This window comes from Syngnathoides biaculeatus, chromosome 4 (assembly GCF_019802595.1).
Source record: "Syngnathoides biaculeatus isolate LvHL_M chromosome 4, ASM1980259v1, whole genome shotgun sequence".
Taxonomy (NCBI): domain Eukaryota; kingdom Metazoa; phylum Chordata; class Actinopteri; order Syngnathiformes; family Syngnathidae; genus Syngnathoides; species Syngnathoides biaculeatus.
Window position 1 is genome coordinate 26,704,601 of NC_084643.1, and position 576,716 is coordinate 27,281,316.

The 576,716-nt window shown below is 40.7% G+C and overlaps 5 protein-coding genes, 3 long non-coding RNA genes and 1 other non-coding gene across 23 annotated transcripts; 8 read left to right on the plus strand and 1 right to left on the minus strand.

Annotated features, from left to right (window-relative positions):
- The first annotated feature begins 5,179 nt into the window (after positions 1-5,179).
- On the plus strand, positions 5,180-9,323 carry il1b (interleukin 1, beta). Its single transcript, XM_061815921.1, has 4 exons — positions 5,180-5,261; positions 6,905-7,112; positions 7,659-7,820; positions 8,744-9,323. Exons 2-4 carry the CDS (start codon positions 6,905-6,907, stop codon positions 9,097-9,099), a joined length of 726 nt encoding a protein of 241 aa, XP_061671905.1. The 5' UTR covers positions 5,180-5,261; the 3' UTR covers positions 9,100-9,323.
- Positions 9,324-10,404: 1,081 nt separating this feature from the next.
- On the plus strand, positions 10,405-31,596 carry ckap2l (cytoskeleton associated protein 2-like). Of its 3 annotated transcripts, none has more exons than XM_061815912.1 (10): positions 10,405-10,597; positions 14,142-14,199; positions 15,641-15,698; positions 19,363-20,294; positions 22,397-22,592; positions 23,407-23,565; positions 23,640-23,700; positions 24,678-24,843; positions 26,650-26,962; positions 28,204-31,596. In XM_061815912.1, exons 1-9 carry the CDS (start codon positions 10,558-10,560, stop codon positions 26,933-26,935), a joined length of 1,956 nt encoding a protein of 651 aa, XP_061671896.1. In that variant the 5' UTR covers positions 10,405-10,557; the 3' UTR covers positions 26,936-26,962; positions 28,204-31,596. The 3 variants fall into 3 exon arrangements, 2 of the variants coding, with proteins under 2 accessions (XP_061671896.1, XP_061671897.1); XM_061815913.1 differs by having other exon boundaries at positions 28,432-31,596; XR_009794454.1 differs by lacking the exons at positions 15,641-15,698; positions 19,363-20,294; positions 22,397-22,592; ... (3 more) ...; positions 26,650-26,962; positions 28,204-31,596 and adding an exon at positions 11,650-13,579 and having other exon boundaries at positions 14,142-14,192.
- pdlim5a (PDZ and LIM domain 5a) lies at positions 28,345-97,529 on the plus strand. 6 transcript variants are annotated; one of them, XM_061815918.1, is made up of 16 exons: positions 28,345-28,473; positions 31,613-31,743; positions 33,076-33,179; positions 34,806-36,636; positions 44,584-44,779; positions 55,117-55,268; positions 70,465-70,504; positions 72,375-72,682; positions 75,326-75,498; positions 76,495-76,531; positions 89,509-89,579; positions 91,194-91,392; positions 91,726-91,906; positions 93,018-93,138; positions 94,893-95,008; positions 95,092-97,529. In XM_061815918.1, exons 5-16 carry the CDS (start codon positions 44,681-44,683, stop codon positions 95,179-95,181), a joined length of 1,587 nt encoding a protein of 528 aa, XP_061671902.1. In that variant the 5' UTR covers positions 28,345-28,473; positions 31,613-31,743; positions 33,076-33,179; positions 34,806-36,636; positions 44,584-44,680; the 3' UTR covers positions 95,182-97,529. The 6 variants fall into 6 exon arrangements, with proteins under 6 accessions (XP_061671902.1, XP_061671903.1, XP_061671904.1 ...); XM_061815919.1 differs by having other exon boundaries at positions 91,197-91,392; XM_061815920.1 differs by lacking the exon at positions 44,584-44,779 and having other exon boundaries at positions 94,893-97,529.
- A 322-nt stretch (positions 97,530-97,851) lies between these two features.
- bmpr1ba (bone morphogenetic protein receptor, type IBa) lies at positions 97,852-180,115 on the plus strand. 3 transcript variants are annotated; one of them, XM_061816827.1, is made up of 13 exons: positions 97,852-97,974; positions 121,779-121,876; positions 146,307-146,637; positions 171,560-171,725; positions 171,797-171,896; positions 172,222-172,324; positions 172,673-172,769; positions 172,892-173,030; positions 173,872-174,064; positions 174,291-174,588; positions 174,838-175,013; positions 175,929-176,059; positions 176,129-180,115. In XM_061816827.1, exons 3-13 carry the CDS (start codon positions 146,535-146,537, stop codon positions 176,252-176,254), a joined length of 1,632 nt encoding a protein of 543 aa, XP_061672811.1. In that variant the 5' UTR covers positions 97,852-97,974; positions 121,779-121,876; positions 146,307-146,534; the 3' UTR covers positions 176,255-180,115. The 3 variants fall into 3 exon arrangements, with proteins under 3 accessions (XP_061672811.1, XP_061672812.1, XP_061672810.1); XM_061816828.1 differs by lacking the exon at positions 97,852-97,974 and adding an exon at positions 115,715-115,833; XM_061816826.1 differs by lacking the exon at positions 97,852-97,974 and adding an exon at positions 120,915-121,165.
- Positions 180,116-180,250: 135 nt separating this feature from the next.
- On the minus strand, positions 180,251-440,231 carry LOC133499170 (netrin receptor UNC5C-like). Of its 6 annotated transcripts, none has more exons than XM_061816820.1 (19): positions 440,126-440,231; positions 425,418-425,536; positions 296,153-296,389; positions 269,884-270,027; positions 250,609-250,712; positions 222,887-223,067; positions 219,118-219,285; positions 216,284-216,448; positions 211,180-211,227; positions 203,504-203,695; positions 201,109-201,326; positions 199,307-199,442; positions 198,582-198,669; positions 195,213-195,381; positions 191,678-191,911; positions 186,044-186,193; positions 185,478-185,642; positions 183,066-183,244; positions 180,251-182,458 (listed from the first exon to the last, which is right to left on the minus strand). In XM_061816820.1, exons 2-19 carry the CDS (start codon positions 425,515-425,517, stop codon positions 182,296-182,298), a joined length of 2,841 nt encoding a protein of 946 aa, XP_061672804.1. In that variant the 5' UTR covers positions 425,518-425,536; positions 440,126-440,231; the 3' UTR covers positions 180,251-182,295. The 6 variants fall into 6 exon arrangements, with proteins under 6 accessions (XP_061672804.1, XP_061672805.1, XP_061672807.1 ...); XM_061816821.1 differs by having other exon boundaries at positions 440,079-440,201; XM_061816823.1 differs by lacking the exon at positions 425,418-425,536 and having other exon boundaries at positions 440,126-440,199.
- Positions 308,499-308,571, plus strand: trnat-agu (transfer RNA threonine (anticodon AGU)). Its single transcript has one exon. It is a non-coding gene; the product is annotated as a tRNA-Thr (tRNA).
- Positions 413,025-414,600, plus strand: LOC133499433 (uncharacterized). The gene is made up of 3 exons (XR_009794658.1): positions 413,025-413,099; positions 413,261-413,291; positions 413,372-414,600. It is a non-coding gene; the product is annotated as an uncharacterized LOC133499433 (long non-coding RNA).
- Positions 440,232-455,699: 15,468 nt separating the features above from the next.
- LOC133499547 (uncharacterized) lies at positions 455,700-461,395 on the plus strand. Its single transcript, XR_009794688.1, has 2 exons — positions 455,700-456,125; positions 459,682-461,395. It is a non-coding gene; the product is annotated as an uncharacterized LOC133499547 (long non-coding RNA).
- A 66,679-nt stretch (positions 461,396-528,074) lies between these two features.
- LOC133499285 (uncharacterized) lies at positions 528,075-575,857 on the plus strand. Its single transcript, XR_009794611.1, has 3 exons — positions 528,075-528,319; positions 571,087-571,163; positions 574,985-575,857. It is a non-coding gene; the product is annotated as an uncharacterized LOC133499285 (long non-coding RNA).
- The last annotated feature ends 859 nt before the right edge of the window (positions 575,858-576,716 follow it).

The following is a 576,716-nucleotide window of genomic DNA, read 5'->3' on the forward strand; positions in this document are numbered from 1 at the left end:
ATCCCTCCCAAAAATCTGATTTGTTTCCTCTTGGATGACGTCTTCCTTAGGAAGAATACAATTTAATTCTTGTAAACTCTGGCGTTTTATCCAGAAAATGACTTTTTTGTACATTTTTGAGTGACAAATTATCTTGAAAAAAAAATCTGATTTTAAAATCTCATAATGATGACTTTATCCAGCGCTTTATTCCACTAGATTATGACTTTCTGACTAGAAAAAGAAAAAAAAAAACATTTCCAATGTTTTACAAATTCATATAATGACTCCAAATTAAAACTAGAAAGGAATTTACAAGTTATCAAGGGTGTTTTATTCTTTGTATTTTATTCTTGGTCGAGTATTTGTAAAACTCTGGCTGGATGCCATCATGGTAGCGGATGTTTTTGATCCATTGGTGGACTCACTCCACGTGTGTGTGCGTGCATGCATGCATGCGTGGGTGGGTTTGAATGCATCAAAGTCGTCAGCAGCTTTTTTTTTCTTCTCATATGTACATGAAACTGGTTTGGCCAAGAAAATTCCCACAAATACAATTAACAGCTAAGCATTCCCAGACTGAATTTTACAAAAGGAAAAGAAACCGTCAAATACTTCAACTTTCTCTTCCTCTTCATTGTGGAAGTGATCACTTTTTTATTATTATTATTATTATGTTCATTTTGTTTCAAACGATTTAGAAAATAGAAATGTGGCAACAAATCCTGACAGAAGTGCCACGTGGCAAGCTTGCTGGAACACGTCCGACTCGTGACGTCAAAGTCGACTTTTTGGACTGAACGGTTGTTCGAGGAACTCACATTCCTTCGCTGATTATGTTAGCAAATTTCCACTTTGTTTAAAAAAAATCACTTCCTTATTGGAAACTATGTGAACTTTTTTCTTTCTGGAGAAAGTATTCTCAATTTTAAAAAAAGTCAGCTACATTTTCGGGAGAGAATTTGACTATTAAGAGAGTATTGCATTAATAATATGAAAATAAAATCCAAAGAAAAATGTCCTACTCCATCACGAGATTCATTTCTAAATCCGTTATACATGTTTGCCGATGCAGCAATGAATATAAAAATATGAAAACGTGCAAAGGCCTTGGCCTATCAAATCATGAATTGTGGAAATATAGCGTTCATACTGTTTTTCATCATTTCATGTCCAAACGAAGGTCAGGTATCCACTTGGGCTTTCTCTCATGACCCATCCATTATCTCAGAGCTTTTATCGCTCGTATTGACAATTACCTTACCCATTTTTACCATGATTTTGTGCCGTTAGCAAGCTAGCTACGCCTACACCCTAATTTCATTTCATCCCAATTTCCAAAACAGTTGGCTGTTGATATAAAATATTAGGATATTAGAACTTGATATTAACCCAAGCGTTACATGTTTTATTTTTCATATATTGGGATGTAAACTACTGTGAGTTTACAAGAAACAAGAAGTCATTTGGTGACCGCAAGACGCGTCCAGAGCGGTTTTAAGCCACGCCCCCAAGCTCGTCTCATTGATTGGACTCCAGGTTGGCTCACACCTGACTCTGATTAGCTCTTGGAGAATCTCGTCTTTAGCAAAAATATGAAAGCATTTCACGGTGTACTATTAATTTAAGCAGTTTTACCTGAATATCAGACCAATTTATGCAAATATTTAGGAAACTGTGGAAAGGATTCTCATCCTTTTTCCTCCCCACCGTTGGGATCCGATCTACACATCCACGAGAAACGTTTGAGAGCGGCGCAGTTGATCGTTTGAATTTGAAGCTTCACTTTGCACACTCAGCCACTTTTTGGAGCTTTCCAATTTGGCAGGGTCGGTAACAACACTCTTCTCTGTGATCAATCAAATTTAGAAGACTTTTACTTTATGGGGGACGTCTTAGTTAAATTATCAATTTTTAAAAAAAGATTTGTAATGAATTTAGTGGTTTAACTTGTAATTAGACTTTATTTTTATCCTGAAAAACATTTCATTTATTCATTAATGATTGACTTTTTTTGTTTCTGTAAAATACCGTTGTTTTATTATATGTAATAAAACTTTGTGTAATGCTACAGTTCATGTTTTAAATGAAATTTCAAAATATGATCACTTTTTACCTTAGAAGAAAAAAATGTACACACACAATCTTAAAAGGACAGTATGATTCCTCCCCTAAATGTTTACTCCTCCAGTATTTTGACATTTTATCAACAAAAAATACAACTTTCAGAATATAGCAACTTTTCATAAAAAGTGTATTTGTTCATGAAAAAAGTGATTTTTTTTTTACCCCCAATAGATATGAAAAATAGGATTTCATTCTATTCATGTTTGACTTAAAAAAATGATAATGTTGTTCCTATAGTACTAAAACACCATTCTAAAATAATACATTTCCAATCGTGCAATTCCAATGTTATATCTAAAAAAGACAAGATTGAAAAACGTACTTTGCTGTGAAAATAACAGCTTTTTTTAATTTATTTTTTGTTCATTCTTTAAGTGTAAGATTTTTTTTCAACGTGGCCCTCCTATGTATCCGTGGCCCTGTCGTGGAAGGTCCCATTTCAAATCAACAGAGTACCTGCGTAAACAATCCAGTATTCACACCGGAAGTTGTGAAATTCACTAGCGCTCTCAGGGAAGAATTGGCCCAGTCACAGTTTCCTCCTTCCAAAGTATGTGCGTGCAAGTTGGACCTGAGTGATGAAATCGTCAAGGTGGCCGCGCTTACGCAACACCAAACAACAGAGTACGTGGAATTTTTTACTTACATCAAAAAGGATAGAAGGAAGGAAGTATGAGAAAAACTGAAAAGTCCTGTTTATTTTAGTCAGCGGCAATAGGGGGGAAAAATAAAGGTCAAAAGTCAAAAGGTTCACCCCTCCCCCCCAAAAAAAGAAAAATTGTAATACGGCGGCACAGGGAGAATGTCAAATACAAGACGGCAAAAGGGGGTAAAAAAATTAAATATGAGGAAAAAAGTCAAGAGGTCTGTTATAAGAAATATGTATATATATATATATAATATTTTGAGGAAGTTTCAAGGCACAAAACTCGATATATTGTATTATGCAGAAGACGTATTATTAAAAATCTTTAAAAGATCTTTTGAGAGAAAGTACTACAGTATTTCTAACAGAACATCAAGAATCAATTCCAACCCCCCAAAATAGACCTTTACAAATTTTTGCACAGTTTTTTTAGATATGAAAAACAGCACTTTATTGTTGTGTGCATTATAAAAACTGGAACACAATATTAACCCCGACTGGAAACTGTCGCCTTATCATAGCGGAGGGGTTTGCGTGTCCCAAGGAGCTAATTTGTCTGGGGCTTCACGTCCCCTGGTAGAGTCACCCACGGCAAACAGGTCCTACATGAGGGACCAAACAAAACTTTAAAGACCACTATGACCAATTCAATAATTGGATGTAGGTTTCCCTTGCCCAAACGCGGGTCACTGGGCCCCCCCAGGAGCCAGGCCTGGAGGTGGGACTCGAAGGGAAGCCCCCCGTGACCTGGTCTGCACCCATGGAGTCAGGCCAGGTATAGTCCAAAAGGGGAACATGGGTCAGCCTTCCCCAGAGCTCACACCCCCTCTTTGGGGGTATAGGGGTCAGGTGCAGTATAAGATGGGCCGGAGGCGGGGACCTTCGTAGACTGACCCCCACCTACAGAAGCTGGCTCTAGGGCCGTGAAACGTCACCTTATTTATTTATTGTACTTATTGATTACTTCATGTGTTGCTGCACCATTGGTATGACAATATGTTAAAGAGTAAAAAAACACTGCCGCGTTGATATTAGTTTTGTTAGCCTATCTTTAGCTTGGATGTTTCCATTCTGTTTAAGCATTTAAGGTCGCAGATTTTCGCAAGTCATGTGGATTGTTTTAACGCACGTGCAATTCTCTTTGTTTTATCTTGAAATGACAATAAACAGGTTGGTGTCTGTATTTGAAGAATTGGTTACTTGGATCTGCTACTTGTTGGGAAGTTAGTTCTCAACAAAATCGTGGTTGGAACACAATTTTTTTCAAACAAACTCAAGCCCAAAAAAATGCCAGCGTGACGACAACAGAAACTCATTAGTCTGGTCATTCGTAAGTTGAGGTACCAGTGTATTTTATTCAAACAAATTAATTTTTCATTATTTCTAACTATTGATAGCGAAGTTAAATAATGCTAATACTGTCCAAGCATTCTTGGTCAGGCGTAATGAGCGCACTGACCAAGGAAGGCCATACCATGCTTTGAGTAGTGTAGCTTGACTACATAAAATTACTTTTATTTTGGCAAATCTTTTTCTGACAGAATAAGTGAGGAAATAATCTCTTGTCTTTGTGGGGTTTTATTACCGAAAGAAAAGTCTCTGCTAAGAGAGGTCAAGGTACAGGTCTCACGAGTTGTCACCCCTTAGTGAAGTTCAGACTAATAGTCCCCCATCATTACTGGGAGACCTCAAAGCCACAACAGCACAAATCTTGTGAAAGCTGAAGGTAGAAGTAATATTTCAACACCCCCCCCCCCGTTACATTATATCAATCAATCCATCATTCATCAAATATGCCGCATTGTCAAACACCAATGAACAAAACTCAAAAGAAAAATGAAATAGTAAAAAGTAATCTAACTGAATGCCATTGCATATTGCTAAACACTAAGGATGGAAAGTAATTCAAATGAAATTAATGATTGGAGTAAAAACAACAACAACAATAACAACAAAAGTAAAAACATTAAAACAGTCATCCAAACGAGGTAGACTGAGGAATATGAGGCAGGCAGGAATCGGAAACGGGGCCACCATTGGGGCAGTCAGATCCAGGGAAGATATGTCAGGAAAAAAGTTCTGGTGAAACAGTGCATCGCAAACAAAGAAGATAGGTGGGACAGGTTCCAGCACTCCCGCAACCCTCGTGAGGATAAGCGGCTCAGAAAATGGATGGATGGATGTTTTAATGTATCCCCCTACAAGTATATTTGACTGTAATTTCATTTAATTGACTCCTATTTTTCCCACCCCCGGATTGAGATTAAAAATTGAACATTCCACACATCTACCTGACAGACATTACAGTATTGCTTCACCGTGGCGTGACGCCATCAACGTGCTCCCGCCCACTTCCTGTGTGTGTTGGGGAAAATTCCTCGGGTGGTTCCAAAATTGTATAAATGTACTCAGGTCCCAACACGCAAACACAACCACAACAACAATACAGCTGAGTGCTCCAACCAAAGAACTACGACTAATACTACAACTTCTACTCACCACGAATAAGGTACCTTTATTTCCATTATTTTTGTAGTCAACAGCATTTTCTTGAGCAAATAATATGGATGTATCCATCAATAAGATGTACATTGTAAGCATACTATACCATAATAATTGGATTACTGTATATTCTATATGCAGATATGAATATGAACAGCAGCATTGCAGGCAGCAATAAAGGTTTACATTAATCATATCAATAAATACAGTATTAACACAAGTATACTATGCATGATAGAATATCTAGATGGGAAATGTGAACAAAATAAGCAAGTATAGTCAACAGCATTTTACTGTTTCTACAGGTGAGACCAGATCCAGATATTTCCATATACTATATGAAATTTTAATATATATTTTTTTATTGTCTAACATGAAATCAGATTCAATTTTCTTGTTTTATAGGCAGGATTACTCAATTATTTCTTTTGGCTAAATTCTGGAATATTTCTGTTTTATTTCTGATATTCATTACTTTATTCAAAGTCAGAAGTTTAAATACAGTTAGATTACTATTACTTCAAGCAATTTGTGAAAAACTACAAGACGAGGTCTTTTCTTTGAAAGCTTCTGAGAGGTTTATTGTCAGTATTTGAGTTAATTAGAGACACACCTGTGGATGTATTTGAACTATGCACTCCTGAAATACATTTCTACTTTTTGTTTTTTGTAACATCAAGGGAAAGTCAAACGAAATTAGGCAATATATCAGCAAAAGAACCTGCATCCTTGGGTGCAACTTCCAAATTGCTGAAGGTGCCGCATTCATCTCTTCAAAATTTATATGAAAGTACAAACACCATGCAAATGTACAACCCTCAATTAACTTAATTGAAAGGCAATTGTACCAAAATACTAATAATTGTATGTCAACATCTAACTCAAAGAAAGTCATGAAAAATTATCTAAAAAGAATTCTCTCTTATTATTACGGCATGTGGTAATCCTATATGACCAAAACATGGCAGAACAGGTCATTTAGTCTAATTTCAAAAAAGAAAAAAAAAATCTTTTTATATAGTGCACGTGACTGTACGTAAACAGCGGCTTTTAACTACAGCAACAAAAATAACACAACATGTATCAAAAAATACTCCCTATATTAACAATATACTGCTACTGTATAAGAGATTTACTTTTCTGACAAAGATACATGAACACCAAGAATAGTAGCATTATATGTAGCAAAAAAAAACCAAAAAACATAGCGGATCAATAAATAGTCTAAAAGGCATATGTCAAAGATCCGGCCCGCCACACAAGTTTTTGTGGCCCGCTACAGGAAATCAAGTGAATCTAAAGCAGTACTTGCAAATTCGAACGCTTCTTTTCATGTTGTCAGGAAATCTGGACAAAAAAATCCTTATTTTCTTCACCTTTACAGAAAGAGGAATTTTCCATCTAAAACTCCTTCCGATATAAATTGAGCATACTTAAATATATTGTGGTTTTTGTGACTATTTTCTATCACTCTTGATTTCAAATGAAATTTGGTGTAAAAAGTATTCAGCGTATTATAATATATGCAATGGCAATGCTCTGTACGTTACGGTATAGTGAGGTGAATATACATTTGTAATTTTCACAATCGTGACTACAATGAGTTGAACATATAATATATAACAGTATACATTTGCCATCTCTGAAAAGATGGCCACAGAGACGCGATGCCCCCTGAGCCCCAAGATGCCCGCGGGACTAGACCTGGAGGTCTGCCAGAATCCCCTGACCTTGAAGACAGTGGTCAACCTGGTCGTCGCCATGGAGAGGTTCAAGGGCAGCCGTACCGAAAAGGCCCTGAGTAGAAAATTAAGTGGGGAAAGCTTCCTCAACATCATGATCGATGACATCATTGAAGGTAATTCCTACATGACATCCTATAGCCATTGATTATCTTCATTCCATATGAATAACCTACGAACAGCCGCGGGCTTAATGCTAGCACACAATGCAAAGTGTCAAAGACAGGCTAACAAAACTAGTATTGGTGGCGCACTACATATAAATCTTTAACCAATGGATGTTTGAACACAAACCGTGAGGTTGCATACAGACCATTTGACATTGCTCATATGCACAATATCCATGTGCATATATTATATGATTTATACTGTGTGAAAAACAAACGATTACTGATGCTCATTCTTTGCGTATCATCTGTATGTTGCATACTGACACTTGGTGGCTAAGGCACATCAGAAGGTAAAGCGCAACGTCAGTTGAATTAAAGCATGAAAAATGGGAACTGAAACTGTTTAATTACTTGCATTGTATTTGATTATGTGATGCGTGTATGTTTTTGTATGGGACAAATTCTATTCACAAGTATTTTTATTTTGAAAGGCAAAGGATTTGATGTTTCCCAGTTTTACAGTTTGTTTTGTTTTGTTTTGTTTTTTCTCAGTGATCCACATGCCCGAGAGGCGAGCTCCAGTGAATCAGTTCACCAGGACGGGCGAGTATCAGTGCACCGTCAGCGACAGCCAGAACAAAAGTCTGGTGCTGCTCAGAGACAGCATGGAGCTGCAAGCCGTCACGCTGCAGGGAGGAAGCAGCCACCGCAAAGGTCTGCGCAACGTAAACACACACACACACACACACACACACACACACACACACCACACACACACACACACACACACACACACACACACACAGGCTGTGTTTCTGCATTTTCAGTTTACGCAATAGCTCAATGTCCTCTGTCCTATTACAATGAATACCAACATCCAACATGGCGGCACGGTGGGGCAGCTGGGGACCATTGGCCACACAGTTCTGAGGACCCGGATTCAATCCCGGACCCACCTGTGTGGAGTTTACATGTTCTCCCCCGTCCCTGTGTGGGTTTTCTCCGGGCACTGGAGTGCATTAATTGGACACTGAATTGCCACAAGGTGTGATTGCGAGTGCAACTGTTGTCTGTCTCCCTGTGCCCTGCGATTGGCTGGCAACCAGTCCAGGGTGTACCATGCCTCGTGCCCGTTAACAGCTGGGATAAGCTCCAGCACTCCCTTGACCTTTGTGAGGATAAGCGGCTGTGAAGATGGATGGATGAATGATCGATAGAATTATTTTAAACAGCCAATATTTGAAGATAACCTGTGCAGCAATGCATGCAGATGGACATATTGCAACAATATTCACCAGCATAGATTCTTTATCCTCTGCAAAAACAAAACAAAACAGCAATGTTCCAGCAACTTTGTTACAACGGACTTCTGAAAGTTACACTATTATCCCTTCGTGTAATGTTTGTATAATATTGACTCCACCCCCCCCATGAGGTGAAAACAGCTTAACTCTTTACGTTTTTTTCAATTATATTATTCCTTTATATTTTTATAATGTCCAATACAGTATTTTTTTTAAACAACAATTTTGTTGTCAGATACATTGGAATACGAGTGTTTTGAGCGTGGTCACCGACCGAATGAAACCTGCAAGTCAAGGTACTAACATGCCATTTTGGCCCGTCGTGCTTTGCAGTGCAACTCAACATGTCCACCTACGTGCACCCGTCCCCAAGCATCGAGGCCCGACCGGTGGCCCTGGGCATCAAGGGCAGCAACCTGTACATGTCGTGCCACCAGGAGGGCGACAGGCCCACGCTGCACCTGGAGCCGGTTGAGGACAGGCAGAGTCTGATGGCGGTGGCCTCGGAGAGCGACATGCTGCGCTTCCTCTTCTACAAGCGCGACTCCGGGGTCAGCCTCAGCACCCTGACGTCGGCACGCTTCCCCAACTGGTACATCAGCACAGCGGAGGAGGAAAACATGCCCGTGGAGATGTGCCAGCGCACTGCCAAACGATACCTCACCTTCCATATTCAGAGGCACAGCTAAGAGATTAAGAAGAAGAAAAAAATATGCTCGAGAACAGCAAAAAACGAACAACAGCATCTTTTCACATGTTGTAGAATGACTCAAAGAGATGACATGCTTTCTTTCATACTCATCTATTTATGCAAGTATTTATGCCATTTATTTATTTATTTATTTATGTATTTAATGGGTATTTATGTTTTTGCAGTTGTGTTCATGGTGAAATCAAATGTGTCACGAATAAAACGTCTCAACCTTCCATCCATTCATACATTTCCTTAGCTGCTTATCCTCACAAGGGTCGCATGAGTGCTTGGAGCCTATCCCAGCTATCATCGGGCAGGAGATGGGGTACACCCTGAACTGGTTGCCAGCAGATCCCAGGGCACAAAGAGACAAATAACAGTTGCACTCAGACTCTCACCTAGGGGCAATTTAGAGTGTCCAATCAATGTTGCATGTTTTAGGGTTGTAGGAGGAAACCGCAGTGCCCAGAGAAAACCCATGCAGGGACGGGGAGAACACGCAAACTCCACACAGGGAGGGCCGGGATTGAACCCGGGGCATCAGAACTGTGAGGCCAATGCTTAACAGCTGCGCCACGTGGATTTATTGTTTGATAAATAAGGTTAACAATAGTTTTTCCGGAATAGATCAATTCAAGACCCTAAATATTTGAAGTCGTCCACCCTCGCTATCTCTTCTCCCTGTAGCCTCACTTTTCCCCCTCAGCCCCTCTCATTCACGCACATATATTCTGCTTTACTTCAGCTAATCTTCATTCCTCTCCATTCTAGTGCATGCTTCCAACTTTCTAATTGTTCCTCCGCCTGCTCCCTGCTTTCACTGCATATCACAATATCATCTGCGAACATCATGGTCCAAGGGGATTCTAGTCTAACCTCATCTGTCAGCCATCCATTACCGCAGCAAACATGTAGGGGCTCAGAGCTGATCCCTGACGTAGTCCCACCTCCACCTTAAATTCTTCTGTCACACCTCACCATTGTTCTGCTGCCACTATACATGTCCTGTACTATTCTAACACAATGGACATTAAATATACACACTGTTAAGACACTGTCAAGACATTTTGAAAAAAAAAATGTATGCACACTGCCAAAATATTTATTTGTACAGTTCAAATCAACTTTGAGTTATGTAACTTAGATTTCTTGTTTCACTGTGGATTTAGAGCATTCAGAAGCCAAATTCATATTTTTATTTAAATAACTTCTTTTTGGATTGTGCGGTTCCCCCCAACGCGTTCGAGTTTGGCGCATGCGCAGACGTTGGCAAATTCAAAACCGTCCAATGAGAGAAGAGCTGAGCGGTACTTTCAAAACTCTGTGCCGTTGCGTCGGACGTCTTATCAAGAAGTCAGTAGCTCCCCGTTAGCTTGTATGTATGCTATCTTGAAGCTGGGCGTTTTGGGCTGTGTTATCATCCTACTCCCAAAATAAAATTAATTCAAGAATAATGGACCAAGAACATCCCATCACCGTCAAGAGCAGAAAAGGTCTGAAAGCGTATTTATTTTACTAACGTTTTATTAATCGCTGTTGCTAATGCTAATTATGCTATCCCGGAAAACACGGAATATGTACGATACGTGCTAAAAGAAAGGTATAAATGCCATCGTCATTTTTATTCATTTCCATTATTAAACTGTGTGACTTCCTCGAATATGCAACCATTTTGACACAGCCGTGGCAAAAATATATGCGCAAAACGGAAACACTGATAGATGGGTATTGTATTCATCTAGTTCAGGCAATGACATTATCAACGCAGTAATTTTCATAAATATACACTCTTGTTAATGTAAAGTGAAAAACACTTTGAAGATAAGAGCAGTATTTTGGAGGAATTAAAGGAAATTAACGTCTCATCTCAGCAGGAACAAACATCGGTGTTGCTGTCGTTGTCTGGTAAATAAATATTGTCCAATTTTGCTCCAGCAATATTTGTACGATTAGTGCCAAAAATAAGTACATTGTTGAAAATGATTTAATATGGATCATCAACAGTATATGTTAAAATTAATAATGATTGTTCGGATGTACTATAACATGACCGACAAGCAAAGTAGATGGCACTTGCTACCAAGGACTCCTAAACATAGTAGAAAAAGTAAACGAATAAAATCCACTGGGTTTCATATATGTCACTCAGGAGAAACTACAAAGTTTCATACCACAAATTGGAATACACTGGTACCTCTACTTACGAACCTGCTTGTCACGAAAAATTCAGATGACGAAACGCCTCCTCGGAAAAATATTGTCTCTAGTTAAGAAGAAAATTCCGGATATGAAAGGCAAAAGTAGGTTCTGGATCCCCCCCGCCGCCTCCCCCCCCCCCAAAAAAAAAAAAAAATCCACTGAACGTAAACATACTATATCTTATTTTGAAAGTGACGTGATAGAGCTGCTCTCCCATTGGCTATCGCCAAACCATCCCATTGACTTTACCCATGTTTCTTTTCGTTTCCCTTCATCACCGAATCTATTGTCACACGCTAGCGCTCACCTAAAGTACTAAGTACAACTTCTTTGTGAATTTATTCAGCTTTTTTCACCATGGGGCCCAAGAAACTGATGGCCAGCGCCAGTGAGAAGAAGACGAGAGTTGTTTTGTCCATCAAAACAAAACAAGAGATCATCGAGAAATATGAAAAAGGCATGCGGTTGACTGACCTCGCCAAAGAATATGGTCGAAACCCTTCTACCATCTGCACAATATTGAAGCACAAGGAGGTCCTAAAAGCTGTGACTCCTTCCGAAGGGCTTTCTGTCATTTCGAGGAGGCGGTCATCACTGAATGATGAGATGGAGAGGCTGTTACTCATTTGGATTAAAGAAAAGGAGACAGCTGGAGACACAATGACAGGGGTCATGATTTGCAAAAAAGCAGCCGCCATATTTAATGACCTCCTAAAGAAGGATGAGGGCGAGGGAACTTCAGAACAGGATCCACACCCGGAGTTTAGGGCATCGCGTGGGTGGTTTGAAAAATTCAAGAGGAGGACTCAAATTCACTCTGTTGTTCGGCATGGCGAGGCATTGAGTGCAGAACAGAAGGCAGCAGAAGAATTTGTTCAGAAATTTGAACAAATGGCATTGGGAGAAGGCTATGTTGCACAGCAAGTTTTCAGTTGTGACGAGACTGGCCTATTTTGGAAAAAGATGCCTCGTGGTACATTCATAACAGCAGGGGAGACGAAACTGCCAGGCCAGAAGCCAATGAAGGACCGCCTTACGCTTGCCCTTTGTGCCAATGCCAGTGGGGATTGTAAAATTAAGCCGCTGCTGGTGTACCACTCCGAAAATCCCAAAGCATTCAAAGCTCACAAAATCCTTAAAGAGAAACTTCCGGTGATGTGGAGGGCCAATGCCAAGGCCTGGGTCACCCAACATTTTTTTTTTGAATGGATGAACTTGGTGTTTGGCCCTGCTGTGAAGAAGTTCCTAGAAGAGAACAATCTCCCCCTCAAGTGCCTCCTAATTCTCGACACTGCCCCTGCCCACCCACCCAGCCTCGAAGATGATATCCTGGAGGAGTTCTCCTTCATTAGGGTGCTGTACCTACCACCTATCACTGCACCTCTTCTCCAGCCCATGGACGAACAAGTTATTTCAAACTTTAAAAAACTGTATACGAAATGGCTGTTCAAGAGGTGTTTCGACATCACAGAGAATACACACCTTGCCCTTCGTGAGTTTTGGATGGAGCATTTTGACATTGTTGATTGCCTCAACTTAATTGACATGGCTTGGCGGGAGGTGACCAGGCAAACCCTTAATACGGCTTGGAGAAAGCTGTGGCCTCATGCTGTTGCTTCAAGTGATTTTGAGAGGATGGAAGTGGAGGCTGATCCTGAAGTTGAGGAAATTATTTCACTGGGAAAGGCCATGGGGTTTGAGGTCAATGAGGAGGACATTGAAGAGTTGGTTGAGGAGCACCACGAGGAGCTTTCGATGGAGGATCTGAAGGATTTGAAGGCGACGCAACATACGACAATGCAGGAGCAGTTCAGTGAAGATGACGTAAAGGAGGAGGCAGCTGCTATTCCGTCAGCCCAAATAAATGAAGTGTTGATGAAATTCCATGATATCTCGGAATTTATTGAAAAGAATCATCCGGAACATGCTTTAACTAGTCGGGCTATCGCTCAGTTCGACGACATTTGCCTTGTACATTTTCGTAACATTATTAAAAGCCGTCAAAGGCAAATATCTTTGGATCAATACTTCGCAAAACGTCCAGCTATAACTATTACTGGTAGTGAAACTGAACCCAAGCAGGCGATAAGAAGTGATGAAAGTTAAACGTTAAGTTATAAAAAGTTGTTAATGTTGTTTCTTTTGAATTCATAGCTTTAAGTGGGTTTAATTAATTTTAGTGGAATTAAGTTGTGTGCTTGCCTCCTCCTCCGTCCCCCATGAGGCATTTTGCTTGTCACTCATCCTTCTCTTTGCATCATTGCCCAACGCCAAAGGTAAACAAACATAATTTTTATTATTCTTTACATCATGTACTTTGAATGCTTTTTTTTTGGTGGTGGTGGTGGGGGATCTCGAGGTACTTAGAACGGATTAGGCTACATACTTTAAAAAGTGCTTCTACTTATGAAAAATTCACGTTACGAAATGACTTCCGGAACTGATTAATTTTGTAAGTAGAGGTACCACTGTATCAGTAATTTTGACAATACAAGTTTATTTTTTTTTTCGTCCTGGTGCCAAGTGCACATGGGGACATCCTTATGCCTGAACATGGTGTTCGTTATGGACACCAAAATGACCTCCAAATCTAAACAAATGAGAAAAATATACAGCAACGCCAATGGAAGTTAATTCAGGGCGATTTTTAATGTGCTTGCGATAAAATGAGAAAAAGTTATGAATCAAGATAATGAATATTTACACTGTCTTATTATAATGAACAGAGAACTCATAATATTCTAGTTTATTAGCATTTTTCATCTCACTGTTGAGATATACAGAGGAAAACCGTCTGGTAGTAGATAAGGATGTCAGTGACATTTGTTTATGTTACAGAACTGCGCAAGGAGAAGCTTGCGGTTTACTTGGCAAATAAAGGGAAGCGCAACTCCAAGTAAGATATGTTTTTAAGTTTGTGGTTGGAATATGTTTTTGTTGACAAGGAGCTGTTTTAATTTTGGGGGAATTGCACAATGCTGCCAGCCCTCCCCGTGTGGAGTTTGCATGTTCTCCCCGTGCCTGCGTAGGTTTTCTCCGGGCACTCCGGTTTCCTCCCCCATCCCCAAAACATGCAACATTAATTGGTCACTCTAAATTGCCCCTTGGTGTGATTGTGAGTGTGGCTGTTTGTCTCCATGTGCCCTGCGATTGGCTGGTATCCAGTTCAGGGTGTACCCCGACTCCTGCCCGTTGACAGCTGGGATAGGGTCCAGCACACTCACGACCGTTGTAAGGATAAGCGGCTAAGAAGATGGATGGATGGCATACTGCTGTATGCATAGTTTCAAATCAGTCTTCTTTCAGCGAATTTTGCCATTTTGAACTCAAAATGGACCATTCATGCAATTGGGGTTGATCTGGGGTTTCGCCATCACTCACATGGGCTGTTTCGTACTCCTTGAACCCTGGTAGCTGTTCCATTCCACGCGTTCACCATCAACACACAAATGGAATTGTGAATATTAGTCCATGGCAGCGCTCAAAGTCAGATGATTTGACGAGACCAGAAAAAAAATTCAGCCACTTCTGCTGTTAATAAGTCACAGTACTTTTACTCCTTGACAATGATCTAAACGTGACTTGCTACTATTATTTATCAATTATTGCTAAAGTATTTCATGCACAGATTTCGACTTTATTACAGTCACTCACATTTGATAAATGTACGGGTGTGGTCAGTCATGCTCGCATATAAAGTTGCGGGGGTGTGTGTGTGTGTGTGTGGGGGGGGGGGGTCACGCATCGGGGAACTGCCGTAAATAAGAGGCCAGCTTGCTATAATGTGCCTTTTGCATGCGCTCAACGTATTGGCCACATCTGAGCGATGAGGTGGATGATAGTCTAACGTCTTTTTTTGGGGGGGTGGGCACGCAGTTCTGAACATGCACTTTCGGCCTAACTTCTGTACATGCTCAGTACTGTTAACTTGCATTTCCTGTTTCCGGGTGAATACTGATTGTTTAGGAACAGGCTTGTTTAGTTCACGTTTATGAAAGAAACACGTAAATTAATGTCAAGACTACACAAATTATGCGATGTCTTTCAATATCTATTTTTTTTCTCCTTTCAACAAATTTTACGCGCGTGATTTTTCGTGCTCGAATATGCAGATTTGCGAGCACGAAGGCGCGCGAGCCCGGTCGCGCTCGTCATGTGACTATTATCATTTGAATAATCTTTTAACGTGTAAAAGAATTTACAAATATTTAAAGTATGTATACATTTTTTTGGGACACCCTGTGTATATATAGCCACCTTTTTCATGCCTTTGGTGTTTATTCTGTATAGCCTCTTTGGTCCAGCTTTTGTTGAAACAAATACTTTTTATTCCACAGGCCAAACATTGTTTGTCTGGGGAAACCGCCTGAAAGTACACAACCGTCTGCGTCACAGGTCTGTCTGTCATTAGAAAAATACCTTGTCTGCATAGGGTTGATTAAAATAGCCAAATTTGGAAGCAGTCTGACTCTTAGTTGAGGGTACTTGATACATACATTTTTCCAGCCCTTAAACCATGGAGTGTAAATGAAGCCAAATAGGCATTTAATCGAAAGCCGCAACAAATATATCAATTAATTGATGACTAACTGATCGCGGGCTTGAATACGAGCGGCTGGTGGCCCGGCCTGCACCCATGAAGCCTTGGCTGGGCACACCCCGAAAGGGTAACGTTGGGTCCCCTTTTGCATGGGCTCACCACCTGTGGGAGGGGGCCATAGGGCTTAGGTGCAGTCCGAGCTGGGCAGTGACCGAAGCTGGGACCTTGGTGATCGAATCGGCTAATACAGAAAATGGCTCTAGGGTAATGGAATGTCACCTCTCTGGCAGGGAAGGAACTCGAGTTAGTCAGGGATGAGAATTTTCCGCTGATCGGCGGATTTCCGACTTTTTCAGACCAAATTGACCATTCACGAGATAAGTGCAAATCTGTTGAGAAAATTTCGGGTTGGGAGGTGGGGAGGGTGTAGGTGTAGGGTATTGTGCGCCTGCCTCTCGGTGGTGGGCTCCGAGCTGCAAGTTCAGCTTAGTGCTAGCCCGAGCACGACTATCATATGCCATTCTAACTTGCTCGGTAGTGTAAATATTTGCATTTTGCGACATAAACATTAAAACTTGTTTGCGGCAGATTACTCGATTGGACAACAGAATTATACAGTATAACGATCCAATCGTGTTCGTGGTTAATCCAGTTTCACCATTGCCATGTACATGTGTTCTTGGTTCTCAGAAATCGCAGTGTAACTTGTTAGTTAGCCAAGTAATGGCGTGTGAGACTTAGAGCGAACTGTGTGTTCAAAGTTTTACGATGGCGAAAATGTTAGAAAAAAAGGATTAAGATCGAGCAAGGGCAATTGACAAGGATGCTGGAATCAAAAACTGTTTTATAGGGAAATATGGATAAAGCTGCCTCCAGCACATATGTGGTAAGGTAATTTTTATTCATATTGTTCTAAAAACTTGTGCTTCATCTCTACACTATACTAATTCTATGAATAACTGACTGCATATCAAAAAGAAAATATAATTGTGTATCCATAATAAACAGTGAAAGCGTTTGCCAAATGGTGAAACTCTTATATGTAATGTGCTTCAAATAAGTACAATAATTCAAGCATTGAAGAAATGAAACTATTTCAATTTTTGCTATACTGGTACAGCACCAAACAAGGGACATTTTTTCCACAAATACAAATTCAGTGTTCAAATTAATGGTTTTGGGACTAACAAATTGCGAAAATCACTTCGCTTCCAGGGGCTTCGACCCCTGCACCCCCAACGCTGCGCTGCCCCAGCACCCCGCTGAGGGCCTGCAGCCCCCAGACCCCCGGCTACTTTTCAGACTTTTTTCTCATTTGGGATTCTCATCCCTGGTTGGTGTGTAAGGTAGAGAACTTCCTACTGAATTAATTGGACTCACCTTCACACACTGCTTGGGATCTGGTACCTGTCCTCCTGAGAGGCATTGGACTCTTTTCCTCCCTTGATTTGCCCATGGTGAGAGGCGCAGAGCAGGTGTAGTTATATTTATTCCTGCTCCGCTAGGTGACTATACGTTGGGGTTCAACCCAGTAAACGAGAGCGTAGCCTTTCCCTGCCTTCAAGTGGAGGGATGTGTCCTGACTGTTGTTTGTTCCTATCCACCTAACAACACCCTTTTTGGAGTCCTTAGAGGGGGTGCTGGAGAGGGCTTCCACTGTGGAGTCCATCGGTCTACTGGGAGACTTCCATGCTCTTGTGGGCAATGACTGCGAGACCTGGAAGGGTGTGATTGGGAGGAACCCCCACCCCTGATGAAAACCCAGGCGGTGTCCATAATATTGTCCATAACAAACACCATGTTCAAGCATGAGGGTGTCCACACATGCACCTGGCACCAGAACACCCTACGTTGCAGTTAAATCAGTGTTTTTGTGGTTGTGTCATTGTGGTTGTGTCAGAACCGCATGTCATGGAGACTTAGGGGAAGAGAGGGAGAGAGTTATCAACTGATCAACTGGTGGTGAGCTGGCTCCAAAGGTGGGGGAAGAGGCTGGTTCAACGTGACATGCCCAGACGTATTGTAAGGGTCTTCTGGGAATGGCTGGCAGATTCCCCTGTCAGAAGGAGTTTCAACTACCACCTCCGACAGAACTTTACTCATGTTCTGGGGGAGGCCGGGGACATCGAGTTAGTGCCGATATTCGGTGCCTCCATCGTTGAGGCATCCGAGAGGAGCTGTGGCGTAAGGTGCTTGGTGCCTGTTGGTGGATGTGTCAAGCTGAAGAAAGAGTCCTATCTGGCCTTTTTGGCCTGTGGGAATTCTGAAGCAGCTGATGGGTACCGGCTGTCAAAGCAGAATGTAGTTTTGGTAGTCGCTGAGGCAAAAATTCAGGCTTGGGAGGAGTTTGGTAGTGGCATAGAGAGAGATTTCCGGACGGCTTGAGAAAATTCTTGTCCACCATTCACCATCTCAGGAGGGGGAAGCAGACATTAAGAGCAGCAATGTTCACAGTTGAGTATTTTGGACAATTTCATTAATTATATACATTTCTCATTAGTTTAGCAGACTAATCAGTTGTTTAATGTACACACGATTTTCATCATGGCCTGTGGAACAGTAGACCAGCTCGACACTCCTCGATTGTGCATGAAAATTTGTCCAACCAGTCTATATGTTTTGTTGACTTGGAGAAGGTGTTTGACTGTGTCCCTCAGGGACTCCTGTGGGGGATGGTTCAGGAGTATTGACTACCATATGCCCTTATAAAACCTGTTTGGGCCCTGTACGACCGGTGTCAGTTTGGTCCGCATTCCCAGCAGTAAGTCGAAATCTTTCCTGGTGAGAGTTGGGTTCCGCCAAGGCTGGCTCTTGTCACCTATTCCCGGTCCTCAGACAGAAAAGCGTGGCCTGCCTTCTCCAGGTTGGGGATGAAGTCCTATCCCAAGTACATGAGTTCAATTATCTTTGGGTTTGTTCACGAGTGAGGGAAGAATGAACAAGCAGATCAGTGCAGCGTTTTTGTATCGGTCCGTTGTGGTAAAGAGTGAGCGAAGTTCTCACTTTACCAGTTGATCTAGATTCCTGCCCTCACCTATGGGCACGAGCTGTAGGTTGTGACCAGACGAAAAAGAACCCAGATACAAGCAGGCGAAATGAGTTTCCTCCGCGATGTGTTGGGGCTCTCCCTTAGAGATAGGGTGAGAAGCTCGGTCATCCAGGAGGATCTCAGAGTAAAGTTGCTCCTCCTCCACATTCAGTGGAGCCAGATGAGGTGGTTGGGATACCTGATTCGGATGCCTCTTGGACAGCTCCCTGGAACTGGAAACCAAGCAAAAAAGATCATCTTGAATAGTTTCTAAATGACATTCTGGGCATTTTCAACCCTAATTATTTTGCATAACTGATAAAAGGACATTAAAGATTATTTTTAAAAACCGAGGTAAGGAGAGCTTGATACAAAATAATTTTTTATTCAGTTACCCAACGGCGAAATCGATAGAATAATCAATTCTGTGATCTGTTTGTGTCTGCCCTAATTTAATCAAGTTGCTTTTTTTTTTCTTATTTTTTTTGCAGCTCCGTAGGGGCAAAGAAAATAAAGCTCCAGTCACTACTTTTCGCTATGAACCCAAAAAAGTCCAACATTTGGCCTCTCTCAACAACCAAAAGCCAAGTAGAAAGACGTTTGTTATTGCAAACAATAAGCATGCACAGACTGAACAGCAGCCAGAACAGTCAACACTCTGCAAAAAGTCATTCACAGGAACGTACTCTGTTAACACTTTGAAGGCAACCACTCTTCCCAAAAAGCCTACAAATGTCAAGATACAGCTCACGGCAAAACCATCTTCGACCTTTTCAACGGCAAAGAATTCTCACGGCACTTTTAGGGCACCGTCAAATCCTGCCACTTCTCATCCGGGAAAGACTTATCCAGCCCGACTGAGTCTTGGGCTCATGGTCAAGACTAGGACGGGGCTCATCCCCGCTGTGATCCAACCTAGAGTCCCCAGGCCTCTCCCAGCTGTGGACGCCAGAATGGTTTCATCAAGATTAACCGTCGCGTCTTCCAAGGCTCTTGTGGAGAAAATTCCACTTCACCAGAGGCCCTCTCTCCCACGAGAGCTCAAATCCGTTCCCGGTAAACAGCTGTCTTCCAAAAGCGGACTCAAATCAACTGTGACCACCTCAACTTCTGCGAGGCTATCCAACAATGTAGCCAATCTACAGCCGAAGCCCACCTCTAAACCTAAAGGCCAGCCGATTATACAAAACTCTGCAATAGGTGGACACACGTCTAAAAATGCGGGAATTCTGAGCAGAAAACCCGTAGCGGCCAAACCTAAGATGACCAACGCTACTCAGATGAGAACGAGTGCACCTGTGGCGACGCAGAGGGCACCCCGGACCTGTCCGGTTACTGTCGTCAGCCAACCCAGGTTACTGACCAAAGCGACAAAGCCTCAAACAGGGCAGAAGAGGATGGCTGCTGAACAAGAGGAGAGAATGTAAGCTTTGAACACATTTCAACTTACGGCAACTCAGATTTTAAACAAAAAAATTCCTAGTATAGAATGTAATAGTGTATATGATAGAAGAAATGATAGATAGAAATGTATAGAAGAAACTAATGTGTTCCGTCAATTTATAAATTATGTTGTAAAAAAACCTCTAGATAACCGTAGAGTCTAAGGCAGTATTTTTCAAACTTACGAAATACTTTTCTCCTAGTACCATGACCAAGGTTAAAATGCAATACTATAGTAGGCCAAGTCTTAAAAAATGAGGCAGAGGTTTCATTCCTGAAACAACATTTACAGTATTATTGCATACGAGTATTCCCAGAAATCCCAGATTGCAATTTAACTGTTCTGGATTGTTACGCTTGTCTTGGAAGACATTTTGCCTCTCATCAGAGGAGGCTCCATCTATTCGTTTATCAAGGCTTAGTTATTGTAAGCCACTCTAGTAGCATTATTAAAAGTTTTAACATCAACATTAAATTAATTAAATTATAGGAATGTTTACAAAAAAAACTTAATCATTGCACAAGTGAGAAAAGAACCCAAATGTTTTTAAAGTGAATGTAATACAACAGAACTTTATTTGGCAGTTGTATTTTACTGGATTAAAAAAGATACTGTAAGATTATGCACATTTTAAACAAGTTATTATTGTCATACGATGAGAAGGAGCTATACGCAGGGATGAGAATTTTCCGTGGATTCGTGGAATTCTGAGTTTTTTCATCTGAAAATGTTATTATTGTGAAACGTGTAGATGGAGTGAGAACATTTGGGGTGAGGGGGGTACGGGTTGACGCTGGGCGAGGCTGTGCTCAAGACCGGCTGGTATTTGTATTTTCACTATGATGTCATCATTTCTTAGAGAAGTGTTCTGTTTACTACGGTATAGATATAACTTATAGACATACGTACGCATATGTTATCGAGGGGTCTGACCGTTTTCCAGTACGGCAAAAGTCTTGGAGCGAAAAGATGAAGATCGTGCCAGGGAAATTGATAAAAAACACGGGCTAACAAAGTGTTTCAGATGGGCATGGCTTGTAAAAAGTAACCATGCAGATAGGAACGAAAACAGTATCAACATGTCTAACCGAACACATACAAAAAGTGGACGTTCCCGGCAAAGTGCTGTGCACTCTGTTCCGATAGGAGCAAAAAATATCCAGGATCCATCAATTGTTATGGATGCGGTTCCTTGAAAGAAAATTTTTGGACACTCCATGTCTGAGGTAGGGAGTTCCTTAACCAGTTTTTATGGAGGTTTCTCGACACCGATAGTCTACCTTTCTTAATACGTCGACTGCGCAACGCCGTCCTTTCTGAAGCATATCCAATGTATGAAGTGTTCTATCCGAGAATGTGTGCTGTCTGAGAATCTTACCAGCTGATCAGAGCCCAAGAGAATGAAAATCTCGCCATACTACTAAAGTCTTATCTTAATATATGTTAGATATTATTATTTTACATCCCTTTGCATTTTAATCAGTATTAATGTATGTCTCTGCCTTTCTTTTAATCCCTGTTAAAAAAAAAAAACATCTCTTTTGGGTTCGTTTACTGTACTTCAGATTGCCTGCTCGGTGCACAAAAAAAAACCTACACCAAAGAGCTGGTACTCCCTGCGCACTGCCAATGAGAGCGCCACTGCTAACTACTGTAGTGGATGTGCAGTTACACTTAAGTCTAGCCTGGCAATCCACCCACCTTTGTTTAGGTCCCCCCAGTGGTCAGGGATGATCTGTAACCACGCGCAACTACTGTCAAAATAAATGGAGCCAGTGAGACTTTAATGACTTCCAGGCCTCCATTTTAATGGGTCTCATAATTCAACAGAAGTCATTGGCAGAAAATGAATGAATGAATGAATGAATGAATTAGTTATTCCAGGGAATGTATGAGTTTATCCATGAAGATAAGTGGTACAAAAAGTTACTGGATGGATAATATAGGTGGGATATCCAATTACATACTTACTAATTGATGAACTGAAGGAATTGGCAGTGGTGTTTTCTGCAGAAATCAAGATATTTACGCTTAATGCTTGGAAACAATTTATTGGCAACTTACATGTGATGTGTCTTTAGGAAAAAACTGCAGGAATGGCGGGAAGCCAAGGGGATTTCTTACAAGCGTCCTCCCATGCAGATGAAACCTCTGGTGAGACGCACCGCCAATGCGCCCTTACCCATCTGGACAAACCTGAAGGTGGAGGATGACGCTCGTGCGTTCATTCGTGACACAGAGAGGTCATTGGATGGCTGTATAAAGCTGCTCTCTGAGGTACATGTGGTGATTAGATGTTTTGTCCTTTGTTAGCACCTCTTGTTCGTGTTTCTTCATTGGCCGACTTGATCTGTATCATGAGGAGACACACAAAACAGTGTAAAAAAAAAAAAAAACAATGCCTTAAAAGACACAAAGTTGGCCATTTTGGGTCCTTCATTGTTGTAAACTACTCTTGTGGCAATAGTTTGACAATTCTGCCCTCAAAGACAGTTTCAGTTTACAAGATAAAAATTGGTAGGCATGTCTATCATGTCTAGACCCAGAAAAGGTCTCAAGAAGCTATGTCTGAAAAGATGGGAAGTCAGCCGTTGTCGTTCTAAGTGGAAATTTTAGATGGTTTAAAGATTAAGTATTCCTACCGAAATAGAAAATTCATCCCACAGAGAGTTCCACTTAGCAACATAAAATTTGGTAGGCTTGTCTGTTGCCGTTCTACTCTAGTGATAAAAATACGTTCCTAAATGTTGCTTGTTGCTCAGGCAAGGATTAAGAAGTGCAGGAGTGCGAACTGTTTTTATTTTTTTTTTCTTCTCCTCCAAAACGTCTGTGCAAAATAATGGCACCGCTTGTGTGCTCTGTGACCAGCATGTGAGCCATTTTTATACTAAGACAGATGACATGATCAATAAGCTTTATTGCAATTGGTCGGTTAAGTCCAAATCCGTACCATGGTCCAAATGTATGCCTTTTCACCGATTATACTGCGCACCCATATTTGGTAGGTATACTATCATGAGTAGACCAAGAAATCATGCATGAACACTGACCTTCATGAAATGTCAATGCTATGCGTCTCATGTCTCAACAGGGTTGTCCAGCAGCGCAGGTGAGAGGCGTCCTCTCACGGCTGCCGCCAGTTTCCCAGAAGTTTGCTAAATTCTGGATCTGTAAGGCCCGCCTAATGGAGCAAGCGGGTGACTTAGACATCCTGCCTATGTTTGAGGAGGCTGTGCGTGTTGTGCTGGAGGTGAGAGCTACTCCTCAGCCCCTTAGTGCGTGCATTTGTGTGTGCTGTGCTGAAAGTCTCTTTACTCACTTCAGCCCGTGGAAGAACTGCGCACGGTGGTTTTTGACATCTTAAAGAAGAAAGAGGAGAATGAAGGTAGCTGAAATGTTTAACTGTATGATCATGGGGTCTTTTATTTACTCAACTATGAATATGGTACTGTAAGTATCTACTTATACAAATATGTTTTGGGAATTCAGTTATTGAAAAGCAGTTTTTGAAAATTATTAGTATTTTTTTTTAATCCGGAATGGCTCTTTCTGCTTTTAGTTTTAAGGAAAATGACAAAGTTCTCTCTATCAGAGCAGACCAAAGGCCCAGTACAAAGTTTAGATAGTCATAGCAATATTTTTGGTTATTTTATTTTTTTTTAAAAGAAATGTTAGCTGAAAAAATATACACTTCAACAGGATGAAGTATAAAGAGTCAATCAAAAGTACTGAATGATGGATAGTTAGGACAGAAGGCTAGAGACAGACAGAAGGGTCAGGAGCCTCAACAGTTTTGCATTGCACAACACGTTTAACCTAGCTGATGTCGTTAACTAGAAAAAAATGTTTTACACAAATGAAGTTCAAGCTTTTTTTTCCATGCTTAAAAACCATTATAAAAACACCTGATGTAGCATGTCATTATTCATGTATGAAAGTGATTGATGATGATGGCTCACTGACTGTCAGGTAAAAGTGGCATTTCAACAAACTAAAAGGGACCGTAACGGTAAACTGACTAAATAAACGGGGACACAACATTGTGCAGTGATCACGTCTGCTTATGGTTATCTTTAGTACTGCTCACAGAACTAAATCATAACGTGATAAGATGACCAGAGTTGGTGCTGCTTGGTTTTGGTTTGGTTGGTGACCAAAAACCATAGAGTGCTTCACCGCTGACAAACATTAAAACGCATATGCGACATAAAATGACAATGGCATCGACGTTAGCTTTCCATGTTGTTGTGCCGTAGAGATGTAGTACTGTGCTTGACAGCCTCCACTTGGCGGCATTTTGCCACCATTCTTTTCCACTAAAAGTAAAGGGATGTCTATATTGTTTTTGTTTTTTGTTGGCAGCCCGTGAGGGAGGCGAGACTGAAGCGGACTGCACTCTAAGCAAAGATGAAGAACCAGAGAATTGCAAGGTCAAGGACGCACTAGTGACTCCGCCAGTCCGTGCCATCATCTCTGGGGAGACGGGACCCTCATCCAATGTCAAGTACAAGATCACAGCCACCCCCGGGTGGGTACAGCAACTGTATCTCATTTGTGTAGCCGGATCAATCGATAAAGTATTAATAGACTGATGGATAGGTACATGCATTGATACTTTACATGGCTGGGCGAAGGAAAGACTGGATAGATGGATAAATCCAAGTTTAATGATTTCCGTGACCACGTTCATAACTCAAAGCACTAATTTCTCAAATCATGTTACTCTTTTGAAATGAATAGAAATGCCTTTTATCTATTTCACCTTCTTCCCCCCAAAAATAAAAAAAATTGCAATGTATGTACAGTAAGAAAAATTGTAAAAAAGTAGTGACATAACTAAACATAATTTAAAGAATCAATGTTTTTGTTTTTACCACATTTTTACCTTGAATTTAATGATAACCTAAAATTTCAAATCACAGTATATATAAAATTATAAAATATAAAATTTCATATCACGGTATTGAATACTTTCATGATGACTGTATGGCTTGTAAAGTAACCCTCACCTCCTCAAAAAAGCATTTTTTTCAATGCATTTTAAGAAAAATAGTGCTCCATACAGTGGTGACATAATTAAACGCAATTTAAAGAATTAATGTTTTTGCCACATTTTATGGACATTGTGCTGCAATTTTTGCTGTGTGTGTGCCTTGTCGGGCTGAGCGATATGACCTAAAATTTCATATCACAGTATAAATTGAGCAGTATCTGTACATCTCGCGAAATAAGCCTCACTCCTCACCCAAAGATTCTTTGCAATGCGTTTACAGTAAGAAAACTAGCACTCCTTTGAGTAGTGACATAACCAAAGAGAGAATGTTTGTGCAATATTTTAAGCACCAATTTAATGGACATTGTGTTACCTTGTTGGGCTAAGCGATATTATGTATTATTTCATATCACGATATGAATTGGATTTTCACATGTAAACAGTACATCTCGCAAAATAAAGCTCAGTGTAAAACAAGTAAAAGAAGCATTTATGAACAGATTTTTGTTTTTGTAAAGCTAATCGATTGTAGTGGGTTTTTTTGTGTTATCAGCTGTACAAACATATTTAAGATGGATCCACAGAGCTTATACCGCATACTGAAGAAACCTGAACCTCATCGAAAGCGTTGAATCACAGCAATTAAGCTTGACATTTGAAATCTACTGATGACCATGTATACATTTGACACTTGACATATCGTAAAAGAAATATTTTTTAAATATGTTATGGTAGTAGATATCACTATAGACAGTGTTGACGGTGCACTGCTTCCCCCTCCTAAAACGCTATTTACATGGAAAATGTGCTTCTACTTATGAGAAATTCAGGTTATGAAACGACTTCCAGAACGGATTAATTTCATAAGTAGAGGTACTGCAGTATCAGTAATTTTACCAATACAAGATACTTTTTTTTGCGTCCTGGTGCCAAGTAAACATGGGGGACACCCTTATGCCTGAACATGGTGTTCGTTATAGACAATCCGTGATGAGTAAAGAAATCCAGTAACAGAAATCCAGTTGGGTTTGGTTGGGGTGTGCATTCTTCCCAATCACACCTTTCCAGGTCGCACTGGCATTGCCCATGTGAGCATTTAAGTCCCCCAGCAGAATGATGGAGACTCCAGAGGGAATGCTCTCCAGCACTTACTCTAAGGACTCCAGAAAGTTGTGAATCCCCTGACTATTTACCTCCTAGCATCATTGGGACAAACAAACGCCTCCACCACGATAAGGTGACAGCTCAAGGAGGGGTGCTTTTGATCCCTGAGCTAAAATTAGCACAACAGTCCTTGGAAACTTCCTGTGCCATAATTGGTCCTTGCCTCCCCTCTTGCAGAGCCCCGTCAAGCCGGCAACAGAAGCCGATATGTGTGGATGGACATGAGCTGCGTTTCTTCACGCCCGTGCGACGCTCGGTTCGCATTGAGAGTGCGTCGCGACGCTATCCTTCCTCTTTGCGGGAGCACGACCAATGTGTGGCATCCTTCGCTGAGTTGCTAGACACTGAGGAGGAAGAGGAGGCAAAGGCCAGAGGTGACACCATGTACGTCTACAGAGAGAACGAGGCACTCAAAGACAGAGTGGTTGTCCAGCTGGTGAGAGAGCAGGGCACACAGTCCTGATTGGGTGTAGATGAGCCACTGCATTAGGTACGCTTGCCCCCTGCTTTTAATTGCTATTCTTTTCACAAGGTGCAATTCCTTGCTTTGCATCCGTCTGTCTGTTGTATCTTCAAACTTAAAACTACTCACAGAATTCAAGATTGTGTGGCTAATGGTTTTCACAGTTGAAAAATGCTCAGTTCTCCACACAAGACCCCAATCAAGGAAGGCGTTATAAAAATTAATTTTCACATTCTAACTTTGCACTATTTATGTAAGACCATTCAGTACAATTTCCAACACTATTTTCCACATAATCAAAATTCCTGGGTTTTTCATTGATTACACATTTTCCATGACATTTTGAAATTTCTGCAGAGGTTTGACCTGCTCAGTCTAATTTTCTAACGCAATTCAGACCTTTCAAACCTATAGCATTTCATCAAACTGCTCAGCGCATTCTGGACATCTGGGGAATTATTTGCACCATTTCTTAGATTCTCACAATTTTCATTTTTATAACATAGACCTCCTTCCATGTCTTGGCCCATTCAAACCAATGAAACGTCACACAGTTTGACACATTCAGGACATAAAACTATTGCTCTCATTCCCAAATGTAACATTTTTTGAAGAATCCCCAATCAAGAGATGTTTTATATCCAGTATTTACCTCCTTCCACGTTTCTTGACTCATTCAAATCATTCCAAGTTCATGCTTTCAGCTCATTCAGGACATCCTGTATGCAAAACTATTCATCGCATTGCTCAAGTCACACCCTTTATTTTTTGGTTTTGCTTCAGATACAACGTTTTTTGTCACCCCACCAGTTCGCGATTGGATTAAGGTCCGAGGATTGGGCTGGCCACTCCATGACATTTAACTTTGTTGGTTTGGAATCAAGACTTTTTAACACACCCCTTTGAACAAGTTGACCAATTGCACAGCCTTAAGAGTGTATATTTTTTTAATGCTGGGTCTTGTTGGTTTTCTGAACATCTACTGCACCTACTGGTAACGTTGACATGTAGCGATTTATTTAAAAAAAAAAAAAAAAAAAAAAAAAAAAAAAATATATATATATATATATATATATATATATACTGAGAATATGGATTAATCTGCTTAGTCACATTGGACTGCTATTATTTTGAGCACGTCTGTAATTCCCCAGTATTTCAGTCTACCATCTGTTTATTTCTAAAGAAATTCCACTTTGCAATATTTCTATTCATGCAATTGAGCTGCTGTTTGTAATGTTTTGACTGTCTTCGTGCCACTCATTCAGATCTTGTGATGCCACCATTGGAGGATATCAGCCAAGGGAATGAGGAAACATGATAAACATAGCACAGAAATTGAACTTCCTTTCATGTAGATAAAAGCCCCGACTGCTCTGTATCAATATAAACAGTACGCTGTTAGGTGGGGGGGGAGTAAGCCAGGCGCGTGCTATATAATGAGCAAGACAACAAACGACCCAAGAAGTTTACTGACAAGTGTTACTTCATTTCAGCCATTCTGCGAAACATCTGAGTTCCTTCCTGTTCTTCCTGATGTGAGTAGTTTTACTCCACCCCCCCACCGCCCATTAGTTTTCTGATTTAAATTTTGTTTTCCAGAAATGTGTTTGTTGTATGTTGCATTGTACTGTTTTTAAATTTATTATGGTGACAGAGTCTGCAAGATATTTCTGTTTGTTATTGCAGTTCACACTGTTTTCAGTCATTTTTTTCTCCAAAGTTGAATGTTATGAGACATTGTCTACAGTGTTCCCTTGTTTAACGTAGGGTGTTACGTTCTCAAAAAAATCCGTTTTAAGTGAAATCAGTGTACATTTTTTTTCATTTTGTTTCTTCATTCACTCTATTTTTTCATTCAGTTTTTTTTTTTTCATTTTACAGGATATTTTTTCATTTGTGTTAAGGCTGTCAAACCCCTAACAACACATTTGATAAACTTTTCTCTGACTGGCATAAACATTTTGTCACATCTCATTTATTCCCACTCAGATCTCAAAACTTAGATGTTAAAAAAGTTCACTATTCTAGAATGAAACCAAAGATCAAAACCTGTTTCAGATAAAAACATTTATTTGAAAAATATATAAATATCATCCATTTCATTCTGCCTTATCCAGGGCCGGGTATAAATGTTTTCTGAAAAAATGAAAATTATAATAGCTTGTATAACAATAACAAATTTAAGTTTAATGAGCAGTCTATGAGGTTTGACCTATAAGAAATCATTATTATAATAGCGACTCGCGTATTTTATAGTTTCTCTGGCCGTGCCTCCTTGTCCCAGCATGGCTCTGCTGTAGTTTTTTTTTTTCCCAATGCAGCCCTTGGTGCAGGTGTCTTTTTGCAAATTAAGATGTTGTTGGCGCTCCCCTCCCCTCTCCTGGACGTGAATATTCTTATAAACAGACGTGCCACCTATGATTATATTTGAGCACTATAATGAATGAATCCAATGGTTAACATCTTCCTTTGCCTTTTATTTGCAACTGCAGGCCCCTTTGTCGGTGCAGGGCGTTTCGTTGACATTTATAGATATTCAAGGATTAAACTTGTAAACATACAGCACTGAGGAGCCACACTGTTAGCATTGAACAATTACGTAAATTCTGCATTCTGTACTGTACAGTACAGTCCAGGGCACTTGGCATGGAGGACCTTGATGGACAATAGTCTCCAGTCCCTTAGCTTATCGGGTTGCAGACCAAAATGTGAGTTTTCCCTAAGCGAATCAAGATGCCGGACACAATGCGTGTTCATATGCTGTTTAAAAAAAAAAAAAAGAAAAAAAGTTCACACACAAAAATCTGCTAGCCATGTAAAGTGAACTGCATTGTAAGTAGTGGACATAATTTTTTTTAATATGAAAAACGTATGATATGTTGTGATGATTTTAAAAATAAAAATAAACCATTTAAATACATTTTGAATTATACAATAAAAAGTGTTCAAGCTGTTTAATTCTGCTCTCAGTTGAAGTTTATCTCGAGCCACCCATAAAAGAGAATTACATGATTACTTAAAACAAACAAACCTTAAAGCTCCACTGACATCCCTATATACATTCTAAAATAGATATTGTCATGAAAAATATATATAACATTATTCACTTCAATGTCTATACGAAAAAATAAATACTGTCTGAGTGGAGAGCGTGTCATCCACGCAAGTTGCGGAAGTCTCATTCGACATCCAAGTGGTAGCCATATTGCCTACATCTTCTGTTCATTCCGTCACACCACAACATTCGCCATTGAAAACACGTTGTGGCACCTGCTATTGGACACGGAAGGTCTTTTTGAAGAAGAGAACAGAACAGAAAATGAATCAACTGGGCCCCTTGTAATCTTGCAGGATATCTTTATTAGAATTGCACGTTCCCCAAGCGCATCTGAGGACCATTTTCTTCATAACATTAACTTTTCCAAGCGCATGCTACTGACAACCAGTATTGCTTGTGGGACAACATGGCGGCAGGGGCGTGTCAAGCCAGGGGTTAAGACTATGCGGCTATCTGATTGGCTGTTATTGTACGAGTGATTGACAGGTCGGAAAGGTCCATTGAAGCAAAAAGTGTAATAAACTAATTCTTTGCTTTCTATTTATCTGTTGTTACTGTACATTTGTATAAGATACAATATTATTGACTGCTCTTCCTTTAAAATAAAACATTTGAATGTGAACAGATGATTTGAGGTCAAAGCATTTTGAGGTAGCAATCATGTAATGTAATCCAGCCCTCATAAATGGGAATCAAATGCATGTCAGTAGTAAAATAAATACATAAACAAACAATAGTGGCGCCACCCCCATCTGCAATTGAGTACATAATCGTCCCCAGTAGGGATCGCAACCGGTTACAAATAACCGGTTATAACCGGGTTTCATTTTTTAAAAACCGAAACCGTAATCGGACTTTCAAAATCGGTTAAAGTTTCCAATCATTTCTTGCGGTTCCGGTACTCCACATTGCGCTATTTTTTCAACATCATTTCCACTTTTTTCAAGTTTCGCTGTTAGAGTAAAGTTGGACTCAAAAGAACATTCAGTTAAATCAAAGAAACATCAAACATGGCATCGAGGAAACGCTCGGTATACTTTCATGCCCTTTCTGAAAGTCCGAAAGAAGAATGTTAACATTAAAACATTTTTACCAAAAAAATAACAAAAATTTAACTTACACGAGTGTGTTGTTGAAAGCCACATTAAACAAGCTTGTCTGTCAATATTGTATACAAAACTACCCCATTACCGGGGAGTAAATTAACGATCGATGGTGTAGCGCCGGAGAAAAGGAGTCGGAGGCGGAGTGTCGGACACAGGAACAAAACCTTGTTTTATTGGCAGACATCAAAACACTACTCGCATAATGGGGGGTAGTCTGTGAACTCGTCACTCCGAAAGAGCAACAACAAAAACAGTCCGTGCGGAAGCCCGCACCCCAACTCGAGGTCCCGCTGGTGAATTATGTAAAAGCCACAATGGTACCGGTTTTAAAACCGGTTAATCGTTTTTTTTTGCTGCAGCTGTTCGGTTAAAACCGGTTATGAAAGTAAGCGTTTTTTTGCGATCCCTAGTCCCCAGGCACTGTTTGTGTATACCTGGAAACTGCATAACTATTATTATTATTTTTTTGTTCTACACACTAGTTTTGTTCATTTGGATGTTTTCCCCTAGTCTGTAATTGAGCGCCATGTCTAGACAAAAGCACTTCTTGATGACACCAGATGGAAAATATGTGACCATGCAACAGAATGGCAACATATTCCAGCTGTTCGTCGTTGACCGTCAGGGAGGAGCCCAGAATGGTATGTATTCTTGAAAGAAGTTTCCATTGTCATTGTTATCCACTCTCTGTACTTATGAAATTGATTGCTTGCTCATTAGTAAAAAGCCTTCAATAAAAGTAGTGCTTTGGCGTCATCCTGTGGGATTTTGATGCCAAGGAACTATGTTGAAGTGAGATCAGGAGTTTCTATGAGACAGGGCAAAATTACCTTATAGTATTCCAATGATTTTAAAAAGTTTTACTCGATTACAACTCTTTTGGGTTAATTAATATTTAATTTCTCGTTATGTTCCAACATTATTGTAAAATCTGATTTTTTTGTACTTGTAATATTTTTCCCAATAGTTTTCCTTGTGAATTACTTAATTTTTGCCAAATTAAAATTTTAATGGGAAATCTTTCTATTGCTACTTTGTTTTGTAATTATTCGGACTTTATACGTGTAAAATATATTTCAATGTAATGGTTTTCTTGTAATTCTTTTTGTTCCTTAGTAATGACCTTAGGCAAAAATGTGGAATTTTTTTCTTGTAAATAATTTTTTTAATTTACTTTTATAGTTATTATTGTTGTAAAATGAAGTATGTATTTGCAAGTATTTTGGTGAGAATATTACAACTTCATACCTGTAAAACACTGTAATAATATAATATAATAATATGACTTTATTCTTTTATATTATATTTTTTCTCAACATTATGACTAGTTTCTTGGAATTTTTTTTCCCCCTATTCTTATTTTTTGTAGTAAATAGTTAAAAAAAAAACGTTTTATGTAATACATTACACTATGTATTGTCAGAAAATACCTTTTCTTCAATTATGGCTCCATAGCTGTAAATTACTGGTTATTGTAATATAATTTTATTCTTGTAAAAATACAGTTTTAATGTATATTTTGAATTTATTCTCTTAAAATGAAGGTTTTTCTTGGAATAATCTTAATTTTGTAGAAAAAAATTCAGTTGTAATATGATGATTTTTGAGTAAATAATGTCTCTTGATATTATGGATTAAGCCTTGTAAAATACAGTTTTCTTCTTGTAAAATTCATTCATTTCTGGACAAAAGAAAAATAAAGTATAACTACTTGCACATTGGAGTGCGAACACGAAGGTCACTTAGCACTATAAAAAGCAACCTGACAAACATTTCTTTTGCAATAGAATGACTTTTGTAATTCTATTGATCTTCTTCATTGTTATATTATGACTTTTATTTTTTATGACTATTCTTATGAAATTAAATTGTTTTTCTGCAAATTATTACTCCTTTGAGCACCAAGTTTTTTTTTTTCCTCTTGTAATATTACAAGTTTTCTTGTAAAAATCTCATTTCACTTTCCCTCTGAGATGTGGAGCTGCAGATTCTTCGAGAAATCGCCAGCCAGCACGTGGTTTTGGTTTTCAGGAGCGTTGAGAGCTTCATTCTCACCGTGAAGGACAAGTCGCTCGAAGTAAGTGAGATATAATATCGTATGTATATATATAAATATATATATACACACATATATAGTGAAAATAGTTATTGGAAAAAAAATACTTTTTCTAAAATGCACGCTCAAATTTTTACTTCACTATTGGGGAAATTATTGTAATGTGACTATATATATATATATATATATATATATATATATATATATATATATTTTTTTTTTTTTTTTTTTTTTCTATTGTGACTTTGTTTTGGGGTCTCGGTGTATTTTGATAAATTTCTCCTTACATCTTTATTTTCTCACATTTTTTTACTTACTTTTATTTGTCTTGAGGATGCTTGTGGAAAAGTGGAGAGAAGGTCATTTGCCTTTGTAGACTTAGAGAAAGCCTATGACAGAGTACCAAGAGAGGAACTGTGGTACTCCATGGGCAAGTCTGGTGTGGCGGAGAAATGTTAGAATAGTACAGGACATGTAGGAGAGCAACAGAACAGCGGTGAGATGTGCCGTAGGTGTCAGAAGAAGAATTTAAGGTGGAGGTGGGACTGCATCGGGGATCTGTTCTGAGCCCCTTCCTGTTTGCTGTAGTAATGGGTAGGCTAACAGATGAGGTTAGACTGGAATCCCCTTGGACTATGATGTTTGCAGATGATTTTGTGATCTGCAGTGAAAGCAGGGAAGAGGCGGAGGAACAATTAGAAAGATGGAGGCACGCACTGGAAAGGAGAGGAATGAAGATTAGCCGAAGTAAAACAGGATATATGTGCATGAATGAGAGGGGTGTAAGGGGAAGACTGAAGCTCCAGGGAGAAGAGATAGGGAAGGTGGACGACTTCAAATACTTGGGGTCAACAATACAGAGCAATTGAGTGTGTGGTAAAGAACTGAAGAAATGGGTCCAAGCAGGGTGGAACAGCTGGCAGAAGGTGTCTGGTGTTCTATGTGATAGAAGAGTCTCCACTAGGATGAAGGGCAAAGTCTATAAAACAGTGTTGAGGCCAGCCATGATGTAGGGCTGAGAGATGGTGGCACTGAAGAAAAAACAGGAAGCAGAACTGGAGGTAGCAGAAATGAAGATGCTGAGGTTCTTGCTTGGAGTGAACAGGCTGGGTAGGATTAGAAACGAGCTCATTAGAGGAACAGCCAAAGTTGGATGTTTTGGAGACAAGGTTAGAGAGAGCAGACTTCGATGGTTTGGACATGTTCAGAGGTGAGAGAGTGAGTATATTGGTAGATGGGTGATGAGGATTGAGCTGCCAGGCAAAAGAGCGAGAGGACGACCAAAGAAAAGGTTGATGGATGTTGAGGACAGTGGGTGTTAGAGAGGAGGATGCACGAGATAGGCTTAGATGGAAAAAGATGACACACTGTGGCGACCCCTAACGGGACAAGCCGGAAGGAAAAGAGGAAGAAGATTAAGAAGTACAGTATTCCTGGTCATGTTCCCTTTAATTTCTTTTAATATTAGGATTTTATTGTCATTTCATTTTAATTCTGTTTTCATAAAATTCAGCTCTTTTTAAACTCAATATTTATTTTCCTTACATCCTTTTTTTTCCCCAGTAAACTTTTTTTTTTTCTTTCTCATAAAATCCCAATTTTCTTAGTGGATTTGTCATGTATTTATCTATTTATCTTTAACCCCAGTTAAGTCAGGTCAACTCATGCAACCTCCTGGAAGACAGCGAGAATATCCCGAAGCATCTGCCCGACAGATTTCGCTTCCTTGAGAAAAACGTGAATGGGGGCGAATTGTGCATTCTTAAGTCAGTGGCAGAGCCCGACCTTTGTCTGTCCATCCAGCGGGGCCAGAAGAAGCGGCTAACCCTCGGCAACACCGGGAGTCCCCTGGTCCTCAAATTCCAAATGTGCTCTCTTGACAATGATCTGCAATGTGCTTGATGTGCCTTCAATACTAGCGATAAGCATGTCAAAAACCTAAATTATGAATTCAACAAGTTAAATTAGAGACGACAAATCACGGAGCTTGAAACTTTTTGTGCAGTCATACTTGGACTTAGTCATTTATGAGCAAACTCATAACTCCATCAATCAAAATTGCCCATTGAAACTAACTGCAGTACTGTACTCAGTTTTTTTTTCAATAAAGATCGCACTGTATTATTAAAAGCTAAAAATAAAATTCAAATTTTTTTTTTAGACAGCATAGTTACTGTACTGTGTTGTTGTGCCTTTAAGCGGCGGGGGCCTAGTGAGTGACATCAAGAGCTGAAGTCTGGTTGGTATCGCTAGTCTGCCTGCTTGTGAGCACCAGGTTTAGTTGTGGCTTACAGCAGCTCGCTGATTGCGCCATTTCCACCCCCAAGTGTATTCTGTCCATGTTAAGTGTTTCTACAAAAAATAAAAAAAACAAATAAAATTGAGTGAAACAATATACTGTATTGAGATAATTGTGAAAGCCATGAAAAGAAACCTTCAATTCTCAGATCTCTAGTGTATTTTTGTAATGCAATCATCTGCCATTTTGCCACTAATTTTACATCTCTTCTTAGTGAATGTTTTTTTCTCTGAATTTATAGATATTAATACAAATCTTGTTTACATTAAAAAGAAAATCCTTTTTCTCCCTCCAAGTTTGAGCCATTGCATGTGCTTCTGTATATTATAATATTTTGTGTTTCTAGATGTTTTCCGTGTTAATGTTAGTCAGGAGTAATTTATGCGAAAGGTGGCTGAATTTCTGAGTATTTTTAGAATTAAATCAAGTCATTCCGGGTCATCTCGCTCGGATAAGGTAGGGCAGGAAAGTTCTTGAACAAACCAAGAATCTGAACAGGCCCAGAGAGAAAGAGAGGCATTTTGCATGTTTGGGAGGAATACACAAAACAATCCACCACAATATCATTTGGAGCACTTTGCAATCATCAATCCATTTTCTGAGCTGCTTATCCCCACCAGGATCACGGGAGTGCTTGAACCTATCCCAGCTGTCAATGGCAGGAGGCAGGGTACACCCTGAACTGGTTGCCACACAATCGCAGGGCACATAGAGACAGTCATACTCAGAATCACACCTTGGGGCAATTTAGAGTGTCCAATTATTATTGTATATTTTTGAGATGTGGGAGGAAATCGGAGTGCTCGGAAAAAACCCACGCAAGCATGGGAAGAACATGCACTCCACACAGGTGGGGCCTGGATTTGAATCCCAGTCCTCAGAACCGTGACGCCAATGCTCTACAAATATCCATATATTTAGCAAATACATAGAATTTTCGTTATCCTATGTGACCTAAAACAGGGAATGTCTGATTTTAAAGTCATAGGGCAACAATGAAAGTGTCTAAATGCTGCGTGCTGTTCCTGCTGTGCGCGCCTCGGCCTCTTGGGGGCAGTGTAGTGCAACGAATCCACGGAACTGCATGTTTGCAGTATCAAAAGAATAAAGTACAAAAACATTGCGCTAAAACATAAATATAACCCATTTCTCTTCACTGATTAGGGAGAAAATATACATGTGAGTATTGTTATATTACCCGTTTGTATGTGTTGATACGGAGTTTGTGTGCATGTACATTTGTTATTTGAAAGTAAAATTTGCCTGTGGTCTAATGCTAATTCTAACTAGCCAAGCAATGTTATCATTAAGCCGGCGATTTTCGAAAACGATCACGTGTCTTCTACCTTATCACACACTATTTCTTGCTGTTGCGGTATTTGTATAATTTTCTTCAACTAAATCACAACAAAACTGAGACAATTGTTTTTGGCAATAAAGAAAAGAGAGTTGCTGTTAGTAAACACCTGGACTCTCTTTAAAAACCAAAGACCAATTCTGAAAGATTGGTGTCAAATGTGACCTGAATTTCAACAGTCATATCAAATCAATCACAAAAACTGCCTTCTACCATCTGAAGAACATATCTAGAGTCAAGTCTTGTATGTGTCAAGCAGACCAGGAAAAGCTCATCCATGCTTTTATCTCAAGTAGAATTGACTACTGTAATGGTCTTATGACTGGACTCCCCAAAAAGAGTATTAAACAGCTGCAGCTCATTCAGAATGCTGCAGCTTAAGTTCTGACCAAAACTAAGCGGTCAGAGGATATAACGCCAATCCTAAAGTCCTGGCACTGGCTTCCAGTCAGCTTTAAAATATATTTTAAAGTTCTGCTACTGGTCTATAAATCACTAAATGATTAAGGTCCTGAATGCATGAAAGAAATGCTTACGTAATACAAACCCAGTAGAGCTCTGAGATCGACTGACTCAGGTCAAATAGTGGAGCACAGAGTCGACAGAAAACATGGTGAAGCAGCATTTAGCTATCGTGCTGCGCACAAATAGAATAAGTTGCCAACAGCGGTGAGGTCAGCCCCAAGTGTGAATGTTTTTGAATCCAGGTTGAAAACTATTCTTTTTTTCTCATGCTTTTTAGAGTATATCCACTTTTTGATCATAGTACTTGCACTGTATGCGGTTTTAATTGTCTTTTTTTTCCTAAATATGGTGTTTGCCATTTTTATTGTTTTTATCCTGTTTTAAATATTTTATCTCTTTGTTTTGAAATACCTTTAGTCATGTAAAGCACACTGAGTTGCCTTGTGTATGAAATGATACAAATAAATTTGCTTTGCTTTGCTTATAAGATTAAACCACACTGAGGGAGGGCTTGTGTGTCGATTACAATATACCAGGACTAGAAATACCCCTTAAAGTTAGTTTAATGTGCAAATATGAAGTTACATTGTCTCTTATGAAACGAACTGTTACATTTGGCAAGATCTTGGAACCTATGGAGAATTTTGTCACTTTGTGTCGTGGTTTGTTTTGTTTTTTATTCCATGTTTTTCATGTTATCAGTCCTCGGTGGATTGTATCAACCTGTTGGTGTTTCCCCTCCTCCTTGTGGTGACCAATTAGCTTCCTCCAGCCACTCGGGTCTAACCTCACTCCACCTGCGTGTGTGTGTATATGCATTTTGAGACTCTTGGACTCCTGACTTGCCTCCCTGGTACCATGCACTTGGGTTCTCGACATTTTTTTTGGCTTGCCTTCCTTGCTTTTGTGAATCCCAACCATGATGCTTTGTGACATATAATGTCAGAAAAGGAATACTGTAAAACTGATCTTTTTTTTCTACCCAATCACATGATCATGTGATGGATTGGGACACCCCTAGTGTATGGTATGCACTGTGAATTATATACGAATATTAATTATGTTATGTCCAGTGGCATAAAAAATTTAATAAATGCAATTCATGCTTTTAAAGTGAAAATTAACAATTACAGTTCACTTCAGTTATTTTTTTTACTGAGTACATAGTGGGAACAGCATTTTGCTTTCTCCACATTTATTTGCCCCTGCTTTTTTTTTTTTTGCAAAAATTCTTGTGCTACTTTTTGTGTTGCTGCTTCAAATGCATGATGATGTTGGTTGTATTGTTTTGGACTATAATGAAAAAAACTGGCATACTGCTGACTTCACTCCTGCTCCTTGCTACTTTGCTCACATTTTGGTATAGGCTGTAGTCATTTTGTGGGTTTCGAGTGCAAACAGTTCTTATGGATTAAATGTGCATGATTAGAATTTACAAGTTAAACACACTTAAACTGTACTTAGACCGTCTTTCTTTGGGTCACCGACAGAGGGCGCCCACCACCCAGGCCTAATTTTTGTCATTGCATTGGCATAAAACTCAAATTCTTAGCTCCACATGGTTAGCTCTTGAATTGAATCTTACTCAGCAACATAAAATTTGTCTACTATGACTTGACCCACAAAAAAGTCTCAATCATTTATTCACTTATTTTAGGAACAAGGTTGTTTGAACAAATTAATGAGTAGAAAATTCAGATATCTGCTTTCAAAATGTCAGGATAAAAAAAATGTATAAAAAAATAGAATCTCCAATTAATGAACGTTTTTGGGGTGTGGGAGGAAACTAGAGTGCCTGGAGAAAATCTATGCAAGCACGGGGAGATCATGCTAACCCTACACAGGTGGTCCTCAGAACTGTGAGGCAAATACTTTACAGGTGCTCCACCGTGCCGTCAGAATAATACAATACCTCACCTAGGACCTGTTTGCCATGGGTGACCCTACCACGGGCATGAAGCCCCAGACAATTTACAGTAAAGAAAATGAGTATTTGAACACCCTGCTATAGTGCAAGTTGTCCCACTTAGAAATCATGGAGGGGTCTGAAATTTTTATCGTAGGCGCATTTCCACTGTGAGAGAGATAATCTAAAAAGAAAAATCCAGGAATCACAATGTATGATTTTTTTAACGATTTATTTGTGTGATACAGCTGAAAATAAGTATTTGAACACCTGTCTCTCACCTAGAATTCTGACCCTCAAAGACCTGTTAGTCCGCCTTTAAAAATCCACCCCCACCCACGTTGTACTCAGACATGGAGCAACAGTACAACGTTTCAACTTCGAACCATTTGAGCTTTCCTAACTTTGGGGGTGTGGCTAAAACACACTTGGGCATTTGTCTTGAGTTGCCCCTCAGCTACCTGATAAAGCACTACTTTTCTGGCACAATTTTCAGATGCACCTCTGTGAGGTTGTTAAATGCATAAAGACACCTGTCCACCCCATACAATCAGTAAGACTCAAACTTATAACATGGCCATGACCAAAGAACTGTCCAAAGACACGAGAGACAAAATTGTACAACTCGACACGGCTGGAAAGGGCTACGGAGAAATTATCCAGCAGCTTGGTGAAAAAAGGTCCACTGTTGGAGCAATCATTAGAAAGTGGAAGAAGTTAACCATGACGGTCAATTTTAATCGGAGTGGAGCCCCATGCAAGATACCACCTCGTGGGGTCTCAGTGATCCTTAGAAAGGTGAGGAATCAGCACAGGACTACACGACAGGACTTGGTCAATGACCTGAAAAGAGCTGGGACACCGTTTCCAAGGTGACTGTTGGTAATACACTAAGACATCATGGTTTGAAATCATGCATGGCACGCAAAGCTCCCCTGCTTAAACCAGCACATGTCAAGGCCCATCTTGGGTTTACCAGTGACCATTTGGATGATACAGAGGAGTCATGGGAGAACGTTTGTGGTCAGATGAGACCAAAATGGAACTTTTTGGTCTTAATTTCACTAACTGTGTTTGGAGGAAGAAGACTGATGAGTTCCATCACAAGAACACCATCCCTACTGCGAAGCATAGGGGTGGTCGCATCATGCTTTGGGGGTGTTTTTCTGCACATGGAACAGGACGACTGCACTGTATTAAGGAGAGAGGATGACCATGTTTTTCAGTGACAGCCCACAAACCTGTCTGATCTGGAGAAGATCTGTGTGGGCCAAAATCTCTCCTGCAATGTGTGCAAACCTGGTGAACAACTACAGGAAACGTTTGACCTCTGTAATTGCAAACAAAGGCTACTGTACCAAATATTAACTTTGGTTTTCTCAGGTGTTCAAATACTTATTTACAGCTGTATCACACAAATAAATTGTTAAAAAATCATACATTGTGATTTCTGGATTTTTCTTTTTAGATTACCTCTCTCACAGTGGACATGCACCTACGATGATAATTTCGGACCCCTCTATGATTTCTAAGTTGGAGAACTTGCAATATAGCAGGGTGTTCAAATACTTATTTTCTTCACTGTTGCTCCTAGGATCATCGGGACACACAAACCCCTTCACGATGATAAGGTGACGGCCCAAGGAGGGGAGAATAATAATCAGATAATGAAAAATATGATACCTTGTCTTGACTTTCTTTCCGGAACAGTGACCCGAGTATTTATTCCAAACAGCGGTGGTAGGAAAAATACAAGCAGACACTGACAATTCCTGCTAATGTTGACATGTTGGCACCATTGGCTTGAGAAAACATGACAATTGGTGTTTGAAAACAATTGACCCTGACTATTGGCAAACATTATGCACCTGTGATTTCGTATCTGCGCAACCATATTTCTTCTGGGTTTATCCTCCCTTGCGCAGCCAAACATCGGACCTGAGCCGTTGTGTCTCCATTTGTCTGCTTGGCCGCCGAATAGAGAGGAATACTTTCCACTGTGAACGAGAGCAGAAATAAATGGCACATAGTGAGCTTATGCCGCTCATCTCTGCGAGCCTTATGTGCTTTTGAGTTTGAGTCTTGACCAGAGGTTACTTAAGATCCTTGTAAAGTTGAAATAAACATTTCTAAATTTGACACACCGCAGAGAAGACTGTGTTGTTCACAATCCTGCTTTAAGATTTATTTTTCACCCCTTGTTTGCGCTTCCATCTGTCTCTATGACATGCGCACACTCATAGCCAACAACAAGGCCCTCTAAAGCAACCACGCCGGCGGAATATCCGCAGGAAGCATCCGTTTTCCAGTTGTAGTTTTTCGCTAAATTGCTCGCCACAATTGCATCAGAAAATTCTGCCAGAGAAGTGGTGCTTTATCTGGTAGGTGAGGGGCGACTCAAGACGGATGCCCAAGTGTGTCATTGCGTGGTGTTTTAGCCACGCCCCCTAAGTTAGGAAAGCTCAAATGGTTCGAAAATAGTTGAAATGTTATACTGTTGCTACATGTCTGAGTACAACGTACTTCTCAGTCTTTGTACATATATTCAGAAATGATCTTCAAACGTGTATAAATTCTATGGAAACCCCTCTCCGAGTACACACAAACACAGTACACATTGAATGAACACAGGGTATAATAAGGTTTGTTCTGGTTTAGACTGAATCGTGTTTTCAACCATGGTTTGCAACAGTTCCAAAACAACCTTGATAGAAAGGGATAGAGGGATTAGATTAGATTAGATCCTTTTTGGGGGTGCAGACTGATTAACTGTCTGACAAATACACTGGCCAAACTGTAGACCCCATTTTTGGGGGAGTGGTTATGTTATTGGTTCTGAAATTGTTATTGAGATTGAATTAGTGATAGTCCTCCTTTAATTAGGAAAAAAAAATCAGTCTAAATTTTCCATTTGACTTGATTTTTTTTCCATGATGATCTTGACATTACTTCTATTTTAGTTTATTGAATGATATTCACAACATTTTTCGAGTTTCTAATTGTAGTATGTAACCTACAATCTCTAATCTCTGTGCTTTTGCAATTATTTGTGTGTGTGTGTGTGTTCGCGCAAATGTGGGAGGGAGTTTTCGAGAGACCAGGTGGCTGAATACAGACCGGGTGTCCCCCTTTTTAATTCACACGGGTGATGCATTAAATGTCATTTAGTTGGGCAGATTATCAAACCGCAAAGGGACGGGGCTTGTCTGGTGTGTGTGCATGTCTGTGCGTTTGTGTGTGTCTGGGGTGCTGTTAAGCTGTGGTCATTGAGCGCGTGGATCATCGAGAGGTGAGCATATGGGACCGGAATAGATTGTTGGACACAACAAAGAGGCTGTCAGGGGGGCCGCGGTTTCATGCTGTCGCACACTGTCTATTGTCGGGGTTTGATATCATTTCCCAGTGGCCCCCAAATCCTTTTTGTTCCATCTTTTACATCTATCAGCGTATTGAACACTTTTGACAATGTGGATAATCTGGCAAGTATAGAAGAAAAAAAAATCCCAATAGAATGGGTTCATATTCTCGAAACAGGCCATTTAATGCATCCGTTTTTGTCCTAACTCTCGCTGTAAATAAAATTACGTGGCAGATTTTGAAGGCATTCATTTTTGTGGGTTTTTACAGTACACAGGCAAGACTTTATTTAGAGTTGCGTGCCTAAAGTGTCGTACCATGCTGTGCTGCAACATGGTGGGCCGCAACGAGGTTGACTCAAAGAGAGTGTAATTAACAGCAAGAAGTGTACACAACATGTTTTGCCAGTTTAATATTCATCGTTCCCACGGAACCGAGAGAAGATGTGTGTCTGATTATTCTTGTGCGCTCTTTTTGTATCTGTGCCTTTTCCGTCTATGTAAAATAGCAGTTCAACCGGTAAATTATGGTGAGCCATCTTGAGTCAAATATTCATTTCATTCAATTCAATAAAGTCAAAATAATTAGTGGTCGGGCAGATAAAGAGAGCGATGGGTGTGCACGTACTCTCGCCTCATTCCAATGAGGTAGTGCGAGTCCACGTCAAAAATATCCAGACCCAAGATAAACTTTCCCCCTCCCTGCTCCCCCTCACCGTTTTCCCCGTGTGTGGGGCTCCCGAACACTTTTCTGCCATGTCGTCTAAAGCCCCCAATCGACTCCCTTTTTTCTTTCCCTCCCCTCTCATCACCCCAATTGCCTCTCCACCTCCTCTTTTTTCTCTCCCCTCCTCCACCTTTCCCCTCCCCTGTGTCATATATAAGAGCATTCTCTCCCCCATGCCCCTTTCACACACACACACAGTGTGTTTGCTCAGACGGGGATTGTCCAAGGGACACCAGGGGAGTATTATACTGTACCATCTTTACCTGCCGGCAAAGGAACTATTTTCCCCTCTGGGGATTTTAATAAAGGTAAAGTCGTTTTTAATTATATGGGTAAATGATGCCTATAATGCATTAAAGAGGTTTGATAAAACATTAATTAACTACGTTACAGACACCATTTGTGTCCTCTGTGGTGATAAAAATCCCGTGCATTTCAGGAATTTTACACTGAATATGTTTTTGCAATTACATTACATTTATATGTGGACTTTATCTCTTGTCAATTATTGTGTTCATTGTGTTATAATATTCCATCTATCCATCCATCCATCCATTTAGTTAAACTACATTGAATCTATTATTTGTAAGTTTTTGTTTTTATATGAATTTCACATTTGGCACGGTGGGCAATTGGTTCACAAGAGTGTCAAACTCATTTTTGTCGCGAGCCACATTGTAGTTATGCTTTCCCTCAAAGGGCTGTTATGACTATAAAACCATAAAAATAGTTCATCGCCTCATCATATTTACGGCAAAAAATTATGAACTTGTTTTGGAATCGGAAATCAAGGGTAATGAGTTTTTCAAATAGTTCATGTTTGGTAACACAATAATGGATAATAATGTAATATATCAATGTTATCATTTCGTTTTGTTTTGTGTCATTTTAAAATTTTGGTACACATTTTCACAAGAATCGTGGAAGTTGACAATATTTGCCTTCGTTGGCCAATTAAAACCATGTGGCGAACCGGATCTGGCCCCCGGCCTTGAGTTTGACAATGATGGGTTACAGTGTCTCACAGTTCTGAGCACCGGGGGTTCAAATTCCGGCCCCGCCTGTGTGGGTTTTCTCCGGGCACTCCGGTTTGCTCCCACATCCCAAAAACATGCAATAATTGGAGAGTATAAATTGCCCATAGATACCACTGTAATGAGTGCGAATGATTGTTTTGTTTTGATGTTATTGTGATTTCTCGTTATCGTTTTTTAAATGTTCAGATTTTCATTTAAAAAATAAATTTTATGGGTATTTGTAGTTTAATTTCAACATTTAAAAAAGTAAAGTTCATCTGTGCATTTTTTTGTTCAAGGTTCGCGATACCCGTCCTGTTCCCCTCTTAATAAGGTCAAACTGCTTTTGGTTCTCAGCTTCCTACAACATAGCAACAACGTGCAGCAAATCAAACCATGAGCAGCAACTACAACGTCACTCTCTCTGGCCCCGCCCCTTGGGGCTTTCGCCTCCAAGGCGGAAAAGACTTCAACCTGCCTCTCACCATCTCCAGGGTAAAGCACAAGACATATTTACACGTGTTGATTACAAACAAACATGCTCCTGAGAAAGTTATTTTGCTGTTTTATAACTTCATTTGGACTTGCAAGTCACCAAAGCTCGTATAGCTAGTATATCAGATCACTTTCCCCAATTAAGATAAACTGAAATGCTGTTAATCCATTCCACCGCCACCAAAAACCACCACCATTTTTTGTTACCTGTTTTTGATAAAGAAAAATCATTGGATGGGAATAAAATTACTGATTACTCTACACACTCTAGTATTCATGTGTTGGATGTGTGACAGTAAGGGGTGTTTGATTTATTTAATTAAAAAAAAAATCTCAATTAGGACATTGATGTGCTGAATTTAAATATGGTTTAACGCAATCACGTCAACCTGAATTATGGCCATGTAGAAGTAGTTGTTTTCACTTTACACCTCCAAATAAATAGAGGTTGATGCCCTGAATTTTGAATGATGATGATGTAAGATTAGATTTACAGGTAATTACTCACTTACTTATTAATGTCTATTATTCAATCAATAAGCAAAGTTTGTAACATTTGATTAATAAACACCTTGGCATAAAAACCCAACAAGAACATGAGAACAGAAATTGACAATTTTCGACTCAAAATGGTTTTAAATCTGTGAAAATGCAGCAATGAAATGAATTAATATCAGTTACCTGTTGTGATTCCAAAGAATAAATCTTTTTCTCCCTACCAGCTGTCCTTCAAAACCAAAGACAAATGTAGATTCACATACAAGGAGAATCTGACATGGTACTGAAATGATGACTTTGTTGTTGTCACGCAGAATTCTACTCCAGGTGGCGAAAGACGTGAAATAGTAGTGGTTTAAAGCATGTGGTAGGAGGAAAAATATTGAAAAAAAAAAGTCTTTGGTCTGTGCAATACAGTAGATCACACATATTCACCTATTACGGTGGGTCTAGAAAGCATCTCCCGTGCTAAACAACCCGCGTTGTATTTGAAGGAGGTGTTTATTTTTGCCGTAGTGGATGCTATTCAAAACAGCTCCCAGTGTGATAAAGTATACATGCAGTTCTGATCCAAATATACAGACACTCCAACAAATGACTAAAATTGGCAGCGTGGAGGCTAATGGCAACATGAGCCCAGATGATGAACGACTGGCCCTGCTCTTATTCCAATGCCTCGCGGGGCCCATTTGGGTCACCATCTTGTGTTGTTATTACTTTGGATGTGATACTTTTCCCACTAACTGAAGCCATGTGGGCGGCACAGTGGAGCAACTGGTAGGAGTGTTGGTCTTCAGAGGACCGGGGTTCCAATCCCCGCCCTGCCTCTGTGGAGTTTGCATCTTCTCTCCATGCCAGTGGGGGTTTTCTCTGGGCACTCCCAAAAAACGTATTGATTGGAGACTCTAAATTGCCCCTAAGTATGATTGTATGTGTGACTGTTGTCTGTCTCCACGTGCCCTGCGATTGTCTGGCAAGCACTTCAGGGCGTACACTGACTCCTGCCTGATGACACCCGGGATTGGCTTCAGCATTCCCGTGACCCTCGTGAGGATAAATGGCTCAGTAAATGGATGAATCGATCCATGAAGCCTTGCGATTTATTTTCATCTTTTTAACCAGTTACGTTTTTTTGTTTTGTATTGTTGGGGCTGTGGGTTTCTCATTCCCAGAGAAGTTGGAATGAAGTCAATCAAAACTGTGAGGGTGTGCCTAAAAAAGTACAAGCCATGTACTATAGGACAAGACGTATACGTACAAGGGTATACAGTGAACTTCCATTTATTGTGTGGCTGTATTCCATCCATCCATCCATCCATTCTCTGAGCCACTTATCTTTCCAAGGGTCACGGAAGTCCCGGGGCTTATCCCAGCTACCATCGGGCAGGGGGCGGGGTACACCTTGAACTGGTTGCCAGCCAATCGCAGGGCACAAAGAAACAACAGTCGCACTCAGAATCACACCTAGGAGCAATTTAGAGTGTCCAATTAATGCATGTTTTTGGCATGTGGGAGAAAATCAGAGTGCCCAGAGAAAACCCACGCAGGCAGGGGAGAACCTTCAAACTTCACACACACAGGACTGCGATTTGAACCCCGTACCTCAGAACTGTGAGGTCAACGTTCTACCAATTGCCCCACTGTGCCACAAGGATGTATTCCAGATCAGTTGAAAATTCACAATATGGACACATTGTGTAAAAACATTTTCAAAATAGTTAAACGCCTCATACACCCTTTTAACACTTTTAAAAGAGCAACTTTTTAAGGTACACTTTTTAAACACACTTTACACACATTTTTACCCCCACTCCAAAAAAAAACACAATTGATGGCATAAATTGTATTGAGAATACTGTCTGTATGCACATGTGCCTTAAAGCTTGTGCTGTTGGGAGGTCTGCATGTGAGAGTCTGTGTGTGGCCGTGACTTACAGCAGTTCCTGTGTGAGAGTGCTCATTGTTTTGATATGTTTTATTGTTTTTCCAGTTTAAAAAAAAAAATGATAAAAAGTGCATGACTGTAGTATACTTTAAAGCCCCACTGACACGAAAAGCATGATTTTTAGTATGTTTTTAATAAAAAAAAAAAGGAAGCCGGAATGGACCCATCCGTTCTTTCACCACAAAACATGATTTTGACATATATGGCTTTTTGTAACTCCCACCATGAAAATCCTCTCGAGGGATTTGTTTTGAAGCAGGAAGTGACGTCAGCAGGAGCGCACGTGTGTTTGTACTAGTTTGAACTGCTGGAAGGTAGAGCTTTGTTCCTTCATGTTAGCCAAAATGCTGGCTCATTGTATTGCTGGATATTGTTCGAACACTCGGGAGGATGGATTCACTCTTCATATTTTTCAAAAAGACCCGGTTCGTCGTGAAAAATGGATTGCACAGGTGTAAAGGACGAGAGCTTCGTGGGTTCCAAATGACAGGTAGGTGTGTATAGAGCTACTAAAAAAACAATACTTCAGGGTGGGGATGTAATCCTCTCAAAACATAACAAAAGAGCTGCGTACGTAAGTCAGGAGTGCTAAATGTGTCGATGTGCCCGTGCTTGGCGGACGCGGCGCCGTGTCTGCCGCAGATGGCTTCGGCGGCGCCTCATCCTCTGTGGACGGCTTCGGTGGCGCCGCAGTGAGCCACCCTGGCCGAAGCCGTGCTCACGGGGCCGTCGGGGTGGCTCATACATACTGTCGGGGAGTTTGTTGTTAGTTAGAAGTGAGCCGCATATCATCTAAATATGGCTCAAAACAATATGGTAATATAGCCCCAGTCACTCGATTGTGAATGTTCTCTTCTTTGAAAAGCTTTGCACATGGATGAGACGCTCTCCGTCCATACAGTATTTATTTTTTCGCATAGCCATTGACGTTAATAACATTATATGTAGTTTTCATTACAATATCTATTTTACAACGTATTTATGGGGATGTAAGTGTTGTTTTGAAAATTACAATTAAAATATTTAAAAATGATCACTTAAAGAATGTGGATACTCAGGATGTTTTATTAGTGCGAGAGAAAATACTGAAAGAAAACCTGAGCACACCTGGAGACATGGTAACTTAACACTGGTTTCGAACCCAGAACCTCTCAAGATGCTAACCACTAGGCTTGCTATGCTTTATGGATGGGAATTTGACTGAACATCACTAGTGATTATGGGGGAAAATTAATGATCAATGCGTTAATTATGCGACTTAAAAAATTAAAAAAAGGTTCCGGATTCCTGTTTCTGTGCATTTGTCTGGATAATTCCTCTCTAAATTTTAAATTTTACATTCCGCAGATGTTCAATAGGATTTAGGTCAGGACTCAGAAAGCCATTTCAGAATATATCCAGTGTTTTGCTTCAGTCATTCGTGGCTGTTTTGAACTTCGTTTTGGGTCATTGATCAGCAGCTGAGGCCAAGCTTTTATTGGACCCTGCACACATTTAAAGTAAAGCACTCCGTGCCAGATGCATCCCGTGAGTAGTGCACCCCATTTTACACCCTTAACCAACAATTAGTTGAGCTGAAGTCATAATGCCTTTTAAATAGAAAAATCAAATATTCCATTCTGTTTCAACTTTCAACGCAAAGCTCATATTTTATAGCAGGCCATGAGGCATGGAATGTTTTAGTTAGAGATATATGATTGTGAATAATTGTTAAAGATGTCCTTTGTGATGGCTATTGACTTTTTACATTTTCAAGGACAAGGTCCATTACGTCAAAATCAAAATGGTCTGCCTTCCATCCCACCTAAATTTACACAGCGAATCGATATTCAAACCTTCCTAAGTGTAGCTCATTTAAAGGATTCACATGGAAACACGCATGCACACGTGCACACACACGCAAAGATACAGTAAATGTCTCAGGGGGCTGTGTCCATTTAGTTTCCAAGAATAGTCCCAACGTTTCACATGTCAGTTTCCACAGCCACGCCCACCCATTAGAGTCCAGACATTCTTTTGTTTGTCATGCTTCTGTCAGGATTTTTTCTTTTATTTTTGTGCTACCTTGATTTATGATTTATTCTGTAACCAACTTAACTCAATTTGATCGTATGTCAGATCTATTGTTTCCATTCAAATGAATTGAAGTGCATAAATGACTACTACTCTCGTCATTAAGAAAAGTCATTAAGCAATGGGAGAAAAACATCCTTTATATCCATAAATGTAATTAGTGTCTTCAGAAAACAAGTTACAAGTCATGAAACATCATTTAGGACACATCAGTAAAGACATTTTGGCATTAAAAGTTTAACATATTTACCTTTCAATCCGTTTTTCCCCTAGAAACAATTATTACAGTTTCAAATCATAACAAATGCCAACAATTCAGTCACATATCGAGCAAAATTAATTGATTTTTTAAAATGAAATTCAATCGAGTATGTCGTTACCGTTATTGATCACATTATATAAAAATGACCCATATCCATTTGTGCTCAGTACGATGAGTTTACACTCATTGGATCAACTAAAACTCTTATAAATGAAAAAGTTCAGGTTTCACAAGGAGAATTGTAGACATTCAGATATTCATGCATCTGTGTATGGAAACTGCACATACATTATTCCCCCAAAAAAAATGGATATGCATGTTGAAAGTTATCCGATGAGCTCATGGCAGACACTTCTCTCCTCGGGGTAATGGATGGGCCGATCTGATGGAAAAGCCCTCCCTATCGGTGTCACGCATGCCAAGCCCAAGCCAGAGTGGCTTGAAATACTTGTCACCTGTCAATAGGCTTTTCTGTCCAGAGAGGTTCTCTTCACTTCATGGAGGCCAGATTAGAAGTTTGATTTTGTTGAGAGATCGACAAATGTGTGAGCTGGATGGGCTTAGTAGTCAGTCTGGAGGCAACTTTCAAACCCACCTGCAATAGGTGAAACTGAGCAATCTGGAGAGGGGATTGAGTACACATTTTTTTCAAGTTTTACCCACATATTTAAACTCATTAAAAGACTGCTCTGAAAATTCACGTTTGAATGGAAAACAGTGACGCAACTGAAAGTGGGCATATAAAAGTCCTTCTCCACAGGACTGGCATCAACAAATTGGTATTTCTCAAGTCATAATCGCTAAACGGCGCTTTGGCAAAACTAGGAAAGAACAAGACGGCATTCACAGCGGGACTCAGTTATTTGGTTGTCATAGTAAAACACAGACATTCTTCGCACATATGAACAGCTTGTGCACTTCTGCTGGCTCACCGGTGCCGCGCGCCTCCAAAATAGAGCCTATGACTCGGCCGTGAGAGGCTCTTTCTTTGGATTACAATTTTTTTGTAATGGGCATGTTGGTCCGATATTTGGAAAGAACTGGTCCTTTCAGGTCTTTTGAATAAGCCTTTGTTTGTGTATACAGGTGCTTCACGGTTCCAGGTGGAGCTCCATTGTGTCACTCAAATTTGTATCCATGTGTATAATTTGTATTTGTAAGTCTGAAAGTGTCATAGTCCATCACTAACCTATGCTAATGCAGTAATAATGTCATATATACACTAAATGTGTGAAAGGACGACACAGGCCATAAATTGATTGAAGTGAAATACCAATAATCAATTTCAGCAACCCAAACCCACAATTTTCTATTTTCTAAACATGTAGTATTTAAATTACACATGTGCCTTTAAGAGGCGTGGCCTCATGAGTGATGTCAGGAGCGGGAGTTGGGCTGGCCGGTTATCCATCCATCCATCCATCCATCCATACATTATCTACTGCTTTTCCGGGTCAGGTCGCGGGGGAAGTCGGTTCAGCAGGGATACACAGACTTCCCTTTCCCCAGCCACTTCTTCTTGCTCTTCCGGAGGGTTCCCAAGGCGTTCCCAAGGCGTTCCCAAGCCAGCCGAGAGACATAGTCTATCCAGCGTGTACTGGGTCATCCTCGGGGTCTCTTTCCGGTGGGACATGCCCGTAACACCTCACCAGGGAGGCATCCAGAAGGCATCTGACTCAGATGCCACAGCCACTTCATCTGGCTCCTCTGAATGCAGAGGAGCAACGGCTCGACACTGAGCCCCTCCCTGATGACCGAGCTTCTCACCCTATCTCTAAGGGAGAGCCCGGAGACCCTGCGGAGGAAACTCATTTGGGTCGCTTGTATCCGGGATCTTGTTCTTTCGGTCACGACCCACAGCTCATGCCCACTGATGAGGGTAGGAACGTAGATTGACTTGTAAATTGAGAGCTTCGCCTTTTGACTTAGCTCCCTCTTTACCACAACGGACTGGTACAAAGTCTGCATCACTGCAGACGGTGCACCGATCCATCTGTCTTATCTCCCGCTCCATTCTTCCCTCACTTGTGAACAAAACCCCAAGATACTTCAACTCTTCCACTTGGGGAAGGACGTCATCCCTGACCTTGAGAGGGCACGGCATCCTTTTCCGACTGAGGACCATAGTCATGGATTTGGAGGTGCTGATTCTCATCCCAGCCGCTTCACACTCGGCTGCGAGTCGCTCCAGTGAGAGCTGGAAATCATGGCTTGATGAGGCCAACAGAACCACATCATCTGCAATGAGCAGAGATGCGATACTGAGGCCACCAAACCGGACATCCTCTACGCCTCGGCTGCGCCTAGAAATTATGTCCATAGAAGTTATGAACAAAATCGGTGACAAAGGGCAGCCTTGGCGGAGTCCAACTCTCATCGGAAATGAGTCTGAGTTATTGCCTGCAATGCGGCCCAAACTCTGACAGTGGTCGTACAGGGACTGAGCAGCTCGTTTCAGGGGATCCGATACCCCATACTCTCGAAGAACCCCCTACAGGACTCCTCGAGGGACATGGTCGAATGCCTTCTCCAAGTCCACAAAACACACGTTGACTGGTTGGGCGAACTCCCATGCACCCTCGAGGATCCTGGCGAGGGTGTAGAGCTGGTCCACTGTTCCACGACTGGCTGGTTAGTCTGAGCAATGAAAAATTCAATAATCCATAATGTACCCCCATTTAACCACCAGGACTACTTCTACTTCCTCTTTTGTCTTAACACCCATCAGTCTTGAATAATTAGGTAGTGATTGTTGTTATATTATGGTAGAGACCTGGCTGGAGACAGACTTGAAATATTTTCATGCGCCGCTTCAAAGTCTTTGCATGTCAAGAACCTTTTGCCTGTCATCACCATCGCTCCTTTTGCTGAAAAATGTGTATTATTCAAAAACACTTCAATTATATTGTACAGCTCCCAAAATATTGTCATCCCTACAGGCTGAGACTCAATTATTTACGTCAAAGCATTCAGAATCAAGTGTTGAAAGCCAACATTGGTGAGAGAGTTGCTTTTAAGGTCAAACGTGAACTTTTAACATGCGCAACGTGCTTTTCTTCATCTCTCGGGTTGGACAATGGTGCTGGCTCAGAAAAATACACTGATCTCCGTGGACTGTATTTCTTCAATCCATGAATGTGTTGACATTTTTTTGAAAGAGTTTCAATCCAGCATTGAACTTATTACAGTGAACCCCTATTTGTTCATTTTGGTTCGCTATTCTCTCGACGTGGTTTTCACGATTGCAATGTGGCTTATCCATTAGCTGTTGACTACACATGAACATGTTCGTGGCATCGGTGGTGAAGTGGTAAGTATGGCTGCCTTTGAAGCGGCTGACCCAGGTCGAACTTCTGGCCAATGAAGAGCTTGACTTCAATTTCCCTTTCAGATGTTTTCAGCCACGCAACCCCCTCACCATGCCAACTGACGCTATGACGACAAAAACAAATCAAACTATGTGAATTGATCGCCTCACTTTTTAATCTCGCCTAAGCCCGGTTTGGAAATCCTTTCTCTATGTCTATCTGTATCAAGAGCATCATATTTCCTGCCTGTACATTCTTGATGGGTTAACATTGTTTTTGAGATAAACAATACATGGGAAATAATTCAACCTGATCTTATACATTCCAACTTCCATCTATGGTCAAAGTTTGGGTTGTTTTGAGGTAAATGTCAAATGAGATTCGCTTCCTGCTCTCGGTGTTGGGACGTGTGAGTGAGTTTGTGTATGACTATAAATGGTTGGGGGCCACAGAGCATTAACACTAATCCTGTGCTGTAGAGTCTTTTTTATTAGCCCTGCCCAAGTGTCTTGTCTTTCTTTTTATATACAGTATATGTATTTTCTATACGTGAGTGGGGGATGATATTGCAGAAGAGTGCAGAAAAGCTATAATTTCATCAACTGTACACTTTCTGGTAGAAGACATCGAAGTGGCTACAAGGGGAGACGTTAGTGTCGCAGTGTGTGCGTGTGGTCCTTTTATTCATTGTGTCAAAAGAAACAAATGAACTCACTGTTACTTTGGACACTCACATGCTGAACTTTTGGGTAGCTAAGAAAAGGCCAGGGCCGCCCTTGCAAAGTATACATAAATGCTGATAAACGCCATCAAAGCCCATCTTATAGACTCAACAACTCTTATTTAGGTTTTCTTTGATGTGGTAGACGAGTAAAGCAGGATGTAACATCCTACGCACGTTACTGTCCACCCTCAGTCTGCTGATAAAAAGTGGTCTGGTTTATATCACAAAGTGCTTACATGACTTTTTCAACTTGTGTCTCGGTGCTGGACAGTAGAAGAAATGTTAAAATCGGCTCGTATTGCATGTTAGTGAGTCTCATTTTGTGTGATGTGGGACCCAAGTGGAGTAGTTAGTCCAATGACGCTCGATTTATGAGTCATCTTGTAACCAAGCCTGTAACTTAAATCACGTGTACCAATTGAAAAGATTTAAAATGCAATTAATCCATGTCAGTCTCCCCCCAACCCAACCAAAAAACAAAAACACAACTATTTTGTTAGATATTTTTTCCATTAGGAAAATTCACTACAAAAAGTGATTAAAAATAAATAAATGCTATTTATGAAGTGGAAGTAGTGTAGGAACTGCAGTATTTGTGTGCCTTTATCTCCTTGGCCTTGTGAGTGAGGTCAGGACCTGGAGTCCTGTTGGCCAGTTCGTCTAATTGCGTCCGAGGGTTGGAGGCCAACAGAAGTTACTTGCGAGTCTTCTAATTTTGTATTTGCATGCTCACCTGTTTGTCTCATTCAGTAAATGGCTGAAAATGTATCAGTCACTGTCACTCTCCTTGCCTGCATGCCAGCGCATTACAATACTGTAATTGCACCTTTTTTTTTTTACTCAAATCATTGAACCAAGGATGTATTCAAAGTATGCTCAGAATTTCAATGCCCATGCAAACCACGATTTACATGGTGCTTGTTCAAACGCTATAAACTGGTTTGTTTTTACATACTGGACCATAAATCCAGTATGAATTATTTAACTTTTTTTTAATGGCTTCGATGGCATTTGTGTTTTAACTGGTTCGAAGCTTTGGTTAGATGGTGCTGTAAATTATGTTACCCAACACCCCTGACTGCACTCCTGTCACCTCTCGAGTCTTCGAAAGGCCAAAAGTTTTAACCTTTTATGTGTTATAGGTGGCCTGGGAGTTCTGGTTTGGAAAAACCACTGACGTATCCTACCTCTTATTGTTGTACTTCAGCTGCTTTTGTATTTGAGCTCAGTGTTTAGCTCCTCGGTCACACTTGTGACTGAACAGGTCAGGATTGATACTTAACTATTAGCAAAACAAATGTTTAATCAAGTTGTTCAGCCTTGCCTTATTCGTTCAGTCCCACCTCCAGACTGTGAGGAAAACCCATGTTACTTTGTAACGTAACCTTTCAAATCAAATTCTTAACTCCAAAAAACTCTTCTAACCATAGATCTAATAATTACACTAAGGTGTGTTGGCCTTTTCATGATGTTGATTGTAGTGGTCCTGAATGATTCAAACAACTTGTACTTATTTCATTTGTGCAGCTGAATGATGGAAGTAAAGCGGCCAAAGCTGGCATTGCTATCGGAGACATGGTTCTGTCCATTGACGGCATTCCCACCGAGGGGATGAATCACCTGGAGGCCCAGAACAAAATCAAGAACTGCACAGGCAACCTCAGCCTCACCTTACAGAAGTAAGTCTCCGGAATCAGAGAACTATTTTCACAAACCGCATAATTCTGATGCAGCAGGTAGGACAACTGTGTGCCAGTATTTAAACGTGGTTTGAGAAGGTGGTTGGGTGGAGATGGATTTGGGGGTGTGGGTGGCTACAGTTGAATATTTTCCATCCATGAAAAGGGTATTCTTTACTCAGTACTGTTTGACGTTTACTGGTACATTTTATTGACAGCAGGGATTGTGGAGGACAATTTTTGTGGCAGTCCAAAAATCCCCAAGGGGGCTTCACATTGGGTTTAGTGGAATCACTTTGTCGGCCTTGAAAACATTTTAGGTTTTAGTTGAACATTTTGAAAATTTTAAAACAAACGATATAATTTTCCATCCGTCCATTTTCTGACCCACTTATCCTCACAAGGGTCGTGGGAGTGCTGGAGCCTATCCAAGGCATCATCGGGCTGCAGGCGGGGTACACCTCAAACTGCCACAGGGCACATAGAGACAGAAAACAGTCGCACTCAGAATCACACCTAAGGCCAATGTAGAGTCTCCAATGAATGCACGTTTTTGGGATCTGGGAGGACACAGGAGCACCCCGAGAAAACCCACGCAGTGACGGGGAGAACATGCAAACTCTGCACAGGCGGGGCCAGGATATGAACCCCAGTCTTGAGGAACTGTGAATCCAACACTCCAATCAGTTCCTCCACCGTGCCGCCCCATATAATTTTGTCGAACAAAAATAAAGTTCAACGCTAACATATATGAATGTGAAATGCCATTGATGGGCCAACAGAATTAGCAGCACAATCATGCAGAACAACTATCAACTTTATCGTTTGTGGTATGACAGTTTGAAATTTTAGGACATATTTTGACAAGAATCATGGAAGTTGAAAACAGATTTGCCTTCGTGGGCCACATAAAATCACGTGGCGGGCTGGATCTGGCCCCGGTGCCTTGTGTTATGCTACTGGATCACTCTGCTCTGCGGGAAGTGCTGCCTGGCATGGAGTGGTGTTATACTATAGGGGCACTGCACTAAATTTGGACTTGCATGTATACTGTAATTCTCTTAAAGAAAAACGATCACCTGAAAATCTTGGAAATGTATATAGTGGAGGTTTGCTGTACAGGGTCAGAGTACTATTATTGATCAAAGCTTCTGATAGGTGTTCTCACTGTACTCGGGAGGGCGTTTAAAGGGTTAGCTGTTGTTAATCAAATAGATTCATGTTTTATTAGAACCACCCGGTGGTCCCAGCATTATCTTTATTAACACCGTAAGATCAAGTGCCTGATTAAGGACAGATGGCTTCGGCTTATGAGCCTGCGGGTTTTTTGTCAGTGTTGTTAGACACTCATTGCCACTACTGGACGAGACATTCTGTGTATTCAAACACGGTCATGTGCTGGTCAACATCTGGACTTTAGACTTTATATGCGTCATGAAAAAGCCTCAGTATGATCCCGGACTTTCTGAGATTTATTGTTTTGTCGTGTTTCAGCGTTGCTTGTTCAGTTGATTGGGTTTGTTTTTCACCGGGTTAAGATGTAATATGTGGTCATAACAAGAATGAGAGGACAGACAATGCAATGTTATGCGTGGATATTTTAAAAGGTAGACAGGTTGTTATTGTGTTTCCAAATAAGCAGGATGATTTACTTAGCGGGATATGACGGTCAGGGTGGAGAAGAGCGAGGATCAGAATGAAAAATGTAACTACAGAACCATAAAAGTCAACAACAATCCTTTCACCAGTAAATGCCTGACAGAAACTTAATGCAAATTGAAAAGGAAAGTGTTTTAACAGCGGGTTTTAGAGGTACTGCTGGAATTCATTCATTCATTTAATCTTAGTCTGTCCACAAATCAGTCTCACAAGTTTAACTGAGGTCACGTGTGACTCACGGTGACTTCCATATTTTGATTGACCCTCAGCTATACAAATTAAACCAATAATGTAATGATGTTTGATCACAAGTGACAATACCAATAGCAACTATTCAATCAGTGGATTGCTGGCTAGAGTGAGCAGCTAATGTTAGCTATCAACGATGCTATCCTCGCTCATGGCTGTCGCTATTACAGCTACTGTTCGCATGGCTTTATCTTGACTTCAAGTGAGGCCTCGGTGTGACTTTCAAAATTGTCGATTTACCATTCATACAAACGCTTGGAACATTTGTACCCTTGTACAAATTATTTCTCAATTGACTCGGTTAATCAGCTGAAGAAATGTAAAAAAGTAGAATCAAACGTAGCTCAGATAAAAACACTCGGATTGACAGGAAAGACATTCATTTATTCTGAATGCCGATTGGCAGGTGACATAACATCAGTATGTTAAGATTATTGTCTTAATAAAAAATAAAAGTCTACAACCTAATGATTTTTCCATTCTTACCGCCATGGTCATTCGTAATTCAATTTGACGGGATACTTACAGTGAAAGCAGCTGCCACTTTCTTCTTACCCTCTAACACATGTGGAGCACATATGACTCCAGAGTGAATGGTAGACAATGCTTGTTTTATAAAGACTATTCAGCAACTTCAGCGTCTTATTAGTAACTTCCCAAGTATAGCTGGTTTTAGAAAAATTAAGAAAACGCCTTGTTTTAAAGGCCAACAGTAAGTTTGAATTTATCTTTATCGTAAGGAGTGTCTCTCCCCCCCATGTTCAGCTCAGTTAGATATGTTGTTTACCATGCCACTTTACCCTAGAGTAAAACTAGACCCTAAACCATCAGAGACATTTTTGGGTAACAATAATGATTAATTAATATCCATTATTCACTTCAAGGACTTGTCAACAACTGCTTTGCGAGTCCCATCGGTATTGTGAACTCAAAATATTTCAACAGTTTAATTGGACTGCTTTGCGAGGCAGTTGTTACAGTGGAATAAAGAAACTCCTCAGGAGGACGAATAGAAGTTCAACTCAATGTAAAAAAAAATACCTTAAAAGTCAAACAAAACCCATCTTTAAAGAGGGAGTAATTTTAGGTGAACTTTCATTTAGGTGAATTACACAGCAGCCTCTTCACACTTACCTGTAAGGATTTTATAATGTTATTTACAGAGTCCATATTAATAAAAATTCACTCATCAGTTGCTTGAACACAAATATAACGCTATGTTATCTTACGAGTACCCTAACTTTGTTCTTTTTTAATTATGTGCCATTATTTGGGTGCTTTTTTTTTTTTTTTGCTTTGTGTTGCAAGCGAAAATCCGAGTTATAAAGCGACCTTCAGTAGCGTGAAAAAAATGGTCCAAATTAAAGTGCTGGCATGTGGAAAAGAAAAGCCTTTCAGATGGTAATTGAAAGGATCATGAATGAGAACACTCACAAAGAGCTTCTAAAGTTTGTACCCCTTAAACGTACAACACTATTCTAAAGTTTAAATGTTAAAATAGTCAAACTGCTTGATATTGCTCTAATCCTATCATTATTTTATGTTCTTTGCGCTGTTCTGTTTTTGCGTTGTTTGCCCCCTCTTAAACTTTATTATAGACTGCATTACCAATAAATAGCCATCACAATATAAAAAACTACACACACTATTTAACAAGCAATTTGGCGGATTTGTTGGTGAAGTGTTGATTCTATAAGTGAAATTGTAATAGATGCTGCCTTAATGGGGGCACGTTGCAGTTAACACTTACTTTTCTAGACTCGGGTCTCATGTAATCACCCTGAAAGATCCACTGTCATGAAATGCATGATTTTTAGAATGTTATTAATGAAAAAACGTCAGCAGGTATGGACCAGCTGTTTTTTCACTGCAAAACATGATTTTGACGTATATGGCTTTTTGTAACTCCTGCCATGAAAATCCTCTCGTGTGTTTCTAGTAGTTTTACCTGCTGGAAGGTAGCTCGTTGTAATTCTTTATCGTTATTCCTGGTCTGTATTTTTATGACAGTCAAATGGGAAACATGTTAAATTGTGAACAATTTAACAATTTTATAGATGGGGAAAAAAATGTGTAGAATTAAAAAAATATACATATCATTTTTGGAGCTTGGCTATAAACTAATTAAAAATTTCTCCTCAACAACACTGCAATGAATCACCTTTTATTTTTTAAATAAAATTCTCCATTCGCCGCAGGACATTTTCTTAATGGGCTAACGTTGATCTGCCAATTTATTGTTATTCAGTGCTACAACTGTTAAAATATAATTCACCTGAAACGCCTTTGGGTATAAGGAGGCACGTCACAATATGTCAGGAAAAGAATGGCTGCCTTGCATAAACAAGATACCACACAAAGAAAAAAATGTTTGGAAGTAGCTTTTGTGTTGTTTTTCTTTAGATCTTCATTCCTGAAAGGAGCCCCATCCACATAATTACTGTGGTATTCTGTGTGGCCTGCACATCAGTGGTGGACTTGTCACGAACTGTACATCTCATGAAAGGCGTTGGAACTGGGATTATACTGATGCGGAAAGCTACAATGACAGGGTGTAATAAGTCATGGATAAACACAATCAGATTTTTGAGAGGTGCGGTAACGGCGGACTTCCATGTGGGGACTGACGGCCTCTTTTTATTTGTGCGTGTGGCGACCGCGCTGACATCACTGCGTAGTTTGCCTTTATTCTCCAGCGCAACCCACGGTTGCAATTTTTAAAATGTGCTGCAGTTCTTCTCCAAGCCAGAGGTGTCGTTGCAGCTGGTATTGGTCAGGACGACACAGCGTGCAGTTTCCTCAACACATTTTGGTCATTTCGGGTAGCCGTTTTTACTTTGCTCTCTGTAACAACGAACAAAGCAACAACATTGGCGATTGTGGAAGAGTGTCTGCTTGAACAAATGGACTTAAATGACCAGATGATAAGTTTAATTATGATGGAAAATCGATCAAGAAAGCGGTGGGGTAGGTAGTATGTGGATCTGGGTGGAACGGTGAGTACGTCATCACAGCATGTGACTAAAATGGACCAATTAAAACAGATGATCTCCTTGGCATTGTCTACACAACTTACGCTACGCAAAGGTACTGCGCAGGGCAATGCGGAGGTCACGTGATGCAATGCTGGCGTTGTCGAATGTGCAACCAAGGGAGTAGAAAGTGGCCTTTAGCATCTGCCTTCCTGCAGTGGTGTTGGTTTACAAACCTTGCATATGGGTCATCAGTGATGCTAAGCTCATGTCTCAGTACTCATCTTTAAAATGCCTTTTGCATGTGTACGAGAGATGTTTTTAAGTACCAGTTCTGTGGTAGTAAGGAGTAAGGAAGTAGAAATACTTGAGCCGTAATTAAGTAGCTGTATCAGGTCTCTGTAGTAAACTTGAGTTTTTCTATTTTTGACTTTTTACTTTTACTCCTTACATGTGAAGACTGACGTCTCTACTTTCTACTCCCTATTGGTCAAAACGCGCGCTGTACATTTTTGTAGCTCTGCTGATGACAACATAACGTAAAAATGATGTAAACAGAGAAAGGTGACTGAATTAATGACTGACTGAAATTTGGGGATTTAGAAATGAGAAACCACAGGGACAACAGCAACATGAAGGAATGTGAATCAGGGAGCATCAACAGCAATACGTAACAGAGTCCCAACCAAGGCCTCTTACGTTGGCTACAATAATTATTTGTGGCAGCCTGAAAACCACAATCTTGTGGAAATCAAAAATTTTTTGTCTCATCAAAAAAAACATGCAAGTATGTTTTTACAGCATAGAAGTATGTTTTTTTTTTCAGTTTTTGTTATTAGCTAATTTTAACTGGAAAAAATACACCTTACGCATATATTTATGTTTAAATTATACAAAAAGTTTGTTCTGCTAAAAGCTTGTGTTCTTTAGGCTGGCAAAAAAAAATACATTCGTGACAAATAATTCTCCCGGTCACCATTGGCCCACATTAGGCCTCATTGCCAAAGAGCTCAACAAATCAAGCAACATCTGAATTGCGGTTGACTTGTCCATCTTTACTTCTTGTTTGAGGTTGTAAAACCAAAGACTATTTTAACACAACTAAGGAGAAATATCAAAAGTAAAAAGTTGTCAGAAAAATAGCCTAGCGCAGATACCTGAGAAAGTACAGTAATAAATCCACAAATAATTTGTACTTCACAAACTCCCTCCAGACTTTGTTGTATTGTCAGTAATGTGATGCACTGAGAAAAAATGTGTTGTTACTCCTCATGTAAACAAAGTCTAGGTTTTGTTGCGTAAACACAATGAAACTCATTGGTGCACTAGGACAGTTCAGAGGTATCGTTGAGATAGTGATTGCACGTGAATGCTGCACTGGTAATTAAGTCATGCACGCAACCAGGCCACCCCCCTCTCCTTAGCTCCCACCCACAAATACATGAATGTACTGTATGTGTACAGCTCTCAACCTGACAGCTGTTTGAGTTATTTTGAGGACAGAAAGTTGGCGTGGAGTTGTCCCCAGCGAGGGGTTCTGTTTGGGAAGTTGATGTAGGGTTGGGGTGTATGCTTTCATTTTGTTGACATTGTGTTCTCAGAATAGAGACAGCAAGATCACCGGGTTGTATTTGAAGTCTTTAGTTGAAGCTAATTGCGCTGCGGTCATGCGTGCGCGCACGTGTGCTGGAGATGCCACCTAGCCATTGGCCTCGTGGGTTGGGTTGTATAGTCAAGCCCCTAGCAACTAAAGCAGTTTGGTTGATTGAGATTGGTCATAGACATATCATTTGTCTTTATCTTCATTGGTTGCCAATCTACACATAGAAACAACACAGGGGTCGGAATCTGGACCCCCCACGTACTCATGTATCAGTGCTTTTGATTCTGTTTTCCTGTACCTACCGTACCTGTACCTACCGTGAAACCTGAAGGATCATTGGCTGTGTTCTGGGACTGCTTTGCTGCATCTGGCACAGGGTATCTAAATTATGTGTATGATGAAATCTGAAGACTAGCAAGACATTCTGGAGTGAAAGTTGCTGCTCTATGTCAGAAACCTTGGTGACGCACAAATAGAATGAAAAAACAATCAATCCAACAAACATTGGAGTATACCGAAGAGACCTGGTCCTAAACATATTGAACATTTGTGAAAGCAGCCAAAACATTTTGTTTGGTGAAGGAACCGTCAGACCTAAGACAAGTGCCCCAGCTCAGTGAGTGTTAGAAATGGCCTGATTGCAGTGATTGTCTCAAAGGTAGTTCAACAAAATATTCAATAAAAAGTCATAAAGTAATTTTTCTCTCAGAGGTAACAAATCCCTGTTCGCCAGTGGTTTGCAATACGACTAATCAACCTTCTGTTGAGACTCCTTAACCTATAGAAAGTCTTCCCAGAACTATGGTGGCTATTTGTGTGAGGTGTTATCGACTTCACCAGATGTGACTAACCTATTGCTTCTTTGCCTTGTAGAGAAATTCAATGGCGAATGGGCAGCATGTGTACATGGGAATGAATTGTGTGCAACAAGAATAGGTGGTTGGAAATAGCCAGGCTTTCTAGGAAAGACTGGACTGGTCAAGTCAATATTTAAAGTTCCCTGCCCATCTACAAAATGCAAAACCGCCCATTTGAAAACAACGGAATCATTTTTGATTAAGAATGTGAACACTTCTATTAAAACTACCTTTCATTGTAAACAGTGTAATACCACAAATGCATGAATATTGAAGTAATCACTTAGCCTGTGAGACTTTTTGCTGTAGCCGCAGCAATTCCCATCTCGATGCAATTCACTCCGCAGCTGTTGCCGTCACTTACCCTCTCCACTTGCTTGCCAGTGATATTCCACGGCCAAAGCGCCTCACCTGTCTGTGTCCTTCATAAGGCTGCAGTATTCGCCAAAGATCATCTAAACCCCATCGCCATCACTTCTGGCCAGGCCCGTCGTATTCGCCAGTACTATCCTAATACCAGTAGAATGTTGCTGCATATAGACACACACCTGCTACTGCCTGTCTTCTTCAAATCGCTTGTTTATGCTACATTTATCAAACAGGAAATGTTGCAGACTCACCTGCAATACAGTAGTTGTAATGCCAAGTGTATGTTCTCGAAAGTATCAACACAAATTTAAGGAAATAAAAATATTAGCTCTTGCTACCACAGTTCTCCAAAGTAGAGGCACTACTACAATACTTGCTTTGAGCTGCTTACTTGTCATTCCCTGTTGAAGTTTACGATACGATTGATGCATAAAGAGAATTAAACATCGTACATAAAACTATATAGAATCCAGAGGGTTTAATATGACATTGATCCCAACCTCTGGAATTATGACATTATGATAATATATGTGCTCTGTGATTGGCTAGCAACCGTTTCAGGGTGGACCCTACCTCTTGCCCAGTCAGATGGGACAGGCTTTACCACACTGACAGAAATAGGACAACCTGTCCAGAGAATGGTGCAGCACAGTGTATGATAGGTTAGGAGATCTGCCTCACAGTTCTGAGGACCGGCGTTCAAATCTCAGCCTCTCCTGTCTGGAGTTTGTATGTTCTTCCTGTGTCTGTATGAGTTTTATCCGATGACTCTGGTTTCATTCCATACCCCCAAAAAAATGCACGGTAGGTTGATTGAAGACTTTATATTGTCTGTAGGTGTGAAGGTTGATTGAAGACTTTATATTGCCCGTAGGTGTGAATGTGAGTGCGAATGGCAACCAGTTCAGGGTTGGCTCCAGTATGCCCGAGACCCTAATGAGGATAAGCGGTACTGACAATGATGGATAGGCATTTAAATACTAAAAATGTAAAAAAGAAACCATATATGTAATTATGACAAATGCAAGTCTGCAGTCTTGATGCCAACATGTAATGCAAAACAATACATACGGGCTAACGGAAATTAGCATCTGGTAAAAGTAAACGTTCAAATTTCACACACACAAGCAGCAACGCATACAGGTAGTACTTAGAATACAGGCAACAACAACAACTGTAACTGCAGCTTTATAGGCAACCTTCTCTGTCTTTTTTTACTCATAATTATGTTGCATTTCTTCAACTTCACCTGAGTTCTTCCAGCCATGTTGCAACACAATTACAGTCCTACAGGGAAGGCATGGAACTCTAAATTTGAAATTTGCCTGTACAGTGTCCTACACAGTAAAAACCCATTAAAAAAAACATCCATCCATCCATTTTCTTTGCCGCTTATCCTCACGAGGGTCGCAAGGAATGCTGGAGCCTATCCCAGCTGTGTGGCAGGAGGCAAGGTTTTCCCTGAACTGGTTGCCAGCCAATCGCAGGGCACATCGAGACAAACAGCCACACTCACAATACTCCCTAGGGGCAATTTAGAGTGTCCAATTAATGTTGCATGTTTTTGGGATGTGGGAGGAAACCAGAGTGCCCGGAGAAAACCCACGCAGGCACGGGGAGAACATGCAAGCTCCACACAGCTGGTTCCGGGATTGAACCAGGGACCTCAGAACTGTGAGCCCAACACTTTTACTAACTGATCCACCATGCCGCCCCCATAAAAAAACAATCACCTAAAATCTGAACAATGACATGAACAATGAACCATGATATCGTCCAGGTGTAGGCAAAACATCTCAAGATCATTTGTTGCTATTTTTTCTGTTCCTAATACTGTATATCTTTTTGTTAGACAAAATCAATCTTGTCAGTCAGTCTTGATCAATGATTCTCAAACACACAGCTGAAACATTGTAAGGGATCACATGGGATGTTCTAGAAATAATAATAAAACAGAGACGCCTCGCAACTACTTAGTAATGACCGTAAATGAGTTTTGGTCTGTCAAGAGGAGCTCAAACCTAAATGACACTCTGCGGTTTTGTTCCTAAGCAAATAATCCTCTAATTGTAGCTTGAAAATAGGTTGTAATCAACACACTCTTGAGTTTACACTATTCTAAAGATAGGTATACAAGGTAATTTGCTTTATTTGTTCAGCGTCGATTAAATGGTTATGTATGTTGGATCCATAAAAGGCTTAATAACTAGTACAAGTTGAAAATACTAATAATAATGTAATTAATGTTCGCCAATAGAATCATCCCCAACCCACAAAAGGCGTATTGTCAAACATCTTTATTTGTTGTGTTGCCGTATCGCAGTACTCAGCAAAAAAAAAAAAAAAAGCAGTCACCACAGTTAGCCGCAGGAAAATGGGCTGGAATGAAATAAAAAAGTTTTATAAGAGTCATAAAGTGTGCCAAATCAGACAACATACTCACATGTGCTACCAATCAAATATTTTAGAGGCTTCAGGGCATTTCCTATTCTTAGGTAATATTAAGATTTATGACCCTCAGTACAAGTTATGGATGAAAGCATTGATACAAAACTGTTGTCTTCATGAAACCCTTGTTAACTGTAGTTAAAAAAAAATAAATAAATCAATGGCATTCATTCTCTTGTACTTGGTTGTATAATTTCATACGTAATGGGTGGACAGGCAGTCCAGAGACCCAGCTATTTGTATACAAGATACATACAAGTACATTTTACATAATATCTCCCCTTTAATTAAATTGTCTTTTTGTTTCCTGTCTATTGAGCATATAGTATGCTTGGTTAACATAGTAGAGTATGGAAAGCAAAGATCTTTAAAGAGCTCATCTGGAGCTGATGGTTTAATTGAACCCACTTGGACGCCCTAAAAGCACTTGGATTTTACATGCAGGTTGCCCCACACCCCCACCCCTAACCATTAATACGTCCTCTTACTGGGCATGTAGTGAGTTTCACTTCTAGGCAGGGATTTGTAACTTCTCCTGCATAAAATAGGTCTTAAAAATAGAACCATGTGATAAAAAATTGGGTGTTTGGTGCAACTCCTTCCAGTTGTTATCATTGTATTTTTGCATTTGATTGTTCTAATTAATTATCGATTAAAAGTGTCGATATGTACTGCATTATTGACTCTGGCTGTCCCTGCTCACATCTGAATGCTTTGCAGTACCTGACTTGTGAAAACTTGAGTGAAAGCGTATCTGGGGCTGACTGGTACATCAAATTTTGGAAGCAAAATAAAAAAAAAAAAAATCAACAAACGATAGCTCTGTTTTATAAGTTTCCTCGCTTGAGTGCTTCAAATCAGTCTCACTGTAAACATCTCTTCATGCAATATCACCCAACTTGATTCTCAAACGGATTTGGGTCAAGTCTCTTGCCTGGACATTCCAAAAGGCAATTTTTTAGTCCTTAAAAGATCCACCTTTGAAAATTTGGCACGCTACTGCATCAGCATTTGGACTGTTGCATTATTTTTTAGTAGCGGATTGTCCACCATCCATAATCTGTTAACCTATTTATCTACCTCCTCAGTTCAAAAGGTGCCTTTGTCATCACACAAAAACTAATTTACGCCGGGGCAGCCAAGTGGTGATGCACACCTGGCAATGATTGGTCCTCCTAGCATCCTTCCCTCATTACGTTGGTCTGTCTGCTTCAAATTAAGGTAGAACTAAAAAAAAATCTTCCAGCTTTAGGAAAAAAAAATGTTTCACCTAATAGGACACAAAAGATTTACCTTTAAAAAATAAGTGCATAAATAGAAAGGGCCTATTTTGATTAATTGTAATTATTTTTTATTAATATATATGACACAATCAAACAGATTATGTAAAATGGTATGTAAAATGTTCTACAATAATACTCAGGTTTTTCATAAAACATACATTCTCATTCAAGAAGTGCAAGTAAAGTTTTATAAGCATGAGATTTTTGCCTGTGTCAGAATGAATTTCACTTAATTTCAACGGGGAAAATGGATTCTACATACAATTAATTTCAGTCACAAGCTTGGTCACAGAAATAAATTAAACTCCCGAGTCTAAGTACAACTATGCATCTTCTGACAAACACGCATTACAATGATTGATGTGAGGTTTCATCCAAATGAAATCGAGGTCTTTTACAGAAACGCAAGTGATAGTGAGAGGAGTAATACCACATTTTTAAAAAGCATCAAAACTATTGTGGGTGTAATACCAACACAGTATTAGTAATTGGTTACATTGCTCCCAATACAAGACTCCTCTTCCTGGCCTCTTAGATATCTGTAAGGTAGTTTTATTTTCACAAACAAACATCTGCAAAGGCTCATTAAAGTGTGTACGTAACACGATGAGAACATATGGAGAAGTGCCACTGCCGTCACCGCTGCAGGTTTCAAAGTGAATCTAAAATAGCTGCAAAACACGGACATGCAAACAGACGCATTGCCCTTATATAGATCAGAGGATCAAATTAACACTTACCTGACAGTTAACACGTGACTGTGACGGGGGAAAAGTCTTAACGATTAATTAAAGCCCTCCTTGGTGTGGCGCATACCAGAAGACCTTGGTACATATTTCCATTGGGTGTTCAAGAGGTATGAATACCACGCCTGTCACCGTCGCGTTGTCACCGTCTGTATCGTGTCCACTTGCTCCCTTGGCCCTCACACATTTGAGCTATGGACGAACATTCCAGGGCATAAAGTCTCTGATAGGGCGCGTGTGTGTGTGTGTGTGTGTGAGGTGCCATTGTTTCTCAACAGAGAAGCTCATACCTTGGAATAATGAATAGTGTTTTACTGTATCTCACTTGAAATTACATTTTGACTGCTGTTTTAGTTGAGGCTAGGTTTATGCATAATCTGAACAAGATTTTTATGGAAGCTACTTGCTATGTACCTACAGTATATACAGTGAAGAAAATAAGTATTTGAACACCCTGCTGTATTGCAAATAAGTATTTGAACATCCTGCTAATTGCAAGTTCTCCCACTTGGAAATCATGGAGGGGTCTGAAATTTTAATCATCGGTGCATGTCCACTGTGAGAGAGTTAATCCAAAAAGAAAAATCCAGAAATCACAATCTATAATTTTTTTTTTTAACGATTTATTTGTGATACAGCTGCAAATAAGTATTTGAACACCTGTCTATTAGCTAGAATTCTGACCCTGAAAGACCTGTTCGTCCGCCTTTAAAAGTCCACCTCCACCACCTGTGTGAGGTCATTAACTGCATAAAGACCCCTGTCCACCCCATACAATCGGTAAGACAAACTTGTAACATGGCCAAGACCAAAGAGCTGTCCAAAGACAAAATTGTACACCTCCACACGGCTGGAAAGGGCTATGGAGAAATTGCCAAGCAGCTTGGTGAAAAAAGGTCCACTGTTGGAGCAATCATTAGAAAATGATTTTAGCCATTCATTTACTATGTTGCCCATTTTAAATTTCACGTCTCCTATTGATGGGAAGCCGACAAACCTTCCCCTGTTGTAGAATAATGCCCCAAATCCTCCGGTAAGATAAATGTCGACGTGTGTCCACTCAAAATAGGATTCAAGCAGTTTCCAGGAGGTGTGAAAGCACAGAGGGACTAGTCTGGTTACTTTATGGCATGCCAGGATTTAGCTGCCACGGCTCTTAATGTTACCCAGGGACCACGCTTATCTCATGATGGAATAACTCTCTGGCAAGTAACTTACCAGGACGTTTCTAGAAGGGCTCGCTCTCGGCGGAATGCAGTGAGTGACTCTCTCCTCTTCTATTACCAGACAGTTTTAATCACCTTTACGTCGTGTTCAGTCAGGCTTTAACACACTGATAACAGTTATTATATGCAGTGCTAATTTGACTTGCGAGTGCCATGCGACTTTTCGAGTTATGAGGTGTTCTTAGTTAATTTTTTAAAGTGCGTTCGCTTTAGATATGCTGCCCCATGATTGAAGTGGGATAAAAATGGCTGATTAAGGTAATGTAATGGCTTTGCATGTAGGAGCCACGGTCAACTCACTTCAAAGATACAAATAGAATATGAGTAGACTTGCAAGGAGCTGCCGTAGGCCACAACTCATCCAGAGATGTTCATACCCAGGCTAAAGGCCTCTTTAAAGTTGCGTGTGCGGTGACCCCGCTGACATCACTTTGGCTCCCCCACGGGTAGTTTTCCTTTATACTTGAGCGTAAGTTTTGCAGTTTTGAAAATGTGCTGCTGTTCTTCTCCAACTCAGAGGTGTCGCGATGGATGGTATTGGCTAGGACGACACAGCGTGGAGTTTCCTCAGCACTTTTTGGTCATTTCCGTAGCTGTTTTTACTTTCCTTTTCATAACAAGGAACAAAATTGCAAAAGTGTGTCTGCTTGAACAAATGGACCTAAATGACCAGATGATGCAAAATCAATCGAGAAAGTAGCCACGCAGGTGGTATTTGGAGCTGGGAGGAACGGTCAGTACGTCATCACGGCACGTGACTAAAATGGACCGTGGCTTTCACTGCTTAGCAATGTTTTTTGATGTGTGCCAGGAAAGCAACGCACAAGCTACGCAGAGGTGCTGCGTGGGCCAATGTGTAGGTCACGTGATGCAATACAGGCGTTGTCGCGGGAGTATGAACCCCTGATGTCCCTCATTAGGCCACATCCTATAAAAATATACAGCCAACAAACTAACGCTGTGTGTACAGTAATTACATCTTATAAAAACAATGTATTCATTTGCATTCTCTTTTATGTTTTCATACAGTACGGTGGACCCACATATTTTTGCAATTTGGCATTAGCAGATTCTTGGGGGTAACTTATCCCCCGTTATTTGCATGACACCGTGCTTATTCACATTATTCTTTTCATGATCCCCTGTTTATTCTTTCTCCCACCCCTCACTTATTCATGTTTTTTTTTAGATGAAAACAATAAACATCTTGCTGGAAATTATAATGAGCGTCAACTTGGCTATATTCACATTCATTCATTCTTTTGGGTGTGACTATAAATTGGATGTATATCCGATATGAGCGCAGTCTGGACACTCAGGTTGGGTTCATCTGACCTTTTCGTTATCAAAAAGTGAAGACCATGGTGTTTTTTTTTCTTGATTAAAAATGTAACAAAAATAGAATTTTTTGGGGGGGGTAAAATGGATTAATGGCATTTTCAATTGATTTCAATGGGGAAAACTGATTTGATAAATGAGTTATATAAATGATGAACTTAGTCGTAAGTCAAGGCAGCACTGTCTTTCGAAATGTGAATGTGGCCTGGCTTGTGAGGACATTTAAAGGTGTGCAGAGCGTTCCCTCAGGTGACCTTTGGAGGAGTATGAAGCTGTAAGTGGCGGCAACGACATCAGAGTATAGAATATCACATGAACGGACTAAAAATAGGTGCCTTTAAAAGTGCACATATTGTGTATTGGGAGGACAGTTTGCGCCTCCTCATGTTTTTATGGTCTGCCACTGAGCGAGATCAGCTTGAAATGACGGCCTTCTTTCATTTCAGGGTTGCCAGTGTCTCCAAGCCCCCTCCAGTGGCACCAAAGGTATGAGCACAATATTTATAATATTTTTGAAGGTGAGTCACCAAACAATAGTAAATAAGTAATTCTAAGGCCAAGACACACAAGGTGATATTCAACCCTAACTAATGCTTCTCGATGGATCGTCTGTTTGTGGGGGGCTCTATTTCTTCAAGTAGCAGGGGGTGCAAAGAAGGGTCGGGGGGTGGGCTCATGCATTCACCAAATGGGTTGCATCTAAATGGCTTTTGGTGGGAATTTAAACTGTCCCCCCAACTCCAGTTGACAAATTTTTAATTTGGTAAAAAAGTACGTAGTCGTCATCACCCCCAAAAATACCTCTTTCAAACAAATGCCTCACATTTGCATCCGGAAAATAAAATGATCTTAGTTCAATGACAACATTGTTCCCTCTCGGATGAATTAACTGTGATGACTTCCCTTCCATACAGATAATAAGACAAAATACTGAGACAGCTCATCGTTAGTGGCGTTTCGTGTTCCAATATACTCCCATGTGGTCACCCCACAATATTGTGTGTGGCCATGTTTATGTTGTAGTGAGTTGTGTGACTCGAGTTTGTAGTTTTGTCCCAAGCGTCTCAATCCTGGACAGTGCCTCCTGAAATTGTTGAGTTTCATATGACATAAATTATAATATATTGGTAATGTTCTTGAACAATAAGGCCTCTGCCCCAAAATAGGCACCCCCTCTATTGGCAGCTATTTCCAAATAGACACTATTCTATGTTTTAAAGCAGTTTCAATATCTGACATATTGCAGTATTAATCCAAACTTTGCTTCTAAATGACGAACAGGAGAGCCTGCAGGGAATTTAACTTATTCACCATTTGGTGGCAGCAAGAATGGAAATCATTCACCTGGAGTGCCAGGATATCACAGCATGTGCATTGTGAAACATTGATTTGTTGCATGAATACTACTCCCACAGAATAGTTACTAACACCGATGCCCCCGTGCCCTGTTTATACAGCGCTTTGTTTCAAAGAAACCCGCTGTAAGTGAAAATCGACAATTTAGACCAAATAATCCATCCATCCATCCATCCTTCCATACATCCATACTACTTATCCTTTCCATATGCGTAATGATATAACTTCAGTCAAGTCAGTTGGGTCATTGAAACAGTCAAATATTTCTTTGCCAACATTGAATCATCCAACAAGTTAACCGGTGGGTTGCACTCTTGCACTGATTGTTTTAGCATTTATATATGTAGATATATAATATAATTTAATATTGTTTTGTTTTTTTATGGCATTTTTCTAGTCTTTCAACCAATGTAAAAGATGATGACCGACAAAAAAAAAATATAGATTACTGTACCATACTCGAAACAAAGTAGGAACAGTCGCATTACAAGCGTAACATTGAGCTATGACTTCACCAAAGGTCAACCTAACAACTTTACATCACAATGAATTGGGACAAAATTCACAAAACGTTATGTCGCAGTATCACAAACATACTATAAAACATACAAACAATACAAACATACTATAAAAAGGAAGTCTAGTTGAAACTTGCACATACTGTATCAACCATTTGATGTGATAAAACAGTCGCAAATAACTATGTTGACCATGCTAATGATCATTCAGTCAATTGTGTTAATTTCACACACATTACCTTTTTAGTTTTTGTGTTTGATTTTGCTGGTTCGAAAGAACCCAGAACCAAATGTTCGTTTTAGTTTATGCTTCTGGCTACTAAGAAAATGGGTCTTCATAGTTTGGACATATGAATGCTAACACTTTAAATTAGAAGCTTCCCCCAAAATGTACCTGAAAATATTTCCATTTCACGGAGCCAAAAAGGCTTCAGTGACTGTCATGTGTGTGCTTTGCTGTGCTGTGTGTATTTGCATGCCAGGTGAACAGGTGTGACATCATAAAACCTGTACCCATGGCACATTCCCCTTCCCCACCCAACAAGACTCCCAAACCAAATGGGGGCTGCGGGTCAGAACGTTCCTCGGCCTCCTTCATTCCGTCTCCGTCGTCCGCCTTCACCCCCGCCGTCTCACACCCTCATCCCGCTTCCTCGTTCCCTGTGGGCCCGCCGCAGTCGTCCGTGTACAACACACCCATCCACCTCTACTCTGCTGAGAATGCCTGTGAAGTGGCCGTGGGGCAAAGGCGAGGCCTATTTGAGAGTCAGGGTGGACAAGCATTTAATGGGTGAGTGGTGGCAAAAGTCAGTTCAATCAATGGTGAGACAGGTATTGAGGCACGGGGGCGTGCATGTGGTAAAAGGCCTGCAGTGGTGTCGTTCCTTCAAAGCCGACCCAAGTCCTAAAGACACTAAGCCTCTGTTACGGGCCCTTAAAAGCAATTCAAAGTCAACACAGCCTTCAGTATTAGGGGAAAAGAGAATATCCATTCACCCATTTTCCAAGCCGCTTATCCTCACAAGGGTTGCAGGAGTGCTGGAGCTTATCCCAGCTCACCTCCGGTGTAGGAAAGTTCTGAAAAATGTTTTATTTATTTAGTATTATTTAGTTTTTATTTTTTGCAAAGCTTAAAGACTTAATTTTTCAAGTGCACATTTGTTTTTAAAGATATTTCGTTTGTTGTAAATGCTACTTTTAGTGATGGAAAAAACATGCATGGATTTAAAAAAAAAGTACGATAATTTAAACAACACTCCTAGAGCTGCTGAGTTTACAGTAGCTGTATGAATGATCAATAATTGATATTATAGGCAGAAGTAGAGGACTCCACAATCGTATTTTGCTTAATCCCCCAGGGAAGCCTGGGTCGGCTCAGCATGTTTTTTTTTGCATGCTTCCTTTGGAGAACTGTTTTCATGACTACACTGTCTTACTATTCCCCCTTTAAATATTTTTATCTGCCTTCTTTTCAGACGACAGCAGCTCCTCTGGTCACAAAGTCAGTTTCCAATGCATGTCCTGTACATGATTGTCTTGACAAACATCTATAGCTGTGTTTTAAATAAAAAAAAAAAATACTCTATTTCCGCAACTTGATGGCCATCACATTAATAGTACCGCTCAACAATTAGTCCATTTAAGAAACATGTCAAACTTTTCAATAACATTGTAATTACGGTTGCCCTGTTCTAAAAGAGAAACTGCTTGTTAACTTGGGAGCTATTCCTTAGGTTTTTTCCCCCCCCTTTAGGGTTAGAGGGTTAAAATTTGACATACAAGTGCTTGAATGAAGGTGTCATCTTTTTGGGTTTCAGCCACACAAAAATCCTTCAATGAAATAAAAAATAAATAAAATGATAAGTAAAATCCTCTTGGTCACCATTTGCGGAAATGTGGCAGTGTATATGCCGATATATAATGTAACTGGGTGCATTTGCTGCTTGCTTCACAAAGATCACTTTTCACCAAACACGTTTTGTGGTTAGGGTCAGTACAGTAAGACCCATCATCATAATGAACACGCACGCACATACCTTTCAATGCTCCCTCACTCACATGATGAAATTGTGTTAAGAGGAGCTCCTATATCAATGCAATGAGTGTGAATGAGTGAAGGCTACTGTGCATTGCATGCACTTACTGATGAGTTACTGACCTTGTTGATGCCTTTTATTGATTTTCACTCAACCATGGCAGCGAAGAAAATTGCCCCCCCCAAAAAAAAATATTTAAAGCCAAAGCGTACAGTCACTCTATACTCACTGGTAGAGCCTGCACTCACCGCCTTTACATGCCTTATATGAAATAAAACTACAAAAAAAGTATGGAAATATGTTTTGAAAATATATAGGCGTCACAGTGGCGCAGCTGTAGAGCATTGGCATCACACTTCTAAGGACTGGGATTCAAATCCCGACCCGGCTGTGTGGAGTTTGCATGCTCTCCCTGCGCCTGCGTGGGTTTTCTCCAGGCACTCCAATTTCCTCCCACATCCCAAAAACATGCAACATTAATTGGAGACTAAATTGCCCCGAGGTGTGACTGTTGTCTGTCTCCATGTGCCTTGTGATTGGCTGGCAACCTGTTCATTGTGTACCCCGCCTCCTGTCTGATGACAGGTGGGATAGGCTCCAGCACTCCCCCGACCCTCCTGAGAATAGGCGGCTCAGAAAATGGATGGATTGTTGTTGACAGAATAATGATAGTTACACGTATACCTGGATGTGGTTTTAATTTCATACCACAATAATATAATATTCCTCCATCTATTTTCTGAGCCGCTTTTCCTCATGAGGGTCGCAGGTCCCAGATTTCATCGGGCTGGAGGCACGGTACACCCTGTACTGGTTGCCAGCCAATCACAAGGCACATAGAGATAGAGTGTGTGTGTGTCTCTCTCTCTCTATATATATATATAAAGAGTAACATGGTTTGGGAAAGGTTTTTATAGAGGTTCTTGTGGGTTCTTAAGTGTTTTAAGAATAGAAAGTGTACTTGAGTGACTTTTGATATCTTGGCTCCCTCTACTGGCAATTCCTCTTCTTTTACATTGTCTTTTTTAAAAAAAATTCTCTCTGTGTTTTCTTCTTTCTCCCCCAAAAGTGGACCTCACAGTATTTTAAAGTAAGTCTTTTCACATAACCTCACTATGTATATCTTTAAATGTTCATTTTGTAGTGTTACGCACATGGTAGGAAATTTAGTTTGTCTGCTTTCTCTCCTTTGCGTTTTCCAAGAAAACCCCAGCCACCCAGGTATAACAATGGGCTTTATCACGACGTGTGTATTGTAGCCCATCAACTCCATGCCATTTCTCATCAAGCACGGAAGCATTTCATTTCAATTCTTCCATCCCTAACTCAGTTTGTGGTGAATAATTAAACCCATCGTTGATTGTGTTGATTGACCTTGAGCTGTGCTCGCCTCCCAGGCCTCCTCGAAGACACATCGTGGACACGGACATCCACTTTTACCACGTGCCCACCCACGCTGATGCCAGCCGGAAGCGCATCATGGAGGACACAGAGGACTGGCGCCCACGCACTGGGACCACCCAGTCCAGATCTTTCAGGATTCTGGCTCAGATTACGGGCACCGAGAATGGTATGTCAATGTGAAAGATGCCTCGAAGGTACTTGTGCAATCGCACTTAGATGCACACGCGCACACACACACACACACACACACACACACACACACTGTATTGTAAGGTCTAAATTGCCATTTTCTATTTGCATTGACAGCAACAAATCATGAATGACTATAGAATCTCAATCAAATTGTTAGTCCTTGTACTATTCTCAAACAACGACGTCATTGTCCAACAATTGAAAACTCCAATATAACAATTTAAAAAATGTCTATCGTACCCCCCAGATAAGTCCTGATCACATTCTTTGGAGAGAGGGGATGGGGCATAGAATTTGTCACAATACCAGAAAAGACGTTCAGCAGCATTTTAGCAACTTCATTTCATTCCAGAAAAAGCTGTTGTAATAAACATTCCTTCATTTAAAATACCTTACTTTAACCAGGACCCCTCATACTTGGTCTGTTTTGCAGTGGTCTTGGTGCTGTAAAAAGTGTAAATTCACGCTAGCTGGCAACATCTGCATATACTAGCACAGTGAGTTAGGTTACCTGCTAGGTACCAGTAAATGCTAACTCATCAATCATTTGTCATGATCTATTGAGAGAGATATACCTGTATACATATCTATTCCATTTTCTACATCACTTATCTTTACCGGGGTCACAGGCGTACTAGAGCCCATCCCAGTTATCGTCGGGCGAGAGGCGGTATACCGACTGTATATGCACACCTAAGCAAAAAACATGCCAAATATATATATATATATATATATATATATATGACATGCAATGATAATACATGTATAAAACAAGTAAAACTGAATTTATTTGTCTTAATTCATAAAACACCAAGAACAGTTTTGAAAGAACTAAATGGGTAAATACTTAATCAAACATAAATAAATACTACTACTAGTTATAGTACTACTACTTCTACTACTCCAACTACTGACACTACTATTATGAATAATAATACTAAATGTGTTTTTCTCCCACTTCCATTTGTAGCTCCAGAAGAAGAAGCAGACACAGCCAAGAAGACAAAGTAAGTGCTTGCTATTCAAATTTACTGAAAACTGACTACTAAAACTTTTGCGTGTTGTGGTTGCTCGTAGATGTTATTTAGATATCCAAGTCTTTTGGAGGTTTTAATCGATTTATTTGTTTCTCATAGTAATTAAATGAAGAAAAAAAAAATCCTGAAAGTGTACCTGTAAGCTTGCACAGGTATTACATTTGTGAACATCAGCACTTAAAAGTCATGTCATTTTTTTAAAAAGAGTATTGTAGTGGTCCACGTGCAATAGTGTTGAATTACAGGTGGACGCTTGGAGCCAATCAGATTGTTGCATTTGTTGGCGATGAAAGCTTTGCTGTGAACTGCTTGACATCTTAACCGTGGATTGTGTTGTTGCTGCTGTTGTGCTGCAGTGTTGTGATACGTTTGGTTTGCCATTGGTGTGTTTAACACATTGACACATGGTAAAGATTAAAGGAGACATTGTGCAGTTTTCCCCCACAATTTAAAACAGTTATTAAGGAGTTAAATAATTTTTAGGTGTCGACTGTTTTGAGTCTTTGTATCCTTCAATAAATGATTGAAGGAGCACAGGGGATTGTGAATCTCCTTGCCCACAATCCAGAGTATAACAGTACTTTATTTGCTCATTTGGTTATACCTCATTTAATTGGCAGCATTTCCGAAGCTTGTTCATACTTGAAATTTTGGTCGCAAAAGGAACAAACAACATAATCCATAAATCATGGTAGTGTATTCAATGCGATGTATTAAAAAATAGATTTTCTACGATATGTCCCCTTTACCTTGTGTTGCTTTTTTAACACTCCCCATCTTCACTGCATCTGAGTCCTTCTTGTTCAAGTGCGGCGTTTGCTGTGGTCAGAGCCCCCCCCCGTATGTACCTTGTTATCCTGACCCCTTGTTCTCTTCTGTCCCGGATGGCAGAGTGAACAAGACCACCACGCGGTTGGTGATCGGCCCAAAGTACAACGAGCTGCGAGACTGGCACCACGGCGTGTCCGCTCGCACCCTCAATGTCCAGTAGACCTGTGAATATAAGTATATATATGGATATACTGTATGTGAGAATATGCGTTTGTGAGCGTGATTGACTGCTGTAGTGGCTTGATGGCGCAATACAAAGAAATAGTCCAGACAGGTGGGATGACAGCTACAGTACATACAGTACTAGGGGTTGAACCAATTAGCCGACGAGTCAACATTACTACTCCTAAACGTTTGACGTTGACTAATCACATTTATCACGTTTTTGCCATCTGGTCTTCCAGTCGAGGACTTTCCACTTGCCCATCTGGTGCCGTCACTAGACTATGACGCTTTGTGCAGCAGTGAACTATCTGGCCGACGGACAAGGCGACACAGTCTGCGTCGGTCTGAGAGTACAAGAATAAGCAGGTTGTGGGTGTGAATAGCGGTTAGCTTCGCTAGCCAAGGCTATTGTAATCACTGGTAGTCTTGAAAGACTCATATGAGCAGTATCCTGGGAATGGCGGTGAGGAACTGGGGCCGTTGGATGAAATGAAACTTGTCACCAAAATGTCTAATAATCCTCAGACACCTACAGTGTGCTAACCAGTGGCAGTTGGTCAATCAAGGGCACTAGTGTGCTACTTCTCCACAGTGGTCACCATCATATTTCCCTTTAAAACAAAAACAAAATCATTTCAAATATTAAAAGCATATTGCTGTACTAACACAGGTGCAAGACTCCCACTACTTACAATAGTTACAATTAGTGAAATAGTGAGTTTTATTTGAAATATTTTGTATGTTTGTTTGTTTCTACGCTTGTCTGACAAAGTATGGTTTTGTGGTGTAAATAAAGTTGAGGGCTGCTCTACTATGCTAAAAAAAACATCAGTGACATTGTCAATTCATTGACTTTGACTCGACTTTCAGGACATTATAGTGGGCAAAAAAAATCTTTAGCTGTTCAACCCCTAGTATATATATATACATCTACAGTACACAACGGACATAAAGCCCACACTGCTACATAGGCATGTTTTCCACAATACAGACAGCAAATGTTTTTTGTCAGCTGGTGGGGTTTTAGTTGGCGAAAAAGATGGACAAAAGTATTTGGGTATAGGTGTGTAAGTGTGTGTGTGTGGGTTGGGGGTGGGGGTTGCCTGGCAAAACAGTGGAACCTCCAAAGTGGACCACAAGGACGCTAGTTGACTTTCAAATTGATTTCAAAACCCATTTTCCAAGATTACACTTTGGAGCTTGACACTTCACAAATACTTTTGTCTGCATAGTTGATCATCTCAATGCAGGTTTAACTATTGTTTTAATCAATCTGTTTTTAATTGTAGTCTGTAAGGTCGTATGGATACGTGGACATGGTTGGATGTGGGAGTTCAAAATGGTGCTTTTGGACACTTTGAGAGATCTAAAAAAGAAGAAAAAAAGATGACAATGAAAGTATCAATGTCAGGATTGTTTTAGGCTTGAGGATAAAGCATAGTTACTGTATGAATCTTTTCCTAATGCAAACATTTTTAAAAAGGCCCTCGCTGTGTAAAATATTCCTCCTGTTTATGTTTACTTGATCGCAATGGTGTCGGTCTTCTCGAGTTTGAAGTGGTTTCTAAGAAGGTATTATGATACTTCATGGCTAATAAAGTTGCTGCATATACTCCTTCTTTATCTTCTGTCTTTGATCATTTTTTGTTAATTTGACTTCTCCCCTCCTTTCATCACCTAACCAAAACAATAAAAGTCCTGTTTGTGTGCGTGTGTGTGTGGATAATAGATAAAAATATGTAACCAATCAATAATAACATACTATAAATAAAATGTGGTCTTAATTTTATTAAAACATGAGAAAAACAGAAGAGTACATTTAATAAATATATTCAATACATTTAAAACAATCAAATCAGAAAAAAACAAGTGAAACAAATATCTTACATAAAACAATAAGAAAATAAGATGAGTCAGATAAGAAGGCAATACACTCTTTAGTGACCACCTAATTTTGTAAAAGTTCAAAAAATACTATGCATGTTTTAAAACAAAAATATAATCAAAAATGAATACAAAAAGGATGAATTTTCATTAAATATATGAATTTAATTTGGTCTTAATTTTATTTAAAAATAATGGAGTATTTCAAAGAAGTAATAAAAAAATCCATGTACATTTTAAACATTGAAACATGATTTTAAAATTGAAGGAAATATACCTCATTACCATCTTATGTAGTTGTTTTAGCTGCATGATGGACATTTTAAAAGACTGTCAACACTGTGGTCGTAATTATATGAAAGGTGCATTAATTATAACTGAGATATTTATTAAAACAAATATGAAAAACAAAAATAATATTGTAAATGGATATTTATAATTAAACTTTAAAAAAAAAGCAATGATTGAAAACTAAATATTCGGATTAAATGCATGAGACATGAGAATTAAAAATGACAGAAGCATTTAACCTTTTGATACAGCCAAAATTAAAACGGCGGAAAGAAAATTATTCAAACGCACTTGAGTGTCAAATGTAACGAAAAATAAATATACTATATCAAAGTAAATCATTTATGGTAGCGCGGTGCAAATGATTGTTTTGCTTTATTTTAGCAGTTCCACATTTTGACCACTAGAGAGAAGCACCAACCCAGAGCAAATACTGGCCCGAAGAACCTGTCAAAAGAAGTACAAATGCCTTGTACTACACAACAGGTTTTTTAGTTTATGTATCTGCCAGAGGTGGGAGAAAGTCAAATATGTCCAAGTGACAAGCAAGTCGCAAGCAAGTCCGAAGTCATGGGGTAGGGGGGAGAAAAAACAAGCGAGTCGAGCCATCACTTTATTTCCTGCAAGTCGCGTGTCAAGTCATATCTTAATCCAATTGCAACATATATTGGAGTGCTAATAAAATGTTTGTTTTTTTTTTTTCACAAACTGACAGGTTATCACATCTGCCTCGCAGTTCTGAGGACCCGGGTTGTAATCCAGCTCATAATATATGTACTGTATGTAATATATATGTCCGGGCTTTCCCTTAGAGATTGGGGGAGAAGCTCGGTCATCTGGGTGGGGCTCAGAGTACAGTAGTCGCTGCTCCTCTGCATTGAGAGGGGCCAGATGAGGTGGGTGGGGCGTCCCTAGTGCAGTTTTCTGGGAATGTCCCACTGGGAGGACACTCCGGGGACAACCCAGGACATGCTGGAGAGACAATGTCTCTCGGCTGACCTGGGAACTCCTCGGGGTCCTCCCGGAAGACCTGGAGGAAGTGGCTGGGGACAGGGAAGTCGGGGCTTTCCTGCTAAGGCTACTGCCCCGGCGACCCAAGCTCTGATAAGCGGAAGAAGATGGATATTATTTTTGCAGCTGCCTGACTCACTCAAAAAAGTGCAACTCTTTTCTCATAGCTAGGGATGTGCCTGTGTTCAGAATTCACCTCAGAAGGATTAACTCTGGACAATCGACAATTGTCATTCGATTAAAAGTTATATTTCATATGCTGTGGTTTTGATTTTAAAAACAAAGTGTGGACAGCTTTATCACAGAGCTGACAAAAGATTACACTTCACTACACACGTTCAGTAATACGCAAATGATATTCATATGTACCTAAGCGCTTTTTTTTTTTTTTTTTTTAATTGATGTGATCGTCATCCAAAGTAATTTGTTACAGCAGACCCAAAACACACCTGGCATCTTGTAGACCGACTCTTTCTTTCGTCGTGCCGGCAAACGTTTCCACACTTTTATTTGTTTATTATTTTAATCTCGTATAGCATTATACTGTAGGAGCTACTTTATGCTGTAGGGTGCTCCCTGATTCACCTCATTAGTAAATGAGAGCAAGAGAGGAAAAAAAATAGTTTTGTCTGGCTATGAACTGAAATCAGAAGTTTGGAAAAGTATCATAAACCGTCTCACCTCTAGTTATGTTACCTAACTGCACTAAAGTGATCAATCACAGCGTTTATTTTAGTCTTCAGACCAACGTAAAAGAACATAGACAAAACAAAAAATATAAATTACTCAACCATACTGGAAAGGAAGTAGAAACAGTCATAATTTTAAACTTAAGACTGATCTAAAAGTTCACCCAAGGTCAAACTAAAACACTAACCTTGTGTCTCATCATTTGGAAGGAAAATTTACAGAGCATTCACTGCTATTTTTTGTTGTACTTTAATTTTTTACTGGAGTCTTGTGAAGTTATTTTTCATGTCAGAATGCTGAGTTACCCTTCAAAATAAGAAGTTACTTCCTTAAAATGGCAAATCCAATTAAAACTTGCAGACATAAATCATTCTATGTGATTGAAAAAAGTTGCAAATAACTATTTTCACAATTTTCACTTTTAGATGAACCATAAATAAATGTTAAGTCATTGTCACGAGTGAGGCTCGAGGGCGGACCCAAATGCACGACTCAAGAGGTAAGCAGGCAGTACAGAGGAGGTCTTTATTTGTACTGAGGTTGGTTACCAGCAGGTCAGTCCAAGAGAGCAGAAGTACTAGTAGTGGCAGGTTTACAAGGGTGGTCAGGTGACAGCCGAGGGTCGGTACACAGGAGCTCAATCAAAGAAGGCAGAAGTGTCAAAGGAGTCAGGCTTACGGGGTCGGTCGGAGAACAGGCGGATGTCGATACACACAGGTTCACGATCAGAGATACGGGAGTGCTGGAACGGGGCATGTGATGCGACGATCTAGCAGAGGACCGGTCGTCCCCGGGGTCCTATATATACAGGGGTTCATCAGATCGCATGAGGCGCAGGTTTACACCTCCCAATCAGCTGGCCACGCCCAACCAGGACTGGAAGGCAGGGACATGACAGTCATTTAGGTTAGTTCCACATGAATTACCTTTCATTTCATATGTTTGACATTAATACTGGTTATAAAGAACTCCCAATTCAAACACTGGTTTTAGTTTATGCTGCAGGTTGCTAAGAAAATGGAGGGTCATAATTTGAACACACTTTATTATAACTATGTGAACAGTTTTTACCCAGTCCCCTAAAAGAGTCGGAAGTGAGAATCGATTCTAAATTGAGTCCACCACGCTGGCCCATGACTGCTCTCATCCTATGCGAGTCCGACGATGACGCAGCGTAGGAGCAATGCCCCTCATAAAACGTGTGGCTTTTGTTTGAACAGCCAACAAATGGTCCATCAGCATTACTGCCGCTCACTTGGGCGCACAGCAGATGGTCTATCATTTAACACTCTCGAAGGCTTTGGATCACATTCAAGCTTCACTCCCTCACGTTTAGATAGACAAGGCAGTGATCACATGCACACACGCTTCATTCTTTGGCAGCATACAGTTGTGTCTGGGAGCCGGCAAGTGATCTCTGAGACGCTTCCAAAAGCTCCGTTCACGCCGACCGCGGAGTGTTAAAAGTTCTCTCAGGGGACATATGGACTATCTTCTGGTGCCAAGTCAATGAGAAGACATTTGCTGGTCTGAAACCATGCTAGCACCAAAAGCCTCGAAATGATTGTGTCAGTAACTTCTGTCCCACTGAAGGCACTATTATCATGTTGTCGTCTGTATTTAAATATCATGAATTTACAATACAGTGGCATCTGGACTTACGAGTCTAGTTTGTTCCGTGACCATGCTTATAACTCAATTTCACAGCTATTTTTGGCTGTGGAGTACACCCTGAAATGGTTGCCAACCAATCCAGGGCACGAAGAAACAAACAACCATTTGCACTTACATTCACCCTTTACGGGCAATTTAGAGTCTTAAATCAGCCTATCGTGCATGTTTTTGGGATGTTGGAGGAGAAAACCCACGCAGGCACGGGGAGAACTCCGCACAGGCGTGTCTGGGATTTGAACCCTGTTCCACATTACTGTGAGGCAGATGTGGTAACCAGCCCTCCACCGTGCTGCCCTTCTTTTTTTCATAATACTACATTATTTCTTTACGTTCTCTTTTACGAAGTTTTACAACAGTATGTGCTATGTCTTTTATGTTATCAGAGTGACTATACAGGACAAAAAAATAAATACAATTTTCGAGGTTTTTCGGGGGGGGCGGAACAGATTTGTAGGACTTCAAGTAATTTCAGTGGTGAAAATTAATTTAAGTTAGTAAGTATGTGTATATTGAGTTTTGAGCTTGGTCATGTAACCAATACTTGTAAATCAAGGTACCAAAACGTATTTGCACAAATAAAGCTTCCTCCTAAACAGATGTAGGCCTCATTACAATCCCGTGTATTGGTTTGTTCGGAGGATAAATGCAAAAGAAATAGAATACATTTCTTTTGGAGTAATACAACTCGTTGAATATGGTGGATAATGATGATGGGATTGCACAAAATATACAGAGCTGATACACATCAGCCACTTCCTCCTCCCTCTTGCCTCAGTGAAGCTTCAGTGAAGCTTCAGTGAACAAGCTTCATATGCCGTGTCCAGATGGGCAGGTAATCAATGTAAGCAGTGTGCTTCTCTCTGTTAATCAACCAATCAGTCGAGTGGAATGGGATAAACCTTCCCTTTAATTGGGGCAGTCGGATGAGAATATTAACGACCTGTAGCGTAATTGTCGCTGATGAACGAGGGTCCGGGTGAGTCTCACGTGTTTACGCTCGTATAATCAGCGCGGCGGCTGTATGAACATGGTTAGTCGGACAAATGTTGGCATGACGCCATGATGAGGGATGCTGACTCTCATTTGCCATTACCACAGAAACACGGAATAGTTTAAGGAAAACCAAATCAGACGTTAGTATATTTAGACACTACCATTTAGCAATTTCACAAAACCCAATACAAAGGTCAAGCTACAGTCAACAGTGATATGTCCAAACCCACCCACAATCGGTGAAAATAGATAGAGACCGTATAAAAACATTTTTTAAAAGTAGGGGCTTAGAGTCACATTGATGAGAAGCCAGATGAGCTGGCTCAGGCAACTGATTTGGATGCCTCCGGGACGGCATGCTCCTTGGTGAGGTGTTCCGGTCACGTCCCACCAAGAGGAGAACTTAGGGTCGCCCCAAGACACGCTGGAGAGACTATGTTTCTCGGCTTGCTTGGGGACGCCTTGAGATCCCCCAGGAAGTGTTGGAGGAAGCGGCTGTGGAGAAGGATGTCCGGGCTTCCCTGCTTAACCTGCTGGCCCTGTGACGTGACCCTGGATTAGTGGGAGAAAATGGGGAGACGAAATTCATTGAAATGCTATTTATCTGTTCCAGCCCTGCAAGCCCAAACAACCCCGCGTTATTTGTTACTGTATTGTATAATAGGAAATCACAAAACAAAGTTTTTATATTGTATCGGAGATTATATTTGTGTATTGGATGTTTGGATGTACTATAACGGCTGTACCCTATTGAGTGATGTCAGGTGCCGGAATCACGCTGGCTGATTATTTGTGTGATCGTCTGTGGGCTATCTGTGGCCAACAGCAGCTCCTTACGAGTGTTCTCACTTTGTGTACGTGGATGTGTGATTGTGACTTGCGATGGCAGTACAGTACCCGTTGAGTGGCGGGTAGCTGAAGCTCGGTAGAGACAAAGCTACAGTACATGTATATCAACATTTAAAGTTTTTTTTTCCATGATATGTGTCCTTTAAAACTCTGTCATCACATACAGTGCGACCATGGCAACAGTTGCCATAACATGAGTCTCCTGTTAGGATCCCTAACAGCCAGGCTCCATGGGGGTCGGGGGTGGGGTTGGCCAATAACCCAAGTTGGCAGCGGTGTCAACTCTACCATTTGACTCTGATGCATGTGTTTGCGTGTACAGGTGTGTGTGTGTGTGTGTGTGTGTGTTTCTGTCTGTGTGTGTGTGCCCAGTAAGCGCTGTTGGCCCACCCAAGCTCCTCAGCTGCCCCTTGTAAGTACACCAAAACACACAGTAGATGTTATTCATACGGAGGTTTTATTGAAAAATGTGCCCATACAATGAATCTTTGTATCATTTGTTTTAATCATTTTGCATAGGAAAAAAAACAAAACAAAACAACCAATGACTATTTTAGTTTATTTTTTAATACAACTCGGTGAAAAAATGGACCATAAGACGCTGTTTGATTTTAATATTTAATTGGGTGTATTAGAAGACCCAGAACTTTGGTAACTTTTGGTTACATTTTGATGAAAGTTTTGTGTGACATTATCGTGTCCATATTTTGATCAAATTCCGATTTGAAAAAGTTTTTTTTTTTTTTAAAGCGCTAATACAGCAGGGGTGTCACAAAATGGTGTCTACTTCATCTCATTACATTTTGGCACTTATGAAAGTCACCATTGGAGAAATGTCTATGTTTTCAGTGCCAGGGAGAAGAGGGTAATAGAACCCCCTAAGATTCTTTCCGATTCCGGAAACTGAATGCAAGCCGCCTGGGTGAAAACTAGGAATCCTAACCGCGAGACAATATGAGACAGACAAGCCACTTGGGAGGAAGTGAGTGTTTGTGCCACTTCCTGTCACACGCATTTGGCTAATGACCCTGACCAAACCGTGTACAGTGAACCCTTGTTGATTGAGGGGGATCCATTACAGACTCACCTGCAGCTGGAAAGTGTTAGCCTCACCGTTCTGAGGACCCAAGACTCTCCGTGTGGAGTTTGCATGTTCTCCCTGTGCCTGCGTAGGTTTTCTCCGGGCACTCCGGTTTCCTCCCACATCCCACAAACATGTATTTATTGCTCCTAGGTGTTATTGTGAGTGTGGCTGTTTGTCTCCATGTGCCCTGCGATTAACTGGCAACCAGTTCAGGGTGTGCCCCGCCTCCTTCCCGATGGCAGCTGAGATAGGCTCCAGCACTCCCGCCACCCTTGTGAGGATAAGGAGCTAAGAAAATAGATGGATGGATGGATGGATGGATGGATGGATGGATGGACGGAAACAGAATAGATGGGCTAACTGAATTCAGAATAGCTGTTGTGGTAGTTATGAAACTTCAAACAACTTATACTTTAACACAGATGATGCAGCTCGGCATACAAAAAGACCCGGCATATACTATATATTCTATAATTAGCTGTTCATTTCCCTGCATGTGCTCTTCTATGTTCCTGCTGACTGCAATAAAAAAAAAACCATCAAAAATCATGAAATCATCGTCATGAAATGATATGCTGAGGATGCAAACGATAAACTAATTATTCAGTTATCAAAAGATTTCTAAGTAAGAGGAACTGGTGATGCACTCAAAGAAAATAGCCTAAAAGTGCATTTTCAGCTTATTACTGAAATGAAAAAAAATTTAATTCACCTAAATCAAATGACAGAAACAACATCTCACATATCTTGCAAGTGCGTACACACCAGCGAAAAGAAGCATTTCCCATTAACAAGCAATGTCCTATAAAATAGGCAACTGTGTGGTACAGTACACTTGTCACATTTGCTTGGCTGGATCCACGGTACAGCGTAGATTTGCCAACTTTGAAGAGCGAAATAGCAGGAAAATTAGTATCTTTTTATAGAGGAAAATACTGTAATAAATGGTCATGTTGAAATGCAATATAAACACAGAGACCAGCAACTAGAAACAAATTAGTACGTCATCGCTGCTACGTCACTAGAAAAAAACCAACCTCTAATTTAAATGTACATCAATAACCTCAACGTCTTTATTGTATAACCGTTATTAGTTCCACAACGGGGACATTTGCATTATTTCAGCAGTAATAGTGGAAACAGAAAATACAAAAATAGCATGCAAGAGAAGAAAAATACAGAAATGCAGATAAATTGTTCTTAAAGTGAACTTCTATAGTTTGGCAACTCTGCAGTCATAGCCACAAATGCAATTTTACTAATATTTGGGATACTTTTAGAATGAATGATTGATTGAAATTGTGTAATTTTTACATTTTATTTAATCTTTGTGTTGCATTTTCTTGAATGAAAAGTCCTTACAAATTTCCTTACAAAGTTAGATCGATCATTTCTTTTCAGCCTTTCACTTTTTAGTTTCGGTTTTCGCTTTGGGTCAAAAATTTTCTTTTCGGTAGATTACCAAGAGGAACCATGAACCTCTGCATAATCTTTTAAGACTGTTTTGAATTGCTTAAACACAATAAGCCCTTTTACCTTTCCATATATTTTTTGAACCTTTAAAGTTAATGTAGCATGACATCACACATGGCGTCATTTGAATTAATATTATTGAACTGTGCAGTCATGTTGACTTGATTTCTCGGGGACTTTTTAAATGGAGTGGCAATATGACCGCAGGGATTCGCGGGCCCCAGCGTTTGTTTACCTCTACCATGCGGCACACGTTTTGTACCGAAATGATAATCTCAATGCATTTACATTGAAGCGGATACAAACGGAACGAACGTGAACTCGGTGTCGTTGGCACTGGTAGTCTGGCATCTGTCTGCACTACATCTGGACTAGACGCTTGTCAGCAGCCCATGTGATGACTCTCGCTTGACTGATTCCACTTGATATTCTGGCTCTGGTTCCAAACGCGTATGTTCCGTTATACTATTAGGGGCTTGTATCACGAGAAAAGCGGCAACCATTTCAAATAGGAAGCTGACTGTGCGGAGTGGAGTGCTGTGTTGTTTTGGGCAGGACCGTATATGTCTCCCCTCATGTCAGCGGGTAGGTGGTCTGGACTCTGTCGCTTGTACTTCACCAAGGGCACCCAAGGGGGAGTGTGTGTGCCAAATTCAAAAAGTGACACACCCCCATGCAAAAAAATGCAGAGTGAAAGTGAAAATGTTTGACACAAAACAGCATTGCTGGGTCATGTATTAGGAGAGGAGGAAATTAACTTCTTGGACCCTTCAAAAGAAGAGAGAGTGGACATTCCCTGGAATTTAATTTAATGGGATTTAATTTGATTGAATTTTATACATTTCATAATGTTATTTCATTGTATTTTACAATTTGTCATTGTACATTATATTTTTGGACTGAATTTATATACTTTTTGGTGATTCTAATTTAATTACATTGTCATTAGATTATATTAAATTTCATTTCTTTTTAATCAACTTCATTTTATTGATCACACTAGATTGATTGTGCGGCGGCACAGTGGATACGTTGGTAAAGCATTGGCCTCACAATTCTGAGGTCCCGGATTCAATCCCGTACCCGCTTGTGTGGAGTTAGCATGTTCTCCCCGTGCCTGTGTGGGTTTCCTCCGGGCACTCCGGTTTCCTCCCACATGCAAACATGCAACATTAATTGGACACTCTAAATTGGTCCTTGGTGTGTGATTGTTAGTGCAATTGTTAATTAAAATTTAATTACTTTAAAATATGTTTTATTAATTTGTAATCCAGGTTTATTTGTCTTATTTTGTCTTTATTGAATATTCTAAAATGATTGAATTGAATGTTATTTTCTTGAATTTTATTAACTGTTTTACATGTTGTTAAATTTAATTGATTTATAATAAATTCCTATTTAATGAGTATACATTAAATTATATTATTTTGTAATGATTTTTTTATTTTACAATATTTTATTTTATTTACTAATAAAATAAATATGGAGGAAAATGTAATTTCAGTTCTCTGAATTATTCAATTTAATTTAATTCTATATTTTATCAAATTGTATTGCATTTCCATTGTATTTAGGAAAGTAAATTTAATTCGATTTGTTTTAACTTCATTTGTATTTTATTTTAGTTTTTATTCTTGCCTTCCATAAAAACTTGACTTTGAACCTCTAATTTCATAAAATTTGATTAATTTTTTTGTTTTTGTAATTATAGGTATGTTTACTTTAGCGATGCAATCGCCCCTGATAGGTGACAATCATTTAAATTAAAACTCTTGTTGGTAGGTAGAATATGTAACTCATCATTTGTCTTCGCAGCTCAATATGGGATAAAAATAAATCATACGCCCTTGATACCCACTACTCTGGCTTGGAACAACATTCTCCAATATTGGCACTCAAATTATGATGCTTCAGACATGAGTTTGACAACGGAATGTTTGCTCTTTTTTAAATACAAAACATGATGAAGATGAATTTCAATGGCTTACTTTGCTTAATACAGTCAAGAAGAGCCCAGCAAGCATGAATCCGCTCCTATCAAGACCATGATCAAATCGCCCACAACAACTCAAGGTAGTACACTGTGTGTGTAGTGTGTGACTTTTGATTGACTGATGTGGAAAATCCATAGTTGTGACAACGCAAGTAAACCTCCCTCACCGACACCTGCCGTGTGCAGACAAAGAGGGCAAAAGTCGAACAATTAGACCACTTGGAAGGCAAACAGAGACACGCGCACACACGTTATGTTTATTGAACTACTGTAGTACTTTGACTTTTGAGTAGCCAAACTCGAGAGTTTTTAATGTTATGACCAGTCGCTTGGCCATTTTTTTGCTTTGTGAGACATAATTTTAGGTAAGTATGAACTTCAGATGCATCGATGCCCTCCCTCACTTGTGGGCAAGGAGGCACAGTCGCCGGTGCACTTTCAGGTGTTTATTGAACAGGACAAACAGTCAAACACACAAACACAATCGAAAACAAAAACACTTGCTGCTGTAGGTCATCTCTCACACCGAGGCAGAGGTGGGATGTAACGCTTTACTCTTTTATTGTGGTTACTCACAAGTTATGCTTTACTTATTTTTTCATTGAGTACTTTCTTACTCTTAAGTAAATATTTGGATGAATACATTTTACATGAGCCATACTATTATTATTAAAATAAAAATACTCTTACTTGAGTAAAAATTTTGCCTACTCACTCACACTCACACTGAATGTACTGGGCAACTGAACTCGGGTTCCTGATTCCATTCAGTAAGCTACGCCCCTTAAAGTCACACAAGCAAGACACAAATCTACAGCACTTACAAAAATTACACGACAGAAACCATCTTATTTCTTTACATTTTATTTCATTCTGTTTTTATATGCATTCCTATATTTAAATGTTAAGAAGAGCCCTTCATCCTGCAGTGGATAGAGAATACATTCTGTTGATGATGATGATGATTTCTTAATTAAAAATGTGTGAAGGTATTGTGTTAGTTTTTTGGGCGTAGGAATAGGTGAATAGCATTTCAATTCATTTTATCAGAGAAAACTGATTTGCTGTACAATTAAAAGTCACAAGCTTGGCCATAACACAAATTGCAATATAAAGCCAAGGTATCACTTTTAACCACTCCTGAATGAAACGAATGAAATGAAACATCATAACTTTATTTACTGTACAGGCAATGTTGTAAATTTGTCTAAAATCAACTTAAATTTTATTTAATAACAAAACATAAAAAACAATGTTTAGTAATGAATGATTTAGGCGAGTAGCTTTAATTTAGTATGCATGACATGTTTTTCATTCTTGGTTCAATTTCCAATTTAATGGATGAGTTATGTATGACACCTGAAATTTAATGTTTTGAGCGACTTAAAGTATGTTGGGTCAAATTCTAAATTTTATGCCTATGTCTTCAGTTGTGACTGATAGAATGTTGATTTTTTTTGTGCGACTTAAAATGTTGATTAAATTTCCAGTATGAACCAGGAAGTTTGAGTAATGAAGGACCCTGGTCTGAAACTGGAAGTTTTGTCTAAGTTTTGTCTGACTCATTATGCATTTTTCACAAAATATTGGTAAAATTCTGAATTGCCAGATGCAAGTGGTTGAATTTACAACCTACTATCACTGCTTTAATTTTTTCATGCTCGCTGAGCTGAGGTTTCTCCACCCTCCCCCAGCAGGCATCAGTCTACTGGGTGGTTTAATCACACCTTCCTTTGGTGTGAAGTCCAATGGCGGCGTGCCCAGTTTTCCTGCGCCCGCACGCCTTGTGCCTCGGGCCCACCCGAAAGACGAGGACTCGCTGGTACAAATGGCGGAGCACTACCCCGCGGGGACTCGCACTCCCATGTGCGGCCATTGCAGTAAGGTTATCCGGTAAGGGCATCTTGGCCTGTTGTCTGTCTCCATGTGCCCTGTGATTGGCTGGCAACCAGTTCAGGGTGTACTTTGCCTCCTGTTCGATGATAGCTGGGATAGGCTCCAGCACTCCCGCGACCCTTGTGAGGATAAGCGGCTCATAAAATGGATGGATGGAATAAAGACCAATAAAAATGATTGCTTATAAGTCAGAGTCATGGATGGGGTGTGAAAATGAAGTAAGAAATAGGTTTTGTGTAGAAATCCGGGAGACTGACGTGGTCATGCTTCAGTGTGTTTTGTGCCAAGGCAACTTTATGATTAGTTACATGTTTTTCTTTGTTTTTTCAGAGGACCGTTTTTAGTAGCTATGGGCAAATCGTGGCATAAAGAAGAATTCAATTGCATCCACTGCCGCACATCCCTGGCCAACATCGGCTTTGTGGAAGAACAAGGCTGTGTTTACTGTGAACATTGCTACGAAGACTTTTTTGCACCGACGTGTAGCCGCTGCCAGGCCAAGATACTGGGGGTGAGTGCGTTCTACTTCCCAGGATACTTGGTTTCAATTGGGGGCTCAGTTGGTCCAATTGGTGCCCAGGTCTCAAGACTTTGCTGTGTCGTATTGTGGTATGTATGGCCACCCAATAAATTATCTTTGGAGCCCCTAAATGGAAATACAGTACTATATTTTCACCAGCTTAGTGCTGTGGCTCTTGATATACGATGGTACACCTTCAATTTTGGAGTTCATTTTTATAAATCATGAGCTGCTGCTTAGCGGATTTTTGCTCTGTGCTGCAAGCCAAAATTTGAATTATGAGCTAGCTTCAGGCTTCCACTCAACTAAATGAAAAACAAACTGTAACATAGTGCATCGTAAGTAATTATTGTATCTTGAAGTTTCTTCACAACATACCATACTGCATTGTATCAAATCATTGTATTGTATGACAGCATACCGTCTTGTAACAAATGCTTTTTAATCATTTACAATCACACAAATGTGGTTTTAAAACCAAATGTGTTTACTGACTTCTAGCTATAGTCATGCTTCCATGTATTTCCAAAGATTTAAGCTTTGGATGCAGCAGGTGTAACTTCTAACCCAACGTTTCCGGGAGCTGAGATGTCTGCGCTCTGCTCACAATTCTCTACCATTCATCCGTCACGTGTTTCAAACCTCCTGAGGGCCTCCAATCCGCTTCCAAACCCCGTGCTTCTCACACATCTTCAACCAGCTTAGGGCATCTTATTAACCTGTTTTCTCACCCTCTCGCTCCTAAGCCCCTCCTTCCCCCCTAATTTAGTGTGACCTGTCAGCTTTTCCATTCATTCCCTGTCCCCGTGGTGTTCTCACACTTTTCAGATGAGGATTGTCTATTTTAAGCTGAGTCATGAGCTCCCAGAAGAAAAAAGTCAGCGGGATGGTTGAGTTAATCGTAATAATAGTGTGACGTTATGATTTGTAGGATGCACTGTGCCAAAAATGTCACCCGAGTAGTCTTCCATTGGATTATAAATTCAGTTATTTATACATGGTAAATTTTCCCTTTTTGCTGGTGGGTTTGGCTCAAATCCCCTATGATCAATGTTATCGCTTGAAGATGTTTTTAACTGACCTCTTTTTTTCATCCGTCCAGGAAGTGATCAACGCCCTGAAGCAGACGTGGCACGTCTACTGCTTCCTCTGTGCCTCCTGTCAGCAGCCCATCCGAAATAACACCTTCCACCTGGAGGATGGGGAACCTTACTGCGAGCGAGGTGAGACGAAGAAAGGGTAGTGGTAGCCATCCATGGACTGTACAATTTCAAAAGCATTGTCGCAGGTCATTGTCGCTGTTCCGACATTAATGGCTAATGCGTAACATAATTTTGTTAACTGTCAAACAAATCAATATTGTTGCAAATTGCTTGGCAGGTCCATTCTCATCATCCTTCTACCAATATACTCACTCTATCTCCTCTTGGCGGGTTTAGACGATCAAAGTCTGGTCACTCTAAACATCAGACTTTGGCTGTACCTCTAATGAGCTCCTTTCTAATCCTATCCACCCTGCTCACTCCTAGAGAGAACCTCAACATCTTGATTTTCACCACCTCCACCTCTGCCTCCTATTATCTTTTCAATGCCCCTGAATCATGGCTGGTCGCACCACTGTTTTATAAAGTGTGCCCTTCGTCCTAGTAGAGACTGTTCCATCACGTAACACACCAGGCACCTTCCTCCACCCGTTCCAACATCCTCACCACATTCACCATTGCTCTGGTCTGATTTATAGTCAGTAACCTTGTTCAGATTACATTGTCTGCGCAAGATGTAATCCACCTGCGTATTTCTCCTATATTCTTTCCTTATCCTCACAAGGGTCGCAGGAGTGCTTAAGCCTATTTACTGAGGCAATGGCCCTTTCCGATGGTGATCTTAAGCTCCGCCCCCTTAGCCATGTCCCACAAGCTTCCAAAATGGCGATTGAACAGAACATGTTTGAAGTCGATTCTGTATCGGGTATTCCAGATAATATTGGGGTATGGTTTTTGCCAAATGTGTCAGACTTGTCCAAGAAAGTTCCACACAGAGGTCTCAACTATTTCACTCAAGGACATGTACACAGAATTAAGATTTTGGACGTAGCAGGACGCAATGTTAGAGTTGCAGCAAAATGTTGGCGATCGACGCAAAAAAGTTTGACGCCTTACAAACTTCATAAAATAAAATAGTCGAATCGTACTGCGCATGTCAAGCAAGCGGAGTACTTTTTACTTGGAAAGATCACGAGTAATATCATTGTCGTCTTTTTAAGTGAGTGGGTGTATTCATTTGACTTGGTTCGTAATTGAACCCAGTAGTCTGTCTTAAAAGTCCGATGTGATACAAATAGGCAAATAGACATTCCTCTTGCATGACATCGCGCTTTTACGTATCACTAACCCGACTCTTCAGCATAAAACATTACATACTTCATTCAGCAGGTCAGTGATACACTAACAAAGTGAAAGTTGTTCTCCTGCAATGTATAAAGGAGTAATAATAATGAAATCAAACTCAGAGAAGATACTTCTCCCTCCCTTACCTCTTCAAACATACAGCCTTGTGTTCGGCGATATTGTCCACATTTAGTTGTACGTGTCCTCTTCCGCGAGCTTTAATCCATCGTAGACACTTCGTCAACTGTGTTATAGGCTTTGGAAAATGAATCAACTGGGCCCCTTGTAACCTAGCAGGATATCTTTCATCAAGATTGCACATTCCCCAAGTGCATCTTAGGACCATTATCTTCGTAACATTAACTTTTCCAAGCGCACGCTACTGACAACCAGCGTTGCTTGTGGGACAATATAGCGAGAGGGGCGTGTCAAACCAGGGCTCAGGACAATGTGGCTATCTGATTGGCTATTATTGTACAAGTGATTGACAGGTCGTAAAGGTCCATTATGCTATCAGGCTAACGATATGCTATTGTCACAGTGCATCATTTGACTATTACTTAATGTATTGTATGTCTTTTCTTTTACAGACTTCTACAGTTTGTTTGGCACAGGCTGCCATGGCTGCGAGTTTCCCATTGAGGCGGGGGACAAGTTCCTGGAGGCGCTGGGCTACATGTGGCACGACACCTGCTTTGTGTGCGCCGTAAGTACAAGGGACAGTTCATCATCTTCAGCTCCTACATTTCCCACTTCAGAGTCTTTTATTGTTTTTTTTTTCCACCCCAGGTTTGCTCCACCAGTCTGGAGGGCCAGCCCTTCTTCTCCAAGAAAGACAAACCTCTGTGCAACAAACATGCACAAACACTAAAAATATAACTTTTTTTTTTTTTAGGTAATTTTTTTTTTCAAGATATTTTTTCTTACAATACCAGGAGCACTAATATATCTAATAGTTATAGAGATACAGAATTGTTTTTACAACACAGCAGTAATACAATTTACAATTTGACATGCAATTTATTTTGTATTCTATCATTTTTTTGCTTTTTTTAAAATCATTTTGAGCTAACTTTCAAAAAAATTTATTTTTTAAAAACATAATTGGAAGATGGTCTACTAAATAATGGAAAATAGACTAGTATTTAAGCATTCAACATGTACTGTATGTAAAAAGGTCAACATTACCCGCACACTATATTTATGATACAGTTTAATTGGATCATACAGTTCTGTATTTTTCAGCATATTGTCATGCACAATGTGATAAATTATTGGAGATATTTTCTACTAACTTGGCTACTAATGCATGCAATGAACAAAAATGTAAATGCAACACTTTTTTTGGCTCCCATTTGTCATGAGCTAGACTTCACAATGTAAAACTTTTCTACATGCACGAGATGTCATATCCCTCAAATATTGTTCAAATATTGGCCACAAGGGTGGCACGTTGACTCAGCTGGAAAGCGTCAGTCTCACAGTTCTGAGGTCCTGGGTTCAATCCCATACCCGCCTGTGTGTTCTGCCCGTGCCTGCATCGGTTTTCTCCAGGCACTCTGTTTTTCTCCCATCCCAAAAACATGCAACATTAATTGGACATGCTAAATTGCTCCTAGGTATGACTGTGAGCACGGCTGTTTGTCTCGATGTGCCCTGCGATTGGCTGGCAACCAGTTCAGGGTGTACCCCGCCTCCTGCCCGTTGACAACTGGGATAAGCTCCAGCACTCCCCTAAGGAACTGGATGGATGGATATTGGCCACAATAAAAGCCAACTCTGAGATGTGCAGTTTTGCTTTATTGTGGGGATCTGCGGGAGGGGGTTGGGGATCAGAAAACTAGTCAGTGTCTGATGTGGCCATATTTTGCCTCACGGCGTGCAACACGTCCCCTTCGCCTAGAGTTGGTCAGGTTATTGATCGTGGCCTGTGGAATGGGGGTCCAATCCTCTTCAATGGCTGTGCAAAGAATGCTGGATATTGGAAAGAACCAGAACACCCTGTCATATATGACGATCCAGAGCACCCCAAACATGCTGAATGGGTGCAGCGAGGCCGAGACCCTGATGAGGCTGACCTGCATGCAAATGACCTTCCCTGAGATGATCGTTGACACTTTTACAGAACTTCTTTGGTGATCCAAACCCATTGCCGCAGCAGCTGTCCGGGTGGCTGATCTCAGGTGATCATCAGGTTAACGTGCTGGATGTGGAGGTGCTTGGCTGGTGTGGTTAGACCTGTTCTGCGGTTTTGAGGCTGGTTGGATGTATTCCCAAATTGTCTGAAACCCCTTTGGAGATGGCTTATGAGAGAGGAATGAACATTGGCGCCACAGTCAACGAGTCTGGTAGACCTGCAGTCAGCGTGCCAGTTGCATGTGCCCTCAGAACTTGCGGCATTCTGCTGTGTGACAAAACTGCACATTTCAGACCGGCCTTTTATTGCGCCCAGCCTTTGGCACACCTGTACAATAATCATGCCCTCTAATCGGCATCTTGGTATGCCACACCTGTGAGGAGGGATGAATTATCTTAATGAAAAAAATGCTCATTAACACAGATTTAGTTTGTGAACAATATTTGAGGGAAGTAGCCATTTGCCTGTGGAGAAAATATTTTAGATTTTAGAGTGTAGCTCACAAAAAAGGGGAGCAAAAACAGGTGTTATGTTTATTTTCCTTTTCATTGTATATTTTAAGATGAACTGGCAAAAAAAAAAAGAAATGTTTAATAGTATAGTACTTTACAAAAATGTGTGTATAGTATAGTTGTTGTAGTTGTAGTGGGAATAATAAAGGTCTCATTTGAAAGTGAGTAATAGTTTTAACATAACGAAACCCCATTTGTTTTTTTTGTATTCTATATATTTTTTGCTTTCATCAAAATATTGAAATTTTGTTGCGAAAGTTTTTTTTGTAATTTGAAAATGGTGGATTCAGTAATTGCAGTAATATGCATTGGATATATTAAAAAAAATAAGATACTATATTATCCACACACTGTACTGACAGTATAGTTCAGTCATAAACATTATTACATTACTAATACCCATCCATCCATTTTCTGTGCTGCTTATCCTCACAAAGGGCAGGAGGCAGGGTACACCCGGAACTTGTTGCCAGCCAATCAGAGGGCACACGTAAACCGCACTCACACCTAGGGGCAAATTAGAGTCTCCAATTAATGTTGCATGTTTTTGGGATGTGGGAGGAAACGTAAACTCCACACAGGCGAGGTTGGGATTGAACCCTGCACCTCAGAACTGAGAGGCTGACGCTTTACAGCTGCGCCACCCCATCACTAATACTATTAGTAATAGAAATACTAATCCTAATAATCAATGTGTTTGTAGAAAAATAAAGACTCCATCTGCGGTTGAGACTGTATTTTTTTTTTTGCACCAAGTTATTCATATTCCAAGACCCGTGTGTATCGAATATCATTTGAATCCGATCGTGTGTGCGCATGCTCGCGGAGCACAGGCGCACGCTCTCAGGGGTACGCGCACGTATGACGTGACACGCACGCGCAAGGCGTGGAGAATGGATAGTGGAGATGGTTGGTCCATCCAAAAGTCCTTCATACACGCATCTTTAACGCAGGATTTCGTGACTTTCTTCTTTTCTTTCGCGAACTTCTGGACGCCGTGACAGGCCCCCACGTCAGCACTAGGTGGGTGATCTTAATAGAGTAACGCGAGAGAGTTTTGGGGCGTTTTTGGTGGTTGAATAGGCGCAGGTCTCGTTTCGTCCAGATGTGCTCGTTTCAGGAAGCTTTCGGTCTCCTGACTAGCAAACTCGGTGACGTTTTTATACATCTGTTGCTTTCAGTCTGTTAAATGTATTAAATGTGTTTGTTAATAGGTCCAGACAAATCCCACTTCTGCGTGTATTGTGGCAACTTTATGTGCGTTTGCCGAAAAATTAGTAAAACGTCTCTAATGTACTATCAAGTTGCCGTGTTTTGCAACCTGTTTATTAGAGTTTATTAGACTCCGATCGGCATGTTGAATAAGGTGCATTTCCAATTCAATAAATGTGGTCATTTAAGTGGCGAAACCGTTAAATTAATGAAGATACGTTACTTAAAGGATTATGAGTGTTGTTATTATTATGCAAAACGAATGATAGGAACCTGACCCTTGATGGGCCAAAACAAGACGTCACAATACGTCACAACAATAACCCTACTACGAGGACAATTAGCAAAACAAACAAAAAAAAAAGCTTAATTTCTTTGAGGGAAAAAGATTAAACATTTTTCTACCAAGAAAAAATATACTGTATGTGTTTTAGAAGTTATTCCCAACGCTTACAGTTATTAAAGTAGTCATTAACGAAAGTCAACACCTTTCCGCCTCCATCTATACTGTCAATTAAATCAAGCTTACAAATGAATCAAAAGCACAGAAGTTTTATTCATTCACCTGAATGTTAAATAAAATTATATAGAGTTTATTCACCCTACAATGTATTTCTTAATGGCAAAAGACAAGGTAGATTTCTGATAAAAGGTGTCAGATCAGGGTCCTCACTGTTTAGAAATGATATATGGTAAGAAAGGACAAATTATCGAGCTTTTTGATGAGAATTTTTCATGATTGGAAACAGTGGGAATAGACCCTAGAACTTTTATTTACTGCGCAGGCAAAGTTATATTTATATGTTATGAATACGCCCTTGCTGGGTCTGATCCATAACCAAAAGCCAAAGAAATGGCAAAATACACTCCGATGCGTCCTGACTGTGCACGTCATTTTTGCACACATTTGTTTTTATTCTGTATTGTACTGTCAAAGCACATTACAATTTGACTAGATTCTGTTTTGTGCCAGAAACATATGATGCAAATCTGCCACATTGGCTTAATTGGCTGTGTAATTGAGTTTCACACAGCTGCTGTAAACACAACACTCTCCTCATTTTTAGTTTGTGTTTGTGTGTGTGTGTGTGGTACCAGCCGTCTGCCGGGCCACCGTGTAAGTGCAGAGAAAGGCTGAGAATAAATTACCCACAAGCCCATTAGAACAAGAACAACATTGGTATCTAAATGGGAAGCCACTTTCTTAGGAGAGACCATTATATTGGGGCGGGGGGAATCTCTATTCCGTAACTATGGTCATAACTGAAAACACTTGTACTTAAAAATAATCTTTTTTCATCGAAATGAATTAAAACGACTTAATTGGTTTCAACCTCTCAAAAGTGAGTAAAGCGTAAGTAATTTAAAAGTTCATTACTACTGCCATATCGATGGCAGTTTCTTTTGTCGGTTTGTGATGCTCCGATTGAGGGTTTAATAGCATTAAGCTAATGGTGGGCTTTCATAAGGCAAAGTGTTTTTTTTTTTTTTTTTTTAAATGTAAAACCTCAGAACGCCCGATCTCATCAGATCTCGGAAGCTAAGCGGGTTTGGCCCTGGTTAGTACTTGGATGGGAGACAGCCTGGGAATACCAGGTGCTGTAAGCTTCACTCCCTAGCTAAAATGCAGAGGGGTTGCATCACGAAGGGCATCTGGCTTAAAAAACTGTGCCAAAAGAATATGCGATCATCTGAGATGACAAGCTGTGGAGACCCCTTACGGGACAAGCCAAAAGGAAAAGAAGATATAGCATGGTTAAAAGGTAGATTTTCTTTTTCGAAAACAATATTTTTCAGAGAAACGAATATTCTAAAACAGCAATTTTCAACAATAAGTATTAGGTATTTCAGTGAAGTATTTTTTTCTAGAAACAAAACCATTTTAGACAAAGGTAAATTAAAAAAAATATATATTTTTCAGGACTTTTTATGCTTGTAGGAAAATTTGTATTTTCCAATAAAATAAATCTCATTTTTCAGAGAATTTTCATTTTTTTAAAAAAATTTTGTTGTTGTACTCTTCCCTTTTATTTTTGCGGGGGAAAAATGAGAATTTTTAAAGAAAAGATAACATTCACATGAAATTATCATTTTCTAAAATTACTTTTTTCCTCATAAATGAAAGCAGAAATGCGAGTTTTTTGCTTCTTCAAATAATGACTTCCTAGTTATTTTTTCCCCCTTTTCAACGTGGCTCTAATATTACCCTTGTAATATTTCATTCATGGTTTGACTGTTTGGCGTACCCTTGTGCTGTATTAAATTGTCCTGGTTGTAGCTATTAAAGTGACGTGCGCATTTTAGACAGAGGCCCCCCAATACAGTAACGTTGACCTTTTTTGCCTGCCCAGCTAATGTTTCCACTGTCTCTATACCTTCACCCTCAGGTCCATTACTTTGCTCTCACTCCGGCCCACCAAAGGGTGGACCACTCCTTCTCTCACGATGAGCCATCCTCTATAATTTACACCGAGCACACAGTTCAGCCACTCCCCTCCTGTCCTTTTTGAGTTCTCACCTTCTTTGAAAATAGGTTTCCACCCTCCCTTGAAATGAGATTACAGAGTTGGCTCCTGAAGAGAGATAATAGTAATCAGTGAAGATAATAGTGCAAACAAGCTCAAAACCATCTGAAAGGAACCTAATTGTGACCTTATCATCTTGGAGATCCAACAAAATGCTGAAAGAAAGGCTTTCAAATATACTGTAATTGACCAATTTTTGAAATTACACTCTGAAAGACAATCAGTAGTGATGTTTGGGAGAAAAATAGATTTTTAAAATTATTTCTAAAAGGGAGTGTTTTTAAAGAAAAGGTATAGAAAATACATTTCCGATTTGATTTAAGAAGAAAACCATGGATATTTCTTTGGGTAGCGATCCAGTGGGCCGAGTGCCGGGACTGAGACTGAAACGAGGTTACGTTTGAATATTGCTAGCAATTTGAAACCTGCATATTTTACTTTTCAGTATCGTTGCTGATATTGGCAACCTTCACAAGTACCCCATATAATGAAGTAAGGCTGCCATTGGCCCAATACGGGTAACTATATCGTTCCTAACTGATGCAAGTAGTGTATTTTTTTTAACCTCCATATTAAGCTTTACTGTAGCTTTACCTTTGTCAAGTCCATAAAGTTTATTCCCGTGATATTAAACTTTCTTCGCAAGAAAATGCAATCACCTCCCAAAAAAAAGATACAATACATAAGATTACTTTTCTTTCCTCACCTGAAGATAATAAATAGCCCAAGCAAACTAAATATCACATTGAAGTAGGCAATCTGATTCCTTATCCCCTCTGAACGAAAATGTAATTGATTTATTCTCAATGGGGAATTTAGGTTTGGCAAAAAAGAGACTTAAGGAGTATTTTTATAAAGAAAAAAAAGTGGCACATTTTTTTTCTCCAGAAAACAGTAAAAACCAGTGGGTTTGATTTCTCAAAAAAAGAGTAAAAATAAAAAAAAAAAAAATGGAAAAACGCACAACTGAATTTTTACTAAATATTTGTTTTTATAATGGATTCCCCCCCAACCCCTAAACCAAGGTATCCATGGCCCAAGAGCATATATCCCTTTCCTCTTACAAAAGCCGATTTAACAATTGGAAAGTTTGGCTTTGAACTCTAAAGACTGTTCCTGCTTTCAGACCACAACTCCTGGTGGTGTTTGGGTTGGCTTGGTCAAAACCAAAAGCCCTTGCCAATTGTCACTCCGGGTGACGGGTCATGGGGTGTAGGGGATGGGAGGGTGGGGGACATGATGGAGTGAAGAGTGGTGACCTGAAAGGGGAAGAGAGGAGATTAGAAAAGACTGAGGTCAATGTGAAAAGAAAGATAAGCATCTGGATCCACTTTAGCATAATTTCATACATAAGTCGGGCACCCTGAATTTTCTCTCTGCTTCTTATTTAAAGTGACACTGTTTTGACAGTCATAAATATTTGCCCCAGCAAATGTTTAGGACTTGGGTCTTACGTTGTTGGTGTGTTCTGGCTACTGTAGTTTTTCAAGGACCACACATTTACATCATGAAGGTTTTGTCAATTACGTACCTTTCATATCTTTTTGGACAGTGGTCAGTTTTCTCAGTTAGCAAACTTGTTGCGGATCCCATTGAGAAAATTACTGTACTGTCGAAACAAATGCATTTTTACGACAATATCATACTTTAAATTGTGCGTTCATACTACATTGGTGCCTTGAGATGAGAGTATTTGACTTAAATGCTTTTTGAGATACGATCTGTCACTCGATCAAATTTTTTTGTCTTGAAACAAACAAAAGTTGAGATTTGTGTACGCTTCAGATCCCCACCTCAAGATGGCTGCAGCATATGTCAAAACATGCAGCCATGACTTTACGGTGGTTTCTTTGCATTGGAAGGATAGTATCAGTTGTTAGCAGTAATGGACCATCAAACTGGTTTGCCAACTGCCAATAGACCCCACAGAAGTACACTGAAAAACAATACATTAATTACAGTCATGATTTGTACTTGCATTTACGGTGTTTGCACGTTATGTGTTTTCATACAGTACAATATTGAGTGTAATTTTTCTTCTGAAAAAAAAAAAAAAAGTTTAAAAAAATTGTGGGAGATTTTTTTATGAGTTGCTGGAACCACTCCATTTATTTCAATAGGAAAAAGTGATTTCAGGTGTGTTTTATGCAACAGATTAAACTCATTACTAAAAGTCCAATATAGTAGCAAGTACATGGTATCCACTCACCACTTATTAAAGTAGTGACTCACTGACCTACCTCCATACGTACCTACCTAATATAGTAGCGACTGACCAACCTGCTCACCGATTAATACAGTAGCAACTGACTGATCGACCTGCTTAAGGAAAAACAGTAAGTACTGTACAGCTGTGACTGTGCATGCCTTCTTGTACAGCACCACCATTGTATTCTCATGCTCCTGCACAAATGACTACATTACGTGTTCCTTGTAACATGGAAACATCGTATGTCTGGACTGTGGTACACTGAGGACCCCCTCTAACAAGGAGGAGTTGTACACCTGAGTCTTCTTTACTGCTCCACAATGTCTAGGGCCTGACGTCGACTAGTCATTAATCTTGTGGGTTCGGCTTGAGGTAGACCAGGTTGTTATACTGGTGTGCTTCTGGCCACAGGACATTTACACCAATGATGTTGATGTTGGTGCCTGTGGTTCTGAATAATAGCTTGCATTGTGAAATACTCTTTGCTGTCTGTTTGAACTCCTTGATAAACAAACATGACACACTCTATTAAAGTGCAAGGAAAGTGGGGAATTATTCCATTGCACATGAAGATGTCTGTGATTATTACTTATTTTTTATTGCACATTACCGTATCACAAATTCCAACCATGCATAACCAGCTGATGGGCCCAGAACTAGGACAGGTTTGTCCATTTTCCCAAGTTGTTCAAGTGTTACCTGGGTGACCCAGTGGAAATCAGACAGGGAAAAAAATATAGTACTGTAGTGAAAAATATCAATGATGTCATCAGGTGCTAGATGACCCCACTAAATCTGAAGTTTTGCAACCTCTAGTAACAACTATTTGCCTCATCAGTTTCAAGAGTTAGACAGATGGAGGAAAATGAAGAAGTGAAAAAGTAATGATGAAGAAGAATCATATATCATCACATGCCTACATGCACAGGAAATTTGTTCTCTGCAGAGGTGCTGATTGTCGTGTCTGGTACATAAGAGGAAAATTCGCTCACTGAACTCATCATGATTTCCATTTGGGTACCAACTTCCCTAGAGTCACAAATTCATATTGTGCTCATCTGAGTATTTCATAAAGTAATTCATTCGCTATGAGTAAATCGGATTAATCTAAATTGAATTTCAACCCAATGCTATTGACTTTGAATCATATAAAATCAAATCTTGGCGTGGGGGTCTGCTTCTTCACTTGTGTGTCCACCAGATTTATTCATTTCTATCCCGCACAATTAGTGTCAAATGGGCTTCTGGGAAACTTTGTGTGCTACTGCGTAATGCTTATTGGATCACCTTATTGACGTATGTTATGTAACATCAAGTCTTCTGTGTAGTTTCTTGCTGTCCGTCCACACAGACAGGGGCCCTATCACCAAGAGGATTGTCAATCGCATCGTGCAGGTTGCCTCGGAGATCTAATTAGGCCATATTCTGTTTATAGAAGCAGCTTGGACCAGACGCCCAATGCTGAATTAACTTTGCCAGATCCCAAATGATGATGGATGTGCAGCACACTGCCTGAGAGATTTGTAAAACTCAGAGTTATATATGCGCTATTTACTTTCCAAACCCTCTGTCATTGGCAGATACAGACCACGCCCGTATACTGTGTAACTAAACTACCGGTGCACTAACTTGGCACTAAAGTCGTAATGAAAGTAAATACAGTGGGTGAAGTAAGTATTGAACGTCACCATTTTTCTCACTAAATATAATTCCAAAGGTTCTATTGACCTGAAAATGTCACCAGTTGTTGGGAACAACCCAAGTAATCCTTACAAGTTAAAGAATGTGAAATAACGCAGGGATAAAGTATTGAACACATGATGAAAGGGAGGTCCAAAAAGGTATGGGAAGCCAAGGCAATGCCTAAAATGTATTGATAATCCAATAGCTATTCAGTTCCTTCTCAGTGGAAACGAATATCAGATGGTCCAGTCCTAACTGATAGCCTACAAAAAGGTCCCATTGCTAATGTGTGAGTCATGACACATCTCATTATGGGTAAGAGCAAAGACCTGTCTCAAGACCAAATCAAACTAATTGTTGCAAAACATATAATGATGGGATTGGTTTCACGAGCATGGCTAAGCTTCTGAATGTTCCAGTGAGCACGGTGGAGGCCATGCCGTGTTATGTCAATCAGGTGTTCCTCAGAGGATTTATGACAGAGGAGTGCAAAGAATGATTAGAAGAGCTGTCCAGTTTGCAAGGACCACCTGTGGGGTGCTTGTTAACGTGATGGTGCGGGGCCGCTTTTCAGCAAATGGTACTGGTAAACGTCAAGTTATTGAAGGATGAATGGACAAAATGTACCATGACATTTTTGGCAAAAGTATGCTGCCATTTAGGAGGTGGATGCAAATGAAATGATGGTGAACATTTCAGCAGGATAATGATCCAAAACACACTGTCAAGAAAACGGTCATTTACAGTAGTTTCAAAGACAATTTAAAATAATGCTGCCAGAATGCCCCAGCCAATCACCTGACTTGAATCCAATCGAAAATCTATGGAAAGAACTGAATCTGAAGGTGTACAAAAGAAGCTCATGGAATCTTCAAGATTTCAAGACGACTCGTGTGGAGAAATGAGCCAACAAGAGACGTCTTGTTGTTGCAAAGAAAGGGTATAATAGTATTAAAGTATTAAATAAATGCCAGTTGCCGTGTTCAGTACTTTTTTCCTGTGTACTTTCACATCAATAAATAAATTAATTTTAATCTTTTTTGTTCTACTTTGTATGTATGGATTACTGGGGTTGTTCCCACAGCTGTTAAACTTTTCAGGGCAGAAGCCCCTTTGGAAATATATTTACTGAGAAAAAATGGAGAACTGTTAAATACCTATTTTAGCAGCTATATTTGTATGAAAAATATGGAACAACACAGTCTGTCGCGTGGGAGAAAATGTATGAACAAAAAATTAATCGACAACGTGTATGATAAAATACAAAAGAAATATTGTGAATGTTTTCTTGTCCATAAATGCTTCCATAATTATGTGATAGGGCTATTTTCATCATGTTTTTATGTCACCTTGCATGGGTTTATGCAGGCAGAGGACAGTGAAAGTGCTTCTGGAACCAGGAAGCATCCATCGAAGATGCATGCTTGTGTAACTTGGACGTTGATGTACATAGGAGATTTTATTGATCTTTATCTTCTCTCTAAACTCTTCAAACTAATGTTAACCAAACTCTCGAAACTATCACAATCCATTCCCTCAAATGACTACAACGCTCCACAAAACCCACATTTACTGTATATCGGCACCAAGGGGGTTTATATTGCTGTCAAATATTGCACCAAATTCCGAATCACTTCCCGAATCCGTCACGTAGTACAGCCGGAGAGCGAGGCTTGGAACGTCATCATTTCTTGCTCCTCCTCCAAACAAATCCTGCCTCGATGCACGCTTCACGTGAACGCGCGCTCATTATTCTGCACGTGCTCCAAAGCCTCGGCACGTCTCGTGACGTCACTCATTTTTGGCCTTTTCTTTTGTACAAATATAGACTGTAATTATCACTTTTCTATGATGTTAGTGTAGGTTTGCCATGTATTATAGCACTTTCTGAATTTTTTTGGGCTACGCTGGGATTAAAATGCAAAAACTACTTAATCCCTCAAAAAATTGGGGACTAAGTAATTTTTTTTGCAGGTTCTAATGTTGGAGCAGATCTAGAAATTTTCATTATTTATCATGGTGGAACTCATGTCTTATCCTGTGCTCCACAGGATTGGAGTGCAACAGTAGAAACCATAACTTAGCATTTTTAATATATTCATTATTTATGACTAGACTATCCATCCTATGAAAATAAGCATTCCTTTTAGTCCACATTCACAATTTGGCAAAGCAAAACAGGTGCTGTGTGCTCTGATGTATTATATACAAGTTTATCTACAGTGCTGAGGACTGGAGTTGAAATCTCTGCTGCGCCTGTGTGGAGTTTGCATGTTCTCCCCGTGACTGTGGGTTTTCTCCAGGCAGTCCGGTTTCATTTCAGTAGTGCCCTGATAAGAAGACAAATTACGTTAAACCACAAGTGGTCTTCTGTTTACAATGGAGTTCCCATTCTATGGCATAATTCAAATGTGTGATCGAATGTGGCGTAATTTGTCACTCATGCTAACGGTGTGACAAAGTAATTGGTGTCAAGGAGATATGGTGGTACCTTGCTCTTTGAGTTTAATTAGTTCCATGCTCAAGCTTGTGACTTAATTTACTCACATACAGTGAAGAAAAATAAGTATTTGAACACCCTGCTATATTGCAGGTTCTCCCACTTAGAAATCATGGAGGGGTCTGAAATTTTCATTGTGGGTGCGTGTCCACTGTGAGAGAGATAATTTTAAAAGAAAAATCCAGAAATCACAATGTATGATTTTTTTTCACCATTTATTTATGTGATACAACTGCAAATAAGTATTTGAACACCTGTCTATCGGATAGAATTCTGACCCTCAAAGACCTCTTAGTCCGCCTTTAAAAGTCCACCTCCACTCCATGTATTATCTTGAATCAGATGCACCTGTGTAAGGTCGTTAGCTGCATAAAGACACCTGTCCACTCCATACAATCATTAGGACTCAAACTTGTAACAGGGCCAAGACCAAAGAGCTGTCCAAAGACACCAGAGACAAAATTTTACAACTCCACACGGCTGGAAAGGGCTACGGAGAAATTGCCATGCAGCTTGGTGGAAAAGGTCCACTGTTGGAGCAATCTTTAGAAAATAGAAATAGCTAAACACGATGGTCAATCTCCATCGGAGTGGAGCCCCATGCAAGATATGACCTAGTGGGGTCTCAATGATCCTTAGAAAGGTGAGGAATCAGCCCAGGACTACACGACAGGACTTGGTCAATGACCTGAAAAGAGCTGGGACCACGTTTCCAAGGTGACTAAGACTTCATGGTTTGAAATCATGCATGGCACGGAAGGTTCCCCTGTTTAAACCAGCACACATCAAGGCCCATCTTAGGTTTGCCAATGACCATTTGGATGATACAGAGGAGTCTTGGGAGAATGTTTTGTGGTCAGATGAGACCAAAATGGAACGTTTTGGTCATAATTCCACAAACCATGTTTGGAGGAAGACAAATGATGAGTTCCATCCCAAGAACACCATCCCTTCTGTGAAGCACGGGGATGGTAGCATCATGCTTTGAGGGTGTTTTTCTGCACATGGGACAGGACAACTGCACTGTATTTGGGAGAGGATGACCGCGGCCATGTATTGTGAGATTTTGGGGAACAACCTCTTTCCCTCCGTCAGAGCAGTGAAGATGAGTCGTGGCTGGGTCTTTCAACATGACAATGACCCGAAGCACACAGCCAGGAAAACCAAGGAGTGGCTCCGTAAGAAGCATATCAAGGTTCTGGCATGGCCTAACCAGTCTCCAGAGCTAAACTCAAAAGAAAATATTTGAAGGGAGCTGAAAATCCGTGTTTCTCAGCGACAGCCCAAAAACCTGTCTGATCTAGAGAAGATCTGTGTGGATGAGTAGGGCAAAATCCCTCCTTCCGTGTGTACAAACCTGGTGAACAACAACAGGAAACGTTTGACCTCTGTAATTGCAAACAAAGGCTACTGTACCATATATTAACATTGGTTTTCTCAAGTATTCAAATACTTATTTGTATCACACAAATAAATCATTAAAAAAATCATACATTGTGATTTCTGGATTTTCCTTTTTAGATTATCTCTTTCTTATTGGATATGCAACTACGATGAAAATTTCAGACCCCTCCATGATTTCAAAGTGGTTGAACTTGCAATATAGCAGGGTGTTCAAATACTTATTTTCTTCACTATAGCTCCGTGGATCATCAGGACACACAAACCCCTCCATGATGATAAGGTGACAAGGAGGGGAGAATAATAATCAGATAATGAAAAATGTGATGTCTTGACTTTCTTTCCAGAACAGTGACCCGAGTGTTTATTCCAAACAGCGGTGGAAGGAAAAATACGAGCAGACACTGACAATTCCTGCTAGTATGGACATGTTGGCAGCATTGCCTTGAGAAAACATGACAATTCACGTTTGAAAACGATTGACCCAGACTGTTGGAAAACATTATGCACCTGTGTATATCTAAAATCATTGGTTCCCAATGAAACGACCTGAAATGTTAATCAATTGCAGCCTCCCAAAAATCCCATGTATTTAATGTAAACAAAATGTGCATTTATTTAAAAAAATTAAGTAAACTATGAGATAAGATTCACAAGATTCATTTTTTATGTTGTAAAAGTAGTCTGTAAGAATTTTAACAGTAAAAAGTTCTCTGATTGTAGTTGTGATACATTTAGAGTTTAAACATCTGATGGAGTCACTGATGGTGTAGTGGTACACATGCCTGCCTTTGATGCGCGCAGTGTTGGATCGATTCCCGCTCAGTGATGGTGTCGATATCTGCCCTGTGACTGACTGGCGACCAATTCTGGGTGTAGTCTGTCTTTTACCCAAAGCTATCTCAGATAGATAGGCTCCAGCTTTCCCACAACCCTTGTGAGGACAAGTGTCTTTGATAATGACATGACAGGACTTCTAATAGCCATTAAAGCTGATTCTGATTATGATGAGCAATTTACCCAATTTTTTTGTGGGGCCTCAATTAGCCTCTCTTAGATGAAATGCACGCGTTTACCAGTTATCTTCTTTCTGTTTTTAGTTCATCTGTTGCAGCTTTCAGGCACATCACAAGATTATTTTCCACCGGTACAAAGCACAACCATAACTGGACTTCAGATAGCCCTTGGTACCTGTCCCTCAATTTAGCTCTATTTAAAACAGTAACAGCGCATCTTAGTGACAGCGAGCCTCACCTCTTGTGATACATACGTAAAAGATAAGGTCCTGATGGCATACAGAAAAAAGCCAGGTTGTCAGAACACTGGGCTCTCTAGCATTGCCTCAGGGCTCCAGTTCTAGCTAATCAACGATGCACACAGCTGTGACTGTTCAGTTCCATGGCACTGGAGATGGATCGAAGGGAGGGAGGTGCAGGAGGAAGCTGGGGGACAGGGGTATGTGGGCACGAGGAAGGATGGTGGCGGTGGGAGAATGGGGGGCTCTGCTAGGATGATTGAGGTATGCATGTGCTTCCTTAAAGGGCTCCTGTCTTGAAATGGATGATTTTTAGTATGTTATTAATGAAAAAAAGTCAGCCAATATGGGCCCATGCGTTTTTTTCCACCACAAAACATGATTTTGATGTATACAGCTTTTTGTAACTCCCGCCATGAAAATCGTCTTGAGGGATTTGTTTTCGAGAAGAAGCAGGAAGTGACATAAAGGACAGCGGCGCCCCCAAGTGGACTCATTTGTTTCCATTAGTTTTACCTCCGTGAAGGTAGGTCGTTGTTCCTTCGTGTTAGCCTAAATGCCAGCTCATTGGATTGCTGGACATTGCTTGAACACTCTAGAGAATGGATTTAGCCTTCATAAGTTTGCATGAGACCCGGTTCTTTGTGAATAATGGATTGCACGGCTGCAGAGGACGAGAGGCTCGTGGGTTCTAAATAACAGGTAGGCAGTCATGCTCCCCGGCTCGACGGTGTTCAACAAGTACTGCGGCGGCATTGAACATCTCCCTAAAAGCAGCACGGCTCGGCTTCATTATATGCCACCGTGGCGCCGAAAATCAGCCGCACCGGCTGGGGCGTCGCGTTCGGCGGTCACTGCTTCTGTGAAGGCTGCGCGTTTTGGGGACGGTTGCAGCTCTGAAGAACCCAGCCGGGAATGCCTCACTAAGCTGCGTGCGCGCGTATAGAGCACCCTGGCTCGACTGTGTTGCTCAGTCCTGCGGCATCTGTGATCACCCCCCTAAACCAGGACGACTCGTCACTGTCATAAGCCTCACCGGCCGGCTCATCTGCGATGGCTCATCTCCGCCGCGGAAGTGGATCGGACGGGATGCGGTTTGGCCGTGATCGCATATGATCTGAATATGGCTTGAAACAATAGTGTAATATTGCCCCGGTAACTTCACTCGGTTGTGTGGTGTTCTCCTGTTCGAAAAGAACTTCCGTGTCAGAAGGGCCGCGTTTGTCTCCCATAGTTAGGGTGCAACTCGTGTTTTCATTGGCGAATGTCCGGGTGACGTGACGGACGGAGGATGCAGCCAATATAGCGACCACTTGGATATCATAGAATGACACTTCTGCTACTTTGCGCATGGATGACGCGCTCTCCGCTCACATTTATTTTTTCGTATAGACATTGAAGTGAATTATATATGTATTTTTCATTACAATATCTATTTTAGAATGTTTATAGGGATGACACTTGGGCTTTAATTCTGCATGTTGACAATCAAATTGTATCTGTGTATCTTAATCTTCTTTTTTTCCTTTCGGCTTGTCCCGTTTGGGGTCGCCACAGCGTGTCATCTTTTGCCATCTTAGCCTATCTCCTGCATCTTCCTCTCTAACCCCAATTGCCCTCATGTCTTCCCTCACCACATCCATAAACCTTCTCTTTGGTCTTCCTCTCGCTCTTTTGCCTGGGAGCTCCATCCTCAGCATCCTTCTACCAATATACTCACTCTCTCGCCTCTGAACATGCCCAAACCATCGAAGTCTGCTCTCTGGAATCTTGTCTCCAAAACATCCAACTTTGGCTGTCCCTCTAATGAGCTCATTTCTAATCCTATCCAACCTGGTCACTCCGAGCGAGAACCTCAACATCTTCATTTCTGCTACCTCCAGTTCTGCTTCGTGTTGTTTCTTCAGTGCCACCGTTTCTAATCCGTACATCATGGCCGGCCTCACCACTGTTTTGTAAACTTTGCCCTTCATCCTAGCAGACACTCTTCTGTCACATAACACACCAGACACCTTTCGCCAGCTGTTCCAACCTGCTTGGACCCGTTTCTTCACTTCCTGACCACACTCTCCATTGGTCTGTATTGTTGACCCCAAGTATTTGAAGTCGTCCACCCTCGCTATCTCTTCTCCCTGTATCTCACTCTTCCCCCTCCACTTTTCTCATTCACGCACATATATTCTGTTTTACTTCGGCTAATCTTCATTCCTCTCCTTTCCAGTGCATGTCTCCATCTTTCTAATTGTTCCTCTGCATGCTCCCTGCTTTCACTGCATATGACAATATCATCTGCGAACATCATGGTCCAAGGGGATTCCAGTCTAACCTCATCTGTCAGCCTATCCATTACCACTGCAAACAGGAAGGGGCTCAGAGCTGTTCCTGATGCAGTCCCACCTCCACCTTAAATTCCTCTGTCACACCTAAGGCACACCTCACCATTGTTCTGCTACCATCATACATGTCCTGTACTATTTTAACATACTTCTCTGCCACACCAGACTTACGCATGCAGTACCACAGTTCTTCTCTTGGTACTCTGTCATAGGCCTTCTCTAGATCCACAAAGACACAATGTAGCTGCTTCTGACCTTCTCTGTACTTTTCCACTAGCATCCTCAATGCAAATAATGCATCTGTGGTACTCTTTCTAGGCATGAAACCATACTGTTGCTCGCAGATACTTACTTCTGTCCTGAGTCTAGCCTCCACTAGTCTTTCCCATAACTTCATTGTGTGGCTCATCAACTTTATTCCTCTATAGTTCCCACAGCTCTGAACATCCCCTTTATTCTTAAAAATGGGAACTAGAACACTTTTCCTCCATTCTTCAGGCATCTTTTCGCCTGCTAGTATTCTGTTGAATAAGTTGGTCAAAAACTCCACAGCCATCTCTCCAAATTGCTTCCATACCTCTACCGGTATGTCATCAGCACCAACTGCCTTTCCATTTTTCATCCTTTGTAGTGCCTTTCTGACTTCCCCCTTGGTAATCATTGCCACTTCCTGGTCCTTCACACTTGCCTCTTCAACTCTTCCTTCTCTCTCATTTTTGCATCTCGATGTACTCCTTTCGCCTCTCCTCAGTCCTCTCAGTATCCCACTTCTTCTTCGCTAATCTCTTTCCTTGTATGACTCCTTGTATTTTGGGGTTCCACCACCAAGTCTCCTTCTCCCCTTTCCTACCAAAAGACAAACCAAGTACTCTCCTGCCTGTCTCTCTGATTACCTTGGCTGTCGTTGTCCAGTCTTCCGGGAGCTTCTGCTTTCCATCGAGAGCCTGTCTTACCTCTTTCCAAAAGGCCGCACAACATTCTTCCTTTCTCAGCTTCCACCACCTGGTTCTCTGCTCTACCTTTGTCTTCTTAATCTTCCTACCCACCACCAGAATCATCCTACATACTACCATCCTATGCTGTCGAGCTACACTCTCCCCTACCACTACTTTACAGTCGGTAACCTCCTTCAGATTACATCGTCTGCACAAAATATAATCCACCTGCGTGCTTCTACCTCCGCTCTTGTAGGTCACTATATGTTCCTCCCTCTTCTGGAAATAAGTGTTCACTACAGCCATCTCCATCCTTTTTGCAAAGTCCACCACCATCTGTCCCCCAAAGTTCCTTTCCTGGATGCCGTACTTACCCATCACTTCTTCATCGCCCCTGTTTCCTTTACCAATATGTCCATTACAATCTGCACCAATCACAACTCTCTCGCTGTCTGGGATGCTCAGAACTACTTCATCTAGTTCCTTCCAGAATTTCTCTTTCAACTCTAGATCACATCCTACCTGTGGGGCATAGCCGCTAACCACATTATACATAACACCCTCAATTTCAAATTTTAGTCTCATCACTCGATCTGATACTCTTTTCACCTCCAAGACATTCTTAGCCAGCTCTTCCTTTAAAATAACCCCTACTCCATTTCTCTTCCCATCTACTCCGTGGTAGAATAATTTAAACCCTGCTCCTAAACTTCTAGCCTTACTTCCTTTCCACCTGCTCTCTTGGATGCACAGTACATCAACCTTTCTCCTAATCATCATGTCAACCAACTCCTGAGCTTTTCCTGTCATAGTCCCAACATTCAAAGTCCCTACACTCAGTTGTAGGCTCTGTGCATTCCTCTTTTTCTTCTGACGATGGATCCGGTTTCCTCCTCTTTGTCTTCGACCCACAGTAGCTGAATTTCCACCGACGCCCTGCAGGTTAGCAGTGCCGGGGGCGGGCGTTGTTAACCCGGGCCACGACCGATCCGGTATGGGATTCTTTAGATGAACGCTCATATTTGTTTGGCACAGTTTTTACGCCGGATGCCCTTCCTGACGCAACCCTCTGCATTTATCCGGGCTTGGGACCGGCCTACAGATCGCACTGGTTTGTGCCCCCATAGGGCTGCATTTCTGTGTATCTTAATAAGAGCCAGTTAATCGAGTTGTGTTTGCGTGGCTACGGTTTTAATGACTGTCAGATGTCAGATGTGAAAGGAGAGAAGATCACCTTGAAAGCAATTTGTGGAGGCACACTTGTGAACGTAATGGCTGAGAGACAGAAATATAACAAAGGCTTTTTTCGGGATCATTCTCTAGCCATCATAGTCCACTATATTGTGAGTTTCCTATTTTCTAGCTCTGTTTGAATGTATGATGAGAAGAGGTTAATACCCTACTGTTACCAATGTATTCCACAATGCATCTTAAAAAATAGTAAATGAACAATAGACAATAGAATCTCATCATGCATTGAGCCAAGTGGGTCAAAAATAACATAACATGAAGTGTAGCGGTGCAATGTTTGATAGATTCATCATCTTCCGCTGGAGCCCTCCCAGCTAATTTTGAGTGAGAGGCAGGGTACACCTTGAACTGGTCGCCAGTAAAGCCACATCTAAACAAACAACCGTTCGCACTCACATTCACACTTATGGGAAATTTACAGTTTTTAATGAAGCTACCAGGTATGTTTTTGGCCGTGACCCTTGTGAGGATAAGCAACTTGGAAAATGGATAGATAGATGGCGGGTGCATATGGAACACATCTGTCAGGATAAACGTAGGTTGACTGTAATGGGAATTTAAGAGTTGGCAAAAATGTTGTGAAATGCCCACCAAAAGTTTTGATAATTGTGTAAGAGCCCACAAGAACTTGAGAAAGCACAACATGAAAACTCTTTTTTACATTTCAACATAGTTCCTTGGGACCAAGAACTACTTGAAGTTCCTCAACTATATACGGTTGACGGAAAAAGTCTACTTTCCCTGCTCAAATGTTTTTTTTTTTTGGATATAACAAAAAAGGACTACGAAGAAAAATAGATTTTCTACCATTAATGACCTATTACCTGTTTTGACCCATAATTGGCTTCCAGAACTAAATCTCAAATGAAACGAGGAAATGCATGTAATGCGGATGGAAACAATCATTAATGGCAATATTAGCAATTATTAATTAATTAATTATAACAGAGTTGTTTGTATTATAACAGAATGGGTAAAGCATCGAGAGCTGACTGAAATTGGAAAAATATTTGCATCAAAACATGACCAAGCTGGATGACAGGTGGTTAAATCAATGTTAAGCAAGCAGTGTACACGTACCCATAATAAACAAAACATCCATACGCATGGTTTCATGGTCCGTATTAGGGTCTTGATTAACATTCTACTTTCCATGTTCTCAGACAACAAAGGAACCTCATTGGGTGGATTTTTTTTAAAGCCCCTTTCCCCCCTTCAGGCTGCGACTGACCTCATAAACGACTCCAGACACAAGGGCTCTGTCCGCCATCTGACAATGATTAGGTCGCGGCCTCGGTCAATACATGTCAAGCCCGCATTACTCAATTGCATCGGAGCTCACCTTTATAACGTAGTCAAACGTCCCACCCGTGCATTTTTTTAACATCTTTTTTGTCGGGGGGGGGGGGTACAGGAAATGCCAATCAGTAGTGAACTTCAAGTCTTCAGAGGGGCGGCAGCAACTCAACATTGAAAAGAATAACGACTCAGCTCAAGACTGAAATGCCTTCGTTTTCCCTGGAAATCTGACGTCATCGCTCAGGCAAATCTCGCAACTACAAATTTAAAACAAGAGTAAGTATTAGTCTTAAGATCATCACAATAACACGCTTCACAATCAGGGTGGGTCAAATACTAACCCCTTTGATACTGAGGAAAATACAGCTTGTATTATAGGGTGTGAACATCAGCACTTTGCACTTAGTGTCTGTACTCGCTTATTATCAATGTTACAAACGTCTTTGTTCTTTAACATGCAAATTATGCATGTTGCTGTTCTCTTTTTCACGATTTTATCAAAGCAACACACTCTGTGGGACTCTCATCAAGATTCACTCATTAGGTGGCCATCATAGACATCATAGTCTACTGGTAGTTTGCATTCGATACATACAAATGTATTTCTCGTTGGAGTCTCATGAATACCAAGTCAAAATCAAGTGGAGGTTCAGCAAAGCAAGTCGTAAACTCTGACCCGGATCTCACATCTCTGATCATAAAAATAAACAGGGTCATTGGCTTATGTCTGATTTCCGTCCCCATGGTGCCAACGCAACTCATATTTGTGCACTAATTAGAATGTAACTATTGGAGTAGTTATGGTTCTGTAATAATCATAATTACAGTAAGTAGTTGCATGAAAAAACTTCTAGGCCTTAAATATAAACCAATTAAATAATGAAACTTAAATATGGCAATAATTCTTTGGAGTCTAGTTAATTCCATGCCGTCCTGAAGATCGAAATATCAGGTATCAGAAAAAGGCCGTTGGAAAGCCCCTCAATGGTTAATTCAATTTATGGTTGGAAAACGTTTTGCCTTCTCATCGATTTGAGACACGAGAGCACAATTTGCACAGGAGCATGTGATTTCTGCTGTGACACCATTTCAGTCCCCCTCAAAGGCTGGTTTTGTCAGGGAAGTATGGTGTCTAATTATTTTGGAGAAACATGTCTGACTGCAGCTACTTCAATTGGCGATGCCTTCAAAGGGCTATTACCAGAAAATCAGTTATCTTTTAAAAAGTAGAAAACACAACATACACTCTGGGACCTTTAAAGTCCAACACTCATTAAGGCTTGGGTGTCAAACCTGTCCAAAAATATTCTACAGATATTTATCGTGTACAGTAGTACTGTACCTATCAGTCACCAGCAAAGGCAACCACAATGCCAATAAAGATGTGTAGCAATGCAGTTGCGTTTCAAAGCCGAAAGTTGCCCACGAATGTCACAAAAGTATTCTTTTTCTATGTGTCACTTGATGCGCACATGGCACATCATCTCTCATGATTGGTTTATTTTAGACGTATGCTGTGATGACTTACAGTACTCAGCTTTCCCCTTGGTTCCACATACCAACGATGTGTCAATTTTGCAGCATAATTCAACATTTGTTCTAGCAGACAGTTTTTCTTGGTCCCCATTGCTCTTGCTTTGTTCCTAAATAATAAGGTAAAAATAGCTCCTGGAAATATTGGTGAAAAAAACAGTGATGTATCATCCTATTTATCATTATTCAAACAAAAAAAAAAAAACCCAAGTAATTGGATTTGTTATTGCTTCAGCTAAATCTGAAGACCTCAGGCTTCGCTATCTAAATATGGCTGGAATTTGCATTGATATGAATTTAAAATTAAAACAAAACAAAACAAAAACACAGGGGTAGAATGTGAGCTGCATTGATTTTGTCTACCGTCTATGACTACAGCACAGGTGTCAAGCTGAAGGCCCGCGTGTCCCTTCCTAATAATGCATGTTCCATGTGGGAACCCTCATATTCAAGCTATCATACCAGTTTTACATAGTCACCCTTGCATTTGATTATTATCATTTGTATGCATAGTTTTTTTCAAACTTTCATTGGTTGCATAAAATTATTCCTAAAGAAATCCTGTAGAAGTCTTGACAAGTGGCGTAAAGAGAAACTACTCATGAATGAATTCGATAAAAACACTTGTGTACAGGCTAGCGAGAGGATAAGTAAAGAACTTGCTAAAATTATGTGGGGACAACTCTGGTGACATCGGCGCTATTATTGTAAGCTAAGTTGTTAGTTTACTCTACAAACCACCAGCCTGTGCTGCAATTGATAAACATTTGTTCCCTCAGTAAACAGATTAGCTCTCTGTTTGACGTTATTTACCCAGTAGAAAAGTCTCAAAGTGGAAGTATATCTACGTCGTAGTGAGTCATATTCTTTGGGCTGCTGCTTTCTGTCTCACTCACCTCTTGAAATGAATGCTGTGGTGGCCTGTCACACACACACACACACACACACACACACACACACACACACACACACACACACACACACACACACCACACACACACACACACACTCCCACGTGCACCCCGAAGACACACATACAGAGTGAAGGAAATTGTTTTGTGTAAGTGCATTGTCGCTTTTGTTTTAGTGTGTTATTTATCTTGGATCTTGAGATCATCTCGTGTACTAATGTCAAAGTTAGGCTTTGTTTTGTTTGCCCCCCCCCAAAAAAGAGCAGGCTAAGCTAATTAGTTTGATGGGCTTTTTTTCGGAGCTTACCAACAGTAGCCGTCAGTGGCAGTGGTTATTTTTTCATGGCTCTTCTTTTCATATATATATATATATATATATATATATATAATATATATATATATATATATATATATATATATACACACACAGTGAAGAAAAGGTCTTTGTTCTTGGCCCTTTTCCAAGTTTGAGTCTGACTGATTGTATGAGGTGGACAGGTGTCTTTATCCAGCTAACGACCGTGCATTTGATTCAAGATGATACATGGAGTGGAGGTGGACTTTTAAAGGCTGACTAAGAGGTCTTTGAGGGTCAGAAATCTACTTATTTCCAGCTTTATCACACAGATAAATTGTTAAAAAAATCATACATTGTGATTTCTGGATTTTTCTTTTTAGTTTATCTCTCTCACAGTGGACATGCACCTATGATGAAAATTTCAGACCCCTCCATGATTTCTAAGTGGGACAACTTGCAATATAGCAAGGTGTTCAAATACTTATTTTCTTCAGTCTATTTATCTATCTCCATCCATCTATCCATTTTCTTAGCTGCTTATCATCACAAGGGTTGTGGGACTGATGGAGCCCAATATACACGTAGTACATAAGGAGAACCACAAGTTGCTGATGCACTTTTTAGCTTTATATGAAATCCTGAGGGAAGAGTAAACACAATGAGTGCACGTAGATAGGAGCTGATGTCAGCCACAGCTTTCATACAGACGCTCACGCGCACGCTCCTCAACGTCACATGGCACCCTAGACCCCTTCTCTTAAAGGCCCATATCTGTCCACCAGGGGTGCTCAATGCGTCGATCACGATCGACTGGGGTAGTTTCAGTCGATCAGGACGGTGTGCCGAGAAAAAAAAAAAAAGACATCACCCGTATTTTTTTTTTTATAACTTTAGCTCACCGCGCATGTGCAAACAATGACAGTACAGGAAAACACTCTGTCAGTGAGTCCCCCCCCCCCCCCCATTTTAAGCTCTCGCTTAAGAAATCTTAACAAACATGAGTATGGACACTGCCGTTAAGAAGAAGACAAAAACGTATCACTTTCATACGGAACGTGAGGCGGATTTTTTTTCACGATGTCATTTTAGAAGTGCGTTTGCCTCATCTGCCAGTGTGATGAAATGTGGAACGCCATTTTCGAACTGTTTATGGAAAATACGACACCAACATTCTGCCGAAAAGCAAGCTTAGAGTGAGAAAAGTGAATGAACTAAAATCCCAATTGGCCGCACAGCAGTCACTTTTCACACACTTTTAACAGCGAAAGCCACCGAAGCATCGTTTCCGGGTTTGTCACATCAGACATAAAAGAGGCATAGCTGACTCGTTGTTCCGATCTTTTAAAAATAAGGCGGAAACATTATCTTCAATAAAATCTCTGCAGCTGGAAAGGCGTTGTGAAGCTATGGCTGATGTGTGGAAGGACATCGGAGCGTGTGAGTATTTCTCACTGCAGTTGCACGAATCCACAGACGTGTGTATTTTCATTCCTGTGGTGTTTAGTGATCGTCAACGTGAACTCAGATAGTTACGAAAAAATGTTGAAAATTAATTATGTTGTAATATTGGCTCATGCGGTTATGCACTGCACACAAACATACATTTACACATAGAATCCTCAATATACTTTAAAATGAATATGTTTTGCATTTTTGTAGTGGGTAGATCTTTGTGACTTGGTCATTCTATTTCGTCATTGGTCATTCTAAAAAGCAAAACAAAACAATGTTGTCTCATTTTCGTGAAGAGCTATCAAAGCATGCTTCATTTGGGGGAGGGGCTGGAAATGACGATGTCTGAAGCTTCGCTCCCCAACTGTCCCACGTGACGGATTCGGGAAGTGGTTCAGAAGCATGCATCTTCAGTACCTGGTTCCTAGTTTCACAAAACCTTTCACTGTCCTCTGCCTGCATAAACCCATGCAAAGTGACATAAAAACATGATGAAAGTAGCCATATCACATAATACTGGAAGGATTTATAGATAAGGAAATGTTCACAACATTTTTCATTGATAGTTTGTAATACGCTTTGTAAAATTAATTGTTCATTCATTTTTTATAGTACATAGTCATTCCCAAGAGCCGAAGCATGTCGGTAATCAATGCGCGTACAGATGGGTGTAATTAGACACTTTTCCAGCAGGTGGTGTCGCTTCATTTCGACATCACTAGTAGATGGCTACTTCAGACATCCAACTATTTGCAAACATTTGAAATGTACATTTTTCATATTATACTGTCATTCCTATCAAATCTATTACTGTCCTTCGTAACTGTTGGAAGAGCTACAAAAATATATATTTATCACACGGGCAATCAGTGTGACGATACCTAGGAGGTATTTTGTTCATATTTTTCCAAATAAGTATCCAAAAATCGGGGATGAGCACAGCTTATTTACCATGCTGGGCCTGTACCACTTTTGATTGAAGAAGGTGGTCTTAAAGGCAGGCTTCTTTCAGGTGGGTGGGCACTATGTGTGTGGCTCAGAGGAGTTAGCCACATGACTCAGGGTCCACATGAATCCATTTTCTGTTCAGGTTTGCCTGTTGACAGACTTCATAAAATTGATTCCAAGTGTTTTTTTTTTTTGTTTTTTTTTAAGTACTTACCCAAAGTGTCTATGGAGTGTCTGTCTGACTTTAGGAGTGCAGAGTGTACAGAGTGGGTGGTATTTGGCCTTGTGTGATGGTTTGTGGTGTATGTCGTTGGTGGGCATGTTTGATCAGTAGATTCGGCGTCAAACTGGAAATGAGAATCGAGTTGCAGGGATGCCTTTGGCGACCAGTTCGCCTTCTCAGCTAAGTCAGTTGAGATTGGCTACAGGCTACAGCTGGACCGCGACCCTGATGAGGACAAGCACGGTAGAAAATGTTTGGATTTAAATTCATTACTTTTGCTGTACTACAAGTTATGCGCTTACATAATGTAGCCAGACTGGAACTGACTTTGATACAGTGTTTTTTTTAAAAAAAAAAAAATATGCCCCTATAATGTCACACAATCTCACCCAAAGGATAACTTAGTAAACATACAGTACTAGCTGTTGTTTGTATGATGATTGAAGTCAACTCATTTCACAAAATGCAGCAGTGTGGCAGTTAGTGAACAATTATTCAAAAAAGTGCCTTAAAGCTGTTTATTGCCGCTCCCCAGCTGAAACTATCACTTAATAAATGGCTGAAATGAAACTGTAGCTGTTTTCCTGCAAGCAACGGCATTACAGTAAGTAAATACAATGTTAGAGCCGTAAAAAAAAGATTGCACGGAAAAACCTAATGTACCAGCTGTGAGATATACCAGGAAAACATTATTTGTATCCAAGAAATTAAAAAGCCAGTTTAGTAGATTTGTCATTTGTATAGAATATTAAAATGTGACTTAAAACATTAGCCTGTTTAAAGTTTTAAGATGACATTATTTCCCGACTAGTTACATATCTTTATCAGGCAGTACTTCATTTCCTCTTGTTTGCAGGCTCCAGCTTTCCTGTCACTCTTTGTAGTGACATCAGGGGTGAGGCAAAGAGAGCAATGACACTCTGTACCAGCTGAGTGAAAGGAGGGATTTTGAAGGTAAGCTTCCTCATTGATCGTTTTCGGAAGAAGCAAAGCATTAGGTGCGCTCCCGGGTACTCAGCGTGACAGGTCTGCTTTTGATACCTGACCTATGGACAGGGAAACTGACACCAGCCTTTCTTTTTTTCTTCTTCCAACATGCCTCAGATCAAACATAAACACCACTCAGACTATTTCCTCTCATTATTAATGACTGAACTTTGCCAGGAGTGACTGGATTAGTCCCGTTTTTTTAACCACTGTGCTGTTTGGAAATATTTTACACCTGACCTATGAAAGACTTCGGTCTGAAATGTTTGTCAATGATGCATCAATCATCATGGATGATACTGACAGGTTAATTTGATTTGTTCATCATCATGAAACACTATGATCATGAACAGTAAACATATTGCCAAGAAAACCTGAACTAACTTACTTAAAGTGCCACTGTCATGAAATACATGATTTTTAGTATGTTATTAATGAAAAAAAAAGGCAGCCAGAATAGACCCATCCGTTTTTTCACCACACAACATGATTTTGACGTATATGGCTTTTTGTCACTCCTGCCATGAAAATCCTCTCGAGGGATTTGTTTTGGAGAAGAAGCAGGAGGTGACGTTAGTATCAGACGCCCACTCAAGCGGTCTCTTATGTTTCTACTAGTTTTACCTGTTGGAAGGTAGCTCTTTGTTCCTTCGTGTTAGCCAAAATGCCGGCTCGTTGTATTGCTGGATATTGTTCGAACACTCGGGAGCATGGATTCACTCTTCATATTTTTCAAAAAGACCTGGTTTGTCGTGAAAAATGGATTGCACAGGTGCAAAGGACGAGAGCTTCATGGGTTCCAAGTGACAGGTAGGTGTGTATCCAGCTACTAAAAAAACTAATAGTGTCGGGGGAGGGGGACGTAATCCTCTCAGAATGTAACAAAAGATCCGTGCACGTAAGTCAGGGGTGCTAAATGTTGCGGTGTGACGTAATGAACAGATGATGTAGGCAATATGGCTACCACTTGGATGCCGAATGAGGCTTCCGCAACTTTGTGGATGGATGACCCGCTCTCCGCTCATATTTATTTTTTCGTATGGACATTGAAATGAATAATGTTACGTGTATTTTTCATTACAATATCTATTTTAGAATATTTATAGGCATGACTCTTGACCTTTTAAGATGTGAACATTGTCTAGCTCGAGAGCTAGCTATATCTATGTATTTATCAACTCTTGCTGTAATAATTGCACAAGTTGTGTGATTGCTGATGATTCCGTCCGTCTATGATATATATAGTTTATGTTCGACTATCCAGCCACAAACTGTACACATTTCAAATTGTAATGCAATGGGTGTCTAAATTCTCTTGAGTGCCGGAGCCAACACATCCACTCGTACTTTAGCCCTTGAGGCATGCGGTTATTGGCATCTTGCTCTCGGTATCCTGAGACACTTGATGAAGTTTGGATCATTTCACCTGGAAAATGGTGCAGCTCCTGTTAAAACTAAACAATCTTCAGGCAATGATGGTAAAGACCTCGATGTCTAGGTGTAGGAAAGCAGATCGTAAAGTGGGGAAAAAGATGAAATTCCAAATTGACTGTGACCGCTACATACAATGCCTTTGTAATTTTAACCAGGAGTTAGTCAGAGCACGACAACAACAATTTTCTGAAATCACATGTAAGAACTTCAACAATTCCCGCACTCTGTGGTTGCTGTGCTTGAGAAATTCACAACCCCCTGTTTAGAAGAGTTTTTTTTATGTTTGTTTTTAAATGCTTTTAATCATGTAAACCACATTGAGTTCCTTCTTTATGAAATGCTCTGTATAAATGAATTTGCTATGCTTCAGCTCCAGATGGATAGATAGATAAAGGATTTGAATATATTTTTAATGCATTTCTGTATGACGTGTGAATGGATGTCACATATGTTTATGTGATCTTATTTGAACTGCATATTTGACTTGTTTGCATAAGCTTCTCGCTCTCTTTTTTTTTGTACTACTGTACTACTATTTGAAAAGGAACTGGTTTTTGGTTCTATAAAAAGAAATTATGGCATTGATCAACAGCCATAACGTACAATAGTAAGCCGAACTCAAGCTGCAGCGTTACGGAGCAGTATATTGTATACCCCATGCTTATATATTTGTAAAGTAGATGTACATATTTTATACTTGTTGGTTATTGTGTTGCAATAACGCTTTACCTCATTGATGTAATATGGTTGCTTTTAAATTGTAAGTGCTCTCGAATATGACATGTTGGTCAGCCAATTAGAAGCCGCTTGTATGATGTAGAGCTCGACTGGCTCGGGTACCCAGAGTTCAATTCCATGTAGCCTAATCCGTTCCCGAGGACCGGGTTCAATCCTGCCTGTGTGGACTTTGCGTGTTCACCCCATGTCTATGTGGGTTTTCTATGGGGACCCCATTTTTTTCCCCACATCGCCAACACTTGCATTGGAGGTTATTGACAACTCAAAATTCCCCAAAGGTGCGAATGATTGTCTATTTGTATGTGCCCTGTGATTGACTGGCGACCAGTTCAGGGTGTACACTGCCTCTTGCTTGCTGGGATAAGCACCAGCACGCCCGCAACCATAGTGAGGAGAAGCTGGCGTGGAAAATGAAGGATGGATGAAATACATCGATACCTTGACTTGCGAGTTCAATTGGTTGTGTGGGCAAGCGCGTACCTGAATTTCCAAAACTGCATAGCAAATAGAATTTGACTTTTAATCACTTCAAGCAATACCTATAAAACATCTGTCAGATGTCTTCTGAAAATGAGTAGTTTTACAATATTTTAGTTTTAATTTCATTTTATTTAACAGTGTTTGTTTTATTCTTACACGAGGATGACACGTACATTACCTATATAGTTAGTAAAAGTTAATGTAGGTGATATTTTGCACCTGGAACACATGAATTTACCTTGCATTATTTCCTATGTGACTTTTTTTTTTTTTGTCAATTTTAGTTTAGAACAGAGTCAAGTCAACCTGACCAGATTATGTTGGACTGTGAGGGCCCCTTCCACTACATATTTGTCATTCTTCATTTTCAGACATGAATGTCACCTTTTTTTTGTCAAAATAGAATCATTTCATTTGCCTTTTTTCTGACCCCTACTAGATACTTGATTTACAGACCGCTTGGCATTTTTAGTACCCTAAATATGAAATGACCTCTTTGTCCTACAGTGTGGGTTATAACACAGAAAAATGTCACTCAAAACACACACAAGCACACACACACACGTGCAGGAGGCTGTACGAGTAGTTTATGATGTGGCCATAAAAGCAAATGTTGTGCGAAATTTATCCAGTATGAGTTCATTCTGTTTTTGCAATCGGCCTGCCCACCAGGTTATGTTTGTTAAAAATGCATTCCTGCTGTTTTTAGTCGAGGTGGGAGTCGACCGACTGACTGTCAACTGATGAGGTCCAATAAAGTGTGCAGTTCTTGGGACACTAAACCGTCGCTGCCCAAACGAAACATCACCTATCCTAAGCGTTTTGATGTCAATACTTCATGTACTGAAACACAAATGTGAGTTTGCGGAGAATAGTTGTGTTCCCCACTTTTACAGTGGTTCCTTGAGAGATTTGTTAAAGTACAGTAGTTCTCTGACCAAGTTTGTACCTCAAAACACTTGTATCTCAAATTCTTTTTCCCTTAAATGAATGAAAGTGCCATTAATGTTGGGCCGTTCTACCCCCAAAAAGAAAAAAAAAAATTTTAATGCATGACTATCAAAAACAACAAGTGAATGTTACAAATGGTCTCTAGGGTGACTCAATGAATTAATTTTAATACGGATGTCTGTTGAATCCACTTCTTCAATTTGTCCCCAGGCGTCTGTCCATCAAAGCATCCTCTCACCATCTGTCTTCCACACCAGTACACACATCCACATTTCTATCTGTTGACTTGAGAGCTCCCGGCAGCCGTCAACAGCAGCAGCAGAAAGTACTTAGCACTCTAAAAGCAGGAGCGGCGGGCTTTGTCCTAATCCCCGTTTGGGCTGCGACACAAGCCCAAATAAACCACTGCAATGGGACACTTCTGTTTACCGGCATTGTGTGCGCAGAATACGAAGAAAAAGCCAGGCGGTGACTTGTGGTGACGTTTTTTGACCGGACTTCAGTATGCACTTTTCTTTTTTTTGGACTTCTTTGACTCAGTCCAGTGAGCATCAAAGGATTCACTGGCACACTTATCTTATTCAATGACTTTCTATTACTTTTTTTTTTTTTTTTGCCTCATGAGTCCTCAATTCACTAAGCAAAAAATTTTAACTTGCACGTTTTACTTTTTCTTTGGGCTTTTGGACTCATAAGAGCTCTATTTAGTGGGCCTCAAAAAATGAGTTTGAGTGTTTTTCTTTTTATTTGACTTTTGCCTTTACCTTTTCCCATGCAAGGTATAACTTCAGTGGGCGTCCAAGGGTTAACGCGCTCATTTAACTTTTTCGTTCATTTTCATGCTCAATATTTATCGCGTCTTTTCATCAGCCAACACTCAAAGAATGATACTTTACTCAAATGTAAATTATTCAGTGTGCAGCTCGTGAAATTGTAAAAATTTAGTCTTGCCCCAAAATACCTCAACCCACAAAAACTGATTTCAATTAATATTTATCTTAACAACTGCTATCAAATGTGACTATAACCCTAAGTGAAAATGCCTAAATCAGAACAAAAGTGTCAATATTTTGTGACCACCATTATTATTACTATTATTATTATTATTTAACTCTCTTATGTAACTTTTTTTTCCGCTTCGCTAAAACTGGTGCAAAATCAAACTCCCATATGTAAAACAAAAGAAGTACATCCAAAATCTAAAAAAAAAGGAAAAAGAACATAAAAAAATAGTCAGGGACAATTCATAGACTATATATCTTGAATAGTGTAGATATTTACAACAAACAATCTATTTCATTGGTTAAATATGCTGACCATCTCTGCCACTGTTTTTTTTCCACACAAATCTTTTTGAAGGCGTAAGTAAGTTATATGCTCCAGAACATGTAGCTATTTTGCAATGTAAACAACCCTGAAGATCACTGGCTACTCTCTGCTCTCCCTCGAGGACTTAGCCAGCTCTCGCTACCGTCGCAGAACTACAAACATCACTAAGGACTCTTCGCATCGTCGTCACCACCTGTTTAACCTGCTGCCCTCTGGCAGGCGTTACAGGTCCCACAAAAATGGACAAGCAGACTCTTTTTCCCTGGAGCCATCAACACCTTGAACTCAACAGCGCTGAACATAAACACTACCTCACCGCCGTAATGAAAACTTATACAACTGCACTTTTATTTTGCTTTTCTTACTTCTCTGTGCATTAACAAAGCACAATTGTGGAGTAATCTTACCAATGCCTGGACATGGGAAATAAGACTGTAGACACCTTGTTTTTTTTAATTCTTTTTAGCAACAACTGTGCTTTAATTGTAAATATGTAATCGGACGTACTTTATCTTAGATCTAATACATTTTAGTCTCTTGTATTTATATTGATTCAAGCACCTTAGCGCTCGTTATCTCATTGTATGCAGAACAATATAAAGATAATAGTGTGTAAGGGCTTTTGATTTGATTTGAGAAATGTACCTTCCTTATCATTTATTGGAGATCCATCCATCCCTTTTTTAGCCGCTTATCCTCACAAGGGTCGCAGGGAGTTCTGGAGCCTATCCCAGCTGTCAACAGGCAGGAGGCGGAACTGGTTGCCAGCCAATCGCAGGGCACATAGAGACAAACAGCTGCACTCATAATCACACCTTGGGGCAATTTAGAGTGGCCAATTAATGTTGCATGTTTTTTGGGATGGGAGGTAACCGGAGCGCCCGGAGAAAACCCACGCAGGCACGGGGAGAAGATACAAACTTCACACAGGCAGGTCCGGGATTGAACCCGGGACCTCAGAACTGTGAGGTCAGCGCTTTCCAGCTGATCCACCGTGCCGCCTTTTCTCAAATAATTCATTGTGAATTAGAGGAAATGAACCACTGTGGAGTGAGAGAAGCACTTGGTCCCAGAGAATGGTGGGCTTGTCCTATCCCCAGGCAGCAGCCAGGCTCATCCCCCAACTCTGACCTGGGAACGTTTCCAATAAATGCCACCGCGAATGGGCGCTTGGTGCCCTCTAGTCAATCAAAGCTTCTGATATTCTTGCTCTTTGATGCTCATGTCCCATTTCTCCACACCGGCTTTGGTTTCCTTTCTCTCTCTAACTTGTTTCATTGTGCCTTCTATCTCAAAAGGACACCCGGAAGTCTGGAAGATCTTTTTTCAATTCAGCCTCAAACGATGGCATTCCTGCACTCATAACGTTGCTCATCCCATTGCAGATTGTATCCAGACCTAAGTTTCCTTTCTGGACTCCATCTTGAGTGGTTTGGCTGTCGCTGCCCTCAAATTCTCCCTCAGTTTCTCATTAAGTGTTGTTTCATAGTCCGTATATCGTTTTTTTTAATTGTCGGTCTAACTCATTATGAAAGCAAGAGTGTGTTATTTGAATGAGCAAAACTTTAGAATTACTATCAATATGTGGCTGATACTTGAGCGCAATCACTTCGCTGCCATCTTGTGTCACACGCCACTGGAGGTCCTGTGTGGCCCCTCTTATTTTTTTGGCCGGCACTGGCTTAACCCCTTTGGGTTCATGGGTTCCAACTAGAATAATATATTTGTGGATTAATGTAATGTTTCTGTTTCAACACTTGTGTTCTTTACCATTTTCCTTGTTTGCCACATGCTTCTGAAAGTCAACTATCTCCCACACGCATTCCCCTGCGCCCCCAAACACACACACACACCCACAGACGGGGTGACCTTGAGGGTGTTAGGAGTGTTGACATTTGTTTGGACGTTGCTTCAATTCCTCGGACCGCCGCGGGGCTCACATGGCACTGACATCAAAGGGGGGCATTTCTTCCCCTCATGTTTATTCTGAACGTACCACTGTCTTGCTTACTCTTTTTATCAGCCTCTCTCTCTCTCTCTCCTCTCTCTCTCTCTCAATGTCTTTGTCTTTTTTTTCATTTTCAAAACATTAACAGACCGCATTATATTTAGGTATGGATGAAAAATAAAAAATACATTCACATTGTATTGTTGTATACATGTACAAAGAGTGGTAAAAAAAAGGTATAAATATACATTTCGATATATTTTATGTCTTATGCTACACATTTATATTTGTTACGGTAATATGCCCCCCCTCTATGAACTCTGTGACCTCCTCGGGGAGCTTGCATTTTACGATCGTTAGCGTAGCATGTTTGTTGCTACTGCGCCAAAGATCAGAAATGGCTGCCCGTAAGTTTGTTTTAACGTAAACTAAGACAAAAAATGTCGACAACAACGGCTAGTTGTGCAGCTGCTTTTTAAAGAAATCTGTCATCACTCGTGCCGATGATGCCGCCAACACGGAAGTAGCACCGCAGTCCGAAACAATGACAGCTCGCCTCAATGGTTTCTGGAGGGTATAAAAACAATGTGAGCTCAAACTAAGTAATATGAACGTCTTAGGCACATAAAAAAGAAAAAAAAAAAAAAAAACGGGAGAGTGTACACAATTGAAATAGACACTTTTTTTTTTTTTTTTTAAATGTGCCCATTACCCTCATTTCTACGTAGTTTGAGCTCACTTTGTTTTTATACCCACCTGAGGGGGGCGAGAGGCTGCGCTGCAAAACCAAAACTCTAGGGATGCAAAAATTGTTACCCCACAAACGCCATGGATGGCACAGAGGATAACATGCTGTGGGAGCAAAATAGGATCACTGTTCATGAATTCAGGAGGCAACAGAACTGGACCAAGTCACCAAAGGTAGCTATGATGGCTATTTCTCAAATTGGAGATGAGCCAGATGTTGCTTTTGAAGTCATGGCCAAGAATGTGTAATGTAGAGGATAAACGGCACTATGCACAAACGTTTCATGCAAGAAATGTTTAAGTCAAACAGTGGAAATATGACTTTAAGACTGTAATATGTGTTAGCAGTATTGTCTGTACCTGTATGTATGTATGTTATGCCATCATTGATCATTCATTTTAGTTGGTTGAGGGATTCTGTTTTGACAATTACAGGGACCAGGACAAGCCTGTCCTGTGGCCTGTCCCGAGATTAGATTATGGCTACATCAGCATGTGCACAATGATTATTATAAATGATTGTTGTACAGACAGTTTTTTGAAAAACAATACAAGTACAAACCCAACAAAATATAAATACATAAGTATTTTGAGCATATGGGTAGCAGCAAATTGGTGGTGCGCATTGTACATTGATAGAAGGGTTTTCCTGATTTTTTTTAGGTTCACTTTGGGGGTGCACATTATACTTCAGGAAGCATTATACTCGAGAAATTACGGTATGTGTAGTATAGCAGAGTTCTTTTGATTTCACCCCCCACTGTGTTATTGTTAACCTGAATGTTCAAGTTTTCCATCCATCCATCCATCCATCCATTTTCAAGACCCCCTATCCTGGTAAGGGTTTTGGGGTTAAAGTCTCCTGTTAAAAGGACAACTCCTGAAAAATCCTCCATGAATCAAACGTATCTACAAATGATTAAAACAATAAATTTTGCCTTACCTTTTTCCTAGTATCCTATTCTTTATTATGATGATGATGATGATTATTATTATTATTAATATTATTGCAATTCCCCTTTCTACTTCTGTGGTTGTCATTAGTCATGACACTTTCCCCCTTCGACATTTCTGGTGACCTTTGGTGGTGAAGTCTTTAGGAGCTTTTTTGCTGGACAGGAGGAAAATGCAGCCAAACTTTAAATTTTTATTAAATTTTGCATTTCCTCCTTAGAAATTCACTGGCATACTGAGCTGTGAGCTTTTTGTTATTTTCCACCCACCACCAGCTCCCCTCAGGGGAGGTGTTTTGGTTTGATGTCCTCCACCACCACAGGCAGATGAATGGCTACATAGAGGGCCCCGGGGTTGGGGGGAGTTGGGCACGGTGAGGAGGCGCTTTGGACATGTTAAAGGACAACCTGTGAGGCTTTACGGGGGCCTCTTCGTGATGGACAGGGTTCCACTTCAGGTGGCAGTAATTTCTCTTAAGTCAGAGGGGAGGGACTGCAGGGTCTCATTGTGTGTGTGTGTGAGTGTGTGTGTGTGTGTGTGTGTGTGCATGCGCGCGCACGTGTGTGTACTTGTGTCGGTGCCTCCAACATGTGTGTCACGATTGAAACAATGTGTATGCATTCAATGTGAACATAAACTGTAATACACAGAATTCCCCTTTTTCACAGGGGGAAACCCGCTCATAATTATTTAAAACCTGCAATACAGTATACACTACATAAAAAAAAACATTTAAAGGTTTTACAACCTCCACACCCTTGTAAGATTAATCAAGCATAAAATGCGTAGAAAATACAGTATTTATTGTAGTACCTTTCCCTTTAAGTTGTGGGGGCCGAGTGAGGTGGGGTGTGACTTTTGTTTGTGAGTGTCTGTGTGTGAGCTGTTGCTTCTTCATGACTGACCTCATTGTGCTGTTTTCAATAAGCAGCAAGGTGGACGACCAGTTGTCACATCTGCCTCACAGTTCTGCGGTTCTGGGTTCAAATCTGGCTTCGCCTGTGTGGAGATTGCATGTTGTCCCCGTGCTTGTATGTTTTTTTTTCTGGGTACTCTGGTTTTCTCCCACATCACAATATGATATATATAATAATATATGCATGTTATGCATATAGGTTAATCGAAGACTCTAAATTGCCCCTAGGTATGAATGTCAGTGCGAGTGGTTGTTTGTTCATACTCTATGTGCCCTGCGGTTGCCTGCGACCGTAGGATGTACTCTGCTGAAGATAGCTGGGATAGACTCCAGCACTTCTACGAGCCTGGTAAGGATAAGTGGTAATAAAAATGAATGAATGAATGTTTTCAAGAAATGACTGAGGAATGAATCTGTGACTATGGCTCTCCTTTCCCACATGCGAGGGTATTACAATAAGTGTACAGTATTGTGAAACCCATAGAAAGTGATTGCTTAAAAATAACAAAAAGGTGACCTAGCAGACGTGCTAACAATGACATATGTATGCACACACGCACACGCACGCAAGCAAGCGCACACACAATTTCCCTGGCTCACGTCAATGCTCTTCAGGGAGTAATGACAAGATTGAGTTACTGAGTTATGCTGTGCGCACTGTCGTTGATACCTTAACCAACTTAACCGACGTTACCCTCGCTGCTCTCCTGACCTGAATTACCTCAATTCCGCTGACATAGTGGCAGCACTACACTGAAGCACAGAAAAGAAAATGACTAGCGATCATATAAGTTTACAAGAATAAAAGGGGTAAATGTAGGAAATGATTATTGCACGTGACTAAGAAATTTTAAATGTCAGAAATTGTCAGAATTTTATGACAATCCAGGATAATACACAAACATAATGCTAATGTAAGAAAAAAAGACGATTGTGGTAAATACTATGGTCTGAATTGAACCACATAAAGTGAGCTGTTACTGTTTTCCATTCATCTTCCCAGGTTAATGTTGTTGCATTCTAAGTAGAAAATGCTTATGATATTACAAGATATAATCTCATATTGCGACATTTTCTAGTCCTCAGATTACATTTTCATTTTTCTCAGTGTGGGTTGTTTTGACAAGTCTACTTGTGAGTGTCTGGCTGTTAGCTGTGGCTGACAGCAGCTCCGGCATGAGTCTCGTCATTATGTTTATGTATTTTACTGTCGTCCCATTATTCAATAAATGGCTGAAAAGTGTAGCCTGACTCTGGGACACCCCCACGCGCACACACAGGTTTGTATGTGTCAGACTGTTAGCTGGTCTACACAAGTCATCCTTGGGGAGGGAGGTTGGGGTGAAGGTGTCGTAGTGTTATATTTCAGTTGCAGAAGGCTTCTCTGTTCCCTGCTGAATGGACTATGTCACTAGTGTCTTTTCATTGTTTTATAGGAAAGTAAGGAGAAATAGTAGTAGAGGACTGTGGGGGTAGGTTGAAGAAATAAGATGTCATGCTTACAGATTGCAGGCTGATAAAGATCTCAGTGACATGTTAGGCTAATAACACATGGGTGCATACATTTTCATCATGTACTTAATCATTTACGTGCATGCAGTAGGATGCAGTTTTTGTACGTGTATTCGGCTGTGTGTGTGTTAGTGGATGTGGATGTGTGTGCTTGTGTGACTGTGGTCATCGGAGAAGGTTTTCCCGCATCCTCACAGAGCGGTCGCTCTATATTTGGGGGCTGGAGTGAAGCTAGTGACCTGGAGCCTCACCCCACACCTGCCCCGTGTGTCTGTGCATGACTGTTTGGAGACACGTACGCACACACTGGCTTGTAAGCTTTTGTGTAGTCTGCGTAGCTGCTTTTGACGCAAGCGTGTTCTGTTAGGCGTCTGCACTTGGCAAAATGACAAAATGAAGCACAGTTAAGTAGACTTTTCAAGTGTACTTCCCTAACTTGCTAACGTTTTTTCACAATGTATAAGGAGGGATCTCGTTTGATGGGCGTTCCTCATCTGAGTTCCCAAAAATTAAGCAGGGACTCATAAAGCATGGTGGCTCTGCTTCCACAGACGTACAACATTTGCTATCCACGTACTGTATGTGTCTTGTTGAAGTGCTTCAGCCAGTCATGATCCACTATCAGCATGAGTCCTGTCATGGTGCGAGCCAATCAGAGGTAGATTAGGGCGTTCCATAAGTACGACACATTTTCCGGACACAAAATGTCATTGTTGTGGTAACACCTGATGTGCCACTCATGAAAGCAGCGAGGTGGCAGTGGTAAGTAAGCACACAAAGTGGGACACCTGAGGAAGTACTCTGGCGTAATACCCACAATTGGATTTGTGATTTTTTTTTCTTTTTTTTTTACATTTTTTGCCAAGACTCGCTCTGTGTATGTGTTTATAAACCAATCTTTGAACAAAAATGATAGCATGCTGCTCTTCATCTAATTTCTTGTAATGCTGAAAGCCCGTTCTTAGTAGCGGGCCCTGTGCCATGAAAATATTTTTGGATCAGTGGTGAGTTCGGCTTTTGTTACTCTGAAGATGAGCCTTGTGACAAGAGTGGCGAGAGTATGCTGGAAAAAAAATCAGCGTCCTTAAAGACAAGCTTTTTCACTCGTGGAGGCAGCACTTCATAAAATACACGGACACCATTCGGTCTGGGTAATCTGCACATCCGACAAAACTCAACACAACTCAGCTCTGCTTACCTTTTGGCTTTGACGTGATAGCAAGGGGTAAAAATCTTGGAAGTTGCGGAACTTTTTAGTAACTGTGTCACTATAGATCCCTTTTAAGTAATTGTGGCATTTTAACTACTTGGGCCATGGTTGTCTTTATTTGAGAAAATATGGTATTTTTAAAAACTTCCATACAGCACTGGACATGCTTTCCTCTCTTGTCTCTCTCCTATTATGCACCACTACCCCTACCCCCTCATTCCATCACACCCCCGTATGCCCCCCACCCCTGCGCCTCCCCTTTAATTGCCACTCTTGGGAGCATCCTGGGGGCTCATTAATTGGTGAAGAGGAGACAGGTGGCGCCACAATGTTATGATGCCTGTTGTTAGTCAGTGTGTGTGTTGTGTGTGTGTGTGTGTGTGTGTGTGTGTGTGATGGTCCCTGCTTGTTAGGGGTCCCGAGCCCCCTTCTCACTGTAATCTCTTTGTTTATGCAGTGCGAAAAGGGCCTGGCTGGGCCGTGAACTCCCCACGCTCTTATCCCACTGTGCCACTCACCCCTCATGGACCCTCATGCAAACCCCCCCATCCTCGCCCCTGCCCTTCCAACACTCCGTTTTGCTCCCATCACTTCCACCTGCCCATCCCTATTTCTGCATGCCACGTTGCTTTCCGGATTGAGCCATGTCCCCATACACCAGGGGTAGAACTAAATCAATTTTCGTTATTCATATTGACTGACGCTTTAACTTCAAAATTGGAATAAAATTATTAGTCCTTGTGCTATTCTGAAATAATAGTCCACCAAACAACAAATTCAATTTAAATATTTGAAAACTATCTGTTGCACTGGCAAGAGAGTACCCTGCCATGTCGTGGCCATTGCTTTTCCCCCTGGAAAGGATTTGCTTTTTCTCTAAAATGGCTTACATTACCCAGGATTCCTGTCCGTACCGCCACCATAGGTAGACCTCAAGTTGGTTGTGGGTGTGTTGATTTCACTTCAATTTTTTTACCAGGCCCCCTGAATTCAGAACATTTGTTAATTTTACTTAAAAGCAACAAAAAACAGAGGCTCGTTAAGAAGCCAAATAATCTGCTCAAGTAAAAGTACTGTTAGTTGAACATAATAACGCAAGTAAAAATAAAAAGTAGCCCTCCCAAAAATGATTTCTAATAGTATTCTTACTCTTTCTGAAGAGTAAAATTACTTTAAGTACTCTCATTCTCTTGAAAAACGGATTAAAGTGCTGATTAAAGAAAGAGCTAATTTGTCAGAGCATAATCGTAAAAATAAAATGCAGCTAAAACCAAATCTAACAAAATAAAATGTGAAATGGCAGTGTGTATGTGTAATTGTGCGTGTGTGAGACAGAGAGAGAGAGAGAGAGAGAGAGAGAGAGAGAGAGAGAGAGAGAGAGAGAGAGAGAGAGAGAGGAGAGAGAGAGAGAGAGGAGAGAGGAGAGAGAGAGAGAGGAGAGAGAGAGAGAGAATAGCACATACCCCAAATGCTTTTAAAGGAACTTATGACCATAAAATAGTACTAATGTTAATATGTTAATGTGCACAGCCAAAACAACAACAAAACCATCTGAAACTGCAAGCTGCTTTATCAACTTAGCAATGGGCTGTAATACCCCTGTTTGGCCCGACAGTTCCAGGAAAGCAGTTGTTTTTGTCGTTTGAAATCAGCATTAATTAGACCACGTTCATATGAGGCTCCTCAATTTGATTGGCCAGCATACGGGCCAAAATAATGTGCTCGGACCAACTGGCATAACATCACACATGGGTAAACAAAACACTTTTGACAAACACTCATAAGTCACCTTTAGAGGTGTAATTTTACCCCAATAAAATTGATGCATTTTAAAATAAAAAGTGCTGTGCCATGTGATGCTCGCTCCTAAATCTGTCTAAGAAAAACAGGCAGCAGGCACGCGCTGCTAAGATAAATCAACTGAACGCGCCATTGTGTTTGGCAGGTGTGAGAGAGAGAGAAAGAGACGATGGTGAGAAAAGAGAGACACACATGCACATAGGCAGTTTTTTTTTTTTTTTTTTAATTACTCTGATGCTATTCCTGGCTAAGCCGGCAGTTGTCATTGCTCCATGGAGGCGCACGTGGATCTTTTATTAGCGTCTAACTTCAGGAGGTCCTCCCCTGCTTGTGGTTGATCGGATCACCAAAGTCATCCCAGTCGTTCCCTATCATCATGTGACCACCGCTGTTATTAAACTGTATGAATAGGCGACACATGACTATTGACTGTGGTGGAAGCCCTGCTATATTTTGTCCCACCTAAGCTCGTAACCGAATTTGCCCTCGGATGTCAAAAAAGAGAAGCAGATTCATGAGGGAGTTTTTGGCAGAGGCCCGTCGACAGGATTGCTGCTTCTACTGTGGAGGCAGGGAAAGAAAGGGACAGAAATATCGCCCATCATCGGGAACGTACGTAAACATTGCTGACAAAATTGAGGGAATATCTGCAGGGCTGCGAGTTATACTGACAAAGCTTCATTCAACCACACACACACACAACACACACACACACCACACACACAACACACACACACACACACACACACACACCACACACACACACACACACACAAAACAATGCAATAAAGCAATGATAAAATAAAAGTAAAATAAATATCAATAAAAATACAAGTGGTATCCTGTGTCCTTTGTTTCTTCCTAGTCCCCTAGCACTTTTGTCTCAAAATATATTTCCTCATTAAAATAAATGAGAATGCATTAATCCCTTCCATTCCCCACAAAACAATTAAAAAAAAATTAAATGGCTGTGTACTGTAAAATAGGTTGTAAAATTATTTGGTTTAAAAACGGGTAATCAAGCCCCAAAAATAACATTCATTCAGATGCCGTGCCTAAATAATGTGCGTCCCCCCCCCACCCCCACAAATTTAAACCCTCCCCCAGCCCTGGTGTACTCCTCGCAGCACGCTCTCTGTCTGTCTCTCTCTCTCTCTCTTTCTCTCTCTCTGGTGGTTACGCTCCACCGACTTTTGTTTTACTTTTCTTTAAGCAAGAAAACTCCTTTTCAATTTTCCTGTATTGTGTGCAAACATCTTTGGCATGATACATCTCTTATTCACAGCTTGAAATTAATTAAGACACCCTTGTCTTGTTAATTAGCCATGTGATTGTGGGATTTTTCATTGAATGCGTGATGGAAGCTACAATATATGTTTTTTCAAGTCCACAATATGTCATTCTCTTGGTTTTAGGATTGGTTGGACAGTAAACTCCAACTACATTACCAACAAACACCTTGAAGCCTCTTTTTTTTGTAAAATATTTACTAATTATATCTGGCAAAATGCTGCTTGTTGTGATGGGAATGGAGCCACCCGTTGCCATACGGCACTCGTATCTCAAGTTTAGGCAAAGCATAAACTTGGCAGATCAATGGCTCGTATTTCAAAACACCCATAAGTCAGCTCACGCATATCTCAAAGCATATTTGCGATTGAAACATCTCAATGGACCATTCAAAAGGGCATGAGCAACTTCATAAAAAATGACCAACAAAACATTGAGTACATAAAATAACCCAAAGTTCTGAAAGTTTGTTTGATATAAAGTGAAACTGGAAGTGTGACAAGTTTAATGGTACAATTTGGTTTTAATTAGTGAAATTACCAACTGTGTCACTAAATGTCTCCAAAATAGGCGTACGCATGGCTTAAAGTTTCCATACACATGCACATATTTTAATGTCTTTTATTTTTTGTAGGTCACATACTTTCCAAGAAGTTGCATGCATATCTTTCATGCCCCGTTTTGTGCGTGATTAAGTTCGGCCCCTGGTGCATAGCTACTGTTTATGGGGATCCTGCGGTGCGGTCAGCCCTGCCGAGGTATATATTTTCCAGTAATATACTTAACATAATGAGTCTGATGAATTATTGGTGAAAAAACAATTTATCTGATGTGACAGTTTCTTTGAATGTTCAGAAATTTCCACTAACCAAGCAGTGGGCTGATTTTTGCGTTTTTTTTAACGATCAATTCACGGTCACGACGCTGCTGCTTTTAGTCATGATTTTCAAGGTTTTTATTTGTACAAATTTGTGAGCTGAAATGGACTTTGGGGTGGGTGGGCACAGCTGGTGCTTGCCTCATTCTTTGCCAAGCTGTTAGCAAAGGCATGAATCAGAGCAGGAGGCAGCAATCACGGAACTCCCACTCAGTAAACTTCTTCTGTCCACTGTTGCTGTTTGAAATTGCTAACATTCCAGCCTTTTGGCCCCTAAACCTCTTGCTTCTTCTTGTGAGGGGTCTCCATTCATTTGCCTTCTGCCCTGGGGTCTGGGGGCATGAAATACAATCTTCATGTTTGCCTTTATATGTAGGTTTTGTGGAGAGTTGGAAAAAAAAGACTCAATGAACATTTTATCACATTTGTCACTTTGTGGCCCGTTAGAGGAAGTTCCAAGATAATCGGGCCATTTCAATGCTTTAGAAAATAATGAATTTCCAATGACAAGTCCGGGAAGCGTGCTGTATAGTAATTAAAAAGAACATCAATGTATACTATTTCATGAACACACTGGCGAACTTATGAGACCACCACTTGACTTTTTGGAATTGTTTGTATATAATTATGACAGTATTAAATATTTATTTTGTATTAGTTTTTGAATGTAATATTTGTTGTGTTATTTTTTAGTTGTCTGTTTTAATTATTGCATTTTAAAGTACTTTTTATATTTTTATTTCATTGTGATATATTTTATTGGATTTTGTTATTGTTTTAACTTAAAGTGAATCAAATTTTGCTTATCCTTTTACTTGGAATTTTTCATTTAATTTTAAAATGTTTATATTTTTATTTTTTCAATATCACCCATTTTACATTTAATACTTTTCCTTTTCCTTTCAATGCATTTCTATACATTTTTTAATTTGATATTTGATTAATTCTCTATATTTTTTTAAATATATTTTTGCTTTTTTCACAGATATTTTTATGCCAAGTTAAAAGAAGAAATGTCACATGTAAATCAGCGCGCTAATCTTAGCGTGCCCCAATGGCTAATACTTAATGTGGTTCCTATATAAAATTTGTCTCATTACCGTCGCTAACAGTTAAATTCTGGGGATGCCGGTTGTTGTGTGTTCACAAGTCCATTCACAGAAAATATCTCTGCATAATTTTTACAATATGCTCATTTATCTTCCAAGTTTTGACTCCTTCCTCTCTTCCAACTGTAAACTTTCATCCTGACAAGAAAATCATCCACTGATGCCTCTGAGTGTTTTTCCTCTCTTCCAGAGTTGAAAGGTCACTTGAGAACACATCAGCAATGGGTTCGAAGGTGAACCCGGCTAACTTTATTTTTTTTCCCTCTGTCTTTTCATTCATTCATTATGACAGCTGACATTATGCCTCATTTCCTCACTTCTCTCCCCAATTTCCTGTGTGGAGATTTGGTAGCGGCCAAGTGAAAAAGTTGTGCTAGGCCTCAAAGTTCCAAGGTTGGACTATATTTATATAGTTTAGAAACGGTGACTAAATGACTAAAAATAATCTACCTCCAAAAAATCCATGTCGTTCTCCGTCAAATACATGTATGAATATGAATTATTTTAATTTCGTCATTATTCATAGTCACGGGCACTTTGCGCATGCCCGATTTATGAAGTCCTTGGCATCCTTTCTGTCTGTACTCTTTGCCCTCAACGTGCTTCTTTGATTGTGATAATAAATTTGACCTAAGGTAGCGATTTAGAGTCCACTAACCAATTGCGATACCACTTGTTGACGAGGTCATTGAATCAGCTTCAATTTTAAAAAGGCTTCAAGCATGTCTGAGCATAGAGCTGCCATCATCATTTTTTTCAACCAGTTCCAAACAGTGCATCTGCATCAAATGTTCTTTCTCTTTTCCCTGCTTTTTGGGAACTAGTAGGGGGACGCTAGGTGCTAAGATGACTTTGCTCTGCGTGTGCTAGAAATCGTAGCTAAATACTTTCCTATCATGTCTCCTCTAAGACCCTAATCCCAGCCTCCTTGCTGGAAAATTAGCTACAATTCTCACACTTGCCATTAGAAGCAGCAATAGTTGCGTGTGACACACCAAAAAAGAAAGGTTAACAGGAGAAGAAGGAGAAGCCATGCTAACTGCTGAACTGACATGAAATGTACGGCAACTAAACACCAAAATAAGTGCTTAAGTGATACATTACATTTTTTTAACAGAAGTCTGAAGTGTGCTACAGTGGAAAATAACCAACTTGGGAAAAGCAAATTAAGTTTTGAGATCAGCACATAAATGCTCTCAAAGTTATGTTACAGTTTGTCTGGTTTATTTTAGTTTGCTCAGAGATCTTATAACCCATTATACTTCCAGTATAATTTTTGTGATTAATTTTAGATCGGGGCGGCACGGTGGCTCAGCTGTAAAAGCCTTAGCCTCCTCACCCTTCCCCGGCCCCGCCTGTGTGGAGTTTGCATTTCTCCCCGTGCCTGCTTGGGTTTTCTCCGGGCACTCCGGTTTCCTCCCACATCCCAAAAACATGCAACATTAATTGGACCCTCTAAATTGCCCCTAGGTGTGATTGTGAGTGCGACTGTTGTCTGTCTCCATGTGCCCCGTGTTTGGCTGGCAATCAGTTGAGGGTGTATACCCCCCACGCTGCCTGATGACAGCTGGGATAGGCTACAGCACTCTTGCGAGCCTTGTGAGGATAAGCGGTTAAGAAAATGGATGGTATGAAAGTTTATATCGGGATGTATACCGTTACTGTGAAGACATTCAATTGATACCCTCATATGAATTTTAGGTCACATTGCCCAGCCCAAATTAGAAATAATGCTATTGCTTCTCCTGACAGTTACTGTATTCATGACAACGATCATGTTGCAGAATATATTAATACAATAATATTAAACAAATAAACAAAACCGCTCGAAAAACTAGTCATTAAAAATGATAACACGCTTTCTGCTTATAGACTCCGGTATTCCACGGCAGTGCAAATTTAAAATTTACATACATAATGTATGTACAGTTCATTGGCACAAGAAGCTTTCGTGTTTCCCCAGTGGTTAGGGAGTCTCTCTCTCTCTCTCTCTCTCTCTCTCTCTCTCTCTCTCTCTCTCGCTCCCTCCCTCCATCGAAGCGTAAAGGATTGGCTATGTAAATGCAGCAGTGGCTCGGTGTGAATGGACAGCCTTAAACCAGATTATGTAAAAGTGCTTTTTGGTAGAAAGGGCCGCTGCAGTGAATGGGCGCGGATTAGCAGATGTGCTGCTGTGCCACCGGAGGTGTTCAGCCCCCTGCCCGCAAATCATTTCACACAGCCCATAATGGGAATAAGAAAGAGGTTCCAATCCACTGGTACCAATGAAAATCCTTCCAGAAGAGTAAACCCCACAAGTACAAGTGTAATTTATGTGTGTGAGTGTGACTACGAGGGCTGTATTTTCATAAATTGTTGAGCGAGCACCGGAGCACAAATGGAGAAGATCCTCATGACCATTCTTGCAATACACCAAAGGGATCTCTGAGCTAAAATGACTGGTTGAGGCAACCATTTTGCATTCATCAAATATGAGACTGCGAAATTAATGGTAACACTTCTGAGATATGAATGAATATGCATGAATTTACCAGTGCAGACGTCACATTTTAAATGCATTGGGGTATCTATGAAATTTCCGAAACTGGGACTAGCTCACCTCCTCACGTAGATTTGTGTTAGTCACCAAAAAAGATCCCAAAGTGTGTGTGTCTATTTTGCCACGTTACCAAATGTGAGCATGTTATTAGTTTTAATTCCAAATGATATCCGAATACAATGCATGATATACAATCCTAATCCCTCTGCTTCATCCCCTTGCCTCGTTTGCTTACAGTGAGGTAGAATGCGATTAAGATGCGAGGATGCTATCTTGCTACATGTTAGCATTATACATATCTGTTTCTGTAGGGACCTGCAGTTGTCAGGTGCTTTCTTTTTCTTTTTTTTTGACACAAACTGGAACAAAACCTTTTTACCCACTCTTGAAAAGAATGAGATTTCTTAGATTATTCAATGACTTTGTATTTTGGGTCAGTTTAGGAAAATTCATCAATTTCTAGGGTGAAGGAATGACTATTTTTATTTCGGTCAAATGTCGAAATGGGTCAAATTTGACCCTAACAGGATGTAAGGGTTAAAATGTCTAACTCCCAACAAACTGAGGACACCTGCGGAGTCAGCTGCTAAATCTTCCAGTGTGAAGTTATCATTGGGGGGGAAACAGTCTGTGCTCATTAAAGAGAGGCTCTGAAGCACGTACTAGATGACTTCGTTATCCTGAGGCCATTCCGCCTCGCCGCCCAGAACATGTCTGGACCTGATTCCCTTGACACTGCTCTGAGTTCACCAGAGACCAATTAATTAACACGGCTTGTGATTGGCCAGACACTTTCGGTGTGGCCGGGTCACCGCCATGGCCGACCCAAAACTGTACACAGTGGACGTTGACACCTCCGTCGTAGCTTCAGTCGAGGTCCAATTTTAATGTGGGAAAGGGCGCTTAGATGGGAGAAACTCTTGTTTATTTACACAGTGATTTTTCCTCTCATCCCAGAGAGCGGCTCTTTTGTTCGCGGCTAATGAACATCGCTAACCAGTGTGAGAAAGAAAAGAAGAGTTTGTCAGGGCTGCTACAAACGAGAAAGATTAGCATGGAAACAAAGCTGCTTTGTCACTTGAGTTTAGCGTCAAGGCAACAATCGGCACACCAGCTTGTTTGCTAAAAAAACAAAAACAAAAAAAGCTGTTTGCTTATATGTGTGTTATACACACACACACACACACACACACACAGATATATATATATATATATATATATATATATATATATATATTTTACATAAATTCCTTTTCTGCCACTGTAAACAGGAGAAATAAACACACAAGCTACAAATAATGCACAGTTGAAATTTTCCACAATACATTAGGTAACACTAAATTATTGTTCATATCGCCTGTAGTTTATGATATACTTCACATTGCAGGAAAAAAATAGGGATAGGAGAGAAACAATAATAACAATTGAAAAAAAAACCATAGTCAAAAAATTGTCCAAAATTATGTGTTCAATGTTTTCGTCTTATAATTATGCAATCATTCCTGTCCACTTATTCATCGTAACCACAACCTTCCAAAACAGAAAGAGACATGATAACTAGAAATAAGCATAAAATTTAAAAAATACTGTTGTAGTGTATCGTCTGGTTTAGTGTTGTTACATTTGCAAACTATTTGTTCAGAACGAATCTTTTTAGTGGATGAACTGAGCTGAATAAGTTTATGAAAACATTGGTTGTTTCTGCTTGGCCGTCACCCGCCGGTGTGATGCAGCCGAGTCGCTTGGGACTGTTGTTGCTTTTTTATTCACATATTAAGAATGTAGTTTAACTGATGCATGGATAATTATTCATATCCGTGTGTGAGGTCATTGAGGGGAAGGACTGACTCAGTGAAGGATTTACAATACTTGGCTTAATTCACATTTACAATGTGTTACGTGAGAAGTTTAAACTTTGTCTGGAGCCTGGACTGTGAGCTGGTTTAACATCCTGCATGGTGGATGTCAGGTAGTAAAGGCTCCTGCTGGTTAGTCGCCCACAGCTTTGCTAGTCAAAGAGTTTGTTAAACTTGCCACTGGGAGCGAAAAAGGTTTCTCGCTCTTCACATCAAAATTACTGTGGAGGCAGCAGTGCTGCATGTTTGTGTGTCTATTTCACTGACACATCACACAATCAGCATCCATCCATCCATCCATCCATCCATCATCCATCCATCCATCCATCCATCCATCCATCCATCTATTTTCTTTGCCGCTTATCCTCACGAGGGTCATGGGAGTGCCGGAGCTTATCGCAGCTGTCAACGGGCAGGAGGCGGGGTACACCCTGAACTGGTAGCCAGCCAATCGCAGGGCACATGGAGACAGACAACAGTCGCACTCACAATCACACCTAGGGGTGATTTAGGATGTCCAATTAATGTTGCATGTTTTTGGGATGTGGGAGGAAACCGGAGTGCCCAGGAATGTTCTCCCACGCTGGTACGGGAGAACATGCAAACTCCACACAGGTGGGGCTGGGATTGAACATGGGTCTTTAGAAGGGCGAGGAGGCCAAAGCTTTTACAGCTGAGCCAACGTGCCGCCACGATATAAACTTAATTATAAAAATTATACTTGCCGTACATTTCATGTCAGTTCAGCAATTAGCATGGCTTCTCCTTCTTCTCCTGTTAACCTTTCTTTTTTGGTGTCTCATACACAACTATTCTTCCTTGTCCTTGAGTGCTAACGACAAGTGTGAGAATTGTAGCTAATTTTCCACCAAGGAGGCTGGGATTAGGGTCTTAGATGAGACATGATGGGAAAATATTTAGCTTAGCACCTAGCATCCCCCTACTAGTTCCCAAAAAGTGGGGAAAAGAGAAAGAACATACAAAAACAGATGCACTGTTTTTTTAAACCAACTTGGAACTCGTTAAAAAAATGGTGATGGCGGCTCCTGTCTATCTATCTATCTATCTATCTATCTATCTATCTATCTATCTATCTATCTATCTATCTATCTATCTATCTATCTATCTATCTATCTATCTATCTATCTATCTATCTATCTATCTATCTATCTATCTATCTATCTATCTATCTATCTATCTATCTATCTATCTATCTATCTATCTATCTATCTATCTATCTGTCTGTCTGTCTGTCTGTCTGTCTGTCTGTCTGTCTGTCTGTTAAAAGTCTAGAGAAGCGTATGAGAATTGTGTAGTTATTAACGTTTAATTACTTACTGTAGTATGTTGCCATGCCAAGTCTGCACTAAGTTGCTCATTTCATGTGGCATCAACTACACAAATATTTACGTTATTGGTTCATGTGACATGATTCTGTAACTTGCTTGGCATTTATTACCAAGTTATGGCTAAGGTTAAGATAATGATTTTTTTGTACCGTGGATACGTAATATTCAAGCCACTTGGCAGCTGCTGAATGTAATTTAGAAGTTCAATTTTTTTCTAACTTAGTTCCTTGTGAAATCAAGTTATCGTTAAAGTGACTAAGCAACACTGTTAGGCACACCTGCAGAGTTGAATGTTGACCATTGTGTAAAAAAAAAAAAAAAAAATCCCTAAGTGGAAATACTGTAATCTTGCTTGCCAGCTACTTGTCATTTACTGTAATTACTCCTCCACAACTGCAGAACACAAATAACGGCAACAAATAATCCACCAACAAAATATGGTGAGCGGTAACACGCTGGCACATAGGCAGCATTGATATGACACAATTAATTGCTCTTCTGGACAGTTTTTAATAACTCCAACTGGCTCGCACAATGGAAATAAACGCACAAGTGAGAATTATACAAAATCAAAAGTTGTCCGCAACTTGTACGGGCATGCAGTTCTTGTATGATTATGCAAGTTTTCCTCTTGCTTCCTTGTGTGTTGTTACATATTCGACCATTTAATTTGATTCTGCTTGTTACAAATTGCAGTCCATAACTTGCACAATAGAAATAAACGAAAACAACTGGAAACAATCCACACAGTAAAAAAAAAAACAAAACAAAACCAAAAAACACTCCACAGCATCCAGGTGCACCAACTTGTATTATGTGATTATGTGATTCCTCCTCTGGCCAGTTATTTATGATAATCACCACCTTCCACTATAGACATAATCATGACGATTAAAAATTACCATAACTGTAAAAAAAAAAAAGTCCACAGCACGCTTGTTTACCCACAGGCACACACACAATGTACTATCAATAAGAGAGGACTCCTGTCCCCATTTATTCCTGAAAAACACCACCTTGCACGATAGAAATAAACAAGCCGCGTAAAATAATTCCGAGGAATCCATGCCAAATCCGTCACGGTTGGAATGGACCAGTAGTGTGAGCAGGCTGCTCCTACTGCTTTCTTTTCTATATGCATCTACCCCCACCACCCCTATTTCCCCTTTTGGACGAAACCTGGTCTTTCTCCTGTCTGCTCCCAGCCCCCGTTTCTTTTCCTCCCACGGACCCCCCCACCCCCCTCACCTCCACCCCTGCCACCTCCCTCCATATGTGTCCCAGCCCTCCCTCCTCACTGTGCAAGTAAACTCTCTCTCTCTCTCTCTCTCTCTCTCTCTGCGCTCCTGTCAATTCAGGTTGGAGGACGAGCCACCAGACCTACTGCTGTTACCGCCGGAGGTGGTTGTGGTGCTGCGTTTGGCGTGGACTTTCGCACATCGCGGCAATACGGAAGCACAGCCCGGTCAGCCCTCCCCACGCCCGTCATCCTCCACACTCGACAGTAGAGGAGAGAGGCAGTGCGTAAGGAGTGTCAAGCCAGCGTGGAGGGGGAGTAGAGCGGAGTGGCGGGTTCCACTCTGACCATGCCAGTGTGGGGAGGAAGGCTGCCTCTCTGCCTGTGGAGCCACAGTACTGCGCTGCTACTGCTACTACTCGGACTGTTCTCTCTAAACACGCCAGTGCACGGTAAGAGCCCACGCCGCCTATCCCTTTAAATGCACTCATGTTTGAATGCTTGAGAGTATTAACACGTAGGATTCTGTACCCCAAAATTACGTTTTGAAGTAGTTGTTTCCTTCATTTTTCACTAAACTCCTACTTTACTTTTCCTAAAACCTCAACATTTGCACAGTAAAATTCCTAGATGAAGAAATATTCTCGAGATATTTCACTTTCCTTTCCTTTTTGTATTTCAACAATTTAATTCATTGCACAGCATTTCATTTCATTGTAAGCTCTTGAGCATTTCAACTGTAATTGCATTCCCTCTAGTTTTTGTCCCTTCAAGTGTTTTTGCTCATCATTGATCATTTTGTGCCAACCGATTTAATTACAAGTGTGCGTAAGGGTTGATGGATGCTGTCAAAGCACATCAGCCGCTTTGTCCGTGACCATGTTTGGTATCTGCTGTGGGACTGGCGAAGTGTCACATGCGCAACCGTAGTATCTTTAGCACTACAGTACCGTGTTCTATGGCGTTGTTGTGACTGTTCGTTAAGACCCGTGAGTTTATGCTCCCCAAATATCACAAGGAATAAGCGGAAGGAGGCAGGGTAGTTGAAAGGCTTCTGTGAAATGATGCTCTGTCCATGGTGACATTTCTTTCGTTGCTACATATGCCATTTCTGGAAATTATTTTATGATGCCAAGATGCATTTTGATGATTTTTTTTCTTTTGTCAATGCGTTATAAGCAAGGAAGAAGCTAGTTGATTTTTGATTATATCCTGAAAAAGTAAAAAACAGCATTCGTTCATTTTTAAATTGGTTTTCAATGAACATTATTTATATTTTTTAACATAATCCTTGGGAGATGATTTCTTGGTGCAAAATCTCCAAGAGAAAGGAAAAAAAGAAAACAAACACTTTTGTACATTCAAGAGACGAAATCATTGAAAACATTTCTTTAATGGATGGATGGATATTTGTAATGGGATGCAAGACTTGGAATGTTCTGAACTCCTGTTGCCACAGCAGCACCTAGCAGCAAACATGCAACAAGTTGGGCTTGAGGAGAAGTTGAGCTGACGTCACGCTGGCATCCTTTCGACAGCACACAAGTTGAAACTGCATCAACAGCACCTCAACTTCTACACATTCAGTATCTATAATGCTGCAATGATAGCAAATATCAATATTATACTAAAATGCAATATGACAGCATGCAACTGTTCCATGTACATGATTTGGAGCAGTTCCATCAATATGGATCTAAATAACGTGACGAAAACTCACAATCATACTCACAGGAGATGCGGATTATGAAATGTGTTCAAGTGTGCAAATCCCTGCAATTCTTCCAAGTCAAAGCTTTACAGTGACAACCAGAGGAAGGAATCGAATTGGAAATCCTGATGTCATCGAGGGCCAGCGCTCTGGCCCTGCGAGGATGAATTTGGAATTGTAACCGATTCAAGAAACCGTCCCATTGCTAAGTTACTGTATATTACATCGGCCGTTACTACCAATAGTGAAGGCCCTTGGGCACGGCAACAGGTAATAGCTGAAATTTGATCTGACAAAATGGGAAAAAAATCAATCAACCTCCACATACAATATGTATACTGATGGCACAAATGCAGAAACACCACAAAATGAAGGGAATACTGTAGACTGTTGGAAATGAAGTAATATACTTTCATTGAGCAATGACATGAAGAAAAAATAATTTTCCATAGGTTGTAAATGCAGGTTGACACTTCTAATAATAATAATAATAATAATAATAATAATAATAATAATATAATAATAATATGCTAACAGAAAAGGCAAAGCCGCAGTCGTCAGGCTCTATGCTGGATTCATGTCACACTACAAGTCTTCATGTTAAAAGTTGTTTTGTTGTGTTGATACATACAAATTCAGCTCCTCGGTCCTTGGGGGAGATCCACGCTCTACTGAGAGCCATTCTTTTCAACCCCACACCCCCTTCTATGGTTTACACCTGTTTGCTACATTATCATCCCACCGTCACATTCCAAAAAAGGAGGAATTTGAAGAATAACGTGTGCACTCTTAAACTGTCTGCGGCACTGCTTTGCTTCATGAGTAATCTCGTCTGGCCTTATTTTTCTCTTTTCTTTTTGGTTCGGGTTGGTTCTATTTAAAGTGACAGGGCTTCTTTCAGCCGTTGGGAGCTCTGAAGTCCGTCCAGCTCGGGGGCTCATCATAGCTCACACAGTGCGTGCCCCCCCCCACCCCCAACACCCCCCCACCTCCAACTCCCGAGGTCATCCGGCAACCTTTTGGCCGTGCATCATCCGTCCTCTCGTCCATCTTTTGCTGTCATGGCTCACTTTAGAGGTGGCTTTCCGTTCTGGTCGTCTATCCGAGCGGGTGGCTCTGAAAGCCGTGACCGTCTGAGCATTTGACACACACTCATGCGCACACGCACACACTCATAGAAGGCAAACATACAAAGTGTCTGCATGTTTCTGATTCATGCGAACACTGACTGCTCTGTCCAAGAATCCAAACAACAGCTGCCAGCGACTGAGACGTATGTGAAGTCTGACATCGAGCTGAACCCAGGCCAAGTTTTTCTCCTTGAATCATCTGAGATTTTTCTTTTTTTTTTTTTCATTTTTCAATCAAATCTGGATACAAATCTCTGAGTTCAACAGGCTCGCAAAAAAGCCAAAGCTTTTGTTTTTCCTCACTTTGGTCACTGTTGAAATTGTTTTCCATTGCTAAAATCGTATATTTACACTCGACATGAAATTTTTAACATGGTGAGTCCTTGAAATGATTGTCCAACTTTGACACACACATTAGATAGCATAGGAAAATAAGATGTGTCATCTGCTGTCCCCCATCTGTCTTGGATAATGGTACTTGCTTCTTAGGGTGCATTTGGGCAAAATCTATAGTAAATGTGCCCTGGAATTTGCTCCAAATAGATGTGTCATGAAGGACGACTGGAGCATCAACCCCACGTTTCAGAAGACTGGGGTTCGAATCCCAGTGCCGCCTGTGTGAAGTTTGCATAATCTTTCTGTGCCTGCGTGGGTTTTCTCCAGGCACTCGGGCTTCCTTCCACATCCAAAAAAAACATGCATTCATTGGACACTCTAAATTGGTGTGATTCTGAGTGCGAATGGTTGGTTGTTCATATGTGCACGGCAATTGGTTGACAACCAGTTCAGGGTGTATTCCACCTCTTGCCCGAAGACAGATCCCGTGACCCTTGAGAGGATAAGCTGCTCAGATAATTGATGGATGAATATTGTATATGATCAGCAAATTTGAAAACCATGCTCCACCCGTATAAGATGGCACAGACAAAACGTTTTTGTGTGCTGTCTCGGACCTGCTTCCCTAATAGGAGTTGAACTGGTTGGAATAAATATATGTGGATGTCGGATTTTTGGTTCAATCAAATTTCAGCTTCTCTCTTTTGCCATATCAATTTAATCGGCCCAGGGCCTTCAGAAACACTAGTCCTGGTAGGTATAAATTGAATGATAACAGCAATGGGAAAGCCTTTTTTAACCAATCAGAGCTGCCCCTTGATGATGTCATCACTTGTCCGTCCTCTGGATGGTTGGTCAGAGCAAGACTTTTTGAAACTAACTTTGACTAGAAAAACACGTCTGTCGAAATGTGCACACACAGTAATACATTCAATAATTAGCATCGCTGATTTGTATTGATGAGATGATGTATGGAGCACAGCTGCATGCTGTTATTGTATTTTTGGTTTCTATAATTGCGATGTGACAGTGGTGGTATAAGTGGTTGGTAAAGTCGGGTAAGTCCCCACTGAATGCGTTGTCTGGCTAGCTACCAACATTTGAAATGATGACTTCCCGAGGCGAGTTCCCCAAAAAATTGTTTATCAGTTTACTTGTCAAATTTTCCTGGCGTCTGATGGTAAATGCTGAGTCGTGTGCACGGGAGGCCTTTTCATTTGTTTGAACTTATTCATTGGCTGACGCGTGTGATGGATTAACCCAGCAACATTCTCATTCATTCATTCATTGGCCAGCTTAAGGATGATTGATGTCACTGCTGACAGATTCAGCTCGGCATGGGAGGAAGGAGATGGAACTTGTGGAGTCCTTTAGTCAAACTCTTTGAGACACGTATTGTCTTCTCTATTGTCTTTTTTTCTTTGAACCAGCATGGTGATTCCCCATTGTGCTGCTAGCATTACCTAGTCTTCACCAATTGCTTGAGTTAAGTACAGTTTACAGTGGTACCTAACTTATAGATGCCTCAGTTTTTCTAAATACAAGCTCCAGCTCGGTGGATATATGTATGTATTTATTTTCTTTTGTTGGTGTCGCAAGTCAAATTTTTAGTTACAATTAAGGCTGTAGATACGCTGCCACATGAAAAAAATTACTGCTGCAATTACGGACCTCTCCAAGGATTGAAAAAAACAAAATCTGTTTCAGTGTCAAACTCTCACCGCCACAAAACCTGGAATATTCCGTAAATGTTAAAGTAACATTTTAACATTTGTACAAAATAGATTAACCAGTTATTGACACTGGGGAAAAAAATAAAAAAAAAAAAAAACAGTTGGATTTTTATGATAGTTAAAACAAAAATTTGCATGCTGATTTCAAAATTGCAGTCAGTTAACTTTTCAAGTCTGTCAAGTTTTTTCCCCTCAATTTACCCTCCAGATAAGCAAAATTCCACTCATTAGCTGCAGTAAGACTTGCTAGTTGATTACGATTTGACTCATCTACTGCTTCTTGGCAACTTCTTTGTGCAGTCACAATTGAGAAGTGTCTGCAGCTCCCAATAGGTCAGTACCATCAATATCTGAAAACAGAACGCTAGCATAGTAGGAATTATGAGAATTTGTGCCAGGCTTTTCTCTTAACCTTGTAATATTGGGTATATTGTTTTAAGTTCGATTCTGTTTTAAGATGTTTCTTTCAGTTTTCAAAGCTTGTAATTATCCCATCTCGATGTTTTATGTATATAGGTATGTATTTCCTTCTTCCACTTTGTTCTCACTTTCTTCAAAAACTTAACATAAGATCAGGTTTGCAGTCCGCACCCAAAAATGAGTCAAAAACAGCTGTCAGACCTAACTCAACAAAAATTGTTTCCCAGTGATAATAATTACAACAATCTGTCCTCACCTAAGTTGCAAAAGATAAATGAGAAGGTACTGTAATCCTTGTTATAGAAGTACACGCTACACGTTTCACAAAAAGCCAAAAGAGAAGGACTGCAGCCCATTTTACATGGCAAATTCTCAAAAATGAATGCCCACATTATGTGTAGTGGGCAAAATTTGTGCAATTTCGCCTTGGATTTGGTCTCACATGCGCAAATTCCCTTGAAGGTTTTGCTCAAAATATAAGCCTTGGAATTTGACTGAAATGTCTGCTACAAATCAAAATGTGTGAAATTTAGGCAAATTCAATTTTTTTGGGTGTTGTGCCATGATCGACATCTTGTATTGACTGCTGAAACTGTAGATTGGAGGTTGGGGGGTGTGCTGATTTTGGACCACTATAACATAAAACAGCAGGATACATACTCTTGCAAACATTTTGAGTTCGATCCCCACACAGAAAACAACAACAACAAAAAACTGACTGTAATTCATCAGTTAAATAATAATTAAATTGGGGCCATCCATCTTTTTTCTGGACTGCTTAACCTCAGAAGGGTCGCAGGTGTGCTGGAGCCTTTCCCAGCTATCTTCGGGCGAGAGGCTGGGTACATCCTGAATTGATCGCCAGCCAATCACGGGGCTCTTATAGACAAATAACCCTTCACACTCACATTGACACCTATGGACAATTTAGCTTTCAATTAGCCTACCAAGCATGTTTTGGGGATGTGGGACCAGCGTACCTGGAGAAAACCAACGCAGGCATGGGAAGAACATATAAACCTCACAGATGGAGTTGAACCATCTGCCTCAAAACTGTGAGGCAGATGTGCTGAACGCCCACCAAGTAGCCCCTTGTCATGGCAAAATTGAAATTCCTTGAACCACCATTTCTCCGCCCATATTAGAAGCTTAGGCATTGGTACAAAAGCTTGGCAGCGTCGTGTCGCCCATCTACTCATCTACATTGTCTGGGACACCTTCTTCTGATTGGGGCTTATTTGGTCCCACATCTAGCTTTATAGGGTTTGTACCACTATCCTAAAGTTCAGAAGACAGAAAATCCAAGGGAGGATTTAGCACTCTGATCTGTCCCGTGTGCAACCCAACTAAACTGCTCGATGGAAACCTGCTTTAAGTGTTGTCTGACAAAGTGATTCTCCCTTTGGACAAGCGAGAACAGGACGACATGTTCCCTCGCTTGTCAAGGAGAAATGAGAGCACGCTATGTAACAAATACACACACACACACACACACACACACCACACACACACACACACACACACACACACGCAGATCTGTGACCTTCCACCTACCCCGAGCTGCAGCCATCAGTGTAACTTCTGGGAAGCGAGGAGCGATAGCTTACATTTCATTGTCCTTGGTGGAAAGAAGCAGCACTGTATCAGTTTTCGCCGCCAGTTGCTGTGCTTTTGTCACCTGCTACTAATGAGACGCTGGCACCACCATGTGTGTCGCGTTTGAGGGTCTGTTTGAGCTTCACCAAGCACCTGCTCCTGTCGCCCACCTCCCATATTTCGCCAAAGTATCTGCAATCACCCACGTTGTTTCAACACCGTTCACAGAGATGGGAGCATGTCTTAAGCATGCTCGCATTCTATTTTAATATTCATCGAGGCCCTAACTTGTGAGTTGGGCTGTGGCTTGGTCATTGTTTTGTTTTTGGTTTCAAGCCGAAATGAAGAAGGGCGACCAAGTTTCGGAAACAGCTGCTTGAGTAAAAGCAAATCAAACAATTAAAGGAGTGTAATGTCCTTGCATGTGGGAAAGGAGAACCACTGTTGTAGGCCACAACATATAGTAAGACACTCACACTTAGACGAGAACTCCAGCTCAGTCAATCAAATCAATTTGGGTCTTTTGTGGGCAGATGGCACGGATCATCCCATTTAAATGGGGAAAAATGATTTCATATATAAATAATTGAGTTGCATGCTTGATCACAGAAGGAGTTAAAATTATGTCAATGAGGTACCACTGTATTTCTGCAAAGATGATGCATTTATCTGTCACTTTGTTCCAACAGACTCCATTATTGGTTTTGCGTAAGCGTTAGATTTGTTCAAGAGAGACGACTAATGACTAAGCGGTAATTTTGTTTCGCGAGACGTTGTTGATATCTTTAAGATACCTGTAAATGTAGCTTAGTATGAAGAGACCACTTGACGCTTCTGAGTTAGAGATAGTACAGCCTCAACGGCCTCGATTGTTGTCTTTGAGTAACAGTGGTGTCCAAAGAGACTCAGCTGTTCTTTAGGTAAGATATTGTTTTTTACAAACCGACTCAGTTGATATTTTTGAGTTAGAGATACTTTGACTCAAACAGGCAGGCACACTTACTGTGTTTGAGTAAGAGGTATTTTTGTGGAAATAGACGCAATGTCTTTTATTGACAAGTAGTTCATCACAAAAAGAGAGTTACTGTCTTGAGTAAGTCTATCCAAGAAAACAGTTAACGAGGAAGTGGTAGTTTTGCTCAAAGAGACACTGGAGACTCACTGGATTTGGTTGATGGCCACGCCGTGTCGGCCTCAAGGCTTCCTGTGTGGAGTTCCTGTGGTTGCAAGGTGACACCTCATTAAAAGTGCTGATCAGCCAGCTTCCAATCCCAAAACACAAAGGTGCGGTGTTGCTTCCAAGGGCTGAAAACAAAGCATTTACATCTTATAGGAAACCAGGATGTGCCGCTTCTTAACAATAGAAGACACGTGCGCTGTATGACTGCCTGACGATAACACAAAAATGAACTCTTGAAAGGAAGTGAGACAAGTTTGCATTCTGAAATGAATACAGATCATCTGACGTCTGTTGCGGCCACAGTATCGGTCGGGCTCTGACTGTGTAATACAGAGCTGGTGCACCATGTGTGTGTTTGTGAGAAGAACTACTGGGTTTCTTTGTCGTGAATCACAATCAGGCCTTTACCATATGCACATAAAATACACTGACACTGTGTGTCAGACCATCGGAATATGCAGACCATAAATGTAGTCAGTGCCAATGCAAAATTTGTTCATTTGTATGTATATATATATATATATATATATATATATATAATATATATATATATACAAACACACCCACAAATCAAAACTAGGATGTAAGACTTTGGAGTAGGATGTCATTGTTCAGGATGGCAGTAGGGTTAAGGGTAAAATTAAGCTTAGGTTCACAGTACGTATTGGATATATGTAGATGTAAAAAAAAAAGCATTCCAAAATATCAGATTATAGGCACTACATTGGAATATAAATCATACTGTAGACTCTGGATTGAGGACTGCAAACATGTAGATTTATATTAGTCATAAGATCATTTGTCATTGGTTTGTTCATGATGGTGTTGCCAAGCAGTTTAAGTTATGACATTGGCCAGCAGCCAGACGAATGGTTCCTCTCTTTCTGATTCCCACCGTGACTTGTTTTCATAGGTGTGCCTGTGATAAATGCTCAGAGTTTGCCATCAGGAGGCTGTTTTTGTCATCGACTTATAAGTACTTTTTCTCCTGTGCTTGATGAAATTTACGAGGGCGCGTGAAATGTGATATCACAGATCTTCTGGAACCAGGGATGTCAAATAGCAGTGGTAGAAGGGGAAAGAGTATGAAGATTTGGTATCAGGATTATAGAGCCGAAACAGAGCACGGTTACCAGGACGATCGCGCTATTGCTAAAATAAATTTACCAGGAACTTGTCATGACAAAGGCATAAATTCAGATATTACCATCACCGTGGAAAAGTATATACACACACACACACATATATATATATATATTATATATATATATATATATAATATATATATATATATTTTTTTTTTTAAATAACATAAAATACAAATCATTTTTTGAAATAAACTCTCAAAATATTGGTAAAAAAATACAAAAATATTTTTATGAAAATTGGTGATATGACAAGTATTCTAAAACATTAAAATTACACTCATTGTAGGAAAACTACTCCAAACATATTTAAAAATGACAAACTAGTAAATGAAAAAAAAATGGGAATAATTTGAGATGAAATATACACAAATATTACGAAAAACATACAATTAGAAAAATATGAAATGAATGCAATGGGAAAATATTAGATGATGACAATGGGAAACATTCTGGAAAAAAAACATTGTGATATTGTACTGTAACTTTACTTTAATGTTGAGCTTCTTATGAAGACATCGAAGAGCCTCACCGTAATAGCAAGTCTGTTTTATTTCAACAACCACACTAAAAAAAGTTTTTTAATGTACGTGCGTTCAATCCAAGCTGTAATTCCACATTCGTGGACGTGCCATATGGCTTTGAAACCGATAGTCGTTATACAGTATGTGATATGGAACCTTATGACTACCCAGATGGAACGGAGTGTTTAAATGCATGCGCGCATGTGTACGTGTGTCTGAACAAGCTTGACAGCGTGTTTGTCCACTGAGATAGTGCAGAAGAGGCCTGGAGCCGGCGATGGGCGATATGTGCCTCGCTTAATGGGAAGCTAATCACACACGGGAGACAGCCGGACGCACACCACTGTAAACACGCTGTACATGCTGCCTACATGTTTGTATACTGCTGGCATTTGCTCATTTGCTGTGTGTCACCAAAAGCCAACCGCAGACATGCAGACACATACGCTGCATATACAGTACTGCGTATGTGTTTTAAACCAGAGCAACGTGACTGTTTGAGGCAATGGATGACTGAGACGCCACAGACCAGAACGCAGGGGAAATAAACACATGCCAGCTGCAATGTTAACACCATCAACTTGTGCCTCATACACACACACACACACACACACACGGAAAAAACAAAAATCATAATTTACACTTTGTACAGACTACACCGTTGGTGAAGCAAATTTAAACTCACAATCATATTGAGAATAGACAGGCAACCTAATGACATTTTTAAAAAGGTGACTCAGTAGCATCATAGTGAGTGCTAGTGGTTACCTCATCTGCCTAACAGTTCTCAGGTTCGGGTTTCGAACCCTGGTCCAGCCCTTCCATTGTAGAGTTTACACATCCCACACTTGCGTGGAATTTCTTCAAATACTCTGGTTTCTTCTTCACTTTCCTAAATAAGATAGATCCTATTATCTTAACAGATACAGTAATTACCTTTTCAATGAGACGTATGCACTACGGCTGGGCAATTAACTAATAGCAATATATATTGTAATACTCATGTGATCACTATCAATAGAAAATCGTTCCATAAAATGTTGGAGAGAAAGAATAATCTGGCCGAAAACCAAGATGCAAGGCATTCTGCAAGGCTGCAGAGGTTCGAGGGCTCATCTCATTTCTCTTTTTGACGGTTTGCTGTCGATGTATATGGAGGAGGAAGAAGCTCGGAGGAGAAATGGGATACACTGTCCGCCTCTCGGCCTATCACAGTTCAGCTTAGCAAATTTCGATGTGGTCATCAAACTCACTTGCTCATTTGGAATCAAGAAAAGACATTTTGAGAAACATGCCCAATAACAATTCTAATGTTTTGCAGTCTTGGTCGAAAAAAAAACCCAAAAAAACAAAAAACAACAACAACAAAAAAATGAGACAAATGATGTCTGCAAACTGTGCAGGATTATTATCCCTATGAAATTCAACTTACTTTACCCTCTCAGCCACTGACTGTCAATCTGGCTGTAACAATGACTACAGTACATACTTTCCAGTATGATAACACACCACTAATACTGCCAATGTGCTGCAAAGGGGCCACCTTCAAAATAAAAGCCCATCAAACAATACATGGACATCAATGCCTTGAATTAAAAATAATTACATGTAATAATCACTGTTATCACAACCAGTCCACTTCTGAAAGAAAGTAGACCTTCCCAGAAATACAACCAGGAAAGTTAAATCGGATGTGAAGTTGCATTTAAAATATAAAGTTTATTTGAATACTGCACACCGCATACTGAACTGGAAAGGCACCTATAAAGCTGATGTTCACATCAGGGTTAAATGGTCCCTCTGTGTTTTGGATTTAAAAATTTGAATATTGTTCATATGATGAAAGTGCATTTGTACAGATAAAGGGAGACAGCATAGAGCCATTGTGGTTAATGTGCATGACTTGCAATCCAGAGGTTCTGGCTTTGGATCCAAGTGTTCGACTACATTTTGTTCCCCCTGGTACTCCGACTTCCTCCTCCATTAAAAACAAAACAAAACAAAACGTGTTACATGTTAGGCTCATCGAAGGCTAAATTGTCCAAAGATATGAATTTCAGTGCTAATGATCGACCATAATGAGCACAAGGCTATCGGAAATGGACGGACGGATGAATCAAGAAATGGTTTAACAGTCTTGGAATAAACACCACTCATCACGGGACCTTCTAGATGTCAACAGGCAATTGTAAGCAATGTTTTTTGAAGCTTCAGGGATGTGACATTTTTTTTACTAGAAACTATCTCAGGGCGTGGCACATCTGCCTCACAGTTCTGAGGACCAGGGTTAAATCCTGGCACTGCCTGTGGACTTTGCATGTTCCTCTCGTACCTGCATGGGTTTTCTCCCGGGGCTCCGGTTTCCCCTCACATACCTAAAACATGGATTAATTGAAGAATCTAAATTGCCAATAGGTGTGAAGGTGAGTATGTGTCCTGCGATTGGCTTGCGACCAGTTCAGGGTGTACCTCGCCTCTCACCCGAAGAAAGCTGGGATAGGCTCCAGCTAGGCCACGATCATGAGAATAAGTAGAACGGAAAATGAATGAATGAAAACAACCTCACAAAAGTAAGAGACAGTGTCGAGGTGCTCTGTGACTAATCAATGTCAGACGTAGCAAACCATGAAAGAAACAGTAGCACTGTATTCCACGAAAAGAGCAGAAAAATGATTGCAACCTTGAAGATGTGAGTAAAAATCAAAAGACTTTTTGCCGTTGTGACCTGGAACCTGGTCATACGTCAAGTGTAGGAGGACAGTCGCATACTCTGGGTCTATATTATATATAATATTTGCCATGGATGGCACAACATTAGATCCTGGCTTGTCTGTTGCTATTGTTTGTCTGGGTGATGGTTGCATGCCACTACCAAAGAACAATATGTTACATGATGATATCACGAGAATAAAATGCCCCGTATGGTAAAAATAGCAGGGGAGTGGGTATTTGCCGCACTTTACTCATTTATTGTGTGGGAGAGGTGGTGTCGTATTTCGCCCATCAGAACTGTAGGACTGACTTCTTGGTGCTTGAAAGAATGGTTGCGGATATATTGTCTTCTTGTTATTCCAGCTTTCCCAAAAGCAATATGTCATAAAATAATCCATCTGTCCGACTATCGTAAATCCGCAAGATGAGCAACTTCAGTACAACCCTACTAACTGTCATCTATCCAAGAATCAGCGTATTCATCTTTGGCCGATCTTTGTGATCCTTTCTGTTTCAGTGGCTTTTAACAGGAATGCCATTTGCCAACTAATTCACATCGGAGCAGTGGAAAAAATTGCAGCACATTTTACTTGGTTATGCTTTTCCTTTTTTCGGCATTCCTCTTTGTTGTTTTTGAAATATGGGGCCAATGAAGCTCAAAAGTTGTATTTAGGGTCCAAACCAGTATTTTTCTTTTCCTTTCCGGTTAAAAACCGTAGTGCCAAAGTGAGAAGCCCAGTTATAGAGATGAGCGTTGATGCTTCAATAGTGTAGCTTTTTTCATCTTTGAGGGTGACATACTAATTGATAATCAGGTGTTATTGGCTTGAGGATGAGGTGGAGCCACTTGAGTGAGCTGAATTAAATTAATCAATCACCCATATTGATTTAGATTGTCATGTATTTCTGAATGCACAACGATGGTAACCAGAACCAGAACTAGTTCAAGGGAAAGAAGTCAGTTTAGAGCACAATTTTCAATAATTATCCAGCCAAGAACATGGGCAGGTTTCCTTGGTTACCCAAGTTGTACAAACGTTATTTGTATTTCCCTACAGCAAGCATGCCAACCATGAGGATTTTTTTTGGAAAGACCTTCACGTGACATCAGCCTCCAACCGGGTCATATTCACGTATTTGTGTTCTAACTTGTGTTGTGTGTGCTGGATAAATGTTGTTCATGAGCTGTCCACTCTGAGTAAATATCAGTTATTGCAAAGTATTCCCTCCTCCTGTGATCTAGTACTTTGCTGAAAAAATATAATTAAACAGCTCTGTTTAAATTTAACATCACATATTCGGGATTGGATTGGATCATCGATTTTTTTACAATACGAGACAAAACCTGAACAATCAAGAAGAGTCCAGTTGCCCCGCTTCAACTTCCAGAACGCGCTTTCCATACAAATGTGAAGATCTTTACTCGATCTCATTGGCTGCTAAAGGGTATGACACAAATGACTTTCGGCCAAAGTTTCTGTCAATTTTTTTGTGTGTCTTTGGCTGAACTTTGCTGTCCTTTTCATAGCAAAACTACTGATAAATAGCAATTTCCATTACACATGATAGGAATATAATCTTGAATGTGACTCAAATTCTCTGTCAAAAGCAAGACCTTAATAAAGTAACACATCTATCCATAAATCAGTAACTTGAGTCCAACCCTCCCGACAGTCATCTTTATATGTATTTGTCTCTGGCTGGATTTTGTTATCCTTTGTGTTTCAATGGCACTCAATGGGAATGCTATTTGTCAACTAATTTAAATGAAAAAGTGACAAATAATTGCAACACGTTCAAGAAGCTTTTACATTTCTTAGTCTGAAGTAGGAGTGAGAAGATTAATCATGTATCGATACACAGAAACACACAGGCATGATGCACAGCAGCTGTGATTTGATGCAATTTTTTGGATGAAATCAAGTGATATCGATTTTTACATTTTTGCATGGATAAGGTATGATTCATTGAATTGTTCATTTATTCATTCATTATTTGAGGAGCTTATCCTCACTAGCATCACGGGTGTGCTGGACCCTATCCAAGGTGACTGCGGGCGAGAGGTCGGGTACACCCTGAATTGGTTACCAGTCTGTGCCAGGGCACATATAAACAAACAACCATTCACACCGCCAGGCAATTTAGAGTCTTCAATTAACCTGCCGTGTACATTTTTGGAATGTGGGAGGAAACTATAAGTACCCGGAGAAAACCCATGGAAACTCACACAGGCAGGGCTGCATTTGAACCAAGGTCCTGAGAACTCTGAGACACGTCCTAACCAGTCATTGATCGTTCCACCGCCATTCAACGAGTGTTTGTCATTTTATAAAGGGTTAAATACCAACCAATACCAATTGAACCAATACTCCCCCGATGCAGTAGTATCTTACAACTTTGTCATGAATGACGGCTCCGTTTTGGAAGTAAGGAGGCTGGTCATGTTAGACAAACAGAAAACTGGTTAAGGTGCGCATCACAACAAATTTGCATCCGGTGAGAATGGTGGAAATATATCGGATAAATATAAAGGCTAATTGCAAAAATAAAGGCTTGGCAAGACTTTGCAGGAGACACACACAACGTGCCAAAATAAACACAATTTGCAGATTGTACCACCATGCTGTTAAGTCCACATGTTGCAGAATGAATCTTTTTACACACGTAGTGTGAGTCAGGAGATGTCTGTTCAGATTTGGCCTGAAGAGTTGTGAGCAAAGTGTGAAAATAACCAATTTTATAGACTTTCAAATCCCCCCCCCCCACGTCTTGGAGCCTAGGGACAAAATACTAAATAGAAAGATATTCATTCAGAAAGTAATAACTATCATGACGGTGTTTGTATACGGCAGTCCCAATAAGAGTTTTGATTTATTTTCGTTTTGTAAACAGTTGTGAAAGGTTGATTTATTTTTTTTTGAAGCATATTGGACTATCGTTCATTGTTCTCAATTGGGAGCCAAGTGTTTACAAAAGTACTCATGAATTGAAAACAGAAGTGTTATTTTTGTGGGCAAACTCGTTGAATTGCATAGCATCATTCATTTGAATCGGAGTCTCGAATCAAATTGAAATGATTCTCATTGTGTTGCATCAAATTGTGTTGAATAACTGCCTTGTGATTCGAAAGTCAATTGTATTTATTGCTGCTAAAGTGTCTCACATAACGAATTGACAGTAGTGTATCGAGATCCTATCGACCGCACACCAGCGATGCAGAACCATATCCTGAGGTCATCGTTCATGATCGTTTTATTACAACTAGCTAGTGAGGATTCTGGAGTAATGGATCCATGCTTGTCATCCATATTATTATATGCACTTTCAGCGATCTCATTCTCAGCACACCAGCAGGTTTGGTCCAGCCCGTCCTTGTCCCAAGAGGTTCCGTCTATGCTTTCTCATAAAGAATATGTGGAACAAATTAGTTTGGCATGCACATGTAGATGTCGAGCTGTCCATTTTTATACCTTTTTAGATTTTAATTCATCATCCACTACTACAAGTTCTGGAGAAATCATCCTTCCATTTTATTGCGATCGCGAAATCAAACAATTGGTGAGAGTCCACAATTCAATTATGTGAGTCTCAGCGAGCAGATTAAAATCAAGTTGTAGAAATGTCTTAATAAGCCGACGGGTTATTTGACTCGCCGTGAAAACTTTTTGGCGACCCGCCAAACTATACTGCACGAGCGTATGTGTGTGTGAGAATGACTGCAGGAGACACCTCAGACCAGGGGTTGAGTTTCACATCTGTGGACACAGTTGGCGAATAGCAGCTTTCTTCCTGGCCTTAACGCTGAAGGCTGAGAGATCTCATGTCTGATTTGTGGTTTGGTAAAAACAATTCAGGACCGCTTATCGACCAAATATGCTCAAGCGCACACACGGACGCATGGACACGCACAACACGCACAAAGGAGATACAATAAATAACTGAAATGGACAAATAGATTTTGTCAGGAAGAAGATAGTGTTGAATCAGTAAAAGTAATTCACCCCCGCCAGGGAAATGGCTTCAGTCATGGTTATTGTCTGCTAGACTCCTCAATCTAATCAACCTTGAAAAAGGTTTGCATAAGACAAAACACTGGGATGCATTTGCGCTGTAATTTGTTCTACTTTGAGGGTGCTACAGTATTTAAAGTCAGGTTGTTTGTACGTGCTATATCAAATCGTCACTAAGGGAATTGTCTTCAAGATATGATTTCACTGTCAAGGATACACTTTGTACATTGACGTTGTATTCACTTCTGGTGACAATTTGGAAGATATTATTGAGCTGCATGCCTCTCAATGACATTTTGAGTGAATATCAACACTAACCTCAGCCCTGAACCCTATCCTTGGCCTCTTATCCTAGCCCCCACACCCTAACGCCAAATCTTAAACTCAAAACCAAATCCCTAACTTTGCCTACAATACCTAACACACCCATTACCCTCAAATTGATCCCTATCTTAATCCCCTAACCCTCTAACCCTTGAAAAATGATAGCTTCTCTATCTGACTTTAAACTTAACACCAAACCCCAATCTCAGGGGTGGGAAAAATATGTCCTGTGGGCCACATCCAACCCGTTATTCATTTCAATTGGTACAGAATGACCCTAAACATTTAACCTTGTCCTGTAATGCTCAATGACTGCACCAAGTAGGACAGTCGGTACAGTGTTACACTGACTAGACTTTGGCTGTTCTGGTTTTATTCTGCCACAGCTCGGAACCTTTCTTTAAACATGGGAGCAATTGAGTTAAGATAGGAGTGTCACTAGTATCCAGCACTGATGCGTTTCTTTGGAAGCATAATGTCACTTAGGGATTGGTTGTCGTCATAACTTAACCTGCAGAGGACAATGCAAGACTTGTGCTTTATTTACGAGAGAGGAAAACCATAAAGCCTCTGGTAACTGATACCTAGCCTTCCGACATCCGGTCCGCATCCCTTTTACTGACATATCCTTGGATTATTGGCGGATTTTGTATCTATAACAGAGTCTGCTACCAATACAGTGATATCTCTTACCTTTCCGAACGGATATCGAGTCTCATTGGTTTACCGTTCCAGCAACCCTTGTCATTTAAATTGTATTCTTTGCCTCTGGATAAAAGCAATAACATAAAGGATACTGCTGATGTTTTATTTTTTATTTAAGGGATTAATGACAATTTCAACAAAACTGAGGAGTTTTTGGCCCTAGAATCCCTGAAGGGAAAAACCCGTGGAGAGGATTTGTACGACAGCGTGTCAGTTGTCATCAAGAGGCTCAAGCTACCTCGGCGTACGCTCGCCAACATTACCACAGATGGATCTGCCCTATCGTCTTACCACGATCCTAACACCTAACCCTTAACCCATAACCTTTTAATTATATCCCCAGATCACTAATGCCGCCTCTATCACTAAACCTCATCCTCAGATCCCTGATGGTTTCCCCAACTCCTATCCGCTTACCCATACCTTAACCCCTTCCCTGAACTTTTTAACCTCTAGCACGTCTTCTTGATTACTCCAAGATACCCCTGTACAGTATATTTATGTATGCTCCAATTTGTTATATACTATGGGATATGTTTTTTTTGTGTGTAAATCCTATGAATGTGTTGCTGTGCACTTGACAAACTGTAACAAAAATCCAGATGACATTTCTTAAGCTTTGATTTTTATCTTACGACAAATGCCCAACAGGTGGTAAGGATATTGTTTGGTTTATTTGCGAGAAAGAATTGATGACAAAACCAGCTGCTCTTTATTCATGACCCTCTTGCGCTTTGTTTCTTCTTCATCCTCTTTCTATGCCCCTCTTCTCCAATGGTGCTTTGTGCCTCCAAGGTCTCTTCTGGAATGAGCTGGGAGTTCCGGAATCCAAAGTGTACCTGTCAATCATTCCCACAGGCGACTACAAATACACATGCACACAGTCTCTCAATCATTAGTGAGTCATTTGTTCTAATGTGACATGATGAAAAAGTAGTTTTTTACTCTTGCACTAGATAATTATCTTGAAATTGCCATTTATTCTTCTTCTCACTAATAGAATCATCTTTTGGGGGCCTCGAAGTGCTCAAGAACTCATTAGTTCTGGTTAGGGGGTGTTCCTGTGTGTTTTAAGCCAGCAGTCTGCCATTTGGTGAATACATTTCAATGACAAATGTTTCTGGGTCTCCCCCATTCCACCCACCTAACCCACCCCACCCACACGCGCACAACACCCCCTGCATTGACCAAAGTTTGTGATCCCCAACATCCGTTAACATACCCTACACTCTATTGCCAAAAGTATTCGCTCACCTGACTCATGATTTTAAGGTATATTCCATTCTAAATTCATATGATTTAACATAATGTAGGGCTACCCTTCGCAGCTCTTACAGCTTCAACTCTTGTAGCAAGGTTTAAGAATTTTTGCCTCATCTTCGAGGAGCATATTTGTGAGGTCACAGACTGATGTATAACGAGAAGGCCCAACTCAGTCTCGACTCGAAATCGGCTCTAGTGCATTTTTTCAGGGTGAGGGCAGGACCCTGTGTAGGTCATCCATTTCATCCATACCAAATTCTTTCATCCGCGTCTTTATCGACCTTGCTTTGTGCACTGCAGCACAGACCTGCTGGAACCTGATAGGGTACTCCCCAAACTGTTTATCCATCCAGAAACTTTTGCTATGCTGAAGTAATGAAATGTCCTTTCACTGGACCTCCGAGGTTAATATTATGGATGGTCCATAACCCTATTCTCCTAAACCCAATAGCCCCCACGAAAAACTTTCACCGATCATCGCAAAACTCGTCGGACATGTCTATCATAACAGAACACGTGAAAAGGTCTCAAGACGTCTTGCTTGACCAAGAAGTCATCACTTTTGTTTTAAAACAGACATTTTGTACTTTGAGAAATTCCTACTTGGAAATTATTGTTAATGAGCCTACATAAGAAGCAGGTACCCTAGACTGAATATGGTTTGCCATATTGTTTTTGACTATGCTAACTTATTTGGTTGATGCATATCAAAGTTGGATATTTTTGAGGATTTGCTTTGAAAAATAGTGAATCTTTTTTTTTTCTCTCTAATTCAACCTTTCTAAGCCAGTTTCACTTAAGGTTGCCACACACCAAGTTGCAGGTCAAACCCGTATTGTGTGTCTGGTTTGGCAACTGTTATTATGAGTGGCCGAGTGGCTACTGTTTTTGCCACTATCCAAACTTTTAATCGCTGGCTCACACCATTAGAAGGCCAGAGTAATGCGTTTGTGAATGAAAAAGCAAAGCTTCTGTCGAAAATGCAGGTATCTAACTGGGTATGTTCAAGATTACGTACACAGGATAATCATAAGGATAGGATAGTCATGGCATTTTAGTTTCAAGCAACCCATATGTGCAAATTCTAGGGCTCATACTTTGACTAAATTTTAGTAGGGAATTTGGTGAAATGGGCGCCAATCAGATGCAAGCATCCAAGACAGATGGTTTTTTTTTAAGTGTTAGTTCTGATTGACATTGTTTTCCCCTCAAAACCCTTACAAATTTGCTCATCTGTGACGTTTATTGCGGGTTTGTTTCAAAAGTTCTTAAAGACCATGATGAACAGGTCTGACTCCTCCAATGTCATTAAGACATTCCACTACATGCGTGATGGTTTAGCTCTTCCGGGCGCTGACGTGAGACGCAACGTGAAGATAAAAAAGCGGCGATTGAGTGTACATGCAGGCATTACTCCAACCACGTCCCTCCCCGCACGTAGTGGTGACCCTGTCAAACAAGGGGAAGATGGACAACCACTTAGAGGCAGAGGAAGGGAGTGGAAAGGATAAGGCAGGTAGTGTTTACCCAAGCCCGATGAAAGGCTTTATTTGACACCAGCAAGATGACAAATGAATGCGCTCTCCTTTCCTTGGGCTTTCTTTTTCTATCTGGACCTGCCCAACTCCAACTCAAGCACAACACTGCTTTCCCTCACATCTTTTCTCCACTTGCAACAAAGCACCATGTGTTGAAAAGAGTCCTTTAAGCTTTTTGGGGGCCTTCTGGGGCCAACTCGTTGTTAATTGCGTGTTGACAGTGGCCTCTATATCCTGCCATCACGCCTCAAAGACTCATAGGGGGAGGGACTTGGAGCCTCCTAATGACATTTGAAAGGCTAGTTTAGCCAAAGCGCTTGAAATGATTAAGGCGTTACCCAAGCACCTGGAGGTTCAGACTCAGAAAACTTTGGCACTTTGATATGCTTTCATGTTTGGAGTACTGTTGAGATGAAATCATTCATCACTGGATTTTGCTGGACATACAGTTTGTTTGGATTTCAAATGAATTTTCCTGTATTTTAATTGAAGTGGAGGATCACAGTCAATCAGTCAAACAGAACAGAATGTCTTGAGGAGCAAGAGCGAAAAAGGCAAAACGCTAACTATAAAGAATGGGAAAAGTAAATCATTCCCTATCTCCAACAAAAAAACATTAAATATGGCTGTTGCATGAGACTGTAGCGCTACACCCGGTCGTGGTAGGACAGGACAAGATAGGACAGAAGAAGCATGCAAGACAAGGATCTTGAGCCCGGTTATACAACTGAAATGTGGTGGGACCGACGAACTGAATTATAGAAGTCTATAGAACTAGATAATAGGTGGCGGGATACATGAACACTTTGTGTACACGCATTATTTGTTGCAGTAAGTGAGTAGTCCCACACCCAATGAAACAATCCCAAGGGTGTGCGCCTCCAGAGACATGGAAGTGAATTTACATCATTGTCGACGCAAAAACACTGACAGAAATGTTCTACAATTGCTGTGTCTGCAACGTGGAGGAGAAGGACCTCACCCAATCGATTGAGGATGGAAACGGGGATTAGGGGTCCACCCAAGAGCAACTCTGTGGACAGGACACATCCCACGCCGAGGGTCCCCGGGGTGGTCCGCCAGCCCCTTCTAGCGTCCCGACAACTGGGCATTGGACGGTCGCAGGGACCCGATGTTACGGTGCAACTACTCTTATTTGTTTAACTGCCCACTTGGACCGTTTCTACCATATGCAGATTAGGGGCTGACATTTTTTCGGGATTCCCTCCCTGATCCCGTGGGCCGAGCGGGAATAAAAGTCATCGGTAGTGGGCAGGAGTGGGAACCATTTCAACATAGTCACCAGTTATGGAGAGTTTCCATTTTCAAGCTATTAGTAAAAATGGAGAGGTGTTGAGTGGGAGCAAACAGAATGGGGGGTTTGAGAAGGATTCTGTAAAATGTTGCCTTGAGATTGGGAGGGAATCACATCAATCTCTGTTGGAGTGGGAGGAGTCACAATACAGTCCTGTGCCAGCATCTAACGCAGATACGATAAGATCACACAATAGAACCCTTCTGTGTTGTAGATTGTGACAAAATGATAAAAAGAGAGAGATGGATTGACAGATTACTGACATTTCCGACGTTTCCAGAGAGAAACAGAAGAGAGCCATGACACAGCGCGGTTACAAGATAAATAAATGCCATTCTAGAAAGATATATTGAATTTTCATTTAGCCCTTCATCTCTACTCTGATAAAATGTGGACAACATTTAATAGATGTTTTAAAAACTCATCTTAAAACACATTTTTGTTTTTTGGCTGTCAACTCAGCATAAGCACAGTTGTTTTTTTTTGGTTGTTGTGATTTTTTTTTACATTGCTTTTAATTTATTCCGTTAACTGTTTTTATATATATTTTTTGATATAATTTACATCACCGTCAAGCTGTGGTGGTTTTAAAGTGCTCAATAAATAAAGATGAGTTGAGGGACCCTCATTCTCCTCCAAAGTTTTTTTGGACTGTGCCTTATCTCAGTATGCTGCAGAAGAGACTGTCAGAGTCTTCACGGTGCAGTTTTATATTCCAGTCTCCACTTTTCCGCTGTGCCCCTTTGTCCCCTCTCGAATATTTTCATTACCGAGGCTAGAGTAAGTGTAAATACAAAATACCATCATTCTTATCCATTGTAATATTGTGTATACTGCAGTTAATTTGCTGTGGAAACTATAGTATTATACTTTGCAGTCTCCATTTGGCTGCAGCAACCTTTAATCTAATCTAAAAAATAGTGTCTTCTTTCCATGGCTGACATTCCAAGAAGTAAATACAAAAGACCCTTGTTCACATCCGTCCCTGTTCTTAGTAATGTGCCTTTTCTCCAGACATATTATCCTCCACAGTGTCTACTCTTCTGGAGTGGCCCATAGTCTCCGGCATTTCTGACTATTCCGCCCGGTCGCTCCCGTCCTCCCCAATGTATACAGAGTGAATACACGGCGTGCTAGTGGCAAATGCTGGGTGCAGGCCCTTTTGTGTTTTGTCAACAGCACGCCGGCACCTCGCACGACGACCGGCTGGACCCACGCAGCGAGGCTGCACCGGGAATATGACAAAAAGTAGGAGGTGGATAAAGTGAAAGCTAATGGAAGATGACAAGGCTATCGTAAAGATCCACATACATGAAGAGATAGGGAGTGACCGAGAGAGGGAGAGAGGCGCTAAGTGTTTGCAGGAGGGCTGCAGAGTGAGAGAAAGGGAGGCAAAGGCCAGCGTCTCTTGTGTGCCGCCGCAAAAGTTCCCCGCAGCTCTGTCATGTCTCGTTTTGCTCATCCCGTCTCCCGAACCCCCTCCTCCTCCTCCTCTCTCCGACTGACCCGCTTTTAAAACCTCCGTCCATCTCTTGCAGTTTGCTCAACACCAGAGGGATCTACTCAGTGACAATGGCTCCCCTTGCCCACATAGGTGGGCATTACAATACTCGAATTGTTCTATTATTTTATTTCATTATCATCACATCTGCCCAGGTAACTTGTTTATATCATGCTATGAGAGAGAGAGTGAGAGAGACAGAGCGAGAGAGAGTCAGACGTCCCCCGTGCTCGGTTCTCAGCATCTCTGCTCGCAGCTGTCGGGCATCTGCTCTCAATGAGCGTGCCGGAATGAATGAAAATCCTAAAAGCCTCCAAGGAGAGAGACTTTTCGCACTTTCACACACTCCCCCCACATCCTCCCTCAAGTGACAAACAGGTGCTTCTTTGAAATAGGATAAGACGGAATGCCGAGGCTTTGTTCTGCTTCTTTTGGCAAAGTTTGACTGGTGGGACTAAAAAAACATGTTGTGGGAATGGACTTACGGCTGTATCAGTACAGTATCTTCGTACAAGGTGACAAACTGAAGACATTGGTGAGTGGCGGGTGTGTAGTGGACAATATTTGCCAACTGAAGGAGGATCCCACATACCTCACTACAGAAGTACAAAGAAAGATTTTGAGAATAATAACGTCCAAGGATTGAACATTTACCCTGCAGTAAACTGGAACCTCGTAATGTTGTGTACATGATGTGTAGATGTAAACAGATACAGCGGAGCTGTTTCGCTGGAGTGTTTTGATACCTTGAATAGATAAATGTTTTCAAGATAAGGGATAATGAATGATACACAGATATTTAAACTTAAAACATTTAGAAGATTATTTTTTTAGAAGATCTGATTGGATGGGGTAGGACCCAAAGATGTTTCCAACACCAGCCCACTCGAGAGAAAGCAAAGTTTCTAGGAATATTTGTGGATGATTTGTGTGCCCTCTGTTATTTTCATGGTCAATTCTTTCTCCCAATGTTGCTTCCCATACTGGTCTACTTTATTTGAGTGTTTGGTCCATCAAATCTCTTCCTTTCCTCGCGTTTCTCTTGGCTGCACACCTTCCAGTGAATGTTCATTTTTGTATTTGTTTTTTGTCCAATCAGACCTTAACTTGGGTTGCCAGGTCAAGCTAATCTGCCTCGGGCCTTCAGAGTGAATGTTGGACCTGCCTCATGCATCTGAAAATGATCTTCGCATTTCTTTCATCAATCAGATTTCAAATTAGTCCTCCCAGGGCTCGCATGCTGTCCCTCGATGATGTCATTTTTTTCTTTCCTCTGATTTGTTCTTCAGAGCAAAACCTTTTCGAGTCCAGCTCGACTTGGAAAACAGGTCTGCAGCAGTTTGCACACATTCTTCTTCTTTTTCTTTCAACTAGTCCCATTCGGGGTCGCCACAGCGTGTCATCTTTTTCCATCTAAGCCTATCTCGTGCATCCTCCTCTCAAACACCCACTGTCCTCATGTCCTCCCTCATAACATCCATCAACCTTTTCTTTGGTCTTCCTCTCGTTCTTTTTTCTGGCAACTCCATCCTCAGCACCCTTCTACCAATATACTGACTCTCTCGCCTCTGAACATGTCCAAACCATCGTAGTCTGCTCTCTCTAACCTTGTCTCCAAAACATCCTACTTTGGCTGTCCCTCTAATGAGCTTGTTTCTAATCCTATCCAACCTGCTCACTCCTGGCGAGAACCTCAGCATCTTCATTTCTGCTACCTCCAGTTCTGCTTCCTGTTTTCTCTTCATTGCCACCGTCTCTAATCCATACATCATGGCCGGCCTCACCACTGTTTTATAAACTTTGCCCTTCATCCTAGCGGAGACTCTTCTGTCACATAGAACACCAGACACCTTTTGCCAACTGTTCCACCCCGCTTGGACCCGTTTCTTCACTTCCTTACCACACTCACCATTGCTCTATATTCTTCACCCCAAGTATTTGAAGTCATCCAACCTCGCTATCTCTTCTCCCTGGAGCGTCAGTCCTGCATTTAATTATCAGCATCTCTCATGAGTACGATGTATTTTATCTGTATTTTGATGTTTAATCTAGACATGTTTATAGGTAAATATTGATTTTGAACTCCTCCAGATGATGTGTGTGCTATAGAAGTATGGCTGTTGTATTGATGGTTTCTAATAAATGTGACATCATAGTGCTGCTCTCCACACGTCACAACTTGACCAAACACCTCATGCGTGACCAAATCCTTGTCTCGCTTCTTCTCCCAGGCAACATCTTGGATAGCATGCTGCTGCGAGCGTCCAGTCGAGAGGCGGGGGCGGATGGCGGGAAGGAGAACGGCGGAGGCGCGTCCACAGCGTCCCCGTCGCAGCGACTACTTTGGTGCCACTGCTACCACCATTGTCCTGATGACTCCACGAACAACACATGCAGGTACGCCAACACGATCCTCTCCAGTGAAGGGATGGGTAGGCAGAGGGAATAAATCAAATGGTGTTCTCCAGAACTGATGGCTACTGTTTCACCATGGTGGAGGAAGAAGCGGGTGTTCCAGTCTTGACTGCAGGATGTCTGGGGCTGGTCGGGTCGGAGTTTCAGTGCCGAGTGAGTAGCTCCAATTCACTTGAATTGCTGTTAGTGTTAAATGCATGTTAATATAGACAGCGGTACCTTGACTTATGTGTTTTAGTGATGAACTTGTGTGTGACCAAGCTGGTGAATCAGTTTATATTCCAAAGCGGCTGATTCAATAGGTTCCCATTTAATGCCAGCTAAATTGCGTGGTCACTGGAAGAGATTCCGAGACTCGCAACACAAAGCAAAAATATCGACCGAGAAATGCTTTTCAACTAGAAAAACCTGTGAATTGGAGCACTTGAAAATCAAGGCCGACTATACATAAACAAGTGGCTTGTTGTGCTGCGTTTAGGACACAGGGAACCTGCGTCAGAGGAGGTCAATTGAATGCTGCACAGATCAAGATTACTGCAATCGAAACCTTCATCCTACACTGCCGCCTCTCAAGCCGCCTCGTAAGTTTGTCATGTCATTTAGATTGTAGTGTAGAATGTAACTAAATTGTGATACCGGTTCACAGATTGACACAAAATTGGGTGGATATGTCTAGCGTAACGCTATGCGCGAAAAGATTTAAATGGCTCATGTTTGAAACTTAACAGGTACTCGTCCATCGGGCCAGATGAGCCCCATTGGAAGCGGGGGTGCGAGACATAAGAGCGATACTTAGTTGCCAAGCTGTTTAAATATGTGCTGAAACATGACAGTTGAACTAGAGGGTCCTTAAATTGATTAAAATAGTTATTTGAAAGGTATCAGTATATTGTGTAACACCATTGTTTCTATTTATACTCTTCTTTCAGTATATGTTGACGGGAAGGTCCACCACTTGGCCCTGTTGCTTTCCATCACAGTTTGCAGCATTGTTCTGGTTTTTATCATTGTCTTCTGCTACTTTAGGTAAATATTATCCCAAAACTTCTTTTCACAAAAGTCTGTGCTGACTCTACATGACAAGGTACATGTACAAATGTGTGTGGTCTTTTTTTTTTTTTTCTTTTTTTTTTTTTTTTTCAAAACAGGTATAAGTGTCAGCTGTCCCGTCCCCGCTACACCATCGGCCTTGGGCAGGATGAGACCTACATTCCTCCCGGAGAGTCCCTGAAGGACTTGATAGAGCAGTCGCAGAGCTCTGGTTCAGGCTCAGGGCTCCCTCTGTTGGTAAGATGGGTGTACTCCATTACCAGTCGAAAGTACCTTGGGAAAAATTGACGGATGGATGAAATATACTGTACATTAAAACCCAATTTATCATAGTTTATCTCATTATACACCGATGTGTTTGTCTGGCAACCAGTTGAGGTGGTTGGCCTGCCTCTTGGCCAGTCGGCTGGGATAATCCCCCCCCCCCCAAGGATGAACTTGGATGCCGTTCTATCCCTTTTCTCAGTATTTTACTATCAAGAATTGGGAGATGATTGTAAAACACGTCTTTTATTAAATGAAAAGGAAACTCATTTGCACAGTTCTGCAAATTAGAAGAAAAGTCTGCTTGTTCAAACTGGAAATTTGTCCCCACAAGTTGAAGCTTACTATAAAAGTGATGCATACAACAAATGATAATTATACATTGTAGAGAATATTTAAACACTAAAATGTTCAAGGAAACCAAATATTTTCATCTGATGAAAATTTGGTGGATTTATGCTAAGGTAGATGGGAAATGCCATAGACTGGCTAATTCAAAATGAGCACATACAGTAAATTCGCTGTAGCTGCTACTTAAAGTACAATAAAAAGTCATAAAGTAGTAGTATTACTTTTTTCCTGCGGACCAGCAACAGATACAAACAGGGCATATAACAATACATTTTTTGTTGTGGCACAATGTGGTACTACAGTGAAGCTGTGCAACTCCAAACTTGGACTTGCATGCATTGTGTACTGTAAAAGCCCATCAAAAAAGGTGGCTTGAATTTCTACAATACACCAGGGCCATGAAGGATGGACCGCAATATTGCTGCATGTAGTTTTAGCCTTGGACCCTCCTCTTCCCCCTCAGGTGCAGAGGACGATCGCTAAGCAGATCCAGATGGTGAAGCAGATCGGCAAAGGCCGCTACGGTGAGGTGTGGATGGGCCGCTGGCGAGGAGAGAAAGTGGCAGTAAAAGTCTTCTTCACCACCGAGGAGGCCAGCTGGTTCCGGGAGACCGAGATTTACCAGACGGTCCTCATGAGACACGAAAACATACTGGGTATGACTGGATGTCTCCCATGTAGGTTATGTAAACTATGCACGCTGTTTCTTTGATAAAACGATGGGCCTATAAGATGACTGTCAGAGATGGGTGGGTGAGGTGAGTGTTTGCACTATACTGCCCACGTTGCTCTGAATGTGGAAAAACAAAACAAAACTGCAATATAGCGAGCGGATACTCTATGCTGATTTATAACACCAAGCTAACTCTCTCATTGGTTCAGGATTCATCGCAGCGGACATCAAAGGCACGGGCTCGTGGACGCAGCTGTACCTGATTACCGACTACCACGAGAGCGGCTCGCTGTATGACTATCTCAAGTCCACCACGCTGGACTGCAAAGCCATGCTACGGCTGGCCTACTCGTCCGTGTCGGGCATGTGCCACCTCCACACGGAGATCTTCGGCACGCAGGGCAAGCCTGCCATCGCCCACAGAGACCTGAAGAGCAAGAACATCCTGGTCAAGAGGAACGGGACGTGCTGCATCGCCGACCTGGGTCTCGCCGTCAAGTTCATCAGGTGAGCGGTGTGGCAAAATGGTGCCGGAAGTGGGACAACTTGGCCTTGTGCCACCGAGGCACGTCCAGTTGTTGTAGGTCCAAATTCAACTCTGGTAGGGGGCGGTTTTTGATGTGGGTGATATGGCATTCTGTGTGTGTGTGTGTTTTTGTGTGTGTGGGGGGGGGTGTGGGGGGTTGAAGTGGGATTCGTGTCCTGATCAGTTAATGCACATGCTTTTCTAGCCAACATATCTGTGCTCCCCCGCAGCGACACCAACGAGGTGGACATCCCGCCCAACACCCGAGTGGGCACCAAGCGCTACATGGCGCCTGAAGTTCTGGACGAGACCCTCAACAGGAGCCACTTCCAGTCGTACATCATGGCCGACATGTATAGCTTCGGACTCATCCTGTGGGAAATCGCCCGCCGCTGCCTGTCTGGAGGTATGTCGCCCATTAGGCCACAGTAACAGCAGAGGTTAAAATCCGACTTGATGCTAAAACACAGACCATCAGTGGTGTGCCAATTTCGCTCATTTAGTGTACAGTTTCTTTGATGATAGAAACAGATTCAGGTTGAGGAGAAAAATTGTTTCAGAAGTGGGGTACTAAATCACTGTGCTACACTACATTGACCGTTTTCCTCTCGACTAATGAATGAATGAAAAGGTTCCCAAATGGGTAAAAATGGGATGCTAAGCCCCTGGGTCATCTGCGACATAGTCAATTAGTGCCCCGTTTTTGAACCTACGAAGTACAGAACTCAAGGGAACGTGAGAGTACGACTCTGAGAACTTCCATAAGAGGGATGCTAAATCACAAGGACTTCTGCGGCAAAACCCATTTAGAGAACAGTTTTTTTTATTCCCCAAAAACTCAAGGGTATAGGTGTAATTGAAGGTTAAAAGCACTACTAAGAGATGCCAAATGGTGTCAGAAATGGGAACCCGCTCAGTCATTAGCTCCATTCCTATTTGTTGTCTGTTGTTCAAACCGAGGTTTAGGGGGGGTACTCAGAGGTATAAAATGTTATCAGAAGTGGGATGCAAAACCATGAAGACATCTCAGCGTGCCTGTTTAGTCTGCTGAATTGGAAGAGGTTCAAAATGAGTTGAAAGATTTGGGTCAGAAGTGGGAGCCGCTCTGTACAAAAAGCTGCATACTAAGTGGCCATGCTACAGATGAGCTCATGGCTTAGTATCCTGCTTCAGTGCACTAAATAAATGTGTGCTTAACGTCCAACTTCTGAAGCCTATTTTTGCCTTTGGTGTGAACCTATTCATGTCCGTTTGAAAGCCTGTCCCCACATGCGGCAGAATCGCCGGTTCCCAAACTAACCGTGTTTAGATGTCCCTGCAGGCATCCTGGAGGAGTACCAGCTGCCCTACCATGACTTGGTCCCCACCGACCCCTCATACGAGGACATGCGAGAGGTGGTCTGCGTCAAGAGACAGCGGCCCTCCTTCCCTAATCGTTGGACCAGCGATGAGGTAAAAGTTCACACGACAACACACCCGCGCACATGAAATCACGTGACTCATGTGTGTGTTTTCCCGCAGTGTTTGCGTCAGATGGGGAAGCTGATGACAGAGTGCTGGGCTCACAACCCCGCCTGTCGCCTTACAGCCTTGCGGGTGAAAAAGACGCTGTCCAAGATGTCCGAATCGCAGGATATCAAGTTGTGAGGCTTGCGCTTACTTGTGCGTACGCAGGTATTATTTTGGTGCTTTCTGTGAAAGCTAACTTTGCTGCAGTAGAAGAAGAAGCGTCAATGGTCCCTCGAAAAAGGACCTCACAAGAAGCACGGACTGGCACTATGTGACAAAGTGGACTGTGAGGCTTTCAATACTTCTTTTGGTTTTTTTTGCCCTTCATGCTGGTTACATTTGTGGCGTGTACAAATGTTTGACGTTTTCTCCCCGTCATGGCTTATGTATTTTCCATGTAAAAGCGTTAATTAAAACTATTTGTTAGAATTGATCTGGTTGGAACCTTCATTACTGACTTGACTTGCGAGTTTAATTCACTTGTGGTCGATGCCCTTCACGCAATTTACTAGGGTATCAAATATTGAATCGAAATGCCAAAATCCATCCCAGTCACTGCAAAACCAAAAAGAAATACAGTGTTTTCATCAAATAATGATTGTATGTACTTTAGTATTCATGTGTTAGATGTGTACCTTCTCATTCATGTGGCCTAATGAGTGGCTGGTTAGTTTGTCTGTGAGGGTCTTAACATGTGCTGTGACCCACAGCAGCTCCCTGTCAGTGTTCTCATATTGTGTTTTTAATAGAGAGTCAACTATTAATGATCAAATTCATCAGTAATGATCTTTGATAATCAATTCATGGTTTAGAGGCATTTTTTTTTACCGTTTTCTTCTTCTTTTCCTTTCGGCTTGTCCCGTTAGGGGTCGCCACAGTGTGTCATCTTTTTCCATCTAAGCCTATCTTGTGCATCTTCTTCTCTAACACCCACTGTCCTCATGTCCTCCCTCACAACATCCATCAACCTTTTCTTTGGTCTTCCTCTCGCTCTTTTGCCTGGCAGCTCCATCCTCAGCACCCTTCTACCAATATACTCACCTCTGAACATGTCCAAACCATCGAAGTCTGCTCTCTCTAACCTTCCTTCTACCAATATACTCACCTCTGAACATGTCCAAACCATCGAAGTCTGCTCTCTCTAACCTTGTCTCCAAAACATCCAACTTTGGCTGTTCCTCTAATGAGCTCGTTTCTAATCCTATCCAACCTGTTCACTCCAAGTGAGAACCTCAGCATCTTCATTTCTGCTACCTCCAGTTCTGCTTCCCATTGTTTCTTCAGTGCCACCGTCTCTAATCCGTACATCATGGCCAGGCTCATTACTGTTTTATACACTTTGCCCTTCATCCTAGCATTTTCCAAATACTCAGAATTTCATTTTGTGACATGTTAAAGACCAAACCACTGACCAAGCTCTTAAATCAAGGAAGCACTGTATTTTTAGGGAAGGGTACTACTCAGATGTGTGAAAACCGGAGCAGAAGTGGGACGCTTAGCTATCGAAATGACGTAAAAAGTTGGACAAACTTCGAGCTTGCATCATTGATAACACACCTCAAATCAATGTGAAAGTTAATACAGATGGTGTCAGAAGCGGAATGTTTTGGAGTCAAAATATGGAAAGTAAGAATTGCCTTATGAAATTCGAAGTGGACTACTTAGTCCTGAGGTCATTTGTAATATTTGTGTATTGGTTGTGCAAACTGACACAAAAAAATGTTCAAATTGAGTTTAGAGGCAGTATTCAGAGGTGAAAATATGGTGTCTGAAGTTGGACGCACTGGATTTTCAGCCTACGGTGGTGCCTTGACACAACTTACAAGCATTTCCATTTGGCGTTAAGCTTCATGCTAACAAACAATTCAAAATGTCATAAGCGAGCCAACAAATGGCACCAGTGCCTTCGCGTTTTAATCCTTTTGGAAAGATATGAGAACACAAACGGTGGAGCAACACATTTAGACATTATGTGCGCAAGGTACACAAACCAGAAAGAGCATTAAATTGAAGCAAAAAATGTGGCAAAAGCTGTTATTCTTTACACTGTCGTTACTGTATGTTTTTATAAAGTACAATACTAAAGTGTGTCATTTTCCTTAAATGACAGAAATGTTTGGGGTTTTTTTTGGTTGTAGACAGGAATGGATTAATAACACTTTCATTAATTTCAATAGATTTTGATTTTGGATATGTTTTGAGTTACAAGCATGTTCTTGGAACAAATTACATACGTATCAGAAGGCACCAAATGAAGGTTTCCTGTACTGGAACTTGTCAAATGTGATAAGTAATTTCAGAAGAAAGAAGGAAAACAGTTGCGTAGGGGGGAAAAAAAACTGGCTCACGCAAAGTTGTGTTCAGCATTGCTTATAAATATAATTTATTAATTGTCTTAAAAATTCTTTCTTACACTTTGTACAGAGAACAACAAGAGAGAAAAAGGGAGGAGGGGGAGTGGGATGAAAAAGAGGAGGGACAGGCGAAAAGACCTCTTGAAAAGCGTGCTGGATGCAACCAAAACAGGCACAAGAATTCAACACGTGTCAAGAAGAAAGAACAAAAAAAGAAAAATCACCCCTGATAGTAAAATGTTACAAGCACAGCGAATACATCAATCATGACAACCAATGGTGAATTTGCATAGTCGACAAAGAAATAAAACAAAATGTACTACTTTCTAACAGCTTTTCTTTCTTTTTTTTTTGTAAGTCTTAAAGTGACAGTACACAAGTGTACACACCAATGTCAAATAGAAAACTTGTTTTTTTCTTTTCTTATTATTTCTTATACGATAACAACACTTCATTTGTTTCAACAGAGTCCACGTAAAGAGTTCATCCGGCAGGTAAACTGTCGACTGGCTGATTTCTTTTGTTTTTCTCCCAAAATAATGTCATTAGGTCGTCGTTGTCATCGTCGCCATGGCCTTTGGGTTTGAGTTTGCGTTTGAAACGCACCCTGTCCCCCTTTTGAATGAGCACTTACATCAGGAAACATTCACAACAACAACAAACTTTTGAGCAGCCCCAAAAGAAAAACATGTTAAAAAAAATCATTCAAATTTAAAGATGTTTTGAAAATAATTCACTTTTTAAATTTTTTTAGTGCCGACAAAAAAAGAATCCTAAAGAGCTTAAGAAAGACTCTTTCGAAATTATGGATGGACACCCATTTTAAATTAACAATATTTTTGGAATACTACTTCCTTTTTATCCAATTTGGGGTGCCAAATAATAATAATAATAAAAAAATAAGTTAGCCTTTTTTTAACCAATTGTTAAAATTGGTTGAAAAAAGATCTTGTTTTTTTTGGTAAAAATATATTTATTTAAAAGAAAAAACATTATTCAAATTATGGATGTTTTCACAATTAATATAGTCTGTGGTAAGATTTTTAGCATCAGAAGAATATTTTCATAAATACAAATACAAAGGTTTGCTTGAAATGACTTCAAATATTTTGATTCATTAGGTCATGAAAAAAACATCTAAATGAAAAAAAAACAAGCAGTTTTTACTCATTCAAAAAACAAATAAAAATGGGAAAGTCAAATTAAATAAATAAATAAAATGTTTGATTGGATTAATTATTTCTAATAATACTAAATAAAAAAAATAAATCTAAATTATGGCCAACCATTCAGAAGACAGAATAATTTTAGAATATTACATCTTTCCCACCACCTCAGTTGAAGGGCTAACATAAAAAAAAGCATGCTTTCATTAATTAAATGATACAATTTGCTTTCTTATGCAAAAAATGTTAATATGGGAATTACAAAAGGGTTGATTTGAATCATTTTTTTGAAATATTTCACTTTTTAAAGGTAATAAAAGGTCAAAGAAGAGAACAATGCATCCTTTTGTCCCCCTCAAACATTTTGAGTGCCAACCTAAAACTGAAAATAAATGTTTGCTTTGATGATAGGCCCAATTATCTTGTTTGTTTTTACTAATTTTTTTCCAACTTTATGAACAACTTGGATCAAAATGAAGCATATTTGTGGTGTGGAACAATAAATCCCTTTTTTTCCAGTGACCTAAAAAAATGGTGGGGAAATCTTAACATAATCCCACAAAAACATCTGTTTAATATGATCCAAAACAATTTCAAATCAGATATGTTTTAAATGATGTTTACAAATTCTCTATTTTTATTACCTTAAATAATACATTTCGGGGGAAAAAATAATCCCGATTTTTCAAACATATCTTTTGGGTCAACCAAATAATAATAAAAAAAGCTATGTTTGTGCTTTGAGAATTACATCTCAAAATCTATATTTTTTTTCTGGATAAAACAAAAATCAACATGTTCTGCATATAAAAAAAAAAATAATAGTCCAAATAGGATTAGGGGATCAGAAGTGTTTGTACAAACCTAAAGGATTATGGTAATTCTTATGATACAGCAAACATAACAATGATCATTAACGAGGAGCTCAAATAAAACAGTAATGAATACGTACAATAATCATGTATTTACACAATTCACCGAAATAAAAACACAGTATTAAAAAAGGCCACTTGATGGCGCTACAGATCAACAAAGTCATGGTGGTGACGTCACACTACACCGGAGACGCTCCGACCGCATGAATATGTATATGATGTGTTTGAAAACGAAAAAAAAAAAAAAAGGGGGGGGGAGCGAGTCTTATCAATCGTGGTGCATATGCTGCAGCATTTTATTTTTTTACATTTTTTATTTTTTTTTACCCCTTGCTGGTTGTTAGTCATTATGAAAAATAATACTGCTTACTGCAGTTGTAAATCATGAGTTCTCTTGCCATGGCTTGCATTCATTCATTAAAAATAATTAGTATCATAAATAAAAATTCTACTAATAATTAGGGAGAATCTTCTTTTCGCATGTACACATAAAAATAAATCCTGCTCATCTAAATACATCTGCACTTTTTTCCCGTCTGTCTTGCAAAACAGCTGAATGATGACATCATCCAACTGGGGGTGAGCTGATGGGAGGGGCCTGTTGCTATGCAGGACCATTGATTTACAGTTGCTATTGGACTGTGCCTCTGATTCCTGGGGTCCTTTCATCACTTGCCCTTTTATTTGAATTCAAATTTTTGAGCTATCTTCTGTTTACGTCTGCTATTGGTAAACAAAAGTTTCAAATTCTTTGGCTCAAACTTTAGTTTGTTTTGTTCTTGAAGAGTAAAAAGTCAACTAAATGCTTCCTGGCCATTTTTCAAGTTCTTACATTTAGCAAATTTCGCTAACGCTTTCTCTCAATCTTTGTCCTTAGCTCATTTTGTGAACCCGCAACAGAGGTTGCCACTTTTAAGTAACATCATGAGATGGGAAAAAAGGAATAATAATAATAATAATAAAAAATTTCCAAAACTTTTCAGCTATACGTAGTCTATGTAAGCTGACTATCGGTTTCGCAAGCGTCACAAACACATTTTCTCAATCTACATCCTTGTCTTGTTTTGCTAACCCACGACATCTGAGGCCACCTTTCAGTGACATCACAACTAGAGTTGGATCAGAAAAGGAAACGAGTAATTCAAACACTCCCAAAAGCGGTTTCTTTTTTTGTTATTGTTGTCTTCCACTTACGCTTGCTATCAGTTAACAACTATCACCGATCCTTTCACTCAATCCATCTTTAGCTCATTTTGTTTCAGTCTTTCAGTGACATTGCTAGTTTAGTTTGTTCCCAAGAAGCAAAGAACAGACAAAGACTCCCAAAAGCATTTTTTTAAACTTCTGCTTCTGATCGCTAGCGTTAAGCAACTGTCGCTAATTCGTTCTCGCAGTCTCTGTTGTCAGCTTTTTTTGTTAGCCCATTACATATGATGCCACTCTTCAGAAACTTCACTAGTTTAGTTTGTTCCTGATTGGGAAAAGTCATACAAACACTTCAGAAATGCACTTTTTCAAGCTATCTTTCATTTATGCCCACAAACAGTGAGCAACTGTCGCTAAGGCTTTCCTTTAATCTACTTCCTTAGCTCATTTTGTTAGCCCACTACATCGGACGCCACTTTTAAGTAACACCACTAGTTGAGTTTGTTCTTGACAGTGTAGAAAGTCCCCAAAGCATTTTAGTTTGTTTGTTTGTCCGTGTTGGGGTCACCGCGCTACCTATCCTTCCGTTAGCCTGGCCTGGTCGCCATTTTGTCCATATCGTCGGTCACCTGGCCCGGTCAGTGTTCCACAGTCATTGAGCAGAAGTTGCCATCGTGACGACCCATCTCTTCAAGCACGGCGGCCAGTTCGTTGAGGTCCCCGTCAGGAAAGTGCTGGGCCTCCCACAGGTCCAAGATGACGCCCGTTGGACTGGACTTGGTGGCGAAGTAGTTCAGGTACCTGAGGAGTGCCAAAATCACACATAGATCTCACTTTCACTGCTGTTGTCTCCAAAACTCACTTAACTTCCGAGTTGAATTGGCACTCGTAACACAAGACACTCGTAGCTTACCCATCGTTCTCCATTGAAATCTATTAAATTGAGTGGAAACAATTCTACGTCATAATAATTCAATGGACATTGTGCTGCTCATTCTGGTGTGCATGGCTTGGTCACCTTGGGACACAACAATACTAACAACAATATATATATATATATATATATATATATATTTTTTTTTTTTTGCATAGGAGGAAGAACATATGCGCCGTGAGCTTTGTTATATTGTGTGTGACCACACCATTTATGGACAAATATCCGTTGCCTACCATCATGTCATGTCGGTATGTTCCAGTGTGTTACTTAAACTAGAATGTTGGCTGATACTATTGAGGACCCTCATGTAAAGATAGTTTTTTTATGTTCAATAATTGAACTCCTATTGTTTCTGTAACATGGCTTCATGGTGATCCAAAAGTAGTACTTAACTAATTACTGTGCATGTACTACACTGTGCATGCAGTATTGTATATGATCATGGTCATTTGGAGGAAAAAAAAAAGGGACCTGTCCAGGTTGAGCTTGTGGGCCAGCATTCTCCAGTCGTTGCCTCGCGTCTGCGGCGCGTCCAGACTTCCGCACAGCTTGTGTCTGATGGACAAGGGGATGCGGAAGGCGTTGGGCCCCACTAAGGTGGTGATGTTGCTGGCCGGGTCCATCAGGGACGTGTCTATGCACTGGAGCTCCTACGTGTCAACACACAAAAACGGATTTTACAATACAGCAATACGAGCGGTACATCAATCGAAAGATGAAAAGATTCCCAAGGTGAGGTACAGGTAGCTAAAAATCAAAGGTAAGATTACAATAGTACAATAGAGATGCATGTATACTTCCACATCCAACCCGTCCAAGTACGCCTTGATGGAGTTTATGCATATTGAAAACTATTTCTAATATTTGAATTTTTTAGTGATGTGCATAGCATAGCAAATGATTTTAATGAATAAAAATGTTAACACCAGATGTGATTTTTCTTTTTACAGATTTAAATAAAGCAAACAACTACATCCCTATATTTGGAATTTGATTAAAGTAAAAAATCAAACAAGTATTTTTTTAATGAAACAAGATTAAATGTTTTTGAATAAAAAATATAAAAACTATTAAAATAATTGTATTTCTTTTTTTTAAATTGAACCAAAAACCCTGTTGCCTTTCCCAATAGTTAAAGAATGTAAATGTACATTGCATAAAATGTTTTATCTTAATGGCAAATCCACATAAAATAACTACATTCTATAGTTCGATTTAAAAGGTAAAAAATTGGAGGGATTTCATAAGATTTTTTTTTGCCCTTTTTTGTAACTAAATAAAGTTTAATATATCAAAGACAGTTATCATTTAATATAATTAACCTTCATTCAGTACATTTAAAATTTTGAATTAGCTAATGTGCCATCAATTTAATCAGTAAAATGTATTTATTTTCTCTCTTCAATTGTTTTGTTTCTTTTTGAGCTTTTTGGACTGGACATGGCCAGAAGCGCACTTCCTTCTAACGAGGCCACTTTTTGGGATCCCTGACTAATGTGGCGCAGGATGCCGAAGGATGAAGCGAAGCACACAAAGAAGTTCTCTGCACTGTTAAAGGTGTGCAAGTCAGAAAGTCTCAAAAACTGTTCAATCATTCATCACGAGGCGAGAGGTCACGCCGACATGACTGGAATAGCGAGTCTCTTTGGTTATGGCGCGCTGACAAAAGATGAGCGAGCGTATGTGTTGGGTGGTTTCAAAGGCCAGACCACTTTTCTGGTTGTTGTTTATTATTATTCTTTCCGGAATGCACCCCACTTTCAACTCCCCCAGCCCGCCATGCCCGCTCCACGGCCATGTCAAAGTTTATGTCGATCCTCATGCAAATGAGATGTGGGGGCTTCGTAGAATTATTAATTTACAGAACTTCTTGTGGCATCCAATACATAAACAATCACTGGGGAGCGCGAAAATCTGTGAATAATTGACAGTGATTATAATTGCACTGGGGGAAAAAAAAAATCTAAAAAAATCAATCCCCCCCTCAAAGAAAAATCTTGCAATAAGCAAACATATACAATCGACAACTGCTTCCTTGGTTGGTGCCCGCCCCCCCCAAAAGATTAAATTAAGAAAATATGCAAATTCCTTAATCTCTGGGTGCTGCAGGGCATAATTAAATTACACTCTCTGTTGAGATCGAATATTAAATTCTTCATATTAAATTGTGCAATGATGCCCTCTTTGCCCAAATATAATATTCATATGATGAATTAATTAACATTGTGGTCGTTTATTTACAAGAATCTGTTCACTGTAGTCACTGTAGTTGAAATTGTTATTACTACTGTTGTTGTCGAATACAGACAATCGTAATAATCCAAATACTATTTTGAAACTAACCGCTACGCTGCAGTAATATTAGGTGGTTTTCCACACAGGATAAACAAATATAAACCTACTAATATTTTTATAATGTGGGTCTTCATGTGTTGCTGCACCAAACTAACCTAATCTGTTACTTTAAAGGGTACATTGATGCTTTGTGCTCATTTGCTGTCTATGGCATTTTGCATTGTGTTTTAGCATTAATGAGTTGACTTTGTACGTGATGATTCCGTTGAATACACAAAGTGTAATTAAATTTGTTTAATGTTTGAACTTTAACTGGCAATGGCAATAAGTATCTTAAAAAGAGCATTTCAAATATTTTTGTGAGCATTGCTCATTATTTGCTACTTGTGAAGTTCATTGCCAACATTTAGCAAATTTAACTCAAAGTTTTGCTGGTAACTCAAGGCAAAAAAAAAAATGCATGAGCAACAGCTCATTAATAACTGGAACCACTCAGAAGTCAAGGCGTCACCGTATGGCTATGAGACGAATCCAGGATTATCCTCCAGGACTATAAATGGAAGGCAGAATGTCGTAGTTTGTACGTACTTCCTCCAGGGTGTTGCTGAGCTGGAAGATCTGACCCTCGCCCTCCACCTGCCTGACACACAACCTGCAGCCGACCTCGGTGACGGCCGGGCTCATCCTCTCGAGCGTGAAGGTGCAGTGGAGGCTCCTCTGGTTTCCGTTCCACACCTGGTAGAAGGGGATCTCCTGCGCGGGTACAAATACTTTCTTACTCCAGTATCTCAGAATATGGATATTTTTACTGAAAACAAATATCTTTATTTTTACCCAAAGTTGTTTTTTTTTAATTCCAAGTATCTGTATTCCTACTTAGGCCGCACGGGGAGCAATTGGTTAGAATGTTGGCCTAATAATTCTGAAGACCAGGGTACAAATCCCGGTCCTGCCATATCCCAAAAACATGCATTCATCGGAGATTCTAAATTTCCCTGATTGGCTGGCAACCATTTCAGGGTGTACCCCGCCTCCTGCCCGATGACAGTTGGGATAGGTTCGGCGACCCTCGTGAGGATAAGTGGCTCAGAAAATGGATGGCTGTATTTCTACTTAAAAACAGAGTGTGAGTATTTTCCCCACTACTAGTTCACCTGATATTTGGCGATGAGTTTGCTCTTCCAGTGCGGGTGCGGCACGTCGTGGATGGACAGTCTCAGGTTGTGCGTGCTGTCCTTAAAGTTGAGGGTTTTGGGCTCGTCCAGGAGCTTGCCTCCCATTTGGGTCTCCATCTGAAGAACCTCCTGCAAAGGACGACAGCCGGACATCAACGACGGCAATACTTTTTTACACCAAGTTAGTACTGTACCACCTAAAAAATATAGTTCGCCACCATGATGACTGACATTGAAATTAAGTAGTAAGCACAAGTTGGATTCCTGTAGTATTATGTGCTGTTGAATATTATGCTTAAATAAAGGAAAATCTAAATGTGTACTTAAAATGATTTGATTAAAATACATTACAGACAAAAAAATCCTTAAAAAATTGTACCTTTTGAAACAAAATACTTATGAAAGATTAAATGTAACTATAATGTATTTAAACATTGAATACAACTGAATTCTACTAAACATATGTGCTATGATATTAAAAAAAAAAAACAAAATGATTTGATTAAAATACATTACAGACAAAAAATCCTTAAAGAAATTGTACCTTTTGAAACAAAATACTTATGAAGATTAAATGTAACTGTAATGTATTTAAACATTGAATACAACTGAATTGTACTAAACATATGTGCTATGATATTAAAAAAAAATGATTTGATTAAAATACATTACAGACAAAAAATCCTTAAAGAAATTGTACCTTTTGAAACAAAATACTTATGAAAGATTAAATGTAACTGTAATGTATTTAAACATTGAATACAACTGAATTGTACTAAACATATGTGCTATGATATTAAAAAAAATATTTACAGGCACACTGAACATTTAATTTTGAGATTTTTTCAAATACCATGAGAAGGACCACGTGTACTAGTGGAGGTACACGTACCACACTGAAATACGGTAATTATTTACATGCGTTACGATGAATGACTGCAACTGTCTTCAAATATCCATCCAGCCATCTTCTTTGGCGCTTCTCCTCACGAGGGTCGTGGGAGTGCTAGAGCCTATCCCAGCTGTCAACGGGTAGGAGGCAGGGTACACCCTGAACTGGTTGCCAGCCAATCGCAGGGCACATGGAGACAAACAGCCACACTCACAATCACACTTATGGGCAATTTAGAATGTCCAATTAATGTTGCATGTTTTTGGGATGTGGGAGGAAACCGGGGTGCCCGGAGAAAACCCACGCACGCACGGGGAGAACATGCAAACTCCACACAGGCGGGGCTGGGATTGAACCTGGGACCTCAGAACTGTGAGGCCAACCCTTTACCATCTGATCCACCATGCTGTTGTCTTCAAATAAATGTGACTTTATTTTTAGCTTTATTATTAAGCGGTTCGAGAGTCTAAGTTAACGGCGGATGTTCGTCAGTCTGACCCATCTTGTACTGATATGATCACAAGTCCTGTTAAAATAAAATAAAAAAATCATGTGGCAGGTCGTTTGTATCTCAAAGCACCACTGCACGCCCATAAGAGTTGAGTGTTAAAATGTTATCACTGCACAAAAATACATTTTTGGTTGCCCTATGGTGAAGCAGCATGAGGCTCTACTTTTGAACACACTCAGCAATTGTGTGTTTGTGAGCAACGGGACACGTCAGTGTTTTAGTATGACCAGGACTAGCGGCGGTGGCGCTGGTCGCGATACTTTGTGTATTGCGCTCCGTATGTGGCTGTTTGCTCAGTGCAATTTCTGCTATCTCGCAAGATTCAAACTAAAAAGGCTGCCTATCTTCTGGAGTTGTTTTCAATTGTAGAATTGCTTGTTTGAAATGCAAACCACACTGTGTGTGTGTGTGTGTGTGTGCGTTGCTACTTGACTTGATCGCTTCATGCATAAATTAGCAGCGTTAAGCTCCCACGTATCAGATGCTCCCTCCGGTGCTTTTGAATATGTTTAAACTCTAAAGCGTCAGCTAGTTTGACATTGCTTGACCCGGTTTTGTTTATCGCCGCAAAGAAGAAGACGCCGCACACTCCAAAGCTTTAATATGTCAGACTTGAAATGCAAATGAAAACAATAAAGCATGAGGAACACTTCTGAAGATGACTTAAGGCTTGGAGATTGACGCCGTTTTCGGCAGACCAATGCAACAAGTAGTACGACCAAAGAAATACACATACTGTATATCCTATTCTGTACTGCATATACAGTGGTACTTGGACTTGTGAATTCTTAATCCACAACGTGCAGAACGTCAGATGCAGAGATCGGTGGACTTTTGCATATGCTTGGCTAAGGAGATTGATTACACACTAATGAGATGATGGTTTGAAGCTAGCTTTTCTATTCTTTATGGCTGGTGTTTTCAGAGAAAAGTCAAATACATGTATATCTTTTATCTACACAAATATGATATGCTATACGTAAACAAGAACAAACTTGTCATCTTAGGTGGCTCAGTTATGATGGTCCCGAAGTGCAAAAGAACAACAAACAACGAAAACGCACAATGAAATTAAGCTACTGGAAAAGGTATGCACGGGTGAGCGAGCGAAGACTCATCGCTGATTGGATGAACGGGACCACTTCATTGGACGACACCATCTCTGCAGCCCGACTTCTTTAAAATGTTTTGTCGGTGAGTGCAGACTTTTCTGAATGTTGGGATTTTGTCTTTAGCGTATCTGTCCTGTGGAATGGGAGCAAGATGGCGGTGCAGATGTAGGTTAGGAACGCTGACCCTCCAGTGCTTAAAAGAGGTTGGAGACCACTGAGTTGTTGGCCAGGGCAATCGTCTCCCAATAGATAGGTTTCCGATTACCCATCATGCCTTGCGACGGATGCCATACTGTGTCTCTTAGAGTTCAGAGAACATAGGTGAATGGTGAAGCGTGAAGTTTTTTCTATCGTTAATGTTTCCGTTTGGTGTAAGAGTTATGACGTCGTTTAAAGCAAATGCAAACGTAGTGGACAAAAACACGTTTGATGGTTTAAGCAGAGCCAGATATTTGGAGAAATTGAAGGACATTGGCGGGAAAGATCCATATGAATTTCAAGCAGGCGACTGGAGTGACGATGTGGAAGGCTACCCTGAAGTTACATATCCAATATCATTAATTATCTCATGAATTCTGTGAGCGCATATACCCTTGATGAACTAAAGGCTTACAAGTCTCTACAATCTTACAATGACTTTCTAAGTGGGTGGGTTCAAGATGTAAAGCAACGGGTGATCGATAATCAGTGTGTAATGGCGACTCGAGTAAGACATTCTCAGAGGTCTACCGATCCACTACTACGTCCCTGGATCGTATCCCAAAAAGATGGCTGCATCCTCTCCGGTCATTGTACTTGTATGGCCGGTCTTGGAGAAGTGTGTTCACACGTGGCTGCCCTTCTTTTTGCAGTCGAAGCTTCAGTAAAATTACAGGATAGCAAGACAGTTATAGAAGAAAAGTCTTACTGGTTACCGCCCTCTGCAGTTAAAAATGTGAGGCGATTTTTTTCTCTTAAAGTCTTTAAATCTTGATAATAAATAATTCTCTGTCATACCTTCGTGTAGAACACATAATTTATTCATTCCTTGTTGCCTCAAGTATTTAAATGAAAATGTTACGTGTTACGAAATTATCCGAGCAAACTTTATTGTGTCTCTTTGTTGGATCAGGAAGAAATCCTGCTCGGTTGATCCTCGACAACTGTCTGTCGACAGTTGCTTAGTTTTTACTTCCCTGGTTGACAACGACCTTTGGAATATCAAAACACTACCTCTTTGTTTGTCCAGATTCAGTGTGGTTAGTACAGCCCCAAACTAGGCATGTGTGGCCCCTTTTATCAGATGAAAGGGGCTTGCTTGCTTTGTTGACATAGACGCTAAGTTGGTTCAGACACTCAAAATGGCGGACAAGGGACTTCTGGGACTGTGGTGACGTCATCGCAAACCCATCCATACTTGACACAATGGAAGCGTGGATTTGAATTTCAGTTGGATTTGGTCAACCGCGCAGGAAATTTTGTGGTAGTTTTTGTAACACACAGAGTCCAAGTCCATGTCTAGAGTCCAAATATTATTTGATAGCAACAGTTTGAATCGGCAATAACACTCATTTGAAGATGCACGCCAGACACTGAATAACTTCCAAAGTGTCCGATCAGGTCATCAGCGATCAGCCTTACCCACAACTGCTACCTACTGTACCTATTCCGGTAGTTTAATGTCTTTGTGTGTTTTCATTTCCTGTTGTTTTTAGTTCTTTTTTTGTTGTGATTAGTAATTTGTTGCTGTGTTTTGTTTTGTTTTTTAATTTGCTGATGTTTAATTATTTGGTTGAGTGACTTGCCGTTGTGTTTTGTTACTTGCAGTTGTGTTTCACACTTCAGAGCCACTGTACAGAACTCTGTGGTAACATCATGCTTTCTCCTGGTCGCCTGTAATAAGGTTCTTCCATTTACCCATGCCAGAAAGGAAGTCCTTTCACCTCTTTTGCTCAATGTGAGCGTTTGCAGCGCGTATACCAGATTAGTTCTGTGAGCAACCAAAGAAGAAAACCTCATAAAAGATAACATAAAAATCAATCAATGTCTGAAAATGCAGGCAAGTATTAAAAGTTACCTGGATGACAGATCTCAAATGTTTAATTTCATCATGAATACTTAAATCAATTAAAATCACTTATGGGGTCCCTCAAAAATCTGTGCTGGGCCCAATATTAATGAGATCTGCAATGCTTCCAAAGAATTTAAATGTGTTTCATTTGCTGCTGACACAACTCTTGACAATTTAGGGAAAAACTTATAACAGCTTTTGACTATTGAGGGAAATTCATTCAATACAATGAAAAACTGGTTCAGCATAAAAAAACACAATATCTATAATAAAAACGGGCAAAAATCATGATCCATTACACTAAAACTGAAAGAGGGTTTGAAAAGACATTCCTTGGAGTAACAATTGATGAGACACTACGTTGGAAATCTCATGTCGTCCTGAAATCCATGTCCAAAACCATAGCTATTATTCAGTAATCTAGGAAAGGCTTAAGTAAAATGTCTATATACACACGTCACTGTCCACTCTTACTGCCATATATGACTAATTGAGTGGAAATATGTGGCAATGTAGAACAGAAACAAAAATACTCACCCAATCTTTATGGGACAAAAAAAAGAAAAGAAAAATCCGAATCAGAATTATTACTTGAGCTGGCAACGTATAACCACCCAATCAATTTGGAGATTTACCAACTGTATAAGTTGCATATACAGTACAGAGTAAGGTTTCTTTTTCAACAACGAGACAACTACTGACCTTCTGTGAGTCATTAAGCTTACGAACTTGTATGAATCAGAGATGAGCAGGTGAGTAATAGCACAACACTGACTTTTTAAAAAATTAATATATATATATATATATATATATATATATATATATATATATATATATATATATATAATAAAAAGGGGCACACAACCAGTTCAGGGTGTACCCCCCATCCTGCCCAATGAGTGCTGGGATAGTCTCCAGCACTCCTGCGACCCTCGTGAGGATAAGCAGCTCAGAAAATTGATAGATGAATGGATGGATAGATGTTGTATCATATACTTAAACAAAAAATTATAAACATTGGTTTTTTTGCAGCATGTACGCAACTTACCTTGAGTGCATCCTGCGTGTCGTCCAGACAGTAAACCCTGATGTGGTAGTCCAGCGTGGTGCAGGAAACCGGGCCAAAGACAGCCAGCTTCAGCCTCTTGGCGGCCGCCTTGCCCACCGACTGCCCCACCAGGCAGTATGTGCCCAGAGTCTCGGTGAGGATGTGACAGGCCTCTGAGTCCATCTGCACGTAGCAGGGGGTGGTGAAGTTCTCCTCGCCCACCACCACAACATCCTATTGGACACACATACGCACATTACCTCGAAGCCAGAATATGTTAGATAATGTCATACGCTTTGTCAATTAATTATTTATTCATTCATTTTATGTCGTCCATTCCCAGGAGCCAAAACATGTTGGAATTTGAAAATGCAGCCGGCTGAAATTACACACTTTTCCAGCAGGTGGTGTCGTGTGCACACGAAGCGTCAAGAAATAAATCCTTACTCGAACTTTATGCAACAATACGCAGCAGTACTGTTGCCTGTCTATCTTATCTATCTTTCTATCCATCAATCCTCTATTTTCTTTAACCTGCTCAACTGCGATGTCATGCAGAATGGAGGCTCGGTATCCATTTATTTTTTTTTTATCAAGCCGCCGTGGCTCTGTGTATTATTGAAAATTTCAGTCAGACACAGCAATGCCTTAAGGAGTGACACAAACGAAAAGAGGAGAGGACAGAAAAATAAATAAGAAACTACAGGAAAAGACAGCTGTAAAACAAACAAAATACTATATGAATACTTGCTGCTACAGCAAATGTAAAAACACAGCGGAATTAAGCTACTGGAAAAAATGGGCACAGGTGAGGAGGCTCAGACTCATCGCTGAGGTACAACAATGAAAAACTGCTTTGACATCGGAAAAACAAAAAGCTACCATTTCCAATGTGAGGTGCCACATTGGATTTGAGTTCTGAACAGGACAGCACTGCGCACACACACACACAGTACTCAGCAGAGGTTTTACCAATCCTATCCTGACTATGCTTTGATTAGGCCAAAAATATGACAAAGCAATAATTTGCAGCTGGAAAAAAAAACTCCTGAATTGTGGCTGTTATGATTCAAGCGACTGCTGTGAGTAATGAAACAGTCAAGGCTGCTCTCCTTGAGACGGAGCCCAATCAATATAAGAGGCAGGGGAACCTAACATGCAATGAATGTGTTATTAGCGCTAATCACAACTGTGGCCAGACACCTGCAGAATTGAATTCTTTTACTTCCATGGTTCCTAATGTTCTTTTTTTGGGGGATGGGGAAAGTGAACACTTTCCTGCAAACAAATGGATTTGCTGATGAAATTCCGCTTTTCATTTTCCTTACACCATCCCTGCTGCGGCACATACACACAGATACATACACGCACAGACAGACGTCGTACGCATGGCTAATTGCGCGGAGACATTGTGTGGAGCTGTGATAAGAAACAGAAGACGAGCGCGGGGATGACACACACACACACACACACACACACACACACACACACAACACACACACACACACATGCTGAGGCTTCATGCTAAGAGATGCAAAAAAAAAAAAGAAAGAAAGATGAGGGAGGAGGAGGATGGCAGGAGCATAACAAATCGCAGCTGATAGCAGTCTCATAGCGCCTCCCGCCTGTAAGAAAACTCTCTTTTCTGTTTGGCTCATTCCCTACAGACGAGGTGGATATCATATAGTGTGTAAGTGTTGGCTGGATAAATAGGCTGCCAGTGATGCTGGGAGATGTTCTCTTTTATTACTAAGCTGCGAAAACAGGTGGCTTTGCCATGCTCCTCTGCTTGCTACTATGCAACTAATATAATATAATATAATATAATATAATATAATAATATAATATAATATAATATAATATAATATAATATAATATATATAATATAATATAATATAAGGCACGGTGGATCAGCTGTAAAGTGTTGGCCTCACCATTCTGAAGAGGGGGTTCAAATCGAGTTTGCATGTTCTACTTGTGCCTACGTGGGTTTTCTACGGGTACTGTATTATGGTCTCCTCCCACATCACAAAAGCATGAATGCTAAGTTAATTGAAGACTCGAAATTGCCCAACAGTGTGAATGTTTTTTGTTCATATGTGCCCCGCGATTGGCTGGTGACTTGTTCAGTGTGTGTTTTCTTTTCCCCCAAAAGTAGGTGGTAGCTGGATACGCTGGGGGTCCAGCATGACTGTGACCCTAGTGAGGATTTGGTCTGGTGCTCAGTGGAACACTGACGATATTTGCTTGGCCCCTTTTTTTTTTTTTTTTTTACTCCCTACTGACCGACCTCACTGGCAGTGGTCAATGTCATTCTAGAATTTATTACTATTAATTACACCACTGAATTATTATTGATGTAGCTGTTAGCGATATATTGACAAGTGTTCCTGTTGTACAATTTAAAACAGCACTAATGTAGTTAAATAGATCTAAAACAATAAATATTATATGGAAATGGTTTTACGGTTGGAATGTACTTGCAAAAGATGTAAAGTAGAATAATTGCTACTTTCAAAAGCTTGTCCTGACACTCAAATTGATTCACAATAAAAGATTTATTCGCCACTAATGTTGCCAAGGGCTGACTTCTACAGTATGTACAAATATAGAATACAAGTAATTTCTTTTTTAATTTTATGGTTTCTTTGCAAATAAAAAAAGTCAGCAGGAATGGGTAAAAGTGATACACTTCTGAATATTATTATCATTTTACAATCTGCGTGATTTACAATAGCATGACTCTCCTGTTTCCATGCTTGGTGGCAAATTGTGCGCCAATGTTTTCCTTAAAGGATGAGCTATACAATAATGGTAAAACTCTAACTTCACACATCAGTAACTAAGTAGTGTACAATTTAGTGCACGTTTGAATTTGCCTCCCATTTTCCAAAGCTTCTCAAAGCTCCCTGGCAAACAGCAGCAGCCAATCTCAGAGAAATAATGTCTTGTCATTGGTTAGAAGCTCGGCACGCGAGGTGCTTATTACAAACCGTTTCTACGGGGGTGGGCTGAAGGGGATAGTCTTGTACCCTTTGCAACAGAAGTGGCTGTGTATTTTTCTCTTGTTCATCTCTGGCAGCAGCTCTGCTATATTAAAAAAAAAAAAAAAAGCTAAGATACACTCCAGCACTCCTGCAACCCTTGTGAGGATAAGCGGCGTATGGATTGATGGTCCATATGAGCTAATAAAGACACCTACCATTCCTACCCGAACGACATATCCTACATACCCACCTCCCTAACAACCTTATTAACTAATCAATACCTAATGATATCAATACCTAATTACTCTTATTTACTGTACCTGGCTACTCGTCACCTACTTTGGTTACTTCCCTACCACAACACAAAGAACAATTTGATAGGGTAGGAGTTGCTCTATCTAGTGTTTAAATGTAACCATCCACTAATTATTTGTGTTGGGAGCTCATGCAGTGTTGTAAACACACACTTCACTGCCCGGACAAAAAAAAAAAAAAAAGACTTTTGAATAAAAGTAGCCGCACGGAAGCAGAGACGCACACACACTCACCTCCCATTCGCCCATGGTCAGTTGGTTTTTTAGCTGTATGAGCCAGTCTTCGTGGACGTTGTCAGCACAATGGTGGATGGTGAGGATGACTGGTCTGGTCAGCAGCGCTCCCAGAGGCCCGCAGCTCACCACCGGACTCAGCACAGTCTGCACGTCCTCCAACGGGGGTCTGCGCATGACAGATAAACACATAGCCACAATATGTTTAGTGGAGGAGAGCGACCTGCAAAAACCTCTGTTTGTTTAATCTTGAGCGCTTGGTCAAAAGGAGAAGTTCAACGTCATAAGCGCGCCTCACGCAAACAATTTTACCATTACAGCCTAAAAGAGCATTTGATCTGTTTCCACCTGCTAGCTCGTGAAAAAAAAAAAAAAATCAAACAAACTTCTGCTTAGAGGCACATCTAGCTCTTTTTATGCGGTCCAGCATTTTTCAGCTTCCTCAGCAGCGTTATCGATTCAGCAGCTGGACCTCATCGATGACTCATAAACAGAGGGGGGAAAAAAAATAAGATAAAATGAACATTCCATCAAGAAGGCAAACTGTATCGCAGTCAATAATAAAGCAGACTTGGAGTTGTATCAAAGTAAGGCATTTGCGAACATTTTATTTACTTTTGGGAAGGTTTGCCTGTTTTCTGATATGTTACGGACCAAACCAGGAATTGAATCATAATCAATTCATTTTCGTGCATTTCCTGCACCGTAAATTTCCAATAATGTCCTATCTTTTAAGAACGGGATGGAAATTAAGTTTAAAAAAAATCTGACATGTTGATTACTCAATAAATTATTTGATCAATTAATTGATTATTAAAATAATTGTTACTTGCAGCACTAATATAAAAATAAATTAATAATAATAATGATTGGAAAATATAAAATAATGTAAAACCCATTTATGAAAAAAGATAAAAATGAACAGAAATATAATATAAAAATAATAATGTAACAAAAACTGAATCTTAAAAATAACACTGCCATGGAAAAAAAATCCTTTTACTGGCATTTGCAGACTTTTAAAAAAATGATAAAAAAGACTTTTATAAATATTGATATTGTTGAAGAGTAAGACTGTTTTTTGTAAAGTTTTTGAAAAAAAAAAAAAAAAAACAAACACAAAAAATGATCCAACTATATTCTGTGGTCAGAAAGTGCATCCTTGAGTCCATACATCCAAATTCAGCCAGTCGGCTTCCTCACCGCAACTAAGAGAAAGTTTTGAGAAGGAAGGAGTTTCTCAAGTACAAGTTTACTCAAATGTACAGCAGCTACGCAGCTGGAATATCAATATTACTCTTCGCTATCCCGCAGAGCGTTACTCATGCGCTGGCTTTTGAGGAGAAGATTATAGGACATTTCGCAGTAAAAACAGTAATCCCCAGAATAGCCACTGGCATGGAAATTAATGCAAAAAAAAAAATAATAATAATGTGGTGCAGTGTATCTGCATATTATTTCACAGGGTGCTGGAGTTGTTTTTTTTTTCCTTTTTAACCATTGCATTGCACTGAGTGTGAATTTATAGCAACATGTTAAGACATCTTAAGTGATTGCTTAAATTGGCACACATACGCCTCAAAAACGAGGCAACTGAACTGTGAGATTTTACATAACCAATCAGCAAAGCACAACTAATATAACTGATCTATATGGATAATCTAAATATGATACAACAATCTTTCACAACTTCATTTTCTGTAGAATTTTTTTTTTTCCAAGTATTTCAATGTCTGCCTATTTTAGAGGCTCAGTTAGAATTTCAGTTAGAACACATTTCTCATTTTCGTTTTTTTGGTGTTTCAAAAACTGGATCAGCTCAAGCAAAAAATTCAAATGTGAACACAAAGTATAGTAAAAAAATAGAATAAATCGTGAAAAAATTAAAAAAATATTTTGAAAAGGTAGCATGATTTCTAAATCTTTAATACAATGCAACTGATGCTTGGAATGCAGATAAAAAAAGTATTTAAAATCAGTGATGCAATAATTGTTTGTAATTTGGATAAAATTCAATAAAAAAATAAAATCACAAAAAAATTAATACATTTTTTAATCTAGTAGTCTTTAAAACAAGCAACATAAATAAAGTCTATAATTTGGATGACAAAGTAAAATATTAAAAGCAATAAGAAAAAAATAACATTTGAAAAGCCTCTCAAAAAGAAATTCAATTAACATTTGTAACTTGGTAAATATAGCTAGCTAGCTAGCTAGCTAGATAGATAGATAGATAGATAGATAGATAGATAGATAGATAGATAGATAGATAGATAGATAGATAGATAGATAGATAGATAGATAGATAGATTATATTTTAATACTTAGAATTATAACACTGAAAACAATGACAAAAGTAATATGTCCTCTTGGGTATTGCCATCCATTTTCTTGCCCGCTTATCCTCACAAGGGTCACGAGAGTGCTGGAACCTATCCCAGCTGTCATCGGGTAGGAGGCGGGTTACACCCTGAACTGGTTGCCAGCCAATCTCGCAGGCCCCATGGAGACAAACAGTCACACACACAATCACACATAGGGGCAATTTAGAGTGTCCATTTAATGTTGCATGGTTTTGGGATGTGGGAGGAAACTGCAGTGCCCGGAGAAAACCACATAGGCACATAGGCGGGGATGGGATTTGAAACCCAGTCCACAGAACTGTGGGGCCAATGCTCTTATCAGTTGCACTACCGTGCCGCCCTGCAATTTATATTCAGAGTTAAAACAACAACAAAAAAAATAATAAAATAAATTCAAATAAATATTGATAATATAAATAAAATAGAAAAGGTACCAAAAAGAAAATTTGATGTTTAAATGAAACAAAATAAAATGTAAATGACTTTATTAATTCAACAATAAAATGTCATCAATATTTTGAGTTTGAATAAAAATAAAATAAAAAACATCATCTTTCCCTAAAAAAAAAAAAAAGTCAGTAATTCAGTCCTCCAGGCAATTTAATTGTCATATTTACATGAGATATTGCATGAAATAGGATGGCCCAGATTAGCCCAACAAGTCCAAAGACTAATAATAAAAATAAATTAAAATGTGTGAGTGTTTCCAAATATGCATATAAAGCAAATATGTGGATGCAGCTGAATACAAATGCAATAGGCTTGAAATGCAAATGGTCATTTTGTCCTTGAAAAGAACAATCATTCACCTTTCCTCTATGAATGGACAACAGAACTGCTCAATCGATGTCAATAACAGTGGCGACAAATATGGTGCATACGATCGTCTATCGTCTGTACGTGGAGAGATGTTGAGATGAATCGCAAAAACTCCAAAGCACTTGAAAGAGGTGAGAAAGCGTGTGGAAAAAAAAAAAAAGCAGCTGCGAAAGGAGCTAAGACTTGCCTGGAGCTGTCCTTCCTGTGCACCGTCACATACATCTCGTAGACCCGGCCCTGGGGGACCGCGCCCGCCGGAACCAGCAGACTCACTCCTGCAACACATGCAGGCAAGGAGAGGGAAGCTTGCTGAGTTATTTCAGGTCACTTTGCACACTTTCTTTATATTCTCACGTTCAGCGGTAAAACACAATTCCTAGAAATGGATTGTCATATCCTGGTTTTATTTGTGGACACATGAACACGTTTTAATAATATTCCCCCTAACTCGTAAAGTTTAATCACGCCACAAAATATGAGAGATACACTCTCAGCGGGATGCAGATTACGCAGGTGTGCCTATTAAAGTATCTCATCAAGAAAACGAAATGAAAAACAATAAAATGGTTGAAATGCATTAGTACAGTTTGAATTCAATCTCTACGAGACTTTACAACCGCACCACTAACATTTACAGCATGAAGTAAACATGTTTTTGGCATCTCATTTTTCAATCCGATAATTTAAAAAGGACATTTGACTCAGTTCTCCAATTTGGGCTTCTCCTAATTTCCATGACTACATATCAAGGTGATGGGAATTTATATTTTTCATCATTTGTTTCCATGAAACAAGTTGTTTCCAAAAAAGCTCGAGACCACTGTACTGTCCTGGAAAAAGACCACGGGGTAAAATGCATGATGCTCATTCTAGAAAGCAGGATTTCAATGCAGGAGGTGAGCGAGAGTTTACCAGAGTTTGGCACAATGAGGTGTCCTCCCTGATTGTTGAAGGATCCATGAGCGGTGCATGAAGGGTCTCGAGTACGCGCCAAGCTCTGGTTACGAAGGTTCATCGTGTCGCTGTTTTCCAGCAGGGACTGGGTCAACTGGGAAGCCAAAGTCACAAGTTATCAGCAAGTGGATTGTGGGAATGAAAAGCAAAACAGGGGCAGAGGTGGAGGGTTCAAATCCAGGCTCCAGTCTCGCCTGTGTAGAACTTGCATGTTCTCCCCGTACCTGCCTGGGTTTTCTCCACGTACTCTAATTTCCTCCCATGATTCAAAGTCATCCATAATAGGTAATTGGAAACCTCGAAGTTGCCTGTTGTTGCAAATGCTTGTTTCTCCGGGTGAGAGAAGGGGTACACCCTGAACTGGTCGAGATCCAATCACAGGGCACATAGAAACAAATCACCACAGGCAATTTACAGTATTCAATTTTCCTACCATGCATGTTTTAAGATGTGGGAGAAAACCACAGCACCCGTACAAAACCTACGCAGGCACAGAGAGAACGTGTAAACTCCACAGTGGTGGGGCCGGGATTTGAACTTCGGTCCTCAGAACTGAGACGCTCAAAACGAGTCTCTCACCGTGTAGCCTTATTTTATTTTGCTTTATTTATTGTAATGACTTTAATTACTTTTTGACCCATTTTATGATAAAAAAAACCTCCTCAAAGTATACATGATGACTTTATTTTATTTGATGTATTTATTTTAATCTATTTTCTTTTGCTGCTTATCCTCACGAGGGCTGCAGGGAGTGCTGGAGCCTGTCCCAGCAGGGCAGGAGGCAGGGTACACCCTGAGCTGGTCACCAGCCAATCGCAGGCACACAGACAAACAGTCGCAGTCACAATCAAACCTCGGGGCAATTGAGAGTGTCCAATCAATGTTGCATGTTTTTGGGATGTGGAAGGAAACCGGACTGCCCGGAGAAAACCCAGGCAGGCATGGGGAGAACATGCAAACTCCACACAGGCAGAATTGAACCCGGGTCCTCAGAACTGTGAGGGCAATGCTTTACCAGGTGATCCACCGTGCCGCCATGTATTTTTATATGTTGATTTCATTAAGAATAACATTTTTGGTGCATTGTTTTATTCATTAAAGTGTATTATTATAATATCACATTATAATGGTTTATAAAGCAACAGTAAGTAAAAGTGTTTTTTTCAAAGTATTCTATCCAAAAATATAACTTTGTAGTGTCCCCCCCGCCCCACTTCAATGGACGCGTTTCCTTGAGAACTGCTCCTAGGACACGATGCCTCGTGCCTTGGAGTGCTGCCACGAGGCTCAGCTGGAGGAAAGATCTCGAATCACCACGGGGGTAAAAAGTGGTTAAAAAAAGAAGCTGCTTTGCATTTCGCGGCCCAAACGCAAGCACTGACATGTAAAATAAGCAATTAAGATGCAGATATAGTTTACTCCCAGCTTGGGAACAAAAAGCGTTTGCGTCAAAGCCGGTTACTGTCGTCACATCACAAGAAAGTCATCTACTCTCGTAAGAAGCATAACTTGACAGGGTTTGTTTCATAAAGTTTTTTTGGGTGTAAGTTAAATAAGCAACAGGTCATGGGGGCATTTTCAAGCATCAGAAATGAATTTCTGCTTACTGTAATACATCATCCTAAAGCAGGTAGTGGTAGCGAGACTGTCCTCACATACCTGGAAATCCCTCTTCTAGTGCTTTTCTAATATGAGGAATATCTCCATTGAGTTTGTGTCGAATATGTTTTTGTTTTAGGGGTGAATGTCAGTAACCTTACCTTAGGGGAGAGCTTGGACGTGAAGTCTCCTCCGAGGTCGTCTTGCGGCGTGACGAGACCGGAGGAGTTGTACACCTTGATCTTCAGGTTGGGAAGGGGCTCTAAGAGTGGAGAGTTGGTCATTGGGATTTTATCGGACACGTGGCGGAGGACATATGCGGGACCGCTGTACACGGTGGCGGCATTTGTCAAATCGGGAGGGGCTGAAAATAGATCAGCTAGGCAGGAAGGGAGGTAAAGGGGGGAGAGAACGGAAATTGGGACAATGGATATGATATTAACCAATAAAATAAAATAAAATAATAGAATGATGAACATTTGATATCACAAACACAAACATTTGATGAAAAACAAAAGCATAGGTTTCCTGGTCAGTTAAGGCAACAACATCGTCTGCCAAACAACATACAGTAGCTCCCTAATTCTTTTTATTTTTTACATTTTCAGAAATTAAGAAAAAACAAATTTGTCAAATGAAAGTTCGCAAGGTCATGACTTCACTCGTATGTAAAGGAAGCCAGAAAACCCAATTTCATGTTAGCATTCATGCTATCATTTGCCACAGCGACCTTGGAGCTCGTATCCTTTGTTATTTCAAATACACGAGAAGCCGACTTGACAACTGTCATGTTGTATTTGCTGTGAGCAAGATAGCATTTTTGTTGTAAATCGCCTACTTTACATGGTTCGCAGTATCTTTGGACAAGCCAAGACGCCTTTGACGATGTGCTAGCCTTAGCCGCAAATATTACTGTTTAGAGGACAGTGTCATAGTCATTGTCGTAGCAACCACAGATGCCAACTTTTTATAGTGTTCTTAGACTACCCAGGACAACCCATACCCTACTCGTGATAACGTCACTATTTTAAGGATGAGAGCAGGGTAGTTACCATGGCGATACCAGATTGGAGCAGCCAGGACAAATACAATAAATACAATTGGATGGCAGCTGAAGCATGTTTTTTGCGGCCTTGTTGGACCAGCCACGAGGCTCTTTGTGTTCCGTTAGCATAAGTGCTAACGTCAGAGAACAACTAGACCAAGTTTGGCTGGGAGCGTTTAGCACATTAGTTTGACCTATTTTGCCACTTGACAAAGGCCTCTTTGTTACTGTTTACATTCATCACAGCAGCTATAAAAAGGTCAAACAGTAGCCAGAACATAATATTCTTATCTGCTGTTTTGTGTTTCGAACTCCCCTGTGCACGTGTTTCCACTGCTCTTTCCTGATTGGTCCCACCTGACGTACATAGACATTGTCCGTAGATGGCCAGCTAACTTCCTGACCTCCCAGTAGCAATCATAAGTAAATCCACATCTGCAATCTAAACCACAGATACTATGTGAAATAAAAGCAGGAACAGAAACATGCTCACTCTTCATCAGTGTAACATATTTCTGTGCTAGCATTTGGTTGCAGTTCACTGGTAATGTTTACAGTCACCATAAATCATACAGTGCTTACAGTATGTCTTATTTATGAACTGTTCTCTAGCTTATCTTTTAGCGACACTAAGAATGTGCACTGGATAAAAAGTGTCTTACATAGGACTGAGCATGAAGCAGTTGAGCATTTTATTAGTTACATCAGCTGCAAAATGACCCCCACGGACACATTTATTTGAACCAATCTTGTGGCATCGAAGGAAAAGAGTGCAAAATCCGCAAGTAGGTGGTTTTTCTTTTTTTTTTTTGTCTGCAAAAAGCTATATAGGTAGATATGAGGATAGCAGCGTGCCAACAGGCAGATGTTTTGCAGTGACGGAAGGGATGCAGACAATCTCCCGATCGATCACAAATATCCTGACATTTCTGGTAAGCTATTAATGCGTGCGGCAGTGAGCTTCTATGGGTCGTCTCCATTAGTCGGATGGAAAGAAATGTCAACGCAGGCAAGAATGTACAACTGCAATTTAATGACGGGAAAGATGGAGGCTATGGGCGGGGGTCAAAGTGCTGCCGGCGGAACAAGCGCCGATGCAGTTGGCGGGATGCTGACCAGCAGGCGGATGCGTTGACCTCAGTGTGCAAGAGACACACACACTTTCGTTCTTGGGGGGTGGGGGCTTTAATTCAGCCCATGCGCTATGGGCATTTGAGGAAAGTTATGAAATATATAACTAGGTACAGTATAGATTAATTCATGTGATGAACACAAGTTAAACAAAGTTGCCCCCTGGACCACTTGACACTCGATTGATGTGGAATTTGGTGGAGATGTTTAGCAGGCCACACAAAAAAGTCTTAAGGATGTTTATTCAGAACTAAACGGGAAGTTGGCAATTTCGGTGTGTTTGGGCTATTTTCAAGCAAAAAAAAAAAAAAGACCTTTCAACAGATGCATTCCTGACTGACAGAAATGCGTATGGGTCACATTGTAAAGGCTTTGAGTACCTGATCTGGTCGTCTTGATGTTGACCGGCTGGAAGCCTCCGTTGAGCGCCGACGTGTCGATGATGTCCGAGTCGAAGTCGCGGTGTGTTTTGCGGTACACGAAGAGCGCCACGATGACAGAGATGACCAGGCACATGATGACGGCGATGACCACGCCCACGTAGAGAGCCACGTCGTCGGTGCTTGGAGCCGCTAGAGGGAGCAATCACAATGTGGGTAACTGTTATGTCACGACAACAACTCATTGGACACTTCGTTAGGAACACAAGCACTCAAGAGGTGATTATCTTATGAACTGCCTTCATGAAAGTCACAATATTAGGAACGTTCCAAACTTCATCCGCAATAACAAACATGCTGTTCCCAAAACAAGCTCTCTGTGTTGCTTTTGCACTAAAATCAAAGGATTTTCCAGTTTTGTATTTAGCATGATGTTTTACTATGGGGATTGATAGTTTTATTTATTGTGATTTAAAAATAATTCAATCAATAGTTTGATATAATTTCATTTTAAAAATGTATAGAACAGGTCTTTTGAAGGATATTTTACAAATTTTTAATGATAGATTTGAATCATTTTAAGTCCCACATCAGTCATTTTGTTATAATTGCTTCAGTTTTAATTACAGGTATTTTTATTTCATTAAATAATTGGTAACTTTAACATTTTTTTATATCATGAAATGAATTATTGCTCCTAATATTTTTTTTCCAGTTTGATAGTTATTATACAAAATTATGCATTTCTTAATTTAAATGATCAAGTCAGTTATTGATTGTAATTGCTTCTTTTTAATTACAGATATTTTTAAATCAAATTGGTAATTAATATTTTAAAAAACATTATTAAATAAATATTTTTCCTGATATGATTTTTACGATATAAAAAAATTATTTATTTTGCTCTAATTGCATTTGCAACATTTTCTTATTAGGTATTGATCATCTTTTATGTGCATTTTTTTCCAAATCTTTCCATTCTTAATTTTTTTTTTTTTTTTTTTTACTTAAAATACCATTTCTTTCCCTTAGTCCACTGTAATTTTTATTAACATTGAAAAAAAAGGATAATTTTTTTGGAAGGAGGGACAGTATTTCCATGCCAAAAAAACCCCTCTGTGAACAAAAGACATCATCTTGTTGGCCACCTTTTCCATTGAATGTGTGATCCGGGAAACTTTTAAACAGGCCTCGGGCGGGCGTAGTAAGAGACGCCATGTCTAGACGCAGGCGGCGAGAGACACCTTGCATAAAAGTGTTCATTCTTAATGGGCCCATTAATTATTTCACAAGGGTCCTCCTTCAATATTACACAAGGCTTTTTAAAAACGCTCATTTACGCGGCCTTCCACACAAAAACGTTTTGAAGTGCCACACGTACGAGAGCAAGCAAAGTGGAAAGGAGACAAAATCAACAATTCCATTGGATGAAGAACATTTAAAAGCGGGGAATACATTTTTTATTCAATTAGCAGTCGAACTTAATAGTTGGCAGAAGGTTGCGCTTGTTATATTTGCCTTGTCCATTTATTTGGCACAACTTGACAATCTAATTGGCTCTCAAACCTTTCACGTTATAAAGATGCTTGATTTTGCTTTGACTCGACTAATTTAAGCTTACTATTGCACTTGTCATGTGCAGTTTATATTGTTTATATTTTTATCAAGGGATTTTATGAACTATTTAGGTATAAATTGAATTAGTTCTCTTTGCACAAGTTTTCAACACAAATGTATATGTGTTAAGAAACAAACCACATAAGTGACTTTAGAGTTACTTTGAATTGCACTTGATTTAATCAGTTTATAACTTTTTATTTAATTAATCACACCTCTGTGGCACGGTGGATCAGCTATAAAGCACTCGCCTCACCGTTCTGAGGATCGGGGTTCAGATTTCAGCTCCACCTGTGTGGGGTTTGCATGCTCTCCCTCTGCCCTCCGTTTTCCTCCCACATCCGAAAAACATACAAAATGAATTCGACACTCGAAATCGCCCCTAGTTGTGATTGTGAGTGTGACTGTTTGTCTCGATGTGCCCTGCACAAGTTCAAGTTCAGGGTGTACCCCGCCTCCTGCCCGTTGACAGCTATGATAGGCTCCAGCACTCCCGTGACCCTCGTGAGGATAAGCGGCTAAGAAAATGGATGGATCACACCTCTTAAAAAATATGTCCAAGGATGACTCTTAGGTTGTTCTCAGGTCTGAATGTGAATGTTTTTTGTCAATTTGTGGCCTGCTGCTCATTGGCTGGTTACCAGTCCAGGGTGTAGCCCAGACTCAGTCGGGCTAGGCTTCAGCACACCCACAAGGATAATGACCTCAAACGCTCTAGAAAATGCATAGATGGTCTTCTGTTCTTAAAAAAAAAAAATAAAATAATAATCAAGCATCTTTTTTAACGTGCACCTTACAGACAGAGATGTCACCAGTGACCACTCGAGGTCGCTGTGAACCACGTCAAGCCTCTCAGGGGAGGCTGAAGGAGGAGGCAGTGAGGAAGGACCACATGCTTGCTGCGCACACTCGAGTCTGAAAGCGTGAGGGACCATTAACAAATACTTCCTCAATTCATTCAAACAGTGTTGTAATATTTCATTCATGTTGCAGTGGAGCTTTGCTGTCAGTAAAGTCCTTGAAGAACAAAGTACAGTTAACCCTTGCTAGACTGCAGTTCATAGTTCATGGCACAGCACTGTGGAATCTTCAGCAATTTCTATTTACCTTTTTTTATTTTATTTTTTTTAACACAGATTTTTGCAGTATACAGGCAGGTCCAAAAGAACCCATTTAATTGTAATTTTGATGCATCTTTTTGGCGATTTTGTCTTGATCTGTGATCCACTTTCCAGTTGAACATCTGCAACATCAGAACTGTCTCTTAAAAATATATATTTCTTAAGGTGGCATAATACACAGGAGAGTGTAAAAAAAAAAAAGCAACGGGATGTGGGTGAATGCTGTCGACCTGCACGGCTCGGACGTGACGTGCGTGTGCATGTGCGATTTAGGCTTGTTCCGTCAAGGCCGCGGGATAGAATGGGCTGGGTAGAAGGAGGAAAAACTGAAGGCTGACCAAGGATACAAAGCTAATGTATAACGTACGTAACGTATTTACTGAGGTGTAAAATAGCCACGCCGAAAGTGCAAAAAAAAAAAAGTTCCATCACGAAAAGAAGATCAGAATATTTGGAGGTTATCATCAAATCATGTTTCAATATTGATGTAATATTATAGGAAAATGCTACGTTCTGAGAATACTATTAAAGGGAAAATGTTGTCAGGTTGCCAGGGAAAAAGTCAGAGGGGTATGACCATGAGAATGAAGTAAAAAAAAAAAAAAAGGCACTATTAAAGGAAAAAAGTTAGTTAGTTAGCGAATATAGTCAAATAATAATAGAACAAGATGTTAGAAATGTGAGCAACAGTACATTCATCTTATCCATACATCCATCCATTTTCTTAGCCGCTTATTGTCACGAGGGTCGCGGGGAGTGCTGGAGACTATCCTCGCTATCAACGGGCAGGAGGCGGGGTATAAATGAATAGAAATTCAAAATATTCTGAAAATAAGTTCTTGTTTTGGGAATACATTTGGAGTATCATGAGAATAAAATTGAACAATATTAATTGAATGAAAATTTTAGATTTAAAAGAGTAATGATACTGGAAGAAAACTCTTGGTGTTTCATCAGAGTAACTTTGAATAATAATATCAGAAAAAAAGTCATAATATGAACAGGAAATGTTTACAATGGGAAGTTTACATTTTATGAGGAAAAAGTTATAAAAGTCATGGGAGAAAAAAAAATGTGGAACCTAAAGGGAAAAAGTTGCAACATAAAAAATCAGGAGTAGCTTTAGAATAAAGTTGGACAATATAAGAGATTTTATTTTTAACATTAAGGGGAAAATTGGTACGAAGTGATACAAAACAAGTTGGAATTTTAAGTAAAAAAAGTACAATAATAATGTTGAAATATCATTAAGCTTAAGTTAGAAAAGTATAGATGAACAATAGTCACAATGTTAAAATGTTGTCAGGTTGCCAGGGAAAAAGTCAGAGGGGTATGACCATGAGAATGAAGTAAAAAAAAAAAAAAGGCACTATTAAAGGAAAAAAGTTAGTTAGTTAGCGAATATAGTCAATAATAATAGAACAAGATGTTAGAAATGTGAGCAACAGTACATTCATCTTATCCATACATCCATCCATTTTCTTAGCCGCTTATTGTCACGAGGGTCGCGGGGAGTGCTGGAGACTATCCTCGCTATCAACGGGCAGGAGGCGGGGTATAAATGAATAGAAATTCAAAATATTCTGAAAATAAGTTCTTGTTTTGGGAATACATTTGGAGTATCATGAGAATAAAATTGAACAATATTAATTGAATGAAAATTTTAGATTTAAAAGAGTAATGATACTGGAAGAAAACTCTTGGTGTTTCATCAGAGTAACTTTGAATAATAATATCAGAAAAAAAGTCATAATATGAACAGGAATGTTTACAATGGGAAGTTTAAATTTTATGAGGAAAAAGTTATAAAAGTCATGGGAGAAAAAAAAATGTGGAACCTAAAGGGAAAAAGTTGCAACATAAAAAATCAGGAGTAGCTTTAGAATAAAGTTGGACAATATAAGAGATTTTATTTTTAACATTAAGGGGAAAATTGGTACGAAGTGATACAAAACAAGTTGGAATTTTAAGTAAAAAAAGTACAATAATAATGTTGAAATATCATTAAGCTTAAGTTAGAAAAGTATAGATGAACAATAGTCACAATGTTATTACTGGATTAATATCTTTTTTATTGTTTCCTCATACATTTTATATTTGATTCAGAACATCAAAGTAGTTTCAGCAATTAAAAACTAATACAAATTTTATATTCCATACGTCTACAAATTGAGTTTTCTTGACCACTGTGGACACAAACACCAATCAACATCTCGCAAGTTATACGGAGCCCACCTCGGGTGTGTTTTTGTCACACTATACAATGTGGAAAAAGCTGCCCCCACATTTCTATATGTGAGTGGACGCAGTATAAAAGGAGCCAAAGAAACATCTGAAGTATTCCTCCATCTTTGATGCTCTGCTCAGTCTAATCTGACAGCGCTGGATGCGCAAGGGCTGGATGTTTTCCTCTCAAATGCCAGGTCGCGCATACACGCGCACACATACAGTACACACACACGAAAGTGAGGAAGTAAGACGGGTGGTTGGTTGGGTCAGTTGATATGTCATGTCTTATTATCATCATCAGAGGGTACGGTGGGTGGTTGGTTAGCTTGGTAGCGGGGTTGGTAGGTAGAGTGTAGGTGCCGGACAGACAACAGCGACGGCAGTTGGGAACTCGCTAGGCAGGTCAGTCGGTGGAAAGGTAAAAGATTAGTGAAGCACAAGTAATTACAGGCAAAAGAGGGACATGGTCGCAATGGTGGCTTCTGATGTGGGCGATACGGGTGGCATTCTGTGGGGGCTTTCTCTCACTCGCGCCTTCAGTCCTCCCTTCAACCCGATAGACGACGTTGGGGTTGGTTTTTAGGGGACACTGAGCAAGGCCATCTAATCCAACGTCAGCGTGTGACCTCACAAATACGCACCTGGAAGAACGAGGCAAAAATTTCCCATAAACTCACTCTTAAATCTTGTTGAAAGTCTTCCCACAAAAGATGAAGCTGTTACAGCTGCAAAGGGGAGCTTAGGATCATATAAAATCATGTGGATCTAGAACGGGATATCCCTTAAAATCATAGCTGAATCAAGGAAAGCGAGCGAATACTTTTGGCAATACGTACAGTGGATGTAGGCAGGCAGGCAGGAAGGAAGTTAGGTAGGTCAGTTGGCCGGTAGCAAGGGAGGTAAGAAGGTTGGTAGGGAAGAAGGCTTGTAGGTTAAAAAACAAAGGGAATTTTGTACTGTAGGGAGTAAAGCTGCTCACAAATCGGTGGTGACTCGAATTGCCATTAGTCCTCAGAAATACGCCCAATGAGTATTTTCTGATAGGAATCAAGCTAAATCAAGGAATCATCCTTACTTTATTCTGGCAAAAGCTGCATTACTTCCACGGTGTATTTACTTGTAAAAATGCTAAATATGATATGGCGGTTGGAGCGCTGGCCTCACAGTTCTGAGGATCGGAGTTCAAATCCCAGCCTCGCCTGTGTGGAGTTAGCATGTTTTCCCTGTGCCTACAGAGGTTTTCTCCAGGCACTCCTGTTTCCTCCCACATCCCCCTTCCCCCTAAAAAAAAGCCTTAGGTGTGATTGTGAGTGCAACTGTTGTCTGTCTACATGTCCCTTTCAAAATTGGCTCGCAACCAGTTCAGGGTGTACCCCGCCTTCTCCCTGATGATAGCTGGGATAGGCTCCGGCACTCCCGCAACCCTTGTGAGGATAAGCGGCTTGGAAAATGAATGAATGAATTTCATTATATTTCACCTTTATTTATGTCCGACGCCATTTGAACTTAGTCAGCATAGTTTCTGAGCATGAGTGCACTTGTAGCTAGAGCCCTCCAATGACATCTTCACGGATGGAGGGGTTCCATTGCTTGGCTCAAAAACCCGCACGGATATTCTTGGCAGCGCCGCAACTGGAGCGGAAAAGGAGCCAACGTCGAGGTGGAAGGCGACCGCGACAGAATGAATGGGAGAAAGTTAATCCAACGACACCGTGAAAGATGACGAGAACTGGTGAGGTAGCAAGCTGGCTAGCTAGGAAGGAGACAGCTGGTCAGGCAGACAAGAATTGATGCCACTGGCACCCATAAAGCTAACCTACTTTCGGCCCACATACGGTCAGGGATCCTTGTTAAAGTAAGACATTTTAAACTAAAGACGAATACTTTTTGATTCTGATGGGCAAAGGAGATTTAGAGGGCACTAGTAGGTGGGGAGGGAGAAAGGAACGAAAGCGGGTGGGTAGGTCGGTAGATACTTCAGTTATGTAGATACGAATGAAAGTAAGTAGGTAGGAATATAGTAAAGAAGCCAATCGGGTAAATAGAAATTAAGTCGTTAGTAGGAGACAGAAGAAGAAGTTAGGTAACTAGCTAGGTCGGTTGGTAAGTAGCAAGTGGACGGTGATTCACTGGAAGTAGTTAGAGAGAGTAGGGAGGAACAAGGGTGGAAAATCCTGAATAATAGATGGGTAGGATGATAGCTAGGAAGGGAACGTGTGATTAATATGTACGTCCAGTCCAGATACGGTGGCCATGCCGGCAACTCTGAGCGGTCGCTCTCTTGGCCACAATGCCCCCCGCTGCAACTTACCAATTTCAACCAGCGTATATATGCAAAGGCAATGTAAGTGTTCTGTCATTTTATTTATCTTTTGTGTATATTGATGAATGTTATCTAGGGACCGGTTCGAAAGGTGAAAAAAAAATTCACGTTGCCTTTCACATTTGTTTCGCCGTCTTTGAACGATATATTTACGGATACATCACTTCTTGTTTAAATTGAATCAACTACAAGCCTTTGATTCACATTTCCCTCCCTTGCAACAGTAAAAAATAATTGATGTGCTTTTGATGGCTGCATGAGAGCACATTTGACATTCTGAAACAAACAAATACACTGATCTGGTGATAAAAGAACCCATACAGGCATGGACACGCGCACACACACACAAAGAAAGAAAAAGGCAAGGAAAAAAGGGTAAAACTTACATGTGAATCCCACATCACTCTTTTCTTTGGACGTCTCAAACAATGAACCTTTGGGACAGGGAAAGGAAAGGATGAAGGATGGATGGATGATGGATGGATTAACTAAATGACAAAAAACAGACTAAAACACAACACAATGAATCAGCACGATCAGCATTGTTGATTTCCGACGAATGTGTTACTCTGTTTGCACACCGTTTGTTCTTAATCATCAGCGCATCAACCAAATGCCAAAACGATTAGAGGTCGGGACCACGCTAAGACGCTAACGTAGCGTGACAGGAACGGGCGGCTCGTCCCATTACAAGACAAGATGGTGTGAAATAGAAAGTGTTTAATTAAGTGAGGAAGCCAAATGAGAGGATAAGAGAAGAATGGCAGATTGGTTGAATGCTGAACGGCATAAAAGATGATCATTTTTAAACACTTGACATTCACAGGTATCTTCATGTTTATGTGGCAGGTGTTTTTGTATAAAATAATACACCAACCGAAACCAGGTGTGAATAGTGTAAAGTCATTACTACCTGACGGCCACATAATATGTTTGAAGTGAACACAAGCAGGAGGCAGCAGACCAATGTACTCATCCAGTAAATTTGGTTTGCTGCCCTCTTATTCAAACTGGCTTGTAATGATCACAAGAGAGGGAAGAATGAACCAGGAGGGTGTTTGTAAACTTTATTCATTTCATATCCATCCCAGCTTTCGTTCAAAGATAGCTGGAATAGGCTTATTTATATATACTGTATATATAATATTGAATTCAGTGTAAAACAAAACAAAACATGATTTTTTTAAAACATGACCCTTTCAGATCTTTTTCTTTAGTGATGTGATAACAACAAAAAAGAGGAATGTTTGGTGTTCTACCTTCTGTCTTGTGTCATGCAAATGCAAACACGGTGTAAAACGTTACAGGGCTGCTCTACTATTGCCGAAAATTACTGCAGCTTTAAAAGATTACATTAGAATTTATTTGCTGGAGACATACTACGTGCTGCAGCGTGACAAACACACGCACGAGCACACACACACATTTTATGTCTACCTGTTAGTGCTACAGGAAGTAGTTGAAATATAAGGCCAGTGTGTCGAGTTGTGACAAAGACAAAGTCAATCGGGGGATGTGAGCCTGAATGTACAGCCAAGCACGTTTCATCCAAGAAAACCTTGCGTTCGTATAACATTAAAGCAGCAATATGGATTCATTGTATCTAATGTAACAGCACCACAATCCTTTTGATGGTGCACTGGGGTGTAATGATCCAAACAGCATCTTCTGTGTTGCCATGGTGACCTCTGATGGACCAACTAGTATTTATTTCTTCTAAGAGGAAAAAGGTTGGCATCAATTTGCGGTACGGTCTTTATTTGTTCAAGTACAGGACCCATACAATGTTTAGATGGGTTGACAAAAATGAAAGGAAAATGTGCATTAAGTTATGTCTGCGTGTGACTTGGCCAAAAGTAAAGGGAATAATGCATTTCATAGCACAGGGCCGCCTCATCCATTGGCGTGAAACAGACTGTCAAATAGGTAAACATGTGCAGGGAGACTTGGACGAAAAGCAAAATATGCCCGTTTTGCACTCCACTGCAGCTGTACAGTCCACGGAAATACAGCCCATGGTGTTTATTACACGCAGGCCACTGTAATGGGTATGTAATGTTTTGAAGCCCATTAATGATTCACTACTTGTCTTTTTTTTAACCAATCCATCCATGAATTATTTGAGCCGCCGATCCTCACAAGGGTTGTGGGAGTACTGGAGCCTATCTGAGCTATCTTTGCGCAGAAGTAGAAGAATAATCCATTGAAAAACTTCCCAAAGCCCTGGCTAATATAAAGGGAGTGCTTTGCTGTTATCTTGTGGCATCAATAGGCAATTCAAAACCTTTTTACTTCTGTGACTAGCACCCTTTTTTCAGCAGCAAATCCGGGCAATTACTTAAGGAGCCGCATGTATTTTTGCAAGTGGAGGGATCCCTTGACATTTAATTGAGGCAGCAAAGTAACTATTGGTTGAAATATGGTAAAGTACCCCACATAAGTGAGAAAAAAGTAAAACATGAAACGTGGTATTTCTTTTCCTCTAAGAGGGCAAAGATGCATCGATTTGAGGTATGTTAAAGGAGTGATGTTTTAGCTATACACATGAATTCAACCCTTTTAATGATAGTAATGACAACATTAAAGGTCAAGTGTTATGAAATGGATGATTTTTAGTATTGTGTGTTTGTATTAGTATGTTATTAATGAAAAACGGCACCCGGTATGGACACAAAACATGATTTTGATGTATATGGCTTTTTGTAACTCCCGGCATGAAAATCCTCTCGAGGGATTTGTTTTTGAGAAGAAGCAGGAAGTGACGTAAAGGACAGAAGCTCCCCCAAGTGGACTCGTTTGTTTCCATTAGTTTTACCTCCGGGAAGGTAGTTCGTTGTTCCTCCGTGTTCGCCAAAATGCCGGCTCGTTGCATTGCTGGATATTGCTCGAACACTCGGGAGGATGGATTTACCCTTCGTAGGTTTCCAAGGGACCCAGTTTGTTGTGAAAAATGGATTGCACAGGTGTAAAGGACCAGAGCTTCGTGGGTTCCAAATGACAGGTAGGTGTGTATACAGCTACTAAAAAAAATGATAATTTGGGGTGGACCACGTAATTCGTCTCTCATAACGTAACAAAAGATCCCCATACCATGTAAATATGGCTCAAAACAATGGGATATTATTGCCCCGGACGCTTCACTCGATTGTGAGATGTTCTCCTCTTCGAAAAAACCTTCCGTGTCTGAAGGCGTGTGTCCCACAGCAGGGGCCACAGCGTGTTTCCAATAGTGAATGTCTGGGGTGATGTCACGGGCAGGAGATGCAGCCAATATGGTGACCACTTGGATGTCGAATGAACACTTCCACAACTTTATGCATAGATGACGCCCTCGCTGCTCCTATTTATTTTTTCGTACGGGCATTGAAGTGAATAATGTTATATGTATTTTTCATTTCAATATCTATTTTAGAAGGTTTATAGGATGACACTTGACCATTAGGTAATAATTATGATAGCTTTGTATACCTTTACATGGTTTCCTATTCCAAATAATTTCTACGCATAGCATGACATAAATACTGTAGCACATTGTGAGTCTTTAAGGTGCTTAACGACACTTCTTTTTTCCCCTTTTTTTCTTCCATTCCTAATGTGCTGCACTACGGATGCCGTGCAATCACGATGTGTAGTTTTAGTTGTTTCCCAAGATTGTGTGGCAACCACAGAAGCCAATCCGACTTTGAAAAATGTGAAAAACACTGATTACGACGAGGGGATGGCTAATCATTCCTTGCTAATGAAGGGATGTTGTCGCTCATCACCCCGAGAACCTGTGGTGTCGTCGCAAGCACGCACATGTGAGAATACGTGCGTGTGCGTGCTCTAAAAATACGTTCCGCTATATTCTCTCCTCTGCTCTCGTCAAATGTCTGCCAATTACTCTTGCTGCAGTGAGTAAGCAAGGTACTCCTCCTCATAGTGCAAGTCAACAAATATAATTGCCTGTACCTTCGAGAAGCGCTGTTACATTCGCTTCACCTTTCATGCTTTTTTGAAATTCACCACAGAAGATGGTGGGATTGAGCCAAATGGCAGTTGAATTGGTGGATGATGCACTGTGTTATTATTTATGTGACGTTATGCTTTGGTAAAAAAAAAAGGAGACACTGACTTGACCGAGCGAGGCGACCGGTGGGTGATGTTCGGAAAGTAAATGCGAATGAATCAACGCCATGAAAGCAAGAAGCCTCCCGAGAGACGAGCGACACGAGGCAGGCGAAGTGAGAGATGATAGTGATGCCTGAGGAAGGGAAAAAAGAGGAGGAGGAGGAGGACAGGAGGGAAGGAGGAGGCGTCAAACAAAAAAAGCAACAGCGCCTAAATGTGAATGCTTTGTACTGTATGGCAACATGAATACTTGCATTCACACAAATGCGATTATATAGTAGGGGGTGACACTAAAACATACAGTATATATTTGCTGGAAATATGACAACATTAAAACTTACTGCGGAAACAATAGAGTGCACGTTGGGTTTTGTTCTTATTCCAGGTTATACTTTGCAGTTCACTGCTGTATCATAGGATTTTAGAAGGAAATCTCACAAGAGAGAAAAAAAAAAGTCTGAAATGGTACACATCATATGATAGTTTAAAAACAACAATGTAGGTGGAATGAGTAAAACTCGGGCACCACCGTGGCACGAATGGTTTGAGTGTTACCCTCATAGTTCTGAGGACTGGGGTTCAAATTCCAGCCCCGCCTGTGTGGAGTTTGCATGTTCTCACCCGTGCCTGTGTGGGTTTTCTCTGGGCACTCTGATTTCCTCCCACGTCCCAAAAATATGCATTCATTGCAGACTTGTGAGAGTGAATGGTTGTTTGTCTCCCTGCGATTGGTTGGCAACCAGTTCAGGGTGTACCCCGCTTCCTGCCTGAAGATAGTTGGGGTGGGCTCCAGTACACCCTTGACCCTTGTGAGGGTAAGCAGCTTAGATAATGGATGGAAGGATGGTAAAACTGGTTACTGAGCAGTCACCTTATCATGTTGGAGGGGTTTGTGTGTCCTAATGGGCTAAGTTGTCTGGCGCTTTATGTCCTGGTAGGGTAGTCCTGAAGACTCCCTTGTTCTGCTGGGGGACTTCAACACGCTCGTGGGCAATGACCGTGAGACCTGGACAGGTGTGATTGGGAGGAATGGCCCCCCTCCTTGTTCAGACATAAGGGTTAGAACCCCATTTTGAAGGCCCAGTTTCCAAAATGTGGAAGGAGAAGACACAACACAACACAAACTCGCCTGCAGGCCGAAGAAAGATGCTAGATAACATAACATAAATGATAATCCCGATCTTACATCACGTTTAAAGATTCTGTTTCTCAGCTAAAAATAATTACTTTTGGATTTTTCACCTTGGACACCAATTCCTCCACATCCCTGTGGCTGTAAAATGGCCAGACCAGTGGTGGAACTAACAGCCACCGCGAGGCATATCTTGAAAACATCACTGTGCTGCATGTCGATGAGAGGGAGGCGAAGGATCAACTCACTTTGCATACAGAGCCCGTCGGTGCAGTTCTGGGAGTGAAGTACCAGACCCTCGCAGTCCTTCCCCCCGTTTTTGGGTGCCGGGTTGTTGCACTCACGCCTCCTCCATTGGGTGCACTCCGTCCCGCAGGCCGACCATTTACTCCATTCGGTCCACTCACCATCCACTAGAGGAACGCAATAATTGCTGAGTGGGAAATTCAACAGACACTCGAGAATTTTGAAGGAAGTTATATTTTAGCTGGAAATTTCACAAAACATAAAATTTAGGGATGCAAGAAAACAGAGTTGATCTGAATAGGAAATGGTACAAACTCTTAAAATATGTCAGGAAATAATATAGAGAAAAGAAATAAGCAAGAAAGTCTCGAGCAACAGAAATTTAGTAGGAAATGATGAAAAAAAAAAAGAGTAAAGTTCCTTATGGTACAAATACACAAAATATGGTAGGAATTTAGCAGGAAAGGGTTCAAAAAGATACAGGAGAGCAATTAAAACCCCCACAAAATGTTTAGAATTGTTGATGGAGGCTACAATTGGCCTCCGAAACGCAATCTCTCTCCTTTGGCCTGTTGAAGAAAACACACTCTACTTTCTTGAACATAGAGCCTTGGCAACAAGATGCCACAAGGTGGCACCATCTGGAAGAGACTCTTCAGTGAACAGTGGCACTTATTTCACAGTACTGGGCATACAAACGATGGCTGCTGGCAAAAAAAAAAAAAAAAAAAAAAAAAAATCCCCAAAATACACTCAGTAATAATTTTGAGCATGTTTTGTGAATAAATATTTGATTTTCAGCCAGATTTTCATCACGTCACTTTGTCATAGACTGACAACAGGTGCAGGAGCTGATGATATTTCCTCATTGAATTACTTCATATTCTGTCGTGTAGGTTTTGCCTAGATTAAAACTCTGGATGTTTTTAAGGCAATAATGAGTGAAAGTCGTGATCGTGAAACATTGTAGTGGGCTTGTTTATGGGGAAAAAAAAAGATTGATGAAATAGCGCTGAAAAAACCCCACATCATCCCAAAAGAGTAACTGTTTGATGATTCATTTCTGCCTGTATAAATTGTATTCATCAACTTATTATTAAATTGATTGCATTTCTAATGCCTCCAAGACGTCTGAAAAGAGTTCAGATGGATGATGTGACAGAGCATTTGCTTTTATAGGCTTTTTGTACGGTGGTGGCATTGTATGATGGATGGATAAACATAATCGTGGGGTGCTGCAGCTGTTGTGTTCATGTGAGATTGCAAGTGCAACAGCGTATGATTGCTCCGGTTGAAGAGGCTACGATGATGAGGTCTGTCTGCTGATTCTGTGTTTTTGCCACTTCAATTGATGACACCCTTATAAATTAACAATTTTTAAATCAGTATATTAAATTTGCAATTCAACATAAATTTTGGGGGGCAGCAGCGCTTGTGTATTATGAAAACTGCATTATGAAATTTAGAAGGAAGTTACAGTACACTGCCCCAATGTGCCGCCACTGCATAACATACTTTACATAAACTGAGGATATGAACCATCACGATCTTTCTTTTGAATAACAAGGCAAACAAGAATGCTCAAGCACTGTATGTATGAACATATTTATTGGAAATGTGCTTATATTCAGAAGATGATATAATTGTTTTTCCACCCAAAATAAAAACGAGTTATAAAACAGCGCATACAGTAGAACCTGAACTTTTGTCCAAATGAAAAATTGGGGATGTAGTCGTAAAAAATGTTAATGTTATGTGAGTTTAAAGAGTGTTTTATTGTTTTTTGTTTGTTTGTTTTTTTACATGATCATGTTGACTTTGGAGGGTCCCAATGTATACAGTATATATACTGATACGCCCAAAACTAACTAGATTAGTCTGGAAGATGGCGATCAGGGTCGGTTCGTCCTGGACTTTTCTGTTGTCCGCTGCAACTTCACTGCCCAGACATGGCATGACGCCAGCCTCTTTTAAGAGACACAGGTCACACTTACCTCAGTTCAGGTTTATCACTCCATAAACATAAAGAGGAAATATACTTATTGCTCCTGCCATGACGCTATCTGGTTAGCATATCTTGCCATTACGCAAACCACAGAAAAAAAAAAAAAAAAAAACTACATACCATAAAACTGCTCTGTCAGTAATTGTAGTGGTTGAATCGCAGACCTTCAGTTCTTCTTCTTATAAGTCTCTACTTTGGAGCAGAGGAATACAAAAATATCCCACAGGAGCTACCGACAAAAATATCCCTGCTTGCAGAAGTATTCGCAGACTACTGAAGATGTATTACATTTCTAGAGAGGTCCCCCATTTTGTTGAAAAAAGGAATTCTCAGGTGTATGAATACAGGGGAACCTCGATTCACGGCGGTCCTGACATTTGGCATTTCAAGGATATGAACGGTGCAGAATAAACTAGTTTTCCCTTCACCTAAGAACACAAATGCTCAGTTACTCTATCTACTCTCTTTTGTTTGTTTGTTTTTTTTTAAGCAACCACTCATGGATCTTTACAGTAGTGTTTCCCTGCTATTGATGTGGGATAAGGACAGAAAACCCAGCTGGTAATAGTGAAAATCTCTGAGCCACAGACATCCCCCGAAAAAGTTTTCTTCTGATGCCAGAACATAGCAGCAAAGCTCAGGTATTATCTAACTGAAGCTCCCAAACTTAAATCAACATAGTTCCTTGACACCAAAATGCCACAAAATGGGGGAAAAACACTACTTTCTTTAAATGAAGCTCCTCAAATTACTTTGACAAAGTTCTTTGACACCAACATGCTAAAAGATGCTTGCAAAACAATAGAAAAAAAAAAAACATCTTAAACTCACCGGTGCACAAGGAGGTACAAGGCAGTTTCTGGATGGCCTGTCCATCACAAGGCAGTCCGCCATTTAGAGGGGCGGGGTTTGTACAGCTGCGTGTTCGTTTCTGGAAGCCTCGCCCGCAGCGGCTGTTGCACACCGACCATTCTGTCCACGTCGACCAGCCGCCATTGACTGCGAAGATAAAGAGATCATGTTCTTAGTCAAGACATGCATGACATGGCGCTTGTTGCGCTGCCTTGCAGTCAGATGCATTTAAATGAGACGTTAGTGACATTTCAAATATTATCCACGCAATCTGCTTTGAGATTTATAAAAATTGTAAATGATATGTCACCTGGTGCTATCCTTTGCTGAAAACAGTGGAGGATGGAATTTTATGTGAAATATTGAATCATTAAAGGAAAAGATGGAAGCTTTGCTGGCTGGCTCTATGTCACATTGAATAATTCTTTGGATACTTGTACCTGAAATAAGCTTATTCATTCAAGATAGTATATTATAAGATGCTTGGTCGAATCTCACAGAATGAGTGCATAGAAGTTGACAGGAATTTTGCTGACTGGCTTAACATCATATTGCATTATGAAATTGGTGTAATTTTTTCTACTGTCAAGGAAATACGCATCTGTAGCCACGATATGATAGTGTGTGATATGCTTCTTCCTCAAATCACAGCCGGAGTAGATAGATGCTGTTGCGCCTTTAAGTCGCATAACAACCTGACGTGAGGCTAGTTTGATGTTGCTGGCACAGATATACTCGAAGCACTTTTACATAAGGTGATCGAATTTTGATACTTTGCTGTCACGGAAATAAGCTTCTTCGGGCAAGACAGTGCATGATTTGCTGCATCATTATGGCTCCCTATACCTCAGCTCTGCCTTTTTTGTTGATATTGATATTTGTTGGTATCCAACAAAATATCCAATTTTCTGATTTCTCTCAAAGAGCAGTGTATGATGCACTGTCAGCATTAAAGCAAACATTTAGTGACACAAAGGAGGTTAGCAGGACGTGTCGGTCAATGTTTCGAAGCAGGATCTTCCCGTCGAGTAATAAAAATTGGTCAATTCAAGCTTCTTCCCTGAGTTTCCTACGCACCATTCTTTTCCGAGGAAATTGAACTGCAGACTGAACAATCTATTTCTGTAATGATACATCAGTGTCAAACCACTCCATCTCGGGCAGTCTGTCTGTAACCCGGTGCACACAAACACACAAATACAGTTATTTCTGATTGAAGCACTCAGTGGATAGATGCAGCGACACTGGAGGGAAACATCAGGGTGTGTTTTGGTGTGCGTGTCGTATGTTGTTTCCGCTCCTTGAAGACTGGCAGAAAGCAGAGGCGAGGGCTCAACAGGTGGCTCGGAGAGTGCGCTTACTATAAAATAATCATTATTCTGACTTGTTTTGTTCTTGTCGCCAGTCTCAGCTGCTATGCTGCGTATGAAAAACACACAGTGTTGTGATTTTAAACAGCGGGAGCAATTGTTGGATCTCAATTGAGGTAAAGTTAAAGCGGGCGTTTCCCAACGACTGTGCAGAGGTCATCACGTGTGTCGCGGGAAATTATACAATTTTACTTCATTGGTTCTAAAATGTATTTACCACAAATGTCTAGATTGTTATTTATCTATGCAACAGATTGCTTATATAGTGAATCAAATGTAACACAGTAGTAGTCAAACTTTTAACAAATACCACCTCAAAAAATACTTAGCACTCCACTACCATCATATGATGGTCACTCTTAAAATACAATAACGGGCCAAAGGTTCCAATGATGATGTTTTCAATGTCATAAATTTTATAAGCATTTAATTCAGTGATTTTTTTTCGTGGCTAACCCTAACCACAGGTACTCTTACAGTGCTTGAGAATCACTCCTCTAATTTTTTTTTTTAAGCTACTTCACTTGGTCACATGTTTGTTGTGTCTCGATCCCAAATTTTAGGTTCGAATGAGCTCTCCAGTGAAGTACAAAATAAATGAGGAATTAAGTAAGGTATTATGCCAGCAGTCAAGGCGAACCAGTCACACTTGTCGCCATCTTTTGAAGACAACAAACAGTCCTACACACAAATATTAAAGGAGAGCAGAAGGACATTTGGCTGACTCAAGTCCAGTTACAGGTTTGTATACGTTCTAAGACATTTTTCAAGACATATGAGGACGGCCACAATAAGAGATTGTTGGCACCAGTCCGGAGCTAATTGCAAGTGGACTTGGCTAAATGAGGGAGCAATGGTGTTCTCAATGCTCCACACAAAAAAAGACCCTAATCTTTCCATGCTTACTCTTTTGCATTTGTCCTCGTTAGGCTCGCGGGCCAGCTCGAACCAATTCCAACAGGACGAGAGAATGGGAATAACCTGGAGTGGTTGCCAGCAAATCACAGAGAACACCAACAGTCATTCACTCTCAAATCTGCACTTATGGAGTTTAGTTTGATTTGATTTTAGCTGCTAGCGGAAAACATTTGAGTTTCGGATCAAAAGAGGAATGTCATTAAATATTGAATGTGCACCTTTTGACCACTTTTAGGTTTTGACGCTGGTTTCACATCTAATCCAGAAACAGTGTAGTACCAATCGGATGCAAATACACCGGAATAAAAGAGAACTATTGGGCTGAACTCTTTTCTTCTCTTTTGGCATCATAAAAAAATGTTTCTATTTAGACTTATGTTGTTTAAGTACAGTATGTATCTTCAGTAAAATGTCTTGTAAAATCAAATAGGGATCTTGCTAGAATATGCATCAATACATTTCAATATGCACCAATATTTTAAGTTTGTAATTTATAAGTTGAATATCAGACATCTGACCAGCGATGCCTAAAAGATATTTGGTGAAATATGAATGAAAACAATTTGGGTTCTTGCTTTGATATGAAGTCATATTCACTAAAAGTTTAAGGAGGATTGATTGAAACCTATAAAAGCTGTTGTACCTCAAAATCTGACTGACTGTTGTCAGATTCTTCAAATACCTTTGATAAAACATCTCATAAATGATTTGAAAAGGATGCCTGGAAGAGATGTAACTTTACGAAAACATCTGACTTTTGACTTCTGCTACCTCAAACTTTAAAAAAAAAAGTGTAAAATCAATAGGTTTGATGCTTTGATTAAAACTAAAATTTCCCAAAGTTCTTTGAAGAACATTGATTTAAAACTGCCTGGAAAATTTTGAACTTGGACCACCTTTGATATTAGCTAACTCCTTTACCATTGTTGGCAATAAAAAAAAAGAAAAGAAAAGAAAAAATCAATAGGGTTTCTTGGAAAAACAGAAAAACGTGCTTATATGCTTTCATCAACACATATTCAAAATGTGCCTGGCTCTCAACCCCATCCACACAAATCTGACTTTTTAAATGGGCTAAGAAACTAAAAAATGACTTCAAATATTTGGTTCTTTGACCTCAACTGTCTCAAAAGATCTTTTCATGTGCATGCTCTTTTATATTCTACCTCCAACCTCTCGGGGTATCCCTTGGAAAAAAAAATGGATCGGGCACTTGCTCTATTACAGGTCAATGGTTCCAAAAAGTTGGAAGAAGATCAGTTTGCTTTTGACAGAGAGACAGGAAAGACAAAATAAAATTTACTAACTTATCTGACGTTTGACCTTAAGCATTCAAACATCTTTGCTTGGACAAGGTTTATAAAGAATAGGGTGACTGGATGGAATGGTGATTGAATGACTAATAGTAAGAATTGAAAGGACACAGAAGGTCAAGTCTTTGAAATGATGAAGACGCCTACCGTAAACAATGACGGTGGCGGTCGTGCTGCGCCGCTTGGCCACGATGTTTTTGGCCACGCACGTGTAGTTGGCCGTGTCCGACAGCCGTGCTTGCTTGATGATCAGGTTGTGGTCGATGGTGATGTAGAAGTTTCTGTCCTCCGCCGGGTCGATGATCTCTTCATTTTTCAGCCACTCCACCTGCCGGGAAGAAGATCGGTGGGCTGTGGGTCATTTTTCAATCTAATTTTGCAGTTGTGACCAAGTGCAATGACGAAAAGTCAACATTTTGATTACAACGTAGAGTGTCCCATTGATTACAAAAGCTTCAGATTTGGAAGCAATCAGGCAAAATGTCTAAGAAATGTAGCTATTTGCTCAGAAGCCGAATTTTGTGTTTTATGGTGAGTCATCAAATTATGCCCACACACAATGGCAAAAACTCCAAAGTTTCTCATTGTGCATCTGTCTAGTATAAATACTTCATATTTGGTAGTAATTTGGCAAAAGTTCTTGGAAAGGTTTACTTTTGAAGGACCCCATGGAAATCCAAAAGGCCATCCTAACATCTAAAATCATTTTAATGTTGGGAATGATTTATTGAGATTTTTTTTGCAGGTCTACTTTTGATAGATATAGTGAAATTGGCTTTCGGTTACATTTTGCTCTGGCTCAGACTTAGTTGAGCTGGAATTTTATGTTTTATGGTGAGTCATCAAACTTTGCCCACACACAGTGGCAAAAACTCAATTTCGCTTACATTTTATCATCGTCCCTTTTTCTAGTCCAAGTTCACATTGTGCAGCAATCACATAAAAAACTATTGGACAAAGGATTTGAAAGATCCCTGGAAAAGCCCACTTCAAAGAAACACAAGGAATGACAAAAACTCAAAACACTCGCAATTATTCCATGAAACTGTATTGTTCATTGACAACATTATATTCTCTTCATGTCATTACTTTTTTTCCCCCCTGGCTGCTTCCAGTACATGCATTGTTGTTTACCTTGTCAATCTAATATATTTTTTCGAACCAATCTTCAGTATGTACTCTCTGATGTTACTTCAAATCCATACTCGAACCAAGATTGCCCATCGATGATGTCATCATATTTCACAGCCAACTTAAACTAGCGATCTGTGCACATTAACACTGTACACGCGTTAATCAGCATCTCTGGTGAGTATGATCCATTTTATGAATATTTTTAAAGGCTTTGTTTTATTATTCAATAAGTATTGATTCTTAACTTTTCTGGAAAAAAGACATTTGGCACGGTTGTAAATGTCTTAAATCTTAAATATCCCACATGGACGGCTGACAACAGAAAAAAAAAAAAAATCAGGCGAGTGTCCCGAGCATATGCTTTTACAAGGCTCCTCGGGTGAAGGATAGGACAGCAGGGAATATGCTATTTATGAGCCTAATCACATTTTCCGAGCGCAGTATTTACAGTGGCGAAGACTCGTAAATTCAGCCTGTCCGAGCTCTATGGCGGAGGCATAAATGTTCACGGCAACGTTGTCCCATTCGCATTGTTTAATTTCCTTCTCGCTTCGCATTAGGAAATGGGAATCTCATATGGAGGGAAGGGAGAAAACAGGCCTGCTGTTATTTGCGCTGGTAGTTATTCTCTAGCAACCTGCTCCTGCTCTTCACAGACTTGACTCTCTGGATGACTGCAAGCTGCTTGTTTGACCTTTCCCTTTCTAATAAAAAAAAAACCTAAAGGTTATTCTCAACAACAAGAAAATGGAACATGCGGGTTGTGTGCAGCACAAATGGAAGGGAAAAGTGGTGCTTTGGACTGTCCACATATATCGAGACCAGTTCAAGGAGAAATACATGGAACATCAGCCTACCTAAATGGCCGATCAAATGACATTAGTTGAAATCAGTGAACCATGAAAAGAAAGCGAAGGATCCATCATTCGTCCATCCATCATCCATCCGTCCCACCTCCACTTTCTCTATTCTTTTGTAGAGTAGCTTTACACACGTGTCAGGGTATTCTAATCCATTACCTCAGTCCCCCCTCATCCCCCCTTTCAAACACTGTTTATAAATGACTCCCAGTCAGCAAAATCAATGAGGACAAACATGCCTCCTGCACTTAAAAAGTAATTTGAACTTCAATGCCAATTAACCCTGGAAACCTTCCGCTCTCCCACTTGCTTACTATAGCACTTCCCGAGTCTGCGGCGTAAATGAAACAAGACACACGAAGAGGCAAACCGACGCTAAAGCGGGTCTCTGCCGCCTTATCACAGCTGTAGTGCGGTCTTTTCATTTTAGCATGCAAGAGCCATCTGTGTATGCTCGGCTCGGCTCAGACAAGGAGACCCCATGTGGTGGCAGCGCACCGCAGCCATCGCATCATTAGCCCCAGCTGGTGTCAACCACTGTGCGTGTATATGTGTTTGTTTGTGTTTGTGTGTGTGTTTGATGGCGGACAGTGTCTGATTGGATCAAGCTGGTCTTTAGGGTGGGGGAGACATCGTATTTGTTATTTTAACTCCCACCCCCGCATCACCTGTCTCCTCACTTCAGACACACAACATTGGACATGAAGACACACAAACACAACCCACAATCTTTGATTATATCCGTCACACATGTGCAGATATTGAAATGTACATGGGCTGAAACACACACAAGATGCAGCCTTGGCCTTGGTTTTGCGGTTTTGGCCAATCAGTAACAAACTGTACTCATGGATATGCACACGCGTTACCCTGCTTTGTCACTTTGTGTTGTTCATGCCCACATTAAATTGTAGATTTTGACAGTAAACACGAACGTAAATCAGGTCTATATATTAGCATAATTAAAGTCAAGAATAAGACGCAGAGAAGGTCCCCAATCAAGATAGAATAATAGTCGTTCCCACATATCAAAGAAAACATGCGTCTGTGCGTACCACTTACACTACATTAATTTCCATTGGCCCGTCTATGACGTTTTGCATTATATGTAAGCACTAATCTGGTGGACTTTGGTGAGATGAAATTATGTGATTTGATTGAAAATTTTGTTATTTAAATATACAACTTCTAAATGTTTTCAGTTTTTTTTGTGTCAGTTTAGGAGTAAAATTCCACTGGAAGTGACAAACAGCTTGAAGCAAGCTTTTTTTTTAGAGGGCTGTGTGACAATGAGAATAGTTCTGTCCAGCAGCAGCTTTAGAAAATACTGACTCACCAAACAAAGCAAAGAAAAAAATAGACCATCAGATTGATGGTAACTCAAAATAAAATGCTAAATCGGTCCACTCGTAAGTCGAGGCATCACACGACTGTATTTGCGAAACTACATAGTCTTTTCGTAACCGTATTGCAATTTGCACAAAAACTGGTACAATTCATTCAAACGCTTGCGTATGTTTTGGAACTTTAAGGACAAGCGTCCCACCTCCAGCTCCGCGAGATCAAGGGAAAGGCAAAAGGGAAAGTGTTAACGCGCAGCTATCCGCCTGCATTTTTAGCGGCGGTGTTGGAACAAAGGCTTGGCTTGGATAAAAGTAGGCCACGATATAGACATATTTTGTTGCACTGGGGAGCTCTGCAATAAAAAAAAAATCAGAAAAAAAATCCAAGAGGCGAAAAGCTTTGCGAGCAGGAACATCACAGCCTGTTGCAAAAGAGGAACATCATGTGAATCTTTCAAAGGCAAAACAAATGGCAGAGTTAAAAAAAAAAGTCAGATTAGAACAAAAGCTAAAATCTGGCATTGTGAAGATAAAATGACAAAGCACACGGAGCGCTTATGCAAGAGACCCGACTACCTGCGAATCACACTGTACTGAAAATGGAGTGTTGATACTGAGGATCATCCCCCTTGATTAGCTGTATTATTTCCATCCCCGCAAGACCACAGCCAAGTGGCTTAAGAGCTCTTTCTGCCAGTGATTAGCTTTGCCCCTGTGTGAGTGTTTGCGTCTATGTGGGTTCGCGTGTGTGGGGTTGGGTGCTGAGCGGGTGTGGTGCGCTCTAATAATCCCAACAAGCCACCCGGGAAGATTTGTCACTTCATTTCATGCAGGAATGACACTCAAGTGGCATGATGCGGAGGTGAGAGCAGGAGGAGACGTACGCACTTTTATACGTGCAAACTTTTCCAAATTAGCCCACAGTGGCATTATTATTTTTTTTCTTTTAAGTTGAAGAAACATTGTTTGAGTTTTTCCATGGCTGAAGGTGGATATGTGGATTCACGGCAGCGGGTAGCGTGGTGTTATTGGCCAATGAAAAGCATTTACAGTTTTTCCCAAATGGTTGTCTTTTATCCTTAAAACAACTAAATGATAGAAAGTTGAGATGTGCAGGATCCCAGGGAAAAGAATATATTTTCTTTCATTTTCAACATCAAAATGGCTTCTTCTTTAGAAGAACAAGAAAAGTCACAGTTGAAAAATAAGTGATTTGAAAAAGCCCAAAAAATGTGGGGATTGCAGTCCAATTAAAAATACGTATCTTCAAATCTTAAACAGTAAAAAAAAAAAAAAATAAAAAAAAAAAAAATATATATATATATATATATTTATATATCTAAAAAGTGCATTTTTTTTTTTAGGACCCAGTCCAAAAATGAATTTCCCAAAGTGCTCATGTATTATCCAATGAAAAGCACGTACTGTATCACCATATAAAGACTTTTATTTGGTTGACAGTTTAACTAACTTATTTGGTTGAGTGACAAACTAACCGACTTAGCACATCTGCCTCACAGTTCTGGGTTCAATTCCAGCCTTTGCATGTTCTTCAAGTGCCTGGAAGAACTGCTGCGTTTTGCACAAAGAGAGCTGGGATAGGCTCTAGCATTCCCCAGAGGGGATACGCGGCTCAGAAAATGGATGGTTGGTGGTCACTACCCAATAACAAGTTCAAATGTTTCAAACATTTCTAATACGAGCAGTTGCTTTGCTTTGACTTGTGAGCAAAAATTTGACATACGAGTGCACAAAGTTGGCAGCAAACTTAACTCACTTCACAACAAGCATTTAGAATTTCAGAAAGTCGGTTCACTCATTGCTAAATGCAAAACTTCTTAAAGTGCAGTTTGCAAGGAATCCATACCAAATTAAAAGGCTTCACGTAATCACCTCAATCAGAATAAATGGGCCGAATTCTGAAGGAATTCCATTTCAATTTCACAAGTTGTTTTAATAAAAGTGTCTAAACAATTACAAATAGTGTACTCAAAAGACATGTGACCTCCATCTAGATAAATGATGTGATGTTGATATCAATGTCACACAGCCGTAATGCACATGTATACAGCCAATCACAATAGATCATGTGACATGTTAACAGTTGAGCGGAGATGCATTAAATTGGAGTGACAAAAAGGATGCACGTAAACATGGCTACACAGGAGATGGGCCAGTGAATCGCATCAATTGTGCTGTCTCATAAACCTTTAAGCCAGTGGTTCCTGAACAATTCTTGCAGCGCCCTCTTTTTGGAGATGAAATTTTTACCGACCGCCCTGCTTGCAAATTTTCAGCCACCAGCCTCACCCCATCCCAAATATTATTCTGTAGGAATCAACAAAAACATGAACAGCAGCGGGTGTAACTTAATTATGAAAAGTGTTCATTGTAGTTCATAGTAGCCCCACTGCCCCCTTCATAACACCCCCGCCCCAGTTTAAAAACCAATACTTTCAGAAAGGATATTTGAACACAATCGCTGGAGCATCACATTTAGACAGACAATATAACATTATTGACATATTCTGTATTCTCAGGATAAATTACCCAATATTATATTATCTCATGTTTGTATTACGCTGCACATTGATGGCCACGGGATAATTCTTATGCACAGTACTTTTCCTTAAAAATAAATAAATAAATAAATAATTCGATAAATTATGGTATTGGTATAATGTTTTTTTTTCAATAAAATTTGAGTGGTACTTTTCTTATTAAACACACACATACACAGACATACACACACAGAGATGAATGTGCGCTTAATAAAGGACTCACACTATCACACCAAAGTCCAGTCAGCAGGAAAAGCGGCAAGCGAGAGATAAATGAGAGAGGAGAGAATGCAAGGGGCCAGAAATAGTCACGGAAGGTGATGGAGGTGTCAAGAAAATACAACAGACAGAGTGGAGTCGTTTGAGAGGACGCGCCGAGCGAAAAAGACGGAACCCGGGAGGGCAGTGAGAGATGAGGGCTAGCGAGCCAACACCATCAGTCTTCCTCCTCCAATCACATCACCTCTGTTCAGCAGATAAAAAGACAATTGCGTGTGTGCGTGTTATCGCCAACAGATGCTACGCAAACACATCAGCCGCATCCCGATGTGTGCCACTAAGTAGAATGGTAATCAAGCCCTTCATTAGCGTGCTAACAAAAGCCATTACTGCTTAATCAACACTCTTCAAACTCAATCGAGGAAAGCTAATATAAATTTAATCCAATGGCGCACATGAAATCAGCCAATGTGTATATGTTTGCGTAAAATTGCAATAATACGGGCTTCCCCTACTATATCATAGTTCATTGTCCGTGGCCCTGAATCCCCCGCTTTTTTAAGTGATTTTAAAAAAAAAACAAAAACATTTTTTTATAGTAAAATTATTGTAAAATAATGCAGTGGTGTCTTGAGATGAGTTTCTTTTGATTTTTGGCAAACCCCATAACGCAAAACACTTGTTTTCATTCAACCATCCATTTTTTGAGATGCTTATCCTCATGAGGGGTCATGGGAGTGGTGGGGCCAATCCAAGCTGCCATCAGGCAGGAGGCGGGTTACACCCTGAACTGGAACTGAAAAAAAATTGTACATTTTTGTTGACTTTTCATTTCACTGCAACATCTTCAAATTGCACATTTTTTAATTTAAAAAAATAAACAAGGAGTAATGTATTACTGTTTTATCGATACAAATGTTATTACAATAAAATATTCTCTCAACATATCTTTTGCACTTATCTGCCATTTATTGAACAATGTGAGTATAAAACACAATGAGAACACTAAGGCAACTGTGGCCCACTGCTGACACCGTGACACTCACACGGCGACTCGCTGACATCAATCACGATACCACCAGGCCCGCCTCTTAAAAGCACAGACACTACCACATATACAGCATTGTCTTTATATTTTATTCTTGCAATTATATTTTTCTGTTCAAATATGTTTACAAGAGCCACAGCGCAAAAGTCAAAACTGTGTTAATGAATCAATTGCTGTGTGTTGAAAGTCATATTTTGAGTTGATGATTGATTATAAAGATATATTTTCAGTGAACAAAGTGTGGTTTAACATGAGCGGGTCAGAGCCAGATGGCTAAATTAGCCGACTTAACTATTGTGACATATGATACCACAGGCAGAATTTAAAGAAACATTAAAGTGGGCCTGTCTTGAAATTGATGATTTTTGATATATTATTAATGAAAAAAACCATAGCCAATATGGTCTCATGTGTTTTTTCACCACAAAACATGATTTTGACGTATACAGCTTTTTGTAACTCCCGCCATGAAAATCCTCTCAGGGATTTGTTTTCAAGAAGAAGCAGTAAGTGACATAAAGGACAGCGGCGCACCCTCGTGGACTCGTTTGTTTCCATTAGTTTTACCTCTGGGAAGGTAGCATGTTGTTCCTTCGCGTTAGCCAAAACACCGGCTCATTGCATTGCTGGACATTGCTTTAACACTCGGGAGAATGGAATTACCCTTCATAACTTTGCAAGAGACCCTGTTCATTGTGAAAAATGGATTGCACGGGTGCAGAGGACGAGAGCTTCGTGGGTTCCGAATAACAGGTAGGTGAGTATACAGCAGCTAAAAAAAAATAATAGTTTGGGGCGGACCACGTAATCCGTCTCTCTCATAAAGTAGCTAAAGATACGCGTATGAAATGTGTTGATGTGCGCATACAGCTACGAAAAAAAAATAATAGTTTGGGACGGACCACTTAATCGGTCTCTCTCATAACGTAACGAAAGATCCGCGTATGAAATGTCTTGATGTGCGCGTTGCCCAGCCAACAATGTCTCACTTAGCCTCGTCTCGATAGTGTTCATCGCGTACTGCGGCGGCTTTGAACATACACCTAAAAGCAGCATAGCCTCAGCTCCACCTCCTCCTTATATGCCACCAGAGACGCCGAAAATTAGCCACACCCTGAGGCGCCGCGTCACAGTTTCTGCGAAGGCTGCGCGTCAGGCTTTGCGACAGGGGCGGCTCTGAAGAACCCAGCCGAGAATGCGTTACGCATAAAGCGCCCCGACTCGACTGTGTTGTTCAGTACTGCGCCGTCTGTGAGCACCCCCCTAAAGCAGCACCGCTCTTTTATAAGCCACACCGGCCGTCTGCGATGAGCCGCGATGACTCATCTCCGACGCGGAAGTGTATCGGACGGGGATGCGGTTTGGCCGTGATCGCATATCATCTGAATATGGCTCGAAACAATAGTGTAATATTGCCCCGGTAACTTCACTCGGTTGTGTGGTGTTGTTCTTTTCGAAAAGAGCTTCGGTGTCCGAAGGGGCGTCGAAAAATCCGAATATCTCTGTTGTTCGCAGGCACTGGGCGTTTTCAACGGCGGAAGTGATGATGACGTCAAGAACAGCGGACGCGAATGATATGGTGACTACTTGGAGGTCGAGGGAAACTCAATTGCGCAACTTTGTGCATGGATGACGCGCTCTATCACTTTTTTTTTCGTATAGACATTGAAGTGAATACTGTTATATGTATTTTTCATTACAATATCTATTTTAGAATGTTTATAGGGATGACAGTCCCACACAAATGACAACAGAGCCCCAGGTGTCTCTTATGAAGTGAGGATGTACCATTTGAGGTCCATTTTAATTGGCCATATGTGCCGTTGGTGTCTCGGTGGGAATTTTGGACCTTCCCGCTGCCCCGGCGACACGCTCAGAATGGACCGCGGTTGCAAACACGCAATGCAGGTGAACTCTGTGCTGTGGTGGGAATTCAGGGGAATGCTGACAGCTTAATTAATGAGGTCCACGCGGGTGACATCAAGATGCAATTAAAGTACGCTGACATAAATGGGTTGCCATTGAGACTGCCGCTAATGTCCATTGCACACAGGGACATGTAGTAGGCCACACTAAAAGGGACAAAAAAAAAAGGGTGATAAATCCACCAAGCCTAAAGACATTATAATAGTAAAAGACCCTGTTAAAGAGGTTATTATAGAATGAAAGTCCAATTGTTTTAGTAAAAAATATGGGAATATTGCATGAAAAAAAAAGTTCAATAAACTGGAGAGAGGATGAAGATAATACTGTAAGGGGAAAAAAATATCCGATAAGAGAATAAAGTCATAATATTATGAAAATATGTGAATAAAGCGATATGACAAAAATTCTAATTCTTATGAAGAATTGTTACACCAAAAGTTCATATTCTTGGGAAAAATCCCAACAATACTGTCTTAGACAAAAAATACAAGTAATTCTAAATAAATTATGATAAGTATATATTACATTATATTATATTATATATATTTAATATAGGAAAATATAAAATATTATAATCATAATTTGACATAAATTAATAATATTAAATAATAAGAATTCTGAGAAATTCACCCTCATATGAGACTCAAGCCACACAATTACCAAGAGGCAGGGACATGATTTTCGAGGGTAGTTTAATTCTGTCAGAGGTCATACACAGATAAGGAGCCCAAAAAGGCAGAAGCACAAAAAAAAAAAACACGTGTCAAAAAGGTCCAAAAATCCTGAAACGAGGTCCAATAACTACGAGGCAAAACTTGGAACATGAGAACAGGTTAGAGAGAACAAGACTTGTCTAAAGTAGCACAGAAACACTAACGACGGAACTACACTAATAAAACATCCCTGACAGAGAGTGAAAAGTTCAATTTGAAAATGACATTTTCTTTTAGAAGAATAATGTCAGAAACGTATTTCATTTTTTTCAGTGGAGCACCAAAAGGGGGGCCCGGACGAATGCCATTTGTCCACTGGTCACCAGCAAACTGTCACAATGGAGCTCTTAAATCGGATCCTCATATTGCAGAAGCAAACATACATTTTGTATAGCCAATCGATTAAAATAAAGTATAGAAAAGCATCATGTGGTGTTATTGAAAGAACCTCACAAATGAGAGTGTAAAACAGGGAGAAGAAAATACAGTGGATGTAGAAGCAAAAACCACTCCCAAAGTGTACGCAATAGTGCCAGCGATCTCCGAGGTGTCCCTCCGCCGACAGAACTGGGACACACGAGGACACTCGCTCGGACTGGGACGTGCCTTTGGAGGCCTATTTATAACCCAGCCGGTGTACCGCACATGAATGATGTATGGCGTGGACACACTCACACGAAACATGAGTGTTATTTCACACCAGCAACACCCGCCCTCGCTACTGCAAACGACCGTCTTTGCAATACGTCAAAACAGCGCGTTTTGTTTTAAGCGAGCCACAAAACGGGGCACCTTCCTCGCTGAATGCTAAACGTGAACAGGAAGGTGGCAGGGAGGAGAGGTAAGAAAAGACAGAACACGGAGAGGAGAGGAGAGCGCTGATGAAAGGAAAGAAGAGGTAAGGAGAGGAGTCAATAAAAGAGGAGCTGGATATATCGATGGGAGAGGTGAAGAAAGGTATCGAGATGAGAAATGAGAAATGGAAAGAAAGTGGAGGCCAGGAAAGACATGGTAAGGAGAGGAAATAGCAGAGAGAATGGGAGATAAACTAACGGGAGGAACAGATGTAAGAAAGAGGAGAGGAGACCAAAACAAAGGGAAGGAGGAGTGGGAAATAGAGAAAAGAAGAGAGGAGGAAAAATTAGGAATGAGACAAATGGAGAGGAAAGGGGAAGAGAGAGGAGGTAAGGAGAGGAAATACAGAAAAGAGGAGTGGAAATAGTGAAAGGAGAAAGTAAAGAGACAACTGAAGGAAAAATATGAGATGAGGGGAGAAAGACAAAAAATAGAGGAGTAATATAAGGAAAGAAGAAAGAAGCACGATGAGGAAATAACATCAGGAAGATAAGTTCTAACCCTCCCTCTTCTTTTATAATGGATGATTCCGATATTGCTTGACATAAAAACACACACATTCAGGTGCAATCACACACCATCGCACAACTTACCCAGTCAGCAACCTCAATCCTTCTTTTCCTAATTGTGCACAATGTATGGAAATAGTGCTTGCTCTCAACCAGCCATTTATCTTTTCATTCACTGCTCCTATCTCTCTCTCTTTCCTCCCTCCCTCCCTCCCTTCCTTCCGCCCCCCCATACATGTTGACATTGTCTGCAGTGCCCTAATGGATCATCCACACATATCTACTCCTCGCCTCACCTCACTAATGCTCTGTCGCTCATCCCCGGTTGCCGTGGAAATAACTTTTTTCTCTCTCCTGTTTCCCACCCACCGACCTTCTCTTAAGATTGGTCGCCATCCATCTCTGCCTCCCCTACTCACACTCGCTTTCTTTACTCTTAAATGTTGGCATGAGAGGATGAGTTCCGATGGATCACCGGGAAACATCTGCACTTGTGTTAAATCTACCAGGTGTGCGTGCAAGTGTGTGACCTGGTTTTGAGGTGAAAAACTTCTTGGAGTCTGCACTCAGCTCTCCTCTCCTCTCCTCTCCGACTTGTATGTGCACTTGCTAAATTGTCAGCAAAACCATTAACAAATATGAAATAAACTAGTTTTACAGTAGGTGGCATGGTGGCGCAGCTGGTAAAGCGTTGGCCTCAGAGTTCTAAGGACCAGGTTCAATTCCGGAGCCACTTGTGCAGAGTTTGCATGTTCTGCCCGTGCCTGCGTGGGTTTTCTCCGGGCACTCCGCTTTCCTCCGACATCCCAAAAAACATGCAACATTAATTGGACACTCTAAATTGCCCATAGGTGTGATTGTGAGTGTGGTTGTTTGTCTCGATGTGCCCTGCAATTGGCTGGCAACCAGTTCAGAGTGTACCCTACCTCCTGCCCATTGACAGCTGGGATAGGCTCTAGCACTCCCCGTGACCCTTGTGAGTATAAGCGGCAATGAAAAAGGATGGATGGATAGTTTAACAGTGGGTAGGTCAGCGGTTGACTGGTTAGTACGTCTGACAGTTGTGAGGACTCCCTTTCCTGGAGTTTGTGTGTTCTCTCCGGGTTTCCCCCTAAATCTGCAAAACATGCAGGGTGCCTTCCCTGAAGTCTGTAAATTGCCCGTAGGTGTAAAAAGTGAGCACAAATGGTTGTTTCTTTGTAGGAGCCCCGCGATTGGCTGGCAACCACTCCAGGGTGTACCCCGCCTCTCGTCCAGAGTCGGTTAGGATAGGCGCCAGCATTCCGCAACAAATGAGCCAAAAGCGAGCAATCAAAGTTGCAGTTTATACATGCCAAATAGTTGGCCAATATCTAACACACTAATATTTTTTAGTGCTCCAGTAATTTCAACTTTTTAAGTAGTGAAACAAATGCTTAAAAGTAAAACATTGACTAGTATTACAGTGGTTTTTAAATAGAAAATAGTGTGAGCCAATAGGATACACTGACTACTAGAGGCTTGAATTTGCCAAATAAAGAGCCATGGGCCAACTGACTCATCTGACTTGTGCCACAGTGACTTGAACTCACCAAATAGTGATTCAACACTTTACAGATTATACTTGCTAGTGTTGCATTGTCTTAACTTTGCCAAGTAGTGGGCCAAAATCTTACGAAGTTGGATTGAAATATTTAACAGCTTGAACTAACAGAACGCTAAGCCAGTACTTAAGAATATATTTACTCACGTGCCTTGAACATGCCAAATAGTGATCAACACTTTCCATGAAACACCATCATTTCCACAAGCGTTACTGTTTTGGTTGGCAACAGGGTTCCAACAGCCTCGGCATTTGACCCTTTAACGAAGCAATGTGTGTGTTTGTGTGTGATATTCAAATGTGTAGCAGCGTAGGAGTGCTGATGACACTCCATAATCATTAAGCGTGAGGAGGCTCAGTCAGTTGGGGGCATATTATAATCCTTTTTAATTGACTTCAGGTCTAAATATGTGTTATTACCCCCACCACCACCAAGTAATAATCATATCATTATTATAAGTAATTTAAATAACTAGGTCAGCCAGTTTGTTTCTCGTGTATACTCATTGCAGTCCTAGTTTCATTGAATGGAAATGATCACAAACAATTGTTTAAAGGTACTTGGAGCAGAATGTTCAAGAACAACCTTGAAGAGTGAGCCACACGCCGTTTGACAAGCGAAGAGACAAACACATCTATTATCTCATCACATGCAACAAACTGCATGTTGTGGGTGAATTTAAGGGCCTTACTTTAGCGCGGTGGTTCTTAACAATGTTGACAATACTGATGCATTGACAATTCATATGTCACAAAACCCTTGATTATCGCAAATAATAAAATGTGATTTATTTCAAATTCTAAACAGTGACTTGATATTTCATCTGTGCACAGAATTAACCATGTATCTGTTGCACACAAAATCAATGTTAAAAGAACAAATCCAACAAAACAGCCATCCATCCATTTTCTTTGGCACTTATCCTCATGAGGGTGGCAGGACTGCTGGAGCCTATCCCAGCTGTCAACGGGCAGGAGGCCTGAACTGTTTGCCAGCCAATCGCAGGGCACATCGAGACTTACTGCCGCACTCACAATCACACCTAGGGGCAACTTAGATCATCTAATGTTGCATGTTTTGGAGATGTGGGAGGAAACCGGAGTGCCCAGAGAAAACCCACGCAGGCACGGGGAGAACATGCAGACTCCATACAGGGTGGATTGAACCCGGGTCCTCAGAACTGTGAGGTCAGCGCTTCCCGGCTGCTCCATCGTGGTGCCCTCAACAAAACATTTCCTAGAAAAAAATCATTCAATTCACTGAAAAGTGTTTTCCTTTTATAATAGCGTGTATGGTTGTTTGTTCCATTCACTAAAATGCCAAAAGTAACAGTGGCTTTCTTTGCCCACACGCCAGGGCAAAAGAGCACCCTCATTGCTCCATTTCTCTTCACTTCCCACCAGCGATGGTGTTTATGCAAACTTCTTATTTTGGCTTGCAACACAAAGTAAAAAAATAAATAAAAATCCATCAATTCCATTGTCTTGTAACTCAAAAAACTCCCAAGTTGGGGCACAGCGCTGACGAGTGCATTAGAACCAATGCTAACATGACTGTAAGGCACCGGGTGAAGAGATCGTATACACTTTGTAAAGATCACCACAATGGGGGAAACCTAAACAGAATCAATATTCTTTAGTGCTGCTTTAAATTGCAGGTTTTTAATGCTAAATGTGGTACCCCGAGGCGAATATTTCTTTTTCTTCACATTTTCTTTTTAGTATAAAGGGAGAATTTATCACAAAACGCTGTACATCAGTCTCTGCGAGGTCACACAGGCTTGGCCTGCAGCCTTGTTTCTACCTTTAAAAGAAGAAGTAGCGTTTTGAAAGCATCAACACATCTAGAGCGCCGGGAGCGTCTTTGCGGCAGTGTTTGATGAGCTAATATTTCACCACAATCAGAGGCTGTAAGCAGTGTTATTGTCGTTAACATATTTCAGCAAAAATAAGCAATCATATTGGATTTTTCACGGTGCCAAACAAGTAGTCTTGAAGGGATTTGGACTGCATCACAACAGTGGTTGCTCATATCACTGGGAAAGCATATCAGGACAAGCATCATTTAATCATTTGCAGTTCATCTCCACATATAATAAATACATGAATGGCAGTGATACTACAGTGTGCTTATCATTTCATAACTCCTAAGTCCATTTCCAGCTGTTTAATTGCTTTGTCACTGATGGCGCATGGGTTCAATTCCCAGTCTGCAAGATGCTGACTGCTCCACAAGGCGACGTTCGGTTTAGGCCATCCAAAGCATGCAGCAGCGTTTCACAGACGTGCCTTTTTCTACTAGGGTGGCTCGCTACTCAAATGATAAGCGTGTGTCCCAAACTAAACCGGTTACTTTGAGAGTTGCACATGCGAGATAGTAACTCACTACTTAATAGTATAAACTGAGTGTAGCTCTGCCATGAACTTGCCAAATAATAAGCCCAATGCTTAAAAGAATAGATTGACTAGTTCAGCAGTAGCCGGAAAATACTTCATAGTGAGCCAAATGTTTCGTGGGAAATATTGATTGGTGTTGCAGTGGCTTTTACATTCCAAATAGTGAGTCAACGACTCATTGAATGCATCGACTAGTAGAGTAGCATCTTGAACTTCACAAATAGTGTCGCAGAAAAATTAACAGAATAGCTTTACAAGTGTAGCAGTGGCTTGAAATGACCAAACACAGAGCAAGCAAGCAAGAAAAAGTGAGTTGTAATATAGTGGCTCGTACTCAGTCACACACATTTGAAAAATGTACGAATGTGAATCTCAGGACCTTAAAATTACTTACTGGATTAAAATATCTGTAAATTAAAAATAAAATAAACAAGTACATAACTAAAATAGAACACTAAAATCTCAAACTCAGAAATGATCATTTCCTATTTGAACTGATATTGGTAGAACATGCTATAAAACGGTATTTAAAATTTTTAATCAATAAAAATTCTTGATCTGACAAACTTTGTCTGAAGAAAAGTTAAATGCACTGGCCTGTCAAGAAATAAACACGAACGGTCTATACTCGCAATGTTTTGAAAATGCTGAAAGTTTAGTTAGACATAATCAGCGTTCGTGGCAACAAGCTAGCAATACATTATAAACAAACATTCCTGTCAGCAATCATGAAGTATTGTTGTGGGGCGGGGGTTGCGAGAGCATGCATTGCGGGACTGCCATAAATAGGAGGCCGGGTTGCCAAAACGTGCCTTTATGTGCATGCGCTTGACGCATTGGCCACACCTGAATCATGCGATGAGGTGGATGATAGTCTAACGTCTTTTTTTTGGGGGGGGGGGGGTGCACGCCGTCACTGCCTCACGATCGACGCAATGAGCACACCTGGTGTAACTGAATTTCCTTTGACATGGCTAATGATGTTGATGACTTTCGACGTAAATGCGTGTACGTGAAGTAGCTATGAACATGCGCTTTCAGCCTAACTTCCATACATGCTCAGTACGGTTAACTTGCATTTCCTGTTTCCGGGTGAATACTGGTTGTTTTGGAGCAGGCTTGTTTAGTTAACAACGTTTATCAAATAAACACGTAAATTAATGTCAAGACTACACAGAATAAGTGGCGTCTTTCAATATCTATTTTTTCTACTCATAACAAATTTTACGCGTGTGATTTTTTGTGCTCAACTGTGCAGATCTGCGAGCACGGAGGTGCGCGAACGCAATCGCGCTCGTCAAATGTGCTTGTACTTACCAAATCGTGACTCAACAATTAATACAGTACATCGAGTAGAGTTGTGGCTTGAACTTGCATAATAGTGAGCCATTTCTTAACAGAATATAAATGCAAAACAGTGACGAAGAGACTACACTGACAAGTATAATAGTTGCTTGAACTTGCTAAATAGTGAGCAAACACTCAACAGCATGCATAGACTGGCGACACAGTGTTTGCTTGAACTTCCAAACCCAAAACTACCTCACGAATATTTCAGAAGTCTGAACCCTGCCAAATGGTCAGCCACCCTTTTACACATTTATACTTATAACTTATAACAGTGGATGTCCTTGTTGGAAAGACCCACTGATATACTGTAATAGATCATGCGGATTAAGTTGTCTTACTTCATCGACACACCCAAGTTCTTCAACATAAATGCGGCAACAACTATAAAACTGGACGAGAAGTGCTGTGTGTGACAGTGTCGCGGCATGTGTCACAACACGGTGTTCATTCATCCGTGACAACGCTGTCAGGAACACCGAGGGCAGCGTGGGTACAGCCGCCTTGACAAGGCCGCGTTGCCGACACTGTCATGTCGCTCGTCAATCCGCACATTTGTCTCGGAAAGAAAAATGTCAAATAGGCGGCGAGGAGGCCGCAGGAAGACAGAGACAGAGAGTGACAAAGACAAAATAAAAGCGCAGAGCGGCGAGCGACACCAGGGGGGGCTGAGAATGTGTGTATGTGTGTGGTGGTGGTGGTAGTGGTGGTAGCGGGCGGTGCAGACACGGAGGTGGACATCACAATAACTCTTTCTATTGTCCTTTGTATGACTTTGTGATGGTTTTTAACCGTTAGGCATTGCATGTAACTTGCCAAATACTGAGTCGAGATATAATAGATTAAACTGATTGGCAAAATACTGAGAAAACACTTCCATCTATCTATCCATTTTCTTAGCTGATTATCCTCACAAGGGTCGTGGGGAGTGCTGGAGCCTATCCTCGCTGTCAAAGGGCAGGAGGCGGGGTACACCCTGAACTGGTCGCCAACCAATTGCAGGGCACATGGAGACAAACAGCGGCATTCACAATCACATCTCGGGGCAATTTAGAGTGTCCAATTAATGTCGCATGTTTTTGGTATGTGGGAGGAAACCGGAGTGCCCGGAGAAAACCCACGCAAGCACGGGGAGAATATGTTAACTCCACACAGGCGGGTCTGGAATTGAACCCAGGTTCCTCAGAACTGTGAGGCTAATGCTTTACCAGCTGAGTCACTGTGCCTGAGGAAACACGTATTATATGTTATTATTTTCTCTGACAATCCCAAGAAACTATGTAGATGTGAGGGGAAGACATTCTACAAGTAGAAATAGAAAAGTCTTGCTTTAGTGCCATCTTGTGGGAACTACAGGCAATTCTAAACCTTTTTCGGGAAGTCAATTCCTCACAGATTTCACAATGTGATAGAATTGCTTGAAAGAAATAGTGAGGCAGTGATTGACAACAAGCATTGCAGTGGTAACTTGCTAAATAAGGAGCTATATGCTTAACTAAATGAGATTTAGTAGTAGTTGCTTGAATTTGCCAAATAATGACCACAACTAAGTAAAAGTGTTACAGTAGGGTGAACTTGCCAAATAGTGAGGCATCAATAAACAGCATACATTGAAGACTTGTGAAGCCAAATATATGGGCAACATTTATGTAATAGACTAGTCAACAGTAACAATGATATAATATATACATACAAATACAACAATATTAGCAGGATGCATTCCATTGATAAGTGTTGCATGGTTGTCTTGGATTTGCCAAATTATGAGACGAACAGCAGAGATTGGCCGATGTCAGTGGTGGCTTGGACTTGCAAAAATGCGTGCAGCACGTCTTTAGCCAAAGTCGAAGCTTACAATACAGTATAGAGAAGTAGAATTAAGGGATCAGTGGCTTGGCATTTCGCTTTATTCCCAGCAGAGAAAATAATAGGTTACCTCTGGCAAAACAAAAACAATGCGTCATGAGACGCTTTTTGTCTCTTGACATCTTAATTGTTAGTTCAAGTCTAGTGGCAAATGGAAACATCCAAATGCTCTTTGGTCAAAGAAGGCCAAAATAAACATATAACTTCTGTGTGTGTGTGTGTGTGTGTGGGGGGGTGTTGGGGGGTTAGAAACAGGCAGAACTATTGATAGTGTTAGCACTGGATATTAAAGTGAGACATTGATGGATGGTGAGAATAATGAAGTGTTAATGTGGAACGAACTTGCCAAATAGTGAGGCATCTATGAACAGAAAATCATGATGAAGTCGTGTTGCAGCAGTTCCTTGAATTTGCCAAACAGAAAACAGTTAAACAAAACTCATCAGTACTACAGTGAGGAGCAACGATATCTTAAACGTACCAATTAGCAGGTCAACCACGCCATACTAAAAAAAAAAAAAAAAGACGAAATGCATTGGTTCACATGGTGGGAAAATCCTCCCAAATAATGTGCCAAAAGATTAAAACAAGAGAATTGATGCTGATTTAATGTGTTGAATGTGCCAGGTCTTAAGGCGACATTTAACAGAAAAGATTTACTAGATTTTATTGCGTTTGTGGCAGCGACTTTTACTTGCCAAATAGTGAGGCACTGATAGACAACTACTGTTGCAGCAGGAGATTCAACCTGCCAAATAAGGTGCTGAACACTTCACAAAATGGATTTTGACTTTAGGTCATGTTATCATTTGTTGTGTTTTTTGAGAATATACTTTACTGTAATGCCCTCACACATGGGAAAGAAGACCCACAGTCGCTGATGGACTTTTAGCTGTTTATTGAACTGCGACAAAATCATAAACACACACCTGCTGTCATCCACAGCTCATCCACACATACTCACTGACGTCACACACAACCCGACTAGGCCCCACCTCTTAAAGGCAGTAATGTGTACGGCATTTTCTACACATATACAAATATGTTTACTGTGTTGAAAAAAAGTGTGTTTAAATGTGTTTTAATGAGATGAAAGGCATGCCTGAGTAGTAAAATGCTAAAACATGTTTCTACTTTTGTGGCTTTCCGCCTAATGCTGGTGGCTCTGGAATGTATCCCCCTGTGATAAGCGTAGGTCCACTGTATTACTGTTGTAGTGGGTTGAATTGGCCTTGTATGATGTACAGATAGTGAGCCAACACGAATCAGAATACATTTACTAGTGCTGCCAGAGGTTTAGACTTGCCAAATAGTGAGATGGCTAGTGAGGGAAAACGTGTGTGTTCTTCTGCTTGTCCACTTATGCACGCACACACCATTAGATAATGATCCTAATCTGTCTCCAACGTGGCCAGACTCCAGATGACAGTACATTCCCTCGCAAACAATAACCTCCAAAAAGCTGCACTTCCTCCCATTTGTAAATTGCGCCATCGTATCGATGTACTGTTTTTTTCCCCCCTCCTTTTTTTTTAATAATCCTAACGCCATGTCTATAAATCCAGCAGGCAGCGTGGGGAATAAATAAGAGATTGGCGACTAATCTGCGGATTACGGTGATGATTTCTGACAGAGGTTGTTGGGGGGATGGAGGTAGAATACGAGTGCGGGGGGCTTACTATGCTCACTCAAAGAGGATTAAGGTAAGGATCTATTTGGGGGATGGGGGCATCACATAAATTGTTTCATTTCCTGGAAATCCTTCACAAACACTCATCTGCACGAGCCACTTCATATACTGTCGCGATGGTGGGTCGAACTTGCCAAATAGTGAGCGATCATGTAACAGAATAGACTGGCTCATGTTACAGTGATGTTAACCTTCAAAATAGTGAGGCAGCACTTGATAACTTGCTCAATAGTGAGCCAGTGCTTAATGAAACAATGTGACTTGTATGTCTGTTGCTTTCTAGATAGAGAGGCAACGTTTAACAGAATGGATTGATTACTTTTCCGGTGGCTTGAACTGGGAAAAACTCATCCAACACAATATATTTTCTTGTTTCCAGTTCTAGTTTCCAAGTAATGGCCGAATAATGATCTGAAGGCTGAATAGAATAGATTTGCTCGGGTAGTTGTGGCATGAATTTAACAAATAATAAGCCAGGTGCTTAGGAAAACAGATGTATTTGTTAGCATAAATTTGTCAAATAGAGAACAAACACGTCACAGAATAAAATTAGTAGTTTAGCAGAGACTTGAACGAGTTTAGCGGTGGCTTGAGCTGTCCAAATAGTGAGCGGAATGCTTAACAGAATAGCTTGACGGGTGGTACAGTGGCTTCAATTTGCCAAATATTGAGCGCTTAGCCTGTTAACAACAGCACCTCAGAAATTCGATGACATTATTGTATGTCTGTGCTTTTTACTGATGGGGTAAAAGGAAAGAGTCTACAGTATTTGAGGCAAGTGGAACTGGTTGATTTCTAATAGTTATTTTCTGCAAGTGTACCTAATGTTGTGGTTGTCTTATATAATATTTCTATATATATATATATATAATATTGCAGGTTCTTCCATCGCGAAAGACTTTGTGTTGCCACCAGTGACGGACGTCTCAATCCGCCTCATCCTGCTCAGTGTTGTACGTTCAGCTGATGAGGAGTCCATAATATTCAAGTGAAGGATTAGAGGGCAACACATAAGGTCGAATAGAGGTTGATCAAAGGTCATTCTTGAAGGGAGCTAATTTAGGGTGAGGATAGAGTGGGTAAGAATGTGACAGCAACTTGAGCCGGGTCCAGACATTTATGGAGTTACAGTATCAGTGGGTGTGTGCATGCATGTGTTAGAGTTAGACACGTGGAAGGGCCTGTCACCACGCACACTGATGGGTAAATTAGCCTGCGGCTGGGCCAGTCACTCACACATTGACACACACAGCTGCTATGTACTGTTTACAATTTACTGGGCCCCGAGGAAGACCTCTGGGGTGACTGTTGCTGTTTGGGTTTTGCCTTAGAATTTATCACACTGTCAGATCGAGATGCCCCTCTGCTGCTCCCTAATGACTATCGCTGGGAGATGAGGCAGACAAAAGTATTTGGGCACCCTTGCATATTGCAACAAATAAACTTACCTGAAAAAAAATGAAATGAGTTGTTTCCAAAAGAAGGTACCACTTTATACGTCGGAGACAGGCATGGTGACAAACAACAACAATAGAGGAGAACAACTGTCTGACGTATTGACTGCTGTTGGCCAGGGTAACGTTTTATCCAAGAGGAGACTAAGGGCCACTGCATCAAAGCACAGACACAAGTACTGGGACACATGTCCATCAAACACACTACTAAAAACACCAACAATGGAGGAGAAGAGGAAGGAAGTGGAGGTGCAGCAAAGCGGAGACTGTGGAAATTGATACAGTGTGAAACAGTAAGCTAATGCAAAGTATTTGCAGACAAACTAGATGAAACGAGGAGGAAAACAATGGTATCCTAAATTTTTCATTTTGTTTTTTTTCCTTTGTTTTTCTGAACCTATAATACTGCATTACAACAGGGTAAGCAAATGTTGGAACGTATGTGTGAAATCCTGGAGTTGTTTGCAGCTCATTTGATTCTCGAGGAGATGAAGTGTGTATGCATGTGTGCGCATGTGTGTCTGTGTGAAAATATAGAGTTATTCCTGGCTCATTTTATCCAATAAGAGCTGCAGCAGCAAAGCGAAAACTGTAATATCATACTGAGCCTTTCATAGCTCTGGTGACAAGTTAAGATAACATTAGGATATGTGTGAAAATCCAGTATTTAGTTCTTCCTTACTCATTTTATGAGAGGAGACTAAGGGTGGTAGTAGGTGGGTTCGTATCCCACTGGGGCCTCCACTCCATGAGAAGGGTTGCTTCAGGAAGGGCATCCGGCGTATAAAAAAAAAAAAAAAAAAATTGTGGCAAACATATATATGCATTCATCTGAAATAACACGCTGTGGCGACCCCGAAAGGGACAAGCCGAAAGAAACACACACCAAGGGTGGTAGTAGCAAAGCGGAGACAGTCAACTCTAACAGGGTCCAGAGCTAAGGCACACCATTTAGTACACAGTATTTTTCCTTTTTACTTTTGTACTGAAGTACATTTCAGGGTATGTACTCTTTTACCTGAAGTAATAAAGTTAAAACAGTACTCTTTCAACCACTATTTTTTGTTTTACTAAAGTATTTGTACTTCTAATTGATGTTCTCCTGCCACCTCTGGTTAAATGTGAGTTTCAAGAATCTTCTCCCTGATATGTCCGTTGTCTCAAAGCACCATCTTGGTTTCTAGCATCCATATCGTGGAAAAAAAGTGCCTCATAAATACATAAAAAGTGAAATCAAACAAAAACAACAGAAGGAGAGAGAACACTTGGCACTTGTTGCCAATCCGTCGTAAATTTGGTCCCTTTGAACTACTGAACTCTCCCCGGCTGATTCTGGGAGCTTTTCAACCGTTAGCTTTAAAAAGTCTTTCTACGGGGGGCCTAAAGAGATTTACTTTTGTTTCTAAAGTATCTCATCCCCCGCGCTTGCACGTGCGTCGTCTCCCGGGGATCCTCGGCTGAAGAGAGATGAAGTTGTCAAAGCATCCATCAGCATGTTGTGATGCAATTAATGAAGAAAAAAATACATTTCACTTTGCTACATGAAATTTGCCTGGCATGCATGAGTAGACTGACAAAAATGTCTTAAGGACCAACTGTGAAAAATACACAAGAAGTCTTCCATTTTGGTCATTTTTGAAAACTAATTTTGTCCAATTCCTACCAATTTTGAACCACACATATTAAAAAGATGACTGACACTAAGTATTGAGATACGTTTCTTTTCATAATTGCATAAGGGCGGAGAATGGCGGGCAAGTACAGTATTGTGACATGCCACAAGCTGAAAAACTCCAGCTCCTCATTTATGAATCCAATTTGCAATTGAAGAAGTCAGCCCCCCAAAGCCAGTTTCACTTAGCCCCTTGAAATTTGGTAAGCATGACTATTGTAAGTAGACCTGCAAACCATTTTCAAGAAGCAGTGCCAAAAAAAGAACTCAGGAAGTTTGAGGCACACATTTTTTGGTTATTTTTTACCTTTTTTAAACATCCTTCAGCAGGAAGTTATCTTAAGAGATTTTTTCTCATTGTAACCAAATTTAATATTAAACATGCGCGCAGCGCTAGATTTTAAGAGATTTGTTTCATCACTGCATGAGTTTGGCAAACAGTTGGCAAAATTACATGGCCATCTCTATTATGAGTGGACCCATAAAAAAGTCTGAAGAACCATTGTCCAAAAAAGACAAAGGAAGTTTGCCATTTCCTCCAGGGCCCTTCCAAACCAACTTCACCTGCAGCTTTTGTTCAAATGCTATACACATTTGAACCACAGAGAACCAACATCGTGAGACATTTCTGTTTTTGTGAAAGTGTGTAGGCCCTGCATGGTGGTAAACTTGGATGACTCCCTATAAAATAAAGAAACTAATAACTCATCTCCACAGGTTTAAAGCTTGACCAATCACTAATACAAATAAATGTTGTGTGATAAAGTAGTATCGTAAAATAACTAATTACAGTGCTGCACTGAAAAAATAGTGGCGTTTTCATGGGAGGGTCTGGACCGGATTAATGAGATTTTAATTCATTTTAATGAGGGCAATTTATTTGATATATCAATAAATTTGGTTACGTGCTTGGTCACAATTAATTGAACTTGTAAGCCATGCTAACACTGTACTGTCAAATGGCAATAACTAATAATATTTAATGCGCTACATTTTGATCTACTTGTCCAAAATGTGGTGAGGGACGTCTACACATGTAAAATCGAAGGTAAACATTATGTGTGTTTGGAAGAAGTGGAGTCTTTGATGATGATGCCAGCTGGTCACATTACAATGCAGGTATCGCGTGTCAATGCACCGACCTCATCGCATTTGAGCTATTATTAGAATTTTATTTTTCTAAGAGGGGTCGCACGAGAGCTGTCAGTTACAAATAAAGATCTACAGGAACATGAAATATTTTACTTCTTCATGGGGAATCCACGTTATTAACCAGTTTTGACGACAAACTTAGCCAACATTCGGTGTCCAAAAAAAAAACCAAAAAACAACTTGGCGACATATTATTGGCAATCTGTGTAGGATACCTACCCAGTACCCAAATGGGGCTCATTTTGGTATATTAGTAGGAGTTTGTCAAAAATACACACCCTGGAATTTCCCCGAAACGGCTGGTTTAAAACAGAATGGTCAACGTCCTTTTCTACTCCAGGCATGGTCCTTGAGACTTTTTGATGCATCTTGTTATGATAGACATGCCCAACTAATTTCATGGTGATCAGTGAAACTGGTGTTGGGGGCACATTTTCTCTATATCCCCATGTGCTTTTTTATGGAAAATCTTCTAAATGACAATCAAACATTGATGACATGCTTTGCCTATATTAGATGGCATAAGCAAAACGTTTGACCACTGAGCATTGCCCGTTTGTCTAGATAGGAGTTTCCTCACAATTTCTTTTTGTTTTTTGTTTTGTTTTGTTTTCATTTTCCAAGGGGCGCCACTGAGTGAGTTTAGTAAGCTGTTGTTCAGGACCACCAAAGTGCACACATTTTCACACAGGCTTGCCAAAATTTGTGACTTTTCAGGCACGTTGAGGCCCCCATCTTTGCCCCAAAAATAAAAAAGTGAGGAGAGAGAGTGGGTGGATGGAAGCAGATGTCATCAGTGGGTTTGAAACTTGTATTCCTCTTATGAGCTTCAGCGGATGCCAGACACAAGTAATCCATTTGCACCAAGATCCCATTATGACAGTAGTAACGGAACAAACTGAACACAATCACAAACTAGCTTTGGGTTTTTATATATCTTGGTGTGTGTCTGGTAAATACAATAGCACAGCACAGGAGGAGATACACAATCTAATGAGAGCCAATGCGACTGTTCTGTTAAACGTGATACCAAAGCTCATTCGAGCGCAGACCTACATCATAATTACACCATCACTCCTACTATTACTCCATACCTTCTTCTTCTTTTCCTTTCAGCTTGTCCCATTAGGGGTCACCACAGCATGTCATCTTTTTCCATCTAAAGCTATCTCCTACATCTTCCTCTCCAACACCCACAGTCCTCAGGTCTTCCCTCACAATATCCATCAACCTTTTCTTTGGTCTTCTTCTTGCTCTTTTGACTGGCAGCTCCATCCTCAACACCCTTCTCACTCTCTCCCTCTGGAGATTTCCAAATCGTCGAAGTCTGCTCTCTTCAACCTTGTCTCCAAAACATCCAACTTTGGCTGTCCCTCTAATGAGCTCATTTCTCATCCTATCCAAACTGCTCACTCCTAGCGAGAACCTCAACATCTTCATTTCTGCCACCTCCAGTTCTGCTTCCTGTTGTTTCTTCAGTGCCACCGTCTCTAATCCATACGTCATGGCCAGCCTCACCACAATTTTAATGAACTTTGCCCTTCATCCTAAAGAATACGCTTCTGTCACATAGAAGACCATACACCTGCCGCCAGCTGTTCCAACCCGCTTGAACCCATTTCTTCACTTCTTTACCATACTCACCATTGCTCTGGATTGTTGACCCCAAGTATTTGAAGTCATCCACCCTCACTATCTCTTCGCCCTGGAGCCTCAGTCGTCCCCCTCTACCCCTCTCATTCACGCATATACATACTGTTTTACTTTGGCTAATCTTCATTCCTCTCCTTACCAGTGCATGTCTCCATCTTTCTAATTGTTCCTCCGCCGGCTCCCTGCATCCACTGCATTTTACAATGTCATCTGCGAACATCATGGTCCAAGGGGATTCCAGTCTAACCTCGTCTGTCAGCCTATCCATTACCACAGCAAACAGGAAGGGGGTTAAAGTTGACCCTGATGCAGTCCCTCCTCCACCTTAAATTCCTCTGTCACACCTACAGAACACCTCACCACTGTTCTGCTGCCCTCATACATGTCCTGTACTATTCTGAAATATTTCTCCAACACAGCAGACTTACGCATGCAGTATCACAGTTCTTCTCTTGGTTAGGTTAGGGTTTCCACTCGCATCCTCAAGGCAATTAATGCATCTGTGGTACTCTTTCTTGGCATGAAACCATACTGTTGCTTGCAGATACTTACTTACTTGTGTGCTGAGTCTAGCCTCCACTACTCTTTCCCATAACTTCATTGTGTGGCTCATCAACTTTATTCCGCTATAATTCCCACAGCTCTGAACATCTTCTTTGTTCTTAAAAATGGGAACTAGTTAACTTTTCCTCTGTTCTTCAGGCATCTTTTCGCCCGCTACTATTCTGTTGAATAAGTTGGTCAAAAACTCCATAGCCATCTCTCCAAATTGCTTCCATACCTCCACAGGTATGTCATCAGGACCAATTGCCTTTCCATGTTTCATCCTCTGTCGTGCCTTTCTAACTTCCCCCTTACTAATCATTGTCCTTCACAATTGCCTCTTCTACTCTTCCTTCTCTCTCATTTTCTTCATTTATCAACTTCTCAAAGTATTCTTTCCATCTATTTAGCACACTACCTGCACCAGTCAACACATTTCCATCTCTATCCTTAATCACCCTTGCATGCTAAACAACCTTCCCATCTCTATCCCTCTGTCTGGCCAACCTGTAGAGATCCTTTTCTCCTTCTTTCGTGTATAACCTGGTGTACATGTCATCATATTCCTCTTGTTGAGGTTACTGGCACTGTTTTTGGTCTGGCTTAAACAAACAATTGTTAGGTGACGTCTAGCTACTACAGCTTGACACTAGTTAAAGCTATGAATTGTTTTCAAGCTGTTCTTAGAGAAGTCAAGATTTCTTAAAACAAAAAAAAAAAACTTGGTTGAATTTAGTTTGATTAGGTACTGAGTTTGTCTCTACAAATTACAAGCAAAATGCCACTATTTTTCTTTTGAACAGTTTTTCACCGATGTAAAAAGTTAAATAACACAGACTCCAACTCTGCAGTAACTTTTTCCATCGACGCAAATTGGCTCTCAAGGGACATTTCAATCTAACTTTAGTCCTCTCATCTTGGCATCGCTGATGCACTCACTCCGAGAATAAATTGTGACTTTTCCGGTAATTCTTGTCGCTGTGACAATTTGGGTTGAAGGCAAAAGACTCTACTTATTTCTTACAGTTAGTTGACAATACTGTATGTATCCCTCCAACTCTGGAGACGAATTAGAAAAAAATTCCAGTTAATGGCTAATTCATCATGTTTGATGATGACAATATTCAATGTTCAGCTCTGTTCATGTTCACATACATACTGTACATTGTACAATATTTGTATAAGTAAATGACAAAGCTGTATCTAACTTTTGTCTGAGGATAAAATTTTCAATTATGTCATGAAACCATTGTCATGATTGCGAACATAATCACAAAAAGTCAACTATCCTGTTTGCTCAAGTGACGTTCTGCATATAGCGGATTAGCATTAAAAATACACGCACCTCTGCCGCTGGTATGCCCTCAGGTGGGCGACACTGCAAAAGCACCTCCTGCTCAAGGGACACCTCCTTGCCGAGTGGCTCCTGTTCGAAGGACTTTTTCAGATCTGTAGAGACAAGACAATAAAATCATGAATACATGGGAAGATCATCAATGACTTCCATGGCAATAAAAAAAGCAATGAATAGAAATATAACATGGCCTCGAATCCCATTTCTGGTCATGAGGGTGCAGTTAGGTGAGGACTATTTGGGGGGACTTAATTGCAAACAGGCCCCATAGTCTTGTTTTCACGGCGGTAGCATCACAGTCGTTAAGGGACCAAGTTCTCTTAACAGTCATTTATGTATACTTTAAATTGACCATTACGTATTTAGAAATGTAAATGAGTCGTAAAAGATTTGCAACTTAATATACAGTGCCAGGATAACGCTGTATTTCAAATGATTAAAAACATGGTGTTTCTGTTCATTTTCTGATTTCATCCATGCAATTAACAGGGAATGGAATTTTCAAAACCAATCATTAGTTTTCACACACAAGCACACAAACACACACACATATATATACATTTCTTAACCACTTATGCTCACAGGGGTCACGGGAGTGCTGGAGCCTATTCCAGCTGTCATTGGGCAGGAGGCGGGGTACACCCTGAACTGGTTGCCTGTCAATCACAGGGCGCACAAAGACAGACAACAGTCGCACTCACAATCACACCTAGGAGCAATTTAGAGTCTCCAATTAACGTATGTTTTTGGGATGTGGGAGGAAACTGGAGTGCCTGGAGAAAACGCACGCAGGAACAGGCAGAACATGCAAACATCACACAGACGGGTCCGTGATTTGAACCCCGGTCTTGAGAGCTGTGAGACCAATGCTCCAGAGCAGCTCCACCGGGCCACTTCAGAATATGATGTTAAAACAATTAAGTGGCACAGTACGAGGTAACTGCAGGCAGTGTGGTAGAACTTGTTATTTATAACACTGATCAAACGCTCTGATGGAGTTACTCAAAAGGAAACATATGGGAGTGATCAGGTTCAACTAATGAATACAAGCCAAATCTCCTGAGGAACAGGCAGTAATTGGTCAGGTTTCTCCTGACAGTTCAACTTGGGCGAATGCCAGACAACATTATGGAACATTTTCTTAAACAGTCAACAGAAAATAATTGTTTGATCATCACCATTCCACAATCATTCTAAGATAAAGGGGATTTTATTGAGTAGGACTACCATAATGAAATTTAAATAATTACAAACACTGCCCACCACAAGTGCTTTAGTTAGCAACACAGTCTGGGCAACTTAGAGCAAAGAGAGTTAGGCATGCTACTTATGTTTACTCTCGATAATAATGGTAAAAGAAAAAAAAAATAAAAGTAGTGCTGTTTAATGAATGTCAGGGTATGTGAATAATAGATGAAAAAGTGGTGAAACTGGATGAGATTTTCTCTTTTTTTGAGTAAAAATGGTCTGGTCTGAAGCCAAAGTAGAAAGTACAAGATGAGATGGTGTATAATGTTAAAATTCCACCGTGGCACAGCCTGATCGAGGATGAAAGCACAGACAAAATAGTGCACAAAAAGCTAATTCTGTATTTTAAAAATAGGAGGCAACATAACATTAACCTAAAACTGTTTGGGACCAGTTTTCAACAGGCATTGCTAAAGATATTCTGCAAGCAATAATTCAGTTTTAATCCAAGAAAAACAGATGGGCATATCATTGTGTGCTAAAAAAAATAAATGAAACAAAGTTGGAAGCAACCTTTCAAATTTATAGTTCATAGTTGGCTTGGTTAAGTTAGCAATGTATTTTTTTGTTTGTTGAATTTTTCATTGTAAGTTTGCAAAAACACAAAATTGTTCTTAAAAATGTTCTGATGGGAATATAAATGCTGTAATCTGAAACGTTGAATGAGCCATGTAACTTCAATGGATGACACTGATCTGACCACAGTGTATACGTCTAATGCTGCTCACGGTGGTCAAAGGTGATGCTCACGGGCTTAGTGTCTTTGCCCAGACATGTAAATAATTAGAGGGATCGTTGGTCTTGACATTAATTTACAGGTTTATTTCATAAACGTTGGTAACATAAGAAGCCTGATCCTAAACAATCAGTATTCACCCGGAAACGGGAAATCCAAGTTAATCGTACTTAGCATATTTGGAAGTTATGCCAAAAGCACATGTTCCAAGCTTTTTCATGTACTTTCATGCCAGCGGATTTACGTCGAAAGTCATCAACATCATGAGCCATGTCAAAGGAAATTCAATTACGATGAAAACATTTCTGGGAAATAACACAGGTAATGTTTCAGTATCTAACTATAGTAATACGTATGAGATTGAGATTTACTTTGACCTGATCAAAATTCTAACGGACTAGTCTGTCCATAGATCTAAATGCCAACGGTCATTTTCCCCCACAGTAACGCGTTATCTTGAAGTTGAAAACTTTTCCCCTCTCCATGCTTTGGGAAGATATAGATAATCTACAGCTGGCTTTCATCAATGGATTGATCATAGATACTGCTGAAAATTACACTAGATTATAACAATACATCATAATGAAATAAAATGATTTTATTATATGAATATTGTGTTTTGAAATTGAATGGCTATTGACCTCTTTAAAAATGTCTGTCTCAGTCTGTGCAGTGTCAATAAATTATGGTTATGGTATTAGGTAACAACCATATACTCGGGTATAATAACTCAGTGAGTTATTTTAAGGTCTTGCGATTCGATCCCTAATCACACCCGCAACTTTATATCTGCGGGCATGACTGGTGGACCACACCCATAACTTTATATCTGCGGGCATGACTAACCAAGAAACAAACACAATCACACCTAGGGGCCATTTAGAGTGTCCAAATAATGCATGCTTTTGGGATGTGCAGAGAAAACTCACACAGAGACTGGGAGAACCCTAATTTAACACAGGCGGGGCTGGGATTTGAACCCCAGTCCTCAGAACTGTGAGGCAGATGGTCTCATCAGTTGCTCCACTGTTCACCTGGCATGTTTGGGAGTCCCCCATCCCAACACAATTTGGGCCAAAGATGTTTGAATACAAAAGTTTGTTATGCGACGAGGTCATTGAAGGTCCACACGTGTGTGTGTGTGTGTGTGTGTGCGGGTGTGCGTGTGTATGTGTGTGTGTGTGTGTGTGTGTGTGTGCGTATGTATGTTGTCCTTGTGTCCTTTTGCTCTTCTTGGTTGCCAGGCACACTCTCACCTTGTCTGTCTGTTGTGATAGGTGCACACACACATGCAGGAAAACACACACACGCCCACGTAGTTGCAGAAGGTTGCGGCTGTGAGGACGAGGAAGAAAAAGTGTTGAATTTGCAGAGGGAGGTTGGCTAAAGTCAAGAGAGCAGGTGCACGGCGGGATTGAATGATGAGCATGGAGCGCTTGGTGAGAAGAACTACAACACCTGCGCACTCCTCACCTACCAAATAATGTATAGAAGAGTGTATAGGTCTCTGCATTGACAGACAGAGAATGTTGAATTAGGTGGACTGTTGTGAGCATTATCTGTCACTCACATTTGAAAAATGTACAGGTGTGGTCGGTCATGCTCGCAGATATAAAGTTACAGGCGGGGTCCACCAGTCATGCCTGCAGATATAAAGTTGCAGATGTGTGTTCTGTTTGTAATTATGAATGTACCCCGTTAAGAGCGGACGGGGGTGGTGTCAGGTAATCTAGAAAGTAGAAGTAGGCTGAGCAGCAGGTCGTTGTTTGTGCTTCCGTGTTTAAAAAAAAAGACGGCAGGCTGCGGTTCACTGCACTGGATCGGGTTTCATGTGCGCTGAGAGTGTGTGACAAGTGTGCAATTGGCTCCAGTACTCCTGCGACTCTCGTGAGGATAAGCGGCTCAGAAAATGGGTGGATGGATTATTTGATCATTAAGCATAGAATTAGAATTACAAACTGTATTGGCAGCAGGCGTGTTTTTCTTTATTGAGAAACTTTGTGCTTGGAGCCTCGTGGGGACACAGCAGCCTCATGCAAATAGAAACAATTAAAATTTCTTGGCTGGGTTACTTAACTCGGGTTGGGAACAAAAATTAAAAAGAACAAATTGGACAGCTCTTCGTCAAGACTAATCATGTGGGCCATCAGAATATATACCACCAGAAATGACGTATGACCCTGCGGTGATGACACCATTCTCACCAGGTTGTCAGGTAAGTTTATCGCCTCTCTAATATTTGCATCCATCCATCCACCATACTGCTTATCTTCACTAAGATTATGGGCATGCTGAAGCCTATCTGAGCTGAATCTGGGTGACGGTAGGGGTACACCCTGAACTGGTGGCCAGCCAATTGCAGGGCACATATAAGCAAACAATCATTCACATTCACAGTCACACCGACGGGCAATTTAGAGTCTTCAATAAACCTACCACACATGTAGGGATGTGGAAGGAAACCGGAGTACATAGAGAATACCGACACAGGCACGGGATGAACATGCTAACTCCACACAGGCGAGGCTGAGATTTGAACTCGGGTCCGCAGCTCTTTGAGGCAGATGTGCTAACCAATCGTGCCACGATTGTATTGACCAAAAAATAAAATATCAAAAGGTAACATTTCCTGTTAGGCACACACATAGAGAGCTCGAGGTGTTTGTATGAGCAGAAACGTTGGTGCGTGGGGACTAAGTGAGGATGCATCCAAAACTTGCTGGCAGTTTGAACACTTGCATACTGTTCATTTAATTTATTTTCAAATCAAAATCCATAAAATAATGAGTGAGACCCCAAAAACTAAGAGAATATTGAGGTGTTCCCTGTCGTTAAAATGACAGATCCTAGTTTGTCCAGCAAAAAATGTTAATTACCCCAATGTAACATCACAATAGAGCAACATTCAGAATATGGAATAATACTGCCGCATTTTAGAAAATAAGCAACTAACAAACGATTTACTTAGATGTGTAAGTTCACACTTGATGGTCCAGCAGGGAATCCATAGATCTTTACATTGGTGTAAAACTCGATAAAAAGTCCCATTTCCTCTTTAGATCAGGATATTTCATACATATCCACAATCATTTACTAATTACAAGACATTATTGTTTTCCCGTTTTTCCTAGTGGAATGGCGTTGTGTTAAAAAGGAGTCACGCAGGGGCAACAAGCATTGCTGCCTTTATAATACGATCAATCCCTGTGGGGGTGACGGCCCAAACAGAGCATGATGATAAAGGGGTAATCACCCGGAGTGTTATCCCCCTTCTCCAATTCCAGCACATGTGGCTCCCCACGCAACCCAAGTAGGACACAAACAGGGGAAGATTGCGGCAATCCAGACAAACGGAGACGATAGTCACAGTGGGTCACTTCACGGGAACCACAAAAAAACAATAAAACCATAGAAATAATAAAGAGGGGGGATTGCCAGGCAAAAATTTGCGACCATTTTCCTGGTCTTAATTAGTCAGAATCGATTTCCTTGAAGATGAAATTAAAGGGGATTAGCCCCAACGAGCTCTGGGGAGAATGAACGCACACCAACACGTTAGCACTAAGCTCGCCAAAGCTAAGCTGCAGGATACAATGTGAGTTCACGTCAGCAGAAAGAATACTTTAAAGGAGAGACATTATGGAAAAGGGACTTTGAAGTGCTTGTACACAAGTAGTCGGCTCTCCTGGGTGCCTGCCCCACTGTCAAGTGTAAAATCAAACAACCAAGCGGTTCCCCACCAGCTGCAGTGTTATTGGATGCTCAGATGAACCGAAATCATTATCATCATTAGCGTTTGATAAGCGACATATAGTGCACCGTTTGATAAAGTTTGAGATAGTTATCAAACAATGTGATGGAGGGTATGTCTGGTGATGCTGCATACACCACATTATGGATCAGCGACACTGATTGACTTTCTAAATCTTCTTCGTTGTAAACGTGGGTAGGACTAAATGGAACGGTCATTAAATGGTTTAGGTCCTACATGGAGGAGAGGAGCTACTTTGTGACCATTGGTGGTGCTCGGTCTCAGCAAATGGGGTCCCTCAAGGGTCAGTTCTCGGACCTCTCCTGTTCAGCGTGTATATGCTACCCTTGGGTCAAATTCTTCAAAACTTTAATTTTGACTACCATAGCTATGCAGATGACACAGTTATATTTAGCAGTGTCTCCAGATGACTACAGTTCAATTGAGGTATTGTGCCACTGTCTAAATCAGATAAATAACTTGATCAGCCAAAATTTTCTTCAACTAAATCAAAACAAAACTGAGACAATTGTTTTTGGCAATAAAGAAAAGAGAATTGGTGTTAGTCTCTCTATCTTTAAAAACCAAAGACCAAGTCCGAAACCTCGGTGTTCTGATTGATTCCGACCTGACTGTCAACATTCATATCTAATCAATCACAAAAACTGCCTTCTCCCATCTGAAAAACATATCTAGAGTCAAGTCTTGTATGTGTCAAGCAGACCAGGAAAAGCTCATCCATGCTTTTATCTCAAGTAGAATTGACTACTGTAATGGTCTTCTGACTGGACTCCCCAAAAAGAGTATTAAACAGCTGCAGCTCATTCAGAATGCTGCAGCTTAAGTTCTGACCAAAACTAAGCGGTCAGAGCATATAATCCTAAAGTCCTTGCTCTGGCTTCCAGTCACCTTTAGAATAGATTTTAAAGTTCTGCTACTGGTCTATAAATCACTAAATGAATACATGAAAGAAATCCTTACGTTATACAAACCCAGTAGAGCTCTGAGATCGACTGACTCAGGTCAAATAGTGGAGTACAGAGTCCAAAGCAAACATAGTCAAGCAGCATTTAGCTATTACGCTACACACAAATGGAATAAGTTGCCAACAAAGGTGAGGTCAGCCCCAAGTGTGAATGTTGAAAAGTCTTCTTTTTTACCATGCTTTTAAGAATTTGTCCACTTTTTGATCATATTACTTGCACTGTATGCGGTTTTGTCTTTTTTTAATATTTTGTTTGTCATTTTTATTGTTTTTATCCTGTTTTACATGTTTTATGTCTTTGTTTTCAAATGCCTTTAATCATGTAAAGCACATTGAGTTACGTGTATGCAATGTGCTATGCAAATAAATTTGGTTTGCTTTGCTTTGCTTTCGTCTTCATTCGATGGTGAAGTGCTGTCCGCATAAGTGACATTCCATTCCATGCGTTTAACATCTACATGTTTTTCTGTGTTCAAGTCGCACTTGACTCAACATCATTGCTCCGTCCGCCCTGATCTGTCATGTTTACAAAAGTCATTGTTGGCATTGGCCCACAGTTGAGGGTACCGGGATGAGCAGTGGCCCCCTCGAATGACAAAAACCAAAACTGTCTGCAGAGGATGACAAGTGTGCAGTAATCTTTGATCCTAGGGGTATTAAAACCGAAGCCTGACGCTTCATTAAAACACCTGGGGACTGTTTAAAATTGTCTAAAAAGGGTATAATGTGTTTCCTTCAAGCAAATACTTCACCCAAGGGGAATGCACATGGTGATGGGGGACAGCTGTGTCACATCAATCTACTGACCCCACTTCGCTCCCACACACAGATAAACATCATCCAGTGCCGTAAATTCACATTAAAAAAAATCCTCCAAAACAACTTTTAGAAGCGAAAAATGCTTGAGAAGCACAGAGGGCAGAGTCGTATAAACATCAAATGACCCCACCCCAGAAATACCTCCCGCTGTCCTGAACATCTTGCACTCCTTCTCCTTTTTCTTCATCTCCCGCAGGCTTCAACGGAGACTGTTATTATGCGTTGCGGTGGGCTGGTGGCCTGCAGGCATCTTCCGCATAAGCACATTTCAGAGCAATTATGCAAAAAGGAGCCGGGATGCATGTTCCTGTTGCCAAATGACAAGCAGTTTTCCTCGATGTCTCTCAGGGAATCAAGTGCAAAGCGAGAGTTTGTCAGGAAAGAAAATCTCAAATGCATTACGGAAGTAGGGTTAAGCGACGCTCTCGAACACAAAAATCAAAGTCATGGACCGGGGTGCATACGTGGACCATCACATCATTTATGTAAGCGAATCACATGCTTGTACTTTGCGTTCTCCAGCCTTTGTTGAGCCAAGGTACATATTTAACATTAGAACAATATCATGGAACATCACCAACAAAAACATAAAAAAATAATGAAATGTTGAGCTCTTCTCAGTTTACTGCCAAATTGACTTACAAAGCAGAACATTTGGTCCCGTTTAGTAGAGCACAAAGGCATAATTTTGTTGTATGACTATACCAGTGGTTTTGAAATTGGTGTGGGGCTACCGTGAACACTTTCATGAAGTTACACACCGCAGATAGAGCTAATTTTACCACCGAGCAGACGAGCCCACACCAGCCACTGAAATGACAAATGAAATGACGAAAGACGTTACATTTTTAGCAGAAAAAAAAAACATTTTTTGATTTTTTTTCTTACGGGCCTGAAAACAATGTAATCTCCAAAAAAAAAAAAAAAAAAAAAGATTCCAACATTCTGCCATCTAGTTTACCGGAATAACATTCCATTGTTCTACCCGCCAGTATTTGCTGCCGGCATATAATAGTAGAACCACGATACATTAGAGCCCTGAGGTCTACAGGAAGAGAAGTAGCACAAACACACTAAAACAAGTATAGTACCACATTTTGCAGTTTTAATTGTTGATGTTCCCACAGAGCTGATATCAGCCTGTGTGTATTGTAGTGTACTCTGTATATGTTAATGCTGCATGTGTGCCAAAGAAGCAGTTGTTTAAAGCTCTAGAATTACCGTGACATTTATGTTAATTTGTCTTAGCCTCTTGATGGCATTTCTCATTATATGTTGCCGTTAAACTGGCAGATTTTCATTTGAGACCATTATATGGTTTTGTTGAACCTTTTAATGTTTAAATATGCATTGTTTGGTTCTCTTTTGTTTTATGTGTCAGTTTTACAAGGAACTTAAATAGGGAGTGACAGAGTGAGCCAACCCAAGCATACTTTGCTTTTAATTTAGATATGTTTTTTTTTTCTCCTTGGCTTGATTTTATACTATCGTCTCCAATTTCTTGAGAGCGAGATTTAGAACCAGCGCTAAGGAATTCTTAAAAATGTGCTTAAAAAAGTTTTGTGTTGAAAGCATGTAGGAAGAGTAAAACCATATTTACAAACTAAATCCTTTCTCCATGATTGATTTTCACCATTGTCAGGTGGGTCTGGCAGATATTCTCCATGATAAACGAGCGTTCAGTGTCGACAGGTATGCGGGGTGCTTGTTAATAATCATAATTCATTCATCCATTTTCCATAATGCATGTCCTCATTATCCTAGCGGATTTCATCCTAAACCTGATTGCCAGTCAATCAGTAGACAAACAACCATTCACACTCACATTCACAACCATGGACCATTTAGTGCCTTCAATTAACTTAAAGTGGGACTGTCATCCCTATAAACATTCTAAAATAGATATTTTAATAAATAATACATATAACAGTATTCACTTCAATGTCTATACGAAAAAAAATAATGTGAGCGGATCGTGCGTCATCCATGCGCAAAGTTGCGCAATTGAGTGTCCCTCGACATCCAAGGCGTCGCCATATTAGTCGCGTCCACTGTTCTTGACGTCATCGTCACTTCCGCCGTTGAAAACGCGCAGTGCCTACTACTACGGAAGCCGAACAACAGAGATATTCTGATTTTTCCAACGCCCCTTTTCACACGGAAGCTCTTTTTGAAAAGGACAACACCACACAACCGAGTGAAGTTATTGGGGCAATATTACACTATTGTTTCGAGCCATATTCAGATGATATGCGATCATGGCCAAACCGCATCCCCATCCGATCCACTTCCGCGGCAGAGATGAGCCATCGCGGCTCATCGCAGCCGGCCGGTGTGGGTTATGACAGAGCCAAGCGGTGCTGCTTTAGGGGGGTTCTCACAGACGCCTCAGTACTGAGCAACACAGTCGAGCCGGGGCGCTTTATGCGCGTACGCGACTGAGAAACGCAGTCTCGGCTGGGTTCTTCAGAGCCGCCACCTTCGCAAAGCCCGACGCGCAGCCTTCGCAGAAGCTGTGACCACCGAAAGGGGCCTCAGCCGGTGTGGCAGATTTTCAGCGCCGCGGTGGGATATAATGGAGCTGAGGCGTGATGCTTTTAGAGGGTTGTTCATAGCCAACGCAGTACGCGATGAACACTATCGAGACGAGGCTGAGTGAGACATTGTTGGCTGGGGGACGCGCACATCGACACATTTCAAACGCGGATCTTTTGTTACATTATGAGAGACCGATTACGTGGACCGCCCCAAAGTATTATTTTTTTTAGAAGCTATTTACACACCTACCTGTTGTTTGGAACCCTCAAAGCTCTCGTCCTCTGCACCCGTGCAATCCGTTTTTCACAACGAACAGGGTCTCTTTCAAATTTATGAAGGGTAATTCCATTCTCCCGAGTGTTCAAGCAATCTCCAGAAATGCGATGAGCCGGCATTTTGGCTAACACGAAGGAACAACGCGCTACCTTCCCAGAGGTAAAACTAATGGAAACAAAGGAGTTCACTAGGCGGCGCGGCTGTCCTTTATGTCACTTCCTGCTTCTTCTCGAAAAAAAATCCCTCGAGAGGATTTTCATGGCAGGAGTTACAAAAAGCTGTATACGTCAAAATCATGTTTTGTGGTGAAAAAACACATGGGATCATATTGGCTGTGGGTTTTTCATTAATAATACACCAAAAATCATCCATTTCATGACAGTCCCACTTTAACATTGATGTTTTTGGAATGTAGGAGGAAGCCGAACTATGTGGATAAAACTCACTCAAGGTCTGTGACAAGCTGCAAGCTCCACACTGACCTGGAGATGGGATTTTCATCCCAGATCTCTTGATATAAGTCAGGTGTGCTAACCACTTGATCCCCTTGCTGCATCTGTATTGAAATGTTTTGGTGATGGCATCCCTAAAGTATTACTGGCGTTTTTGTTTCCACGGTACACGGCAAGCAATGCTCATTTTGACTGTGATATTCCAAGTATAACAGTATATATTACAAAAGGAGTGCTGAGGCAGCGGAATAAGGGGTGCCGAGCACTTGCACAGAAGAAACGACTTCCACAAGTCATTAAAGTCATTCTCATTTTCACAAAGCGACATCAGAGGTTTTTCTCCAACAGCGACTGGCTCATTTTGCCGTGTTCTTGGCGGGCTTTGGGATCCCGTCCCTGAAGCCAACCAGGCCTTTCCAACCGCAGTCAAGACGGCAGCGAATAAACAAACAAGCCTGTCTTGCTGACAGACTGCAGCCTGCTGTCATATATGACTAATTGGGATGAGACGTGACTCAAGGGATGGGAAAAATGCTAATTTGACTGATTTAGGCATAAAAAATCCTAACTTTAACCATGGTAACTGCCCTGCATGTCTGCGTCTCCGCTATATTGCGCTTTCAAAAGAGTTTTTTTTTTCTCATAGGTGTTTTCAAGGTGAGCACATCTGCCTCACAGTTCTTCAGTCCTGGGTTAAAATCTCAGCTCTGCGTGCTTGGAGTTTGTATGTTTGAACCATCTGTGCGTGGGTTTTTCTCTGAGAATTGTCAATTGAAATGTGTCTCCCACACAAATACACAAACCAAAAAAATAAAAAAAACGTGCATGTTAGTTTGATTGAAGATTTTAAATTGCTCATATGTTTGAATGTTAGTGTGAATGGTCGTGTGGCCCCTCCAAATGGCTTGCAACCAGTTCAGGGATGACCCTGCCTGTCACCAGAAAACAGCTGGGATAAGCTCCAGCACGTCCGTGATCCTAGTGAGGATAGGTAGCTTATAAAGTGGAGGGATGGATAGACGGATGTACTACACTCACCTATTGTAAAGGGGAGCCACAGTTGCCGATGCGGTTTTCAACTGGGACAACATTACAACGAACGGAATGAACACACTCACGGAAGAATTGCTTTTCGCAAAATCTCACACACAGACTCGCCAACATCCCACGCTACTCCACCAGGCCCAACCTCCTAAAGGCGGCTACATGTACACGGACACTACAATACAGACTGTATTTTCAATACCTTTTCTGTGCTTGCAATACATTTGCAATGTGTTTAAAAGTGTTTTAATACGGGGAGTTCTCGGGTTAAGATGGTCTTGACCTAAAAGGTTTTGACTTTACAACGCCCATCCCCCTTCCGCCATTTTATCTGGCTAATGCTTGTCTGTGTTTGTGCGCTGGGAGTATCTTCACATTTTTTGCCCTCCTTTTTAGACATTATCGCGCCAAAAAAGGAAATAGTACCCTTTACCAATGCTTCTGCTGCCATAAGAAAATCCATTACGATGGAAACGAAGCTCACGATCATAAAAAGATTGGAGAAAGGAGAGACACCAACACCACCAAGGCTTCAGTCGGTCGATCGTGGTGACAATTACTAAAGACAAAGCCCGTATTTTAGCGCATGTGAAGGGCTCCGTTCTTATGTCGGACACAATGATCACAAAATGAGGTTGTTTGATACTTGTCGAGATGGAGAGGATTGAGACCAGGTTTCTTCGCAATACCTAAGCACAGTCTCCCCTTCTTTGTCTCCATCCACCTCTCAGTACATCATCTTGTTTATTTCAATCTATTTGTTGTTTATACAAAGTATTTTGATGTAAATTCAGACTTTAATTGTGGAATCTGACTTAAGTCGAAAGTCGAGTTACGTCGGTACTGTAGAAACGGATCTCAGTCGTCGAACGAGGACTCCCTGTAGTTTAAAGTGTGTGGGCTGAGCATGACGCATCCTGGAATCTTTGGAATATTCAGCCCCTCTGAAGGCATTTTGCCTTCGCCACATGAAATTTGGTTGCCGTGGGTAGAAAAGTCTTAAGGACTTAAACCTGAAAACGCACAGGAAGTCTGACAATTGGCTTTCGAGTGGACATTTTGGGGTCAATGTTTAGGAGTCACACAAAGGGTGACATTTAGCCCAATTGCTGCAAAGTTTGAACTAAGTACATTCTTTCAGACAAGCAAGTAATTCTACCTTCCAAAATTAGTCATTTTGGTGCCCCAGTGAATTAAAACAACAACAACAAAATCAGCCCCCTAAACCAGTTTCAGATAGCAATATGGAATTTGGTATGCATAACCACCATGAGTAGACCCACAAAAAAAGTGCCAAGAAAGACAGGAATTCTGACAACTGGCTTTCAATCGGCTATTTTCGGTTCATATGGTCTACTTGTAAAGGTCCTTCAAAAAGGCGCATCAAGATTTTGTCTGATTTCTACAAAATTTGAACAATCGTAAAGATTTAGTTAAATGGGTGATGGGGAATTGTGCAAATTCAGAGTCCCCGTCCATGCATATGGGCAGAGTATGGCACCGAGAGGATCTCCCAAAATGATTTCAGTTGCCCCCAATTGAATTACCGGTATTTTTAAAATTCACCCCCAAAGACAACTTCCCCCCAAAAAAAAAACATAAAAAAAGTTGATAGGTATTTCCATCAGATGAATCCTCAGAAAGCTCTCGAAATTCCATGTTAGAAAAGATGCAAGAAGTCTGTCATTTTGGTTTTGAAGCAGCCAATTTACAGCAATAACTCAACTCCAATTTCCTTCAAATGAGTCCTTTGTCTGGCATGCTTGTAAAAATCACAAGCACAAAAGCGCATCTTTTCATTTTGAAAAGTGAGAAGCGGATGAGTTTCTTTCAACAAAAACTTACTTTCCATCTAGCGTTCGCACACACGGACTGTTTTATCAGTGCTGTAAGATTTAGCGAGCGCACCGAAGCAGCTCGGCACATCTGGGAAAACGCTCAGCAGCTTGATGGAAGAGCAGAGCATCGCCCCCGCAACCACATATCAACTCGGGCTGTCACTCTATAAAAATAATGTATATATTCGCAGTGTTAGGAAGCGTCTCTCTGCTTTCGTAGGCATAAGCCTGTCTGGATGAAGTCATCCAGGAAACGACGGACGTGCACTTTGAGAGGCATCAAAGTGTGTTAGTTGCAGTTTGCGTTTGGATTCATAAAAGCCAAAATAACTTTGAGGCCAGACAACAACAGGATTTTTGTGTTCCTCTTTGATTTCCGAGCTGCTGAGTAAGTGTCTCTACTAATATGGAGGTGGTTGGGGATGGGGGGGGCTTTTAAAAATGGTAAACGCAATGCAATTTAGTAGGAAATCTTACAATGAAGTACTATGTAACAGTCATTAAAAAAAGAAGTCTGATTCTGATCATTTTGCCTGTGAGTTCTGAATCTATTCAGAGACCCCTGCTACACCCCCCCCCAAAAAAAAAGAAATCTACATACAAATATAAATTAGGCGGCATGGTGAGGCAACTGGTTAGAGCATTGGCCTCAGAGTTCTGAGGAAAGGGGGTCAAATCTCGGCTGCGCCTGTGTGGAGCTTGCATGTTCTCCCCGTGCCTGCGTGGGTTTGCTCCGGGCACTCCGGTTTCCTCCCACATGCCAAAAACATGCAACATTAATTGGACGCTCTAAATTGCCCTTGGGCGTGATTCTGAGTGCGACTATTGTTTGTCTCTATGTGCCCTGTGATTGGCTGGCAACCAGTTCAGGCTGTACCCTGTCTCCTGCCCAGTGACAGCTGGGATGTGGTCCAGCACTCCCCGCGACCCTTGTTAGGATAAGCGGTTCAGAAAATGGTCGGATTAATAATTGTAACATTAAATAATGCACAAAGAGTAAATAATTCATTTAAATAAATCAAAAATGTAAAATAAGTTAAAACATATCAAATATATATATATATATTTAATTAAATGGGAAAAAATTATGAATGAAAAAAATCAATAACTTTTAAAAATAAATTAAAAAAAAATATAAACAGAAATGGCAAAAAATAAATACATTAAAATAATGAGTGGTGCGTCCTTTTTGGACAACATGGTCGATCTGCTATGCTGCAAGTATAATGTTAATATTAGCTCTATTTTGGAAAAAGGTTTGTGTTTCTGTGGTGTGAGAGGATGTGATTTTCCTTTTCTCTTCAATGCTGTGGAAAAGGACATTGAGTCAACAGCCTTTGGATTTATGCACAATACAGAATGTGACACATATTGCTGTTATGAACACGACAAGACATTTGTCTGGTCCACTGATTACTATCCACACGCACGTCTCGGAGGAAAGTGGCAGAACAAATTGGCGTCATCTGGACTGTGCGTCTGTGTGCGTGCGACCTTGACATGGCGCTAATCCATCGAAGGAGAAACTCTTGACCTGCTGGCTGTGGGGCCAAAGAGCACGGCTGACGCAGCACATGCACATTTCTCTGCACAGACAAGAATGCACTTCACATACTCCACTCTTTAAGTAAGTAAATATAAATGTCTCCTGCATCACTACAATTTAATATCCAACCCCAGATTGATCGGACTTGTCCATTTAATTAGCAGGTTAATCCCAATTTGAATAAGAAACGGAAACACAAGAATGACAGCTGGATAGTCAAAGCAAGACGCAGCAGTGGAAAAAGCACAAAATGCAGGCAGAAATGCTGACAGAAGGATCTGGAGAGAAAAAGCAAGCTTGAGCTGCCACTGAGCATTTTAATCACACGCCAGTGGATCCAAATTGGAGTTGAAAGCCCAGGTCAAGATGCTGGGCTGATTTGCAAAAAGAAAAGGAGATCACACCAGGAAGTATACAAACAGCCATGTCGTGATGCCAAAGACGATAAGACAATCAAGATCAGATCTTGTGGAGCTTTGATAGCAATCAGGTTAAAATGTAGTGGGACAAATTTGTTTGAAAAAAAAAACCTGGAAGTTGTCCATTTGATTTAAAGCAAAATGGATGACTACAGAACAAAACTGGGGCGTATTGGACGGAGGCAACAACAGCAAGAATTGAGTTCTCCGCCAGGGTTCCATGAGCCCACTAGTGGCTAAAGACACAGCTCTCTCGCCTCACTGTGTGATCCTAACAATGACAATTCATCACTTATTTTATTTTTTTAATCCTTATTTTTCTCGACAGGAAACTACCGGAAGGTGACTCTGCCAACTCGTTTTTACCCCCATTGCTTTAAGACATGATTTATATCCAACAAATTCCAAATTCATACTGATCAATCCACCGATTTATTCAATTGCTATGCCTCATGGATTAATCTTCACAAATATGTGTTAAGTACATTTTGTAGTTAATGACAATGAATGAGCAAAGAAAACACAAAGCCTTTGCCTGGAAGTAATAAAAGCATGAAAGCAAGTGGATAAATAAAGCCTTTAAAAGAGCAGCTTCTTGGTTAATATTTAAAAAGAAGGGCCGAGCGTGATGGATTTCCTCTCGTCGAGCTCGCCGGGGAATTCCGTCTGCTCCCGCGATCGCATCTACGACGGAGGATGCTGGACTCCGTCCGTGAAGCGCAACCAATAAAATAAAAACGGAGGAGGCGGCACAAAGGTTATTGGTTATTTCTTCCCGGATTCACTTCTCCCTGACCGCCTGACAAGTCCCTGCTGGTCTTACACGGCTGACTGGAGCCGAGGCAACGACGCCCGCAAGATGACCGCAGTGGATCCAGCTTGCCGAGAAGCGATGGGTCAGGTGATACGAGGCCGGCGTAAAGCGTTTCAGTGTCCTCCAGTGGGAATGTTAAAAATGATTTCCTCGCGTTGTCGTGTATTTAGTATTACATTCAATCCCCGTTCATTATGCGGGATTACTCCAGACCCAGCCAAAATCAGTGAAAATCGTTGATAAGAGTTTTACACCTCTTATACACTTTCAAGAGATTTAAATTGAAGAAAATACACAAATATATTCCTCAGGGTTGTTCTCACCCTTTAACTGTCAGAAAATGGGAGAGTGCCATAAAACATCACTTGAAGAAAACAAAAGATGCTCTGGAAACATTTCTCCAAATCAAAGCGGCTGCAAGCTGTTTGTTTTTCAAAAATAAATGACACATAAAACAAAAAAAAAAAAACACTAAACATGGTATATTTAAACACCAAAATGTTTACCGAAACCATACCATTTTGTCCATTGTCTAATAACGTTACAGTCATTGTAAATCTTTAAACAACTGAACACATGAAGCAGAAAACATATGCAAACAGAACATTCAAGCATAGCAAGCATATGTTTTTTCTGCTTTCTTGGAATAGTTACTACTGCAGTTTAGTAGGGGGACCTTCTCAGCCTCTTCTTCTTACTGTTAATTACCTGCATCATTATGTTGCATCTAAACTCAGTGGAGCTCAACTCGAAAGTCAGACTAGACTGGTTAGTGTAAAAACCTTTCCAAATCTGCGATGTAGCGGGGGCGCGAGCGATGAACCACGCTGTTCGCCAAAATCTCTTATTTGAGTTGGCACTCCTTTTGTGTATTTTGTGACCCGCTCCCAGTGGTCCTATTAACTTCGTCAGTGGACCACGACGACACACTGTCGGCGACGGGGTTGTGTTGGTGTGTCTCCAGTTTCAAGTGCAAAATATAGTTTTAAGTTTACAAAAATATAGTTTCAGTTAAACAGTATCAGTGAAGTAAAGCACAAATTATTCAGTTTTTATTCATAAAATAAGTCACATTAAGTGACACTTAAACAAGAGTTACATGAAAAACAAGATATCGTCGATTTTTTTAACAACTTCACTGAGGATAAGACATTTCAAAAAAAATTCTTATCCTCACAAGGGTCGCAGGAGTGTCAGAGCCTATCCAAGCTAACTTCAGGCGAAAGGCAGACTATGCCCTGAAATGGTCGCCAGTCATTGAAAGGGAATTGATCCCGCGCTCCTCACACCGAAGTCATGGGTGTGTATCACCACATCATCTGTGACTGATCATGATAATGATGATCATAAAAAAAGGAAATATATAATAGAAAAGAACCAGAAACAAATGTAAATGAATAGAGACAATAAAAATAAATTAACTACATGTGAAAATAAATGTGTAGTTATTAAAGGGCGGCATGGTGGATCAGCTGGTAAAGCGTTGGGCTCACAGTTCTGAGGACCCGGGTTCAATCCCAGCCCTCCCTGTGTGGAGTTTCCATGTTCTCCTGTGCCTGCGTAGGTTTTCTCCAGGCACTCAGGTTTCCTCCCACATCCCAAAAACATGCAACAGTAATTGGACACCCTAAAGTGCCCCTAGGTGTGATTGTGAGTGTGGCTGCTTGTCTCCATGTGCCCTGCGATTGGCTGGCAGGTAGTTCAAGGTGTACACTGCCTCCTACCCTTTGACAGCTGGGATAGGCTCCAGTACTCCCCGCAACCTTTGTGAGGATAAGCGGCAAAGAAAATGGATGGATGGGATAGTTATTAACAATGAGTGAGGTGTTGACGTTTAATCTTCAAGGCAATGCTTTTTAACAACACAATGTTTATACTCAAATATTGTAATTGTATTAGCAGACTTAAAAATATCCAATGGAGTGGCACTTTCTGGCATGTGCAATATGTGCAGTGACACAGGGCGACACATCTGCTACATCAAATCTATTAGTAAAATAGTCTACGTATGTATTTGAAACCACAAATAATGAGAACTGAAGCCCAGGAGCCCTAAGTCCAGGTCAAGTAAATACAGTATTTCACCAATCCCATCATAAATCAACTACCTCTTTACTATTTAAACAAATATTATCAATACCAGCTGCTGAAGAACATGTCGCCGGGAATACAAACATTTTTCATATCATCATCATTGTTTCAAAATTACAAGAATGTGCTCGTTTCCATTTCGCCCACTAAAACAAACACCAAGTCATGTGGAAATGTGTTGAGAACTTTATGAAGCTAACATATCAATCTATCTATCCATCCATCCATCCCTCCCGCCATTCTTCTCTCTCTGCAGTACGGTGAGCAAGTGGTTAAGCAGATTTGCCTCAAAGTACAGAGATTTTTAATTTGAATTCCAGGCACACTGGAATCCTCCCGTATTCCAAAAGTATGCCTATTTAACCGAAATGGGACAAAAAAGATAAAAAAGATAAATACGTATAAATTACTACTGTATTGATATTGAATTTATTAGGTCTCTTTAAACCCATCTAAAATTTTAGTAATCCAAAAGTAAAAAGTAATCAAGATTACTTACTTTAATATTTTGGTGCTTGCGTTGCGTTAGTAACTGCACGTCAATTTACTGTCCACTTTTTTTTTCTCAACATGTAACAAGTAACCATATTGGAACACATTTTTAAAGTAACCCTCCCTAACCTGATGGTTGATTACTCAATAACTATTGGAAAGTTTTCACTTCACCTTCTAGGCAGGCCTGGTGAAATTGATTCTGCACGGTACTCACATGCGATGCGTACGTAGGCTTTGCGACTTTTGGTGGTTCCGGCAGAGCTCCACGCGACGCACTGACACCAGTAATCTTCCGGGCCGAACAGCTCTTCGACCTGCTGCCGGGTAATTTCTATGCTGGTTTCCCGTACCACCAGACCTGCCACGACACAAAAAACAGCACCGTTACAGTTCAAACCCCGTCAAAATAAGGGACCTCTAAAATATACCAAAAAAGTTTGTGCTAATATGTGGATACAGTATTGTTAGTATAAAGGTAAATATTTGTTTCATGAAAATACAAATACTGTATTTGAATTATAAATACAAAATTAACTGACATTTACATTGACAAAGTAGTTTTTTTTTACTTTTTTCAATTCACCCAATTTTTTTTAAAATAACTATGTAATGTTTCTTTGGGCTTGTCCCTTTCGGGGTCGCCCCAACGTGTCATAAATAGTAAAATAGAAAATCAAAACATTTAAAGATTATAAAAAACACATAAATGAAGCTATCACTCAATCAATAAATACAATAAAAAATAATTGCACAATAAATGAAAAATGAATGAAAGATGCTTTTAAAATATTGTTACTTCAACATTAGACATAAGTTTAAAAATAAACAAAAGAAATCTGAATTAGAAACCAGAAGAATATATTTAAAATCCTATTTAAATTGAAAAAAAAAGAATTAAAGTTTTTTTTTAAAAATATATATAATTTCACAAGCATTGCTCCAGTCAAGGGGAAGACAAAAGGGATCAAGACGGAATGGAGCTATACTGTACATCCTTCATATCCTCCAAGTAAGTAACGGGATCAAATGGGACCGTTGAGCCCCTCAGCAAATGTTTTAAGAATAAAAGAATTATGAGGAGGCAGAAGAGGAAGTGAATAGTTAAGCACACCGACTACAGGGAAAGATTAAGAGGTGCGCGAGGCCAAATGAAATGTTAAACCCACAGGATAGAAAATTGGCTTTTAAGGCAAAAGTACACAGGGACTCGGATGCGTGGGCGGACAAAAATTTTCCGAGCGAGAGATCTTGTCGGTTTATTTCGGGTTCAGTGATGTTACAAAGACCAACGCCAGCCATCTCTGAGGGGACGTCTCAACGAAGACTCTCAAGAAGTTTTGGGCAAAATAAATTTAAAAATAAATAAAGTTCAGTGATAGCAGTGAAGCAAATGCGACTGAGAGTGAAGATTGTGATCGGCTAATGCCTGCCAGTGGAAGTAAAGGCAAGGCCAGCGGGTTAGATGGAAAACATTTTTTTTTTTTTATACTAAAAAGTTAACTGGAAGTCACTGATGGTGTCGGGTACACTCGCCTGACATAACTGTGGCTAGCGTGGGTTCAGGTCCCGCTCAGTGGTGGTTTCGATATATGTGCCCTAGGACTGACAGGCGAGCAGTTCACGGTGTAGTCCGCCTTTTGCCCAAAGTTAGTTTGAATAGGCTCCAGCACCCCTCAACCTTAACCACGATTAAAGGTGTTGAAAATGCATGGATGCAAAAAGTTAACTTTAAAAAAACAAAAAAGGATGTGTCACCCACTAGGGTGGTAGTTTGTGTGTGTGTGTGTATATATAAAAGAACTTTGAACTTAACATAGAGCTAATAAACATTTTAAAATGAGTATATAATTGAAATAATGTACATTAAAAATAAATATATTTAGGAAAACATGTTTAGCTATTATATATATATTATAAAACTAAGATAAAATTAAATTAAGAGTTTCATGTTAATATGATACCATTTGTTGAAATAAAGAAGGTCAATGTTTGAGGATATAACAATCGAATAAAAAGTGATGCTATTGAATGAGTTGTTTTTTTAAATTAAAATGAGAAAAAAATAAGCCTGGCCAACTAGAAATTAAAGTTATGAAACATGCTATCTTTTTTTTTTAAAAAAAGGAGTGTTCCAGGATATAAGACTGATTGTTTTTATTGATTAAAAAAACAGTTTCAAAGTGTTTTTTTATATTTTTCATGTTACAGGATAACACAAATACAACAAAACCTTCTTGTAGCTTTTGTAATTATAAACAAAAAAATATGTCGAACAAAGGTTTCAGTTTGCAAGATGTTTAAATAGATAAGTTTTTTTTCTTTGCTTTCATGGGCACACCAGCTTTAGCAGGGAAGCTCAGACTTCCCATCTCTGCTGGCACTTTGTCGAGCTCTTTCAGAAAGATCCTACTGCATTCCCAGCCCAGCTGGGAGATTTTTTGATGAAAAAAATAAAAACACATTTGACGTGTAAGTGCCAGCAACCCCAGCGAGCATTTTGGTGACATTTCGATCCATCGAGGACATGTAATAAGTTCTGCCCACCCCCCAAAATAAAGTTATGACTGTAGTGGGCAACTGAGTGTGAGGATTATACTGGTTTAAGGGTTGTCAGTAGAGTATTGGGGAAAGTGATGGAAAGGTACACAACAAGAGATAAAGAGCACAGAGGGCCAAAGAGTAGCGACACTGAAAACTGACAATGCCAGAACTCCGGCAAGCAGGCTAACAAGGGAGATTACTCGGGCTAAAACTGCAGACAGGGGACACAGAAAGGGAGCAAAGGTGGCGACGAAAATGCCAGTGAAAGAAGCAATTAGAAGCAGCGAGAGGTTTGGGAGTACTGTGGTGGAAACGAGGAAAGAAGCTCCACTCAGCCAGAAAACGCAGCACGAGTGCACAAGAGGGTAAAGTGACAGGTAGGAAACCAACCACTACCCAAGCATGGGGCTTACAATATTCGTTCATTATGCAGTGCAAAAAAACTACGTTTTATTCAGCTTTTCAAATCCTGGAAATAGAAATATGTTCAATGAACCCTTAAAAGCTGCTGAAGCACCAACAAGGTTGTATTTTCAGTCAAATGACACTAGGGAAAAAAAGGGAATTGCACTAAAATGAATTCATCCATCCATTTTCTTAGCCGCTTATTCTTACAGGGGTCACGGGAGTGCTGGAGACTATCCCAGCTTTCAACGGGCAGGGGGCAGGGTACACCCTGAACTGATTGCAAGTCAATCGCATGGCACATGGAAAAAGACAACAATTCCACTCGCAATCAATTTAGAGTCTCCAATTAATGTTGCCTGTTTTAAGATCCGGGAGGAAACCCGAGTGCCCGGAGGAAACCCACCGAGGCACGGCCAGAACATGCCAACTCCACACAGGCGGGTCCAGGATTAAACCCGGGTCCTCAGAACTGTGAGGCCGACACTCTGCAGTTGTGCCACCATGCCGCCACTAAAATAAAATTCAAACAAAAATTCCAACATTTTTTTAAATCATAGAAATTATATCCTTGTTACAAATGCTATTTATTCTGTAGGTTCCACTAATATTCTTGGTGGCATTCAATACTCCTTAATTCCGGTACAGTTGAACCTTGATAATCTGGACCAATGATAAAACAAATATCCAATGAAACACACTGTTGGGACTCAACAATGTGTCCAAAAATAGTATCAAATTTTTACTTAAACTATCGTTGACAAAGTCTGTCAGCTCCAAAATTGGCCGCTGTTGTTTGTTTCCTGACGTTGTGGGGAAATGCGAGCAGAGAATGGGAATGACGTATTTTCAAGTCAGATATACTGTACATACAATATGAATTGATCAAACCCCAAAAGATGTGACTCTCATGCTTATGTGGAGACCAGTGTTAACGCAGTTATCTTGAAAAGGTAACTTAGTTACTTTAATGATTATTTGAATTTAAAAGTCACAAAGTTATTAAGAACTAACGTTTTAGTTAATTTCGGGATATATATATATATATATATATATATATATATATATATATATATATATATATATATATATATATATAATAGCACTTATCCACAGTACAAAAAAAACAGCTTAACCGAAGATATAAAAGCCACACTGTCATGATCCTGGATTCCAGCCAGGGCTGGGCGTGGCCGTCTAATCGGAAGGGTCACACCTGCGCCTCATGACCTCCGATTAGACCCAGTACATATAGTACCCGGGGGACGACAGAGACTCTGCTAGATCGTTGCCTCTCATGCCTTGTTCCCGCACTACCGTACTCCTGACGTCTACCTCCCGTGTACCGACCAACGCCTGTCTCCCGACCTACCCCGTAAGCCTGCCGTTACTGATCTTGCTGCTTGTTTGGACTGACTCCCTGGTAACCGACATTGGAACGAATAAAGGCTTATTCCGCACTGCTTACCTCTCACCTGAGTCGTGCATTTGGGTCCACCCCCGAGTCTCGTCCGTGACAGAACGATCTAGTCAAGAACATGGACCCAGCCGACTCTGAAGCCATTCGCCGTGCGCTGCAAGTGCAGGGCAAACGCCTGGGTGAGCAAGAGGCTGCTCTCCAGGGTATGACTCACCAGATCCAGGAGCTCTGCACCCAGCTGCAACCGTGGCTAGCCTCCCAAGCTAGCGCGGCCGCTCCTGTGCCTCCCCGTGCCACCATCACTCCGCTCTCTCGACCAGAGCGGTTCTCAGGCGACTCCGGTAACGTCAAGCCCTTCCTGGCGCAGTGCGATCTCCACTTTGAGCTGCAAGCTTCCGCTTTTCCCACGGACCGCTCCCGGATCGCCTTCGTCATTTCCCACATGACAGGGAGGGCGGAGGCATGGGCCACCGCCGAGTGGAGCCGTAACTCGGAGACCTGCCGCTCATGGGCGAGCTTCGTCTGGGGGCTCACCCAGGTGTTCCAGTATGCGGCTCCAGAACGCCAGGCGGCGTCGTCACTCATGACAATTCGCCAGGGGCGTCGCCGCGTGTCCGACTACGCCATTGAGTTCCGGATTCGGGCTGCCGAGAGCCGCTGGAATGAGGAAGCCCTCCATGACGCGTTTTACAAGGGACTGTCCCCACAGATCCGTGGTCACCTCGTGGCCATGGATCTTCCGCCTTCGCTTAACTCCCTCATCGCATTGGCCCTCAAGGTGGACCAGCGCCTCACCGTGCAGAGACAGATGGAGGGCCTGAGGGAGGAGGAGAGGGAGAGTCGCAGTCTGGTTGTTTCCGCTTCCCGGCCACCCGTGTTGTCAGCTTCACCGGAAGCCATGCAAGTGGAGGGGCTTGGCAGCTCAGCGGAGGAGCGCTTACGTCGACGATGAGAGGGACGCTGTTTTTACTGCGGGCGTTTGGGACACTTGATCGCCCGTTGCCCGACTTGACCAGGGCATTCTGACATCAGGATCGCTACTCCGGTGAGGGTGCGGTACACCGCGACGGGGTCAGGGAGGTCCCTTCTTCACCTCACCTTGGGAACGGACTCCCGTTCATGCTCTGTGACGGCTTTCATAGATTCTGGGTCGGAAGCAAACCTGATAAATCCCCGCGTGGTCGAGGAGCTGGGGGCGGCAACCTTCCCCACGCAACGGTTTCGTCACGCCTATGCCGCCAACGGCAAGTTCCTTTGTCGGGTTACACATCGTACTCAGACGCTACGTATGAGCTTTCCGGACGCTCACTCGGAGCGAATTAGCTTTCATGTCTTCGACGCACGTAGTAGCGACATCATCTTGGGCAGTCCGTGGCTCAAAGAACATAATCCGCACATAGATTGGACCACGGGTCAGATCAAGACTTGGGGTGAGGACTGTCTCAGTCGTTGTTTCACTGTCCGGAGAGACAGGGGTATTCAAGTCGCGCCGGTTCGGCTAACAGAACCTGGTACCGCCCTGGACCTGACCGCAGTGCCATCCTGCTATCATGACCTACGGGAGGTCTTCTCTGAATCTAAGGCAAAGTCTCTACCGCCACATCGGTCATACGACTGCGCGATTGAACTCCTGCCAGGCACCTTTCCTACCAGAGGGAAACTGTTCTCTTTAACAGGACCAGAGCATCAAGCAATGAGGGACTACATCGAGGACTCGCTGGCAGCCGGACTCATTCGCCCCTCATCTTCACCAGCCGGTGCGGGGGTTTTTTTTGTCAAGAAGAAGGACTCCACGCTGCGACCCTGCATCGACTACCGAGGACTGAACGACATCACAGTCAAGAACAGATACCCTTTGCCGCTTATCTCTACAGCATTCGAACTCCTCTAGGGAGCCCGGATCTTCACCAAGCTTGACTTGCGCAGCACTTACCATCTGGTGCGGATTCGGGAAGGGGATGAGTGGAAGACGGCGTTCAACACCCCCACAGGGCACTATGAGTATCTTGTAATGCCCTTTGGACTGACAAACGCTCCGGCCGTCTTTCAGAACTTCATTAACGACGTGCTCCGGGAGTTCCTGAACAGATCTGTCTTTGTTTACCTGGATGACATTCTCATCTTTTCAGCAGACCTAGCCTCCCACATTCAACAAGTCCGAGAGGTGCTCCGGCGTCTGCAGCAGCACCAATTATACGTGAATATGGATAAGTGTGAGTTCCATCAGGCATCCGTGTCCTTCCTGGGCTTCGTCCTGGCTGAGGGAGAGATACGGATGGATCCCGGGAAGGTCAACGCGGTGCTGCGGTGGCCTACCCCCACCAACAGGAGGGACATGCAGAGGTTCTTGGGATTTGCCAATTTCTATAGGAAATTCATAAGGAACTTCAGTTCCATGGCCGCTCCTCTGCATTCGCTCACTTCGCCAAATACCACCTTCGACTGGTCCGGGACCTGCCAGGAGGCCTTCGGCAGGCTCAAGGCAAGTTTCACTACTGCGCCCGTTCTCATTATTCCGTTTGTGGTGGAGGTGGATGCATCGAATTCAGGAATCGGAGCAGTCTTGTCGCAGAGGAGTCCCAGGGATGGAAGGATTCACCCGTGCGCGTTCCTGTCTAGAAAGTTGACCCCGGCAGAGAGGAACTACGACGTGGGAGATAAGGAACTGCTGGCGGTCAAGAGCGCGTTGGAGGAGTGGCGGCACTGGCTAGAGGGCTCGCAAGTACCGTTCGTTGTCTTCACGGACCATAAGAACCTTGAATACCTGAAGTCCGCGAAGAGGTTGAACGCCCGTCAGGCCAGGTGGGCTCTATTTTTCACCCGCTTCCACTTTAAGGTGTTTTACCGCCCAGGCTCCAAAAACGGCAAGCCGGATGCACTCTCGCGGATCCACGAGGGAGGCCGCACTGATTCAGACGCCGCTACTATCTGCCAGCGGGGTGCTTCGTGTCCGGGTTCACCTGGTCGATCGAGTCGCGGGTGAAGGAGGCCCTGGAAGAGACACCATCACCCGCGGATTGTCCGTCGGGCCGTCTTTTCGTCATTCCATCTCTGCGGGGAGACGTCATCAACTGGGCCCATACCAACAAGACGGTCTGCCACCCGGGTATGGCGAAGACACGGTCAGTGGTCGAACAAAGGTTCTGGTGGCCTAGCCTCAGCAAGGATGTAAGGGAGTTCATCAACGCCTGCCCGGTGTGTGCTGCCAATAAAACTTCCCGCCTACGGCCCGTTGGTGAGTTGCAACCCCTGTCCATCCCCTTTCGTCCGTGGTCACACATCGCGATGGACTTCGTTACCGGCCTGCCGCCTTCACAAGGGAACACAGTGGTGCTGTCCATAGTGGATCGTTTCTCCAAGATGGTCCACTTCGTGCCGCTCCCGAAGATCCCGTCGGCCAAGCAGACAGCCCAGTTGGTATTAGACGAGGTCGTCCATTACCATGGTCTACCCCAGGACATCGTTTCGGACAGGGGTCCGCAATTCAGCGCCCGTTTTTGGAAGGAGTTCTGCAACCTCATCGGCGCTTCAGCAAGTCGGACATCGGGTCATCACCCAGAGTCTAATGGCCAGACTGAGAGGATTAACCAGGAATTAGAGACCGGTCTTCGATGTCTGGTATCCAGGGACCAGAGCACGTGGAGCCAGCACATCAAGTGGGTGGAGTATGCCCACAATTCCCTACCCTCCGCTTCAACAGGTATGGCTCCACTCCATGTCGTGCATGGGTATCCTCCGTCCCTGTTTCCTCCACTGGTCACAGAATCCACAGTTCCGTCGGCCCTGGCCGTGGTGCGACGCTGCAAACGGACCTGGGAAGCAGCTCGGAGGACACTGCTGCGCATGAGCAGCGCCTACAAGGCCGCAGCAGACCGCAAGAGGAGGGCCGCACCAGAGCTCAGAGTGGGACAGCGAGTGTGGCTCTCCACCAAAGATCTCCCGCTGCGGACGGAATCCCGCAAACTTGCTCCCAGGTTCGTTGGCCCGTTCCCTGTTTCCAAGGTTATTAACCCGGTCGCCGTCTCGTTGAAACTGCCCAGGTCGATGAGGGTGCACCCTACGTTCCACGTCAGCAGACTTCGCCCGAATCGCACGTCGTCGCTGGCTCCTCCGCTCAAGTACCCCCCGCCCCTCCGCATGGTCGACGGTGGGTTGGTGTACACCGTGCGCCGGTTGCTTCTTCCCGCCGCAGAGGGAGGGGGGGTCCAGTACCTGGTGGACTGGGAGGGATATGGCCCGGAGGAGCGCTCTTGGATCCCCTCCCGCTTCGTCGTGGACCGCTCCCTCATCAGGGACTTTCACGCGGCTCACCCTGATGCGCCTGGGCCGTCCAGAGCCGGCCGTTGAGGGGGGGGTACTGTCATGATCCTGGATTCCAGCCAGGGCTGGGCGTGGCCGTCTAATCGGAAGGGTCACACCTGCGCCTCATGACCTCCGATTAGACCCGGTACATATAGGACCCGGGGGACGACAGAGACTCTGCTAGATCGTTGCCTCTCATGCCTCGTTCCCACACTACCGTACTCCTGACGTCTACCTCCCGTGTACCGACCAACGCCTGTCTCCCGACCTACCCCGTAAGCCTGCCGTTACTGATCTTGCTGCTTGTTTGGACTGACTCCCTGGTAACCGACATTGGAACGAATAAAGGCTCATTCCGCACTGCTTACCTCTCACCTGAGTCGTGCATTTGGGTCCACCCCCGAGTCTCGTCCGTGACACACACAACAATCACATAAATTTTGTATTTGAAGCTACATTAAATTAGCAACTTAGTGCAAACTTGACATGACAAATACAGGAAGCAAATAACATGCATACAAGCACACCATTCTGAGTACACTTCTCTAAAAACTCTTAACTGATAGATAGATGTTCGAGTTGTGTATGTACATTGGGTGTATACACACACACGCACACGCATGCACACACACACACACACACACACACACACCACACACACACACAATATAATTGCTCCCACCATTGTAATTTTGATGAAAAAAGTGAGAAAAGATGACAACATTACAAAACTGTTCAAATAGTGAAGCTGTGGCTTATTGACTGCACTGCACTTAATTATGTCACATTTTGGTATGAATTATTAACTCACAATATATTGTACGCTTACCACAACAGTAAAACTGTTTTTTTTTATGTATGAATAAAAAAGTAACAACAAGCAAAGACATTTTTCCATAAGGAAAATAAAAAGAGAAATTGTGTATTCCTTTGCCCATTTATGGTATTGGACTGTCAGTGTTTATTGTATAATAAACAATCACCTCCCAATTGCTTCATTGTGTTTATTGAAGAACTAGCAGTCTACCCGATTGGTATAGTATTTTTGAGCAGCTGGACTAAACTTAGTATGAATCCCCATCCATTTTTTAATATTTGCTGAGAATTATTGGTGACTCAAAAGTAAGTATTGTTGTTTTGAAGTAGTCTGATTACTTATGTGGGAAGAGTAATGCGTTACTTTGCTTTTTTATTGAAAATGGCAGCATTGTGTTACCAGCATCACAGTAATATGGGTGCATATGGCCTCAAATATAAAAAATGCTTCAATGTAACAGACAGTCGGCTATGTTAGATGATCCCCACCACCCCTATTAATCTGTTATATTGAAGTTCCACTGTATTAAAAAAAAAATGAAAAGCTTTTTTCACACATAGATTGACAAGGGACAAAAAAAGAGTATTTACAGTATGTGTTAAGAAGCTCTGCTGAAATGAATGAAGCCCCAACAAACCCCCATTGTTTGTTGACAAATTTCCCAAAGTCAGGGTCCCTATGCTAAATTATAAGAACCATAAACAAAGCCAAACAAAGTCCCAGTTTGAGTGTTATTTTGTTTGGATATTGGATTTGGAGCATTGTAGCTATGAGGAGAGAGAATTTGGATGGGTCTCTAATGCGTGACAGAACATCCTGTCAAGAGAATTCTTCTTGTCAACTCGGGAGGTTAAAAAAAAAAACAACAACAACAACAACAAAACATCAAGATAAGTGGAGACTGTCATCGATGTTCCTGTCAATCGGACAAGACCTTGGCATTTCCTTTCGATATTAGCATATTGTTTATTTTTAAAGTTCAGTCAAACAAAACAACTTTGGCACACGGGACCCAAACATGCACAAAATGCGTGTATGGAAGATTTTAGTAACGGCTACCAAGAATGCTTAAAAAGTTCTCAAGTAGAGTAAATTTCCAAAGTTGTCATTCATCCATCCATCTCTCTATCCACCTCTCTGTTTATCAATCCATCCATCCATCACAATTCACGATTCATGATTCGATTCAAAGACAATATTGGTTCATTTAGAAAGAGACCATCAGAAATGATTCAGTGACCGGAAATTGATTCATTAACGTTTTACCCAAAAATGAAATTTGAATACTTTATAGAGCAGGTGAATTTTGTTCTTTCATGTAAAGCAATTTGATCAAATTAATTATGGTCATTAAATTTATATTTAAATTAATTAACAGATTTTTTTAAATGACTGAGTCTGCTAAATAAAAGTTGATTAATTGTATTGCTTTGTGATCAAATTAAGAAAAACAGCAACTTATTGTTACATTTTTAGTTATGATTTTATTGTTGGGGCAGGTTTTTTCTAGAAAATTTTATTGTGTTAGAATTATGGAGGGGCGCTTGGAAAATAATATTCCACTGTAAGGTGTCCTTAGCTGGACTCAGTGCTTGAGCATCCCGATTCTAACCAGTTTAACAGTAATAGTTAACAAAGCACTGTGAGGTTTTCATGAAGGAAATATTTGAGGACGAGTGTTACTAATACATAGATAGTTAAATGAATGAGCAAACCTTCTCTGTGGAACACAAACGAGACCCTGAAACAGTGTCCAGTAGTTGACACGTAACTGGTTTTCCTCGCGTTCGCCTGAGTTGATCTTGAAGGTACTCCACTATCGTTATTAGCGACTAGCAAGCTAAGCTAAACAGCTTGAAAGCCTTCAAAGTGCACTATGGAAAGGAGCGGCTAAATGCAGGGTGTAGAAAAGGAAACCAAGAAGAGAAGAGACAAAATAGAAAGTATCCCTGGCAGTGCCAACTGTCGAGTGCCAACTGAAAAAAATCAAGCAAAATAAAAGTAAGTGTAAGCTTTTTTCTTGGAAATGCAACACATACGTCTGCATCTAAAGCCTGGCATCCATCCATCCATTCATCCATCCATCGCAGTTTTCAAATGAGTCCACAAGCCAGAGCCGCTAAAGTGGAAGGCTACATTCCTAATTCGTATTTCCTAAAAATGGGAAAGGTGGTACTTTTAGGGCTGTATTAGTACACTTTGAATCATTAGGTGCAATTAAAATGATTCAATACATATTGTGATTAAGGTTAATTCTCTACATTTTTAAAAATGCAGCCGTTTTCCACAACTCAAACCACAAGCTGACCCTAAATTCCCATATAGTTTCTATATCTTAGCCCTAAATGCTAAAGTAATGTCACTTGTGATCTACTTAAATGAGGCAACTATTGATTGTTTATTAGTTTTTAATTTTATGCACATAGCTGGGTCTCTGGTTTTGCACAAGCTGCATTCATTTGCAGTGTGGCTGTGGAGAGATGGACATCTTCTGTATATTTCTTTTTTTTTTTTTTGCCAACTCTTCCATTATCACATGCTGTAGCTCTGTCATCATGCTAACAAAAGCCACGGTCTGCATTTGCATGAGACAGACCCAGTACACGGTATATGACAAGTAATGTTAAGTGCACTATAGTTCTTTATCCATTCTGTATTTTGACAGAAGAATGTCAGAGAGCTTTTAGTAAGTCACCTGGGAACTGTTTTAAAATGTAGAATGGCATAATATGTATCCTTTAAGATAGGACTACAACAGATGCTGATGCTGACATGCATTCAAATAAGGCCAAGTCAAGAGAATGGTCCTCCGAAACTTAAAAGAAGACATCATTCAAGACCAATAAACGGGGGGAGTCAGTGCCGACTGCACCTTCGCCTCCATTTCTGACAGAGTGCATAAATGCAGTAAAGCTATCAAACACCTGCGGCAAAGAAATAGAAAGATGTTACACTGAGTCGAGTAGAATGAAAGTCGTTATTTTAAGGACAGACGTGATAAGAGAGCGGTTTAGAAGCTCAAAGCTCCAGAAAAGGAGATAAGGAAAGCTGAGGAAATAGAGCACTTAATAGCTATGTTGTGTTCAAAATGTGACAGGTCGAACAGATGTCTCTTTGGGGGTCAAAGCAAACAAAAGAGGATAAGGTGGAAAAACATATCCACGTTTGTTTACGTACGACGTTGTTGTCATGGAGGGCGATAAATAAAACAACACACCACTTTCTTTTGTAAGAGCCCTGTTTTGGATCCACTGATCCCTCTTCTATATTCTGTTTTCTTTTAAGCAAATATTTTTATTTGGGGGAGGCCTTGAATAGGTTTACAATGTTTTTTAAACGTGTGTTTGAAGACATTTAAATGTATTATTATGATCATGATGATGGGTATAATTTTAATAAAACAATTTAAAATGTTGAGGCCAAATCCTCTCCATGAAAACACAAGTTCCTTGGCGGAGGTATACGCATGACTGTAAGTGGAGCTCTGAAATAAAAATGAAATGAAAGATCCGTGCATCCATCTGTCCATGTTCTTAGCCGCTTATCCTCTCAAGCGTTGTAGGACTGCTGTGCCCTATTCCAACTGTCATCAGGCAAGAGGCGGGGTACAGCCTGAACTGGTTGTCAGCCAATCACAGCCCACATGGAGAAATGGAGAAATTTTGATTGTCCAATTAATGTTGCATGTTTTTGGGATGTGGGACGAAACTGGAGTGCCCGGAGAAAACCCATGTAGGCACGGGGAGAACATGGAAACTACACACAGGTGGGGCTGGGATTGAACCTGGGTCCTCGGAACTGCAAAGCTAACGCTTTACAGCTGCTCCACCGTGCCGCCTGAACGATCTGTAAAAAATTATTTAAAATACAATACGTCCCTATAAAGTAAAAAATGTTCAGGATTTCCAACACAGCTAGCTTGCTCACTGCACTTTGCAGTTGTGTTGTGTAACCGCTCTTGTGAACGATGGCATTCGAGTTGTTATACGGTGAGTGAAGGGCCCAAATATTTCAAATGGTCCACATTTTAGCCACGGCCAAAAAATGGTTTAACACTATCGGCTCTATTTTCATTCTCTATTTTCCTAATGTGTGGGTGTGGGGCAGAGCGCAAAAACTACCAAATCTTTATTTTTCCCCACGCGTGAGACTCTCAACACGTTTGCCAATTTGGCTGGCCAGTCGGGGCCAAACTGGGCGTACTGACACAACAAGGGCATGTCCATTTCAAGTATTGTCGAAGTCATGTGTACAGTACTGTGTCTAGAAACAAATCTCGAAATTTACTTTACACGATCTTTGAAAAGATGAAAAAAAATACTGTGCATGGATAAAATAAATACAAATACATACTGAAATGTATTTCACATATTTCATATTTCCTCCACAAGAAAACATATTGAAGAAGCAAGAAGGAGAGACACAATGACGATGACAACACAGAGAGAGACATCATGAGATTTGTGCTTGTGGAAGGAACTCAAGTGGGACACAGACAGAAGCAAGTCAACAGACCATGTCCAGTGAATAATCCCACTGCGTCCATTTGTATGTGTGTGTGTGTGTGTGTGTGTGCGTGAGTGTGAATGTGTGTGTGCATGTCTCACATGATTTACTGATCAATACCGTTCCAGCTAGGACAGCGGTAGGCAAACTACAGCCCGCGGGCCACATCCAGGTCAGGGTGTACCCCACCTCCTGCCAGATGATAGCTGGAATAGGCTCCAGCACTCGAGTGAACCTTGTGAGGACAAGCGGCTCAGAAAATGGATGGATGGAGACCACAACAATCACTACATTTATTGGACCTTGTCTGAAATGCCAAATGATTCCACCAAGTTGTGCTGCAATGCCTACTTGTTCCACCTGGTGGTAGGTCCAATGATACATCGAGTTGTTATGTTTTGATTCTGCTTCAGTTCTGAACCCTTCAACCTCTAGAGTGGACCAAAGACAAGACACGCTCAGAGTGAATTGTGTTGAACATGCAGTGCATTTTGGGTTATTCTGTGCGCCGTCATAAATTGGTCATGGAAGTTAAGGACTGTTTCGCTCAAGGATTTTCAACACTTATCTTAAATAGTACGTATCTATAATGAAAAGTGAAAACTATCAAACTTATTTGTAGTCCAGCCTGGTTTACCGCACTGCACGGCTGACGTCACCTAAATCAGTACTTCTCCCCGCCTTCAATCCCCCAGAGCTTTGCTAGTTAAACAGGTGCATAATCTTGTCAATTTTTCTTGGTCTTCACATCAAAATTACAGTGGTGGGAGCAATGGTGTGTGTGTGCGTGTGTCTGTCGTGTGTGTCCACGTACCCATTTTCGTTAACACAGGCACAAATGCACACACACACACACACACACATAGTTGCCTTCATGGAGCACAATCGCCATCCATTCATCTATCTGTCAGTTAAGAGTCTTTAGAGAATTGTACTGGGAATCTGAGAATAGTATGCTTTTTTATGTTTAGGTACTTACTGTACTGCATTGTCATGTCAATTCTGCACTACGTAGCTGATTTAATGGGAATATTTTAGTTATTAGTTCATGTTGATGTTAACTCTTACTTGTGTGATGTACATTACCAAGTAATGGGTACAGCTAAGACTGCTTTTTTTCCCTTTTTTTGTGGATAAGTGATAATCCTGCCATTTGGAAGCTGCTGTGCTGAGAATTGCCACAACAAAACCAACACCAGACTTGGATGCACTGGCAAAAAAAAAAAAAAAAAAAAAGTTAGCAAAACAACGCAGTTCCCATTATGAATAAATCTATATCCCGGGACCCTTGTGAGAATAAGCAGCTCAGAAAAGGGATGGATGGATTAACACTACAATGCCCTTTTTGTTTATTTTTCATATGTAAAAATTTGCTTGTGACTTGGCCTTCCTGTCAAATTTTAAACATCAATGTTTAGCCAAAAAGTTTGCCCACCAATGATCTAGAATATGTTTGTATTCCCATTATTTATAAGTGTGTGTCTGTGTAGCAATGAAGCAGGACATTCCAAAACACACACGTCTAGACAGTAACGAACACACTCTAAATGAAACACAGTAATGGAGTCGCCTATAAATCGCAATGGTTGTTAAACGTAAATTGGAGTGATGGTAAAAGACAAGGGGGGGGTGAGATGGGGCTAAAAGATGCAAAAAGGTAGGCGAGTGGGAGTGTTGGAAGGAAGAGGGAGCACAGAGAAGATGAGTAACATTGACAGGAAGAGAGCGAGAGAGAAGGTAAAGATGAGAAGAAATCGATAAGTGCGATGGCAGCAAAAGAGGTCACAAATCATCCCAGCCAATACTTTGTGTATGTGTGTATTGTGTATGCGCCAATGAGAAGATGCAGGTCAAAACTAATAATTCACACAGTGACTAATGGAGACAAAGTAAGCATGAGAGTGCACCATATGTCATTAGTCCACTCCAGGCTAATGGAGATATACCGAGATTGTGGACATGGCACTTAAAAAAAAAAAAAAACTCTTAAAAAAAAAAAAAAAAAACATGTCCACACGAACTAGGGCCGATTTTGTTTGTAAATACAAAGGAAATTACAAGTCAAACCAATAAATAATATATACAGTACTCCCTAACCCAAATCAGGAATTCACAAACAACAATCACAAGTGGAGTAAAATCAATTATATTCTGATACAATGATTTGCAATTCATGTTCAACCCATATGTAATTGAATACACTACACGGACATGATATTTAATGTTCATATTGATAAACTTTACTGTTTTTAGCAAATAATCATTAACTTGGAATTTTATGGCTGGAACACATTCCAAAAATATGGAACAGTGTTATGTTTGCCAGTGTGTTACATCACTTTTTGTTTTAACAACATTCAAGAAACGTTTAGGAACTGAAGACACTAATTGTTGAAGCTTTGTAGGTGGAATTATTTCCCATTCTTGCTTGATGTACAGGTTCAGCTATGCAACACTCCAGGGTCTCCGTTGTCATATTTTATGCTTCAAAATGTGCCAAACATTTTCAAAGGTAGACACCTCTGGACTGCAGGCAGGCCAATCTAGGACTGACACTCTTTTACTACGAAGCCATACAGTTGTAACACGTGCAGAATGTGGTTTGGCATTGTCTCGCTGAAACAAAAAGGGGCGTCCATGAAAAAGATATTGCTTGGATGGCAGCATATGTATCGACCTGTATGTACCTTTCATCATTCACATGTGTGTAAGTTATACATGCCAATGGCACTAAGACAGCCCTATATCATCACAGATGCTGGCTTTTGACCTTTGCATACAAAAAAGTTCGCACTGTCCTTTTCCTCTTCGGCGCGGAGGACATGATGTCCACAATTCCAAAAACAATTTGAAATGTGGACTCGGCGGACCGCAGAACACTTTTCCACTTTGCATCAGCCCAAGTTAGATGAGCTTGGCAGTGTTTCTGGGTGTTGTTGATAAATGCCTTTTGCTTTGCAAAGTAGAGTTTTAAGTTGGACTCACAGATGTAGCGCTGAAGTGTATTGACTGACATTGGTTTTCTGAAGTGTTCCTGACCCCACGTGATGATATTCTTCACACATTGATGGCAGTTTTTTATGCGGTGCCACCTGAGGGTTTAAAGGTCACGGGCATTCAATGTCGTTTTTTTGGTCTTGCCTTACTTGCAGTAACCTCCAGATTCTTTGAACCTTTAATGGAATTATAGATCGTAGATGATGAAATCCCCAAATTATTTGCAAATGTACACTGAGGAACTTTGTCCTTAAATTGTTGGACTATTTTCTCACGCATGCACTTTTTCACAAAGAGGTGAACATCACCCCATCTTTGCTTGTGAATAAATTCAGGAAATCTGGGATCCCATTCTTTTTAAAAAAGTACTTTAAAAAACAATTTTTTAGAAACAAAATCGGGAGTTTTCTAGAAAAAAATGCCCATATTAGTATGCTATATATATATATATATATATATGTATATATTTATGAGAAGATAAGAAATGAAATACTTTTCAGTGTCAGAGCTTGAAATGAATTCAAGACTTTTTAAAGGCAAATAAATGAAACACTCTTCCATGGCCAGGTTATAAACAAAGTCAGGTCTTTTAGAAGACAAAAAAAATCCTTTGCCAAGTTACTCAGAATTTCAATTCTTTTTGAAGGTTAGGCAATTAAATAATTTCTTAACAGAACAATTGGTAAACTATTTAAGATGAAGCCAAAAGAATAGAAAAGCTTTCCTCATCGAAAGCATTTTTTTTCCATAAAATGGTAAACTAATTAGCAGCTCAGAGATTTTAGAAGGTAAAAAAGTGGATATTGTGGAAAGACAAAAAAAAGAACATGAGAATTTGTAAAGGCAAAGCAATGTCATGTTCTCCAGTGACCAGTGACCTGATCTCAACCTAATATAGCATGCTTTTAATACAAAATGAAAGCCGGTGAGAACCACATATATATGTGAAATGTGCGTATTTAGGCATGGCCATATGCTCGTTTTTGTTTACTTCTTTTTTAAATCCAATATTGTGGCTGATAATTGTGTTGTATTACAAACCCATCTGGAGGAAGGCGGGTTGCATCTCTGGTTTGAGGTTTTGTGCCTGCTGTTGCTGGGAAACAGGAAGTGGCCAGCTGGCACGCCTTACGCAGCAGTGGACATGGTTAGCCGAAATTGTCTGGTAACATGACGGCATGAAGGCAGCTCACCTCTGTCTGTCTCCTTAACTCATCACGTTGCGTGAACACGCTTGGTTTGAACACGCTGAATGAAAAGGATGTTAACTTGTTGTTCTTATTGATGTTGCAAAGGTTTATGCTAGAAGATTTCCGGCCTCTCGTGGCATTACCACACTTGCTTTTTTTGGCAGCGAGGAGGCAGCAGATGCACAGATCCTATGTGGAACGCTGTCAAAATAAAAGGGAGGACTTCCTTTGCGGCCAAAATGAAGAAAAAACAGGCATGTGGGAAGAGGAGAAAACACGATAAGGAGATGAGTGGGAAGAATAGAAGCTCGGTGAGAAAGAAAATGAGCAGAGCATTTAGGCCTTCAGTGGTCACAGGGAAATGCAGTAACTGTGTGGCTTTGAATGCAACGTTCAGAGAGACACAAACAATGAAGGAGTGTGAGTTTTTCCCAGAATTACGGCGGAGACATATTTTTTTTGCCCGAGGAGACCAAAGGCCACAGCGACAAATCAGAGACTGTGAAGTCGAAAACCTACTGACTTGAGAACTTTACCTACTTTACATTACCAACCTGTCTACTTACAAAGCCGATCCTTCTACCTGCCCACCTAACCTATCATTCTAACTACCCACTTAATCTACCAACTTTCCTTCCATTCAATTACCTTCTCCCCTACTTACCAAGATACCTGCCTGTCTGCCTGTCTGCCTGTCTGCCTGTCTGCCTGCTTGCCTACCTACCTACAGTACCGACCGCTCTACCTAAAATCAAAACTAACTGACTTTTCACTTTAGGCTCATAAACACTCAGTAGACACTTTGTTGAATGCACTTGCTGAATCTAACAAAATCCAATACAAGAATTTAATTAAGAACGGAAATCTTAATATTTTAATTATATTGAGCTACAATAGAGGGGTTCTACCATTTCAAACTACAACAAAGATAAGAAATAAATTAACCTTGACAATCACAATCTTTTTTTAGCTTTGTAAAAAGGCTCCATCTTTATATTGGATTTATTTTTATAGAGTACCTAACGAAGCGCCAAGTGACATACAAAGCTCATAATTAAATAAAATCCAAAGAAAGGGTAAAGAAAAAAAATAGAATTGAGTTGTTAGATGATCAGGATGTGCTGGAGAGCTTAAGGATCCCCCCAGCGAGTGAGTGGTGCCCAGCCAAGCGTACGACTAATCCACTTTTTATTAACAAAACATCAACCGTCGCTCAGTGCTTATTTCATCCAAATTTTTACTGAATTAGATCGAGATTTATCATCCATACATCACAGCCTGATCTGTTAAAGTGTATCCACAGGTTAGCCAACGAGCGCATGACGGGGAGAATAATAAATGGTGAGCGGGTGCGTGACGATGCCTGTAATGAATGCTGAAAGATGAAGAGGAAGAGGAAGGAGGATGTGGAGAAGGTGGGAAAAAATACAAAAGACAGCAGCGATTATTATACAGCATGCTGGCTGTCACCCAGCTGTTATTATTTTTCCTTTCTGACACACCCACACATCTCAATTAGGTGTACATAATAAGATGGGCAATTAAGATTGCGAGAATGAAGATAAGCAGACACCTAATGAGATCAAATCGGAGAAAGTATGCCTTTACAAAGATAATATTCTGATTTAATTGACAGAAAGGTGTTCATTTACCAGTCTGTGCATTACAGAGAACTGCCATTATATTGAGGTTCATCAGCATGATTTTGACTAGGTCATGCCAAAACGTTCTTTTAGATTTTCATTTTTTAAGCCATCCAGAAGTTGACTTGCTGGTGTGTTTTGGATTATTTTCCTGTTACAAAACCCAAGTGCGCTTCAACTTAAAGTTACGAACTGATGGCCAAGCGTTCTCGTTCAGGATTTGGGGGAATTGAAAAGAAATCACAATTCAAATAAATCACAGCCATCCAGGTCTTCCAAGCCTTTACGTACTTTTTGGTCAGCAGTAGTTTTGGCCTTGGAACTCGATCCTGCCATGGATAATATTTTTGCATTGTCTCTTCAATTTTGTTGAGTGATAAACATTGCCTTTAACTGCAAAAAGGGAAGTCTTCAGTTAGATCTTGTCCTGTTTTTTTTTTTTTTTGTGACCTGGATGAATCGCTGCACCACTCCTGGGAATGTTCACCACAGTTCTATGTTTTCTTCAGTTGTGGACAATGGCTTTCACCGTGGTTCACTGGACTCCCAAAGTTTTAGAAATGGTTTTGTAACCCTTTCCATATTCCACACTGACAGACGCCAATTATTTTATTTCTCAACAGTTCTTTTTTTTTTTAATCTTAAATTACATTTTTATTAAATCTTTTGGCCAATCAAATTTTGTCACACAGGTTTTGTTAAGTGATTTTTTTGTATTGAGCAGGCTCGGAGGTAATCAGGCTTGGGTGTGCTAAGCAAAAATTAGCCACAGTTAATTCAGATTTCAACATAGAGGGTAATTACCATTCAAAGAGGTCGAGGTAGCTTTAAATATTTTTCCCCCCTTAAAAGTCCCATATTTTGCCCATTCAGACATCCAAAGAGTGACTCACTAACATTGACTTATAAAAGTGTCAATTTCATTTTAAGAAAACAGCTTGGTATTATTGTACTAGTCCCCATAAAAGGCCCCTTTGACAGTTCAACCCATTTTTGTATTTGTCCATATTTACCTTAAACAAGCGCCTTTCATCTGATTGTTTGCTTCTGTGTAGAAGACTCACCCCTCACTATTTCCAAGCGCACACGTTTGTTAGTTGCCGGCCCTGACTTGAGGGTGGGGAGGGAGGTGGAGATATTTGCTAGTGACATAGATAGGCTGGAGAAATGCTAATGACCTGCTCTCAGTCCTCCAAGCAGAAAAATGTGTGGAACTCAGGAATGCGTAGATGATTTTAATTCATATTTCACATTTACTGCATTACCATAAAGCCAATATAACATCACAGATATGAGAAATAGTTGGTTTGGTAGATTATGGGCCATTTAATAAATAAAATCCATCCATCCAATCTCTTCCGCTTACCCGAGGTCAGATTGCAGGGGCAGGAGCTTTAGCAGGCAAGCCCAGACTCGCCCACCACTTTACCCAGCTCCTCCGGGAGGAGCCTGAGGCATTAAGAGGCCAGCCGGGAGACACAGTCTCTCCAGTGTGTCCTGGATCGTACCAGAGTCTCCTCCCGGTGGGAAGTGTCTGGCATACCTCAGCAGGAAAACATCCAGGAGGCATCCTAAACAGATGCCCGAGCCTCCTCATCTGGCTCCTTTCAATTCGGATAACTAGCGGATATATTCTGAGCTTCATCCAGATGACCAAGGTTCTCACCTCATCTCTAAGGGAGAGCCTGGACAGCCTATGGAGGAAACTAATTTCGGCCGCTTGCATCCGGGATCTTGTTTTTTCGGTCACGAGTATGAACGTAGATTGACTGGCAAATTGAGAAGTTCGGCTTTCGGCTTAGCGCCTTCTTCAGGACAGCGAACCGATAAAAAGTCCGCATCACTGCAGATGCTGCATTGAGCCGCCTGTCGATCTCTTGTTCCATTGTTCCCGCACTGGTGAACAAGACACTGAGGTACTTGAACTCCTTCATTGGAAGCAGCCTCTCATCCTGAAAGAGGACCATGGTCTGAGATTTGGAAATGATGATTTTCATCCCAAATACTTCACACTCACCTGTGAGCCACTCCCATGAGAGTTGAGGGATCAAGCCCTGATGAAGCCAACATACACACATCAATTCCAAAAAGCAGAGATACAACACTAAAGTCACCAAACCTGACCCCCTCTACACCTTGGCTGCATCTAGAAATTCTGCCCGTAAAAAGTTATGAAGAGAATCAATGAAAAAGGGCAGCCTTTGTCACAAGTATACTGTATATTTGTGAAAACTCTGAGCTATGAATGATGAAAGAAAAAAAACTGGAGAATGAAGGGAGGGAAAGGGAGGCATGAATTCTGTTTGACACAGACTTGAGCAATGATGATATAAATTTGAGCTATGTCTATGAAAGCACAGAGTTTCGTCTGCTTTTAAATCATGATGTGACACAACAATTATCAAAATACCAAGTCGAACATTCTTTCTGCTGTATTTAAGTGTGTGTGTGCGTGCGCATACATGTATGCGTGTGTGTTTGTGCTTGCGTCTTTTCCCAGTGAGTGCAACTGACAGCTGAATCAGTGGAAACATCAAGCTGGGCTAGCTTCCTGTCTTGGCTTGGTTACCCGCAATCACAACCGGGACGCTAAATGATGCACAAAGCACCAGCAGCTTCCACGATGAACCACACAGTAGCAGTTGCGGCGCTTTGTCCAGTGCGGAAGATGATGTAAGATGACAGGACTGCACTGTGTTTGATGACGATATGGGATGGTAACAAAGCCCAAATGTGGTTTATCCATCCATTTCCCAAACCGCTTATCCTCACAAAATAACAAAAAAAAAAGGGAAAATGAACCCTTTGTGAAAAAGTCAGAGAATTCCACAGGTTAGCTAGCAGGATACTAATTTTTCATGGAGCCTCATACAAGTTAAGATCATACCATTTAAATTCTAGGGAGGGGGAAACAATTATACTTTCAAAAGAGTAAAAATCCAAACCTAAAAGTCCTTTCTTTTGTTACCTTTTTCCTGATATTTGGGATGTAATATTGTGTTTATGGTGGATCAGTAAACATGTAATACAAATTAAAGTTGTCCAAGCATGCCTGAACACCGGCCGTTTTTTTGCCGAGAGGCTTGAAATCAGGTCATTCGAGTTTCTCAAGCCCGTCTACGTCAGTAACCAAAATCTCCGCTAACGTCTCTGGTTCTGAGCCAGAGCTCTCAACATTACTAGCACGTGTGGTTTCACATGTGTGTTTTCTACACACAGGCGACCAATCAGAGGGAGGGCTGGGGGTCTTATAAGGACAGAACTGGAACAGAAATACCTGTCAGAGAGGCTTTTCTGGATACTCGTTCGATAAAACCAAGTTGTTTTTGATAACGATAATTGACCCCTTCACCCTCAAGACTATGTTAGAGAGTCTCTCATTCAGGGTTCATACTCAGTCTGGCCAAAAAAATTTAAGGGCTTTTTAGGGGCATTCTCAGGCGCTGACACGAAAAATTTAGGGGTGACACGGAAAAAATTTAGGGCCGACATGAAAAATTTAGGGCCATCGTGGGTAAGGAGTAAGGAAAAAAGACTCACCCAATGGTGCCATCAACCATTCTTGGTTCATCAAATGTTCCAGTATCTCAGTACCTGTGACAGTGATCACCTGTCGCCCCTTGTGGTAGTTCTCATTGATATGACCATTCTCAACGTCTTCACAAAACAGTCTACAGAAAAACAGATTCTAACTACAATTGCAACTATATACACAAATGTCTTCTACTGATGTCTGTCTCAGCACCCCTACTCTAGCTCCTTGAGCCTACCCAGTGCCTCCTCTATTTGTTGCTGCAGAGGCGCCAAAGTGGCTCTCTTGTCCTTTGCTCTGCCTCTGAGTGCATTGGCCTCCGTGATAAACCTCAGATTACTCTTTTCTTCTGCCTCCTCACACAGCCTATCAGCCTTCTCAATAAGCGTAGATATGTCAGTCTCTATTCTGGCTTTTTTGGCTTTGAGGCAGTAGAGATGAAAAGTGGGGAGCGATGCCAAATGTAGCCAGGTACGAAGTCTTCCTTTCCCCACAGTGGTAGTTTTTAGCAATGTCACTGTCTGGGAACATGACTGCAAACAGTTTCGAATTATTTTCACAAGATTTGTAACTGTAATGGCTGCAGATCACTTTTAAAGTCCACACGATCTCTGCCTTTAACAAGTCCGTCTTCGTGTATTGAACTACGTTCATAAAGCCTGACTTCTGGCTGGTTGAAGTCGATGTCTGGACAACTGTAGGTGCGCATTAGGGATCGCAACCGGTTACAAATAACCGGTTATAACCGCTTTTCGGTTTTTTAAAACCGAAACCATAATCGGACTTTCAAAATCGGTTAAAATTTCCAATCATTTCTTCACGTTCCACATTGCGCTATTTTTTCAACATCATTTCCACTTTTTTCAAGTTTCGCTGTTTGAGTAAAGTTGGACTCAAAAGAACATTCAGTTAAATCAAAGAAACATCAAACATGACATCGAGGAAACGCTCGGTATACTTTCATGCCCTTTCTGAAAGTCCGAAAGAAGAATGTCAACATTAAAACATTTTTACAAAAAAAAATAACAAAAATTTTACTTACACGAGTGTGTTGTTGAAAGCCACATTCAACAAGCTTGTTTGTCAATATTGTATGCAAACTACCCCATTACCGCGGAGTAAATTAACGGTCGATGGTGTAGCGCCGGAGAAAAGGAGTTGGAGGCGGAGTGTCGGACACAGGAACAAAACTTGTTTTATTGGCAGACATCAAAACACTACTCGCATAACGGGGGGTAGTCTGTGAACTCGTCACTCCGAAAGAGCAACAACAAAAACAGTCCGTGCGGAAGCCCGCACCCCAACTCGAGGTCCAGCGGGTGAATTATGTAAACACCACTATGGTACCGGTTTTAAACCGGTTAATGGTTTTTTTGGTACAGCTGTTCGGTTAAAACTGGTAATGAAAGTAAACATTTTTTTCCGATCCCTAGTGCGCATGCACTGCTATTACCACTGCCTGAAGTTGATGCTTCACTATCTTGATATTTTAGAAACAGATTCATACCAACGGAAGATAAGTCTTCGCCTGTCTCCTGTTTTTCCGCTGCGACACCAGCGCTTTGACGCCCATCTTTTCAAGCTGGTAACTCTGCTTGCACAGATGGCAGTAAAACATGTGCCCATCTTTTGGATCTCGACGAACCCAGCTCCCAAACTCCTTACTTTCAACCCAAGCTTCTTGAAAAATGCACTTCCCCGTGATACAAGTTGGATCGATGAAAGAACTACGCTACGTCGTAACGAAGACGAAGTGAAATGCCTACTCACGGAAACAAACAATGGAATATCGACAAGATGGCGACTAGTTGTCAACACGGTGACTTCCGTTGACAATTTCCGGCTCATTTGGACGGCAGACGGATCGCTATTTTTTTTAAAATAAAAGAGTAATTTGTTTTTTAGGGAGAATTTTGGCGGTAGATGTCCTCCCTTTCATTTTTTTTTTTATGTAAGGCCTTTTTAGGGGCTTGACCGTTTTTCACAGATTTTAAGGACTTTTAGGAGCCCCTAAATGCACTTTTGAAAATTTAGGGGTTTTTAGGGACTGTTAGGGCCGCGTGCGAACCCTGTCATTGGAGGTGCAAATGATCTAAACATGGAACCTTTTAACAAGTTAAGTCATGCAACGGTGTATATTACTTTGCCAAATAAATGTTAGTAAGCAGGTTACTTTGTGGTCAAAGGAGGATGACAAAGAGGACAAGAATGTACCATTGTTGATTCCCAGGTAGTACCGAGGTTTCCATTACAACTTAAATGGTGAACAGAGAAACCAGAATCTTCTTCAAAAGTGGAACAAAAAAAAAAAGTGCCAAATTTACATTTGTTTGTCCATTCACATGTTAGAAAGGTTATTTCTTGGTCAAGGAAAAAATTGTTAGAAGACAGGAGTGTATCATGTCTGATTTTAGGGCACGCTAACGTTTTCAGTGTGACCTAAATGGTAAAAGATAAAGTATATTTTCCTACAGAACTGGAAAAAAAACCCCACAGAATGCCAAACTCATGTCTTTTGGTTCATCCATATTTTAGCAAGCTACCACTTAGTTCAAGAAGCCACAGGACTACACAATTTTTGACTCTGGGGTAGAGTACAACAGTCCTGTCATGAGTAGAATCAAAGAAAATAAATTAATCTAAAACAATACTACAATACTATTTTTTGGTTGTTTGTTTGTTGTTTTACAAGTAATTAATTCAAAGTGAAGAAAATAGCTGGACGATAAATTTATAAACTCTACTGAACACTGAACTGTTTGATAATTGTTGAAAAATCTGCCTCTTCCCTAATGCTGCAGCAGCTGTCAAGCATTATTTCACCTCAGTATTGAAAGTGTGGATGTCTTTTTCAGAAAAAAAGAGTGAAAATAGGTAATGATAGATTTGACTAAGCCTGAATTGTTCAAATGGCTCGCCGTAACGCTTTGGTGCAAAAAGAACAGGCCAACCAGAAACGTATCATTGATTTCTGACTATTAGACTGCTTCATTTACTCGTCATTTTATTCATTGCATCACATACGGCTCGAAGAGGAAGAAAGTAATGAACTTGAATATTCTGCCCATCAGGAACGATATGTAGGTCAGCACATCTGCTCGTTTATGCAACGCTATGGTGGATACCTCACCTGAGTTCTCGTCCACACGTTCCTCCACGGTGTGGTCCTTCTGGTGGACCCACTCGCTGTTGCATTTGAAGTAGATTTGCGTGGCGGGGGTTGCCTTGCAGTAGAGGTTGACCGGCTTGTTCTTGACAATGTAACCCTCGTCAGGTTCGAACAAGAAGTGCGGCAACGGCTCCGGAGGGTCGGACGGGAACGTCTCTGGCAGTTCGCTCAAGCTCAGGAAGTCGTCGTCGTCTCGAACTGTGAGGGATGGAACAAATGATTAGAATGATAAGTCACAATAAATGTTTTCTCTTTTTGTGGATGCTTAACAAAGGGTGACAGCATGAAACTGGTTTTATCCATTTTGTCACTTCTCCCTCTAATCCATCCTTCTCCATCTTTCTTTTCCCATCTTGCTTCTTCTCTCCATTCTATCTTGGTCAACACTCCTTATTCTCCCACTAAAACAAAAGACGCCAACAAAACCTTGATCCCAGTCCTCTCACATCTTAATTCTCCAACTCCATTCTAGTTCTTCCATTCATCCACTTGACTTCTTCCCTTTCATTTCTCTCCATTCTTTGACTTTCCGCTGTCTCACTCTTCTGGTGTACTTACGCCTTCTTTTCCATTTCGCACCATTTACTCCATCCAACCTCTTCACCACTTCCAACTTACTCTCCTCCATCTTTTTTCTATTTCACCCTGCTTTTACTCCTGTTGCAGCTCTCTCGTCTCCATTCTTACTCTTCTCCTCAAGCGTGATCCTTCTCAAGCTCAAGCTACCAGCTGTTTCTCTCCTTCTCTTCCCTACCACTTCTATTATTTCTACATCTTTTCCACTTCTTGACTTTCTACTTCCTCTCCTCCATTCTGCAGCTTTTCCTTCATCCTGCTTCACCTCAACTTCCCGAATCATCTTGTCTCGTCAAACTTGAGCCATCGCCTTCATCTTGTTTCTTCTTTATTGCTGTTCTCCTTTTCCAACATTTTCCTTAATCAAGTCATGCTGTTTCAACCTCTCATTCTGTTCCCTTCCTCTTATTCTCTTCCACTCCACCTCCTGATTTGTCTCTACCAATCTTCTCACTACCGTTATGCAATTTTATTTTCACTCGCTGTTTTTTTCTCCACGTCCTACCCCTTTTCTTTACCTTTTATGTGTTCTAACCTTACGATACTTTCTAAAAAACAATAAAGTTCTTGATAAGGTCAAAGATCTCCTCAAAGATTTCGCTGTCAGTTCTGTGTCCTTTTCCTTCACCCGCTTTCTCGATCAATAGCTTGTCAAGGTCACCCACGCGGAGAGGATTACAAGTGTAGGTGGACCCATTCACAACAACAATACACAATTCTGTGCCATATCCTCCCCTCCCTGAGTCATCAGTTCAGTTACCTGAGCTTGTTTGGACTTATAAAACAAGACCGTTTCAGTTAGTATTTCATAAAACACACACACACACACAGTGATGATCTTTAATTCGGTGTGTGTTCGTATCTTGGGCAACGGTGGCAGTAGCTGTGGGCTTAGAGATATAAAAGCAGCTTAGGTAAAACAACACGACCAAAAATAACGAGGAGTGAGTAGGCTGGCTCCACTTTGATGTCACCGTGTTGACAGTCTCTCTGCCCGCTGTCCTTCTAATTAGTTCTCTGAGAGGAGGGAAAATTGTGAGACATTTCCGCCGCATAATTTCATTATCTGCCGGAAAAAAAAAAAGTTTCTCCCACTCATGGGTCTATTTTGGTGCTGTGTCGTGTTCGAGCATTTCATTGCTCTGTTGGAAACGGCGACTGAAATGAATTTTCATGAAAGACGGTCATGATATTTTCATAAAATGACTAAAACGATCTGCCTCACAGTTATGAGTTTTTTTTTTTTTTTCAAATATGAACTTTCCTTTGTGGAGTTTGTATTTTGTACCAATGCTTGCAAGGCTTTTAAGTGTGAATGGTTGGCTGGCATTGAATGAAGACCAATCCAGAGTGTAAGTATGTCTTTTGCGATATTGACTCCACCTCAACTCTAATGTCTTAGTGCAAGGGAACTATGCTTAAGTAAGAAGCTTCATTATTATAAAAGTAGCTTTTTGCTAATACCCTGTGGCATTTATAGGAAATTGTAAACCTTGCCCTTTGAAACCCCAGGAACAATGTTTACACTACCCCCCCTCCCCCCAGTTAAAAAAAATATCAGTATAGCTTTTGACTTCAACGTGTAGTCTGGACAAGAAAATAAAATGACCACATTGTTGAAGAGTCATGGTTGGAAGAACACAGTGTGGGGAAACTTTTATTTAAATTAATCCACCCAAATCAAAACGGTTTGCTTCCAGGCACACTTTCAGCCACAGGCGGCTTGCAAAGAATGCATTTGGTTGTGTAATTTCACACTTGATGGGTGGGCAGGCACACAATAGAGCCAAGCAAGCAATTCAAAAGTAACTCTTCCATAATATGTTCCATTTACTGTCAGTTACACATGAAAGAAAATCATAAACTTGTGACAATGTGGATAGTTCCAACTTCCCACTCCTTCCGTCACTCCCACTTTTTACTCCGCTAGCCCCCACCAACACTCACTGTCATCCTCATCTGTCATTGGGCACTAGGAGGCTCGTTGCTCCATTGTGGCAGCCATAAATTATTGATCGGTAAAAGAAACATGATAGCCCAAGAATGGGCTGGGTGGAATAGGGAATAGGGAGAGGAATTGATGCAGAATTCCCTTTGTCTTTGAGCTCATTTCATCCCATTTCCCCCAACCCCCTTCAACCTGCCCATTTCCTTTTTACACCTTCCCTCCCAAGCCGTCAATCCTCCACTTGTTTATCCGGCGGCTCCTCTCACCTGATGACACCAACAGCATGAATTACGAACCCTCGCAGCCCAGCTCATAAACGTCTGGCCTGAACGCTGTCATCAATAATGAATGGCTGCAGCTGAACAATATCCCGGGTTCAATTTATTGTACCTTGTAAATATTGCACCGAGGGCCCCAAATCCTCCATTTATCCCTTTGCTCATGGCTGCGCTTCAAAAACACCTTGCGGAACACAACCAGTAAATATCGGGAACATCTATAGACGATGAAGTCATCAGCCATTGACAATCATATTGTAATGAGTCTGACACCTGACAGTGGGTGTAATAACGGAGATACTGCTGACAGATGTACTGCGCAGTGCAGTTACACACTACTGACTCCACAATCTGCAGACAAACCACCATCTGCCTACTTGTGTACTATCAATGAATGTACTGACAAGCAAAAGATATACTCCTGATGAAAAGCACATTGACATACTTTCTATAGATGCATTGTTGACTTACTTTGCATGTGCCTTGGCGACTGATTCACTGATGCTGCACACTGACGGAACACCTCTGGACGGTAGTTCCCTCTAGACCTCTTACTGAGATGGCATTTACCTACTGACCTACTAGCAACAGATATTTGAATTTATTTGTCTATTCTCACATAATGACATACTACTGACTCACATATTGTGCACTGAAGTGCTATCTACCTATTTCCAAACAGGTGCTCTGCAGAATCCCTACAAATATCGCACTGACTGACAACCAGGTGTTACCAACTACCAACAGAAAGGGTGTCTACTGAGTCCATTCCCTACAGAGTAAATAGCAATTACCATGACACAAGGCACCTCCTGACATATTGTGGTAATGTGGTGCTCTGTTGAATGGCACTGTCCACTGCCTGGAGCTACAATGCTCAGTAATATATAGCCAACTAAGTTATAAACAAGACCCTAATGATTAATATCATATATGTCCAATGGACATTTCATCCACTCACTAATGGAATACTGACTTGCTGCCAATAGTAGTAGTCGTAGTAGTAGTATAGTACTAAGATGTTCCTACTGACAACATTTCTCCCGAGATAATATCAATGAACACACAACCTATTGATCTATGTGCAACCGAGGTGGATGGTAGCAGACCAACATATAACACGGTACATACTGTCATACTACCATCCTCTTGTCAATGTCCCTGCAGAAGTAAAACCCTTGACAATTCTTCTACCATCTTAGTACAGCCTACCCTTAAACTACATATCTAATATCAACAGAGACAGCTAGTCGTCAGGAGTTCTGCTGACATACAGTATAACCAATGAACAAGCTACCCAGTGACAGGTGCCTGCTCTTGTAAAGCCCATTGACTTATCTACTGCTGTACGCTGTCTATCAAATAGATTTATGACGTGCCCAATGTGAGACATAAATCCTACTGAATGACATCTTTTTGATGCAAAGTTATTGACATAATGTGTAGCGAATTAGAATTACCTACTGACAAATTAGGCTAAAGCATCAACTGCACTGTCAAGTGACAAGCTCCTTAGCATTTAAAACTGTAACATACTAAATGCCATACAGAAAAGAAAATAACAAACTGAAAACAACCCTACTGACATACTACCTGTTAGCACATTATATATGCCCTGCGACTGACTGGTGACCAGTTCAGGCTGTAGTCCGCTTTTCGCCCAAAGACAGCTGGGATAGGCTCCAGTGCATAATGACTCTAACTAGGATACAGTGAAGAAAATAAGCATTTGAACACCCTGCTATATTGCAAGTTCTCCCACTTAGAAATCATGCTGGGGTCTGACATTTTCATTGTATGTGCATCTCCACTGTGAGAGAGATAATCTAAAAAGAAAAATCCAAAAACCGCAATGTATGATTTTCTTAACAATTTATTTGTGTGATACAGCTACAAATAAGTATTTGAACACCTGAGAAAACCAATGTTAATATTTGGTACAGTAGCCTTTGTTTCCAATTACAGAGGTCAAACCTTTCCTGTAGTTGTTCACTAGGCTTGCACACACTGGGATTTTGGCTCACTTCTTCACACAGATCTTCTCTAGATCAGAGAGGTTTCTGGGCTGTGGCTGAGAAACACAGAGTTTCAGCTCCCTCTAAAGATTTTCTATTTGGTTTGGGTCTGGAGACTGGCTACGCCATGCCAGAACCTTGATATGCTTCTCACGGAGCCACTCCTTGGTTTTCCTGTCTGTGTGCTTCGGGCCATTGTCATGTTGAAAGACCCAGCCACGACCCAGCCACGACCCATCTTCAATGCGCTGACTTAGGGAATGAGGTTGTTCCCCAAAATCTCACAATACATGGCCGCGGTCATCCTTTCCCTAATTTAGTGCAGTCGTTCTGTCCCATGTGCAGAAAAACACCCCCAAAGCATGATGCTAGCACCCCCATGCTTCACAGTAGGGATGGTGTTCTTTGGATGGAACTCATCATTTGTCTTTCTCCAAACACGGTTAGTGGAATTATAAACAACAAGTTCCATTTTGGTCTCATCTGACCACAAAACTTTCTCCCCATGACTCCTCTGTACCATCCAAATGGTCATTGGCAAACTTAAGACGGTGACATGTGCTGGTTTCAGCAGGGGAAACTTCGGTGCCATGCATGATTTCAAACCATGACGTCTTAGTGTATTGCCAACAGTCACCTTGGAGACGGTAGTCCCAGATCTTTTCAGGTCATTCACCAAGTTCTGTCATTCTCAGGATCATTGAAACCCCATGAGGTAATATCTTACATGGGACTCCGAGATTGACCGTCATGTTTAGCTTCTTCCATTTTCTAATGATTGCTCCATCAGTAGACATTTTTTCACAAAACTGCTTGGCAATTTCTCTGTAGCCCTTTCCAGCCGTGTGGAGTTGTACAATTTTGTCTCTGGTGTCTTTGGACAGCTCTTTGTTTTCGGTCATGTTACAAGTCTGAGTTTTACTGATTCTATCGGTGGACAGGTATCTTTATGCAGCTAACGACCTCACACAGGTGCGTCTGATTCAGGATAATACATGGAGTGGAGGTGGACTTTTAAGGGCAGACTAACAGGTCTTTGAGGGTCAGAATTCTAGCTGATAGACAGGTGTTCAAATACTTATTTGCAGCTGTATCACACAAATAAATCATTAAACAATTATAATTTGGGATTTCTGGATTTTTCTTTTTAGATTATATGTCTCATGGTGGACATGCAAATGCGATGAAATTTCAGACCCCTCGATGATTTCTAAGTGGAAGAACTTGATAGATGACATTTGACGAACTCACTTTTTTCAAACTAAATGTGGCACCCCAAAATTATCACAGGTTTTACCCCGACCACACCACACCACTTAATTATTCTTTTGGCTCTGCACCTGAGTTGAAGCCAGTCCAAAGTTAAAGCCAAGTGGCATAAAATACACTACTTGTGTAATTATTACTTAACGGTGTAATAACATTGAAACAAAAAAAAAGTAGTTTTTGTATCATTTCGAAGCCATGGAACTACAGTACATTAAACCCCCATTTCGCATGAGGGGGATCGTTCCAGACCCCCTACGATGAGTCAAAGTATGGAATATTGAGAAACCGTGTTGAAAAAGGGAGTCAGTGAAACTGTGTGCGAGTGGTCAGGCTAACAGCAGCTTCTACGTTTTGTGTTTTACTGAACATTCAATAAATGGCTTAAAGGTTCACAGGGGACTGTGGTTTTCCTTTCCCATATGGTAGTACATTACATTAAAAATCCATAAAAAAGATATCTTAAATAAACAATAGCTTTAATAATGCAAAGGTGCGAAGATGAACCGCAATCTACAGCAGTGGGAAGAACACATTTTCATATGGGATATTTGGGGGGATTTATACTCTTGGGATACTTCCGGTGGATTGATGCCGAGGAATTCTGGGCATCCATACAGCGTGATGGCAAAGGAAGTTCAACACAACCAAATAAGGTCAAAATGCCACATGCCAGGGAGTCTGCATATGTCTTTCTGTCAAGCGTTTTCATACAAGGGTGAGGACCTTCTATCCTGCTAAGTGACAGCACAAGATGTGTATCGGTGTGCACGAGCTGTGCAAGTCGTGAGATCATAGCTTTTAGCGCCTTATCAGCAGCAGCTGCAAAAACACATAGTGTAGACACAAAGGCACATTTGCCATACATAGGCATGCTTAAATAACACAGCCCTGTAGCCGTTCCCCAGTATCGAAAACACGCTTACACATTTAGCTACCGTGACCTCTTTTTAAGAATATATTTGTAACATTCCCACAACAGTGAACCGCCTGCTATATTACAATTCGTCATTTGCACCACTGTGTATAATGCAGATCATTTTTTTAGGGAAGTTTACACTAAACACAAGTTTGTCTGAATTTGGAGTCGTGTGCTTTCATTGGAATGCCATCTTGAGCCACATCATTCCAAGCAGCACAGATGTTTTCTGGTAATTTTAGTGTAATTGTGAAGCAAGAAGACCAGACAGAGAAGGTCAATAATAGTCTTTGTTAACTCAGAGCAAAAAGAATACAGAGTATGTCTGTAAAGATGCTTGGTTTGTATGTATTACTATATGTGTCAATGACCCAATTGTTCAAAGCTCTACTACTATTACTGTGACACTAATTTCTGTTAACAGCTCTATGGCGTTTTGTTTTTGTTAGCATTAAGTAAGCAGACTTTCATTTGATTCATATACAGATTCAGAATACTCTATTAGTCCCAAAGGCGCAATCGAGTTTTACAATCAACCCATCCACAGTACAACAGTAACCATTTTTTTAAGACCTTGGTGAAACTCTCAAGACCTCAGATCAGCTAGCCCAGCAGGCTTTCAAGTATCATAACATCCTATTTCCAGTTTGAACCTTGACTGAGCAGATGTACTCTTTTCACTAGACACAACCTCTTTTTGTACCTGATAAAAAAATGACCAATGTCACATTTCCGAGTGACAGAATGACCACCACTCGTCTGCGGTGATGTTGCACAATCCATTTTTAATTAAAAGGTTTTAACATTTGCAGAAACAGGAGAATATCATTGATTCCCTTCATGAGTGGTGATGTAATACATTCCACTTCTACATCGCCCTTCATTACGATCTGACATCGGCCCTTTATATTTATACATGTATCATGTATTATCTCCTTGAAACTGTAGGTCATAATCCTAATCCATTGTGGATTTAATTTTGTTGCTCATCTGATATTCAAATATTCATGCATATGAAGGGTGAGTAGGTTTTGTTTACCACCTTTTGCCGGAAGAGCTACCATTTAAAATCAGATTCTCACAATGTATGCAAAATATGATCAAATATGACCATTAACAGCATTTTATGATGCTAAAGCAACTTTAATGGTGTTCTTATCATCATTGGCACCTATTTAAGATGGTTATTGAACGTTTGCTTGGGGCTTTAAAGCCTCTCTTATCCAAGGATTTTTCGTTGTGTTGTTTTTCCAGACGCGTTTCAAGCACAAGAACAAATCACATTCACAGCATGTAATCAGTCTCGTGTGTCAAAGGCATTCACAAGCACTAATGAAATCAATAGAAGGAAAACTATTGCTTCCAGGACCCTTTCACCTTTTTTTCGTGTTCTTTTGTCTTTTTTTCCCAAATGTGTTCAGTTAAATTTGAAAACAAACTACTGCTTTACAAAAGGAAGTATGAGGGGGGGGGGAGTCATAGGCCAATGATGGTGCAGTTTAGCTAACCCTTGGTCATGTAGTATTTATTTATTAAATCCCCCAAAACAGGTTTGGTCCAGAAAAAAGGGACATTTCTTCACCCTGGACTGAAAGTGAGAAAATTCACATAATTCTATGATAACATGGAAAATGTTAATAGCAGTTCCAAAAGTAGACCGGTCTCAATCAAAATGTATTGCAATTTTTTCAGATCAGGTTGTGTTTTTGGTGTGCTAAGGAGAAGGTGGTCACTAGTAAGCTAACCTTCATGTAGAAAGTCCATAAGAAAAGCCAAAGGAAAAGTCAAAGTTGTAGGTCACTACTTTTGATCAATGAACTGAGGTCTCAGGAGGTTCATTGAGGTCTCGAATAATATCATACAGGACGGCTGGCAAAAGGTGATTTCTGCTCACCCGACTCCCAATTCTATTTTCACAGTTTTCTGACAACAGGTTGTAGTTGTGCTGTGCTCATTTCATATTGTAACTGATCACAAAAATGTCATGGTCCTGCCGGTCCAGCCCTGGCTGTGCGGGTTCCTGCGCGACCGCGCTGATTGGGAGGCGCACACCTGCACCTCATGCTGGCTGATTCGCCCCGGGGTATATAGGACCTTGGGGACGACTGGTCCTTCGCCAGATCGTTGCAACTCATGCCCCGTTCCTGCACTCCCGTATCTCTGATTGTGAACCCGTGTGAACCTCCGCCTGCTCTCCGACCAACCCCGTAAGCCTGACTCCTTTGACACTCCTGCCTTCTCTGATCGATCTCGCGTGTACCGACTCCTGCCTGCCCGTGGACCTGCTCTCTACGCCCGATGTCCTGACTGCACCTGACTGCCTACCTAATCCCTGACCTTGGAACAATAAACGTTTTTCCCGAATTACTGCTGCGTCTCCCAAGTCCGGCATTTGGGTCCTCCCTCCGTCTTGATGGGCGACAAAAAAGTCAAAGTAAAAGTGAAAACAACGGGAGAGGACATTTTGTGATGCTCGTTGAGCTCTCGAAACATACGTGGAATCGTCCAGGAAAAAGATCACATATAACTCAAAAAACTTATCCTAAAGGGTCACGGGAGTGCTGGAGCCTATCCCAGCTGTCAACAGGCAGGAGGCGAGGTACACCCTGAACTGGTTGCCAGATAATCGCAGGGCACATGGAGACAGACAACATTCGCACTCACAATCTCACCTAGGGGCAACAAAGAGTCTCCAATTAATGCATGGAAATCCAATCTATTTAGAATGTACAGTCTTAACAGATGAGCTTGTGTTTGTTTTGCGCTTACATTAAGACGCTCAATTGTAAGCATTCACATGCAGGAGACGACAGCGTGAGCCAGAGCTGGCCAGCCATGACGGTCAGATGCCAGAAGACAGAACCTGCTATGAGCTGGGTCCTTTACTCGTCATAGTCAATTACACACTCGCCAAGCTTTGAGGCCTCCTTCTAAAGCAATTAATTGTAGCAGGATGTAAAAGCAAGCACCTTTATGGGAATAGACAGTGACGGCTGACTTTTGTCTGCGGCTCTCATTGACCGCGACATGATGGGGCCAGATGTGTGGAGCCTAGACCTAGATTTATAAGAGCTGCACAATCCCTGATCCCAGGTTAACGAAGACGTAAGGAGACGAGTATTGAGACGCTTTGTTTGTCATGAAGTCCGCCATTGACTTGATTTGTATGCTGGCTCTTCCGGTTCATAAATCACTTCCTGACTCTTCTTCACCACTTTGTATGATCACGAGTTACATCAAAGCTGGAAGGCAATGGATCCACTGAGGTTGAACAAAATCCAATCAAAGTTTGTGCGGCGGTTCGGATAATGCAACATATGGTCCCATGTGAAAGAAATGATATATAAATATTTTAAAATTAAACCATCTTTTTTTGTGGAATAAATTGCATTTACATTTTTTTCTCCTTTATAGGCTCTAAGTTTTATAAGTTTTAGACCCTACTTCTAAATTATCAGATATTACAAGATAAATTAAAACACTAATACATATTAAGACACACTTTTTAAATCCAGAACACTATGCAATAATATGTATTATCCATCCATTTTTCACACCAATTCTCCTCAATAGGATTTGGAAACTATCCCAGCTTACTCTATGGGAAAAACTGTGAACTTGTCGCCAGCTAATCAATTATATAGTACTGTATATAGTTAATTGTCCAATTTAACAATAATCGTAATATAGATTATGATAATGATTGGGCGATGTGCTTTGTATGTTCAAGAAGAGCTAATTTAGCCTGGGTTGCTAGAAGACATTTTTCTAGGTGGGTTTTTCCAGATGTGCATATAAATGCGCACTTTCAAGTCATGTTGGAAGATGACTATAAAATGACAAAATGTTTTGGGCTAGTATATTACCAGTTTAAACTGCATAGGCAATTCTATTTTTTGGCAGGGGCACATTCATATTGTTTGTGACAGAAGAAAGACATTTGGTGCAACTTCAGAGACCCCCCACCAAAAGAAAACTGTTTGATTTCAGAATGGTACAACCCAAATTTGTTCAACTTCAAAGCTTATGCTGTTTATGCAATCAAGGCAACTGAGCTATTTCAATATACCCCCCCACCCCCACCCCCACAAACATACATGCATTGTTCCCATTATTACCTCATTATCATTCCAAAGGCTGCTTTGCCTCGAGTTATCAGGTCGGCGCGGCATTAAAGTGCATATTAGTTTTTAAAGGAGAGTTTATCTGTGCGTGTGTGTATACATGCATGTGTATGTGTGTCTGTGCGTGTGTGCGTGGGGCGGGAAATACATGCATTTTTAAACAGGCATAGTGTAAGTCGATCAAATCGCACATGTTTACAAAAAAGGTACACGTTCCTCCATTTATGCAGATGCTTCCTTGTGACCACTTGAGGTGTAGGTACTGGGTCGCCATGTTCCCTTACTTGCCTCGCGAATCCATACAAAGCATATGTGGCAGTTTTTTTTTTTAATATTCCAGACAGGAGTTTCATCCCAGTGTGCAGCGTTTCCATGTTTCAGACCAGCTGTCAGTTTGACAAAATAATTGGAGTCATCCGAGTAGTGGCTTTAAATGTGATTGGAGTGATCAAATGGGAACGAGTTCTGCCTGAAGAATACCAGATTGAAATTTGGAAGAGAAAAGAGTGTTAGTCTGTATTGGGAGAGACACGTCTACAAATTTGGTGTTAACTGACCACATTTATAACATTGGAATACTGTAATGACAATTCATTCGTGGTGTTTTAAACCTCTTGCGATGCAAAAACCAAGTTGATTAATACTTAAGCCTCATGATCTCCTCACTTCCTTTTTTAATTTTTTTTTTAGCTGTCGATTTTACCACATTTCCAATAAGCAAAGGTACACGTCTCCAAGCTGTGCATTCAGTTTTTAAAATTACTATGTTTACAAACGGTACCTCCAACTTCTAAATTATATGTTGGTTTTCTACCAGGATTAATCATTTATATATTTTTTTGAAAATGGTGACATTTCAGGTAATATCTTTGGTTTCTAAAAAAAGATATTTAATAGTGTATCACAGTCCAATGTGGCAAAATGATCACTTAATTTTGATTTTAAGAAGTGAAGGAATTTTGTCCTGACCACGGAGTAGAATTACATTTTAACTTAAGAAGTGGAAGTTCTCTCTGGTGGCTGGAGGAAGACTACTATTTACCATATGGGGAAAATACTGAATGGTACTGTACTAAGAATCGATTTCAAATGTAATTTTTTGTAGGTTTGTAATTTCAGAGATTAAACAGAATTACAAAAAGTGAAAATCTTATAGTAATGCCACCAACTAATGTATAAGAGGCCCCGTAGCTCAGTGGTTAGAGCACTGGTTTAGTAAACCAGGGGTTGTGGCTTCGTATCCCACTGGGGCCTCCACTCCCTGAGAAGGGTTGCGTCAGGAAGGGCATCCGGCGTAAAAATTGTGCCAAACATGTATATGCGTTCATCTGAGATGATACGCTGTGGCGACCCCGAAAGGGACAAGCCGAAAGAAACACACACACTAACTGATGTAATACACTTGTAACAAGAAGGGAATCACAGTTCACGTTAAAAGTCAAAATACTCAGTCTTAAAATTAAAATGATTGCTGGAACAGATGTAGTTAAAAGAACATGTTTAAAAGTCTGTACTAGGGTTAAAAGAAATCAAATGCTAAAAATAGAGCAAAGCATTTAAGTCAGTTGGCAGTTTGAATGATAAAGTTTTGTGGTATGCTCGACATTTGAAGTTGAACTGGAGAAGATAATAAAAAAAATATGCTGAAGGTGTAATGTTGCCAATTAACATTTTACATCTTTTTAAAAGAAGTTTACTACTGTACAATTTTAATACAGGTAGGAATTCAGTTGCAATTGTACTGTATTCCCCCCTCCCCCAAAAAATGGGCCAAACTGCTAATTCTACCACTTTAGGAAAATACAAAAATTGAAGTTCCACTGTTTAAAATGCAGAAATGTTAATTTTAATGACAAAGTTGAAATTTTAGTTTAAGTTTTTATAGTGTCATACAAGTGTAAAAACTGGTGAACCGCTGTTAAAATTAACATGTAAAATCAATGCAATACCCGGTCTTAACTTTAAAGACGAATGTGTATGAGGCGAAGAGGATAGTCAGGGTGGAGAAGTTCAAATACTTGGGGTCAGCAATTCAGAGCAATGGTGAGTGTGGTAAGGAAGTGAAAAAACTGATCCAAGCGGGTTGGAACAGCTGGGGGAAGGTGTCTGGTGTGTTATGTGACAGAAGAGTCTCTGCTAGGAGGAAGGGCAAAGTTCATAAAACAATGGTGAGGACGGCCATGATTTAGGGATTAGAGATGGTGGTGCTGAATAAACAACAGGAAGCAGAACGGGAGGTGGCAGAAATGAAGATGTTGAGGTTCTCGCTCGGAGTGAGAAGGTTGGATAGGATTAGAAATGAGCTGAGTAGAGGGACAGCCAAAGTTGGATGTTTTGGAGACAAGGTTGGAGAGAGCAGACTTCGATGGATTGGAAATGTCCAGAGGCGAGAGAGTGAGTATATTGAAAGAAGCAATGTTCCCTCTAATTTTGTACGTGTCTGAGCAAACACGCTAAGGCCGTGAGCGCTCCTTTTGACCACTGTGACTAACATCAGACATATGCACTGTGGTCAATCACTGTCATCCATTGAAGTTACATGGCTCATTAAAAGGTTCCGATTACATTCCCCTCAGAACATTTTTAAGAACAATTTTGTGTTTTTGCAAACATACACTGAAAATGTCAACAAACAAAAACAAAAAATGCATTACAATACAAATACATCCCAAGCTATTAAGCTAACTATTAACTCTAAATGTGAAATGTCGCTTCCAACTTTGTTTCATTTTTCTTAACCCACAATGATATCCCCGTCTGTTTTCTTTGGTGTCAAATTTAATTATTGCTTGCAGAATATCTTTAGTAATGCATGTTGAAATCTGAATGATGCTCCCAAACAGTGTTAGGGTTAATGTTATGTTGCCTCCTATATTTAAAATAGAGGATTAGCTTTTTGTGAAATGTATCGTCTGTGCTTTCATCCTCAATCAGGCTGTGCCAAGGTGGAATTTTAACATTATACACCATCTCATCCTGTACTTTCTATTTTGGCTTCAGACCAGACCTTTTATACTCAAAAAAGAGAAAATCTCGTCCAGTTTCAGCACATTTTCTTCTATTATTCACATACCCTGGTGTTTGTAATTATGAGTGTACCCCTTTAAAATGGAGGGGGGGAAGGGGTGGTGTCAGGTAAACTAGGAAGTAGGGTGTGTAGGCCGGTCTGGCCGAGCACCACCTCTTTGTGAGAGGCAGTGTGCTGCGGTGTTTAAAAAAAAAAAAATAAAAACAAATATCAGGCTGTAGTTCACTGCGCTGGATCTGTTGTCTTCTGCGCTGAGTGTGCGACAATTGCGCATATGCATTGCGCAGCTTAGAGGGAACATTGGGTAGAAGGGTTCTGAGGATGGAGCTGCAAGGCAAAAGAGTGAGAGGAAGACCAAAGTAAAGGTTGATGGATGTATTGAGGGAAGACATGAGCGCAGATGGGGTTAGAGAGGAACATATAGGAGAAAGGCTTAGATGGAAAAATATGGAAACCCCTAACGGGACAAGCCGAAAGGAAAAGAAGAGTGTATGAGGAGAAGATATCCCTAAAAAAATTGGATGGATTTATAGCCAACCATCTTGAGTTTTACTGCTTATCGTCACTAGGGTTGCACTTGCAGATGTGCTCTCTTTGGAAAGGGGGGGGGTGTGGGGGGTGTAAACTCTGCACCTATTGCCAGCCCCTCATTGGTCACATACAGACAAACAACCTTTTACATCTAAATACAATTTGGTCTTCAATGAACCTGACATGCATGTTTTTGCAACTCTGGGATGAAGTCAGAGTACCTGAAGGACACCCACACAAACAGATGCAAAAACATGCAAACTCCCCACAGGAAGGCCTGAGCCCGGATTTGAACCCCAAACCAAAGAAACTATAAGGCAGATGTGCAATTCATAAGGCCACCATGCTGGCGACATGACATCAACTCAAGGTTAATTCTGTGTTACGCTAATCTAGTAATGCTCCGCAGACTACATCCACTAAGCAGCAGAAGGTGATGTGAGACGACAATACGGTTTTAATATGCAGCCGAGCCGTCACACTGACTCAATTAGCCAAGTGGGCGCGTGCGTCTCGCCGGCCGATCGCCTTAAATGATTCGAATGAATATTTAACGTCATGTTACGAGATCCATTTGAGAGCTGAAAAGGTGCCGTTGAATCAGCTGAAGCGGCCGCCGACTTTAACGCAGTTATCTCGACAAGATGGAATATGGGATTATTTTATCAATTTGGCACATTTAAAAGGAGGATGCATACTTCTGTTGAGGAGCAGATGATGCGTGGGCACTTCCAGGTAGGCAGTGTGACCAGATTTCTCCTTTTCATGGCTCTCTCAAGTGTTACATGAAGACGTAGACATCTTAGTGCTTACGTGTCCTGGTATGTCCCAAAAAGAAAACTACTTTGGATAAAAATGAAAGAACGCACTGGTCTGTCCATGAAAATGTCTCTGTGGAAACTCATAGAACATTTCATATTCACAATTCACTACTCGTAGATTGGAAAATTCTCAGATTATTTTTGTAATCCTTTATTTGCTGGAAAAAAAGTGTAATTTACTGTTTTGTGTTCAGGCCAAACCCCTTCCTAATAGTAGAAAAAGTATTGGTTTGGTGCATTCTCTGTCAAGACTGTCGGTCTCGTCACATTTAGAGGGTATGACATAGTTAGGACATTAATTTGTGGCAAATGAAGTGGTCTGTTTACACACCCGCATGGCGCAACCTCCCCACTTTCAGATCTGCCGGGTTGTGCTGGTCTACGAAATTACCATCCGCAGTCTAACCTATGATTAATGCACAGTTGTTGCGACCATGCTGGATTTATACTGTATACAAAAACGGCGCGCCATGTGTTTGCACAAGTGCACACAACTGCTTGAAACTGGGAATTTAGTCATTTTTAGAATTACTCAATCACATTCAAACTTGTGGTAAGTGGCAGTTAGTACACACTGACCACACTTAAAAAGGCCTTTGATTAACCCAGAATAAATTTCAGATGTTCTAGTAGGCTCTATCAACCTACTGTATATCACTTTATGGTTCTAAATATTGAGTCAAAGCAGTCGCTGATGTGAGTGTAGTACCTGGTTTCAAGGATTTAGTGTCTCAATTATGCAACATTAACCCACCTTTTGATCACAAAAACAATTGTTGACTGTGGAATAAGTAAAAAAAAAAAAAAAAAAGAATAGTGGTCAGTAACAAAGCAACATGTTGCTTCAGTGTGTCTGAAAATAAGTACCAACTGCAGAACATATGGAACCCCTCCAAAGAGACAGTTAAAGCAAGGACTGTATTTTCATTTGTGGAGGCAGCACTGAAGGCAGCCGAATTACACTTGTGATTAATGTAGGAAATTTGTGAATCTGTCACCGAACACAAATGATTTGCTGTGAAGAACAAACAAGAAAACATCTCCAATCATGCTAAATAAAAACTCCATTAACTTGCCACTTAGCCTTCAACTAATTCAGAACGCAAAAAAAAAAAAAAAAAATTATGATAATAATGTTCTACTCTTGTATTTCACAACATTGTTTAATCAAGTCTTTCTCGATGTGAATAATGGCATAATAACACGACGAGAACGCCACAAAACAGAAACCCATTTACTGTGGAGAAATGCAGATAACCAAACAAATGTGAGAAGAAAATAATTATAGTCGTTTCAAAGGGTTACCTGCTGTTGCTCTGAGACACGCTCATACGCACTCACTCACTCACTCACTCACACATCCACATGCAGATGGAATATCTCATTGAAATGCATAGTCCTGTGTAAGCTTGTGGGGGTACAAACTTGTGTGAGTTGCTGTGTAATGTTATCTTCCAGATGGATTCTGTCTCCCTTATCCTGGGGCCTGCAGAAAAGGCAAGGCTTCGCTTTCATTCATGTTCTACTATCACAGCTCGCCATCCATATTAATGTGGGCAGTCGGCACAGGGCAGCACATTGGCAAATCAAAACACTGGCCTAATTGAAGAGCTATAGCATAACGTTGTCTATTGTCCTGGAGGCCGCTCGGCCGTTCTGATGAGAAAGCACTCACCTGCTCTCTTTCCCCCTTATCTCTTGACAACCAGATTATTCTCTTTCTTCTTCTCTGTATAGCTCGTCATGTAAATTCTTGGAGTGCAAACAGTATGATGAAAATCACGGTCCTCTGCATACGCTACCTTAGTAGACAGTTCAGAATCGCTGTAGAAAGTTAACAAAATGCAAAGCATTACTTATCTTTTGTGAAGACTGCAAACCACTAGCAGTCCATGCTCCAATACATGAAATATTCTCAAAGAAAACCTATAGGATACAAAAAAAAAGAAGACAAATACTGTATGCATTTTAGGTAACCCCCATTTACCGTTGGGGATATGTACAAGATCCATAATGGGTAGGATTATGCCAAATAGATACCATATAAAAAACTCTTTTGAATAGTAATAGTAATAGTTGAATAGTAACTTCTTCTACATGCTTTAGAACATACTTTAACCCATGAACACCCACAATTTAAACATATTGTAACATTATTTGAACACGAAAAAAATCTGAAAGCATAACAAACGTTTTCAAGTAAATAATATGGTAAACAGTAAAAATTGTGGTATCTTCCTCATGGTCTGTGCCCTGCAAATCCTTATTTGGAACGTGTGGGGTGCCTCGCCACCCCCCAAACCCCCCGCCGCCCCAGCAATCACCACCTCCTCATTCACGTACCAGTTATAAATCAACACTCATGACTTCCTGCATGTAAGCCTTTCAGATGCAGTAATACAGTGCCAGAGCATTTATGCCCGTTTGTGGCACACGAACCTTCTCTCAGGATACCTTTTTGTGCGTTCAAATTGATTATTTGGCTCTCTGCTACTGTACTAATCCTCTTGTGTCATCCTCCATACCCATTGCTGCTTCTATGTGTTTCCCGGTTCGCTGCTCTCTCCAGCCATGCTGTCAAACGTGTGCATGCGGCCACTTCCTACACCTTCTCTGTTCCAACAGACCACCATCACTCCTCGGATATTGTACCTCCCGAACCGCTACTTAATAAACCACTCATCTACTTCTTCCACCTCCACCTGCTTTTGGGTCCAGTCGTTTTTCTTACAGTTACCAATCGTGACAGTCTTTGAACATACATGTTCCTTTAAGGAGCAAGCCTGTGTGAGTGTCTGGGTGTGAGTTGTGTCTTGCAGCAGCATGTCTATCATGTTTGTGTTTCACTGTTCTCTCACCGTTCAATATAACTGTTGAACAATTTATTGAGGACCGTGGCTGTCCTTTCCCTCATGTAGTACACTGTAAAAACCTTCCTGCTCATAGTCACAAGTGGATATATTTTTGTTATACGTTGTGACAGTCCTCAGTTACTTTCATTTGTATTTCATGTCGTGTAGTGGTTCACAGTGCTGTATTAAGGGACCGATTGAAGGATGGATGGATGATACTTCAGCTTTGTAAAAGTGTCTAAGCATTCACAATCAGTTCCTGAAGGGAATGTCTTGTTGCTAAACTGCACATTCGCCGCAATCTATAGCATATTTCAAATTGACATCAATTTTCAAAATTACTTTCACAAAATCTTTTCCCTCTTCTAGGTTCAGAGTGTTCCCATTTTGGTAACACAGAAGGAGAAGAAATTTTCCAGCCTCCACTCCGCTGCAAAAAAACGTGGAGGATTGACAAAGCTGTGCAACGAACCAGCAAGACCTGCGTTTCACTACGATCCCTTTGTGGGAAGTTAAGATACTCCACTCTGACCCCACTCAAGACGCAACAAGGAATATTCAGAGGATCGCTCCAATGACGGCGTGCCAAAGGCCTGGGAGGACTGTCCACAGAGCTGAGGGTCAAGTAGCAACCTGCCCCAAGAGAAGAAGCCGTGACTCAGTATCCCTCCTCTAAATTTGACAGTTTTGCTGATTTTTATTACCAGAAAGTGGTGACCTTGACAACTTTAGGTGAAGTGAGTTACCATACTGTATTCCTCTTCACTGTCAGGAGGACGTACAGTATTGAGGATACCACACCACCTTTACACTTTTACATCTACCCAAGTGTACGGTCTGTCCTCCACAATCAGAGACCAAAAGGGAAGTGGAAACATTTGATTGTGGTATCAAATCTAATGGCTACACTTAAATTAATGGTTGTCAGAATGTTTATGTCTGGCTTCAAATGCATTGGTCATCAATTGAGGAGAAATGTGACAAATCAGAAGGACCTGTTCTGGCCTCATATCCAGTCGTAGCTCTTAGTTGGAGAATCATGGTGGACAAGTGATTAGCATGTCTGCCTCACATTTATGAGGCTGGATCCTCGTAGAGTGAGTGAAGATGCTCAATTGTCTGTCTGTGTGTGAACGTTTGTCCATATGTGCCCATGATAGGCTGGCAACCAGTCCAGGATATACCCCCCCCCCCCCCTCGGCCAAAGTCAACAGGAACCGACAGCAACTATCAGAAATCCTAATCGAGAAAAGTGGAATGAAATGGATTGATAGAATCTGAAGTTCAGGTTGACAGAAGTAGGTTGAAGGTAGGCATGCAGGTTCCCCATCTCTACCATGTTGACAAAAATTGCCTCTGAACCTCTGATATGGATACCGATTTGACAACTCATCGCTCTGAAAGTGTGAGCCAAAACAAAAAAAAAAAAAAAAAAAAAAAAACCTGCCAAAGGACGTCCTCTTTGAAAAACCATAGTGGATGTGTGACAGTTGGCAGGAGCTCAGTCAAAAAAGAGTTTGCCAACTCAGGTCCTTTCAAATGTAGTCCTGACTGGCACCCATCCAGAATTGACAATCTCATTTATTGTGGTATTCACCAGGCTTGTATATGATCTGCTGGTATCCTGTGCATCCTTCTTAATCGACTTATTACAGTTGTATGCCAAATTGTAGACCTATGGTACTAGCTACCCTGTAACCTGTCTTGACAATTTGCCAATTTTAGTAGGGTCTCACTTTGTTTGAATGCAAAAAAAGTCTTGCAAAAGTTTAAATAAAAACTTTTTTACTACCCACTGTATCTAAGGATGACCAGTTCATTGGTCTGTTTCAAATACAAAAACAAAATCTGGCACTAATATAGTGATAAATACCAGTCACACATCATTTGGAAATACGGAAGGAAGTCAGAGAAAAGCCACACGAGTACAAAAAGAACAACTCCAAATTCCAACCAGAAAAGCCTGATCCAAGATACGAACCCAGAACCCAGATACTCTGGACATGTTCCACAGTTACGCTTTTGTGCAGTGACCTCATGTAAGCAGGTCCTGTTATCCCCACTAATACCTGCTACTGTATGCGTCGACCCGTCTCGGGTGCACATTGCTCCAGAGAGGATCAGACATGTTTGGATTGTATTTGTCCAGGAAGAATTGCTTTAGTATGAAGACATGCACAATGAGACCAATGAGAAAAGCTTTCGGGCTTATTTCATTCGCAGATTTCTTCCTTCGTGGCTGAAGATAAAAAATGGATGCCACGTGTCTCTACCTGCAGGCTCTTTATCCTTCCCCCGTCTCTCCACGGTGTCCAAAGTTGATTTGTGGTGCACTGCATGCTTTTTTACATTCTAATAATACAATTTCAACTCAGCCTACATCAAAAGGTTACAAGAAAAACTTACAATGGTGAAAGATGGTGCACTATTTTGTTTCATTAAAAATGAAAGTTCAATTTTGAAAGATTTACACTTTGAATACTATACTCAAAAGTTGGAAGAAAGTGTGTTACCGTTTAGAATGGAAAGAAATAATTGAATTATTTTATTTCAACATAAGTTGAAAATCACAAAATGAAACAATGTTTGAACAAAAAATATAGAGTTATCATGTGTCACATGCACTAAACAGCTAGTTTTCCTTCACTTTTGCTGTCGGCCCAATACCGGACTCCCTGACCAGTTTTCTAGTTGTCATTTCATCAACTTTGGAGAGGCGTCCAGTTCTTGCTCATGTCACTGTTGTGCTACATTTTTTCCTCCTGATGTTGACTGTGTTGACTTTGTTCCGTGGTATATTTCATACTTTGAAAAAAAAACGTTTTTGCTGTCTGATACCTTTGAACAATGATATCCCTCTGATGTTGTCAATGGTCTGACGACAATGGCTTGTTTTGTACGATGTAACTGTAGAATTGTCAAGAAATGCCAACAACAACATCTGAAATTAAATTGGGGTTAATTAAAGCTGCTTAAAATGTGCGTAGGTGTGTGGTGACTCCAAAGGTGAGACCCACAACCCTTGTGGGGACAAGCAGCTTTGAAAATGGATGGATGGTTATTTCTGAACACAACCAACCGCATACTTGCGCAACCACATTATTTTTACAGCCGCTCGTTAAAATGTTTATTTTTCAATTGAGTTGGATAGATTGTACAATACACAATACATTAATGGTCGAAAAAGTTTTGAAATGATTTATTTTTAAGTCTTTTTTTTTTTAAACACCAAAACAAGGCATTAGAATCCGAACACCCCAGCTATGGGGCCTCCTCTTTGGAATGCTTCCTTGAGTGCGACCACATGCATTTTTTTTTTTTTTTTTAAAGAAAATCTCCCAGCCATCTTCCTCGCAGTTTTCCTTCACTTTCCGAACACCTTCAGCCACCGCCCTCATCCTCTTCAGCGGTCTCGCCTCGTCATTTTTTTTCCTTCCTACTTCCTCTCTAGCCCCTCGCCTCGCGGTCTTAGATCACTATAAATAGAGCCTCAGGGGTTTTGTTTTATAATGGACTTCTCCCTCTGACCTTATTACAAACACATTACTGACCATGCTTCTCTCCCCTGCCGACTCCTCTGCATGCACACGCACACACAGACAGTAAACAACTGTTCATCTTGTATCTCATTAATAGAAGCACCCGCTCTACAAAGAAAAGTAAAAAATACAGACTGCAGACAGAGCCTTTTACATATTTTTGTCTTTATCATCACAGACACCATGTTTTGCACTTTTCAGGGTTTATTTCCAGCTCATATTACAAAGAAGCAGTACTTAAGACAAGAGGACCAGGCGAACCAATGAATAAGTTAACTTTTGAGGAGTCTTAAACATTTCCAGAAAACTTGCAATGTCTGAAACGTCTTTGGAGAGTTTGGAAAAAAGGAAGCATGAAAAAGTCTTGTGGTGACATGCTCAAGATGCAACAGAAATTTGCACATTTTGATTTGCAGCTGCCATTTTGTGTGAAACGGAGCTCTCATACTTTGACAAACTCTGACTATGGAATTCGCCCAAAGTGTAAGTAGGTTAAAAGGTTGGCGACACCAATGGGGAAACTTTTTTTGCCGATGCCATTTAACTTGGATCTGGAAAATTTGAAAATAATAACCCCTGTCACGGAGGCTCAGCTAGTAAAGCGTTGGCCTCACAGTTCTGTGGACCAGGGTTCGATCCCGGCCCTCCCTGTGTGGAGTTTGCATGTTCTCCCCGTGCCTGCGTGGGTTTTCTCCGGGCACTCTGGTTTCCTCCCACAGCCCAAAAACATGCAACATCAATTGGACACTCTAAATTGCCCCTTGGTGTGATTGTGACAGTGGCTGTCTCTATGTGCCCTGCGTTTGGCTGTGAGGATAAAAAAAAAATGGATGGTTGGATGGATGGAACCCCTGCCACCAATTTCATCAATCAACACAAAATTGGATGGAGTGCCTCTGTCGCTATAAGTCCTAATTACATTTTCATCTTGCTGGTGTGATCACGACAAGTTTTGGAAAATTCACTTTTTTCGGTTGGGAAATAGAGTGGCTTTTACTGGGCAGAAGCGCCAAAAAGTCTTGGGAATTTGAGTCAGTCAGTCATTTGATTTTCAGCCTTATTTTTGGTCAAATCCGAAGCCTTTCAACAAGACACAAAACAGGCTTGAATCAGTTTAATTATCCTCCAGGGCAAACACACACATGGCGGCGAATGAACAAATTGCTGATAAATTCAAGTGGAACAGAATCAAAGTGCAGTCTTTCACGCCATCTCCAGACCTTGAGGCTGTCGACTTCTTCACGACAGGTGCGGGGTCCAAATATCACGCCGCGGGACGCATGAAAAATGAATGCTCCCTCACTCCATCCGCTCTGCAAGCCCAGCCCAGATTGTAGCAGATTGTGATGATTTTCTATGTCATATTTACATGTGACCCAAAGTGCCTCAGCGTGGCCGAAACACGCACACACATGTCGACTATGAATGATGAGGAGCTGCTGGCCTTGGCTCCCCATGTGGGCTGCACGGTGATTCACGAGGCATACAAAGCAGGAGAATCCGACATTGGCGGACTTGGGGCACTTCATTTCGACGGGGGACTATTTGTGAATGACAAACGCTATTGATGTTGTTCAGCGAAAATGGAATAAACAACTCTGTAATTCCATCAACCTCCCGTCCGGATAAACTGTGGTTCAATACATTTGCATGTACTGCTGCACGTCTTATTCACAGCAAATGGAAACCATTCCAAAGGAGCCAAAAGGCAAAAATATATCATCACTTGATTCCACTTTACTAGCCTTCTTCCATTATCCTGAAACATTGCAAAGTAATTGCTATTAGCTGTGAGGCAACACCATATTTTGTGAATGTATACTTGCTATCTGTGCCTCCCTACAATATAAAGTATCATGAACTAAACACCTACCAATATGATAGTACCACTTCTTAAAATTATTCACATTTTCCATAAATTAAGACAATTACCAAGTGTCTCAATGAAATGTCTACGACAAGTTTTTGTAAAAATACCCCAAGGATCAAGAATTAGAGCACACTTTTCAAGCTATTTTTTTATAGGCCTGTTGAAATCGTCCGAATAAGTGGCGGTGGCTGTCTTGTCTTCTTCAAATGAGCCACTGCTCACCCGCTTCCTCTCTATTGCAGCCTGCAATGAATCAAATTGAAAATTTTGCAACATTGGAAAGTTTTCTCGTCCCTAGTTTCAGAAAAGGGTGTCTGACAAATTCCCCTGTTGAAATCTGATGATCTCGGGCCCTGTACACTCATCTTTTTCAAGCCCTCTGGCAACTAGGACATGTTTCCCCTTCTTTATCAGCCACATTACAATCAGAGGTTCTTGATGGACTGGACTGTCTCATTGAAAATGAACCACCAAACGTCCTCTTTTTTAACGGCCCGTGTATTTTTGTGGGTGGGCTGTCTGAAGCTAATGAGGCACTTATCATCCTGCCCCCGTCAACTGCAGGAAAGTGGAATTGGCGAGTTTTGAACATCTGAGCCCCCTTGAAAACTGTCAAACCATTGACCGCATTTTCACTCATGGAAGGAGCACTTCATCAACAAGCCACCAAATGACACTCATCCAATACTGTGCAGATCTGTTTATTTTATGAATTTTCATGTCAAACCCAAAGGTTTTTTTTATCCATCCATCCATTTTTTCATAGACATCCTGCTCAGATTGCCAGACAATCACTGCCCTTTTTTTTTTTTTTTTTAGTATAGAACAAAGAAATGTTCCTTCTGTTCTTGGGTAAACAGACGCTGAATCCTAAATAGTTGCTGGTTTACTCCGAAATACTGGGAGTCAGCAGTAGGGAGTGAAGAATCCCAAACCACATTGCATGTACAGTATTTGCTTTATGGCTGAAATGCAATGTATTTCATACTGTTCTGTCATTGCACCTTTCTCCAGTAAAATTTTGGACCTATAAGAGTAATACGTGATAAAAGAACTCTCAGCTTTATACTGCAGACAAAATATGTCCGTGCAATAAAAAGTGAGGCCCGACCTGAGCCTTACATTTCTTTTAAAGTAGTTTTAAGCTGTAACAGACCGAGTTTCCCATCGTCTCCAAAAGTAAAACCCACAAACCAAACCACTTGTTACCGTCAATGAGACTACACTCACATTTTAAATCACGGCTCAGGAGATAAACAACGGCAGCGCTGTCGACTCTGGGGTTGGGGTTGTGAGTTCAATCTCAGGTGATTCATTTGTTCAGACTGTTCTAGGCTGCGATGTAATTCCCTCTAAAGACACACAGTCACTGGGGGTAATCATGTTTTTTTTTTTTTTTTTTTGATAGGATAATGCAGCAATGAACAAAGTTCAGATTTAGTACACATGGAAGGGTCTTCCTGTGATTTCAGGAACCTCAAATCGTAACACTATGAGGGACGTGTTGAATTAGGACCACATAGGCAGATATAAACAAGAAGGGTGAAGGGTTCATTTGTGGAAATAGTGACAAGGATCATTTTCTTTACGAGGCTCTCTTATAAAGCTAATGACGTTGGCATCAGCTTTTATAGTCAATTGAAAGACCAAACAATATGTTCGTTTAAAGGTCTACCAATACGTATGGCATGGTTTTTAGTATGCTTTTAATAAAAAAAAAAAAAAAAAAAAAAAGGCAGCCGGAACGGACCCATCCGTTTTTTCACCACACGTCATGATGTTTTCGTATATGGATTTTTGTATCTCTCGCAATGAAAATCCTCTCAAGGCATTTGTTTTGGAGAAGAAGCAGGAAGTGACGTTTTTTCCAGATGCCCACACTGGCGGGTTCATGTGTTTATATAGCTGTTTTTTCCTGCGTGTTAGCCAAAATACCATCTCATTGTATTGCTGGATATTGCTCAAACACTCGGGAGGATGGATTTGCTCTTTACACATTTCCAAAACACCCGGACTTGCAAAGGACAAGAGCTTCATGGTTTCTAAATGACAGGTAGGTGTGTATAAAGCTATTAAAAAAATAAAATTTCTCAATGGCAACTGTCCCAGTATGACATCTGCAAATGATGTTGCAGGCAATATGGCTGTCATTGGCAGGTCGAGTGAGACTTCCAGAACTTTGCTCAAGAATGACACGCCCTCTGCTCTTTTTTTTCGTATAGACATTGAAGTGAATAGTAATATGTTATTTTCATAACAATATCAATTTTATAATGTACATCGGGATGTCGGTAGACATTTAAGGGCTCTATGGTGCTACCTACTGCCCCAAAAAGTTGTACAACTTGGGAGTTCAAGGCATTGCTAAATATGACATTAGTGTATCGCACCGACAGCCAGCATGTGAGGATTAACTCTGCAAGTGTGGTTTGACTTGTCATTTGACTTTTTGTCACTTATTCCCTGAAAGGATGAATGAGGAAAAAGAAGACGATTGTGTGAAAAGAAGAATATCCTCCAGAAGTTAATGAAAACTAATCAAATTAGTTTAGCCAAAAAATATGCTCTGGAGGGTAGAGACAGTTTTGATGTGGTAATGGATTATGGTGGTACCTCGATGTAAGTGTTTAATTTGTTGTTCGCCGTCTAAGCCCGAAACTCAATTTACTCCTATATCTAATTAATTTTTCCCATCAAATTGCATATGGATTACCATTCATTTACCAGAACCTGTAAAATACATTTTAACACATACTTTTACAAAAGGAACAATAGCATAGTATTGTATACATGAATGAGTAAAATAGAATATTAAGAAATAAACTATCTAGAAAGTGAAATATCTGAAGGTACTGTAGGTGCTGGAGCCAAGTTGGCTGCTGGTTAGGGTTGCTGTGAGCATCTGAGCATGAGATGTGGCCTACAGCAAGTCCTTGAAAGTGCTGTCAATTATTATTTTTTTTTCATCTGTGTCATTGACTGTCATCCTTCAATAAACAGCATATTTGGAACTGTGTCAATGTCGGTTAAAAGAAGGTTCCACTGTATATGCAATTTGCAACATTACAAATCGACAATCAATCGATGACATGTAGCAGCATGTTATTGGAAACTTGCAATCATTCATATCGTCTTTCTTGATGAGACTGACCATTTGCAGTGACTTTTTCAGCTACAAGTCCCACATTGAATAGCCTTGGAATTCTCTTGATTAAACCTTTCCGGTTGACAGGTTTGAAACTCTCGACTTTCTGGAATGCGTCTTTACCGTAGCCTTTCAATTAGGTTGCAAAAACTAACATATAGAGACATGTTGGAGGCGAGGACTCTTGGTTTGGCTGCTGAAACAGATGTTGGCTCTCATAAGGATAGGAATACCTGCACAAACGCACATTTAAAAGCTTCTTCACCTTTGCCCCCCTGACCCCAGTTAACAAACCAACCGCTTGTTATTTCCCATTCCTGAGTGGTGTCTCTTTGTGTGGGGCCTGGCTCAAAGGCGCAGTCATGCAGCACCGGCAGCCCGAGGGCTCGAGTCCGCCAGCCTCCACAACCTCTCAACATCTCTCTAGATCTAGTTGGTCCTCTCTTTTTTTCCTTTTGACTGACTCACATGCAAACAAAGTGACTCTGTCACTTGTTCACTTGGGATGTGAACTGCTCACCTTTTCAGGTGGCGTGGTTGCGGTCAATTCCCGGCCTTCTTTGTGTACGCGTTTTGGCATAGAGGCAGAGATCAAGAAGTTGTGACCTTTTCAACTTGATCTCCTGGTTTCACTACAGCCAGGCTAACTTTTGTTTTGCCTACGCGTACACATCTAATGGACTCAATGCTCATCTTGTCGAAGAGCTCGAGCAAGACGGAACTTGAAAGCACCACACCATTCAGAGAAGATTTGTTCATAAAAAAGTTGTCAAAGTTAATTCCTCTAAAATTCCAGGGGAAAAAAGATTTGGGAAAACTGTGAGTGAAAAGTCAAATAGAATTGACTTTTTAGCTTCAGATTCTTATTAGGCTTTTTCAATGTAAAAAAAAAAAAAAATACACAAAGACCTTTTGTTGGCAAAAATTAGGAACGAGAAACGCATCTCACTAGTCATCCAAAATCTTGTAAAAGTGCTTTTGTTTTAAATATATAATATGATATCCTATTGAGGTGGTCTGCCACGTTGATTTCTTTTCGATCACAGTGGGAAAACTTCGGATGACACCAAGTTTTCCAAGTGGGACTTTTACCAGCTTTTGGGAAGGCACCACAAGATTTGGCTTAAACGGCTGTTTCCACGATATGTAAGTAATGGCCCTGTGTGTGCATGTGTGCATGTATATACATGTATATGTGCATGAGTGAGCCATAAAGAAGATATGCTATGTGATGAAAAGGCCACAGTGGAGGTAGGTGGAGAGGTCAGGAGTTCAAGTGGTTCTGGTGGGGCCCACTGGCAGGGTGAAGGTGGAAGGGGTGGGGATATATATTCCCTGCATGAGTGGATGTGTTTGGGGCAAGCTTCTCCTGTTGAATAGCTGATGAATGGCCCCTCAGTGTTTGAGTCATGTAAGCGCTAAACTAATGGACTACAGCTGAGCGCTCAGACCGCTTTAATGTTGATTTCATGTGGAAATTAGAAACATGTAACCGCACCGCTAATAATCAATTCAACATGCCGTCTTTAAATGTTATGAGCTTATGTTACTAATGGAGGTTGAATGGTTGATTTACCCTTTTTAGATTGGAAAAAAAAAGCACGTGTAAGTGTCATTAAAGCTTGTTGAATAGATTTGAAAATGTTGAACACAAAACTTTTAATTCTCCACTTTCCTGAAGAGAATAGATTTACATATCATTACATTAGTGATGCTTCATTTTAAACGTCATTAAATCACTTCCCCTCAACACAAAAGAAGAAAAGCAGTTCAATGTTTTACATTTTGTTCCCTGAACACAGGTATACCGACTATGAACTGAGCTTTTATCTTAAAATCAAGGAGAGTGACTTTTGGTATGTTTTTGCATCCCACATTCCTTCCGAGCCATGACGTTAAAAATTGTCCCCACAGTAAAGCCGGACAATGTGGGCAGTGGTTCAATTGTAAGACAGAGTGAGCATGCTGCTGTCAGCCACACCATACAACTACACACTCACATGAAAACTTGCCAGACGCACACACCACAGTACTAAAGCCTGACTGCAGGATGTTTTGGTTGAAATAAAAATGTAATTAATTTGGGAAAAAAATATGAAGGGAGGTAGAAACGCCAGAGTTCACTTCCGGGTCAGTCTGAATTACATGTCATAAACAACAGGTTGATACTTTTTATGAAGTTTTGAGTCTTAGATAACTGAGGTTCATTGCTAAACACAAACCACATAAAAACACCACAAAGTAGTGGGATTTTACTGAATATTTAAGGACATCTATAAGGGATCTAGAGGGAAACACACAAGGGGGTCTAACCAAAGAAAGAAAGTGACGATGGTAAAAATAAGAAAATTAATCAGATGAAAAGGGAAATACAACATCGTGTGTTGCATTAACGATAAAAATGCAATCATTTGATGTGTCCAATCTAGACGAGAGAGAGATGAAAATTGGGATTTGTGACAAGCCTTTTCTCAAAGTCTTCCTGCTGCAGCCGTACAGTTGACACATTGACACATATATCAAGGCATACATTTGGAATATTTCTGCAGCATCCATGAAATATCAAAACAGACATTTAGCTTTGGGTACCAAACATCTGAATGGGAGTTCGTGAATTGCAGTACCCTCCAATCCCAATGGGTGGTGTCTTGCATGCATATTTGTCAATGTGTCCCTTTTAGCTGCTGCCAGTTCAAACAAAGAAAAAGCCTCTTTGAAGACTGTAAACCATGATTTCAAGGGGACATGGTCACTACTTTAGGGTCCAGTAGACATCTTTTTGTGGGTGTTTCGAACAGCAGACCAGCAAGCAAGAATGCAGTTTATCAAGTTGTGGTGAAGTCACTGTAATATTTCAGTTTTTGGGGACCATGTCTGCTACAAATGTGTTAAAGGCACAGGCATGTATATAATGTGGAGACCACAATAAGCATACTATTTTCAATATACAGTGGTACCTCTACTTATGAATGTCTCTAATAACAAAAAAATCAGGTTACAAAACGCTTCCTCAGAAAAATACCGTCTCTAGTTATGAAGGAAATTTAGCATATGAAAGGAAAAAATAGGCGGCAGATTCCCCGAATTCCACCAAATGTCAACATCCTCTATTTTGGTTTGTGTGGCGCAATAGAGCTCATCTCCCATTGGCTATTGCCGGTGCATTTTCCTGGCAGATTCGTGGGACATTTTGCTGTTTACATGTAAAATTCACTTCTACTTATAAAAAAATTCAGGTTACGTAACGGCTTCCAGAATGGATTAATTTCATAAGTAGAGGTACCACTATATTACATGCCTTTGGTGTTCAAATACATTTCCAAAGTTTTTACAAAAAGTGATTTCATAACTTTAGGTATGTTTTAATAATTTTAAGTATGGGAGATTTTATTTGGTCTCTTTAGATCACAGATTTTCATCCATTCTATGGGTCTGGAATATTTCCCCCATGATAAACGGGCCTTTACTGCAGTGACTTAATGGTAAAAGTGAATTAAACATGATCTGCTGCGTGGCGACAGGGCAAAGTAAGAAATATGCAAGTGAGCCGATGGATTATGCAAAAAAGTCGGTGTTTGATTACTTTTTCTGTCTACAGAGGACAAAGGCTCTTTATTTTTGGTCTGAGTCTTGCAAGGGCACTGCGTTGACATATTTCATTACGGTGGTCGGTCTACCGCAGTCATTTGAAAGGGATGATATTTTAAATCCCCCCCTTGGTTCCCACCCTCACTCTGGCAGTGCACCAACATTAACATGACACCAGTTCAACAAATTCATCAATTTCTACACAAACACACCACAAAAGGGATGTGTAATATAGCACAGATAGATAGATAACAACAATAGAACTAAGCAGTCAGCTAAAAAGCTACTTCCCAGTTTATAGAGAATGAAAGAAGGACATTATGATTTTGGGGAGTGGACTGTTCAGTATTACATCATTAGCTAACATTACAGCAAGTTCATATCTGATAGCTTCTTCGGTAGCTTTAAAAAATAATTTCCAAGAAAAGAAGCACACATGAAACACGAGGTTTTACAACTTCTGAGCTATCCATCCGTTTTCTGAGCTGCTTATCCTCAGCTGTAATTGGGCAGGAGACAGGGCAGGGTACACCCTGACCTGGTTGCCAGCCAATCGCAGGAACAACTTATCCAAAGCAGGCTCCGAGCACAAAGGCAGAACGTCAGGTCAATGCGCTCGCATATTAGTCTACCGTGAAGTAATATTCACAATTACACCTGTGTGTGGATGGTAGCTGTGTAGAATGGATAGACCTGCCAGCATTCAAGCAAAAAGCCTCTGACGTCAGCGACGGCGAACCCCCCCCTCCCCCAGGAAAACCTCATTGGACCTTTACGATTCGCGTAAATTTTGAGGCAGAACCTCATATATATGTGTGTATATATATATATATATATATTTATATACCCCCCCTCCCCCATTCCCATCATGAGAGGCTGGATGCTTGAAAAGTAGATCTTGGGGTAAAAAAGCCTTGGCACCCCTGTTGCAGGCAATATGGCTACCACTTGGATGTCGAGTGAGACTTCCGCAACTTTGCGAATGGATGACACGCTCTCCGCTCATATTTATTTTTTCATATAGACATTGAAGTGAATAATGTTATATGTATTTTTCATTACAATACCTATTTTAGAATGTTTATAGGCACGTCACTTGGGCTTTAACAATGTAAAAACATCTCCATGAATAAGCTCATATGGCTGAAATTCCAAGGGATTCTCCAAGACGACATCAAAAAAATTACCATGACATTTCAAATGGTGACCTAAAAACTCACATAGCGCAAATGGAATATCATTCGTTGGAAAATCAGTGTGGGCAGAAGAATAGTTCATATATTGTAGGTGTTCCCTGAATTTATTTCTGACAGAACAAACAACTCCACTCATTTTCATTTTAAACGAGACCAAAGTGACACATGTTGTTATCAAACAGCTATAATAAAACCACAACCAAAGCATTTCTTTTTGTCTGTAATTATCTACAAAGTGTCTGTCACGGCGGGGTTAGCTTCAGAGGGGGATGATGGACGAGCATCCTGTGTGAGAAATGATATTGGACAGGCGCGCAAAAGCGAATTAATGTGAGCGCATGAATGTGACATTCCATGATAAATTTAGATTGGTGGTGCTTTGGAAAGAAAAAAAAAGCCCGATAATTTGAGCATAATGAGAACAGCTAAGATGAGTGGAGCAGCTGCTACAAGGGTACACTCTAAACCCAGATAGGTAGAGTTTACTTGGAAAAACTCAGGTTAACGCATCAGTCCATTTTCAACACCGCTTATCCTGTTCAGGGTTGCATGGCGCTGAAGCCTGTAACAGCTGACCACATGCTAAACTGGTCGGTAGTCATTCACAGGGCACAAATAAACAACCATACACACTCACAACAATGGGAAATTTAGTGTTCATTTAACCAAGCCTGTATGTTTTGGGGATGTGAGAGGAAACTGGAGCACTGGGAGAAAACCAACCTGGAAAAGTCAGGCAAGGCTGAATTTCAAACCGGTTCCTTAGAACTGTTGGGCAGATGTCCTACTCAGTCGCCCACCATCCATCCATCCATTTACAACACCACTTATCCTGTCAAAGGTTGCAGGGGGCTGGAGCCTATCCCAGGTGACTTCAGGCCAAAAGAGGACAACACCCTGAACTGATCACAAGACAGACAACCACTCGGGGTCACATTCATATGGTCACAAACAGAACTGAACCCTGACTACACACACCAAAGTCAGGCCAGTATACCATGACACCATCAGTGACCTCAGTTAACGCGTTGCATTCTTATTTTATCTCAGTTATCACCATTACCGCTCCGCTACCAATTTAACTAATGTTTTCAAGCGCACTGTAAATCTTTATAATCTTATTCCATTACACATTTAATTTAATGCCAATAGCAAAGAACATGAAAAAGTTCAGTTTAAATATAAGTAACAAGTAATGTCTACAAACTGCCTATATTTACATTAAAATGTATATACTCTTCTGTTTGAGTTCATGACAATATCTTCCTCTTTCGAGCCAACGTGGCATCCGCATGATTCAGAAAGCTATTTACAAGGTCAGAATTACACCCTGTTGTTGCTTTAAAAGAAAACCCCTTGTGTTTAAAATGATTTGGTTTACCCTCTCTGTCTCCCTTTCTATCTACTTGTCTGCCAAAACACGCAATCCAATCAAAGCTCACGACACAAAGAAATGGTCGAGGTGGAATCCGAGTACGATGAAGAGAGGCAGTGATTAATGGTGCTGCATGCTCCGCTGAGGACAGATTAAAAAAAAAAAAACTAAACTATACAAGCATTTTCATAACCCAGCAAGACCAAATTACAACAGTGCATGTCTGACGAGTGAGAATACATGTGAGTGGGGGGCATGATACATGACCTCGAGAGATAGTTACCCCCGTCAATTTTATCCCCTAAAGCAGTGGTCTCAGCCTTTTTTGTACCATGGCATTATTTTTTACGGACCGGCTGTCAAGATGTGGCACATATAGTGAGCAAAAATAAATTCACATCATCATCTTAAAAATGTTAAATGCATGAAAAATTCAACTCAGCATAATCCATAACGGTTATGCGCTATGGTGAGTTGAATTTTTCAGTTTTGAGGGTTTCTTGGGTTCATTAGCAAGTCTGTCACCGCATATTACAGAGTGGGTGTGGCGCTTGAAAATCACCTGTTGTGATGCACCTGTAACACAGGTGGGAATCTTGGTATTTTCTTTTGAATGCAGCTTTCCTTTTGCAACCAGTCTGTGACCCCTCTCTTGTCTCATCATTGTCTTGTTTACCCTTTCCAAAAAAAATCTAGAGTGAACTGTTTCTGGTTCATTTTACGAGGGCGAGCTTGGATTACTGATGCAAGAAAAAGACGAGACAAAGAGTGAAGAGTGAAGCATGGAAATGAGGCGAGGGCGGAAGTGGTTGCCTTTCAAAGTAAGACACCCAGATGAAAAAACATTGACATATGTATTTTTAATCACTTATTATTCATTCCTTGTGGCCCAGTGTAAAATGATCTACGGAGTGGTACTGGTCCGTGGCCCAGTGTTTGGTGATCCCTGCCCTATACCACTCAAGTGCAAATTCGGAATTATGACTACAGACTGAATGCCTTTTGTAATGTGGTGTGTTTTGCCCAAAGCAGGTTTTACTTTGTGAGTAACCAATAAAAAAAGCATCAATCCATCCATCCATCCATCCATTCATCCATCTATCCATCCATTTTCTCAGCTGCTTATCCTCACAAGGGTCGTGGGGAGTGCTGTATCCCAGCTCTCAAAGGCCAGGAGGCGGGTATAGCCTTAATTGTTTACCAGCCAATTGCAGGCCACATCGAGACAAACAGGCGAACTCACAATCACACCTAGGGGCAATTTAGAGTGTCCAATTAATGTTGCATGTTTTTGGGATGTGGGAGGAAACCGGAGTGCCCGGAGAAAACCCACGCAGGCACGAGGAGAACATGCAAACTCCACACAAGGGGTCCGGGATTGAACCCGGGACCTTAGAACTATGAGGCCAACGCTTTACCAGCTGCTCCACCGTGCCGCTTCAATAAAAAACATAAAAGTAAAAAATTAAAAACAGACCTGGGGAAGAACATTAAATAAAAATATAATAAAACTACAAAGGAATAAATAAAAGTGTATGTAGTGTTAACTAAAAACAACAATAAAAGAAAACATGACAAAGAATAGATGAAAAATCTCAAATCGTGAAAAATGTGTGCAATGAAATAAATGAATGGATACTGTATATAAACAGTTAACTATAAAAACGCTAACGTTTTCATGGGAAAATCTACAGAAAAAAATACAGTAGTCAAATAATTTTAAATTAAGTGAATAGTTGTTATTAAATGTTTAATTTTAAAATTCATTGAACTAAAATAACAAATAAGATAAACAAAGGGGCGGCACGGTGGATCAGCTGTAAAGTGTTGGCCTCACGGTTCTGAGGTGGAATTTGCATGTTCTCCCTGTGTCTGCGTGGGTTTTCTCCGCCTGAGATCTGAGTCTGTGCAGAGACCCCTGCTACACCCCCCCAAAAAAATATATGTATACAAATAAAAATTAGGCGGCATGGTGAGGCAACTGGTTAGAGCATTGGCCTCACAGTTCTGAGGACCGGGGGTCAAATCCCGGCCCCGCCTGTGTGGAGGTTGCATGTTCTCCCCATGCTTGCGTGGGTTTTCTCCGGGCACTCCGGTTTCCTTCCACATCTTACTATCGACCAGGAGAAATAGATGCTTTGAAAATCAAATACTTTTCTTGAACCGGCGATGTACATGATCAAAAGTGAAGTGGTGCTTGTTGTAACATTTTCAAGTCGAAAGCAAACCAGAAACTACCATTCTCTGATTGCAATACTACTTCGATGCAGTCAGCCCATTCAACGCTTCTACGAATATAACATAAAGCCAATCTAGCTATACAATTGCCTGGCTGGTAAGATTATTTCATACTAGTGTAGCTGAAAAAAAAAACAATAGAAAACCAGAATGATGATCAGAAATAGAGAAATGTGACACACAAAATTCATTTTAGGTGGAACATGACTTTTTTGCAACATAAATTGATTTTAAGAGGAGCATTGACTCTCACGAAAAATGAAACTTGATGTCAGGGTGCATTAGGGATGGAGTACGCCGACTCAGTGGGGATGTTGAATATGAAATGAAACAAATGGGTTGCCAAATGAACAGGTTTTTCTCTGCCCATACACACACACACACAGACACACGCACACACGCACACACACACACCTCCCTCGTGTGTGTGTGCGTGTACTGCTAGTTCTTAATAATTTTGCTTGACAGATGGCCACTCAGAAATTTCTGCCAGGCAAAGGCAAAAAATACCACCCCTTTTGCTTTTTGAATGATTTCAAGTAACATGTAATAGGTTGGCAACAGCTTTGGAGTCCAATAATCTAAGGACTCCGACTAAACTCTCGGCATTCGTTGAATGTTCCCATCATCTTATTGGTTGACACACAAAGATATTTGGACACTATCCTTGGATCTTCCCTGAGTTCCTGACTTGACATTTTACTTATTGTTTTCCTGTTCCTAAACTGACTCACTCTGACTGTCTTTCACTTTATATGTTCCTGACTTGATGTTCCCGTTTATGACTTGTTATTCCATGTTCTGAATTGTCCATGAATTACATTTCATGTTACCAGTTTGAAAGTCCTGACTTGCCATTGCAGTTCCTGACGTGATCCTTTTTCTGAGTTTCTATTCTAGTTCCTGACAGAGTTTCTGCTCTTGAGTTGCAGTTTACCACTACGTGTTTCTGTCTCTGCCTTGCTATTCCTGTTCTTGACCTACTGTCCTAGACTCACTTTTCATTTTGATGTATGTGACTTGTACCTCTCTTTCTGACTGATCCATGGATGATTTTTCATGTTGCTGCCTTCAAATTCCTAGTTTGCCATTCCAGTTCATGAAGTGTTCTTGGTTCTGATTCTCTATTTTAGTTTTTGACTTGCTTTTCCTGCATTGGCTTGCCATTTCTGCCTTGCAGTTCCTGTCTTGCCTTTTTGTTCCTCTTGTTGACCTGCTCTCCCTGACTCAATATTCATATTACCGGGTTGATGTTCCTAACTTAATATTCTCGACAATCTGTTTCTGTTTGTGCTATGCTTTTCCAGTCCCGGTGTTTCTGTTCCTGCCAAAGATTTCTTGTTCCTGCACTTCACTTGGTGTTACTGATTTGCTATTCTAGTTACTGACACAACAGTCCTTGACTTACTTTTCATGTTCCAGGGTAAGTGCACCTAACTTGTTGCCCCAGTTCCTGATTTGCTGTTCCTCTTACTGGATCACTTAACCCGTCTTGCAGTTCCTTCCACTAACTTGCTTCTGCCGTTGCTGACTGTTTGTCTCTGTATTGCTCGACCCATTTACGAACTAGGACTCCTCCTTAGCTAATCCCTGACTCTTCCAACTGTTTTGAGTAAATGGGATTAGATTTACATAAATTGGGCATGTTTTTCTGAGACTTTTAAATTAAATTCCAATTCAATCAAGTCCCAAATCTATAAATATCAAAAACGCATTTTAGTATGAAGGAACCAATCTATGACTGTTATTCAAAAATGTCACTGTGCCCCTGCTGTCAGGTTGCATTGGACACTGCTCTTTATCATAAAATGAGTGAATCTCTGAGGTTGAAAAAAGGTAGGCAGCACTTTCAGATCGGCTGTCACCAATTTGTAAAACCTTAAATAACCAAGCCACGTGTGTCCTCTGGGGAAAGAAGAGGACAATTGTAGATTTGGGACTGATTTCTGGGGACTTTCTTTTTATTAAGGAGGACGGATGACACTGGTTTCTGGTAGTGTGCTAGAGCAGCATCACAAAGTTCTGTTCCTGCCATTTCCCTTCACTTATTTCGCCCCAAGGACCTTAGACGCCAGAGCAGTGGGATGAGGCACAAATCAGAACAATGGATGACCAGAAGCAAAGAAACAAAAAGGTAATGTATGAACATGTAGGGAAGTTTCCGTGGTAATTATTGAAGTCACAGGAAAATACTCTCAAGAAACCATGTGTCATAGATAATGGAAAAAGAATACAAATTGATTCTTCTGTTCATCCATTTTCTTAGCTGCTTATCCCCACAGTGGGGGCCATGCTGGAGCTGAGCTAACTTCGGTGAAGGAGGTGGGGTACACCCTGAACTGGTTGGCAACCAATCGCACGACAGATATAAACTAACAACCATTCACACGGACATTCACACCTACGGGAAATTTGGTATTCAATGAACCTACCATGCATGTTTTTGGGATGTGGGAGGAAACCGGAGTGCCAGGAGAATACCCACACAGTGATGGGGAGAACGTGCAAACCCCACACAAATCATGATTTGAATCCTGCTCGTCAGAACAGTGAGGCCAATGCTCGAACCAGTTTTCTCACTGTGACGATCAAATTTATTCTTGTTGTCAGTACATGTAATTTATTGTTACAGCCCCCAGCTTGTGATCCTGTTTTTTTTTTCCATGTTCCTGACTTGCTGCCTCAGATCATGAAGTTTCTGTTTTTGTGTTCATATCCCTGACTTCATTTTCATTTTACTGAAATGATGTTCCTTATTTTTAGTTTCTGAGTTGCTATTCCAGTTCCTGACTAGTGCTCCTGTTGTGTTAAAGGTTTCTGACTCATTGTTCCTGTCCCTGACTTACTTTTATCTTTCTGACTTAAAGTTCATTCTTCACTTGATATTCCAAGTCTTGTGTTCCTGTTCCTGACTTATTTTTTGTTCCCCTGACTTGCTGATGTTTTTCCTGACTAGCTGTTCTTGAATTGTTTTCCATGTTCCTGACTTGCTATGTCAAATTTAATTTTGGTCGTTTCATAACAAGGAAGACAACTAATATAATTAAAAAAGAACTAACTACATACTGTATATAACATAAAATATATTGGTGCAACATTGACACCATGAGTTAAGCACCTAAAACTGTTCTTGACACGATAATGACAAGGAACAACACAAAGCTACCATTTGTTGTATCATTGAGTCAAGAACAAAATGAATGTCCTGCTGTGAGATTCATTAACATCTAAATTTTAAGGAGCAGTGTATTGAAAGCGGTAAGAGTGCAACAAAAGCAAAGTGAACCCAAATGTATTTAGGGCATTATTACAGAGAACTAAAACTTGACAGTGGTGGAAAATCAATTGCAGTCTAATTATATAGCTATAATGTGCACACATAAAGCTCATTTGTGGGCATTGGAAACTAATTGTTGGCACAGAATATTAACTCGTGGCCACAAAATAGCTGTGGCGACTTACTAGACAGATTAGTAAAGAAATTGAGCACATCTTTCGAAACACGAAAGTTGAGTTAGAGGCCGCGGCAAAGGACAGGTATACAGTAGTGTGGTCGCATTTTATTTAAGGTTGGGGATGAGATGAGATACAAGTGAAAATTTGTATTAAAATAATGTACTTAATGGCTTTCCATGTTGTAAGTTTTATGTTCTATAATCACATTGCTTTTGAGCCTGCTCTACAGTGTATCAAAGAGAAAACATGTCTTCCAGTGTGAAGTGAAGACACTCAAGTTAGCACAGCAAAGCGTGCTGTGTCAAGAGCCGGAATGTACACATGCGTACTTTCCTTTAATTGTGATCTGTAATTATTTAAACATCAAATTATTACGTCTCAAACACATCTCAGAGGAAGGTGTTTATGGAGACCCTTCTCATTGCATGCACACCTTGTTAGGCTTTTGAGTCTGCTGGGAAGCTGCGGGGGGTTTCCACCAATGTTTGATGTGTAAGATGAGATGCAGCTAAGCAAACAGTTTAAATGAGAAAGTGTTTACCCAACAAAAAGGGGGATGGCACCGGAAAAGATGAAGAACAGGAAGAGGAAGCACACTGAGATATATTATTATGACTGATTGATTTTGTCAAATCTGGAGATTGTTTTTTCATTTTATGAAATAGTCCTTACATTTCTAAACTGTGGTCCTGTTCCTTATTTGCTGTTCTGGCCCCTCATTTGCTGTCCCTGACTTCCCTTGGATGAACTTAACATAATGTTGCTTTTTCTAATTAGCCATTCCAGTTCAAGGCTTATGTTCCTGTTCCCGGTTTCAGTTCTTGTTTTTCAATTGGCATCCCAGTTCCTGACTTGCATTCATTCCTGTTCCTGCTATTGGCGTCATATCCTTGAACTATCATGACTGGATTTTAACTTTGTGACAGAATATTCCAGTTCCTGACTAATATTTGCTTGCTATTCCAGTTCCTGGTTTGTGTTCTTGTTCCCGACTTGTTTCTCGTGACTTGGTCTAATTGTTCTTGACTTGTTGGTCCTTTTATGACTTGCAAATCCAGTTCCTGACTTTTGTTCCTGCCAGTGACTTGCTGTTCATGCTCCAGATGTCCTTTTCCTGACTTGTGGTTCAGGTTCCTGACAGTGTGTATGTTCATATTCTTGACCTGTGTTCCTGCCCAACTTGTCCTTCCTGCTATTGATCTACCGTCCCTGATCTACTTTTCATGTTCCTGACTATCTGTCCCTCACATGTCTTCCTGTCTTGCTTTCCACGTTTTTTAGTTGTTGTTTTTATCTTCATATTCCAGATCGATGCCTTCTATTCCATTTTCTGATTTGTGTTCCTATTCCCGTCTTGCTATCCCTGTTCTTTTCTTGATGGGGAAATGCAAGGCATTTATCTGTGCTGACACATTTTTGGGGAATAACATAATTCCCATTTCCATCAAATGATCTGTCTATCGAAATGAGGTTCAAATGTACCTTAAAAACTCATTACTCTGTAGGGTACCACGTCTTTGCAGTTCATTCTCTGGCTGAGGAGAATAAAAACCCTTCTGAGTTCCCCTTGGGACATTTAAAAGAAATTTACAGCATTACTTGACCTGTAGTTGAAAGTATGAAGAGATAAAATGCATGCGAAATTCAGTAAAGAAACGTATGCACGTAGTGTACCTAAGAATTACTACAGATTACCTTCCACTTTATAGAGAGGAGTTTGTTAATACCTCATATAAATTGAAATGAAGAATGTGAGAGACATTCAAACATAATGCTCTGTGATTAACAAAACTAATTAAGCACGATAATGCATGCATGTATGCCATCATCAGTCAATTAGAAAGAACGCTTTGTCAGTTTATGGCTATTAAGAATGTAAAATGTTTACATTCAAATGAGAAACTGCATTCAAGGAAAAGAGCTCGCTCAGTCGTTTGTGTTTGGGTATGTTAAGCAAATTATGTTTATTTATCCACTGCTGGATATTGAAGCTTAAATTTGTCCTCATAAAAAATAAGCTTAATAGCGAGAAAGATCAGACTTGTCCTCAGTTTATGTTGGTAAAAAACAGGTTGCATTGAACATATTATTAATCAACAATGGGGATCTCTTGTAAAACCTCAGTTGGCCATGATCATTTTAATAGAGAGAGGAGAGACTGAGGGGAGCAAGATAACAAATGGCTGGATCAAAGTGGAGACTGCGGAGTATAATACAACAGCATCAAGAGCTAAGGTACACCAGCAAAGTAAGCTATGGCTCATGTTCCTGAAAAGTTGTCCATGACTTACTTTCCATACTCCTGACTTCGCCCCGTTTCTGACTCACTATTTCTTACTTAGTTTTTCAGGTCCTGATTTGCTCTTACTGACTTGATGTTTGTGATTTTGCTGTCTTTGCCCCTGACTTACTGTTTCTTCTTCTCAACTGTCTGCCTGTGACTTACAATTCATGTTCCTGGCTTGCTGTTTTCTCTTTCTCACCTTCTAGTCCATTTCACATTTTTTTCACTCCATACTAAAAATGGTATCTGATTTTGGAAATGCATCACTAACAAGAATAGACGTAGTGTCAGTAGGTAACATGCTGTGGAAAACGGGTCCAAAGTTTTCACTAATAAGACATTACACATGGCAGGCTTTTCAAAACTTTTGTTTGGCTGGCAAGTTCACAGATTTGGCTTCTTTTTTTTCAATCGCTTCCCTGAATAAATATCCAAATAGTGGAGTGTGCCATTATGCCATCAACAACCTCTTAGTGGAGAGCCAAGCGGCTGGAACGGAGTGGAGGAGCGAATGGAGTGCGGGGGAGGGAGAAAAAGGCGAAAGATGAAAGAAGAGCATGAAGAGGCGAGAAGATTTGGAGGACCAGAGCAAATGGTAAGAACCAGGGAAAAAAAGGTGAATAAAAAGAGATGGATATATATTGCAAATACAGAGTGGGGAAAACAGGGAGAACAGGGGAGAAAGAAGGTGAGGGAGGAAAGGGAAGAAGAGTTAAGAGAGCTGGTGGAAAGAGAATGAATGGCTGATGGATTAGATCAATGCAATAGAATGGTGAAAGAAGGAAGGGGGTCATTTACATATGCTAATTAAATGTCTGTTTGTCTGGCTGGATCTGTATGTTGGGGCTTCTTGCACATGTTATGACTTCTGACCGCCATCTTTTGTGCATGTCTGAATTCTTGTCCCTGACTTGTCCTTAATGTTGACTTTCTGACCCTGACTTGATATTCCTGTTCACAACATGTTTTTCCTTGATACTGGTTCACTTTTTGCTTATTCCCGACTAATGTCTTTAACACAGTCTTATTCCTTCTGTTCCTGTCTTGTTTTCCTTGACTTGATGTCCCCGATTTGCTTCCATTCCTGATTGACCACTCCTGACTTGCTGGCTCTGAGTCATGGTTTCTAACTTGGCCTTGAATTGGTTTTCCTGTGCTTAGCTTGTTTATGCCTTTCCGGACTTGTTGTTCACATCACTAATGTGTTGTTTCTGTCATTGCTTCGTATTTCTGTTCCAGCATAGGGGTTTCCATCCTGGGCGTAACATTTTTATTCTTTAATTTGGTGTTCCTCTCCCAACCTGTGTTTCCATTACTTGGCTTAGTTTTACTGAGTGACTCTTCCTGTGTCTAACTTGTTTGGCCTGTTCCTGACTTAGTGATCTTAACTTCTTGGTTCTGTATTGCTGTCCGTGTCCCTGGATTTGTGTCCTTGCTCTTGACTTGCTGTTCCTGTCTGTCACTTGGGGTTCCTATTCTTCAAGATCCTGACTTACTGTCCCTTTGTTCTGCTCCTGTGACTGACTTATCCTTCACTTGGATTCCCTAACTTGATGTTCCTGTCATTGCCTTTCTGTTCCTGTTACAGACTTGCGGTTGCCATCCCTGACTAGCTATTTCTACTCCAGACTCGCTGTTTCTGATCCTGACTTGCTGTTACTGGCTTTCTCTTCCTTTTTCAGATGTATTTTACTCGACCTGCTGTTCCTGTTCCTGAATTATTGTCTGTGGCTCGCTGTCCCTATGGCTAACATTTTGGTTCATGCTTTTGAATTGCTGTTTTTCATCCCCACTCAAACTTAAGATTCCTGGTTTTCTGTTCCAGTTGCTGACTCTCCTTTTGTCTTACCTGCTGCTTGGGCCACATTGTCCGTTTTTGTGTTGTCTGTGTTTCTGCTGACTTTTGACATTTCCATTGATTTGCCATTCAAACAAGCCAGTGAATGCAGCTGGTAAACAATATGTCTATTTCTTTTTGGCCTCTGTGGCAGTTATACCACAGCCTGTGAAGTTTGCCAAGCGACAAGTGGCAGCAAAGGTAAATTGCGGAAAAGCTCCAGAACTCCCGGCACCCTTCTAAGGCTAAGCGGCTTAGATAATAGATGGATGTTTTTTGGGCTATTCTAGTCCTGTTCTCTTTTTTGTGTCTATGTAACAATGTGACGTTTGCTAACCATTCCAACATTAGCCTCCCATACAGTGTTCATCATGAGCAGCTCATCTCTGAGATGTCCACATCCACTCACCCCTCTTGTTTTGTTCTGAACAATTATAAACAATTTCTTCTCTCAACCTTACACGTAACATACAAGGAAACCATTCTTTTCTGAATCCTGAAGCATTTTTTTTCCTTTCAATTATTCCCTGATATGACCACTTTTTCAAGTGTTTGCACAGTTGGACACTTGAATTAATTTCATCCTCATTATCTTTTGCTCTTTTGTTGCCTCTCGGACCACACAGTCCCAATCTCAAGGCTAAGGCTCCTCTCATGGCTAAGAACACTAACACAAACACTATTCCTGTTATCATTATTATGGATAGCACTGGTTTAAAGATACTTGATACTTACTAAAAAATACACAAAAATAAATTGATGGAAAAAATGTTGGTAATTTTCTTTTCCCACAAAAGGTACTGTATGTTAAATGCAATAGAGAAAAGTGAGAGATTCAATAGTGTACGAATGAAATTCTCGTAATCCCAACAAGTGTTGTTTTTGGAGTTGTATCTATGAGTTTTTGTGTTGGCTTCCAGTTCCTGCTCCTGACTTGTCCCTGTTTCTGACTATGATAGACTGGCTGTTGCTATTTCTGACTTTTGAATGTTCCTGTATGACTTACTGTCCCTGTCTGTGATTTAATGTCCTTGTACCTGGGTGACTCTTTTTCCTTACTTGGTGGTGCTTTTTTTTCCGTAACTTGTTTCTATCAGTAACTTTCTGTTCCTAACTCATTCATTTTTCTGACTTGTTGGTCCTTTGCCTGACCAGCTGCTGACTTCTTGTCCTTGACTAGCTTTTCCATCCCCTCATATGCTGCCTTAGTTCCTCACTTGCTGTCTCGGCTTTTGACCAGCTCTTGCTTTTTACTTCCTGACTTGCTGATGGGCGGCACGGTGGTGCTGCTCTAGAGCGTTGGCCTCACACTTTTGAGGGCCGGGGTTTGATCCCGGCCCATCCTGTGTGGAGTCTGCATGTTCTCCCCCTGCCTGCGTGGGTTTTCTCCGGGCACTCCGGTTTCCACCCACATCCCAAACAACTTGCATTAATTTGGCACTCTGAATTGCCCCAAGGTGTGATTGTGAGTATGAGTGTTGTTTGTCTACATGTGCCCTGCAATTGGCTGTCAACCAGTTCAGGATGTACCATACCTCTTTCCCGATGACAGCTGAAATTGGCTCCAGCACTTCCGTGACCCTTGTGAGGATAAGCAGCTCAGAAAATGGATGGATGGACTTGCTGTTGGTGTTCCTAACTCTGTGATGGTGCTGTTATTTTTTATTCCTGTTGCTGACTTGCAGTTTGGGTATCCATTTTCTGGGCAGTTAGAATTTCTGACTGACCCGGTCCATGATTCTGTTGTTCTAAAGTGGCTGTTCCTTTCCTGAATTGTTTCTCTCTCACACTTAATAGTCCTTGTCCCTGATTTTTTTGTCCCCATTTCTGACTACTTGTTTCGTTGCTTCCTGATTTATTGTTTATGCGCCTAAATTGCTTGCCTTGCCTTTGAATTGCTTCTGCTACACCTGTTACTGACTGTTGAAGCCTTGCTGAGTTTTGCATCACAGCAGGAGTTGCTTTCCAAGTAAGGTGTGTCAATTTGCATACCACATTGACCTGATTTTTGTTAAGTAATGTATCCAAGTGGGACAACATAATTCATACTTCTCAAGAGGGACACCCAAAACTATTCAAGAATACACCATGGCCCCTTGCAGCTTTCTTGGTAAACTGTGAATACACTCCCACTCACAAACAACCACATGCACATATCGCCTACACGACCCATGCTGGTTGGGTGAGCCATCTGTTCATTTATTTCAGACAACAAACACACCTGACAGTACTGAGGAGCCGCTAAGTCCATTTCACTGTTCACTGAACAGCACAATTGAGTCGACTAGATGGAAGGATAAGCTGGAACAAAAACATAACGCACCCTAGGGAGGACGGTGGGGGTGTGTGTGTACATAGAATTGCCGTTCCCGTCCAAAGCAATTTCTGCAAGAATCACAAAACTGTATCCCTCCGTCACCGTTGGATGTCACTGAACAAGATTCAATAATGCCACAATGGTGCACACCAATTTAGCTTTTGTGAGGCTGTAGACGTGAGACTATCGAGTGATGTGCTTGCACACCGCGATACGCTGTGATGTCATGAAAGCACATTTAAAAAACAGCCAGAAAGATCATCCAGCCATTGATTCTAATGATATGAACTAATGTGCTTTCATTACAGCTTTAACCGACACATAGAGACAAAAGTATAGGGACACACATTGAGTGCTAGAGTGTCAAAGATAATGCTAATAATGCGCAGACTTAAACTTTTACATCAACCATCAGCAAATTCACCAAACATCCTTGCGTAATAATAAAAAGACAGAGTATACTGTAGCATCTGTTCACATTTTGAAACAGAGACAAACCTTGTTGATCAATAATCCCCTTTATTGTAAAAATGGAAGGTCAGTTTTGTACTTTTCTCTACCATCCAATTTGTGTTCTGGCCCTTCGGTGTTTCCAATACACTCGGACATTATAAAATTCTTGCAACACATCACATTACACAACTGAAGGCTCCTGGAGAAAACCCACTCAGGTAAGGGGAGAACATGCAAACTCCACACAGAATGGGCCAAGTTTAACTTCAATCCCCTGAACTGTGAGGCAGACATGCTAACCAGTTGCTCCACTCTGCCAACCCAGAAAACCATTCCATGCTCTTTTTTTTTTTTTTTTTTTTTATTTTATATACTATTCTTATATACTGTGGCAAATAGCAACCCTCAACTTGAGTTACACGAATCGGGGTTAGAGAAGAGTTTTACAAATTACGACTGTACCTGAGGCGGGAAGGTGGCTAAACTGTAAAGTGTTGGCTTCACAGTTCTGAGGTCCTGGATTCAATCCCAGATTCGCCTGTGTGGCGTTTGCATGTTCTCCCAGTGCCTGCGTGGGTTTTCACTGGGCACTCCGGTTTACTCCCATATCCCAAACACATGCAACATTAATTGGAGACTGTAAATTGCCCCTAGGTCTGATTTTCAGCGGGGCTGTTTGTATCGATGTGCCCTGAGATTGGCTGGCAACCAGTTCAAGGTGTACCCCGCCTCCTGCCCATTGACAGCTGGGATAGGCTACAGCACTCCCGTGACCCTCGTGAGGATAAGTGGCAAAGAAAATGGATGGACTATAACTGAAAAGGTACTGGATGTGAATGGATGAGCATGTATATTAATTTGACTGGATGAATGAGTCTGGGGGTGAGCCCTGTGCAGTTAATAAAGATATGAACACTAGAAATGCCAGCACTCTGCATCCTGGCTAACCGACATGCCTATGTGACGACCACGTTATAGATGTCAACGTTCCTATCAAAGGCAATGGATGAACACCCGATTTTCCCAAGGTTTACTATTGTCAACATTAAAGTGTCTGCTATCAGTACAGAATATAAAAAAACCCTCAAAATATTTTCACGGGAAAAAGTACTCCCATTTCCAAATATGCCATTGCTCAAATAAAGTGAAAAAAGAGGCATTGTAATATCATTTGAAGTAATTCACATCATAAAATTAAATGTGATATATACAAGAAAGTTGCAAACTTGGTCACAGTACGAAATAAACTCGGAAATCAAAGTACAGTACCACTATCATGAATTGAGAGGTGCAACCAAATATTTTGCCCAGAAGGTGTATCTTTATAGTTATTTGCCAAGAGAGCTGACACACGCACAAGCAAAATGTTTTTTTTTTTTTACCTGAGGATTATGAAGAAGTTGGCGCAGGAAGGACAGGAACCGTCGTCAGGCGATGATCAAAGGAGAAAACAGAAAAAGACAAGACAGCACTTTGTTAGATTATTAAACATGCTCACAGCTCTCAGAAACAATTCCAATTGCTTGGACATTTTTTTTCCCCATCTGCACGTGAAGTGAATTATTAACATTTGGTTTCCACATCGGCACGGTTGTTTAATCTGTTGTCTCTCTGAAGCGTTATCATGACAAAAAATATTCTAGATTAATACATTTACAATTCACATTTACTCAACCACGTACCTCACTTTAATTTGTATGAGAAACTGTTTACAGAGTTCAAGTGGATTGTAGAAGTTAAATGTTTAATTGCATTCAAATTTACAGTTTTTGCATCGTGGAGCAGCACACCGATGCATCTTAGTGAAATGAACAAGTACACCGAGATACATGAATAACAGTAAGCATGAACACAGTGGAGTTTATGAATACAATGTAAGAATCATTAAAACTTGTTCCTGTTCCTGATTTGCTGGTCGGTTCTGCCCTAGACTTTTAATTTAGGACTGAGATGTTCCTGATTTGTGGCCTGTAATCCTGACTCACAGTTCCTTTCCCATAATTGTGGTTCCTTTTTCTTATTTTCTGTAAGGATGATCTGTTCTTGACTTTCTCTCCTCGTGCCTGATTTGTCATCCCTATTCCTGACTGTTTGACCAGTTATTCCTTTCCCTGAGTTGCACAGGGTTTTTGGCGGGCATTCTTGACTTGCTTTTCATATTCCTTACTGGCTGTTCCTGTTCCTAACCTCTTGTTCATCCCATATTTAATCTACCTGATTTGATCCATTCCCAGATTTGCTATTTCTATTTCTGACTGTTTCTTTCCATGACTTGCAGTTCCACTTCCTGACTTGGGCTTCAGGACTACCTGTTTTTATTTTCCTTTTTGTCCTTAACTATTATCCCTGTCCCTGACCTATTGTACCTTTTCCAGATTTTCTGTCCTACACCCAATGTCTTTGATGATGGATCAACCATTGTCCCTGAATTTGTGTTTTTTTTTTTTTGCCACTTTTGCGTTCCTTCCGCTGAGTTACTGTTCCAGTTTCTGACTAGCTGGTCCTGACCCCGAATTGCAGGACTAGCTGCTTCTGTTTGACTGTTAATTTTCTCGACTTGTTGTTACCGTTCCTAATTTAACGTCCTCCACTTTATCACATTTAAATTGTGTTTTATTGTACGTGGTTTTCTTCCAATCTTTGGATTATGGCCGTGTCATTATACTATCACTGTTGCACGATGTTAATACGGGAGAGTTCGATTTCAAGTCCTTTGTTTAATACAAAGCACCAGGCAAAGTCTCATTTGGACCAATCAGAATTGATGAGTCACAGGACCTCGGCAATAGAGCATAATTGCTGCATCTGGCTTGTGTCAAATCTGTGTGTTTTGTTTCTGCTCGACTGGTTGCGAGACGCGAAGGATGATTTCCAGTTACAAATGGAGAGAGCTGGTGGGGGACAGGTCGCTGTTTATGTTTTCATTTTACATCAGTGTGGAAAGTCTCATAAGGGATGCCTTGTTATTAGTCTACTGTGCGTGCGATGTGTGTGTGTGCATGTTTGTGTACGTGCATGGGTGTCTGTGTGTGTGAGTGTGTATCTTATCACAACTGTGGGTGTAGCCTCAGTGTGTATGCTTGACTGATGCCTTACCATAATCATCTTTCACAGGCCTGTGCTGTCCAGACATTTTAGCAACGATGTGTGTTGTTAGTCTTGTTTAAGGTGCCGAGAAAAAGTTGAGCGATGCAGATAACTCACCCACAAGGGGGTGTCCAAAGTCCAGCCAGAGGCCATAGGTGGGGCCCTAAGATTTATTTATTTTTTTGCAGCCACCACTACAAACTCTAATTCCAGCCACCGTTTGACAAAACACATTGTTAAATCAATGTCATGATGCAGCCCAATCAAAACTGAGCATTATCTTTGTGGATTAAAGGCATTTTAATAACACAAGGAATTTTGTTTCCATAATTTCTCGAAAATAATGCGGACATTTTTCCCAAAATATTTTCTAAGAGTTAATAGAGCGCATTATATTCTTCTCAGGGAGTGGAGCCCCCAGTGGGATACAAACCCACAACCCCTGGTTTACCAAACCCGTGCTCTAACCAATGAGCTATGGGGCCTCATATTTAGGTATGGATGAAAAATAAAAAATACAATCTCATTGTATAGTTGTATACAGGTACATAGAGTGGTGAAAAAAATGCATACATGTAAAATTTTGATATGATATTCAATGTCTTATGTTACACATTTATATATATTACGGTAATGTCCGCCCACAACCTGAGCTCTCTGAGCACCTCGGGAGGTTGCATTTTACGATTGTTAGCATGTTTGTTGCTACTGCATCAAAGATCAGAAATAACTGCCCATGGGTTTGTTTTAACTCAAACTAAGACAAAAAATGTCGAATACAACGATGAGTTGTTCAACCGCTTTTAAAAGAAATGTCATCACTCGTGCCGATGACGCTGCCAACCCAGAAGCAGTGTGGCTGTCCGAAACTATGATAGTTCAATGACTTCAGCTGGGTATCAAAAGAACGCGAGCTCAAACTACATAGTACGAACAACATGAACACAAAAAATGGGATAGGGTACACAATTGAAATGCTCACTTTTTTTTTTTTTTTAATGTGCCAATTACGCTCGTTTCTACATAGTTTGAGCTCACGTTGTTTTGATAGCCACCTGGCACGATGGTGAAAGCTGCTACAGAATGGAGGGGGAGAAGCTCCGCTGCGCAACCCAAACCATTGGGATTAAAAAAAAAATGTCCTCACAAACACCATGGTTGGCACAGAGGATGACATCCGTTGGGAGCAAGATGGAATGTTCATTATGCCATGCAAAAGACACCGGAACTGTACCAAGTCATCAATGATGAGTTCCACAGCGATGCACCAAAGGTAGTTACTATGGATCTTTTTCGGATTGGAGATGAGTCAGATGCTTCTTTTGAAAGCTTGGCCTAGGATGTGTAATACTGTAAATAGAGGATAAACGGCACTATGCACAAACGTTTTATACACAAATATTTAATGCAAAAAAATCTTTAAGTTAAACATTGTTAAAAAGTTTTTGATAAATAGTTATTAATAAAATGTTGTGCCATCCTTGAGCATTTATTTTAGTTGGTTGAGGGATTGTGTTCTGACAATTACAGGGACCAGAACAAGTGTGTCCTGTGGCCTGTCCTGAGATTATATTACCGCAACATCAGCACATGCACAATGATTATTATTAATGATTGTTGCACAGACAGTTTTTTTGAAAGACAATACAAGTACAAACCTAACAAAATATAAATTCGGATCATTTCTAATATTCTGAGTATATGAGTAGCAGCAAATTGGCAGTGCGCATTGTACATTGGTACAAGGGTTTTCCTGATTTTTTTGAGGGTGCACATTATACTTCAGGATGCATTATACTTGAAATTAGGGTAACTTAATTTGCCACATAATCAGACAATGTGGAACAATGATCATGTAAATGTTTAATTTTCGATCCATCCATCCATCCATTTTCTACACCACTTCTAATCACTAGCGTCACGGGCGTGCTGGAGCTCATGCCAGGTATCTTCGAGTGAGAGGCGGACTACACCCTGAACAGCCAATCACAGGGCACATATAAACAAACCACCATTAACGCTCACATTCACACCTATGGGAAATTTAGAGTCTTCAGTGGGAATGGTTGGCTATGTCCATATGTGCCCTCTGACCAACTGGCAACCTGCCACGGTGTAGTCCGCCCTTCGCTGGATGTCAGAGGGAATAGGCTCCAGTGCCCAGCGACCCTAATCCGAATAAGCGGTATTGAGAATGGATGTATGGGAGGAAACCAGAGTACTCACAAAAGACCCACACAAGCATGAGGCGAACATCCAAACTCCACACTCCACACAGACGAGGATGGATTTGAACTCTAAAATCATGTGCTAACTCGTTTCAGTCTTCACGATTCCGCCCTTAGTTTTCTAAATTACACTAAATTTGATATACATATAATAAACATAAATATATACATAAAATAATAGATACAATTTTCAAGTATTTTAACACATTATAATAGTTTACATTTCAAATTATTATGCTGGCAAACAACAACTTTATTGCCTTTGATTTTTTTAGCTGGTTTAGAATGACTTCAATGTGTTGGAGGCTGGCGAGATTGGATTTGAAACTTGGTCTGCAGAATTGTGAGGCAGATGTGTTAACTGGGCTCCAACGTTTTGTCATTCGTTTTCTAAATTACAATAAATTCGATAAAATGAAAATAATTTTAATCCTACATTTTTATTTGCAATATAATAATAATAATAATAGGTAGGTAGTAAGTAATAATAATTTTATTACACTGCAATAGTTTACATTTTGAATTATTACCCTGGTCAACAACTTCATTGCCTTGGATTTTTTAAGTGATTTAGGTCTATTTTGATGTGTTGGATCCATATATCACATTGGCATAGCTCAGTAAACTCAGCCTTTTGAAGTATGTTTTCATGTACAAGTATTTTCACTTTAGAGGATAAATGGGGGATAAATTCACTTGTATAGAAAGCACATTTCTAAAGAAGGTACTTTAAAAGCTTTAACAGTGTCTCCTCATTCACCTCCTGATGACGCCACATCCAGAGCAACTACTGGTATCACGCTCAAGTATACAAGGTCACAGAGGCTAAGGATCGAACCCACAACCTTTGGTTTGAAAGATGACCACTTCAAAATCTGAGCCACGCCACCCTAAATGAATAGAGGTTCATGCCCTCAATATTGAAAATGGGTGACGTAACAATCTGCAGCGAGTCATTTTATTCGTTGCTTCTTTTCATTCATCCATTTATTTTTTGAGCCGCTTATCCTCACAAGGATTGCAGCAGTGCTGGAACCTATGCCAGCTATAATCAGACAGCAGACGGGATATACCCTGAATTGTTTACCAGCCGATCGCATTTTACTATTTTCTATAACATATTAAATGAATCCAACTTTAATAATTGCAATTTTACTTTTATATATATTTTTTAATTGCAGTGACATTTTTATTTTTAATTCATATTAATAACTTGTGTAACCAGCTGACATAATATACAAATTGTTTACAATTATTGTGTCAAAAGTAATATAGTAAGAACTGTGTATATATAGCCATCCATCCATTTTCTTTGCCGCTTATCCTCACAAGGGTCGCTGGGAGTGCTGGAGCCTATCCCAGCTGTCAACGGGCAGGAGGTGGGGTCCACCCTGAACTGGTTGCCAGCCAATTGCAGGGCACATTGAGACAAACAGCCGCACTTGCAATCACACCTCGGGTCAAGAAAACCCACACAGACACAGGGAGAACATCAAACTCCACACAGGGAGGGCTGGGATTGAACCCGGGTCCTCAAAACTGTGAGGCCAATGCTTTCCAGCTGCTCCACCGTGCCGCGTGAGTTCACTATAAAAGGTTAAAATTAAACCTTACTTCATTCAATATATTCTAATGACGGTATCGGTAGTAAATCATTGCATTCATTTTATTTTGCATATATTTTTTAAACATTTCTTTTCTTCAACCCCACCCCAAACTGAACTGACATAAATATAAAATGTGCAAAATCAATGTTGCCTTTTCGGACTACTAAGCTTATGTGAGGATGTAAAAAAATGGTTTTCTCTGGTGAAGATGATTTTTTCTTTTTAAATACCATTGCGTAGATGTGACCTCATCAGATATCTGATTCCCACTTTTTGTCCCTCGTTGTGCTGCTATGGAACAGTTGATGTGAAAACATGTGTAAACACGACAAATTCCAGCTACGTCTTCTGATCTTTTTAATTACTAATAGCTTTTAACTGCATGGGCAATGAGAAAAACAGCCCCCACAGATACACGCACACGCACACACACACACATATGGCAACCAAGCTTGATTCCACCTGGCATTATGATGATAATAAGCCCATGATTACTTCCTGATTTTGGAAACCTTTTCAGCTGCTGTTGACCTAGCCTGGGTGGATTTGTGCTCTTAACCACTTCCTGTGGCAGTTAATGAGCGCTGTCCAAAAAAAGGGGGGAACGATGTTGGGAGGGGGTTGATCTAAACAAGTGAACTGAAAGGCCTTTTTGTTGCCGAGGTCATTACAAGCAATCAAGTTAGCTCCCATGTGTTCCATCACAGCCACATACATACACACTCACATTCCGTTCTGGAAAAAGATGCAAATGTATACACGCTTGTACACACATATATATGAGGAATCTTGCATGTTGGTGCCAATGTGTGAAACCGTGTGTTTGCAAGTGAGTGAGTGTGTATACTGTACCGGGTCAAGTGCCAGAGTCAATATCTGCTGCTCCTGCCAACACTTAGCTAATGTAAACTTACACGTATGGAATAGTTTTCATTAGTTGGAAGGGCTACGTTTGGAAATTCAATCTGACGCTCTGACTTTGCTCTGAGAGTTAGGGTTCAGATGGGCAGAGCGCGCTCCATTTTCTATGATTTTACAAAGGGGCGTGTTGGCCATTGGCAGGGATACATCAGTCTGTCCCCCGTTTTGAATATTGTCAGTACTGCCTGCAAACATCTCATCTAGCCTGCCGCTTCGTCCCCTCATTTAGAGCAGAGGGAGTGCAAGCCGGGATTCCCAGAGTGTGGTGCTTTGAAAACCCAACGGCACACTCCAACAACGCTCAGTGGCTCCGAACATTCCGTTTGTGCAGAGCGCGCGCTAGGAGTGTATTTACCAATGTACCCCAAATCACACAAATGTTTAATAGATGGCTATTTGCTAACTAAACAATAGCTTAGTAGTGTTATTGAATTAGGAAGGGTATACTACAACAGGGGCAAAATCCACAATAAGGTGGAATCACACATGGCGACTGAGGTAATGAAGTCCCAGACTTTTCATAGGATCAGTGACTGACATCTTGACCGATTGAAAAGTGACTGAAAAGCTGTTTAAAAATGCATGAGGGGATGCACAATTTAAACAGAAGTACAGGTCGCAACAAAGAGGAAGACAACATGACTGAGGTCATGCGATCCAAGTATTTTTAGGTGCAAAAAAAAAAAAAAAGAGGACATCTGGTGAATGATTTTAAATGCATTTTAACACAGTTTTATGATTGTTCCATTCTGTTTTTAAGTGTTGCTGCTCCGTGTGTTCAAGTAGTAGATGCTGGAAGGATTATAATTACCGTAATATCTGCTAATTTCCATTAGTCCGTCAATGGTGTTTCACATCATATGTTAGCATTGAGTGAGTGGCAATAGTGCCTGGCAGCCCTGCTTTCCCCTCCTCTCGGCTCATTGGACCTCCAGATTTTAAATGCATTACACCACTTGGGGAGGGGCACTGATTCGCGGGGTAGGGCCAATGTGTGGCGCATTGGTGGAGGTTGGGTGGGTGACTAGGGGGATGGCATTGGGTTTCTGTTGCCACCCCCATCTGGCCATTTGTCGGGGTGGCTCGGAGGGAGCCAGCGGACGTCCCTGAGTCCATTGGTGAGGGACGAGTCCTGTTCACAGGGTTGTTCTCGGGTGGATTCCTGGTCCCGGTTTCCATCCTCAATTGATTGTTTAAGGTTTTTCACCTCCATGTAGCGGACACAGCAATTAGCTGCCTGTCAGTCTTTTTGCATCCACAATGGCGTGAATTCGCTTGCATGTGTCCGTAGGCACACACGCCTGGGATTCTTTCAGTGGGTCTGAGACTAGTCACTTATTGCAACAAATAACTCATGTATACACAAAGAGCTTATGTATCACCACACTCATACTCTAGTTCTATAGATTTATAATTCACTTAGTCAGTCCCACCGTATTCCAGGTTTATAGCCAGATTGATGATCCTTGTCTTGCATATTTCTTCTCCTGCCTTGTCCTGTCCTATCCTGTCCTGTTGTTCCTTCACAAGGTGTAGCACTACAGTCTCACGCAACAATCATATTTAATGTTTCTTTGTTGTACAGTAGATATGGAATGATTTACTTTTTTCTTTCTTTGTCTTTGTTTTTTTTCTTTTCCTCAGCCCACTGGAAATTCTGTTCTATTTGACTGATCCACTCTGATCCTTACTAAAACTTCAATCAAAATGCGAAGAAACCACAAAGGAAGCTCAAATACTCTACTGTGACACAGTAAAATTGTTCCGGCATAATGGAGATGCAGATTCACTCTTCTGCTTGATCTAAGAGTCGATCAGGAAGCAACAAAAGAAAACAAAATAGCATTGAGCCAGTGCATGTTCATTGAACCAACTTATATAAGTTGGTTGAACAGTCTGGTGTTTAAATATACACTACAGGTGGCAAGGTGGACAACTCGTTAGCACATCTACCTCACAAGATCATCAATTCAGGAAAATGAAAATGAAGTCAGGGGATATGAAGATAACAACAGAAAGTCATGACCTGGGCCAGCAAGTCAGCAGCATGGAAAAAAAATAGGATCACAAGATGGAGGCAGTAACAAAAAATGACTGACAATATAAATCAATTTGAGCAGCACAGTGAGACATCTGGTTAGAGCGTTAGCCTCATAGTTCTGAGGACCAGGGTTCAAATACTGTGTGGAGTTCCCATGTTCTCCCTGTGCCTGCATGGGTTTTCTCCGGGCACTCCAATTTATCACCTTCTGAAAACATGATGATAGATGCCCATAGGTATGAATGTGAGTGTGAATGGTTGTTTGAATGCTCCCTGAGATTGGCTGGTGACCAGTTCAGAGTGTACCCAGCCTCTTCCTTTATAGCTTGGATAGCTACCAGGACGCCAATGACCCATTTAGGATAAGCGGTACAGAAATTGGATGGATGAATCTACACTAAAATGTTTAATTTTTTATATGTTCTATAGTAAATATCAACTGAGCATGGCAAATGTACATCTTAAATCAAGAACATACAACATCAAGCTAATGTTACTGTCCAGAGGTTAAAAAATCAATTAGACTTTGTATCTGCAGTGGGAGCTTTTTTTTTTTTTTTTTTTTTTTCAAAATGAGGGGAAAAAAAACATGTTTTTCTTTTCTTAAAGACGTTTCAAGAAAAATCATTTTTTGTTGTGACGTTGATGTCTGGGGATTGAGTTCAGGGCAGCCCTCGCTGTGTGTGTGTTTCTTATAGAAAAGCAAATTGCCCTCTGTCACTCAATAAAAGGTTAAAGTGGTCTGTAATTTTGGAAAGGGATGGACTGGAAAAAGCAGTGTTGTTTTTGTGTTTCCATTGTTTATGTGTTGGGGTGTGTGCATGTGTGAGTGTATGTGTAAGTGGGCAACAATGCTTTAAAACTGGAGGGAGAGTGCTTCCATTAAGGCAGCTGATGACTCTGACGGAGACGGACAGACAGGCCAGCTAGTCTGTTATCGTGTGCAAACGAGTGTGTGATGAAACCGTGTGTGTAAGTGTGGAAAGGAAGACCCCCTCTGCTGGGACTCTCTTTTGTCTCGACACAGGTCAAGAAAAACACACCTTCTTTACTTCAGCCAACATTATGGGAGTCATAGTTTATAGAAACACATGCGCACACACACAGGCGTAGCAATACAAACACACACCTACACTCACAAAGCACACTGAAAAACACACACACTTGTCAATGACTGGAATTATTTTCTAAATTGATACATTATCGATAGATACATTAATTTTGATAGGACGTTTGTCCAATGTCCAAATCACAAACTTGGGATGTGATTTTCATCATATATATATAGAGGTCTACAATATGTACAATTTATAGAGGATTTTCACGTCATTATACTATTAGCAAAATGGATTATATACGAATATGTACAGTATATGTAACCATAAATGTTACCCTTTTGTAACCCTTTCCAGACTGATAGATGTCAATTACTTTATTTCTTGACTGTTCTGGAATCAGTTTGGAACATTTCACTTTCTGGTAGCTTTTTTTTTCTTTCTTAAAGATCTTTTGTCTGACTGAATTTTGTCGGGATTTCTTGATTGAGCAGGTCTGGAGTTAATCAGGTTTACGTGTGATCAGTGAAAATGAATCAAAAATTGATTTAAATCATGATTTAACATGGGTGTAATTACTTTTTCATACAGCGTCACCATTTGAAAACAACATTTTAAGTTAACTTGTTATATTTGTCTATTTACGTTAGTTTGATGATCTTAACCATTAAAGTGGGGAAACTATCCAAAAATATGTGATTTTGAGAAGGGGGCTAGTACTTTTAAATGGCACTAGAATTTCCAAAATCAACTTTTTCTCATGTTTGAAAGGTAATGTTGACGCTATGGTGACTCAGTAAATGTGAAATTTAAATTAAAATTCTCCATGCATTGCTGAGATCCATACATATTCCTCTAAGCAAGCTGAGACTTGAAATCAGGTCATTCAAATTTCTTGACCTTTTACAGTATACGTCATTAGTGAAAATCTGCACCTATCTCTCTGCTATTTGAACCAGTGCTGTCAACATAACAAACAATTGCTCTCATAAGTGGGTCTTCTCCACAGAGGCAACCAATCAGAGGAGGGGGGGGGTCTTCACAAAATATGAACAAAGCAGACAGACGCACAACAGAACTACTACGATGCTCGACCAAACTCAAGTTCACATTGATTGATATCTTACAGCTCCACCAACCGTTACTCATTGAAACAAGCTGGACACGAACCAGCAATCTGTCGTGTTCCCACACATGTATAGATGTAATTTCTGGTGTTGACCAAACCGGTGTGAGCGGGGGGGTGTTGTCGGGGGCTGTGGGGGGTAATTTTACCCAGAAGCGGAGTTTAGGAAAAGAAAAGATAGCTGTCATTATGCGTAGAGGGAGACGACTCATCAATCATCATCCATTATTGTACATGTCACATCTGCACGCTGCTCTTTTTTAATCATCAGGAACATTGCATTGATAACACATTCACAGTGCCCCCTGCCAGGCTCACACACATATTCTCTTCTTTAGGGGACATTTTTAATGCTCCTTCTTGCACTTTGTGTTGTATCAGACATCCATTCAGTCATTCAGTGCTGGGACAAAAGAGTCTGAAAGTCAAGCGTCCAAGGTTTCCAAAAATGACACAATCCTTTCAGAGGCCTGTGCAGAACTCATTCCACATTCATGTGAAAAACATAGTTTATCTTTTCTATCAATGGACAAATCTGCCGTTGACCTAAAAACATACTGTACATATATCCAGTACATACAATACCTACCTACCGATTAACAAAAGATAATGGTCAGTCTTTGTCTTTTTACAGCATGGGGTTTCAGTTTTCACACAAGAAACAACAAAAATGTCGCCAGGATTGTATTGACGGGTAGGCAGGTGTGAAGGTTGTAAAAACAGACAGAGTCTTGAGACAGAACCTTAGTAGGTAGGTATTTCGGTAGGTATTTCGGTAGGTAAGGTAGGTAGGTAGGTAGGTAGGTAGGTAGGTAGGTAGGTAGGTAGGTAGGTAGGTAGGTAGGTAGGTAGGTAGGTTGGTAGGTTGGTAGGTAGGTAGGTAGGTAGGTAGGTCGGTAGGTAAGTACCTAGACTGTTATCCTTGTAGCGAAAAAGCTTACTGTAAGTAGCTACCTGTGCATCTATCTCCCTGTAGATCGAGTTCCATACTTACCTACCGATCTTCTAACCTACTTCCAGGTAGGTAACATAGCTGATCTACCCACTGACTTATTGAATTTATTCCCTATTGACTTTCATATCTCCCTACATTCCATCGACGTGAGCTAACCTCTGCCATTGCAACCTTACAACCAACCTATCAAAGCCTTTCCTACCAATTGATTGATTGACTATCTACCAGGTTTCCTACAATTTTACTGACCTACTTTTTTACATACCTTAACTTACTTGTCTATTTATGTGTTTATCCATCAAGATACCCCTCGACCTACCTAGCTATCATTCTCCCAATGTACCAACCTACCATTCATAGGTCAACACTGAAAGAAAGCTACCTTCCTCCATACCAATCCAGCTATACTGACTTCACGTGTGTGTGTTTTTTTAGGATAACATAAGTGAGACATTTTTAAAAACAAAATGTAAGACTTTCCTAAAAAAGTCAATGTCGAGGTCATCTCTGTGCCTCAGTAGCTTAAAAAAAACAGAAAAAAAAATCAGACGAGGTCTGCTGCTTCCTCGCGGGCCTCGCCGCTTGCCGTCTTAGTGAATCTTATTAGCCATTAAAGAGCCGAGAAGTTGTCTGAGAGGGACCGCTAACCGAGATGATTAACAGTTTAAACTCTCATTTAACACGCGCAGATAGCCGCGGTCATGGCACTCTCCTCCATCAGCGGCCCTGGGCTCCCTCACCGCACCGTTGCCGCCATATGAACTTCACTTTAATAGACGTATTAATATAACCAATGGGCTTTAGTGAGCATGAAATTATCTTTGAAGGATAAATTAAAGCCTTATTGATTGTCTGGGAGATGTCAGCCAACTGCACCACGATGGGACGAGGGCCAATAAATGACCTGCATCCTTAAATCTGAAAAACAACCAATAACTCGCATGTATGAGTAAGCCTGACCAGTCATTCATAGCATAAATACATTTACATTGAGTTGAAAAGCAGCCAAAGCACAAAACTCATATGTTTCTAATTTATGTGTTTATTACTATGAGAAAACACAGTACAGTGGTATTTTTGAAATACGAGTGCCTCAACTTTTTAATTTGGGGAGTAACGGGAGGTAGCTTGGTTCATTTTTTTGCTTTGTGCGATGCAAAATTTGAGTTACATGGAAGCTTCAGGCCTCCACTTGAATGAATTGAAATAAAATGGAAACATTAAGCTACTCTAATGCCCTCCACTTTGGGCAAGGAGAGTCAGATTCGCCGATGAAGTATTAGTCGTTCATTCAACAGGGCAGACTGTAAAACACAGAAATTTAAAAAAAATCAACAGACTACATAAATGTTTCAGATATCTTGCATTATGTTTAATCACTTTATCTAGTATTAGATCACTTTACACTATGTTACGTTACTATGTTACATCATATTGAACATTTTAAAATAAATATTTAAGTACTTTACACACCGACATCAGTGGGTCAAAATATGAAAAACAACTCAGCACGATACAGTTCTGCGATTTTTTAAAAATAAAATACTTTGTGCCTTAAATCTAAATCTGATTAGGTGTATTGATACATATTTATACGTATATGTATACATGTATACATTTATTAATACATTTGAAAAAAGAAAACAACTACAATAGTATGCATATACGCTAGTCGATACCGCTATGACTACGTCAATCAAAAGCAGATTTTCTGACATATTGGACGTCATTAGATTTCGACACTGAGGAACAATGGAACAAAAGGCAAATGAAAACAAAATGCAGTCACGGCTCAGATGAAACTCCGACAAAACCACCGCTGGTATACCTGTTGAATCACGACATTCTGCCTTACCTGAGAAGTAAGGGCAACCAAGGAGCCTTTATGTGCAACACGCCAGCATATTAAGGCTAAAAATAGAAATCCTTTTATCTTCCAGATACAGAATACGAGTGTGTCTTTCCCCCCTTATCAAATTGACTTTTGTCATTACATTCACTGGATTAAACAGCGAACTGTGCTAGAAGTAGGGACATTTCATAGTCTTTTACACGCTGCCACTACCTTTGGTGGATGCAAAACTGGGTGGGATTGTCATAACATAACACCCAAAAAAGTTGTGGCACCTATTTCTTACAATTTTCAGGTTTGCCACTTTTTTTTCAAAGGGACTGATGTTGGCCAACTATATGAACGCATATCAGAATAAGGGATCCCAGACACACAAGCCATGGTATGTTGCCAAGGATTTTAGCGCACATCAAATAATTCAGACAAAGTTTGATGGTTCCTCACGCAACAGTTGAATTAAAGGTGTAGAATTTTGACCAAGTCCAAGGACCATTTTATACCCAACTTCTCCGAGATAATCCAGCCAAACGAGCCCTAATGGGAATCAGTGAAATTTGACACATGGGACACAGAGACAATGGGTGGGCGGATGGAATCCTGGCTCCGACTGTCCGCTGTCGAAGTAGCCTTGTGGCATGACAATAAACCCTAAATTGTCTAGTTGGCTTGGCAGCCTCTTGCATGGCAGGAGCCGTACATTCATGCATGAATGTGTGTGTGTGAATAGGTGAACCTGAACCTCTTTAAACCACTTTGGGCACCATGATGGTGTAGAAAATGCACTGGTTAAAAGAACATACTGTATTTTTGCATAATCAATGGTTTAGTGTCGACATGACAAATGACCCCAAATCAGTAGCAAGGATGGAGGGATAGTTGACACACGGGTCATTATACAGTAAATCGTGAGGAATTTTAGCTTATGTGCAAGCATGCGAGAAATGATTTGTAATTCTCCATGCAACAATTTGGTTGAAAATGTAGATTTAGCTCATTAACCCTAGTGTCCCAAGGTAATTTCACCGAATGAACACAAATTGGCATCAGTGACGCTTGGCATGTGGGCCACAGTTTATGAAAAATGATTTTAGCATAAATACCAGTTTTCATGCTACAGCATGTTACTTTTTGGTCAAGAATATTTTTCATTTTTGGACAAATTTTTGCCTTGTGATCAATCAGATTAATCAAATCAGCCAAAATTGGAATATGGCATATTTGACACATTTGTCACGATATATTGCAGGGAATTTTTCTCACATCGTAGCATGTGGGCCACGTGACCGATGACTCACCTTGAGATTTCTTTAAAAAAAATTTGGGGAAACCCAAGAGATGTAATTTATTTCACCAACTTTCCCAAGGGAACTAAAACAAATAAACCCCAAGTGTCTGGGATACTTGCCACATGGTCCAACATAAATTCTGAAACATTTTAACTCCTGTGGTAGATTTAAGGTAGAGAATTTTATAGTTCCCATGAAACATTTTGGTTCAAAGTATAGCATTTTGAATGAATTCCAAGGGCTATATTTTACTCAATACCACCAGAATTCAAACATACAAGATCAAATCGTGATATGGTATACGTAACACGTGGGTTTTATGTAAAAAAAGACCATTGTTTGTATGTTTACTCATCTACTTTCCTGACTCTCAGCATGTTTACCCGTCTGTCCTGCCTCAGACCGCCACACCGCCAACAGCTTAAGTCTTTGTTTAACATGAGCACAGCGAGACCGTCTAAACCCATTTTGTCTTTGTGTGGGAGTAGGGGAAAACTACATTAACAGGCAGAAAAGTCAAACAAAAGCCAGAGTAACGTGCACACACAGTGCAGGCTTGATAAACAAGCTGCTTGTTTGGCCCAGCAGAAACCATGGAGATCTCCATAGGAGGTAAGGTCTGAGGTCAAGTGTTAGAGTGCACCACGTAACCTTCCAACAGACAAATACATGACCCACGACTGATAGTGCTGTGAAAAAGTATTTCCTTCTCTTTTATTTATTTATTTATTGGCATCTCTTCCCCACTTTAATGTTTAAGATCCTTACGCAAATATAAACATCAGAAAGAAATAACCCAAGGAAATATAGTATTCTCTTTTAAGCAGTGATTTTATTCATCAAGGCAAAAAAATGATTCAAAGCTACCTGGTCTTGTGTGAAAAAACTAAACGCCTCCCTTGTTAAATCAGGAATTAACAGTGGCTAATCACATTAGTTGGAAAGCTGAGTTCATTTTCAATGACCACATCCAAGCCTGATTATCTCCGGACCTTCCCAATCAAGAAATCACTTAAATTTATGACAGAATGAATTGGCCTGCAGATCTAAAAAAAAAAAAAAAAAAACTGCAACAGAATTCCAAAATCCAAAGAAATTCAAGAACGGATGAGGAATAAGGTAACTGACATATTTTTGTCTGCAAAGAAATACAAAGCGAGTTCAAAAGATTTAGGCCAACTGAGCAAACATGGCATCTATGGCAGCAATTTATGGTGAAAACCACGACTGACCACCAGGAACATAAATGCTGGTTTTCCTTTCGCAAAAACAACATCTGATTAATTCCCAAAACTTTTAGGATAATATTCTATTGAATGACGAGACAAAAGTTGAACTTTTGGACGGTATCTGTCTTGTTACATCTGCTGAAAATGTAACACAAAATTTAAAACAACAAAACAATAAACCTCATGTCAACAGTAAAATACGGTGGTTGTAGTGTGATGGTCTGGGGCTGCTTCACCTCTTCAGGACCTGGACAACTGGCTGTGATTGATGGAACCGAATGGGAAATTCCGCTGTCGGGTGACGCTCCGCATGCAAACCTTAGGGATGGCATTTCCTGACACCCACACGGAACGAATTAGCTTCCACGTCTTCAACTCGCGGAGCAGTGATATAATCCTGGGTAGTCCGTCGCTCAAGGAGCACAACCCGCATATCGACTGGACCACGGGCCAAATCAGGGCGTGGGGCGAAGATTGTTGCAAGGGGTGTTGTGTTGCTTGCAAGGAGGGGAGGATTCAAGTCGTGCCTGTAGGAATTGAAGAGCCGGGTACCGGACCGGAGCTAACTGCGGTGTCCCCCTGTTATCTCGACCTCAAGGAGGTGTTTTCGGAAAGAAAAGCTAGATCCCTGCTGCCACACCGCCCATATGATTGCACCATTGAGCTACTGCCCGGCACCTGACCCCCACGGGGAAGGTTATTTTCTTTGACAGGACCGGAGCACCAGGCCATGAAGAAATACGTCGAGGAGTCGGTGGCGGCAGGGCTCATTCGCCCGTCTTCCTCACCAGCCGGTGCAGGGTTCTTCTTCGTGAAAAAGGACACTTTGCTACAGCCTTGCATCGACTACAGAGAACTCAACAACATCACCGTAAAAAACAGGTACCCTCTTCCCGTGATAGCGATGGCGTTCAAACTCCTTCAAGGGGACCGGATCTTCACCAAGCCGGACCTACGGAGTGCATACCATCTGGTATGGATCCGGGAGCGGGATGAATGGAAGATGGCATTCAATACCCCCACGGGTCATTATGAATACTTGGTGATGCCGTTTGAGTTGACGAACGCACCTGCTGTTTCCCAGAGTTTTATTAATGATGTGCTCCAGAAAAAACTGAATAGAAACGTTTTTGTATACCTCGAAGACATCCTGATTTTCTCCTCAGACTTGACCTCCCACATCAAACACGTCAGAGAGGTGCTTCAGCAGCTGCTGGAGCATCAGCTGTACGTGAAGATGGAGAAGTGAGCGTTCCACCGAGCCTCCGTGTCTTTCCTGGGGTTCATGCTGGCATCAGGAGAGATTCGAATTGATCCAGGGAAGATCGATGCGGTCTTTCAATGGCCCACTCCCGCTTGTCCGAAGGACGTGCAGAGGTTCATCGGGTTCGCTAACTTCTATCATAAGTTCATCCGGAACTTCAGTTCCATTTCCGCCCCTCTGCACGCTCTCACATCTCCCCGGAACACCTTTGAGTGGACCAGGACCTGTCAGGAGGCCTTCGACAGGCTCAAGGCAAGCTTCACCACTGCGCCAATCCTCATAATGCCGGATCGTCTGTTTGTGGTCGAGGTGGACGCATCGGACTCTGGGATAGGAGCGGTTCTATCCCAGAGGTGCGCGGAGGACGGAAGGATTCACCCGTGCATCTTCCTTTCAAAAAGACTGACCCCGGCTGAGCGTAACTACGACGTGGCTGACCGCGTACTGCTGGCGGTTAAGACAGCGATGGAAGAGCAGCGGCATTGGCTGGAAGGGTCGCAAGTGCCGTTCGTGGTTCTCACTGACCAAAACTTGGAGTACCTGAGGACCACAAAGCGTCTGAATGCCCGCCAGGCCAGGTGGGCATTGTTTTTCACACGGTTCCACTTCACTTTGTCCTTCTGTCCAGGTTCGAAGAACGGCAAGCCGGATGCACTCTCGCGGTTCCACGAGGGGGATCGCATGGAGCACACGAGCGTCCCGAGCCTTCTGCAGGCCTGATTCGTGTCCGGGTTCACCTGGGCAATCGAGACACGGGTGAAGGAGGCCTTGAGGGACACTCCGGGTCCTGCCGGTTGTCCTCCCAGCTGCTTGTTTGTTGTACCATCGCTGCGGGGGGACGTCATTGACTGGGCTCACACCAGTAAGACTGTCTGCCACCCAGGCATGGCTAAGACACGCTCAGTCGTCGAACAGTGGTTCTGGTGGCCTAACCTGGGTAAGGACATGAGGGAGTACGATAACGCCTGCCCGGTATGCATGGCCAACAAGAATTCCCGCCTGCAACCTATGGAGTTGTCACGAACGAAGCTCGAGGGCGGACCCAAATGCATGACTCCAGAGGCAAGCAGGTAGTGTAGAGAAAGCCTCTATTCAGTCCGTGGTCAATAATCAGTGAGTCAGTCAGGAAAAGCAGCAGTATCAGAAGAGGCAGGCTTACTAGGATCGTCAAGGAACAGGCGAGGGTCGTTACACGGTAGGTCAGGTACATGGGAGTGGGGGAACGAGGCATGGGAATCAACGATCTGGCGGAGGACTAGTTGTCCCCCGTGTCCTATAAGTACCGGGTGTAATCAGCCGAAACAGGGTGCAGGTGTGTGCCGACTTATTGGCTGGCCACGCCCAGCCTGAGCAGGATGCCAGGAGCATGACACCAATTCCCTCTTGCTGCTGGTCGCATATCGCTGTGCATTTCGTCACTGGGCTACCTCCTTCCCAGGGGAACACGGTGGTGCTTTCCATCGTCGAGCGGTTCTCCGAGATGGTCCATTTCGTGCCGGCCCAAAGATCCCATCCGCCAAGCAGACGGCTCAGCTCCTCCTGGACGAGGTCGTTCGCTACCACGGGCTGCCGGTGGACATCGTCTCGGACAGGGGACGAAAGTTCGTTTCCCGGTTTTGGAAGGAGTTTTGCACCCTCATCGGGGCTTTGGCGAGCCTGACGTCAGCCCATCACCCGGAGTCCAACGGCCAGACTGAGAGGATTAACCAGGACTTGGAGACCAGTCTGTGCTGCTTGGCGTCTCGGGACCACAGCCCAGGGAACCAGAACCTCAGATCGGTGGGGTATGCTCACAACTCCCTGCCCTCCACCTCCGCAGGTATGGCTCCTTTCCACGTAGTGCACGGTTATCCTCCCTCTCTGTTTCCATCGGTGCCGTCTGCTCTGGCGGTGGTGAGACGCTCCAAACAGACCTGGGAGGAAGCTCGCAAGACACTTGTGCGCATGGGCAGCTCCTACAAATCCACAGCGAATCTCAAGAGGAGAGGGGCACCGGCGTTCAAGGTGGGACAACGAGTGTGGCTGTCCACGAAGGATCTTCCGCTGCATACAGAGTCGCACAAGCTTGATCTCAGGTTCGTTGGCCATTTTCCCCGTGAGGAAGGTCATCAACCCTGTCTCCGTTTCATTGAATCTCCCCAGGTCGATGAGGGTCCACCCCAACTTTCATGTGAGCAGACTCCGTCCAACCCGTCCGTCGCCACTGGTTCCTCCGGTCAAGCCTCTCCCGCTACCCCGCATGGTAGACGGTCGTCCAGTGTACTCTGTGGGCCGTCTGCTGTCTTCTCGTAGCAGGGGCAGGGAGATCCAGTACCTAGTGGACTGGGAGGGGTATGGCCCGGAGAAGCGTTCCTGGATCCCCTCCCGCTTCATTGTGGATCCCACCCTCATCAGTGACTTCCACGCGGCCCATCCTGAAGCTCCTGGGCCATCTGGTCCTGCCATTCCTGGTAGCCCTGGTACTTATAGGACCCAGGGGACAACTGGTCTTTGCCAGATCGTCGCCTCGCATGCCTCGTTCACACACTTCTGAATTCCTGACTCTAACCTCCGGTGTACCAACCAATGCCTGTCTCCCGACCTACCCTGTAAGCCTATCTTACCTGATCCTGCTGCTTGTGTGGACTGACTCCCCGGTTACCAACTCTGGAACAAATAAAGACTTTCTCCTTACTGCTTGCCTGTCACCTGAGTCGTGCATTTGGGTCCGGCCTCGAGTCTCGTTTGTGACACACAGAGCAGAACTCCACTGAGGACATGAGGAAGTTATGCAGTCATGACTAAATATGGGCATAAGACACACTTCAGTGTGAAAAGAAAAAGGTTTAGGAGTGGCTTAGTCAAAGTAAGACCTTGGATCCAATGGAAATGCTGTGGCATGACCTTTAAAAAAAAAAACAATGCTTAACAACTCTGAATTGTTGTAGAATTAAAAGAATTCTGGAAGGAAGAGTGGGCCAAAACATCTTCACAGACATGTGACTCATTCCCAGCTATAGAAAATGCTGGATTTCAGTTGGTACTGCTGAGGATGTTAAAAACACTTTTTTAGGTTTTTAGGAGCAATTATTTTTTTCAAAGGTAGGTTTTCGAGGTAGGTTTGAATATTTTTTCCTTTAATAAAGAAAATAATCTAAAAACTACATTTCATGTTTACTTAGGTTATCTTTGTCTGATATTTACACTTGGATTGATGATCTTATAAACTTCAAGTCAGAAGGAAGCAAAAACTAACCAAACCAGACCAAAACTACCACAAGGGTATTTCAGCCACTTTATGGCTTTCATGTACCACAAATGTTAGCTCTGAAATCTTCGAAGTTGGTCTACTCATAAGTAGGAATGGGAATCGAAAATATGTATTTGAGAACCAGTTCCCAGTAATTCGATTCCTAGGAATTGTTTGCTTGCTTGCCTGATGAGTCTGGTTATGACATCACACATGAGCGATGTTGTCACACGTAATAAACACTTTTTCCCACATGGAACCGATGTGTAATGCAATATAAAAACATCTACCATATGATATGACCCTCTCTCTTTGGTACTATCATTTTATGTGTGGGGTATTGAGTTAGCTGTTGTTAAACTTAACATAAGTGATGGTAACACAACAACTGTTGCTTTTTGATTACGAACGTATGTCATTCTTTTGCATCATTGTTCAAGCATGACCTAGCAATCCATACTTAGTCCAATTGATTGTTTGATAAATGAACCAGAATCACTAAATTATTTTCTATTCCCATTCCTACTCTGCCCTGCGATTGGCATTCAACCAGTTCAAGGTGTACCCCGCCTACTACCTGTTGACAGCTGGTATAGGCTCCGACCCTCGTGTGGATAAGTGGCAAAGAAAATGGATGGATGTATACTCAATCCTACTAGTGGAGTCAAGGCACCACTGTACTCATGCCCTGTACAGTCAGTTTCAATGAGAAACTTTTGGAATTCCACACAAATCGGCAGTCACCATCTTTCCATCATGGAGGTTGCGCAGTTTGAAAATGTCTCAGTGACAAGTTGAGGCAGAAGAAATGTGATAAGGGGTTGAAGGGGATCAGACATCACAGTACTGTGGGGGTAGGGATCGGTGGGTTGGTGTCTCTCTTTTCACCTTATTCCCAAAAGAATCAGAACAAATCTAAATTTGCTGCAGGGCGTGGGCAGGAGGGGGAGGTGGAGGGCTGAGTTCAGTTGAAAAGCAGATAAAACAGAAGGGGGTAACAAACAAGGTTCAGGATGCACGTGATAAGGGAGTCGTAGGACTTGAGGGGAGCATGGAAGGCCGAGCGAGTGAGGGGGAGTCAAGATGAGCAGTGTCCCTTGGTGATGATGCTGCCACATCACGTGAAGGTGGAAGGAGAAAGGGGAAGAAGGGACGGCAAGAGGAACCGGGATCGGATGGGTAGGGTGGAAGTAGGCCTCGGCACCCTGCTGCGACCACATCAGTCGTCATTTGCGTTCACGTGCGTGCACACACACACACACACACATACTTGCACACACACACCCACACACCCATGAACACACACACACACACACATAGTCGGGATGTGCCCCTCCCTTTGCGCTAATGAGCTATTTACACACAGAGTTGACAGGGTGGGGTGCACCGGGGAGAACACTCGGCAACAAACACAGAAAACAACTCCCCCCCAAAAAAAAAAATTCAAAATAAAAACCTATATCTGGACTTCCAAATGGCATGTGAAATCTGTTGGTGGGCTTGAAATGTAATCAAATGATATGTATCTAGGCTGCCAGTGTCGTTTCAAAGCAAACACATATCCGTGTACCATAGAAACAAGCAGCACTTCCATTTATTTGATCAACTGGAATGATGAATATTTGTTACACACACAAATAGTAGAACTGCATATTTACGTTGGTAGTCTACATCCATGCAGTTAATACTAATAGAGTACTGTTGAAACTGATACATCTAGTTTTAGAATTGAACCACTGAGTGCTACAATGAGCAATCTTTTTTAATTTATTTTTTAACTTAGAGGCAGAAATGAATAGAGGAAAAGCATATCTTTCAGACGAATGCTGGGCTAGAAGGGAGTCCTTAATTTTAGTGAGCACTATTGCCGTTTCATCAGTACAGCACTCGGCCAACTCCCATATCAGACAGAGCCGCAACCATGAAACCAGACTTAGCTCTAGCAAAAACATTCCAGAAAGCGATGTTCACAGATTGACAGGAGACTGAGAAAGTAAGTAGTGCTTAATCTTTGCTGCCGGTTAGGATTCGTTGTCATGATTAATTTCAGGTCGATCATGGTGATCAGTTCTGAGTATGTTCAGTCCATCAAATGTTGCCGAAATGTATGACAAGTGACAATCAGAGTCAACCTTTTTCTGCTCGACTTTCATCTGCAAGTCAAAGAAATAACAAACAAGTAACAATAACAACAATAAAGTAAGAGAAAAAGAAAGTAATCATAAGACCTAAAAAATAACTGAACGTAGAGCTCAATAGATAACTGAGGGCAGTGAATTGGATGTCAGCCATAAGTTGGAGTCAGCCTCCAAAGATGAGGCAATGGGCAAGGCACGTCAACAAATGGTGACCTCATAGATGAGCAACACCAAAAAAAAAAAATGGTTTAATCTTTTGAAGAAGTACCCAGAAGAAACTTGGTGGGACGTATGAAAAAACAGACAAAGTCGGCACAGCCTGGTATCAAAGCCAGTGAGGTGCTTGTCCGACGACACTGGGTTGTGTTCTGGTGTATAGAAACAGGGGACACGGAAGTGGCTCAAGTAAGCGCTAGTTTGAGAACCACTGGCCTTGAAGATATTCTCCAGGATCCAACTTATGAAACTGAATTTGATGAAGGTACCTCAAGAAGTGCAGATATTATAATCCAATATGAATATCCAATATGATCCAAGTTCAAAATCCTAGTTGTCCAAAATCTTAAAATCTGAGGAAAAACAAGCATCCAGAAATTGTAATTATTGTCATGTAAATTAACAGGATATTAATCATTTAGATTTTATTGCAGGAACTTTCAATCACTCTCCGATAAAATAACAAAAAAATCAATTAGCCCACTGTAGTTCTCAGAAGCTACATTTTGAAATTAGACATAATAACATCAGATTGAGATTATGTGGCCAAATGAGTCACCTTTTACGTATTTACACATAAATAAAGCCCATGCATGTGTATAAAATGTGTTGTGTGGAATCAAACATTAAAGGGACGTTCATAATTCTTGTGAGCGCGATGCGAGATACACAAAGGTGAAAAGGTGAGAGAGGGACGTCTCGCTTGGCTGTCGTTGAGATGCTGTTCACTACGAGGGAGGGTGCCCAGCTACAGGGAATGTTTATTGAGGTATTGTGTGTTATGAAGGACTGCAACGCGATATAGAGGCAGATCACACACAATCATTTACAACTTAATAGACGTGTATTTATTAACATATGGTAATATAGGCGAGGCTGGCATTTGAACCCAGTTCCTCAGTACTGTGAGGTGGATGTGATTACGTCGTCCACTGTGCTCCCATTATTGTATGCAGTTTCCTAATTTTATTTCTTATTATAATTATTTTGGTCCATAACTATATATTATTTTATAGAGTGCATTTATTACTTTATTAATAATGAACATATATTCACACTGTAATAATAATGTAATTCCCTTCCATTTTCCAAGCCGCTTATCTTCACAAGGGTTGTGGGAGTGCTGGAGTATTTCAACCAATAATTGTTAAAGCTTCTGTAATGATTATCATACATTATACACACATTATACATTATATTGTGGAGGAAGTTTCCAGATGAAGTCTGGCTGGGTGGAGGTCTGCGGATGCACAAAGCTACAAAGACCAGGCACAAGGCCTCTAATTATGTATGTATTTGCCTAAAAGTTGTACTTGCTTTCAGCTCAACTTGAAGAAAGGCAGCAATACGGTGAAAGAGAAACCCTGTGTGGCTATCTTCCGACATAAAGAATGACTGACTTTGACAAATGACTGCTCTGAAACACTTTTACAGCACTCTCGCTGGCTGCAAGGACAGTCACACCTACTGCCTCTGCGTGTTTGTGTGTTCGTGTGAGTGTGCATTTGTCTGAACGTGTGTGCGTACGTGCATATGCATGTGTTGTGTTTGTGTGTGTGTGTGTGTGTGTGCGTGCATATGCGTCCCGGATACAAGGTAAAGCAGGCAGTCAGCAAAATGACAAACCAATGTACTGGTGGGACTGTCAGAGGCTGATGGGACCACACACACACTTTTGCATGCAAACACATGCACACACAGGGGGCCTTAAACTATACGGACAAAGGATAAATATTCTTCATGTGTCCCTGCTATTTTTCGTCCAACTGAGACGTGGGTTGCATATCGAACGGGATCCCTGATGTTGATGATGTTGTTTCTAATTTTGAAAATCAATTAGAAAAATATAATAATAAAAATAAAGTAGACTTGTCAAAATAACATTATTATCATTATATTTTTGTTAACATTAATTCTTATTCTTATTATTATTATTATCCATCCATCTATTTTCTTAGCCACTTACCCTCACGAGGGTTGTGGGAGTGCTGGAGCCTATCCCAGCTGTCAGTGGCAGGGTACATCCTGAACTGGTTGCCAGCCAATCGCAAGGCACATAGAGACAAACAGCCGTACTCATAATCACACCTAGGGGCAATTTAGAGTGTCCAATTAAAATTGCATGTTTTGGGGATGTGGCAGGAAATCGGAGTGCCCGGAGGAAACCTACGCAGGGACTGGGAGAACATGAAAACTCCACACAGGCGGGGCCGGGATTTGAACCGCGGTCTGTAGAACTCTGAGGCAGACACTCTCACCAGTTGTTCCACCGTTCCACCACAACAACTTCAAATTAACCAAGTGTATGGTGGAAGAAACAGATTTAAAAAGAAAAAACAAAGTTCCAGTATGAGGTCTGAGCCCAGAAGTAGACGACCTTCATGAAAGGGCCTGTTGTCTCCTCCTCTGACACACACACACACACACACACACACACACACACACACATTGCACACTGTACGATTACTTGAACTTTCAGGCTCCTGGCCCTTGAGACTATTCAATTCTCTCTAACGTTTAGAAGAGTGTGTGTGTGTGTGTGTGTGTGTGTGTGTGTGCATGTGTGTTCATGCATGCTTGCGTGTGTGTGTATAATATGCCAACTGTTTCCACTTACACTTCAACACGAGCAGTGAGCCATTACTTTGCAGTAATGAAATACAATCTTGGACATTAACACAAGATGTTTGTGACATGGTAAAGTCAAAATGGCCCTTAAGGATCAAGAATGTTTTAAATTTGGCAGTTTTGAGGGGACAGCCCGATCTCATCCAAATTAGCCACTTCTCACCTCTCCCCTCAGATGCGTGGCTACTAGCAGCTACCTCTAAGTCCACCACGTGAAGAAAAACAGTGAGCCACCAATAAGACTGTAAAATCATGGCTTGTATTTTCACTGGTCGATACAGCACTTCATTTTTACCAAGCATTTCAGCAGATTAACTTTAGCACATTTGTCCATGTGGCACATGCAGCAGACACGTCGCCAAACACAAGTCGCAGCCCACATATTTAGATCTTTGCCCAACATTTGAGTATGTGCCGATCATCAGTAGGAAAAAACACAAATCTGCTAACACAAGAACTCATGCTTGAATATGGTGACACAGGATCAACAATTACAATAAATACATAAACAATAATCAAAATGAATTCCTGTACAATGTTCCAATTCACTTGAGTCTTGTATGGCAATTGAGAATTTTGAAATATTACTCAATGTATCCGTACACAGGAGGTGAGACTGGATAGATACAGTGACGATCGCGACAAGCTGAGCTAAATCTTCATCGTACCGTATTGCCGTAGCCTGCTCTCAAAACAACAAGGAAATCTGTTGTTCCAGGTGGAATGTCACTTCTTGGCTTGTTTGCAGCTAAGCAGGCTACCAGGGGAGCCGCCGAGTGTTTGACTGCTATTTCCGAGAGGTCTAAAAGCGAGCCGGGGGTGACATCAGTGTCCTAAGTGTAGGTCTAAATATTACATTAGACCTGGTCCCTCGTGGGGAGATCTCGCTGCTTCTTCCCTTCACGGGACTATTTGTGTCTCTCTTTTTCTTCTTCATCCTTTTTTGAGCCTCACCGCGTCTGGCATGTCGCTGTGTTACCGCTCAGAACAAATCACTCTTCTCGTCTTCTGATTCAGCCCTCGCAAAAATCTCGGCCTTCGTTGCTTTCAAACCTCCGAGGAGTCAGCCGTGGCTTTTACATTTTCAAATCACCATTTGCCTACTGCCACATTTTTCTGTGGAACATTATAGCAACTATCTGCATGAAAAACTCACCAGTTCATGCCTATCTGCATATTTTGGTGTGCTTTCTACAACACCTAATGATGACACTCAAATGCCTTCCTCCTCTAGAGATACTGTGTTAGCAAAAGTGTAACTAACAACGCTACGAGTTGATGGCCGACCAGCTTGACAGCAAACAACAGTATGATGGATGATAACAGTTGAGGTCCTTACAAAAGCAGGGTGGTAAATGACTCAAGATGATGCAGAGAAAGGTCGAGATTGCTGGGAGTTGTGGACACGAACTGCTAGTAATGATAGCTGTTCAACGTCAGTTGAGTAAGTGCCTTATTAAGTCCTTAGAAATACAGTACTAACTTGATTTATAAGTGGCCCATTCTATGAGTTTAAACGCTGTCACATAGTCCACTTTTTGATGTGTGAGCAAAAATTAAAATCCAGTACAGGTTTCAGATACACCACAGCTCAAGTGAAGTAAAAACAAACAACTAATAAAAAACTAGAACTAATAAAGTACTGCAATTCCCCTCGCACGTGCACAAGGACAGCCACAGTTGCAGAAGCACTTTCAGCCATTTAATGTATGGTCCAAACAGCCAAACACACACATTCAAAATAAGAACACTCGCAAAGAGCTGCTGTATCCCACCACTCATGCACATATGCTCACATTGATTTCTGACCGGCAAATCCAAGTCCAGCCTCTGATGTCACTCACCAAGCCACTCCACTTTAAGGCAAATCCAACACATGCGTACTACATTCTATACGACATTCAATTCTTTTCTTGTACAGCGTTTTTGTACAATACAGTCCCATATTTTTTTTATGGGAAACATTGCAAAAATATACTTGTACAATGTAGTTTGGGGGCTGGAAAAAAAATAATGGCAGTTCAACTAATTTCCATCTATCCAACCATATTCTGAGCTGCTTAGCCTCATGAGGGTCACACAGTGTTGCATACATCCACTGACCAAACATGATCAAGCACTACAGCGACCCTGAAGAATATACCAAACATCAAAGTTTATACTGAATGTATTGCTTTTGATACATTTTCCAGCTTTAATCTTTGCTGCAAACAAAAATAATGCCCCTCAGATAGTCTGGTGGATAAACCACAGTCGACTGTGACTGTCGTGGGACCAGTGAAGATAACCATACCTGCCAGAAGACCCCACCCTCCACTCCAGATGACTACTCGCAATTATTACATGCTCTGTATGACCACGTGTAATTACACTCAGGCCACGCTGCTCATTACCAGGCTAGTTGAAGATGCTATTCTGAGTTCAGGAGGTGATAAAAATGCGGGTGTTCCTCACGTCTGGGAAGCAGAGAGCGTAAAAGCATTGTTGTGACTTTGTGCTAGTTAGTAACACGTACAGCAGAACATTTTTAAAAACTAGAACGGTCTTGTTCTCGTGTAGTGTTAGCGCGGGGATTAATGCTAACATTACTGTCTTCAATTTTATAAACTTTTTTAGCTTTTCACATTATGATGTATAAATAATCATAATAAATACCATCTATTATCCATATCCATAGGAGGCCCTATGGCTCAGTGGTTCAAGCATTGTTTTGGTAAACCAGGGGTTGTGAGTTCGTATCTCGCTGGGGCCTCTACTCCCCAAGAGGAGTTGCGTCAGGAAGGGCATCCGGCGTAAAAACTGTGCCAAACAAATATGACCGTTCGTCTGAGATGTAACGCTGTGGCGACCCCTAAAGGGACAAGCCGAAAGAAACTTACTATTTATAATTTTATTGATCTATCCTGTCTGTGCACATGACAATAACTGTTAACGTGATCATTGACGCTAATGTCACCATTGAGAGAGATCCATTTCTACATGGCAAAGTGTGCCAAATACTTGGGCATGGGAGGAGTTCGATAAGGCCATGGATAATGACTTCCTGATGGCTTCAAGGAAATTTTGGTTCACCATTTGGTGTCTCAGAAGGGGGAACCAGTGCACCATCAACACTGTGTATAGCAGAGATGGGGTTCAGCTCACCTCAACAATGGACGTTGTGAACCGGTGGGGAGAATACTTCGAAGACCTCCTCAATTCCACTGACATGCCTTCCTACAAGGAAGCGGAGTCTGAGGTCTCTGAGGCAGGCTCTCCGAAATCTGGGGTTGAGGTTACTGAAGCGGTTAAAAAGCTCCTCAGTAGCAAGGCCCCATGGGTGGATGAGATTTGCCCAGAGTTCCTAAAGGCTCTGGTGTTGTGGGGTTTTCCTGGTTACACTAGTGACGACTCAGGACACGCTGGAGAGACTCTGTCTCTCGGCTTGGTATCACGTCAGACGGGGTGTAGGAAATGGCCTTGGAGAGGGAAGTCTGGGCATCCCTGCTAAAGTTACTGCCCCTGCGACCCGACCTCAGATAAGCGAATGAAAAGGGATGTATGGATAGCACTTACTTCTTCTTTAGCCGCCAGGTCGCATCCGCTCTGTCGAATGTGAACAGAACCTCAGTGTTTTCCCAGCTCAGTTAACTGTATGCTGAATAATGAGCACATTCAGGGTGCTAACTGACACCCCACGACTCTAATTGGACCTCAGTACTCTCACAGTTATGACTACTTGGGAAAGAAAAGAGATAGGGGGGGTCTGAATAGATGTTAACATTTAAGAACACGTTTTCTATTTTTGGGGATTGCAGAATGGCGCTGCCGCACACAGACGCACAATAATAATAAAAGGCAGCGGGTGTGCAAATGGATATAATTGGCCTCCCAGCAATCAACTCCAATTACATGGCGCTGTAATTGGCTTCGGGATCGTCAACAAGGCAGCTGTCATTAAGTTGAAGCATGCCCCAAAATGTCGGCCAAAGTGCTTATCGCTTCACTTTATCTTCCTGCTTTGGAATGCTGATAAATGGTCCACATGTAGCAATATGGTAAAACCTGGTAAAAGCAGTATGGATTGTTATAGTGCTAATATAATAACATTTTTAACGGGTTTTAAGATGGGTGCAAACTGGACTGGATGCTAACTACTGGCCAAATGGTTTCGAGCCAATTTTTGATTTGGTTGTTAGGTGGTTGCTACGACCTTTGGGGGTGTAACAATGAGTTTATATGTGGACGAACAGCCAAAATGTTGAGAAGGTTTCAAATTAGCGTCTTTTTCATCACATCGTTGTTATGAATGTAAACGTGGTAAACAGAAACATCCTTTATTTGTTCTATTCCTGTCAGTGTTTGGGCAGCTCAGAGCCACTTTGCATTGGTCCCTGTAGATCGTGCACTCACTCGGAGTCCCGTCGGTCCATCTTTTGTTTAGAATCTCGCCGGCCTGACGCTTTCATGTCGATCGTACACAACTTGTTTTCTGCATAAAATAATCTCTCATTGTCAGCGGGACACCGGCATTACAAATGTTGAATGTTGTTTGGGAAAGATAAATAATGATATTTATCTTTAACTGAACATTGAGTGATTGTTGCTACTCTGTTGCTAGTCGCTTGCTAATTAACTGCTTTCTAGCTAGGTTAGAAAGTGGTTGCTAGCTGGTTATGAACGAGATGTTGAATGAATGAGACATGAAAAGAGAGTTTCAATTAGGCATGAAAAAAACAAGAAGCTGGAGATTTTCTTTAGTTCAGCAGTAAACTTTTTATTTGCACACTAGCAATACTAAAGGGATTAGAAACATGATTCAATTATTTTTATATCATTTGTAATTAAACAGTTGATTTAATGGGTTTATGTAAAGGAATTGTAGCATGTTGACTTTCAGCGTTACCTGAATAAATTTCATGAAGAAAAGTTCATGAATCAGTTAATATTTTGTGGGATCATGAACAGAATCTAGTTCATTTTGTTCTGAATGAAAGTTATTGAGAATTCACTTGTTCTGGTGTGAGCAGTTTTCCAGCAAAAGTTAATTTTCATTCAAGAAACCCAGGTTTTGCCAGGGACCTAGAGACAAAACACATTTTGACACACAATATAAGATCTTATGTTATGTCATATGTTGAAGATTCATGCTGTTTTTGGTAACCGCCATTTATGTATACATTTGTCAGGCAAATCACAGCAGCACGTATGACTGAGGTACGTTCAGGGACACTGCAAGGACGCTGCAGCTGGCTACTATTGTGGATTGAATGGGTTGCAACAACGAGGAAATTAAATGCCAGTATTTGGAGGACAATAGCTCGTCAGAAATGTATTGAAAATAAAATAGAACGATGAACTACTTACTTTTTGGAATGGAGAACTTGGTTCAGAATTTTGTATTATGAACTAAGAACTGAACTAGTTCATTTTTGGAATCTTGAACTCGAGCAGCTCATGTAGAAAATGAACTTTCAAAACACCGTTGGTGTCATTTTTCTCCTTATTTTGTGGAAAAGATTGTTTTAGCTGGTTGTTTGCTACCTGCTAATTGCTATTTAAAGCAAAGCATTCTAAAATAGATATTGTAATGAAAAATACATGTAACATTATTCACTTCAATGTCTATACGAAAAAATAAATGTGAGCAGAGAACGCGTCTTGCAGAAGTGTCATTCTATGATATCCAAGTGGTCGCCATATTGGCTGCGTCCTCCATCCGTGACGTCACCCGGAAATTCGCAAATGAAAACACGTGGTGCACCCTAACTATGGGAGACACATGCGCCCCGTCTGACATGAAAGGTCTTTTCGAAAAGGAGAACACCACACAACCGAGTGAAGTTACCGGGGCAATATTACAGTATTGTTTCGAGCCCTCGGGGCAATATTACACTATTGTTTCGAGCCATATTCAGATGATGTGCGATCACGGTCAAACCTCATCCCCGTCCGATCCACTTCCACGGCAGAGATGAGCCATCGCGGCGACGCACAGCCTTCGCAGAAGCAGTGACCACCGAACCCAGCGCCTCAGCCGGTGTGGCTGATTTTCTGCATATGGTAATAGGGTGGCATATTAGGAGGAGGTGGAGCTGAGCCATGCTACTTTTAAGGGTATGTTCAAAGCTGCCGCAATACTTGTTGAACACTGTCGAGCCGAGGCGCATTACTGCCTACCTGTCATTTGGAACCCACGAAGCTCTCGTCCTCCGCACCCGTGCAATCCATTTGTCACAACAAACCGGGTCTCTTGCAAACTTATGAAGGCTAAATCCATTTTCCCGAGTGTTCAACCAATGTCCAGAAATGCAATGAGCCGGCATTTTGGCTAACACGAAGGAACAACGACCTACCTTCCCGGAGGTAAAACTAATGAAAACAAAGAGGCCACTAGGGGGCGCCTCTGTCCTGTACGTCACTTCCTGCTTCTTCTCAAAAACAAATCCCTCGAGAGGATTTTCATGGCGGGAGTTACAAAAAGCTGTATACGTCAAAATCATGTTTTGTGCTGAAAAAACACATGGGACCATATTGGCTGTGGGTTTTTCATTAATAATATACCAAAAATCATCCATTTCATGACACTTGACCTTTAACTGTTAACTAACTAGCTATTGAAATCTTACTCAGTAGTTGTTACCAGGTCATTACCAATTTGCTACTTGGTTACTATATAATGAGCCGTAACTAAGCAGCCGCTAACAGGACACAGGACTTGGGACACAGGAACACTATCTGGTTAAGCAAAGTATTTATTTTCTCTCTTCCATTTTGGTTAATTCAGAAGCGAGGTGTCCAGAGCGCCACCGTTACATGTTGCTCTCCGCATTGACCAATTAGCACACTGCAAAGATTAGGCTCTATCAAACGTCTTATCAACCATTCAAGAGAGATAGATATTTTCAGGATCAGTACACTGAGCTCTTGAGCTCTTCTGAGGCCTCCTAAAAAAGGTAAAAAAAAAAAAAGAAAAAATCGAAGAGGGCACCTTAATTGGGGTCAAAATCCTCATTAAAGTACCATCGGATTTTACGATTACATCACAGCCTTGCTGAGAAGGACGAGGCTTCAAGCATTTTAAATGTCTTGTCTTGAAATATACACTGAAGGAAGCTTGAGCTCACATTAGTGACAAAACACCAGCGGTGTCCTGGCTAGTCCAGTAATATTACAAACCACGAGAGGAAGTAAAAAAGACATAGACAGAGCTAAATAAGAGCAGACATCCTACCACTAACCCAAGACTTGTTCTGGCTGGTCCACTTTTACGAAAGATTCCTTGAGAAGGTAAAAAAGAGAAGAAGCACTCACAAAACATGTGTCTTAGTTGGTTCACCAATATTGCAGACCACTGCACATCATACAAGTGTCATAATCATAAGCTAAAGAGGTCATACTGTATCTTTAACAAATAGTTAGCACACATGATAAAGCTAATGCAGCATGGATCCGAGCTGGTTGAATAACATTTCAGAGCAGTATTGAGGGGAAAAATATGTAGTGAAAAGCTAAATAAGCGACATTAGCAGAAATGCTACTGCTTTCAAAACGTGTGTCGACCAACACTAGACAAGGTCACAAAGACATGATCAGTAGTTACATATAGATCACATTTTGTCAGATATTAATTGTTGTTCTTCAAGTTTTTTCAGTGAAAAAGATGGGAGAAGCTTGTAGTATTCATCATACGTCTAACTCAACTATGATAGACAGAATTAGAAGAAAAATCCAGAAAAAATACATTGTGTGATTTTTAAAGATTAAAGATAAAGATTAAAGTCCATCTCAATACTTTGCTATACAGTATACAATTTGTTGGCAACGTCAGAGCTCAAGCATTTTCTTAAAGTCTTCACAAAGTGCTCACACAGTTAATGTTATTTTGGCCCGTTCCACCATGCAGATCTCCTTTAGAACTGTATGATGTTTAGGGGCTGTTGCTGGGCAACATAGACTTTCAACTCCTTCAAAAGATTTTCAATAGGGTTGAGGTCTGGAGACTGGCTAGGGCACTCCAAGACCTTGGAATGTTCCCTTAGAAGCAACTCCTTTGTTGCCCGGGTGGCGTGTTTGGGATCACTGCCATGCTGAAAGACCCAGCCATGTTTCATCTTCAATGCCGTTGTTAGTGGAAAGAGGTTTTCACTCAAAATCTCATGATACATAGCCCCGTTCATTATTTAATTTACACAGATCAGTTGTCCTGGATCCTTTCCACAAAAACAGTCCCAAAGCATGATGTTTCAACCCCCATGCTTCACTGTAAGTATGGTGTTATTTTGATGCAACACCACCTTCTTTCTTTTTGAAACACAACAAGTTGAGATTGTTTTCCCTCAACGTTCTATTTTAGTTACATCCGGCCAAATGACATTCTCACAATCCTCTTCTGGATCAGCTAAAAGCACACTCAGAAACTTTAGACAGGCCTGGACATGTACTGCCTTCAGCAGGTGGACACGTTTGGCACTGCAGGATTTAAGTCGCTGGTGGCATAGTGTGTTACTGATAGTAGCCTTTGTTACTTTGGTCCCAGCTCTGATAATCCTCGCTATGATGAAAATTTCTGGCTTCTCTTGTCCTTTCAAGAGGGAGAACTTGCATAATTGGTGGCTGATTAAATACTTTTTTTGCTCCACTTGTAAGTAATTCTTATCTGGTGGGTCGGAACCCAAAAATGGGTCACGGAGTCACTTTGGGTGGGTGATGGACAATCGTAAGAAAATCACATGGGTGTCCTCATTTAACGATGGTACCTACACATAATATTTCTAGGTTAAAGATGATGTAGGAATGTTTGCATGTAGAACAAGAAGGAGTGTTTTATATACATGACCTAAAAATATTTTTCATACAAATATTAGTTGTATTTATGAATTTACTATTGCCGGTTAGTGATAGACTCCGGCAATATAGCAACATTTAAAGGGCCACTGTCATGAAATGCATGATATTTAGTATGTTATTAATGAAAAGAACAGCAGCCGGTATGGACCCATGCCTTTTTTCACCAAAAAACATGATTTTGACGTATATGGCTTTTTGTAACTCCCACCATGAAAATGTTCTCGAGGGATTTGTTTTCAAGAAGAAGCAGGAAGTGACGTACGGGGCAGAAGCACACTCAATCGGTTTCGTCTGTTTATACTAGTTTTACCTGCTGGATGGTGGCTCGTTGTTCCTATGTGTTAGCGAAAAAAACGGCGTGTTGCATTGCTGGATATTGCTCGAACACTTGGGAGGATTGATTTACCCTCCATAAGTTTCCAAGAGATGCGGTTCGTCGTGAAAAATGGATTGCACAGCTCCAAAGGACAAGAACTTCGTGGGTTCCAAATGACAGGTAGGTGTGTATACAGCTACTAAAAAAAAAAACAATAGTTTGGGCGGGGGCATAATCCGTAAGTCAGGGGTGCTAAATGTGTTCATGTGTGCATCAGAAGGGTTCCGTGCAGCAGCCGCTGAAGGACGGCCTCCGCAGGCCTTATGGATCGCCACCGGCCTTGTTGACAAGGCTGAGCCGGCGACCCTTGTGGCTCGTTGTGGTGCCGGGCCGCGGTGGAGATGAGCCTTTGGATCGGACAGGAAGGCAGTTTGGCCGTGGTGTCGTAGTCGCTCGAGGGCGGCGTTTATCACCGACGCTTGGGGGTGGATCAGGTGGGCAGGTGGCTTGGCCGTGATCCGCATATGATCTAAATATGGCTTGAAACAATAGTTTAATATGAGATGTTCTCTTCTTCGAAAAGAGCTTCCGTGCCAGAAGGGGAGTGTTGGTCTCCCACAGTAGAGGCCATGGCATGTCTGCAATGGTGAAAGTCCAGAGTGACGTCATGGGCAGGAGATGCAACCAATATGGCGACCACTTGGATGTAAAATGACACTTCCGCAACTTTGCGCATGGATGACATGCTCTCCGCTAATATTTATATTTTCATATAGACATTGAAGTGAATAATGGTATATGTATTTTTCATTACAATATATATTTTAGAATGTTTATAGGGATGACACTAGACCTTTAAACAGCAGCTTACATTAGCCATTGATATTTTGAATAGGTCATTCAGAGTATAGTTGAAACTATAATGTTTGTTTTTGGTCAGGATTCTTCATTTCTGAAAAAAGAAGAGAAACTTGATGTTGCAATTTCCTAAAATGAAATGAAGATCATTTTTGTAAAGCCGCGTCATAACATTGCAGGTTGCCAACAGCTGGGAAACAACGATGAAGAGTATCTGACCAGTAAGCATAGCAGAGATGGCAGAGCTAACAGCATGCGTCCTGGCTGGTCCGGCAAAAATATACAACGAAAAAAGCTAGAAGATAAAAAAGGGCACATCTTTCGACAGTGAGATTAGCTCAAATGATAGGGCTAACGTGTCCTAGCTGGTTCAACAATATCGTAGATCATTAAAGAGCCCCCACCAATAGACACCGCTATCTATTTTCACTTGAGTACGTTAATACCCTGGGCTACTATATGAGGTAATTTACATTTTCAAGTAGGATAAGGGGGGAAAATTGCCATATTACACATTTCTAACTCAGAGGAATTGTCTTTGTCCCCCCCCCCCCCACACACACACACACACACACGCACACTCACTTGGAAATAATCTCCCCCAAACAGCATGGCCAAATTATATTACCTCCAAGGCTTCACGTTGGCGAAAAGCAAAATAAGAAGTAAATAAATATTCCTCCTGCCAACAGTGTGCTTTCTATTAGATAGGAGACACATTCACTGGGAAACAGTAGAAAATCATTATGAGCAATTAAAAAGCAGAGGGAGCTTCATGTGCGTAGTCCACCGCCAGACTGGATCCTGAATGCATCATTGCACCCAAAAGTCGTGAACATTCAATAGAAAAGATAACAAATGTATGGGATGAGGGGAGCTATCTATTGGATTGTCACTGGATATGATGTCCTTGATTACTATGGGGACAATTAATGAGAACCTTTCTCCATCTGAAAGTTCGGAACCCCCTTTTCAGGGGCAGAAACTATTTTGTGGGTATCATCATGATAAACAATTTCATGTATTAACTTTTTCAAGCAACTTTTTTCAAATTTCAAGTCAAACTGGCTCGAACAACCCTTTTCAAAACCTGTCATGGTGGATGGAGATCCTCACGTCAAAGTTTGCCGCCGTGCTCCAACCTCACACAGTGACAAAGCTTCATTTTATTTTATGTTTTATGTTATGGGCATGACTATGACTTTTCAGGTCACACCTGCGATGCTACTAAATGTATTTTTTCACCAGTTTGAACAGGCGCACCATATTTGGACAGTTTTTATGTAAGTGTATGTGGAATCCCTCAAAAATTGAGATTTATTTTTGCCTCAGAATAACAAGGTCATCAATCACTTTCTGGTCAAATAAGATTAGTTCTTTGATGTCAAAAGATCAAAAAGTAAACTTACTAATGAATGGTGTTTGCTTATGTGAACTTCATATCTGCATGCAGACAGCACATTAACAGCGTGGCTCAAAACGCACAATGAACTCATTCTGCTCTCTCACTAAAACGACGCAATCACTTCTATTTTTTTTCTAATTTCACCGAGTATGAAACCACAAATTGCCTCGCTCGTAAAGAACTGTGTACACACTTTTCATTCTCGTGTGAAAAACAACAAACTGTCAAGCAGCTCTCAGTTCCATGCCGCTGGAAAGAAGAACAAAAATAAACCTATTCAATTTTGGGAAATTCGCTTACTTTAGTCACTTTAGGGCGCAGGACAAGCGCGAGAGATGACTGAATGACCCCTGCGTACAGGTTTTATAAAAGTAGGACGAGTTGCGCTTGTATAGATTGTGTTACAGTACATCAGAGCATCGATCAGCAGAAAAGCGACAAGGGTCATGGAGGTTATCACGCCTTCTTTGGTCACTGGATGTAAAAAAAACATTTCCACATCTGTCCGGATATGTGAATCTTAGTGTGTGCCTGTGTGTTATATTAGCTACTATATTTAGTGAGTGTCTACTGAGAAGAGTGTGTGTGAAATAAAGAGTGTGACAAAGAGGTTCCTTTGCTTGTCAACAAATAAATGCCTGCCTGAAATAAATGCTGATTATTTCCTATCACCCCCCCCAAAAAAGAAGAAACTACAATTTTCTTCTAAGTATTTCGAGATTATTGTTCACAAACAGATATTGAATAGACTGCTGGGCCCAATGTAGACACTTGCTAATCAAAACAAGAGCACTTACTGAAACACATAAGCAATCCCTCAATTGATGAATTTATGTGTGCAGACATCACAAAAGACAACGAGTGAGTGTAATTTCCATTAGTTCCAAGACACTATTTTTTAAAGATGTAAAATTAACTACTGAGCCTATTTGGACTCTGTTTCTAACAAAAACAGTAGTGCTGACTACAACACGTACATTTTTATTTTAAAATCTTAATGTAAGTAGACCTAGCACAAATAAGTCCATCCATCCATTGTCTTTTGCCGCTTATCCTCACTAGGGTCGCGGGGAGTGCTGGAGCCCATCACAGCTGTCAACGGGCAGGAGGCAGGGTACACCCTGTACTGGTTGCCAGCCAATCACAGGACACATAGAGACAAACAGCCAATCTCACAATCACACCTAGGGGCAATTTAGAGTGTCCAATTATCGTTGCATGTTCTTGGGATGTGGGAGGAAACTGGAGTGCTCGGAGAAAACCGACGCAGGCACGGGTAGAACACGCAAACTCCACACAGGTGTGGCCGGGATAGAACCCGGGTCCTCAGAACTGTGAGGCCAACGCCTTACGAGCTGAGTCGCCATGCAACCACCACAAATAAGTATTAAATGTAATTATCAGAAATATACAGACACTGTCAATCACTTACGGACATTAAACAGTTGACTACCAATCAGACCTTTTTGCAAACTCCAAAAAACACAAAGAGGTGAATTAAATTGTGGATAATTACCATAAAAAACAACTGCGACTGTAACTGCAATTATCTGAGTTTATAGATGCTATCAATCACTCCTGGAATTTAAATAGTTTTCTGTTGAGCCCATTTCAACTGTGTTGTTCACCAAAACAGCACCACTGACCACAGCGAAAACAGTACTTTGAGTGGAATAAAGTAGGAATATTTACTGGAAAGCACAGGTAGTAACTGTCCACAGATGCTATCGATCACACCCGTATATTAAATACTTAAATGCTCAGCTTACTTGGACTGTTGCTAACTGAAACACCAGGAACTACTGAAACACAGTTTCACAGATCAAAAACAGGTAGTAACTGTACTACTGTATTTGAATTCACAGATGGAGCCGATGACATGTAAACCAAATAGCAAACGGACCATCTGACTTGGAATCTGTTGCTAATCAAAACAGCAGCACACCAAAGCAAACCCAGGCTTTTAAATGAATATATGCAGTGACTTACAACAATTAACAACAAGTAAGTGTCATTATCAAGATGCTATTCTTCAGAGAAAGGAAATACCTAACTACTGGGCCCATTTGGACTCTGTTGCTGACCAAAACAGCAGCACCAACCAAAGCACATAAATCAGTTTGAAATGTGAAGTCTCGCTCAATGGTGAAAATCAGTACCCTGAGCAGTGTTAAAAAGTCTTGAGTTATGTTCCAGCACATGATCAACAGGTTTCTGGTCCATAATGTTATGCTGCTAACCAAAAACAGCAGCACCTATCGGAACCTGGACACTGCTCGGAGTTAAAGATGAGCTTGTATTATCTGGCAATGTTGTCCAGTAGAGTCTGGATCAAAGAAAATAACACTGAATGAAAAATATGGTACTGTAAAAACTGCTAGTGGACTGAATATCGTTCACTAGCCAGCAGATGAAACATTAGCCCAACATAGCCGACCCATCCCAACAGGCAGAAAAATAATTGATTCTGATGGAGGCTCTTCTGGTACTTAGGGAACTCTTAATTACCGATCTGTCAATGAAGGGAAATAAAAAAATAAATAAAAAAAAATGAAAACACAATATTTGGATAAAAAGATTATGGCATATTCTCCTTGGATCAAAAATGTAACGCCCGAATGCCTAACAAATTTCAATGGTTAACATAAGTGCTTACACAAAAATTTATTCAACCACAACCCCAATATAAAATGGTTTCTTCCCACTATTGGAAATTCCACATACCTGCTAAATGGTTAAAATTTTGTGAAATCTGCATTTAAGTATTGTACTTTTTCATGTTGAATGTTGTTTTTAAAACAAAAACTGCTTGCTTTGACCCGACACCAGTTCAATAATTAAGGGGCACAAAATGCTGCTAATTGCCGATTAGATGCAACAATTAGGAGACAGAGTCCAAAACATGTCTTTGCTTCTTTTCACCAGACTGTGGCTTTATTTCTGATTGTGCTGCCATTGAGTCTAGGACAAAATCAGGAATATATTCTGGTTAAAAAAAAAAAAAAGTATTTTAGGTGTCACAACACCACACCAGTACCCTTAAAATGTTATTAAAAAATAAATGAATAAAATAAAAATAAATCAACTCCCGACTCGAAGTTCGGTGACAACCATGAAATTGGTTTAATGTGTCTTTCAAAACAGACATGAAAAAGTCTTGAGGATACATGAATGAAATTGAAAAACAGGTTGGCTATTTTAGCTTAAACAGCCAATTTGGGCAAATTCCTGAATGTAAGAAAACTTTTCTCAAAAGAGCCTCCATCAGAATCAATTATTTGAGTCAAATGGACAATGATAAAGAATGACATTTTTTTTTCCACGAAAAATGGAGTGCAATAACCTTTCTTTGAAATTTTGGGTGTTAAAGAGTACGTGTACACGAAAATAGCTGTAATCCATGCAGAACCCAGAGCACATCATGAAATTCAGGGAAAAAAAATTGCTCCTCTGATATTTTGCAACCCTATTTCAATATACGATTGTTATCGTAACCACAAAAAATAATTGAAATAAACAAAAAGTAAAGCAATGTGCTTCATCAAGCAAATGTGCAAAGTGAAATATGCTGTTGTTGTTCAATTTATTCATCTAACCTTTACTTATTCCGGTAAGGCAACTGAGAATAGATTTGTAATGCAGACCTAACAGCAGACAGAAGTGAAAGACAAAGCAAAATAAAAGCAATTACAACTACAGCACATGGACAAGGAACTGGGATATGTAATGTAGCTACATAGTAAATTCTATGATATTATAGCACATCGTGAGGGTTCCAAACCAGCTGAAAACACATGCAGCAAATATAATGTCCACAACTTTATAAATGATGACATTATTTGTTGCAAAGTGTTACATTTGGTTGGTTGACACACAATCACACTTGGGGGGGAAAAAAAAAACACCAACACAAATGACTCGTTATTGGACCAGACCGACATTATACTTTTAATCTTGAAGACTAATGTCTGAAACCTCCCCATTGGATTACAATGTATTCACTGCACCACCAATACTCTCTAATGTTCCCAATGATTGAGTTTATACAGGCGGCAAGCAGAATTTAGGTAGATCCGTTCTTGTGAAGACATTTTTTTTTTAAATCAAAGGGAGTACATTATGTTTCCATCTCTGATGAGTTATTCAGAAGACTGCAACATGCTTCGATGTTCCCCAGCCTTGAAAAGAGCAACTTCTTCGTATTTAACACGACACACACTTGCACACGTGCACACATTCATCTGACACGTGCGCTCTAATGGTCTTAGTGACTTCTTTTTTTTTTTTTTTTTTTGAGTGGAGGGCACTGATAGTGGAGAGGAAACCAAGAGGAAAATAGCCTTAAGTCCACCTCATTTGCTGGAGGTTGCCTCCGCAATCATTCACTGGAGCTTGTGACAGCCAACATGGAACCCTCTACCCTTTTGATTGATAAGAAAAATTAAAAGTAAAACTTTAATAAATGATATAGTTAAGGTTCCACTGTCATGAAATGCATTCTTTTTGGTATGTTTTTAGTAAAAAAAAAAAAGGCAGTCAAAATGGACCAATCCATTTTTTCAGCACACAACATGATTTTGACGTATATATGGCTTTTTGTAACTCCTGAGCCACTTTGCGGCATTATCATCGCTCGCGGCTGAGTATGCTTCATACTGTCGTACCACTGTCGGGGAGTCTGTTGTTAGTTAGAAGTGATCCGCATATCATCTAATTATGGCTCAAAACGATAGGGTAATATTGCCCCAGTCATGTCACTCGATAGTAAGATGCTCTCTTATTCGAAAAGAGCTTCCGTGTCTGAAGGGGCGTCGGAATCTGAAAATCTCTGTTGTTTCCTCTGCCATAGCAGGTGCCATTACATGTTTTCAATGGCGACTGTCCCAGTGTGAAATCTGCAAATGACATTGCAGGGAATATGGCAGCCACTGGGATGTCAAGTGAGACTTCCGCAACTTTGCGCATGGATGACACGCTTTCCGCTCACATTTCTTTTTTCATTAGACATCATAATAGAATAGACATTGAAGTGAATAATGTATTTTTCATTACAATATCTATTTTAGAATGTTTATAGCCACGTCACTTGGGCTTCCAGAATCAAGGACATGGCAGTGATCTGTTACCTTCACTAATCTACTAAGAATGAAATATTAAAAATAGGAAGTAACAACAGGCTGTGACGATTGCACGTTTGTTTTGTTTTAAGACACTTCCCTTCTTTCTTTCCCCTATCCTTCCTTCTCCTGCACACCCAGATCTCTTTAAGTGCTTGGAACGGGAGAGTGAAAGCATCCAAAGCCACTTTCCAAATCCCCATGTGTGCAGTTGTCCCTATTTCTAACTCTGTGTGTGTGTTTGAGGCAGAGTGCAGAGGAATCGATACAAAAGTGAAGGTGTCAAGCGTAAATGAGTCCCCGGTACTGATTGGACAACAGATTATCCCTCCCCGGAGTGTCATGACGCATCTGTGTGAGTGAGACGTCAAGACTGTAATGCAATGCATGACATGTCATCATGTCAAAAATGCCACCGCTCCTCTCGGCAGGGTTACTCCTGACAACTGTACATCTTGCAGGAATGGACATAAATCAAAAGACTTGTACAAATAGTCCAAAATGAAAAAAGTGGGTCACGCAAGGGGCACATGCATGCGTCACGTCATTAATTATTAATGATAATAATTCCGCACCTGGCACAACAGAAATAAACTGAACAACCAGAAATAATACAGAAAAAAAACAATGCATGGCCCGCATTCTAAAATCCACAAAATGTACATGTCATGTGATTTTAAGATCATTCCTGTCATTAATTATTAATCTTAACAGCTATTTGCCACAGCAGCAATAAACAGACACACATAGATCAAAAACTCAAACTACCCACTGTAGTATAATGAATATGATAATCACTTCCACAGTAGAAATACACGAAGATGACAAATAATCCACACATTAAGAGAAAAATTCAGGGTATGCTTGTCGCAAGATGTATGTGACTGAATAGTTATTCGACACCTTGCACAGTGGAAATAAATGCAATGATAAGCCAGAGGGTAAAAAAAAAAAATGACATGCCTGCCTGTGCGCTACATATTGTCCATGTAGTAATTAAAACGAGTTAGTTAAATGAATGCCATGACTCCTCTCACTAGTTAGTAATGAATGTGCAATGGAAATTAAAAAAAAAAAACAGTAGAGCTGAAGTAAAGTTTTCCTCACTCACTCTCCTTTGTGTAAAGTGATGATGCAGGACGGCACCTTGAACTCAATTTGTGAATTTGCTAGCTTCCAACTTTGTATTAGAGGTGGACGTACAGTTGGTGTTTAAGATTCCCTATCCGCGCATCACGTTATCTTCAATGTGTGAAGCTGCAACAGTTACCGGAACTGAAAGTGTCATTTGGACAGGGCAATGCCCTGCTTTGTTTTCTGAAAGCGACCATGCTCTAACTATTGCACTTTTCGTGTCGGGGAGGCAATGAGAAAGTCTCTGTTCTTCACACTTCTTTCCAGAAATTGCAGAATACAGGACTTTGTGCCCCCCTCCCATGAGTTTTACAGGCAGTGTAACATGGAAATAATGTCTGAAGGTTGTGCAAAATGGCTAATATACAATACAGTTATCACAAAAAGTCCCCTGTTGCATTTGTTAAAGAATCATTGATCAAAGCATCAAATGGGGCTTCTTCCCCCATCATTGGCGATATGAATAAAAAATAATCCTCAGTAGCCTCAAGGCTTCCACTGGCCTAAATGAGGTAGCCTTCAACTCGAGTAGCGCGTGGGTGGGCCCGTTGTTCACAGCCCACTTTGTCCCCTGTGAAGCTTGACTAGGCAGTATGTGGCCCTCAGACAGCCGTTTTGTTTTTTTTTTTTTCCTTTCCTTATCTCCTAAAAGCACCCTAGGGGCAGAAACTTTTCATAAAACGGTCTCTTGTCTGCTCTACTCTTGGGTTTTAGGCCAGGAGGTGACGTTCCGTTTCAAGTAGGCGACTATTACAACTAAGTGCTGCCATCTGAGTGCCGGTGTCTGTCCTGGGTCCCATCTTTTACGAGGCTGGCAGGCCTAGACCATGGCGCGGGAGGGTTGCCGTCCCATTGGCCAGCCTGTGGTTTGCGGCTCGGCGCACTCGGCTGGCCCACATTCCCACCCCGACGCATTTTTTCCCCTTGCTTTAACTCCAAGGGAGCACATATCAGGGTTAGACTTCCTCCTCATGCGACTGCGTTGCAAGTCAAAGTTGAAGAACGCTGTCAAAAATGTTGTTTACGTGTCGAAATGAACTAAAACGTCCCCGCAAGGGTGTTCCGCCTCAGTCCCATCTGACTGTGATTATGTTAGACACTTAAAACAATCGCCACAGGAAGTTTGAGTATTTTATTATTTTCTAAAAAATTGCATTTTCCATTCTCATTACATGACAAAACATGTGAACCACGTAAGAACACAGAATCCAATCCAAAGCAGGAAAACAACACACCCATATTTTTAAATTCATGAATCAAACATTACATGTTTACTTGTCTGCGGTGTCTAATTGGCTTGCCATCAATTGATGACAGACAGGTGAGAAACATCTGAACGTTTGATTTTCATTCTTTTCTGTGAATAAACATCCCTCTAAAAACAACTCAGTCCACACTGAAGAGACATTTCCACTAGGTTCTACTTGGTTTGTCACAGTCTGGAGCTGGTCAGAGTGGGGACTGCTCAGACACTACCTTTGAACCCTGAAAAATGCCAGGTCAACCTACCCCACACTTCTGTCTTTGCGTAAGGCGGTGCCACAGCAAAAAGCCTTCAACAAAAATTCCAACTTAGCCGCATTTGGACAAAGTTTGGTTCAGTTCAAATCAGTAAATTATGGACCAGGAAAAGAATCTGTGGCCATTGCATTCAACACAACACAACACAACACAACACAACACAATGCACCACAATACAACTGAGACTATTTCCAAAACCATAAAAATGCATAGTCGACCTTTTCCCCACTGATAAAAGACAGACCATTGCTTCCAACAAAACAAAGTGGCAAATTGCACATCCCAGTTTTATTTTTATGATAAATAATAAAATAGAAACATATTGTGAAAATAAATTGGATTTTTTTCATTATTATTTTATTGAATAATACTGGAGCACGGTGGAGCAAGTGGTTGGAGTGTTGGCCTCATAGTTCTGAGGAACGGGGTTCAAATCCCGGCCCTGCCTTTATAGAGTTTGCATGTTCTCCCCGTGCCTGCATTGATTTTCTCCGGGCACTCCGGTTTCCTCCCACATCCCCTAAACATGCAACATTAATTGGAGACTATAAATTGACCCTAGGTGTGATTGTTAGTGTGACTGTTATCTGTCTCCATGTGCCCTGTGATTGGCTGGCAACCAGTTCAGGGTGTACCCTTCTGGGACACAGCTGGGATGGGCTCCAGCACTGCAGTGACCCTCGTGAGGATAAGCAGCTAAGAATATGGATGGATGGATGGATGGATGGATGGATGGATGGATGGATGGATGGATAATAGTTTGTCCACTTAGAGTACATTTAGTGTGCAAGTCAATGCAATTCATCACAAAGTGCTAGTTGTTGTAATTGACAACACTGAAGTCAGAACTTTCTGTCCACCAATCGCTGGATAGCTATGAGAAGATTTGACGGAGATGTTCATCTATTCCATGATGGCGTCCAATCTAAAGTACAGACAAAAGTGACCGAGGGACCCGCAGAAGTAGAAGAGCAAACCAGGAAACAAAGCGCCGAACTTTTTTGGTTCGTCTCTCGTTCACTCATTTTAATGCTGAGTAGTGTGGACTCTGACTGACAGCGAGACGGTCATCAGCATATGGAGGAAGGCACGAAGGGGTTACGGAGATCATCAGGACGGGGATAATGTGATGCTAATACGGTGGAAGAATGCACCCAAGAGCAAGGCAGGTTCCTCGTTATCAAGTCTACAGTATAGAAATGAAAGTCAACATGTTTTCCCTGGTGAAAAGAGGCCCGATGTGGAGTTACGAGCTGTAAATTGTGAGTCGCGGATGCGCTTTTCCCCATTAAATGAACGGGATGTTTAATGAACAGTCAAAGACAAAATACAAAAGAAAAACAGCAAGGAGGAGGGACGAAACACCAACACAAAACTAAATGCTTTTTGTGCATATCTAATCAAATCTCATTAAAGTATCATTTATGAATTTCTGAAACTATCATAAAAAAACATTGCAGCATCAGGGGAGGGGGAACCAGAGTGGAAAGGTTAGCTCTAACGCTTGCAATATGGTTTTAATTAGTGTTGCCTTAGTGGCTGGTTGCCACCCTGTATCAGCATTTGTGTGTGTGCGTGTGGTTTGTGTATGTCTGTGTTCAACAGTAGCCAGCAGAGAAATAAAGACATGTGTTTCAAATAGTTCACCGACTGCAAATATACATGTAATAACTACCGCATGTCAACGGCTTTGCATATGGAGAGTGTCGAGCCTTTGAATGTACACCTCCACATACAGACATGCATTCATTTGGCAAGCATGGAACACAAACACGCAACTCATTAAGTTGTAGACATTTGTAAGCAACAGTATGTGTTGCTTTAAAGAGGCGTTGCGTGTTTTGTGTGTGTTCCATTTGCTGTTCGTGCCTGATTTTCACCACAGAAATAGAAGTCATCCATTCTTGTGGCATCATTTTAACTATTCAATGGTGTGCCGATACAAGTGTAAGAATAAGACATTTAAATAATAAAACGCTCGGTTGTGGCATTAATGATGTAGGAGCAATACCGAGTAAAAAAAAAAAGTTAACCATTGCTCATAGTAAGGAAATTTCACATTTTCTTGAGTAACGTATTTTATCAGTTGACTTTATTTATCAATCCCTTTAAAAATTGGTAAATCTTTCTTAGATTGTTCCGAGGGACCATTTTAATGCTAAGCAGCATCGTTTTGGACAGGAAACAAATGTACATGTTTGGGAAAAAAATACTCAATACATTTACATAAAATATTTGAACACATTTACACCAATGTTTTGAATAATGTTTTACAAGACAAGTAGACAAAATACAAACAAATCTGTCTTGCACATGATTATTTCTTGATTAAAATGTAAAATTACATTTAGTTAGTTGAATTTATGAGGAAAAAAAGGGCAAGTCGAAAGAGTCCACAGTAACGGGCTCGACGCTCGTTTCACTTGGCAACATACAATTTGCTCGGCTTGTCTATCACAAGGGAGACAGGCTAAAAAAATCTCAAGAACATGCAGTATGTCGTAAAACACACGGGACATTTGTAAAACAAGTAAAACACACACACACCGCTCCGCACATTGTCGAGCCGTTTAAATTTTAAATAAACCACTCTATGTCGTCACGTTGGAATTTTTCCCATCTTCTGATTGGTTCCGCTGAATATACACGCATGAGATTAATATCCCGAAGACGACGCTGTACATGACTAGACATTCCTTTTCAAGGAAGAACCTGACTTTGGGAGGATTGTTCAACCAAAATAGTTACTGTCCTACCGGTTTCAACCCAGAAATAGATTTTTGGGTCGCTTCAGATGACTACGTAGCAGCACAGATCTGCTGTGCCTGTCAGCATCTCCAACGAGCATTATGTCCATCCATCTATCTATTTTCCTTGCCGCTTATCCTCAAGAAGGTTGTGGGGAGTGCTGGAGCCTATCCCAGCTGCAAATGGGCGGTTGCCATCCAATCGTAGGGCACATAGAGACAAACAGGCGCACTCACAATCACACTTAATGTTGCATGTTTTTGGGATGTGGGAGGAAACCGGAGTGCCCAGAGAAAACCCACACAGGCACGGGAATAACATGCAAACACCACACAGGCAGATCCGGGATTGAACGCGGGACACCTCAGAACTGTGAGGCCAACGCGTTACACCGTGAGCATGATGTATTTCATTGAAAGCTTTGATGTTGTTGCCATGTTATGAGATAAATATTGATTGTGAATTGCCATATTGTAGTGTATCGAGGCCCAGCTCCAAAATCTCCGCCTGCCACTATATATAATTATGGAAAAATGTCATTGATCGAGTTCATTTTCAAATGCCCTCGAGCAAATTTGCTCAGTAGAGGTCTTCTGAGTATTTTGAACCCCTCTGAAGCTAGTTTCACTTAGCAAAGTTAGATTGGGTTAAATTTGGCTAGCAAATATATCAAGAGTTGATTTACAAAAAAGTCTCAAGAATATATGCTGTGACGCTGACAGGCATGCCATTTTGCAATTTTAAAGTTATATTCCCATTTTCCGGCATGCTACAAGTACAGGTTTTTGTCAGAATGCTACATGATTTGAAGCATATAGACAGGATAGTACTGTCATGATCCTGCCGCTTCAGCACGAGCTGTGCGGCTGTGGTGATTGGGAGGCACACACCTGTGCCTCATGCGGCCTGATCATCCCCCGTATATATAGGACCCGGTGACGACTGGTCCTCCGCCAGTTCGTTGAGCTTTGTGTCCCGTTCCAGCACCCTCGTATTCCTGACTGAACCTGTGTGTACCGACCTTCGTCCGTTCTCCGACCAACCCTGTAAGCCTGACTCCTTGACACTCCTGCCTGCGTTGATTGGTTCCCCGTGTACCGACTCCTGCCTGTCCGCTCATCTGTTGTCTTCGCCCGACGTCACAACTACCGCTGCTGCACCGGACTACCTACTCGATCCCCGACCTCTGCGTACAATAAACGTGTCTCTTCTTGAACTACCTTGCGTCTTCCGAGTTCCTGCATTTGGGTCCTACCTCTCGTTCCGATGGGACGTGACAGAACGAACTGGGCATCACAGGACCCAGCAGGAAAGACCCGGCGTCGCCGGGACCGACGCAAGGTAGACCGTCTGCCGGAGGACCAAGCCTGCCCAATCCGGGTAGGCTCCCTGATGTCCTCCACTTCCGTGTCTTACGCTCCGCCAGCGAGGTATGAATACGTCCCGAACACGACCCGTCCGGCTCCTCATATTCTTCTGGACTCTGACTTTTCGGAATATGAGGAGGACCGTGATTTGTATGACCGGCTGCCTGAGTACGACTCCGATGATTTTGATTTCGAATCTCTTTGCCCGGCTTTGCATCCCAGTCAGTTTGTTTCACCTCCCCGCGTTTCCAGCACCCGAACGTCTTCACCCGGTAGATCAAAGTACACCAATCGGTACGAGGGAACCCGATTGGCCATCTACCCGGGACCTCCGCGGGGCGGCCAGAGGAGACGCCCCGGCCGGGCGCTTCCTGGTGTCTCTCGCTGCGCAGCCACGAAGACACAGTCCTCCCACTCCTCGCCGGTAACGGTGAGACCGGCAGACCCGCAGCTGCATAAAACTACATTTGAAAGCGTGCACATGAACATGTTCCATGATGCTCAATTAATTCTTGTTCTTTTTTTTGTTTTTTTTTCTTAGAACAGATGGTTGAATAAATTATAATTTATTGAGTACTGCTTAATCACTGTATCATATTTTTGGCAAAATATTGGGAGTTAGTCTGGAGGAATTGTCTAAACCCCGCAATAGAGCACACGCATGAGATGAGCACCTTAAGAACCTTTGTTGTAGCATCTACTTTGGGGACATCGGTGTCAACAGGGGGGAGTACACAAAATATCAGCAATTCCAGTGCAAGAGCATAAGAACAACAGCTGCACTAAAAAAAAAAAAATATATATTAAAATTGAAAAAAAAAACAGACGTGACCTCCTTCTGGCTTCCCAAGTCGGACATTAGGGCCGAGCAGAACCTCCCTTTTCCCAATTCCCATTAAAACAGTGTAAACGTCACCTGTGATTTTCGCTTTAATTCAGTTGAATTACTGTATTCTGCAATAAAAGTGTCTTCTAAATGGACGTACAAGTCACAAGCTCACATGAGACCAGGTCTCTTATTGTGTCCATACATCCTGGCGCCAGAGCAGTCTAACCTTTTAGACGAGGGGATGCCAAATCACGGCCATTATTCTCGCTCCCTGGGCGCTCTCCTTTCGTAGACCAACTGTTCCCCAAACTCTGCGATGGAATGGGGGGCGGCGAAAAGTCAGCACATCCAAACTACTGCATTTGATTGAGAGGAAGGTCCAAGAGCCCGTAAAAAGCAAACAAGAGCGGGAAACATGTCACAGTGATTCATATCGCTAAATTCATACGAGACTCTCTCGTACAGTGTCTTTTTCTTAAAGAATCCATGTAGGGCCCACAGATGAATGGAGCATTTGTTCCACACTATATACTGCAGTAAAAGTTATTGGTATGCTGTATCAAGAGAAGGGAAATTCCATCCCGCCGTATGTCTTAATGTGCTGGAACTGCTTTCAGACTTATGAACAGAATAGGAAGAGTTAGATAAGGGTCCATAGACTTACAATGTTGTCATAGAGTGAGGAGCAGGAGGACTATTAGCAATAGGGGTCATAATATTGTTATTAGTAGTATTAGTAATAGTAGTTGTTGTTTTAGTAGTAGTAGTAGTTGCGTCAGGAAGGGCATCCGGCGTAAAAATTGTGCCAAACATATATATGCGTTCATCTGAGATGACACGCTGTGGCGACCCCGAAAGGGACAAGCCGAAAGAAACTTGCTAGTAATAGTAACATTAGTAGCAGGAGTAGTAATGACAGGATGATAAAGCGTAGCAGTAGAGTAGAAGTAGTAGTTGTAATTGTGGAATTAGTTGTAGTAGTATCAAAAATAGTAATAGTAGCAGCACAAGTAGAAGTGGTTTTACTCACAGTAGTAGTACGAGCATGCATTTTAGTAGGACTGTGTATTAGGAGTTGTCGTAGGAGTCTTAGTCCTACTATTGTAGTAAAAGTAGCAGTAGTAGTGGTTGCGGTTTTGTTAGATGTAGTAATAGAAGTACTTATAGTTGTAATAACACGAGAGGTTATTGCAAAACTAGTAGTAATAGGATTAGGACTAGTCGCATTCCTTACACATTAGTGTTATATTAACACATTTGAAGCTGTTTCTGAATGTCACAGTTGGACCATAAATGTGACTTTCCGCCTCTTAGCCTACTAAATGACAACTTCTTGTGTGCTTATGCGTGTGTGTTTGTGTGCACATGCGTGTGCATGTGTTGCATGTGTTGACTGACACCAGTTTAACAGTCGCTAATGGCTACTCGCGGCAAGATGCCACCACTCTGACTGGAGAAGTACAACGTTGACAACAGTTGGCTCTTTTTGTTTTTTTCTGAGCTGTGACTGTGATCCAACACATTCATTCGCACTCTATCACATTTACTAGTTAGTATCATTGAAGTGGAATGGTTACTTTTGAGTTGGGTTGGATGAACAACCATTAAATTCAATACATTGCCAAAACCAAAATTTCCCTCAAATGGCCTTTACTTTGCTTTACTTTACATACTTACTTTAAAAGGGAGAAGAAATAAAATAGTACAGGAATAACAACAACAATAACAAGATCAACAGTATGAATGAAGATGGACATGTTTCAAAATTTATGTGGGTTGGTGAAAGTGCTGCCGGAGGCTGTCTGTCCACCTCCATGTCCGACTATTGAGAGGTCCATGTTCGAGACCTCTAAATAAAAATGTGTTTTTGCCAATGCTGAGTACTGCTAAATCCTGCAATAATGAGCTATGTGTCTTTGAACAGATGGCCAATGATGGCACAGGACTTTAGAGGCTCGAGTCACAGTGAGAGGAGTAAAACATGCCAATAAGTATACAATTCTGGAGAATGTATGGTATAATATGCCCACAATTTTACTGGTAATGCTTTACATTGTTTCAATACCGTTACTGCTATTTAGTGGTCAGCATAAAAGAGCACTTGGCAGTCCTCAAATATTTGCAGCTACTGGAAACCCACCAATCCAAGAAAGTGACCCGAGTGTTGACTCCCAGGATGAAGTCGTCAGGTTAAAGATGGAAACGGCGGTGTTGAGGTCCAGGGATCCCGTGTCTGATTTATGGGCCAGCCCTCCCGCCGCAGTGATCCGCGACTGTGTTTTTTTTGTCATCGATATTTGTGACAATATGAGGATCTTTTCGAAAACACAGAAGTCAATAATTGGGAACAAACCCTTCCATAAATAGTGGGGAAAAAAAAGCTTAATAACCCCCGAAAGTGTATATAATAATTAATAGTTTGACCCGTAGACACAAACTACGATCCCAAAAGAGTTTAAGCCTTCGGCCATGTGTGACTTTACTGCCATTTCAGCTCCTTTGTGGCCATTTATGTCTTTCTGTCATTATTATAAAATCTCTTTTCATTTTTTTAACAATTCTAATTTGTTTTTTTTTTTTTTTTTTTTTTTTTCAGAAAAAACAAATACAAATATATGGGCAATAGCAAGGAAGGAATAAAAAAAAATCATTCTCATAAATTTCATTGGACAAAAGTGGTTCACAAAAGGAAGTAAGGTGGACTCCAATGGGTACAAAAGATACCAAACAATTAATAATATTTAAATAACTGGCAACATTCGAAACAAATGGCTTACAGATGATATGATTTTGGAAAAACATACCAGAGGTGGGCCATTATATGCACATTTTGTGCAAACAGTCCATATCTTCCAATAACAGCACAGACTCAATTTTGCTCCTCTCTCAGATATAAAGATTTTAGTGCCTCAGTCGAGATTCTTTACCATACTTCCTGAATAGTAGTCACTGCACTACTTTCCGATTTTGACAGGGCTTTGGCAGCATGTTGTGGTTTCAAAAAGCACAAAACCTAGCAATGGGTGAGTTTTCCAGAGAATAGCTGGGGTAGAGTCCATTGAACAAAATGGGAAGAATGAAACGTGAATATCTGGGGATTATTTTCAAGCAATAAATAATCTAAAAATATTCTCGTGACTACAGTGAGACATGAATGAGTTATTCTTCTGGAAGCGAACACTAGGTTAAGGAAATAAATTAGGCAAATGTATGGATGATATTTAGGGCAGTAGACAGTCGTAACCCTGCCCTTGCCTTCACCCTCCTTTGTCACCTAGCGCAAGCCCTTCCCTGTACACTTTTTCACACAAAATATGCGCCACAACATCGTAGTTTTGTACCTCTGTTAGACTTCACTTTTTTATGCTCACGTAAAAACTTTTATAATTTCTTTTCACGTCAGAATTATTTAGTGAAGCCACCGGGCAAAATGGAAAACTGACTACTACTCGCAGGGCTCGTGTTTGGATCCTTGTCACCCGCGGTAAGGCAATGAATGCATAAATGTCTCTGACAGTCTAGACATGGAAGTGTGACACATCCTGGGGACATGTGGCACATATGGGCAAGCAAGGGAAGGGAAGGAGGATTTGGGGAGTTGAGACGGAGACAGAAAGTGACAGGAGGGCGCATGTTGCTAGGGCAGATAAGAGCCCGAGTACCAGCCAGCTAATGGGTCAGAAGTAATGTGACCTACTGACTGTCACAAGGTCGGAAGAAGCTCAGTTAGTCATCCTCGTCTCCTCAAATCCGTCAGCTCTCTTCGGTCATACTGAAAAGTTCTCTAATTGGCACTATAACCCCAATTTCATAGTTAGACTGAAGGTTTTCCTATTGTTAATATCCCAAATAGCAGTGTTTTCATATCGTCCAAATAGAATACTAATTTTCTGTCCCATTTGCACTGCACTGCATTTTGCTTCTTCTTTTGAACTACTAGTTGGCGATTCACACTCCCGCCTTGGATCATTTATTCTTCAATAGTCTGTAGTATTTGTAGACTAGTCAGGACACTTATTTTGATATAACTGTCAGCGATCGGCCTTTTCTAGTCAGAAGAAAATAGCCCCAGACAATACCTATCAACAAAATTGAGCAAAGGTACTGCATATGATAACAGGATCCATGAAGTCTCAAGAACCCATGCATGAACTTGAACAGGAAGTCAGCCAATTTGGATTGAAGGAGCCATTTGGGGTGGATTGCTTGGGATTCACCCAAATGAGCCCCAATCAGAAGCAGATATCCTTGAAAGATGGGCAACACTAGATTGACAATCTTTTTTGCAATCGTCGTCTAATGTGGGTAGGTATGGTACATTAGGCTGAGTTTGGTGCAGACAGTCTGGGTTCAGTTCCCACTCACTGATGGTGTGAATGTGAGTGGACGAATGTGCTTCTCTGTATGCACCCTATGACTGACTGGAGACAAGTCCTGGGTGTATTTTGCCTTTCACCTGATATCAGATGCAATAGGCTCAAGCACTCTGTGACCCTGAACAGGATAAGGAGCATGAAAAATGGATGGATAGCTATCATAATAAGACCAACGAAATTGTCTCAAGAATCCATGTCTGAACTTCAAAAGGAAATGAGGCACTTTCGTTGCAATTCGGAGTTGGTATCCGAGACCAGTGATTCCCAACCAAGGTGACATGGCACATTCGTGTGCTGTGAGAACCCTTCAGGTTGTGCCACGGGAAATTATCAAAATTCACTTCAGTGGTCAGAAAATTCCCATTTATGAAAAATAGTGGATGTTTGTTCATTTATCCTTGCCAGCAATGTAGATTGACAAACAGAAGAAATACTGGTAAATGCTCTTCTATTAGATGGGGAAAATTACATAATTGGCAAGTGTATCCATTTTTTGCAGCATTTTAGTACCTAAGTGTTTTGAAATATAAAATATGTGCCTTAGCCTAATAAAAATTGAAAAATCACGGTCCTAGACGGATGGGCAAAGCTAAATGTCAAGTTTAGTTGCCCATGCCTACAAATGTGGGTTTGTCACAACATTTAGATTTGATCATCGTTTTGAGGATTTGCCATAAAAAAGGCAGTGTGGGTGCTGGCTGTGCTTGCAATTTTATTGTTGTCATATTCACTTTAAGACTGGCGAAATGACCTTATTCCAAGTTTCCTTCATTTGTTGTACCAATCAATTTGTTCTTCTTCCAAAGACTGAGGAAATGATCGGCCGACATGAACGCAGTTTGCCTGAATGTTGATGAGATTAAAGTCTTACGTCGGCATTGGGCTTGTACAAACATACACTGCATGGTACGTTTCAAAATGTCTTAAACAGGCAAGTGCTGCAACAGCTAATGGGAGTAATTGGGGGCTCACAGACTTGCTGATAGGGTCCTACCGAAAGGGAATATATTCGTGTGCGTTCTGGGAAAGGAGTGAGGCAGCTGCAGCCTTCGGTGTTCGGCTTCTATTCAAGTTTTCATCTGAGAGAGCAGAAAGAAAAAATCATGAGGATGATGTGGAGAGGGGAGCTGGTGAAAAGTGAGAAGAAGAAGAAACGGCAAGAACTGAGTAGAAAGAGCATTCGGGGCTCGTTTGGCACAAAATGCTGCTGTCAACACTCAGTTGGCGTGACTCTAAGTAGAAGTAAACAAAGTCTCAAGAAGCCATGTGAGAAAAAGCACAGGAAATCAGCCAGTTTGGGATTTTTTTCCAAGGAAATTTGTCCTTGAGATTTTTTCCCATTACTACCAGATTCTAAAAATTTTAAATCGTGTTAATTTAAGTTAGCGTATTTCTGCTATTTAGGTTTGAAGCAGCCATTTTAGGGGTATTACGGCCTTTTACAGTCATCATTTAAAAACAGACAGACGAGTAATAGTAGATTGTGAATCATTTCTGCTTTTTTCATCATGTGTGGACAGGGCATGTCAGCAAAGTGATCTAAAAATTTACTACAATTGAAAACTTGTCGGAAAATACAAAACTCCAGGTCAACAAGGTCTGACCTGGATGAAAAACCAAACCAGTTTCACTTTGGAACACAATTTTCGGTGGACATGACTCTCATAAATACACCCACAAAAAAGTCTGATGAACCCGTGCCCAAATATGCACCATAAATCTGAAATGTTGTCATTCATTCCAGCCATTTCCAGGACCCTCCAAAGAAAGCTATGTTGGGATTATACATATTATTTCCTGTGGTTACATATTGTGTGTCCATGTTTTAATTCCACACAAACAGTCTCAGTAGTGAAATAAATATTTTAATCACTGTATTATTGAATGAGAAAATGGTTGGCATCAGAGATTTGCCTCGTCATCATTAAATTCACACAAGTACCGATACCCTGAGAGTTCACGTTTGTTAGTGCGATACAAGAGGTCAGGGGGGAGATTTAATCTGGATGACACCAGCAGGGTAATCTCATAATGGCAACAGAAGTTTAATGATTTTCTCCCTTTGGCTTTTTACATTATTTGCTGTCCTGTGGCCTTCACGCCATCCTTTTATTTTGAAAGACAAATATTAGACTAAATTGCAAAGTTACCACGCTTGGTTTCGCAACTTCAGGTCAAGACCGATCGATTTTGCGTTTCCTTAAATCTACCAGCTAGATGCAAGATCTTTATTAGTTGTCTCCAATTTGAGATCAAATAAATTGCGCTGTAATGGCTCCCCCTATGGGTATGGAGCATAGGGTTACCCTTACTTTGACGCCTCTGGTAAAGACAATACAGCTGGAAACAAGCATTTCTGCTGACTGGATTTACACTCCATGTTCCAAGTGACACACTTGGGAGAGTGTAATATTGAAAAAATACATGCAACCAGATATGTTATGATCAGAATCTGAATGGAGATGAAACCATTCAAACCAACAAGGCGAGCTGTCAATTTCTGAGCAAGATTTGCTGTGGCACATTGATGACCTGATTGAAAAAAATAGCTAATGTGCAAAACTTAACTGAAATGTCTTCGCATATCATGCCAAACAAAAAAACACAAGTGGTTTCATGATGAACTTTGCTTTTTCTTTGGATTGTGTGTGAGTTGGAGAATGGTGGTTGGCAACACTTATTCTAGGAAATCCCACATGACGTTAGCATATTGTGCCACGTGGCGTACGCCGCAAAGCAAACATGAAGTATCAAAGCATTCATATTGAGTTCTTTTTCTTTGGGTTTTTGTGGTTTTGGTTAAATTAATTTCAAGAGATGGAGTGCCGTCATTCCTGATGTCACACAGGAATGTTAGCATATCATGCTAGACCAGGAATAGCAAACATCAAAGGTTTGATTTTGGATGTTAGATTTTCACCACACTCATTTCAAGAGATGGACCGCCGGCCTACATGAAGTCAATCTAGAATATTATCTTATCATAGCAGACAGCAGCTTGGCAAACAAATGATTCATTCGGGTTTGTGATTTTTCATTGGATTACTCTGCTCTGTTCTTCATGTAGTCCAAAAGATGGATCGCTGTCATGCATCACGGAATGTTAGCATATTGTGCTGGACCGTGCTGAATTGGACTGGTTTCTTGTTTTGATGTAACTTTCAACACTTGACGCAGTTAGACATGCATGACAGCACACAAAATGTTAGCATGTCGCAGAAAACCGTAGCACATCAAACATGAAAACAAATAAAACTGTATAAAAAATCATTCCCTGATATGAAATGCCATCATGCATAACTTCACACATGAATGTCACCATATCGTGTCAGACGTCAGCCCAGCAAAGAAAATAATCAATCTGGGTTTAGCTTTATCTTATTTTTTTTTCCACACAAAATCCAAACGATGGACCATCATCATGAACTGTCATCACGCAAGAATGTGAACATATTGTGTCAGTGATTGGTTGGTGGTTTTAATGTTTTACTGTTGTTGGATTATTTTACATTTACATAACAATATAGAACACTAAAAGTGGTACTCCCAATATTTCTAGGGGAAAAAATACTTTAAATCAAATGGAAGCCGGTATGACTAACTTTGTTATACTTTGCTCCTCCTCACACTCTAAGACCTCTTGCGTGTCAGCAAGAGTGCTGATATTTCATTTCTGGCCGATTGGTTTTGAACCCAAGTGCGGGACACTGCATCTACATGCAATATTCATTTCCAAATGTATTCATAGAAGCCCAGTAAAGATGTGCTAAGTGCCACAGAGGTACGTCTACTCCGCGATAATAGGCAGTTAGAACCCCAATATATGAGCGCGAGTGGACTTTATGAATGCATGTGTGTGTGCAGTGTATATGGGACAAAGTCGAAAACTGGCTTGATACGCTTAATGCTGTTATCAAGATTTACAGTGATGCTCATGTGGGATGCATGGCCCAAAAAAATGGTGCGATCCGTGTCCCAATTAGAGAGCCTAAGGATCATGGTTGCACACACAGACACACACAGACACACACAGACACACACAGACAAACATGCATTTTCTCATACAACCTCAGGTCTTGCTCTGTCTCAGACATTTGTGCATATTCAGTCTTCACAACTTTGACACACTCACATATACATACGTGCATGGACACAAGCACACACACACACACGCACTTTTATGTAGGTGCACAGAAGCACAGTGTTGCAGGAAGAAAGAAAGTGCTCAAATGGTGAAAATGAAAGAGAAGAAAGATTCAAAAGATTTAGGAGATGAAGCAGCTCGACACCATTTTTGCATCATAGCTGACCTTTTTCGAGCCTTTAAATATGTGTATGTATATGCACTAATCACACACATACACATACACCTCGGACGCATATGTGTCTCCAGTAAAGCAGAATATGGGGTTTTAATGATGTAGCCGAGCAAACGTCTCCCAGTGCGAGTCTCAGAGAGACCAATTGGTGCGCGCCATTCGCCAATGCGCATGCTTACTAGCGCACATTAGCATAACACTCATACTTTAAAAAAAAAAAAAAGGATGTTGAAATGTGACATCTGGTGCGGAATTAATGGTTCAGTAAGGGCGTCTAAGAAAAAAATGGAGTGCATTGCTCGGGTGTAACCAGCAGAGGCACTCTTGATTGGCCATTGACTATCTTACTGAAGAAGAAAATCAGGTCAGCTATGGAAAAGTGTTCTATATGTTCATTTCACGGAAGTTAACGGATGAATCAATGACAATTAAAAAACATGCATCCACTTTAATATGTAATATAACCTGCTATATTTTACATAGTATGGATTAAATGTATGTATTAAAAATAAAAATAAATGGTAACAATTTTTTTTAAAAACATGAAAACTGCAAATTACAATATTGGAAAATAAAACCAGTAATAAGTTGATTTAATTAATGAGTGTAATTATTGCTCTTTTATTAATTTTAATGAAACTGGAAAAATTAGCAATTTGCTACTAGACCAAACTACAAACCAGTTTTTAGTACATTACAAGCAAAGATACATATGATATACTGTGATGTATCACATCTAGATAGAGTATTATGGTATGTTCAATTTAAGTATATGACGATAAAGGTATATTATATTACAATGTTCCTTCATTATTCTGCATATTTTTAGTATGTGAGAGGAAACTGAAGTACCCAGAGAAAACCCAGGCAGGTAGGCTGGCTTTGAACTGTGAAGCCCGCGTGTGACGGAGATGTGGGACCCAGTCACCCACCACCCATCCGTTCTCAACACTGCTTATTCTGTCCAGGATTGTGGGCCGCTGGAGCCTATCCCAGCTGACTTGGCGCGAAAGGAGGACTAAACCCTGACCTGGTCGGCAGTCAGTCGCAGGGTGTATATAGACAGTGACAACCATTTGAACACACATTCACACCATCATTGAGTGGGAACTGAACCCACCCTGCCCACACCAAATTCAGGTAAGTGGACCACTACCATCAGTGAATTGTATTGTATTGTATTATATTATTCATATATACTCTCTAGGGTCACGTGCGCGAGCCTATCCGAGCTATCTTCGGGCACGAGAGGGGATACACACTGGAGTGCTCGCCAGCCAATCTATATGATATACTATATTAAATTCATTTCATATATTTTTTCCAACATAACTATATAAGACTGATATATTTTCACAAATACTATTTTTTTTAAATTTTATCAGAGTCTTTTATGCTTGAAAATAATCAGAATATTTTCTCATAAGTTACGATTTGTTTATCATCCTTCCAACTAATAATGTAAGGAATTAAGTCAAAACACAAAGGAACACAAACACCACACATACCGCAGGGACCCACAAGTACGGGCATGTCATGACACATACACACAGAGACACACACACACATGCACACACACGCACACACGCACAATATAATGTATTCCCTAAGCTGGAGACAACAATCAATGTCAGACAGTCACAGTTCAATGAGCAGACTAAACAATGTTGTTCCATTATTACTGTCTTGTTTAAGCAACAATGCCCGTACGACACGGAAAATCAATACATTGCCACACAACTCTGTGCTTGTGTGTGTCTGTTAGTCAAACTCAATGGAGCAGCCAACAAAAAGGTCCATGATGATTAAATGTCCACTTAAGCAAACCTTTCAGGCATTTATGTATAAGTGTGTGTGTTTCTTTTCCAATATGTCACTCTCTCCAGATGTTTTATTTTCTACTCTTACACACGTTACTCATTTTTTTAATTTCATTAAAAAAAAAGCAGACAACAGAAATTTGTAACATTACGTTTATCATCTTACAACTGCCTTTTTCTACAGATTCTAATTAGATCAAAAGACAAAATATGTGTCTTATTTGAGGGAGTTGGGAAATTATTTTGACATATTGTTAAAAAAAGTCAACTTAATCAAAAACTAATTGACATGTAAACAAATCCACATTGATAGAGGTGCACATTGTAATTTTTCTACCAATTCTACCTCAAAAGACAACAGTTTCTATATCACGGTTTTTTTTAACTGTTATTTGATCAGCTGTAACACTGTACTTTAAAAAGTGATGTGTACCTTAATTACTAAACGTCAGAACTTTATCATGTCGTCACACAGTTTTGCACCCAAAATCATTGTCGTTTTTCTATTGATTCTAACTAAATAAAGGCCAAGTAAGACGTAAAATGGGGGATGTGCCTTCACTCACCTGGAGATCTAAGACTCACATGTCAGAATGCTGTTCATCGACTTCAGCTCAACATTCAACACCATCCTTCCCCAGCAACTCATCCTCAAACTCGACCGGCTGGGACTCAACTCCTCCCTGTCCAACTGGCTGTTGAACATCCTGATGGGGAGACTCGAGGCAGTTTGTGCCAGCAGCAACACTTCCAACACCTTCATGGTGAATACAGCTCCCCACCCTCTCCTCAAGGATGTGTGCTGAACCCCCTCTTCTTCACTCTGCTAGCCCACGACTGTGTACCCACATCCCGTTCCAACCTCATCAAGTTTGCAGATGATGTGACTGTGGTAAGCCTCATCAACAACATGGATGAGACAAGCTACAGAAGTGAGGTGAGCTGCCTGGATATGTGGTGCAAGGACAACAATGTCCCCCTGAGCGTGGCAAAGATCAGAGGGTACTTCAGGAGAGGGCACACCCAGCATCCCCCACAAAGCATCAACGGTGATGCTGTAGAGCGGGTGTGCCCCACCAAATTTCTGGGTGTACACATCTCCAAAGACCTGTCCTGGACTACTAACACCACACAGCACTTGCTAAAAAGGCCAAACAGCGACTCTACTTCCTGCAGAAACTGAAAAGAGACAGAGTCCCACGCCTCATCATGATGCCCTTCTACAGAGCGATGATTGAGCGCATCCTGTTAAGCAGCATCACCGTGTGGTACAGCGCCTGCACCACTTCCTGCCCCAAGACACTGCAGCACACAGTGAAGGCAGCTGAAAAGATGATGAGTCTCTCTCTCCGCTTGCTTGTGGACATTTATTAAACCCGCTTCATCCTCAAGGGGACCAGGATCGCAGGTGACCCACTTACCCATCCCACTGCCGCTTCAGACAACTGCCATCAGGGAGGAGACTGCAGAGTCTTCGGGCAAAAACTGACAGGCTCAAAGCAAGTTTTTTTTCCCCACCAGGTGATCAGGATACTCACTGACCTCTGTGTTTTGCCCCATTACACCTCCAACCCCACCTACCACTACTCATCACCACTGACTCCAGAGTCTAGAACATAAATTCAGCTCATGTAAAAACCGCACTTTCAGCACACTATTTGCTTTACTCTTGCAGCACTGTGTACATAAGCCAAATGATTATTCTGCTTCACTGTTTAAAAATGTCTATAATTTATTGTACTCTCAATAATACTCACCCGTGTAAATTGTGTACATTGTCGTTCATGTCAATAGCAGACATGTATGTATATATGGGAATTGCAGTTTCTCTTGTTAACTTAGCCATATTGACCATATTGTTTATAGTATAATGTACAACAACAACTTTCTTTCGGCTTGTTCCGTTTCAATGTACATATTTTAGACATAGCAGTTCATCCATCCATTTTCTGAACCGCTTAGCCTCACAGGTTTGTGGGCCAGTCGGAGCCTATCCCGCCTATCATCGAGCAGGAGACGGGGTATACCCTGAACTAGGTGCCAGCCAATCACAGGGGTCATGGAGACAGACAACTGTCCCGCTCACAATCACAGCTACAGGCAGTTTAAAGTATCCAATTAATGTTGTATGTTTTTGGGTTGTGGGAAAAAAAATCCGGGTGGCTGGACAAAACCCAAGAATGCACAGGGAGAACATGCAAACTCCACACAGGCAGGGCTGGGATTCGAACCTCTGTCCTTAGAACTGTGAGGTCAATAGTCTAATCGCTTGTGCCACACTGCTGCCAGAGCAGTTTATTTTGTGTTTAATTTTTTTAACCATTTAGTTATTTTATTACAGCACTGCAGGTCTGAGTGGAATGCTAGTCCAGGTATGTTTTTTGTCATCTATGTATAACACATCTGATACTAAAGTGACTTAAACTAAAAAACATGTTTGTGTTCTTGGGGACATTTGGTCTATTGTTTTTCCTCAACCAAAACATACTCTATATACTGGCATATTTATTGACCTATAAATATCATAAATTTAGCAGATGACAAAAAAAAACTTTGTATCATTGTATCTAAAAGCATTGTCCTTTTTCTATGAATCCTAAGCTCATCGAAGAACAGAATCAGCCTCCCTTAGGACGTTCAAGCTATTATTTATACAACCCAAAAACTAAAAAACTCAAATGATCAGATGCTGATCCAAAAGATTTTCAGATGCGTGAAAGTTTGGCGAGTTGCACTACAGACAAAAAGGCAGCATGGGGGCAAGAGGAGGAAGCGGCGCAAACAACAGTAGGAGGATTTGGACGGGCTGCGAGGCGACATGGGCATAGCCTTGGCTTGACTCAGCTGCTTTCTCCTTCTTTTTGGAGGGATGACATTTGTGAAGAAGGGTGGAAGGAAGGAGGAGGGAAAACAACTTTGTGTCTTCTTTTTCATCCTTTTTTTGTTTTGACTTTCTCGCATTTCTCCCTCAGGAAGTTCAGAGGAAGCGGGGGAACAAAAAGTGGGGAAAAGATGAGAGGGAGTCCAGAGGCGTACACAACACAAATGGAGATGGACGGCGCTTGGAAAGAGGAACAGAGGACTTATTTTGTGTGCCTTTGATGTGGTGAAATAACCCCACAGTGACGGTGACACAAGGCTGTGCAGCTCACAGACAGAAAAAGAAGAAAAAAAATCATGCAATATGCATGAAGTCATAGATCAAATTTCATTTAAGGATGGTCACATGCCAACCAAGAACGCTCTTGAACATAATGCGGCAATGATGAACGGCACAGGACAACAACATGTTGTGCGGTCCAAAACGACGACATAATGTGGAAACGTTTTGTGTGTTCAGGTCCGCAAATGTCTTCCAAACAAAGAGATTTCATCATTGAGCCGTTTGTATGATTGTATTTGTGATAGCAATAGAATATTTGAGAATTCTAACATTTTCATTGCCTTGGATTTACATATTTATAAGAAATAATATATTGAAATTTTCCATATTTTCAAGGTTTTCTTTTTAGAAAATAGTTATTGGAAATAGTGTATTAGAAAAAAACATGTTTGATTTAAAAATGTTTTGAGAATGTATTTAATTTGGGAGAATTTACATTTTTGCAAACAAAATTGTATATTATGAGTAAAAAGTATATTACAGAGGAAAACAACTCAAATATTTGGGGAAAACTGATATTTTTAAAAATGGGATAATTTCATGAAAGAAATATCTGAAAAAATGGTGTACAGCCTAATCTAGAGATAACAAGTGAAAATATATTCATGATTATGATTAATGAAAGACTACTATTTTCCAATTAAAATTATACATTTTTTAGAAGAAAATATATATTGTGCAGTAAAATAAGTATTATATTTTTGAGAAAAATAGTAAATATAAAATAGTATTTTAAGTGTTGGATATTTTGGGGTAGAAAGTTGTAGATTTGTATGTATTTATATCTTTGTATTATGTATATTGAGGTCTATTTTTAAAAAGCACTGTGAAAATGTATTGTCCCCCTTCTCAAATTCTTAGATTTTTGTTGGAGAATTTCCTACTTTGTTTAAGATCATTGAAAAAAATCAATTTCACACTAATATTACCGAAGTGAACTTAAAGTGAATGGCATTCATTCCATATATTTAAAAAAAAAAAAGTATTCAATTACCTGGCCCTGTGTGAAAATGTAATGCCCCTCTGGTTGGCTGATTCTCAAGAGCAACACCAGAAATCAAGCGGTTTTTTTTTTTGTTAGTTTTTTTTTCCTTGAAGTGGGGGAGGGTTAACCGGCAGTGAGTCTTTCACATCACTGTGGAGATATTTTAGACCACTCTTTCTTGCAGAAATGCTTGAACTTTGCAAAAATGTTGGGTTTTCAAACATGAATAGTCCTTAACAGCCAGCGTGGTGAGATGCGAGTCCGACCTTGAGCGTGACGAAGCGTTGAAGAAGATTGCTGCCGTTGTTTTGAACAAACAAGCAAGCAAGGAGAGGGAACATTGTTTGGATGCCATCAGGATGGCAGGGAAGTCAATTTGACATGCTAAGGAGGGGAACATTAGCAAACAAAATTAATAAAAAGTGACACACCAGCTTCACTTAATGCGTTGTTGATGGGATCATGTGTGTGCATGTGTGTGTGTGTTTGTGATTGGCAAGCCCGTTGAGCCACATTTCATTGGACAAGCAAAGCGTTATTGTACCGCGCAGTACACCAGCTGTGCCTTAACGAGATGATGATGATGATGATGATTATGATGATTATCGTGATGATGACGGCCAAATGGTTGATTCAAAAAGGGGAACACAGATAGTAATATCCGATTGTGTGTCGAAAGCCTTCTGGAATTGTTTTGGTAAATCAAGTTTTATTGTCCTTGAATGTATTTAAACTGTGGCCTGTAGTGTTGCTGTGTCTCCAGATTCCATAAAAATAAAACACATAGAACCATTGAATTTGCCAAAAAGGGTTGATTCAGTCAGTTAAGTTGATTGGCGAAATTGGTAAAAAGGGAATCCCTTTTTTGTTTTGTTTAACTTCTCAAGCCTCCCTTTTCATGATTTCCCCCAAAATGGCTGCTTCAAAACAATTACGAGTCAATTCCAGGCACGTTTTTGAGACTTATCTGTTCATCCATTATTATAGATATGTCTATCCAATTTCTGCTGATCGATGAAATTGGTGTCAGGGACTTATTTTTTCTAACTATGCAGGGGGGCATTCGTGAGTGAGGTGATTCATAAAAATGTAATAATAAATGAATAATACAGAAGCTTTGGTGGACCGGTCTTGATCTTAAAGCAATCTACTGGAGAACAAAGACATCAAAACACCACAAAGTGTAGTGAAAAAAGTTTTTTCCCCTGACCCAATAGATGTCAATAGGTGTTGTAAACTGGGAGGGTGAGGAAGGTTCTGAAACATGCAACACAAAGTCTGCGTAGGTGGATGATCAATGAAAACAAAGCAAAGGTGGATAAATGGTGCGAAACAAGCGCAGAAAAGGAATTCAGCAGGTTTACTTTTAGGGACAAACTACTGAGTCGCCATGTAAAATACACCTCTGACTTTTTGAGGCTGTGTTCTTGTGGGTTGTAATAAGGAGAATAGTGTTGTCAGTGTTACCATGGTAACCCCAGTTACTTTAGTTGAGCTATAATGCTGTGTAGCTGGGAGAATTTTTGGCGGACTTGTTTAGGCGCATTTGTTTCAGTTATTTACCTTTTCGGTCCTGTCTCATCTGCCAAAAAGCAGGAAGTAGCATGAAAATTAACATACAACACGCCACTGTTTTTTTTTCACTTTTGATCAAGGAATCTCTTTTTTCCATTAATCACAAAAGTCACCCCTTCCTTGTCATTCCAAAATTGTATTTTGGGTGTTTTTGTGTTCTCAGCTAAGTAGGAAATATTTATTGCATAGCACTTGATAATAGTAAAATTGGTGTTAAATTTGTGTTCACCACTTCATTTGTTAATAAAATACTTGGATCAGCCACGACACAGAGGATACAAACTTAAAGATGTTATAAGAAACGAGGTTCATCAGCAGTTAGAACTTAGATTTATTCTCTCGACTTCTTGAAACTCCATATCTGTGTCACTTAAAATTAGGTTTGACACTAACAGGATTTTTGGGTCTGAGCACCGATCCCACCACAAGATGGAGAAATGACTCTATTTAAATGACCTGTTAATTTACTGTATATACTTGTGTAAGTAATTGTTCAAAAAGATATTTATTTACAATGAATTATGTATCTTTGCCATCTATTTATTCCAGTGAGGCATTTTGACAGAACGAAATACAGTGGTACCTCTACTTAAGAAATTAATCTGCTCTGGAAGTTGGTCAAAATGTGATTTTTTTGTAAGTAGAAGCACATTTTACATGTAGCCCAATCTTTTCCAATGACCAATTTTTTTCTTGTAGTCAGATCCACCCATTACGAGTCATCTCTCTCAGCCGTCTTTTCACTCCCTTGACGCTGACATTGTTTTTTTTAAGTAATTTTATTGGCTGCCAGATATTTACAGTACAACATTAAAAAAAAGACAAAACATAAATACTACTATATAAAAATAAACTAGCTTTTAGATTCAGATATACTGTGCATGCCACTGATGGGAGTAAATTTCTTTTGTTGACATCATTGATCGGATCGTTGAATTATGACATCAAAACGGACCGTCCGATCAGTAAAAAAGCCAGTTATTTGCCAATCCGATCAGGTCGATAAAATCGGTGTAAAATCTACTTAAAATGTAATGTATTGTTTAGCATTGTATATGTATTTGTCAAGGTAACATCAAAGACACTTGGACAAAAAAAATAAATAAAGAAGGGGGAGCCATAGCCAATTATTCCTGACTGGAACTTTATTCAACTTTCCAAAATGAAATCTCCCTGTTCTTTAATAACAGAGCAACTCCATATGAAATCAATGAATCTGCAATAACAAAATATAAATAAGCCCATAATAATCATGTGGAAAAATAATATTCTGATGTTTTCCATAGTTTCAGCGTCAGTCATCCCTTGTGTCTTTGTTTATTAAAATTGCAATAACCGAGTTGAGGGAGACAAACTTTTAGATTTGGCCAGCACAGACACGGCAGTGTGTCATAATGTTATTCACGCGACTTCTTTTTTCATTCGGCTTCATATTAAAGCGACCTCCCAGTAGGGAGCCGGCATTGACAAAGTTCACATTGCACATTTTTAATCCATCACCCGGACGGAGAACATCATTAGGCCGAGACACGCGGCGAGTGAAAGCATCTACATTTTGTGACGTGGACTAATTTTTGTCTACCATCACTTTCAGGACTTAATACGGTTTATTTTGATTGTGTGCTGTGGTGATTATCACAAATACCTCTTAATCATCACACGTAGTTGCACATCTGCATATCACAAAAAGATTATCTTACTGGGTTATTTCAGGTCCTACTGTTAATTTCTATTGGGCAGTGATGGTTCTAATGAAGACTATATGTGATATAGAGAGTCGATACGATAAACCGGTCAAACAATGGCCTGTGGGCCGTGTACAGCTCGCCATCCTTTCGTATGTGACCCAAGGCATGCACTAATAATGAACGCGACCATAATTTTCCCTGCCTCAGTATATCGTGAATTTCCTAATCTCTCAGATCCAAAGACATTGGAGGGCATGAGAATTTCCTCTCCCATTTCCGTCTCTCATTTGTTTAAAGCGGAATGAAATATGATTTCTCTTGTCAGGTATTGACTCTTTGTCTCTGTGCGGGTGGGAAGCCAGCCAAAGCAGTGACAATTCACTAATGCCTTAATACAAATTCAATATGGGCTGAGATTTTAAGTGACCTTTTTTGTTGAATCTGAGTTGTAAACATTCATAACTATTCTTTTTCTACTTCTATTTTCAAAAGAGTACTTTTATTGGAAAGCTTGACAAACAACGAAATCGACTCAATATAAAAACAATGAAGTGATTAACTTATAGAAAGCCAAGGGCCATAGTTCACTAAATAACGGTCAAGAGCCAGAATTTGCAGATGGCGGTCAGGTGATATGAGGCACTCAAAGATGAATAAAAAATAAAATTAAAAGTCAAGAATAAAGAAACACTCCATAGGTTTTTAAAATTCACAAGAAGGAATAAATATAGCACAATAAAAAGGCAATTATAACTCACTTAACTTTCTTAACTCAATTCATGAAATTCGGTTTGGAAGCAGTGAAAAATATGAACTATCATAGTGGGTTGGAGTAACATCAGTGACTCGACCGGCAGCCGGTCTAAAAAATGTCTGCAGATCGACAAATTTACATCACATAGAGCAGAAGCTTAGAAAAATATAAATCTAAAAAAAAAAGTATCTTATTAAGAGGGCTGGTTATGGTATATCATCTTCAATATAATAGTGAATGTTGCTTTAAAGGGGAAATCCAGTGCTTTGCATGAACAATGTATCCAATAGGTCATGTAATATGTAATCTATTTTGACAATGTGATGTTAAATCCTCTCGCATTTGATAGTGTTTTTATCGACAATTACGAATTTTCAGGGGCACTGCCATTTTCGCGATTGACATGACTTATGACCTCAGTGGATTTCATCTAGCTGAGAGTTTGTTGTTAGCCAACTGGAGAAGGGACACAGACCACTGATGTACGTGCCGGCTTCTCAAATGAGGCCAGTTTAAAAGCAATACAATGAGAAATGACCGTTCTGTTTCCATCGTTCATATATACACTGGGTGATTTATTAATTTTGGATAACATTTACAAAGAAAACTGTGTGCTGTCTGCTGGTGAGGCTAATGAAGCAGCTAGCTAGCATAGCTATATATGTGTAGCATATTTCACTACTACATCCATATATACAATCATCCACCGCTTTACTTATTGCTATGCGACTGTATTACCAGTGTCAGCTGCTAAACTTGTCATGAATTTAAAAAAAAGTCATTTCAAAATTATGAGCATGTGTGCGTGTGCCCGTGACTTTAAAGCTTGATCTTTTTTCCGCTTGACACTTCATAAAAAACACCTAGTCATGTGGAAAGGTTTTAAAACTTTGATGAGAAAATCTGCAAAACACACTCAGAAAATCCTCGCTGAGTCATTTAGCAAAGAATTTGACAAAAACGAGTAAATGTTGGCAAGATTTAAGGGACGCCATCAAGTACTGTGCATTTCTTTCTGCAGTGTTCTAGTCAAAACGTAGTAGGGAGGTTAATGGATTTTAGCATAGATGTTTCTGTAAATTTACCCTTCAGAAAATTGCTACTTTAACAGACAGTGTCACAAATATATACAAACGTACAAACATCCAATACTCACAGTCAGATAGTCTCCCAACTCTCTGGGAACGACAACTATCGAAACTACAAAACCTACTTCTGTGTTACATCTCTTCCAGTAGACCTTAATATTGCCCAACATGTTACAGCACAACGTGGTACTACAGAGAAGGCTATATCTGGAGTAGGTTGTATACTGCACTAAAAACCCATAAAGAAAACTTAGACATGACAAGGGTGCACTGCACACTTCAGAGTACACACACTATCAAAATCCACTCGACAATGTGTCCAAAAAAAGAAAAGAAAAGAAAAAAACTGTTTGAACTTATCTAGCTTGGTACAAAGACACACTTTGTCGCATGTGCACACCAGCACACACACACAAGCACACAAAATATTAGCTCCCACTGGTGTGGGCAGCCACTCAGGGAGCAGTATATTTTCCTCAGCGGGTGACAAGACCACATGTAAGCACTTTGCTTTGATTCATTTCAACAGCATTCTAAAGTCGCTAATGAATATGGGCAGCGCGTTGCTGAGAAGGCACATTTTGTGCGTGTTTGGCATTGTTATTTCCCCGGAATTATCCATGCACACATTTTTTTTTTTCTTTTACTGCTCCCCACAGAGGAGCACCGTGGAGGCGTGGAGGCCAAGAGGTGAGGATCACTTCTTGCTTTTAAAACAAAACACACTGAAAAAAATCCTCTTTAAGGAAATCTTTTGTTCTGTGGAGAAGAAGGTGATCTGTAAAAGCGAAGCTTAGGAGGACGGGAAGTGCGGGAGCCAGCTCGGAGGCGGCTGCAGGCCTCCTAATTAATCACGACGCCTCACACGCAGACAGGAAATAGATTTGAAGAACCCAAATGGCGAGGAAGAAGAATGGTGGGCAATGGCGTTTGAATTCATCACAGTGTGTTTATGCGTCGCTCACTTTGAAAATTGTAACCTGAAGCTACGCTGATAACGCAACGGAATTTGGAGTATTTTTGAGGTCATGGGTTTTCATTTAATTTGTTTCATTATCGCGGGTTTAACACTTGCTACATTTGGTCCTTGAGGGACTTGGTTGAAATGAGCTGTTTACTAATGAAACAAGCATTACCATTCCTAAGTGTATTGGCTTTTCATATAATTAACCGCTAAAGTTGAAGAAACTCCGATTTGGAGCCATTTGTCTCATAGGAAATGGAATTCATCCGTAACAGGGTCAGGGTACACCCACCAGAAAGCCTTTCCCAACCAGGGAGGAAACGGGGACGTAATGTTGTTCCATGACCAAGATTGAAGCTCCATTTACTCGTACATCAAATCAAATTTCCCCCTTGAAAGCAATTAAAATTAGAGGTGCAGCAATGAATCGGTAACGAATTGATTATCAAGTAACATTTTGTGATAATCATTTAGTGATCTTGTTTAACTTAAAATTGTCTAATTGTATTGATTCTAGAATCAAAAGCAGACAGATTTGTGGTTCTTCAAAATGAGACACAATAATTAACATTTTTGCCTAGTTTGGGACGTTATTATAAATGTGCAATTCCATGATTTTCAAAATTTTTGGACTGCGCCAGCCTTTTTGGAGCTTAACTTTTTCTGAACAGTGAAAATCGGAAACCAGGGGGGGGATAACCCAGGACCCTGAGTTTGAAAACCACCGGTATAATTGAATTATCACTTTGAGCATTTCTGTACTTTAATTTTTAAAAAACCTGATTCATTAACTAATCGACAAAAAAAATGGATTGATTAATTGATTACATTGGGGAACACATTTTGTTGAGTTAAGTCTGACAGCTGTTTTTAACTCATTTTTGGCTGCGAATCCACAACTGACTTCAGTATTTCTCTATCATGTCACATGTTTGAACTAAAGAGCCTTGTTTTTCTTAAAAAAAAACTGTATTTAAAAGATATGCTTGGTTTTTTTTTTTTTAACTTTTCAAATAAATGACAGGTGGCACAGTGGATCAGCTGGTAAAGCATTGGCCTCACAGTTCTATGGTCCCGGGTTCAATCCCGGCCCCACCTGTGTGGAGTTTGCATGTTCTCCCCGTGCATGCGTGGGTTTCCTCCGGGCACTCCGGTTTCCTCCCACATCCCAAAAACATGCAACATAAATTGGAATGTCTAAATTGACACGAAGTGTGATTGTGAGTCTGGCTGTTAGTCTCAATGTGCCCTGCGATTGGCTGGTGACCAGTTCAGGGTGTACCCCGCCTCCTGCCCGTTGACAGCTGGGATAGGCTCCAGCACTCCCCGCGACCCTCGTGAGGATAAGCAACAAAGAAAATGAATGGATAGAAATAAATGAAATACTTTGAAACAGGAATGAGTGCATTGTTTATTTAACTGTTGTTTTACAAAGGTTATATGGCACAAAATCCCTTAATTCCCACTAGCTTTTTGTTTGTGTTTGTTCTCTATTGTGACTGCACAAACAAGTTGCCATGTAGCTGAAGATGAGTCCAATCAGAATCACTTGGCAAGTCTTACTGGAGCTAATCAGTGGAATTTTGCTTATCTGGAGGGTAAACTTAATGTGGAGAAAAATCTTGACGTGCTAGGAAAAAAAGTCTGAATACAATTTTGAAACCAGCATGCCAATTTTAGTGTTTGATCAGTACAAAAATGTAATAGAATTGTTTTTTTTCACATTGATCCCCAGTGTAAAATAATCATTAGTTGCAGCCCTAATTCAAGTCCCATTAATCTGTTCCAGCCGCAAAAAAAAATACCACTGTATTGTTTGTTCTTAACCGGAAATCGATAATCAGCGATCGCTTCAGCAAAACTTCTGCAAGCCAAAGAAAACACGACAGCACGAGGCTGTAAATGTGCACCCAGGAGTTCATGAGAAATGACTGACACCTCATTTTAAGGATTGCGAGTTAATATACATACACAGTTCCATTTTCCAAGCCGCTTATCCTCACAATCAAAAAATGGATGGATGGATGGATGGATGCGTGATACTAAACAACCAAGTCAGGGATGGGATTATATAAATTTGCACTTTCATGACGTCACAATAGTCCAAAATCGGAACGGAACAGTTCATTTTCTCAAAAGGGCAGTTCACAAAAGATAGAAATAGATATCAACATTAAAATGTTACTTTTACATAGGCTGTTCCTTTTAATTACATGAATATCCCCCCAAAGATGACATCATGTCAAAGCGGCATCCACCAAAAAGTAGATCCATCTTTTTTTTTCTTTGACATCCTATATGACTACAATTTCTTTTTAAGACACAGTCAGACATGTACACACACACACTTCTTTGTGTTTGTGCAGACGTAAGCGCCTCTGAGGTAAAAGTGGTGATTATCGTAATTATGGTTTCAGGTTTTTTTTTTTGCATACTCCTTCAGATGGACCAATGGAGTGCCAGTTTTTGCTATGTGAAAAAAGTTCCCAATCCTCTTCTCCAGAGTCACAACCAGAACAAATGTGTACAACGCATCCCATCGGCCTTCTTCAAGTGAGAAATCTCATAATTTTCTCTGGGAAGCGGGGTCCCAGCCGCTCGGAGACCCCCGTTTCAATCCCCTCACGTCACGCCTTCATTTGTCAATGGGCAGGCTTGATTGCATATTCATGATGAAACAAATAAAGACCCTCGTGCTGTGACACACAAACATCACCTCTGCCAAAAAAAAAAAAAAAAAAAAAAAACATCCAGTAGCCATCTGCCAAATCGTACGTGTCAGTGGGAAGTGCTCCGACCCAAAGCCAAACAGACTGGATTTCCAGCCTGGTATATCTAATTCCATTGCCTGAAGTAACTCTCTATTTCCAAGTACTGCATATTGTGTGTCAATGTCTGTACATTGGAAATGACCACAAGTGTGTCGTCAACGGTCAATGTTTGTATACGCCATTTCTAGAAATGTGTTAATTTTGAGCCGTGCATTTGATAGCTCGATCTTCAGTGAGGACTTAAAACTAACACGTGGCAGTCATAGAAACCATTGTGACACAAATATACAATATGATAGCAAACAACAGTGACACAAACATCATCTGGAGCAGTTTGCAAACAATATCCATCGAGTAATACAAAGAATAAATAAAAACATCATGCTCACCAGATACTAATTATTAATTATATTAACATGTGAAGATTGCTACAGATATCCACAGAGGGGAAAATGGTGACATTTTTGTGTGCTAGCTGGTAAATTTGATACCTGACAAAGAGTCCATTGCTAATATACTGTACTTTCTGGCCTATAAGCCACGACTTTTTTCACACGCTTTCAACCCTGCGGCTTATGCGATGATGCGGCTAATTTGTGCATTTTTTCTAACGGCCGCAAGGGGGCACTTGAGCGGAAAAGGTAAGAGTGAGACCAGTGGAATATATGTGCCAAGGAAATTACTTTTACCGGTATGTTTTTTTTTTTTTTTTAACCGGTCATGTTAGCGCTGTGCTAGCATGTTCCTGGTTTGTTATTGCCGCATCTCAGTGATTTAGTTATGTTTTTTTTTTTTTTAACTGGCTCTGTTTAGTGCTTTGCTACTGTGTAGCTGCTGCGGCTGTTTTTGTTTTTGTTTTTTTTACTGGTAGGTTTTTTTGTTCTTTTTTTTTAACCAGAACTGTTCGTGCTACCATGTTGTTGTTATGTTGAGCTAAGCTAAGGTATTAAAACTTTGAAAACGCTTTCTGTGTACCACCTTTCTTTGCAAATATCTCGTGTTTCAATGTTGGTTTCAATGTGGGCACTTCCAGCTTTTACAAAGTTGCGGCTTATGTTTGTACCAAATGGTATTTCCTTTACAAATGTATTGGGTGAGTTTAATAATCGAATGCGCTCTGTAGGCCGGAAATTACGGTAATTTAAATGACATCGGCTATCACTAGTGATTTTGTTTTGTTCATGTGCCACATAAACATAGTGCAAAAACAAATACAGAGTTGAGAAATACAGACAATACACACCCCGTAGCTCATTGGTTAGAGCACTGGTTTGGTAAGCCAGGGGTTGTGGGTTCGTATCCCCCTGGGGGCCTCCACTCCCTGAGAAGGGTTGTCTCAGGGAGGGCATCTGGTGTAAAAAATTGTGCCAAACAAATATATGTAAGAGATGACACGCTGTGGTGACCCTGAAAGGGACAAGCTGAAAGAAACAGACACACACGTTTGTGTTCTTACCACATGTGTAAAACAAGTACAACAACAAAAACCAAACATAAAATAAAAATATATAGCTACTTTAGCCTGATTCAAGGCCTGGTGTCTAAGGATGAGCTGGGGAAAGGACAGGACAGGTTTGGATTTAGCACTAGTTTGTTGTTTGTTTTTTCCCCCACCCATTGGGAAAAGTGTCACCTCTAGTAAAACGAGAATACACCGCTCATTTTGGAGGCAAATAAAAACGCCCGGCCTATTTGTTAGTGGTTTTACGGTATCGAGTAAAAGAAGATATAGACCGTGAAGGGGAGAGATGAAACAAAGAAATATATACAAGGTGAAATTTCAATGCAGAGCAGCTGGCAGACTGAGAGTGTGTGTGTGGGTGTGTGTGTGTGTGCACATATTTTGACACTCCATTTCTTTACCTGTCTATTGCTTCCACTTCCCCTATCCCCATTTGACTCATCAGTGTGTGTTCGCATGTGCAAAACACACACACCCCTGCATCCCTACTATTGAGTGATTAGTTTTCATGCAATACACACGCAAGTCCTTCTGCTCGTGGGACTCCTGTCAGGAGCACAATATGTCCACTGTTTTGTCTCCATGCTAATTAAACAGAGTAAATCCAATGGCAGAGAGATGCAAGAGTAGGAGGGAGACAGTTGCTGAAGATAGGGATTAGCAAAAGGAGACAAACTTTAACAAATGGCACGATCTGCCGACAGGCAATAATGAAAAACTCAAATATCTCATAATTAATGATTCTCCATTTAGTATGGAGTTCTAATTTGGGAGCAATCATTAAAATCTCAAGGAGGAATCTATCCTTAAGGACCCCCAAGAAATGTTGAAAATCAATTGAAACCAAAACAAAATGGCTGTGCTTATGTATTGTTGGCCAGTGGTCATTGAGACTTTATTATTCTCATAATAGATATACCGAAAAAAAACTTTTGGGTGCTAAGTCAAAGAGGCGTCAGTTGCTTAACATCTAAATCATTTCCAGAAATTGGGTTATGACATCTGCCTCACAGTTCTGAGGACCAGGGTTCAAATCCCAACCTCCCTGTGTGGATTTTGCATGTTGTCCCAATACCTGTGTGGATTTCTTCGGATACTTGGGTTTGCTCCCACAACCCAAGAACATGCATGGAACGTGTGTAGTTGATTGAAGACTCTAAATTGCCCATAGGTGTGAATGTGAGTGGAAATAGATGTTTATTTGTATACCCTGCGATCGGCTGGTGACCAGTTCAAGGTGTACCCTGCCTCCTGCCCAAAGTTAGCTGGGATAGGCTTTAGTATGCCCAAATTGAGGTTGCAGACTTTCTTTGTCTCATTAGGCACAGGTTCTTGAGAATTTTTGGTGGTTTTACTCATGATGAGAGAGGCTTACCAGATTGCATGTTGCTGAGTGAAATTCTGTAGTTTGTGGCCTTATTGGCATCCATTTTAGGTCTCCATTGACGAGAAGACCAGATCCTTATTATCGCAGCGTATTTATGACATTAACTCAAAACAGTTGTGAATAGACTCCAAAAGACAACTTCCTGTCACCTAGCTCGAAAAATGCATGCAACTAATTGTATATTAAGCTTGTCCTTACAGCGACTGAGCTTACTTTGTTACATTTTTACAGCTGTCACTTCAAAAAAACATACAATCGGACCCCTGTTTAGTTCTCAGGTTCTCAGGCTCCAACAGACCAGAAAAAAAAATACAAAAAAAAAAAACAAACAAAACGAAAACACTGAAAGTAAGTTTTTAAAATGTTTTCTTTTTAACCAATAAAAATCTGAATATTGAGTGGGAGGTGGCTTTCTCAAAAACTGCTCTTACCACACACGCACACATCCAGGGTAAAAGACAAAAAGGCTGGAAACAAGAGCCCCAAATGAGGCCTCGGGTTTCACGGGCCATGAAAAATTCATAATTCCAGAGCCATACATGAAACTCTAGAAGGAATTAGTACTGATAGCGGGAGATGGCAGGAAGGAGTCCACACTGAGCAGCTCTACTTTTTTTTTTTTACATAAGCTTGTTGCTCCATCAGTAGTAAACATCACTGCAAACATAAACAAAATACGTAGCATGTATTGCGGGAATGTGTGTGCGCCTGGTGCAGTTATCGAGGCTTCTTATAAAGTCGTGCTTAATCGATCGTAATTGGATTCATGCTGTGCTTTCTGAAGAAATTCAAAAGAAATTAGGGGAAAGAAATGAAGCACTGATTTGATTTGAACCTACAAACCTAATTAATGATTTGTAACAGCAACCACATAAAAGGCTAAGCCACAGTTTGTGATAGTTTTAAGTCCACATGTAATTCTTTTCGTTTTATGTTTAGTTTGGCAGTTAACTTCCACTGGGAGTAACAACAAATACCTTAAAAATATAGAAATACACAAAACCTTTTTTGAAAGATTCCTCACTATTTCAATTTGCCATAATGCCACTTGATGTGGAGGTAGTGGTTTTTACAAATGACAGGTAAAAAAAAAACACGCTCCATTGGTTTATGCTTTGAGGCTTCCAAAAAATGTCACGATACTCTTCCGCCCGTGAGCAGAATCTCAACATCCTGACAAAAACCCTGAGAGAAAAAGAACCACCACTTGAACTTAGCAGAACTGTACTTGATATATAAGTTAAAATGAATTTTTAAAAAAAGACTGAAAAAAATGTACTGATGTGCAGGAGACCATTTTTCACAGTCCATCATAAAATGTAATGAGTGAATGGGAGAGAGCACAAGGCCGCAGGCAAAGAGGAGGAGAGGGAGGCTAAGAAAGGTCAGTAAAGAATGCTTTTCTGCAAGCGAAAAGAAGAGACAGTGGGTGGGAAGGAAAAAAAACATGTCTGATCACGGCCGAGACCTTAAAGGTTCTCAGTTTGGATGAGTAAGCATGGGCATGGAAGAAAATGACGATGAAGAAGAAGATGAAGAAGAGGTGAGGCAAATGTGCCATCGCAAGCGGCGGGAGGCTCGGTCTTTACAAAACAAGGCCAGACGCAGTCAAAGACTTCCTTTCACTCACTAAGTATGGACGGCCACGTGTATAGAATGGGGCATTGTGTCAGATTCTCTTGCTGTGTGTGTGTGTGTGTTGTGTGTGTGTGTGTGTGTGTGTGTGTGTGTGTGTGTGTGTGTGTGTGTGTGTGATTGTCGAGTCCAAGTGTAGTGATCAAAGCCGCTACAAACCACCCAGAGAGATCCTCCCCTTCCTCTCGGAGCCCACCATCCCACCTGGCCTCCCCCTCCTCCTTCCATCTGGCTCTTGTACAAAAAGTTGGAAATTAAAATTCCCTCAGAAAATGTGTAATTCCCAGGCAATAAATAAATGGAGGACGGGAAGGCTGGTTAATTCATCAAAACCATTTACAAACACTGAATATGTGCTTTATGTAACACAGTCACTGTGTTTAGAGTCAGAAAATAAAGTGAACTGAACTAGAAGCGTCAACATTTTTGGGGCTGAAATTGAAGAATTGTTGTAACTTTGGAAAACATTGGTCAATTTTTGCTCATTTTGAATAAATAGGGGACGGGGTGGCTAAAAATGGTCAATTTTTGAAAATGTTGAAATGACTTGATCAGATGTATTGTGTGTTTTCGCTGTTAAAATTGTGCTTAATTTGAGTAGAATTTTGTAAATTTAGGAATTGTCAATTTCAAATTCAAAATGACAGTTCAGAAAAGTTTATAACATTTTATAAAAGTTAGCATATGTTTTACTCAAATTAGAAAAAAATTTATTCCTGATGACCTAAATGTGATTTCTTTTTCATAAATCTAGTAAACATTCAGCAATTTAGAAAATGTCCAGAAAATGTGTAAATGTTTGTACATTTTTGTAATTCTTTACAAAAGGTTATGAAAAAATTCCATCATTTGTATATTTTCATTAAAGTTTAAAAATGTAAAAAAATGTAAAAAAGAATAGCTTAAGGAGTTATGGTTCAGGTTAGAAAAATAGCCTTAATAATCTCTTTAAAATAACCACCATGTTTCAATTTCACGATCATGGTATTCCATCACACACACACACACACACACACAATGATACATGACCAAATGCGTGACTATGATTGCTTATCATTCAGCATTCAGACACACATCACGACAGCCAATGAGCTCTGTGGGCTCTTTAGAGCAATCAATCCGATTGGGCCTGTTCGGGTTTTCGCGATACCCACCAGCTGTGACCCTGAATGGCTGCGGTAGTGCACCGTGGGACAGGATCACAGCATAATGGGCGACAGCAGGAGACGGCAGCTTTGGCAATTTCGTCATGCCAAGCGCGGGCATGAGCGCGCACACGCACATAAAGAAAGAAACGCCATGTGATCTCTGCCACAAAGCCAAGTTGACGCACATTTCTAAAAATTGCACAAACTCCTACGTACAGAACATGTCGTGTCTCACATATGTACAAAATGCACACACACATGAAGGCCACATAGGAGCAAAGTGCAGCATCCTTAAACATCAACTTCACACATATAGCCAGCTACCCACATGCACGAACAACTTCAACAACCAACACCAACAGTCCACGCCATTTTGAACTAACGCTAATCTCAAAGAGTGTGTGTGTCTATGGAAATATGAATGTCATGTAACCAGAAGCCAAGGAATGGCCAGGGAAGCAACAGAACCTCCAATGTTCCACCCGCTGAAGAACCACCCCCCACCCCCCCCCCCCCCAAACACTACCCCTCCTTCGCCTTCCCTCCTCTCCAGCAGCTGAATCACGGGACGTGTCTTCGACCATTCAACTAGCAAGGAAATCAAGGATACTTTTCACACTCATCCCGACGCTCCATTCATCTGGTTTCGCTAAAATCTCATCTTAAAAAATAATTTAAATGAGTGCCCAAAATGTTTCCAAGCTGAGAGCATGGTCAAAAAAAACCTGAGGGTGGAACGGAGCTAGTGGAAATTGAACATACTATGCAAGCGTGATTTAATAAAATACATTCATTCATTTTGTAGACCACTTATCCTGTTTTGGGTGAGGGGTCTGCTGGAGCCTGTCCTAAGTGACTTTTGGGCAAGAGGTGGGGTACACCGTAGACCGGTCGCTAGCCACTCACAAGGTAAACATAATGGAGACATACAAGCATTCACTTCAATGGACAATTCAGAGTCCTCAATGAACCAACATGCATGTTTTCAGAAAGTCGGAGGAAGCCGCAGTATCCAGAATCGAACTCCCAACCTTGGAACTGTGAGGCCAAGGGGCTAACCACTTAACGTTCCAATGTTGGCCTTTAAAATGTTAATTTAGCAAGGCTTGCATTAACATATGTTTTCAGAACAAGGACAGTTTTCTAAGAGGAAGCACTGATTTCCATATTACCTGTAAAGAGTCATAAAAACGTCTGATTCAAGGCGCATTTGGTATCGGGTGAAATAAAGCAAATCCCAAAAGAAAAAACAAAAACAAAACTTGTTTTCTGTAAAGTCATTTTGTCATTTGCTTTTTTCAATGAGCAAAGGAGCAGGAAAATTTATTAAAATCAAATTGGATTTTGGTGGGGGGAAAAGTGAGAGACTTGATTTTTCCATATTCACGCTGTACATGTTGCTGCCTTTCTCACAGATGACGCGGATTCGATTCCAGGCCAGTTCCCCAACAGTCAACCACTGCTGGTTCACCCCCCATAAAAAAAACAAAAAAAAAAGTTGGGTTGTGTCAGAATGGGAACACGGCATAAAAACTGTGCCTAACAAATCGTGAGAGTGACTTGATGGGACAAGCCAAAAGTCACAACATCAACAACAACATTGTTCAACTCACCTTGCGTCGTAAAAAAAAGAAGTTAAACACTGGAAGACAATTTGCATGGCAGCACATGCACACAATGAATGTTTGTGGGCGTGTCACACACGGAATGATACAACAACACACTCACCCCTCTTTCTCCACCGTTTGTGTGATTGTTTGTGCCTGTTTGCTTAGCCAGTACACTACAACTAATGGACTGAGTGGACACATAAAAGTTGTTTACAAGAGAAACAAAAACAAAGATGGCTCACTGCTTCCTTGTCCCACATCAAACTCAATGGTGACCATTATAAAGTCTCAGCTGGCGACATGACATTTAGTAGCCACGTCCAACATGAGTAGACCCACAAAAGTCTTTACTTAACTGTAGATGGGGGTGGCATCTATTGGGATCTAGTGGGATTACAGACGGTTTTTTTGGGGGGGAACACTAATAAACAATGTTTCTGGTATATGGCAATTGATGTTGGGTGAAAGCGGAATACATGAGAAGGACTTTTACAAAGTGCGTCAGTTTTGGTTAGCAGTGGATTTGAAATGGGCTCTGCAATTAACTCTTTAATGGCCTGGTGTAAACAGCAGTGTATATGAACTGAAATTCCACACTTACAGTGCCGCATTATTTGAGGGATGCATTTTGAATCAGTTGAGCTAAGAAACAGTTTCAGCTCCTGTTTTGGTCAGCAATAGAATTTAAATAGCTTTGGCGTTTAACTCGTGAACCACAGTCTATGAACTGACGTAATGACAATTACACCAGTGTGTTTTTTTTCCCCTGATGAGGCGAGAGCCCCTTTTTTTGACAGAGAAAAATACGCCCGACTAATAGTGTTTAATGGCCATGCATATGAATGATGGCTTCTATAAAATGAGATAATTATAATTGAAAAAATTACATTTTTTGAGGGAGGTGTTTGTGTGTCGAAATTAAAATGGTCTTTTTGACCATCCCTGAGTATTGCTAATGCTGTTTTGTTCAGCAAATGAGTTCAAATGGCATCAGTCGTTAACTCTCTAATGTCTGCATGTCTAACCTTCTGACCCCAAAAAAGGATGCTTGTATATTAGGGAGGTAATTATTAGGTGGCTGACGCACCCCGGCTAATATTCATTAATGTCCGTGTGTGAACGACAGCGTCTATATGATATGATTCTAACAGCAATAGAGGCGTCAAGGGGGGCATTTATGACAGATAGATGCTAGATAGATAGATAGATAGATAGATAGATAGATAGAAGATAGATAGATAGATAGATAGATAGATAGATAGATAGATAGATAGATAGATAGATAGATAGATAGATAGATAGATAGATAGATAGATAGATAGATAGATAGATAGATAGATAGATAGATAGATCGATAGATAGATAGATAGATAGATAGATAGATAGATAGATAGATAGATAGATGATAGATAGATAGATAGATAGATAGATAGATAGATAGAAGATAGATAGATAGATAGATAGATAGATAGATAGATAGATAGATAGATAGATAGATAGATAGATAGATAGATAGATAGATAGATAGATAGATAGATAGATAGATAGATAGATAGATAGATGGGCTATGATGATATTACTTATCAAAAGTTGACACCTTGTAGTGTCAGTGATGTGGGATCAGTATAATTCTTGGTAAATGTCTGATCAAGTCACATACATACTACTGTTAACAGTGCAAGTTTCGTGGTTTCAGCAGGTTTTACATTGTGATAAAAATAACAAAACTTTTTTAAAAAAAACGTGAAAGTTGTACCATTTTTGTGCATCTCAACACGCCCTCCGCAGAAAACCACTCCAAATAAAGCGCCAAGGTACGTTTGCGACCACCGATCTTACCTTGGCCGAATCCTGCGTGGACGAACCCCAGGAGGAAGAGGAAGGCGCCCGGCGTGGCGCACATCCACCGCCCGCGTCCTACTAGTCCACTTCTCCCCATGTCCACGAGAAGAACTCCTCTGTCAGTCCACGGGAAAGAAGAAGGAAAAAAAACCACGCACAAACGGAATAAAATTAAAATGAAGGTATGGGGGAATTAAAGAAAAAAAAAAGAAAACAGCTCCCTCCGCGCAAAACACACAAACTCAATAGACGTGGCGCTTCTAATCCTGGAGTCCCGAAATTGTTTTTCAAGTGGAGGGTGTCCCTTCCCTTCACGCGTGTCTGCGCGCGGCTGCCGCCTGACTTGCTGCTCCAGCATCCACGCACCCTCACCGAAAGTGAGCGAGACAGAGAGAGAGAGAGAGAGAGAGAGAGAGAGAGAGAGAAGAGAGAGAGAGAGAGAGAGTGAGGGAGGAAGGGAGAGGAAGGAGGAAGGAAGGAAGAGAGACGTGCCGCCGCCCTCTGCGCGGAATTATCGCCATTTAACACTTGCACCTAACCTTTTTTCTAAATCTCATTTCAATTCAATTCGACTACCAAGGAACACGTCTGATTAACAATTAAAAAAGACGCACCATTCCCTATCATATTGAACCCTTTAAAACACCACATACACATTACATAGTGTACCTCAACGTAATAATGCAAACTTACATGGTGTTTTTGTTATCATTATCATTATTATGATTGTTATTCTCATCATTGGTGATCCATGTTTGAGGTGCGTATAGCAAGCACGTGTAGCATGCGTGCGTGTAGCCTGACTGACTGATGACCGCCCCCCAACGGCCACTTCCGGGACCCAAATTATATATTGCACACATGCACTACTGAAAACACGGAATGTGTACTCTAATCATCTACTGCAGTGATTCCAAACATTTATTGAGCCAAGGCGCATCTTACATTTGAAAAAAAAAAAAAAAGAAATTGCGCACCAACAAACAAAAACAAAAAATTGGATTCGCAAGTCAATTAAACACTTCCTGCCATCTAATATTATAGTAGTTATTTGTTCTGCCTGTCTTTATATGCCACTCCCATAGATAGATGAACAAAGATACAATATTTGTTGGAAAATAAACAACCTCTCTCTAACCTCTTGAACAATTAAGTGAAATTTGATAAATTACCACAGTCCACCAGAAGAGTTCCCCCAGCACACCGACGTGACACGACACATTGGCCTCGGAATCACTTATCCAGTGTGATTCAATTCACTAGTTCAGAATTTGTGGTAATAATGGTCTTTTTTTTTATTGTGGCTGCCAGAGAGGTGCTAAGTGGTGTAGAAATGTCAAATTTATTTGTATAGTCCTAAAGTACAAATGAGTCTCAAAAAGGTCTTTACAGGCGTAGTTCACAAGAATCAACAACGTCCCGTGTCGAGACCTTCATTCTAGCCATGAAAACAGGATCATATGAGTAGAGATCCCCCTTCCAGAGAAAAACGGAAGTTGAGTGGGCAACATTTTATCACATGATTTGATGTGATGCAATGTTAGTTTAAAGAGCGTGAGAGTCCATTAAATGGAATAGGGTAGAGAGCTGTAGCGAAGAGGTTCTCCTGAGGACCTGGTCAGTCAGTATAATCCTTACAGTAAAAAACTCACATCATTCATCGCCACCAAGTCCCCATCTGACCAGAGGAGGAAAGTGAAGAAGTGGCACTAAAACAGGCCAAAATCCAGCTGTCAGGGATTGAGGCAGGGCAAGAGACGAGTTGTGCACCTGCCATGAACGGAGCTCTTTGTAATTATTTAATCAATAAAGTAAACACAATATTAAAGGAGGACTTTGTCCAAAACTCATATGTACAATAAACCCTCCAATCTGAAGTAATATTATTATTACATATATTTTGGAGATTAATTTAAAAAAAAATTGAAAATAAAGAACATTTTTTAAATCCACGCATTACATGGATATGTGTCAACTTTCACAGCCAACACAGAAGAAACGTCCTTGACACCTGCCCTGTGCTTAGCATTACAGTCCATTTGTTCTAGCTAGGCCAAGATGCTGACATGTTGTGCACCAAATTGCAACAAAACTGAGAAAACGCACCCAAATGTGTCATTCTTTAACCTCCCGTAGTCTCAACCTGACAGGATAAACCAGTGGCTGTCACAGTTGAGGCTCGTTCATGAGCTGGGGAAATTTGCACGCATCCAACCATTACTGGTTATTAGCCGCTTAGCTATAGCCTCTCGGGCCGGTACCGACTGAACAACAACATACTTTATGAGGTGGAATGGTGGAACAGCTGTAAGGCATTGGCCTCACAGTTATGAGGACCCGGGTTCAATCCCGGATCTCCCTGTGTGGAGTGCTAACAGTTGGTATGCTAGACTGTATTCAGACTGTAATTTGAGTAAGGAAAGACAGACCAATAAGGATTACACATTATTTATCCCATGTAATCAAGTACTCTTTCTTTTTTGTGCGTGAATGAGAGGTGTGGAGAAGGAAGAGTGAAGCTCCAGGGAGAAGAGATGGGGAGGGTGGACAACTTCAACTACTTGGGGTCAACAATACAGAGCAATGGTGAATGTGGTAAGGAAGTGAAGAAACGAGTCCAAGCGGGATGGAACAGTTGGCGGAAAGTGTCTGGTTTTCTATGCGACAGAAGAGTCTCCACTCGGATGAAGGGCAAAGTTTATAAAACAGTGGTGAGGCCGGCCTTGATGTACGGATTTGAGACGGTGGTACTGAAGAAACAACAGGAAGCAGAACTGGAGGTAGTAGAAATAAAGATGTTGAGGTTTTCGCTTGGTGTGAACAGGTTAGACAGAGCAGTCTTCGATGGTTTGGACATGTTCAGAGGCGAGTGAGTGAGTATATTGGTAGACGGGTGCTGAGGATGGAGCTGCCAGGCAAAAGAGCGAGAGGACGACCAAAGAAAAGGTTGATGGATGTTGTGAGGGACCACATGAGGACAGTGGGTGTTAGAGAGGAGGATGCACGAGATAGCCTTAGATGGAAAAAGATGACACGTTGTAGTGACCCCTAACAGGACAAGGCAAAAGGAAAAGAAGAAAGAATCAAGTACTCTTTCAAAAGCATAATGTGAATGGCTAAAATTTGGAAATTCTAAGCTGTTTGCAATGACAATAAATATTTCAATTCTAAACATGAAGCAAGATGGAAAAATCCAAAAACCCAACAAAATCCTTCAATACCTCTAAATTTACATAAAACTTCAGGGTTCAAACTGTGACAGACTTCACAACATGAGAGTTTTTTTTTATTTTTTGCTTCATGATTTTGAGTGAAAAAAAAAATCTTCCCAAAAAAATAAGAAACCTGCCAAAGCGAATCAGTGTATATTTTGCTTGAGCTCCCTTCTCAATGATGTTGCTGCACAGTCATTTTTGTTGCAGCCTGGCCCCGGCATCATGCATTGTAAATGGCCGTAGTAAAATATGCACTGGCTGCCATTTGTCATCACGGCAGCCCCCGCGAGCTCTGCACTCTGCCGCCGCAAGTCGCGGCGACCCGGCGGGACCCGTAAAAGCCTTTTTATGCTGCCACTTTATTGGGAATGGGGAAAGCAATAAGTTACACGGAAACATATGGAACGCTCAGATATGGATCAGCACTCAACCCTCACGAGCGTTCAGTGCCAACGGGGGAGTCTGCAGCTTGCTTGCTATACTTGTAATTCGCTTAGTTCGCATTGGTGCAAAAATATTGGTTTCATTACACGGGCGGGAATATAAAACCCTCAGTCAAATTCCCCAAGAAATATTCTATCACTCAAATTCTTACAAATGCTAACAATCAATGCTGGAATTTAGCATATTACAGGAAAGCGCTGTTTATAGTGGGGGATAAGTTTTAGATGAATTCATCCATCAATTCATTCATTCATTTTCCAAGCCACTTATCCTCACAAGGGTTGCGGGAGTGCTGGAGACTATCCCAGCTGACTTCAGGTGAAAGGGGGACAATACCCTGAAATGGTCACCAGTCAGTAACGACGGGAAATATAAAAAAAAAACATATATATTACAAGATGAAAACTTGGTGAAAAAAGGCAGACATAAAAATTGTACATTATGCTGTCAGGAATTGGTTCAACCAATTATTATACCAATACTGTATCATCAGATGTACTTGAGTACTGAAAGGCAGACCCATGTGAATTGTACATTGATCTCTGTAGTCAGGTACTTTTTATTTCAAAAGGCTCGTGCCACTGAATAATATGCCAATATCCTCACATTTGGTTAGATAACATATAGCAAGATAGGAGCAACCTGTTCTCCGTGGCCGTACGGGCCGAGCTTAAATCTCTGAGTTACATAATGACCCTCAGGTACGCGCTTTAATCAGCGAATAGACAGTGCAACAAATAATCACATCTATAACTTTTCGTCCTCGCATCTAGCTCTCTGACACGCAAGTGGATTAGCGGCCCAGGTGGTCCATGTAGACGTAGACGTGTTGAAAAATGAGACGGAAAAGCCACTCGTTTAGCGCCTCCCCTCTAGCAAACAAATGAGGGAAAATCATGCAGCATCAATCATTTGATGGATTTGAGTGCTTTGGCAGCTGTTTGACGGACAGACAGACAGACAGACAAGGGACAAGTAGAAAAGTCATCTAATTGAATTGTTTCCTGAGGGACACGACAACTTAAAACGCACACACACGCACACACAGGAGGATTTACCAGTGAGAACAAAACAACACGGTGGCGATAAATTGGATTGAAAAATCCCCTGCAGCATGCGACCCCAAAAAGAAGGATTGCACGTTTCACATCAAAATAATGTGCCGCTAATTGCATTTGTTTACATAAGGGACTATCTGTAAAATGGCTGGGATGCATTCAAGACTGATTCAGCTCAGCTGCAATGGGTAGTTAATAAAGGGGAGGGTTTTCTTTTTTTGTAAATGAATATCTGCTGGGATACAAGTCAAAAGTTAAGTCATAAGTCATGACGACAAACTATTCAAAACACTAGTAGGCATACAACCATGAGTTGCTCGTGAGACTAAACTGCACTAGTTGACATTTGTAATCTACTAGTACGACTTGTGAAACACGAGATGTTAACTAGGAAAATGCCACTGGTGGTACCTTTGAGTAGCACACAGTTGTCAATTATAGAGAAATTTTGCCTCCTACTGGTAAGACAGTCACTCTACTAACTGAATTGTCTTACTAATAAGGACACAGAGACAACTTGAACATGGAACTTATAATGGTTTTTCAAAAAAAATATTTAAATTCTTTAAAAAGTTACTATCCTTGATATCCATCTTAAGGTCCAAGTGGTCAAACTGCTTTCCATACTTATCCACTACTGTCCTTGGGTCTAGTAGTGTTACTCGTGCGGCACAGAAACGGTTAATTGTAAACTAGTAGGCCATAAGTGCCATGAGGTGCCACGAGTGGTAGAAAAAGAAAAGTAAGACAGTCATTTTACTTGTGCTTTGAATTATTCTACTAGACACGACAAAGGGTATAATAGTACATGGACCTTAAGATGGATATCAAAAATATCAATGGGTCACATGACTTCAAAATAATAGCAGACCAATGTGACTAACCAGATGATTCCACGTTTTCAGTATATTTTTTATTGCTACATGGCAAACAAGTTACCAGTAGAAGCAGTCCATTCTCAGAAAACCAATAAGACCCAGCATTCATAGTATACAGTGCTTTGTGAACGTATTTGGCCCCCTTGAACTTTTCAACCTTTCGCCCCATTTCAGACTTCAAACATAAAGATATAACATTTTTATTTTTTGTCAAGAATCAACAACAAGTGGGAGACAATCGTGAAGTGGAAAAAAATTTATTGGATATTTTGTACTTTTTTAAGAAATAAAAAACTGAAAAGTGGGGTGTGTAATATTATTCGGCTCCTTTACTTTCAGTACAGCAAAATCACAACAGAAGTTCAGTGAGGATCTCTGAATGATCCAATGTTGACTGTTGATGATAAATAGAATCCACCTGTGTGGAATCAAGTCTCCGTATAAATTCACCTGCTCTGTGATAGTCTCACGGTTGTGTTTGAAGTGCAGAGAGCATCATGAAGACCAAGGGACACACCAGGCAGGTCCGAGATACTGTTGTGGAGAAGTTCAAGGCCGGATTTGGATACTAAGAGATTTTCCAAGCTTTAAACATCTCAAGGAGCATTGTGCAAGCAATCATATTGAAATGGAAGGAGTATCAGATCACTGCAAATCTACCACGACCCGGCTGTCCCTCTAAACTTTCACGTCGAACAAGGAGAAGACTGATCAGAGATGCAGCCAAGAGACCCATGATCACTCTGGATGAACTGCAGAGCTCTACAGCTGAGGTGGGAGAGTCTGTCCATAGGACAACAATCAGTTGTACACGACAAATCTGGCCTTTGTGGAAGAGTGGCAAGAAGAAAGCCATTTCTCAAAGATATCCATAAAAAGTCTCATTTAAAGTTTGCCACAAGCCACCTGGAAGACACACCAAGAAGAAGGTGCTCTAGTCAACTGAAACCAAAATCAAACTTTTTGGCCACAATGCAAAACGATATGTTTGGTGTAAAAGCAACATAGCTCATCACCCTGAACACACCATCCCCAGTGTCAAACATGGTGGTGGCAGCCTCATGGTTTGGCCCTATTTTTGGTCAGCTGGGGCAGCGAAGATGGTTAAAATTGATGGGAAGATCAATGGAGCCAAATACAGGACCATTCTGGAAGAAAACCTGTTGGAGTCTGGGGCGGAGGTTTATCTGCTAACAGGACAAAGATCAAAAACATAAAGCCAAATCTACAATGGAATGGTTCACAAATAAACGTATCCAGGTGTTAGAATGGCCAAGTCAAAGTCCAGACCTGAATCCAATCGAGAATCTGTGGGCAGAGCTTAAGACTTCTGTTCACGAATGCTCTCCATCCAACTTCACTGAACTTGAGCTGTTTTCCAAGGAAGAATGGGCAAGAATTTCAGTCACTCGATATGCAAAACTGAGAGAGACATACCCCAAGTGACTTGCAGCTGTAATTGCAGCAAAAGTTGCCGCTACAAAGTATTAATGCAAGGGGGGTGAATAATATTGCACACCCCAATTTTCAGGTTTTTATTTGTTAAAAAAGTATAAAATATCTAAGAAATTTCGTGCCACTTCATGATTGTGTCCCACTTGTTATTGATTCTTGACAAAAAAAAAAAAAAAATATATATAATATATATATATATATATATATATATATATATATATATATATATATTTATGTTTGAAGCCTGAAATTTCTCACCAGTGAGGAGAAAGAACATATCGTTACTTGAACATTAAATTGGATGTTGGATAATGAATCAGTGCTCACAAGGCTTTCCATATATGGCTGCTAGTTAGGCTTACTAGTGTTAATATCACATCACAGTATTTTACTAGTCAGAAATAATTATGTATAATAATGGGCGAAAGAAATCTCCACAAATCCAGGAAAGGAACTTTGAAGGGCAGATGGTGGTGGACTTAGCAAAAAGGATGGAGATGGCTGTAGTGAACACTTATTTCCAGAAGAGGGAGGAACATATAGTGACCTACAAGAGCGGAGGTAGAACCATGCAGGTAGATTATATTTTGTGCAGACGATGTAATCTGAAGGAGGTTACTGACTGTAAAGTAGTGGTAGGGGAGAGTGTAACTCGACAGCATAGGATGGTAGTATGTAGGATGATTCTGGTGGTGGGTAGGAAGATTAAGAAGACAAAGGTAGAGCAGAGAACCATGTGGTGGAAGCTGAGAAAGGAAGAATGTTGTGCGGCCTTCCGGAAAGAGGTGAGACAGGCTCTCGATGGACAACCGAAGCTCCCGGAAGACTGGACGACGACAGCCAAGGTGATCAGAGAGACAGGCAGGAGAGTACTTGGTGTGTCATCTGGTAGGAAAGGGGAGAAGGAGACTTGGTGGTGGAACCCCAAAATACAGGGAGTCATACAAGGAAAGAGATTAGCGAAGAAGAAGTGGGATACTGAGAGGACTGAGGAGAGGCGAAAGGAGTACATCGAGATGCGACGTAGGGCAAAGGTAGAGGTGGCAAAGGCTAAACAAGAGGCATATGAAGACATGTACACCAGGTTGGACACGAAAGAAGGAGAAAAGGATCTCTACAGGTTGGCCAGACAGAGGGATAGAGATGGGAAGGATGTGCAGAAGGTTAGGGTGATTAAGGATAGAGATGGAAATGTGTTGACTGGTGCCGGTAGTGTGCTAAATAGACGGAAAGAATACTTTGAGAAGTTGATGAATGAAGAAAATGAGAGAGAAGGAAGAGTTGAAGAGGCAAGAGTGAAGGACCAGGAAGTGGAAATGATTACTAAGGGGGAAGTCAGAAAGGCACTACAAAGGATGAAAAATGGAAAGTCCTGATGACATACTGGTAGAGGTATGGAAGCAATTTGGAGAGATGGCTGTGGAGTTTTTGACCAACTTATTCAACAGAATACTAGCGGGCGAAAAGATGCCTGAAGAATGGAGGAAAAGTGTTCTAGTTCCCATTTTTAAGAACAAAGGGGATGTTCAGAGCTGTGGGAACTATAGAGGAATAAAGTTGATGAGCCACACAATGAAGTTATGGGAAAGAGTAGTGGAGGCTAGACTCAGGACAGAAGTAAGTATCTGCGAGCAACAGTATGGTTTCATGCCTAGAAAGAGTACCACAGATGCATTATTTGCCTTGAGGATGCTCGTGGAAAAGTACAGAGAAGGTCAGAAGGAGCTACATTGTGTCTTTGTGGATCTAGAGAAAGCCTATGACAGAGTACCAATAGAGGAACTGTGGTACTGCATGCGTAAGTCTGGTGTGGCAGAGAAGTATGTTAAAATAGTACAGGACATGTATGATGGCAGCAGAACAATGGTGAGGTGTGCCTTAGGTGTGACAGACAAATTTAAGGTGCAGGTGGGACTGCATCAGGGATCAGCTCTGAGCCCCTTCCTGTTTGCAGTGGTAATGGATAGGCTGACAGATGAGGTTAGACTGGAATCCCCTTGGACCATGATGTTCGCAGATGGTATTGTGATATGCAGTGAAAGCAGGGAGCATGCAGAGGAACAATTAGAAAGATGGAGACATGCACTGGAAAGGAGAGGAATGAAGATTAGCCGAAGTAAAACAGAATATATGTGCGTGAATGAGAAAAGTGGAGGGGGAAGAGTGAGGCTACAGGGAGAAGAGATAGCGAGGGTGGACGACTTCAAATACTTGGGGTCAACAACACAGAGCAATGGAGAGTGTGGTCAGGAAGCGAAGAAACGGGTCCAAGCAGGTTGGAACAGCTGGCGAAAGGTGTCTGGTGTGTTATGTGACAGAAGAGTCTCTGCTAGGATGAAGGGCAAAGTTTACAAAACAGTGGTGAGGGCGGCCATGATGTACGGATTAGAGACGGTGGCACTGAAGAAACAACAGGAAGCTGAACTGGAGGTGGCAGAAATGAAGATGTTGAGGTTCTCGTTCGGAGTGACCAGGTTGGATAGGATTAGAAATGAGCTCATTAGAGGGGCAGCCAAAGCTGGATGTTTTGGAGACAAGATTCGAGAGAGCAGACTTCGATGGTTTGGACATGTACAGAGGCGAGAGAGTGAGTATATTGGAAGAAGGGTGCTGAGGATGGAGCTCCCAGGCAAAAGAGCGAGAGGAAGACCAAAGAGAAGGTTTATGGATGTGGTGAGGGAAGACCTGAGGGCAGTTGGGGTTAGAGAGGAAGATGCAGGAGATAGGCTAAGATGGCAAAAGATGACACGCTGTGACGACCCCTAACGGGACAAGCCGAAAGGAAAAGAAGAAGAAGAAGAATGGGAGAAAAGTGGGACTGGTGGACAAAAGTTACCAGTAAGACCCAATGGTTCTACAAGTGGGCTGAATTGTTTTCCTCAAAAGGACAAAGGGTGCCACATGGGCTTTCAGGACACAATATCAAAAACATTGAGTAAAGACTTCAACAGCTTTTAGTAGTGAACCTTGTGTAAGACCTCAAAATGTCACATGAATGGAAGCAGATAGCGCCACATGGACCTGTTAGGCCAACCCATGAAGTGTCATCTGACATGTAGCCACAGCGCATTGCCTTCAATATGCATTTATCACCCTAACGGAATACAACGTAACATGTTAGCATTATAATTGGAGTTTAACCAAATTGTTTGCCATCCGCACGGGGAGGCACACATCGCCGCTGCCGCCGTGATCCACTGTTTTTGTTCTATTAGAGACTGATTCAATTCTAGATATCCACTAGCAGCGTCAGGACAAGAGGCAATTTCCAAGCCTTTGTTGCGCTACAAATCAAATCAAGTATCCCGTTGAATGTAATTCCCCAAACATTCTCCGGAGGATTGAGCCGGAAGGCTTTTCCTTTCTTAATGTTAGCCCAGTAATAGTGTGCAGCGATGTAGATAAATCGCAGCGTTAATGTAGCATAGCATTATGGCTTTAATAAACCTCCCATGTACAAGAAGATATGATAAGTAACATGCAAAGTCAGACACCGAGGTGGTCCATTTGACGTTTTGCCATACATCCTCGGCAGAAAGTCAACAATAGTATACAGCGGTGAAGTAGAAGTTGGGAAAGGGGGGATAAAAAAGTCAGGGGGGAACTCAGTTTTTGAACATTGAAAAAAAAATGGGACTATTTCAAATGATAGCATTATATTTGAAGACATTAGGCACATACATGCATATTCATTCTTTTTTTTTTTTTTTTTTCCATAAATGCAACCTGGCAGAAATGTATTTCAATAAAATGTCAAAAACCATTTTGGACAATGGTTGTTGATGCTAACAGTTTGTAGATTTGAAAACGCAAACATTTGAACATGGTAAATGACAGGGTGAGACAGTATTTAAGATGCACCGTCACAGTGCTAAAAGCGCTTTATAAACCCTCACATTCACCCATTCATTCATACACAAATGGGTGACTGCTGCCATGAAAGATACTGCCCGGTACACTGGGAGCAAATTAGAGTTCAGTGTCTTGCTCAAGGACAGTGGTAGCCAGGATTTGAATCAATGATCCTTTAGTCACTGGACGAACCTGCTCGACCAACTGATCCACAGCCGCCCTTCCTATGTTCTACATCAAGGACAAATCAAGAATGTTTGACCTCAAGAAGTTCAAACCAGATTAAAAAAAAAAAAATTAGAGCAAGATTTACAGACCCAAATGAACATTTGGATGTTTTAACATAATTCTGTTGAGGGAAAAAACATGTTAAAATATATCTCAATCAGAACAATCATCAAAGTGGGCCTCAAAAAGTCAGGGCCAAAAAAGTCAATTCAGACTACCATGGTTTAGGCTCAAAAAATGATGTGGGTGTTTGTAGTGATAGCATAACTGTCTCAACCCTTCAAAAAAAACAGTTAACAAACAAGGCCAAAGGCTTCCATGATGAAATAGTCTTGTTCAAAACAAGTCGGTCAAAGAAAGTAAAAACTTTAAGATTGGACCAAAAGAAGCACAAAACAGATTAAAAACATTTTGTTGGTCGACCATGTTTTTGAATTTTAAAAAAATCATATATTTGGATGATTTGAAAAGCTAGTATTAACATTTAAATCCATGAAAATGCTAGCCTATGAAAACACGGGATCTTCACATCCATTCATCCATTTTCTTAGCTGCTTATCCTCACAAGGGTCGCGGGTTGTGCTGGAGCCTATCCCAGCTGTCAACGGGCAGGAGGCGGGGTACACCCTTAACTGGTTGCCAGCCAATCGCAGGGCACATGGAGACAAACAGCCGCACTCAGAATAGGGGCAATTCAGAGTGTCCAATTATTGTTGCACGTTTTTGGCATGTGGGAGGAAACCGAAGTGCCTGGAAAAAACCCACGCAGGCACAGTGATAACATACAAACTCCACACAGGCGGGGCCAGGATTGAACCTGGGTCCTCAGAACTGTGAGGCCAACACTTTCCAGCTGATCCACCATGCCATGGATCCTCACATGCATGTAGAAATACCACGCAATTAAAACAATAATGGTTGACCACGTGAAGTGGAACAATAACTGAGCTTTTGAAAATGATAGCTTCTAAATTAGGATATGCTCTTCAAAAGTGTAGCTGGTGAAACCAGTGTAGAATCTGGCAGCTGCACTCCATGTCAGCTACAAAGCAAATACTGGTCACTAGCAGACAAGGCGTTGCCACGTTACCTGCCGTGCAATCGGGTGGCATCTCTGCAAATTTCCCTGGAGAAATCCTCTTGTGCCCTTACAAATGGCACTTCAATCCAAAGCGGGGTGCCGGCGAATCCCTCAAACAGACTCCCATCACCCCCACGGGGAGAGTTTAAACTTTAAGAATACCACGCTAGGGCTGTGAGGCGGAATTATGAGAAAAAGCAACAATAATGCGACGGGATAATGCAACGCCAACACCGGTGGCCCCTGACAGACGCAGCAGATGTGTTCAGTGAGCCGCAAGCAGATAAGCAATTAATCCCAGTCTCTCTTCGTAGGTGTTAATTCTGCGGCAATCAGCCCGAGTGCTTTTTGATTAGCTCATTATTACCTCGCGCACACTCCTGGAAGCTCAAGTCACATTTAATTAGCAGTGCCAACCCAGTGGTGACCAATATTGCGGCAATTAAATCATTAGGAAACGGCTGCGGCCACAGCATCCTCATTGGAATGCGAATGCGTTATTACAGAGAAAATTATACCCAAAAAATCTGCACATGCTGTTTTTCTAACAAGAAAACCATAATAGAATATCACATCGTTACTAGCTAAATAATGATCCATCTATCTCAGCTGGCACGTACAATATTCTTCTTCTCTGCTGGGACTACAGTTTCTGAGCTCTATTTTCTCCTTGTACTTGTTACAGTGTACATTGCTAGTCGATGTGCTTTGATTGCTTATTTTTGGCGGGGGCTGTCGAGGGGCTTGGAACCGATTAGGCTATTTACATGTAAAAATTGCTTCTACTTAAGAATTAATTTCCTAAGTAGAGGTATCACTGTACTTATGTGAATATATTTTTTTATAATAGTAATTAGTAAAAGAAATGATATATACAGATCATACTATATACATTAAGATTTAGAAATATACATATAATCAAGAATATCCATTCATTAAATTACATATGGTATTGTGTATATATTATTTGTAGTACCACACTAATTAATTAATATCTTATAAAAATCTATTACTTTTGGTGTTGTTAAAAGCCATTGATGTAAGCCAATCAATCAAGATTATAGGTGAACAGATTTCCGCGATTCATTTGGAGAGGAAACACGGGTAGGGAGTTTTACCAATGTTCTCTTTTCAAAGAAAAGATGAGGAAACCTGTGCACTGATGTTTTCCATCCGCGTGCCTCCATCACCTCATCAATTTTCCTGCGCATGAAAGAAACCCTTTGCGGCTACTTAGTATGACCCCACTGCACGTTAGAGGCTGCTGTCAAGCCCGTTCTGCCCAGTGTGGGAGACATGCACAGCTGTTGGACAATGGGTAAACAATTTATGCCACCCACATGTTTTGCACAGCCAATAGCCGGAGACCACTGTACAGTACAGTAAAAAGGCATAAAATATGAACTGTTATATATTCTCGTATAAATGGCGGCACCGTGGTGCAGCTGTAGACCGTTAGTCTCACAGTTCTAAGGTCCAGGGTTTAATCCCAGCCCCGCCTGTGTGGAGTTTGCATGTTCTCCACGTACATGCGTGGTTTTTCTCCGGGTACTCCTGTTTCCGACTACCACCCCAAAAACAGTTTCACACTCTAAATTGCTGTTAGGTGTGATTGTGAGTGTGACTGTTGTCTGTCTCCATGTGCCCTGTGATTGGCTGGCATCCAGTTCAGGGTGTAACCCGGCTCCTGCCCTTTGACAGCTGGGATAGGCTCCAGCAAACCGGTGATTATTGTGAGGATAAGCGGTTCAAAAAAATGGATGGATAGACGGATATTTATAGCAGAGATGCAAACATTGAAGTGCTTTATATATGCAATATGCAATATATTAAAGTAGTAGTCAAGTATTCACTCTGTACATTCTACAGTGAGTTGTTGGTAATATTGAAAAGTATACACTAAAAAAACACATTGTTGTACTTAAGTAAAACATACTGATACTTGTGTAAAGAAAGAAACTAATCCCGTAAATTCATAGACTTGTTTGTAAATAGATTATGCATGTTTGCAGATAATTGCTGGAAACAAGCCAAGACTGAGAACTGTGTCGTGCTCAGTTATGGAGAAATAGCGTAAAACTCTTTTCCACCATATTTTGTTTTCCAGATTTTTTGGGGTATGGCTAAAACTGTGCCCGGTAACACACTAGAATGAGTTGTCCCTCTCACACTGTGTAAAAATTGAGTGCCTTCATTCTATCATTACCTATCCAGCACTTTTGTGAGTTATTTGCAAATACTTGTCCTCGTGATTCCCAGCAAGGCATACACAATGTCCATGATTATGAATCCTCTTTTTTTTGTACTTCCCATATTTGGATTGTTAACAACACTCATCTTTGTGGTCTGTCAAATTAGTAAAACATTTTTATGACGTTATAGATAGTTCAAGTCTAAGTAAAAAATGACCAATATATGAACAGTAATGCAGTGTCAAGAACAGATACCTGAAATAGGGTTACTACTTTATGACGGTAACAAAGTATTTAGTTACCTCCCACCATCGATGTTTACAGTCAGTGTAAGTCCCACTGAGTGGCAGAGACATTGAAGGGCAACACACCCACCGCTTGTGTGTTTGCCTTTAAAAGCTTGCGGGGGTTTTGCAAGGATGTGTGTATGTGTGTTGACATTCTAAAAGAGGTGTAAGATCAAGGGTCATTTCAACTGTCGCTTCCCCCGTGCTCTTGCTCCAATCCCTTGCAGCTCTTTCAGCTGCTGTTTGAAAATCATCAATGTGGCACAGCCTCAAAACGCTGTAGTGTGGAATTGTTCTGGTCTATTCACAGTCTTAAACCATAGTACACAGAAATGCTACATATACTGTCAATGTCAACAGGATTCTTGGCTTCGGTATGGGGAAAACATGTCAAGGGCACAGCCAAAACGTCTGTGTAGTGTAAGTCCAAGAAGCTGTTAATAGAAAGATTTCACAGCGTCGTGAGAAGTCTGACATGGACTTATTACTTCTTCACAAACGTGAGGAGACGAAACACCGAATACTAACGTCCACTCACCAGTAAAAGTTCGGACATGTCACAAGAAATTACAATTCAGTGTGGTCACAATTGTTTGTTAGTGATCAAACAGGCGCCTTGGTGGTTAGCAAAATGTGGGATACTCGACCTTATTCTTGGAAGGAATAAATAGTGTCCCAAGTTAATGTTATCACGTGTAAATTCTGTTCCTTGTAACAAAATGTTCACAATTGTATGGTCGTGGTCAGATGGATCCATGTTTTGGGATAACCAGGGCTTCTGCTACCATGTTGGAAGACATCTAGGGATTTAGCCTGTGCATTTCTTCTTTCTTGAAAAAATATAATTTGAAAGAATCAAAATGATTCATTTCGTTTCACTTTTTTTTTTTTTTGCTTCGAAGAAACTGTTCACAGTTGTGTGTTCGTGATCAGGTGGCGCCATGTTTGGGATAACCAGGGCAGCCGCTTTCGCGTGAGAAGACGTTGCATCCTGGTCTCTAGGGATTAAGCCTGTACATTTCCTTTGACTTACTTTATTTTCCTTCAAAGAAAATGTCCACAATTTTCTGTTTGTTATCATGTGGCAACTCTTATGAGTGTACATGGACACACATGTACATGTGTATTTTTTCAAGGAAATAACATCCAACCTACCAAAACAGCACTCTTTCATCAGATTAAAAAAAAAAAAGTTTGTCTAGGTTTTCCATTCTTTAGTAATCAAAAAGAAGAACATCAGTTGGTTTTACTAAAAACATTTTTTGGAGGGAAAAGATATTGATATTTATCAAATTGAACAGTGACAATGTTAATATTTTACTTTTGTGTCACCTCAACCTATAAAATAATGGGAATTCATGTACAGATATAAAATTAAGCGGCACGGTGGAGCAACTGGAAAGCGTTGGCCCGCAGTTCTGAGGTCCTGGGTTCAATCCTGGACCCACCTGTGTGGAGTTTGCATGTTCTCCCCGTGCCTGCGTGGGTTTTCTCCTACTACTGAGAAGAATAGCCACAATGAAAATGACAACCTTATCAAATACAGTGTCGTGAAAAGGTATCTCACAAAAAGATCATCAAACCAGTTTTAATATCACTCAGACGACCCAAAGAAATACAAAAGGCAGTTTTCAAATGACAATTGAATTTATTAAGGCAAAAAAAAAAAAAGAAAATACAAACCTTTCTGATCCTCTGTGAAGAAGTAATTGCCCCTGGAACCTAATGACGGGTTGTCCCATCCTTGGCAGCAGTAATGGAAATCAAATGTTTCTGAAAATTGGTGATGAATCTTTGAAGTTGCTCTGGAGGAATTTTGTCAGACCCTTTTTTGCAGAATTGTTTCAACTCGGCCACATTGGAGAGTTTTCTAGCGTGAACCGCCCATTCAAGGTCACATCACAGCATCTCAGTTGGACTTTAATCCAGACTTTGCCTTGGTCACTCTATAACCTTATTTTTTAATTTGGAGGTGGACTTGGTAATGTGTTTTAGATCGTTGTCCTATTGCATGATCCAAGAGCACTTGATTTTGAGGGGATGAACTGATGAAGGCTTTTCTTCAGGATTTTTGTTACACAGCAGAATTCACTGATCCACTTATCACAGAAAGTTGTCCTGGTCCTGAGGTAGAAAAGCAGCCCCGGACCATAAGACTACCACCACCATGCTTCACTGTTGGCATAATGTTCTTTCTATCAAATGCTGTGCCATTTTTACGCCTGATGTAACGGGCCACATACATTCCAAAAAGTTAAAATTTTGACTTTTCAGTCCACAGAATGTTTTTTCCAAAGTCTTAAAAATCATCATCATTTCTAGACTGATGGATTTCAATCACTTTTTTGGATTCTCGCATGATGCATTGGTTCTTGAGATCTTGTACGCTCCTACACGTTCTCTGCCAGATTCTATTTAAGTGATTTATTGATTCAACAAGTACCTTTTGACTCCATTTTTTTATTATCAATGGTTTTCTGTAAACTTATAAGAATATCATATGCATAAAAACGGATTTTGTGTTCCATCATTGGCAAGTAGATACCTATAATATTTGTGTATAGCAATAGCAAAACATTGGATGAATATTGCAAAATAGCATTGATGAAAGCGGTCACCTTTCTCTGGTTCTTCTTTGAAGAGTAAAACTTTGTGATGTGATTCTGTTTGTGGTGACTAATTTTCCTTTGCAATGCGTAAAAGAGTCTCCAAAGCCAAATTTGTGAAATGCTGCCAATCGGAAAGACCAGTTAACTTTATCAGGCGCTTTCTCTGCATAAAGTGACATGATTGTGTTTAGATTTTTACACTGTGACATGCTGATAAAATTGAATAGACATCAGACATTATTTGTGGAACTTCTACCTTTAATGAAACCTGTCTGGTCATGCTGGATTATCAACAGAAGTATCTTTTCAGGTCTCACTCCAAGGACCTTCGAGATAATGTTGATATCTAAATTAATCAGTGATAAGGGCCGATAATTAACAGGGAGAGTGGGGTCTTTGCCTGATTTTAGGAGTAATTTGATTGCAGCTGTGTTCATAGAGCCACTAATTTGACCTTTACCTTTTATCTTCTTGACTATTCTGAAAAATAGAGGCAGTTGTAATGGCCAGAAGTGTTAAATGAATTGGACCAAAATTTTGTCCACAGCAGGCGGTCTTCCTGATTGGATATTTTTTGATGCAATATGCATATCTGCGATGGCTAAAGGAGCATCAAGACTGTCTTTAGTTTCTTTTTAACTGGAGTGTTTCTTTTTGGTCTGGCTTGAAGAGAGATGTATAAAAGCTGCTATTCATGCATTGTCTTCCACTTCCGCCACTATATTGCAGATCAATGTTTGGATCTCTGCTTAATACACATCCATCCATTTTTTGAACCGCTTATCCTCACAAGGGTCACCGGAGTTCTGGAAGGCTATCCCAGCTGTCATCTGGCAGGACACAGAGTACACCCTGAACTGGTTTTCATGCTCTCCCCATGCCTGTGTGGGTTTTCTCCGGGCACTCCGGTCTCCTCCCACATCCCCAAAACATGCATTCATTGGACACTCTAAATTGCCCCTAGGTATCATTGTGAGTGTGAATGTTGTCTGTTTCCATGTGCCCTGCGATTGGCTGGCAACCAGTTCAGGGTGTACCCCTGCCTCCTGCCCGTTCACAGCTGGGATAGGCTCCAGCACTCCAGCGGCCCTTGTGAGGATAAGCGGCAAAGAAAATGGATCGATGGATGTTTTTTTCAAAACAAAAGACTGAAATATATTCATACATTTAAAAAAATATGCTGCACTGAAATTCAAATATGCATATGGAACTGTAATAAATTCTTGAGTACAAACCTTAACTGTGAACTTATGCTACCATATTTTCCACACTATAAACTGCACCTAAAAACCTTTAATTTTCTCAAAAACCGATGGTGCCCCTTATAATCTGGTGCGCCCTATATATGGATATATACTGAGTCTTTGGTGCAGCTCCATGTAATGGATGCATAACATAACGCCAGCCTCAACTGTTCCATCTATTCTTTGCGCGCTATAATCCGGTGCAGCTTATATATGGAAAATGTTTTAAAATAGGCCATTCATTGAAGGTGCAGTGCCCCTCATAGTGCAGGAAATAGTGTTCTTCAATGCCGTTTTCCTTTTCGGCGTTCAGGGTCTCCATCAGTTATTGTCTCACTCGGGAAGTGCTTAGGTCTGTCCCAGCTGGCGGCAGCCCACCTCAGAATAAGAACAAGCGACCTTTTACATCAGTGTTGAAAGAAAAATGCTGCTGGCTATGGGAGCTCTGAACAATCACAGTAATACTCAATTTGATGATATTACCTGGCTAAATATGTACATTTCCATTCAGTAGTGTCTCCGGGATATGCTACTTCTAATTAGACTTTATTGCCTAGTAGAAGCACGAGCTGGAGCATATAACAACCTCTTTGACGGGGGGTAAGAACTTCTTAATTGTCCCCTTCGTTTTTCCAATGAGACACTGCAGAGCGGATGCCTGATCAGCGACAGGTTGGCAAAAAGGACGAACATCTGTCGCAAGTTAGATATGGCGCACACACTCACACTAACACACATGCGCACGCACACACTCAGCTAAATGGCCCGCCGGATCATTATTGATGCAGTCAAAAGAAAGGAAAATCCTGTTATCTCCCACTCAGACAGCACTTTGTCTCTTTTGCTCTGAGCAGCAAGCAAGCGGAGGAGTAATAGTGGATGTATCACAGAAACGAGTGGAGATGTACACACATCTGGGCGGGCGATGTATTGTGCAGTATGTAAACAGTAGGGGCAGAACGGCACTCCAGGAATCACAGTTCATATCTTGGTTTTAAGACCACGGTTCGGTTCACATTAGATATGGTAAGTGAACACAATATAAAACATCCACCCATTCATTTTCTGGACTGCTTATCCTCACTGTCACGGACGTGCTGGAGTGTAAAAAAAACACCTCAGAAGAAACAGAAACATTCTCCAATTAACACAATAATGTATGCCAGGGGAAAAATACACAAGAATATAGAAGCTAAACTATTGTCCTTTTAAGATTGTTTAATATCAGTTTTGTCTTCTTTTTTGTAAATGAACTTTGCAGACAAGTGCAAAAGCAGAAGATGAATAAAAAATGAGACAATTATGCATTGTAAAATAAAACTAAAAACTTAGCAAATACAATATAAAAAATGCTAAACTAAAACTACTGTATTTAACATACAGCACAATATATGAGTTTATTTTTAAAAAAAGGATTTAGAAATGAATACTTTAATATTGAACTAAACAAAACTCAAATTAGGAGAAAAATTGTGTATTTAGACTACATGTACAGAGATATTTTCCAAAGAAACTGTTGAGAAGCTACAACGGTTGACTAGATCCACACCCATAAGCTAACCTTAACTATTTTCCATAATAATTAAATGTAAGAGTTGACGTTACATTGGTTACGGTGCTTCTCAGTGTAATAACCACAAAACATGGCTCATATTAAGGACATGACTGTCATTAGTATGAATATCAGCAATTTCGCTCACTTAAACTTATTTACTTCCCTGTCCATTCTGGGGTCTTGTAAGCAAATTCTTTGTCTGTCAGTGGGGGCGGAGACCCATATCTCTCGCATTGAAGTGAGCTCCCCGACCACACTTAGTTTTAAGGCCGATAGACATGTTCACCTTAACGCTTCCCAAGGAAATGGGATACCCCCTTCATTTTTATGCAAAAACAAGGGCTGAGGCAAAGTGGAAGGGGAAAGGCGTAGAATTGAGATTGGTTCTTAAAAGGCGGCCAATGACAACTGGTGGTGGAGACTAAGCATTGCTACTATTGTAACATCTTTTTGTGGGAACCGAACCGTGTGTTAGTAAGAGGAAAAAAAGCAAGCACCACAAAAGAGAACTTCTGGCGAGAGCACTTCATAAGATACGCTGTGTGTATGTGGCGCATGGTCACACCACAAAACACACCTCTCCCGACCCACCGACACTGCGTTGAAAACTTCACAGAGCAATCAAGTATGCAGTCACTCGAAATCCCAGATGTAACTGATCCAGTCATGGGTGGAGAAACTCAGAGTGGAGTGGTTATTATGTAGATTATACACACTGTCAGGATAGAATACACACTCTGGCCAAAAGGGATCACAAAAAATATACTTGGTTGTGTATTTTTTTTACTTGATGGATGGATACATGCTCCACAGACCCAACTGTTTGTATACAAGCACTTGAACAGTTCATTTTCCATTTCACCAACGTTATACATGAAATAACCCATAGATGGATTCCGCCATGTCCTCCATTCTGCTATTTCTACTATTGTACTAAAACTGCAGCGTGCTAATTTACTCGGCGACTCTGCCATGAAGTTTATTTTCTGCAAATCTCTGGAGGACAGCCATAAACAGTATGAGATCATTTGTGCTTTGCAATAACCGCTTTCCTTTTGCCGTTTTAAGTCTTATTGAAGTGCAAGCCCCCGATTGTGACTCACAGCTTGGCGGCATCTGCAGGATGGGCTTTAAGCGTCCTGTTAAATTACGTCGCCCCCGCCGCGAGAACAGCGGAACGACCGTGCCTCTATAAATACAGGAAAATGTTTCCGATGTAACGTCCACAGTAAAAAGCAGTGAAGCATTAAATGCGCTGGTTCTTATCTGCAATTTTTTTTTAATAGGTTCATCCTAAAGACGATTTGGAGTGGGCTTTCCACACATGACAGTGCATCACAAATGGTTGCCGGAGGGGTTATGAATGCTTCATCAGCTGAAAGGGAGAACACTGGGTTTGCATTGATTGGTGCGGGTGGTCCTTTACATGTGGGAGGCAGTGTACCCTGGTAAAGTCTCATCCACAATGGCTCCCTTACATAAGCGGAATCAAAATGACGGAAAACACCGTCAAATTGACCACCCTGATGTGTGTCACGGTAGGCTAAAAATCACAGCTTGGTATGGATCTTTGTTTGAAGATGGCTGTTGAGTTAACATTGGATACAGATGGCGAACAAAGTGCAAAACCTTTACGAAGGAATGCAATTTTAAGACCATGTGAAATTAATTCAGAGATTCCTTTAATAAATTATATGGGTTTGAACATACAACATGGAAAAACTGGGAACCTGTAGGAGTGAATTATGAACATATAATGTGACATTTTTAAGACTGGCATAGAGCCAGCGCTGTGGCTGGTGTAACTCTGAGAAGAAATGGGATTACCCGGTGTTGGTAATTTTGTTGACTAACTTCCATCAGGGCACTTTAAAGTGGGCACGTTCACAGCCAACTTCAATCCTGTCCAGTCAAAGTGGCGCCTCTCATTTCCTTTACATGGAGCGCCAGCAGTCTCGCATGAAGACGTTTCTGTATACGGAATGGGACACAGAAATCCATGGATGACTGGAGTATTGAACATTGGCAGGTACCCTAAATAAATATAGAAAGAGCTGGTGAAAAATATTGTTGACATGACTACAGCCACAGACCTCACATGTCTGTCTGTAAGAATGTGCTCCGATCTAATTAAACAAAATTGCGTTAGGTCACCAGTGCTAAAAGCTAGCTAGCCAGTTGGCATTTGAGCTAGCTGGTGGCTTGCACCACTTGTCGCTTTGTAGAAAGCCCTACAATGACCCATTGGGGTATATTCCATGGCGACTGGAAGCAGATATATCTGGAGTAGATATATTTTTAACGGCTGAAAGATGCTAGAGTAGATGAAGTAGCATCCACTTTTCAGGTCATAGTAGTATTTGAATGACACTTGACAGTTGCGTATCAGCATGGCATCAGTGCATATTAGTGGAGATGCCACAACATTTGACAGCAGAGACAAGGGCTTGATACTTTTTTATTTGTTTTGAAGCCTTATTTTGACAATTCCCCCCCCCCCCCATTTCACTTAGCGGGGTTGTTTACAACATTCTTCTCTGTGGTGTGTCAAATTCCGAAGACAATTTTCACATTAAAGGGACTTTAATGACATGATCACATATAATAAAATTAAACAAAATGTGACAGCTGAACTCTTTAAGGAAAAGTGAAAAGTTATTTTACTTTTTCATTGAAACGAATTCCATTTAAATTAATGGTTTTACGTTATATATTTTATTCTTTTTAATGTGCTGCCTGCCTGTATAATAAAGCATTATTAAGCAGTACAAGTGCAATATAAATAAAGAAACATTATTATTATTATTACTAAGTTGTTGTGATTATGAGAAAAATTGTCAAATAAATGTTACTATACATAACAGTTTAAACCTTTTATTTTAAGAGAAGCAATATCAATACAATACTGCAGTTGGTCTTTATTTTGGGAAGAACCTTATTGAATGTTCTGCATTGACAAAAACTAAATGATAAACACATGCACCCTGAGATCTTTACTGAACACAATAATTAAATCAGGAGTTCTGAACAAATGCGGATAGGTTGTAGTGTGAAAGCAATCCAACTGCCAATTTAACTAACTTGGTTTGACCCTGAATGGCTTACTGGCGATGGAATTACAGGATGTAAACAAATGTTGTGAATCTGATCCATACACATCTGATTCCATGTTCATTTTGGGGATGCTGCTTTGATACAAATCCAAACAATCATTCCTGCTGCTCCACCAATCTCAAGCCTTTCTAGATAAGCATGTAATGTATTCAGATTCTGATTATTTGGCAGAATTAAGAAATAGAGAGTGTAAATGTCTTGTGCTTTAGCCACAGGTCTACTCTGTAAACAATAAGACTTTGCTTCAGCCATTGGCTAACCGAAGTTGTGGCTAAGCCATAGGTTTTTCCAGTAGAGAATTTTTTTGAAACAATTGTCAATTTTTATTCATTCTCAAAGAAGAAAAAAGTCATTTATATATTAGTATTACATATTTATTTTGATTTCATCTATACATTATTGTTTTGAAAAGCTTTCAGTGATTGAATAATTTAATGCTACCACACAGTGAACCAAACTGTAACCAAAACACTGTGATTTTACCAATCACAAAAAAATTAAATGTAATTTTCCACAAACTGGCTTGGCTCTGTATATTGTCATTACAAAACAACTATGAAACATTGTGAGGGTTTTTTCCCCACACATATGCAACAACCTCACCATGTGCCTGAGTGGTTGTTTACTTAAACCTGCCCCTCTCCCTTCTTTTTGAAAGAAATAAACAAATTATAACCACCCACACGTGCGTAATGAGACAGAGCTACTGAGACAAAGTCAATGGGAAATGTGTTCTAAACACACCAATGTGAAGAGACATATGACATGAGGGAAATCGTGGGCGGGAATTAGTAAAGGAAGGATGGAAAACTAAATGAAACGAGTGGAATTCACAAGGAAATGGCAATGCAAAGGAGCGGAAAGTAACATTGGGATGGGCTGGCAAAGATGATACTCAACCTCTGATGGGGCAAGCGTCTTATAACGGAGTCCCAATAGGGGTCTTGACAGCGTGTCATCCTTTTCCATGTCAGCCCATCTTCTGCATCCCCCTCTCAAACACCAACTACCCCCATTGTCTCCCCTCACTAGATCCATCAGACTTCTCTTTGGTCTTTCTCTAGCTCTCTTGCCTGGGATCTCCATCCTCAGCACGCTTCTACCAACATACTCCCTCTCTCTCCTTTGGAGATCTCTCCTAGCATTACCTTACAGTGTATAACATTCAGATTACATCACCTGCACAAGATGCAATCATATGCATGTTTCTACCTCCACTCTTATTGGTCACTTTTACCTTCCTGATTCTTGTGAGAAAAAGTATTAACTTCAGCCATTTCCATGTTTTTTTTGCAAAATCAATCATCTGTCCCTCAAAGTTCTTTTCCTGGATACTGTACGTACCCATCACTTCTTCATCGGCCCTGTTTCTTTCGCCAAAATCTCCATTACAATCTGCACCAATCACAACTCTCTCTCTGTCTGGGATGCTCAGAACTACTTCATCTAGTTCCTTCCAGAATTTCTCTTTCAACATTATACATAACACCCTCAATTTCAAGTTTCAGCCTCAACACTCGATCTGATACACTTTTCACCTCCAAGACATTCTTAGCTAACTCTTCTTTTAAAATAACCCCTACTCCATTTCTCTTCCCATCTATACCATGGTAAAAGAATTCAAATCCTGCCCCTAAACTTCTAGCTTGACTGACTTTCCACCTGCTCTCCTGGACACACAGTATTAATCTTTCTGCTAATCACCATGTCAACCAACCGCTGAAAATTTCCTCTCATGGTTCCAACATTCAAAAGCCCCACATTTAATTCTAGGTTGTGTCCTTTCCTCTTCTCTGTCCGCTTTCCACCTGTCTTTCGTCTTCAACCTACAGTCGCTCAATTTCCTCCGCCGCCCTGCAGATTAATGGTGCTAGGGGCAGACATTTTTAACCCGGGCCATGACCAATCCAGTATGGAATTCTTTAGATGAACGCTCATATTTGTTTGTGAAAGTTTTAACCCTTTGTGACGGACCACTCTGCATTTATTAGGGCTTGACCTAGTGACTGCCCTACAGTTTGCACTGGGTTGTGCCCCCCATAGGCAAGACAGCTTTGGTATGTGCTCTAATGTATTTGAGGGAGTTGTTTGATTTCTCAAGTGAACAACTCCCCTGGCCACTAATTGGGCCTTGGCATCTATTAGCATAGGGGCCACTACATTCGAAAAAAACAAAACAAACAATGGAAGAGTCAGAGCCAACCTCCACTGCTGAGAGGGGAAGGTATTCATTAGAATGTAGCCTTTATTTTTTTAGGATAATGTTAAACAATATGTGTCCAATGTCAGAGATACTACCGCTAAACCACCCAGTTTATTCCTACTGTGGGAAAAGTAGACCTGTATTTAAGAGAGGGGTTTATTTTTCTTTAGTGGAAGACTCACCCGGTCAGTAAATGTGGCAGTTCATCTATGAGATGGACAGCTGCAATGTCAGTACTTAGACAAAAAGGAAATCCTGATGGCCAAGAGCCATGTTCCATTAAAAACAAACCTCTCGACATTCTGTGGCCTCCATCTTAGCCCCTTTTTGAATGCATCCTAAAAGTAATTTACTGTGACATACATGAAGAGGCATGAAAAGTGCATTTGGCAGCTAAAGATGCTATCACTGTCAGAAACAGAAATCCTGCCCAAACTTTTTTACTTTTTTATCTACTTTTCAAGCAGCCAGTCTCTTGCGATCGACTGTGGGTGGAGTTAACGGGTGGGGGGGGGCTGACATCCTTTTTTCTTTTTTTGAACGACCAATGATGAAATAGAATGACCAAGCCACAAAGTTCTCCCCACTAGAAAAATCCAAAGAATATTTATTTTAAAGTATATTGAGGATTCATGTATAAATGTGTTTGTGTGCCTTGCATAACCACATGAGCCAATATTGCACACCACAACTAATTAACTACAAACATGTTTTGTAACTATCTGAGTTCACGTTGATGATCATTTAACAGCATACGAATGAAAATGCACACCTGGGTTGTGTCACTCACATCAGTGGATTTGTCCAAATGCAGTGAGAAACACTCAGAATCTCCGATGTCCTTCCACACATCGGCCATGGGTTCACAGCCCCTTTACAGCTGCAGAGATTTTATTGAAGATATTATTTCCGCCTTATTTTTAAAAGATTGGAACACACTGTTGCTCAGTGGTTAGAGCACTGGTTTGGTAAACCAGGAGTTGCAGGTTCAGATCCCACTGGGGCCTCCACTCCCTGAGAAGGGTTGTGTCAGGAAGGGTATCCGGTGTAAAAATTGTGCCAAACATATGTGCGTTCATCTGACATGACACACTGTGGCGATGCCGAAAGACACTTACTTTACTTTTTAAAAGATTGGAACGAGTCAGCAATCCCTCTTTTACTATCTCTCCATCTTGTAAGGATTTCTTGTTATTAACGATGATGTGACGAACCCGGAAACAATGCTTCAGTGGCGGCTTTCGCTGTTGAACTCTGATGTCTGAAAAGTGCCCGCTGTGCGGCCAATTGGGATTTTAGTTCGTTCACTTTTCTCCCTCTCAGCTTGCTTTTCGTCGGAATGTCGATGTCGTATTTACTCATATCATACTCATGTTTGATAAGATTTCTTAACCGAGGACTTAAAATAAGGGGCAACTCACCAACTAACGTGTTTTCCTGTACTGTCGTTGTTTGGACACCCGCGATGAGCTTAAGGTCAGAAAAAACATCTGATGTCTTGTTTTGTTTTCTCGCAGCATGTGGTCGCGATCGACTCATTGAGCACCCCTGTCCTAGAATCCCTTTAAAAACAACCACTGACATTAAATAGCAGATATCCAGCAGTTAAACTCATAAATATGATGCAGAATGTGATTTCTGGTCTTTCTCTCTTTCCGGCGCTGTGATGTCACATGAGCCAAACATCCTGTTCATTCGGCATTGTGTTCTAATGTTCCATCCTGTTGTCCTTGTATATTTGTTGTCATGTAGTTTAGTGATGTCACAATGTTTTATTGTGTAGAAATGGTTTATGCAGTGGCAAGAGGATTTTTTTTGGCTTTCCAAGCGAAAAAGTGACGAGCGGATAAGAAAAGTTAATCGACAGGAAGTAACAATAGTTGCTTAGCAAGCATTAAGTACGCTGATAACTTTGAACCAGGATGTTTTAAGAAAAACCTATCAGAAAGCATTGGATACAGAGAAAGAAGCTTAAACCAGCTGTGGTGCCAAGTATTTTTCCTACAACCATCACGACCCCAACCACCAGCAACAGAACTAAATCTCGCAGCCACCACAGTGCACCAGAAAAGGGATGGAGACCAGAGGCGAGCATATCCTTATATATACCCATGACTATTATGGTTAATATGCATTGGAGAATAGGGGAAAAAAGACCCACGCAGCAGTTTTCAGTATTGCGCTTTTGCCTACATGACGAGCCACGAGACACTGAGCAAAGACTTTTTATGCAGAATGTTACAACACAACTCGAGTGAAGGGCACAGAATATATAGGAATACTACATCCATTGTAAAAGATTGTGCAGTGTCACTGAAAGATAGAAATACGGCTATCTTATACACACAGTCATATTAAAAAAACATTGGCACCTCACATGTACGGTTAGACGAGTTCAGTACGGTACTCCCGTACATTTTAATCCTCATAACATCTTTGTCATCTGACCTTTAAGATTGGGATTTCAAGATGGGGTTAGTTCCAAAGATAGGGTTGGAGTTTTAAACAAGGGTTAAGGTATTAAATTAGTCTGATAATTCAGGTTTAGGGTTTCAATACGAGAGTTCATAAAACTGTTCAAGGTCAAGGGTTATGCATTCACATTGGGGTTTAACTTTGTTTAAGTACCCCCATATTAGAGTTAGGATTTTAAATATTGGTTTAGAGCCCGAGTTAAGACTTTAAAACCAGTGTTGGATTTCAATTGAGGACTTCAAACCATGAGTAGTGTGTTTCAAAGTAGGGTTTCAACCTAGGATTAGTGTTTGAAGGAAAAAACAATATTATGGTTTTTAACTGGACTTTGGGTTGCAAATTAGGGTTTTAAGCCAGGGTTAGGGTTTCAAAGCAGGGTTTCAAGACATGATCAAGGTTTCAAGATGAAGTTTCAAAAACAGGTTAGCATTTTTAAAATGAGGGTTTCAAGACTAGGTTAAGGTTTCAAAGTAACAGTGAGTGAGAGATTTGAGAAAATACAGCTAGGAAAAATCAACAAAGACGCTAACATTACCATATTGTCCCTATGCCTCAGCTCTTTGCTCCAGACACAGTGTCCTTGAGAATTAAATGCGTCTGAAAAGCAAATCCAGTACAGAAGACCCTCGTTCTGCTAAATTGCTGTTTGTTAGCTCATCTCATTCCTACCGATATGTTTAATGTGGCGTGTTTTTCACAGATCTATTCTGTTCTATTTTGAAATGCAAAACAAACTGAGGTTACTAGATCCTGGTCAGTACCCCAAAGTGGAGAATAAACGCAAACCACAGGTATTCATTCGCAATGGCAATCAATGGTCTTTGTTTATTTCCAATGTTCCCTTTTTCAATTCTGACAAGCGAGTACTCCCTTTAAGTGAGGCAGTCCATACCCAAAACACAGCTGTGTGCTGGGGAGGCCCCCCACTGCTGGAAAAGGACTCTGCAACATTAAAGAAATAAAAGATTTGGATGTCAGAAGAATAGCGGGAGCTGCAGCGCATCTCTGAAGCTCGTTCGAGAACAACATCAAGGATGATGAAACAAAGTAAAAAGGCAGTTCGATATGAAAACAATCACCTTTAGTGTTGCACACTATTACACTAGGATTGAAAGAATGATGAAGTGGTCACATGCTCAGGATAAGGTTTCAAGACAGGGTTTTAAGACTCGGTTAAGGTTTAAAACAAGAATTAGGGTGTCAAAGAAGCTTTCTCAAGCCAAGATTAAGGTTTTTTAAAGTTTTGGTTTCAAGCCTGAGTTTGGAAAAAAATCTAAAAGAATATTTCTATTTATAGGTAAAAGTCTGAGATTACATTCAAAATAAGACTAAGAAATCAATAGTTTTTTGTTTTGTTTTTTTTTTTACAATTTTGGACATTTCAAGTGTTACGAATTATTGGAATAATAAAAAAATAAAATGAGAAAAAAATGGTAATTTCTTTCTACAAATTTTAAGTATAATTTTTAAAACAGGTGCAACTTATCTAAAACAAGTTACTTCAGACTTATCCTAATTCATTTTGACGCAAAATCTAATACATTTTAGTCACGATCTTGAGTTTTTGCATTGTGTGTGAAGGTTAAGGTTTGAAGTAGGGTTTCAAGTCATGGTTTAGGTTTCAAAGCTGAGTGTGTGTTTCAAAAAGAGGTTCAGGTTTCAAATTAACATTTCCAACCAAGATTAGGATTTCAAACCTGAGTTTGGGTTTAAAGTTAGTTTATAAAGGTTATTTGAGGGGTGTTAAAGTTTTGAGTTTAAATTTAGGGTTTAAAAACTGGCTGGGGGTTTAAATTTGTGGCTTCAATCCAGAGTTTTGAGTTTCAACGCTAGACTTCAGTTACCAAGTCGTGTTTCCAACAGAGGTTAGGATTCTCAAAGTAGGGTTAGGATTTGAATGTAGCATTTCAAGACATGGTTAATGTTCCAAAGTCGGGTTTTAAACCTGGATTATGGTTTAAAAGGCTTCCAAAACAGGTTACATTTTCAAAGTAGGCTTTCAAAACAAGGGTCTTAAACAAGGGTTAGGGTTTTAAATTACAGTTTCAAAGCACATAAATGTTCTTTTTTTTCCAGTTCAATATGGTTGTGCCTCATAAAGAGCCCAACTGGTATTTGTTTTTGCATGTTGGGATCTGCATCAATTTAGACTCGTCATCTTCTTATCAGTACTTGGGGAGCTGCTGCTGCTGACAGCATTCGGCCTGGCCGGCTGCAGTGTGTAATGACATGCAGGATTTATTTACATGTGCATGCCCATGACATCCCCTGCAGAAGACACTCATGTGCGCGCACGCGTGTGTGTGTGTGTGTGTGTGTGTGTGTGTGGTGTGTGTGTGTGTGTGTCCGCAGACAGATAAAGCTTTGAGCTGCTGAAATGTGTCAGAAATCTAACTGCGGCTTGAAGCCCTCGCTGAGCCATCAAAGAAGACGAGGCTGCTTTCATTACCTTTGACAGAGGAACATGTTTGGATGTTTGCTGACTTGCGCTGCCTGACCAGTTGGAGGGAAAGGAGCAGAAAGGCTCACTTAACACAGAAACGTTTTAACAAGGTGCAAGAAGAAAAGTAGAAGTCAGGAATCGGGAAGACTGGATGGACGCTATTTCACAAGATTGGTCCTCAAAAGTGGGTACAATAGGTGGAAACTGTACTCAAGTGATACTGTTATTTTAGAATGATAAAAATGAAGTAAAGGTAAAAAGTAGTCCTCCAAATAATTACTTAAGTATTCAGTGGAAAGAAGAATTTAGTGGGATGGAATGGAATAAAGAAAAGGTGGCATTTCTTCTCACCGAAAATGAAAAGTAAAACAGGTGCGTTGCAATTTAGATTACTCCAGTCAAATGTAAGTACATGTAGTTACATTACATCAACATCCAGTCCTTTAGTTATATTTTGGATGTCAAACAAAGTATATGCTTAAAATGTTTCAATGCTATGATTGAATACATATGAGTGAAATTCAAGCAAGAATAATGGGAGTTGAAGTACAGCGGTACCTCTACTTACAAACGTCTCTTGTCTCTTGTAATTCAGGTTACGAAAAACCTCTTTGGCAAAATATTGCCTCGAGTTACGTAGTGAATTCAGGATACAGGAAAAAAAAAATGGGCGCTGCTACTTGCAGCCCTCAAATTCTATCCAACGTAAACATCCTGTATCTTGGTTTGCGCTTCCATTGGCTATCGCCATAGCATCTTCTTGGCATCCCATTGGCTAGGAGGGACCTCAATCTTTACCCATGATCGTCTTCATTTTCCTTCGACACTCGAGCGTCACTGAATCACACGCTAGCATTTTCACACACTTTGTCACATACTGCTGCACATTGGTAAAGTACAACTTGAGTTTTTCGTTTGGGTTTGCTGCAAGTTTATTCATCTTTCGTCATCATGGGCCCCAAGAAACTTCAGTGAAATTTAGTGGTGTGGGTGCGTACATTCGTATGAGTTTTCTCACAGCTGTCAAACGTTTGCCTTCTCCTCCATCCCCCATGATGCCTTTTGCTTGTCACTAACCCTTTTCTTTGCAGTCACCCAACGCCAAAGGAAAATGAACATAATTTTTATTATTTTTCTACATTCTGTACTTTGAATGCTTTTTTGGGGTGGAGGGCTTGAAATGGATTAAGATCTTTACATGTAAAAAGCACTTCTACTTACGAAAAAAATCCCATTTTGAAAAGACCTCCGGGATGAATGAATTTCGTAAGTAGAGGTACGACTGTAATTTGCTTTTGCAGTCTATAATGTGGCGGGTGGGATCTGGGCCAAATGTCTTGAGATTCCCAACTGTGCTTTCAAACATGATGTTCAGTTAAGGGCGGGCTTTCAGGTTAGAGGTCATAAGGGTAAGGCATGAGGCTGAGGGTTTCAAATAAAGGTTATGTTTAGGTCAGCGTTAGCATATCAAGTCAGGGTCAGTGTTTCAAATGAGGGTATTAAGACATGATCCGTTTTCAAGTTCAGGTGAGAGCATAAAAGTTTTTGTTTTTTCCCCACAAATTTCAAGCTTGGGTTACAGTTTCAAATCAGGGTCAGGGTTTTTAGTCAGGGTTAGGTTTTCAAGTGAGCAATCTCTAATCAGAACTACTTCAAAGTAAAGGGTTAAGGGCTTCGAGCAGGATTTCAAAACAAGATTGTGGTCCCAAGATTGGACTTTTGTTTCACATTAAGGGTTTCAAATAGTTCCGATTAGTGGGAAGACCATGTCTTTGTTGTTTGGCATATGTTTTATTTATTAAGTGATTGGTCTATCATGTTTGAAGATGTTCAGCACATCCCCCAGCTCCTCACTCATAGAAATGAGGAGCGTTTGCATTTGAATGGCCAGCAAAGAAAAATGCTGGTATCCAAATGAAAGTAAGGCTGCTTTGGTGCCAGCGCTTCAGGCTACAACACTGCGCTGCCTTTCAGCCATATGAAAGGTTGTGATGCAACTGACACACTTTTGGGGGCAATGTCGTATGTCGATTTGGAAAAGAAATTAAAAAAAAAACAAGATTGGGAAGTGGTTGCCAGAGCTTGTTTTTTTGTTTCCATTTACATACTTAGGCACAGTAGGTGCAGCTCTTTTAGTTAACATGAGATTTACAATTACCACAGGTAGCTCTAGAGAGTGGGAAAGTTAATTTGGAGAGAGGCGCCTACTAATATAAAGTGCATGACACTCAGTGATTGTACCTGTTTCAGGCTACTACATATTTGAGGAACTACAGCATTAAGTTATTCTCTATTTAGAATTAAACACAAAATGTGGTTGCCCTGGTAGCCAGGGAAGTTCTACTAGGGTTAAGGAGTTCATTAAGGTATTAATTAATGTATTTAATGTATGTTTATATTAAATGGGCGTTACGGTGCATGTTTTTTTTAGCACATCTACCTCGGAGTTCTGAGGACCGGGGTTCTCCCCATGCCTGCGTGGATTCTCTCCCAGTAAAAGATGCAGATGAAGGTGCTGAAGTCGTTATATATGTACTGGGGGAGCAACAATTCATGATCAATTCCGGTTAAATCTTGCGAAAAATTGAAAAGAATTGAAAACTGAAAAGGTGTAAGAGTTTATCACCGTAGCCCCACAATTACGAACTTCATACAGTAGTTGTCAGACTTTGTACACAAGTCTCTGAATTCACTTGACAGGGTTTTTCCAGCAACACAAAATTCTATCCATCAGTCTTCTTTTAAGTGAACATGCTGTGCATATTTCTTCAACTTGTGGCTTGCACTCAAATATAACCCATGACTGGATTAATCACCGTGTACTTTATCCATCAGCAAAAATTTGAATACTGATGCAAACCAAAACAGTAGCACTAATTGAAGCCTGTAAAGAGTATCACAAATTAAAGTAGTGCCTCCAAAAGGACGAGCAAATACTATATGTGTGGGAACACTGTCCAGAATTTTGATATTACAAAAAGAAGTCATGACTTCAACTATGTCGTGTATTCGCAAACAATTGCAATCCTTGGTAAAGTCAACTTGAGTTCATGTCATTAGAAACAAGCCGTGAGTCACACAGAAAAACAATTGTGTGTGCGGTCTGAGCAGAGAGACAACAGTGTAGGGATAAGAAAGAAAAATCAATAAAAACCATTATGACCGCCTGCAGACATGCTTTAGATGACCATGTGGCAATCTGCCCGAAACATTTTTGTTTCATATTTGTGATTTTTTTTTTCACCCTTCCCTGAAACAAGGCAAGCCACGTTTGTATTTTTGATAGTGTAAAATTTCATTGATCCCTCACTGTGGAAATTTCGGCTACAATGACAACAGGACACCATCAATAAAAACAAAACAAAAAAAAATACTGCTGTTTTTCAATTAAATATCAAAATTATAAACGTGGGGAAAAAAATGCCACTGTATTGGAAATCGGAAGATCAGCAGCTGAGTTGAACACAACAACCAATACATCTGCTAAGGGTTTGGCTTTCATCTCACACACACACACAAGAGCGAGCTCCGATCTTGTGCTACGTTATTATGATTTGTTTTAGAGCTAATCATCAAATTTGGAACATAATGACTAAAATTCAAACATTTAATTTAGTCAATCTCTCTAGTATATATTGTTCAGAATTTGATAGCATTCAGACCAAACCTGTAGAACAAATTCCACCATGAATGAACCCTTGAAATTGCTGAAATTACAAAAATTGTCACTTCAGATCAATGATGTAATGATGAATAACATTACAATTCCTCGCAATTTATTGTTGCCCATGTCTGTTATAGTGGTTAACATTGGTACCAAATAAAATCTCTAGGATACATTTGTCTGTAAAGGACCTCCTACAAAATACCAAATTGACTCTAAAATGGTAATTTCAGATTACAATAGCTGACTTTCTGTGTCTTTTAGGGGATGAAGACTTGAGACTTGCAGGCCCACTCATGGTAAACATGTCTACCAAAATTCATGTTGTGAAGTGAAACTGGCTCCTGGGGCTGAGGTTTCAACAGAGGTCTTTGAAGTCACTCCTCAGGAACACTCCTACGGGTCAAAGGGGGGAAAGGCCAAGCAGATAACGTGTACACAGAAGATAACACACAATGGAGGCTCTGTGAATTCCGACCAGAGGAGAAATTTCCACACTCACATTCCACGTCCCTGACAATGCACACAGACGCTCTCTCTCACCCACAAGCACGCTCTCATGCATTCATGTCATCAATGTGTTCATGATTACGGTTGTGTTTGGGGTCATTCATTTAAACATTGACCCTGGTCATGGCTTATAGTCATCTTATTTTGTTTAAGTTTGTGGTCATGTTTTTAATCATGTTTTGTTCATGATTTTTATATTTTTGGGGAGCATGATTTGTGTTCATATATTTCAGTTGTGCCTTTTGGTTCTAGCTTTGACCTATTTCTTGCCATCGGATTTTAATTTAATTTGAGTCCAGACTTGAGTAGGCCACTCTAAAACTTTGATTTAACTTTTTGATTTTTTGTTTTTTATCCATTCAAAGTTGACTTGCTCTTGTGTTTTTGATTGCCGTCACTCTGCGGAACCCGAGTTCGCTTCAGCTTGAGGTCATGTGTCAGGACTTGTAGTGAGTTGGACCCAGAAGCAGAGACAAGAGAATAGGGAGTTGGGAAATGAATGTTTTTGTGCAAGCCCTTGTTTTGGGTTTGAAATCACTGAAATCCCTGCGGCTATCCTGCAAGGAGATTGGCTTTACACTTGAGTCCATCCCAAAATGTGCAGCTTTGAAAATGTGCTGCATTTCCCCTCCAAGACAGGGGGTGTCGCTACGGCTGCTATTGGCACAGACAGCACAGTTTGGAGTTTCCTCAGCATGTTTCAGCCATTTCCGCTAGCCGCTTTAATTTCCTTTCCGTAACAAATAGGAAAGAAAGAACAATGGTGACCGTGAAATAGTGTCTGCTACAACAAATGAACTTAGATGATAAGATGATATGTTAAACATGCTGCAAAGGATGTACCACCTTCCAAAAGTCTCCCAAAAGTCCCGCAATCATCCAAATGTTTTCTTCTGTTTATTTGATTTTTTTGCAAAGGAAGACCTTTATGTACTGTTTGGTCAGCAGTATTTTCTCCTTTGGAATGATCTTAACTGAGAAAAAGGAGGCCTGCAGTTCTTTGGATATTCCCCCTAGCATCCTTTGTGAGCTCCTGTATGAGCAGTCTCGAAACATGGAATAGTGGCCTACAGTGCATCTGTTCACGGGATAATTTTTGTAGGCCTCTTTTCCATATTTCCTTCATTTGAGGATACTGTCTCTCACTGTGGTTCGCTTAAGTCCTACAGCTTAAGAAATTTTATGTGTAACCCTTCGCACACTGATATGTGTCAACTTCATTTCTCATCTGTTCTTCAATTTCTTTTGATTGCTGCATTTTGTTGCAGCTTTTTCAGCTTTTTAAGTTGAATTCATTTTGTCAAACAGGTTCAATTTAAGTAATTTCTTGATTGAACAGGCCTGGAGGTAATCAGGCTTGGATGTAGTAAGTGATTTGTTTTCTAACAAGGGGGGCAAATACGTCTTCACACAGGGCCAGATAGCTTTGAATTTTATTTTTCCCTTGAATAAAATCTTTTAAACACTGGATTTTACATTTATTTTGGTTACTTTGGGCTGATATTTTGGGGATTATTTCAAGCAAAGTGGGGAAATTATGGAAAAAATAACATTAGAAAGAGCATATTTTTGCAGATTTATAAGATGGGGAGCATCTACCTGTCCATGAACTAAAACAACAATATGCTGCAGGCGTATGTAGGAGAAACAATATCATCAGAATAGTTCAGTGCAGCCCCTGTGGTCCAAACATTTAATCATAGCTTAAAGTGAGTAGCAGAGAGTAGTAGTGTTGAACAGCCTCTGCCAGTGTGTACCTCATATAACAAGCCATTAGTTTTTATTGCTCTGTGTTGTCCAAATGCTCATTTGATTTGGAGGCCAAAGAAGGGGGCCGGGGGCTGGGGGGAGATTGAGCCCGTGGAGCGAATAGATGAGTGACTGGATGCTAGTCGTGAGAAAGTGACAAACCAAAAAAAGACACAAAAGGTTGAAATGTCACGTTGACGCAAAACAGAACCTCAGCTCCAGACAGGAAGTGGACCACCATTCCTGACAGGAAGTAGACTAATAAGCACGGGATTTATGGGAGTATCTTTGTCCAAATGACAATGTCAGGATTTATAGGAGGCTCCTGCTCTTTTCAGAGACAGGGAGCGAAAAGGCCGCAGGACATCGTTGACATTTTAGCTGGTGTGCTCTCACTGAAGGACCGAGTCGCAGTTATGAATGTTATTTGTTGCTGTAGTGGAATACAAATGTCAATTAGGATACATCACTTTGGTAGGGGTAGGGTCGTGTCGTCTTTTTATCAAGTTTGTGGTTACGATGTTGAGCGTGGTTTTGGTCATAATTGGTGTTCATTATTTGTACATAATTCATTCATGTTTTTCACACACTTTTTTTTAATAATTATGTTTGGCAATGGCTTTGGTCATGTTTTCGGTCGAGATTGGTCAAGCTATGTTTGAGGGGTCATAATTTTGGGTCATATTTTTATTTTTATTTTATTTTTTTAAACATTGTTTGATCATTTCTAAGTCATGCTTTTAATTAAGATTTTGGGTTGCGCCTTTTATAAAACATTTTGGGAGGGAAAATCTTGGTCATGTTTTTGTCTATTTTTTATTTAGTTTTCAGACTTATGGTTTGAGCCATTTTTTGACATGTTTTTGGTCTATATTTTTGGTCATGGATTTGGTTAGGTTTGTTGGTTTGAGTTGTGTTCTTTTGTGTTTTAGTGTTTTTTGGTTGGTGAGAGGGTGATGGTTTTTTTTTAGCCACTGTATTTGTCTGTTGGTCTGGGTTTTGATCCTTTTTTGGTCATTTTTTTGGGATTTCTCGACATGTTTTTGGGTTGCATTATCTTGGCATAATTTTGGTTAGTATTTTCCTCATGTTTTTAGTCATTTGGATCATAGTTTTTGATGCCGGTCTTGATCATGGTTTTGGTCATGTTGCATGGTAATGTTTTTGGTTGCGAGTTTGGTCATCGATTTGTTTTTGGGTCATCTTTCTGGTCATCGTTTTGGCTGTGTTTTTGGTCGAGTTTTGTCAACTTACACAAAAAGCCCTAAACTTTTCCAGCCAGTCTTTTGTTGTAGTTTCCCAAATGTTGCGACAGGCTTTTCTTGTACGAGATTAAAGTGGTGCGTGTGTGTGTGTGTGTGTGTGTATGTGCGCGTGTCTGAGTGAAGGAAAAAAGGAGGTTTTGACAGCATTTTACTGGGGACTTTGTTGTTTTACAAAGGAAGCTGTCTGGCAACAGGGAGAGATGAAGTCTCACAACAACGGACGTGAGGCAAAGCCAACAATGACACATGGACGCAGCGGGCAGCGCTGCAATAAGTAGCAAACAAGGACCACCTCACGGGGGAAAGAAAAAGAATGTATGGTGGACAATTACAGTGCAGTAGAAGCAATGCAGAGGACAAGGACTCATGCTGATTGCAATCAGAAAGTGACATTGGAAAGCTACAACAACACCAAAGGATAAGCACCGTCCTTACTTTCCTCTAATTGTTATCATAATAACTACTCTGAAATAGAAAAACGAGCACATTCGAGGCATATGAATGCATTCACAGCGTGCCATGTGCGAGCCAAAGCGATGGGGAGCGCTATGAATTTGAACCACGACAGTTTTCTTTAAAAGATAAACTCAATGTTGGCAATTAGACAAGAGAATATTGATTTTTTTATCCCTAAAGAAAATAAAACAAGGTCTTAACTGATTAACAATCACACAAAATACTACACACATTATATATATATTCAACTAAAAAAAATTTTTGAACTTTCTTTGTAAAAATATTCCTTGCTAGATGAGTCATGAGCCATGCATCTGCAATTTTTCTTCCAGTATTAACCATGTCTGTTGTCATGGAGACTATCCAAAGCTAGACCCACAATAATGGCAGATATAAAGTAAGACAGAGTCAAGGTCTGCCTTCAATGCTGATGATGGTCTTCTTTTGAACAAGGTAGTCTTATTGGACATTGATTTTTCATTTCAATACTTGGACAACAAACTGTGCGGGGATCTTCTCCATCATGATCTTGATCCATAAACATTAATGTGTGATTAATGTTAAAAGTTAAGCAACAGGTGGGCGTCACTCACTTTTTAAATCTAACTGGCACTCTGGCGGTGTAAACAGTAGATCCATGGTGTAGGTGTGTGTGTGTGTGTGGTGGGACGGGCGGCGGGGGGTTAGAGTGCTAACCTTGACAAATTCATTCCTCGTGTCCACAATCAAGCGGCCTTCAGAGGGCAGAGGAGATGTTTGGACAGATAATAAGCGCCTCTACCCCGGAACTCTTTTTATTTTTTCTTTAACGACCCGACTGTCAGCTCAGCAGGTGAAGTTATGATTGAAGGTGCAGATTGCGACATTGTAACATTTGTCATGCTTGATTGTAAAGCTGTTAATTTATTCATTAATGCTCTGCTCCGCTTATCCTCACGAGGGCCGTGGGAGTGCTGGTGCCTACCCCATTTATCTTTGAACAGGAGGGAGGGAAGACCCTCAATTGGTTGCCAGACAATCATGATTTTAAAGCTTTAAAGCCAGAAAATGTTGCAGCCTGGGCATCAATTAGGGGAACTGAGGACAATTATTTGTACATATTTGAGGAATTTAACCAGTAGTCCAATGGATGTTGAATGAAAATGGAATTGAAACCTAAATAATTCCTATTATGGAAAAGGGCAGCAAATAAAGATGGGTTCACAGCATCATGCAGCAACAACAAAACATAAAATAGCAAAGGACAACATGGGTAGTGGCTATGTACTAAGAGATTCATAGTTACATTACTTTTTTATAGGAAAAGGGAGGCATCAATTTGAAATTAAGTTGTGTATTTGAGGTAACATACTTTACATAACGTACTTTTACAAAACAAGTACTATATTTTACGTACTATAAGGCGCACCTAAAAGCCTTTAATTTTCTCAAAAGCCGACAGTGAGCCTTATAATCACCTTATATATGGATCAATATTGAGCCTTTAATGTAGCTCCATCTAATGGATGCATAACATAAGCCCAGCCTCTATTGTAGCATCTATTCTATGCACCTTGTAATGCGATGCGCCCTATATACAAAAATGTTTTAAAATAGGCCATTCATTGAAGGTGCGCCTTATAGTGCGGAAAATACGGTAAACTGGTTTGATCTAAAGAAGATGACCAATGTGTCAGCTACAGGAACATTTGCTACATTCACGCTCTTCCATTTGCTCACATTGAATTACAGTCATTTGCTTTGTAAAGAAACCAACATGATGTCAGCTACTAAAAGTTGCACTACTACAACAACGAAAATTCAAGGCTTTGAGCGAGAAAGACTCCTGCCATGCTGTTATTGTATTGTTATTGTCACATACAGTTGGATCTGCTATAGGTTGATTGTAAACCACAGCAACAACAACATGGTACAAGTAACGGGACTCTTTTTCGCTTCTTGGTACTATATAAGTTGAAATGTGATAATCAAAATGTACAAAACTGTTAGCCGGCTATTTGGAAGGCTACAAAATTTTGCAGCATGTTCTGCTTTAATCCAATGGACATTGTGTTGCTCCACAACTCCTCAGTATGATGAAGTAAATTGTTTTTTTGTGAAGAAAAATGAAAATACGCCTGTTGTTGTATTATCTAATTCCATCTGGTGGTCCACAATTTTGTGTTCAAATATCCAGAACAGTGATGCTATTTGTTAGCCTGTCAAAGTGCTTTGCATTGTGTGTGCGTGTTAGGCAATCAATAGTAAGGCCAAGTTATGCCGGTGGGTTAAATACACTTTTTTTTTCATGATTAGTTTAACAGTGAACATCATTTGAGTGATTCAAACCCCGGTCCTCAGAACTGTGAAGCTAACACTCTAAACAGTCTCGCTGCAGTGCCATTGCAAGTCAAAACAAAATACTGTATATAAATACAATTGTTGGACAGCAGCTCGCATCTTCAAAAACTCTTAACTTGGCTGTCATTTGTGTCTCCAGAGACCACTGTACAAGAGTTGTTTCCTATAATATTGATTTGGGGGGGGGGGGAAATGAAACCACTCAAAGGTCAGGAAAAGCCATTTGATGATGGAGCCAGATTAAATATTAAAAAGTATGGGTTATCTGTATTGAGAACACTGGACCTGTATTTGCTTAGTAATAGATCGACATCAAATGTTCTCAGTGTCACACACTACTGATATCAAAACCAATGACAGTAATCAATATGATTGCTATTTTGGTCAACGTAACCACGACTATTGTGCACACGTGCCTGTCCAGTTGATATTCTTAGTTTTAATCAAACAGAGATCAGATTTATTAGGGAGTCACTTCAGTTTGACTGTGCGCATTCCAATACACACACATGGGGGCTGATAGTGGCAGTGCAGCCTGGAAAGTTATCGGCCTTGGCGGGTGATAGTGCTTTCAGAGGAAGTGGGGGGGCGATAAAGCAAGAAATAGCGACTATGACAGATGCGAACATTCACCTCTAAACTAATATTAGGCCATCCCGCTAGAGTTTATATGCTATAAACTGCCTTTTATTTAAAAATTTCCCCCCCTTTCCCTTGTACCTCTGGTATGTGTGCATGCGTGTGTGTGTGTGTGAGTGTGCGTGCGCGTGTGTGTGTGTGTGTGTGTGTGTGTGTGTGTGTGTGTCTGTGTAAAAGGAGAAGAAAGGTCTGGTTCCTCCGATAGGGAGGAAGAAAAACAGCCTGCTTGTCAGACAAGATGCTCGGCTCGCTCCTTCAAGAGCAGCACAAAGAGTAAGAAATATGAAAGCCTCACCTATCATGTTCCTTTTTGTTCGTCTCGGTAAAAGTGGCATCGCTCTTGTAAGCTAATTACCCTGAATATCTTTTGCTTTTGTTGTTTCAAGAGGAAAAAGATTGCATTTTCATCCTGTTCATGTTTTTTATCTCATGCTGGCTGCTATAGCTTCAGCGTCCAACCAATTTCAGGTAATTGGGTGAGCAGGTAAATTACCTCCAAAACTTTCGCATCAGTCGAACAATGCACACATACCAACATTTAAAATTTATTTATTAGTTTTTTTGGTTACGCATTTTGGCCTTTAAAGTACATTCATTTTCGATTTTTCAGATGCAGTCCTTAGGTCAGCCCACCAGATTGATTATTTTGTGCACATGCAGTCGTCATATCTAAAACTAAAGGCAAGGTACGGGGGCTCTGACTCACCCTCTTAATTCAGATTTGCAATTCAGATCGAAGATCATGAATGACTTCCAAGTCAAAAGCAAATCTTTATTCCTTGTACAACCCTATTTCCGGTGAAATTGGGCATTGTGTAAAATGTAAATGAAAACAATTGCAACAATTTGCAAACACTTTCCACTACAAATGTGCAAAATCAGAATTTTATAAATATTCACCCGAATTGAATTTGGATCTGGAAGTCGAAGTCGTCTTGCACACGAAAGTGTCAGGGACGGCAATGCCGTAAGAGCAGACCCCAGAAAGAAAACAAAGGTCCAAAAAAAATGTTTAATTCAACGGAAGGAGTATGAGGCCATTAAAAAAATGATAACTTAGGGCGACGCGACAAAAAGCCCATGTGGTAAACTACTGTATCTCTTTAGAGATCCTAAATTCAGACCGAAGTCAATCAATTTAGCAATAATTGATAAATAAATGTCGCGAGCAACATTTAGATCATTGTAAAAGTGTATAAGTGTTATTGCTTCTTAACTGCTAAAGCAGTGGAAGTGTTTTTTTTTTTTTTCTTGGTATTCAAGGAGTACGAAACCGCCCATGATGACAGCAACACTAACGCCCCAGGAAAAACTCATCGGATCTATACGATTTATGTAAATGACTTATTTAGAGTTCAAAACAGCAAATTTCGCCAAATGGCAACTGAGTTGCATACATGGCATCCACTTTTCATTGGAATGGGTGCATGAAGAGGATGACAAAGAAAGAGAAAAATGGAGTCGTCAAAACAATCCAGGACATGAGTATTGTGCTGATTGGAACAGTCACAGCCCTCCCCCACCACCACACACACTTTCCCTAACTCTTGTTAGAATAAAGTAGGAAGTATTTTATTCTTCGATTCATTAAATTCTGATTCAGCCTTTGTATTTTTAGGCCAACTTGACTGCCAGTTCAAGTCACCACTGATTTGTGGTTAATTCTGTTGTGTACATGCAGGATCTATTTTTTTCCTCATTCATGCAGATGCAAGATCAGTAATTTCTATTCTGCACTTGCAGTACTCAAGTGCATGTTGTTCCCTTTCTGTAGGAAACCCGAACCAAAGATGCCTTAGAACAGATAGATGTAACCACATCAATCAATCAATCAACCAATCAATCAATCAATCAATCAATCAATCAATCAATCAATCAATCAATCAATCAATCAATCAAAAGCCTTTCGTGTCATTTTATACTGTGCATACAATGAAAATGATGAGTGCTTCTGCAAAAGGTGCATGCGTGAATAAAATAGAATAAAAACAGTGGAACCTCTTAGGTAAAAACAACAGATAAAATACATCAAGGCACACGTTGAAATGATTGCAATTTCTTTGGCTTTAATAAATTCAATATACTCTACATCCACATAGTAAACTCCTTTCGGCGTGTCCCATTCGGGGTCGCCACAGCGTGTCATCTCAGATGAACGCTCATATGTTTGGCACAATTTTTAACGCCGGATGCCCTTCCTGACGCAACCCTTCTTAGGTAGTGGAGCCCCCAGTGGGATACGAACCCACAACCACTGGTTTACCAAATCAGTGCTCTAACCACTGAGCTACAGGGCCTATTCGTACTCTACATCCACATAACGTATTAAAAATATATCAATATTGGTAATGGCGGCTGTACTGACTTGGCGTCAGCTCAATACTAAATCTCATGAAATCACACATGCCCTCATGGGCAACCACAAAGCAACAGATTACTCAAGTGAGACTTGTTTGCACTCGGTACAGAAAAAAAAAAGTATTACACTGTGAACAAACTGTTTGTTGCACAGAAACAAAAGCCTCCATGATTGGTTTCATATTCTCAGACGAAATGTCACACAGTAATCAAACAAATAGACTTGCTTCTGACAGCAAACAACAAGGTGTGATAAAAGCAAAGCTGCGCTAACTTGATGTAGTGTGGAGTTGAAGATAAAGTTGTTCCATCACATGGCAAATGTATTTTCAGCGTTACTTGGAAACATAGACGTGTGACTTCAAATGTTATCACAATGTTCATTATTGTAAAATAGAGTTCCAGATGGAAAAATCTATACAGTGGTACTTCCACTTAGAAAAATTATCCCTTCCGGAAGTCATTTCGTTACGTGAATTTTTCACTAGTAGAAGTGTTTTTTACATGTAAGTAGTCTAATACGTTCAAAGATCCATGCCCTGCCCCCATCCCCACAAAAATAGCAATTCAAAGTACATAATATTAAGAATAATAAAAATTAGGTTCATTTACCTTTTGCATTAGGCGACTATACGAACGGTAAGTGGGGAACCGTAAAAGGCATCATGGGGGACAGAGGAGGAGGCAAACGCTTGAAAGTTGAGAGAAAACATACATATAAATAGACCCATGCACACAACTTAATTCCACGGAGGTTTCTTGGAGCCCATGGTGAAGAAAGATGAGTAAACTTGCAACAACACTGACAAAAAACTCACGAAATAGTTGTACTTTTCCAATGAAATTATCACTGGGCGTGACCGTGCTAGCGTGATTGGGTGAGAGTCGAGTGTCCAAAAAAATAATGCCAACACTCATGCAAAAGATTGATTATGAAAGAACTGCCAGGAGTTGCATTTTTGGGCTTGGGTTCTTGAGACTTTTTGTTCTTCTACTCATGAGTGACAGTTTTTTTAAAATACCATGACTCTCAGGGAAACTGACTTTTGTTTTTTTTTTTTAAAGACATCTCTGTCCCACTCAGACCTTAAGATGGAGGTTAGCAGTTTGTGGCTAGTCATTGAAATATACACATACATTACCATAAACAATGACAAAAGGGATAAACTCTCAATTTAGTGCCATCTATCTCTCGTATATAGGTGCTTTGAAATTTGGTGGGAAACGGAGAAAATCTCAGCCATGATAGCGTTTGAACCGAAAATTCCAAAATGACCCTAAAAAGGCTGCTTGGAACTAAATGGCAGACTTCCTCTGGCTTTTTTGCCCTGGGTTCTTGATAAAAGTTTTTGTTGATGAACTGAATTCCATTTTGCTAAGTTAAACAGACTTCATGGGCTGGAATGATAAAAAAATTGATTAAAAAAAAGATAAATATCTAAATAAATACATAAATGCGGGACACTACAGAGACAGTTCTTGTGAGCCATGACTCCTTAATATGGGAAAGCCCCAAATTCCGATTTATTTGGCCTAAACTTGGCCCTAAAACTTGACTCACGAACCCGACCAACACGACTCAATTGGTTATTGATGTAATTTTCCATTTATTTTCTCTTCTGAAATGAGGATCTTTGAACTTGTTTTGATAATATTTGGGTATTCATTGATACCTACTTTATAACCTCAAAGATAAGATTGCAATGTGTGCTTGGCGTTGTCAAAGTGATGTGAAAACTAATTTGGATGACATTGTTGCATTCATCCCATGTTCTCTTGCACAGCATGAAAATCGATGGACAGAAAAAAATACCTTTAAAAGTCTACAAATACTATTCCAAAATGGAACTCTAAGCACATCCAACTTGGAGGAAACGCAAAATAGTAGAGTGACAAAAGAGCTTTAAAAATAAAAAACGAGGCACAGAATTTTAATGTGCTGCACTGGGGACAGTAAGGAGCTTCTAAGCACACTCAACATTTATTATTGACGGAATCTATTTAGTGCTTTGAAGATCAGGAAAATAACCCAGGAGGCAATTCTAGTGTAAACCGATGGAGTGATTCAAGGTTTAGCAGGAAGGTTTCAATACTAATTGAGATTTCCCTCGCATCCATCTGCATCTGTGGATTCAACAAAGCTATTGTGTTGGTCTACCAATTCCAAAAGACCAAACCAACTGAACTTTAAAAAAGTAAATAAAATAAGGCTTCAAAACTATGACAAAGTTTTTCTCTCTGGTCTTAAATCCCTGTTCATTTCTACAGAATGCAAAGAAATCAAAACCTGCTCAGCTGTCAACTTTAAATCAAATATAATTTGTCAAGCATCTTTCCAAAACCTAAAAATCCCAACATGTCTGACCTGCAATAATATCTCTCTCTAAAGCCTCTGATGAGTGGAACCGGGGCATCGATCTTGGCCAATGGACGGACATCAGACTAATCCGTGGAGGCAACACCTTTTTTGATGTTTTTTTCACTGTGGTTCCTCATAAGAGAGAAACTTCAGGGGAACGCCATTAAACACTGCACCAGATCTCATTCAGACAGACACGTCAGCATTTACTTCTTGCCGGTTTTATACCTGCAATGTTTTACGTTCCAATGTATCACGGTTGCCCAAATAACAGAAAAACACTTGGAATTTAAGACTGACATCAAGCAGTTCTGGAAATTGTGGCAAGCAGAGATGTGTGTTAGGGGTGTAGGCATAGCTAGTTAGCTAATTGCATGGTGTTATGATAGAAATGGATGAAATAGATGTAACCAAGTTGTTACCTAGCAGGGTAAGGGGACATCATGCTTGAACCAAAGTTGCATCATTATGTACTGTTTTACCTTGACCCAAAAATCTGTAAAATTTAAATAGTGAAAAATTGGTACACCAGGGGTCGTGAGTTCGTATCCCACTGGGGCCCCCACTCCCGAGAGGGGTTGCATCAGGAACGACTTCCGGCGTAAAAATGGTGCCAAACAAATATGTGCGTTCATCTGAGATGTCACGCTTTGGTGGCCCCTAACGGGACAAACTGAAAGGAACTGACTTATTCACAGCACAAGAAGGTTTGTAGTTGTTTTGAACACTTGTCTTCATACAAGACCAGTATAATGTACTTAGAAACTTCCATCCATCCATTTTCCAAGCCACTTATCATCACAAGGGTCGGGGGAGTGCTGGACCCTATCCCACCGAACTGGTACATATCGACACCATCACTGAGCGGGAATCTATCCCACGCTGCCTGCATCAAAGTCAGGCGTGTGTATCACTACACCATCAGTGATTATTTTAATTATCATAATCCATCAAAGGCAAATTCACTTAACCGTTTTATTTATTTGAATTTCTTGAATGGTGGGCAAAATATTTACCAAGTGAGTGCCAAAACCTGTACGAGTCGCTGCCACAAAATCCCTGTTTAAATGTAAAAGGCTTTACAAAGTGGGCTTGCTGTTAACCCTAAACCTAAATCCTGAACCTAACCCCAACCCTCCCCTAACGTCCACTAATGATACCCATGTTCCAATCTACTAATCCTAATTCTACCTAAATCTCCAAGCCCACTAACATAAAGCATAACTCCAAACCTATAACACGATAATCTTGACCAACATACCTTAGCCAGTAACTCATGTCCAACCCCTTAACCCAAACTTACGAAACCCAACAATGTTTTTCATCAAGCACCAATATACAGTACTAAATTTCTTAGTCAAGTAATAATCAGAAATGGGATCAAACGGAATAATCCTAACTGCTGACGTAAAGATTGTCTTTGCATGTTTGGGAGCAAGTGTACTCTTTGATGAGTGCATCCGTGACTTGTTTTGGAGGCCAACTTGTACTTTATAATGTGTCATTAAGTCCAAACCAGGGGAGAGTCAGGGGCATAGTCTGATCTAAGGGATGGTCAGGCCAGCCTTGGGGATATGACACAGCTTGAGCCAGACTGGTCTCAACTGTACTCTAACTGTTGTCTGTGATATTTAGGAAAAGGGGATTTTTAAAACTAGGACGTGGACTGAGAAGATGGAGAAAGCAAGGTAAAAAGGGAACATCTACACATCCTGACACAGACTCACTAGTGGATATTGACTCACAACCTCAGGGGCCCACGCCATGTCATCAATATTAAATGCTTCGGCTGACAATAGCCTGCATTTTTGCAAATCAAACCTGGCATCTAATGACTGCGAGGCGTGAGAAGGTGTCATGATACGACCCCCTCAGATTCTGTGATTTGAACACGGCCGCGTAGCTAAGGCATACATCAACTTTCAATTTCCAGTTTATACGCTTTACAAATTGCACCACCGCCCCCGCCAGTCGCCACTCAACAATAAGCACATGGGGAATACTAATGCCGGCGCATCAAAGCCAAGCAAATGAGACGAGCAAGGGGAAAGAGAGGTAAGAGGCCACTGACAGAAACAAGTGAAACTGGAAGGAGTTCCAAAGAGAAAAGGATACAACAAGACATCATTCACTTTGCATTTCAATCATCCATAGCCCCTGACAAAAAATAATGAAAATGCCATACTTCCTCAAAGAGAAAACCTGCCCATCCATCCACCATCAATACCTATTGTCCGTTTTATGGTCATGGGTGAGCTGGAGCCTGTCTCGGATGACTTTGATGGAGGAGTGGTGTAGACCCTGGACTGGTCAAAAGTCAATCGCGAGGTACACACTGGACAGACAAATGGCCATTCACACTTACATTCTTACATATAAACAAAGTAGTCTTCAATGAACGTAACCTGTATGCTATTGGAAATTAGGAATAGGAAGTCAGAGTGATGGAGGCAGTTGTTTCGTGACAAAAATGAGGACTCCCCCCCCCCCCCATTAAAAAGAAACAGCTCCCAAACATGTCATTTATATGTTTTTGTCAAAACTACCGAAACAAAATGGAATAGGTTGCCAACAGAGGTGACCTCAGCCACAAGTGTGACCATTTTCAAATCCAGATGAAAAACTTTTATAGTACTTTCACTTTTCAGTGATATTTCTTGTACTATACGATGTTTTAATTGTACTTTTTCAAATGTTTAAATGTATTTCAATGATTTTAATCATGTAAAGCACATTGACTAACTATGTGTATACAAATAAATTTGCTTTGCTAATATACTTTAAATAAAGTACCATATAGGCGGCACGGTGGCTCAACTGGTAAAGCGTTGGCCTCACATTTCTGAGGTCCCGAATTCCATCCCGGACCCGCCTGTGTGGAGTTTGCATGTTCTCCCTGTGCCTGCGTGGGTTCCCTCCGGGCACTCCGGTTTCCTTCCACATCCCAAAACATGTGACATTAATTGGACACTCTAAGTTGCCCCTCGATGTGATTGTGAGTGCGGCTGTTTGTCTCCGATTGACTGGCGACCTGTTCAGGGTGTACCCCGCCTCCTGCCCGTTGACAGCTGTAATGGAATCCAGCACTCCCTGAAACCCTCGTCAGGATGAGCGGCAAAAGAAAATGGATGGATGGATGAATGGATAAAGTAGCATATATTCAGTATATGGTCCTGTCTCATACAAAGACGCATGATCTACTGCTGTGTCAATGCTATATTTTTTGTTACCATGACAACTCAAGGTACAGCTACTTGTTCCGGGAAAAAAAAAGTGCGAACAGCAAAGCGGACCCAATTAGGACAGTGAACTCACAGGTGGCATTTTAACTCACGGAGGCAGCTTTCCTCCCCTAAATTACATTTGTCAGATAGTGTGGCAGATCAATAGACCCAATAATTGTCTAGTAGCCATTGCATATGTCATCTTGAACAAAATGATGAGAACCAAACAAACTACTACTTTCTGCCTATGAATGTATTTCCATGTGATTTAAATTGTGAGACCATTTTGAGTGGGTTGGCATGAAACAGAACATTGTCTTGCCTGGTTCAACAATACCATTGATACTATAAATACATTAAAAAAAAAAAAACACCTACGCCAGTAAGTCCATTCTCCCTTGCTTCATCCTGTCCTGTTTTCATTCACACAGATGATAAGGTTATGGATTTTCTAATGAATTTCCGGGCCTCTGTTTTTTTTTTTTTTTTTCCCTGAGAATTGCAACAAGTTGTTCAATAAGAAAATATTCAGGGTCTACTGCTAGACAAAAAAAGTTGTTTCTGTGCATCACATATCACATATGAATAGTGACAAGCTGCCCCTCCCCCCTGCACCACCACATCAATGAATCTGGCAGGGTGGGCTGATGCGTCCTAGCCCCTGCCAACCGTTCTCCTGATGCGAACGTCTTGCATATGAGAAACCCGTTGATGCATATCAGTCGAGGGCTGCTTTTTCCTTGAGAGCATTCAAAGAAGAATAAATAAAGCTGTCAAAACCTCTCTCCAGATCACCTTTTTTGCTTTATTCTTGGAAATGTAAATGCTCAGTAATTTCTGGGTGAGTCATCAGTCAAACACAGGGGAAACTGATTGAAATGCCTCAATTTTGGTATTCTGAAAATGTCTTTATTGATGCCTTTTGTGAATGTTATTTGTTTAGTATTTAAGGCAAATGAATGAAAACCCTGAAATATTTTGCAAATACTTTTTAGTTTAAATAAATGAGCTGAGGAAAGAACTGACTGGATCTCAGGGCCACCCTGCTCCACATCACACAGGCATGTTAGCAGAGATACAGAAATGCCTTTAGATACAAATTTAGGTTGTTCCATGACTATACTTGTCTAAAAACATTCATATCTCAAACCATCTTTTCCCATTAAAATGAAATGTAATGCAATTAATCTGTTCCACCACACCCCAAAGAAGATTCATTCAGAATCATTTTTTAAAAGTTTTCCTATAAATATTGCACTCAGTTATTGCACTGTGTAAAAGCACACAATAATGGACCTTTCCGACTGGCAATTTTCAGTTCCGCCTCCCCTTAGCTAAATTTGGCATGCCCCACAAGCTTCCAAAATGCCGACTGAACATAGGTTTGAACTGGATTCTCTATCACATATTCCAGATAATATTTATTGGGGTATGGTTTTTGTCAAATGCGTCAGACTTGTCCAAGAGAGTTCTACAGAGAGGTCTCAACTATTTCATGCAAGGATATGTACACAGAATTAAGATTTTGGATGGAGCAGGATGCAATGTCAGAGTTACATCGAAATGTTAGCAATTGATGCAAAAAAAGTTTGACGCCTCATGAACTTCATACTGAAATCCAACAGGATAAAATAGTGGAATCGTACTGCGCATGCAAAGCAGGGTGAGTACTTTTTACTTGGAAAGATCACGAGTAATATCATTGTCGTCTTTATAAATGAGTGGGAGTATTCATTTGACTTGGTTCGTAATGGAACCCAGTGCTCTGTCTCAAAAGTCTGATGTGATACAAATAGGCAAATAGACATTTCTCTTGCATGACATTGTGCATTTACATATCACTAACCCGACCCTTCGGCATAAAACATTACACACTTTATTCAGCAGGTCAGTGATACGCTAACAAAGTGAAAGTTGTTCTCCTGCAATGTATATAGCACTGATAATTAAATCAAACTCAGAGAAGCTACTTCTCCCTTACTTTCGAACATACAGCCTTGTGTTCGGCGATATTGTCCACATTTAGTTGTACGTGTCCTCTTCCGCGAGCCTTAATCCATCGTAGACTCTCCGTAAACTGTATTTTAGGCTCTGGAAAATGGATCAACCGGGCCCCTTGTATCCTAGCCGGATATCTTTCATCAGAATTGGACATTCCGCAAGCGCATCTGAGGACCATTTTGTTTGTAACATTAACTTTTCAAAGCACACGCGACTGATAACCAGCATTGCTTGTGGGACAATATGGCGAGAGGGGCGTGTCAAACCAGGGCTTAAGACAATGCGGCTATCTGATTGGCTATTATTGTACGAGCGATTGACAGGTCAGAAAGGTCCATTACATCTCCTCAACGCATAACCTGCATACATACAAAACAGGACCATGCCTAATGTATTGTCCTAATGTATTGTGTGTGCGCGTGTGCGCGCGTGAATGAAAGAGCAGATTGTAGAGGCTGCAGGGAGAGTGGGTGTGGGTGCACGCTCACAGATGGCAGCACAGTAGAGGAAGGAGTTTTAACTTTTCTTTTGAGCAATTCAGGAGATTGCAAGATTTGGTCGAATTATTTCATCAGAAAAGCAGCAAACATATTTCAAATCTAAAAATCCGTAAGATATTTTCTTTAACTTTGTTACAGGGCCATAAGGCAACACTCAATTTAATTTGAAAACCAGACCCCTCGTAAATAACAAAATCTGGTTTTAATGCTAGTTTTAACAGCAGGGCCTGGACGACTGGTTAGTGGAATTCAATATGAAATTAAATCAAATGGAAATAAAACTGCCAGTAGTGATCAACAGGCTCTTGCATGCCCTTTCTCATGGATCATACGGGAAATCTTTCAAATTTGACACAATTATGGGCTCAAAAGCAAGGCAAGTGAACATCACCCATTTTTCTTGGATACTTTTTTGTATATGTAAATTGTCAAAAATCCTCAAAACGATCATCAATCTTAGTTAGATGCGTAGGCAAAACAGACTGCCATTTTAGCATCGCACATCTCTACAGGACACCTGCTTCTGTTTAGGGCTCATTTGGTTGATTTACTTGAGAAGAGTTTGACAAAGTAGAAATTTGCCCAAAATGGCTGCTTAAACCAAAATGAATGACTTCAACATTAGTGATGGGTCTTTGAAAGTTTGTTTTGTAAGTCCCATTACTGGTTTGAGAGGCACATATTTTCTCACTTTTTTCCTAAAATCCAAAAATCTGATGCATTTTTAGGCATGTTGAGGCTCCACAAAGGTAATTATTTATCAAAATAATAATGTACAATTCTAAGAGGTTCTAATAATAAATAAATACAGAGTTGGACAGTAATTCTATATTACAATCTGATGTAATTTAACTACAATATTTACTGAACTGTAATCCTTGACAGTATAATTACTAGGAGAAGATGTGTAACTAACTACAGTTGCTTTTAGAAATTACTGTGATTCCAATTTTAGTCATTACAATTGAAAAATCACCCGCCAAAACGCTGATAATATCAATTAGATTTGTTTTTCCACCTTCTAAAGCTGACACTTGTGATTTTCTTTAATAATGTGCAAATCTGCCAGTGGACTCAATCAACTTGTCAGTGGTTTGGCAGTCAGTCACTGTCTGTGTCACACAAGATGTTCCGGGGCTGGAAATACAAAAGAACTATGCACAGACAAAGGATTCGGGCCTGCCCTCAATATTTTAGCACAATGCAAAGCGAGAGAGCAAGAGAGGGGGAGAGATAGAAGCTCGCTTGCAGATGACGTTGAAAACAGACAACGTAAAGTTATGTTGCCTACTAGCTTCTATCCACAAGCAGTTATATAGCCTACAATAAAATTGGGGGGGGAGGAGTATATATTTATACCTAGCAGGTGAAACAATGACGAGAACAAAGCCAACTTCAATTTCATATAATTTCTGATGCAAAATTACATAAATTGTAGCCAAACAATTAGTCAGAGATGGCTTATGAATTCCAAATATGAACTCATAGTGCGATCTTGTGGTTTGCAATCTTTATTAGTTTATCTAATATTTTGAAAACGGGGTACCACTCATAATGTATAGTTATACTTTGAACACGAAAAAAATTACATTTGAGCAGTTTAATCTCTACAATTTTTGATTTTTTTGCAGAACATTATTATGAAGCGCTCTCATTTCAGTTGTGCACATTTGTCATTCGGTCAACATTCTATCCTGTTTGCCACATACTATCCACATATAATGCAACATTTTTTTCATTACCATTTCATGATGTTTTCTTTTGCTATCAGTTTATTATTTGTCTAAAGCACATATGTGTTCAATTCCAAAATAGTGTTCTATAGATTGTTTTTAATACACTTTGAGGTATTATCTGATGGTTCTATCTATGTATCAATTCAAAACGCAATCAAAAGTAATGAGTTGCATTACTTTGAGAAAGAAATATTACTTTACTATTACATTTTCGACCAGGTAACTTGTAATTGCATCCAAGTGCATCACCAAAGCAATCTTCCCAACACTGATTTTACTATACATATGAATAAATGAAGTTAAAAAAAGGGCAATAGACAAGTGCGTGGTAAGAGGTTTGTCGCTGTCCGTGTAGTGTGTGTGTCCTCAGGGAGAGTTCACAGCTGTCAGTGCACGGCCAGTCGCACATTTTGACTGTCATTGCTGTGAGACATCCGCGCAGATGCACAAACATGTTGAGAATTACAGACATAGTAGCGTGAAGCATAAATGGAGGGCCATGAAGAGTGTGGTGGTCACTGATTGGTGACAGCCAGTGTCCTTGTGTCCCTCTGGGGGAATGATGCAGTGACGCTCTTGACACCCAGCTTGACATTACACAGTGACAGAGGGGATAAAAACAAACTTTCTCCCTAAAAGCCCCCTTTTGCTGACACCTTTCACCTCTGAGTTGGCATTGGCCTCTTCTGACGGTTTCACAATGTGAATGAATAACTTAAATGGAAATAGCTTCAGCCTGAACACTAAAATTGACATGGATGAATGAATCATTAAAATACTAAATGAACGCATGTTGTGCGAATCTATGAAAAGGAATGAATGAATGATGCAAAAACAGATGAATGAAGAATGAATAAACGCAAGCAATGGGTCAATGAATGATGCAGAAACATGATTACATGCACAAAAAAGAATGATAAATGAGGGTGAAACTTGAACGGACAAAAGATCATATGCACAGAGTGAATGAATGAATGTACAAAACTCCTAGATGTTGAATGAAGGAATGGTCAAGCAGTGGATCACATGAAGGAGTGAATTATTGGGTAATATTGAATGAATAAATTATTACTTGGAAAAGCAAGATTATGAATGAATCAAATATTGAACATGTACATGACAGACGAATAAATACATCAATGATTCCACAGGTGGCTGGATGAATGGAAATACATGGGTGAACGAATGAATAAATTGAACTTACAGTATTCACAGTGAAGAATGTACGAATGAATGGCAACTCACATGTGAGATTGCTGGACACATTCTCGAAATCTACAAAAAATATGGTGAGCGGTTGGATGATCTCCCATGCAACTTCAAGGAATCCGCCTACACCGTAGAGCTCATCCACTGTTCCACAGCTTAAATGAAAACCACACTGCGCCGCCTGAATCTGACATTTGACTTCCCAACGGACCCTTCTCTTTAGCACCCCTGAATTGACATCATCAGGTAAGCTGTAGTTGGAACAGACTCTCTGGTCCCCCTATTTGAAAAGGGGACAACCACCAAAGTCTTCCCACCCAGAGACACTGTCACCAATGTCCATGCGATGTTCTAGAGGTGTGTTAACAACAACACCCCCAAAACATTCAGAGCCTTGAGGAACACCGGGTGAATCTCATCTACCCTTGGGGCCTTTGCACCAAGCTTTTTAACCACCTCGGTGACTTCTTTCCAAAGGATAGGAGAGCCTTCCTCAGACTCAGACTCTGTCTCTTCATGGGAGGGTGTGTTGTTGGAATTAAGGATGTTGTCGAAATATTCCCCCCACTGACTTTCAAGGAAGTCAGCAGCGACCTGTCCCTAATCAACACTGTATTGATGGTGCACTGCTTCCACCTCCTGAGACGCTGGAGGGTGGACTAAAATTTCCTCGAAGGTATCTAGAGGTCATTCTCCATGACCTAACAGAACCCAAGCCATGTCCGGGTTTTGAGCAACCGGTACCCACCAGCTTCCAGAAGAGTCCCATGGACCAAAAAGGCCTAACAGGACTCCATCAACTTCGTGGCATCCCTCAAAGCTGGTGTCCACCAACGGGTTTGGGGATTGCCGCCACAACAGGCACCAACTACCTTACGGCCACCTTGGCATTGGAAGCGGAGGACATGGTCCACTCGGACTCAATGTACCCAGCCACCTTTGAGACGTGGGAGTCCAACCTCCTTCAAACGGTATTTTACCAAACATTCCCAGCAGACCCTCGTTTGGGCCCAGCATATCCTCCGCCACCATCGGAACCGACTCACCACCAGGTGGTGGATTAGTTGAGAGCTCCACCCCTCTCTTTATCAGAGCGTCCAAGGCATGCAGCAGGAAGGCCAATGACTCGACCACACAGTCGATCGTCGTCCTGCGACCTAGGGTGTCCTGGTACCAAATGCACATGTGGACGTTTGTTAAGAACAATCTGTGGTGAGCACAGAAGTCCAATAACAGAACACCACTCGGGTTCTGTTCGGGGATGGGCGGTTGTGTTCCGCCCAATCACCCTCTTCACCCTCACACACCAGATCGGGATTCTTTCCTGGTGGGGAGGTGACATTCCATGTGCTTATAGCCAGTTTCAGTTACCTGGGATCGAATTGCCATGGTTCTCTCCTTCAGCCACCACTCAGCTCACACTGCACCTGACCTCTCCTCCTACAGATGGTGAGCCTATGGGAAGGGGGACCCACGTTACCTTTTCAGGCTATGCCATGTCAGGCCCCATAGGTGCACGCCCAGACACCAGATGCTTCCCCGGTGACCTGCGTCCATGCAAGGTAAACCTAAATTCATTAATTTTGTTTGTCATGGGAGTTTTGGGAGGCATGATTTGTCAAGTCCCTCACCTAGGACCTGTTTGCCATGGAGGACCCAACCAGGGTCGTGAAGCCAGAGATAATATTGTTCCGAGGATCATCTTTGACACATAAACCACGATAAGGAGACGGTTCAGGGAGGGGGGAATGTTCATGTCCAGAAATAAATGAATCAATCAGAACCAAGATGGGTGCACAGATGGATAGATCCTAAAAGAGTAACCTGAATGACACTTAATATGTTTTGTTTTTGCTTGTGTATGATAGAGAAAATCAGCTCCATATTAACTTATAAAACAAAGAAATTAAACAGTAAATTAGTGTGGAATTAATAAACCTGGTTTTATAATGTCCAACAACTCTATGTACAATGGAGAGATGTCAAGAGTTGAATTCAGTTTGCTCGATTTGTCTGCGTGACCATCTGGCCATGAGTTCTGCCCTGAAAAATCTTTTTTCCCCCATTCAATAAACAGCTGAAAGTGCATGACCGAGTGTGCCGCTCCTTGTCCACACGCAAGGACAATAAAATATCTCAATTGCTTGGTTTTTTTTTGTTTTTGTTTTTGTCCTTTTTACTCAAGCGGTAGATTGATAAATGGCTGGGTGGATGATGACTGGATAAGTATCGCACAAAGTCTGAATGAATGCATTGAAGACTTACAATCATGTTGTCATCTCTCTGCATTAACAACAACAATTTGGGTGAAGAAGAGCCCTGACATGACCTTCAAGACGCTGAATAAATAAATAGTTGATGAAGACCTTGTGTTTTTGCATTTCCACTGAGGTGCGTTTAAGATCATTAACAGGCCTGGCTGGCTGGTGGAAAGAATGCTTGTTACGTGAGCACACTTTCTCCCCTCCTCTGACATACGCCCACAGTGAGCCACCCTTCAAAACATTTATCAAAGGTAATTATTATTTCATATGGAGTGATACGAAAAGTAGCAATGGGAAAGGGTATCGGTGCAGGTTTAGGGTTTCAAATATTAAGTTTTTCAGACAGGGTTAGTGTTTCAAATTTGGGTTTCAATCATGGTTGAGGGTTTTAAGCAAATGTTACAGTTTCAAATTAACATTTTCTCAACATTTTCAAAACAGGGTTAGGATTTAGGGCTGGGAAACAAAAGCAGGTTCCCAAACGTCTTATAGTAAAAACTATGATGCTGACCAAAACAAAAGCACTAATGTAGAATATTTGGGATGTCAAGATTTCTGAGAAAAAATAATATCGTTTCAAGTGAATGTTAGAGTATTAATTATCAATTAAGGGTTTCAAGACAGTGTTCAGCTTTCAGGCAAAGGTTAGGGGTAGAAACTAAGATGAGCATTTTCATTGTGGGTTTCAAGACAGGGTTACGGTTTCAAGCAAATATTCAGGTCTCAATTTCAGTTTTCAAGACAACCAGATTGTCAAAATGGGATTTTATTTTAGGCGTTTAAACCAGGGTGAGGGTTTAAAGCAGAAGTCAGAGTTTCAAAATTGGGCTTCAACGCAGACTTCGGGTCGAAAATTGGGATTTCAAACCAGCATAATATTTTCAAGCAAACAAACTGGGGTTTTAATTACCATTTTATGTTAGGGTTAAAATTTTTAGAATGTTAGGGTTTCAAATCAAGGTGAGGGCAAAATTATTATCCCTCAGTTTGGCTTTAAAGGCTGATGTCTTTTCCATTTACCACTGGTGATTCCTGCTTGCTTTGATTTGACTTACGTGTTATTACCGCTCATTTACATAGACACGCAAGACACTATGTTTAGCATGACATTGAACATTCGCTTTGATCCCTCTATGAGTGGGAATGGGAGGGGGGTGTTTCCATCTCACCAATGTGATTATGTAAAAGGGAAGCTACAAGGAAATTTTAGTGGGTCATTCTAACATATGCTGAAACTTGGTAACCTGCAGGTGATGATGTTGGTCGATTCCGACCGTCGCCACAAACACCTCATCAGGATGCTTATTCATTGTCAGACACCGAATATCTGAGGGAGAGATTAGGTAGAACCAAGAGGACGACAATGACCACTCTTCAATACCTGCGATTTACTGGCAACTTTGTCCCCCAAACAGACTTCCTGTGTTACCTCTGGGGCCATTTATCACAATGAAAAACACTGCCTTACACTCCAGTTATTGCTCTGCTGTTTTTAAATAAAATGTATACAGTGACAAAGAAGAGGTACATAATGAGTTATGTTTCCAAATGATTTTTTTGTTTTGTTTGTTTCTTTGTATCTGGGCTTCCGTAAACATATGACAAATGTAAAATTGTGATGTGAGAAAGAGCTAAATGACAATCATGTCAGGAAATTTAGAATAACTTCAGCTCATTAATATTTCTGTGTGCGGTAATGTGGGGAAAAAGAAGCAGGTTCCCAAACTAAAAACTATGATGTTAACCAAAACAACAGAACCAATGTACAGGATTTGATAACCAGTTGCTGAGTGAAAAGTGTGTAAATGTCAACAGCTCTAATCTATGGGGGGGATTACTTGCTGGGCCTCCGGGCATCCATTGGTGGTGGAGTCACCCATGTTCTGCAGGTGCTGGGAAGGTGCCAAATGGCTTCTGCCTTTGTCCCCCATTCCAGCCAGTAGGGGGCACTTGGGCCCCCCTGCCACTCATCCTGCTTCCCCTTCCTCTTGGTCCTCCAGTCGCCTCCTCCTCTTCTTGCAGGCTACCAGAGGGTCCCCTGAAGACCTTGGGGGCTGCTGAGGGGTTTTGTCTGCCTGGTCTGGGGGAGGATCCTTAGGGGTGAATAGTGGGTGCTGGCTGGAATAGGGGGATTCTTGAGGTCGGTAGGGTTGTGGGAGGTGTGTCAATCCTCTCTCCTGGTGGTCTCCTGTCCCTGGCTTGTCCATTGATGTCCTATTTTGTCGTCTCCTTCCCTCACAAAGTGTAGCACAATTGCCCCATACAACACTCGACTGTCATTGTACTTGGTATGTAATGCTTTACTTTCTTAAACTTGTTTACAGGAAGTGTCTTGTCTTTTGTTTTCTTCTTCTTCTATAGTTTTGTTACCTTTTTACTCTCTCTTCTTGTTGTTTCTGTCACCCCCCAAACCGTAGTGCCATCTTAAAAAGTCCAGTGTGATAGAGTAAAACTGTTTCGGCATATAATCAATCCAGATCCTCTTTCCTTTGTGACAAAACAGCCAAAGAGAATAAAAAATAATACCTGGAAAAAAATGATGAGATTATTAATCCAGCCACCCATTTTCTGCACCGCTTATTCTCAGTACGTGTGCTGCAGCTGCCTTCAGCCAAGAGGCACAGTACACCCTAAATTGGTTGCCAGCCAACCACAGGACAAATGCAAAGAAAAACAGCCGCACTAACATTCAAACCGATGGGAAATTTTGTGTACCCAATTAATGCATATTTTTGTGATGTGGGAAGAAAACACAGTGCCCGAAGAAAAGCCACACAGGCATGGAGAGTACATGTAAACGCCAGTCCTCAGAACTGTGAGGCAGAAACTGTACCAGTTGCGCCACCGTTAACATAACAAATCAGGTAAAATTTATATGCACAGTTTAAAACATCTGACCACTATATTATAAACTATGCTTTATTACTCACAACCTGTCATGAAATCAGACTAAATATTTCCTCTTTTAGGTCAAAACGATTTTATAACATTCAGCATTAATTTTTTTACATCAACCATGTTTCAATTTACAGTACGTGACAAGTTTTAAATCAAGATAACAGGATTATATCAATGAATGTACCGGTCCATGTTTACACCTATTGCAGGGATGGTCCAGAAGCTAAAACACAGGAGAAAGGAGAGATTACTGGATGCATTTTTTTCCCTAAAATATACTTTTTTCTTGAAAATGGGCTGCAATCAGAACCACTTAACTGACACAAATGGGCAATTTAGCATCAAAGTTGGATGATCATTGGAGGACATTTCAGAGCCTGTTCATCACTACGTGCAAATGTTTTAAATGTTTGCAATAGAAATAAATGTATACATATAGATATTTATCTGCATCAACCGTATTGTTCTTGGCGGCACAGTCAAGCATCTGGAAAGCATTGGCTTCCCAGTTCTGAGAACCCGGGTTCAATCCCAGTCGTCCGTGTGTGGAGTTTGTATGTTCTCCCCGTGCCTGCGTGGGTTTCCTCCGGGCTCTCCGGTTTCCTCCTGGATCCCAAAAACATGCAACATTAATTGGACACTCTAAATTGCCCCTAGGTGTGATTATGAGTGCAGCTGTTGTCTGTTTCCATCTGCCCTGCCATTGGCTGGCAACCAGTTCAGGGTGTACCCCGCCTCCTGCCCGTTGACAGCTGGGATAGGCTGTAGTACTACCGTGACCCTTGTGAGGATAAGCAGTTAAGAAAATGGATGGATGGGTGTATTGTTCTGATTCTGAGATGTGATGATCGTGTCATTTGTTTTGTATCACACTAAAGAAGGAGCGCGCTATGGCGGATTATGAGTCACTTTGGGAGCTTGTCGTTCAAAAAGATGTGAGTGACAAGCAGGCTGTGATCACGCAAAGTGAGAGAGAAAAAAGAAACAGATGGATGCTTCCTATGGAGTTGAACAAGTGATTGTCTCCTTGTACGCCTCACTCGCGCTGGCCCCAGCAGATGCTTTGAATGTCGCGACTCCTTTGTGATCATTATTAACAACACCTCAGCACTGATGATGGGATTTGTCAGTCATCAACTCACATCAATTACTAGAACACCACTCAGTGGGGACATGGATTTTTGATTTATAGTTTTATGTATGCAGATACAGTGATTGACAAATGTCTTAGCGCAGAACCCATTGTAGGGTATAGTGCAGTAAATGAAAAATTAAATTAAATTCACCTGAAAATATTTCTAAAATAGTTAATGCACAAGTATGTCAAAGCTCTTGAACCCATCCTTCCATTTTCTGAGCCGCTTATCCTCACAAGGGTCGCGGGAATGCTGGAGCCTATCCCATCTGTCATTGGGGAGGAGGCAGGGTAAACAGTGAAGTGGTCGAAAAAAAACAAAAAAACTTTGAGAGCAAATTGCACGAATATGCGGGACCGCAAAATATGAACCGCGAATGGGCAAGGGGACACTGCATTTGAAAAGGTTCATGTTAATACAAATATTTTCTTTTTTTTTTCTTCAAGAAAAGTAATGTTAATACGGTCTCTATTGAGACCACTGCTTCTACCCAAAAAAAAAAATAAACAAGGTGATGAAAGCTGGGGCATACATCAGTTGCGATACCACTGAATTAGGATATTAAAGTCAAATATATACATTACAATAAACCAAGCGGTTTTATGGCTGTCACTTAAAATATCAACTGTGAGGCCCCGTAGCTCAGTGGTTAGAGCACTGGTTTGGTAAATCAGGGGTTGTGGGTTCGTATCCCACTGGGGCCTCCACTCCCTGAGAAGGGTTGCGTCAGGAAGGGCATCCGGTGTAAAAAAAAAAAAAAAAAAAAAATTGTGCCAAACATATATATGCGTTCATCTGAGATGACACCCTGTGGCGACCCAGAAAGGCACAAGCCAAAAGAAACACACACTTAAAATATCAACTTGAAAATTGCATTGGAACAAAGGGTGTGACACTTAAGTTACAGCTAAAAAATTAAAATGTCAACAAGTGCTGAAGACAGGAAAGGGGCCAGATTTAAAATACAGCCAATACATTCTGAGTGTGATACAATTGCTGCAAATATCCGTAGTGGTTTGCAAAGGTCCAAGAGGTGTCTATATGTTATTTGAATCTTTCCAAAAGACAAGTTTATTCTTGTAATTTTACAAGAACCCCCCTCTCCGATGTAATGACATTTCGTGCACACACTCTCTGCTGCCCGTCCTGGTCTTCCCCTTTCCACCCCAACTTATCAGCGAGGGTGCAGGCGAGGCGGCTGCCTGCCAAGCGGCGCCCACGGGCCCCTGACCATGGCCTGCCTGCTTCCTCTCTCTTCACACCTTCAGGTCCAACGCCATTGGGGGTGGGATTTTAGCAAACATGATTTGCTGTGTCATCCTGAAAAGACACACGGACACACACAAAGATGCTTGATCCATGGTAAAAGTGCTAGTGTTGACTTTAGTGCGTGTACACTAATGTAAAGTAATTGCACAGGAAATTCACCTGACACTACTTACTCCTGTCTGTCTAACTCACACATTCACTGTCACTCTGTCTCTCACGCACACCATAACTCACTCACTGTCCGTTGTATTCACTCCCTCATTCACTTATTGTCAATCTCTGTGTCCGTCTCACTAACCCATTTGATTGCTCACTCACTCTCGTGGTGAACTGACATCCCACGTGACAATTTTTGTCACATTTTGTGAAACTTTGGCTGTTTATGTCGCTTACAATTTTCCAATTGTACGACTTATGGGTAATTCAGCATTAAAGGTTCCACTCCACCCTAACTGGCTAAATCATTAAGTACACCTGCAGAATTGGGTTTACCAAAAACAAGAGGGAACAAACATTAGAAAAACCTCGAACTGTGAAGCGGTGAACTTCTGTTTTTGATTTAAAAAATGAAGCAATCACTTGGATTTTAATTAATTGCGCCTGCAACAATCCCTAATGGTTATTACCTTTTGTGTGTGTGTGTGTGTGTTTTTAGGTGTGTGACTATACTGTCTGCTTCAGCGCACTCACGTCAACAAGAAGACGTTGCTGCATATTCACTGGATTACCAAATTAGGAAAATAGAACATGAGTCAGCCACGGGAGAGCTGCTGACCTCACTGGTTTTAGAGCTGTTGTGTGTGTACAGCATGTGTGCGTCTGTCTTTGTCTGTGAGTGAGTATGGAAAACATATAAAGCTGACCTTTAGTGAATCACACGCCTCTCCATGGGCAGACTTGTAGAGAAGCATCGTGTTTGGCAAGTGTTCTAACAAGTACAAAGAAATTATAGTATGGCCAGTTGGTATAAAAGTGGAGGTGGAAAAGGGGGGCCAGCTTTCTGGCAAGAAAAAGTCTACCTCATTAACAAGTTGTCTTTGAATATGGACACCCTACGTGGAGTCTGCAACTTCATTTGGAGTACAAATGTTCTAAACAAAAACCCAATGGAAGACAAAAAGTAAATATAAGTCTCAAGATACATCCTAAATTAAAGTTGTTTGATCTAACCCTAAAATGTAGCCCACATGTGAAAGATGTTGAAACCTTAACCCTTACTTTAATCAATCCTCTAACCTTAAAGCAAACACCCAACATTAACCGTAGCCTTAATTGTTGACCTAGACTCATAAATGGGGAAAACACCCACAGCTCAAATTTGCTCTCGGTAAACCTGCTAACCATAACCCCAAATATACAACAACTAGACCCCTAACCCCAAATGTTAATCCATACCCTGTCCCTTAATCCTCTCACCTAAAGATCACCAAAAAACCCAAATCCCCATTTCACAATCCTAAACTGGACATTTAGCCGTAATCCTAAACCAAACACCTAATTTTGACTTTAATTGTAAGCATTCAATCCTAATCACCAATTTAATCCTTTTTGCAAAAATGAATACAAAACTCATTACCAGGGAGTGCCATTAGGGAATGTGTTGGTAGGGTGAGAAGGGTTCGGTTTCACGGTAAGGTTAGGAGTTAGAGGTGGTATTTAAATTCAGGGTTTGGGAAAGGGTTGGCATTGGTAGGTTTAGATTGACAGTTAAGAGACTTGGCTAGTGTTAGTGTTAAATTTAGGATTCAGAAGGTTAGTGTTGGCAAATCTCTAAGTGTGTACATTTTGTTCTGCTTTTCTTTGGCTTTTGTGTCTAATTCAAATGAAAATGAAGCGCTCTAAAGCACATATCCAACTTAATATATAATTGATAGATAGTAACTTGAACAACTCAAACTTTGGGGCACATGGAAGTTGACAGTCATGCAGCGTTTCATATTTGTACACCACCGATGGCTGATGGCTGCACTTCAAATAATGCATGATGCCCTCAGCACTGCACGTGATGTACAGGGTGATTATACAAATCAATCAACACTACAGTGGGTTGATATCTTCGTTCTGCTGCCCACAGAATGCATGAAATGACAAATTCCATGGCGCAGCAATAATAAAAATGATAATTTTCAAAATGGCCACAAAACCAAGAAGTAAATTTAGCACATTAAACAACTTGCAGTATTGCATAAAACGCTGTGGAAAATAGCAAAGATTGACCAGATGTAGTTGCTGTTTCTATGGCGACACAGAACACCATGCGAGAAGAGGACCTCTGACATTTGCATAAAAATATGATAACGAGCGACGCATCATTCTCCGTGTTTATTGTTGAAAAATTGAGTGTTTTACATAGCACATCGTCAGCACGGCCAAAACAAAGCATAAAAAGTGATAAGACCATCTACACTAAAAAGTGATTTACAATAAGAATATTATGGCAAATGCAAACAAATTAAAATAAAGTCATTGCCTAAAAAGCTAGCAAAGTAAGTTATTTTCTTTTTTATGTGGGGTCGGAGCCCCCATTGTCCACTGTTTGGAAGATCTTTGTCCAGTTCTGAAGGAAGAACTTCTTTGGTGACCCAACATGGCTTAGGAGTTACTGTTAAGTTTAGCATTCAGGTTAAGGGTTAGAGGTAGAGTTTAGGTTAGAATTAGAGTTAAGAGGTTAAGGGCTGGAGATGAGGGACTGGGGTTAGTAGGGCTTGGAAAATAGTTAAAGATTTGGTTTAAGGTCAGAACTGAGTCAACAGAGGTTTGAGACCTGAAGTTTAACAAGTGCACAAGTAGCTTTGTGGACTGGTGCGGGGCATAAGGCGAGAGGCAAGCAACAGACTGGGATTCAGCATGTTTGTTTCTCCTACAGCTTGTGTCGTGGCTTGTCCTTCTCTCTCTTCTCTCTGTTTCAATGTCAAACCATTTTCTGCCCGATGACAATTTTTCAATAAATAAATAAATATCTATTGTAACACAAAAGCAACACAGAGGCAGTGTACAAAAGTCCTCTGTTGCACAGAATACTTGCTTTGGCATAAAAAGGTTTAGAGATACTCTAATCCATATAACCAAGTTGCCGAGAAAGACAACTTGAAAAGAAAATAAATGGACAAGTACACAATTTTTTTTAATGCAGTGGTTAACTTAATACAACTGTATTTCAGTTCAGAATGTTAAAAATACAACACTAATGTTCTGAACTATTGTTGCCTAATCTAGTCAAATCAATTTATTATTCATTGGTACGGCACAATATGATTTAAGCATGTCATTAATAAGTAATCGGGTCAGTTAAATTTCAAGTCAAATGCGTAAAAAGAGGATGAAGATCAAAGTACTTCGACAGTTGGGAAGCGACCACCTTGGGAGGATTCCCATTCCCAAAAAGGTCATGCCTTCTAACAGCATGCATTACTGAAGTGGCACGTCACTGTTTGTGTGAAAATAAAATAAAACGAGATTAAGAATATGCCTGCTTTTTTTTTCCAGATCAGCACAACTGAATCTAATTTTAACATTCAAAGTCACATGCAATGAAATGTTAAACAAACGCTCAACCTTTTGATCACAAGTGGCACAATGAGCGGGTAGCGCATGAAGTTAAAGGAGTGGATTTCTGATTTTACAGAACTGCATAATGAATTTGCGTTACAAAGTTACATTATTGGTGACACAAACCGACCAACCCGACTGAACTATGACATGGTGAGCGGCATTTGGAAAATGTTTTTATGAGTGGCTGAGTCAAAATTTGAATCAGCCCCCATGCTCTCCAGGGATGCTCGGTGCAGTGGTGGAAATCGCTGTGTGTTTGTGTGTGGAAGGGGTGGGTGGTTGCGCCGTGTTATAAAGTCATGATAAGTCCTGTTATTAAGTCACATCATGAAGTTGTGTTACGAAGTCGCGTTACGATGTGATCAATACCGTGCAAATCCGGAACAACGCTTGGTCCGTATTTTATCACCGGCCACACTGTGGTTACAGTATAGTTTCCCATCAAGGGCGGTTATGACTGTTAAACCATTGAAAGGTATAAATGCCTGAAACATTTATTTAATACAGTCTACGCAAAAAAAAAAAAAAGTGACAACTGATTTTGAAATACAAAGTCAAGAAAACAATTCAAATTGTTTAATTTACTTTAAAAAGTGGTTTTGGGGGCAAAAACACAGAATCTCAAAGTTGTTAAAAGTGAAGACAATTTGCAATTTTGGAATAGATTTTAGCAAGAAAGGAAATATACGTATGATTTAAATTTGCTACATAAAATGACGTGCCGCAGCCTTGAGTTTGATAACTGTCTTCAAAGAAGCAACACTTCTATTTCCATTTTATTAACAACATCAAAGAGCTCAGACAACATAAAAGTGTATTATGATAAAAAAAACAGCCTCTATTTATAATTTTGCAACATGAAATGGTTTTTGTGCATTTGTACCTAGAAATGTCTGAACAATTCTATTGTATTTAATTTTTTATATTTAATGTCTCAACAAAAACACCTGTTGGGTTTGCCGAGGGATCTAAAAATTTCCGACTTCTCTGATGTTTTATTGACTGAATTAAGTCAAAGCATTGTTCTGTGTATTTGTTTAAAAAAAAAAAAGGGAAATAAAGTAACATAGCTTGATGGGACTTTGACATGGGTTTTTAGTTGTGATGTGAAACCACACAAATACCCTATCAAAATATATGACAACTCCAAGTTCTCACGTCACCCTATTGTGTTTATGCACAATGCAGATTTCCAAGCCATTTCCATCACACAAAATCTTTTACATCGTATGAAGTAGGCATGGCCATACATTTTTGCCCCAATTGGCAACACAATCCATGAAAAATATGTGAGAATTAAGCAAAGCAAAGCACTTTTATTCATACAGCGCATTCACACACGGTAACTCAATATACATTACATGATTAAAAGCATTTAAAAACAAAGAAATAAAGCATTTTAAAAAGTGTGTACAATGAAAGAAATACTGTAATTAGAGATGGAAATGAATATCTCAGTGAGACTGACCTTGATTGAGGAACTTATTAGAGAAGAGGAAATTTAATTTATTTAACTTTGGGTGACAAAAACTAAACAGAAAATATTTTCATATAGCCACAATACAATAGAAAGCTGAGCAAATGTATTGATATAGTGGATTTCATACACGAGGTGACTCATTGTGCTTCACATGATTAAAAGCATTTGAAAACAAAGAAATAAAACATTTAAAACAGGGAAAAATAAAAAAATAACAACAACAAAATAGATAAACAAAAACAAAAAATAAAAGTACAATTAAAAATATCATACAGTGCAAGAAATATTAAAAAGTGTAATTATTCTAAAAAGCATGGGAAAATTAACTAAAAACATTTTAAAATAAAAAGTACAATTAAAAGCTTTTAGTGCAAGAAATATCACTAAGAAGTGGAAGTACTCTAACATGCATGAGAAAAAAGAAAAAAAGACGTGGGGCTGACATCACTTCTGTTGGCAACTTACTCCATTTGTGTGCAGCTAAATAGCTAAATGTTGCTTCACCATGTTTGCTTTGGACTCAGTACTCCACTATTTTACTTGAGACAGTCATTCTCTTCGCCCTACTGGGTTTGTATTTCGTAAGCATTTCTTTCATGTCATGTTCAGGACCTAAACCATTTAGTAATTTATACACCAGTAGCAGAACTTTAAAATCTATTCTAAAGATGACTGGAAGCTCGTGTAAGGACTTTAGAATTAAGAGTAATATGTCCTGACGTCTTTGTTCTGGTCAGAACAGGAGCCGCAACATTCGGAAAGACCTGCAGCTGTTTAATGGTCTTTTTGGGGGGATTGCAGTCAGAAGACCATTACAATAATACATATATATATATATATTATTATATAACTGTGTCATCTGCATAGCTACGACAGTCAAAATTAAAGTTATGAAGAATTTGACCCAAGGCTAGAAGATACACGCTGAACAGGATGGGTCCAAGAACTGACTCTTGAGGATCCCATAGGTCATTGCCATTTGTTGAGATTGAGCACTTCCAGTGGTTCAAAATAACTCCCATTCCTCTAGATAGGACTGGAACCAATTAAGGACCATTTCATTTCATTCTGTTTCCAACCTGTTCACCAGTATAATCTACTTTATCAAACGCCGCACTGAGATCCATTAAGAGCAACGTATATCTTGAGTTACTTTGTGTCTGAAATTTGCTATACAAATAAATATGCTTTGCTATTATTAGTGACATATGCATTAATTATTCCACCCAATATTTTTTCGTTTTGTTTCTGTAACCTATAAAGTTAAATAATTAAATTAAATGTCATTTCTACGTCTCTAATAAGTTCCTTAATCAATGTTAGTCTTGCTGAGATGTTCAGTTCCTTCGCCCCCCCCCCCTTTTTTTTGGAGAGGAATGCAAGCATTGTTCCTACCATATCTTGTCAATTGGAAGTGTTTCTCATTGCAAATCTAGACGTGCACAGGTTTGGCAGTAGTACAGGTGGGATTTCTGCATGTGACAGGTGCCCACACATTTGAATGATACAGATTGTTTTATACTTACACATTCTAAATTTCCGTTGGACAGACAAATTTAGAACCCGTTGCATGCACAGTTTCATAAATGAGGGCCCAAGAGTTTACATTGTTTCATAAAATTACACAGGATGCCTTTATTGGCTCTAAACAAATTTCTTTTTTCAGTGTGTTCACAAGGAAGAGGGAGTTTGCATTGCTTAAAACGTTGGGGAAAGACTGATCTAGTATCTTTAATGTACATTTCTATTTATCGCAGGTATTTATATATATATATATATATATATATATATATATATATATATATATATATATATATATACCGGGGGTGCATTGATGAGTAGGTACATGTCAAGAGAAGACTTTTTTTTCCCCCTTCACTTGATCATCTTTGCTATTATTAGCATGGTGCTATTATTGGCTGTAAACAGAGTGGGGAGAAGAGAACAGGGCGGAAGGGGTGGTTTGACTTTACACTGTCATGACACAGTCAATCGTCAGCAGAGTTTCATTGCAGTCTGTGAACATTATCGCTTTTCTGGAGCATCCTAAAAATGTCTAGAGGAAAACATTGACTCTAAGATCTTCTCCTTCCTGTGAGCTCTTCAAGGCCTCACCTTGAGAGCCACGTGGGAGCTTGCTGACCCATAAGTCCTAAAAGGAGTCAATGTGCGAATGGCTCAGGGATCTTTGGGGCATCTTGAGTGCCATGGACGTGTTCCTTCACGCCTATTTTACGACCAATCGATCACATAGTGTGAAAGAATCTCTCGAGCCAAGTGGTGCAATGCTGTGTGCATAATTTGATGCAGCAAGGGGGTACACGCAGATGTACTTTGGAGGTGCGAGATTTCCCTAAGCCATAGAAATAAGCGTAAAGAAGACACTCTGAAGGACAATGTATTGTTTGGGGAGAGGCCAGAGGGCAGCAATGATTTAGAAGAAGGGAAGAGAAGAATGACAAGTAAGGCTATAAGTTTGCATTCCAAATTTACTTTAAGTGACATTGTGGCATTATGATGTGCTTTATGATGTGACAAATTTTGCGTTATAATATTGAATTGCGATTTTACATTACAAAGCTTCAAAGTTGAAATACAAAAAGGTGCAAAGTTGGGTGACAAAGCTGAACTGGGAAAAAACATTACAATGTTGTAATAAGATGTGGTGATGTTGATTCATAATGTCTTAATATATTGCATTATGATAAAGTTGTATGTTGTTAGTATTGTTTTGTTTGGAAGGCTCAAAGTTCCTACACGAAACTATAAAATTGTGAAATGAAGATAAACCAATGACATACAGAGCAACAACATAAAGTTGTATGACAAAGCTATGTTAGGAACTGACTGAACTCAATGACCGAAATGTTGTTACAATGCTGCGTTGCTATGTTAGTACGTTAAACTACAAAGTTACAATTGTTACAATGTATGTAAGTGTCGTGTTACACCGCTGTGATACAAAGATGTGCTGCAAAGCTGTGTTATGAAGCTGCCCAACGTTAACAGTTACGAGATGTGACGTACCATTCAGTTAATTCTGTTATAACCTTAGCTCATATAGAATTATGTCCATCCATCCATTTTCTTAGCTACTTATCCTCACAAGGGTCATGTGAGAGCTGGAGCTTATCCCAGCTGTATTTTATTTTAAATAACTTCTATCTAACAATGTTCAATAACTATTCATGATTGACCTCACATATCCTAAATAAGACCTTTGCCAGAATACACTTGCTCCCTCAGGCAGAATATATAAGCATTCTTTCCCATCCACTGACACAATATGATTATTGGTTGGAAGTTTAATCAACTGGTTGGTCATCACTTCGATGACATCGACCACCTACAATCTACATCTTACATCAGAAATCATATTGAAAGTACCAAGCTGAAAAGAAATCCTTTGATGCCAGAGCTGCTCAAAATGCAAGAGGGCAAACTCCACAGATTTTTTTTATTTTATGGCTATAAATTAAGTTTGCCTCACCGGAGCCAAACATCAGATGTACAAAAAAGACAGAAAATCGACATACACAAATAAAGCCACCCATTTAAAATCAAATTAAAGCAAAATGTCGATTTTTCGCATGGCAGTCCAAGAGCTTTGCTGTGCATTCCACCAATGAGCTGCGAAATTTTCATGATAACCCTCGCCAAATGGATAATGAAGAGCAAAAACATCAAAGCCCTTTACTCCCATCTTTTTTAATGAGTTTGTTTGTCAATACAAAATGAGAAAAACATGTCCCACCCAGAGTTTGGTCTTCTGGTGGTGTTTAACATGTATAACAGCCTTTCTCATGCAGTATGTAATTTGATAATGTACAAAATTTATCACACAGCTAAGAGCCTTTATTCCTTCTACTTAGACAGACTCATCCATTATGCAGAGCTCCATAATTTTCGAGAGAGAGAGAGAGAGAGAGAGAACATAACCCAATGAGGTAGATCAGATAGTTCATGAAATCGGCGGTAATTACATGGATTAATGAAATGGGGAGCCGGTCCCAAAATTGAAGATTAATTCATGTGACGTGGTCATCATGTTGTGTATTTATCAATGTCAAGACAGTTTTTTATGGACATTTCGTGGGTCCCTGTGGCTAATAAAGGGATAATGTGTGTCATTTACAAAGCAACAGATCATCGGGAGTAAGAAATGGCAAAGTTACAAAGTAATCCTCTGGTTGTAGACAGGATTTAATAAGAATCAGTCTTCGGCAAAGCTGCAATCTACGAGACCCATATGCTAATGCATGACTTCGTTAGCATGTGTAGCAGCTTGATATGCAAAGTCACACAGCACAATAGCACTTCCCTGCTTCAAGTACAAACCCAATTCCAATGAAGTTGGGACATTGTGTTCAATCTATATTTAATTGAATACACTGCAAAGACAAGATTTAAATGTTCAAACTGATGAATTTGTTTTTAGCAAATAATCAATTTTAGGGCTCTAACACGTTCCAAAAAAGCCGCGACAGGGTTACACATTTCCTCTGTTATTCCCCAAAGGCCTTGTATTTCCTCAAATAGAAATCAAAATTAGAGAGAAATACTGTTCCATCACCTTTTCTTTGAACAACATTCAATAAACGTTTGGGAACTGAGGAAACTTATTGTGTATTAGTGCTTGATGTACAGGTTCAGCTGTTCAACTGTCTGGGATCTCTGTTGCTGTATTTTACACTTCATAATGCACTACACGTTTACAATGGGAGACGGGTGTCAGATTTGCGGAGCGTTTTGCTTAATCAGGGACAGCTTCTTCATATGGTCAGTGACGTGATAGCCAGCCTCACGCAACCCAGAATGTTTGAAGTACAATTTCTCAAGGAAGGAAGACAAGAGGAAAATTTGCTCGTGAGGAGAATATGGGATGTGTCTCTTTCACAATCTCCAACACATTCTAATCACATCTCCACGTCGCCGCTTTTTTATTTGCTTGGCAATTCAGAACCAACACTGCAAATGGGATAGACAACATAACCCTAAGCAGGTGTGTGACAAGCAATGCAAACGTGAGTCAATAAACAATGTAACTGAGGCAAATAAAGAGAAACGAGTCGGGGCGCGTCCTTCATTGATGCTCCAAGCCCGTGCGTCGTATCTCGGTGAGTCAGGCCACGGTCTTCGTTGATATGGCAAGCGCTTGTGTTGCATCTTGGTGACGTCCTCTCTCTGTCTCGGTTTTGTGATGTCATCTTCTTCATCCTGTTCATGACGCCTCAGTTTCTGTAGTCGAGCGCTTTCCCGGACGTGACGTTAGTGTGTATTTGTCCGTCACATCATATTATTCAAGCATTCGAGCAAAAACCATTAAAAGAAAACCTGAGAGCTACCTATGTACTATTAAGAAAAAGAGCATTTAAAAGCAAATGAGAGTAAATATGAGATAACTATGTACAATTAATCCAACAACAGGGAGGCCAATCTAGGACTCACACTTTTACTATGAAGCCACGCTATTGTAGCACATGTACAATGTGGTTTGGCATTGTCTTCCTGAAAGAAGCAGGGGCATTCATAAAAAAGACATTGGTTGGATGGCAGCATAGGTTTCTTCAAAACCTGGATGTACTTTTTTGCATTAATGATGCCTTCACATGTGTGCAAGTTACCCATACCGTTGGCACTAAGAGTTGCTGGCTTTTGAACATTTCGTCCATAACAGTCCGGATCGTTCTTTCCCTCTTCTGATCAGAGGACACAACATCCACAATTTCCGAAAACAGTTTGAAATGTGGACTCGTTGGACCACAGAACACGTCACCACTTTTCATCAGTGCTTGAGCCCAGAGAAGCCGGGAGCGTTTCGGGTGTTGTTGATGAATGGCTTTTCCTTTGCATAGTCGAGTTTCAAGTTCCACTTACAGATGTAGAGGTGAACTGTATTTATGCTCATTGGTTTTCTGAACCCATGTGGTGATATCCTTTACAAATTGATGTAGTGCCGTCTGAGGGATTAAAGGTCACGGGCATTCAATGTTGGTTTTCAGTCTGGCCTTATAAGCAGACCTTTGATAATATTATGGACCGTAGATGATGAAATCCCCAAATTACTTGCAATTTTACGTTGTGCACCATTGCCCTTAAACTTTTGGACCATTTTGTCCCGCACTTGTTCACAAAAAGATTGAACATCACCCCATCTTTGCTTGTGAATGACTTCAGAGATGCTATTTTCATGACAACCTCTTGTTCCCAATTTGCCCGTTCACCTGTGAGATGTTCCAAACAAGTGTTTGATGAGCATTCCTTCCTTGTCACAGCTTTTTTGAAAGATGTTGCAGCTGTAAACTTCTAACTTTATAATAATTTGCTGAAACAAAGTTTATTAGTTTGAACAAACTTCTTATCTTTGAAGAGTATTGAATTACCAGGTCAATATAAATTGAACGTGCGTTGCAAATCATTGTATACTTTTTTTTAATTTATGTTCAACACAATGTCCTAACTTCATTAAAATTGGGTTTGTACTAATCAGAAAACAGTGGTACCTCAACTTTTATACAAAATTATGTTAATTTATCTTAAAAATAACCATTCAAAGTGTACATGATGTAAAGAATAATAAAAAATGATGTTCATTTGCGTTTGGTGTTGAGTGCGTGGCGAGCAAAAAGGCATCGTGGCGTCTTCAGAGGCACACACAACTTAATCCCAGTAAAATTAATAAATTCCATAAATTATGCATTCAAAACAAACATTAACATTAACTTTCAATGTTTCCTGAAATACCAATCCAACGATGTTTGCCTTTGACGGCTTGTGAAAATGTGCAAGGCAGATGTCGTCGAAGTGAGCGATCGCCCGACTAGGTAACATGTTTTCTGGATGACTCTTTTGAACAAATTCTGAAAAGTCATGGAATTTTGTCAACATGTCTTTATTTCTGGGTGACAGAATGGTGGCTGCCTCTTCCTCTAAGCCGCAAACTGTTCCTGCATTGTCATATGTGAACCAACTCGTCGATGTCCTCGCTTCTCCGTCGAAAGATCTTCGTGGTGAACTAACTCGTCGATATGCTCCTCAGCCTTTCCAAGTGGAACAATTTCCTCAACTTCAGATTCAACTTCCAGTTCAAACCTCTCAAATTGAGCACGTTTTTTTCATATTTCTCTACGATTTGTTGTTTTGTTTTGATGAACAAAACAATTCTCCTCTTCCTCTCAATGGCCATCAATTTCTTGGGGCCCATGGTGAAAAAATATGACTAAATTTGCGAAGAAGTTGAACAGAGCGAGTGTGTGCGAGCGTATGACAATAGATTCAGTGAGAACATACAGGAAGTTCCTCCCCCCTAAGAAAAACAGATTGAAATAGCCCCAAGCCAATGGAGGAATGTGATGCCAGAAAGATGCTAGCTCTAATACGTGGAGCTGCTCTATTGTGCCACATATACTAAGAGACAAAAAAATGTTTGTATTTCAAGATATTTTATAGTAATATATATGTTTGAATATAAATTTAAAATACATTGATACATTTAAAACCAAACACTTCAGCTGGGTGAGGCAACTCATTTTGATTTGCATTCCAAAAGTGGCTGCAGACAGTTTTCACTGTAGGGAATATTATTTACAAGTATGTTTCAGTAAATTAAAATATATTTATTATTACTTATTTATTAAGTTTTACAATTATAATGCATTTGAATGTGTATGTTATTTTTTTAGATGACATACCTAATTAGATTGTGCTACAGAAGCTTACAGCCCATCCCTGAAAGTGTACCTGGTAGCTCTAGGACGACGCTAGCGGAATGAAATAACCCAGGGTGAAACGTCCGTACCCTGAGTTGTTTGATTGTTTGACTTGTTTGATTGGGGGGGTCCCCTTCAGGGGACACGGCGGGAACTTAAGCTACCAGGGTACTTGGAAAGTTCCTGCAGTGTGAATGTCTCTGAGCATGTTTTTGGAACGTGAGGGGGGAAGTCGTGCAACTGTCAATCCACGTGACTGCCTCCTACCTAGGACTCGAGTGTTAGGGTATCATCAATCCATTTTCTTCACCGCTTATCCTTACGAGATTTGCGGGAGCGCTGGAGCCTATCTCAGCTGTCAACGTGCAGGAGGCAAGGTACACCCTGAACTGATTAACAGCCAATCGCAGGGCATGTCAGGGTATCATCATTTGTTAATTCAATTGACCATGGTGGAGGCTGCGTATGACCAAAAACCAGTCCAAAATGTACCTTGTCTCTCACCCGAATTGAACTAAGATAAGCTACAGCTGATCCACCGTCCAAATGACGACAATTGATGGATCAATGACAACGGTTCAGTCATTTTTCCAGTTTGTGATCACATACTGGAAGAATTGAATGGAGAACATTTTTGATTTGCACTCCATGGCTTTGAAACCACTCAATATTTCTGTCGTCGCCTGCCTCACCCTCAGTGCTAATTACAGCAAATGGCTTTCTAGTGGGGTGTGCTGAAGACCGCCTGATGTAGGCGACGTGACATCACCTTGCATGTTAGCGGCATTCCCCCTCTGTCCTTCATTAATCATTGTAATGTACAACTGGCACAGGGCGGTGGATCACGGGAACACGTGTCAGTTATGATCAAATAGGCGATCGAGTGTTAATGAACTGGGGACAACAACATTAGCATTTGGAAACTAAGAAGAATGCTAACCAACGTGTGAATATAATGTTGATGCTTTTATGGCCACACCGCTTGTTTCCGGCTGCACGTAAAGTTTTAGGAGTTGTGCCCCACGATGACTGATGGTGTAAAAAAATGTTTTAGAAGCTGCCTTAGCAATTTTATTTGGACTTGTCTCGCTTTAATGAAAATGTAATTGCATGATTTCTCTCAAATCATAAATGCTTTTATGGTTGCTCACTTTGACTGAGGAAGATGTGAAAATATGATGGGAGATGGGATGTATACTACAATAGTGGTTAACGGCCTCTGCCTCTCAGTTTTGAGGCTGAGGTTTTGAATCTTGAGTTTGGCCTTCCTGCCTGTAATTTGCATGTTTTCCAATGAATGCTTGGGTTTTCTCCTCACATGAAGGTTAATTAGAGCAGTGATTTCCAACCTTTATGGAGCCAAGGCACCATATTTTAGAATTGAAAAATCTTACGGCACCCAACAACCAAAAATGTCACAAAAAGTGGATACAATAATTACTGCATGGACTTCCTGCCATCTAATAAAATACCATTTATTTGTTCAGTATGTCTCACTGACACAAATAGAGGAACAAAGATACATTATTAGTTTTACATAAATTATTTTTTTGAGCAAATAACCTCTGACGATTTCCCATGGAACACCTGAATAGCACTCACAGCACACGCTTGTTTATATATGTGAATGCGAATTGTTGTCTAATTGACTGGTGACTAGTCCAGGCTATACAAGAACTCAGCCCTGCTGTCAATAGCCCTAGCTAGCATTTCAAACATTTTCACATGATTTCAAATTAATCATCAAACATTAACTTTAAAACTAAATGGATGATGTGGTTTTCTTCTTAATAGTCAAGCTGTCACAAGCATGCGGCAGGCCGATTTTCCAAGGGTAGTTTAATTCAGGCAGAGTTCATACAAAGGTAGCAGTCCAACAAGGCCGAAGAACAAAAACAACGTGGCGAAAAGGCAGAGTCCAAAAATCAGGAAACAAGTTCGTGTAACTGCAAGGCAAACACTTGGAACATGAACAAAACAGGACGTGACTATGGTGGCAAAGGAATGCTGGGATGTGGTAATGGGACGTACACACGAATAAAAAACTTCCATACTCACACACACACACACATATGCACACACACTAGTGCAGTTTCAAACAATGAACTGGCCACTAGTGAAACACAACACAAGGGGTTAAATACATGAATTAATTAGACCAAAAGAGGTGCAGTTGAGAAGGTGCTGCCGGACAGGCCAGTGGCTTGGCCACACCCCACTGATACAACTACAAAGTATAAATACGCAGCAAATATGTCCATAAACTCGACTGAGAACTCAGAATAAACTTAGCTCCTCCATGACATACAAACGCATTTTTTGCTCAGTTAAGATAAATAACTTCAAGATAGAATTATCAATTTAATCAGCCAGAGCACTGCCATCCATCTTAGGGCAACATAGGGTGTTACAAAAAGGGCAGGCTCCTGCTCAGCATTTTTTAATTGAATTGTTAGTGATCCATATTAGGGGGGGACCAAATCTAGAGCTGTAACAGTAGATGAATTCCTATTTGTTTTTCTCACTACACTACAGAGTTGTGTGGAAACAATAGTGGAGTTCAATTTGTGGCTGGTGAACATAGCGAACATAACTGTCACGAAACGGGGCTCGAGGGTGGACCCAAATGCACGACTCCAGAGACAGCAGACAGTACAGAGGAAACCTTTATTCGGTCCAAGGTCTGAGATCAGGGAGACAGTCCCAACAATCAGAAGTAATAGTACGACAGGCTGACGAGGGTGGTCACTGGACAGGCGTGGGTCGGTGCACGGAGAGAGAAGTCAGGCAAACAGGAGTGCGGGAACGAGGCATCAAGGACGACGATCTAGCGAAGGACAAGTCGTCCCCCACGTCCTATCTATACTGGGCGTCATCAACTGTAACACGGTGCAGGTGTGGTCTGTCTGATTGGCTGGCCATACCAGCCTGGGCAGGAAACCAGGACCATGACAGTACCCCCTCCTCAACGGCCGGCTCTGGACGGCCCAGGAGCCTCAGGATGCGCCGCGTGAAAGTCCTTGATGAGGGAGCGGTCCACGACGAAGCGGGAGGGGATCCAGGCGCGCTCCTCTGGACCATATCCCTCCCAGTCCACCAGGTACTGGACCCCCCTTCCTCTGGGGCGGGAAGACAGCAGCCGGCGGACAGTATACACCAGCCCACCGTTGACCATGCGGGGGGGCGGGGGGGGACTTGAGCGGAGGAGCCAGCGACGAAGTGCGATTCGGGCGAAGTCTGCTGACGTGGAACGTAGGGTGCACCCTCATCGACCTGGGCAGTTTCAGCGAGACGGCGACCGGGTTAATGATCTTGGAAATCGGAAACGGGCCAACGAACCTGGGAGCCAGTTTGCGGGATTCCGTCCGCAGCGGGAGATCTTTGGTGGAGAGCCACATTCGCTGTCCCACTCTGAGCTCTGGCGCGGCCATCCTCTTGCGGTCCACTGCGGCCTTGTAGGCGCTGCTCATGCACAGCATTGTCCTCCGCACTGCTTCCCAGGTCCGTTTGCAGCGTCGCACCACAGCCAGGGCCGACGGGACCACGGAGTCTGTGGCCAGTGGAGGAAACAGGGACGGAGGATAACCATGCACAACAAGGAGTGGAGCCATACCTGTTGAGGCGGAGGGTAGAGAATTGTGGGCATCCTCCCACCCACTTGATGTGCTGGCTCCACGTGCTCTGGTCCCTGGAGGCCAGGCATCGAAGACCGGTCTCCAGCTTCTGATTTATCCTCTCAGTCTGGCCATTGGACTACGGGTGATGACCCGATGTCAGACTAGCTGACGCACCGATGAGGTTGCAGAACTCTTTCCAGAAGCGAGCGCTGAATTGCGGACCCCTGTCCGAAACAATGTCCCGGGGTAGTCCGTGGTAACGGACGACCTCGTCTAACACCAGCTGGGCTGTCTGCTTGGCCGACGGGATCTTCGGAAGCGGCACGAAATGGACCATCTTGGAGAAACGGTCCACTACAGACAGCACCACTGTGTTTCCTTGGGAGGGCGGCAGGCCGGTGACGAAGTCCACCGCGATGTGTGACCACGGACGAAAGGGGGTGGACAGGGGCCGCAACTCACCAACGGGCCGTTGGCGGGAAGTCTTATTGTCCGCACACACCGATGAACTCCCTTACGTCCTTGCTGAGGTTGGGCCACCAGAACCTTTGTTCCACCACTGAACGTGTCTTTGCCATACCCGGGTGACAGACCATCTTGTTGGTATGGGCCCAGGCGACGACGTCTCCCCGCAGAGATGGGATGACGAAAAGCCGGCCCGACGGACAATCCGCGGGCGGCGGTGTCTCTCCTAGGGCCTCCTTCACCCGTGACTCGACCGCCCAGGTGAAGCCGGACACGAAACACGCCTCTGGCAGAATAAGAGCGGCCTCTGATTCCGTGCGCTCCCCCTCGTGGATCCGCGAGAGTGCATCCGGCTTGCCGTTCTTGGAGCCTGGGCGGAAGGACAGAGCAAAGTGGAAGCGAGTGAAGAATAGGGCCCACCTGGCCTGTCGGGCGTTCAGCCGCTTCACAGTCTTCAGGTACTCTAAGTTCTTGTGGTCCGTGAAGACAACGAACGGTACCTGCAAGCCCTCCAGCCAGTGCCGCCACTCCTCCAACACGCTCTTGACCGCCAGCAGTTCCTGATCTCCCACGTCGTAGTTGCTCTCTGCCGGGGTCAGCTTCCGAGACAGGAATGCGCACGGGTGAATCCGACCGTCTCTGGGACTCCTCTGAGACAAGACTGCGCCGATTCCTGAATTAGATGCATCCACCTCCACCAAAAACTGGTTATCAGGGTCCGGAACAATTAGAACGGGCGCAGCATTGAAACTTGCCTTTAGTCTGCTGAAGGCCTCCTGGCAGGTCCCGGACCACGAGAAGGTGGTGTGTGGAGAGGTGAGCGCATGCAGAGGAGCGGCCACAGAACTGAAGTTCCTTATGAACTTCCTATAAAAATTAGCAAATCCCAAAAACCTCTGTACGTCCTTCCTGGTGGCGGGGGCAGGTCAACGCCGCACCGCGTCCACCTTCCCGGGATCCATATGTATCTCTCCCTCGGCCAGGACGAAGCCCAGGAAGGACACGGATGCCCGATGGAACTCACACTTGTCCACATTAACGTACAATTGGTGCTGCAGCAGACGCTGGAGCACTTCTCTGACCTGTCGAATGTGAGAGGTTAGATCTGCCGAAAAGATGAGACTGTCATCCAGATGTACAAAGACGGATTTATTCAAAAACTCCCGAAGCACGTCGTTAATGAAGTTTAGAAAGACAGCCGGGGCGTTGGTCAGTCCGAAGTGTTGGAGTGTTGAAAGCCGTCTTCCATTCGTCACCCTCCCGGATCCGCACCAGATGATACGCGCTGCGCAAGTCCAACTTGGTGAAGATCCGGGCTCCTTGGAGGAGTTCAAAGGCTGTAGCTATCAGGGGCAAGGGATACCTGTTCTTGACCGTGATGTCATTCAATCCTCTGTAGTCGATGCAGGGTCGCAAGGTGTAATCCTTCTTCTGAATGAAAAAAAAACCCGCGCCGGCTGGTGAGGATGACGGTCGAATAAGTCCGGTTGCCAGGGACTTCTCAATGTACTCCCTCATTGCCTGGTGCTCCGGTCCTGTCAAAGAAAACAGTTTCCCTCTGGGGGTGAGGTACTGTGACTAATTCGGCGGCGGTGCTAAGCTCGGCAACTTGGATCCCCCGTCCTCCCCGGCGACGCCACACTGCTTACGACAGTCCTCACTCCATGCCCTAATCTGACCCGTGACCCAATCAATGTGTGGGTTGTGTCTCTTGAGTCACGGGCTCCCCAGGATTATGTCACTGTTACTAGAATTGAAAACGTGGAAACTTAATACGCTCTGTGTGCTCCTCCAGAAAGTCCATACGTATAGTTTGTGTGCGGTGAGTTACGCGGTAGAGGAACTTGCCGTTGGCGGCGTAAGCAACACAAGGACGCTGTGTGGGAAAGGTTGCCGCCCTCAACGCTTCAACTATCCGCGGATGTATGAGGTTCGCATCCGAACCAGAGTCATTGAACACGGTCGCTACGCATGAATGAGCGTCTGTCCCGACTGTGAGGTGCAACAGCGACCACTCCGACTTAGTGCCAGTTATACCGCACACTCACCGGCGTCGAGATCCCACGGTCGGGGCGCTTCGGCAGAGTCGGACAGCAGGCGATTACGCGTCCCAAACGACCACAGTAGAAACAGCGCCCCTCTCGTCGCCGACGTAAGCGCTCCTCCGCTGGGCTGCCAAGCCCCTCCACTTGCATGGGTTCCGATGTAGCAGACAACGCGGATGGCCGAGAAGCGACCGAGCTGAGCCTCTCCGTCTCCTCCTCCCTCAGGCCTTCCATCTGCCTCTGCACAGTCAGGCGCTGGTCCACCTTGAGGGCCAATGCGATGAGGGAGTTTAGCGAAGGCGGAAGATCCATGGCAACGAGGTGGCCACGGATTTGTGGGGACAGTCCCTGGTAAAACGCGTCATGGTGGGCCTCCTCATTCCAACGGCTCTCGGCAGCCCGGATCCGGAACTCAATGGCGTAGTCGGACACGCGGCGACATCCCTGGCGAATTGTCATGAGCGAGGACGCCGCCTGGCATTCCGGAGCCGCGTACTGGAAAATCTGGGTGAGCGCGCAGACGAAGCTCGCCCATGAGGGGCAGATCTCCGAGTTATGACTCCACTCGGTAGTGGCCCACGCCTCCGCCTTCCCCGTCATGTGGGAAATGACGAAGGCGATCCGGGAGCGGTCCGTGGGAAAAGCGGATGCTTGCAGCTCAAAGTGGAGATCGCACTGCGCCAGGAAGGGCTTGACGTTGCCGGAGTCGCCTGAGAACCGCTCTGGTCGTGAGAGCGGAGTTATGCCGGCACGGGGAGGCTCAGTAGCAGCCGCGCTAGCTTGAGAAGCTAGCCACGGTTCCAGCTGGGCGCAGAGCTCATGGATCCGTTGATTAGTACCCTGGAGAGCAGCCTCTTGCTCGCCCAGGCGTTTGCCCTGCACTTGCAGCGCACGGCGGATAGCTTCGGAGTCGGCTGGGTCCATGTTATGGCTAGATCGTTCTGTCACGAAACGGGGCTCGAGGGTGGACCCAAATGCACGACTCCAGAGACAGCAGACAGTACAGAGGAAACCTTTATTCGGTCCAAGGTCTGAGATCAGGCAGACAGTCCCAACAATCAGAAGTAATAGTACAGCAGGCTTACTAGGGTGGTCAGTGGACAGGCGTGGGTCGGTGCACGGAGAGCAGAAGTCAGGCAAACAGGAGTGCGGGAACGAGGCATCAAGGACGACGATCTAGCGAAGGACAAGTCGTCCCCCACGTCCTATCTATACTGGGCGTCATCAACTGTAACACGGTGCAGGTGTGCTCTGACTGATTGGCTGGCCACGCCAGCCTGGGCAGGAAACCAGGAGCATGACAATAACCAACTCTACAGTTGTCACCAGTGGCAAAACTCATAAGGACCAGTACTAAAAACCTACAACTAACATGGCTCATAAGTAATTTAGTTGTCGTTCGCCCACGCTCATAAAGCCGAGGCATCTGCTTTCCAAATACTGTCTTAAAACTCGGATGCTTGTAATTAACTGGCATCATTATAATTTCTTAATAAAATGTTATTTATTGTACACAAGTACATAGGGAAAGATAATGACACAGATGCTGCATTCAAAGCTGTGACACAAGACCTTCTCTAGTGACGTAATTTTAAACCTTTTTAATACACACCTAATTTGCATTGTCTATTCCAAATTACTAACGACTTTGACCTTCTACTGTCTTAGAAAGTATGTGCGGTTTGAAAATGAACGGATAACTCGGAAGGGGTAGAAAAAAGTGAATGCAAAAGAGGGACAAGAAAAAGTAGTTTTAGTGCGCTGGCATTCAGTGGGGATCGTAAATTTAGGTTTTATGGCGAAATGATGGCGGATAACGTACGTTAAGGTCAGACAATGATAGATCAAGAGGACTGATGGGGATGCTGATGAGCTGTATACGTTCTTTTAGAGATCCTCTCACATTTGCATTTCCTGGCATTCAATTTCCTATGTTTATCAAAATCTGTGCGTCAATACGCAGCATGATGAGAGCTCACATATTAAAATTAAAGAAATATGCTGTTCAAAGGGGGAGCTTGTGAAGAAAGACACGATACGCTAAGACATTAAGTTGACTTGCTAACTTGTGATTCGTCATGACAATCATTTCATGGGCTATTCAATATTTTGAAAGCAACATTGTGATAAACCCTGGAAACTGAACATTTTTCAAGCAGTCTCTTTACTTCATGTCTTCCAAAAAAAGCAGGACAAATTCAAGGAGCTTACGTTAAATGCTATATAGAAAAGTCTTCTAATAGGAGACATGGAAGAACAGAATTACGGTGGTGCCTTGACATGTAGGTTTCATATGAGACCACAGGCGAAACTCTAAACACGGATTTCCCAAATGATGTTTTCCCATTGTAATGAATGGAAATGCCATTAAGTTGTTCCAGCCTAGCCACTCTGCACTACCTCCCCTCCCAAAAAAGAAATAAGAGTGAGAACAAAATGAGAAACTAGCACTCCATAATATTCTGCTTGATAAAGACTTACTGCACAGAAATGACATGATTGGAATTAATAATAAACTATGACACGTTCTCATTCAAGTTAATCCAATTGAGCTGCTCATTCTGGTGTGTGCCCACTATCCGCCGATTCTATTTATGAATTGATTACGTCTGACATCCACCCTATGCCCCAGAGCTCAAAATTGGTCTACTTGTGCTCTGATAGAATTCACAAAAATCACATTACATCATCGATATTGCCCTGGATTTAGACATGGTCCCAGCTGTTTTAAGTTTAGACCCATTTAATCTCACCAAATAGTCATTGCCCCAGACGGATTTGAAAGAACACACCCTCATTGCGCCAGTATGGCCAGCTTGCCGCAGACCGATCTGCCAAACACATCCAAAATCAAGATGTGCCTTTTTTTTTTGTTCCATTTTGTTTCATCACGTCAGCACAGATGCACTGTTTATGAAAACAGAGCCCAATATGTTTTATACAATAACTTTATAGAATAAGTTTGCGTGGTGGAGTTGGTGAACCCAAATGCAAAAGAAACCCAAAGGATGGCATAATCAATAAATATATAAATAAATGAGAAAGTAGTATTTTCAAAAACAAAAAGGCAAACAAGGATCATCGGGAAAAACAAAATGAAGTTAACAAAGAAAAATTGATAAACAGTGAAGAGTCTAGTGACACCAATGTGTCATCTCATACTGAGCACATATATGGGACTGAACCCCGTGTTGGTGCATGTACCATATTGAGAAAGTCATGTGACCCATGCAGCCAGGGTATCGCTCATATTTGTCACTACTTGTCACCTCAAACTGTGTTGGAAAGGAAGCACATCTGTCTTATATGACAAAATAATCACAGAACTTTTTGAGACAGAGAAACAAAACGGGGAAAAAATGAACATTTTTAAAAATCGCGCGAATACTAAAACACTGCAAAAAGGTTTTAATAAACATCCATGAAAAAATATTTTAAGTGTTTCTGTCTCAAACACAACTACATTACCAACAACACAAAATCACTCACTTTCATTCTTATTTTCATTATGACAGATGTTCTAGCAAAACAGTTACAATACAAGACATGACAAAGGAGCCATGACTGACAATGATCAAACATAGACTGCCGGAATTAATTACACTAGTACCTATTACATCTGATCGGCATCGGCCGATAATTAGCATTTTAGGCTCATTCGGTGATCCACTTTAATGACATAATTCGCAGAGCCAATCAGTGATGCCATTTGATCGGCTCCACAAAAAGACATTTACTCTGCGTTGCCATCGTGTATAGCAGGGGTGCTCAATGCGTCGATGAAAGGAGAGGAGAAGCTGGACCAAGTAAAAGGACTAAAATGTACCACTTTCATGCCAAATGGGAGGAGGACTTTTTTTTCACCATGTCATTTTCAAAGTATGTCTGCCTCATCTGCCATTCTGCAATTGGTATACCAGAAAAGGGCAATGTAGAGCGGCATTTTTGGACTCTTCATAAAAACTAGCACACTTACTTCCTTTTGAAAAGTGAGCTGAGAAAAAGAAAGGTGAAGGAACTCAAACCACACTTGTCAGGACATCAGTCATTTTTCTTCACAGCTAAATTCAAAAGAAAATGCAGCCACCAAAGCTTTGTTCCAGGTGATCATTAGGAACCAAAACTTCTTCCATGACGGAGAGATGGTAAAAGAGGAATTCATTGAAGGAGCTGACTTGTTGTTCCAAGACAAAAACAAAGCAGAAATATTATCTTTGATCAGAGCTCTCCAGTTATCAAGAACTACCATTACACAGCACGCTGAAGCCATGACCACGGATTTGACCAAGTAACTTTGGAAGGACATGTCAGATCGCCAGTGCTTCTCAGTGCAGCTGAATGTACAGACGTGAGTGACACAGCCCAGTTGTATATTTTTATTTGGATGGTGCTTTCTGATATGGTCACAAAAGAGGAACCGATAACAGTCCTGCCCATGATGGGTGGAGAGGACATATTTCAGTCTTTTAAAAACTTTTTTGAAAAAAAACGCAGCCCCCTTTATACAAACTGATGTCAATCACCATGGATGGAGCACCTGAAATGGTTGGCCACTCGAATGGGTTTATTATTAAGTACAGGGAAGATGATCCTTTCCCGGACCACTGCATAGTAAATCGACGAGTGTTATGCGCAAAAATGCTGAATATGAAAGCAATAATAGATGTGGCAACAAAGACCGCTTGTTCTATTTGTGCTATTGGTGCACATTGATGTCAGGTGGCTTAGTCGAGGCAAATCCCAGCAAAGATTTTGAAACCTCTGTCCAAAGTTGTTTTTTTCCATGAAGCTAAACATATAACCGACTAAATAAAAACCAGCAGCTACTAGATTTGGCAGTTTTAACTAATCTGACCAACATGTTGAATGAGCTTAATCTAGAGCTGCAAGGAAAAGACAAAACTGTGATCAATATATTAGGCTCAGTTAATGCATTCAAATGAATAATGCAACATCTCCTTTCATAGCTACTTCCGTAACCTCACATCAGAGCTGGAGAAGTAAGGAAGGTGTGCAGCTTGACAGTGGACACTGAACAAAACAGTGACAATTCTCTCTCAGAATTTGACAAAGGATTTCAATAGCTTTCTTTACTCGAGCAAATTGCGACATTCATACGCTACATTTTTCGTGAAGACGCCAAGGTTGATTAACTCGCATCAAAAATTGGACCAATGTTTCACTTGAATTCTTTGGGAAGAGAGGATCAACCTTTTCCCACATGAAAATATTCAAGACCGGAAGTTCTAGTACAAGGCTATTTACATGTAAAATCCGTTTCTACTTATGAAATTTTCACATTACGAAACGACTTCTGGAACGGATTAATTTCGTTGTACCATTGTAAATGCAAATTTAAAAAATGAAATAATTCAATTTACTGCACAAAAGGTTAAATAACATGCAACACAAATTGATCAAACAATTCTAAAAGACTAAATGCAAATACATTGTAGCGTGGAACTTACCCATCCCAGCTGTCAACGGGCAGGAGGCAGGGTACACCCTGAACTGGTTGCCAGCAAATCACAGGACACATGGAGACAAACAGCAACACTCACAATTACACCTAGAGGCAATTTAGAGTCTCCAATTCATGTTGCAGGTATGTTGGAGGAAACCGGAGTGCCCGGAGAAAACCCACACAGACCCAGGGAGAACAAACCCCACACAGGCGGGTCCGGGATTGAACCCGGGACCTCAGAACTGTGAGACCAATGCTTTCCAGCTGAATCACCGTGCCACCTCATATATTACTCTGCGGTACACAATTGTTTTCTACTTTTTCCAAGGCCATAACCACCTAGGACACTACAAAACAATCATAAATAACTTTTTTTTTATTGAAAAAAAAAAAATCTTAAATTTGATGCAAACTTACCCGACTGTTGTATTTGTTGTCGCAACGACTAGAGGCCAGTTGAGGCAGGTGGCTTTATTTTGACACTAAGAATTGTGCGTTTCCTTTCTCCAAATCCAATTGGACATCATAGACAGAGAATTTGACAAAAACTCTGTTGCTGCATGTTTCAGAATCCAGACTTGTGGTGAACGTCGAAACTCAAGAACCCATTGGAACTAGTAATTTCGAGCTTCTTCTTCCAGAACAGTTCAGATTTTTAAAATTGGGTTCCCCAATGGTTTCCCAGTTTAGGTGCCTACAGTCAACTGAGTACGAAGAAGAAACTGTGCTTGTGGCTAACAGCAGCAGCGGGTGTTCACCTCAGTGGAACATTTGGATTAAGATTATACTATGCAAAGGGGCCTTTTCACGTGATGTCTGACATTCTCCCATCCTTTCCAAGCCTCAATTTACACCGAGGATCAGTTAAGTCAATTGGGTGAGTGAAACAATAAAACACGTCGATCCAGCTAACAATTTAAATGCTGGTTTGCACTTTTACACTGATAGTTTTTATGTTTATTTTAGTCTTCGGACCAATCTAAGAGTTGATCATAGAATAAAATTAATCACTTTACAATGCTTGAAACAAAGTAGATACAGTACTCATCTTCCCACTGAGCTAATAAAAACTCAAAAGTTTAAGATCGAAACTTTACATTGTGCTGGTCTATATAATTCACCCACGAGTTCAGTTACGAGGTTCCGCATGGACTGTTTTTGTTGTTACACTTCCGGTGTTAGTGTGTTAGAGAGTTCCTGCCGTAATGGGTTTACTCTGTTGATGTCTGATTAGAAACGAGGTTTGCTCCTCTGTTCAACACTCTGCCTCCGACTCCTTTTCTTCGGCACTACAACATCACAATTAATCGGGACATAGTTCACAAAAACGTTGTCTCACATTATCACAAACTCTAACCTTGTGTCTCATCGATGGGTAGGTGAAGAAATTAACATTTTGTAGCGTTTGTTCCATTACTTTGACTGTCAATATTCATTGTTGTTGTGTGAGGTTACTTTTTGTACCACAACGCTGAGTTCCCATGGGTACTCTTCAAAATAAAGGCATTGATGTTTAACACAGGAAGTCAAGTTATAATTTGCACATATAAACCATTTAATGTCATAAAACATCCATCCATCCTTTTTCTGAGCCGCTTATCCTCATGTAAATGTTTAAATCATTGATTCACATTCATTCACATTACACTGGTTCTATGTTTGCCCCATTTTCAGATCTCTGATCTCGTGGAGAGTTATTTAACTGGTCTGGATGTCACTAACCATTGTAGACAAATAGATGAACTAAGATTCATTATTTGTCGTAGATAACTGTGAAATTGGACAATTTACCATTGCACATCTCACGATCTCACAGTTTTGGGGCACAATGTTTGGGAATCATGCCTTAGCATGTTTTAAACCCTCCTAAACACACATCAACCCTACCCATTCGCCATTCAGGGACACGACTTTATCACGTAGACGCAGACAAGCCGCTTGTTGACGAGACTTCTTCATGGGTTGAAGGGAGGAAAAATTATCATTTTGATGGGAAAGTACGCTGTTGTCTTTGTCTCCGGCTGATAAAGACTTAAAACCATCAGATGTCGTCTCGCTCCTGAGATCCAATTGGAACGATAAAAATCGCCAGAAAAATTGATTTTTATTTCTGTATCCCATACAGTAGTGGGGAGAAAATGATTGAGATTATGGATTTAAACCTGAGAGTCATAGAGGTCAGTTACGGAACACACTCATGACTAACTTCGATTGGCAAGACGCGTCTCTTGCGATCTGCACACATTCGTTTATTAAACAGCATCTTTGCGGAGTATTATGAATGTTAAGGTTTTAGTCACGTTATATGATTAATATTCGTTCAGTTTGCCCCCACACAATTTATACATGCCTAAACATTTTAAAGACACATTATACACATATGTGAACTTGAGAAAATTAGAATCCTAAAGTATGTAGAAGCTTAAATGCAGTATGTATTGTAAGGGCTAGACCTTTAAAAGGCAGGGCTTGGTTGGTCAGCGTTGGATGTCAGAGAAAGAGTGTGGGGGGGGTGGGGTGGCAGGGGCGGTATTAACTGCAACCAAAAGTAGCACCGACATTTGTTGTTCAGCATCCATGACTGGATGGGTGATAATGTCTTTCCTTTCACACATTAAAGGTCCACTGTTATGAGATACATGATATTTAATGTATTACTTATCATTAATGAAATAACAGAAGCCGGTATGGACACATCCATTTTTTTCACCACCAATTGTGATTTTGATGTATATGGCTTTTCCAAGTCCCGCCATGAAAATCCTATCGAGGGATTTGTTTTCAAGAAGAAGCAGGAAGTGACATACAGGGCAGTAGCACATTCAAGCAGTCTCATCTGTTTATACTAGTTTTATCTGTTGGAAGGTAGGTCATTGTTCCTTCGTGTTGGCCAAAATCCCGGCTCATTGTAATGCTGGATATTGCTTGAACACTCGGGAGAACGGATTCATTCTTCATACTTTTCAAAAAGACTTCGTTCACCGTGAAAAATCGATTGCACGGGTACAAAGGACGAGGGCTTCAGGGGTTCCAAATGACAGGTAGGTGTGTATACAGCTACTAAAAAAATAATAATAGTTGTGGGGGGGGCGCCATCCATAAGTCAGGGGTGCTAAATGTGTCGATGTGCCACCCCGGCCGAAGTGTGATCGGCGGATGTAACGCCACCTGGGTGGCTTGTCGCGGCGCCGGGCCGCAGTGGCTCATCTCCACCGCGGAGGTTCATCGGACGGGGAGGCGGCTTTGGCCACGGCATCATCGTCGCTCGACAGCGGCATTGTCTTAATCTACACCGCGGAAGTGGATCAGACGGGGAGGCAGTTTGGCCGTGCCGTCGTCGGGTGGCGTTATCACCGCCACGGAGTTGGATCGGGCGGGGAGGTGGTTTGGCCGCACGCGGTTTGGCGGTTTCACATATCATCAAAATATGTCTCGAAACGATAGGGTAATATTGCCCTGGTCACTTCACCCGGTTGTGAGATTTGCTCTTCTTCGAAAAAGCTTCCGTGTCAGAAGGGGCGTGTTCGTCTCCCATAGTAGGTGGCACAGCGTGTTTTCAATGCCGAATGTCCCAGTGTGATGCCACAGACAGAAGATGCAGCAAATATGGCTACCACTTGAATGTCGAATGAGACTTCTGCAACTTTGCACATGGATGACGCGCTCTCCGCTCTCCATATTTATTTGTATATGTATTTTTCATGACAATATCTACTTTAGCATGTTTATAGGCATGACAATTGGGCTTTAACAATGGCCATAGGTCATTATGTCCTTATTTTTAACCTGTGTGTTCGTCTGTGTGTGTTTGTAACTCTGCAGACAAGTGGTGGATAAATTGAATCCATTTAAAGCACTTCGAGCTGGATTTTTAGTATAAAAAGTGCTATACTCTATATACACGTTTTAATTGACTGTGAAAGTATAATATGGCGGGTGTGTAAATAACCTATAAGATATCGCAGGGAAGCACAGTAATACCTTTTTCTTCATTTCCCATGATGTGGGGGGGGAGACATTTTGAACTCTGAGCCAATAGTGTTGTATTTAAGTGGTTTCCTTGATTTTAATCCACTCTTTGTCATTTACTTTTCTCTTAAAACCTGTTGGGTAATCAAAAGTTTAAGATGGTAGCAATAGCAAATATAATTATTGGCTCCAATTTCTCCCGTGAAGTTCTATGAGCACGTTTTGACATTTGTAATATCCTGGAAAAACTAATCGCACATCATTTCCTCTAATAACACAGGAAACAGAGCATCATTGATCGGGATTCAAAACAGAGACAGCCTATTGATTCTGCTCCTATGCTGATGGGAAATACCGACAGTATTGTAACTTTTTTTTTTTTTTTTTGCGTGGCTCCACATACTGGATCCAATAATTGCTCGACTTATGACTTCGGGCTACACCCTCTTGTTTTTCATCTTGTTTTCAAGTTATTATATTATTGTCATATTTCTTGAGGTCACGTACAAGTTCATATTTCACATTGTGTCTTAAGTAAACTTTACGCTGATTTGATAGGTGAGATCAGTATCAGCCAATCATGAGCATTTTATGCTGATCGGTTGATCATAATGGTCATAATTCGAGAATCCGATCAATGACATCATTGATCAGGTCCACAAAAGACATTTAATCCGTGTTACCATTGTTCCTGGTATATTTGAATATATTGTGAGTTTATTTTTAGCCTTCTCATGTGTCGTTTGTCATGTCGTCATGGTAGAACAGCTGTAAAGCGTTGGCCACACAGTTCTGAGGACCTGGGTTCAAATCTATGTGCCGTCCGCATGTTTTCCTTGTACCTGCCTGGGTTTTCTCCGGGCACTCCGGTTTCCTCCCAAATCCCAAAAGCATGCGTTGATTGGAGACTCTAAATTGCCCCTCGGTGTTACTGTGAGTGTACCTGTTTTCTGTTTCTATGTGCCCTGCGATTGTCTGGCAACCAGTTCAGAGTGTACGCCGCCTCCTGCCCGTTAACTGGGACTGGCTCCAGCACTCTTGTGACCCTTGTGAGGATAAGTGCCTCAAAAAATGGATGGACGTGTCTTTTGAGGTAGAATCAAGTGATTTAAAAAAAAAAGTCGGCCACGTGGGGCAGACAACACCTCAACCCTAACATCCTCTGGACCCACGGCAAAACACTGACACCCGAAAATGCGTCCCAGGTGCTTAAGTAGCCTTCTGCTTAAGTGTGTGGCACTATAGTGTGCCCAAAACCTTATGTGCATGTGTTCACGGTATTAAAAGATTCTTCTTCGCATACGGCAACACTTGCTTGAAGTTGAAAAAAAACCCAAGCAATTATTGTACTGTAATGCCCTCCCTCGTGGGCTAGGAGAGTCACAGTCAGTGATGCAATTTTTGCTCTTATATTGAATGGGACAAACAGTCAAACATATAAATGCTTACATTCACCCAAACCAACCAACCCCACTCCAGGTCCTGACTCACTCAATTGGCCACACTCTTTAAATCAGGGGTGCCCACTATGTCGATCACGATCAACTGATCAATCGCAAAGGTAGTGCGGGGATATCACATTGCATTAAAACGTAAACATCAGTCATTCATCCTCATCAGTCGGTTTGACCAATCTGGCCTTTTTTTTACACGTCACTATACATGTGCACGCAACGGCATGTTCTGGCTAGCTCGTGAGTAGGAGGCCAAACTTAAAGTTTAGGGTATAAAATAGTGTGGTGGAGCTGGATAAACTAAGAAGAATTCACATGAAATGGAAGGAGTACCGTAATTTGTCAAAAATAATGCACAATTTTTTCCAAAGATATTTTCAAAAAGTTAATAGAGTGCATTATATTTAGGTATGGATGAAAAATAAAAATACAATTACATTGCATAGTCATATACAGGTACATAAAGTGGTAAAAAAGGTATACATATACATTTTGATATGATATTCGATGTCTTATGTTACAGATTTATATATATTATGATAATGTGCACCACCAACCTGAGTTCTATGACCTCGGGGAGGTTCGCATTTTACGATCGTTGGCGTCGCATTATTTGTTGCTCCTGCACTAAAGGTCAGAGCGGCTGCCCGCGAGTTGGTTTTAACTTAAACTAACACAAAGAATTTCGACTACAACGACTAGTTGTCCAGCCGCTTTTAAAAGAAATGTGTCATCACTGACGTGAGCAACCTGGAAGCAACGCGGCAGCCAAAACAATAAGGGCTCAGTGGCTTCAGGTCATTATCAAAACAATGTGAGCTCAAACTACGTAGTAAGGGCGTAATGAGTACACACAACAACAACAAAAAACAATTGAAATGCTCGCTTTTTTTAAATGTGTTACGCTTGTTTCTACGTAGTTTGAGCTCATGTTGTTTTGATAGCCACCCGAGGCCACGGTGAAAGATGCTACAGATTGGAGCCGAATGGAGGGGGAGAGGCTGCGCTGCGCAGCCCAAACTCTTGGGATTAAAAAAATGTTTCCTAACAAACACTATGGATGGCATAGAGGATGACATGCGGTGGGAACAAAATGGGATGTTCATGATCAAATGCAAGAGGCACCGGAACTGTACCAAGTCATCAATGACGAGTTTGACAGTGATGCACCAATGGTAGCTACGATGGATATTTTTCAGATTGGAGATGAATCGGATGCTTCTTTTGAAGTCTTGGCCAAGGATGTGTCATGTAGAGGCTAAACTGCACTATGCACAAAGTTTTCTGCAGAAATATTTAATGCAAAAAATGTTTGTTCAACTTGGTGGTGTGGATTGTACATTGGTAGAGGGGTTTTCCTTATTTTTATTTTTTTAGGTCAACTTTGGGGGGGGGCATTATACTCGAGAAATTACGGTATTTTTTTGACATTGTTGAAATGTGTATGCCTCAGATTTTTCTAATCTCTCTTCTGAGACTGAAGCTCATTTTGAAGAAGAGAACGTCTCACAATCGAGTGAAGTGACTGGGGCCATAATACCCTTTCGTTTCAAGCCATATTTAGATGATATACGGATCACTTCTAACTAACAAAAGACTAGTATACTAGTATGTGCGACAGTATGTAGCGTACTAAGTAGGGATCGCAAAAAAATGCTTACTTTCATAACCGGTTTTAACCGAACATCTGTAGCAAAAAACGATTAACCGGTTTTAAAACCGGTACCATTGTGATGTTTACAAAATTCACCTGCGGGACCTCGAGTTGGGGTGCGTGGTTCCGCACAGACTGTTTTTGTTGTTGCTCTTCCGGAGTGACGAGTTCACAGAGTTATGTGAGTAGTGTTTTGATGTCTGCCAATAAAACAAGTTTTGTTCCTGTGTCCGACACTACGCCTCCGAGTCCTTTTTTCTCCAGCGCTACAACTTCTTGTAAAGTACTCCCATACTTTGGAGTGTTTCCTCGATGCCATGTTTGATGTTTCTTTGATTTAACTGAATGTTCTTTTGAGTCCAACTTTACTCTAACAGCGAAACTTGAAAAAAGTGGAAATGATATTGATAAAATAGCGCAATGTGGAGTACCGGAACCGGAAGAAATGATTGGAAATTTTAACCGATTTCGAAAGTCCAATTATGGTTTCGGTTTTAAAAAAACGAAAACCGGTTATACCCGGTTATTTGTAACCAATTGCGATCCCTAGTACTAAGCCACGTGTGACGACAATGCCATAAAGTGGCCTGGCCCATTCCTGCGACGAGCCACTGCGGCCCGGTGCTGCGATGAGCAACTTCAGGGGTGCCCAGACACCAGTGGCCAGTGTGGGGTAGAGCTCCTTTCTCCTCCCCGCCAGCGGTGTGACAGCACGGGCAGGCAAGCAAGCCTCCCGGCCCAACCCACGTGTCGGGGCTGATGGGAGCTAACGGCGATATGACGCGGATCTTTTGTCATCTTCTGAGAGTAGGATTATGTCGTTGGACGCGGACGGAACTTTTTATTCATCCTGCCACTTTCGGACAAATACACGGACACCACCGATATGACGCAGTTCTTTTGTTACGTTCTGAGAGAAGGATTATGTCGACGGACGCTGATGGATCTTTTTATTATTGGTCCTTTCAAACAAGTTGTTCGAGTTTAAGTGGTGACTTTTCATCATTTGCCTAGTTAACTCGTGTTAAATGCTACTAAACTGTCTCTGTACTTCTATTATATTATTGTTTTGTGTTGTGCTGTATTGTGTGTGATTAAAGGGCCTTAAACGCGATACAAGCGCTTTGTTATAATTTGCTGGTTTGAACAAGACGATTTATTCTAAATTTTCATGTAACATATGCTATAAATTGTGAGACAAATAAGTCCCCCCCGACTATTGTTTTTTAATAGCTCGATACACACCTACCTGTGATTTAGAACCCACAATGATCTCGTCCTCTGCACCTGTGCAATCCATTTTTCACGACGAACCGGGACTTTTGGAAATGAGTGAATCCATCCTCCCGAGTGTTCAAGCAAAATCCAGGAACACAACAAGCTGGCATTTTGGGTAACTCAATGAAAAAAAAACAGTTAATTTCTCGCCGGAACAATAGGTATAAATCAATACAAACACTCGAGCCTGCTACTGTAAAAAATGTTACGTCCTGGTTTTTCCTCAACACAAAATCCTAGAGAGACTTTCCATGGCGGGAGAGGAAAAAAACAATATATGGCAACATTCTAACTTGCTGTGAAAGAAACAGATTGGGTCCATTACGGATTATTATTTTTGGTGGAAAAACATACAAAATTTTATGTTTTAGGTGTCAGTGGCACTTTGCGCCTGGCAATCGAAACAACTGTATTTCTCATTAATACTCTATGTAAATAATCTTTGCTCTGAAAAAATGGCTTGGCAGTGGTTGAGACTCACTCGCTTAAAACACAGAAATGCTGTGTTGCCAATCAGCTGAGTTGAGTCGATGGGTATAAAGCACGAAATTGGCAGATACTTGAATAATTAGTAACTGTCTACAAAAATAAACACAGTGAAATATGTTTTACTTATTTTGCAAGTCATATGGCTCTTTATTTACATTCAACCAACAAGTCCCATTTGACATCAAACCTAAACCTTGTCACAGACTCATTTTGATTTATGTTATGCATAAAACTGTATTTTGATGGCCTTGGACGTTTGAGAAGCGTTCACTGTCTGACAAACTGCTGCCTTTTGTGGAGCAAGTTGATTTGAATTCACTTCCACCATACCACGTTCGTATCTCAAAAAACTCGGAAGAACAAATGCATCTCTTGCGAAACCTCTAATTTACGTCTGTCTGTATTTGTGTAGGCAGCACGGTGAATGACTGGGTTGCACATCTACCTCACTGTTCTGAGGACCAGTGTTCGAATCCCGGCTCTGGCTGTGTGGAGTTTGGATGTTCTTTCCGTGCCTGCGTGGGTTGTGAGTGCTCCGGTTTCCTCACACAATGAAAAAACATGCAGGGTAGATTAACTGAAGACTCTAAATTGCCCGTAGGTATGAGTATGCATGTGAATGGTTGTTTGTTTATATGTGCCCCGCAACTGGCTGGCGACCTGTTCAGGGCATCACCTGCCTCTCACCCGAAGATAGCTGGGAATGGTTCCAGGACGCTCACAACTGTAATGAGAAGAAGGGGAACGGAAGGTGAAGGAATGAATATATTTGTCGAGAGATCAGTGAAGATGCAGGACTCGCAATAAGCCAATCCCTTTTCATTGGTTCACATTTTAATATATGTCATTATTTCGTATCCATTCCACTGATAGTGTCGGTCCCTCTTCAGTCGCCAAATAGTTTTGCATCTTGGGCGCAACTATTTACGTCATTGTCAAATACTGACTAAATGTAGGCAAAAATCAGTTATTTTCATTACAAATTTACATCTTCAGCATTATGATCAATACCGCAAGCAGTCAGTGACAATTTCTTTCCACTCGTGCAATCGATAGAAAGTATCTGTTCATCTATAATTGCCAGAGTGAGCACAATAACATTCCTCCCATCCATTACATTGAACATGGTGATTAATCTGGATCAAATCCACTTTAAAAAAAAAAAAAAAAACAGCCCTGTCAATACAAAAAAGGATGATGGAAAAAGCTAAGAATATTGCGAAACAACTTATGAGATGACCTACAGTAGTTAGTTGAGTTGCATTCACTGTCTGCATTTCACTTTCATTCCATAATCTTCAAATTGACTCCTGATGACATGTGATTGCACTATCCTAATGCTAACTTCAGTAATCCATTAAGTGAGGTGTCTTCCACAGGTAGCTTATTTTACAAAATTTATTTTGCTCCGTAACCAAGCTCGTAACTCAATGTATTCGTATATCAAATCCATTTTCCCTATTGAAATGATGTGAAATGTAATTAATCCCTTCCAACCCCTTAAGAAAAGAAAAATGGCACTCTTGTTGTATAAAAACAGCTAAATATAGTAACATGGTGCTTTTATGAAGTGTAATTCTTTGTACTGTTGTATTTGTCTTTAAAGGACATTGTTTAGTTCTGCTCCAAAAAACTACAAACTATGACTACAAGAGACAATCAAAAATGCTGAAAAGATTGTTGGTATGCCCCCTACTCACCCTTGAAAACTGCCAGAACAAATATGAGCATGTAAAATCCATATCCTGGTCCCCACTTCTTCCAGCTCCTTCTACATAGGGGCAATTTAGATTCATCAATTAATGGATGTGGGAGGAAACCAGAGTGCCGGGAGAAAACCCACGCAATGTACAGGGAGAACATGCAAACTCTCTACAGGCAGGACTCGGATTTAAACCCCGGTCCTCCGAACTGTGGGGCCAACACCCTACAACTGTGTCACCATGACGCCTGGAATAAAGCCATCCTTGAAAATTATGTATCTGCCTCACAGGCCTGCATTTGGGTCTTACCCCTTATCCCATGTTTGTGACATCATACTTCACACCAGCTAGCCCTACTTCACCTGTACTGGAACAGGAACCTCCCTATCTGCTATCAGCTCAGAAGTTACTCTATTTATAAAATACAAAAAGCACACAACATGTAAAATATTTCGTCTTCCTTGTCTTCTTCTCTAGGCTTTAAGCATGCAAGTACTCCCTCTGTAGTTAATTGCACTTCTAAGCTGATGCGATGGCCTCCCCCGGTCTATTACGTTGCGCCTGGCTATGTCGGAATTGTCTGCGCTGATGCGAGTCACTCCGGGAGAGAAATTCAATTACCTCCCGTCTCTCTGAAAAGTCACTGACCGAGGCTCGGGCGAGGTATGACTGATGTCTGAAACACACAGAGTCTCCGAGGCAAAAAAAAAAAAAAAAAAAGACACAATGTTGAATCTATTTGAATGAAAAGCTGATTTTCATCATCAAAAGTGGTTCATTCTCTATGATCTATGTTTCTCAACCTAGAAGCAGGAGTTTTACTGTGAGACGTTGTTATTGGGCATCCAATAAGACTAAATACATGGCTCTTGCCGTCATCTATTTCTTGCATGGCCTCCTGAAACAATCTCATCTCTAAGCTGTAAACCTTTCTCGATATTGAGCTTCCATTTTTTGAAGTTGTCTTCCATAAATGTCGAATAAATGTTGTATCGCAGGTTGTGTTTTTTGCAATCTAGGAGAAGAAGCAAGTTAATAGTACAGAATCAGCGCAATGAACCTATTTATTTGTTAATCAGCTATTCAAAATCCATCCATCCATTTTCTGAGCCGCTTATCCACACAAGGGTGACAAAGTGCTGGAGTTTATCCCAACTATCACACTCACAATTACACCTAGGTGCAATTTAGAGCCTCCAAATAATGCCAGTTTTTTTAGATGTGGGAGTAAACCGGAGTGCCCAGAGAAAACCCATGTATCCACAGGGAAGACATGCAAACTCCACACAGGCGGGACTGGGGTTTGAACCCCTGTCTTCAGAACTTTGAGGCCAACTATCGAACCACATGCATCACCATGCCGCCACTAACATATTCAATGGGAAAAAAATGTTCATGATTTTTGACCAACACGTATCAGTTGGACTGATTTAGACCTACAACTTTCCTTACTCAAATGCTAAGGTTTAGGTGATGCCATATTGGCAATAGGGGGATGTCGAGTAAGGGGAGTCGTTAGCAGTAAATAGCATGCCAGTTAACAACAGGTGTGGGGGCCAAGGGGATGTTTCCTAAGACTTTTCCTCTGATTTCATAGCTCTTTAGAAGTGAATTAAATCATGAAAATAACAGACATCCAATTTCTCAAATGCTCACCTTGGCCAGGTCTGCTATTTTTTTTTTCATTTTATTTTTGGCCTTGACATTTTTATTTAAGAGCATTCTCGCTAAGTGCTTTTTTTGTTGTATGAAAAGCCTTCTGCGGTACCCATTTTCATCCCGCTGAGCAAACAGTTACCGGAATCAAAGAGTGATCATACTTGTCTCAATACCATTTGCCTGTTTACTTTTACTTCATAGGAAGGGTCACAAACAAACACAATGCCATTGTCCATATCTGAAAAAGAAAAAAGATGAGGCCTTTTCCAGTTTGGAGGAATAGTTCACAAAACAATAAATAGCCATTCGTATACAAAAGCGTTGGGAGATTATTTTCAGGGCCAAGTTCTTGTTAAAAACATGAGAACTGCCTTTCATCTAGTCAGAGGCATTTTGTAGTTGAATAGCCCGGAATGTTTTGTCAATTCTGTCACATTCAAACTTGAATGTTACATAAATGCCATTTGGCACTTGGCTTTCATGTATTTATTTCAAAGGTATGTGAATAATTTTGTGGAAATGTGTGAGACAAACAAAATTCCACTGTTGATTCAGTCTCATTGAGTATGATGCCTTCTTAAACAGTAGGATTGGGTATAAAATGTGGTCCAGACAGGTGGGGCCGGGATTTGAATCGTGGTCTCAGAGCTGTGAGGCCAGCACTCTACCTCACCGTGCTGGCCCATTTGAAGTCTCTCATGCCTAAAAAATGTACAGTATCTTTGATCCCTTGCATCATCCCAGGAAACCCCCACAGGATGTGACTGATTTTAATGCAGGCAAGTGAGTATCTTACTTCTTCCACACTTCGAGGAATCATATTTTGAATTCATGTACTATTGCTTGGATTGCCATCAGTCAACCTTCAATTTGCCTCAGCGATTCCACCGTGTCAATGCGGCCATGCCCCACCTTAGTGAGCCAACAATGTGTCAGGCTACATTATTAAAGTTCGGTTGGGTGTCTATTGATTGGCGCTGATGCCCTTGAAGGAACCATCGTGTTTTGGACGGCGTGTCGGACACACTGCGTCATAAATGCTCAGACAGGACGTCAATGAGCAGTAAACACTAAGGTATAAAAATTATCTCTCCCCACTGGTGCGATGGCTGCTGTAATTGGATTCATGTCGCATAAATACACAAAGGTCAGTGGGCAATGTCACAGTGGTAAAATGATTGAACTCAATATGGAAGGCTTTTTTGGAAACCAATGACTGATTGGAATCATCAGTGGGTTAGTAATCAAGTACAAATACTTATTTAGTGTACTTTTGAACTAATATTATCTATAACAGATTATGTTATACTGTATACGAGCATCCATCATGTCTGACAGGAGGGTAAAACGTTTCAAATGTGGATATATTGGACATTGCTGAACCTTGGTTATCGTCTTGAATTTCATAATGACTGCATAATTACAGTTTTAATGAGCACACATTTGATATCATTAATAGTTCTCCACTGGGATACACAATTTAAAAAATACTCAACCAAATGAAAGCATATGGAGTCTTTGTTCTGGGTAATTATTTAATCAGGCATCCTTGTTGAAACATATGAAAACATATGTTAATCAGAGACTCCAAATTGTCCTTAGGTGTGGTTGTGAGTGTGAATGGTTGTGAGTGCGAATGACTGTTAGTCTCTATGTGTCCTGGGATTGGCTAGCAAACAATTTAGGGTGTACCCCGGCTCCTGCTCAAAGATAGCTAAGATAGGCTCCAGTACTCCAACAACCCTTGTGAGGATAAGGGGCTCGGAAAATGGATGGATGGATGTTTCATGCGTGTACAAAGCTTTACCGTTAACTTGCAATTTTTCACACACTGAGCTGCTAATTATGGGGGTAAACAATATGGATAAAATTCTAAGAAAGTCCCACACCCGCTTATACATCCCCACAGAATTGGTGGACCCATCCTCCACTGCACACCCTCAGAAAAGTCAAAACAAAGCCTGTTTATAGCCAGTGAAGGCATAAGCTTTAAACATAACCCTATTGTACTTTTTGTGTACCACCACTGAGTAATGCATGTTAGTCTTAGGATTCCTCCATTTTCATCAAATATTGCCAGACTTCTTTTCTTGTGAACTTGTTAAACATCACACTGTGTAGTTAAACCTCAAAATCTTAACAAATGTTGTCCAACCTATACAAGATAATTTTGTCTAATGAAAATTAATAAATTATGAATCAAAATTGAATTGAGGATAGCTGTTACAGTATGGATCATATTTTTCTACTGGTGATGTTACTAGTGTGTTTGCATTATGTGCCCTCGTAGACATGGCAATCACATGTCAGGCTTCAGTGGACAACGCAGGATGTATGTGACACAATTAACCAAGAGAGACGGGACTGCCAAACGTGACAGTCTGTCATTGCCATGGAAACCTGGTTCAGATTTTTAAGATGTCAAAAGATTTGCCACAGTGGTCACGTGTAGATTGGAAACCTAGTTTAGTAAAACGAGGTGAATGCAATGCAACCCACACACCCCTGCTTGTGTGGAGTTTGCACTTTCTCCCCATGGCTGCATGGGTTTTCTTCGGGCACTGCGGTTTCCTCCCTCATCCCAAAAACATGCATTAATTGGAGACTCTAAATTGCCCTCATGTGTGATATGAGTGTGACTGGTTGTTTGTCTCCATGTGCCCTGTGATTGGCTGGCATACCGTGTTCCCTCGTTTAACGTGGAGGTTACATTCCATGAAATACACGTGCTACTTGAAATCCGTAGACTAGAAGTAGATATCTCTTAAATGTTTCATGTTTTTTCATTATTTTTTTTTTTTTTTACATTTGCAGGTGATTTATTTTTTCCATTTACAGTGGAGGGTTTTTTTTTGTTTACAGGTTGGTTTTTGTCCATCCATCCATTATCATCCACTTTATCCATGACCATGTATAAGTGTTTTCCTATAAAAAGAAAAATATTAGTTTTTAGAAATAAATTTAATTTTAATAATCAGCCAATGGTGTTGGACATGAGAAATTATTAATAGCAACTCAGGTGTATTTTAGAGTTCCTCTGGCCGGGGCTGTTCCTCCTGGAGCGGCTCTGCTGTAGCGTTTATTTCCACTGAAGCACCTTGGTGCAGGTGTCTGTTTGTGAGTGAAAAACATAGCTATGGGTCATTGTTGCCACTCTGTTTTTCGTCTGGGCAAGAATATTCTTATAAACAGACATACCACCTTCGATTATGTTTGAGAACTGAAGCCGCAACGCTGCAGAGCTTGCTGCCCACCCCCGCTGCTTAGGAGATCAAAGTAACGTGTTTAGATTCAAAATTTGTACTACAAAAGTCTGCAGACTTTGTCGTGATGTTAAATGGATACATCTACTACAATAGTAAGTAGCGCTATACTTTATGTAATGTGAGCACATCAGTGTTCAAAATAATAGCAGTCCAATGTGACTAACCATATGAATTCACATTTTCAATATATTTTGCTCTATTTGTTTGGGGGGGGGGGTTCTATATTGCTACATGTCAAACAAGTTACCAATAAATGCAATAGATTTTCTGAAAATCAAAAACTCCCAATATACACACACTTAAATTTGCATATGTCAAAATACTTGAAGGTCATGTTGGCTTATGCTGAAGTGGACATGCCATTAAAATGGTTGTTTCAGACAGGGTTAGGGTCAAGACAATGACCCCAAACACAGTAGTAAACATGTAAAGTTTTGGTTCCAAACCAACAAAGTTAATGTCAGGCAGTGGTCAGCCCAATCCCGGACCTTACTTCAATTGAGAACTTGTGTGGTGACATCAAAAATTATATTTCTGAAGCAAAACCAACAAATGAATTGTGGAATGTCGTCAATGACTCTTGGAGTGGAATAACAGCTTAAAGATGCCACAAGTTTCAATCCAAAATGTTCCTACATCATTGTGATGGCATTAGGGTTTGGAACTAATCCAACTGATGCCACGAAATGGTCTGTAACTGTGCAGTTACTGGCTCACAAATAGAAAACTTAGCTTCATGCACATTTCAAGCAAGCAACAGGAGTTTCGATGTGGAAGACTACCCTGACATTACATATCCGACATCATTAATCATTTTCTGAATTCTGTGAGTGCATATACCCTTGATGAACTAAAGGCTTACAAGTCTCTACAATCTTACAATGACTTTGTAAGTGGGTGGGTTCAAGATGTAAGGCAACGGGTGATCGATAATCAGTGTGTAATGGCGGCTCGAGTAAGACATTCTCAGAGGTCTACCGATCCACTACTACGTCCCTGGATCGTATTACAAAAAAAGATGGCTGCGTTCTCTCCGGTCATTGTACTTGTATGGCCGGTCTTGGAGAAGAGTGTTCACATGTTGCTGCCCTTCTTTTTGCAGTCGAGGCTGCAGTAAAATTACAAGTTAGCAAGACAGTTATAGAAGAAAAGTCTTACTGGTTACCGCCCTCTGCAGTTAAAAATGTAAGTCGATTTTTTTTTCTCTTAAAGAATTCTCTGTCACACCTTTGAGTAGAATAAATAATTTATTCATTCCTTGTTGTCTCAAGTATTTAATTGAAAACATTACCTGTTAAAAAAATGATCCGAGCAAACTTTATAGTGTCTCTTTGTTGAATGAGGAAGAAATCCAACTCGGTTGATCCTCAACAACCATAGGTTCCATCTTTCTGTCGACAGTCACTTAGTTTTACTTCCCTGGTTGACAACGACCTTTGGAATATCAAAACACTACCTCTTTGATTGCCCAGATTCAGGGAAGTTAATACAGCCCCAAACTACACATGTGTGGCCCATATTATCAGACGAAAGGGGCTTGCTTGCTTTGTTGACATAGACGCTTCCCTTCCTTCAGACACACAAAATGGCAGACAAGGGACTCCTGGGACTGTGGTGACGTCATCAGAAACCTATCCATTCAGACTTGCCTCTGCATTGTAAAAACTCCAAAAACAATCCTGTAAGAATTGGTGAAATAACGGAAGCACAACAGATAAACTAGCATACAGTGAATTCTCTGTACAGTGTTCCATTGTTCGAACAGTACTGGTAATATTGCATCTACAGTCATTAGGTACTGTGAAAAGGACTCCATTTAGAATGAAGATGGGCAATTAAAGGAACAGTTTGCTTTGTTGCACAGGAGGCTGCCTTGAATGGCGAATACCATTAGACTGAGACCACCCGCAATGATTAGAAACGACTGTTTGTATTGGCTTATTGTTTAATTACACTGAATGATTTCAATGCTCTCTTTTTGTGTTTCCAGTTCAGCTAATTTTTCTGCAACTGCCTTGACATTTCCAGCCGTTATTTCGATTTATTTATTTATTTATTTTTTAAACTGTCATCAATTTAATTATTCAGTGTTCTCTTCTCACTATTATTTCCAAACAATACCCCTCTATTGCATCGGTGGCATTTTAAATTCCATCAGCATCTAGTTGCTAGATGAATGCTATCTTATTGTCAATGGAGTACGGGGGTGTCGCGTCACTGCATCACTTGACAACTGTGAGAGAGGTTCAACAAGTTGATAAGGAACAAATCATTTGAGTCCCAGAGAAGAGGAGCTGCCAGGGAAGCTACCTTATCATGCCCACGTGTTATTATACTCTTGTTTTTTTTATACCTTACCCGTTTCGCTTACTCCATAGTTTGATGCAGAAGGATATGATAGTTGTCTAGATAATGTTTTTCTGCTACATTACGGTAAGGGTCACCAACGTGGTGCCCTCAGAACCCATGTAGATGCATCTAATTTTGTTTGTGTTGGTATTATTGTTTAAAGCACACTTGTATTGGTTTAAATTTGTTAAAACATCCTAGTACAGTTCAAAGTGAATAATTATAATATTCATGTTGATCAGATATCAATCTTTTATCTACCCCCAAAGAATTTAAGCACATTAATTTCAGATATGTGTATGAAACTGGTAACCCGACGCATTATTCAGTACCCGAATTGTAGATCTTAATTTCCAAAAGGTAGGTGACACCTGTGTTATAGATAAGGTCTTCGTTTATTTTGGATCTAGAAATTTAGGTTTGTGTGATGATTCAGTTATTCAGTAATAAACTAGCTGTTGTGCACCATACTTTGGTACGTTTTGTGACCCAGGCTCCCTTTAATACTCACAACTGCCAGGTTTATTCCCTGGTCAACTGGCCATCACTCCTCTCTTGCAGACAAACTCAATGGTTTCCGTTCCTTTGCAAAACTCTAATTGGCAAAACCCATTCTTATTTGCAGCCATTGTTGAATATCAGTCATAGTACTCGAGTTCTACGCTCTAGGAGTTTCATTGGGCTCATAATCCCAAAAGTCCGAACTTCCTTTGGCCACTCTTCTTTGCAGTTTTTCATTGCAAATAACAAGATTCATCTGCAGCAGAACTTAAATCTCCATTTGTCCAGCCTCTTTCTTCTTTGATTAACTCTTTACAAACAGTTGCTCACAGAACCACTTACAATATATTAATGTACAGTATTGTGTACTGCTGTAATTATTCTGTATTGTGTCATATGATCAGTTGCATAGCATTTTCATGTAACCACCTCTTTTGGTACCTCTTGGCTAGGTTGTCATTATAAAAGAGAATGTGTTATCGTTTTTAAATCAATGTTAGATGAAAAACAAGTTACAGACTAAATTGCATTACATCCGGTCTTGAGCTCACAGTCCCAATCACGGGCCTCTCAGCCTAGAGGCCTTTTATGGAATAATGTTAAACAACATCAGAATCAGATTTAATGGCCAAGTATGTAACAACACACAAGGAATTTGTGTCCAGCAGTCGGTGCCGCTCTGTTACGGCATTTATGTTGAGTACTGAGAAGGAGAAACAAGCTATTGTGGTATATTACAATCAAGTGAAAAAGGTAGATAGCTTTACATATTATAACAGATAGCAGTGAAATTAAAAGGACTTTTAGGGACAGGTCATAAAATTAGGGCACATTTGCTTATCAGAGAAATGGCCCCTATCTGTGGGAACAGGGGATGCATAAACCACATGTTTGGATAGAATTTGCTACATATTGTATACATGTACCCTATTAAACAGTCCTACCTAACAAAGAGTAAATAGTAGAGAACGTGTATGGGGAGAGAGCTGTTTACCGCCAACTGTGTTCTCCACAAGCCTGTCACTGCAAGTCGTCCTTACCTGAACGCCGCCGCCGTGACTCCATCTGTCACCAGTCAATGAAAAATGAATGTTGAGATAGATGGAACAGGAAAGAAAAAGAAGAAAAGAGCTCTGAAGATGAAGGAAATGTTGAGCAGGAAACGAAAAACATCTGTTTTCAAGAACAGATTAAATGGCCTGCATTTATCGCAGGCAATGCATTGCAGACTCACCCGGGAAAGGTGAAAATCTGAATATGGATACCATATAAAAATATTTTTATATGGTTTTACCCCCCCCCCCATATGCTCAAAACAGATTTTAACTTTTTTAAGTATTCCTTGGTGCCTGGGCTCACTCTTTTGCTGTCAAAAAATGGTAGACTATTATATAAGATTGATTAATTGTCGCCGACAGTTGAAGTTTATTGTAAGACGAACCCAGAAAATAAAAAGTGAATTGACCATTGTACATTTAAGCACCAAAAAAAAAAATTGTCAAAAATCTTAATCCTGATGTGAACGTATGAAATGACACAATGAGGCTAAAGCAACCGAGAGCAACAGTCAGACAAGCAACAGCCGTACAGTAGATACTGGAAAACATAATTTTGACACTTGTAAGTTAATATGTGTTTCAAAATATCATCACAATCATAAAGAACAAAAATTAGGCGGGACACCTACAAGTTGTATCGCCATCCCAGTTATCCAACGAGGTATTAAAACCATCCAGTGAGAAACTGTCGTGAAGTTTCAATTATTTTTTTCCCCTCAGAAAAAGGGAGCACCAACAAAAACTTTGGTCCAAGTTCAGTTCTGACCCTCAGGACAGACAGTATAATGGAAACCTGAGAAAATGGATAATAGATTCCAGAGTTCATTTTGCTAGTGAACGTCAAAACGTAGAAACAGAGAAGACTAAGAATATCTTTATAAGCAAGACTGCACCTGTGTTTTGGTTGGAGGGTAACCACTTCACCCGCTCATAAACCTTTGAGCAATTGCTACTGCAACACACACAGAGCAACAGATTCAAAGAGAAATAGAACAATTTAGGATCAGATGCCGCCCTGGTGAGGTATTCTGGGCACATCCCACCGTAAAGCGAGGCCAGGGATGATCCAGTACACACTGAGGAGACTACATCTCTCGGCTGGCCTGGGCACACCTCGGGATCCCCCCCCCCACAAGAAGAGCTGGATGAAGTGGCTGGCGAAAGGGAAGTCTAGGTGTTCCTGCTAAAGGTACTTTCCCTGCGACCTCACCTCAAATAAGCGATAGAATATGGATGAATGGAGGCAGGTTTATATTCTCTCCCCTCTGTAAGAAAAACAACAAAGCGACAAAATGTGGTACCGTGATACTGTACATTTAAGGGCCATTGTATTCTAATCAAAATATTTTTCATATTAACAGTTTCTTAGTGATAGCCTATATCTATGGGTATGTCGCCAGCGTAGCAATGGAACTCTTAAAATGTATGGGCAAAAATTTGGAAAATGAAACATAACATTTTTGAGGCAAGTACTGTTAGAAAATTATTACGAGACAAATAAGAGAGCACTGTCAATCACAGACCTACCACAATGTGAAGAACAATTAGTAACAAAAAAAATTGGCGGACCCTTTTGAGTTTTTTATTTAATCTTCAAGCAGTAAAATTGAGCTGTTTTCTTGATAACGCCACTTAAAAAGACATTAAAAGGTCAAAATCATTTGGATTGCTCTTTTATCAGCACTTTTTTTTGGTTCTTGTTCTCAACAATTTGCAAAGAGTCAAAGGCAAGTTCAAGATTAAAGAAAGACGAGTCCAATCAAAAAGTCTCTTAATCCTCTGAAGTACTCTGCCTGACGTCCTCAACGGAGCCACTTGTATTCATTCATGATTCTCTGTGAAGATTAGACTCAGCGGTCATAAAACAAAACAACTTGTAACTAACTGACAATAAAAAAGAGGCATGCATTGAATACATGAACAAAACTCAATGAAGTGTCTGTCGAAGAAGAACAAAGAGTAGGAATAAAAATGAAATTGAAGATGCTAGGCTAACTAACTTGTCTGGATCCTACATTGCTACAAGCTTATTGTTTTTATGGTGGTTGATGAGTTGTGAGATGTGTTCAATACAACGAGTTGCTCCTGTGTTTGTGTCTATTAACAGCGTTAGCTTCAGCGGGTTTCCTAATCTGTGATTGTTAATATTGAAAAGGCAGTGATTTTAAAACTGGGGAGTGGGTGCGGCGTTTATGACAGGGTAGGAGTGGGGTTATTATGAACACTTTTTAGTATTAAATTACACACAGCTAGTTTTATTACCTCGCGCACAAGCCCATACCAGCCACTGAAATGGGAAAAATCTGAACAAGTTTAGATTTTTGTTTGTTCTTGGTGGCAGTGTAAATTTTCAACTGTATAAGTGACCGCTGGAGTGATTATTGGAAGCTAAGCCTATACGTATTAATAGAAAAAACTGTGTGGGGGAGGCGGGTGGGGTTGTCAACCCTGATATGATTGGGCAGGATAGACTGTCTTAACACAACACATAGCACAGCATTTGCGCCAGTTATTGACCCACTATATAGCAAGACAGTAGAATAAATCCACATTTATTGTGGGGAATACTGAATGTTCCGGACCCACCCACGACAGATGAAAATCAGCAATATAGGCGGGACCATATAAAAACAGTTTTTAAAAAAGTTTTTACACTCCCACACACTTTGAACACTTTTGAGCTTATTAAAGCACACTTTTAAAAGTACTCCCTAGTGGCTGTTCTCACTCTCGCGCGTTCAAGAAATTGAAGACTATTATATAAGATGACTTTGAGTAAATAAAAAGACTTTCTTGCTCTCTGATTTGTAGTTGGAGCTGCTCTGGTACGAAAACAGACAGTTGTCAATTGAAAGAGATAAAAATGGTCACTGAGCAATAAAAGTTTACCACTAATGTGGTAATGTCACTGTTTTTTTCCCACAAATTTTCAAATTTTTTTTGACAGGTTCCGATAATTTATGGCCCATCTTGTCTATTCATGAGAGCATTTGTGTCCACACACCGTCGAAAAGTTCCTCCCAAATTGGAATTTCATGGAGTCAGCGAGCATCTCCTGTTTCATATCCACGAGCCTTAGAGCTTTGTTCTGTCATCAGCCCCCAACCCTTGCACCCACCCTCACCGCTACCACTGTATACATCACAATAATGTTAGCGCTGACACTCCCTTCCGCCGGCATTCATCTGGAACTGAATTACATAAGCCATTTACCAGCGGGTCCGGGTGATGGATGGCAGGGCCCCCGGCCCAAAAAGAAACCAGGGGATTTCATGACATACGACACCATCCATTTTCCCTGCTGTTTTAACTAAAAACGTGTTTGTGATATGATCCAAAATGCATACAACTTTGTCATATACAGAGGAAAAATTCCACAGACAGATTCTGCAATATGGCAACGTGTGACAGTAACTGAGGAAAAAAAGGCAGATGGACGACTTTTTGTTTATTAGAGACAATTTGTCAGTGGTCCCATATTACAGCTGAATCCAGCAATATGAATGCCTCAGTGTGCATGTGTGTGTGTATGGTTATGTGCACATAGAGTATTTGACTGCAGATAGAATTTAGATGGGGCTGACAAATGATTTATAGCTGCAATCTTTCCAGGCTGTCATTGCACTTTATTCGGCTTGACGTGGTGCTGGGGATGTGTTTTGTCTACACCACCTCAGCTAGCGGGGAGGAGTCTACCATACTGATCACTACATTACCCATAAGGACACAGAGCCATAGCTGGGTTACGCTCCAGCACTCCCATAACCCTTGTGAGGATAAGTGGCTCAAAAATGGGTTGAATGATTAATTCAAGAGTAACCATTTATTTATTTGTTTATTTATTTATTTATTTATTTATTTATTTATTTGCTTGTTTGTTTGTTTATTGTGCCAGAACTACAGCAAATGGCCAAACCATTAAGTGAAAGAAATACTAATAATAAATGAGAAAACCACAGAGTTGGAATTGAAATGTACAGTACTTTTACTGACTGACATACAGTATGCTACAGTGACTTCTTGTTTGCATGTAAGTGTGCCTGGGGTGTCTGCCCACCCATTAAGTGTGAGATTAAACAACCAAAGCTATTTTTTGTTATCTGCACATTTCTGAAAATGTGCCTGTGAGTGAGGCATTCTTAATTTTGCCCACATGCAATGTCACAATGCAGCTCAATTCACTCGCAGTTTCCAAGTTACAAGAATACAGAAGCCAGTGGTGGCTTCACATAAGGTAAGCAGAGCTGGAGTAGATTTTGTTGGATGCGCAGAGGAATGTTAGCTAACAGGGATAACTTCTGACAATCAACACTTACTGTATGGAGTCGCTCACACCATAGTTGTTGAGAGTGTACAAGGAACTGAAAATCATGTGAAGTACTGATAAAAAAAAATGGCAATAGATTAAGAGAATGTCATGGGACTAAACCATGAAAAGTCACTTGAAAATGAAAAACTAAAGGTCAAAAAAGACAGTGACAGAAAAGTGGTTGGTAAAGAGCTGAGCGCATGTTGAAACATTTGCCTCTTGCCCAGTCGCTAAAGTTGAGCATCAGATTATGAGCCTGTTCCATTCTGACTGCCGTCTCCTCTTTAAACCGCTGGTTTTCGTCTTAAGATCTAATCTTTAAATGTGATATTGCCGGATGTTTGCGTGGTGATTTTTACCTTTTCTTTGTGATAACAGCAGCTTCGGTGTGGATTTTGTCGCCTCATGCATTTCTCGGGAGCAGGCTGTTTTTAACGGTCTTGTAGATATTGATGTCGGATCTCCCATTCACTGCCTCCTGAGGGTGTTTAATAACGCGGGCAAGCTTGCTTACTGCTGGATGAACATGCTGTTCCTTTTAATATTTGTTGGATTGTAAAAAAATAGATTTGCAATATCACCTATTAAGATGGATTTGTCAAGTTCTGTTTACATACAGCATACCTACACAGTAGATAAGCAGGAATATATGTAGTAATGCATACTTCTATGCAGAAGTGAATGTAAAAAGCAGCAAAATTAGTTAGTATAAATGTTCAGTATGTGGCATCTGTACATGAATATGTGTACACTGATGTGAATGGCAAATTGCATATGAATAGGGTGTCCCCTATAGGGCTACATTACTGCCAGCCTTGTTTGGACACATGAATAATAATACATTAAGATAACATTACACTGTACTACACTAACCATACTGTACACAGATGTAAACACCAATGAAAATAGTCAGCAGCGTTATATCCAACAATTATACATTGATGGAGAGTATTGTGGATACATTCTAAGAAATTATTCATTACATTCCGTTCCAGAATATCTGAGATTTTGGACGGAAAACCAATAACGTCATGCTCACCAAGCTGTCTGGGGATTGCTATGATATCCTGTGAGGTTTCAACCAGCATTATACCTTCATTTTCAGGAGTTCATCTCAGCAAAGCATCTTTTGCATTCATATTTCGAAAGAAATTGCAGCACAAGACTCCCATAGAGTTGTGCTACTGACAGGAGCTGTTGATGCTTGAAGCGGTTGCTGTATACACAAAGACGTATGATGGACAGGCGATGTTTTTGTGCTACCTCAGTACTGTGGGGTCAGTGTGAATTTATGGGGAGTGTTGACGCTTTTCTCACAGATTCAGAACACGCCTTACCAGGGATTTATCAGTATTGAACATGTCTGTATTTACTTGTCTAGCACTCTAGAAACTCATCAACACAAGTGCATACTTTTTTTGTGGTTGAAGGTTATCATTTCAGAAAATACATACTAATACTTTTCTTGATGTTTTGAAAACTTTTACTGCCGTTTTCCTTCCAATTACTCCAGTTCAGTTAAGAATGGGGAATGGAACCTTGAATGTACAGAATAAGGCACGCAAAACTGCTGGATCCTTTTGTACGCTATGCTACACTTGCAAAGTTTAAAAAAAAAAAAAAGACTTCAGACATTTAGAATGTCTGAATGTCTTCAGAATATTCTATCTTTTGCACCCTTTGCTACTGTTCACTCCATTTCACACCTTAAATGGAAATAACCCAACAATTTTGTTATTTTTGTTTTGCTGTCTTGAAATTGCCTGTAGCTGTGAATTTGAGCGTAAATGGTTCTTTGTTTATATGTGAGATTGGCTGCCAACCAGTTCAGGATGTACCCTACCTGCTGCCCGATAACAGCTGGGACAGGCCCCAGCAATCCCGTGACGCTTGTGAGGATAAGTGGCTAAGAAAATGGATGGATGGTTCTTTGTTTATATGCGAGATTGGCTGGACGACTACTTCAGGGTGAACCCCTCCTCCTGCCCACACTTAGCTGAGAAGCATACTTCAGCATACCCATAGCCCTAGTGAGGATAAGCAGTGTGGAAAATCAATGGACGAATAAATATATACTGCTTATTGATAATACAATTCACTCTTGAGAGTTAAGGTAAAAAAAAAAACATGTTAAGATTTTGCATAATGATGTGTTATTGTGGGATCTTTCACACCATTTATCTATCCTCTAGCTAGACTATGAGGTGGGGTATAGTAGGCTTTACATGATCAGGAGTTTTAGGGCGATTACAAAGTTAAAAAAAAAAAAAACGATCATTGATCCGATCACAAGATGGATCAATGTCTCTTTACGTGACTTGTTCATTTGCTGTTTATACCTGTGTAGTGTATACTGAAGATGTTCAAAAAAATCTATATTTTCTATTCAGATGATGCATTCTAATCAATCAGGTCAAACCAACACTACAATATGATTCAAATAATGGCTGCTAACTTACTGTAATCAAATTATTGTAATTAAATTACTTCACACACGCCAAAACCTTAGTGCATGATTTGACAGATTGCTGGCATGTATACATACAACTTCATGGCAAGCACTAGCTTGGTGGGCTACATAATGTTTTGTTGCCTGCCTCCAAACTGTATTGGAGTAAAAGTAAGTGAACATACCTCAAGGAATCCTTGAGTTAAAGTCCCCTCCCGGCTACACGTTTTCCCCCATTTTTTTTTTTTTTCTGATAATAAACACGGCACGATGCATTGTTGTTGTTGCTTTACACTGCATAAATATGCTGGTGTTCTGTTGAATCATGCTCTGAAGTTTCGGTGTGTGAAGTAATTTGATTACAATTACATATTACAAGTTACAAATAAAAGCAATTCCACTGCAGTCCCGTTATTTCTGTCATGTTATCATGTTGGTTTGACCTAGCTGACTAGAATTCATGACCTGATTAGCGCAGTGATTTCCAACCTCAATGGAGCGAAGATATATTTTATAACTGAAAAATCTCACAGCAAGCCAACAAATAAAAATGTCAGAGAAAGTAGATACACGGTAATTAATGTATATAGTTGCTGCCGCCTAACAGAAGAGCATTTATTTGTTCTGTCTGTCACTATGCTGAACTGGCATAAATAGATGAACAAAAACATTTCTTGTAAAAGAACAATTTTATGGGCATCCAACTAGCCATTTTTTTGAGCCGCTTATCCTCACAAGGATTGCGGAAGTGCTGGAGCCTATCCCACCTATATTGGGTAGACTCTGACACAAGTATATACAGTAAATGAAAAACATTGCTAAAAAGTAAATTTCTTTCGGCGTCGCCACAGCGCGTCATCTCAAATGAACGCACATATATGTTTGGCACGATTTTTACACCGGATGCCCTTCCTGACGCAACCCTTCTCAGGGAGTGGAGGCCCCAGTGGTCAGTCCAGTCCATCCATTCATTTATTTTTTTCTTTGCCGGTTATCCTCACGAGGGTCACGGGGAATGCTGGAGCCTATCCCAGCTGTCAACGGGCAGGAGGCAGGGTACACCCTGAACTGGTTGCCAGCCAATCGCAGGCCACATCGAGACAGACAACAGTCACACTGACAACCACATGTAGGAGCAATTTAGAGTCTCCAATTAATGCAAGTTTTTGGGATGTGGGAGGAAACTGGAGTGCCCGGAGGAGAGAACACACAAACTCAGGTGGGGCCGGTATCGAACTCAGTTCCTCAGACTTGTGAGGCCAACACTTTACCAGCTTCTCAACCATCCCACCTGCCCAAAATCCTGATCATGCAAAGTGTATTAATTATCAACTGGTACAGATTTAAGACGACTAGATGGGTGTAAAGTCTACTGTGTAGACCAAAATAATGTTCACCTGTCTCACACAAAAGTACTTACACTCACCCCAAAAAAGAAAACAATTTTCTTGCTCACACACAGACGCACCAAAAACTCTCACACCGTTCAAAAAGTTTTTCCTCTTCACCAGAAACCGTCTTACTAAAATGAAAACCTACGCAGAGATGGAAATAAATGAGAGGATTAAAAAAAAAATTGTCGGAGGCAAAAATTCTATTTGTAAAACCAAAAAATTTAAATGGAAGCTGTCCGACATTACTGTAGCAATCCATACTGTTAGCGTTAAAACTTTTGCAGTTGTTTCTAACTGTTGTGGGAGAATACTGTGTACGTGAGGATAATTTCATGTTGTGTGTGTGTGTGCTTGTGACAATGCCGTTGACCTCTGGCCTTAACCCGTGCCAGTTGAGTGCCCGGTGTCCAAAATGATGAATTGAAAGTTGCCAAAACTATCTTACTGAGTTCAGAATCCACAGAAGGAGAAAATTGGCAAAGATGTCCAAGGCCACATATGTCAAGCTTGGCATTAATCATGAGGCGTGTAAGTCTTTGTTTGTGTGCGAGTCCCAGTGGGGCGAGAAGCTTCATTTGTGCTTTTTAATTATTAATCATGTCAGTTTATTTGGGGGTAATTTGGTCAATAGTGGAGTTCGGCATTAATACATATTTTTCATGTGCAGCAGGATGAAACCACAGACAAAAAGAAGATGAAAATAACAGTGTAGCTTATCATAATTGGAGTGATTTATAATTTTTTTTTTCATTTTAGCATCTGAATACTGTTGGATTCTATTTGGACTGAACCATTTCATAATTGTAGTGAATTGTATCATATAATAATGTGTTTGAATCTTATCATCATTGGAGTGAATCAAATAGTTAGGGTTATCGTAATTGGATAAATCATACTGTAATTTGTCATAACATCATAGAATCGTAATTGGAATGAACTGTATCACAGTTGCAGTAGAGCCAATGATATTTTAATTTCATCCGATCACAATTGGAGCAAATCCTACTGGATCGTAGTTGTAAAGACTTGTAGTTTATCACATAATTAGAGTAAATTGCATCATAATCATAGTGAATCGTAATTAAAGTGTGTTGCGTATCATTGCAATTGGAGCGAATTATATTGTAAGCTGAGTAAATTGTATCCTATTCTATTTAGAGTGAATAAAATGAACACATTATTTCATAATATAACTGGTTTTAATGATATCGCGAATGCCATAAACTAATTGTATTGCACCGCAATTGGACCGAAGGGTACATTGTAATTGTTGTAAACTGTATCAAAAGATAAAGGGAATCATATTGTTTAGTAATTGGATTGATAAGCATCAAACTGCATCATTTTGCAAGTGGAGAATATCTTACTATATTGTACAGTACAACCTTGACTAACAAGTCCTACGACTTACAATTTTTTCCAACTAGTAGTTGTGTCATGGTTAATATTTTTCTTTGTATTTTGAACCAGAATTTTAATGAAGCGAGCTTTAGTGTGTAAAAAATGAATTTAGGTACTGTAATACCATTGAATGTGGGCAAGGAGAGCACTGTCACCTTTGCCCTTTCATCCATTTATTGGCTAGGGCAAACTGTTAAACGCACAAACACAAAATGAGAGCACTCACAAGGAACTGCTGTAGGCCACAACTTAAACACACATCCAACAAATCAATACCACATTACGCACAGTAAATACACTTCTTTAAACCAGTTTAATTCCTGACAGTCCCTATTATTCTTTTTAGTTGTTGTTTTTAATAGTGCTACAGTCACTGTGATTTGACGGGCGTGTACGCGGCCACACGCCATCGCACTCCCAAATCTGCACAGTCGAGCACGAAAAATCACTCTTGTAAATTTTGTTATGAGTAGAAATGCATAGATATTGATTGAAAAACATCGCTTATTTTGTGTAGTCCCGACCAATGTTCCCTCTAAGCTGCGCCACTGCGCAATTGCGCGCTTGTCGCACACTCTCACCACACATGAAAACCGATCCAGCACAGTGAACCACCGCCTGACGTCTTTTGTTTTGTTTTTTGTTTTTGTCTTTAACACGGGAGCTACTACTCAGCCTACTTCTACTTCCTAGTTTACCTGACACACCCGTAACTTTATATCTGCGGGCATTACTAACCACACCCGTACATTTTTCAAATGTGAGTGACTGGTGCTATATTTGTTGATTTAAAACAAAAATGAAAACATTTGTGTTTTGGCGGACTACAACAGTTTAATGGCATTTAGGTTCGTTTCAATGGCAAAAATGTTCAAATATGCTAGCTACGTTATACTAATATGCTGGTTATCTTTACGGTTATTGAGTTTCAACCTTGGACACGAAGAGAACCACTCCACTTGGAGTGAATCATATATCAAGATTGGAGTGGAATTGAATTTGGAGCGAATTGAATTGATCGTTGGCAGTGTACAGATTCCAGATTCCGCTGTGGCTTGTGTGCCAGTAAGAAAATGCTGAAAATGATGCATTTCCTTGGAGAACATACAAGTGTAATGTGTGTGGAGGAAGTTGCAGGAATGTTCCTTGGTGTGGGTGTGTAGGTACAACGTGAACTCAGCATCGTAAATTCTCATGTGTGTCCTAACAAATGTCTTTTACGCAGTTAGTCATTAGGTCGACTCCTTATTTCTCCGCGACTGATATACACATCAGATTCCAATTTGGGAGAGGGGGGGGGGGGTAACCAAGCGTGGATTATTTTTAACCCCCACGGGCAACGTTTGTCAAGCAGCGTAATCTTGGAACCTTGGGCGCAGTTCATCACAGCGAGCATCTGAAAATCCACACCCCAAAGCCGAGCACCTGCGGCAACAGTGAGTGCTCGGGATAAAGACCGCAAACAACCATGCAGGAAGAACAAAATAAACAGCATCCACCCTAAGCTGACTCTTTCGTCCGCATGCCCTGCACCACAAATCTTAGACTTGAGAAGCTTAGCTGCCCCTTAACGATAGATGTACTTACAGCGTACTTCTCAACAACTTTCACACAAACTTTGGCAGTCTTGTAAGTGGATTTTTATAAAAGAGACGCTTCAGACAGACAAACAAAGTGGTATGAGTTGTGTTCAATTTATTTCTTCTTCCACTGTAATTTTTATATTTAGATTATCTTTTTTTCGGTGGGGGTTTTTACGATCAGTTATTGTCATGAATATATAATTCATTAATTTTTTGAACAAATTTCATTTTGTTAACAGGGTCAGTTTGGAAAATGTCCAAAATAAAAAAAGCTTCTCAACCCCAACGGGACAAGCCGAAAGGAAAAGAAGATTATCTTTTTTTCGGTGGGGGTTTTTACCATCAGTTATTGTCATGAATATATAATTCATTAATTTTTTGAACAAATTTCATTTTGTTAACAGGGTCAGTTTGGAAAATGTCCAAAATAAAAAAAATTGAAGTTTCAATGAAAATCAGAGTAACGCCTTTTTTTTAATTATTTGCCAGAAGCATATATATTCTGCAGCCATCACAGGGAGTTTCTACTTCTAATCTAAATTCATCTATACCACAATGTTCACTTGTTAAAGTAATTTCATATCGCAACATTTACCATTCCATTAGATTCCAACATGGTCACTCTACAATGTCATGCATCCATCTGAGATCTTCTCAATGAATCATTTGAATTTTATTGTGAACTCAAAATGCTGCCGTGCTCTATTTGTATTTAGTTTTTTCTCACCATATTCTGTTCCTCGCTCGTGACATTTAACTGATCAGGCATAAAAAAAAAAAAAAAGCTTGTTTCTAATTATTGGCTTGCTGCACTAAGCGCAAAGAGGCCTTAAATGATTTTTTTTTTCCGGGGGGGGGGGGCCTAAGGGGAAATGGTGACTTGCCATGATTTTGTAGACAGGCAGCCAGGCGAAGTCAAGAAGCCGTGGAAAAAAAAGTTGGAAGGTAGAGAAAAGAAACGAAGGACAGAGTGAGCCAGAAAAGTTGAGTTGAGTGAATTTAATGACTGCATAAAATATATGAGGTGAGATGAGATATTCAGGGAACAGGAGATATATCCGTTTCAAAAGCGCACGAGTAGAGGCAGCTTAATTTAGTCCAAAAAAAAAAAAAACTTCATAGACTCGTCAGACACATTTTTTTTTCTTTGCCTTAACACCTGTAACGTGTGCAGTTATCAGCAGCATATTTCGTGTTCTATTTTGTGGAGCTTTCTATAACTGTTTCTCACAGTGAAAGACATACCCTGTAAATACAACAGTGTACTACGCTCAGAACTGATACTGCACTCCTTAAAATTGGGACATTTCTATCCTACAAATAGTTTTCCATCGTATCGTAATTGGACTGAATCCTATGCTTTGTATGAATTGTATTGTATGCTGATTGAAGAGGACTACATATTGTAACTGGAGTGGATCATATTCAATTTTAATTGAAGTGAATTATATCATACCTGAAGTGAATTATATCATAACTGAAGTGAATCATATTGTACAGTATCATTTCGTACTTTAGTTGGATTGAATGGTACTACGTATAGTATTGGAGTGATCCTGTCATAATTGGAGTGAATCGTTCTGGAGAGCATAGTATTGTTTATCATATTTTATTTACTGTCTTGGATTGGATTGTATCATAGTGGATTTAATGATAAGTACCTCAGTTAGAGCAAATCATATTTTGCAAATGTGAATTGAATTGTACAGTAACTGGACCAAATTGTGTCATGTGAAAATTGGAGTTAATCTTGTTTTATCGTAATTCTGAATAGAATTGGATAGTATTGTAATTGAAGTGAATTGTATCACAATTGAAGCAAATCATTTCATGTCATGATGAGATTGAATCTAATTTTCTTGTACTTAGAGTGAATTTCATTGTTTTGTATTGTCACTAAATTGAATGATACCTACAGTAATCGAAGTTAATCGTAATATATTTTAACTCGGGTGTTATAATTGGGGTGAATTGTGTCACCATTGTATCAAATCGTAACATATCTTCATTGGAATGAAGGAAATTTTATCACGCTTGGAGTAAATGACATTGTATTGTAATTGGATTGAGTCAATCCAACCGGGCTTGGAGTGAAACATAACATATTTTCAGTGGAGAGAATCACTTTGGATCGTAACTGAAGTAAATCATATCACAATTGCAACAAGTGGTACCAAATATTAATTTCAGTAAATGTCATTGTATTATAACTCGTTTTACAACTTTCACAATTGGAGCAAATCACAAGGTATCCTCACTGAAGTGAATAATTTTGTATTGCATCATAACTGTAGTTAATTACAACTTTTCATAGATGGAATTGAATCTTAACATCGTAACTGGATTGAATCATATCTTAATGTAATGGGAGTGAATTGTATGATAACTGGAATGAAGCATATTATATCCGAGTTGGGCTGATGCTTTTATTGAATTGTATGGTAATTGGAGTGAGTCTTATTTTATTGTAACATAATTGCATTGAATTGTTAGTGTAATTGTTAATAGTTGAACTGATTTGTATCCTATTTTTTGTTAATCGTATTTTAATTGCAGACTGTAATCGAGTGAATTGTATTGTATTGTAATTACAGTCAATTTTGTGCTATCTTGGATTAACATTCACTGATTTCTCTTTCGAACCCCAAACCTTATTCCAACCTAACTTGTTGCATACTGCCATTTTTATTTCATCTAACGTAATTCATTTAGCCATCACGGGTTTTGCCGAGGACCTAATCACGAGAACGCCTCATCCGCAATCAAATCCCTTGATGCAGTGCCCTTGACACGACACTGCACCTGCTTCCTTCCCGGTTATTCATTAGACTCTCACACCTAATTACACCACGCTAACGCTAACGGGCTTTTCATGTGCAAACAGGCTGTGCTCCAGAGGATTTTCACCTGTTTACAAGCACTGCTAATGATAATTAGCGCCACTGAAAGGGTCAAGCATTCAGGGATTGCAAGAGCATCCTACAGTTGACATTGAACTAATAGCATGAGGTAAAGACTCCACAGTGTTAATGTGCTTCGGTGCTGCTGTTTTGGTTAGCAAATGGTCTTGCGGTAATGGAAAAAATGAAGTGTCAATTCGAGAGAGGCATTTAACCATCTCCACAATTGAACTAATCTGAAAGTGTTTACTTACGTCGGTGCTGCTGTATTGGTTAGCAAATGGATTTGTATCCATTTGTGGAATGACTTATCAGTTGCTATGTGTTTTTCTCAAGAAGAGAAAAGCGACGTATCTAGTTGAGGGAGGCATTAACTCTCTCAACACTTGAATTTGTCTTAGAGAATGATTATGTGCTTTGGTGTTGCTGTAATGGTTAACAAATTAGCATTGTGAACAACTTTAAACTGAGATTACATCCACAACCTTTTTTTTTATCTGGATGGAAAAAGAGAGCCATCAATTTGAGAGAGGTGTTTATTTGTCTTGCGGAACAGTGGAGAAGCTGGTAAAGCGTCGGCCTCACAGTTCTGAGGACTCGGGTTCGATCCCGGCCCCGCCTGTGTTGGAGTTTGCATGTTCTCCCAGTGCCTGCGTGGGTTTTCTCCAGGCACTCCGGTTTCCTCCCACATCCCAAAAATATGCAACATTGATTGCAACACTCTAAATTGCCCCTAGGTGTGATTGTGAATGTGGCTGTTTGTCTCGATGTGCCTTGCGATTGACTGGCAACCAGTTCAGGGTGTACCCCGCCTCCTGCCAGTTGACAGCTGGGTTAGGCTCCAGCACTCCCCGTGACCCGCATGAGGATAAGTGACAAAGAAAATGGATGGATGGATGTTTATTTATCTCCACGCTTATATTCACCTGAGAGACTTAAGATGCTTATGTGCTGCTGTCTCGGCTTAGCAATATATATATTATATTGTATATATACTCATATATTTGTGAACAATAGTGAACCAAGATTATAGTCAAAAGTTGTGCTTTTCCTAATATGAAAAGTGGTGTCTTAATGGGAAGTCTGCACAATTTCTTTTTCATCTCAGCGGCTGATAACTTGCTTCTGTGGTGCTGTGTTAGTTAGCAAGTAGCCTTAGTGTCAATGTCTGTGTGTGATTAATAAGTGTCAATGTCTGTGTGTGATCAATAGCGTTTATGCACTAAGACTATTACGGTGGCAGCATGGTGCTGTTTATACAGAACGATGACCCAGAAAAAAGGAAGAAAAGTGCCTTGGTCAAGCTTGGTTGATTACCGTCTCTCCCTTCACGGATGGCGTACCTACTGTATTTTTCTATGGTTGAAACCAATCCATGAGGTTTGACTAGTTTATACCATCGACACGTTTATGACCTCCACGGGTTTATGACCTCTCTTTGGATTTATGTCGCATCTATGACGGCTTAACGGCCGACGGTGATATATACAGACTTGGTATTGCGCTACAAGTCTTGATAACTCCACTGACATTCACAGACTCACCGAGACGCGGCTCCATTTTGTTCAGTGCTATTTAATGCCAAAGGGCACTTTTATAGCCCTTTCTTTAGCTCAGTGTAGGTGAATGAATCTCTGTGTGTTTTTTGTATAGTTCTGATGCTTCCTATAATTGTCATATGATAGTGTTAGGATTAAGAGATGGATTATGTTGGTAAATTCATACTGAATGACCAGGAACTAAGTGCACAACCCACTACTGAATGTTCGCGATATCGACGGACTATCAGTATCCAGATTCTTGTTTGAAGCAATACTGTATAACACAATTTGATTTGATGTCGATCCGACACTAAATAAAATCATGCAGTATTGCACAACATTATCTGTTGTGCTTCCACTCCTTTGAGTCTCCTTAAATTTAGGCGTTCAATTTGCATGTTCTCACCTTCAGAGAGAAGGTTGCGTACATCCTGAAGGGTTTCCGTTTTTAAGTGTCTCACTCAGCATGCAGAGAACAATGCATATAAAAGAATAGAGGACAGCATGTTCATTTATTAGCCTTTGCATTACAAACCATGCTACATATCACAAGAAATGTCATTTTGGTTTTGGATTTAATTGAGAATGGTTAGGTTTATAAATGTACTTTGTTCTTTGTGTGATTGTTTTATAGATAAGTCCATTTCAAACCAAGCAAGGACACTGTGAAAAAGTTGTGTGTGTGTGTGGGGGGGGGGGGGGGGGGGATAAAAAAGAAGTAAAAATCAAATTAAAAATATAAAATTAACAAATTAGATGCCTAGGTGCCACTCAAAACTTCCTGGGACAGTTTATATATTTACAAAAAATGGTAAATATATAAAACGTCAGCTATCACATGGAGGATAGAGCTGCTACATATGATAAAATATAGAATAACTTTTTGTTTTGTAATTTTTGTATAAAAGAAAAATTGCAAAAACATAATTAAAAACTAGTCAAAATATAAAAGAATATGACAATAAAGAAAGCAAACTAGTAACAGTTGAACTGAATAACAGTCAAAATTATATTTAAATTTATTGTAAAAAATGTACAAATACTACTACAAACATCCATCCATTTTCTGAGCTGCTTATCCTCACAAGGGTCACAGGAGTGCGGGAGCCTATCCCAGCTATCAACGGGCAGGAGGCGGGGGACACCCTGAACTGGTTGGCAGCCAATTGCAGGGCACATAGAGACAGACAACAGTCGCACTCTCAATCAGACCTAGGAGCAATTTTGAGTCTCCAGTTAATGCATTTTTTTTGGGATGTGGGCGGAAACCAGAGAGCCTGAAGAAAACCCACACAGGCACCGTGAGAACATGCAAATTCCACACAGGCGGGGCCAGGATTTGAACCCAGGTCCTCAGAACTGTGAGGCCAATGCTCTCTCGCTGCGCCGCCTACTACGAACAATAATAATAATTTGTGTAGCTTTATAAGTACCTTTCAAAAGTGATTAAAATCTAAAACGTCAGCTTCCATGGGAGGAAACATTTTAATGAAGATTTTTGTAAACTACAGAGTAAAAAAAAAACACAAATATAGATGGAAATTGGGTAAAATACAATCACAAGGACATTGAAATAAAATCCCAATTGATTAAGACACGAAAGAAAAAAATCCATTAAACTCTTGTAAACACTTGTATGATTGTTAATAATGTGAGACAATAACATCAAAATTGCCCTTGCAGTTAAAAAATGACTACAGTACAAGCAGTGCTGACACTTGGTAACTCACAATGCCCAAACAGAAACATGTCTATTGCTCGGTTCCCCTTTAAATGTTTCACTGATTGGCCTATTCACTTGGATTCTTACTTTTTTTTAAGTTCATTTTTTCCCCTCCAATGTGGTGGCTAAATTAAAAAGACGGATTGCCCCTGCTGTTAAGAGAAATGAAAGGTCAGCGCTGGTAGTGAGGGGATGTTGAACACAAGCACTTTTATCATTGGATGACCTCCTTTTCGCTTGCTTCTTGCCTTCAGCGCTTCTTCTTTTTGTACTATCTTCCCCTCCTTGCTTCTTACTTTGTTGTATCGTGTTTTGGTATTGCCTTTGAAAATGTGCAGCGTGATAATAGGCCGGCTGTCTAGGCATGCATGAGGTGCCGAGTGACTGTCTGTCTGTGAAAGAGAGAGAGAGAGAGAGGAGAGAGAGAGAGAGAGAGAGAGAGAGAGAGACAGACAGACGTTCACACAGATGTACAGACAGTGCAAGGTCTTTCCTTCAATCTGACTGTGAAGGCGACCCACAGAGCAGGAAGCGAGGATAAGGCGCCACACCCCCCACTGGTCAAAGGGAGAGTGAGCAGGACAGATAATGCCTTCTTATCCACCTCCCTTCAAAAGACCCCCTTTTGGCCTTCCTTACCCCACCTTCCTCCCATTAATTTTTCTTTCTTTCTTTCTGTAAGGGGTGGCTCTTTGCTCTCACATGTCAGGACTGTAAACAAGCACATAGACGTCATTTCAATGACTGACTGCAAACAAAAGTGGCAAAATGCGCATTCAGTTAGTTCATGCATTTATGTAGCGTGGTGTAAAAGTATTGGCTACCTTCTCAAATTCTTATATTTCCCCACTTTAAGATCATCAAAGAAATGTAAATATTGGGCTTTACAAATGCATGATTTTTGGGGCAGATCACTCATCATCAGCGAGATTAAAAAAATAGGTTTAAAAAGGCCATTTATGTTTGAAAAAAATGGCATTTTTGACTGCTCAAACAATTCTGCAGGAAAGAATCCAACCAAATCAAACAATCAAACCAAAATCTCTTCACCGAAATGTGAAAGCCAGTTTTAGAAAACTCTTCACTTTAGTTGTTGCTGCTGTGGGTGGCCCAACCAGTTATTAGGTCTTGAGCAGCATTTTAAGTTCACCGGGGTTATATTTATATGTGTTTGATCTTAAAAAAAATGGAAAAATGTAAGAATATGAGACAGGGACCAATGCTTTTTCACGACACTATAAAATTCAATCTGTGGAGACTCCCCGTTTGTCGCGGGGGGAATACATTCTGGGCCCACCCCTTATAAGTGAAAATCGATATATAATCCTTATATATGACAATCCTAGTTCTCCAAATGCAACGTGTGCTTCCTTGAAGTTATTTATTAGTTATTCATGGTTTCACAGTTGTGGTTTCATGCGCTGCAAATACATGACGGGCTCCCTACGTCACACTTTGGATGCATCCTTTCTTGTTCCCTCTAAACGAGCAAACAGTATGGGTCCATAGAAAGTGAAAAGTGCTTGCGATAGTGTCGTTAGGAGACTGCATTGTGTTAATTATAAAAAGGTTTTATTTCTTCCCACTCCTTTTGGGATATGTAAAAAAAATATATACTGCATTCAGGTTTTCATTTTGTTTTTTTAGGTTTTTGTTCGTATTGTAATTAATTTATTTATCGCTAAACATTACAATGGCCTTTGTGTTTCTGATCTTGCTATGCAGTAGTTTGGTGAAATCTACTCTGTGTTCCATTTTAATAATATTTTAATAATAATAGAAATCAAGTTTACATGGGCTGTGTGACTGGTTGGTCCCTACTTCAGCGTGTACCTCACCTCTCCCCCGAAGATAGCTGCACGCGACCCTTGTGAAGGTAAGTGATACGGAGAAGTGTTGGATGGATAATAGAAATGAAGAAATTATATTTGTATTGCGATATTACCAGAGCCAAAGATGCTCAACATACAGTACATGCACACGAAAAATAAAATTGGATAATACAATATCATAATGACTCAGTTGGCTACATTGAGTAGTTGTTCACTACGTCCCGTGCAGCGGTCTACCCTTGGTTGTCATGGTAACAACTGCCACTTGGGTTATGTTCAGTGTGCCTTAAATTTTTTTATTTGTGTATTTCAACTGAAGGACAACAGAGAGCTTTTAATAGGAAACATGAGCGCTAATTTGTAAAGTCGTGTCCTGTAAAATGACAAGCCGTACTCCTTACAGTACAATCCAATGAGAAGCCCAAAGCTCAGTGGCTATCAAACACCACCATCTTGACAAGACTAATCACCCCAAATCTTGTGCGACGCTAATAATCTGCTCGAGTTATCTCGATGAGCCCCCGGTGGGAATCTGTCTGTTCACATCATAACAATCGTTATTAGTAGTAGAATTATTATTAGCAATATTTGTGGCTGCGAGATAGCTGGCTTTTGAAAGTGTGTGTGCGTGTGTGCGTGCATGTGTGTGCATGTGCAGACTTTGGTCTGGATCCCATTATCTTTGTCATTAAAGAAAAATAATGGCACTCATCGTCCAAACCTCAGGCTATGCGGTAGAGAGTATCTCTTTACATACACACACACACAAATACTCCCTCCCCTGGCCTTCCTAATTGAGGAGGGAGTAATTGTGGTGTGTGCGATGGCACAAATGCCCCTAGCGATTGACACAAGGTTAAAGGCCCATTAACTCCACCAGGAGAAATTAGAGAGAGAGAGTGCCACACAAAGAGACAGACACCCTTTGCAAAAAGATATACATACATACTGATCTTTAAAGGACTCGTATCATGTAAAGTGGACTTTATAATATTTGTGTACAGATACAGTGAAGAAAATAAATGTTTGAACACCTTGCTATATTGCAAGTTCTCCTACTTGGAAATCATAGAGGGGTCTGAAATTTTCATCGTAGGTACATGTCATCTCAAACGAAAAATCCAGAAATCACAATGATGATTTTTTTAACGATTTATTTGTGTGATACAGCTGCAAATAAGTATTTAAGCTAGAATTCTGACCCTCAAAGACCTGTTAGTCCGCCTTCAAAAGTCCATCTCCAGTTCATGTATATTGTTATACTGTGTGAGGTCGTTAGCTGCATAAAGACACCTGTCCACCCCATACAATCAGTAAGACTCAAACCTGTAACATGGCCAAGACCAAATAGCTGTCCAAAGACACCAGAGACAAAATTGTACAACTCCACACGGCTGGAAAGGGCTACGGAGAAATTGCCAAGCAGCTTGGTGGAAAAAAGGTCCAGTGTTGGATCAATCATTAGAAAATGGAAGAAGCTAAGCATGATGGTCAATCTCAATTGGAGTGGAGCCCCATACAAGATATCACCTTTCAATGATCCTTAGAAAGGTGAGGAATCGGTCCAGGACGACATGACAGGACTTGGTCAATGACCTGAGAAGACCTGAGACCACCGTTTCCAAGGTGGCTGTTGGTAATACACGAATGTCAAGGCCTGTCTTAAGTTTGCCAATGACCATTTGGATGGTACAGAGGAGTCATGGGAGAGGGTTTTGTAGTCAGACGAGAACAAAATGAAACTTTTTGGTCATAATTTCACGAACCGTGTTTGGAGGAAGACGAATGATGAGTTCCATCCAAAGAACACCATCCCTACTGTAAAGCATGGGGGTGGTAGCATCATGCTTTGGGGGTGTTTTTCTGCACATGGGACAGGACAACTGCACTGTATTAAGGAGAGGATGACTGCGGCCATGTATTGTGAAATTTTGGGGAACAAGAGTATTGAAGATGGGTTGTGGCTGGGTCTTTCAACATCACATGACCTGTCTGATCTAGGGAAGATCTGCATGGAGGAGTGAACCAAAATCCCTCCTGCAGTGTGTGCAAACCTGGTGAACAACTACAGGAAACGTTTGACCTCAGTAATTGCAAACAAAGGCTAGGCCAAATATTAACATTGGTTTTCTCTGGTGTTCAAATATTTATTTGCAGCTGCATCACACAAATAAATCGTTAAAAAAATCATACATTGTGATTTCTGGATTTTTTTTTTTTAGATAATCTCTCTCACAGTAGACAAGCACCTACGGTGAAAATTTCAGACCCCTCCGTGATTTCTAAGTGGGAGAACTTGCAATATAGCAGGGTGTTCAAATATTTATTTTCTTCACTGTAGTTGAGTCTCTTTGACACGCCCACCCCTCAAGTGTGAAATTAAAATCTTTTCTCATTCGTGCACTTCAATCCAACTGTCACGAAAAAATTTAATGTACATAGTAAACACCCCACACCCAGTTTCTGCTTCCATGACTTGAGCAGCTAGACGGGGGGAAGGTCCAAAGACATTTTCAAGCAGAGACATCCACATTCTCCATCGGGCAATGCCCCTGCTGTTATGTCGAAACAGAAGTAAAGTTTTACAGTTCTCCAGCCGTTCAATAAAAAAGTACATCACAATTGCGGCTTTCCTTTCCCCACATGCGAGGGCATCATAGTAAATAGAGTATACATTTTTTTTTTTTTTAATGATGGATTAAAAAAATGGAATAGAGAACGAGGACACTATTTCCAGCAGGGAAAATGTTTAAAATGTACGAAAGCATTGTGTCACTTTCCCACGAAGCAGTACCCCCAAAAAACTATTTTAAACCCACACATCTATTTGAGCACGTGTATTACAATAAATGAAAATCCTGGTGGAAGGTTAGTCTGCCACTTTATATGCTACTTGAGTGAATTAGGAGCAAAAAGTGCTGCTGTAGATATTGGCCGTCCCCTCCCCCACTCCCCACTACCTGAGCTCATCCCTCCATCATTCCTCCCCCACCAAAAAAAAGTGTTGAAGGAGGCATCAGCAGTTTAGTGAACGAAATAAATGGAAAGACCTGAGATGAAAAAGGTCAAAGTAATATACTGTAAATTTCTGGATAGGAAGAAGGATTTGTCAGGGAGTGGAACTATTGCTTTATTTCCTTCATGCTGTGCTGACAGATGAGGGGATAAATGTGTATGAATAGATTTGCATTGTGGATGTGCATGTAAACAAGAATGATCTCAGTACATATGTTACATTTTCTTTGGCTTTTTAAGACACTTAATTAAGTTAAGCGTAGTTAATGACATGGGGAATTTAAGTACAGTATATTGACAAAGCAACGGCTCGTAACACAAAAACCTTTTATGTCAACGTATCACCGAACTTGATTGTTGTTTAATTTCACACTTGATCAGTGTGCAGGCAGTAGCAGGCCCCAATTATTTGTTTACAAGCAATTAAAGTCCATTTTCTCTCTTACAAACCTCACACAGCTGGAGGACGCAAACACACTGAAGTGGTAGCCACTAACTGGTTGTTTGCACACACACACTGTACTGAACACCGCTGGTGGCAAGATGGCCGCTTAGACATTCCGACCGATGGCAAGACGTTAATGAAAGGAGACGTCCTCCCCGAGGCTCCCAGTGACATGCGTGCCCTCACTCTTTAAGACAGCCTTCGTGTCGTCGGTGTGTGCGAGTGCCGCAAAGGCCACGTTGGGAACGCTACTGTACGAGCACCCCCGAGACGTATCGCATCACAGTAAATAAATACTTAAATACATATTGATAAACAGACTAGTAGTTTGCTTTGTCAGAGTCTTTAACCTTCCATCTCTCTTCCATCCACGCCACAAAGAAGTTTGTCAAAACTCAAAAGCTCGAAGTCATTCAAGGCCAGTCCAGCACAATCACCAAAGTCACTGCTTGTGCTCCTTTTCCTCAGAGTACATAATCTAAGGATTAAACCGTTGCCATCATAAACCCATTTTTAACTGTACAGGCTACAATGTGAGTATCCCAAATCACTTGCTATTAATCTGTTCCCACTCCTCTGTGAGTATTATTTTGTCTACACATTGCGCCAACATTTTGTGTTCAAATATTCATTGCTTGAAGAGTTAGCCTGTCTATGCCATTGAAAATTGTTTCTTCATGTTAAGAAAAGTGGAATTTAGGCAGACATTACAAAATGTTTAAAATACACGTTAGTTATCTTTTATGTTTAGTTTGAAGGCTAACTTCAACTGGGAGTGGCAAGAAAGAGTTTGAAGCCTCTTTTTTATAAAAAATAATTCTTCACTATCTGCTAAAATACTTTTTGGTGGCTCACTCATATCTCAAAACGCCATTGTAATTAAAAACCTATTAATCTGTTCCAGACCACCCCAAAAAAACATTTTTGTGATGGATTTTTAGCACTAAACAAATAGTGTTGTGTTGTTTAAAAAAGAGAAGTATGTGAGAATTTCAACACAAACTGGTTTTCTAAATGACTTTCTAATGAGTTTATATACTGTCGTCTCCTGTATAGCGATGATGGTTCCTATAAATGGGATGTGATCGTGTTGGTATTAAGAGGCGGATTAAGTTGGGTAAATCCCCACTGAAGGCCTAAGTGCCAAATGTAGAGCCTGCCACTGGTGAATTGCTTCTAGAAAGAGTTATGTCGCTTCAAATGAACACTGTTAAATGTGGCTTGGACAGGCAGGAGTGTGTGGAGCAGTAGCAAAGAGGTGAAAGAGCACCAGGGCTGTCTGATTCCATCCTGTCAGGAGATGACTCTTTCTCGGCGTCCTTTTGATACGCCGTCCTCTGGTCGTTCACCCCCGGGGACCAGTTGGCACGTTTGCGTCTGTGCTTGTGTTGCGTTTGCGCGTCGGTGACCAGATTTCGCCACCTCGGAGCGCCTTGCATTAGCCTGTGGCAGCTCAGGGCAAGGACACGATGTAAGGGTTAAATAAGTGTCACTCTGTGCATCTGTGAATGTGTGCGTGTGTATGTGTGTGTGTTGAACACAGATGGCTTTTTCCATTGGAACGATCTTTTACGACAAGTTGTTCCGAATCCAGGACCTCGTAAAAGATTATTGGGCCCTTTAAATGCTTCATAACACCGACAGCATGTTTGTCCTCAATGCCACAAAGTGCGGCGGGGGCGAGACACACTTCGTCGATTCAGCGTGCGCTCCTCCATTTTAGTTTGTGCTTTTCAAAGGTTTGGTTCCATTGTCAAATTGATCAGTCTGCACAAAATATAAAGGTCAGAATATGCCAGGAAGGTTAAAGCAACCTTTGTAAATCGGAATTGTAAATAATTGTAACATTCCTCACAAATTATGCAGGTGTAAAATAAGTGAAATACCTGTACATTGACTCACATGTTTTTTTAGAATTATGAGCCTTTGCTTGGTAACATTTTTGCTTTGTGAGGCAACCAAAAATGTTTCTTACTAGCAAGCTTCTAATACACAGCCACTCATTTGATTTTTTTTTTTTAAGCAAACAAGACACTCGATGACGAATGCATTGGCCTCAAGACATGTAAATAAATTACATAAAGCAAGCATACAGTTTATTGTTTTACTTAACTTTATTTATCATTTATAATATAACTGTAGAAGATAGCAACAGCAAAGCTTGCAGCCAAAAGTGAGGGAGCCTCTTTTAAAATATCGACACACTTGTTTTTATTCTTAATAAAGTCCTCCCTGTTTAGCAACCCGCTTCTTCCCAAGCTATTACTCGAGCATTTTATAGTTTAATAAATGTGATGGAGTACAATGTCCAAAATATGCAGCTTGCTGTTTGTGGCGTCCATATATTGTATCCAAGCAGTCAATGTAGGAGTGTGAGTCACCAACTGTCACCTGGCAAGGGATATTCACTGGGGTTAGAAACAGGGTCCTACCGTGTACAGCAAAACCTGTGAATATTTGAGGCGTATTATGATTGCCGTCACAAAAAAAAAAAAAAAGGAAATAACACAAATAAGTTCAGATCAGATTAGAACAAAAAGGCAAAGAAGTGTGGGAGCATATAAAAAAAAAACACAAGCACAGTCGCCACAGACACTGAGAGGTTCAAAATAAATTTTGCAAAAAGGGATTTTTGTAAATGCACAGCTGTGAATATGCAAGGGTCCATTGTAACTTAAAAAAAAGTCCAACATTAAAGTTTCACTTTTTTTTAGAAACTTTTGTCATTACAAGATTTGAGATGTGATATGCCATACAGTATGAAAAAAACTCATACTTTATAAATAAAAGAAAAGTTGGACGAGAGAGTAAGCAGTATGTTATTAAAAAGTCTCTTCTACATACTGTGCTCCCTATCGTTACGCATTGAGCCCTGAATAAAATCATACCGCACTCAGACTATACCCCGCCATTGTTGTTTCCTCTTATCTACTTTGAAAAATGTATCAGAAGATGGCCTCTTTGGTGTAATTGTGTGTTTTTGAGAGATAATTGTGTGCACAAGGGGAGTTTCTCCAAAGTTTCTCAAGATTTCATCAAAGAAAAAAAAGTTTTGCAGAAGACTAATGGTGTTCTCCCGGAGGCTGGACACGCACACACCAGGCTTTTGGCCACTGCAACTTTAATGCGCATACGCACACACACACACACACGCGCACACATTTCCAATCAGAACAGCTTGTCTTTGCGACGACTACACCGGTGTTCACGGAACATTAACGGGCTCTAATTAAAACATGAAGCAATATGTTGTTTTGCAAGCATTCCTTTTTTTGTGCTTCTTCTTTGCATCCTCCTTCATGGAGCCTTAGGGAGCCCACCTTGAGTCTCGTTCCAAGGCTCATCCCTGCAGTCCTTCACATATGCTACGTTATGATGTGATGAGAGGCTCCTCCTCCACTCACAAAGTGACTTCAAATGTTCCTCACCCTTGCATAAGTAGAATTGGAACACACTAGATGCAAGGGAACTATTATTATGTGCCGTGAGCAAGCGATTTATTCATCTCCGGCCTATTGTTTAGTCATCGTTCACGTCGACACCGACCCCTTCCTCCACACCACACTCAGGAGGCCTGCTTATACACTTTCCATCAATTTTTATATCAATTTTCTGAGCCGCGTATCCTCACAAGGGTGGCGTGAGTGCTGGAGCCTATCCCAGCTGTCAACGGGCAGGAGGCGGGGTACACCCTGGACTGGTTGCCAGCCAATCACAGGGCACAGGGAGACAGACAACAGTCACACTCACAATCACACCTAGGGGCAATTTAGAGTTTCCAATTAATGTCGCATGTTTTGGGGATGTGGGAGGAAACCTGAGTGCCCGGAGAAAACCCACGCAGGCACGAGGAGAACATACAAGGGAAGGGGAGGGCCGGGATTGAACCTTGGACCTCAGAACTGTGAGGCCAACGCCTTACAGCTGCTCCACCGTGCCGCCTGTTTATATAATTTTGAAAAATTTCTTTATTTTCTTATTTTGTTGATTTCACCAGGATTTAGTTATATTGCAAACAATTTTGCACAAAGTGCTGCATTATTATACTAAAAAAAGAATACCGTAATATAGTATACACATACGATGATTACACACATGAAAGTAATGCAGTCGAGACAAATCAAAATGCTTTAAACATTTTCTATTCGCAGTATTTTTAATCATCTATTTACAATTTACTTGTTGCATTGTCTGACACTATTTTTTATTTTAAATGTTATTTGTGGAGTGGTACACACACTTGACTTTGTTGCGGGCAGCATGGGATCGATTCCCGCTCAATGATTGCTCTGCTATCTGCCCTGCAACTGACTGGTGACCAGTTCAGGGTGTAATCCGCCTTTCGCCCGAGGTTGGCTGGGTCCCGTGACCCTTGTGAGGATAAGCCTCTTGGATAATGGATGGATAGATGGATGGATGGGTGGATGTCATTTGTAATGTATGAGCTTTTTTTCCTGTTTGCAAAAAGAAGAAGAAGTTTGATAGCTGATTACTATAAACACAAAATTGAAATGTTGAAGTGGATTTTTTGTGAGATTTCTGCATGCGCCCCCACGCCCCTTTCTCTCTCTTCATCGACTCTCTTGCATGGCTTCACATATGGCCGGATGGAGGCAAATCACTTACAATATGTTCACGGGCTCAGTAATAGCGTTCACAATATGGCTTGTGAAATGACGTTTAAATTGCCGATGCAGCATAACGTGGTGTTTGAATGCCCTGCGGTGACAGAACCATCTTCTCCCATTTTGAGACGTTCCGGCACCAAGCTTGTAACTGCCATAAGAATTGCCATGAAATTGGAAATCACTCAAATGTTTTAATTACATACAGAAAATAGCAGAGTATTATTTGACATATTTAAAAAGAAAAGAAAATTAGGAGAATGTTAAAAAATAAACTGGTTATGTGAAGTGGAATTACTTATGTGCTGTATGATTGTGTGTTAGATGGGTGCCTTTAAGTGAGTGACATCAGGAGTCGATATGTCTGCACGGGAGTATCTGGGCGTGAGTTGTGGCCTAGAGCAGCTCCTGTTTGTCTCCTAAAGTGGTACTTGTGTGTTGTTTTGGGCATCACTGTGGCTTTTTGTCATTCCTCATTTGACCAGGAGTGTGTATATTTACTTGCAACTCAAATTTTGGCTCTGAACATAAAACAAAAAGTGACAAGTAGTAAAACAAAAGACTTGTATCATGGAGCACTCTTGGACGTACCACTGTACAAAGAAAAAATCTAGATTAATTTGAATTTCTCAAGTCATACTTTTGTTTTTTTTTTATTTTTACAATATCAACTTCTTTTGAGAAAGAAATTGTTTTTTTTTTTAAACCATAAATGCAATAGTTCTAGTGTACGACTATCTTACGAAGTCTCTCTTACAACCTTTCCTTTTAGTCTCACCAACAACTTTTTTTCCTCAAAACAGTGAAGCATTCATTTAAGATTGTGGCACTTTCAACTGAGAAATTCAAACATTTTTTTTTACTAAAAAGACTTTCTTTTCAAAATATTATTATATGTTAAAATAATCTATTTAAATAAAATGGAAAAAATTGTATTTTTGGGGGGTGAAGGGGGGCGGTTATATACCTTGAAAAAAAAAATTCCATTTTGGGTGTGTGTAAGGACAGTAGCATATCTTACCTGTTCCATTTTTTTTCACTTCACCCCAGCATCATATCTTAAAGGAGAAATCCAGTGCTTTGCATCAACAGTGTATCCAATAGGTCACGTAATACGTACCTTGTTTTGACAATCCTCTGTCATTTAATAGTTTTTTGAGAATATTTTTGTCGACATTTACGAATTTTCAGGGCCGCTGCTATTTTCGTGAGTCACATGATGTACGTTGGCCTATGTGTACTGTGCCGTTCTTAACGCTCGATTACATAGGACACCATTATGCCCAGTGCCGATTTCTCAGATTTATCCTCATCTGATGAAGAAATAGCTGTATCGGCCTACGCGCGACATAAGTGTATAAGCAAAAGCCTCTATCCGAAAAACAATCCATCCGCAGTTGCCGGCCGGGAGCTCCCATGGGCCTTTGTTTATGCACTTATGTCGCGCTTATGCCTCCGAGTGGCACTGTACACATCACAGACCCCCACATAGATCATGTAACTTGCGAAAATGGCAGCGCCCATCAAAATTCGTAATCTCCTCAAAACAACATTAAATGAGAGAGGATTCAACATGAGATTGTCAAAATAGGGTACATATTACATGACCTATTGGATACACTGTGAATGCAAGCACTGGATTTCCCCTTTAAGATCATTTGTATCTCAGATTTTGTCTCGCAAAAAAAAAATTTAAAAACGAGCAAGCGACGCCAGGTAACTCAAAAAATAATCTAAATTGGGGCACTCGTAAGTCAAGCTCCCAGTATAGTATGAGCTAGATGCACCATACAGTGGCCAACCTCTCATTTTCTCAACAGTTCTTTCTGATAAATCATGTTCATGTTTATTTTAAGAACATCGCTCACAGCCAGACAGCATGCGGTCAAGAAGTTAAAGGGTGGCTTTCCCTGGTCAGGACACTAAATTTCCCGGTGCCACGGAACACCTGGCCGGGGGTGAACGCCGGGCGCTCCCCATATTAGGTTGTGTTAATGCAAACGCTGAGCTACAGCTGGTCGGGGCGAAGGAAAGGGCACATTCCATGTCAGATCATTAATTCCGCCCACAGAGCGGAGATGGAAAAAGGGGGGCATGAAAAGTACACAAGCAGGCCACAGTAATAAAACACTTATACAGACTGGTCAAAAAAAAAGTAAAATCCCTGAGGATAAAGTATTCATGAGAGTAAAATTTGAGGAGTGAAACGTTTTTAATTTCTCAATTTGATGCACCTTTCTTTTGATCATTTTTTTTCCTCGCTTACGCTAACACTTGTGTGGGTTTTCAGATTTGACATGATTACACCAACATTACCCGTTCATTGTTGTCATTAAAGAGATGCAAAAATTTCACAACACAATACTATCAATTTTATTTGTGTAAAAAATGATTATTTACAGTGGCAGGGTTAGCACACTTGCCTCACAGTTCTGAAGACCCAGGTTAAAATCCATCATCGACTGTGTGGAGTTTGCATGTTCTCCCCGTGCCTAATCCTAAACCCATCCAATAAATGGAGACTCTCAATTGCCCCTAGGTGTTATTGTCAGTGGGAATGTTGTCTGTCTCTACGTGCACTGCGATTGGATGGCAACCAGTTCTGGGTGTACCCTGCCTCCTGCCCTATGACAGTTGGGATCGGCTCCAGCAAAGCAATCCTTTTGAGGATAAGCAGCTTAGAAAAGGAATGGATGGACTATTACAAAAATGTTGGCTCTTTCAAGATCTGAGCAGATATTTGCACAGTGGCTAGCCGCACACCAGCTCCAAAATGTCAATCACTAGGCCTTACCCCTTAAAGGCAGACATCCAACACACAAATAGAACACACACATTTAGAAATTACACACTATTTCTTTACATTTGACAAAAAAAAATCTATTTCAGTTTTGTTTTTTTTTTCATTTGGTATACTGGTACATCTTTTTTTCCTCTCCTGTGTAGCCCTAAAACTCCTTGGCTAACTCACCGTAAAGTTCGTTTATTTTTTTTTATTTTTTTCAAATTACGGCAACTTCCCCCGTCCCGTCCCAGTTCGCGTGCACCTGAGCTGAAGTTACCACGGTCTGCAACAATTTCAAAGCGAGAGAACGCTGACGTGCAAGAAAACGCTGGCAGTCCACGACTGAGCGCACAAGTGTGACCGAGCACCGTGGGGGAGAAAAAATGAGTATCTTTTTGCAATGAAACGCTTGAGAATCCCTCACGGTGATCAGTGGGGGTCAAGGAGAGTGGAAGCTGGTGATAAAGATGGAAATGTGGAGAGAGAGGAAAAGAGAGAGACATCAATCTCAACACCCCCCCACGCCTCGCTTTGGTCTGTGCTACCTGTCCCGTTCCTGACATCAACAATACTCAGCCTTCTGGCTAGTCATCAATCAGTCACACCCTGACAAGCTGGTGGAACTGAATGCTCCATCTGTGTGTGGCTGGGAGTACTCAAGTGTTTGAGTCAAGTGTGTGTTAGGGGAGGAGAGGCCACATTAGGCAGCTGAAAAGATGAGGAGAAATCGATCAAATGGGCCAGGTACCGCAGGGAAGAAGATGGTGGCAAAGGGGAACAAAAAGCGACAAGAGTCATGTGACAAAAAGGCAAATAATTGGACAATCTTCTTTTTTACATATAGTACAAATATATCACAGACACCTTGTGAGCTAAACATTCAAAGTTTAAAAAAAAAGTTGGCCTTTGAAAAAGGAGAACCCATTCAAGAAGAAAGGGTCCATTACAAGCACAAACTGAAGTTTTTTGTGGGGAAGAGTGAAGAACAAATTTTATTTGTGGGAAAATTCAAAGAAAAATATATTTGGGAGGAAAAAACAATTGAGTTTAGAAAAAGCTTTTGGGAGCAAAAATTTGAGGGAAAAAAGGGGAATTACATTAAAAGGATTGTTTTTAGGGGGAACATATTCTGAAAAGTGATTTTTCTCAGGAATTATATAGGTGGGGATTTCTTGTTTAGGAGAGTGTTTTTTGTTTTTTTTGCTGAATAACAAAAAGTTGCACATAATAAGTCTGCAGTATTTTTGCCGGAATAAAATTGTAATTTATTTTTGGGGAATCTTGTTTTGGGATAAAATAATAATTGAAAATATTTTTTTTGACAAAAAATAATTATTTTGGGGGAAAAACTTTTTGGGACAGTAATTTTTTTTTTAAAATGTAGCTTTTTCTTCGCAAAAAGCAAGATGATTTTCTTTACTTTTGGGAGTCGCTTGGCTTTTTATTTAAAGCACTATTTCGACAAAGTAGTCAACGTAGGAGAACAATGCAGTAGTAGTGAATGAAAAGTTTCATTTTTGTGGGTGGGAGAATATTGGCATTCTGGTCGTAACCCCAGAAGAGAGAGTTGAATTTTTGGAAAGGGTATGTAGTATTTTGGGAGACAAGTGTTTTTTTTTTTTTTTCCCAAATGTCCCAATTGTTATACTTTTTACAAATGTTACAAGAAGAAAATGGTAGGGTTTTTTTTAATAAGGAAAAAGATGGTTTACCCATAATAAGGGGAAAAAGACAAAACCAAGGTGAGGATAAGTGGCTAAGAAAATGGATGGATGAAAATTAATTTTTAAAGGAACATATATTTTTTAAAGTCATCGTTTAAGAGAAAAGAGTTCCGCTGACGTTATGGTCCTGAGACTTAAAACAACAAAGGTTTCAGGGTGCTATTGTCCAGAAATGTCAGTTTGGATGAATCATTACTGGAAATCTCTTTTCGTCCATCTAAACAGTAGACCCCCCCCACCCATAAATCACCGAGGATATCTATTCAATTAGCCCTGCAGCCAGATCAAATCGGCCATAATTGGTTAACTGCATTATGCTGATTAATAGCCTCAGCAAGCTGTAATAAAGTAAAAGGCAGGATGAGTGGAAGAAATATATATATTCTTTGTCTGTAAGGAATCTTTGTTTCCTCCGCCCCCTCAGTTTGTCACTTTTGATGGTTTTCTATCTAGTGGTAAAAGCACCGTGTAAACATCTTCCTGTTCCATTAGATGCACGGGCTTTTAGAAATGAAAAGAAGCTTAGAACTGTCTGTCCCAATCAAGAAAACGGCACTTTTCTGTTTTACGACAGTAAATACTGGCCTTTGTCTCCTGAGTGATGTCGAAATTACAGAGCACTTTAGCAAAAGACAAACATCGAAACCATTCACTGCAAAAAAATGTCCACAAGTTTGAAATGACGAGTCCAATATTTCTACACCGAAATGGCTTGGTAGCATTGACAGTTTTCATTTGGTTTTGCACATATTTGCCTTGTAGCATCAGCTATGTTATTGAGCAAGGGAATTACTATCATCAAGCAATATCCTGACCTAAAAACAAGTGGTATAAAACTTCAAGTTTTCATTTTGCTTTAAGTTATGGCTACGTCCAAACAATCCAGGTTCTATGGTCAGTTAAACTTCACAGCCATGCTTCACCATCCTGAATCGCTAACAGTTTAACGTAGCCATAATGGCAGGCTTAGGTTGTACTTAACACATTTGATTGTTTGACTTAAACTCATGTCGATGCTCACTTTCAAGTGACACGGCTTCATAGTACATCTTACCAGACCTTGTGTAGCTGGGGTTTCAGCAAATACTAAAACTCTGTCAAAGTGCACATGATGATTCCGATTTTGTATCACTTGGACCAAATATCTGGGACAGGTTCCCTTTTCAAAGAAATGTGAAAACCACCAAAACCTGTCTGAAATGGTTGGTGCAGCCTAAAATGGCAGACTTGCTTTTTTGGTTTTGTTTTTGAGGCAGTGACCCTCAAAATGTGGTACAAATACCAACTTGTTGTACAGTCGTAGTGTGTAAGTTTCATACATTCAGACATTCCCAACTCCCACCATCACAGCAGAGCCACGAATATTGTAAAGGGCTCTTCACATCCTGGTCATCACCTGTTTAACCTGCTGCCCTCTGGCAGGCGGTACAGGTCCCACCAAACACGGACAACCAAAGACGTCTTTTTCCCCAGAGCCATCAACTCCTTGAACTCAAACCACTGAAATAACAGTACTGTAATGGAATGTTATGCAACGGCACATTTGTGCTTTACTTATTTATTTTAGGAATAACTGTGCCTTTTTGTTTTATCTATTGTTTTTTTTTAACCTAATGTGTTCTTTGATTTTTATTCTATTTTATTATTTTATTGCACCTTGCACCTTGTGGAGAAGCACTCAATATTTCGTTGTATGCACAGCATATAATGACATTAAAGGCTTTTGATTTGATTGATTTGATTTGATAGTTTCTAAGAGCTGCTTGAGTAAAATGAGTTAAATGTTCAGACTGCACATTTTTTCATTGGTTTAAATGTATTTTTTCTGAATATACACCTATCTTATTTTGTTCTACACGCTTACTGTAGGACTACTACACTGCTGTGTTCTAATGTTGACATTATGTTGGCACTTGGCGAGCAAAGCACATATATTTTTGAGGTGCAGCATAAAAGTGCATAAAAGTTTGAGAACCACTGGCATGCATCCGTCACACCGTTTTTTTTAGGCCTCCTTTTGACAGACATTAAAATGTCATGTTGCCAACTGAAATGGGCTGAATTTACAATTTTGGTATACAAGAAGCCCAAGGGCATAATTTTCCTAGTATTTTTTAACTTGCTGTTAAATCAATAAGAAACACCAGTGTACTTACAAAAAAAAAGTGTCCTTTCTTGACTAAGCCAACTACACTGTTCGGGTAACTATATGAAATGAATAACTTCGAACCACCCCCACTCAAATAATTAGAACAACAATTGAGGTCTCACTGTGATTGGCTGGCAACCAGTTCAGGGTGTATCCCGCCTCCTGCCTGATGACAGCTGGGATAGGCTCCAGCACTCCTCCAACCCTCGTGAGAATAAGCGGCTTAGAAAATGGACGGATGGATGAATTGACGTGTCATACAAAGTGTAAACAAGAAAGAAAGTTGGCGTTGAAACTAGAAATATGACAAAAAGGTGTTTGATGCATCTCATGCAAGAAGACAATTATTCCAGAACAATCAGAACAACATGCATGCCATTGTTTGAAAAAGACAGGGCTGCCTCCCTCTTCGGGCCACACATTGGAGGTACTGGAGCTAGCAATGTGACAAATTGGGCTTTTAGCAGAGTTCTTTGGCAACACAGTGTACATATTCTTTTTTCGTGGATGAAAGTTTTCCACAGAATCAATCTGCGCTCTCATTACTTGCAACTTTTCAGTAAAACTGCATCGAAATCGTACTGTTTGCATCTTTGTAGAATTTGTGTGTGTGTGTGTGTGTATTGTATATGTTTTTTTTTCCTGACACCAGGTACATACGTAGATTTTTACAATGACGTGTCGCATCAGGCTTCCCTACCAGAGTTTAAAATTGTGCCTGATTGGTCCTCTAAATGGATGATAAACAAGCTGTTTCCAATGGAGTCAATACCTTGTCTTGTTAGATAAATAAATGTCATGGGCCCACAAAAAATGACACCCTGGACCAGCTAAGACATTCATTTTCTTAGCTTCTACATAAAAAAAAAAGGTTAAAAAATGGAATTTTTAACTTTTATACTTTCTCTTGAGAGGTTGACTTCAGCGAGGATTAGAAAAGGTAAATTGTGTACTGTAAATCTTAGTGTATTTTGATGAATGTGACTGTTAGTAAGACACGTAGGAAGGTTTTTGTATTCAGTGCTGCCTCGAGATGAAAATTTAATTCCTTTTGTGACAATGCTCATGAACACGTATCTCAAATCATCAGTTCCCATATAAACGAATAGATATGCCAATAATCCATTCCACCTGTGCCGTGTGTTAGTTTTGACAGTAAACTTCAACAAGGAGTGGAAATGAAGAGGTTACAGAGTTTTATTATTATTATTATTATTAATGGTTTAAAATCTGCCAAACTGTAGTTTGTTGTGAAGTGAGTTGTTCACTGCAACCATACAGTGCTTGAATCTAAAAAAATAAATAAAAAATAGCTGAATGATACCTCGCATCTTGAAAAAAATGGGTTTTCAGTGATATTTCTTGCACTACAAGCTGTCTTAATTGTACTTTTTCAAATGTTTTTATTTATGTATTGTAATGCATTTAATCATGTAAAGTCCATTACCTTGTTAGTTACCTTGTGTATGAAATGCGCTATAAAAAAATTAATTTGGCTTGACTTGGCTATCTCAAAGCCCCACTGAAGTTGAAAATATAATACAAAAGTGGCTTATTTTGGAATTAAGTACATCTTACATAATATGATGATAGAATTACAAGAGGCCAAAACTATTAATTAATTTTCATCTTACACGTTCATTTGCAGACAAAAGAAAAAAATTGCAGGGCAAGAGCACTTGCAAATTGTTATGGCCACCTACACCCTAGAAAAGTATCGCACTCATAAAGTTTTTGCTGGAACATTAAAAAAAAAAAAAATGAGAACATGTACAGCTCTCTGGTTTTAATGTTAGTTACACATCAACAAAAAATAAAACATGCCATATTCTATGTTGGACAAACTGATGTAAACACTTGGTGGAAAGTAAAGTTGCTCATCTCTTGATGTCAAACCTGAATGTTTTCAATTTGAGAGAATATTTATGAACACAAAGAAGATTCACTTTGTAGTGCAATGAAGTCCATGACAAATGACTTGTTGAAGGCGCAGAGAGAACAAACTCCTGATATGAAGGTTCCAACATATCCTGTCAGTATGGATGGCTCTCACAGACAAAGCCACCGCTGCACAAATACATACATATGCCTTAAGAGTTGAAATCCTGATAGCTCCTCTCTTCAAACGAAAAATAAAAAATCCCGCGCAGTGCTTTGCCAGTGAAATCACAAAATCCACTTGACCTTCACTGTTATGCCTTGAAGGCCTTCCACCGCGCCTGTCCATCAATCTCACACCGGGGATAGACGGGGAAATGGATTCACTTCACATTTCTTTTTTCCAGCACTTTGCTTTGTGCTTCTGGAGGTGTGTAATTAGCAACCCATCGGTAGAGAGAAGTGGCAGCAAAGTGACTAGTGGATGCAGAGAATTTGGAAAGCCAACAAGAATTAAATACAGAATACTATAAATAAATGTAAGCCTGTAAAGAACAAACTTACCCACTGGCTTAGTCTCACATTTACCAAGGCCAGAGGTCCCAGTTTTTCTTCCATCTCTAATCCATACACAATATTTGTTACTTTTGCCATCTGGCCCTTGCCAACTTTCTTGCCCTCGCCACATCACTCCCACCCACTTTGTATTCCATTCCTCTCGACTCGCTCATCCAGTGGTCTTTAAATCGGATGCTTTAACCAATGGTCCGTAACGTCATAACGCCGCTTAAATCATTTTTTTCAGGTACCTGTACTTTTTTGTGGATTAAATTTTCTGAAGATTTTTTTTCATTTTACTTCCTACATTTGAATATTTTTTTTTACATTCCCCGGATGATGAGATGATGTACAAAAAAAAGACAAAGGAAAACTAGTGCTAATGTGATTTAAAAATGTCCCAAATTGTGACATTGTGAGCTGTTGCTTTAATTTTTTTTCTTTTTTGCTTTTTATTGCAAGACAAAATGTTTAATTTTCTAAAGTGTAACTACACGAAAAAAAGTTAAACACATTTGAAGACAATTGCTGTAAAGGTGCAAAAACTCTCTGTCAATGCATTTACTGTATACCTCCACAATGCAATACTCGGTTGAACTAAACTGTACTGTTTTTCAAACATTCACCAAACCTGCATTTGCAACATTTGACAGTGGAAAGAAAGGCAGATTTGTCAATATTTTGAAGCTTTATTTTATTCTACCTTTTTTTTTCTCCACCATTTAAATTTAGCAGACTTGTTAACAACATCCTGTGATATATTTAGAAGCCTAATGTTTATTTTAACTGTACAGGACCTTCCACATGTGGGAAAGGTGAGTCCCAGTCACCAAAGCACTTTAAGACAAACACACAAATATACACACAGACTAACCGGGCAACCTGACTTGTGCTCCTGACGTCACTCACTTGTACACGCATCTTTAGAGAACACATCCAACACACAAACGATAGCGTATGTACAGTAATTACACTTTATAATCAGTTTATTTATTCAGATGCACTTGAATTATGTTCCTATAAAATACAATGCAATGTTTAAACATTTTTCTGGAGGGTCTGGAACAGATTAATGGCATTTAAATTCATTTTAATGAAAGGGCTAGAGTTGGTAGATACGTAAGTAAAATGAGCTACAAGCTCAGTAATGAAACAAAACTTGTAAATCAAGGTCCCACTGGATATATATTTTTGTTTTGTGGTATGCTGTGAGCTATTTCAAATGTAAAATATGGGCCTTGTCAAAAAAAAAAAAAACAAAGTTTGGAAAGGACTGGGTAAGACATTACAATTGAAGTAAAATTAGGATTGCATCAGTGCCGCAAAAATGGAACTCAATGACCCATTTTGTGTTTTTATTTTCTAATCCGAGGCAGAAAAAAATTCCAAGAAGTAAGGCCGTAATCAAGTCATAAGCTACTCCAATACACAAAGGTGTCCTGACTCACAATCGAGTTTCAACATCAATCATTGCTGGATTTGTTTGTGTGGCTCCTTTTAAATCACAGCATATCCCCCAAACACCAGCGCTGATGATTCACTACTTTGCATGATTTGCCCGGCTACAAGGACGCCGGCGTGTTTTCGACAATGAGGCTCGGTAATGACGTCGAGGAAAAACATGGAAATGAAATCAGACGTCTATTCTTCAGCTACGACACCCCGGTGGGGGCATTGGGCAAAGACGATAGAAAGGGGAGACGGGAGAAGGGGAGCGTACAGGTAAATCCGATTGAATAGGAAACCGAGGAGCCGGCAGCGTTGTATGAGTGGAAAAGAAATAAATCACAAGAGTGAAGAAATGATATACTGTGGAGAGTGGTGGAAAATAGATTGAGAGGGAAGGAGGGCGGCGCCGCTAAAGACAGTGGGAACTTCATGGAGGAAATCAGCTGCTTTTTAATGGATGCTGATTACATCTCCTCCTAAATGTCAAGTATATTTCCATTTAAAGTGGATCGCCACGTTTAAAATTCCACTGAAAGTGGCACACACAAACCACATCCGCAGACATTCCGCCTAGGGATGGCCATAAAAACTAAATAATAATAAGTCCTCGACAACAATATCTATTATCCAATTATTAATGACCAAGTTTATTCTTTTGTCCATTTCCTTTATAATCGCAGCGTACAAGCGGCAACTCTTGTTCTTTAATAGAGATAAAATTTTGGCAAAAAATAAATGGTTTAGTTCAAGTCTTCAATGAATATGTTTGGAATTTTTTTCCCCAACATAGTCTGTTTAATTTTGGTTGGACGTGGTTAGTCAGATATTATAAAATTGCCTTTTTTCTAGAAAACTCTTTTTTTTTTCATTGAAATTATTTTCAATTTTGTGTTTTTTTCAATATTATTAACATACTTATAACTCACCATCACAAATGAAATAATAGCTAAAAAATTGTCTTTCTTTCTTGTGGTCTGTGTAGGTTGCCAATCTTTCAGGTGACGGTCATGGTGATCCACAAATGTTTACTCGAGACAACTGGACTTTACTTGTTTGTTGAATATGTTGTGGTTTTGTTGTTCTTGTTTTTTGGAAGTGTTCAAAAATGACTCATTAGACTAGCAATACTCTCCACGTCTACTCTCGAGAAATACAGTGCAACTCAGCTTCTCGTTACCTGCATTTCCTGTGGAAAGTCCATTGGGATGGAAGCCAAAGTGTAACAGTAGTACAGTGCAACTGAACGCCATCGATAAAACCCGCACGCACACTTCTTTCCTCATTCTCCTCCTCCATCATCTGGACCCGCCCGCAAATCGGCTTTGAACCAATGAGGCGTGCGCTCCCACCGCGGGTTGATGGGGGGGCTCCATGTAATGACTGCCAATCAGCATCAACACAGTAGTCATGCCCCAAAGCAAAGCGCGAAAAGATGGATGAGTGGCCCTGGGGCCCGAGCGGTAACTGGCGCAAACACAGCTTAGGGTGGATCCAATATGTCGCAATATAAGATACAGGTGGGGAAACCCATGTGTGTGTGTGTGTGTGTGTTGTGTGTGTGTGTGTTTGTGTGTGTTTGTGCGCATGTGAAAGATTCTTCTGGTGAAAATACCACCGACAGATTGAAGGGTATATATACTGCAGGTTCTATCTATCCATTTTCTGAGGCGCTTATCCTCACAAGGTTCGCAGGAGTGCTGGAGCCTAACCCAGCTGTCAATGGGTAGGATACACCCTCAGGTACACCCGGAATTGGTTGTCAGCCAATCACAGGGCACGTGGAGACTTACAACAGTTACACTCACAATGATACCTGAAGGAAATTTAGAGTGTCCAATGAATGTTGAATGTTTTTGGGATGTGGGAGGAAACTGGAGTGCCCGGAGAAAACCCACACAGGCACGGGGAGAACACTCAAAACTCCATACATTAACGCTGTAATAAGTTGCATCACTGTGCCGCCGCATCAGCATCCATTGGGTAAAAAATTAATTTGACATCCTGCTCGCTGTTGTGTTCTCGTCTGCTCCGCCCTTGTCAGCACTTGTTAACCTCCGCATGGACTCCTTCCCCCACTATACTGTACTGCATTCGCTACCTTAATTAAAGACGCCAGCTAATCTCGCTTCCCACCACAGCATTGCCGAGTGCCTGTCACCTCCAGATGATGGGCGGCTAAGTATAGAGCTTTTCATTTGCATGTATCGACGCCGCATGTTATAAGGTCAGCGGGGGGATTGATTTAAAAGCACTTTGAGCTCTGATGACTTTCACTTTTTGACAGAGAAATTCTTATGTGGGTGAGGACCAAGCATCAGGCATCTATACTTAGAAAGTCATCAGTGGGCCTTCACTTGTCAGGTAAGAAAGAATTTGTGTGAGGAATACGAAGCGTGTGTTTTTACCAGCAAATCATTAGTAGGAGGGATGAAAAAAAAAATTTAATTAAAAAAAAGATAAACATTCCAATGTAAAAAAATGTAATGATGCTGAAAAATTCCAAATGAATTCAAATTTAAAAATCAATGCCACAAAGTACAATTTCAATTCAAAAGTAAGGATAATAAAAAAGGAAAAAAGCATTTCAATAAAGCAATAAAAAGCCATTCAAAACAACTATCAAAATGAAAATACATTTACAACTTGAAAATCCATCCATTTTCAAAGCTGCTTATCCTCATGAGGGTCGCAGGAACGCTGAGTCTATCCCAGCTGCCATTGGGCAGGAGGCAGGGTACACCCTGAACTGGTTGCCAGCCAATCACAGGCCACATAGAGACAGACAACGGTCGCACTCACAATCACACCTAGGGGCAAGTCAGAGTCTCTAGTTAACCTACCGTGCATGTTTTTGGGATGTGGGAGGAAACCGTAGTGACTGGAGAAAACCCACGCAGGCACGGGGAGAACATGCTAACTCCACACAGGCAGGGTTGGGATTTGAACCCCGGTCCCAAGAACTGTGAGGCCAATGCTCTATAGTTGTGCCTAAAAGGGCAGAGTGCCCCGAATAACTACACACTTAATATCCAATATTCTTTTTAAAATTATCCTCTGCCATAGTTATTATCTTAAAGAGATGTTTTTCTCTAAACTGTATTTATGTTTTAAATGTATTTAAGAATGTGATAGACGTCTAAGGAAAAACATGCATTAGCATTTTATAAATGTATCTATTTAATGTTGCTGTTTTCATTATTTTTGTAGGTTCTGTTTTGGCGTGAAAGAGAAATATTTTTCATTTGTTTTTTTTATAGCACAGTGACATCATAAAATGTATTGTATAGATTGTATTGTATTGCTTAGTCCCCTCGTAAAGTCAAGCATATTTGCATATAGAATCCTCTTCCCTAAGTGGCTACTTCAGCACCTGTATGGCGTTTGTTAACCAATAAAAAAAAATACTGATTAACCCCAATTTTACAGTTAGCAAGAGATCTATTGAGGGTAGGGTGTCCAGCTAATTAGATTAAATAATGTCCCTGGCTCAGAGACAGAGCTCTTTAGCCAATGAAGCCATAAAAAGATGCCTTTTGGATCCCCGTCTACAATGAAAAGGGAACATCAGGACGACATACCGTACGTTTTTGAGCCCACGCGAGACGTCGCTTAGTTGCCCGCTGACACAGAGAAGTGCCCGTTTGAGCATCCATCACTTTTTACGGGCCCCGCTCTGTTTGCATATTTTCCCCACCAATAAACAACATGAGTGATGTGCCGCGTAATGTGCCGTAATGGAGATTTATACAATCGGTTGGGGGTGCGGGAAACAGTTCGGGAATCACATGGGGCTGCATCTTTGTGATTTATTTTATTTAATTAGATCGCTGATATAAAACAGCTCGCAGGGAGTGAAAAAAAAGGTAAGAACGAGTGTCAAGAGAGGCGTAAATACTCACTGACTCTCATCTTCTCTGTGGTCGTACACAACCTCTCATTCATTTACATGTGAAACCACCAAAGTCCAACGCCTTTAAAGGAGTAATTCTCAAAGTGTGGTACAAGTAGCATTAGTGCTTCCTTGGCTTCAGATCACGTGACTGGCCATATTGCCGGTCTAGCAAAGCATTCTTCAAAGCTAAGTCGGTTGGAGACGACACAAAAATGTGTCTTGCAGCACGACGCCCAGAGTCTTGTCCGATACCGTTAGACATTTACAAGGTGAAAATAAACGAAGGTGTATGGAAAAATTAGATAAACTCAGCATAGAGGAGCCATATTTAATGCCGAAGTCGATGTTTTCACCGATAAGAAATTGGACTGTTAATTCACTTTTGTTTGTCTTGGACAACTGGATAAACATATGTATCTTGTGAGAAAATCGTCAAGATTTACACGGAAAAGTTTGAAAGCGTATAAAAGTCTGGACGCATACAAATACTTGGTTGCTGGATCTGTTCTCAATCAGGAATAAATTTCACATAGTGACGGGTTGACTGCTCGTGAACGCGGAAGTGAGTTCAGCCGCACGTTAACCTTTCGGAATCCATCGATCTTTCCAGATAGTATTCAATACAAATTCCAATATTTAAATAAATGACCCCTTGTTTTACACAAAGTCGCAATCATTAACTATGATTACAAAAGCGAAAAAAAAAGAGGATGGAGTCATCTCCACTGAACGTACACGGAAGCGATTGCGGCCACGCTTAACCTCCGTAAACATCTGCGACATATGCATTGTTTCAAATGAGCCAATTTGGCATGATAAATAATTCTTGGTAATTTGAGTTTGAGAAGAATAATTCCTACCTGAAATGAAGCAATCGCTACACGGGCATACCTGTGTTTTGGTTGGGCACCATACATCATGTTTAACTGCCGAAATCCATCCATATTTTCTGGTCTTTTCAGCTGGTATTGAATATAAAATATAAAATAGAATGATCTCTTTGAATATCTGTCTCGTCTCTTGTGACAACCAACCGCACAACAGGTCTCGGACATTGTAATTATTCTCCTCCGGTTCAATGTCTCCCACAATGTCGAGCACCTCTGTTTGACCAGCAATATGGCGCCGTCACGTGCACGAGCTCTATAGTCCTGCGTTGGACTGTTATGGTACCTTGGGCTTTGGGAGCATTTCTGAAACTATGGCAGAAAATGTACCTCCAGGTGGGGAAAAAAATGCCTGCCAACAACTCGGCATAAGACAAGCAAACAGACATAGAGCGAAGAAGGAACAAAAGCTAAAGAAGTAATCAGACAGATCCTGAGACATCAGTGGAAATAAGAGTTGCTTTTCAGAGGTGGAGGGAAGGAATTCAGGCATCTGAAAGCATTCTGCAGTGATGGAGGATGAGCAAGATCTGCTCGACAGATTTTTATCACCTCTTTTTTTTTTTATGTTTAATTGTATACAGTACAAACTCCCAAGTTCATCACTAAGGGTTGGAGTGCAATTTCAGTTCATCCTGAAATTTCATGTCAAATCCTAATATCTAACTTCTTGTGAGTCATGTATTTTTATCCTTGTGTGACAGTTGAGAATGTTAAGTTAAACATTAAACAGCTGCAATGTTTTTTTAGTTCCATTATTTCACATGTCCCATGAGCCTTATGAGGATAAGCATCTCAGATAATGGATGGATGGATGAATGGATGGATGGCTGAATATTTCCTATGAGAATATATATGTATTTTTTTTATTACGGAAGTCTCAATTATAAAAGGTCAATTTCATCAGCGAGCGTAGACCACATTGGCGAAGTTTCTGAGTTATGAGTCATCGATGCAATTTTGGTCGGCAATAATCTACATAATGAACGATGCTGTGATTTATACCTAGCCTGCAACTATGTCTTTAGACCTTTGGGTGTTGTAATGGCTATTTTTTTTTTCATCCTCGAATTGTCTCCTGAGCTACTAGTCATTAAATACTGTAAAACATGGTCCTTCCGGTGCTGCTTCAAGCCAATAAAAGCAATATTTTAGAAAGCAGGATTAGATTAAATGTTTTGCCATTTGAGGATTTCAGTTAAACTGTTTTCCTAAAGATAAACTCCGTAAACTGACATTCAGAGGTGATGAAGAAGCTGCACCAAACTGCTTCCCGGATTCATTCAGAAAAGAGCTCATTTGTTTGAAATTACAAGAAAGTAAAAACGTTACAAATCTGCAAATGAATTATTGGTATATTAAGGGTTATTAATTGAACATTCAAATTAATATCTCTACAACAGAAATCCAGTGTGATGGCTTCCATCCTAACCCACCAACGAACTTCGAGGTTGGTCAAACCAGGTGTTGGGGAGTTCTCACTTTACAACAATTCCAACATTTGGAGTTCCCAAACAGCAATAATGAACAAGTTCACTCCACTTCCAGTCTGCAAGCCAACCAAAAAAATTATAGGTATGGAATTGTTCTTTTTTTTCTTATTGATTTGCATTTGAGGCGGCACGGGGGCTCAACTTGTTACAAGGTCACAGTTCTGAGCACCAGGGTTCTAACCCTGGCCACACCTGTGTGGAGTCTGCATGTTCGCCCCATGGCTGTGTGGGTTTTCTCCGGGCACTCCGTTTTTTTTCCCACATCCCAAAAAGATGCATCACTTGGAGACTCTAAATTCCCCTTAGGTGTAATTGTGAGTACGAATAGTTCTTCCTATCTCTGTGCCCTGCGATTGGCTGGCAGTCAGTTCAAGGTCCACCCCGCCTCCTGTCCAAAGATAGCTGGGATAGGCTCCAGCATTGCCACGACTCTTGTGAGCATAAGCAGCTCAGCAAATGGATGGATTTGCACTTGGTTACTGTCATGATGACTTGACTGCTATGCTAGCATAGGTGGATGATCGACTGGCAATTTGTGACTTGTGTACCAGTTGGATTGCATCGCCACCCTAAGAATGTAACTCTGTTGTAAACTGAGGATAGCCTGAACACGTACAGCAATATTCAGTACAGATTCAAGCTTAATTCATCCTTTCCAATCAAAGCCAGCAATGGCCTGATTGTCTATAAAACGGTGATGGATGGATGGAATCCCCAACTGGTATGCAGGCTCCATCTCGTGGTATCCAAAAGAGTCGAGAATAAGAAAGAAATCCAAGTACAGCTCCGTTGTATTTCCATTATAGAATGTACTTCAAAGTCAAGTACAATATATTTCGATTCAATCTTGAAAGACTTTTTACACATTGTCATATACATTTTTATTTAACTTTTGGTTCACTACATTTTATTTTAATGTATATATTAGGACAGTTTTATTTTCCTATATGTAAGATCCATCTTAACTGTCAAACTGTGCATAATGTTGTAGTGGCTTACAATATTATTAAATACATTTCTGACGAACTTCAGGCTTTTGATGAAAACATGGGCCTACTATGCTAATTTACTTTAAAAATTGGTCATGATGGTGGTACTTGCAGAGCTAAGTAATTTTTGAGGTGGTGCTTGGTGTTAAAAAAATTTTGAGAACCACAGCTCTAACAGACTATCCCGAGGGATAATTCTCGACAAACTAGTCGACTAGTCGACAAGTTGATTTTTCTACTCTGTACCGAAATAGAGAGCTTGAAGTACCCGTAATCTAATCGCTTATCACATTTTTTTGCTTCAACTCTACCCATCGGCTAATTTTAAAATGATTTGAATATGCAATTATATCCTCAAATAAAATTAAAACCAAAAGTGAAACAAATATCTTAATTGTCTTGTAGGCTAGTTACAATGTTGCGTTTTTCAACACGCTTTGCTATGGAGCACGAGATGAGCGCAGCTTGTTGAAGAGAAACGTGCAGGGCTGTATGTAGGCAACACCTACATTCAGCGCAATTGTGAGATTTACTTTTTTTTTTTTTGCTTCCATGCCATTCCATCAAAATGTAAAACAGGCATTTTGGACCATTGCACAGTACTGAAAAAATATCAATGATGACATCAACCGACCGACTTTGACTCAAGTTTC

Excerpts from the sequence above, each read along its gene's own strand:
- bmpr1ba (XM_061816827.1), top strand. The coding sequence starts at position 146,535 with ATGCCAGTGTGGGGAGGAAGGCTGCCTCTCTGCCTGTGGAGCCACAGT. Across the intron at positions 174,589-174,837 it reads CTCGCCGTCAAGTTCATCAG|CGACACCAACGAGGTGGACA; the intron begins GTGAGCGGTGTG and ends GCTCCCCCGCAG. Across the intron at positions 175,014-175,928 it reads CCGCCGCTGCCTGTCTGGAG|GCATCCTGGAGGAGTACCAG; the intron begins GTATGTCGCCCA and ends ATGTCCCTGCAG.
- ckap2l (XM_061815912.1), top strand. The coding sequence starts at position 10,558 with ATGGACCAAGAACATCCCATCACCGTCAAGAGCAGAAAAG. Across the intron at positions 22,593-23,406 it reads GTATAAAGCTGCTCTCTGAG|GGTTGTCCAGCAGCGCAGGT; the intron begins GTACATGTGGTG and ends ATGTCTCAACAG. Across the intron at positions 24,844-26,649 it reads AAGATCACAGCCACCCCCGG|AGCCCCGTCAAGCCGGCAAC; the intron begins GTGGGTACAGCA and ends CCCCTCTTGCAG.
- pdlim5a (XM_061815914.1), top strand. The coding sequence starts at position 44,681 with ATGAGCAGCAACTACAACGTCACTCTCTCTGGCCCCGCCCCTTGGGGC. Across the intron at positions 72,683-75,325 it reads GGTGGACAAGCATTTAATGG|GCCTCCTCGAAGACACATCG; the intron begins GTGAGTGGTGGC and ends CTCGCCTCCCAG. Across the intron at positions 75,499-76,494 it reads GATTACGGGCACCGAGAATG|CTCCAGAAGAAGAAGCAGAC; the intron begins GTATGTCAATGT and ends TTCCATTTGTAG.
- il1b (XM_061815921.1), top strand. The coding sequence starts at position 6,905 with ATGGCCACAGAGACGCGATGCCCCCTGAGCCCCAAGATGCCCGCGGGA. Across the intron at positions 7,113-7,658 it reads GATCGATGACATCATTGAAG|TGATCCACATGCCCGAGAGG; the intron begins GTAATTCCTACA and ends GTTTTTTCTCAG. Across the intron at positions 7,821-8,743 it reads AGGAAGCAGCCACCGCAAAG|TGCAACTCAACATGTCCACC; the intron begins GTCTGCGCAACG and ends CGTGCTTTGCAG.
- LOC133499170 (XM_061816820.1), bottom strand. The coding sequence starts at position 425,517 with ATGGGGAGAAGTGGACTAGTAGGACGCGGGCGGTGGATGTGCGCCACG. Across the intron at positions 191,912-195,212 it reads TGACCATGGGCGAATGGGAG|GATGTTGTGGTGGTGGGCGA; the intron begins GTGAGTGTGTGT and ends TGTGTCCAATAG. Across the intron at positions 186,194-191,677 it reads ACACGCAGGATGCACTCAAG|GAGGTTCTTCAGATGGAGAC; the intron begins GTAAGTTGCGTA and ends CGTCCTTTGCAG.